This window comes from Macaca fascicularis, chromosome 4, assembly GCF_037993035.2.
Source record: "Macaca fascicularis isolate 582-1 chromosome 4, T2T-MFA8v1.1".
NCBI classification, from domain to species: Eukaryota; Metazoa; Chordata; class Mammalia; order Primates; family Cercopithecidae; genus Macaca; species Macaca fascicularis.
The window spans coordinates 134,523,076-135,092,676 of record NC_088378.1 but is presented as its reverse complement, the minus strand read 5'-3'; the positions used below and the strand labels follow the sequence as shown (position 1 = coordinate 135,092,676).

Genomic DNA, 569,601 nt, shown 5'->3' with positions numbered 1-569,601 from the left:
AGAATTAACTAACAATAGTTGGAAACTAACTGTGGACCAATTAAAAATGAAAGTTGTAAAGCCAACCTGTTCTTTTAGGTGTTTTGGCTCTCTACTTCAGTAGAAAGAACTTTTATTAATTTTGCACCAAAATCTAATCATAGAAAATTAGGCTGGATATGGTGGCTCATGCCTGTAATCCCAGCACTTTGAAAGGCTGAGGCAGGGCCGGGCATGGTGGCTCATGCCTGTAATCCCAGCACTTTGGGAGGCCAAGGCAGGCGAATCACTTGAGGTCAGGAGTTGGAGACCAGCCTGGCCAACATGGTGAAACCCCATCTCTACTAAAAATACAAAAATTAGCTGGGCGTGGTGGTGGTGCCTGTAATCCCAGCTACTGGGGAGGCTGAGGCAGGAGAATTGCTTAAACCCAGGAGGCGGAGGTTGCAGTGAGCCAAGATTGCGCTACTGTACTCCAGCCTGGGTAAAGAAGCAAGACTCAGTCTTGGGAAAAAAAAAAAGAAAGAAAGACTGAGGCAGGAGGATTGCTTGAGCCCAGGAGTCGAGACCACCTTGAGCAATATGGTGAGACCTCGTCTTTACAAAAAGTGAAAAAATTAGCTGGGTGTGGTGGTGCATGCCTGTAGTCTCAGCTACTCCGAAGGCTGAGGTGGGAGGATTGCATGAGCCCAGGAGGTCGAGGCTGTAGTGAGCCGTGAGTATGCCACTGCATTCCAGCCTGGGTGACAGGGCAAGATCCTCTCTCCAAAAAGGAAAACAAGAAACAAGAAAAACAAAAATTAGACCAAACAGAAAACAGGAAAAAAAAAAAAATCCTCAACTGTCTTATCATCTAGAGCTAAGTGTTAAACTTTCATACCTTTTTTTCTGTGTCTATATGTATGTACATAGGGACATACATATACACATATAAATACTGTATATTTGGAAAGCGGATCATGCCTGCATTGTTCTGCACCCTTTGAGGGGGAATGGTGAGAAGAGCTCTGAATTGCCAGACGTGGTAGCTCACGACTATAATTCCAGCACTTTGGGAGGCCGAGGCACGCAGATCACCTGAGGTCAGGAGTTCAAGACAGCCTGGCCAACATGGTGAAACCCCATCTCTACTAAAAATACAAAAAATTAGCTGGGCATGGTGGCGGATGCCTGTAATCCCAGCTACTTGGGAAGCTGAGGCAGGGGAATAACTTGAACCCAGGAGGCAGAGGTTGCAGTGAGCCGAGATCATGCCATTGCGTTCCAGCCTGGGCAACAAGAGCAAAACTTTGTTTCAAAAGAAAATAAAAGAAGAACTCTGAATCTTCTTAAAACCCACTCAAGGCGGGGAGTGGTGGCCCACGCCTGTAATGCCAGCACTTTCGGAGGCCAAGTCAGGTGGATCGCTGAGCTCAGGAGTTCAAGACCAGCCTGGGCAACATGATGAAACCCCCGTCTCTACAAAAAATAAAACACACACCCCCCCAAAAAAATTAGCTGGATGTGGTGGCTCGAGCCTGTATTCCCAGCTGCTTAGGAGACTGAGGCAGGAAGATGGCTTGAGCCCAGGAGGCAGAGGTTGCAGTAAGCTAAAATTTCACCAGTGCACTCCAGCCTGGGCGACAGAGTGAGACCCTTCTCAAAACAAACAAACAAGCAAACCCACTCAGTGGCCCCTAACCTTGCCAGTTTCCTCACATACATAAATCCTCTTTTGCTGATTCAATGTTTTCTAATATTTTGATTCTATAATATACTTCGAGACGACTACACTTTCACAGGACACACATGGTAAATGACAGGAAGTATAATTTGAATAGAATCATAAACTATAATCCGAAATGACGAGCCCTCATATGCTGACACCATCCTTAAAATGTTAAAACAAAAACAAATATCAACAAGAACACTTTGTAAAGCAAGTTATAGGTTTCTGGCTATAGAATAAAGATCTGGGTAAATTTGTAATTTAAATTTAAAAACGTGACAAGCAATCAGATGCTATCAAGATGTTTTTGAATAGAACAGAAAGAAACAGGGAGCAAAGGTACAATCACTATGGGTCCTTGCATCAGTCTCTGTTCTAAAACCAAGGCTTACAGGATTGTGGCAAAGTCTCTGGGGAAGACTGTGAATGGGAGCTTTCATTTACTCATTTTTTGATGAACTTTTTAAAAAATTGGGCTGGCAAATGACTCACGCCTGTAATCCCAGCACTTTGCGAGGCCGAGGTGGGCAGATCACCTGAGGTTAAATTCAAGACCAGCCTGGCCAACATGGTGAAACCCCATCTCTACCAAAAATACAAAAGTTAGCCAGGCATGGTGGCGCTTACCTGTAAGTGCCTTGGGAGGGTGAGGCAGGAGAATCATTTAAAACCCTAGCTATTCGGGAGGTGGAGGTTGCAGTGAGCCGAGATTATGACACTGCACTCCAGCCTGGGAGACAGAGTGACTCCGTCTCAAAAATAAAAATAAAAATACTTACGAAACAATAAGGGAAATTTGAAAACTGATTGAATATTTGGTAATACGGAATTATTGTTTATTATTTTCGGTATAATAAACTTGAACTCCTGACCTCAGGTGATCTGCCCTCCTCAGCCTCCCAAAGTGTTGGGATTGCAGATGTGAACCACTGCGCCCGGCTGAAATTAATTTTAATATAGTTTACTTTTGTTTTTATTTTTTTTGAGACAGCGTATCTCTCTGTTGTCTAGGCTGGAGTGCAGTGGCGTGATCTCGGCTCACTGCAATCTCTGCCTCCCGAGTTCAAGTGATCCTCCCACCTCAACCTCCCTAGTAGCTTGGCTTACAGGTGTTTGCCACCATGCCTAGCTAATTTTTGTATTTTTGATAGAGATGGGGTTTCACCATGTTGCCCAGCTGGTCTCAAACTTCTGAGCTCAAGCGATCTGCCTGCCTCGGTCTCCCAAAGTGCTGGGATTAGATGTGTGAGCCACTGTACTCAGCCCTTAATCTAGTTTTTTAACTCAGTACATCAAAACTATTTGAACTTGAAATCAAATGAAATAATTTATTATTTTTTAATACAAAGTCTTTGAAATCCAGCATGTATTTTTCATTTACAGCACATCTCAATTAGGACTAAACCTGCCACAGGTACCTGTGGCTACATATCAGACAGCACAATCCTAGATCAGTTCTCTAGCCTTCTCAGCCCTGCCCTGTGCCCTGGCCAACCAACCTCTAGACTTGTATCACTCAGCTCTCTTGCCCTCAGGCTTCCAGTTGGTTTTGAGCAAAAAATGTCACCATTAAAAGATGGGACAATGGAGAGAGTGGTTCTAGCCCCACACCCCCAAAACTGGGCTGCCACAGTTCCTCTATCTAAAGCTATAATAGCTCATCTCCCATGGCTACAGCACCTGGCTGCTTTTGGTAACCCCGCTCCCTTCCTTGCCCCATTGGGCCTAAGAGCTGCCTTTGGGATTGCCCTTTCTCCTATGGGTTTCCTTAACTCTGCCCACACCCCTGTACATAATTCCCTATATGGTTAACCGTTTAAGTGTGCCATCTGTTTCCTGCCAGGATCTTGACTGAACCATGTCGTTAGTGAACTGTTGTGATGGTTCATGCTCTTTTTTTTTTCTTTTTCTTTTTCTTTTTTTTTTTTTTTTTAGATAGAGTCTCACTCTGTGGCCCAGGCTGGAGTGCAGTGGCACAACCTTGGCTCACTGCAACCTCTGCCTCCCGGGTTCAAGAGATTCTGCCTCAGCCTCCAGAGTAGCTGTGATTACAGGTGTGAGCCACCATGCCCGGCTAATTTTTGAGTTTTTTTTTTTTTTTTTTTTTTGAGATGGAGTCTCTCTTTGTTGCCCAGGTTGGAGTGCAGTGGTATGATCTCAGCTCACTGCAACCTCCGCCTCCTCGGTTCAAGCGATTCTCCTGCCTCAGCCTCCCTAGTAGCTGAGACTACAGGCGTGTGCCACCACACCAAGCTAATTTTTTGTATTTTGAGTAGAGATGGGGTTTCACAGTGTTAGTCAGAATGGTCTCGATCTCCTGACCTTGTGATCTGCCTGCCTCGGCCTCTCAAAGTACCGGGATTACAGGCGTAAGCCACTGTGCCCAGCCAATTTTTGTATTTTTTAGTAGAGATGGGGTTTCACCATGTTGGCCAAGCTGGTCTCGAACTCCTGACCTCAGGTGACCTACTTGCCTTGGCCTCTCAAAGTGCTGAGATTACAGGCATGAGTCACCATGCCCAGCCTGTGAAGGTTCATACTCTTTAAGACTTTCCTTCATGGGTACTTGAAGTCAATCACAATACTTAAAACATTAAATACTGGCCGGGCGCGGTGGCTCAAGCCTGTAATCCCAGCACTTTGGGAGGCCGAGATGGGTGGATCACGAGGTCAGGAGATCGAGACCATCCTGGCTAACACGGTGAAACCCCATCTCTACTAAAAAATACAAAAAACTAGCCGGGCGAGGTGGCGGGCGCCTGTAGTCCCAGCTACTCGGGAGGCTGAGGCAGGAGAATGGCGGGAACCCGGAAGGCGGAGCTGCAGTGAGCTGAGATCCGGCCACTGCACTCCAGCTTGGGCGACAGAGCGAGACTCCATCTCAAAAAAAAAAAAAAAAAAAAAAAAAAAAACATTAAATATTGTATTATTTATTTATTTGTTTTGAGACAGAGTCTCACTCTGTTGCCCAGGCTGGAGTGCAGTGGTGTGATCTTGGCTCATTGCAACCTCTGCCTCTGGGTTCAAGCGAGTCTCCTGCCTCAGTCTCGCAAGTAGCTGGGATTACAGGCACGCACAATTATGCCTGGCTAATTTTTTGTATTTTTAGTAGAGACAGGGTTTTGTCATGTTGGCCCGGGTGGTCACGAACTCATTAAAAGATGAGACACCTCAGGTGATCTGCCCGCCTCAGCCTGCCACAGTGCTGGAATTACAGCCAAATTTTTTTTTTTTTGAGACAGGGTCTTGCTCTGTTGCCCAAGTTGGAGTGCAGTGAAACAATCATAGCCCACTGCAGCTTCAAACACCTGTACTCAAGAGATCCTTGCCATCTCAGCCTCTTGAGTAGCTAGAACTACAAGCACACAGCACCACTTTGCTAACTTTTTAAAAAATTTTTTTGTAGAGATAATTACAAAACTGCTGGTCTCAGAATCCCTGGCCTTAAGCGATTATCCCATCTTGGCCCCCCGAAACATAAAACATTAAACCAGGCTGGGCATGGTGGTTCATGCCTGTAATCCCAGCACTTTGGGAGACTGAGGCGGGCAGATAACGGGGTCAAGAGATCAAGACTATCCTGGCCAACATAGTGAAACCCCGTCTCTACTAAAAATACAAAAATTAGCTGGACGTGGTGGCAGGGGCCTGTCGTCCCAGCTACTTGGGAGGCTGAGGCAGGAGAATCGCTTGCAACTGGGAGGTGGAGGTTAGAGTGAACCAAGATCACGCCACTGAACTCCAGCCTGGCGACAGAGCAAGAATCCGTCCCAAACAAACAACAACAACAAAAACATTAATCCTTATACAAAACTCTTAGTGCCTGGCCATCAGTAATTTATTTCTTTTCTGAAAATATTTTTTTTTTGTGAGACAGAGTCTCACTATGTGCCCCAGGCTAGAGTGAAGTGGTGCAATCTCAGCTCACTGCAACCTCTACCTCCCAGGCTCAAGTGATCTTCCCATCTCAGCCTCCTGAGTAGCTGGGACTATAGGTGCACAACACCATCCCCAGCTAATTTTTGTATTTTTTTGTAGGTGTGCGGGGGGCGTTTTGCTATGTTGTCCAGGCCAGTCTCAAACTCCCAGTCTGAAGTGGTCCTCTCGCCTCAGCCGTCCAAAGTACTGGAATTACAGGCACAAACCACTGTGCTCAGCATTTTTTGTTTTTAATTTTAAATTAAAAAATATATATATATATATATATATGCGGCCAGGTGCGGTGGCTCACACCTATAATCCCAGTACTTTGGGAGTGGGGAGTCTGAGGCGGGTGGATCACTTGAGGTCAGGAATTCCAGACCAGCCTGGCCATGATGGTGAAACCCTGTCTCTACTAAAAACAATTAGTTGGGCGTTGTGGCAAATGCCTGTAATCCCAGCTACTTGGGAGGCTGAGGCAGAAGAATCGCTTGAACCCAGGAGCCAAAGGTTGCAGTGAGCCAAGATCACGCCACTGAACTCCAGCCTGGGCAACAGAGTGAGACTCCATCTCAAAAACAAACAAACAAACAAATCTTAGATGTAGTGAACTGGTAACAGGTGAATTTTAGAATTGGAAGATAACTTAGTACCATGCTCTCAACTTGAGATAGTGAGAAGTCTGTGTCAGAATAATTTTTGTATTTGAAATCTTGGCTTGGTGTGGTGGCCATTTTGGGAGGCAGAGGCAGGAGGATCACTTGAGCCCAGGAGTTCAAGACCAGCCTGGTCAACATAGCAGGACCCCCACCTCTGTAAAATAAAATAAAAAAGAATTTTTGTATTTAGAATCTTTCTGATGGCAAGTGACAAGAAAAAACCCAACTCAAAGTGGCTTAAGCTACTTTGAGGAAACTGTAGGAACTTGTATGGTAATCTCTCTGTGGTAGGGAGTCTGGTTCCAGGACCCCTGAGGATACCAAAATCCGAGGATGCACAAGTCCCTTATATGAAATGTAGTATTTGCATATAATCTATGCATATCCTCCCTTATAATTTAAATCAACTCTACATTAATTATAGCTAACACAATATAGGTAAATGGTTGTTATGCTGTATTGATACTGTTGTATTATTTTTTATTCTTTTAAAAAATATTTTTGATCTGCAGTTGGTTGCAGGAACCTGAGGATACAGAGGGCTGACTGTATGTTCAAATAACTGGGAATTCAGGCTGGGCTTCGTGGCTCACACCTGTAATCCCAGCACTTTGGGAGGCTGAGGCAGGCGGATCACCTGAGGTCAGGAGTTGGAGACCAGCCTGGCCAACACGGTGAAAACCCGTCTCTACTAAAAATAACAAACATTAGCCAGATGTGGTGGTGCATGCCTGTAATCCCAGCTACTCAGAAGGCTGAGGCACAAGAATTGCTTGAACTTGGGAGGCGGAGGTTGCAGTGAGCTGAGACCTCGCTGCTGCACTCCAGACTGTGCAACAGAGCAAGACTCCAACTCAAAAAAAAAAAGAAAAAAAAGAAAGAAGAAAGAAAAAGAAAAAATAATTGGGAATTCAGAAAGTGGAGCTGGGTTCAAGGCTTCTTAAATAAGACTCTCCATGGCTCCTTATTTCCCACCTTGCAGTTCTCCTTCCCACTGTGTTAGGTCTACCTCAGGCTGCTTCTTCCCTCCTGGAAACAGGCTGGCTGCCCAGCTCAGGACTGTGCTAATGAGGGGAAATAGCACACCTCTCTCTGGTTGGCCTGTGAACAGTGCTGGACTCAGCAGCTGACTGGTCTGACTGGATTATTCATCCTCATTCCTAATGGTGGGGGAGGTGCAAGGGAGGGACTAAGAACTTGGGTGATTTAATTAATCCAGAATGGTTACCTCCCTACCCCTGAAAAAGAGGGGTATAGGACCCAACCACATTCAAATCAATAATATGTACTACTTGTGAGAAGGGTGGTTTCCCAAAGAAAATCAAGAGATATTCCTACAACATAATGATTCCCATTCTGTGTCTGTACCAAAAACTCTGATATGTCTCCTTGAAGCTTCACGTATTCGAGGGTCCAGACAAGAGTAGTGGTCATATAAGTTTAAAGGAAGATTAAAATACTCCACAGGACCAGGTGTGATGGCTCACATCTGTAATCCCAGTACTTTGGGAGGCCAAGGTGGGCAGATCACTTGAAGCCAGGAGTTTGAGACCAGCCTGGCCAACATGATGAAACCCTATCTCTACTAAAAACATAAAAATCAGCCCGGCGTGGTGGTGCACACCTGTAGTCCCAGCTACTCGGGAGGTTGAGGTAGGAGAATTGCGTGAACCCGGGAGGTGGAGGTTGCAGTGAGCCAAGATCGTGCCACTGCACTCCAGCCTGGGCAACAGAGTGAGACCAAAAAAAAAAAAAAAAAAAAAACAAAGAAAAGAAAAAAAAAAAACCTCTACAGCAAGTGGACAATTTATTTGTCTGAAGTCACTAGAAGATGAAAAGCTGTGGATGGCCAGGGGAGGTTCAGAATGTTTTCGTTACTAGAGGTGGAGGGATTAAGAGAGTTCCACTGAAAGACAACACACTTGACTAGCACCACACACACAAACAAACAAACAAAAAACAGGAAAAGTGGTGGGAAAGAATGGGAAAATGAGATGGTCAAAGTTTTAAAAGGCCAGCATGTATGTATGTATGTATTTATTTATTTATTTATTTATTTATAAGACAGGGTCTCATTCGACTGCACTGGAATGCACTGGAGTGCAGTGGCACGATCTTGGCTTACTGCAGCCTCAACTTCTCGGGTTCAGGCGATTCCCCCACCTCAGCTTTCCGAGTAGCTGGACTACAGGTTCCCATCACCACGGTTAATTTTTTGTATTTTTAGTAAAGACAGGTTCTCCCCATGTTGCCTAGGCTGATCTCAAACTCTTGGTCTAAAGTGGTCCACCAGCCTAGGCCTCCCAAAGTGCTGCGATTACAGGTGTGAGCCACTGCACCCAGCCGGCCAGCAGTTTGAAAAGCAGTGATTGTGCCAGACGATTTACATACATCATTTCTCTTAATTAAATAATTTAACAGCCCAGCGCGGTGGCTCATGCCTGTAATCCCAGCACTTCCGGAGACTTGTTTGAGGTCAGGAATTAGAGACCAATCTCAGGAGTTGGATTGGTCTCAACTCAAACAACTCTCCCAAGGCAGTAGAATCGTTTGAGGCCAGGAGTTCGAGACCAACCTAGGCAACAAAGTGAGACTCCTCTATAAAAAGTCAAAAAATTAGCCAGGCACGGTGGCTAATTTTAACCTATGAGGTCCAGCCCACGAGGTCCAGGTTGTGGTGCGTGAAGTTTGCTCCAATGCCCTCCTGCCTGAGTAAGAGAGTAAGACCCTGTCTCAAAATAAATAAATAAGTAAATGAAAGAAAGAAAGGAAAAAAAAAAAAAAGCCCAGGTGCTGTGGCTCACGGCTGTAATCCCAGCACTTTGGGAGGTAGAGGATGGTGGATGGTTTTGAGCTAAGGAGTTTCAGATCAGCCTGAGCAACATGGTGAAATCCTGTCTCTACAAAAAATACAAAAATTAGCTGGGCGTTTGTGCTTGCGCCTGTGGTCCTAGTTGTTGGGGAGGCTGAGGCAGGAGAACTGCTTGAGCCTGGGAGGTGAAGGTTGCCGTGAGGCAAGAACGAACCACTGCACTCCAGCCTGGGTGACATAGCCAGACCCAAGAGTCTCAAAAATAAATAAATAAATAAAAATAAACAACTATGTATTGCTTGACTGCTGTGTCGTTTCCAAGCCCTGGGGATGCAGGTGTGACCACAATTGGCCAAAGTGACAAAACCTAACAGCTGTAACCCTGCAAGACTGGGGTTATTTTATACAGAGGAAATACAGAAGTTAAACATTCTTCTCAGGACGCTTCAGCTAGTAACTAGCAGTGGGGGCTGGGGCCAAATCCAGGACTGCCTGACTCCAGAGCCTTTGATTTGATAGAAGGAAAGAAAATGAAAAAGAGGAGAAAAGCTTACATAGAGGAGGGGAACAAATCAAGGCAAATATAAATGAGCCAGAAAAAAAAATCTAGATGAGAGAGAAATAAGAAAAGGTTTGCTAGGAACCCCTACCCCCCTTTTACAGGTGAGGAAACTAGGCTGAGATGTAATAAATCTGTATTTTTCCTTCGCTACAGATAAACCTTTAGAACCACAATAAGAGGTAAGGCTTCAAAAGAAAAATACCTGGGAAAGTTAAAACATAATAATTGGCTGGCCAGGTGTTGTGGCTGAGGCCTGTAATCCCAGCACTTTGGGAGGCCGAGGCGGGCAGATTGCTTGAGGTGGGGAGTTCGAGACCAGACTGACCAGCATGGTGAAACTCCGTCTCTACTAAAAATACAAAAATTAGCCGGGTGTGTTTACAGATGCCTGTAATCCCAGCTACTCAGGAAGCTGAGGCAGGAGAATTGCTTGAACCCGGGAAGCGGAGGTTGCAGTGAGCGGAAGTCACGCCATTGCACTCCAGCCTAGGCTACAGAGCAAGACTCTATCTCTAAAAAAACAAAAAACGGAAAAACGTAATAATTGGCATATCTTTCAGCTAAGAGGGAATAAATAAAAACACAGGTTCTTTCTCTCTCTTTTTTTTTTTTGAGACGGAGTCTCGCTCTGTCACCCAGGCTGGAGTGCAATGGAATGATCTCAACTCACTGCAACCTCTGCCTCTCGGGTTCAAACAATTCTCCTCTCTCAGCCTCCCCGGTAGCTGGGATTACAGGTGTGTGCCACCGCGCCGGACTAATTTTTGTGTTTTTAGTAGAGATGGGGTTTCACCATATTGGCCAGGCTGGTCTTGAACTCCTGACCTCAGGTGATGGGCCCGCCTTGGCCTCCCAAAGTGCTGGGATTACAGGCGTGAACCGTCACACCCAGCCTTTTTCTCATTTTTTTTTTTTTTTTTTTAGAGCAGATATAACAAGTAAATTTAGCAATACGTCAGACTAGACTGAAAGGGGTTTAGGGTGGGGGTATATTTGGGGGCAGGAGACTAGCTGAACTGTTCAGGAAATCTTGGTGATTTTTATTTTCTTCCTTTTTTTTGACACGAAGTCTCGCTCTGTGGCCCAGGCTGGAGTGCTGTGGGAGGATCTCAGCTCACAGCAACCTCCACCTCCTGGGTTCAAGTGATTCTTCTGCTCTCCTCCCAAGTAGCTGGGATTACAGGCGCCCGCCACCACGCCCGACCAATATTTGTATTTTTAGTAGAGACGGGATTTCACCATGTTGGCCAGGCTGGTTTTGAACTAATGACCATGTTGGCCAGGCTAGTTTTGAACTCTTGACCTCAAGTGATCCGCCTGCCTCGGCTTCCCAAAGTGCTGGGATTACAGGCGTGAGCCCGGCGCCCGGCCCTTGGTGATTTTTCTAAGCTTATCACAGTCTCTCTCCCCTTAGAGTTAATTATTCTTGTGGCTCTGTGTTCCTAAGGGAAGTGGTCCGGACAAAATACATGCCAGGCAGTGCAAGGGCTGCTAGGAGAAAGGCCCGAGATACCCCTCCCGGCATTCGCTTGGGGGCCCACAATTTACATTCAATCTTCTTCAGAAACTTCCTTTTCCCGGTGTTTGCTAAAGGTGATAGTTTCCAGGTCACCTGACCGGTCTCCTTTGCTGTCAGCGCCAAGTCCTGCAAGTTTGCGTGAGAGGCGAGAAACCAGCAAGAGTTGGGCAAACTTTTCAAACCAGGTTTTTCCTTCAGGGTGGAATCTAGGCGGCCACAGTCTGGTGCCAGCTGGGTCACAAACAGCTCCGTGACCTGTTTGTAAACGCGATGCTCTTAGGTCCAGCCTAACCGCTCACAAGGATGAAGCACTTAATTAATTCATCTCTTAATCTTGTTAGGAGCCAACGGCTCCGATTAGTGTTTGGGCGTGACGGGGACGGTGCTGTTTATGAAGTCCCAGCCCATTTGGAGGTTAGGAAGAGGGGTCTGTGGGTAACTTGAAGGTCGACACACTAGGAAGAACGCTCGAGGGAGCGCCAGGCCTGTTACAACGAGCGCGCGCGCCGGCGCACTTCTCCACCCACCCGGCGCAACCGCCAGAGCGCGCTCCCAGCAACCGCGGCTCTCGCTGCGTTTGTAGCCACTACGTCACGGCCTCTTCTGCTTCTCATTGGGCGAGTCCGTCCAATCATGTGATTCCAGTATGGCGTATAAATAAAGGCGAGGAGAAAGCGGTGGTCCGCCATTTCGTGGACGCCGGGTGAGCGAGAGCTTTGGTGGGTGTTGGGTCGGAGGAAAGCAGGAAGACCCATCGGAGCGTGTGGATTTGAGCCGCTGCATTTCTTAACCCTAGATCTCGGTAAGAGACCAGCGAAAGAGGGAGTGAGGTGGAAGTGGAGTTTAACCGTACCAAGGAGGAGCCAGGCCCAATGGCGGCGCCAGATTGAGACAAAGAGGCGCCGCCGCCATTTTGTGACGTTCAGCACGGGGCGGTGGCGGGGGTTCCCGGCCCATCAGAGGGTTTCCTAGTCTTGGGGTGGAGGTGTTTATATTCCTCAGTGGGTGATGAGCCAGGATAGGGGGTTACCCGGGAGTTGGGAGCCACAAAGGGGACCGATAGCCGAGTTGTATTCCAGGTCGCAGCCTTTTTATGTTTATGGCGCCTTTTTTTTGGGCCCATCATTTAATTGGGAAGCTCCTCGGAATGCTTTTGTAAAGTCACTAACCAAGACTGGACCTTCTAATTCATGTTAAATGGCCCCCGTAATCACTTTTACTTTCATGTAGTTTCAGTTTTTGCAGCCTGAATCTAATCACTTTTTTCTAAGACCGAACGATCTTCCTTGAACTTATTAAGATTCGTTCTTTCAGCCGCCTCCCATTAAAATGTAGGCTTAAGACAGATGCCAGCAGTGTTTTTAAAGATTTTCACCAGTGGTTTTATCTTAGAACTCCTGGGCACAGGGTGTGGTCACAGCAAGTAGGATGTGTCTGGACTGGATATTTTAATTAGACAAGCCCAGAGTAAGAACGTGGTGTTTATGGAAAGCACTTCAGCTAAATTATTGAGTATATGGTTTTTATGTAATTGAAACTGGTCTACAAGTTTATCAGATTCATCGCCGAAGTGACGACTAAGTAATAAAGCTTAATCAAATGTAAGTCCGCCAAGGAAAAACAAAAAAATAAGTCCCCAAAGTGCAGTGAATTTTTGAGTAGCAAATACCTCTTTGTAACTTTTTATTAAAGTAAAATTATCCCAAAGTGGTATTTAGTATAATCAGTGTTGTGTAATCATCACTTACACGTAGTTCCAAAACATTTCCGTCACCCCCCACCGCCCCCAGGAGACTCCTACCCATTGAGCCCTTACTCCCAGTTTCCCTGTCCCACTTCCTCCAGTCACTAGCCACCACTAATCTCTCTCTCTGAACTTAGCTATTTTAGATATTTAGTATTTATGGAATCGTGTATTTTTATGTCTGGCTTCTTTAGCGTAATGTTTTCAAGATTTTCCAACGTTGGAGTATTTGTCAGTACATCATTCTGAACAATACTCATTTTATGTCTATACCACATTTTGCTTATCCGTTTCTGTTGATGGACATTTGGGTTAACACCTTTTGGCTACTGTGAATAAGTGCTGCTATGAGCTTACGTTTAAAAAAAAAACTGGAAAGTTGGTCTCGTTGCTTGAGAAATTCTTACTGCATAAGACTTTGGTCTATTTAATGACATGTGATAGCAGCCTTGTTCCTATGATTTCAAATGACCAAAATAGGCATGCATTTATTTATTTTTTTGACGATGGAACCTCGCTCTGTCGCCCAGACTGGAGTACAGTGGCGCGATCTGGCTCACTGCCACCTCCGCTTCCCGGGTTCAAGCGATTGTTCTGCCTGAGCCTCCCGAGTAGCTGGGACTAAAGGTGTTTGCCACCATGCCCGGCTAATTTCTGTATTTTTAGTTGAGACGGAGTTTCACCATATTGGCTAGGCTGGTCTCGAACTCCTGACCTCGTGATCCGCCTGCCTCGGCTTCCCAAAAGTGCTGGGATTACAGGCGTGAGCCCGGTCCATGGGCTTTTTTTTTTTTTTAAATGAAAAGTTGGCTTTTTATTAAAGCTGATACGTTTTGGCTTATGTAGGCACTTTGAATCCCTTTTCTGGTAGTGTAACCTAAAGGACTAGCTTTCTTCATCATTGTTGTATTTGGTTTTGAGTCCCCAACAGAACTCTTTTATACTTTTCTAGAAATGCTTTATTTGGGGGATTAAATAAAATAACAGGTTAAGTCTTTAACTCACGGCCCAGATGATGGTAAATGCTCCTCCAGTGTTCTCACGTTCCAAGGAAGCTGTTTTTTCCTTCACTAATTGCTGGCTTCCTGAGGGTCAGGAGAGTAAAAGTTATGGGGGAACAGGTGCTTAGCAGTAACATTTCTTGTTTGTTTCTAGCATTTTGGAATTAAGTTTTTTTTTCTCTTTACATGCTACCTTAAACTCTTTTGTGCACCATAATGGAATTCTTTCTAAGGATCTGTGGTTTTAACTGTAGATGTTTAGATAAATGAATATTTTTGGTATTTTTCATTACAGAAATGCATCGTGATTCCTGTCCATTGGACTGTAAGGTTTATGTAGGCAATCTTGGAAACAATGGCAACAAGACCGAATTGGAACGGGCTTTTGGCTACTATGGACCACTCCGAAGTGTGTGGGTTGCTAGAAACCCACCCGGCTTTGCTTTTGTTGAATTTGAAGATCCCCGAGATGCAGCTGATGCGGTCCGAGAGCTAGATGGAAGGTGATTTAAATTGATACAAATGTATTGCTTGTATTTTTCATATTTAAAATGTACAGGATATGTGGCTCTTAGATCTGGCTTTCCCAATCACTGGCCAATTGTATCTTTAGATACAATTGGGATTTTTTTTTTTTTTTTTTTGAGAAGAGTCTTGCTCTGTCACCTGGGCTGGAGTGCAGTGGTACGATCTCGGCTCACCACAGCCTCCGCCTCCTGGGTTCAGGTGATTCTCCTCCCTCAGCCTCCTGAGTAACTGGGACTCTAGGCATGTGCCATTATGCGGGGCTGATTTTTGTATTTCTAGCAAAGATAGGGTTTCACCATGTTGACCAGGCAGGTCTCGAACTCCCGACCTCAGGTGGTCTGCCTGCCTGGGTCGCTCTCCCAAAGTGCTGGAATTACAGGTGTGAGCCACTCTGCCCAGCCAGGATCAAATATTTTTAAGAGTAGTTGTGAACTGATACTTGTTTAAAAAATTGTTTACAAAATGGTTACGCGGGTTTGTTGTATCTTTACTTTTATGTGTTTGAAATACTTATTCCAGAAAGTGAATCAGTTACTATCTCCCTTTGTGTTAATAGTGTCCTGTTAGCTGGCTAAGTAAGGCCTGAGTATTGACCTCCATGCCCCCACCCCGCTTTCCTCATCTTTGGAAATATAATGGAAAAAAGGGTCTGAGCGTTCACTGTAAAGCTACATGAAAGGTTGGTCAATTCAAGCAGGCCGTAGTAAAGTTTTCCAGGGCTCACCTCTTCCCAGTCACTGTCCAAATATGATAGCTTATCTAAATTTAATGACGGGTTGTATGAAGGGTGAGAAGTAATGGTCTTTTCTACTACTCTGAGCTATAATTTCTTTTTTTTAAAAAATGTATATTTAAAAAATAATACAGATGGCGGTCTGTGTTGCCCAGGCTGACTTCAAGCTCCTGGGCTCAAGCCATCCTCCTACCTCAATCTGTCTGAGCGCTGGTATTACAGGAGTGAGCCACCTCACCTGGCCACAGCTATAATTTGTTCTGTGCTGACTATTGAGGGGAGAGGGTACTGTAAAATGGCCAAAATGGTTGTCTTGTCTTGAGCCCATTTTTTACTTGGAGTTGGGCGGGGGGAGACCAATAAATACAGCCTGACAAATAACTGAAATAAGTGCTGGGACCTCAAAAGAAGTCGTCGTAATGAAGATACAGAAGAACTTGTTTTTCAAGGATAAATGGATCTTCACACTTAAATTGCAACTGTTAACAAATTAATATTGAGCTCAGTAGTCAGACTGGCTCTAACAATTAGGCAATAAAATAGAAGTTGGCTTCCTTGTGAATTGGTACTTTAGAAAATCCTATTTAATTGTTTAATTTGAAATTAATTGAAATTTTAATTTGAAACTGAGAAACAAACTTATTTTGTTTTTCAAGACAGAGTCTTGCTCTGTTGCCCAGGCTGGAGTGCAGTGGCGTGATCTTGGCTCACTGCAACCTCTGCCTACTGGGTTTGAGTGATTCTCCTGCCTCAGCCTCCTGAGTAGCTGGGATTACAGGCATGTGCCACCACACCTGGCTATTTTTTGTATTTTTAGTAGAGCCAGGGTTTCACCATGTTGGCCAGGATGGTGTCGAACTCTTGACCTAGTGATCCGCCTACCTCAGCCTCACAAAGTGTTGGGATTACAGGCGTGTACCACCATGCCCGGCCAAAGCTCACTTTATATTAGTAAAAATAAGGGAGCTAGAAATTTGGTATTAAATTTCACAGACATTCAGATGTGTTCTTTGCAGAATAGCCAACTGGGAGTACTTTTGGCTTTAATACACAAGTCAGAAAGTTAGGCTGTTTTAAGTGTAATATCTTTGCTTCCTCAGAACACTATGTGGCTGCCGTGTAAGAGTGGAACTGTCGAATGGTGAAAAAAGAAGTAGAAATCGTGGCCCACCTCCCTCTTGGGGTCGTCGCCCTCGAGATGATTATCGTAGGAGGAGTCCTCCACCTCGTCGCAGGTACTTGAGAGAAAGCTTGTTTAGAGGTATTGGTGTAATGGAGTAGCTAGTAGGAGCAGGTATTTCTCTTAAAAGTTTGTTGGTGGGTTTTAAACTTTGGAAGATTCGGAGGTTTCTATGAAACATTTGTTGGGTGTAGTTTGGGGTATGTGAGTTGTGCTGAGTGTTGGCTTTTGTCTTTAGGTCACTGTTCATGTTGGTAGTCAGTAACTTCTATCTTGGATCTGTCTTCTAGTTCATCTTTCTAGTTGCATCTTTCCAAATCTTCCCTTATACTTCAATTTAGGCCTTTTTCCATTTCTTGGCTCCATAATGACAAACATTACATTCAACTCTAGCTCTTCACAAATTTGTGTTTTCTACTACTAGCACAATTGTAATATTTATCAAACAGGCAGCTGTTTTAATGTTACAACTGGTAAAGTAGAAATCATTCTGAAACTAACTTAAGTCACTGACCAATAAAGGGGGCTAAAAAAGACGTAATCCCAGTCATCTGTTCTTCAATCCCAAATAGGAGAAAATTCAGTTTTTTTATAATTGAAAATGGCATCATTCTTGGACCAGGCAGTATTGTCTGGTTGCTAACTCCACATCTCCTCAGACCTCCAAAATAGTTTCTATAGGACTAAATTTACCTCTTACAGGTGAGTGGAGTCCTTCTAGGAGACAGGAGTTCAAAATCTTGCCCCTTTTGCTATTTTGAAAAACAACAGCACACTGTTGCCCATCATAATAAAGAGTATTTGTTAGCTAATAGATGGTTGTACTGATGGCTTGTTTTTCATTTTTTTTGTGCTTTTTGGTCCATCTATTAATAAAAATGAACCCCGTTACAGAGTCACCATCATGTCTCTTCTCACCACCCTCTGAATCTGCATTAGCCAGTCAACTAGCCCTTTCAGCGTCATGTGACCAGCGCGCCCCATTCAGCTTGGCTGGTGTCGTTTCACATGACCCAGGCTGGCCAGTCGTCAGGTTGCACCGCCCTTTGGTTCCCGAGCATGCTGTTTTCTCTCAGCCTTCTCTCCAACCTTAACCAAATCGGCAGCAGCCACCTCGACCGCCCACACATTCCTGGCCAATCAGCTCAGCTGTTTATTTACCAAATGTCTTCACAACAACTACAGCAGCAGCCTTCGGCTAACAAAAAAGCAGGAAAAATCCACAACACCCCCTTCGCCAACCAACTAAATCCAACGCAACATCTGGCAAAACCTTTTCAGCAAATTCTTCCTGGCCGTCAGTCCGGCAGCCTCACCTCACCATTTCTAGCTTGTTGAAACCCAAAACTAGTAAGTTTTTCCTGCTTATACAGTTTACTGCTGGTTAAAATAAGGAGTAAGCGGCTTAAAGTAATTCTTTTTTCTGGATCAAAGGCTGGCTGTGCATAATTGAATGGTAACGTACATATATATTGCTTGAAAAACTTTTAAGGGTGATAGGGAACTCGTAATGTAACTAGACCTTCAAGTGAAACTTATTTGCATGTGCGAGATGCCAAACTAAAAAATTTTAATATCTCTAACAGATTAGCTTTCTTTTCTGGCAAAAATTTGTTGAATCCTATCACCTTTAAATGGTTTTACTAACAGTTTCAAAATTTAAAATTTTGGGGTTGAAGTGTGGGCCAAGCTAAGGTAATTTTGGTAAGCCTAAACACACTCTTAAATGTGACGATCACAAATGCAGTTCTAATGTACCACTTAATGGCATCAATATTTACACCTACCGCGTTTTCACAAAATTACACTATCCACCTGGTACCTAAGTCTTGTCATGGACTTACAGGTTTGCATGGGTTCCAAATACTGGTTTATGGTACTGTTTTTGGAACTACTTGTGGGACTATATTTTGGTGTGGTGTTTGGGTAGTGAGGTTAGTTTGACATGAAGTTTTGCATTGGACAGATCTGCTGTGAAGCATTCTTTGTTAAAGTGAATCCATGGTTGGAATACCTGCTTTTCACTTGAGCTTTTTGTTCCTTAATCCTTCTGTGCCTTTTTTTTCTTTTCTTTTTTTTTTTGGACGATGGGTGCCAGTTCTTCGGCACATTCACTGGGCCCAACAGTGAGATTGAAAAGTTGGGAAATGCCTCACGCCATAAATACTAATTGATGATGAGCCTAATTTTCCTGTTTCTGCTTTTAGATCTCCACGAAGGAGAAGCTTCTCTCGCAGCCGAAGCAGGTAAACGACTACCTTTTTTGGCTACATTCTTAGAAATGGCAGTGTTTCTGCTGTTCTTAAACTTTTCCAGATGGCTTGGTTAATGGGAATAAACCTTGGCTTTAATAGTGAACAGGTTGTAAGGATGAGTCACTTTTCTTTGAGTTTTCAAAGACTTTTTAGAAAGTATTTAGTTTTTTTAAAAAAGAGGGTCTGTCACCCAGGCTGGAGTGCAGTGGTGTGATTATAGCTCATTGTGTCCTTTTAACTCCTGTCCTTGGAGTGATTCTACCTCTTCAGCCTCCTGAGTAGCTCAGACTACAGGCACATACTATCACACCTGGCTAATTTATTTTTTGTGGAGATGGGATCGATCTTTGTTGTCCACTCTGTTCTCAAATTCTTGGCTTCAAGTGAGCTTCCTGCCTCTGCCTCCCAAAACATTGGAATTATTGGCATGAGTCACCATGCCAGATCAAGAGAATATTTACGTATAATTTTACCATACCTCATTGGTCCTAATGTTTTTTCTGTCGTTTAGGTCCCTTTCTAGAGATAGGAGAAGAGAGAGATCTCTGTCTCGGGAGAGAAATCACAAGCCGTCCCGATCCTTCTCTAGGTCTCGTAGGTAAGATCTTAAGATAATTTATATTTAAGACTTTGCATACATAGTATGCTAAGACCTTTTTGTAAGCCATGAATTTTTTACTTTAAAAGTCTATTTTGATACATCACTAAGTGTTACCAAGTTACAAATGTAATGTTTTGTTTTCTGTTTTTTTAGCCGATCTAGGTCAAATGAAAGGAAATAGAAGACAGTTTGCAAGAGAAGTGGTGTACAGGAAATTACTTCATTTGACGGGAGTATGTACAGGAAATTCAAGTTTTGTTTGAGACTTCATAAGCTTGGTGCATTTTTAAGATGTTTTAGCTGTTCAAAATCTGTTTGTCTCTTGAAACAGTGACACAAAGGTGTGATTCTCTATGGTTTGAAATGGATCATATGAGGCATGTAATACCAAGAATTGTTACTTTACAATGTTCCCTTAAGCAAAATTGAATTTGCTTTGAACTTTAGTTATGCATAGACTGATAATAAACCTCTAAACCTGCCCAGCAGAAGTCTGATTTTTTTTTTTTTAAATACAGAAACAACTGGCAAAAAAACAAAGATTTACTTTTTTTCCATAGCTGGGATATAGGATGCAGCTATAGTTGAATAAGCAGTCTTTAAAAACTGCTGTGAAACACAAGCCATCAGGTAAAAAGAAACGCTGAACTATTAAATTAGAGGTTTTTGAAAAATCCAACTTTCATCCTGGGCAGAGGTTGCCTAGTTGGTATAGAATCTGTTATTCAATAAAGTTTACCTTTGCTTTAGGTCGTAAGTTCCTTATTTGATTGCTGTATATGGATACATGGCTGTTCGTGACATTCTTTATGTGCAAATTTGAGATTTCAAAAAATGTCCTGCAGTTTAAGGGTACATTGTAGAGCCAAACTTTGAGTTACTGTGCGAGATTTTTTTTTCATGCTGTCATTTGTAATATGTTTTGTGAGAATCCTTGGGATTAAAGTTTTGGTTACAAATTATTGTTTAACTTGAAAGCCTGTTTTTCCTTGCAAACTCAAATCTGTGAGCTTGGTACCAAGTCCAGGTATAACATTCCTATTGGAAGCCATACTTATATTTTCTTGTAAAGTGCTTTTGAATTAATAAAATATTAGCATAATGGTGTAATAGTCAGTTGAACCCACTGTTAACCATTGTTCTTATCCCATGGGAAGCAGTTGGTTACACGATTCTTATTTTATAAGAAACACAGCTGAGAGGCACTATGGATTAGTCTTCTGAAGTGAAGGGAATATAGATGTCACCTAAGTGATAGTTAACACTTTTTTTTTTTTTTTTTTTTAAGGGTCCATGTTATTTAGTGACCAACATTTTAAAGTATAGCAGCAACCTGGTACTTAAACACAAAGTAAATTGCCCATTAACAATCGTTTTTATCTTTAGCATGAAAACTTTCCACAGGTCTAAAAATTGCTTCCATTTTTTAATTTGAGGTGTTGCATGGGAATTCTAAGCTGATCCATCATGATGTAAAGTTCACAATATGGTTCAAATGTAACAGTGCAGAATTGAACATGGAGGCATGCATAACCTTCCTCTTAGAAAATGGGAGGAGTTGTAATTTCAAATTTTTGTGCAATTAGATTAAATCATAATGCAACAGTCTTGTGGCTTAGTTTCCTTAAATATGCTCTTTCAAGATAGTTTTGGATTATGCTGTATTGACTGTCTTAAATATGAAAGATAAGTCATTGCATTAAGAGTTCAAGCTATATGAATATATTAAGATACATGGCCGAAATAATTATTAAATTATTTCCACCTTTTACACAAATCTCGCGGGGAGAATTGGTGTCAGGAAGATTCAGCCTTGAAGTTAAGCATGTTAACTTTAAGAGCTGAGATCTAGCTACTTCACTCCAGCCTGAGTGAAAGCATGTTCAAGAAGGACACTTTTCAGACTGCCTGTTGATTTACTGCGAACTCTAGCATTGGGCATTTTGTCTCAGTATTCCCACATAGCCTAAAAACTGTTCCTGTTAGGAACAAGGCAAGATAGCTAAGAAGTTATGGAAGCCACGCAATATGTCAATTACATTGCTCTTATAAATGGATAACTTACATGGGCATTTTTTGGAACTATATGCCCAAAATATGCAGGCTCTTAAATTGGAAGGGTTTCTGTAAAAAGGACAGTTATGGGTATAATATGGCTAAGAGGAATAATACAGAACCTGAAATAAAAGTGACTTTACCAGGGAGTTACCCTGACTTAAGTGACTTACAGTCCCAGTTTGCAGTTACTTTAGAAGCCCTAGCACAACCTCAAGACTTAAACTTTAGAACGTGGAAATTGTTAAAGCTTTGAATTGCACATTTAGATTGTGGCTCTTTGGAAGTTTTAAAGTTCCTGTAATTTCCGAAATAACAGGTCACATTAACCAGTCTTGTCCATATTCTGGGTTGAGTGTAAAACTGAAAGAAATCACAAAACTGAACTCAGACCTGTGGTTTAAGTAATGATTAAGGTGTTCACTAGAAATCACTATTATTAACACTTGATGGCAATGTAAAGAAACATTAAGGATTATAGTTGGTTATGTTTTCAAAGATACTGGCTGAACGTGGTGGCTGATGCTTGTAATCCCTAGCACTTTGGGAGGCTAGGGCGGGTGGGAGTATCTCTTGAAGCCAGGAGTTTGAGGCCAGTCTGCCCAGCATGACAAGATTTACATTTCAATTTTTTTTCTTTTTTAAAGGAATATTTAGCTTGATCTGGTTCACAGTTTATTGTGGTTTGCTTCTGACCTCCATGTCTTTCACAGAAAGTTGAAAATAAGGAAGTTGTAGTTGACCAAGCACAGGTACCCTGTATCTACCATATGAGTGTCTTAGAGATCCTTACAAACATGTGATCTGTCAATGTCCATGACACCCCCACCTTATTAGACTGCAGTCAGTCGCTCTCACTCAAACCCATATGTGAGTGGGAAATCCAGGTTATTACTATATTGATTTTAGTACAGTGCTGCTTAATTAGGAATTTTGTTGGATTGAAGAGGTATTTCAGAATAGATACAGCCAGACTCCTGGCTCATTGACTTAGTTTTTCAGAGTGACCTAACCCTGTGTAATTTTGAGGAGTTCTACATGATAAATACTCATGGTGATGTGAGAACCACTAGTTTAGTATATTGTCCAAGTATGTTTTTTTCAGAGTTCTGAATGAGATTTAGTTGTCATATCTAGTTGGTGGTAATCTCTTATAGTTGTATATTTTTGTATTGCCAGATTGTTGCCTTCTGGTTTTCCATCTTTTCGAGAAAGATTTCTAATTAAAGTTACTGAAGAAAAACTGGGTTGGAAGTATATTTTTCTCTAAATAATCCAGTAGTGTTGAATTTGATTTTATATGTCCACACTAATTTTTTTCATCCTGTTTTATTAAGGATTCATTGGGTACCTGAAGAGAATGCAGCTGTAGACCCCTTAAGGTTCTGAGACCAAGATCATTGAGATTTGTTTTGACTGGGCACGATGGCTCATGCCTGTAATCACCATACCCTAGGAGGTTGAGGCAGGCGGATCACTTGTGGTCAGGAGTTAGAGACCAGCCTGGTCAACGTGGTGAAATCCTGTTTCTACTTAAAAAAATTAGCCAGGCATAGTGGCAGGCGCCTATAATCCCAGCCACTTGGGAGGCTGAGGCAGGAGAAGCGCTATTCCTGGTGGTTGGAGGTTGCCGTAAGCTGAGATCTAGCCACTTCACTCCAGCCTGAGTGAAAGGGAAACTCTGTCTCCAAAAAAAAAAAAAAAAAAATTTTTTTTTGGTTAGCCTAGTATAATTGCTTAGTTTTGTCCATGCAACTTTCCCCTTGTTGGACTGTAGTACTTCATAATACAGTATTTGGATTCTCATTTAGTATCGTATTTTCTATGGATTTGATGAAGGTACCAAAAATGATTCCTAAACTAACACATGAAATACATGTGCAAAACATTGGTGTATTTTTTTTTTTTTTTTTGGCTGTAAGTTTATTCAATGCAAAAGAATCCTCTCCAATTTTACTGAGGTGGCCGACCACGTGGTCCATGACCAAATCTGCCTCTAAACTGAAATTCGGTTGCTGACCCAGCCCCAGCCTCGGCTTTCTTGTCAGCACCAGGTGGCACAGCACTCCGTCTGTAGGTATCTCTGTCAGCTTCCCCTCTTGTGAGCTTTGCAGGTCGCTCACCCTCCAGACCTTTAGGCCGAGGCCTGCCAGTCTGGACAGCTACAGCATAGGGTGGCAGGCACAATCTCCGGGGGCAGATGAAGGAAATCACGGAGATACCCTCATTGGTAAGGTACCAGTAGAAATGTCTCCAGGCAAACTTCCTTCACGTAGCCTCGGGACTTGAGAGACTGCATGGCCTTCATGACATGAAGATGAAGGTTGGACACATTCTTGTCTGCCAGCTCCAGTTGCTTAGGCATGTGGACATCCTTGGCCACCATGACTCTCTCCTTAAAAAGGAGTTCATAAATGGCAATCTGGTTCTTAGGCATCAACATCTGGCAGGTCTCTGCCACGCACTGGCTTCATCCTCCCACTCTCCCTCTGACAATCTTCGCCAACCAGCGGCCCCCTACCCCATAAAATAAGCCTCCAACCCCTGTTGCTACTCAGAAATGGGTGTGGGGGTAGTGGGAGAAAGGCCCTCTGCCCGCATCCTGGGGAGGAGCAGCGGATAAGGCGGCAGGATGGCCCGGATGGGAGCCGATGGAACTGGAACTCCACCAACATTGCTTTTTTAATCTTTAGGTCTTCCTCATTTCTGATATAAGGCATTGTATGGTTGTTTTACTACAAAAGATGTAGAATATGGCCATGTAGTGCCTCACTGTAAGTGAGTACATGTGTCTTGAGCAAATGGAAATATCAAACCATTGATACTTCTCCCTAATCATTTGGAAGATCCCGAGATGGAGACTATTTACAGGGCAAAATTAAACCTTCCGGAAAAGTCTATAGGTTGGAGTCTGCTTTTGAAAGCCTTGATAATTTGTGGTTGGGCACCTTTGTTTCAGTATATGCTTCATTCAGATTTCATCTGGGGCAAGTTAGCATTCTTGTTTGTGTTTTGTTTTTTGAGACCAGTGTTGCCATGGCTTACTGCAGCCTTGGCCTCTTGGGCTCAAGCATTCCTCCCACCTCAGTCTCCCTAGCAGCTAGGACTACAGTCACACGCCACAAAAATATGTTTTTTAAGAGATGTGGTTATGTTTCCCAGGCTGGTCTGGAACTCCTCAAGCGATCCTTCTGCCTCAGCCTCCCAAAGTGCTGGAATTACAGGCCTGAGTCACCTTGCCCTGGCCAAGTTAGCATTGTTTACTGTTTTTTTATTTGCTCACAAAGCCCCAAAATGTCAACCTAAGGGGAATGTTATTGAAGTTGTTGCCTAATGCTGCCTGGAGCAGGGCAGCGGTGGGAGGGGGTGGGGTGGAGATGTCATTTGGAGAAGGAAATGTGCAATTTCCGCCTGGAGCAGGGCAGCGGCGGGAGGGGGTGGGGTGGAGATGGTCATTTGGAGAAGGAAATCTTCGAGTATTAAAAAAAAAAAAGTTGTATAAGTCTTGAGACATAGAAATTTATTTTTTATTTAAATTTTTTTTTTGAGATGGAATCTGTTACCCAGGCTGGAGTGCAGTGGCTTGATCTCGGCTCACTGCCACCTTCGCCTCGTGGGTTCAAGTGATTCTCCTGCCTCAGCCTCCCGAGTAGCTGGGACTACAGGCATGTGCCACCACGCCCAGCTAATTTTTGTATTTTTAGTAGAGCCAGGGTTTCACCGTGTTGGCCAGGCTGGTCTTGAACTCCTGATCTCAAGTGATCTGCCTGCCTCGGCCTCCCAAAGTGCTGGGATTACAGGCATAAGCCACTGCGCCCAGCCTAGAAGTTTCATTTTTGAAAGAATAACTCCTTTGGGAAACAATTCTAAATCTTAAGCTCAGGCAGCTGGTAACTTTTAAACACCTCGTCCAGCTGGCTCTCTGCCACCAGAATCTCATAGTTACATTTATTTTTAGTTTAGATAAAACTACCTATGTTTTCAATGAAAGTATTTTATAAATACAAATTGGAATGTTGATTTGTCATTTAATTTTTTCATATTTTCCTCACATGTCAAAAGACCATGACACAAGCCACTTAGGAATGGGATATGGTGATAAATCATAACACCAGCTCAATATCTAGAAATAAAAATCTATATAATATTTGTGTTTGACTGGAGTGCAAGTTTAGGCTGTTGACCTTTAGCAATTCATTTTCACCCCAGTTGTTTTTTGTTGTTGTTGGTTGGTTGGTTGGTTTTGAGACGGAGTCTCTCTGTCACCCAGGCTGGAGTGCAGTGGTGTGATGTCAGCCCACTGCAACGTCTGCTTCCCAGGTTCAAGTGATTATCCTGCCTCAGCCTCCCGAGTAGCTGGGATTACGGGTATGAGCCGCCATGTCTGGCTAGTTTTGTGTTTTTAGTAGAGAACGGTGTTTCAGCCTATTGGCCAGGCTGATCTGGAACTCCTGACCTCAAGTTATCTGTCTGCCTTGGCCTCCCGAAGAACTGTGATTATAGGTATGAGCCACCATGCCTCATCTCACCCCAGTTTTTAAATTTTTGTATTTTTGAAGCACATTCTTGCTCTGTCACCCAGGTTGGATGGAGTGCAGTGGCACCATCATATCTCACTACAACCTTGACCTCTTGGGCTCAAGTGATCCTCCAGCCTCAGCCTCCTGAGCAGTTGGGTGGCAGATGCTTGCCATTACACCCAGCTAGTTTTTTTTTGAGATGGAGTCTCGCTCTGCCGCCAGGCAGTGCAGTGACATGATCTGGGCTTACTGCAATCTCTGCCTCCCGGGTTCAAGCAATTCCCCTGCCTCAGCCTCCCGAGTAGCTGGGACTACAGGTGCACACCACCATGCCCGGCTAATTTTTTTGTATTTTAGTAGAGACAGGGTTTTACCATGTTGGCCAGGATGGTCTCGGTGTCTTGACCTCATGATCTGCCCACCTTGGCCTTTCAAAGTGCTGGGATTACAGGTGTGAGCCGCTGCGCCCAGCCCCAGGCAGTTTTTTGTGAGATGGTATTTCACTGTTGCCCAGGCTACGCTCAAGGACCCCCCCCAGCCTTGGCTTCCCAAAGTGTTGGGATTATAGGCATGAGCCACTGCAACTGGCCATCCCAATTCCGGAGCTCACATTCAAATGATAAGGAAAGACTAACGAATCTGAGGTGAAGAGGAAGAAATAAATGCCTTAATCATGAAATACGGGTTTAGAGGCAGAAACAATTAAGAATGTAAACTGCACTAGGATTGAGGTAAAACGGTTTATTTAAGCCATGAGTTTGAAGTGGGTCCAAATCTGATTGGTTTTTTACTTTCCTTCAGCCATGTACTTGAACAAGCATGTTTAAGACAACTTGTCCAGCTTTAATACTAACAGGAAAACCAAGAAGTTGGGAGTATTAGAGTACATCGATGAAATAGCTGGCTCACTCATTCTAGCTGCTTGGAGTTTAATGAGGACAGGTTTATTGAGCTGGCAGTCTTGGTTAGATTTCAGTTGGCAATATATAGCAATCCATTTGACATGAAATTGGCCTCAAAGAGTGAGGTTTGAAGAGGTCACGTGCTTTGCAAGTTGGAGTATGAACACGCTGACAAGGAGAGGGCTAAGAACTGAATCATTGAAAGTATCTGCCTTAGGCCAGGCGCTGTGGCTCACACCTGTAATCTGAGCACTTTGGGAAGCCAAGGTGGGTGGATCACCAGAGGTCTGGAGTTTGAGACCAGCCTGACCAACATGGAGAAACCCCATCTCTACTTAAAAAAAAAAAAAAAAAAATAGCCAGGCGTGTTGGCATATGCCTGTAATCTCAGCTACCGTGGGGAGGCTGAGCCAGGAGAATCGCTTGAACCTGGGAGGCGGAGGTTGCAGTGAGCTGAGATCGTGCCATTGCATTCCAGCCTGGGCAACAACTCCGTCTCAAAAAGTATCTGCCTTTTAGGTTGCTGGACATTTCAGTGAAGACAGTTGGAGTGGTCAGGAAAGAAACTATGTCGCACCATTTCTGCCAAATGAGGGCCATTTTCTTTATTTTTTGATGATAAAGGATTTTTTTTTTTTTGGTAGAGCCATTTTCATATGTGCTGTTGAACCACTTGAGAGGTATCTGGTGTATTTTTAAGTAGAGACAGGGTTTTGCCATGTTGGCCAGGTTAGTCCTTGGACTCTTGGCCTCAAGCAATTCACCCACCTTCCAAGGTGCTGGGATTATAGGTGTGAGCCACCGCACCCAGCCTGAGGTTATCTGTTAAAAGGGCAGAAAATGTTCCATATGCCTTACATGTCCTACTAAATATAAATAATGATTGTGTTTAGAACCCAAGGCAGCCTTGACTCCAAAACCCTTGTTTTCTGTTCCATTACATTTTAACTTTCTCATCCCAATCATAAAATGCCATTTTGTTGCCACTCGTTGATTGTCAGGATTCAGAGCATGTCTTCTCAATTATAAAGCATGCTTGTAGTAAAAAAATTGTACAAACACTGGAAAATAATTACCTCCTCCAGTCTTTTATAAAGGTAACTTAAGACTTTTGTGTATTTTTCTCATGTCAACTCATCTGTAATTGTGTATTCTAAAAGTTACGCATTTATGATGAGCAAGTATTTATACAGATAGAAATGCTAATCATTGTATCAGCTTCCTTTTTATACATCTGAAGCATGTAAATCTAAGGTGTATATATAGTGTATAGACCTATAGTATATGCTATTATATGGGCAGGTACCATAATTGTTTAAGCAGTCAGTTAAGACGTTTCTTTTTTTTTTTTTTTTTGAGATGGAGTCTTGCTCTGTCACTCCGGACTGGAGTGCAGTGGCCTGATCTCGGCTCACTGCAAGCTCCACCTCCCGGGTTCACGCCATTCTCCTGCCTCAGCCTCCAAGTAGCTGGGACTACAGGCGCGCACCACCACGCCCAGCTAATTTTTTGTATTTTTAGTAGAGACGGGGTTTCACCGTGTTAGCCAGGATGGTCTCGATCTCCTGACCTCGTGATCCGCCCGCCTTGGCCTCCCAAAGTGCTGGGATTACATGCGTGAGCCACCGCGCCCGGCTCTTTCTTTTTTTTTATTTTGCTATGGAGTCTTGCTCTGTTGCCAGGCTGAAGTGCAGTGGTGGTGATCCCGGCTCACTGCAGCCTCCATCTCCTGGGTTCAAGTGATTCTCCTGCCTCAGCCTCCCTAGTAGCTGGGACTACAGGCGTGTGCCACCACACCCAGCTAATTTTTTGTATGTTTTTAAGTAGAGACGGGGTTTCACCATGTTGGCCAGGATGATCTTGATCTCGTGATCCGCCTACCTCAGCCTCCCAACATGCTGGGATTACAGGCGTGAGCCACCGCACCTGGCGGTTTTTTTTTTTGAGACGGAGTTTCACTCTTGTGCCCCAGGCTGGATGGAGTGCAATGGCAGGATCTTGGCTCCCTGCAACCTTCACCTCCTGGGTTCAAGCGATTCTCCTGCCTCAGCCTCCCGAGTAGCTGAAATTACAGGCACCCGGCTAACTTTGTGTGTGTGTGTGTGCGTGTGTGTGCGCGTGTGTGTTTTGAGATGGAGTCTCGCTCTGTCGCCCTGGCTGGAGTGAAGTCCTGTGATCTTAGCTCACTGCTACCTCTGCCTCCCGGGTTCAGGCAGTTCTGCCTCAGCCTCCCTAGTAGCTGGGACTACAGGCGAGTGCCACCACGCCCGGCTAATTTTTTTTAATGTTTTTATTGGAGACGGGGTTTCACCATATTGGCCAGGCTGGTCTTGAACTCCTGACCTCGCAGTCTGCCCACCTCAGCCTCCCAAAGTACTGGGATTACTGGCATGAGCCACTGCACTCGGCCAACTTTTGTTTTTTTGAGATGGAGTTTTGCTCTTGTTGCCCAGGCTGGAGTGCAATGGCGCGATCTTGGCTTACTGCAACCTCCGCCTCCCAGGTTCAAGCGATTCTCCTGCCTCGGCCTCCCAAGTAGCTGGGATTACAGACATGCACCACCATGCCCGGCTAATTTTGTATTTTTAGTAAAGACGGAGTTTCTCCATCTTGGTCAGGCTGGTCTTGAACTCCCGATGACCTCAGGTGATCTGCCCACCTCAGCCTCCCAAAGTGCTGGGATTACAGGCGTGAGCCACTGCGCCCGACCAATTTTTTGTATTTTTAGTAGAGATGGGGTTTCACTATGTTGGCCAGGCTGGTCTCGAACTCCCGAGTTTATGATCCACCCGCCTTGGCCTCCTAAAGTGCTGGGATTACAGGTGTGAGCCACTGTGCCCGGCAAGACGTTTATTGACAGGCCTGCCTAGCTTTGTCCTGAGGGATGCCAAAGGGCTGCACAATTTAATACAACAGTGTTGCTGTTGTCAGGGAAGATGAAGCTGTGCTCGTGGAACGGTTGGCATTGTTTCAGTCTGTCCATGTTACTAATCTCGTGGGCATGATTGAAAGCTGTAACTAGCTGCTGTTGCTACAGTAGTCTGGGTTTCCACTCTAGTTTTAACTGTTAGACATGCTAGGGCAACACATTGGTGAGTATTGAGTTTTGGATGAGAACTGGTAAACATCAAACAGGCAAGACTTTTAAATTAGCTTTCAGTCTTACAGAGAAAAGTATACAAACCTTTTCTCTCTCTCTCTCTTTTTTTTTTCCCCCAGAGATTCATGAGCTCTTTTGTTTCAAAATGATAGCCCAAGTTAGGAGACTGTTGTGTCTTATTTCTGAGTTGTTGTTGAAAAACTAGTGGTCAAAGTTAAGTAGACAAATTTAAGTGCTCACTTATTTGGTAATTAAAGCTGTTTTTCTTCCCAGCATTTTGGGAGCCTGAGGCAGGTGGATTGCCTGAGCTCAGGAGACCAACCTGGGCAACATGGCAAAACCCCGTCTCTACAAAAAATACAAAAATTAGCTGGGCATGGTGGCATGTACTTGTAGTGCCAGCTACTCAGGAGGCTGAGGTGGGAGGATCGCTTTGAGCCCAGGAGGTAGAGGTTGCAGTGAGCGCAGATTGTGCCACTGCACTCCAGCCTGGGTGACAGAGTGAGGCCCTGTCTCAAAAACAACAAAAAACAAAAACAAAACCAAGCTCTCTACAGCAGCTGGCAAACTGTTGACCTGGAAGAAAGCTCCATTCCTTTCCTCAAATAATTTTGATTAATTATCAACAGAAGTGGATGGAAGGAAAGGTTTTTACTTACTGTGTGTGTCATCCAAGACTGGTACCTGAACCAATGCCAGCTCTTGGGTATGACAGCAGTTGGCAGGAATAAAATGATTCAAAAGGGTGTTAGTAGTAAGGTTGATGTGAGCAACTCCATTTATTGAGGAAGAGATTTAAGTTCAGAGGGGCTTGGCAAGTTGTCTAACTTCGCAGCCCAGTGGTAATTGAGCTGGAACTGTAAATTTGGTTGCAGGACCAGGTGTAGATAAACTGGAAAGGGCTTCAGAATCGATAGTGCAAATTCTGTGTTTAGAGATGAGAAAGTGGATTTGTTCAAGGTCACACAGGGACACAGTGGCAAAGAAGGGCTCTGGTGCCTCAACAGCAAATCCAGGGCTTGTTATAGGGAGCAGTGTAATGTTAAGGCCGTGAAGCTTGGAAACAGCAGCCCAGATTTGAATCCTTGCTTCCTTACAGCTCTGTGACTTTGGGCCAGTTGTGTAATCTCTGGGTTTTCATTTTTCTCATCTGTAAAATGGTTATAATAGGAAGCAACTATCCCCTATTGTTAATATCAAGAATATAGTGTAATGCAAGTAAAGCAGTCAACACAGGGCATAGCACACCGCTCAGTAAATAATAGGTGTTCTGTGCAGGCTTGTGTTGGCATGCAGTAAGCACTCAGCTAATGGCTTAAGAATGGCTCCTTTGGGTGCTGGGCAGGCAGAAATGACCCTAATTTGCCTGCTGGGAGTGTGCTTCCACTGACCTTGCTCCTCCTTAACCACTTTTGAATCTGTCCAGTTTTGAAGAGTGCGGAAGGGGGACTACTGAATCGAGTGGTCCAAGGTCAAGAGGGACATTTGTGGACAGACAAGTTTGGGCATATGTTAAGAAAGGGGATTCTGAAGGGATAGGCAGGTAGGAAAGATGGCTTGGGTTAAAATTGCTAAATAGCTGTTTTAAAACTGTGTTTCCAATGAGGCTGCCTTGAGTTCAAATTTTTGTTTTTTGGCTGTGTGCTGAGGGCAAATCACTTCTTTAGTTTCCTTGTTTGAAAAGTTGGGGGATAACAATATACTTCACAGGGTATTCATGCTGTCTTCTCTCCCCTTTGCTGCACATTGGAATCACTTGGAGCGCGGTGGCTCATGCTCGTAATCCCAGCACTTTGGGAGGCCCACGCGGGCGGATCATTTGAGGTCAGGAGTTCGAGACCAGCCTTACCAACATGGCAAAACCCCATCTCTACTAAAAAAAAAAAAAAAAAAAATTAGCTGGGCGTGGTGGAGCACGCCTGTAGTCCCAGCTACTGGGGAGGCTGAGGCAGGAGAATTGCTTGAACTTGGGAGGCGGAAGTTGCAGTGAGCTGAGATCGTGCCACTGCAATCCTGCCTGGGCAGTCAAGATTAAAGTCTGTTTCTGATCCCATAGAAGTGCAGTTGGTCACTTTGACCCAGTCTGTCGTAAGGAAGGAAAACACCCTTTAATCTGAGGAATGTGATTCCTTTTAAATTATTAGGACCAGAGAGGCATTTAACAGCAGTCCTGTCTTCATTCCTTCCTTGAGCTAAATAATTACCTCTTGAAGTCACTTGCCATGTGGATTCTAGACTGTGACGCCAAGTACCATAAAATGCCATCGTCCTAAAATTCAACAGTGGATAGCCAATCACTAACCAATGTTATTTCTGTAAACCAATGAGCATTCCTGACGAACAACTTTTGTAATCACCTGTCTTCTGATTCATCCTTTTTTCTGTAAAAACTTGAGCCTGTCCTTTGATGGAATATTCTCTAAGGCAACCTGGAAGTGTGTCTCAGGCTGCAATCTTCAACCTTGGCCCAAATAAGCTACCTTGACCTGCTGTTTGCCTTTTTACCCTAATTCTCTCCAGGCATGCCTAGATAGGAAACAAGCCACATCTCTGCCCTCAGCCTGGGCCCCTGCTGCCTGATACCTGCCCATCCCTGTTTTTGCTCCATAAACTTGCTGGGAAAGGTGCCTAGTTCTGTTTCTCTAGAGGCTGTGGTGCCAGACTGGAAACTACCAGTTTCCCGGGCATGTGCCTTGGTGTCACCGAACAGCCAGATGAGACTTGTCACCAGAAAATGCTTTCCTTTGCTCCTTTGTTAAACACACTCATATTGCCAGTACTGGGGATATCCCCTGAGCAAGGTGTAGGAGAGAAAAAGTAGCCAACCAGATAGGAAGAAAACTGAAGTAGAATTAATAGATGCGAAGCACATGAATGATGCTTTTTTTCCATCAACCTTGTGACATCGGAATTATCTCCCAGTACTCAAGAAGCTCAGAGAGGAAAAGTGGTCTTGACTTAATCAGACATGGGCCCCTTTTTTGTAAAAAAAAAAAAAAAAAAAAATTTGGTAATGACCCTTGACTCTTCTGAAGTGAAATCCATTTTCTATATGGATTATAGAAATGCAAAGCCTTAACAATAATATAAAAATACACAAAAAACAGTTTATAAAATAAACGTTCTGTATGTAAATATCAGATATGAGTGTGCCAGAAGATGTAAGTCAGGCCGGGGCATGGTGGCTCAGACCTGTAATCCCAGCACTTTGGGAGGCCAAGGCGGGTGGATCATCTGAGGTCAGTAGTTTGAGATCAGCCTGGCCAACATGGCAAAACCCCGTCTCTACTAAAAATACAAAAACTAGCCGGGCGTGGTGGTGGGCGCCTGTAATCCCAGCTACTCAGGAGGTTGAGGCAAGTGAATTGCTTGAACCCAGAAGGGGGAAGGAGGTTGCAATGAGCTGAGACTGTGCCACTGCACTCCAGCCTGGGCGACAGAGCGAGACTCCATCTCAAAAAAAAAAAAAAGATGTAAGTCAGATGCTTGAACCCACTTGAAGCCATTTTGTGCTTTCATGTGCCTACGGGAAAATTAAGAGTGTACGGGAAAAGAGGGGAGGCACATGTAGAAAACCACCGTGGAGACTCGAGTCAGAAAGTCATGATAGAAAAGTTATTTGACTGTAATAAGAGGAGAAAAAAGCCAGAGAAGTGGGGATAACATAGCAGGACAAACAGACTGCTGAACTGGAGAAAATGAGGAAGTGTGATATTTTTCACACATAAACTGGGCCTTAAAGTTGTTATGTCAAATAACTCCTGTTTTAACACGGGTGGTGTAATGATGTACCTATCTTGGAGTTAATGAGAAAATGAGGAAGTGTGATATTTTTCACACATAAACTGGGCCTTAAAGTTGTTACGTCAAATAACTCCCGTTTTAACACGGGTGGTGTAATGATGTACCTATCTTGGAGTTAATGAGGATTGATACAGGCATTCCTTTTTTTGCACTTCAAAGATAATTGTGTTTTTCACAAATTGAAGATTTGTGGCAGCACTGCATCAAGCAAGTGTTTGGCATTATTTTTCCAACAGCACGTGCTCACTTTGTATCTCTGTGTCACATTTTGTTAATTCCTGGAATATTTCAGACTTTTTTTTTTTGAGACAGAGCCTCCGCCTGTTGCCCAGGCCGGAGTGTAGTGATGCAATCTCTGCTCACTGCAACCTCAACCTTCCAGGTTCAATTGATCCTCCCACCTCAGCCTCCTGAGTAGCTGGGATATGGGTACAGACCACCACGCCCAGCTGATTTTTCGTATTTATTTTAGAGACAGGGTTTCACCGTGTTGCCCATGTTGGTCTCAAGTTCTTGACTCAAGCAGTCTGCCTGCCCTCGCCTCCCATTGGGATTATGTGTGTGAGCCATTATGCCTGACCTCAAACTTTTTCATGATTATTACTATACTTGTTATGATGATAAGTGATCTTTGATGTTACTATTGTGATTTGTGGGTGGCGGGGGGTTCTGTGAACCACACCAATACAAGATGGTCAACTGAATAGATAAATTTGTGTGTTATTACAAAAATTAGCTGGCCGTGGTGGCGGGTGCCTGTAGTCCCAGCTACTCTGGAGGCTGAAGCAGGAGAATTGCTTGAACCCTGGAGGCGGAGGCTGCAGTGAACTTAGATCATGCCACTGCACACCAGCCTTGGTGACAGAGTGAGACTCCACCTCAAAAATAAAATAATAAAGATAAATGTGTGTTCTGCCTGCCTCACCAACCAGCCCTTACTCCTCTACTCTGTCGTCGGGCCTCCCTATTCCCTGAGAAATAATATTGAAATTAGGCTAATTAATAACCCTACAATGGCCTCTTAAGTATTCAGATGAAAGGAAGAGTGACACATCTCTCACACTAAATCAAAAGTTGAAAAGGAGTAAGCTTAGTGAGGAAAGCATGTCAAAAGCCTAGATACACCAAAAGCTAGGCCTCTTGTGCCAAACAGCCAGCTGAGTTGTGAATGCAGAGGAAAATTTCTTGAAGAAAATGAAAAGTGCTACTTCAGTGAATACATGAATAAGTGAAACAGCCTTATTGAAGAAACCTTTGGAGCTAGTTGGTTCATGAGGTTTAAGGAAAGAAGCCATTTCCATAACATAAAAAAGTACAAGGTGAGTTGGGCGCAGTGGCTCACGCCTGTAATTCCAGCACTTTGGAAGGCTGAGGTGGGTAGATCACCTGAGGTCAGGAGTTTGAGAGCAGCCTGGCCAACATGGCAAAACGCCGTCTCTACTAAAAATACAAAAATTAGCTGGACGTGGTGGTGCACACCTGTAATCCCAGCTACTTGGGAGGCCAAGGCAGGAGAATTGCTTGAACCCAGGAGGCAGAGGTTACAGTGAACCAAGATCATGCCATTGCACTCCAGTCTGGGTGGCAGAGCAGGACTCTGTCTCAAAAAAAAAAGCAAACCAACAACAAAAAAAAACAAAAAGTGCAAGGTGAAGCAGCAAGTGCTGATGTAGAAGCTGCAAGTTATCCAGAAGATCTACCTAAGATAACGAATGAAGGTGACTACACTAAACATTTTCATTGTAGAAAAAAGCCTTCCATTGGAACAAGATGCCATCTGGGACTTTCATAGCTAGAGAGGAGAAGCCAATGCCTGGTTTCAAAGCTTCAAAGGACAGTCTTAACTCTTGGTTTTTGTTTTGTTTTTGGGACAGAGTCTTGCTCTGTGGCTCAGGCTGGAGTGCAGTGGCACAAACACGGCTCAACCTGGGCTCAAGCGATTCTCCTGCCTCAGCTTCCTGAGTAGCTGGGACCATAGGTACATGCCACCATGCCTGGCTGATTTGTAAAAATTTTTTGTAGAGATGGGGTCTCACCATGTTGCCCAGGAGACCAGCCTGGTGAGACCCCATCTCTCCAAACTCCTGAACTCCTGGGTTCCCTGGCCTCCCAATGTGCTGGAATTGCAGGCATGGAGCTTCCACGCCCCACCCAGGCTAACTCTTGTTGAGGACTAATGCAGCTGGTGGAAGCCAATGCTCATTTATCGTCCTGAAATTCTCAAGACCCTCAATTGTGCTAAATTTACTCTGCCTATGCCCTATAAATGGAACGAAGCCTGGATGACAGCCCATCTGTTTATAGCATGGTTTACTGATTTTTTTTTTTTTTTTTCCCAGACGGAGTCTCGCTCTGTCGCCCAGGCTGGAATGCAGTGGTGCTATCTCGGCTCACTGCAACCTCTGCCTCCCAGGTTCAAGTGATTCTCCTGCCTCAGCCTCCCAAGTAGCTGGGATTACAGGCGCTTGCCACCACGCCCGACTAATTTTTTGTATTTTTAGTAGAGCTGAGGTTTCACCATGTTGGCAAGGCTGGTCTTGAACTCTTAACCTCAAGTGATCCGCCTGCCTCAGCCTTCCAAAGTGCTAGGATTACAGGTGTCATCCACTGTGCCCAGCCAGGTTTACTGAATATTTTAAGCCTACTGTTGAGACCTGCTCAAAAAAGATTTATTTCAAAGTATTACTGCTCATTGACAATACACCTGGTTATGCAAGAGCTCTGCTGGAGATGTACAAGGAGATTAGTGGTTTCATACCTGCAGACACAACATCCACTCTGCAGCCTATGGATCAAGGAGTCATTTCAGCTTTCACGTCTTATTAAGAAACACATTTCATAAGGCTATACTGCTATAGATATTTATTCCTCTGATAGATCTGGGCAAAGTAAACTGAAAATCTTTTGGAAAGGATTCCCTGCTCTACATGTCATTAACAACACTTGCGATTCATGGGAGGTGGTCAAAATATCAACATTAGCAATTTGGAAGAAGTTGATTCCAACCCAGATGGATGACTGAGGAGTTCGAGACTTCAGTGGAGGAAGTAATGACAGATGTGATGGAAAAAATAGCAAGAGAACTAAAAACGGAGCCTACAGATGTGACGGAATTGCTGTAATCTCTGATAAAACTTGAACAGATGAAGACTTGTTTCAGTGGATGAGCAAAGAGTGGTTTCTTGAGATGGAATCTATTGCTGAAGGTGCCGTGCACACTGTTGAAATGACAATAAAAGATTTAGAATATTGCATAAAGTTAGTTGAAGGAGCAATGGCAGAGTTTCAGAGCATTGACTCCAACTTTGAAAGAAGTTCTACTGTGGGTAAGATGCATATAGTATCAGACGCTACAGAGACACCTTGGGAAAAGAAGAGTCAGTTAATGTGGCAAACCTCATTATTGTCTTATTTCAAGAAATTGCCACAGCCACCCCAGCCTTCAGCAACCGAAATCCTGGTCAGCAGCCATCAACACTGAGGGAAGACCCTCCACCAGCAAGGTTATGACTGGCTGAAGGCTTATACGATTGTAAGCATTCCTGGGCTTAAGTGATCCTCCTGCCTCACCTCCTGAATAGCTGGGACTACAGGCCCACACAACTATGCCTAGCAATTTTTTTTTTTTTTTTTTTTGAGATGGAGTCTTGCTCTATCGCCCAGGCTGGAGTGCAGTGGCGTGATTTCCGCTCGCTACAAGCTCTGCCACCCGAGTTCATGCCATTCTCCTGCGTCAGCCTACTGAGTAGCTGGGACTGCAGGCGCCCGCCGCCACACCCGGCTAATTTTTTGTATTTTTAGTAGAGATGGGGTTTCACCAGGATGGTCTTGATCTCCTGACCTTGTGGTCTGCCCGTGTCGGCCTCCAAAAGTGCTGGGATTACAGGTGTGAGCCACCGCACCTGGCTTTTTTTTTTTTTTCTTTTTTGCGACAGAGTCTCATTCTGTTACGCAGGCTGGAGTGCAGTGTGCGATCTTGGCTCACTGCAACCTCTGCCTCCTGGATTCAAGTGATTCTCCTGCCTCAGCCTCCCAGGTAGCTGGGATTATAGGCAGCCACCACCATGTCCTGCTAATTGTTGTATCTTTAGTAGAAATGGGGTTTCACCATGTTGGCCAGGCTGGTCTTGAACTCCTGACTTCAGGTAATCCACCCGCCTCGGCCTCCCAAAACGTTGGGATTACAGGCGTGAGCCACTGTGTCTGGCCTGTATTTTTTTTAGAGACAAGGTCTTACCATGTTGCCCAGGCTGGTCTTAAACTCTTGGGCTCAAGCCATCCACTTGTTTCGGCCTCTCAAAGTGCTGGGATTACAGGCATGAGCCACCATGCCCAGCTCCTGTACATTTTAAAATATATAATGCTTTTGCACACTTATGGTACAGTGTAAACATAACTTTTATATACACTGGGAAACAAATTGTGTGACCTGCTTTATTGAAGTGGTCTGGAACTGAACCCATGTATATCTGAGGTATGTCTGTATGTGAAGTGTGCACATAATGTTTCCTTGCACTAAGTTCTCCAGCTTTTGGATTTTTTTTTTTTTTTTTTTTTTTTTTTTTTAATTTGGAGTCTCCCTCCATCACCCGGGCTGGAGTGCAATGGCGCGATCTTGGCTCGCTGCAACCTCTGCCTCCTGGGATCCAGCGATTCTCTAGCCTCAGCCTCCTGAGTAGCTGAGATTATAGGCACCTGCCACCATGCCTAGCTAATTTTTTTGTATTTTTAGTAGAGACGGGTTTTCACCATGTTGGCCAGGCTGGTCTTGAACTCCTGACCTCAGGTGATCCACCTGCCTCGGCCTCCCAAAGTGCTGGGATTACAGGCGTGAGCCACCACGCCCAGCCAGGTTTTGAAAAATTTAAAGCACTTCTTATATTTTATACCTGTAACGGATTCAGTCTTGTGGGCATGGGCAATTCTTTGTGTGCCAGACATTAAATATCTTTGTCCTCTTCACCCTACAGCCAGTTAAGCTTCCTGGCCAGTGTGACAATCATTTAAAAAAAAAAATTGGCTGGGTACACTGGCTCATGCCTGAAATCTCAGCACGTTGAGAGGCGGAGGTGGGAGGATTGCTTGAGCTCAGGAGTCAGTCTGGGCAACATAGCAAGACCTTGTCTCTACTAAAAATAAAAAATCAGCCGGGTGTGGTAGCACGTGCCTGTTATCCCAGCTACTCTGGAGGCTGATGTGGGAGGACCGCTTGAGTCTGGGAAATCAAAGTTGCAGTGAGCTGTGATTGCATCACTGCACTCCAGCCTGGGTGACAGAGTGAGACCCAGTCTCAAAAAAAAAAAAATGCTCAGCCACCCACTAGGAGGCAGTACTACCCCATCAAGAATGGGCCAGACTTTTTGCCTGAGGTTGCACATCTCTTCAGGAATTGAGTCTGCATTGACTTTTCCACCATGACAATAATAACACATTAACAAAGATAATGGTAACGATAATTACTGATACTTGAGCTGTATCAGCATTTTGCTAAGCATTTTACATACCACCCACTCACTTGAACCTAACCACTTGAGGGAGGCTCTGTTACAAACTATTCTGAAACCAAGGCTTAGATCCAAGACCCATGTTAAGTGCTTTGTGAGGAAGGGGTTTTACTGAAGTGCTCAAAGAATGGGATTTGGATAGGAAGCTGGATATATGAAGAGCCAAGTGCATAAAAACACAAAGGCAGGAAACTAAAAGGTTCCATGTTGACAGGTGTAAAGCCCTATGAATTTGTTCAGAGCTTTAGAATGGTAGGTAGACTAGTAGAATGTCAGAGCTACAGGGACCTTAGAGATCATCAGGGATGGTGATTTCCTTTTTCTTTTCCTTTTTTTTTTTTTTTTTTGAGACTGAGTCTCACTTTATTGCCCAGGCTGGAGTAGAGTGACATGATCTCGGCTCACTGCAACCTCTGCCTCCCGGGTTCAAGCAATTCTCATGCCTCAGCCTCTTGAGTAACTGGGATTACAGGTGCCCACCACCACATCTGGCGAATTTTTTTTTTTGAGACCGAGTCTTGCTCTGTCGCCTAGGCTGTAGTACAGTGGTGCAGTCTCAGCTCACTACAAGCTCCGCCTCCTGGGTTCACGCCATTCTCCTGCCTCAGCCTCCCTAGTAGCTGGGACTACAGGCACCCGCCACCACGCCCAGCTAATTTTTTGTATTTTCAGTAGAGATGGGCAGATGGGTTTTCACCATGTTAGCCAGGATGGTCTCAATCTCCTGACCATGTGATCTGCCTGCCTTGGCCTCCCAAAGTGCTGGGATTACAGGCGTGAGCCACTGCACCCGGCCAATTTTTGTTTTTTTTAGTACAGATGGTGTTTCACCATGTTGACCAGGCTGGTCTGGAACTCCTGACCTCAGGTGATCTGCCCACCTCGGTCTCCCAAAGTGTTGGGATTACAGGCGTGAGCCACCACGCCCAGCCAGGGATGGTGATTTTCAAACTTTAAATATAGTTAAAATTTTTGGAATGAAATCTTATGTAGCATACATAAAACAGCTTAAAAATGGTACAACTATAAAAAGTATAGGTTCTAATAGGTAGTATTGGCTTATAAAGACAGGAAAAATCCAATTTCCTTCTGTTATTTTGGTTGTACAGAGAAGTACAAATGGTAACATTTTTTAACACTTTATTTTGCAATCCCCGAGGTGACAGGATAGGAAGGTCCACCCCACAAACAACCTAGAAGCACAAACAACAGAAGAACATCACCCCAACATGTTTATAGGCATTCGGTTGAATAGGCTTTATGTGGGGAAAAAACCCAGAAAACTTAAAAATTGTTAGATGTGTGCCTGTGAGCCCTCTGCAGCCGTAGTGGGAGAAGTCCTTATACTGCCCACACCTTCATGCTACAGATGAAGAGCCTGAGGCCCAGGGAGGAGGAGAGGGTGGCTGAGACTCAGGGAGCGTAGGGGGGCCATCTCCAGGGGCTCGGCCTCCTGCCACCCCATCCAGTGCTCTTTCTGAGTGACCAGTCATGACATCTGGTATGGCAGTGTGCCAGACAGAGCTTGGCTGTTCAACCCCTCATCCTGAGAGGGCTCTGGCCACTTGCCCATCTCCCTGGCAGATAAAGCCTCAGACAGATGGCAAACAGTACTTGGCTCCAGGAATCAATTCAGGTCTGATTCACCAGCGGTTTGTGCCCGAGCCAGCCCTGCAGGCTGTCTGCTTTCCACTCTTCTCTCACTCACTACCCTCACTGTGGCCAGGTTGGGAGTCTTGAGCAACAGGCAGATACCTGTGATCCTGAGAATTGCACTGGCTTTTTTTGAGACTTTTTTGAGGCAGAACTTGTCTGCCTCATTCCTCTGGGTAGCTCAGAGCGTTACCCCATCAGCTGCAGTTTCAGTATCAGGGTGGGGCAGTGGTGTAGGGTGGGGCACCATGTTACTAGGGCTAGCCCTGTTGGCTGCAGACACATTGGCAACAGGTGGTGGTTCAGGGGCACAGAACAGGTGGACTACACACCTCCAGGATAAAATGCCATTTAATGGCATTTGCCTTTTGAAAGAAGCAATCTACTTACAAATGGCAGGACCCTTTTTCTTTTCTTTTCTTTTTTTTTTTGAGACGGAGTCTCGCTCTGTCGCCCAGGCTGGAGTGCTGTGGCCGGATCTCAGCTCACTGCAAGCTCCGCCTCCCAGGTTTACGCCATTCTCCTGCCTCAGCCTCCGAGTAGCTGGGATTACAGGCGCCCGCCACCTCGCCCGGCTAGTTTTTTGTATTTTTTAGTAGAGACGGGGTTTCACCGGGTTAGCCAGGATGGTCTCGATCTCCTGACCTTGTGATCCACCCGTCTCGGCCTCCCAAAGTGCTGGGATTACAGGCTTGAGCCACCGTGCCCGGCCTTTATTTTCTTTTTTGAGAAAAGCATTTTATTAAAGCATTTATTAAAATTTTATTAAGTCCATATTTGGAGATATGTTTTAGCAAAGTATAATTAGCATTTTTTTGTTTACAGGATGAATTGTGTTGCTACTCAATAGAAGGAGAATATGACATGCAAACAGTGCTTTTATGCAGAAACATGTGTTTTTGTTTTTGTTTTTGTTTTGAGACAGAGTCTTGCTCTGTTGCCCAGGCTGGAGTGCAGTGGTGCAATCTCGGCTCACCTCTGCCTCCTGGGTTCAAGTGATTCTCCTGCCTCAGTTTCTCAAGTAGCTGGGGCTACAGGCATGTGCCACCATGCCCAATTTTTGTATTTTTAGTAGAGACAGGGTTTCGATATGTTGCCTGGACTGGTCTCAAACTCCTGACTTCAAGTGATCCACCCACCTTGGCCTCCCAAAGGGCTGAGATTACAGGCGTAAGTCACCGTGCCTGGCAGCAGAAACATGTTTTAAAAGTACGTTCAGGCCAGGCGCGGTGGCTCTCGCCTGTAATTCCAGCACTTTGGGAGGCCGAGGCGGGCAGATCACAAGGTCAGGAGATCGAGACCACCTTGGCTAACACGGGGAAAACCTGTCTTTACTAAAAATACAAAAAACTAGCTGGGCGTGGTGGCGGGTGCCTGTAGTCCCAGCTACTCAGGAGGCTGAGGCAGGAGAATGGCATTAACCCGGGAGCAGAGCTTGCAGTGAGCCGAGATCCTACCACTACACTCCAGCCTGAGAGAGAGCCTGGGAGATTCCGTCTCCAAAAAAAAAAAAAAAAAAAAAAAGTACGTTCATACACTGAAACTTTTCCGACTGGACACAATGCTGCTATTTAATAATACATTTTCTTGATCTTAGAAGAACCCAGAGCAGGTCCCCCGGGAGCAGGTTCCTAGCGGATCACCAGTGGGGAAGGCTTTTCTCAGAGGCTCTGAGTTAGTGTCTCAGCAGAGAGAGGAAGCTCTGCTGTCTCGGAGTGGCAGTGCTCACTTTGCTGCTGCCGCCACACATCTGTGTGCCCCTTCCTGGTACAGCACCATCACCTGGGGCTCTCGTAATCGTGAGGGCTTGACTCCTTCGAGAACCTCAGTCTCCCCAGCTGGAAGTGGCAGCCATATGCCTCCCTTTCAGGCTTGTTGGGACAAAAAGATGAAGTCACATAGGTAAGCATCAACAACTGTGCCTGGCACAGAGGAGGGTCCTGAAAGTTGCCAGGCTCAGCGTTTTCCTTCACATTATCAGCTCTGCTCCACCCCCTTTAATTACTCACTTTTATAATAATTCAAAGGTAACCCAGGACCATGGTAGAAAAATTGGAGAGCACATATAAGCAGAAAAAGGAAAAAAGTGACCCGATAGCTTCTGGTTTTTCTAGCCTGTTTTCTTTATTCTGGGTGCTTGGTATGGGAAGTTTCTTCATTTGTGTTTAGAGGGTGTTGTAGAGATGATATCATGGTCCCACTTTGCAAACGAGACAACTGAATTCCAGAAAGAGGAAGTGCCTTCCCCAAGGTCATGCAGATAAGGTTAAGCTGGGTTGAAACCCACAGCTTGAGTCCAAGCCCAGCACCAGAATATCAGGACTACAGAGGCATTGTACACAGGTGGGTCACAGATACCTGTCCCTGAAAAGCCCATGATACGGTATTTCCCCTGAAGTACTTAAACATTTGCCACTGAAGACATCCTGCTTTGTGGCTTGCCCCATCCTGAAGTCCTGGGAGTGGACAGTTTGTGAATAAACCGCCTGACTAGGTAAAGGGTGTTGGCCCCTGAGTTTTGCTCCCCCAGGGACATTAAGTATGCACCGTCCGTGGATTTGCCAGCATGTAAGTGCTATCATTCTGGGCTTTCCCTTCACTTATTTTTATTTTTTTTATTTTTTGAGACAAGGTCTTGCCCTGTCACCCAGGCTGGAGTGCAGTGGTGTGATCTTGGCTCACTGCAACCTCTACCTCCTGGGTTCAAGAGATTCTCCCGCCTCAGCTTCCCAATGAACTGAGATTATGGGTGTGTGCCACCATGCCCAACTAATTTTTGTATTTTTATTAGATACAGGGTTTGGCTATGTTCCTAAGGCTGGTCTCGAACTCCTGGCCTCAAGTGATCTGCCCACCTTGGCCCCCCAAAGTGCTGGGATTATAGGCATGAGCTTAGCCTCCCCTCACTTTAAAGGATGCTCCTTACCCTGTTTTTGTTTTTGCTTTCTTCTGGTCTTTCCTGTGGCAACTGTCTTGGGGTTCCCAGCAAATATTTCCATTTTTTCCTAAAAGAAGTAAGCATGCACATTTCACTGGCTAAAGTACACTCCAGTGTTAAAATTATGCATGGAAAATGGGTGAAGTCACCCTGGCAACATGGCAAAACTGCATTTTTACAAAAAATACGAAAATCAAGGCCATGTGCTGTGGCTCACGTCTGTAATCTCAGCACTTTGGGAGGCCGAGGCAGGCAGATCATCTGAGGCCAGACATTCGAGAACAGCCTGGCCAACATGGCGAAACCCTGTCTCTACTAAAAATACAAAAAGGAGCCAGGCATGGCCGGATGCAGTGGCTCATGCCTGTAATCTCAGTACTTTGGGAGGCCGAGGCCAGTGGATCACGAGGTCAGGAGTTCAAGACCAGCCCGACTAATATGGTGAAACCCCGTCTCTACTAAAAATACAAAAATTAGCTGGGCATGGTTGGGGGGCACCTGTAGTCCCAGGTATTTGGGAGGCTGAGGCAGAAGAATCACTGGAACCCGGGAGGCAGAGGTTGCCGTGAGCCGAGACTGCGCCACTGCACTCCTGCCTGGGCAACAGAGCAAGACTCTGTCTCAAGAAAAAAAGAAAAAAAGCCATGCGTGGTGGTGCACGCTTGTAATCCCAGCTGCTTGGAAGGCTGAGGCACATGAATCACTTGAGCCTGGAAGGTCAAGGCTGCAGTGAGCTATGATGGCGCCACTGTACTCCAACCTGAGTGAAGAGCAAGACCCTGTCTCAAAAACACAAACAAAGGATGAAGTCACATAGATTTTGGGCAAAGAGCAAGACCCTGTCTCAAAAAACAAAACAAAACAACAACAACAAAAAACCAAGGATGAAGTCACGGAGATTGTGGGCAAATTGTTTCCCAAAATCTGTTAGCATAATTCTACAGAATGTCAAAAAGACAAAGACATCTGCCAGTAAACCCTAACTGTTTGATGGTTGTAAGTAATCACTTGAGATGTGACCCCCATAGGGCTCTGCCCAAGGGGAAGGTGGTGGGGTTCATATCTCCCGGTAGCCCTGAAGCGAGGGTCAGGTGAAGGAAGTTGGGATCATCATTTACTCAGTTTACCCATCTGTAGAAAGGGGGTATTTGGGCTGAAGGTGGCCCGTAACTCACAGGATGATCTGTCCCCTCTTCACGCTGCACCCTGCAGTGAGGGGAGCAATGACTGAGTCTCAACCACTGCTTGAGGCAGCGAGGGTCCTTGATAAGGAGATAAGTCTGCCACACTGGGACTAGATGGTCCTCAAGGTCTTTTCCAGCACCGATATTCTAGGATTTGGTGACTCCAGAAGAGCAATAAGGCCGTTGTGAGGAGGGCAGATCCAGAGGATGATCTTACTGGAGAGGAGAGGAAAATGTTCAGTGCGTACAGTGGGTGATGGTTCATCTGAAGTGGCATCAGGCTGTACAACAAACAGGGATTGTTCTGCAGGGGTCAGGCGAATGTTAGTATTTGATCAAGATTGGAATATTCTCCTAAAACCTACTTGATCCTCATAGAAAAGTTCCTATCCCCATTGTGCAGATGTGGAAACTGAAGCTTAGAGATAGAAAATGAGACCCCAGGGTGAGGCAATGGATGGCTAGGACTAGAACCCAAGGCAGGCTCCTAGGGCTCCTGCTTTTCCAGCACGCATCTACCATGCATATGTGCTACTAACAGGCCTGGCGCTAGGATTCACATCACTTGAGAGGCTGCTTGGTGAACATGGACACCCACGAAAGCCCTGGAGAAGGCAGGTTCTTTCTCAGAAATGGCCAGTGGGTGTCAAGGTCACAGTGCAGGAGAAGGACCAAGGAGGACTGAAGGCCACCCAGGCCAGGATTCATCTCCAGCAGCCTGTGGGTGACCGCTCGTCACCCAGATCGGGATCAGGAAGGTTCTGAACAACACCTCTAGGGAACACATGGGATCGAGGTCCTATGACCGTCTCGGGATCTGAAGATCTAGATTTGGCTTCTGGCAGTATCATGATGCAAGCCTGGGCAAGTTACTTTGTTCCCTGGACCTTGTTCTCTTCATCTGTAAAATGGAACTAATTATATTACCTCATTGGGCTATTAAAAGGCCTAAAAAAAAAAAAAAAAAGAAAAAAGCATCCAAAAACAATGTTTACTGAGCACTAGTAGTGCCAGGCACTCTTCACTTGTATTAACTCATTTGATATTCATAAATTTTTTTTTTTTTTTTTTTTTTGAGACAGAGTCTTCCCTCTATCGCCTAGGCTGGAGTGCAGTGGCATGATCTTGGCTCACTGCAACCTCCACCTCCCAGGTTCAAGTGATTCTCCTGCCTCAGCCTCCCAAGTAACTGGGACTACAGGCACATGCCACCACACCCAGCTAATTTTTTGTATTTTTAGTAGAGACGGGGTTTCATTGTGTTAGCTAGGATGGTCTCGATCTCCTGACCTCGTGGTCCTCCCACTTCGGCCTCCCAAAGTGTTAGGATTACAGGCGTGAGCCACCGCACCCGGCCCACAAAAATTTTAGAGAGTAGGTGCTATTGCTATCCCCATTTTAGGAAACACAGAAGTTGGTTCCAGCCACAAGGAAGTGGCTTCATCCATCATCAAGAAGTTGATTCCAGCTCACATGGATGGCTTTGAGAGTTCAACTACTTTAGTGGAGGAAGTAATGAAAGATGTGGTGGAAATAGCAAGAGAACTAAAAGTGGAGTCTGGAGATGTGACAAGCTCTAATTTTAGTTCTCTTGCTATTCCCACATGTCCGTGGTCCAGGATCTTGAGTTTATGTTCAGGAAATAAGAGTCAGTGAAAACGTGCGGTCACTTTCATAATCATTAATGCAGAGATTCTCAATAAACTCTTAAGGTGCCACCACACTCCAACATGTTTTATCCATTAACCCTGTCCCCAAAAACATAAAGTAACACATTCAGTTTGTTACAGAAATAGTAATAAGGCAACACTATGCAATACTATGTGTACTATGCAACACTTTGCAATACCAAAATCCATGCCTACAAAGCACTGCACAAGAACACACACAAATAAAGGATATACTAGAATGGCTGACTGTGGGGTGGGGGCGTGGAAATGACAATAGAGTGAGGGGGGAATACATGAAGCAAGAGGTGACTAGCCAGGACCAATGATGACAGCCAGCCATCACCTGGGGAATAGGAGGGACTCATCCCACTGCACCTGAGGACTAAAAATAAAATGGAATGGAAACAAGACCCTGGATGAAATCACTCGGCCTGAAATACACTGGCCCTGGGCTCAAAGAGGAAACGTGGGGACACATCCTGGGCTGCCTCATCAAACCAGGAGTCTGCAAGAGCGTCCCTGTGTGTGTGTGGAGGGGGTGAGGACAAAGGGAGGGTCAACCACACCCAGTTCTGTGAGCTCAAACAGCAGACCAAAGGCCACAGGCAGAGCCTCCAAGGCCTTAGGGAAGGAGTGAAGAGAAAGGCCTGGGTGGTCAGTGTCAGAGGTTGCACAGTCACCTGCTGTCACGCCTATTTCACCAAGGTTTAGCCAAATGCACTATTAGGATGTCAAGAAAATATGGATATAGGGCAACAATCCTATGATTGTATGATGACTGTAGGCTTGATCATCATAAGGGTTCTGCCATACGCTGGTCCAGTTGGCGCGCCCACCCGTCTCCCGTGCCAGTGGAGTGTGCCTGTGAAACAGCAGTCAGCTCTTCTGGTGGCCCTGAGGATCAGGGTGAAGGAAGAGAGGATCTTCATTTAGTTAGTTTGCCCCTCTGCAGGAGAGGAGTTGGATACAAACCTCTCCTAACAACCCGCCTGGCTACTGGAACCTTCCTGAGAAATGCGGTTAACCTCTGGGCACAGAGCCCGCAGTTCTGGGCTCCCGTCACAAGGGGGCAGGATGGGGTAGAAAACAGGTTCTCAATTCCAGGCCTTGGACCCGTCAGGTTTGCTGGCAGGGGCAGGAAGCAGGGTGGGGTCGGGAGTGTGTGGTGGTTGATGAGGGAACCAACCATCGTCCTGCAAGAGTGGCTTGTTTATTAAACATGAAATGAGGGAAAAGCCTAGTAGCTCCATTGGATTGGGAAGAACAGCAGAGACAGGCGTCATTTTCTAGAAAGCAATCTTCACACCTGTTGGTCCTCACCCATTGAATGTCCTCACCCAATCTCTAACACAGAAATAAGTGACCGTGTGTGCACGCGCGTGTGCATGTGTGAAGGTATGAGTGCAAATGTGTCTATATGGGAACATATGTGATTATATGTGTGTAATTATGTGTGACTGGCAGCGTGGGGAGTGCTGGTTGGAGTGTGGTGTGATGTGAGTACGCATGAGTGGCTGTGTGTATGACTGTGAGGGGAGGCGGAAGGGGAGAAGCAGCAGGCTCAGGTGTCGCCAGAGAGGCTGGGAGGAAACTATAAACCTGGGCAATTTCCTCCTCATCAGCGAGCCCTTCTGGGGCAATAGGGGCAGAGCTCAAAGTTCACAGAGATAGCGCCTGGGAGGCATGAGGCAAGACGGAGGTATTGCGAGGGGGGGCAGAGGGTCTGACACTTGAGGGGCTCTGATGGGAAAGGAAAGGCCCACACTGAATTCCACTTAGCCCCAGACCCTGGACCCGGCGGTACTGGCTTCCAACCACACCAACCAGTTCCAAGTGGTGCCGGCAGAAGTTAACCTCTCAGCCTCAGTTTCCCCACCTGTAAAATGGCAGAAGTAACCAAGCTTACCTTCCCGGCAGTGTGTGAGGATGAAAAGAGCTATGTACATGATGCACTTAGAAGAAGGTCTAGAGTGTGAGTGGTACTCGTCTGGTGAATGTGGAGAAGACATTCTAGGCAATGAGGCCTGGGGAGAGCCTGGCCCATGGCTTCCACTCAGCAAGGTCAGTCTCCTGTCCTCTGCACTCCCAGCCTTCCAGAGAGGACCTTCCCAATGGCGAAATGGGCTTTCTCAAGAAGTGGTGAGGGTCCCATCCCTGGGGTGGGGGCAGGGGTGGCAGTGGACAAGCCTGCCTGGAGGGGACTGTCAGGCTGATTCCCAATCCAGCTCCAGCTTCCAACACCTCATCCTCCAGGCAGTCTTCGTTCTTGGCTCTAATTTCGCTCTTGTTTTCTTTTTTCTTTTTTATGGAGAACTGGGTGGGGAGCTTTTGGTGTCATTGGGGATTGCTTTGAAATCCCTCTCTGCCTCACACTGGGAGCTGGCTTGAGTCAACTGGTCTCCATGGAATTTCTTTTTTTAGTGTGTAAACAGCTAAGTTTTAGGCAGCTGTTGTGCCGTCCAGGGTGGAAAGCAGCCTGTTGATGTGGAACTGCCTGGCTCAGATTTCTTGGGCAAACAGATGTCGTGTCTCTCAACTCACCAATTAGGAAGCCCAGAAAATGTGGCTTGGAGACCACATGTCTGGTTATGTCTAGTAATTCAGATGGCTTCACCTGGGAAGCCCTTTCTGAATGTCATAGCCACAAGATAAAGGACGTATATATAGTAGCTAGTGTGCTCCACTTCTTAGGGGCCATCCCTGGAGGTGGTGAGCACTAAGTGCCAGGAAGAGAGGAAACTCTGTTTTGGAGCCAAAGCATAAAAAAAACCCTTAGCCACAGACCACTGAACATTTGTTTTGTGCAGGTTCTGAGCCCAGGGAGGGCTTCTGAGGGGAGGGGCCGCTGGAGCTGGTAGGAGTTATGTGAGATGGGACAAGGGCCCTTTAAGAGGTGGGGGCGGCATGAGCAAAGGCAGAGAGGTGGCAATGTACAAGGTATGTCATGGGAAAGAGTTTGGCTGGAACAGAGTTCACAGAATAGAAAAAATCAACACTATTAATTGAGCCTCTGCTACATGCTCAACATTGTTCTAGTCACCAAGATAGGTTTGGTATACAAAGCAAAATCCATCCTCTATGGACGTTTTAGTGACTAACGACAATATAAACAATAAAAATGAACAATTATTGGGAGCTCAAAACATGTCAGGCACTATTTTAAGTATATATTTATTCATTTAATCCTCAAAGCACCCACATGAAGTAGTGGCATTATTATTCCCATTTCACGGATGAGGAAGTAAAGGCATTGAATGGTGGAGGCAGAATTCAAACCCAGAGCCCATGTGGTGACCATGATGCTCCCCTACTCCACGACCCTCAATAAGAAAGTGGCCAAAAGTCCAGTTGGCCAGGAAATAAGGGCAGGTCTGGAGAGTGGTGAACGCTGGGCAGGGGGAGTGGGGAGCTGGTGGTTTTGGAAGATTAATCTGGAAATGTGTGGAGTTGATGGGAGGACAGGTAGCTGGAGGGATATGGGGCCTCGTTCGGGAGCAGAAAAAGAGTGAAGACAGAGAAGAATCAGTATAGGGCTTGGAACATTTCTCAGGCCATATCTTAACAGGAATTAGTGAACTTGGCAGAAATCATTCCCTCCCTGGTCAAAGTGGACTGATTACCAGTTCACCGTGGGTTATGTTTTTATTTTTATTCACTGAAATTCATGAAGAGAGAGAGGGCCTTTCTGGGGCTCCCAGGCTTGGCCAGATGATGTGATGATTCTTTGCATAATGTCCAGCCTCAGGCCTTCTCTCCGGATTCTCTCAGCCGATCCCCAAACTTGGTGTTTAGGTGAGTCATACACACACTCCCATTCCCCACTCTGACCCACCCCCATCCCCTCTTCCCTTCTGTGCATGGCTGGGCCTTTCACATTTCTTTTTTCTTTGAGATGGAGTCTTGCTCTGTCACCCAGGCTGGAGTGCAGTGGCGCGATCTCGGCTCACTGCAACCTCCGCCTCCTGGATTCAAGTGATTCTCCTGCCTCAGCCTCCCGAGTAGCTGGGATTACAGGTGTGCCACCACACCTGGCTAATTTTGTATTTTTGGTAGAGAGAGTGTTTCATCATGTTGGCCAGGCTGGCCTTGAACTCCTGACCTCAAGTGATCTGCCTGCTTTGGTTTCTGAAGGTGCTGGGATTACGGGCATGAGCCACTGTGCCTGGCCCACATTTCTTTTTGAGAAATCCGGACACCAGCCCCTTGGTGGCCAGTCTGCAGACCCCTTGCATGGCCAGAGCCACACTTTTACGCAGGTGACACCACTGCTCTTATCTCCCTGTCTGCCCATCACTGCCACACCTGATCCAGACTCCCACAAGCACAAGCCTGACCCCTGTTCCAGCCTCTTCCAGTTTTCCTCTGTGCTTCCTGAATGGATATAGGATCTCACTGTGCCTTAGGCAAGAGCAGCCAACTTTATTTTTTGGCTGCTGTCAGTTCAGCCTCTTAGAGTGCCCCTCCCCACACCTTCACACGTACCATTGGGCACATGGCTTTGCCAAACCTCCTTTTCACTGTGCACTTCCCGGAAGCTCAGAAGGGCCTGGACCCTCAGGCACCTTGTGACCCTACCCACCAGGGTCCATTCTTCCCTGGAGTCCCCCCTGCCCTCCCCTCTCCCTCCCACCCTAGCTCTGCTCTGTCCCTCAAAACTCAACTCCAACTTCAGGAACATACCTCCCTCCGGGCCAGGGCAGGGACAAGGGGTTAGGTGCTCCCATGAGCTGGGAACGACGTCAAGAGCTGATTTCAAGATTGTTCTTTAAGAACTTCCTCAGCCTGGCTGGCATAGGCCTTGAGGGCTGGGAATTCCCGCCTGGGAATCTTTCCAATATTCTGCCAGCTGTTTCTTCTCTTTCAGTGGTTTTATTATTTTTTTCTTTCTGTTCCAACTCCTCCTTTCGCTTTCAGTACGGGAGCTCAGGCAGAATGGTGGAGGAGGGTGGGGAGCTGGCATTTGCTGAGTTAGGAGCTGTGGCCAAGGCCAGCTGTGCCAAGGGAGAGGACAGGATACAGGAGGAAACGGGGCTGGGTGCAGCGGCTCGCGCCTGTAATCTCAGCACTTTGGGAGGCCGAGGCGGGCGGATCACCTGAGGTCAGGAGTTTGAGACCAGCCTGACCAACATGGAGAAACCCCGTCTCCACTAAAAATACAAAATTAGGCCAGACACAGTGGCTCACACCTGTAATCCCAATACTTTGGGAGGCGAAGGTGGGCGGATCACGAGGTCAGGAGTTCAAGACCAGCCTGGCCAACATTGTGAAACCCTGTCTCTACTAAAAATGCAAAAATTAGCCGGGCATGGTGGCACGTGCCTGTAGTCTCAGCTACTCGAGAGGCTGAGACAGGAGAATCGCTTGAATCCAGAAGGTGGAGGTTGCAGTGAGCTGAGATGGTACCACTGCACTCCAGCTTGGGCAACGGAGTGAGACTTTGTCTCAAAAAGGAAAACAACCACCACCACCACAACAACAACAAAATTAGCCGGACATGGTGGCACATGCCTGTAATCCCGGCTACTTGGGAGGCTGAGGCAGGAGAATCACTTGAACCTGGGAGGTGGAGGCTGCAGTGAGCCAAGATTGTGCCACTGCTCTCCAGCTTGGGCAACAGAGTGAGACTTCATCTCAAAAAACAAAACAAAACAACAACAAAAAACACATGCAAACAAACAAACAAAAAACAAAATTAGCCGGGTGTGGTGGTGCATGCCTGTAATCCCAGCTACTCGGGAGGCTGAGGCAGGAGAATCACTTGAACCCGGGAGATGAAGGTTACAGTGAGCCAAGGTCATGCCACTGCATTCCAGCCTAGGTGACAGAGCAAGACTCTGTCTCAAAAAAAAAAAAAAAAAAAAAAAGGAGGAAACAGGAGTGGAACAGAGGAAGTGAGACCAGCACCAGGGCGGCCTCTTGTTTTTCTGGGGATTTTTACGTCATTCAGCTCTGGGCATAAGGCCTTGTTTCCAGAAGGGCCCTGTCAAAAATGCACATCTATTACTTGGGAGAATGACACATTAACCCAGTAACTCCAATTCACATGTCAGATGTGCTAGCTGTTGCCTACAAGCAGAGATCAAATAGAAGGGCAGAGGGAACAGCTACGTTTCGAGGGAGAGTGTGGGAAGGGTTGGGGGTGTGTGGAGTACTTGCTTGGGGAGGTGCCACAGAGCTCTGAGCAGCTAGAGGACAGTGAGGAGGTAACAGACACCTGGGAATTTGGGCCAAAAGGATAAATCCCTGCCTGGGGAGCCTTTTTTTCACTGCATAATAAGGCTCCAAGAGGCAGTAGCGTCTCTTGGTGAGATCATCTCCTTGGTGTGATATTGGCATCATAGCACCTGACCATGACACTGGGTCTCCAAGGTGGTTGGGTCCCTTGGACAACTTCCTGGTGAGATAGCCACTGGTCTCCAGCATCAGATAAAGATTAAATTTAGCCACATGTAACCAAAAAGGCAAATCAGTCGCTTAAACCAGAGAAAGTTTGATTTTTGTTTCACATAAAATAATTACGGAGGCAGACAAAGCTAGGACTTATGCCGGGGCATGGTAGCTCGCTCACACCTGTAATCCTGGCATTTTGGGAGGTCAAGGAGAGAGAATCGCTTGAGCCCAGGAGTTTGAGACTAGTCTGGGCAACAAAGTGACACTCCATCTCTACAAAAAGTAAAAACAAAAAAAATTAGCTAAGGCGTGGCGACATGCACTTGTAATCCCAGCTACTCTGGAGACAGAGGTGGGAGGAATTCTTGAGCCCACGAGGTCAAGGCTCCAGTGAGTGGTGATTCCACCACAGCACTCCAGCCTGGGCAACAGAGCAAGACCTTATCTCAAAAAACAAAACAAGGTCAAACGCAGTGGCTCATGCCTGTAATCCCAGCACTTTGGAAGGCCGAGGCAGGTGGATCATGAGGTCTGGAGTTCGAGACCAGCTTGGCCAACATGGTGAAACTGGACTTCCTTTCGTCCTGGTCTTAATTCCCCACATTACCACTTGTGCTTCCTGGGCTTACCTCCAAAATCCTTGCCTTGGGGTTGGCCTCCGGAGGATCCCAAACCAAGATGCTTATATTATTGAGCACTTACTGTGTCCCAGGCGCCTCACAGGCAGGCATTGTCTCAGTTTTTCCTCAAACCTGTGTGGTGGAATGCCATGAAGTCCCATTTTAGGGATGAAGCTAAAAAGTCACCCATCACTAGAGCCAAGACTCAAACCAGGCTGATCATTTTGGTTGTTCGGTTGTTCGTATGTTTTTTTTGGAGGGAGGGTCTCACTCTCACTCTGTTGCCTAGGCTGGAGTGCAGTGGCACCATCTCAGCTCACTGCAACCTCCGCCTTCTAGGTTCAAGTGATTCTCGTGCCTCAGCCTCCCAAGTAGCCACCACACCCGGCTAATTTTTAAAGTTTTAGTAGAGACCGGGTTTCACCATGTTGGCCAGGCTGGTCTCGAACTCCTAAACTCAGGTGATCTGCCTGCCTCAGCCTCCCAAAGTGTTGGGATTACAGGCATGGGCCACCTTGCCCAGCAGGCTGATCTCTAAGGAGATTTGTGATATCTCCTTAGAGCAGATACCTAGACCTGGATCCCTGGGTCATAGCAAGTACATTTCTAGACTTTTGACCTGTTCTGCCAAACTGCCCCTGAATTAAGTCAAACCCACTTGTTTCCCTGTCCCCACTGGCAGTGTGGGGGCCCCTCACTTCTCATGTCCTTACAGCCAAGGGCTCTCAGCTCTTTCCAACTCAGGCCCTGTGAGGACATTCCTCTGGAATACATATTTTAGAAAATACAGAGCATTAATATTAACTAGCTGTATACTAGCAGATGTGCAATATCTGTCTGCAAGTTGAACTGAAAGGCTGTGAAACCAAGTGGATGAGCTCCTGACCTGAGAACGGTTGTCTCCTCGCTGCCCTCCTGGCTTGGCTGGGGGTGCAGCTTCTGCCCATCTCCCCTCCCTGGAGCCAGGTGGACAGAGGGGCATGGGTGGGCAGATGGAAAGGGAGGTGAAGGGTCGAGGAGGAAGGGCACGGGGATGGGAACTGTGTGGTGCGGGCCTGCGGAGGGAATCTTCGATGGAACAGCTTCGGTCCCTTCCAGCACATTCCCTTTCCTGGCAGAAATACTGCTGGGATAGGGAGTGAGCTGGGAGTGTGACAACGCCCCCATCTCTTCCCCTTAGGTGTCTGAAGAGCCAACCTGCCACTCCCGCATTCCAGGCATGTCAAGTTGGCATTCCAAATGCTAGGGGTGGCAGGGAAGGCGTATGAGCAGCTGGAGAGGGGCATTGGAACCTGCTTCACAAGCATGTGCAACTGCTACTTCAGTGTCCCTAGAGAGCAGAGAACCCTACACGATGGCTGCAGGACGAAGCGTTCCCACCTTACCCCGTCTTATCAGACCCCCTCACTGGGCTTTCCAGCTTTCCAAACACTTTCACATCTGGGAACGGCTTTGATCCTTTCACAGCCTGTAGGAGGGCTGAGCCACAGGATATTATTACCACATTTTACAGATAAGGAAGCTGAGGCTCTGATTAAAACGATAGTTCAAAGTCACATGCTATAGCTCAAGAATTCTGCAGCCTCTCCTACTAATAACCATATCATGGTGAAAACACATTCCCTGAACGTGATTACATGCCGGGCACCATATGAGGCTCTTTATCCAAGTTTTGCCCTTCAGTCCTCCCAAAACCCTCTCGGGTAGAGAGTCAACTGCATCTGACAGAGCTGGGATTTGAACCTGGGCTGTTGGACTCCGTACCCAGGCAATCTCAAAGTACAGTCCCAGACCGGGAGCATCAGCTGAGAACTTTTGAGAAATGCACATTCTCAGACCCCACCCTAGACCTGCTAAGAAACTTGGGGTGAGGCTCTACAGCCCCTGGTTTAATATGCCCTCTAGCTGATTCTGATGCATTCTGAAATTTGAGAATTGCCATCAAAATACATTCTTTAATTGGTGGATTTTTTTTTTTTTTTTTTTTTTTTTTGAGATGGAGTCTCGTTCTGTCACCAGGCTGGAGTGCAGTGGCGCAATCTCAGCTTACTGCAACCTCTGCCTCCTGGGTTCAAGTGATTCTCCTGCCTCAGCCTCCCAAGTAGCTGGGATTACAGGCGACCACCATCACGCCCAACTAATTTTTGTATATTTAGTAGAGACAGGGTTTCACCATGTTGGCCAGGGTGATCTCGAACATCTGACCTCAGGTGATCCACCCGCCTTGGCCTCCCAAAGTGCTGGGATTACAGGCGTGAGCCACCGCGCCCAGCCAAATTTCAATCTTGACTACACAGTAGAATTACCTGGGGAACTTTAGTGACATAATGACTAGTGCTGTCCAGGATGAGATTAGCAGCTCCCCAGACGAATGTAATGAGCACGTCACTCCATTGACATGCACTGAGGACAATAACCACTGAAGGCTCCCTGTTTGGCCAGAATGTTCTAGAGGAGCAGAACAGGGCAGCCTGATTCATTTGGCTGTTCCTCAGTCCTGGTGGGAATGAGAGAAGACTTGGAGTCCAGAAAGGAGAGACTCTGAGGCCCTTCTTCTTCATTATTATTATTATTATTATTATTTTTTTTGAGACGGAGTCTTGCCCTGTTTCCCAGGCTGGAGTGCAGTGTTGTGATCATGGCTCACTACAGCTTCGACCTCCTGGGGCTCAAGTGATCCTCCTGTCTCAGCCTCCTGAGTAGCTGGGACTAAAGGAACAAGGCACTATGCCTGGCTATTTTTTTAATTTTGTAGACATGGGGAATCTTGCTTTGTTTCCCAGTTTGGTCTTGAACTCCTGGGCTCAAGTATCCTCCCGCTTCAGCCTTCCAAAGTGATAGGATTACAGGCATGAGCCACTGCACTCGGCCTTAGCCCCTACTTCTTGAGAGGCCTCCGTGAGGGCCCAGGAAGCCTGCAGCCCTGATGAGGCCCAGAGACCATGGCCGTTTGTTTTGGCATTTGCCCAGCAGACAGTTCTGTGTGGAGCTGTGGCTCTTTTGTTTGTGTGGTTTAACTGTTGGCCCAGTTTTTCCAGAGCTGATTAGATATCCCCGTGAGCAGCACATCCATTTCTAGTCCACAGGATTCCTGAAAAAAGGGCTGAAACCACTGTTTCTCTTAGCCATGAGGCAAGTCAGAGGTAGAGGGGGCCTGGCTCCTGCTTCTGCTGTAACACTCTGAGCCTTGAGTTTGAGGATTCAGTGAGTCTATTAGTTAGGGTCCAGTCAGGAGACAGAAACCATACCAGTGTTTTGTTTGTTTGCTTGTTTTTGAGACAAGATCTTGCTCTGTTGCCCAGGCTGGAGTGCAGTGGCACGATCTGGGCTCATTGCAGCCTCAGCTTCCTCAGCTCAAGCCATTCTCCCACCTCAGCCTCCCAAGTAGCCTGTGAACATGATTACATGCCGGGCACCGTATGAGGCTAATTTTTGTATTTTTTGTAGAGACTGGGTTTCACCATGTTGCCCAGGCTGGTCTCAAACTCCTGGGCTTAAGGGATCCACCTGCCTTGGCCTCCCAAAGTGCTGGGATTATAGGCGTAAGCCACCGCGCCCCGGCCCACACCAGTTATTTTAACAGCGAGAATCGAATGTGCCGAATTGTTCATTAGGTACTGAAGAACTGAAAAGGCAAAAAGAGAACGCTGAAGCATTATGGAAGTCACAGCCGCAGGAAGCAGCCAGGGCTTCCCTAGGGCTGGAGGAACAAAGGGAAACAGTGAGAATTGTTAAAACTTAGAAGCTTGCAGGAGTACCCATAGTGCTGAAACTCAGACCTTTGGGGATGGGTTGCCTGCTGGTGGTGCTGGTGTCTCTGAGGGGAAACCATGAGGCTGGTTCTGTGAGTATTGGAAAAAACACAAACCGCAATCAACTGCTGCTCCTTGAGTGAATTGCTGCTGTCAGATGGAAAAAACGTTTCTAGGGTGGGGGCATGTCGGGGGACAGCTGGGTTTCCAGCTGTCTCATTCCTCCCTGCCCTTAGGGTCTACCCCTTTTCACCTGCAGGCTCACACTCCCCTCTCAGTATTCTTTTTTTTTTCCAGGACCTACCCCAAACTTTGCTGGTTCAATCAATAATGTGCTTTACTGAGCACCTATTAGGCTGCACCCGCCCTGGGGTCTGGGTGCCTCAGCTATAGATATGGTAACAGCATCCACATTCATTGGAAAACGTAGTGCCCCACCCTGCTCTAAGCATGTCATATGCATGAATACACTGACTATTACCCTTATTTTACAGATGGGGAGGCCGAGGCACAGAGACGTTTAGCAGCTTGCCCAAGGTTATTCTTTAGCTAGTAATTGGCAGAGCCCGAATATGAACCCAGGCAGAGTGGCTCCACGACCCACATTCTCACTAAGCCCCCTCATTGCCTCAAGACCTGGAAAGGCAGAACTATACACAGCTGACCACAGCACGGGGTGGAGAATGCCACTGGGATGGATGGGAGGGCCTCACAGAAGTGGTAGCTCATTTCATGCATTCATTCAACAAGTCTTTTTTATTTTTTTTGAGACGGAGTCTCTGTTGCCCAGGCTGGAGTGCAGTGCTGTGATCATCATGGCTCACTGCAACTCCACCTCCCAGGTTCAATCGATTCTCTTGCCTCAGCCTCCCTAGTAGCTGGGATTACAGGCACGCACCCCCACGCCTGGCTAATTTTTAAATTTTCAGTAGACACAGGGTTTCGCCATGTTGGCCAGGTTGGTCTCAAACTCCTGGCCTCAGGTGGTCCGCCCGCCTCGGCCTTGGGTGGCGGCGGGCTGGGGGCATCTTTCACCCCAGGTAGGCAGGTCTGGGACAATAGGCATGAGCCACCGTGCCCAGTTTCATTCAATAAGTCTTTAGACTGGGGTGTGATGGTAAACAAAAGCAGACATTCTACCTGCTCTCAGGAAGCTTCTAGTGGAGACACAGATATTATTCAAATTTTCATATCCAAAAAAAAGCAAGCTCCAACCAGTCTCAAATCTGATTAGGAGGAGCATTGCTGAATGGGCCCCTCTGATTCGCAATGGGAAGTGAGCCCCTCCCTGCCTGACCCCCATGCCTGAGGTAGGCCTTTCAGCAGAAACACCCTACCAGAGGCTCCGAACAAAGATAATTTGGATTCCCTGAGCCTCCTTTCCAGGGCAAGGGTGAGGGCGTGGGCACAAATCCCTGTTGTGCCCTGTTGGGTTGGGGGGCCTGCAGGATGCCACCAGGTTCTTGCTATGAAAATTGTAATCACGGGGGTTTGTTGTAAACATAGAAATGAGAGAACTTGCTTCCTGGAGGAAGTAATAATTGCACTGGGACAGAAAAGATGAGTGGGAGTTAATTCAATGGAGAGAAGAAGGAAAAGAGGTCTGGTCAGAGGTCACAGCATGTGCAAAGGCCCTGGGGTGAGGGTTAGGGTCATGGTGAGTGTGAGGACTGCTAGTCCTGCTCCTGAACTCCGGCCAGCCCTCCCTGGCATGCAGCGCACCCGTCAAGACTCCCACCACTCCAGTTTGGAGCCCTGTAGCTCCAAACGCTGGAGGCCAGCCATCGCCTTCTAGTTGGATCCCAGCCTCCCACAGCTCCAAGGAACAGGGTGGGCTCAGGGGACTCTTGAGGGAGGCCTGAAAAAGCCCCAAAGCTAGAAGCTTCTCCGGGGACAATAGGGGCAGTCCTTTGGGATAGAAAGTGGGGAGTTCCCAGTGAGTCTTTGGAGAGTAACTGAGTGCACCATATAAATGAAGCCTCAAGGGAGGGGGGCTCGAATAGTCACCCCACCCCACCATGAGGGCTTTGACTAGGAGACTTGCAGTACGGAAGGCACACGAATTAACTCCCACTCCTTGACTGCATGGGAGGGCAATGATGAACGCAGGCCAAGGACAAGGCTGGAGAGGAACATCGCCGTTTGGGGCAGCTTCTCAGCCTGACCCTTTCAGGAGGCCACTAGGCCTTTGGAGAATGAGGTTCTGAGGAGTCACACCGTGTCTTTGTGTGGGATCCAGAGAGCCTTTGGGATCAGTGGACAAGATCCTAGACTCCTACTGGTTCAAAGAGGGGAGAGGCAGAGAGCAGAAGGAAGAAAGGGAACCACCTCTCCATTGGTTCCCTGTGCCTCCTCTCCGCCCTGTTTACAGAAAACAAAGTGCCTTTGGTTGACTCTGGACCGATTCCCCCAAAGCAATTAGAGCAACCACTGTCAATGCTCCAGGAAGAACAGCTTCCCCTCCCCCATCGCGCCCCCTCCCTCCAGGCAGCAGCTGAAGGCCCAATTGGGGGCCCCATGCTTGTGTCTGTTGGGATCTGCATGCCTGGCCTGTCCCCAAGCCCCCTCCCCCACTCCAGCTAGCCCTGAAAGGGTGCCCGATAGCTATTCAAGTTTCCATGGGCTCAATCTAATCAAGCATTGAGGACTGTGTCATCCTCATTACTCTCCCTGGGAGCATCTGATTAGGAGGCACATCGCTGAATGGGCCCCTCTGATTCCCAATGGGAAGTGAGCCCCTCCCTGCCTGACCCCCATGCCTGAGGTAGGCCTTTCAGCAGAACCACCCGACCAGAGGCTCCGAACAAAGATGATTTGGATTCCCTGAGCCTCCTTTCCAGGGCAAGGGTGAGGGCGTGTGCACAAATCCCTGTTGTGCCCTGTTGGGTTGGGGGGCCTGCAGGATGCCACCACCCATCTGCCATGCTGATTAGGTCCTGGGGCTATTAGAGAGGAGAACCGCTGAGGGGCGGGATGACGTGACCCAGGGGCCAGGGGCTCAGGCAGGGACTCAGCGCCTGACAGGGGAGGTGACCCCCACTGATTTGTTTGGAGCCCCAGCAGCACCACTCACCGCCATCTCTTCTGGTGGAAGAGATGTACCGCTTGGGTGGCAGGGGCCTGGGGGCATCTTTCACCCCAAGGGGGCAGGTCTGGGAGTGTGTTGGAGCCAGCTCACATAGGCTTGCAAGAGCAGATGGTTAAATATTCAGGAATTTAGTGAGCTGGTTGTTAAACACAGCCATCATTAAAATTAAAATAAATTATATGAACAGTGTTTCTCAACCTTTTGTTCATCATTGCCTCCTGAGAAGACTTTCAAGACATTGTTCTCCTCCAATCTCCTACCATCACTCTCTCATAAACATTCAATATCACAGATACTACATATCTGCTGAAGTACTGGATATATATCTGTGCTTTATACATAAAAGGATTAAGTTTTTTGCTTTTTTTTTTTTTTTTTTTTTTTTTTGAGACAGAGTCTCATTCTGTTGCCCAGGCTGGAGTGCAGTGGTGCGATCACGGCTCACTGCAACCTCCACCTCCCAGGTTCAGGTGATCCTCCCACCTCAACCTCCAGAGTAGCTGAGACTAAGGCATGTACCACCATACCTGGCTGATTTTTGTATTTGTTTGGTAGAGGCAGGGTTTCATTATGTTGCCCAGGCTGTTCTCAAACTCCTGGACTCCAACGATTTGCTCTCCTCAGATTCCCAAATTGTTGGGATTACAAGTGTGAGCCACTGCACCCAGCAAGATTTTTTGTTTTGTTTCCCTACCAAGAATCAGTTTTTGCCTCCGTTGAGAATGCATGCTATAAACTCAGAATTAAATAAATTATGTTCAAAACAAAGGTAACATATACTCACAGCACAGCACTTCCTAGTTACTTTGCTGCACTTTACTATTATTGATTCTTTTGGGGTAATGGATATGCCTTTTTTCCTCTGGAGAGCTGGATGTGCAACACTTACCAGCACACCACTGAGCGGGTCTTTTGGTGAAATAGTAGGCAGCATGAGAGGTGACTGATTTTAGTCAAAGAAAGATGGGTTTGTCTAGCAAAAACCTCACTCAAAGAAACATGGGAGGACCTGGCGAATTCCAGTGGATGCAGGGAAGAAAGGAAGACGAGCCGGAAGACAGAAAGGACCCTCTGATGCTGACTCCATACTGGCGGAAGGGTGTCTCTCGTGGAAAGTTAAAAACAGCGGGAAAAACATACCGTGCCCTCATGCACTAGGAGTGTTTGTAACTAGCAATTGCTTGTTTATTCCTCAGGTACACACCTTATACACCTTTAAAGGTCAGGGGCATAAGACTGAGACCCACTGCCCCACTTCCTCCCACGGTCTCGTGTCTAGAGGGTTCTATGGATACCCGGAGATCTTCATTCTGAACGGCACGCTAGACCGGATGGGGAACACAGAGGAATGAATGGCACTGCCTGGCCTTGAGAAGAGTGAGAAGACAAGCCTTCACATGAGATAAACATGCGAGCACTGCATCACTTCCTCCTCTCCAGGCCTCAGTCCCCTGGCCAGGCACCCCAATGACATGGGAGGAGTTCTCAGTGGGCCCTTTCAGCTCCCACTGTCCCAGCCTGGAAAGCTCTCCTCTTCCTTCCATCTGGACAAAGCTATGAGGCCCGGCCTAGGCACTTCCTCCTGCCACTCCTCCAGCTTCATCCATCTCCTGTCTGCATAGCAGGATGGCCTTTTACTTTCTTTGAATTTTTTTTCATTTGGGGAAATCGCAGGGGTCAGCACATCCAGGGTGTGATGGATAAGCCTCGCCCTGGGAAAACCACTTTCGTGATCATAGTATCTCCCCTGCCAGGTAAGTATAGGATGGCCTTTTAAAACTTAGCCCACCTGCTTCAACCACAGCAAGGTGACATGTGAGGGGCAAAGTGTGAACCCAAATGCTGCGACATTCCTCCTCAGCTGGGAGACCACTGGCCATTACCAGCTGATCCCAACACCAGCCTAATTTTTTTTTTTTTGAGACAGAGTTTCGCTCTGTCACCCAGGCTGCAGTGCAGTGGCATACTCTTGACTCACTGCAACCTCCGCCTCCCAGGTCCCAGCAATTCTCCTGCCTCAGCCTCCCAAGGAGTGGGGACTACAGGCATGCACCACCATGCCTAATTTTTGTATTTTTAGATCAGGCTGGTCTCGAACTCCTGACCTCAGATGATCCACCCGCCTTGGCCTCCCAAAATGCTAGGATTATGTGTGAATCACTGGCCCCGGCCCTCCTCATTTTTTTTTTCTTTTTTTATTTGAGACAGAGTTTTGCTCTTGTTGCCCAGGCTGGAGTGCAGTGGTGTGATCTCAGCTCACCGCAACCTCCGCCTCCCTGGTTCAAGTGATTCTTGTGCCTCAGCCTCCCGAGTAGCTGGGACTACAGGCATGCACCACCACACCCAACTATTTTTATTTTTTTATTTTTTTTTATTTTTTATTTTTAGGACAGAGAGGGTTTCACCATGTTGGCCAGGCTGGTCTCGAACTCCTGGTCTCAGGTGATCCGCCCAAGTCAGCCTCCCAAAGTGTGGAATTACAGGCGTGAGCCACCGTGCCCAGCCTCTCTCTCTTTCTCTCTTTCTCTCTCTCTCCTTCCTTCCTTCCTTCCTTCCTTCCTTCCTTCCTTCCTTCCTTCCTTCTTTCTTCTTTCTTTCTTTTCTTTCTCTCTCTCTTTCTTTCTTTCTCTCTCTCTCTCTTTCTTTCTCTCTCTCTCTTTCTTTCTTTTCTTTCTCTCTCTCTCTCTTTTTTTTTTTTTTTCCCGGAATCTCACTCTGTCGCCAGGCTGGAGTGCAGTGGCTCGATCTCGGCTCACTGCAACCTTTGCCTCCTGGGCTCAAGCGATTCTCCTGCCTCAGCCTCCCGAACAGGTGGAACTACAGGTGCCTGCCACCACACCCAGCAAATTTTTGTATTTTTAGTAGAAACAGGGTTTCACCATGTTGGCCAGGATGGTCTTGATCTCTTGACCTGGTGATCCACCCGCCTTGGCCTCCCAAAGTGCTGGAATTACAGGTGTGACCCACTGTGCCTGGCCTTTTTTTTTCTTTATTTTCCAAAACAGTTATCTTAGACTCTTCATCTTTAAAATAGGAATAAGGCTGGGTGTGGCGGCTCACACTAGTACTCCCAGCACTTTGGGAGGCCAAGGCAGGCGGACCGCCTGAGGTCAGGAGTTCAAGACCAGCCTGGCGAACATGGTGAAAACCTGTCTCTACTAAAAATACAAAAATTAGCCGGGTGTGGTGGTGGGCGCCTGTAATCCCAGCTACTTGGGAGGCTGAGGTAGGAGAATTGCTTGAACCTGGGAGGCAGATGTTGCAGTGAGCCGAGACCACACCATTGCACTCCAGCCTGGGCAACAGGGCGAAACTCTGTCTCAAAAAAAAACCCCAAAAAAGTAGGAATAAGGCCTGCAGCGCCCAGGTTAGGGTGAAAACACATGAGCTAATGTGCTGCACACATAGTAGGACACTAAACTGTGTCCCCCAAATTCATACGTTGAAGTCTTAACTCCCACTACCTTTGAATGTGACTATTTGGAGATAGTGCCTTTAAAGAGGCAATTAAGTAAAATGAGGCCGTCAGGGTGGGTCCTAATCCAATATGGCTGGTGTCCTTCTAAGAAAAGGAAGTGTGGACATGCAAGGAGACCCCAGGGGTGCACGTGCACAGAGGGATGACTGTAGGAGGACAGCCGTCTGCAAGCAGGGACAGAAGCCTCAGGAGAAACCAACCCTGCTGGCACCTCGATCTTAGACACCCAGATTCCAGAACTGTTAGAAAATAAATTTCTATTGTTGAAACCACCCAGCCTGTGGTATTTTGCAATGACAGTCCTGGCAAAATAATACAGTCCTTCAGAGGCACCTATTCTTTCTGCCTTTAACTTGCTTTGGCTTTGTTTTATGTGTGGCCTTTTTTCATTTGCTTGTAAATGACTTGAGGGCGACATCCAGGAAGGAGTATTTTTCCTGTGTCCCCACAGGGTGCAGTTCAATGCCAGGCACTAAGTACACAGAATCAGACCTTTGTCCTCACTGCCAGCTTTGCCCTCCTGCTGACAAGGGTCGGGCGGGGGGATCCAAACTCCTATCTACCAGGGTGCTTTTCAAAATTCAAGTCATGGAAATAATTTAGGGAGCCACTTGAGTACTTTTTAGAAATAATGAGATAGAACAGCAGATAATAGAAAATGCCAGGGTGTTTCACGGGCAGTAAAAGTGTTACTTCATGCAACTTTGTTTGATTTTACATATTTATAAATAAACAGAATAATTACAAATTATCGTAAGAGCTATGATCATGTTTGTGTGTCTGGTTACTGCATTGTGGTGTTAAATACATTTCTTTAAAAAAAAAAAATAGAGACAGGGTCTCGCTATGTTGCCCAAGCTGGTCTTGAACTCCTGGGCTCTGGTGATCCTCCTGCCCCAGCCTCCCAAAGTGCTGGGATTACAGGGGAGAGCCACTGCACCTGGCCTAAATGCATTTCTTACTGTGAGTTTCAGCCCCAAAATTTTGAAAACACTGACCTACCAGTGTTTTCCAGTTTCCTTTAGAGTGAGTTTGTGGTTAAAAAGCTAGTCAGGGCTGGGTGCGGTGGCTCACACCTGTAATCCCAGCACTTTGGGAGGCCGAGGCAGGTGGATCACCAGGTCAGGAGATCGAGACCATCCTGGCCAACATGGTGAAACCCCGTCTCTACTAAAAATACAAAAATTAGCTGGGCGTGGTGGTGCATGCCTGTAATCCCAGCTACTCGGGAGGCTGAGGCAGGAAAATCGCTTGAACTAGGGAGTCAGAGGTTGCGGTGAGCTGCAAGAAATTGCGCCACTGCACTCCAGCCTGGTGACAGAGCGAGATCCCATCTCAAAAAATAAAATAAAATAAAATTTGAAAATAAAGCTAGTCAGCTCTTGGGGAGGCTTGGAGTCTATGGGAGTGAGGGCTGGGCCTCCGGGACAACGACTTGAAATGGATCTAAGTCACTCTGTCCAGGCAAAGAGCTATGGAGCCCTGTCCTTGGGTTCTTTCCTCTTTGTGTCCTGGGGCAAGTGACATGACTTCTCTGTGCCTCAATGTCCCTACCTGTAGAAGGGATTTAAAAAATCTATCGTAGGGGTGCTGTGAGGATTACCAGGAGCTGAAGTACCTGAAGGCCCTTGCTGATGTCAGAGGTGGTTTGTTATTTCACCATTTCTTGCACGTCTGTCTGCTGTAGGAGGGAAATTGTTTTCTTGTTCTCCCACCTCAGGAGAAAGGAAGACACATGTCCCTCACCCCTTGGAATCCCTGGCTGGGGCTAGGCCAGGGGCTCAAGAGTACCCAGAAAAGTATTTCAAAAGCTCAATTCCAAGGTGAGACTCTCCTAAGGATTTAATGCAGGTAAAATCAAGTTCTGGAAAACTTTCAAAGCAGCTTCCAAAGGGGAGTCAACGTCCTAAGAGACCAGGAGGAGATGTCCACCAGCCTCTGTCCAGGGAACAGGAGATCCGGGCTGGCTGCCACCCCTTCCTACTCTGTTCCCAGGAACACTGACCATGAGCCCTGAGTCACTACTAGAAGCCACCTTGGGCCCATGGGGAGCACAGAGCTGGGACAGCTCTCCCTCAAGGTGATCCTTGGGCTTGGTTGCCCAGCAACCCCAGCCCACAGCAGGCTGCTTTTCCCCACACCATGCCTCCCTTCTCAGGGCTGACAACACTCTGAAACCCATGCTGGCAAACCTGCTTCCAAGCAGGGAACTTGGACATAAGTGGAATATCAGGAATTCCTGAAGGATTTACAATCCAGAAACTGGGACAGGTGTAGGTAGATGACTCCCACCCACGACCCCAGCTCTGAACCTGCCTCCAGCTCTGGCACAGTTCTCTTCTCTTTGGCTTCCCATAGCCACGTCTAGATCACCATCCCCACCCCCACCCCCTCATTCAGAGCAGAGAGCACTGGGTACAGAGCCAGGAGCCCTGTTTCCAGGTCTTGCTCGGCCTCTTACCCTCTGTGTGACCTCAGGCAGCCCACTTCACCTCTCTGGGATTGAGTTTCCTTATCTGTAAAACAGGGGTGGATTTGATTGGTTTTTGATTTTTTTTTGGTAAGCGTTATATATTTTACCGTTCTATCTAAAATTCTAGGACATGAACCAGAGGAGCTGAAACTATGCTGGTTTCCTTCCCCAAATAGAGAAATGGGTACCTGCATTCCTGGGGTTGCAGCTGGAGTTTCCAAACTGTCAGATCAATTTCCGAGGCTTGGAATCTGGTTGGTAGGGCAGGGGATGGGCATCCTTTCCATAGCTCACACCAGGAGGGTGCGGACTCTGGACTGCAAAGGGTGTGCCCTAGTTTGCTGCGGGCAGGGAGAATGGTTGTATCCCACACAGCAGCTGCATTCCACCCCAGAGTGGGGAAATGGGGAACTTCTCTTGGGCAGCTCGCACTAGTATCCTCCCTTCTTCACCTCTGTCTCAACTCAGAGGTCCTCTGGCTTATTTGGTGGAGATGCCCATTGTCCAGGGTTAATCAGAGGACCTCCCAAACTCCACTCACTCAGATCTGCCTCCAGATCATTCCTGACCTTCACACCTCCTCACCAATCAAACTGATTTTTAATTAATTAATTTTTATTTTTTTTTGAGATGGAGTCTCTCTCTGTCGTCCAGGCTGGAGTGCAATGGCGTGATCTCGGCTTACTGCAACCTCTGCCTTCTGGGTTCAAGCAATTCTCTTGCCTCAGTCTCCCGACTAGCTGGGATTACAGGCACCAGCCATCATGCCCAGCTAATTTTTGTATTTTGTAGAGACAGGGTTTCACCATGTTGCTGGTCTTGAAATCCTAATTCGCCTACCTTGGCCTCCTAAAGAGTTGGAATTACAGGCATGAGCCACCGCGCCTGGTCTCAAACTGACCTTCGTGAGTCAGGAAGCCAGCAGACATTTAGCTCCTTTGACTCAGAATTTCATATGATGAAATTCATCCTCAAGAAAAGTTGCTCACACCTGTAATCCCAACACTGTGGGAGGCCGTGTTTGGAGGATCACTTGAGCCCAGGAGTTTGAGATCAACCTGGCCAACACGATGAGATCCCATCTCTACAAAAAATACAAAAATTAGCTGGGCATGGTGGTATGTGCCTGTAGTCCCAGCTACTGAGGAAGCTGAGATGGGAGGATTGCTTGAGCCCAGGAGGTCAGGGCTGCGGTGAGCTGTGATTGCGTCACTGCACTCCAGCCTGGACGACAGAGCGAGACTCTCAGTGGATGCTCCAATCTGCTGCCTTTCCCTGTTTCCTCCACACCAGACATTCAGAGATTTAACCTTTCACCCCTTCGGTGTGTACTGGGCACCTGATCCATGCCCTGCTCTGCTGGGTGATGGGATAAGGAGGTCCATTCCTCCCCGCATGTTTAGGGCCTGATGGACAGTAGTAGGAACTCTTCTTGCACATCCCTTCCTTCTTGCCTTTCCTCCCCCCAGCTTCCAGACTCACTTCCAAGGACAGCACCTGTGTCTTGTGCATCTTTGTTTCTCAGCACCCAGCAAGTGTCTGTCACCTAAGAGGCCTTTGACATATTGCAGATTACATTTGAGTGGACAAACAGAGGAGGTGGTTTATGCCTGAAGCTAAGTCCTAACTTTGTTATTTATGGACAACAAAAGATGGAGAGAGTACTTAAGGCTAGATGCTGGGTTAAAGAATACGTGCTGCTATCCGACAGAAGACGATTTGGCCATGTCTATCAAAATTATAAATGTGTGCACTTTCTGACTCAGCAGTTCCACTTTTATTTTATTTATTTGACAGATGGACGCTCAAACATGTGAAATGATAAACATGCCATGGTAGTCACTGTAGTATTGTTTGCATCAGATTGGAAATAATGTAGCCTGAGCAACATAAACCCTGTCTCCACAAAAAAATTTAAAAATTAGTTGGGTTATAAAAACACCTGTAGTTATAAAAAACACCTGTAGTCCTAGCTACTCAGGAGGCTGAGGTGACAGGATTGTTTGAACCCAGGAGTTGGAGGCTGCAGTGAGTGATGATCGTGCCATTGTACTTGAGCCTGGGTGACAGAGTGAGACCCTGTTTCTTAAAAAAAAAAAAATTGGAAGAACCTTAAATGTTCATCTATGGGGCCTACTTTAATAAATCATGGTACACCTATCTATATAGAACAGATCCCAATACTATTGTAAAAAAAAAAATAAGAAAGCTGTCTTGAATGTAAATAGGAAGACATTCAAGATATACTTTTGAGTTTTAAGAGTTTAAAAGGAAGGTACAGCCAGGCACAATGGCCTTCACCTGTAGTCCCAGCTACCTGGAAGGCTGAGGTGGGAAGATTGCTTGAGCCCGGGAGTTTGAAACTATCCTGGGCAACATAGTGAGACCCCAGCTCAAACTAATTTTAAAAAGGAAAAGGTGAGGACAGTGTATATAACTCATTATTCTTTGTGTAAAAAATGGGGAGATGGGCTGGGTGTGCTGGCTCACACCTGCAATCCCAGCACTTTGGGAGGCCGAGGCGGGCGGATCACGGATTAGGATTTTGAGACCAGCCTGGCCAGCATGGTGAAACCCCGTCTCTACTAAAAATACAAAAATTAGCCAGGCATGGTGGCGTGCACCTGTAGTCCCAGCTACTTGGGAGGCTGAGGCAAGAGAATCGCTTGAACCTGGGAGGCAGAGGTTGCAGTGAGCCGAGATCACGCCACTGCACTCCAACCTGGATGACAGAGCGAGACTCTGTCGCAAAAAAAAAAAAAAAAAAAAAAAAAAAAGGAGTGGGGAGATGAGGAAGGAATACACTTAAATACACCTGCATTTGTTTAGATAAAGCATAGAAGGAAGAAGGATCTTTCACGGAGGACATAGAAGAAACAGGTAACAGTGGGCACTTTAGGGATGAAAAATGGGCTAGTGGGAGAATGGGGTGAAAAGAAATCTTTCCACTGAATCGCATTTGAATCTTTTGAATATTGTATCATGTAAATGTGTTATCTATTACAAATAAAAAAATTATAAAGACTCTGAGGCAATATGGAAAAATGCTTATAAGTTGGAAATGGATTAAAAAATGATGTGCTATATATTCAGTAGGATTACAACCATATATAATAAATGCATGTTAAAATTTCTGTCTGTAGAAGAAACATTCTAGGGAATTTTTCTTTCTTTCTTGTAATTTTTTCCATAAATTTCAATAATATACATATGTTATTCTCATTATTAGAAAAAAATTAGTGACATAGGAAATACTAAGAGAATTGTCCATTCTGCATAATCTTCATTATTATTATTATTTTATTTTTATTATTTTTTTTGAGACAGAGTCTCGCTCTGTCACCCAGGCTGGAGTGCAGTGGTGCAATCTCTGCTCACTGCAAGCTCCGCCCCCCGGGTTCACATCATTCTCCTGCCTCAGCTGGGATTCCCATGTAGCTGGGACTACAGGCGCCTGCCACCACGCTCGGCTAGTTTTTTGTATTTTTTTAGTAGAGACGGAGTTTCACCGTGTTCGCCAGGATGGTCTCGATCTCCTGACCTCGTAATCCGCCCGCCTCAGCCTCCCAAAGTGCTGGGATTACAGGCGTGAGCCACCGCCCCGGCCTATTATTATTATTTTTTGAGATGGAGTCTCACTCTGTTGCCCAGGCTGGAGTGCAGTGGCGTGATCTTGGCTCACTAAAACCTCTGCCTCCCAGGTTCCAGCAATTCTCCTGCCTCAGCCTCCCCAATAACTGGGATTACAGACACGAGCCACCATGCCCAGCTAATTTTTTGTATTTTTAGTAGAGATGAGGTTTCACCATGCTGTCCAGGCTGGTCTCGAACTCCTGATCTCGTGATCCACCCACCTTGGCCTCCCAAAATGCTGGAATTACAGGCGTGAGCCACCTCGCCCGGCCTGCATTATCTCAATTATTAAACAAGGTATTGGAAAAGAATGGAAGGAAATGTGCAAGATGTTCCCAGTGATTGACTCTGGGTATCAGATAATAGGTGATTTTAAGAATATTGCAGTGATCTTGTGCTACTTTCATCACGGACGGACAGAAGGACTGAAGAAAGGGAAAAAGGAAGAGAGGGAGAAAGAAAAGGAGGGAATTAGTAAAGGGAATTCTTGAAAATAACAGTTGTGTTAGGGTAGTAAGATTATGGTTATTTTTGTTGCTTTGTTCAGTTTTCCAAACTTTTCATTATGTGGTTTTGTTGTTATTTTAGCAGGAACAAAACCCTCACTGTTGCAGAGCGGGATTCCACTCCCCAAAGTCCTGCTGATTTGTGTTAAAGAGTTAGAGCTCCTAATTGCTTGTTATTCACTCCAAGTAAAGAGGCTCAGAAGTTACTTGGGTGATAGGAAATTGCTACCAGTAACATGTTGCTGGGGAAAGAAAGCAAAATATCAGAACACCCTTAAACCCTTAAAATGTCTTAGCAAACACTTCATGGAGCCCCGGTTGCCCGGCTTGGTGCTGGGGGAGTACAAAGATAGGAAGACCCAGTTCCTGCCCAACCTGAGCGCCAGCCTTCTATGGCATCCTAGGGCAAGGGGCACCCTCAAGGTCTGAGCAGAGGCTGCAAGACCAAGCCCTGTAGGAAGTGGCCAACTTTACCAATGGACAAAATTAGGCCTGTCCAGGGGTCAAAGCCTCATTGGTCCTCACCTGCCTTGCCATTGTGAGCACATGTCCACCCAGAATCTTCTTGGTGGAAAAACCCCACTAATGATTACAAAGCAAACTGCCCAACGGTTTTGGTCATCCAAACTCAAGAGACTTGGATTCTGGTTCTGAATCTGCCATTAACCAACTGTGAGATGTTCGAAAAATCATTTCACCTTGTGAGTCTCAGTCTCCTCAATCTGTAAAATGCAGAGAATCATAATAATAATGAATCATATCTGTTCTTTCCACCTCACAGAGTGTCTGTGACAATCAGGTGATGCAGTGTACATAGAAGCACTGTTTTTTTTTTTTTGTTTGTTTGTTTTTTGTTTTTTTTTTGAGACAGAGTCTCCTGTTGCCCAGACTGGAGTGCAGTGGTGTGATATCAGCTCACTGTGACCTCTGCCTCCTGGGTTCAAGCAACTCTTCTGCCTCAGCCCCCCGAGTAGCTGGGATTATAGGCATTCACCACCACACCTGACTAAGTTTTTTCTTTGTATTTTTAGTAGAGGCAGGTTTCACCATATTGGCCAGGCTGGCATCGAACTCCTGACCTCAAGTGATCCACCTGCCTCGGCCTCCCAAAGTGCTAGGATTACAGGCATGAGCTACCACACCCGGCCATGAAGCACTTTAAAAGTGTAAAGGGGCCGAGGCAGGCGGATCACCTGAGGTCAGGAGTTCGAGACCATACTGGCCAACATGGTGAAACCCCGGCTCCACCAAAAATACAAAAATTAGCTGGGTGTGGTCGTGGGTGCCTGTAGTCCCAGCTACTTGGGAGATTGAGGCAGGAGAATTGCTTGAACCCGCGAGGCAGAGATTGCAGTGAGCCAAGATCACGACACTGCACTCCAGACTGGGCAGTAAAAGCAAAACTCTGCCTCAAAAAAAAAAAAAAAAAAAAAGTGTAAAGAATGTCAAATGATGAATAGATAAATAAAATGTGGTATATCCATACAACAGAATATTATAAAAAGTCATAAAAAGGAATGCTGTCCTGATATATGCTACAACATGGATGGACCTTGAAAACGTCACACTAAGAGAAAGAAGCCGGACACAAAAGACCACATATGTATGATTCCATTTATATGAAATATTCAGAATAGACAAATCCGTAGAGGCAGAAAGCAGATTTGTGGTTGCCAGGGGCTGGGCAGGGGAAGGAATGGAGAGTGACTGCTTAATGGGTACAGGATTTCCTTTTGAGGTGATGAAAATGCTCAGAAACTAGACAGTGGTGATGATTGCAAGACACTGTGAATATACTAAATGTCACTGGATTGTATACTTTTTTCTTTTTGCTTGTTTTCTTTGTATGAACTGCACACTTTAAATGTTAAAATGGTAAATCTTGTGTCACGTGTCTTTTGCCACAGTTTTTAAAAACTGAAAAAAAGTATAACAGATGGCTCAAATATGAGTTTATTATGATTATTATTTCCACAATTAATAATCAAAAGAATAAGTGTCCAGAATTTCAGAGTTCTTCCTCTGTTTTAGGGCAGAGAAAGAAATGACTAGAAAAACAAAGCAAAAGGCAATCCCACCCTGAAAGTGTGCAGAGCTCCAGAGACAGGCACTGTGCAGGCTCAGCCCAGGAGAAGTGTGGCCAGAGGGGAAACCCGGAGTGACGAGGCCGGGGAGGCACACTGACCTGGGAATTTCAACTTCCATCTGCGTGGGCTCACCCTTTAATTTGGTGGCTGTGTGATCCCTTGGGAGAGATTTCATCCCCGGCTTCCTGCGCCCACACTGTTTCCCAGCCAGACTGGAAGACCGTGCTTCCTGGTTCCTGCCTGAGGGCAAAGGGGCAGCTTCCTGAACCAAAAGGGGCACACACCTGGCTTAGCTCCTGAGTGACCCCAGGGCTGGAGGCACTCTTGGGTGAAGACTTTTTGGTGACAATGATGATGCAACATTTTTATGATGATGAAGTGACATAACAAGAGCAATTTACCCACAGGACGCTCAGATGCACAAAGAAGATATTCTCTCTTCCTGTTACTGATTCGATCTCTCCCACGAGCCGCACTTCTGGCTGTTGGAGCTGGGAAGGGAAGGGGACAACTTGCCAAGTAGGTGCCTTGATCTACTCCCATTTGAAGTGTATCTAACGGGTAAACACTCAGTCGCCACATGAATAGGGACATTTCTCCCTTCCCTACCCCCTTGTCCCCATGCCACTTTGGAGAGCGGTCACACATGGAACCTACCGCTTCCCCGCCTCTTTCCCTTCTCCCCCTACGATGCACCGGGACCTGAGGAGCAGACCCTTTGTCTCTGCCTAAGACACTTTGTCTCTTCCTAGGCTTCTCTGACCAGAAGCAGCAACTGGGGCACTGGTTTAAAATATTCATTCCCAGATGGGCGCAGTGGCTCATGCCTGTAATCCCAGCATTTTGGGAGGCCGAGGTGGGCTGATCATTTGAGGTCAGGAATTCAAGATCAGCCTGACCAACATGGTGAAACCGTCTCGACTAAAAATACAAAAAAATTAGCAGGGCATGGTAGCACGTGCCTGTAGCCCCAGCTAGCTACTCAGGAGGCTGAGGCAGGAGAATCACTTGAACCCGGGAGATGTAGGTTGCAGGGAGCCGAGAGACAGAGCGAGACTCTGTCTCGGAACAAAACAAAACAAAACAAAACATAAAATAAAACATTCATTCTCTGCGCCTCCCCCAGAGAGTCTGATTAAGTAGATTTGAGGAGAGACCCAGGAATCCATGTTTTTTAGTTCTCTCCCAGAAAGTTAGAGACACACTGCTCTGTGCCAGATACTGAGTTCTCTCTAGCAAGGCTTTCAGTAACCTCAGTGGCTAAATCCTTCAGGCCGACTTGTTAAGGGAACAGGAACTTCAAACACTGTAAGACAATTCCCTTTGCCTCAAAGCCTGGCTTTCAAGATTATTGTTTACAAAGAGCTCCCACCCCACCCCGCTGCCAGATAAAGGAAACTTGCTAGTTGAGGGAAAGCAATGACTTTGTCTTTCAAACTGGTATCTGTTCCTCTTTTAACGCAGGGAACCTGTTGATTTTGGGCTGGGGAACCCCGGAGGCCAAGGTGACTAAAGGAGATATGCTTTCAAAAATGTATTTTAAAATATCCCTTCACTAACAATAATATCTAATTCATTGGGAACTTACTATGTGCAAAGTATTGTGTTACATGCACTCATGGATTCTCTCCTTTAATCCTCACAACCTTACACTGCTATTACCCCCAGTTTACAGATAAGGGAAGTGTGAAGCATGTAGAGGTTAAACAACTTGCCTGGGATCACTGTCCTTCCGGGAAAAGCCAGGATTTGAGCTGAATCTGTGTAACTCTAAAAGTTTTCTGAGATCCCCTTACCTACTTGATCCTACTTGATCCTCCCGCCTCAGCCTCCCAAAGTACTAGGATTGCAGGTGTGAGACTATGCCCGACGTTAGCCTTTAATTTTCAATTCCTACAAATCTGCAGGGGCCGGGCACAGTAGCTCATGCCTGTAATCCCAGCACTTAGGGAGGCTGAGGCGGGCAGATCACTTCAGGTCTGGAGTTCGTAGGATCTTAGAATCACTAAGATTCCCTTACCTACTTGAGTTTGAGGCCTCTTGGAAATCATCTGGCCCAGCTTTCATATTTTATAGCTGTGGAGACACGGGCTTGTACCCAGTAGGAAAATGACTTGCCCAGGGACACACAGCTAGTCAGCAGCAAGGCTGGAAATGGAACCCAGGCCTGGACTCCTGATCTAATGCTCCTCCCTTCAGCCTTGGTGACTCCATTCTGGCATTTGATGTGCCATCCTGGACATTTAGGAATTGCCACTCTTCTGAGCCGCTGAACTCCCTGAGGAATGTGGAGGTCTTCAGGGGACTGAGGTCTGCCCCACAGGTTTCACAATTTCACTGAGTTCTTAAGACGAGTGGGGCCCATCCAGGGCATTGCTTCAATGTCATTGCACCATAAACTCTACCCCTTGATTTCTAATGTGCACATTTCTTGGTTATGACTCTGTAAACTCTTTATAATCTAATTCTTTGTTTTGCAGATTTTTTTTTTTTTTTCACAGAGTCTCGCTGTCTCACCCAGGCTGGAGTGCAGTAGAGTCATCTCGGCTCCTTGCAACATCTGTTTCCCGCGTTCAAGCGATTCTCATTCCTCAGCCTCCCAAGTAGCTGGATTACAGGTGCCCGCCACCACACCCAGATACTTTTTGTCTTTTTAGTAGAGATGGGGTTTTGCCATGTTGGCTAGGCTGGCATCGAATGGCAGACCTCAAGTTATCCACCTGCCTTGGCCTCCCAAAGTGCTGGGATTATAGGCATGAGCCACTGTGCCCAGCCCCTGAAGATTTTTAGGAATTGAAAATTGAAATTTTGACCTCCAGTCAAAAGACTTCTGGGATCTTTGTCCCATCCCATTTCACAACCTGAAAGGGGGAACTCTGACTCCCCAGTAGAAGAAGAAAGGGAGTTCACAAATGTTTAGTGAGTAGCTGTGATAAACTTGAGCCTGTGTTAAACCTTTGGACAGAGTTACTGCATTTAATTCTCACCCTTGCCCTGCAAAGTTGGTACTTTTTATTTTTTTATTTTTTTGAGACAGAGTCTCACTCTGTCACTCAGGCTGAAGGGCAGTGGCACAATCTCAACTCACTGCAACCTCCACCTCCCTGGTTCAAGCAATTCTCCTGCCTCAGCCTCCCAAGTAGCTGGAACTACAGGTGCCCACCACCACACCTGGCTAATTTTTGTATTTTTAAAGACAGGGTTTCACCATGTTGTTCAGGCTGGTCTTGAACTCCTGACCTCAGGTGATGCACTCGCCTCGGCCTTTCTAAGTGCTGGGATTACAGGTGTGAGCCACCACACCCAGCCGGTCGGTACTATTATCTTCATTTTACAGATGAAGAAATCAAGGCTCATATAGCTTTGCCTCAGGTCTTACAGTTTTTTTTGTTTTTTTTTTTTTTTTTTTGAGACGGAGTCTCGCTCTGTCACCCAGGCTGGAGTGCGGTGGCCGGATCTCAGCTCACTGCAAGCTCCGCCTCCCGGGTTCACGCCATTCTCCTGCCTCAGCCTCCCGAGTAGCTGGGACTATAGGCGCCCGCCACCTCGCCCGGCTAGTTTTTTGTATTTTTTAGTAGAGACGGGGTTTCACCGTGTTAGCCAGGATGGTCTCGATCTCCTGACCTCGTGATCCGCCCGTCTCGGCCTCCCAAAGTGCTGGGATTACAGGCGTGAGCCACCGCGCCCGGCCATGGTCTTACAGTTTTTAAATGAGGTGACCTGGTACTTGAGTTCAGAGCCTGTTGGACTCCAGCGATTCTGTATCTAGGACATCATGAAGCCTTAAAGAGTGAAAGGTTATCTGCGAGTCTTAGTAACGTTCTCTCTAAATCAACTGCAGGGGTTGCTTGGGGGACTTTTTGCCTTTAGGCTCATTTCCTTACCTACTGGTCCCAACATCTGCTGCCAGACATGGTTCCCCTTCATCCACCCTTGCTCCAGATCCTTCCCTGGGTTGGCAGTTTCTGATTATGTCCTGCTGTTATCTGGAGGTCACACTTGTGCCCATCTCAGCTTTCATTTTCTGGTGTGGAGGAGTAAACAACCTTAATGGGGAGGTGTCCTGAAAATGTCAATCACTGCATGTCCCACCCAAATCCCTTCTAGGGGACTTCTCGCTTCCAAACAGGCCCTCCAGGGCCCCAGCTGATGGCTCTGTGATGGACACCTGACCAAGGTCAGTTGAGGTGTAATTAGTCCAGCTACTTGTGCTTTATGGGACCTTGCTTAGCAAAGAGGAGCTGTGTTAATTAGATATCTTTTTGGGAATTTTGGAACTGGGCACTGATCAGTAGTGGCACCTGTATCATAGGCTGTGATGTACATAGGGAACTAGAAAGTGGAAAAGGGCCTAATGAACCAGTGAATTGATGAATTAGAAAACCAAGCCTATGCCTATGAAATGAGAAAAGAATAGAGTGTATGTGCAGAGGGTAACAGAAAAGTTATAAATACTTGTATATATGTGTGTATATATATGTGCGTGTGTGTGTATGCATATATACATATATGTGTGTGTGTATAGTGTGCGTGTATATACATACACAACAATTGCCATGAGGCCATGCTGTGCAGAAGTTGCTGTTCTTCGATTTCCGTAAGCCCCTCTGAATCCTTCCACAAAGCCTAAAACCCCCCTTTCCTGAGATAATGGATGGGTTTCTTTTTTTTCCTTTTTTTTTTTTTGAGATGGAGTCTCGCTCTGTCACCTAGGCTGGAGTGCAGTGGCATGATCTCAGCTACTGCAATCTCTACCTCCTGGGTCCCAGTGATTCTCCTGCCTCAGTCTCCCAAGTAACTGGGATTACAGGGATGCACCACCAAAGCAGGCTAATTTATTTTTCCTTTTCTTCTTTCTTTTTTTTCCTTGAAACCGAAGAGGCTTCGTCTAGAGTAGGAGGAAACTTGAAATAATTTACAAGGCTTGAACTTCTTTAAAATTGACAAAGGAACCTCTGGGTTAAGGGTTCCCAAAGGACTCCAACCAAACCAACACGTCACATGGAGCAGCTTTTTTTTTTGAGACAGAGTGTCGCCCAGGCTGGAGTGCAGTGGCATAATCTCGGCTCACTGCAACCTCCGCCTCCCAGGTTCAAGCAATTATCCTGCCTTAGCCTTCCAAGCGGCTGGGACTACAGGTGCCTGCCACCATGCCCGGCTAATTTTTTGTATGTTTAGTAGAGACGGGGTTTCACTATGTTGGCCAGGCTGGTCTCAAACTCCTGACCTCAAGCGATCCTCCCACTTCGGCCTCCCAAAGTGCTGGGATTACAGGCGTAAGCCACCACTCCCGACCCTGGAGCAGCTTTTAAGCACAGTAAAAAGTGGTGTCATATAGTTATCTATTGCCGTGAATGATACCACCCCAAACTTGGAGGCTCAGATAACAACCATCACTTCTTTTGCTCATAAATACTTGGGGCAAGGCTTGGTAGAGACAGCTTGTTTCTACCACTTGGCATCAGCAGGGAAATTCAAAGGCTAGGGTGGAATCATGGAAGCCTCAATCACTCACTCACTTGCTCCCATTTGAGGATTAGTGCTGGCTGAAAGGGGCCGTGGCTGGGGCTGTCCGCCAGACACCTACACATGGTCTCTCCATGTGGTTTCTCCCCTTCCTTGTGGCATGGTAATTGGGTTCCAAGAACAAGCATTCCTAGAGGACTGGTTGGAAACCATATCACCTTTTATGACCCAGCCTTGGAAGACACCCGACTTAAGAGGAGAGAGCATAAATAATGGGTGGAGTGTTAACATTACATTGCATGTTGGATGGGAGATATTGCAGTGCTTGTTTTTGGAAAATATAATCTGCCACATATAGCTAATGAGCTACAGATGTTAGGAGGATGGAGAGCATGGAGAAAGCCCCTGGCCCACATGTAGACAACTGCATATGAAATGTCGCAGCAGATTAAGAGGCTGATAAAGTGCAGAGAGGAGACAGAACTCTAAAAAGGATGTGTGACACACTCAGTGCAGGTGCAAGCTGCCTAGCAGACCTCAGTAACGCCTGAAACTCTCACTATTCAACAGCATAGAATGTTGAACCTAAGCCCTCTGTTAGGAAGGTAAACATGGGGTGATATATTTTGGAATGATTTACATCAGAAATTATTAAAATAATGTCTTGGGTTTTAAATGGATGACTTCAATGACATGAGATTAACTTTCCCTTATAATGATAGATAAATATTACTACAATATCCAATAATTATTTTATGTTTTACCTTCCAGTGAGAAAGAGCAACCTACTTTATAGACCTTTTTTTTTTTTTGAGACGGAGTCTCGCTCTGTCGCACAGGCTGGACTGCAGTGGTGCGATCTTGGCTCACTGCAAGCTCCGCCTCCCGGGTTCATGCCATTCTCCTGCCTCAGCCTCCCGAGTAGCTGGGACTACAGGCACCCGCCACCATGCTCGACAAATTTTTTGTATTTTTAGTAGAGACGGGGTTTCCCCGTGTTAGCCAGGATGGTCTCAATCTCCTGACCTGGTGATCCGCCTGCCTCGGCCTCCCAAAGTACTGGGATTACAGGCGTGAGCCACCGTGCCCGGCCTATAGACCTTTTTAAGACATAATTCCAGGCCAGGCTTGGTGGCTCACACCTAAAATCCCAGCACTTTGGGAGTCCAAGGCGGGCAGGTCACCTGAGGTCAGGAGTTCGAGACCAGCCTGACCAACATGGTGAAACTAAAATTTTAATCTCTACTAAAAATACAAAATTAGTCGGGCATGGTAGCACACATCTGTAATAACAGCTACTCGGAGGCTCAGGCAAGAGAATCACTGGAACCTAGGAGGTGGAGGTTGCAGTGAGCTGAGATCACACACTGCACTCCAGCCTGGGTGACAGAGCAAGACTCTGCCTCAAAAACAAAAAAAGATATCATTCCATCATCTTCCAGCCTCTACTGATATCGAGGATAAGTCTGTTGTTACACTATTTGAGTTCCTTTGTAGGTCATCATCTTATTTCCCCAGAGGCATGTAAGATTTTTCTTTTTGTCTTTGGTGTACTGCATTTGCTCATGTATGTGTATCTACCTGTGGAATTAGAAAAATGATTCTGCTCAGGGCTCAATATGATTCTTCATTCTGATGATACATGTTCTATAATAAAGAATGTGTCCAGTATTTCCTGGGAAGGAGCTTCTAAACCCTTGGAATTTCTGAAGAAATAGAAATGTCTTGGCTAATAATGGTGGTGCCCTCAGACCACAGCTGGATTTATGCTAATGAGATGACTCAGGGTAAGGGCAGGTCGCACCAGAATGACCAACTGTGTGATTACAGGGTTGAAGATTTGAGCCATATGATATCAGCCCAACCTCCTTCAGGGAAAGGAGATTGAGTTCAATCTCATGACTAATGATTTAATCAATTATGCATATATAATGAAACCTCAAAACCCTGGACACCCAAAGCTCAGGTGAATCTCCTGGTTGGTGAACACATCAATGTGCTAGAAAAGCAACATGTTGGCTGGGTACAGTGGCTCACGCCTGGAATCCCAGCACTTTGGGAGGCCGAGGCGGGCAGATCACCTGAGGTCAGGAGTTTGAGACCAGCCTGGCCAAGATGGTGAAACCCTGTCTCTACTAAAAAAAATACAAAAATTAGCTAGTCGTAGTGTCGCAAACCTGTAGTCCCGGCTGCTCAGGAGGCTGAGGCAGGAGAATTGCTTGAACCCAAGAGGCGGAGGTTGCAGTGAGCCAAGATTGTGACACTGTACTCTAGCCTGAGCGACAGAGTGAGACTGTCTCACAACAACAACAACAACAGAAAAAAAGGAGAGAGAGAGAGAAAGAAAAGCGACATGTCTTGATTTTACAGGGAGAGGGCACGGAAGCTCCGTGTTTGAGATGCTCCCAGACCTCACCCTATGTTTCTCTTCATTTAGCTGACCCTGATTTGTATCCTTATAATAAAACTGCAATTATAAATATAGCACTTCTGTGAATTCTGTGAATTATCTCAGCAAATTATGGAAGCTGAGAGGGTCGTGGGAATCCCTGAATTGGTAGCCAGTTCATGAGAAGTGTGATTGGCCTGAGGATCCCTGATCTTGCAGCTGGCATCTTTGTAGAGCAGTCTTATTGGGGACTGTGCCCTTAACCAGTGGAGTCTGCATTAACTCCAGGTGGTTACTGCCAGAATTGCACAGGAGTAGGGCTTGCGTCTTTCTCCACTTTGGAAAGATTTGTGTTAGACACATCTGCCCAGTAAATACAATACTGGGTTACTGAAAAACTTGTAATGACTCTTTGTTGCCTCTTGTTCCAATGGGAGCGCACCCTGACCCCTCTGCCTAGCATCAAAGACATGCCATTAACTATGGGAGAAATAATGTCTTACCTTTAATGTTAAAATAAGACAGTATAAAAAGAGGCATTATTGGTGGTCTGCCCAGATCTTCTCAGATCTCTCAGGTTCCGTTCTCTCTCCCAGTTTCTGTGTGATTTTGTTTCTAACAGCCATGCACCTGTGACTCTTTTTGGAGGATTACTCCAGGGCTGCTGGAACTGCTTCACCCAGGTTCAGAAACTAGTTGCTTACGTCCCCTTGGAGCAGTACTTAGCCCATCTTAAGTACTTAACCAATTTGACAGCTGTGGAAACATGAAAGCCCAGCTTCCTTGCCTTGAGATAAACTCTGAGGTGTAATTTAAACTCCGGGCAGGCTGAGCCCAGGACTTTGCCTGAAATTATAGCCTTTCTTGGCTTTGTCTTCTCCTCTGTCCTGCTCTCCAAACTCCTTTTATGGATTCTCCTAGGAACACTTCCTTAATAAATCACTTGTCCACAGTCCTTAACTCAGGGCCCACTTCTGGGGAACCTATCCTGAAACAGTTCCCAATTATTCACTACCAAACAGGTTGCCATGTGACTTGCAGCGCCTGGGAGGAGAAGGAATCTATTCCTCAGCCCCCACTGAGTCAAGCTCAGCCATGTGATGTGGTGCTTTGAACAATGGAATGTGATTAAAAAAAAAATACTGTATGCCATACATTACTTGACTCTTCATATTCATCACATGCTACTGGAATTGGTCTTTTGTTTGTTTGTTTGTTTGAGATGGAGTCTCGCTCTGTCGCCCAGGCTGGAGTGCAGTGGCGCAATCTCAGCTCACTGCAAGCTCCGCCTCCTGGGTTCACGCCATTCTCCTGCCTCAGCCTCCCGAGTAGCTGGGACTACAGGTGCCCGCCACCACGCCTGGCTAATTTTTTGTATTTTTAGTAGAGACGGGGTTTCACCATGTTGGCCAGGATGGTCTCGATCTCCTGACCTCATGATCTGCACACCTCAGCCTCCCAAAGTGCTGGGATTACAGGCGTGAGCCACTGCGCCCAGCCCTGGAATTGGTCTTTTCTCTGGGGAAATACCACGACAGGGGCTGTTCCTTCAGCCTGGGTCTCAGAACAAGACAGGTCAAGCAGAACCACAGCTGACAGACAGCTAACATGTAATATGAACAAGGACAAACCTTTATTATTTTAGGACACAGATTTTGGGATTGCTTCTGCAACCTAACCTAAAAGATAGAATACAGGCAGCATAGCACAGCAGTCAAGAGCATGCACCCTGGAGTTACACAGCTTGGGGTTAAAGCCAAGCCCTACTACTTACTGGCCCTATAACCTTGGCCAAGTTACCCGAGCCTCAGTTTCTCCATTTGTAAAATGGGGATATTAATGATATCCACCTCATAAGGTTATTGTGGTGATCAAATGAATTAACATATGTAAAGTGCTTCAAATAGTGCCTGGCATATGTTTAATAAATATTACCCAAAGTGCTACAGTTATGAACTGACATGGTTCATTCCCAAATTTCCAATGTTTTCTCCTACAACCACTGAACTTGTGGATTGCCTCCTATAACGGGTTGAATATTTGTGTCCTCCCAAACACTCATATGTTGAAATCCTAACCCCTAATGTGATAGTATAAGGAGGTGGGGAAGTTGGGCCTTTGGGAGGTAATAAAGTCACGAGGAAGGAGCTCTCATGAATGGGATTAATGCCATTATAAAAAGGATCCCAGGGAACTCTTTGACTCTCTCTTTCTTTCGTATGAGGACATAACAAGATCACAACCCAGAAGAGGGCCCTCGCCAGAACCCCACCACGCTGGCACCCCCATCTTGGACTTGCAGTCCCCAGAACTGCGAGAAATACGTTTCTGTTGCTTATAAGTCACTCAATCTATGGTACTTTGTTATAGCAGCCTGAATCGATTAAGACACCTCCCCAGCATCCCTTCCACTCTTCCCACAACTCTCAATTTGTATTTGGGGATTTATATGGTTCTGAGGAAACTGATTTCATTGAGACTTAATGTGGCCTCATATGAGCCAAACAACCAGTAGTGTGTTGGTAAACCAGCTCCCAGGAGGTTGGGGAGGGAAGCCCAAGTTTCCATGCTGTAAATTCTCCCTCATGGACAATGTCGAGCTACCAGTGGTTTACCAACTGGCTGGGCAAAGTTCCCAAATATTTAACAATGGCCTGGTGAGCCAGTACCAGCAGGCTCCAGCACACCACATGCCACCTCTCCAGCCGTGAGTAAGTGCAAACTGCTCCAATCAGTGTGATGCTCAGGACTTTAGCAACTCTCATCAGACACAAACAATTCTCCCGCATGTTTCATTTGCATGCAGATGCGTTTGTGCTGTGCTTTATGCATGCTCCGTGTGCGGCCAGCAAGATGTGATGGGGTGTGCAGTGGTGTGTGCGCTTTGCTGGGCATGGAGAGATGAGTGTCATTTGTGTGTTGCATGTGGAGGTGAGTGCTAGTGTATCTAAAAAGAGCTTTCCATATGTATTAGGTTGGACATATGAAATTTCAAGTATTTGATCAGTTTTGATCTACATCAAGGGCAATTTCATATGATTCAACCTAATAGATCAAATACACATGAAAATATGTCAGGAGGAGGAAGGATGGAAGGAAGAAGGTGGAGGTGGAGGAGGAGGTAGATCCTACCAGAAGCAAATCCGAAGTATGAGCATTTGGAGTTTTTAAAGCGATGTTAATCCCTCAATCCAAAAAAGTATTAATTTTGGATAATTCACAACTTTACTGTCCTAACTCAACTATATACCCTCTTGGAAGCATCATATTATACCATACAAGCTTACCTAACACCCTCATTCTTCCAGCCTTGGGGAGAAATTCAGAAAGGTGTCTGGGGAAAGATTTTGGCGAGCACCTGACCGGTTTTGCGGGGACCCTCAGGGTCCCGCTATCCAGGGAGTTCAGTTTCCCCGCGGTGTTTTTCTCCTGTCAATTCGCTGGCAACCAGCGGGGCGTTCGAGACCTGGGTGGGGCAGTCTCCCTCACCTCCAGGACCCCCAGGGAACTCAGCGGTGCCGGGAGGGGGTGATAACGACTCCCATCTAGGCGGTTGGGAGGATGAAACAAGGAAATACAAGGACGACAGGAGCCACAATCTTTTTTTTTTTTTTTTTGAGACTGAGTTTCATTCTTGTTGCCCAGGCTGGGGCAATGGCATGGTCTCAGCTCACTGCAACCTCTGCCTCCCAGGTTCAAGCGATTTTTCTGCCTCAGCCTCCCGAGTAGCTGGGATTACAGACGGCTGCCAATACACCCGGCTACTTTTTTGTATTTTTAGTAGAGACAAGGGTTCTCCATGTTGGCCAGGCTGGTCTCGAACTCCTGACCTCGTGATTTACCCGCCTCGGCCTCCTAAAGTCCTGGGATAACAGGCGTGAGCCTCCGTGTCCGGCCTCATGTCTTCATTTTTATTCCCAATAGTTCCCTGGTTGGTTAGGAGTCACTGTTAAGTAGTAAGAGGTAAACAGCTGCCGGAGCTCAGGAGGCAAGCAGCGACCACAGCGTCGCCACGGCGGGGTCCCCGGGCCCTCCGCCTCCCCCGCGGTGGGCGTGGCCGCTTCCCAGAATGCCCCGCCTCCCGCGGCGCGGTAGCTCCGGCACTGGACTGCCGCCAGGTCACACCGCCTGAGGTCACACTGTCTGGGCCCCCGCTGCGCCTCCGCCCTCAGCGCTTCGCTGCAACCCACACATGTGCGTAGCGTGCAGACTCGGACACCCCACGCCCGGCACAGATACACTAGCACTCACCTCCACACACAACGCGCAAATGACACACGTCTCTCTGAGCCCAACAAAGGCCACGCACCACTGCACACCCTACATCTTGCTGGCCACACAAACGCATCTGCATGCAGATGACACACACATCTCAGCCTCCGCACCAAACACAACTCACAATACATACACAACACTCAACTCTGCTCACCAGTGACACGAATATGTCCCTTGACACACCAAACACAGCATACACAATACACACATTAGTGCTTATATATGCACACACTACAAACACCTGCATTTAGGCAAGAGACTACACGAGTCACTAGCACCCACATACTGAGTTTCACACCAGACACATATACACCACGGGCATTATTCCGTCCTCACACGAATGACACGTACATTCCACACTATACCAAATACAAAACATACATTTACACCACTGCTGAAAAAACACGTTCATCGCACACAGATGGCATGCGTATGAAGGTTACCCATGTACACCAAATCCAACACACCATATATACAAGCCCTAACATATGCATGCATCTTACAAACAACATGGACACATACGTAGCAAAGTAAATCCAACACACAAATCCAAATGTGCCACCAGATCCACACTAAACCCTCTACGCCAAACATAAATAATCACACGTGTAACCACACCTCAGCACACACTACTTATATGTACCACGCCAAACAAAATCACACCCACATCTGACCTACACCTCCATACCTACACCTAGAATGACCAGCCATCCCTGTGTGCCCAGCACTGGCACGGTTTTAGCACTGAAAGTCCTGTGCCCTTGGAAGCCCCTCAATTCTGTGCAATCCCGAACAGTTAGTCACCCTATACATTGTTTAGATGAATTATGCCTGGGACCCCAGTAAACACTAGTTATAAAACCTGAGCTGCTGCCAGGTGCAGGGCTCACGCCTGTAATCCCAGCACTTTGGGAGGCTGAGGGGGGTGAATCACCTGAGGTCAGGAGTTTGAGACCAGCCTGGCCAACATAGTAAAACCCCATCTCTACCAAAATACAAAAAGTCAGCTGGGCATGGTGGTGCACGCCTGGAATCCCAGCTACTCGGGAGGCTGAGGGAGGAGAATCGCTTGAACATGGGAGGGGGAGGTTGCAGTGAGCTGAGATCGCGCCACTGCACTACAGCCTGTGCCACAGAACAGGACTCTGTCTCAAAAAACACAAAACCTGAGCTGCTGTGCGGGAATAGAGATGGGAGCTGCAGTGGCCTGGAGCTAAGGGAACCCAGGTGTGCCTCCCTGAGTACCAAGTCCCCCACCTCCTGTCTAGAGGGTGAAATGTGTTTCAAGGAGGAAACGCCTTAAGAACAATGAGGAGCTGTCAACACCTTCCAAAAAAAGGAAAGAAGCAGAGAGGCCTAACCACACCTGACTTTGGGGTTTTACCCTTGGCAAAGCACTTTTACTGTACTTACCTCATCTGATCCTTACAAAAACATATGAGCATAGGTGCTGTTATGGCAGCGATGCCAGAGAAGTCCAGGTCAGACAGATCAGGTCTGGGAGGAGTCCTATCCCCCTGCTTCCCCTACCCAGACTCCTCCTCTCTTGTCAGCTGTCTGCACACCCTGCTTTATTTCCCATCCTGGCTGAGACACCGTGGTTGGAATCAAGAAGCCACCCGTTCTGAGCTACAACCTTCAAAAGCCTTTCATTCCCTCCTAATAGGGCAAGGCGCCAAGGCTGCCCCACCCTAGGGGTGGATTAGGCCTCCGCCTCCCTGTTGGGGTTGAAGGTACATCAAAAGAGCTCCCTGCACCAAAATAGCACTTGCAGGCCCTGCCTGGTAGCCTGAAATGATACCAGGAGAGTCCCCTTTTAGGTTAAGGCTTTGTACCTCAAAGACCCATGTTCAAAATGCACCTGTGTCCCTGGGAAGGACTCCCACGCTGCAGCCTCCAGCACCTTCACTGGCATTGTCTTGCCTGTCACTCTGTGCATTGCAACAGACATTGCCTAATGCCAGCTTGCTGACAGAATTAGATTGTCTCTAGCAAGACCTGTGGGAATGGGGCATAGGATAGAACAGTTCTGATCCTGGGTGGAGGGTGTGAGAAGGGTCAGTGACTTAGTGAGGGGGAAACATGATAGAAGAGGTAGAGGGTGCTGGGAAGGATGGGACATGTCCTTGGCAGAAGTGGAGGAGACCTTGACTCTAAGAAGGAGGGTAGAGGGATTACACGAGCTTTCCAGAGATGACAGGAAGTAAAAAAGGTCTCAGTGTATAGGATGGGCATATTTTGGGGAGTATGAGTCTGTGCCTGAGGAGGGGGCTATTTGTGGGGGGCGTTCTGGTTCATAGGCAATCACAGAGCATTCCTCTGTGGAAGTTGAGGGAAAAAAATGTAATGGCATGGGAAAATGTTTGTGATCTGTTGATAAGTGAATAAAAAACAGAACATAGAGTAAGATCCCTATTTTGTAACAATAGCTGGAAAGACATCAAAACATTAGTGGTGCTTATCCCTGCTGTATCAAGGGTGACTTGCATTTCTTCTTGGAGCCTTTCTATAGTCTTCAGATGTTCTTCAATGAACTTGGAATATGATTTTTTTTTTAATATCATGAAAAGGGTTGTTTCAGAGGAAGATTCATTGATTATTTATTGAGTGCTTATTAAATTCTCCAGTGATGACACCACATGTGATGTGGAGGCTGGAAGCCATAGTCGTTGTTGCTCTTAGCTCTAGACATGGCACAGAGGTACAGTTCAGTGCAGAAGGACATGGACTCTGGAACTACACTGCCTGGTTTCAAATCCTTTTTCTGCACCTGTGTGACCTGGGCAAATGGCTTGACCTTTCTGTGTCTTAGTTGCCTCATCCGTAAAATGGAGATAATAACAGTACCTGTAACAATTAGTTGAGCTGATACATGTGAACACTAAGAAGAACAACCGATACAGGATAATCACAACCTGAGTGTCAGTGGTTATTGTCGTTAGTGGTTATTGTCGTTAGTGGTTAAGAGCTTTGCCTCTGGAGCCAGCCTGTCTGGGTTCAAATCCTTGTTCTGTTTCTGTCTGGTTTGGGAAGTGGTTTCATCTCTATCTCTACCTCAGTTTCCTAATCTGTAAAATGGGGATAAAAGTAATGGTGCCTCATTCCCGAAATGCGTAATGGTGAAAATTAACCAAGTAACTATGGATGAAGTACTTAGAACCAGTCCTCAGTAAGTGTGAACTACTTTAATTTTTATTATTACTCTTTATTTATTTATTTATTTATTTTGGATACAGAGTCTTGCTCTGTCGCCAAGACTGGAGTGTAGTGGCACGATCCCGGCTCACTGAAACCTCTGCCTCCTGGGTCCAAGCGATTGTCCTGTCTCAGCCTCCCAAGTAGCTGGGATTGCAGACGCCCACCACTACACCCAGCTAGTTTTTGTATTTTTCGTAGAGACAGGGTTTTGCCTTGTTGGCCAGGCTGGTTCTTGGACTCCTGACCTCAAGTGATTCGCCTGCCTCGGCCTCCCAAAGTGCTGGGATTACAGGCGTGAGCCACCACGCCCAGCCTGTTACTCTTGGTGGAGGCAGAGAATGAGGGTGAGGAATCGCACAGTACCCTGTGTAGTGCCAGCCTGGGGTCCAGGATGCATAGATGGTTGTGGTGGGCACTGCAGGATGGCCCCATTCTCTCTCTCTTGCCTCTCCTCTGTCCTCCTTCAGCCCGGGCTATTCTGGTCCTTCAAGTTTTAGAACTGTGGCCCCCCAGGTGTTACCCACGCCCCTCAGAGACCGCTACTTCCCTGATCTTTATTCAGCCACACGCAGAGGTGGGTTAATGGTGAAACTGATGAAACGAAGCTTCTAGGACTCTCATTTGGATGGAGGCGCCCAGTATAATTGCCTTCTTTTTCGTGAAGAAGGCCTCTATCATTGCATAAACTTCAGCCCCACCACACATGGATGAATCTTCTCTTGGTTTTAGGAAGAGGGCTCCCAATTCATATTTCCACAGCCCCATCAGCTGAAATCTAGCCCCTTTCATTAACTGGACCTGGTCAACCAGAGACCCTCCCTGGGTGGTATTTTTGCCCATGTGAGCCTATATATAGATGGATAGTCTCTGACTTATGATGGTTTGGCTTATGAATTTTTTACTTTATCATAAAATTGAGGAACATTATCTATCTATCTATCTATCTATCTATCTATCTATCTATCTATGTCTATATCTATATGAATATATTCTTGTATTGGTTCTGTTTCTCTGGAGAACCCTGACTAATACAGTAGGTCTGAATGTAAGTTGTCTTCTTGTTTGGAAAAATCATTCTGAATGGGAGTGACTCTTTGTGATGTGGGTGCTTGGGCGGGGCAACTGGTCTGGGAGACCTCAGTAGGTCTTGTTTCTGCCCCTCAACTTCTGAGCAGGCTTGGACTTAAACTTTCGGTCATAAACAAGCATTAGGAATGAAGATCCCTGCCTGGGCACGGTGGCTCATGCTTGTAATCCCAGCACTTTGGGAGACTGAGGCGGGTGGATCACCTGAGGTCAGGAGTTCGAGACCAGCCTGTCCAACATGGTGAAACTCCATTTCTACTAAAAATACAAAAACTTTAGCTAGGTGTGGTGGCGGACACCTGTAATCCCACCTACGCAGGAGGCTGAGGCAGGAGAATCGCTTGAACCCGCGAGGCGGTGGCTGCAGTGAGCTAAGATTGTGCCACTACACTCCAGCCTGAGTGACAGAGTGAGACTCCGTCTCCAAAAAAAAAAAGAAGATCCCATTCCTCCTCTGCCCATGTTGTTAGCAGCATGTAAAACTATATGTGTTTGTAACAACGAAAAACTGGAGACATCCTAAATGTTCACCCATGTGATGAAGTCCAACACAGCAGCAAAAAGGAAAAGGCAGGATTTCTATGTACTGAGGTGGAAAGCCACTCAGATAAATTGAGTGAAAAAACAATGTGCCCAACACTGTGTTTCCATTCAAGCAGATTAAAAATATATGTATATTGCCTATAGTTCCCCAGTCCCTCATCCACAATTCCCAAATCCAAAAGACTCTGGAAACCAAAACTTTTTTTCTTTGGTTTGTGGCAAATTTATCTGGTAGCAAAACCAGAGCTAAAAGAATGTGAAGCCATTTACAATTTTTAATTATCCCTGTTAGTATGAACACATTACAGCCCACACCTAATGGGACCTACTGCCTTGGTTTGCCTAGGACTGAAGGGGTTCCCTGGACGTGGAACTGGAACAGTCTGGGGCAAACTGGGATGACTGGTCTCCCTAGGCGGAGCCTGCTGGTGTTGTGGAATACAGGCTGTATGCACTTTATTACCTGTCGAAAATGGGAAAAGTTCTAGATTCTGCAACCCATCTGTGCCCAAGGGTTTTAGCTGAAGGACCTGGATGTTCTTAGACTATCTCTGGGAAGGGGACACAAGCCAGCAGCCACAGTCTCTGGGAAGAAAACGGGTAGCTGGAGGGTAGGGGTAGGAGGGAGAGTTTTCAATGAATAGCCTTTTGCATCTTTTGACTGTGGACCATGGAATGTATTATCTACTCAAAAAATAAATACAGGAAACTATGGGCAAACAAAACGCTCTGCACTTTTGACTAAACTACAAATAGAATTTTAAAGTTTTTGGAAAAATAAATTACTGTGATGCTGTCAAAGCAATGCTTGTCTTTCGGATTCTGCTGATTCCAATGTATCCTGTTCTCAGAGCCGCTTGTCTATTGAACCCTAGTCTGGGAGTCTGGCTTTTGGTTTTCTGAGCTCAGAGGGCTGTGTAGGTCTCTCCTAGAGTAGCAGGTAGACTAAAGCTCTTACTTCAGCAGCACACTCCACAGTCAGGGGTGATTTTTTTTTTCCTGGTTGGTAGTTATTGTTATTTTGAAAAATTCAGAACAATCATGAAAAGCAAGTAGAAACAGGCTGGGCCAGCTGAGAGTGACCATATGCCCTGGGTCTCTTGGTGATATAATTAGCTGTTTTCTTCCAGCATTGAGTGGGTGGCTCACTCTTCTGGCACCCGGCAAGGCCGCATGATGATGCAACAATGCAACAAAAGGCAAGCCCGGGCAAGGCCAGCGGGAGATCTGCCGGCCAGAGTTGCTGATTCGAGGCGATGCACGGGTGTGGGGAGGGCGTTTCAGGGCTGCAGGGAAGTGGGAGGCCCCGACTCCCCAGGAGGCAAAACTGGCCTCCTGCTCACTCAGCCCTGAGCCTTTCCACCCCAAACCCTGACTCCTTCCTTTCTTCCCTCCTCCCTGCTCAGTGGCAGAATCTATTCCTAGTTCACTCACTCTCCCAGGGGTGAAAGGGTCCACTGAGACTTCTAGAAGTGAGATAGAGGGGCCTGTGCAAGGAGAGACTAAATCAGGTTTCCCAAGCCTTGAGGATGGAGGGTGGGGAGCTTTCAATCACCTGGGGAGATTTTTTCAAAATATCTGTACACTTGTGCAGCCGGCGGTCCCTCATCCAATTTTAATTCAGTGGGTTCAGATAGGGCTGGCATGTGGAATATATATTTTAATTGTGTTAATTATTATCTACGATGTTATTAACAATTTTAAAATATATATTAAGAGGAATAAGCCTACTTTACACCCCAAGATAGATAGGCTGTGCACAGCACAACCCCAGGGAGTGCTGTCCACCCAGACTTCCTAATGGTGCCCTGGAGGGGGTAACACAGTGGACCTGCTCCTCTCTCCAGAGGCAGCCATTGCCACCGTTTCTTGTCCCTCTCTCACTCTCTCTTTTTTTTTTTTTTTTTTTTTTTGAGACAGGGTCTCACTCTGCTGCCCAGACTGGTGTGCAGTGGTACAATCTTGGCTCACCACAGTATCGACCTCCTGAGCTCCTACCTCAGCCTCCCCAGTAGCTGGGACCACAGGCATGTACCACCACACCTGGCTAATTTTTGCATTTTTTTGTAGAGATGGGTCTTCACCATGTTGCCCAGGCTGGTCTCTAACTCTTGGGCTCAAGTGATCCACTTGCCTCGGCCTCTCAAAGTGCTGGGATTACAGGAGTGATGCAGTATGCGGCCCCTCTTGTGTCTTCTTGCAGAGAGAATCTATATGTATACAGGACCTGAGCATTTGGCACAAGGGGTTCTCCCACCCCTATGTTGAGAATCACTGAGCTAGAGGGAGGAAGGTCCAATGGGGGTGATTTCAGGCATATTCAAAAGGGAGAAAGGAGAATTGGGCTTGCCCTGAAGTCTCACTGCAGCAAGCCCCCACCCTCCCGGAGTCCCACACACCCCATTAAGAAACTGTCAGGCCGGGCGCAGTGGCTCACACCTGTAATCCCAGCACTTTGGAAGGCTGAGGTGGGTGGATCACGAGGTCAGGAGTTCGAGACCAGCCTGGCCAATATGGTGAAACCCTGTCTCTACTAAAAATGCAAAAATTAGCTGGGCATGGTGGCACGTGCCTATAGTCCCAGCTGCTGGGAAGGCTGAGGCAGGAGAATCGCTTGATCCCAGGAGGCGGAGGTTACACTGAGCTGAGATTGCACCACTGCACTCCAGCCTGGGCAACAGAGCAAGACTTCGTCTCAAAAGAGAAAAAAAAGAAAGAAAGAAAAAGAAAAGAAACTGTCAGGGTCTATGTACCTGCATTTCTGGCAGTAAAAGAACTTTTCTTAATAATCCTTCTCCCAGGCCTTCAGGGGATTTTCAGGTGGATTTGCTGACTAAGGGATTTTCTTGCATTTAAGTCCAATGACTTCTCAGACTTTGATGTTGACTAGTTTAGAAAGAAAAAGGAAAAGCTGTGCACCAGAAGGAGGAAATGGGTCCTGCTGTGTAACTTTAGTCTCACTGTCTCTTTGTGGCCTGGTTTCCTCCTTTGGGAACTGAAGAGGATCATGCCTACCTCATTTTTCTCAGTCTCTCTGGGGAATGGTAAGATTATAGCTATGAAAGCACCCATTTTAGACACGAAGATATTGAGGTCCAAGTTCATGTTCTGCCCAGGTGGCACTCTTCTTATTCTTGTGGCCGCGTCCAGAGACTCAGCAGGAAAAGACCCTCTTACCGGCAGACAGGGGAGAGGGAGTCCCGTCTGCCGTGCTCCCAGCTGTGATGGAGATGGCTAGTGGGTCCTCACAAATCTGTGCGGACCTCCGGGGACTACATTGACCTGTGCATCCGGGGTGCATCCAAGTTCTCACCAATGGAACGTAGGTAGGAGATGATGCCAGTCCCTTCTGAGCCTGATGTGAAGAAATGCACATGGCTTCTCTGGCACTTTCCCCTACCTGCAGCTGGAATCAGAGATCATGAGGCCCCAGGGAATGGTGGAGCCACATGGTGGAAAGAACCTAAGAGCCTGAATCACCACACGGAGGGCAGCCACCTGAATACCTCTATTGGATTCATATGTGAGTGAGAAATAAACTTGTATTGGCTTGTCACTGAAATGTGAGAGTTTGTTTATTACAGGAGCTAATGTCATTCTATCACACACCCTGACTTTTCTTCGTAAGTCCAATCCTAAGCTGCTAGGATGGACGTTGGAGGAGACATCAGCAATGATTGCTCCCAGCAGGTACAGGGTTGTTAGAAACCACTGAGGATAGGGAAGAGGGAATAATACCTCCTCCCTGGCTCTGAGCTTGGCTCCAGTGTGACCACTAGCATTTGGGGCGTGGGGGTTGCAGCTGTCACATTCCACAGTGGCCCCAGTGGCATTACGATTACAGATGACACTCAGAGCCACTCTAGGGAAGCAGAGCCAAGGACAAGCAGCTGATGGGGTGGGGAGCAGAAGGGCTGGGGCCACAGCCAGAGCCCTGGATCTGCCCTGACCCCAGTCTGTGTCCCCTCAGCCGAAGCCAGCACTTCCTAGGGGCTCCATTTCTCTGTCTGTATAAGAGTCTAATACACCTGTCCTGGATGGGGGAGGGAGGAGTGTATGGATGGTGAGGAGTGAGAGAATGGATCTGAAACCTGACATCACTGAGATTCCACACTACTGTGCAATCAGAGGCCCCGAACCCAAGCCCCTCAGCCTATGCTGAGGCTTTTTCTTGGGAGGAGCTTAAAAAATGTGTTAGAGAAGAAAAAAAATCAAAGTGCACAGTTCCTATTATTTTGGGATCATCCAGAAGGCCGTTGTGTGCTAAGGGGCCTGGAGGGGGTGTCTTGGGAGCTTTGAAGGCAGCTCAAAGGACTGAATTCAGAATCTGTGAGCAGCTCCCTTTGCTGCCAAATGTCTATTCTCAGGTGTCACAATCGTTGAAATTCCTCCATTAGGGCTTCATGTCTTTGAATTACTTTTTGTTCTACACAAAAATGCAAGCAATGATAATCCCCAATGTGTTCAGGGTTTTAGACTTGTTCCAATAATCCTAAAAGGCACAGATAGACAGTGAGGCCCAGATACCTGGTGTGGCTACTTCTTCAATCATGCTTCTTCTGACAGAGTGATTATGGGGCAATTCAACTCCTAAGTGTATATCCAGAAACTCTTACATATGTGCCCTAGAGACATGAATAAAAATACTTATAGTAGCCCTATGTATAATAACAAAAACTGGCGATAACCCAAATGCCCATTGATAGGAGAACGAATCATCGGATATTTAAAAAACTGAAAATGGGTCGGGCATTGTGGCTCATGCCTGTAATCCCAAGACTTTGGGAGGCTGAAGCTGAAGTTTGAGCCCAGGAGTTTGAGACCAGCCTGGGTAACATAGGGAGACACCATCTCTATTGAAAAAAAAAAAATTAGCCAGGCACCACGGTGTGTACCTGTGGTTCCAGCTACTTGGGAGGCTGAAGTGCAAGGATTGCTTGAGGCTGAGAGGTTAAGGCTTCAGTGAGCCATGATCACACCACTGTACTCCAGCCTGGGCGGCAAAGTGAGGCCCTGTCTCAAAACAAATAGGTAAATAAAAATAAAAATCGGAAAATGATTGAACCATGTTTAAATTATATATTGCTGCCTAACAAATCATGTTAAAACACAGTGACAACCACGATCATTTGTTTGCTCACATTATATAATTCAGTCAGGGGTTTGGCTCCACCTGTGGAGGTTCAACTGGAGCTGGGGGTCGACTCTCAAGATGGTCCTCTTATGGCTGGCAAGTTGATGATGACTGTTTGCTGGGAGATCTGCTGGAACTCTTAGCTAGTGGGCCTTGGTTATGCTGCATGTGACCTCTCCACAAGACTTCTCACAGCATAATGGTCTCAGAGTAATTGAACTTCTTACATGGTGGGTTAAGGTCCCTAAGAATCCAAAAGCAATAGAAATTATTATACCTTCTTAAGGCTTAGGTCTGGAATGCGCACAGGGTTACTTCTGTCCCATTCTATTGGCTAAAAGAGTCACTAGCCAGAAATGTTCAAGGGGAGGCAACTACAAAAGAGTGTGAATAGCCAGAGGTATACCTCACTGGGTGACATTGACTTCCACAAACCACAACCATCCACAACCATATGCATAAATATTAGGTTAGGTTATGTTTCAGTATCAAATAACCTCTACATTTCAGTGACTTCACACACAAATGGTTAATTTTTTCTTATATACATATCCAATAGAAGTTGCTGGGGCACTCTGCTCCACACATTCACTCAGGGATCCAGGCTGATGGAGGCTCCACCATGTTGTAGTGGCACCATTGCACCATCTGAGACACGGGACCTCACTTTTGCCACAACTGTGAAGGACAGAAAGAATCGAGAATTTCACCTGGCCTTAGCTCTAAAAAGACAAATGTCACTTATGTTCACATTTCATCAGCTAGGACCAGTCACACGACCCCATCTACACTGTAAGTGGGGCTGGGAAATGTTGGAGAACATCTGGAAAAATGGCTGAGCATTACTGTCTTGGCCACATGTGATAGAACTATTTAAAACAAAAGAAAGTTTTAGATAAAATGCAAGGTAGTGCTCACTTTGGGGTAGGGGTGGAACACACAAGAAAGTGTCAGTGATTTGTAATATTCTAGTTTTTGGTTTGAGCGGTGAGTGTTAATTATTTGTTAAAACAAATGAATGAATGAATAGACAAATGAATAAATAAAAGACAGGGTTCGGAAGCAGCAGCACTGAAGCCTAACCTCAGAGTACAGGCCAAAAATGACCCTTCAATAAACATTCACTGAGTTCCCAGCTGAAGCTGGTAGACCTCTCCAAGGTACAAAGATGAATAAAATATGGGCTCAGCCCCTCCAGGTGCCCAGCTTAGAGGATTCAGTAGACACATAAACCAAGCAGGTGGGCAAAGCACAGTGGAGAGTCTTGCTCAGTGGGAGCTCTGGGAATTAGAGGGAGCCTGGAGAAGGCCTCACCCCAAGTCACATGTGTTGGGTCATGAAGAATCAATAGGAATTCAAAAGGTGGAGAATGCAGTGGAGATGGGGCAAGTTGGTCAGGGACACTCAGAGAGGAAGATTTGTGCAAAGGCACAAAGAGGCCTTCACCCCTCAGGTGGCCTGTGTTCACAGCATTTCCTCACTGCCTTCTAGTCCCTGAATGATCTGATCAACTTACTCCCTCTGCACTGCACCACCCAGAACCTTCTGCAAGAGACAGGAACTTGTCCTCCACAGTGGCTGCCATGAGTGTTGGCTGCTGATGCTTAAAGCCAAGTCCTTCCCTGGCCTTAGAGGAGGAAGCTCTCTTGCCTGAGGTCATGCACTTCCCTACTGCAGGGGCAGCCACATCCACATCCAGATGACTGTTTGGAAACCCAGGGTGTAAGGACCTAGCTCTCATGCTTCAACTCAGCGAACTCTGCAAGACCATCCCAGCTTCAGGAGTCCTGGTGGGATCAGCCAAGGCCTCTCTGGGCCTCCAGCCTCCAGCAGACCCCAGTTCTTCTCTCTGCCCAATTCTGTTTCTTTTATATCCAGACAAGTGTTGAATGTGAATGCACTCCCCAATAAACTTCCTTCAAGCAAAACTCTTATGTGTTTTCTGGGAAACCTACCTAAGATATCCACTAAAATACAGATAATTACTAAATTCCAAGAGATGCCTTTCCTGGGGATGTTTGCAAAGCAATTATCATTATAACTAATATTCATGGAGTGATTTCTATGTGCCAGGCTAAGCACTTTGCTTTTAAGATCACATTTAATGAGGAACACAGCCTCACAGTAAGAATACACGTCTTTTCTTTTCTTTTATTTATTTATTTTTTTGAGACAGTGTTTTGCTCTTGTTGCCCAGGCTGGAGTGCAATGGCGCAATCTCGGCTCACTGCAGCCTCCGCCTCCCGAGTTCAAGCGATTCTCCTGCCTCAGCCTCCCAAGTAGCTGAGATTATAGGCATGTACCACCATACTTGGCTAATTTTTGAATTTTTAGCAGAGACGGGGGTTTCATCATGTTTCATCATGTTGGTCAAGCTGGTCTCGAACTCCTGACCTCAAATTATCTGCCTGCCTCAGCCTCCCAAAGTGCTGGAATTACAGGTGTGAGCCACCATGCCAGGCCTATTTATTTATTTATTTATTTTTGAGATGGAGTTTCGCTCTGTCACCCAGGCTGGAGTGCAATGGCGCAATCTTGGCTCACTGCAACCTCCGCCTCCCAGGTTCAAGCAATTCTCCTGCCCTAGTCTCCCAAGTAGCTGGGATTACAGGTGCCTGCCACTATGCCTGGCTAATTTTTTTGTAGTTTTTAGTAGAGACGGGTTTCACCATGTTGGCCAGGCTGGTCTCAAAGTCCTGAACTCAGGTGATCCACCTGCCTTGGCCTCTCAAGTGCTGGGATTACAGGCATGAGCCACCATGCCTGGCCAGGCCTATTTATTTTTATTTTCAATTTTTTTTTAAGGCTAGTCAAATAAAGCAGTGGGAGTGGAGAAGGAGCAAATAAACCTGTAACTGGTTGTGATCAATTAGTTGTAAACACCACTGTACTCAGACCAACCTAAAGAAATGAATTTCTAATGGTGAAATTTCAGGCTTAGGCAGTAGTAGGCTTGGGAATCTGGAAGCGTTTGTGTTGCACAAATTCTGTCACAAATTTCCCTGCCTTAATGTATGCTCAGTCCTGATCCTTATGTTGACTGGGTAAAGCTCCCAGCAGGTCAGAGTGTTAGTTCTCAAAGTTATTCTTCTAAAAAAAAAAAAAAAAAAGCCAGGCGTGGTGGCTCACGCCTGTAATCTCAGCACTTTGGAGCACTTTGGGAGGCAGAGGCAGGTGAATCACCTGAGGTCAGGAGTTGGAGACCAGCCTGGCCAACATGGTGAAATCCTGTCTCTACCAAAATACAAACATTAGGCGGGGTGAGTCGTCATCCGACGTCTGGCCGTGAGATGTTTCTGGAGCTGGGGTCTCTCCGCCGCAGACATGACGAAGGGCCTTGTTTTAGGAATCTATTCCCAAGAAAAAGAAGATGGTGTGCCACCGTTCACAAGTGCAGGAGAGAATTTTGATAAATTGATAGCTGGAAAGCTGAGAGGAACTTTGAACATATCTGGACCACCTCTGAAGGCAGGCAAGACTTGAACCTTTTATGGTCTGCATGAGGACCTCCCCAGCGTGGTGCTAGTTGGCCTCAGCATAAAGGCAGCCAGAATCGACAAACAGGGAAACTGGCGTGAAGGCAAAGAAAACATCAGAGCTGCTCTTGCAGCGGGATGCAGGCAGATTCAAGACCTGGAGCTCTCTTCCGTGGAGGTGGATCCCTGTGGAGACGCTCAGGCTGCTGAGGAGGGAGCGGTGCTTGGTCTCTATGAATAAGATGACCTAAAGCAAAAGAAGAAGATGGCCATGTCAGCGAAGCTCTATGGAAGTGGGGCTCAGGAGGCAGAAAGGAGTCCTGTTTGCTTGTGGGCAGAACTTGGCATGCCACTTGATGGAGACACAAGCCAACGAGATGATGCCAACCAGATTTGCTGAAATTATTGAGAAGAATCTCAAAAGTGCTAATAGTAAAACTGAGGTTCATATCAGACGCAGGTCTTGGATTGAGGAACAGGCAATGGGACCATTCCTCAGTGTGGCCAAAGGATCTGACAAGCCCCCAGTCTTCTTGGAAATTCACTACAAAGGCAGCCCCAATGCAAACGAACCACCCCTGGTGTTTGTTGGGAAAGGAATTACCTTTGACAGTGGTGGTATCTCCATCAAGGCTTCTGCAAATATGGACCTCATGAGGGCTGACATGGGAGGAGCTGCAACTATATGCTCAGGCATCGTGTCTGCTGCAAAGCTCAATTTGCCCATTAATATTACAGGTCTGGCCCCTCTTTGTGAAAATATGCCTAGCAGCAAGGTCAACAAGCTGGGGGATGTTGTTAGAGCCAGGAACGGGAAGACTATCCAGGTTGATAACACTGATGCCGAGGGGAGGCTCATACTGGCTGATGCGCTCTGTTACGTGCACACATTTAACCCGAAGATCATCCTTAATGCCACCACCTTAACATTAAAGTGTAGCTTTGGGGTCAGGTGCCACTGGGGTCTTTACCAATTTATCCTGGCTCTGGAACAAGCTCTTTGAGGCCAGCATTGAAACAGGGGACTGCGTCTGGAGGATGCCTCACTTCAAACATTATACAAGACAGATTGTAGATTGCCAGCTGGCGGATGTTAACAACATTGGAAAATATAGATCTGCGGGGGCATGTACAGCTGCGGCATTCCTGAAAGAATTCGTGACTCATCCTAAGTGGGCACATTTAGACACAGCAGGCATGATGACCAACAAAGATGAGGTTCCCTATCTACGGAAAGGCATGACCGGGAGGCCCACAGAACTCTCATAGAGTTCTTACTTAGTTTCAGTCAAGACAATGCTTAGTTCAGATACTCAAAAATGTCTTCACTCTGTCTTAAATTGGACAGTTGAACTTAAAAGGTTTTTGAATGAATGGATGAAAATCTTTTAAAGGAGACAAAGGATGGTATTTAAAAATGTAGAACACAATGAAATTTTTATGCCTTGATTTTTTTTTTTCATTTTAAACAAAGATTTATGTGTTTTTTTTTTTTTTTTTTTTTTTTTTTTTGAGATGGAGTCTCGCTCTGTCGCCCAGGCTGGAGTGCAGTGGCGCCATCTCGGCTCACTGAAACCTCTGCCTCCTAGGTTCAAGTGATTCTCCCCTCTCAGCCTCCTGCATAGCTGGGACTACAGACGCCCACCACCATGCCCAGCTGATTTTTGCATTTTTAGCAGAGACGGGGTTTCACCGTGTTGGCCAGGCTGGTCTCAAACTCCTGACCTTGTGATCCACCCGCCTCGACCTCCCAAAGTGCTGGGATTACAGGTGTGAGCCACCAAGCCCAGCCAGTATGTTTTTAATTGAGAAGCAAAATTGTACTTCGGATTTGTGATGCTAGGAACATGAGCAAACTGAAAATTACTATGCACTTGTCAGAAACAACAAATCCAACTTTTTGTGCAAAAAAAAAAAAAAAAAAAAATACAAGCATTAGCTGGGCACGGTGGCGCATACCTGTAATCCCAGCTACTTGGGAGGCTGAGGCAGAAGAATTGCTTGAACCCGGGAGGCAGAGACTGCAATGAGCTGAGATTGCACCACTGCTGACTTGGTCTCAAAAAACAAAACAAAACAGAAAAATAAAATGAAAACAAAAAGCCAAGGCTGCTTCTGCTCAATAATGTTCTATCTTTGTTCCGCCTCTTCTCTGGGGTCTCACTTCTTGGGAGCCTGTGTGGAGGTGAATTCCTCTGAAAGCTGACTGCCCCTATTTGGGACTCCCCAGTCTCTTTCTGAGAAATGGTGATACTGTTCCCAGCACTTCCTCTCCCTTCCTAGGCAGCTCCTGCAGCCACCACCGAGCCTTCCTCACATCCTCCTTCTTCAGGTTTGGGCTTTCCACCTTTCACCATTCCCCTACCCCACGCTGCTCCACCGCAGTCTGGGGAGGGGGCTGGTCTGGGTGCTCTTGTCCCCCATGCTGAGCCTCCCTCCATCCCTATGCTGCCGGCTTCCTGGGAACATGCTTGGGCAGCAGGCTGTGGCTCTGATTGGCTTTCTGACCGTCAGGAACATGTCCCAACATGTTGAGCTCTGGCATAGAAGAGGCTGGTGGCTATTTTGTCCTTGGACTGCCTGTTTTCAGGTGAGGAAGGGGATGGTAGGAGACAGGAGACCTCTAGAGACCCCAGGTAGACCTTGGCCTGTTACTCTCAATAGGGTATGTGATCTGCCGGCAGATCCTTGGGACAGGGCTGGGATCTGGTGCATGTGTGCTTGTGTGAATGTGTGCTGGGAGTCAGATTTGTGTGTGACTTCTAACAACCTGCTCCCTTGCCTTCCTCAGGGCAGAGGTCCTCCCTTAGAGTGTGTCTGTGTACACATTCAAGTGCATGGTTGCAAACTTTTTTTTTAAAGCACCGAATAGTACTAGACACTTAGTAGGTACTTAAGAAATATTGAATGTGGTGGTGGTGGTGAGCTAGAAATTATAAAAAAAAATTATTTCCCAAAAACAACAACAAAAAGAATTATTTCATTGTGAAGCTCAGTACCAGAAAACTGTAAATAATTCATTACAAGCCTTTATTAAAAAAAATTTTTTCCCCCAAAGTAAACAGACAATGTCTAGTCTATTTGAAATGCTTGAAAGCAGAGGGGCTTCAAGGCCGTGGGAGGAGATGCCTATCCTCTGCTGGACATTTGACAACCCACCCTTTGGATGGTTTGGATGTATAGGAGGGAAGGTGCAGACAGCAGTGGGGCTTAGAGTGGGGTCCTGAGGCCGTGCTGTGGCCTTTCTGGGGTTTAGCCACAATCCTGGCCTGACTCTAGGACCAGGCAGGCCGAGGGGGTCTGCTGCTGTGTCCTCCCACCCCTACGGGCTCCCATTCACACAGCAGAGGAGAAAGAAGCCTGTCCTCCCTGAGGTCAGCTGCGTTAAAGGAAGAAGACTGGGCATGTCTGGGCAGAGATTTCCAGACTCTGAGCAGCCTGAGATGTAAGTAATTGTAGCTGCTCCAAGCCTGGGTTCTGTTTTTTAGTGGGATTTCTGTTCAGATGAACAATCCATCCTCTGCAATTTTTTAAAAGCAAAACTGCAAATGTTTCAGGCTCAGAAAGGAGGCAAAGGTGAAGTCCAAGGGAGGGCAGGGGTGTGCGGTAGATGGGAGCGGATAGACTTGTCATTCATCTCTGTGTCTGTCAGAAGCACCAGTAGACACTTCCAGAGTTGTCCTTTATTTATGTCATCTCCATAAACCATCTGCAAATGAGGGTTATTTGGCATTTTTGTCATTCTGGAGCCACAGAAATAAAGGATGACAAGCAGAGAGTCCTGGGCAGGAGGCAAAAGGCCTGTGTTCCAACTATAGTCATTTCTTTGCTGCATGATCTGAGTTAGGTCACTAGACTTCTCTGAGCCCCAGTTTCCCCAGAAGCGTACAGGGGCTGTGTGGGGAGTATTCAGGAGACAGACAACTCACTCGTCAAATCCTCCCCTTCCTGGCCAACAAAGCTGCTGCAACCACAGGGGTTTCGTCTGTTGAGGTGAGTGTAGGGTGTACAGAGATTGGTTCAATGTCCAATTCTTCGGTTTCCCTGGAGATCAGGTTGCCCTTTTCTGGTAGTGTCTCCAATTGCCTCCTTCCTGGAAGCATGTGACAATCAACAACTTTGTATACTTAAGTTCAGTGGACCTCAATTTCCTCATCTGTGAAATAAACGAGACTGGAAAAGCATTCCGGCCTCAAGATGCTTTGTTGGGGTGTCTAGGTGCTCCAGATGCTTCTGGGAGAGGTGACCTAGTGAGGGATCAGTGGGAATAGAGGTGATATTATAGAACTTTTCTGGAAATTGCAGAGAGGTGCATCGTTTTTATTATTTATGAATTTTTATTTATTAATGTCATCCTCCTGATCTTTTCAGCTGCATTGGGTAAATCCTTGCCTGCCAGGTCGGACTCCCCGACCCCCAGAGTGGATCAACGGTGGGCCAGAAAGGGGGCTCATTCTAACAGTGCTGTGTCCTCCTGGGGAGTGCCAACTCATTCTCCAAGTAAAAAAAGCCAGATTTGTGGCTCACTTCGTGGGGAAATATGTCCAGCGCACCAACGCAGGCGAGGGACTGGGGGAGGAGGGAAGTGCCCTCCTGCAGCACGCGAGGTTCCGGACCGGCTGGCCTGCTGGAACTCGGCCAGGCTCAGCTGGCTCGGCGCTGGGCAGCCAGGAGCCTGGGCCCCGGGGAGGGCGGTCCCGGGCGGCGCGGTGGGCCGAGCGCGGGTCCCGCCTCCTTGAGGCGGGCCCGGGCGGGGCGGTGGTATATCAGGGCCGCGCTGAGCTGCGCCAGCTGAGGTGTGAGCAGCTGCCGAAGTCAGTTCCTTGTGGGGCCAGAGCTGGGCGCGGATTCGCCGAGGCACCGAGGCACTCAGAGGAGGTGAGAGAGCGGCGGCAGACAACAGGGGACCCCGGGCCGGCGGCCCAGAGCCGAGCCGAGCGTGCCCGCGTGTGTCCGTGCGTGTCCGCGAGGATGCGTGTTCGCGGGTGTGCGCTGCGTTCACAGGTGTTTCTGTGGCAGGTGAATGACGGGCGTGGATCGGTGCGCGCTCGGCTTGCGCACACGGTATCTGTAAGTGCGCGGGTGACGGGGGTCGGGATGTGCCGGAGACCCGGGGCAGAGAGCGGGATTACCAGTACAGGGATCCCCGGTCACGATCCCCGCCCCTGGAAACCCAGCTGGGGCGAGGGAGGGCGTGGACCGGACTGCTCTGAGAGCTCGCCTTTGGCTGCGGTTGGCTGCAGGCCCCAGGCGCAGTTTGCTCGCGGCCTGGGGATGAAGTCCGTGTCCCTGGAGGGGCCCAGGAGGGGCGAGGAAAGCGGAGTGGAGTAAATTCGTCTAGGATCGGTCCTAGGCGGCTCTCGGATCCAACTGGCGCCGCCCTGGCCCAGGTCCCAGGTTCAGGTCCTCTACGCCACTGTGTCCACCACCTGGCTGGGCACTGAGGTCAGCGCGGGCTGTTTCCCGGCCCTTGGGAGTGTGCCAGGACACGTCCCCTAAGGACAAACGAGGAGGTGACTCACTGTGACAAGGAGACCCCAGGGAACGGACTGTATGAGGTCAGAACCCCGCCCGGGAAGGGGTACAATGGGACTCCCGAAGCCCTCTCCCCTGCCCCGCCGCGGTCTCCGTCCTCCCATCGGCACAGTGACCTATTTGGCTGGAACAGCTTGTTCCCAGGGAAGCAGGGCACCGGAGGTCCAGGACACCGCGTCGGGTCCCCGCTTCGCTAGGGGTCGGGGAGTCACGACTCTGCGCTGGGCGGGCTCCAACCAGCCTGTCAGTCGGGGAAGGGCAAGGGTCTCCTCTAACTCTTTCCCACCGCGGCCGGGAGAATCACGGCCCAGCCTGCCCTCGGGTCGGGGCGCTGGACTCCGGGGCGAGAGCAGAGCCCACGCCTGGGTGGGAGGTGGTAAGGGGTCAGGTCTTTGCGGGGTGGGGATTCTGGGGGGCACGACGCTGCTCAGGGCCTCCATCAGCTGCCTCGGTGGCGCCCCGACCTAGCCCAGATTCCCTCTCGGAAAGCGACAGGGCTGAGCGGAGCAGGGGGGCGAGTCGCCCCCTGGGGCGCCGCCACTTGGCGCGGATCACAGCGCATCCTCTCGGTCCAGAACCCCTGGGGGACACTTGCGCCCTCTTCGTGCGGAAAAGCATCTTGGAGCTGGGTTTGGAACTTGGGGCGCCCAGGCAGCTTCCCCTCTCCTTCCCTCCCTCCACGTCGCGTTTCTGGGAGGACTTGCGAGCGGTTTTGTTTTCGTTGCTCCCGTCTATTTTTATTTTCCAGGGATCTGACTCATCCCATGCTTTGGGCGTGGAGATAAGGTGGAGGGGTCGGCTCCCGGCGCGTGTGTGTGTGTGCGCGCGCGCGCGTGTGTGCGTGTGTGTGTGTGTGTGTGTCAGAGACGGCACAAGAGCGCGCGGTTTCCCAACAGCGGCGGGAGTTTCGGAAGCCTGGCCGGCTCAGCGTGACGTGTTCGCGGCGCCCCCCCGCTGTCCCCTCCCATGCTCCCCCTCCCCACCCCAGGGTGACGCGCAGCCGGAGTGGAAGCAGAGTTTTGGCGGGCGAGCAGCGCCTTGCAGGAAACTGACTCATCACTACTCCCTCCCGCAGTCCGAGGCTCTGCCCACGCACCTCCCACCCCGCGCGTGATTTCCTGGAGGCCGGCGCCCCCTCCCGGCCCTGGCGGTAATAGCACACCGGCTTTCCCGCGGAGTGGGGCTGGCCGGCGCGAACCGCCGCGGCTACTCCGAGAATAACCCCTATGCCATTACCACCCCTTCAAAGGAGCACTCCTTAGATTCAACAGTATTTACTGAGCTCTTACTGGAAATTAAAATATGGCTGAAGTCTAAGGCAGCAAAGCCAATAAAGGAGGCTATTTTCAGTTGTTTGTAAAACACGGGTTTACGTTTCTGTTTTCTTTGGGCTGAAAGTTATTATGACAATGAGCATGAGAGCAGATTTTGATGGGCGAGGAGAGGCCTATAAGAGCCATAAGAGAAGGATGGGTGGTAGAAGAGGAGAGGGTACCTGCCTAGATCCTAGTCCTGTCTTGAGCTCCCGGGAGCCAGGGAATATCCAGCTCCTTGATGAAGCCCTAGGCGGGCTCCTCCTCCTTGTGCCTATGATGTATTGAGACCAAGAATGTCCATTTCAAACACACCAGTGTGTCCCCCTTTGGCTGGCACCCCAAGAGTGCCCATCTGAGGAACGGTGCCAAACACTTGCTTGAAACTTCAATTTGGATTAAGTTGGTCTCAAGAGGCAGGGATTTTTCAAAATCTATATTTTGAAAAAGCTCCCTAGGTGCTTCTTTCTTTCTTTCTTTCTTTATTTCTTTCTTTCTTTCTTTCTTTCTTTCTTTCTTTCTTTCTTTCTTTCTTTCTTTCTTTCTTTTCTTTCTTTCTTTCTTTCTTTCTTTCTTTCTTTCTTTCTTTCTTTCTTTCTTTCTTTCTTTCTTTCTTTCTTTCTTTTTCTTTCCTGCCTGCTTGCTTGCTTGCTTGCTTTCTTTCTTTCTCTCTCTCTCTTTTTCTTTCTTTCTCTTTCTTTCTTTCTTTCTTTCTTTCTTTCTTTCTTCCTTCCTTTCTTCCTTTCTTCCTTTCTTTCTTCCTTCCTTCCTTCCTTCCTTCCTTCCTTCCTTTCTTTCTTTCTTTCTTTCTTTCTTTCTTTCTTCCTTCCTTTCTTCCTTTCTTCCTTTCTTTCTTTTTCTTTCCTGCCTGCTTGCTTGCTTGCTTGCTTGCTTGCTTGCTTGCTTGCTTTCTTTCTCTCTCTCTCTTTTTCTTTCTTTCTCTTTCTCTTTCTTTCTTTCTTTCTTTCTTTCTTTCTTTCTTTCTTTCTTCCTTCCTTTCTTCCTTTCTTCCTTTCTTTCTTCCTTCCTTCCTTCCTTCCTTCCTTCCTTCCTTCCTTCCTTCCTTCCTTTCTTTCTTTCTTTCTTTCTTTCTTTCTTTCTTTCTTTCTTTCTTTCTTTCTTTCTTTCTTTCTTTCTTTTCTTTCTTCCTTCCTTTCTTTCTTTCTTTCTTACAGAGTCTCACTCTCACCCAGGCTGGAGTGCAATGGCACCATCCTGGACTCAAGCAGTCCTCCTGTTTCATCCTCCCAAGTAACTGGGACCACAGGTGTGACCCTCCATGCCCAGCATTTTTTTTTTTTTTTTTTTTGAGACGGAGTCTCACTCTTTTGCCCAGGCTGGAGTATAGTGGCATGATCTTAGCTCACTGCAACCTCCACCTGCTGGGTTCAAGCAATTCTCCTGCCTCAGCCTCCCAAGTAGCTGGGGCTACAAGTGTGCACCACCACGCCTGGCTAATTTTTGTAATTTTAGTAGAGATGGGGTTTTGCCATCTTGGCTAGGCTGGTCTTGAACCCCTGACCTCAGATGATCTGCTCGCCTTGGCCTCCTAGAGTGCTGGGATTACAGATGTGAGCCACTGCACCCAGCCACCGAGCTAATTTTTATTTACTTTTATTTTTAGTAGAGACGGGGTCTCACTGTGTTGCCCAGGCTAATCTTGGACCCCTGGGCTCAAATGATTCTCCCATCTCTGCCTCCCAGAGTGTTAGGATTACAGGCATGAGCCACTGCCCCTGGCCTCCCCAAGTCATTCTGATGGGCCTCTCTGGTTAAGAAACCTCAAAATTAGAGAGGGAGTGGGGTTCAACACTAGAGCACAGGACTCAGGGCAAACAGGCCTGGGTTCAGATCCTGGCTGTGCCACTTGTGAACTGTGTGATGTTGGGCAAGTCACTTAACTTCTCTGAGACTTGGTTGCCTCTTCTGTATAAAGGGAGCTAATAGATATCCACTTTTTAGGAGGACTGATATTTTTAAACTGCTTAGAACAGCCCCCAAACATAAAAATATATAAATAAATCCCAACTCATGCCTAGCGGAGGGTGGACAGAGGTTATTTGAGGGCTCTGTCCACTGTACTGGGTGACCCCTTTATGGGACAGTGGCCTTTGGCCTTTTTAGCTGTATGACTTAGGGACAAGTCTCATATCTCTTCCATCTCCTGCCGTTTAAACTTGGTGTGAAGTTACCAAGAGCCTCCTCTTCCAACCAGCTGGGACGTGAAACTGTGGGCTGCACTGATCACAAGCAGTGGGGTGAGGTGGGGTGGAGCAGATGTGGCATGTGTCCCGGGCTTCCTGCCTCAGGAGGACTCAGCAGAGCTTTCCCCCCCAGAGCCTGCAAGTTGGGACTTGTCCCTAGGAAAACCCAGTTGCTGCCAAGGTCGTGCAGTCACTCAGCCCTGGAGTCAAGCCAGAGCAGGCAGGTAGGTGCCAGGGCTCCCTCATGGGCAAACTCACCCTCCGTTTTCCCTCTCCTGAAGTGGGAGGAGAGGAGCCAGGTAGACCAGCCACCTTTAATTTTCTTTGCCTGCAAAACGGGTTCCTTGGACACAGGCAACACGGGGCAGAGGCTGCCAGGTGTCTAGACTTCAGATCACCTGATGTGCCTGGCAGGATGTGGCTCAGCCTGGGAGAAATCATCCCTTGCGCTGCCCCGCCCGGCCCCTCCTTACCCCTAGGCCACCCGCCTGACGACATCCTTGGGAAAGGCCCTCAGCCTACAGCACCTGTCAGCTGCTGTCTGAAGGAGGTAGTTGGCAGGGGGAAGTGATAGGGAGGAGGCTCAATAAAACTGAAGGCAGAGAGGAATAATCATACTTCTGTTTTCCATGCACTTCTGTATACGAAGTGCTGCTGGCACGTTACCTACGTTAACTCAGTTAATTCTCATGTCTATCCTCTGAGACAGTAATATCCCCATTTTATAGACAAGGAAAATAGAGCTCAGACAAGTTAAGTTGCTTGCCCAGGGTCACCTAGTAAAACCTGGACTCCAACCCAGATGATCTGAGTCCAGAGCTCTCCTGCTTAACCACCAAGACACAGCCTTTCACTCAGCTCTGTTCTGTCTGCCTTGCGCATGGACTCCCTGATCAATTGCTTGAGTAGGTGTCCGTAGCCATGCTCTTTAAACTTGCACATGGCCCATTTAAGGGTGAGGAAACTGAGACCTAGAGATATTAAGTGGTTTTTTAAAGCTTACGTAGTAACTGGCAGAGCTAGGACCACAACCCGGGTGTTTTTTGCCCCAAAGTCCAGGGTAATTTTACTTGGTCGAGCAGGGTTACCCTACTTGGGGATCTGGGTAGGGGGATTCAGGAGGCTGGAGGAACTGTCCGACTGTTCCTTCTTCTGAGAATTGACCGCCTGGCCATGGCTAGGATTAGGAAACTGCTGGACTCTGGCAATTCACATGTATTTGAGGGGCATTCACACCCATGAGGGACACCTCTGGGGGGAAAACAAATTGATTTTAGCTGAAAATACCTGGTGGCAAACAGGACCCTGGTCCTTGCTCTTGCAGTAAATTTGCCTTTGTTGACATTAGCTTGCCCTTCAGTTGCCTGCTCTGCCAGTGACCTTGGGGTGCCAGGCTGGCTGCGCTCTGCTGGTGGGGGTCAGGCCTCCTGTGGGAAGGACGCAGGAAGACCAGCTGGAAGGAGCAAGAGAGACCCTCTGGTAGGAAGACGTCACCTGAGGTGACACAGCAAAGCCCGGCCAGGTAACATAGTGTCCAGTCTCCATGGTGACCAGGGCCTTCCTTGTGTCTCTGCTGCAGGCGCCATGTCAGAACAGGCTGGCAGTGTCCGTCCGAACCCATGCGGCAGCAAGGCCTGCCGCCGCCTCTTCGGCCCAGTGGACAGCGAGCAGCTGAGCCGCGACTGTGATGCGCTAATGGCGGGCTGTATCCAGGAGGCCCGTGAGCGATGGAACTTCGACTTTGTCACCGAGACACCACTGGAGGGTGACTTCGCCTGGGAGCGTGTGCGGGGCCTTGGCCTGCCCAAGCTCTACCTTCCCACAGGGCCCCGGCGGGGCCGGGATGAGTTGGGAGGAGGCAGGCGGCCTGGCACCTCACCTGCTCTGCTGCAGGGCACAGCAGAGGAAGACCATGTGGACCTGTCGCTATCTTGTACCCTTGTGCCTCGCTCAGGGGAGCAGCCTGAAGAGTCCCCAGGTGGACCTGGAGACTCTCAGGGTCGAAAACGGCGGCAGACCAGCATGACAGGTGAGGACATGTGCAGGGAAGGACGTTGTAAGGGACCAGGATTCTCAGAATCCATGGTCCAAGGGCTGACCTGTCTGGTCCTAGTCCAGAGTGCTCCTTAGGTAGAAGGAAACAGGCCCAGAGAGGGGAAGCAACCTCCCTGAGGTCACACAGCAAGTAGGCAGCAAAGACCAACTAGCTAACATTTATTGGGAATGTTCATTATGCCAGGCCCTTTGCCAAGCTTCTAAGGTAGATTTATTTAGTCCTTGTAGCAATGTTATACCATAAGACATTCTTGTCACCCTCCCTGCCTTTCTTTTTGAGACGGGTGTCTTAACTCTGTTGGCCAGACTGGAGTGCAGTGTTGTGATCATGGCTTACTGCAACTTCAAATTCCTGGGCTCAAGCGATCTTCCTGCCTCAGCCTCCTGGGTAGCTGGGAAGCTGGGACTACAGGCGCACACCACTATGCCCGCTAATGCACACCACTATGCACAACACTAATTTTTTGAGTTGGGGTAGAGACAAGGTCTCACCATGTTGCTTGGGCTGGTCTTGAACTCCTGAGCCCAAGCAATCCTCCTGCCTCAGCCTCCCAAAGTGTTGTGATTACAGGCATGAGCCACCGTGCCCGTCCCCTTGCCATCCTTTTAGGGCAAGAAAACCAGGCTCAGAGAGGTAGAGTGATTTGTCTAAGGTCTCAAAGGGAATTTGCAGTTGGGTCAGGACTGATTATAATAACAACTACTAACGTTTCTATGGGCACGGCATTGTGCTGAACACTTTCATGGATTTCGTAACAGAATCCCTAGATCACCACTGTCCAGTAGAACTCTGCAGGGATGGGAGTGTCCTGTGCAGGGGCCACGAGCCACATACGGCTGTTGTGCATTTGACACACAGCTCATGTGACTGAGGAACTGAATTTTCATTTGATTTGATTTTAGTCTGTTTAAACAAGCACACAGAGCTAGTAGTGGCTCCTCTACTGGGCAGCTTGGCTTACAGCAGACCCCTGGGTGCAGGTGTGGTGACTGACAAAATCACATCCGTGAAGCATGGTGGGACACTCCGTAAATACCCCTTAAGAGACGGAGTGAGCGTTCCCCGAGTTCTTCCTATCCTCAGCAGTCGGCCCTGTCGGCCGCAGGGAAGGGTGTCCTGGCCTCCTGCTGTCTGCCTTGGGTGGGCAGCTCTGCCGCGTCCTCTTCCTCTTGGCCTGGCTGACTTCTCTCTCTCCTCAGATTTCTACCACTCCAAACGCCGGCTGATCTTCTCCAAGAGGAAGCCCTAATCAGCCCACAGGAGGCCTGCAGTCCTGGAAGCGCGAGGACCTCAAAGGCCCTCTCTACATCTTCTGCCTTAGTCTTTAAGTTTGTGTGTATTAATTATTATTTGTGTTTTAATTTAAACACCTCCTCATGTACATACCCTGGCTGCCCCCTGCCCCCCAGCCTCTGGCCTTAGAATTATTTAAACAAAAACTAAGCAGTTGAATGAGAGGTTCCTAAGAGTGCTGGGCATTTTTATTTTATGAAATACTATTTAAAGCCTCCTTATCCCATATTCTCCATTTCCTCTCTCCTGGAGGTCGGGTGGGCCGGCTTCATGCCAGCTACTTCCTCCTCCCCACTCGTCCGCTGGGTGGTACCCTCTGGAGGGGTGTGGCTCCCTCCCCTCGTTGTCACAGGGGGTTATGAAATTCACCCCCTTTCCTGGACACTCAGAACGAATTCTTTTTAATTTGAGAAGTAAACAGATGGCACTTTGAAGGGGCCTCACTGAGTGGGGGCATCATCAAAAACTTTGGACTCCCCTCACCTCCTCTAAGGTTGGGCAGGGTGACCCTGAAGTGAGCACAGCCTAGGGCTGAGCTGGGGACTTGGTACCCTCCTGGCTCTTGATACCCCCCTCTGTCTTTTGAAGGCAAGGGGAAGGTGGGGTCCTGGAGCAGACCACCCCACCTGCCCTCATGGCCCCTCTGACCTGCACTTGGGAGCCCGTCTCAGTGTTGGACCTTTTCCCTCTTTGGCTCCCCCTGTAACTTTTGAGGAGCCCCAGCTACCCTTCTTCTCCAGCTGGACTCTGCAGTTCCCCTCTGCTGCTGTCCCTCCCTCTTGCCCTTTTCCTCCAGTACCCTCTCAGCTCCAGGTGGCTCTGAGGTGCCCGTCCCACCCCCATCCCCAGCTCAATGGACTGGAAGGGGAAGGGACACACAAGAAGGGCACCTAGTTCTACCTCAGGCAGCTCAAGCAGCGACTCCGCTCCTCTTTTAGCTCTGGGGTGAGGGTCCCGTGTGGTGGCACAGGCCCCCTTGAGTGGGGTTATCTCTGTGTTAGGGGTGTATGCCATCATACACCCCATGGGAGTAGATCGTTCTAGGAGGGAGACACTGGCCCCTCAAATCGTCCAGCGACCTTCCTCATCCACCCCATCCCTCCCCAGTTCATTGCACTTTGATTAGCAGCTGAACAAGGAGTCAGACATTTTAAGATGGTGGCAGTAGAGGCTGTAGACAGGGCATGTCACGTGGGCTCCCATGGGGCTGGGAGTGGTTGTCTTTCTTGGCACTAACGTTGAGCCCCTGGAGGCACTGAAGTGCTTAGTGCACTTGGGGTGTTGGGGTCTGACCCCAAACACCTTCCAGCTCCTGTATCATACTGGCCTGGACTGTTTTCTCTCAATTCCCCATGTGTCCTGGTTCCCCTGTCTCTCCACCTAGACTGTAAACCTCTCGAGGGCAGGGACCACACCCTGTACTGTTCTGTGTCTTTCACAGCTCCTCCCACAGTGCTGAATATACAGCAGGTGCTCAATAAATGATTCTTAGTGACTTTACTTGTAATATTACTATTGTGGTCATTATACCTTATTATAAGAATAAATAAATGGGCTTTTGGGAAGGCTTTCATAATTTAAAAAATAATTTTAAAAATTAAGCATTTAAATTTAGAGAATGCAGAAAACTTAGCAAACAGAAAGACTATGCTGCAGAAAACAAACAACAACAAAACAAAAACTGCTGTCACACCTCTGCAAAGATCACCACTGTCAACATTTTGGTTTGTTGTGTAATCTTTTTGTAAAGAATATATTACAGCTTAACATCATTACTCATCAGATAAATGCAAATTAAGATACCACAATAAGATACCACCATATACTTACCAGAATGACTAAAATTAAAAAGACTGACAATGCCAAGTGTTGACAAGGTTGTAGAGCAATTGGAGCTCTTATTTAAAAAACTGTTTGGGCCAGGTGCATTGGCTCACACCTATAATCCCAGCACTTTGGGAGGCTGAGGCAGGCAGATCACTTGAGGTCAAGAGTTTGGGACCAGCCTGGCTAACATGGTAAAATCCCTGTCTCTACTAAAAATACAAAAATTAGCTGGGCATGGTGGTGCACGCTTGTAATCCCAGCTACTTGGGAGGCTGAGGTGGGAGGATTGCTTGAACCCAGGAGGCAGAAGTTGCAGTCAGCTGAGATCACACCACTGTACTCCAGCCTCTTCCAGGGTGACAGAGTGAGATTCATCTCAAATAAATAAATAAATAAATACAAACTGTTTGACAATATCTTCTAAAGATGCCTACCTTCATGGCTACCTCATGACCTAGTAATTCTATTCCTAGATCTGTTCTTGAGAGAAATGAGTTCATATTTCCACTGAAAGACACGTAAGAATGTTCTACACAGTGACTCACACCTATAATCCCAGCACTTTGGGAGGCTGAGGCATGAGGAGGACTTGAGTCCAGGAGTTTGAGACCAGTTTGGGCAACATAGTGAGACTCTATCTCTACAAAAAAAAAAAAAAAAATAGCCAGGCGTGGCGGAGGGTGCCTGTAGTCCCAGCTACTTGGGAGGCTGAGGTGTGAGGATCACTTGAGGAGCTTGGGAAGTCGAGGCTGCGGTGAGCCCTGACTGCAGCACAGCACTCCAGCCTAGGCAACAGAGTGAGACCTTGTCTGTCCCTCTCAAAAAGGAAAAAAAAAGAAAAAACAAAAAGAATGTTTCCAGCAGCATTATTCTTAACAGACCCAAGCTAGAAATAACTGAAATGTCTCTAACAGAATAGATATGCAAATTGTGGTATATTTATATAGTGGAAAGTTGTCCAACATTCGAAAGAACAAGGTACTGTTACATGCATCTTCTGGTTATCTATTAATAATTAACCACCCCAAGACTGAGTGGCTTAAAACAATAATCATTTATTTGCTCCCAATACTGCAATTTGGCCCAGAACTACTTTTAAATGTGGAATAATTCTCTGCTGCACAGGGCAGAGCTTTCTACTAGAATCATAGAGTTCTGAAACGAGACTCTCCCCGCCCGAGGGGACTTCCAGGGACTTCACACTGTCTGCTTCTCCACAGATAAAAGTCCAGGACCAGGGCATACGCTGGGGCGTGTGACCCAAGTGCTTGTCCCATAGCCTGCACCTGTTCCAGAACCCTCTCTCGCTCCGGCCACCGCTTAAACATGGCAGCTTACCAGATCATCCAATAAATGGGCTGGAGTGGTCTTTAGTACACTGCCTCTGAAATCCAAATTAAAAAGTGGTAAGAGGGGGTAGGGGGCTGGGGGAGGGATAGCATTAGGAGAAATACCTAATGTAAATGACGAGTTGATGGATGCAGCAAAACAACATGGCACGTGTATACCTATGTGTCAAACCTGCACATTGTGCACATGTACCCTAGAACTTAAAGTATAATAACAAAAAAAAAGAGAAAAAAAAGTGGTAAGAGGTGCAAGATACACTAAGTTGTCCTTTACCACAGAGGGAATGACCCAGCAATGCCCCAGTTTATTTGACCACTTAAAACTTTACAAATTTGATAGATCTCTAAATTGTTGTAGGGAAAGTGGATGTGAACCCCTTTTGATCCCCTTTCCTGGCATGGATTGGAAAGAACACACTTGTTGTAGTATTGGCTTCTTACCATCAGAGGCTGTGTAGACCATTATAGTAAGGATACTGTATCTGATCATGGCTGTGATTAGGGCTGCCACGTGGATAATCACCAATCACCATGCTTCAGTTGGTTTTTACAGGGGCAGTATGGGGTGGAACCAATGGAGATACTATAGGGACCACCTCAGTATCCTTTAAGTCTCTGAGGGTATCACTAATTTCTACCCACCTGGGATATGCTATTACTTCTGATTTACGACCTTGACCAGCGGGATAATTTTAGAGACTTCTACTTAGTCTTTCTTTCCATAATGGCTCTTATTCCACAGATGACAGAGAATGTGAGAATGTGGCAGAATGTGAGAGTTCTGCCATCTGCGAAGTTATGCATCCCAATTTGCACTCAAGGGCTAGGAAATAACCATAGAGTAGGTCCACCGACTCATTGGGAGATGAGCTTGGCTAGAACTCTATTTATCATCTGGCCTTCTATGGCCTCCCTCTCTAAAAGGAGGCTATAATGGCATTTTGGGTCACCTGGAAGCAATGAAAGCTCAGACCTTTTATCTAACAGACCTCAAATGATCTGGTTATTCCCTGTTCCACACTGTACAGCTATTCTGGTAAATAGCCAGAGGGCACTTTCGGGAAGAATCAAGGAAACATTTATTTTATATATTTATAGTGGCATTATGGATCTTTCTCTTCCATCAGTGTGTCCTGGGTCAGAACTGGCTCAATGCTGGAAACTAGGTAAGATATTGCAATTTTCTATCTCGGCAGGTGACATCAGCCTCTGATCACTCACCCTTGATTTTTGTGGTTAAGTCAGGCAAGACTCTCATTAAATGCTCAGCTCTCTTGCCCTAGGGACTCCACTGCTGCAGAGCCCTGCAGATCAAGGAACCCTGGTCACCATTCAGGCCTTGCTGCCTGTCATTGTAATTGTGTCCACCTTGCCTCTGATGATTAAGTGGCCCTATGTGGTCTCTGCTCTTCCAGAACCTTAATGTCTCCATTGACAGTGGCCATGGCATTCCATGGGAGTATCTCCTCCGTCAACCTGGGCTATGGAGGACAACCAGCACTGAGCTCCTTTCACTAGGCACTTCTTTATTGCTTTGCAAAAGGAAGGCCTTTTGGACCCTCCTCTCTGAGCCTTCTAATCCCTCATTAGTACTCTTCCAAGGCTGTTTCAGCATTGCTACCTCGCCGACTGTCAGCCATCATTGTGTCTAAACCTTAAGGATCAATTCAGTAGTGTGTTAAGACCAGCTCCAGAGGTCTCGCCAGGATGTTAAATTCCGAGTCAAAAGAAGGGTCCCTCCATAAAACCCTGTTTATCTAGCTTTGTATTCCTCAGCTCCCCCCGGCCCCAGTCCCACATCCTCAAGATCTCTTCCTATATGTGTTTTCCTGTTCCTACTAACATATATCAACCAGACCTGTAGTTTTTATTGTGAATAAGCTATTTCCTCCAGCAATGGGGACTATATACTTTCCTGCTTGGGCAATGGTAAGACCTGACCCTAATTACTGGTCTAGAACAGGGGTAGGCAAACCATAGTTCATGCACCAGCTGCCTGTTTTTGTATATAAAGTTTTATTGGAATGCACACACACCTATTTGTTTACCTATTGTCCATGGTTGTTTTTGCACTGTCGTTTTAAGAGCAAAAGTAGAATCGAATAGTTGCAACAGAGACCACATGGCCTGCAAATCTAAAATATTTACTCTCTTGCCCTTTAAGAAAATGTTTTTTGATCCTGCTCTAGAGGCAGTGAGGGCAGGAGGGAAGGGTCTTGAGGAAGATAAGCATCACCTTGTGAGACATCCACCTCAGGTGAGTCCTTAGCATGGTCTTTAGGTTATGGGAGATTGTTCTCTAGTAAAGGAAGGGGTCCTTCTACAGGCCTAGAAGGCTCAAGGAAGCTGAGGGTACAAGCTTCTCAAGTGCATCTATCCAAATATCTCCATACAAGTCCTAGTGCCCCATTCTTTCCCTATCAGAATTCTGACCCTGGGGTAGTAGGTCTGCTGAGGCTGTGCTTTTAGTCTCTCTTGAAACTTCATCCCTTTTACAATCAGATCCTGGGCCTGATTTTCAGCACAGCCTACTCTTGGGCCATGAGAGATAAGGGTCATTTAGAATGCTGTTATGGAGTTCTCCTGTCTTCACAACATACCCTGAGTTGTCTTTCTTCAAGGCTTCTAGGGCAAATAACAAAAGCCAACCAACCCCACAATCCTTATCATTACTATTGCCCTGTATCTTTCAGGTGTTAGACTTATGGCATAAGTCAATGTTGCTCCTGAAATTTTACCTGTGCCTCTTACCAACCCACTACACACATTGTGGACATTGTGATGCTGTAGCCTGCCAAGGGTTATCACCACCTTACTCACCACCAGCATTTGGGTCCACGTTGTCACTTCACTGGTGACTTCTGTTTTCAGAAGCCCATCCTGCTTCTGCCATTTCTGGAAACTGTCTTAGTCACCCCCACCACCCCTACTCCCCAAACAACTTGAGACAAGGACTTGTGTGCAGGTGGATTACCTGGGAGGTAGTCCCTGGAGGCACAGCAGGAAAGTAGAGAATGTGAGAAAGGAGAAGGCCAATAAAGCTGTCAGTGAACAAGTTCCACTGTGTGCAACTGGGGCTTAAACCTGCTAGGGAGCCTCAAGGAAACCGTGTGGAACATACCCTACAATTTTCTCTCTGGAGTACTTATCTGGCTACCTAGGCTACGTATCTATGGACACTGTCCATTACTGATAGGGCTGCCTCCAGGGCCTAGTCCAGATTGCTCCTCACGGGGTGGAACAAATTCCTGTAATGCTGAAGAAAACCAGAGGGATGAAGACATTTGAGGTGGGAAATCATTAGCCTGCCAGGAATTATCTACCAAAGCTTTAGGTGAACACAGATCCATATCTACCAAAGCTCATGGCCCTAGGAAGTGGTGAGGGGCCAGAATGTCCATGCTGATGACTCCAGATCACACTGCCTGCTCAATACACCAGAAAGGGGAAGTGCCTCGCCCAGGGTCATTGCCGCTGTGACAGTTCTAAGAGGAGGCTTGCAGGGACCTATCTGTTTCTGTGCACCTCCTCAGTCTTTGATGTAATTTAGGTTTTCTCAATCTTACGTAAAGCGCTACCCAAATGCAGCTTTGAAGCAAGCTCCCTGACCCTGGTTTTCTGTGGGACTGCCCACCTGCCTAAGCTTCTTGAGCTATTTTGGAGCCAGTAGCTGGAGGCAGGGAGGCTCAGGTCCTAGCTTGCACCTCAGCTCTCACTGCAGGGCCCTAGAATGGAGAATATCTTGCTTCAGGATTTAACAAGCTGTGAAGAGTCTTCAAGCACTTGTAAGGAATTAAAAATTAGTGAGTGTGAAAACTTTCCTAATTGTAAAACAGTTTCACTGCTCTTGATCCTTGTCCATTGATTCTATTTTTGCAAAACCTAGTTCTGAGCACAGTGTTTTTCAGTTCAGTAACACTGTATTTTTCAGTTAGTGCCATCGTTTCCAAACGTGCCTGGATCTAATTTTTTTCCTAGCACTTGGTATGTCCTGGCAGGTTTTTTCCCTGGTGCTGGTGCCGAGGACAAGGCCAAGCTGAGTTCTCACCACTTGCAGGACTCCTTGGCACTCTGGCTGCACCCGAGAGGGTGTGACCACTCTTGCCTTCTCCATGTCCCTTTTATTTCCATGGTGGGGAGCAGGGCCCGTGAGGGTTGGGAGACAAATAAACTGAGGATGCCTTGAGATCCTGAGGGCTGGGTCTTAAAAATCCAACCTCACTCTGTTTTTATAGGAGTGGAGAGAGTCCTTTGCTGGAATGAAGGTCCTGGATTTGTTGCATTTGCCCAAATACAGCAGCAAGCCCTATTGGTCCTATTTTCAGTACATATCCCGAGTCCAGCCACCTTTCATCATGACCTCCACCCCTGCCCTCCAAGCAACTGTCTCTTGTCTGGATTGTGTTAACTCCTCACGGGTCTCCCTGCTGCTGCTTTTGCCTAGTACAGTCTCTTCTCCAGAATGAAAGCAGCGGGGGGCGGGGAGGGGATCCCTTTCAAACCTAAGTCGGTTCGTGTCGCCCTCCAAATGGGCCCATATGGTCTACGGGTCCTGCCTGTTACCTCTGTCTCCATCTCTGTCGCCTGCCCGCACTTCCCTCCCCCGCGTGCTCCCGCCACGGGGCTCTCCTCACTGTTTCTCTTGCACACAAAGCCTGCTCCTGCCTCGGGGCCCCTCTGCCCTCTTCTTCCAGATCTTGTTTCTCACTTGTTCTTTCCAGCATCACCTCCTCAGGCCTCCCCCAGCACCTCATCTAAAATACACCTCCCACCACCATTCTAGCCCTTGTCTGCTTTGCTTTTCTTCAAAACAATTACCACTGTTTGGCATTATATTACATATGGCTTGTTTTCCCTACAGTTTTCTACATTTTCATGTTTTCTACATTTTCTTATTCTACACTTTCTACATTTTGTATTTCGTAGCACAGTGTCCAGCACCTAGAAGTGCTTAATAAACATTTGTTGAATAAATAAGCCGGGTGCGGTAGCTTGTGCCTGTAATCCCAGTACTTTGGGAGGCCGAGGCGGGTGGATCACTCGAGTCCAGGAATTCCAGACCAGTCTGGACAACATGGTGAAACCCCTATCTCTACTAAAAATACAATAATTAGCTGGGTGTGGTGGTGCATGTTTATAATCCCAGGTACTTGGGAGGCTGAGGTGTAAGGATCACTTGAGCCCGGGAGGCTGCAGTGAGCTGTGACTGTGCCATTGCACTCTAGCCTAAGCAACAGAGTGAGACCGTGTCTCAAAAATAATAATAATAATAAATAAATGAGTGCTTATTTAGTTCAATAAAGCCTCAGAAACTCTGAGTATCAATGTCCTCAGATAGTTGGTTGTGATAATATTCATTTTTTTATAAATTAAATTTGTTAATTTTAAAAACTTTTTGTTTTGAAATAATCTTATACATCCAGAAAAGTTGCAAATGTAATAAAATAATCCCCATATACCCTTTACCATTGTTCCTAAATGTTAACATTTTACCATGTTTCCTTCATCAGTCTCTCTTTGTATATGTACACACTATTTTTAAGTTTCTTTTTGAATAGGTAATGTACACAGATAGTAAAAACATAAAATACATTAAAAGTAAAGAGTGAAACATAAATCTGCCCCCCTCCTCCATCCCAACACTTCTATCCAGCCCAACTCTGACTAGTTTCTTGTATATCCTGTCAGAAATATTCTATGCATTTACAAACATATGAATGTGTGTGCTTATCTATTATTTTTCTTTTTTTGAGACAGGACCTCACTCTGCCACCCAGGCTGGAGTGCAGTGGTGCAATCAGAGCTCAGTGCAGCCTGGACCTCCAGCGCTCAGGCGATCCTCCCACCTTGGCTTCCTGAGTAGCTGGTACTACGGTCATGCGCCACCATGCCTGGCTAATTTTATTTTTTTATAGAGACAAAGTTTCACCTTGTTGCCCAGGCTGGTCTTTAACTCCTGGGCTCAAGCAATCTGCCTGCCTCAGCCTCCGAAAGTGCTGGGATTACAGGCGTGAGCCACCTCACCTGGCCTGTATTAGTCCATTTTCACACTGCTATAAAGAAATACTGGAAACTGGGTAATTTACAAAGGAAAGAGGTTTAATGAACTCACAGTTCCACATGGCTGGGGAGGCCTCGGGAGACTTACAATCACGGTGGAAGGTGAAGGGGAAGCAAGGACCTTCTTCACATGGCAGCAGAGGAAGAAATTATATAAGCGCAGGAAAAACTGCCATTTATAAAACCATCAGATCTCGTGAGAATTCACTCACTGTTACAAGAACAGCATGGGGGAAACTGCTCCCATAATCCAAACACTTCCCTCCTTTGACACATAGGGATTATAATTCGAGATGAGATTTGGATGAGGACATAAAACCTAACTGTATCACGGCCCTTATCTATTGCATATATTTCATACACACACATACACTTTTTTCTTCATAAAAAGCACACTATCCTCACTGTTCTGCACCTACTTTTTTCATATGACACAATATCTTGAAGGTCATTCCATATCAGTTCACCTGGATCTTTCTCATTTTCTTCGCGGGTGCAGAGTATGCCAATGTTCGGATGTATCAGAGCTCTTTTAACCAGCTCCCTACTGATGGAAATTTAGATCATTTCCAATCCTCTGCTACTACAGACAATGCTGTAATGAATATCCTTCCATACTGTCATATTGTATATCATCTGTGGAACCAATGACTGAAAGTGAAATTGCTGGGTAGAAAGATTTTTGCATTTTAAATGTTGACAGATATTATACATTTCTTTTCATAAAAGGTGTACCAGTTTATATTCCTGCCAATATTGTGTGAATGTGCTTCCTACATCCTTTATGATATAGTATATCACTTTTTTGGTCTTACTAATTGAATAGCTGAATAAAACTACATTGATATCTCAATGTATTATTTTTATAAACATTTTTCATATGTTTAAATCCATTGATATTTATTTTTCCATGGATTATTTATTCATATATGGTGCCAGTTTCTCTAATGCATTATTGGTCTTTCATTGATCTGTAGGAGTTCTTTACTGAGGGAGGAAATTAACTTATTTTCTATGATATGTGAGTATTTTTTCACAGTTTATTTGCCTTTTGACTTGACTTGTCAATGGTGACCTTTTATTGCCATTCAGTTTTATTTATTTTTAAAAAGTTTCTGTATGGTTGAATGACTCAATATTTTCTTTTGTGGCTTCTAATGCTTTGTGATATATCTGGAAGGGCCTTGCCTAATCGAAGATTATTTTAAAATTATCCCATGATCTCTTTCTTCCCTTTTTTTTCCTTCTTTCTCTTCTTCTTCTTCCTCCTCCTCCTTCTCCTTCTCCTCTTCTCCTCCTTCTTCTCCTTCTTCTTCTTCTTTTTTTTTTTTAATAGAGACGGAGTCTCACCATGTTGTCCAGACTGGTCTTGAATTCCTGGGCTCAGGCGATCCTCCTGCCTCAGCCTCTCAAAGTGCTGGGATTACAGGCATGAGCCACCACACCCAGGCTATCCCATGACAGATCTTTCTTTCTTTCTTTCTTTGCTTTCTTTCTCTTTCTTTCTTTTTTTCTTTCTCTCTCTTTCTTCCTTCCCCCCTCCCTCCCTCCCTCCCTCCCTCCCTCCCTCCCTCCCTCCCTTCCTTCCTTCTTTCCTTCCCACCCTTCTTTCTTCCTTTTCTTTCCCTCCTTCTTCTGCAACCATGGCAAATGAACTATGCCATGATTTCTTATGGCATTTGTTCAAACATACAGAAAAGTAGAAGAACATAATGAGCCCGCGGTACCCTCATCAATTCCAGCAGGGATCAGAACAGGGCCAGAGCCAGTCTTGTTTAATCTATGTCCTACCTATTCTCCCCACTCTTCAGTACTTTTGAAGTAAATCCCAAACAACATATAATTGTGTGATTTTGATTTTTAAAATGCTTATGCTTTTATCCATCTGGAATGCTTTTAGAGTTAGAGCTCTAACTTTGTTTTTTGCAGATACCTAGCCCATTCTCCCAACACAGTTTATTGAATAAACTATCTCTTCTCCAATGATTTGAAATGATGCCTTTATGATACACTAAATTCCTACAGATATTCGAGTCTATTTGTGTCTATTCATTATTCTGTTCCACTGATTCATCCATCTATAGTCATGCTCCAATTCCACACCATTCTGATGGCTGTAGCTCTACAATGTATTTTGGTATCAGATTAGATTGTTCCCTAAAAGGTGATTTAGATATAAAGCCTCCCCTGAGGCTCAAAGACACTGTCTGAGAGTGAGGGCCTGAAGTGAGGCAGGGTGGGCAGTTCTCCTGGGGCATCTGAGATACTTAGCTTCAGCCACGGCTGGGCTCATCAACCTGCTGCTGTCTGGGATAAGGCATTGCCTTGGCAACCAGAGACTCAGGCCCAGTCCTGGCTGTGCCACTAAGGGCTAGGTGATCTTGAGCAGTCCATCTCACTCTTCGGAGCCTCTGTTTAGGAAGGCCTCCCTGCCAGCTCCAGCATTCTCCACTTCAAGACACCAATCAGGGCAGGGATGCCTGGGGGTGCCAGGCAAAATTGTGAAAGGGCTGCCAGTGGTCGCTTCCACAGGAAGTCCTGTAGATGAGCACAGAGATTGGCTCGCTGGGGAACGGAAAGGGCGATTAAGCAAGACAAGACTGTTAACAGTTCTAGAGCTCGTGGGCTCTGTAGGGCAGCAGTCACCCCACCACCAGGTCCCAGAGCCCAGGGCTGCGTGTTCCACTGGGAGCCTTTGAGAGGTAGGAGCCATCCCAAGGTTGCAATGCTTCTTTTTCTTTGGAAGGATGAGGATGGGGGAGGGAGCTGGGGTCCCTGTTTAGCTTCTATGTCAAGGGTGCAAGGGGCAGAGCCCTCTTTTCCCCTGCATTTGGAGCTCTCTGCGTGGTCTAAGGGAGGGGATGGGAAGGCACTTGGGCAGGAAGCTGGGGTGCATCACCACCCGTAAATGGCTGTGCAAGCTGCGGCAAGCACCTGGTTTCTCAGAGCCTCAGTTTCTCTATTAGGAGGGGAGAAGTGAGGATAAGTAGACTGGAACAAGACACTAGGTGGTCTCTCAGGCCCACCGACTTGGGCAATTGGGGTTTAGCGAGTATGGCTATTATTTATAGCTATTGAAGCCAGCCGAGTGCACAGCAGGCCCAGTTCTAAGCACTCTTTGGTGAGACAGTGATGGACACCCGGAGGCCCCAGGCAGGGCCCATGCCAGGTTGTAATCTGCCACTGCCCCACCCCACCCTTCTTCTCTGGCTTCTACTTCCTGGTGGGCAGCCTGTGGTGCCTGCTGCCTCACAGAATACCACAGTGGGAGTGGATTCCCCTGGATGCTTGGGAGTGGGATTCATTTGCTTTCATGTTTGGCTTCAAGCTTTATGCGATTTCTTAGGTGAGGGATGTGGGGAGAGGTGATCATGCTGAGGGGCTGTATGTGTGTCCTAGCCATGAAGGGGTCCCCCACTCTTAACGACGTGAGGCATGAGGATGCACTAAGGGGAAAGTGGTGGAGGAGAAGGGCGCTGGCAGGGTGGCCCTGCTGGCTGACTCGGAGGGATGTGTGCTGGGCGACGGCACTTGCACATGCAGAATGGAATGATGGAATGGCCATGAGGGGTGCTGTGTCTGACCGAGAGGCTGACGGTGAGGGAGTGGAGGGTGAGGGTGATGGCCGAGGAGGGTGTGTGTGCGTGCACGTTTGCATGTGTACTTTTGTGGATTGACTGAAGGATGTCCTTACTGTCTCTGAGGGACTAGGCCTGGCCTAAAAGGGACACAGGCTGTTTTTAGGGTATGCTGTCAGGCCGTGGGGTGCTGTCAGGGATCTGAATATGAAGGCACAAGGGGTGAGCGCACCATCCCACCTGATGGTGACAAGTGACTGATTTTGAGGTGGTGATGGCTGGAGGGCATCTGCTGCCTTCCTGCCCCAGACCACCTGACAGGCAAGGAGCAGGTGGCTGAATGCCCCTCCTGGAGAGAAGGATTGACTGGCAGAGAGGGCAGATGCTGGGGTGGGGCAGACGAGGTATCTGGAAGGTGCTATTTCCTTATATAATGCCAGTGGACTTCTGGAAATGGGCTGTGGAGGTGCAGCTGGGCTAGGAACTCCCAGAAAGGAATGTCAAGAACACCACATGTCCTAGGATGTGGCTGCAGGGAATTTCTTCCAGGATTCTTACTTCCTACACTTGTGGGAGCTCGGTAGGCTGTGATGTGACACTCATATCACAGTGGACTTTGCTTCCGGAGGCTTCTGCACAGGGAATCTTATCTTGCTCCCTTGGCCGTGTTATCTCCATCACCAGAAGTACACGAGACACTGGGCGTCACCACAGGAGCCAAGCCTGTCAACGCCCACCCTGCTCCAAAGCCCTTGTCCCGCTCAGGGCTACTCCACTGGGCATTTGTCATCCCCAGAGGGGCCTTCTGCCCAGGGAAGAGCCACCTCTCCAGGATGTAGCCTTGGGGAAGTCCATCTCATGACCAACCAGAAAAGCAGAATCCGGTGTAGTTCTACCACTGACATCACGGCTTGGGCAGGTCACTCTGCCTCTTGGAACCTCCCTCAGTTTCCTCATTTGTCAAATGGGATCAATTGTATCTGCATGGAACCTGGCTTTTATGTGCCTCAAATAGAATTCAACTTTATCAATGTCATCACCACTGTTGTCATTGCTACCTTTACCCGGTAGTCACGGATGCCAAGCACACTCCAAAGTGCTTTATGTGGATCATATATTCAGCAAATATTTACAGAGTACCAACTGTGTGCCAAGCGCTGTTCTAGGCTCTTGGGATAGAGCAGTGAACAGAATGGTCAACTCCCTACTCAGGTGAGGCCTCTGTATCAGCATAAGGAGAAGGAAAATTTACAACAAAAATGAGCAAAAGGCTCTCTATTCTGGGAAGGTGACAAGTGCTAAGAGAAAGTGAATCTGGAAAGGGAGGTGGGCCATCCTGGGAAATGGGAACTGATGTTTCAACTTTAATTATCTTGCCTAACCCTCATAGCAACCCTGTGTGAGAGCTATTAGTCCTAAGTTTCCAGTGAGGAAGCTCAGGCACAGAGACGCTGATTGACTTCCCTAAGGTTGCACAGCCCATGGGCAGCAGAGCTGGGAGAAGCAGAGGCCTGTCTGACTTCACAGCAATGGGACTGGAAGTCACTTTCTCTCATGAGCCTCCTTTTCTGCAACTCCAGGTCAAGAGAGTGGGACTGACCCTCTTCTAGTACTGAGGCTCAGTGACTCTTTCTTTTATTTTTCCTTTTTTATTTTTTTGAGACAGAATCTCACTCTGTCGCCCCAGCTGGAGTGCAGTGGTGAATCATAGCTCACTGTAGCTTTGACCTCCTGGGTTCAAGTGATCCTCCCATCTCAGCCTCCCAAGTAGCTAGGACTGCAGACACACCACCAAGCCCAGCTAGTTTTATTTTATTTTGTAGAGACAGGGTCTCGCTATGTTGCCCAGGCTGGTCTTGAACTCCTGGGCTCAAGTGATCCTCTTGCCTCAGCCTCCCAAAGTACTGAGATCACAGGCCACCATGCCCAGCTTATTTTGTTGTTGTTTTGTTTCTTAATCTCCTTCTATTCTACAGGGAGTCTGTCTTTGAGTGTAACCTACAAGGCTGGAACTGCTAGGCCAAACCCTATTAGCCACTGAAGAAGGGTCATCGGCCCATGGAAGGAAGGGGCTCCCCTCTTAGGGGGATGGGGAATGGAGATAGATGGTGACTTTCTAGGTGTGGAAGGCCTCTCTAGGTGTGGAAGGCCTCTAGACCCAAGGAGGGGTGTCTATGTGGTCATTATTTCCATGGGGCAACATGGGGTGAATTAGGGGTGAGAGATACCGGGTGAAGGCCAGTTAGATTAGCATGGGAACTTCCCTATTCTAACCCCTAGAATCTTACTCCTCATTCTTGGCTTTTTAGCCTCCATGTTTTTTAGTAGAAAGACTTTTTTTTTTTTTTTTTTTTTGAGACAGTGTCTCGCTCTGTTGCCTAGGCTAGAGTGCAGTGGTGTAATCTTGGCTCACTGCAACCTCTGCCTCTTGGGCTCAAGGGATTCTCCCTCCTCAACCTCCCTAGTAGCTACGACTTGAAGTGCACGCCACCATGCCCGGCTAATTTTCTGGTTTTGGTAGAGATGGAGTTTCACCATGTTGCCCAGGCTGGTCTCAAACTCCTGGCTTCAAGTGATCCACCCGCCTTGGCCTCCCAAAGTGTTAGGATTACAGGTGTGAGCCACTGTGTCTGGCCCTGATATTTTCTGATTCTATTCAGTTGTCTGTTAGAACATTCCACATTCTGGGGACAGTGAGTCAGCAGAGGAAGTGGGTTGAGAGCCCAGTACATATCCTAAGCAAGGCTGGGCATATATGAGGGCATCAGGGTTAAGTATAATCTCTCCTGCCCTGGAGCTCACTGCTAAGCTATGTCACCTCCCCCAGGAAGCCCTCTCTGACACCCTGATCAGTGAGTTGCTCCTTTTTCAGTGCTCTCCCAGCACCTGACACACAGGTGTGCTGCTCCTTCTGTGCTACACTGTAATTATGTTTGTGTCTCCTGCATGAGGCTGTGAGGTCCCCCAGGGGAGACCAGGAGTTAGTCACACCTCTACCTGGAGGGCCAGAGACTCTGCTGGGGTGTGCAGGGGTGTCCTGCACAAGGATGCCCAGCCAAGGAGGTGCATGGGAACTGGAATCCAGTCCACATTCCACTTGTTAAACCATGAGCCCTGGCACTGGGCTGTGTCTGCCAGCAGGAAATATCTTTTCTTAATTTGCTTAAAGGAAACATATGGATTGTGGCGGGCCTGCTTAGCACTGTACTGGCATTCAGTTGGCGCTCGGTAAATGGTTGTTGCTTATGTGCATGACAGAGGGTGGGAAGGGTTGGGGCAGATGAAGTCTTCAGAAGAGGTGTGCTGGTTACTGTTCTTTGGTGGGGGCAGGAGACCTGATTCATAGCATTTGCTGATTCCCATGGTACCAATACTCCCACAGTGGCTGATTCCAAGCTGCCGAGGTAGGAAGAGGTGTGCATAGTCGGCCCTCACAAGCCCCAGCACACCACTGTGGTTTTACATTTATGATCTTAAAACTGCATCTGACGGCCGGGAGAGGTGGCTCACGCCTAAGACAGGCGGATCACGAGGTCAGGAGATCGAGACCATCCTGGCTAACACGGTGAAACCCCGTCTCTACCAAAAACACAAAAAGTTAGCCGGGCGAGGTGGCAGGCGCCTGTAGTCCCAGCTACTTGGGAGGCTGAGGCAGGAGAATGGCGTGAACCCAGGAGGTGGAGCTTGCAGTGAGCTGAGATCGTGTCACTGCCCCCCAGCCTGGGCGACAGAGCGAGACTCCGTCTCAGAAAAAAAAAAAAAAAAAAAAAAAACTGCTTCTGAAACAGACTTTGAGGGCAGAGAAAGAGAGAGAGAGAGAGAGAGAGAGAGAGAGAGAATGTACTTCTGTTTGAAGTTTGGGGCCTCCTCAGGATAAGAAATTGCTTCATCCAAGTTCTGTGCAGCTGGTGCAGTTCCCCATGGGAAGCTTACCCAAGGGGAGGCTGTGGAATGACCCCCTGGAATGAGCCCATGATGCCTAAAGCAGAGCCCTCGCACCACTCCACCCAGCCTGTCTGTGGCCTTCAGCGTCAACAGAGAACGCCCAGGGGAGATATCTCCTCCATCTCCTGGGCATGAGCCTTGCTCTTCTGCCTCGATTCCTTCACACACACTGTTTACTGCTTCCATATCCTACATGCCTCCTGTAGAACCTGCACAAGTCCCACCACCTGCAGGAAGCTGCCCTGTCTGGACATCAAGTCCTTCTCATCCCATAGCTTTATGGGCCCCAGACTTGTTCCCCCAAGGCAGGCTCAGACTTTATCCCTTCCAGACCACAGCCTCTCTTTTCCTCATCCCAGGGGTCTTGCCTGGATGAATCCCCAACCATCCAAATCCTTATCAATTGACTGACTGAACTAAGACATTCAGTGACTGGTGAATGAATGATGAATTTGACGCCCCTTACTTGAGCACCTAACATGTGCTAAGGGGCGGGGAGCAGTATGGACCTCGATAAACAGTGTTATCCACAGCCGGGGCAGCATGGGGCCTGCCTTGGTCTGTTTTGTACAGCTATAGCGGATACCATAGAATGAGAAATTTACATAGAACAGAAATGTATTTCCTCATCGTTCTGGAGGCTAGAAAGTTCAAGACTGAGGAGGCAGAATCTGGCGTGGGCCTTCTTGTGGTGTCTTCCCATGGTGGAAGGCAGAAGGACGACAGAGAGCACGAGGGTCTGAGTCCATCCTTTTATAAGGAACTCACTTTTGCAATAATGGCATTCATCCATTCATGAGGATGGTGCCCCCATGACCCAAACAATTCCCACCAGGCCCCACCGCCCAACACTGCCTCATTGGGGATCAGGTTTCCGACACATGAACTTTGGGGAACACATTCAAACCACAGCAGGGTCGCAGACAAGGGGGCACTGAGCCCAACTTGAATGCGGGGTGACTGCAGGGAAGGCTTCTTGGAGGAGGCAGCCTGTAAAGTGAGGAAGCAAAAGGTGTTAACTATGTAAGGGAGTGAGAGAGTTGTGGAGTTTGGGGCAAAGGGAGCAGGGTGGGAGGGAATCAGGAATTCCAGGAGCCATGAGTGGTTCAATAGTGTTGCCATGGACCCCAAGGGCACAGGGGTGGGGTGGATGAAGCTGAGGCCACATCATGTGGGGCCCTAACAGCCGCATGGGGCGCTACTGATTCCATGCTGCGTGTGTCGAAGGACTAGAGACATGGTGCTGGAGAAAAAAGGCTGGAGGAGAGGTGAGGCTGAGAGAGGGAGGAGGCGTCAGTGGAAGGATCCCTGATGCAGCTGGGATGAGTCAATGAGTGAGAAGAGTCACCAGAGAGATGGCTCAGGAAGCTGCTTATGGCCTTCAGACAGCTAGATCCTGGAAAACCCTGCGTAACCACCCTCCAGGTCAAAACATGGGAGAGATTCTGCATGGGGTGAAGAGGATAAATTCTCTGATGGTCAGAGAAGACTTCGATAGTTGAGTAGTAGCCTGAAGAGATGAGGGCAGGGGGATAGCCTGGAGAAGGGCATTCCAGGCAGAAACTTAGAAAGGGCAAAGGCGTTGAGCAGAATGGATGAGAGGCTGTGAGGCGGCTGGGCGACGGGGTCAGAGGACCCGGCGGGGCACCATCAGGCCGGGCTTTGGCAGCCACAGTGGATTTTCTTCCAGAGGTGATGGGAGCCAGGGGAAGGTTTTGAGCCATGAGAGGGTGTGACTGTCCAGCAGCCCAGTGCCCCTCACTCCTCTGTCCCCAGGGCCAACGAACCATGGAGACAGGACAGAGAACATCTCGAAAAGTCCGAAAGCTGGGCTCCAGCCGGCGGCGGCAGACAAGAGAGCCGGCTGATGGTGAAGATGCTGAGGTGGCCCCAGAGCCAGAGTCTTGGTCCTCCCAGGCAGCAGCAGAACTACAGGCCTTCTTCCAGGACTGCGGTGCCAAGGAGAGGGGCTTTGTCACCCGCGAGGACCTGGCGGTGAGCCCAAGACCCCCATTGGAACTCTGAATCCCCTTTCCGCAGCTCCTGACACCCCCACTCCCCCATCACAGGAAGGCAAGGCTTGCCTACCCCTGCCCCTTTCTCTCATTTAGAGCTCTCAGAAAACGCTAGGGATGTGTTTATACTAATGTGAAAATGACTGGTAAGGCTTTATGTGTTGCCCTTTTCCAGAAACATTTGTCTTTTAACCAGTAAAAGGACTTTAAGCCAAATAAGTAATTTGCAAATGTTATAATTTTCGGCTCGTTGAGCAAGGACATTTATTTTGGGAAGCAGACGGAGCCCTGGAAATCAAACCATGTCAACGACTGTAAACGTCAATGAAACATAAGATCAGCCACGGTTGTGTGTCCCTGTAAAGAGTCTTAGGGTGGCCAGGTGTTGTGGCTCATGCCTGTAATCCCAGCACTTTGGGAGGCTGAGGTGGGCAAATCACTTGAGGTCAGGTGTTCGAGACCACCCTGGCCAACATGGTGAAACCCTGTCTCTACTAAAAATACAAAAATTAGCCGGGCGTGGTGGTGGGTGCCTGTAATCCCAGCTACTTGGGAGGCTGAAGCATGAGAATTGCTTGAGCCCGAGGAAGCGGATGTTGCAGTGAGCCAAGATCGTGCCACTACACTCCAGCCTGGGTGACAGAGCAAGACTCCATCTCTAAAAAAAAAAAAAAAAAAAAAGAGTGGGGGAACCAGTAAGATGTTATGACTGGTTCAAAGAGCATTTGAGAAGCCAGAAATTTGACAGAAAAGTATTAGGATGAAATTACTGAGTTAAATTCTTAAAATGGCTAATGTCTAACAGGCCATAAATCTTTCAGGCTATCTGTTCTACTAGTAACTTCAGTAAGTTTGGGACTTTTCATGAAAGGTAAACAATGGGTTGTGCCAGCATTCTTTTTGCCTCATATCCAAGTTTCAGATTTCCTCCTTCCCTCCCTCCCTCGCCCCTCCCCCTCCCCCTCCCTCCCTCCCTCCCTCCCTTCCTTCCTTTCTTCCTTCTTCTCAGCTCTATCTCAGAGGCATGATCTCAGCTCACTGCAACCTCTGCCTCCCAGGTTCAAGTGATTCCCCTGCTTCAGCCTCCCAAGTAGCTGGGATTACCTGCACCCACCACCACGTCTGGCTAATTTTTTTATTTTTAGTAGAGACGGGGTTTCACCATGTTGGCCAGGCTGGTCTCGAACTCCTGACTTCAGGTGATCCACGTGCCTTGGCCTCCCAAAGTGCTGGGATTACAGGCATGAGCAACTGCACCTGGCCAGATAATTTTTCTATGATCATAGATAATCTCTAAAATTTTCTTGATGTATAAGAGGCTGCTGTCATTACATTGGCTTATTTCCATAGGAGCAACAAGGATATAATTAAACATGAGTCTCTTTGAATTTGCCCTACAAATAGAGACAGTATTGAGACATTTTAGCTTCTGTTTAGAAGCTTTCATACATAATCTTAGGTTGGGTTTTTTTTTTTTTTTTTTTTTTTAAGGGATAGGATCTCACTCTGTTACCCAGAATGGAGTGCAGTGGTGCAGTCACAGCTCACTGCAGCCTCAAGCTCCTGGGCTGAAGAGATCCTCTCGCCTCAGGCTCCCAAGTAGCTAGGACTAAAGGCACATGCCACTATGCCTGACCGATTCTTAAAATTTTGTAGAGATGAGGTCTTGCTATGTTGCCCAAACTGTAGCCTTAGGATAGAAGTTGAGTGACAAACTGTTCCAGTTTTCCAAGGACTAATGGGGTACCTGGGATATGGGACTTTGAGTGCTAAAATTGGAAAGTCCTGGGAAAACTAGGATGAGTTGGTCACCCAACTTCTATCCTAAGGCTAGAAAAGCAAGCCCAAGATACTCTCTTCACCAGATGTCACTTGCATCACCTGTAAATTTAAATGACTTCCTCTCTTCTTGAGGTCCCTGATTTTTCTAAGGTCCCTCTTCTGCCAGGAAGCAATCCATGTGGTTCCAGGCCAGCTTCCTGGTAGGGTTTTGTAGGGATTGACTCCATGGGCATTCCTCCTAGTAGGCTTGTCACACCTGATTAAATGACGACATCCCATAAAACACACTCCAGGTAGGGCCTTGATTACACAATTGATTTATCCAATTATATCTTGATTAAAAAAAAAAAAAGGAGGACAGATTCTGTTGAACCCGTGCAAATAATTATATTGCCATGAAAAGTAAGGAGAGTCTGTAAAAGTAAATTTTTTTTTTTTTAGACAGAGTCGTGCTCTGTCACCTAGGCTGGAGTGCAATGGTGCGATCTTGGCTCATTACAACCTCCGCCTCCTAGGTTCAAGGGATCCTCTCGCCTCAGCCTCTTGAGTAGCTGGGACTACAGACATGCGCCACCATGCCCAGCTGATGTTTTGTATTTTTTATAGAGGTAGGGTTGCGGGTTGCTCCATGTTGCCCAGGCTTAAAAGTATTGGTTTCTGAATCATGAGGGGATCAATGAGATTCAGATACCACTTGAAACGTTGAATTTCAGTTTACAAAAGTATAATCTGGCAGCGCTTCGTGGCTCACGCCTGTAATCTCAGCACTTTGTGAGGCAGAGACGGGCAGATCACCTGAGATTAGGAGTTCCTGACTAGCCTGGCCAACATGGTGAAACTCCATCTCTACTAAAAATACAAAAATTAGTCAGGCATGGTGGCTTGTGTCTGTAATCCTAGCTACTTGGGAGGCTGAGGCAGAAGAATCGCTTCAACCTGGGCGGTGGATGTTGCAGTGAGCTGAGATGATGCCACTGCACTCCAGCCTGGGTAACAGAGTGAGGCTCTGTCTCAAAAAAAAAAAAAAAAAAAAAAAGTATAATCTACTAAACTGAGGGTTAGAGACAGCTCAAGACCAGGAAAAAACCTCCTCACAGATCTATTAAAGTAGAACAATAAAAAATAATATCAACTGTATTGCCACAAAGAGCCGTAACTAGATTTCCTTCAGCTGTTCAATCAACACCATGTAATTAATTATTGTTCTGCTGGATCTTGGGTAAGCTGTCTGCTTTTGGACTCAGTTGTAGGAATTCTCAGTCTATTCGCTCAGTCAGAAGGTCATCCATTGTCAGCTTGGAAGCCTACACCAAGTGAAGCATAAATAGTTCATAGAACCTGGTACAGTCCTTTTTCTCTAGACTTTGAGTTTGTTTTTCTTTGTTGAAGATGCAATCTGTGGCCTGCAGCTTATAACAGAGACTTCAGGCAGGCATTGGAAAGGAGAAATGTGTCCAGTAACGAGACTGAAAGGCTGTGGTTATTTATTACACTACCTAATAGTATCAGAATGGAGGAGAGTGAAATTCTCTCCTGGGGTACAATGCACGACTATTTCATAATGGTTTGATCAGTGTTTCCCCTGATGATAAAAACATACTGCTTGTAATCCCAGGACTTTGGGAGGCTAAGGCAGGAAGATCACTTGAGCCCAGAAGTTCAAGACCAGCCTAGGCAATATGGCGAGATTCCATCCTATAAAAAGTTTTAAAAAATTAGCCAGGTGTGGTGGTGTGCACCTGTAGTCCCAGCTACTTGGGAGGTTAAGGTGGGAGGATTGCTTGAGCCTGGGAGGTCAAGGTTGCAGTGAGCCATGATCACACCACTGCACTCTAGCCTGGGCGGCAAAGTGAGACCCTGTCTCAAGAAAGAAAAAAAAAGAACGTATTATAAATAGCACAATCATTGAGAAATCTCCAGGACCTTCCCATAAAGCATGCAATATCTGAAATATTGATATTAATAGCACTTTGCCCATGAAAATTTAGCCTAGAAAAGCCTGAACATCTCTTCTGATTTGATTGTTCGTCCCATGATGTTCTTGTAATAGTGTTGAAGTATTTAAAAAATATAGAGAAAGATATCTTCAAATTTTTATTGTATTTTTTTCTAAATTTAGACTCTAATCTTGGGAAGGCAAAATCAAAAGAGCCGTTAGAGAAGATTTGGGCACTAGATTAAGAGGTCATGGGAGACCAAGAAATATTACTTTGTTATCTATTTAATCAAAGTAATAATAAAATAAAAGATTTTGAAATAAATATGGAAGAAGGTAATATGATTGCAAGAGTAGATAGCTTTTTTATAAGGGAGATACCTTTGCTTTTTTAAAAAAAAATTTAAGACATAGTAAGGTCAAAACAAAGCAGAGGAAATGATTCTGGTGAGATAGGGAATCTCTGTTATCTGGGAGGCTTACACAGAAGCTAAACAGTAGCCTCTTTTTAACCCTTGCTAAGAGCTCTAAGACCAATTTATTATTTTAGTAGAGATAAAGCCAAATTCTAGTTATGCATTAATAGAACATGTGGCTGTAAAATTTTCATGAGTTTTTATTTATTATTTATTTATTTTTACTTATTTTTATGTATTTACTTATTTTTATTTTTATTTTTTGAGACAGTTTCACTCTTGTTGCCCAGGCTAGAGTGCAATGGCGTGATCTTGGCTCACTGCAACCTCTGCCTCCTGGGTTCAAACGATTCCCCTGCCTCAGCCTCCTGAGTAGCTGGGATTACAGGCGCCTGCCACCATGTCCGGCTATTTTTTTATTTTTATTTTTAGTAGAGATGGGTTTCATTATGTTGGTCAGGCTGGTCTTGAACTCCTAACCTCATGTGATCCACCCGCCTCGGCCTCGCAAAATGCTGGGATTACAGGCGTAAGCCACTGTGCCAAGCCTATTTATTATCAATTTTTAAGCCCATCAAAACTGGGCCAAATTTGGCAAAATGTTAATACATTTCATAGTTTATTTTCAGACTCAGGCATTATAAATCAAGGCAAATAAAATTTTCTTTCAGCAAACTTTCTACAACATTCTATATCTATTCAAGTTTTGCCTTTTTATCCTTTTTCATTTTCTAGAATAACCAGACACTTTCACACAACAATGCATCCCATTTTCCTTGCAGACAAAGTTTTGTTTCTCTGTCGCTATTGCTCCTAGCAAAGCCTCAAGCATCTGTAGTTAATTGAACTTTTGTTGTTGTTGTTGTTGCCGTTGTTTTGAGACAGGGTCTTGCTCTGTTGTCCAGGCTGTAGTGCAGTGGCACAATCTTAGCTCACTGCAACCTCTGCCTTCTGGGTTCAAGCTATTCTCATGCCTCAGCCTCCCAGTTAGCTGGAATTACAGATGCCCGCCACCATGCCAGGAAGATTTTTCTATTTTTAGTAGAGACAGGGTTTCACCATGTTGGTCAAGCTGGTCTTGAACTCCTGACCTCAAGTGATCCACCTGCCTAGGCCTCCCAAACTGCTGGGATTACAGGTGTGAGCCACCATGCCCAGCCTGTATTAATTGCACTTTTAACCAGTGTAATTAACCTCCTTCATAGGAAGAACTAAGGATAAATAATTGAGAACTGTCTCATACAAGAATTTTAGCAGACAAGCAAAGCTCACAAATACACATAAGCCAACTTTCTACAGCCTTGAGTATCCCTAACACAACTTAAAAAGAAAGTGGTCAAATATATGTAACAGAAAATGTATCATTTTAACTATTTTAAAATGTACTATTCAGTGGCATTAAGTACATTCACGATGTTGTACCACCATTTCCCCAGTCATCTCCAATGCTTCTTTTATCTTGCCAAGCTGAAATTCTGCACCCATTGAATAGTTAACTCCCATACTTCCCTCTCTCCAACCCCTGGCTATCCCTATTCTACTTTCTGTCTCTATAACTTTGATTACTCTAGGTACCTTATAGAAATGTAATCATACAGTATTTGTCTTTTAGTGACTGTTGTATTTCACTTAGCAGAATGCCCTCAAGGTTTATCTGTATCATAGCATGTGTCCAAATGTTCTTCTTTTTAAAGACCAAATAATATTCCGTTGTACATATATGTCATTTTTGTCTATCCTCTTATCTGTCAGTGAACACCTGGGTGGATTCTTTTGGTGATTGTGAATAATACTGCTATGAATATGGGCATACAAATATCTGAGTCTCCACCACTTTCTTTTGCACAACATTTTTTTTTTTTTTTTTTTTGAGATGGAGTCTCCCTCTCTCGCCCAGGCTGGAGTGCAGTGGCGTGATCTTGGCTTACTGTAACCTCCGCCTCCTGAGATCAAGTGATTCTCCTGCCTCAACCTCCCGAGTAGAGAAGCTGGGATTACAGGCACGCGCTACCTCGTGTGGCTAAGTTTTCTGTTTTTAGTAGAGAGGGGGGTTTCACCATGTTGGCCAGGCTGGTCTTGAACTCCTGACCTCAGGTGATCCACCCGCCTTGGCCTCCCAAAGTGCTAGGATTACAGGCATGAGCCACCTCACCCAGCCTGCACAATTTTTTTTTTTTTTTTGAGACGGAGTCTCGCTCTGTCGCCTAGGCTGGAGTGCAGTGGCCGGATCTTAGCTCACTGCAAGCTCCGCCTTCCGGGTTCATGCTATTCTAGTGCCTCAGCCTCCCGAGTAGCTGGGACTACAGGCACCCGCCACCTCGCCCGGCTAGTTTTTTGTATTTTTAGTAGAGACGGGGTTTCACTGTGTTAGCCAGGATGGTCTCGATCTCCTGACCTCGTGATCCGCCCGTCTCGGCCTCCCAAAGTGCTGGGATTACAGGCTTGAGCCACCGCGCCCGGCCACCTGCACAACTTTTTAAAGCAGAAAATAATGAATTCATTTGTTAACATTACCCAAAGATATAGCTACTTTCTAGCATGTGAAAATAAGAAGTAAAAAATATATATCAACTTAAAATTATGATTAGCAACCAATGTTTCAGTATTAAATTTGTTTTAGAAATTATCCAAATAGTCAAAAATTATTTATTAATTAATGTACTTCAATATTAATTCAAAATTCTAAAGTTATCTAAGAATCTTGGAAACTGTGGTTAAGGTGACACACTAAAAAATATAATTACTGTTGATACAAAATTTATTTGTTAGAATAATTAATCAATTTAGTGGGGCACAAATTTACATGTTTATACTCTTAAACATAAGATAAAGTTGACTTGTTTGATCTGAAAGTCGAAATGAGAAGTATAGGAAATGTAGATTAACTAGTTTCTTCACAGAAAATAAATATAGACTTATGAAAAACAGAATGTATACTTGTATTATACTTAACATAAAGCACAGAAAAGACAGATAGCTATTATATGTATTTTGTCAAAACAATTATTAAACCAGTATAATTTGTTCAAAGAATCATGTTAATTATATGGACCTGGCTCCTGAAAAATTTTCTGAGCTAGCGATTTCTAAGAAGAATTGTTTTAAGTCTAACACATTTAAAGCATTCAAATTTCAGTTATTTTCTGTTATTTTTAGGAGCATTAGATTTATATAATCACTTATTTGTCTATAAACTAATCAACACAGAACTCCTTTAAGAGACATAGTACACTAAGTTATTAATACCTTCCAGATGTACAAGAGTATTTCACGCTGACAACAAGAGTTAAAGACCTTTCGGGTGTGGTGGCGCATGCCTGTAATCCCAGTTACTTGAGAGGCTGAGGCAGGAGAATCGCTTGAACCCAGGAGGTGGAGGTTGCGGTGAGCTGAGATTGTGCCACTGCATTCCAGCCTGAGTGAGACTCTGTCTCAAAAAATAAATAAATAAAATAAAAAAGAGTTAAAGGCCTTTCTATTGCAGATGTATAGATATACAGACGCACAGAGAGTATCTTGCTTCATTTCTACAGTTCCAGCCACAGATCAAAAGTAAATATAGCAGGCTGGTCATGGTGGCTCACGCCCGTAATCCCAGCAGTTTGGGAGGCTGAGGCGAGTGGGTCACCTGAGGTCTGGAGTTTGAGACCAGCTTGGCCAACATGGTGAAACCCCGTCTCTACTAAACATACAAAAAATTAGCCGGGCGTGGTGGCAGGCACCTGTAGTTCCAGCTACTCAAGAGGCTGAGGCAGGAGAATAGGTTGAACTCGGGAGGTGGAGGTTGCAGTGAGCCAAGACTGCGCCACTGCATTTCAGCCTGGATGACAGTGAGACTCCGTCTCAAAAAAAAAAAAAAAAAAAGTGAACAGCAACATGAAACCTCACCAACTCAGATCTCAAACAGCTGTTCTCCTTCCCAGTGGATACAAAATTATTTTTCTTTGAGATATAGTCTCATTCTGTCACCCAGGCTAGAGTGCAGTGGTGCAATCTTGGCTCACTGCAACCTCCTTCTCCCAGGTTCAAGTGATTCCCCTGCTTCAGTCTCCCGAGTAACTGGGATTACAGGCGCCCACGCCTGGCTAATTTTTGTATTTTTAGTAGAGACGGGGTTTCACCATGTTGGCCGGGCTGGTCTCCAGCTCCTGACCTCAAGTGATCTGCCCGCCTCGGCCTCCCAAAGTGCTGGGATTACAAGCATGAACCACTGTGCCCAGCCTGGAATTCTTCACTAATTTGAGATCACAAATAGAAAAACAAACAACAACAACAACAAAACGATTAGCAAACCAGTTTTTCCGTTATTTTTCAACCAACAGGCATTAGGTCTCCATGATGCATCCCCCAGAGATCACCAAATAGAACATAAAGACCATCGCTGGTTTAGACCAGACCATCACTGCTGCCACCAGTGGGGAATAACTTATCATTCATGTGCAGCCCCAGATAAAAACACGAAATTTACAAAAAGGAAAACAAAGTAACTAGAGAAACAGAATCAGCAAACTCCAAGTTCTATTATGCTTGGGATTCCTTCTGAGAGCCAAAGCGCGTGGGCTAAAAGAGCCCGTGACATGCGCTTGTGCAGCCATGCAGGCTACTGGGTTCTGCCAGATGAGCCCACTGGGCCGTCTCCATAGACCTCAGTCCAAAACTTGTTATAATTTTCAAAAAGGTAAAATCATGACCTGTAGGCCGTGATATATAAACTGAACTCTTATAGAAGATTTTATGTAACTCATTGACTTTTTTTTTTTTTGGAAACGGAGTTTCACTCTTGTCACCCAAGCTGGAGTGCAATGGCACCATCTTGGCTCACTGCAACTTCTGCCTCCTGGGTTCAAGTGATTCTCCTGCCTCAGTCTCCCAAGTAACTGGGAACATAGCCACCTGCCACCATGCCCGGCTAATTTTTGTATTTTTAGTAGAGACGGATTTTCACTATGTTGTCCAGGCTGGTCTTGAACTCCTGGCCTCAGGTGATCTGCCCACCTCGGCCTCCCAAACTATTGGGATTACAGGCATGAGCCACCATGCCCGGCCTCAGATAATTTTTGGACACTGATCACGACATTCTGGGGGAGGGCTGGCTGCTGTCCTTTATCAAGTTTCTAAAGACATGGGACTTAGGACAGGTACATTTTGATTTTGGATGGAGAGAGTGAAAAGGGCTGGAGCCAGTTCATGGCCCTGCTGGGAGGGCTGCCTTGGGTGGGGTTGGGAACGTCAAGCTTAGGCCCTGGGTCAGGTTACTGGGGGGACTCTGACATGAGGGCGAGGTGAGGTAGGGGTGGCTGAAGACAAACATCTCTCCGTTTTGGAGGGTGAGAATCTTCCCAGGTGGGAACACCTGCCCACCTTGCCCATTCCTTCCAGGTGGCCAAGTTCAGCTTCCTGGGCAGCAAGGAGGAGTCAGAGATGATCTTCGACTGGGTGGACGTGGAGCGGAAGGGACATCTGTCACTTGAAGAATTCAGCTCTGGACTCAGTATGTCTGTCCTTGGAGGGCCTCTGGGCACCCAGGTGTCCCGTGCAGTGTGCCCTGCATGTGGCTAGACTGGGTCGTTAGAAAGGCAGCCCTTTTCCCAGGGACTTTCACCCCACATCCCTGGCTGCCAGAGTGGTCCGGGGCCCTCCCCCATGCATTCCACCCCCCACCCCCCCGCCTCCAGGGAGGCCTCTGGGCTTGCTCATCCCATGTCTTCTCCTCAGTAAAAGGCCTCTCCTGAGCCAGAGGTCTTGACACCACAGATTTGTTTCCGCCTGAGGAGAGTAACACTGTGGCTTTGGTTAGGGGAATTCCATGGGCCAGGGAGCAGCAGAGGGTGATATTTAGGGGTGGGGGCTTTCCAGGTGCTGAGCCCCCGCTGGGCAGGGCCGCCCCAGCACCTGCCTCTCTAGAAGGGCTGACAAGACATAGGGAGCCCAGGACCAGCAGGGCACAATCCTCCCGCTAATCCTCTCCGTGGGAAGACCTTCCGGCCCAGGCAATGAAAGGTGTGGTGTCTTCAGAGAGCCCCTGCATGGACACAGATCAGCCTTCAGTGTCCACAAAGCCACCCAGAGTTCTCAGGTCAGCTGAGTCTCCAAAAGCCTGGAGACCCGCAGAGAAGGAGGCCAGGAATTTGCATTTACGCGTGGGCCCACTCCAGCAGAAGGTTCCTCCAGTTCTGGCAATGGAGAAGCTGAGAGTTGGGAGGAGAACTCAAGGGCTGGGCAAGGGGAGTTGCCGGTGGGAGTGCAGCGCAGAGGGAGCTTGTTGTCCACACAGCCTTGGGGCCGTCTTCATTCGCGAATCAAATCATGCCTGCCATGCCAGGAACTTCCCAGTGCCTGTGGGACAAACTGGAAGCCCCTTCCTGGGGCCTGCAGGGCCTGCACCCTCCAGACGCTGCCAACCTCGCTGGCTCACTCAGTGCCATTCACCCCGTCCATCTTGCTAGCCCGGTCCTGCCTCAGGGCACCTGCAGTGCTGTTCTCTTTGCCAGGCACACGCTTCTTGGAGTCCACAGGATTTGCTCCTTCTTGGGATTCACATCTCAGTTCCAGTGTCACCTCCTTAGGCCACTGCTAGCCACCTCATCTAAGTCGATCCTCCGAGTCTCTCAGTGGAAATTACCCTGCATATTCCTATACTCCTTTGGCTCACTTAGCAAGTTGGCTTAAAAAAAAAATATATATATATATATATATTCTTTTCAACCTGCACTAGAATGTCAGCTCCACGTTAGGGATTTTGGTTAATTTTGTCACGTAGATGCTCAATACACATCCCTTGATTGAGTGCGTGAAGGGTTTGTTCACTGCCTTGGAGGTGCGGTGTGATTTCCAGCAAGTCTTTTGGTGTCTCTGGGCCTCAGACGCTCATCTGTAAAATGACTACCTTAAGTAGACTCCTAAGGTTGATATGAGAAATACATGAATGTAGCCCTGTATAAATGTGACTGGCACAGGTAGAATTCCTTCCCTGAGGGCTGGAGCAGGGCTGGGTGGGAGGCCAGGCACCTGGGCCCAACACCACTGTGCTCCCCTCTGTCCGTCTCTGTCCACAGAAAACATCTTTGGCTCCAGCCAGAGCTCCCACAGGCTCCGCAGAAGGAAGCCACTGCCCTCTAAGCGGGTGTCTGCTACCACCAGTTTCCCGGCTCTGGAGGAGGCCGATGCTGAGGAGAAGGAGGCGTTCCTTGCCTTCATAGAGCAGCTGGGGACTGGACACTTACTTCCCAAGTAAGGCCAGGGCAGCATGTGCACAGGGAGAGGCTCTGCCAGCCATTGACAGCAGGGGCTCCCCTGGACACAGCGTCAAGGGGGCAGGTGCCAGGTAGAGCCAGGTGCAAATCCCGGCTTGGCCATTGGCTGGCTGTGTGACCACAGGGATGGCTTCGCCTCTGACCTCTGTTTCCTGGGCTGCAGAATGAGCCTAAAAGCTGTGGTGGGGTTAAAACCACATGCAGAGGATGCCTGCTTATGGGGAGTCATTCCCACCCCCGCACCTCCCTGCCCTATCCTGCCCTGTAGGGTCACTCTTCAGGAGGACTAACAAGTGGGCTCAGCTTCCCAAGGGCCCTTGAATTCTTAAAACCATGGGAATCCCTGCGGGTGCCTTTCTTAACTCAGTGAGGATTCCTGGAGTTGGGGGTGATTTCAGGCATTTTGTGCCCCGGGTTGAACAGGTTTGGAGACAGAAATGCATTTCCTCCCATCCTTCTGAGGCTCTGGGTATAGGGAGTTGCCTTTGCTTAGAGAAGGGGAGCCCTGGCCTGGCTCATGCCTGTAATCCCGGCACTTTGGGAGGCCGAGGCGGGTGAATCACCTGAGGTCAGGAGTTCCAACCAGCCTGGCCAACATGATGAAACCCCATCTCTACTAAAAATACAAAAATTAGCCGGGCATGGTGGCACATGCCTGTAATCCCAGCTACTCGGGAGGCTGAGGCAGAAGAATTGCAGCAGGAGAATCGCTTGAACCTGGGATGCAGAGGTTGCAGTGAGCTGAGATCGTGCCACTGCACTCCAGCCTGGGCGACAGAGCGAGACTCTGTCTCAAAAAAAAAAAAAAAAAAAGAAAGAAAGAAAAGAAAAAGAGAGAGAGAGAGAGAGAAAGAAAGGGAGCCCTGCCTGCAAACATCCCTCTCTAGGACTCCCAGGGTCTGTTAGAACCAGTGGGGGAGTCACCCTCACGCACTGGCCCAGGTTTGCTCACCGCACCCGTGGGGTTCTGTGAGGACAAGATTCCTCACGCTTGGCTCCGGGAGGGTGGGGCCAGGTGCTGTGAGGCAGGCAGGGTGGGACTTAGGGTGTAGACTGGCAGGGCAGCCTTTTATTCACTTGGCAGCTTGGCCTAGGCTCAGCCCTCTGGCATCTGTCCTCACGACTTAATTAAATCCATGTGAAAGCAGCCTTTATCGGGTGCCAACCGTGTAGCAGGCCCTGAGCTGGTGCTTTCGTCAGGCGTCTCTCATTCCTCAATGACCTTGCTTGGCAGGAATCAGCCCCCACCCCATTTTACAAATGAGCCCAGAGAGGGCTTGGGACTTGCTGAAGGTCACACAGCCTCAGAGTGAGAGAAGAGAGAGGGCAGATGGAAGCCCTGGGCCATCAGTATCCCAAATCCTCCCATCCCACTATTACAGAATCATAGAGAGACAAAGTGTGGCAGGGGTTCAGGAAGGGAGAGGGCACACCTGGGAACGGTTCCTGGAGGAGGTGGCATTTGAGTTGCATCTTGTAGGGTGTCAATAGATTTGGCCCAGGTGCCAAAGTCTCTTGGAGCGCTGTCGTGAAAACTGAGGAGTGGGGCTCCCCTTGCTTCTCCATCCCACCTCGTGTCTGACCCTCCCATCTCTGGCTGTCCTCCCCTCCCCAGGCAGACAGAAATCTGGCAGCTGTGGCGGCAGCTGCGGCAGGAGGAGCCCCAGCTGGCAGGCAACCTGGCAGGCTTTCTGGCCAAGATGACCAGCCGCCTGCAGGAGGCCCAGGCAGACAAGGAGGCCTTGGAGCTGACCCTGAAGAAGTGAGTGGGGGGCCCGGCCGGGTGTCTGACTTGAAGTAGGTGCTCTTCACATTCCAGTGGAATCTGAATTTCCCCAGCTCCTTCTACAGCCGGGCCTGTGAGCTGGATAGGGCAGAGCTGCGCTGGAGGAAGAGGTGGCTCAGGGGACCTGGCGGGGAGGACAGAGTTGGTAATGGCAGGAGTGGGAATGGCAGGGTGTGTCTTGGTACAGGACCCGCTGTGACGCCCAACTCCAGGGGGCCTGCTCCCGTAGATTGCAATGCATGTGGTGACCCTGGAGTTGGGTTATAGGGGCAGGAGGATGGTGAAAGAGGGAGGTGGGACTGAGTGATGGGGTGATGAGGACAATGAGACCCTGGCCAGGGGAACTGGTGATGGTTACAAGGGTCGGCATGGTGGGATCAGCAGGACCAATGTCAAAGTCGTATGGGTCAGCGGGTTGTTATTGGGATGGCTGTTCTCAGAGTGACAGAGGTCAGTGACTGCTGGCAGAGTGAGGAAAGCAATAGGATGGATTCCACACCCAAGCCCAGACTGCCCCTGCCAGCAGCAGGCTCCCAGAGGCGCTAATGGGCTGCCTGGCCCCAACTCCTGCTCCTCCCAGGTGTGACTCTGACCACCACCGCGAGGTCCAGCAGCTCTATGAGGAGATGGAGCAGCAGATCCGCCAGGAGAAGCAGCAGCTGCAGGCCGAGGTGGGCTCCTGCTGGCAGCCTGCCTCCTTCCCACTGCCGGGGACACCTCTGCTGGCTGAGGAGTGGGACCAGTGACTGACCAGGGTGGGGTGCAGGAGGCTGCTGGAGTAAATCCTCTCCCTGCCCTGAGCAGCTTGTGTTCCCCAGAGAGATGGGGTGGGGAATGTCGAACCTGGGCCCCCTTCCCATCTCTGCCAAGTCTCCTTGTTGCCACAATCTAGGCTGGAACTGGGGGAGTTGTCCTGAGAACCCTCCCTGCTGGGACATCCTGGCCCAGGCACCCCAGGTGGTGGAGGTGGAGTGTGAGAAGGGCTGGCCTGCCCGGCTGGCTCTTAAGAGTCTGCAGGGTGAGGGCTGAATCTACCTACTCCACAGAGCGACTCTCGGGGCCTGGCCCTCACCTCCCAGATGCAGGACGTCCTAGAAGCCAAGGAGCGCGAGGTGCAGCGACTAGCTGAGGGCCAGAGGGAGGTGAGTGACAGGGTTTCCCAGAAACCCACTTTCGAACAGGTTTTTAATATCTATGAGCCTCAGTTTCCTATCAGAGACATGGAAATCAGAGCTCCTGCCTTAGTAGGTACTGTGATGATTAGAGGTACTACATGGGAGGGCCTAAGACAGTGCCTGGTACATAGTAGTTTATGTATCACTTGTTCCATCTCTGAAACTGACCTAGCTTCCTGCTTAGGGTCAGGTTACCTGCTGCCCTGACACTGCAGGTCTTATAGCCTGTAGTCACTTACGGGTGGCACTGTGGTTGACTGTTCGGAGACCCTGCCCCACTGTCTCTTCCTTCCTCAACTTGGGGACCTCTGACCTTGGTAAAATTGTCCTCTGCTGTAACCAGGACAACAAGCATCCCTTCAGCCTGGGACAAGATTCCCGGAGCCTTCCTCACCATGGCCTGGGCTGGCCCTGTTACCATGTTGATTTCCCAGGTGCCTCTGCAGCTGCTCCTTGGAAACTGAGGCAGGCCCCTCCTGCCAAGAGAAGAGATAGGGCTTTACACCTGGGGCCGTTTTGTCCTGTCCCCTGTGAAGGTGAAGCCTCTTCCCTCCAACCATTCATTCCTTCACCCCACAACTACTTATCCAGCACCAACTATGTGCCAGACACTGTTCCAGGTTCTGAGGATCATGACAGACACAAACCTCTGCCCACAGAGTTACCATCTAGTCAGGGAGACAGGTGACATACATAACATAGGAGATGGTGATCAGTGCTAAGGAGAATAAAGTAAAACAGGAAAGGGGGATAGAAGATTTGGAATCGTAGTCAAGTAAGTTGAGAAGGGAGTCAAGGAAGGCCTGGCTGAGATGATGACATTGGAGCGAAGACCTGAAGAAGTGTGATATGCTGGGGAAGGGCATCCAGGCAGAGGGAACAGCAGGTGCGAAGGCCCTGAGCGGGCATGCGCTGTGGAAGTTCACGGAACAGTAAGCAGAGCTGTGGACTGGAACAGACTGAGAGGGAACAGCCATGGGAAAGGAGATGAGGGTCATGAGGGGAGGTGAGGAGGCTGCAGGGAGACTCTTCAGGGTCCCGGAGGCCATTACAAGGGCTTGCCTTTCCCTACACCTGGCCAGGCAGCGTTCCCTCTCTCGGTCATGTGATTTGCTGTTGGATCAGGAGCCCCTTGTAGACCAGATGGTCTCAGAGGCCAGCAGCCATTGCAGGGCTCTGAGTAGAGGAGGGTGGGATCTGGTTTAGGTGTGGGGCTTTTGTGGCACTGCTGGTTTTTGTTCCTCACACAGTCTCCCTGCCCTCCCTGCCTCAGGATTTCCAATGCCCCTCCTGGACAGGAGCTAATGGAGCTAGTTAGGCCAAGGAGGGATAACCGTCCACTCTTACTCTGATTTAAGCTGGGTCTCCAGGAGCCTGGACAGGGGGTGGGAGTCTGGACAGGGGGTGTCTCACAATGGCCTTGGGAGGCTTTTTGCTGCCCTGGAGGGCATCTGGGCTTCTCTCCGCCTCACCCTCCACCCTGCAGCTGGAGGCCCAGCTCTCCCACCTCAGGAGCACACATCAGGAGGCTGCCTCAGAGAACCAGCAGCTGTGGGAGGCCAAGCGTGACCTGGCTGGGCGGCTGGAGGAGGTGCAGGGGCAGCTGCAGGTGACCAGGGGGCGCCTGGACGCCGCCAGGGGCCGAGTGTCCTGGCAGGTGGAGGAGAAACTGAGGCAAGTGGCTGCTATCCCTGGACTGGGGTGGACTCTAGGGGCCTCCTGGAACCAGTGGGGAACTCTGAGTTCTCTAAGAATCTAGCTAGCACACAGTGCACACACAGTTTCCTTCCTTAAACCCCACCCTCTGCCAAGCTGGAACTATCACGCCCATTTCTAAGATGAGGAAACTGGGGCACAAAAAAGGGAAACACCTGTGCCCAAGACCACATGGCTAGAATTAAAACATGCACATGTGTGGGTGTACATGTACACACACACACACACACACACACACAAAGGCTTAGTGCAGTGCAAGATCCCTAGCAGGCACTCACTCTACTTGTTATAGCTCAGAGGAGTGGGATGGGCCAGAATGATCAAGGAAGGCTTCCTGGAGGAGGTGAGGCTTCATGTGGGTCTTGAGGATGGATGAGATTGGATGAGGAGGAGGAGTGGGGAGCACACACCAGGTGAGAAGGATTGCCTGAGCAAGGACTGGGAGGAGGCCTGGCCATGGGGAGAGCAAGGGATGGTGAAGGCTGCAGGTAGGATGGGTGTGACACCACCTACCTGCCCCTCCCCTGATCTTTGCTTCCCTACTTCCTTTCCAGTGTTCCTGGAGTGGGTGAGAAGACCCCAGACCCTCGGGCTGTCTCCCCTGAGGAGGCCCCGCTGCCTGGGCTATCTGGGGACAATGATGACTGGGACCAGCTCCTGAGCAACTTTGGCAGCCCTCCGCACGGAGCCCTGCAGCTCTGCTGGAGCCCGCCCCCGACCCCAAGAGCCGCCTCAGGCCCCCAGACACCCCGTGTGGTCAGGCAGATCTCCATCTCGGAGCCACAGGCTTTACTATTTGGTCAGGAGCCATCTTCAGATCCAGATGGGGCTCCGAGGACCCCCCCTGGGGTGCCTTTCAGCGCCAAGGACAGTAAAGGAGTGGACCCAGAGGAGCAGGACATTAGTGCAGAGCAGCCTGTCGAACCGCACGACCTGGACCCCAACCAGGAGCCGGGGTCCACACCCGAGGGCCGCCTCCTCTGGGGTCTCTCAGGAAGCCTGGTGGCACCTGCATTCAAAGTGCTCATTCCTTTGGAGGATGGGCCCCCTCCCCCTCCCCAGGCCCCAGCTGGGTCCAGCAAACAGATCCAGGCCTCAGACCCAGATGACAAGGACCCTGGGTCTTGGGCTCCTCCCAGGGGGGCTCAGCCTGGGGCTGGAGCAGGACCCCGGGAATCCACACAAACCCCTCCCACCATGACTGAGCCGGAAACCCAGCCCAGACCCTCGCCCACAACTGCCTTCACAGGAGTGGGCCCAGCCAAGCCGCCCAGGCAGAGAGATACCCTCCAGCAGAACCTGCATGCCACTGGCTCTGAGCCAAGACCGGGGGCCCAGAGGGCCCTCACCCTGGGGCCAACTGAGCCCTTCCAGGGCCTGGAGTTTGTGGGTCCACTGCCCACAGAGAGGTTGGAGCAGGGTTACACAGGCCCAGTGGTGCAGGAGGGCCTTCCTGAGGGGCTAAGAGAAGCTCATGGCCGGGTCCTTGGGCTGGGTGAGCTGCCTGCCCTCCCCCACCAGGGGCTAGAAGAGGAACCCAGGTCTGAGGAAGGAAAACAAGAGGGCCGAGGTGAACAGGACCTCAGTTCAGAGCAGTCAGTTGAGGCTCACGGCCTGGAAGCTGCGCATTCGCAACTCCCCCAGCAAGATTCTCTGCTTGCTTCTCTCCCATCTGCCACACCACAGGCTCAGGTGGAAGCAGAAGCCGCCGCTCCTGGAAAACCGGCACCTCCAAGGGGCTCTCCTCCCGGAGGGGCTCAGCCTGGGGCTGGAGCAGGACCCAAGGAACCCACGCGAACCCCTCCCACCATGGCTGAGCAGGAAGCCCAACCCAGGCCATCCCTCATGACTGCTCACGAGGAAGAACAAGGCCCCCGTCACTCCAGAGAACCAAGGGCAGAGAGCAGGCTTGAAGATCCAGGAACGGACTCCAGGGAGGCTGGGCTGACCCCATCCCCGGGAGACCCCATGGCTGCAGGGGAACCCCAGGCCAACCCTGATTACCTCTTCCATGTCATCTTCCTGGGAGACTCCAACGTGGGCAAAACATCCTTCCTACACCTGCTGCACCAGAATTCCTTCGCCACAGGCTTGACAGCTACCGTGGGTAAGGGCACCGAGGAGGGCGGCGGGGAGGAGGGGAGATGCAGGGGCCAGGGCCAACGAGTGGCAGCAGGCCCAGACCAAGCCATCCCTGAGGAAGCTGCAGGTTCTGCCCTGGCCACGGGCCCTGCATTAGACATTGTTTTATATGGGCATAACCTTACTATTTCACTAATCGTCTCTAATTACAGGTAATTTGCTTTTTCTGCATTGATCTGATTAGCTTATAATGTGCCACATCAACAATGCACCCTGCAATTTAGGTGCCTGCGAGAGTTGATGGTGAAAACAAGCATGTTTCCACTCATGTGGCCCGTGGGCAGGCCAGAGCAGGGTCTGTGCTGGTTGGATTTGCTCATGACTAGCTCCAGGCTGGGCGGCGATGGTCTGGCAGGAAGTCACCTTGGGCAAGCTGGATATTTTACACAGAATGTGTTTGTAGAGTGTGGTAAATTAGGAACCCAGGTGCCTGAATTCAAATTTTAGTCCTGCCACTTATTGGGGTCTGAATTTGGACAAATGATTTAACCCTTTCGAACCCCCAAATCCTCATCTGCATAATCAGACAACAGTAGTGCTGCCTTCCTAGAGCGGTTGAGGATTAGTTGAGTTGATATGTCAAGATCTTAGAATAATAACTGACATGTAGCGAGTACTCTGTAAGTATTAGTTATTATGATTGTTATGATTATTATAAGTAAATATTTGATCATGTCTAACTCAGTGGCTCCTGCAAGAAATGGCTGAAAGCAGAGAACCTTCCCTCCCTAAAAGTATCAGCATATGCGGCCACTGAACCCCATACAGAGCTACAGAAAAGCAAACCCGAGGGAATGGAGGGGAGACCCACCTAGGGACAAAGACGTCATGCCATGCCTGTCTTTATATTAGACCAGGGCACATGCCGACTGAGGATCAGTGCCAGACCAGTCGGTAAATGACAGCTCCCCACAAGAGAGGCCTGGGGCAGGTTCTCAAACTTTTCTTGCCCAAGAAGCCTTACCTGGGAGCCAATTAAAAATGCAATTCCCTCAGGAAGAGGAAACCTATAGCAGGCTGGCCTGATGTTGAGTGGGGTCACAGGTTCTACAACGCTACCATTATTTTATTTATTTATTTATTGAGATAGAGCCTCGCCCTGTCACCCAGGCTCAAGTGCAGTGGCACAATTTCTGCTCACTGCAACTTCTGCTTCCTGGGTTCAAGTGATTCTCCTGCCTCAGCCTCCCAAGTAGCTGAGACTACAGGTGTGTGCCACTTCACCTGGCTTATTTTTGTACTTTTAGTAGAGATGAAGTTCACCATGTTGGCCAGGCTGGTGACCTCAGGTGATCCACCTGCCTCAGCCTCCCAAAGTGCTGGGATTACAGTCATGAGCCACCATGCCCAGCCAAGGCTACCATTATTAGTCACCTAAGCTACCGTTTACTGACCACCTCCCATGCATTAGGCATCTTCCATACATGTCTTACTCCTTACAACAGCCTTCCTTAGAATGGAGCCTCCCCTTTTATTATGTGGTGAGAAATTCCCACAAAATTCAATCAAGAAAAACACAAGCTGCATAATTGTGAACCAACCAACCAACCAACCAACCAACCAACCAACCAACCAACCAGGCAAGCCGGCATGCACTGCTAGCCGGCTGGGAGTACCCGAGATTCAAGTACTTGGTCCAGATCTGTCCCAATCCCAGCTACGGTTTGCTGCCCCCTGGTGGCTATCGTCTATTCCGGTTTAAATACCACAGGAAATGATCCTGCCTTCATGGGTCAATTATTTCCCTACCTGGCGTCACCTTCCCTCCATTCTTGCCCCACCCCACTACCTCACAACATAAGAACTCTACCCTGCCTGCATTTGAGGACGGGACCAGATAGAGAATTACAGCCAACGGAGTTATATTTGAATGTACATTTTCCGTATCTATCCCCATTTTACAGATGAAGAAAGCAGAGAATTGAAGACCTGGTTAAGTTTCTTGCCCTAGCTGGGCCCCCAAAGTTAAGGCCACCTACCTTAAAAGCCCTGCCTCCACACCAGAAGTTTTATCCTCTTTTCTGGGTCTGCTCACTTAAAACAGCATTTTATTTATTTATTTATTTATTTATTTATTTATTTATTTTTTTGAGGCGCTCTGTCGCCCAGGCTGGAGTGCAGTGGTGCGATCTCCGCTCATTGTAAGCTCCGCCCCCCGGGTTCTTGCCATTCTCCTGCCTCGGCCTCCCGAGTAGCTGGGACTACAGGCGCCCGCCACCACGCCCGGGTAGTTGTTTGTATTTTTAGTAGAGACGGGGTTTCACTGTGTTAGCCAGGATGGTCTCGGTCTCCTTACCTCGTGATCTGCCCGCCTCGGCCTCCCAAAGTGCTGGGATTACAGGCGTGAGCCACCGCGCCCGGCCTTATTTATTTATTTATTTATTTATTTTTTTTGAGACGGAGTTTCACTCTTGTTGCCCAGGCTGGAGTGCAGTGGCGGGATCTCGGCTCCCTGTAACCTCCGCCTCTCGGGTTCAAGTGATTCTCCTGCCTCAGCCTCCCGAGTAGCTGGGATTACAGGCGTGTGCCACCACACCCGGCTGATTAAAACAGCATTTTAATCCTCCAGCCACTCTGCAGTGTAGGTCTTTCTAATTTGCCACTTTGCAGACAAGGAAAGAGAGGCTCACAGAAGTGAAATGACTTGCCTGAGGTCCTGTAACCAGTGTAACAGTGGCCTGAAGCCAGCATTCCTTATGCCCCTCTGGGCTGCTTGTCTCCCCTGCTGTCTGGTTGAGAGGGGAAGGTGCATGCGATAATTAGGGAATGGAAAAAGGAGTAGTGTAAAAATAAAATAATGAAACTTGTATTCTGGGTGACCTAAGGAATAAACATCGTAGACAAGGTGCCTTGGGTTGGCACAAACTGCCAGTATGGCAGGGAGGTCTGGGAAGGCTTCCTGGAGAAAGTGGGTCCTCGAGAATGGATGGAATGCAGAGCGGAAGGGAAGCCCAGCAGCCAAGGGCTCTATCGCACTGCAGCTGGTACAGGGAACAGGTGTATACTGGGGTAGGCCTTGGCTAGGAGTCCTGGATGGTAACTTAGTAGGCTTCACCCCTCTTTATGTGTCCTAGGAGTAGATTTTCGGGTCAAAACCTTGCTGGTGGACAACAAGTGCTTTGTGCTGCAGCTCTGGGACACGGCTGGCCAAGAGAGGTAACAGGCAATGTGTATCAGTGGTGTCAGGAACTAGGTACAGAGGGACACACAGCAGCCCCAGTAACATGGGCCGGAGGCAACTGCCCCCCGAGGATTCAGGAGGTCAGGGAAGGAGAGATGAGTCAAGGCCAAGGCAGGGGAGAGAGGGCAGCAGAGCCAGAGGTCCCTCAGCCTGGCAGGGCATATATTAGGGCTGTTCCAACATGGTCATTAGTGGACAGCCACCCAATCACCTGTCCTTCTGAAAATGCTGGTCTTCTACTTTCAACCTAGGCAGAAGTGATCAAAACTTTTTTTTCTTTTCTTTTTGAGATGGAGTCTCGCTCTATTGCTCAGGCTGGAGTGCAGAGGCGCGATCTGGGCTCACCACAACCTCCACCTCCTGGGTTCAAGCGATTCTCCTGTTTTCAGCCTCCCAAGTAGCTGGGACTACAGGTGCCCGCTACCACATCTGGCTAATTTTTGTGTTTTTAGTAGAGATGGGGTTTCATCATATTGGCCAGGCTGTTCTCGAACTCCTGACCTTGTGATCTGCCTGCTTCGGCTTCCCGCAGTGCTGGGATTCCAGGCATGAGCTACTGCACCAGGCAGTAATCAAAACTCAAAAGGCATATCTTATTTGATTCTGCAGTTCCACATCTAGAAATTTATTCTATAGACAGACTCATATATGACTATAATAACAAAGGGACCAGGACCATTCGTAGTATTATCACTTGTGTTATTAAAATAGGAAACAACCTAAATGTCCATCAATAGGGGACCAGTTAGATAAAGTAGGGTCAGTCCACCCAATATAACACTGTAAAGCCACACAAAGACTGAGGACTGTCTTTATGTACTAATAGGGATTTTTTTTTTTTTTTTTTTTTTTTTTTTTTGAGACACAGTCTTGCTCTGTCGCCCAAGCTGGAGTGTGGTGGCGTGATCTCAGCTCACTGCAACCTCCGCCTCCAGGGCTTAAGTGATTCTTGCACCTCAGCCTCCTGAGGAGCTGGGGCTACAGGCACACGCCACCACATCCAGCTAATTTTTGTATTTTTAGTAGACACGGGGTTTCACCATGTTGGCCAGGCCAATCTGGAACTTCTGACCACAAATGATCCTCCTGCCTCAGCCTCCCAAAGTGCTGGGATTACAGGCGTGAGCCACTGCACCCAGCCCGATAGGGAAATTTCTCTAAGACATCCTGTTAACTGGAAAAAACCAAAATGCAGAACACTGAATATTAATGAGTATGATGAATGTTTTACACTGTATTTGTATAAAATAGAGGCGGAAAGATGTATGTGTACGGGTGTATATATGTGTGTGTATATATGTGTATATACATAAAATACCTCTGGAAAAATATTTAAGAAACTGATAACCCTGGTTGCCTCTGGGGAGGGGGACTAGGTGGCTTCAGGATGGGGCAGAAGGAAGGAGACGTTTCACTGAGTTCTCCTTGAGACCTTTTGAAATTTGGGCCATGAGAACTGTTACCTCGTCAACAAGAACTACACCGTACGAAGGAAAGCATACAGACGTGCTCTGTGGGAAGCAATTAGAAGTAGGATAAGTTACTTCTCCCACTTTGCAGAGGCCAGGACCTGGGGTCGGGATGCCTGGTGTGGCCTCATGCAGACTCTCTGGGCAGGTACCACAGCATGACGCGGCAGCTGCTCCGCAAGGCTGATGGGGTAGTGCTTATGTACGACATCACCTCCCAGGAGAGCTTTGGCCACGTGCGCTACTGGCTAGACTGTCTCCAGGTGAGCAGATGGCTGCTGGGGTTGGCCCCAGTCCCTCCAGTCAAGAGGGACCTTATATCCTGCCACTCCCTCTTTTCTCCTAGGATTACAAATGACATGACAGACATATGGGTGACACCACCCACTGAGGGCATGTGGTTGGATGAGCTGGGAATGCAGTAGTACAAAGAAACGACAACCACATAGTATAGCCTTCAAACAAAACTACTTCCTTTATCCTGTGAACATTCTCTTCCTACATATGGCAGCTCTGTTTATAATGTCTTCTTCTTACACTTGAGGCTAATGTAGTTCTAGTGCCATGCCACGTGATAATTCCTCTGTTCACACATCTCTAGTTTTTCCCCTGCATACTTCCTCAAAGCATATATACTGAAATTCTGCAGTGTGTACTAGCACAGCAGAGGGGTGTGAAGTTAGCCATGTTGTCTTCTCTCTGGAAGTTTCTAGTTTAGCAAAAGAAGCAGGATAAGGTAATGTGTGAAGAGCGGAGCTGAGCGCTGGGGTCTGACAGGACCTAGATTTGAATCCCACCCACCCCAACTCTGTGACTTTGGAGAAGTGAATTGAGCTCTCTGAACTTCAATTTCCTGACTTCTTTCATAGGGGAGCTGTGAGGATTAACTGATATAATTGATTTCAGCATAGCACCTGGTGTATAACAATCACTCATTAATCAGAAAGTATTATTATTATTATTCATGAAACAATTGGGAAAATGTATAATCAAGTGCTGGACTGTTCAACACAGGCAGGAAGAGAGGGCATGGGCAGGAACAATCCAGGAAGGCTTCCTGGGGGAGGTGTTCTTAAGGTTGGCCTTGGAAAATAGGTGAGATGTTTATCAGCAGAAAGGAAGGATGGGGGAAAGGGTCCAGGTGAGAAGGATATGGAGTGGATGTGGCCTGAGAGTGGGAACATGGGGGACACACTTCAGCTTCTAGGAGGGCAAATGTGCCAGGGGCCTGGCACACAGTGGTTGTGGCTGAGAGAACATGTTCTGTGTGCAGGACGCAGGGTCGGATGGGGTGGTCATCCTTCTCCTGGGAAACAAGATGGACTGTGAGGAAGAACGGCAAGTGTCCACAGAAGCTGGGCAGCAACTGGCCCGGGTAAGCACTTGGGCATCAGCCCCTCTCTGTGTGTGGACCGGGCAGGTGCCTCCCTGGCGGGTAGTGGATAGGCGTCACTTGACCTGGGCAGCCGAGGAGAACCCATGGCCCATTCCTGCCCCTGCCCCAACCAAAGCCCTGCTCAGAGCGAACAGCCTGGCCGCCTCTGCCTCCCACACAGCCCCGGCCTCTGGAGATGCGTTTTAAGCCCAAACCCGAGGCTAGAGTGGCGAGGGTGATACTGAACCTCATTGTTGAATTAGCACATTCCCACACCATGTCCCCACCTACATAAGAAATAGCTTCAGAGTAAAAAGGTTTTAAAGGCTTTGCTTAAAATTCCCAATCAAATTTTAATTTTATCTCTGGTCTCTAATTAACGTGCTGCCTTCTAAGTTCTCCTATTTTAAGACTCAAATTCTCCCTTGGGATGATTACATCAGAAGCTCCACTGCCAGACAGTGAATACTATTTATTCATGAATAGCATTTAACCACATTCCAGAAAATCTGGAGAGAATAAAAATAGAGGGGAAAATCACTCCTCGCCCCACCTCTCACGCAACCCCTCTTGGCATTTTCATACCGCATTTTCTTCCTGTTTCTTTTCCCACTTCCCATAAGTCGTGAGGTCATCATTGTGGCTCCTGCCTGAAAGGAAGTTTATTCTTTTTCTTTTTCTTTCTTTCTTTTTTTTTTTTTTTTTTTTTTGAGCTGGAATCTTGCTCTTTCGCCCAGGTTGGAGTGCAGTGGCATGATCTCGGCTCACTGCAACTTCCGACTCCAGGGTTCAAGCGATTCTCCCACCTCAGCCTCCTTAGTAGCTGGGACTAGAGACGCGCGCCCCCAGGCCCAGCTAATTTTTGTATATTTAGTAGAGACGGGGTTCGCCATGTTGGCCAGGCTGATCTGGAACTCCTGACCTCAGGTGATCTGCCTGCCTCAGCCTCCCAAAGTGCTGGGATTACAGGCGTGAGCCACTGTGCTCGGCCTTTTTCTTAAAAGTAGTAACTCAACCCTTTGACATAGTAATTTATCCTCTAGCAATTTATCCTAAGGGAAGACTCGGAAGTAATAATCCCTAAAGGAACACCTAATGGATACCCATGTATAACGTACAATCGCACATGTTTATATGAGGGCTTTCAAATATTATTTAGAAGAACAAACATTTGCCAGCAATTGGTGGTTAAATTGTGGATGTTCATACGAGAGGTATTTGCCATTAAGAATCCCGTCTTGGAAAAATATTTAAGGGTGTGGGGGAAATGCTTACAATATAATAGAAAATCATATAAGCAGCTGCAAATCTAGATATAGATTAGGTTGAAACATATGAAATTGCTGATATTTGACTGGGGCATGCCAAAAATAGCAATTTCATCTGGTTTAACCTAACTGTACAGGACATTTAGCCCCCGCCCCATAAAAGGGTTATATAAAACAGAATGGCAATATCTTCCCAAACGCTAACAGCAGTGGTTTAGATATTGAGCGTGTACTTTCTTATACTGTATCTTCCAATATTCTCCCAATGAAATATTTTTGAAATTAAAAAACATAACTGGCCGGGCGTGGTGGCTCATGCCTGTAATCCCAGCACTTTGGGAGGCTGAGGCGGGTGGATCACGAGGTCAGGAGATCGAGACCATCCTGGCTAACACGGTGAAACCCCGTCTCTACTAAAAACAAAAAAATGCAAAAACTTAGCCGGGCGTGGCAGCGGGCGCCTGTAGTCCCAGCTACTTGGGAGGCTGAGGCAGGAGAATGGCGTGAAGCGGAGTCCCAGCTACTTGGGAGGCGGAGCTTGCAGTAAGCCGAGATCGCGCCACTGCACTCCAGCCTAGGCGACTGAGCGAGACTCTGTCTCAAAAAAAAAAAAAAACTAACATTTATAAAATGTCTCCAGAGACCTTTCTCCAAGTTGGGATGCAGGCTTCCCACACTACTCCGAAGGCTGTGAAGTGTCGTTTCAGTGCATTCTTTGACACCTTGGCCAGCCGGGGTGAAGGGACAGTGGGCAAAGGGCTTCAGCCAGGGATGGTGGCCCACGCCGAGACGGGGCTGTCTTGCTCGCCACTGAGGTCGGCTTAGGGATGCCTTGGGACTCTGATGGCCAGGACTTTAGCGGTGGGGTACAGCCTGGCCTTGCAGTTGTCTCTCCCAAGGCACACATGCCCCTCCCTGTCTGGCCTGCAGGAACTGGGGGTCTCTTTTGGGGAGTGCAGTGCCGCCTTGGGTCACAACATCCTGGAGCCTGTGGTAAACCTGGCCAGGTAAGTGCTGCCCACCCCTCTGCCCCACCCCCACCCCCCGCCCCACCCCCACCCCCCACCGCCCCACCGAATCCTCTGGGACAGCTCCAGCCCCACTCTTGACTCCCAGGTGGGACTGAAAGGCCCATTCTGAGGAAATGGGTCAGAGAAGCACCTAGTTAAAGACCTTGGCTCACCAGTCTGAGCGGGGGAGAGAGAGCCCTGCACTGAGTCTCCTGACTCCAGCTCTGCCATTCCCTTTCGCTGAATCACTCCCCACAGGCACTTAGGCTCTCCGAGCCGCAGTTTTTTCACTTGCAAAGAGGGCTGAGAAAAGGAGTGTCTTTCTTCTGCTCCCAAACTTCTAGTAGCTTCCATGGATTTAAAATAAAATTCAAATGCTTTGCAATGGCCTGCAGCATCTCCAGTGCCATCTCCCGTACCCCTGCACACACACACACACATTCACTCACACCCCCACAGACTCACATTCTCTCACACATACACTCACACTCACACTCACACACACACACTCACTAAGTTCCAGCCACTCAGAGACTCCCTCCCTGATCACCCACCTCTCACCACTATTTTGGATCCCAGCCCCTGTTTGTGTCCTTCATGGCCCTTCTTGACACGACACATATTAATGGTATATGCATTTATCTGTTTTCTTGTTGTCCAGGAAGGCAGGGCCATGTCTGTTCCGTTCAGTCCCTCTCCCCATGCCTGGGACCCAGGTGCTCCAAAAATGAATACAATGAGTGAGGGATGAGGGGAGCTAGATCAGATGGGCACCGTCTGGCACGCAGTAAATGCATCATGAAGAAAGGGAGGGACTTCTTTTGCTTCCCCAGCCCCCAAGCTCTCTCTTGGCACTGAGCCATAGCCCTCTGCCTGGGATGCACCTCCCCCATCCTTTCTGCTGGCAAACCTTGTCCATGGCTCAGTTTTCAGTTCAGTCACCATCTCCTTCCTCCCCAGATCCCTCCAGGACCTGGTATGAAGTCCCTGGTTGCCTCCCCATCATTCCTGGGCTGCAGTCACCCCTTTTCCTGTCTGTCTCTCTCACTACTCAAGGGAGGGAATAGTGGTTTCTCTGTCGTAGTCAGAGTCCTGCACAGTGCCTGGCACATAGTAGGCCAGAGAGAGAAGGTCAAAGTCTCAGGGACTCAATTCTTCTGGTCTCATGTGGAATGCAGGGCAGAGGCAGAGCTGGTGTGGGGGTTGCGGGTGCAGCCTCCCAGCCCCCAGCTGCACCCATGGGCCCATCCATGCTGCCCCTAGGAGGTGAGAAAGAGGACTGATGCTCGGCATTGTCACATAGGTCACTCAGGATGCAAGAAGAAGGCCTGAAGGGCTCGCTGGTGGAGGTGACCCCCAAGAAGCAGCCCAAGAAATTCGGTTGTTGCTCCTGACCACTTGTCCTGTCCCGGGTAGGATGGACACCCGCATGGTTTCCTGTCCCTCAGCTCCTGTTCTTCGTTCCTGGACAGCAACAAAACAGAGGACCAGCTTGGAGGTTCAGGAAAACCCTTCTCAAATCAGGGACTCGGATCCCAAAGCAGGGCTGCATCACCTCTGCCTTTCAAACTCCAAAGGAGGGCTTTGTTGAGTGAACAAGACTTGGGGGGCAGGAGTACGGCAAAACTCTCCAAAGAAAGAAAAAGTCTGGAAAAACAACTTAAGGAAAATACACCAAAATATTGGCCACACATCTGTGGGTGATAAAATTATAGCGAGAATGTGTGTGTGTGGGGGTGTTACTTTCGATTTTACACATACTTGTATTTTCAGATTTTCAACAATAACGATATTCATTACATAATCAGAAAAAAAGAGATGAGGAGGAGAGAAACTTTCCAAGGAGCTCCCTCGGGTGCTGCTGGCTCCTAATTGGTGTAACCTGTTAATCACCGCTCAGTGTTAGAGCGGTCCCTCTGTGCTCTGCCTGGCAGGGCGCTGTTGGCCTGGTCTCCCTCGCTATTTCTATTTGCAGGCATGGGCTTTCTTCGGTTCCTGGGAAGAGTGATGATCCGAAGGCCTCTGATACGCCCTGATGCCCTCCTGTCTTGCAGAGCCCCGACCTCACTCCCTTTCCCCATGATACGAAACACACCTCACAGGGGTCACATTCGAGGGTCCCATCCCCTGCTCCAGTGCCACGGTGTCCCCAAGCACAGGGCTTCGGCCTGAGTTGTCAGTCTATGGATGTATTTGAAGGGCAGCTAGGGTGTGGCTGGGGGTCCAAACAGCTGGGGAGCCTAGACTCAGAATCATTCACACACTCTTCTTTGGAGCTTTTGCAGAAGTTTCCGGAATTCCATAAAATTCACCTCCTGGATGGCGGCTGCACCTTATCGGCCAGGGCTGGGGTTTCCGGTGCCCTCGGAGAGCTTGCTTTAGAGTCTTAGAGAGACTGCCATGGTCTGTGTTTGTGCGTCTGTCACATCTTACCATCATCACAAATTGAATAGACAACATGTGCCAGGCACTGAGTTTGTTTGATTGTTTTTTGAGACAGGGTCTCTCTCTGTTCCCCAGGCTGGAGTGCATTGGCATGATCGCCACCCTCTGCAGCCTCAACTGTCTGGGCTCAAGCGATTCCCCTACCTCAGCCTCCCAAGTAGCTGGGACCACAGGCACGTGCCACCACACCTTGCTAATTTTTTAGTTATTTGCAAAGACAAGGTCTTGCTATGTTGCTTAGGCTGGTCTCAAACTCCTGGGCTCAAGTGATCCTCCCAATGTGCTGGGATGACAGGCGTGAGCCACCGCCCCCAGCCTGAGTTTGGTATTTTGTAATCCTTCAGGTACTGGGGAATTTCCTGGCTGAATCAATGGAAACCCCATAGAGGGACAAGCAAAGACAGTTCAAGGAACAGAGTTAGAGAGAGAATGGAGGAGAAAGAGGGAGCAACAGAGGCCTGTTGAATCACACAGTCTTAGACCCTGGCCCCAACCCCTCTTCTCAGTTCTGAAAGGAACGTCTCAGCAGCAGTGAGCCTTCCATCACTAGAGGCACACAAGCAGAAGCCAGGTAATACTTGGCAAAAGGTGAGGTAGAGAAGATCCCAGCATCTGAATCCACCAAAGTTGGATTAGATTCCCTTAACGGACCCCATTCAACCTCCAGACTCCATGTGGATGATTCCCATGGTCCAGCTGATTCTTTTTTTCTTTTTTTCTTTTTTTTTTTTTTTTTTTTGAGACGGAGTCTCACACTGTCGCCAGGCTGGAGTGCAGTGGTGCAATCTTGGCTCACTGCAACCTCTGCCTCCTGGGTTCACGCCATTCTCCTGCCTCAGCCTCCCGAGTAGCTGGGACTACAGGCGCCCGCCACCACGCCCGGCTAATTTTTTGTGTTTTTAGTAGAGACGGGGTTTCACCATGTTGGCCAGGATGGTCTCGATCTCCTGACCTCATGATCTGCACACCTCAACCTCCCAAAGTGCTGGGATTACAGGCGTGAGCCACTGCGCCCGGCCCTCTAGCTGATTCTTTTACTGGGCGCTTCACTGATCCTTTTTTACCCCAATGTCTTCTCCCATCTCAGGTCCCCTCCCACAGCCCACAAGCCTACCCCTGAACTGAACAGTTTCTAGACTGTGGTTCTCAGAGAGAGAGAGAGGGGTGTGGGCTGGAGTGAGTGATGCTGGCCCTGGGTGAGGACGGGAGACAGGTCCTGTAGTTGCTAATGGCTCTTTCTCTGGGGCCCAGGGACCTGGCAGGCACCAACATCTCTGTCCTGTGGGCCAGGGAGTTAATGAGGCAGATAGGCAGGGTGTGATTCCTGGGAGAGGCAGTAGAGCAGACATAGCTCCTGTCGTTTGGGGGCCTGGTACAGGAGTGGCCCCCAGGCCTCCCCGTTTCATCTCAGCTCTGCTCTGGCCTCAAGCAACTCAGATTCCCAGGAGGTAGAGTTCTGGGAGAAACTCCACACTGCCCAGAACCCAGTTTTGGCTTTCTTGGGCCGGATCCACCTGCTGGGCAGGGCACAACTGTGCAAGGACCACCAGCCTTTCCTACTGTCAAAGGGCTCACAAGCCAGAGAACAGGACCCAGAAACCTCAGAGTAGCATACAGCAGGCAACGACAGCAGCAGGAGAAACTTGAGGTAGACTTCAGAGTGAACTTCCAGGCAAGTGGTGAGTTCTTGGGGCATGTCAGCCAAGGGGGCTCTGGCTTAGGCTTAGCCAGAGTCTGATTAAGAAAAGGAGGGTGGGACTGGGCTAAGGGGACTCAGGCTGCTGAGTGAGAAGGGAGGGCAGGGGGAGAGAAGGAAGGCTGGGCAGGAGCTCTAAGAGAAGAGGGCTTTTTGGAACTGAGGGGGAGCAGGGGCAGAATGACATCCCTCCTTTACCCAGTGCCTACCGCATGCCAGGCACTGTTCTGAGCACTTAGCTCTTGTTACTTCATTTAGCCCTCACACCATCAGGCGTGTTCCCCAATCTTACAGAAGAGGAGACTACTGCATAGGGAGGCTGAGTAACTTCTCCATAGTCACGTAGCAAGTAAGTGCTGGAAACGGTGTTAAACCCAAACGCCGGTACCCACAGACTTAGCCCTGAAGTTATGCAACTGTTTACAGGAAAATGCGGATGCTTCCGGGAAGCAGGGGCCAGGCCCCTGAAGCCTCGCATTGCTCCCTGCCAATTCCTCTCCAGTAATAGTCCGTGTCATTGGTGGGTGTGGACCAGGAAAAAGTGACAAAAAAGGCAGTGACAAATGCCAGGAAAGTGGCTGGAGGACAGCCTTCATCCAGGACAGGTCCTTCATTGCCCCTCCTCCTGCAGTCCCAGGAGCCGGTGGGACCTGGGAGGGTGGTCGACATCAGAATTCACAGACGCCCCCTCTCCAGTCTCTCCTCAGCTGCCCTCAGGCACGTTGCTGCCCTGGGGCCCCAGAGACCAAGCTAAGTCCCCCAGGCTGGGGCTCTGCAGGAGGGACTCAGAGACTCCTTCAAACCTGGCTTTGAGCCTGCAGGAGAAGGGTGTCTCCAGTCCCCACCCCAGTGTGGGAGAAAAGGGGCGGGCAACTCCAATGAGGACTCCTCTGCTGTGTCTTGTTTGCTGCTGGATTCCCGGAACCTGGTCCAGAGCAAATGCTCAGGAAATATGTACTGAGTTAGCAGGCAAGCCTCTCTCCAGCTAAAGCTCCCGGGCCCTGGCCTGGCCTGCAGGGCGGCCAGTGGTGACGTCAGCCACTGGGCTGACTCTAGTATGTCTACACTCCATCTTCCAGCCAGAGTCCTCCCAGTCGGGGGCTCCCCCTGCCCTTGACATGTGGGACACAGTGGGGGTGAGGAGAAAGGTCTGACCGCTGGGCGCAGACTCCCCCATCCTGCCAGGGGCCTGCACAGCATAACCTAGAGGGCAGTGATTCCCAAGCTGGTCTGCCCTTCGAATTATTTGGGGTCTTTCAAAAACGCCAAAGCCCAGACCAACTATGTCATGTCTCTGGGGGTGGGACGCAGGTTTCTGTATTTGTGAAATTCTCCAGGTGGTCCCAACTTGCAGAGACGCTTGGGAACCACTGGGAGGGGCTTCACACCTTCTCAAAGCCCTTTCAGACCCACTTTCCCATTTGAACCTCAGATTAAACCTGCTTGTTTCACAGGGCAGGGTTTTGTCAAAAAATAGATACGTGTGTGTATGTATGTATGCACATATGTATTTATCAGATTATGAAAGCAATGTGTACTCCTTGCAGAAATTTTAGAAGTAAATTTTAAAGAAGAAAATGAAAATTATCCTAGTCTTATCACTTATAACAGTTACTATCGACATCTGTTTTATTTCTTTTATTTCCTTGCTTTCTTACAGCTGAGGAAACTGAGGTAGATAAACATTAAGTAACTCTCCCAGGGGCCAGGGGGAGAGGCTTAGGCCTGTAATCCCAGCACTTTAGGAGGCTGAGGCATGAGAATCACTTGAACCCAGGAGGTGGAGTTTGCAGTGAGTCAAGATCTCGCTCCAGCCTGGGTGATAGAGTGAGACTCTGTTTCTAAATAAATAAATAAATAAATAACTCCCAGGGTACTGGAGCTAGCAAGTAGCAGAGGCAGGATTTGAACCCAGGGCACTGATGGAATCCATCCCATGGGGTTGTCATGAGGTCTGCAGGAGCTAATGTGTGCCAAGGACAGGCATGTATCTGGGCCCACTACATGTAGGGGTCTGTGAGAAAAGGCGGCTCAGCAGGAACGGGGAAGGCGGCCTCTGGGGCTGACTGGTTTCTACTTTGTCCTTGTGTGTCTGAAACAGGAGAATGGAGCCCAATGCCACGTTCGACATGCAGCTCACGGCCACACCTGAGTGACTGCTCCGACTCATCTTTGCCGGGGTCTGTGGCCTTGTCCTGCTGGTGGGGCTGTAGGCTAATGGGCTCATGCTGCTGGTGGTGGGCCGGGACCCGGGCGCCCCCCACCCGCTCCACGCCCTGACCCGAAACCTCATGATGAACATCACGCTATCTCACCTGCTCTTCGTGGCCTGCGTGGTGCCTGTGCTGCTGCTGAGCTTCCTGCAGCACGACTGGTGGCTGGGCCTTGCCATCTGCACCATTAGCCACCATGTTCTGCACCTTCTATAGCGTGGTGGCCACGGTTCTCCTGCACCACGTGGCTGTGGCCCTGCCTGACCTGGACTTCCCAGCTGGCTGGGGCAGCTGCTTGCTGCTCTGTGGGGCCATGTGGGCCCTGGGCCTTACTGCATCCCTGCCCGACTGGCTGTTCCAGAGGGTGGCAGTGGAGGAGGAGACAGTGGGGGCTCCCGAGACCCAGGCCTGCCTCTTGCTCCTGAGCCCTGCTGGGACCTCCTGCTACTACTTCAGCCTGCTGGGAGCCCTGGCCTTCCTGCCATGCATGCTGGGGCTGGGCTGCTCTTTCAGCCACGTGGGCTGGCTCCTATGGACACAGCCCGGAGGTCCCATGGGAGAGAGCATCCAGGAGCATCAAGAGAACACAGCCATGGGCCACCTGCCTGCCACACCGGCTGCTTTTGTGGCCTCCAGCCTCTGCACCTTCCTGGCCTACTCCAAGTGTGCTGTCAGCCCTATCCTCTGCTTCTACCTCTCCCGCCCCTTCTGGGCAGGACTCAGGGACCTCTTCTGCAGGCCGATGATGGCCAGGCATCCCAGAGATGTGGGAGTGGCAGCCACAGTGATGGTGACTGTCCAGCCTGGCCATGACAGGGCCCCAGGAGGCCTGTGGGGCCTGGCAGGGGTCTAAGAGTATAGGCTGATGGATGGTCTGAGACTCAAGGGAGATGGGAAGACCCTTAGGGGCCTGACAGCCCACCCCCTCTATTTTACCAGTGGAGAGACTGAGACCCAGCGGGCAGAGGGCCCAACCAAGGTCACAAGGCAACTAAATGGCTCAGTGAGAGCTCACATCTCTAGGTAACCAGGTGGATCCTCCCACTCCACCTTCAGGCTCAGATACCTGTAGGCTCCACTGCTCTCTAATTGTGTGACCCTGAGCCTCTGTGTCTCGGTGTTCTCATCTGGAAAATGGGATGACGATAGTACATACCTTCTTCACAGGGTTGTTATGAAGATGAATTTAAACACATGTAAAGTGCTTAGAAAGATGCTTAGTAAGTGCATATGTGTGCTGGTCATTGCTACTATTACTATTTTATTTGTATTAATTCAGGGGCATTTGAGGTGAGTGGACAAGAGGAAGGCAGAGGGGCTTCCAAAGGCAGAGAAGTGGGTGGAGAATGATCTGGGGGGTAATAGCCTACGGTCCTTAATCCTGAAGGCCAGGAGATTAAGTAGGGGGAGCAGAGGACCAGCCACAGCCTGGGTGGTGAGCTCAGAGGCGGGACAGCCTTTCCTCTCTCTGCCCACCCCTCCAGCTCTGTTCCACACACTCCTCAGTCCAATAGCGGGACAAAAATCCAGTCAACCATGCAGCCATGAGTCTGGGACTGCGAATGTCTGAAGCCCTCCTTTCTTCCCTGTGGCTTCTCTTCCTGAAGCACCTGGGGCAGGGATCCCTTTCAGAGCCCTTTTCTTCTCTCCAGAGCCCAATTTGAGGTCCCCATCTTTCCCACCCTCGGTGCCCTCCCTCTGGCCTGCTCAGGGCAGGCCTCAGTCTTCTGTGTTGGCCTGGAAACCCGGGAGATTGTCTCTACTGAAATTCCCAAGACAGCATGTTCTGCTTAGTGACAGTGTTACCAGCGAAACACACACACACACACACACACACACACACAGACTCTGTGATACAAAGCTTGAGAAACGTTGGGTTGAACCAGAGCAAACTGGTCCCTTTGCTGTAGGACTTAACAGAGCCTTGAATACCCAAAAGGCCACTGAAACTCTCGAGAGGGAAGCACAGCAGGCAGGTTCCCAAGCTCCACGCCAGGGAGCCAGTGTTCTGTGGACCACACCTTGGGAAAGAATCCACTAGATGCTACGGTGTCGGGCACAGCAAAGATGCTCTTGGCGTCCTGTCCCGCCCCCAGCAGTGGCTCTGCGCCTCAGTCCCTCTGCCAGGCAAGCACCCTCTCCTGACACTTTCCCATGGCCCCTGTGGTGAGGTGACATGAGCTGCTGGTTATGGGAACTTCCCTCCTTCCAAGCTGTGACCCCACCCTGTTCCCACTCAAAGCGTATCAGAATGTAAGTCACAGGGGCATGTTAATTATAGGGACAACCGTGAATCAGCACCCATTTACTATAAAATCATAAGAAGTAAACAAGTCCCAAACTTTGGTATAATTAGTTCCAAATTTCTTGTGATGTTCAGGGTGGGAATGGCTGCCTGGAGGGCTAATCTGGGAACAGACTTGCCCAGAGAAGGGAGAAATCCCCTTTTGCTATGATCCCTGGTCCCTCATGGCCACAGGGATTTACATGTGAAGAGGAACAAGAGGAAAACAGTGTTTCCTGGGCACCTAAAATGCAGTGGGTCCTGGGTGCATGTCACGTACGTCATGTGCAACCTTATGTACTCGTCACTCTGGCCACGCGATGACCCTACAAGGGTGGGGGTGGGGGTGACGACCCCACTGCACAGGGGACGCCAGACTCCTCATGGCACAGTGACTCTGGTGCCCACAGATTACCCAGCCTCTGATGGCTTGGTGTCAGTACACCATGGTTGTAGGATTTCCTCGCTCACTGCCCGAGAGCAGGGGCACCCTTGAGGGTGCAATTCTGTGTGTGCATCTCCAGCATGGTCTCCAATGCCTGAGTGAGGCCAGGCACTCATGTTTGGTAAATACTTGTTGAGAGATGAGTGAATGAGTGATCAAATGCAATAAAGCAATCCATTTATTTTAGAGGAAATTCTGATGATGTTACTCACTTCTCTCACCTCCTCAATGGCTTCCCGTTTCACTCAGTAAATGCCAAAGGCCTCATCATGGCCTACACGGCCCACGCATTCTGGCTTCTTCACCTCTGCAACCCCATCTCTAGCACTTTCCCTTCCTGCACTCAGCTCCAGCCACACCTGCCCCGCTCTCCTGCAAACGCACCAAGGATGCTCCTACCACAGGGCCTTTGTACCTGCTGGTCCCTCTACTTAGAGCCCCTTTCCCGCAGATATCAGCGTGGCTCCCTGTCTCACTTCCTGGGGGTTCACCTCAACCATGACCTCCTCTGAGAGGCCCTCTCCAGCCACCTCATGGAACACATCACCCTCCTCCCTCATGTGTCTTTAGAACTCTTGCCACCACCTGAAATGATGTTACTAGCCTATTTATTGATGTGTTTGCTGTGTCTCTCCCATACTATCTGTGTGTGTGTTGTAAGCTCTGTGTGGGGACAGGGCCTGTGCTTTGTTCATGGCTGCATCCTCCATGCCTAGCACAGAGCGTGGCACGTGGCCTTTGCTTGTAAGTCCTACTGAATCAAACAATTGAAGGAAGCCACAGAGGAGAACATGGACCCTGTCAAACAGCAACGTCAGTGCTATTTTTCAGAGAAGAAAGAAAAACATCATGCTTTACTAAAAGAACCAAATTTACTTCAGTTTAAGGCAAATTCCACACAGAGACTGTCTCAGAGACGGGCACAGAACCAGACACCGTAGAAACACCACCACCATGCATGACAGGGAAGCGGAGGCAGGCAGAAGACGGGGGCCTGGCCCGCACCGGGCACGGAGAGGTCAGTGGGCTGAGGAGCTCCATGCGGCAACAGGGACTGGCATGCATGACCTGCTCCCTGAGTGGGCAAAGGCGGCTGGGTGGGCCCAGGAGGGAGATCCCCTTCTTCCCTACCTTTCCCACAGCAGGGGCAGCGCTCAGGCTCAGATGCCAGAGCCCAAGGCTGAAGGACTAGGGTGTGTTTGGGGTGATGGGATGGAACAGGGTGACACAAAAGCCAAGGCGGCCTCGGGTAGGGTCACATCAGTTAGAAGTAGGATGTGGGGGAGCTGGGCATGGGATGAATGACCCTCAGGATGTCAGATCTAAAGGAAAACGTGGGGCCATCTGGTCAACCCTCTTGTCATTGAGGGCCAAAAGGTAGAAGGGTCTTGCTTGGGTTCCCACATTAGGCAGTTGGGGGAGGCAGGGCTCAAACCCAGGGCTCCTGTCTCCTAGCCTCATGGGATACAGGGCAAAGAGCAGTGGCAGTGTGGGAGCATGGGGCTGAGCCACTCCTTACTCAGGCCTCCAGGTGGGCAGAGGCATGGGCACCGAGGGCCCTGGGAAGCCTCTGGAGGGAGGAGGGGATTCCTGAAGCCAGGAGTCAACCGTGGAAGTGCCTGTGGGCCCACACCAGGGAGAGGCCTCCACAGGCTGTGTGTCTAGAACTTGCATTGTACTGAGCTCAAGAGGCACCAGAAAGGGCTCTGTGCTGAGCAGCCTCCACTTCAGGCCCATCACATGGCTGACGGTCCATGATTACAGCACCCCGTGGGTCCCCGGGGCTCCCAATGCATCCAGTGTCCCTGGGAGGGGGCACATGTTCAGGCCTTCCTGCAAACCCATCAGCTTCATGGGGTTCACTGGAAATTGGGCACAGGATAGACCACAGGGCGGGGGTCAGTGATAGTAGACACCATGGGTGGATGGGACGGAGATGGGGGGCTGGAGGAGGCCGACCCCAGGCTTCAGGGTGACAGGGAAGCAAATAGGATTGCCGGGGGTGGGCGACAGGGACCCCCAATCACCCCTATTGTTTACACCTTCCTGACTGGGCTAGAGCCAGGTACTGGTGAAGAAGAGAAGGGCTAGGTCCCTGTGTACCCCGCTGTCACCTGTGCGGCCCTAACTCCCTGGGTCTGGGCAATAAGTGAGGCCAAGAAATTGAGGAGGGGGTCTTCAGAAGTCCCACCCCTTGGCAGCCTCCCAGGCACACAGATGTCCCAAAGGCCGGGCAGGCCAACTTCGGGGAGTCTGGGGCCCCGGCCTCCTGTTCACCTGGCCTCTCCCAGGCCCCAGCCACCTGCCTGCTGAGACCAGGTTCAGATGTGTGTGTGCAGGGGGGACGCAGGGGGCGTGCGGGCTGGGGACTGCGAGGGCGAGTGGGTTGGTGCTGCGGGTGGGGGACGTGGGCGAATGCCCTGTGCCTTCATGTAGGACACCAGTTGGTCAGGGATCTCTGCCAGCACGTCTCGGGCCAGGCGGGCCATGCTCAGCACGTGGTTGCCTGTGCGGTCCACGTAGTCCCGGAAGGGTACAAACTGGCAAACGGGAGGGCAGGGTCAGGCAGTGCCTCCTGTGGGACCCTGGTCCCCAAAATCTCCAGGCCTGGGGTTGCATCCCCACCCCAATCCCAGCCTCTGCTCACTTGACTCAATCCCCCCATCTTTGTGAATGACCTGAGGGACTGTATCCCCCAACTCCCTGGGTTTGGGCAGTAAGTAACTACAGTCATAGTCACTATTCTTTCATTCACTTGACAAATACTGAGCCCTAGTCCACACCAGGACACACCATGGAACAAGATTCTCCACCTCGGCACTAAGCACAGCACTCAGTAGGTGCTTCCAAAATACCAACTGAATCCCTGACTTCTGGGGCATGTGCCCTCCTGGGTCTCCCCCGACCTGTCCAGCAGAGCCCTCTCTCTCTCTGGCCTCTCTTCATTCCTTTTCTCTCTGGGGCTAACCTGGCCAATGCCTAATGCCAGGCTTCTTCCCAGAGGGTGCCCTCCATCCTGAGCGCCTCCTCCGGTTCACTCCTGCCTCCAGGCCTTGGCATGGGCTGGTCCTGCCTCCCAGGTTGTCCTTGCTCTGGTTTCCAGCCTCCTGTGTTTGGTCTCCACCCCTGGGATACTGGGCCCCAATTTTTAAGACAAGGGGGTATGGAGGATGTCAGTTTTGTCTTCTACATCTCCTGAGCACTAGGGCCTCCTCTGCAGGGGATGAGTGGGGGAAGTGCTTGCGGAGGGTGCATTCTTCCGCGTGACTGCACGGAAATTCCCTGAGGACAAAGATCTTTCTGCTCATTATATTTGCATCCTTCATGGAGATGCTTACATTGATTCAGTTAACCAAGCAATGCCCATTCTTGGAGAAGGCTGCAGCAACGCTAAAGACACTGCCTCGGCCTTCAAGGGGCAGAAAAAAACAGAACGAGGCTGACCACAGAGGCCTGGGGGCTGAGGAAGGGCTGGCAGAGGGTTCTGGCCTCTGGCTGGGCACTCACAATGTTAGGAGTGTGTCCCAGGTGTGACAGAGAGGGGCCCAGCCCAGAGCACAGCATGGCTGAGGAGTGACTCCTACTCCCTTCGGTGACGACTGGGGCACTTTGGGGCTCTTGGTGCCTCCCTCCCAGGCCCTTCCCCAGGGAAGCCCCCAAAGGGGGTGTGAGGTCCGCCTGGCTAGAGGGACTCTTGAATTTCCCGTGGGGCAGGCAAAGTCTGGGCTTCACCTGGACAATGTCGCGTTCAGCCAGCTTCCCCCGGGAGGAGATCCGCACGTCGTCACCATCCAGCTCCACCATGGCTGTGAGGGGAGCAGTGTCATGGAGGGGGGGGGTGAGATTAATGGTGGACCCCTGGGCCTGGCAGGAGAGTGGACTTGTCCTTCCATCCCGGGCCAATCTGGGGCTGAGACCATTGGCCCATGCCCCATGTTAGAGACGAGAAAACTGAGGCCGGGGCCAGTTTCACTGATCAGGTGAGCCTCTGACTTTGAGCCCAGTGCTTTGGCTCCCCACACTCCCCAGGATCCCAGGGCTGGAGGAGAAAGAAGTGACTTGGGGCCTCCTCCCCACAGCCTTGGGATGTGGGTGTGGGTGCACACCCAGATCTGACACACCCCTCGCTGCGCAAACAAACGCACCCCACACCCTGCACACTCACCCAGACACACACGCCCAGGCGGGAGCTCTTACTCTTTCGGGAGGGATCATTCCCAAGGGCCCGCAGCCTCTGGGGAAACATCTGGGGTGGGGGCAGGGGTACGTGGCTAGGGAAGGAAAGGAGGGGAGGGCAGCAGCTGGACTCACCGTCGAACTCTGCCTGGCCCACGCCGACGATAATGATGGACATGGGGAGCTTGGCAGCCTGGGAGACAGCATGGGGGGCAGGGGAAGGTTGGACCCATTTGGGACCCGGTTAAAAGGAAGGAGAAATCAGGGGCAGGGACAGGAAAGGGTGGGCAGAAAAGAAAAGGGAGAATGAACATGTAGAGACAGAGGAACACAGAAAAGGGGGGATGGGGGTAGGGAGAGGGAGGGCACTCAGATAAAAAGCAAGGGAAACCAGGCTGTGGCCCGGAGGAGAGAGGGAGGGTGGTGGGGGGAATGGGTCATAGGTCTGCTTTGGTGAGTCACCCCATCCCTTCTTACAGGGAGACCACTGGCTCAGAGAGCCATGTTCCTGGGCTTCCCCAACTCTGAGCCTCCCCTCCCACTCCCTTGACCTGGCCAGGTCGGCCTGGGGAAGGGGGAAGCAGTCCTAGAGATGGGTTAATGAGGGAGCCATCGGGGTCTGGGGGGAGTAGACAACCCACTGTGATTAAGAGGTGGGAACAGTGCTCAGCAGCCAGATCTCTCATGATCCGGGCACCCCTTCCACTCCCCAGAATCCACTATCCAGCACCGGACTCTGCAGCCAGAGGCCAGGAGGCGGACAAGGGCAGTGGGGCCCAGTGAGGGAGGGAAAGGAGAAGCCCCGCCCAAGTCACCTCCAAGCATTTCCCTAAAGTCAAGGAGGTAGGCACACTCCCAGGGTTCCCCTAAGGGGGAGGAAGACACCCCTCAAACTGCCTCCCCACTGCACACTCCTTGCTTACATTGACAATGGCCTCCTTGGTCTGCGCCATGTCCGAGATGACCCCGTCTGTGATGATGAGCAGCACCGAGTACTGGGAGCCGTCCTGCACAGCCGCTGCATTCCTGGGTGGGGCAGGCAGGGACTAAGGTCTGTCTGCCGGGCCTCTGGGCATGTTCCCCGCTAAACAAGGACCCTGAACACTTTGGAGGGTGACAGCTCTTGGGGGAATCTCTTCAGGGTCAGGGCTCCCTGAAAGGCAAGTGTGTGGGAAGAGACACCCCCTCCCACCACCCAGAGGCAGCCAGTATGGAAACGGAGGCCTTGTGAGTGCCTGGAGGCGGTGGCAGTGGCACTCACCTGGCCACGTGGGTGACCACGGGGGCGAAGTTGGTGGGGCCGTACAGCTGCACCGTGCGCAGGCTGCGGTGGTAGGCCTCCAGGATGCCGTCGATGCCGCAGCACGAGGGATTCTCCTGGTTGCCATTCTAGGGGACAGAGGGCGGGGAGGCTGAGCCCAGGAAGGAAGGACGGGAGTGCGCAATGTGTGGGAACAGAGCCGGGTGGGGAGGTCAGCAGGCCTGGGCTCCCCCAGCTCTTCTCTGGTGTGGGGTGGCGGGGCAGGGGAGGGAGCTACCAGGGCCCATCTTGAAGCAGCACGTGCTTCAGGTGAGCTGGGTCCAAACCTGCTCCTTACCCAGCTCCCTGTACCTGTTCAGAGACGCCCCAAGATCCCTGGCTGCCTCCCTCAGGGAACCTTGGGTAAACCCACTCTGCCCAAGTGGGTCTGAGCAACTCAGGAAGGAGCTGTGGCTGATCTGTCCACATGCATACTGGGCCCAGCACAGCACCCTGCACCCTCAGGCATGGGAGGGACGTCTGCTGTGCCTGAGTGTCCCCAGCTCATGGGAGCCAGGGAAAGGGGTGGCCTGTGCAGTCATCTCCACAGGGCCCAGGCCGCCCAGATGATGCCACGCTCCACATCGCCCCGGGGATCCACCTCATCCCATCTCAGCACTGACTCAGGGATACCCAACCCACACCACCTTGTCCGCTTTGCTGGGGCCCTGAGGGATGGGTCAGCCACAGCTCGCCTCCACCTCCGCCTGCGTCTTGTCAGGAACAAGGAGGCCAGAGCCAGCTATGGGCAGGCACTTCAGATGTGGAGGGGCAGCATCTGTGATCAGGGAAGGGGGTGGGTTTCTGGAGCCCCCTACACACAGCAGGCAGTCTACCCCCACTGAGGCTGAGCCTTAAGTCCCTGGGCTCAGAGGAAGGGAAATGTCCCCCCACCCCCAGCTTGTCACCACACCCCCAGCCTGGTCAGTCCTCTCTCCCACCAGCGGGACCTCCTACCAGCGGGAACTCATGGGACACCCTGCCATCGGGGGGCAGCTTGGCCCCGAAGCCCAGGGCAGGGAACATCTTGTCGCTGTCGTAGTGCTGGATGATCTCTCCGACGGCGGTCAGGGCCAGCGCGTAGGCATTCAGCTGGTAGGGACTCATGTAGTGCAGAGATGTGGACTGTGAGGGGTTCCCTGCAATACAGGACATGGGAACCTTTGACCATCTGGACCCACCAAGTCACCCTGGGTTCAGAATGAAGAAGGGGGTGTCCAAGGGCACCCCTAACTTTTATTAATCCTTGACTCCTCTCTTTCTTTCATATCCTATATTAAATCCTTCAGCAAAACAGATCCGGAATCCCTCCTCATTCTCTCCTCCTCCCCATACCACCATCCTCTTGCTTATAGGATGCAGCAGTTTCCTAACTGATCTCCCCGCTTCCTTCTGCCCTTGTGCCTCCAGCCCATACCCAGCACGGCAGTGACAGAGCCTATCCGCCTCAGAGAGATCATGCCTCTCCTCTGCCCAAAACGCTCAACGCTTCCACCTCCCGCAAAATGAAACCCAAAGTTCTCACGAGAACCCGCAAGGCACACATGAGCTGGCCTCCAGGTCATCTCCTACCCTCCTCCCTGTCACTCACCAGTCCCAGCCTCACCAGCCCCTCGCCATTCCCACCTCAGGACCTTGGCAATGGCTGTTCCCTCTACCTGGGACACTTTTCCCCAGATGTCCACATGGCCTGCTCCTTGGCCTCTTCAGGTCTCTGCTCAAGTGTCACCTCCTCAGTGTGATCTTTTCCAAGCAGCCTATTAAAAATTACAGCCTCCCCCAATCCTTCCTATCCTTCTTCCTGGCTTGATTTCCCCCCCAGAGCCCTCTTCACTATGAATATAGTCTATATTTAACTTATTTGTTCATTGATGAGAGGGAGTACAGCACAGATTGCCAAGATACCAATCCTATCTACCTCCTACTAGCTATGTGATCTTGGGTAAGTTCCTTAACCTTAGCCTTAGTCTCTTCACCTGTAAAATGACAGCAATAATAGTTCCTACTTCATAGGATTGATGTGAGTATTAAACAGGTGCTATCAATATTATGATAATGATCCTCAGTGTTATTATTACTAAGGCCCCTCCCGGCTCTGATTGCCCAGTGCTCTATGATGCTAGGACCTACAGCTATAAGAGGGGCTCCTGACACCTGTTAAGGGCAGGACCTGGGCATTTTTGATTGGCGCAAAAATGAGCACTGAGCACCCCTAATAGAGTCTAGAGCCCAAGGAAGGTTGTGATGTTTCTAATCATGTGAGGTTTGGCACTGTGATTGCTCCTAGTGACCCAGCCACAGGCTGACACTGGAGAAATTGGGAGGAGGGAAAGAAGCCAGGGCAGCCCCAGCCAGGTAAAGACCGGGGTCCCTGGGCTGGATCCTGCCTCCCTGAACATCACAGAGCTCAGTCTTGGCTGTGGTTCTCCACTCCAGCCTGTGGGTTGGACTGCACAGAGGAGCTGAGGTTTGATCCCGGGGTAAAACATCTCCAGGGCTCTCCATAGGCCCAGAGTACACACAACCCCATTCCTCCAGGGAGACTGGGTGTTCCTCAAGGACAAGGCTGTGGTTCAGAGCCCAGATTTATGTCAGTGGTCCAACCTGGGGATACCTCTGCCATCTTGGTTGTATCTTTGGTCCTCCAGACCTAGGTACCTCCTCTTTGGTGAGGAAGAGGCCAGAGAGTATGAGGATCATGGTCCCAGCCAGGGCCAGACACCACAGCCCTTAAAAGTTCTCTCCTCCCACCCTGCTCTTCTGCCCATCCCCCAACTCACCATTGGAGGCAGTGAAATCAATGGCCACAGTGAAGTTGATCTGGGTCCTAGAAGAGGGAGAACAGCAGGGGAGTCACCTGAGGGAGGCAGGGCTGTAGGAGAGGGGACAGTGCTAGACACTGGCTACCACCCTGGCTCTGCTGCTTGCCAGGTATGTGGCCTTGGTGAAGTCACTCATCTCTTTCTAGTTCTGGAGTGCTGAGATAGTAATGCCAGCTATGCTCCCCTAAAAGGGTTAATGAGCATCAGAAGAGTTAGGCAGCAGGAAAGCTCTTTGAAGATGATTGTGTTCTGTGTGGGCATGCGGCTATGATCACTTACTTCCTCCACAAACCCTGCCCCCTGGGCCCACCTGAGCAGGCTGGGTGAGGTTGAGTCTCATTGGATTGCTGGCTCAAATTTGGAGTGAGATTCGGGACAAAAACTCATTTGACAAAAAAGAGATTCAAATAGACATTATGCATCTCCTAGAGAAAGTATAGAATACCACCCATGAAGTTGTCTTACCAAAAAATTGAACCTGATTCTGATTGAGGCTCCAGAGCTGTCTAGTCAGTTACAGGAAATACAGGGGACAGAGGAACACATTAAATGACACCACAGAAGATGCAGCCAGCAAAATCCAGTCTTTGGGAAACTCTGTAGAAGCACTACCAGAGTCAGCAGCAGCACCATCTCCTGGGAATATGCTGGGCCTCTCAGACTCCATGTAGCTCTCCTGAATCTTTTTTTTTGAAAAGAGGTCTTGCTCTGTCACCCAGGCTGAAACGCAGTGTCATGATCACAGCTCACTTCAGCCTCAACCTCCTGGACTCAAGCAGTTTTCCCACCTCAGCCTCCTGAGTAGCTGGGACCACAGGCACACACTGCCACACCTGGCTAACTTTTTTTTTTCTTTTTGTAGACATGGGTCTCATTATATTGGCCAGCCTGGTCTTGAACTCCTGGGCAAAAGCAATCCTCCTGCCTCAGCCTCCCAAAGTGCTGGGATTACAGATGTGAGCCACCACATCTGGCTGAATATTAGATTCCCTTGGTGGGGTACAGGAATCTGTGTTAGCAAGCCATTCAGGTGCTTGGGGGGAATTAATAGATGAAAAGACAATTAAGAGATCAACCTACCAATCACAGCCTATGGCTCTTGCCTGGATTTCTGACTCAAACAAACCAATTTTAAAACTATAAGATAATTGGGGAAATATAAACACTCACTAGATATTTAGTATTAAGGAATTGTTAATTTTTCAGGTGTGGTTATGGTATTGTGGTTATGTTTTATAAAGAGAGAGTCCTTATGTTTTAGAGAGACATCCTAAAGCATTTGGGGATAAAATATGATGGCTGGGATTTACTTCAAATTGTATATTAGGAGGCTGAGATGGGAGGATCAATTGAGACTAGGAGTTCAAGGCCAGCCTGAGCAACATAGTGAGACCTCAAAAAAAAAAAAAAACCCACTAAAATAAAAAAGAATAATAAATAACTGAATGAAGGGGAGAGTGCACAAAACAAGACTGGCTATGATGTGGTAATGGCTGAAACTGGGTGAAGGTTACTTGGGGGTTGATTATACCTTTTCTCCACATTTGCATGTGTTTGACGTTTTCTATAATAAAAAGTTAGGTTTTGAGGATTCAGATTCAGGGTTGAGACTTTCTGAGGGCTTGGCCATTCCAGGTTCTGTGCCGGGTCCAAACAGAACAAAGCTGACAAACACAAGTCCCTGATAAAGTCTAGTCTTATGGTTCTCACATGGCAGTGAGCATAGAATCACCAGGGATGCTTGCTGAAGAAGATTCCAGGGCTCCACCCCAGAAATGCCAACTGAGTTGGTCTGGAGTGGCGCCCAGAATCTGCCTCTTGAACAAACGTCCACTGCCTTCATCCAGGGATTACGAGGACAAGAGGCTGGGATCACATTGGGGGAAACTCCGTTCTAGTAATTCTGTTGGGACCATGGATGATGTAAGATCAGGTAGGCCTCACCTCACTTGCATTTAGCAGAAGGTGCCTATCAGAAACCACAGCTCTGTCAGCAGAAGGTCCCTATCAGAAACCACCTGATCACAGCTGAGCTGCTGCTCATGGAACCCTTACCCCCAGGGAAATGTCAAGGACATGGTTAGCAGGAGACCCAAGCCAGGGTCTGCTGACCACAGACAGTCATCTCCACCCTCTTTACCCTCTTCTGCTGGCTGAGGGCAGAGCATCCAGAGGATTCCAGGCAGTAGGAGAGAAGGAGCCACAAGCTAGCAAGAGCCTGGGTTCCTGAATGACTGCGTGGATCATCTCCCCACCCAACCCTGCCATCCCACAGATGAAAAACAGACCTTTATTTGTATGAAGGCTTAAGATTAGGGAATTATGTGTTACAGCAGTTGACCTACCATACTCATCTGCTGTTCGTTGTCACCTTTCAGTGTGGAATATAGAACACATGCCTTTGTTAGAGGTAGGGAGACATTTGGAGGGTCAAAGTCCTGCTCCCAGGGCCACTCTTGGGAGGATGATTCTGGGCTGTGGGACTATACTGGAAGGACACTGTTGGACTGGCTCTTCCAAACACAAGGTGAGGGGAAAGGCAGGCCTTACTCTAACTAGTCCTCCCCTGCTCTGGGTTCTGAAAAGCCTTGGGAAAGGAAGCAATTGGAAAGCAGATACTCTTGTGGGAAAATTACTCGCAGCAGCCTAGTCTCTCCTGCCTAAGAGTAGAACACAGGCTGCTGAGCAACCAGCTCCTCCTCTGACGGTGAGGCCAGGGTACCCATACCCTTCCTCCTGGGTCCAGGTGGCAGGTGAGGGAGGCCAGGGAGGAGAGGATCCCTAGACATCAGCTTCCTGCCCAGGCATGCATGCCAGGCTCTCAGTCCCTGCAGCCAGCTCCCTCACTCAGGTTTTCCAGAGAGTTTAAAGAGAGGGCTGGCTCTGGGGCTACAATCTGCCCAGTATGGGTGGCACCAGCTTAGCTCAGCCTCTGAGGGTTCCTTTTCCATGAAACCTCACAGCATCCAGCCCTTTAACTCATCAGCCTCCATCTTCATCCCACCCCACCTGCTAACTGCGAGTCAGGCAGCCAAGACTGAGTCATTGCTATAGAATGAAAGGCAGCATGTTATGAGAGAAGGAACCCTGCCACCATCTAGGCGTGTAGCTTCAGGCAAGCTCTGTAAAATGGGGATAACTGTCCTGATCCTGCCCACTGTGTTCTGTACTATGCAAATGAGAAAAATAAACAGGATGGGCTCACGCCTGTACTCCTAGCACTTTGGGAGGCCAAGACAGGTGGATCACCTGAGGTCAGGAGTTTGAGACCAGCCTGACCAACATGGTGAAAGCCCATCTCTACTAAAAATACAAAAATTAGCCGGGGGTGGTGGTGCACGCCTGTAGCAGCCCCAGTTACTCTACTTGGGAGGCTGAGGCAGGAGAATCTCTTGAACCCGGAAGGCAGAGGTTGCAGTGAGCCGAGATTGTGCCACTGCACTCCAGTCTGGGTGACAGAGCAAGACTCTGTCTCAAAATAAAATAAAATAAAATAAACATAAATAAAAATAAACAGGATGAGGGGTGTTTGAGACTTGCCAGGTGCTATGGACTGTAAGGGGTGGCTGCTTATGGGATTGAGAGGGAAGCAATTTTGATGGGGGAAGAGTACAAAGGCAGGGTCTGGAGTCAGCCCAGAGGAGGGGCAGGTAAGAGCAGAGGAGCCCCTGAGTGACTGGAGGCAGGGTGTGTGCTCAGTGGGTAGGAGGAGAGCTTGCAGAGACTACAAGCTCAAGGCGGCAGGGAGTGGTGTCATGGGAAAGTGAGTGTGGCTTCCCAGGACCTGACTTCTCTGCCCTGGAGAACCAGGCAGCCAAGGGCCCGCTTGGCTGGGATGAGCCTTTGGCAGCTGCTTCTGCCTGTCTCCTTTCCAGACAGGTGCAGTCACTCACCTGCGGGCTCTTGGCTGCCCACGCCCTGACCTGGCACCTGTCCTGGCAGGGAGCACGCTGGGTAGGCTCTATCCTTAGAGCCAGGCTCTTTCCATGAGCTGCTGGCTGGAGCCTCCTGGCTCCCCCATCTGTCTGGGCCTAGACACTGTCCCTGGTGGTTCTTTCTGCTCCTTAAACTCGTGTTTGACCACCTGCTGTCCCCAGGACCAACCCCTGGCTTATCCCCAATCCTACTGCCCTTACAGGGCCCTAATAACAGTGAGCAGGTCAATCATGGTCCCCTCCCCCAACCAGACAGATCAGAGGTGTCAGAAGCTCAGAGCTGGAAGGAACCTTAACACTTAACTACTCTGTTCTCTTTGTGTACAGAGGAGGAAACTGATACCCAGAGAGGCAAAATGACTCGCCCAAAGGAACCCCGCAAATTAATGACAAAGAGGGTTCTAGAGCCTGGGCCTTCTGACTCCTATTGCAGGGTTCTTTCTACCTCCCCAAGTCCTTGGCTCTCTGTCACGGAGTCCCTACCAGCTCCAGGTCCGGTCTCTGCATGGAGACCTGACATGACCCAGGCCGGCCTCCTTGGCTCAGGAGTTCCCTCCAAGCTGCTCGGGATCTGGGGATGTGCAGGGCTCTGGGTGAGTTGTCTCAGCCCAGACACCAGGGTTTGCTCAGAGCCCAGCACTGCAGCCTTCAACCAGGGCTTTGAAGAGGCCAGGGTGGGGCCAGAGCTGGTCCTGTCGGTGTGTGGGGCCCTTTCCCTCTCCCCAAGGCCCATGAAATTGGCTGTATCTCTTCTCACCCTCCTTTGATGTAGTCAAGGAAGGTGCACTCTGACTCCACAGCAAAAGAAAGCAGGGTGACCTTGAAAACAAAAGGGAGCTTAGTCAGTGGGGAGCCTGGGGTCAGGGGAGATGGGTTACGATTCGAGAGCTGACATTGACAAAACACTCGGCATGTGCCAGTTTTGCATGCATGATTGCATGCACTGCCCACACCACCCCATGAAGTACTATTATTATCCCCACTTTATAGCCAAGGAAACTGAAACTCAAAGAGGTGACGCAATGTGCCCAAGGACACTGCCAGGGCAGAAAGGAGATCTGAAACCAGGGTGTGTCTGACTTCAGAGCCTGCACTCTTGACCTGGACGGAAGGGTCCCATCTGTGTCAGTGGAGCTGGAGTCCAAGCCACGGGCATTAGTTTCCTCTAAGTGGGCACTGGCTCTCCAGCCCCAGGGGCCTGGGGTGGGGTGTGGAGGACAAGGGGGCCCTCCTGACATAGGCCTAACAAACTGCCAGTGCTGACCAGCTTCAGGCTTCCATGTGCCTAGAGCTATTAGTCCTGAAATGTGCCTCTTTGGATTGTGCTTATCTTAAATCTTACTGGTCCCATCTCATTCCTCTGAGACCCAAGACCCTCCCTCATAAGCAGCCCATCCTTTCCCCAGAGGTAACTGACCACCCCAGGCCCCCTCCCCCAAGCAGAGGCCTTTTAACCTATGCCCTGGCAAAGTTAGCTTTGGCTTTGCCAAGACAGGCAGCTACCTGGCAGCTCAGTGTCATAACAATTTAGAATCAAGGAGACAAATGAAAGCCTGGCATCCTAGGCCAATTAAATGAGGCAAGATTAGGGCAGAGGATGTTTCACCTGTGTAAGAGAACGAACTCCTATCCGGTAGTTTGAGAGCCCCCTATTCATGAAGATTCAGCCGTTTTTACAGGCTCACTGGGAGGGCCAGGTGAGAGCACCACCCTTACTTGGCAGTAAGACCCCCACCTACTGCGGTTAAGGTGTTAGGCACCTGGATGAACCGCAGGCCTCCTTCCAAGTGTGGCAGCTCAGACTCACTAGGAGTGGACCATGGCAGTGGCTTCAACCCTGACTGATGACCATGAGATGCCCTGGGGAGCTCTTAGATCATCCTGCAGCCCAGACCCATTATAGCAGAGTTTCTGGAGCTGCATGAACGTTTCAGAGATCTTTTTATTTTTAGCTCTTCACGTAAGTCTAATCTGCATGGAATGACCACTCCCTATTCCAACCCTCAGGATGAAGCAATGCCCTAACAGCCCTAACCATGCAGGTTCACCCAGGTGCTCTCAGGGTGAAAGCAGACTTTCCCCTCCTCAAAGTGTAGTGTCCCTAGACCAGCAGCATCAGCATTACCTCGATGCCAGGTAGAAAGGCAGAAATGCAGATTCTTGGCATTTTCACAAGATCCCCAGGGGATTCTGTGGACCGTAAGTAAGGGATGAAAGGCCCACTAAACACAGATTCCTGGGCCTCCTAAAGTGGAATCCCAGGGAACTGGCCTGGGTGTCTGTATTTCAACAAGCTTTCTGCATCCTGGGTGATTTTTCCTGGTGAAGATAGGGAAATGCTAGAGTAAAGGAAAGTCAAGAGACCTGGGCCTAGTCAAGAGACAAGGACCTGCTCTGTCTCCAACTCACTGTGTGACCTGGGACAAATCACATGTCCTCTCCAGGCCACAGTTTCTTCATCTCTAAAGTAAGAAGGCTGGATGAGATCAGTGGTTTTTGAATCTTTTTATTCCCAGCTGGGGAATGCTGGGGGTGCTGTCTTTCCTAGGGGAATTTGGGAAGCTGTGGGAGAGTTTTAGGGGTTCTCATAATGACTAGGACTCTACTGGTAGCTATGGGCAGCGGCCAGGGGTGCTAAACATCCTGTGAGATGAATAATTTCCCTGCCTCAACGCTGACAGCATCCCCACTAAGAAACGCCGCAGCCTGGGACAAAGGAAATATGATTCCAAGCCCCAGTCTGTGAAGCAGTTACAATCAAAGAAATGGTGTTCAGTCCCCTTCGAATGAGCAGAGTAATTTTACAGTTCACAAGCCTGCATCTCCCATGTGTCTGTCACAGCTGCCCTGTGCAGTGGCAAGGTGGGGATAATTTATTAGTCCCACTTTACAGACAGAGAAAATGAGGTTCCTCAGAGGAACCCCAGAGTTCCCGAAGACCTCTTCTAGGTCTGGAGATACAGTCTGCCTGACTCAAATGCCCAGGCTTGGCTGCACTAGCCATGGGCCTCTAGAGTGAGGAAGGAACACAGAGAGGATGAACTTGGGTGTGTTTGCACAGCAGAGACAGTGGCTTGTTCTAGAAATGCACTGTGAGCTCCACTTCAGGGCCTTTGCACGTGCTGTTCTCTACAGCAGGAATGCTGGAATTCCCTTTTCCCGGTATCCTCAATACTTCCTCCATTGCCTGTCCCTTTACCCTTTATACTTTTTCCATAGCACTCATGATCAACTGACACACACAGGCGTGTGTGTGTGTGTGTGTTTGTTCTCTGTCTCCCCCCACTAGAATATAAGCACCAGGGATTTGGGTCTGTCTTGTTTCCAGCTGTGTCCGATGTGCCTAGAACAGTGCCTGGCACACAGTAGCACTCAGTAAATATTTGTTGAATAAACATATGAACGTCCTGAAGACCAGCCCCCAGAAGCCACTAGGCTGGCGTGTCATCCCAGGAAATGTCATCCCACGGTTAAGCAGGGGCAGCGCCCGTAGCAGCTGCCAGCTCTGGAGTGAGATGTCATGTTGACTCCCGTCTCTACCACTTTCTAGCTGTGTGACCTTGGCTGAGTCACTTTCCTGCTTGCAGCCTTGGTTTCCTCTTTCATGACTAGGGGATGATAATATCTGCCTCTCAGGGCAACAACCTGTGAAAAGCACCGGCATGGGGAATTTCCCAAGGTAGGGGCCCAATAAATACGACTTCTCTTCCTCTTCCTTCCTGCAGGAAGTCCCGTGGGTGTCTGCGATTCCTCATGGTAGATACAGCCAGCGCCTGTTGTGTGGTCTGCAAGTCAACTCCCTCCCCCGGCTGTTGCTCCATCTGCCCCACCCCTCCCCACCCCTCCCCACCCCTCCCCACCCCATCTCTCTTCCACGTCTGATTCCTCCACGTCTGATTCCCACACTCCGCCCGTGCGCACACACAGACGCACGGGCCTCCCTGATACCAGACCTAGCTTGGGGCTCAGAATGTCTACACCCGGCTGCAGAGAGGGGTGTGGCTACTCACTGTGCCAGAATTCACGTATTTCTTTTTCTTCATTTTCTTTTTCGGGTTTACCACCTGCAGGAAAAACCAGTTACCAGGTAAGGTGTGCTTCCAGGCAGTCAGAGTGGGTCTTGAGGGCTTCCACCCACCCCTGGGTGTGGTCCAAGCCCAGCCCCATTAGAGTGTGGGGTGTGAAGACCACGGGGGCCAGGGGAGTAGGGTTTAAGGAGGTTTTGTGGGAGACTGGTATTGAGTCTGGATTACACAACTGGGCTCTCCGATCAGACCCAGGGTCCCACGATCAACCAGGAATATTTATTTAACCTTCTCTCCAACTGCTCCCTGGAACACACCCTCCATCAGTACAGCCAAAGAAGTCTTGGTGTTGCAAAGCAGCCCTGTCCGTACCTGTCCCTTGTGTTGGTTGAGGCTGCTCCCCTCACCCAAAATGCACCCCCTTCCTCACTCAGCCAGTTCCAATCTCCCCTGTTTCTCCTTTGGGACCCAGCCCAAGGGCTGCCCAGGGCCTCTGAGGCTCCCCTCTCCATCACCATCCCTCTTACTTGGCAGCAGGAACCTCTTTAGCTATTCTTTGAGTGTAAGCTTTAACTTCCAAAGCAGACCTGTGTCAGACAAACCGTGGGGCTAGGCTCAGAGTTAGGTGCTCAGAGAAGGCTTGTTGGTGGCTAACTCACCGATCTCAAGCGGGGGTGATTGTACCCCCAGGAACATTTGGTAACCTCTGGAGACAGTTTTGGTTTTCACAACTGAGGGACTTAGTAGAGGCCAGGGATGCTGGTAAACATCCTACAGTATACAAGACAGCCTCCCATGGCACGGAATGATGCAGCCCCGAATCCCAGTGGTGCCAAAGCCAAGACTGGGCTCAGTGACGAGAGCCACCCAGCACTGCGGACCCCCGCCAGACTTCTGCACTTACTGTATTTGTATTCTCATTTGACCCTCACCAGTTTTTCTTTGTTTTGTTTTTAATAAAGGAAGTCTAAGGCACAACTTTTCCCTAATGTCCCATCAAACAAATCCAGGCAATTTTCACACCTCCTGTGCTGCCTGTTGGTTTCTGGTGAACTCATTTCCCCTTTCCCTGTCTTTGTTGCCACAGAGGTTGTCAGCTGATCTTTGCCATGGTCTCTTCTGTCTGGGTGAGTATCGCTATCTACTTCCAGAAAGAAGGAAACTAAAGCTCAGAGACACCAAGTGATTTGCCTAAGGTCACACAGCCATCTGGGTAGTGACAGGATTAGAAACCAGGTTTCCTGCCCCCAGGCCAGTGGTGCATACATTGGTGCCACCTTGATAACAGATACAAACAGATCTCTTTGACATATATTTATGGGATGGGTGAAAACATGTTTCTTCTCCCTTGGCATCATCACCTCTGTTGGAGAGAGAAGATATATCCTTAGGGCAAAAAGTGACAAGGGCCACGGAAAAAGGGGGATCACAGAAGTGTCAGGGGAGTTGGAGGAAGGAAAGACGACTCTAGGTGGGAGTGTCAGCAAAGGCTCCCTGGAGCAGGCAGTCTTGAAGGCAGACTTAGAGGGACAGGAAGGCTCTGGGCATGGAGAGATGGATGTCAGAGGAGGTTCTGTGGGAGAAATGCATAGAACCCAGGCCCAGTTTGATGGCAGAACCACAGGGTGGAAGAGTAAGTTGGGCTGGTTGGAGGAGAGCCTAGAATGCCCAGTGAAAAATGTCTGAAGGGCATTGCAGGGAACTCTGATGACCTCCAAGCTGGTAGAAGACAAAATCAGAGCAGGCTCTAGGACACTGGGGCCTGGTGGAGGTGAGTGTGAGGGGAGGAGGAAGCACATCCAGGAAATATTTGCCTGGTTCTGCCACCTAATAATAGCTGTGTGACCGTAGGCAGGTTACTTAACCTCAATGTGCCTCAGTCTCCTCATCTGTAAAATGGGAATAAGAAGTGCCTGCCTCCTGGAAAGGTATGAGGATTAAGTGGGCCATTAAAAGCAAAATGCCTAGAACAGAGTTTGGAATGTAGTAAGTATTATCTATAAGTGTCTGTTGCTTTTTTCGTAGACAGGGTCTTGCTTTATGGCCCAGGCTGGAGTGCAGTGGTGGGATCATAGCTCACTGCAGCCTTGACCTCCTGGGCTCAAGCAGTCCTCCCCGGTAGCTGGGACCATAGGCACATGACACCATGCCTGGCCTTTTTTTTTTTTTTTTTTTTTGGTAGAGATAAGATCTCACTACGTAACCCAGGCTGGTCTCAAACTCTTGGGCTCAAGCAATCCTCCTGCCTCAGCCTCCCAGAGTGCTGGGATTACAGGTGTGAGCCACTGCACCCAGTCTCAGTTGCTATTTTTTTTTGTTGTTGTTGTTGAGACGGAGTCTTGCTTTGTCACCCAGGCTAGAGTGCAGTGGCCGGATCTCAGCTCACTGCAAGCTCCGCCTCCCAGGTTCACGCCATTCTCCTGGCTCAGCCTCCCGCGTAGCTGGGACTACAGGCGCCCGCCACCTCGCCCGGCTAGTTTTTTGTATGTTTTAGTAGAGACGGCGTTTCACCATGTTAGCCAGGATGGTCTCGATCTCCTGACCTCGTGATCCGCCCGTCTCGGCCTCCCAAAGTGCTGGGATTACAGGCTTGAGCCACCGCGCCCGGCCTCTCAGTTGCTATTTTTTAAAATTATTACTACTACTATTACTGCCACCACTAGTCCCTACAAGAGGTAATGAGGACTTGGGGGTATTGGGACAGGTGATGAGCTATGGTAGGAACAGCATCGTCAAGAAGTGACCACGCCTCTTGGGCCCTGAGGGTGGCTATAGAGGTTCAAGAGAGGGAGGGGTTGGGGTGACCAGGTAGACATGGAAGCAACTGAATTTGGGGCACAGGTGGGAAGTTCACGTGGGAGGGCAGGCAAGCTGTGCAGGTAGAAACTGAGAGCCTGGGCGAGATGGTGGGAGAGCCTGGGAGAGAAGACCAGAGCACCCTCTTTAGCACTGGAGGACGCCCCCTCCATGGGGCTACCCGGATGGTGAGGTGCTCACAGACACATTCATGGGAAAACAGCTTAAGTAGGCAAGCTGTTAAGATGAGGGCAAAATGGCAGCCCCAGTGCTGCACTGTGCCTCAGTTTCCCGATCTCTCCCTTGAGGGTGTTGAACTATCGGAATGGAGAGCATCTCAAACTTTTGCTCCAACATAGCCCTCCTAGCTGGGGAGAACGAACCTGGAGTTCTGAGAGTAACCAAAGATTTGGCCACAAGCACATTTCTTCTAAGCTTTCTATGTTATCTTTAAATTAGCCTGTATTCCACATTTCCACTCTCTAGTATAACTGCTTTAATGTTAAAGCAATGCTCTGTTCTCAGATCCCTGTTTACCCTGAAGTTTCATGCCCTCAGCCTCAGCCTCTCCAGTCCCGCCATGGTGAATCCCATGCAGGGGGGCCAGCGCCACCTAGGGGCCAGCCCAGGAGCCGCCCTTCCACTAGGTCGCCTCTTTTCTCTCTTCTTGGTGGTCAGGCCGGGTCTGAATCAGGTCTGGAATCCTCCCTCCTATGCACCTTAGGTGGGGTGGGGTGGTGGGCACTGAGGGGTTCCTAGGGGCCAGGAGAGCAGCAGCGAGTGCAACACAACCCTCACCCTGAGGACTTCATGGTCTTTGAGGGAGTGGGTAGTGTCACAAACAGAAAATAGCCAGAGGGGACCCCAGGAACACGGACAAGTGTCCACTCCAAGCTCTGGGGTGCAGCAGGTGTGCAGGTGGACACAACTTCCTGGAGGAGGAACACCCACAGGGAGGCTCCGTGGACCAACAGCTCCTACCCAGGAGAAGACAGGAGGTGGAGGCACCCGTGTGAATCAAGCCCTGTAGACTGAGACAGTACGGCGGTTCAGAGAGCCTTAAATGGCAGGATGGGGCCGATTGTGGAAATGGGCAGAGGGAAGGGGCAGGGGCCACTCCTAGGGGCCTCCAAAGGCATGCGATGTGTGTTTCTATTTACATGCACAGCCAGGCGTGGTGGCTCACACCTGAAATCCCAGCACTTTGTGAGGCCAAGGCGGGTGGATCACCTGAGCTCAGGAGTTAGAGGCCAACCTGGGTAACATGGCAAAAACCAGTCTCTACCAAAAATACACACACAAAAAAAATCACCAGGGTGGTGGTGTGTGCCTGTGGTCCCAGCTACTCGGGAGACTGAGGTGGGAGGATAGCTAGAGCCTGAAGGCGGAGGCAGAGGTTGCAGTAAGCCGAGATTGTGCCACTGCACTCCAGCCTCGGTGAGAGTGAGACTCCGTCTCAAACAAAACAAAACAAAACAAAACAAAAAGCATGCATTCACAGATTGCGGGTGGCTGGCTGGGGAAATGGCATCCTGAATGAAGGAGCTTGGACTTCACCTTGTAGGTCAGTAGATCTCAGCTGGGGTGGAAGCATCTTTCAGTATCTCCTCCCACCTCCCGTATGTGAACCAGGCTAAGGTGGTGGGTGGAATGCCCTAGACAGGTTTTAAGCAGGGGAGCGATGTGGTCAGATCACTATTTTGGTGGAGTACTCTGGTTACTGTGTAGAGGACAGAAGGAAGAAAGCAGGTTGTGAGGAGGCTGTGGCAAAGCCCCACACGGGGGAGATGATGAGGTTGGTGGTGGTGGTGGCCTGAGATGAAGGGAACCATGTCAGAAAACATGGGTGGTAGAAGGGCAGTGTTTGGTTGTGGACTGGATATGGAGTGAGGGATGGGGATGTTAAGTATGACTCCCCAGGTGCCCTGAGCCTCCATGATGGGAATATTTGAGATGAAGCTGGCTGGCCAGGAGGAGGGGAGTGCTGTGGGAGGTTTAGCCAATGCATTCAGTTTTGGAAGGCTGAGCCCCAGGAGGGGCCAGCAGACAGCTGGACATAGGAGCCTGACACCAGGGCAATGCCAGGGCCCGAGGCATGGGTCTTTATTGGCTGAAGCCTCTTCCCTCTTCAGGCAGTTCTGATTCTAGCAAGGCCTTCCTGCCCCAAACCGGCCTCCCTGCGGGACTGCCAGAGCTGAGCTCCTTTTTCAGCTGATGGCCTTCCGAAGTGTGAAGACAGTGCTTCCGCCTCCCACTGTGGTACGTTCTCTTGTTAATTACAAAGAAGCAGGGATCAACAACTGAGAAAACAAGTTAATCGAATGCTTTCTGCTCTTGGCCTGAGAGAAACGGCTCCTTCCGCGCCTGTCAAGCACCTTTACCAGCCAAGCTCCGAGAGATCTGACCCCTTCCCTTCACCTCCCTAAAATCTCCTCAAAGGAGGCCAGAGAACGGTGGCGTCTGCTTCTCTTTGCCTGGGGTGGGGCGGGAGAGCAGGGACAAAGACAGCTTCTCTCTTTGCAGATGCAGAAAACAAAGCAATGTACTGTATTAGAGCCCTTTCAAAGAAATTCATCCACACTCCATCTTTACAATAGCCATGTTCAATCTCCTTCAGCATGTGAATGTATAACGGGCACCTACCGTGTGCCCGGCAGTGCCCTGGCCAGTGAGGGGAGGCAACAGAAAGGTCTGTCACCTCACCAGCCCTTGGAAAGTCTACTTGGAACACAAGACCTGCCCACGCAGAACCGACATACAGGGCAAAGGAGTGGGGGTAGCATGGGATTTGGATTCAGTAATAGAACTCAAGGCCAGCTCTTCAACTTCGCTGGCTGAGTGGCTGCTAGCGTGAGGACAGTGCCAGGATGGTAGGATAGTTGTAAAATGTGAGTCTCTGGGCACACAGTGCTCAGCAGATGATGACAGAAGACAGTGCTGACCTCTGCGTCAGGCATTGTTCCATTAACTTGTTTAATTCTCAGTTTGCATGGCACACAGTGGTTCAGGGACTTAGCCAAGGTCACATAGCTAGTAAGTGGTAGAGTCAGGATATGAACCCAAGCAGTTATTTGGGTTATAAGTATCTGCCATTAACTGGTTTTGGCATGAACCATGACGTCTGTGGAAGCTCAGACAAGAAAAAAAGCACGGGGACAAGAGTGGCTGGGAAGACCTCTCAGAAGAGCAGGACCTGAGCTAGATTTGGAAGGTGGGGATGGAATTGCAAGAGGGAGAGCACACGGTGGAACGCGGTGGCTCAGGCCTGTAATCCCAGCACTTTGGGAGGCCAAGGCAGGAAGATCACGAGCCCAGGAGCTCAAGACCAGCCTGGGCGACATAGTGAGATCCTGTCTCTACAAGAAATTTAAAAAATTAGTCGGGCGTGGTGGTGCATGCTTGTGGTCCCAGCTACTCGGGAGGCTGAGGTGGGAGGATCGCTTGAGCCTGGGAGATTGGGGCTGCAGTGAGCCAGGGCAACAGAGTGAGACCCTGTCTCAAAAAAAAAAAAAAAAAAGAGGGAGAACACAACACACACGCGCGCACGCACACACACACGCATGCACACACACACGCGGATATTGTCCCTTGGGGGCAAATGCTACTGTTACACCTCCAGAGAGATCAGCTGCCTTGTCCGAGGCTCTCCAGCTCTGGGGCTAGAACAAAGAAGGTATCCTGACCTCATTCTCTTGAAGCTTTCATACTGAAACGGGTAAGATACTCAGCAGGCCCTGAAACTGTTCTGATTGAAAGCACAAGGCCACCTTGAACTCAGGACCTCAGGTCTCAAGCCCAGAACCTTCGTACACTGGTCCCCCGTGCTCCTATCTCTCTCGCTTGTGGGAAGCGCTCTTTATGGGGGCACTATAACTCAGTGACTTGGAAATCAGCCAAGTCTGGGTTGTTTGTGTCTTGATTTTGTCACTTACTGAACAGTGGAACTTTGGGCAAGTTCTCACACTTCTCCAAGACTTGGTCTCCTGAACAGTAGAATGGGACAATAACGCCTATCTCTCAGGGAAGCACAAAGCCCCCAGCCCAGTGCATGGCTCACTATAGTCCTCAGTGACTGGGCCACTTAGCAGTGCAAACCCCAGATTTCGGGTGCCCACCTCACCTCATAGATGTTGAATTGGCTCTGCCCACGGGCCAGCTCCCGGTAACTGGTGGTGAACTCCCCAATGAAGTCATGGCTGCAAGGGAAGATGGCTGCTGAGACCAAGGCCAGGCTGGGCTCTGCCTCTGCCCAGCCCCAGCCTTGCACACATCCATATTTCTCTGGCTCCCAATTCTACCTGAGACTCCACTCCAGGGGCACATGCCAGCAGACAGGCTGGGTCCATGGGAAGAGAGCCCAGTGTTGCCCACAGAGGAAGAAACCTAATTGTCACCCAGCACAGAACAGGGCCCTGGAAGAACGGCACCCACTTCTACTTGGATGCTTGTTTGACCAAGGGTATTTGGGGGACAATTGGGGAAATTTGAATATGAAGTGAATAGTGAATGGTATTTAAGAATATTGTGGCTGGGCGCGGTGGCTCACACCTATAATCCCAGCACTTTGGAAGGCCAAGGCAGGCGGATCACCTGAGGTCGGGAGTTTGAGACCAGCCTGGCCAATAAGGTGAAACCCCCATCTCTACTAAAAATACAAAAATTAGCTGGGCGTGGTGGCGGACACCTATAATCCCAGCTACTCCGGAGGCTGAGGCAGGAGAATCGCTTGAACCCAGTAGGTGGAGGCTGCTGTGAGCTGAGATCGTGCCACTGCACTCCAACCTGGGCAACCGATGGAGCGAGACTCCATCTCAGAAAAGAAAGAATATTGTTCAATGTGTCAAGTATGATAATGGCATTTGTAAGTAAGTGGGAAAATGCCCTTATTTTTTAGACATTTTCAATGAAGTATTTAAAGGTAAAATGCCATGATGTCTATAATTTAAGCTACATTAGCAAAACATAGATGAAGCAAATACAATAAAATTGAACAAATGTTAAATTCAGGTGATGGGTTTAAAAGTGTTCATTAAACCCTTCTCTAATAAGATTATTTTTAAAACACAATAGAGCAATGTCCAGCTGGGTGTCTAGAAGTGTTTTCTGCAGTGCCCACACCTCTGGAGTGCTTACATCAAGCACGGCCAAGACTTGTACACGGCAGAACTCCCACTGACCCCAGGGTTGGCTCCTTTAGCTTTCCCGGTCACTGCCAGAGGGCCGTGGTCAACGTGCTGGCCTGGGGCATCCAGCCGGAGACTGATGCCCAAGACGTGTCTCTGGGGCCCCGCCCTCCCCCATGAGCCTACACTGTATTGTGTCTACATATTTACAGCTCTCAGCATTCTGACTGTGAGCAACTTCCTGGTGGGACCCAGTGGCATCTGGTGGCTGGCCCCAACTGCCACAAAAGAGGAGACTATTCCAGGCAAAGAAGTATGGGAACGCCAGGGTAAGACCAGGCAAATTGCAGGTGGAAACAAGAAGCTGACTGTGAGGTAGCTGAGAGGCAAGGAGGGGAGGCCATAGCGGCTCTGGAGTTTCTTGTAGGATGGTTGGCCTCAGGGGAAGGCGAGTTCCTTGGAAGGGGGCTTGGGTCTCACCTGGAGCTGTATTTGCATAGCACTTTACATAAGATGAGACAAACCCCCTGTCCATATCACAGACTTGGGAGGTAGCAGAGGACACTGGGGGGACCTTGAAGTCCTCCTAAGTCACTCCTTGGCAGTGCCACAGAATGGAAATGTCACAAAAGTCAGGGTGACATATTTGGATTTGGCTCAACCGACAAGTAGAAGCGAGGGAGGCTTCTGGACTGAAACTTTGAGAGGCCTGCTCTTGTCCTCCTGTATGGATTCCCAGCAGTACTGGCCTCCCAAAGACCCCGAGTGGGGAGCACCCTCCCAGCAGCCAGGCACAGCCCTACGCAAGCACTGTCTCACGGCCCATGAGTCCACTCACGCCTCCTAGCTCACCCTTCCCACGGCCCATTCCCTCAGTCCTGGCTCTCTGCAAACAGCTCCTCTGATGAGCTGAGGGCTGTACGGGTACAATTGGCCTCCCCGCCAGGTTGTGGGGGGTCTCGGAGGACTGGGCTCATCTGTGTCTCGGTCGCCCCACAATGCTTAGCCCAAGGCCTCACACAGAAAATGTGTCCATGAATGCTCGAGGTTCACTAGTGCCCTAGAGCATGCACTCTTCAGAAAGCCCTAAATTCTGCCATGGGTGGGGAGATTGCGGGTACTGGCAGGCCCCTGGGCAGCTATTTGGGGAAAATGAGGCCTCTTATGCCCCTCACATCATATCCTGCAGGAAAGAGGTCCTTTGGTGCCTCTGTGGAGCTGGAGGGGGAGGAGCTACTGTGGCAGAGGACTCCTCACACACACACACACACAAACCCAGGCTCCCTCACCCGCAGAGCCGCTGCGGGTGGGAGCCTGGTCACAGCTCCCCATGGGAGGGCAGCGCCCAAACCCCTCCCCAGTGGCTGTCCCCATCCCCAACCACCTTCTCGCCCTCCTGCCTGCTTACCTGCCGTCCCGATCCCAGTCGTATACCTCCACCTTGATGGTCCTGCAAAACAAAGGCCTTTGCTGGGATGGGCCCAACCCCACACCCACGTGGCTGAGGATGGGGCCCTCTTCATGTTCCCAGACCAGATGGGGAGGCCAGGACTCCCTCTAGGCCCCAGGGCCCTGGGTGGGGAGGCAGCGGCCTGAGAGACAAGGATCTCCTTGAGGTCTTTTAGGAAAGGCCTTAGGAACAGGGCAGCCAGGGCTGCGTAGGGACCACCCAGAATTTCAAGGAGGATGTGGGAAAAACAGTTGCAGACTTCAGTTCACCCCACCTTCTTCCTGGCCACTGCAGAAGGGGCCTAAGCCCAGCATGGAGCCGCACTGTGGATTCACCAGGGGTGGAGGAGCCGGGAGAGTGGGAGTGTGGTGCTCCCCGGATCTCAGGCTCCGGCAGGGTAGAGGGGAGGGGGACAAGACTGCTTGTTAACGATCTGAGGGCTTTGGGTGTGGGAGCCAGCCCTGCACATCAGGGAGGAGCCCAGGGCCCTGGCTCGGGGATGGCCTGCTGAGCTTTTCCATCCCCACGACTGGCTCCTGAGTGAGGGTGTAATTATCTTCATATTTTAGCCTGGCTGCTTTAATTAGTTTGTTTTGACTCCTATGCATGAGGATGGGCTTTGAGAGCCCATTTTATTTTTAGCCACGTTCCCATGGCAACAGGCTAGGGGACCAGAGCTGGGAGGAGGGAGGTGGAGGGTTGCAGTTAACCCTTGGCGCCAGCTGCTCGGTCCTCCAGGGATGCCCAGGGACAGGGGAGCTGCAAGGGTCCCACAGCACGGTCAGGTTTGGGGAGGTGGGAAGGGCCTGGGGAGCTGGGGTCTTCAGCCTCCAGTTTTTAGTGGGGTGCACAGAGGCAGCTCCCTGGGCCTGTCTCTGTTAACGTCCCATCATCTCGCCCATCTCCTCGGGCCTGCCAGGAGTCAGCCTTGGGCTTCTGGGGCCCCCCCAGGAGGAGGCGCTGTCTCCTTTCAGATGAGCCTCCTCAGGACTGGGGGTAGGGGACAGATCCACCGAAGCAGGGCAGAAACTGTTCTGAACCAAGGAATGCCCGATAGGTTGTGCACTGGACTCCTGTACAATGGGGCAGGCCTAGAAGCCCACCATTTAAAGGAATCCTTTAAATTCTTGTGAAAACCAAAAAACCATGTCTCTTTGAGATGAGTTATTGTGGAAAGGGAAAAAAAATCACCTAAGCCCCTGAAGGTGGGCTGATGAGCTGGAAAGAGTGGAAAGACCACGACAGCCCTAGGCTTGGACCTGGGCCCCTCACTATGGAACCTGAAATGTCACTTAACCTCCTTGAGCCATAAACCACCATTGGAAGGAGAAGTAATAAGGGCCTTGCAGAACAGCTCAAGAACAAGCCAGTAAAGCCTGCCTGCGCATGGGAGGGCCTCTACAAAAACGCCGCCTTCCCTCCACTTCATCTGCTCTCTGATAGGATTTTTGGTTTGTTTTGTTTCTGTTTTTTGAGATGGAGTCTTGCTCTGTTGCCCAGGCTGGAGTGCAGTGGCACAATCTCAGCTCATTGCAACCTCCGCCTCCCGGATTCAAGTGATTCTCCTGCCTCAGCCTCCCGAATAGCTAGGATTACAGGCATGTGCCACCATGCCCAGCTAATTTTTTGTATCTTTAGTAGAGATGGGGTTTCACCATGTTGGCCACACTGGTCTCAAACTCCTGACCTTAAGTGATCCAACCATCTCGGCCTCCCAAACTACTGGGATTACAGGCATGAGCCATGGTGCCTGGCCTCTGATAGTCTTACATATGAAATTTACTTAAATCAAGGGACACTTGAGCCCAGGTACTTGGGCTTTGCAACTCTGGATTCAAGCCTGACTGCCTGGCCAAATCAGTGGCAGTTTTTCAGACACAGACTCCCAGGCCCAGCTCTGGGCAAGACTCAGGAATCCGTTTGCAAGGCTTCCCTAGTGACTGTGCTGTGTGTGCTCTGGAGTGATGGCCTCCACCCCACTGGCAGATGGGAAAATTGAGCCCTAAGAGCCTCCAGTGACTTGCCCAGAGTCACCCAGCTGAGGGTCTGAGCCAGAAGAAGAGCAAGTCCCTGACTCCCAGTCCAGGACTTCGGTCATGGCCCCACAAGGCTGAAATCTCTCTACTCCTGCCTAGTGGCCTCCCAGTCCTTCCCCAGCCTGCTAAGCTCTGCAGGGGACCTTCAGAGACCCCAGCAAAGAATAGCTCTCCTCTGACCACCAACATCAGGTGACTAGATGGGTGATGGCCACATGCTCAGAGGCTGGAGGAGGACCCCAGTTGTGGTGACAGTCCTGGATATCCACAAAATCCCTGGGGAAACTTTTAATCCCAGGCCAGATGGCCTGATTTAATTGGTGTGGATGGGACTCAGGCCCGGGTAGTTTTGAAAAGTTCTGTGATGGATTCTAGCCTGCAGCCAGAGCCACTGACCTTCTCTAGAAGACTGCACTGGTTTTCAAACTTGGTTGCACTTTGGAATCCCCCCAAGATTCCACATTGAAATCCCCCAAGATGACACATTGGTGTCAGCTTTAGAAATACTGACACCAATGTCTTACCTGAGAGATTCATGATCAATTGGTCTGGCGTACAACCTGGGCATGGGAATTGTTAAACGTTCCCCAGGGGATTTGAACTTGCAACCCAGGTTGAGAGCACTGAGTGTGAGATTCCTGCGCAAATTCGGCCTGGCCTCCATTAAGGCTCCAGGGATGGCTGCAGCCTGGAGGTCAGATTAGCTCAAAGGCTGCAACTCCAGCCTTGGGAGAGAAGGAGGTGAGAGAAATAGTGCCCAGAGACAGGGGAAGGCCATGGGGATAAGGCAAATAAGGCTTTCACTACTCTATTCACAGTTTTTTTTGTTTTTTTTTTTTTGAGACAGAGTCTCACTCAGTCACCCAAGCTGGGGTGCAGTGGTACAATCTCAGCTCACTGCAACCTCTGTCTCCCGGGTTCAAGCAATTCTCCTGCCTCAGCCTCCTGAGTAGCTGGGATTACAGGCACATGCCATCACATCCAGCTAATTTGTGTATTTTTAGTAGAGATGGGGTTTCACCATGGTGGCCAGGTTGGTCTCAAACTCCTGACCTCAAGTGATCCGCCCACCTTGGCCTCCCAAAATGCTGGGATTACAGGCATGAACCAGCGTGCCCAGCCATATTCACAGTTCTGTGGCCGTCCACCCTGGCTGGGCTGCCTGAAGTCATTGCAGATGCTACTTGTCACCTGCTGGACTTGGCTCCCAAACCCTTAGCACAGGGCCAACAAAAGCTGCAGTCTGGCTGACCGTGACTTCTGGGGCCAGCACCCAAAATAACAGGCTTGTTGGGTGTGGGAAAATGAAATGAGCTTCTGCAGATCACCCAATGAACACCTTATCTGGCATAAAAAGGCTTAGAACTGAGGCCTAACCTAGGAGGTGGCAAGGTGGGCAGAAAAGACCTTCGGCTCCGGGGTGAGCAGCCCTGGCTGGCAGTCCCAGCTCTTCCAAGTACTAGGTCTATTGCCCTGAGCCACTGGCTTAACCCTCAGACACTCCCCTCCTTTCCAAATCGAGAAAAGTCACACCCACTTTGGAGCTGCTGTGCAAGTGAAGTATCTCCACATACAGTCAGCACTGGACACATAAAGTTGCTCCGTTCCTGTCTACAACACTCCATCCCTTTATCCAAGCTCCTGTCTCCCAAACAATTCCCATGCTTCTTGAAAATATCAGCTCCATGAGACCAGGGATTTTTGTTTGTTTGTTTACTGCTGTATCTTCAGCTTCTAGAACCGTGCCTAGCCTATATCAGGTGCTGTATACATATTTGCTGGTTGACTGAGAGCTCCTAACAACTTTATGAAATGGGCTGTGAAGGTAATAATACCTTCATTCTACAACATCACAAAAGGAGGCCAAGAGTATGTGGCTTTCCCTGAGTCACACAGCTGGTCAGTGGTGATGCCAGGAGTCAGTGACCTGGGCCTCTGGACACCTACGGCCGCAATGACAGAGCCAGATAGGTGTGAGCCTGGTCAAGTCATCAGGGATGAGAGACACCAGCCAAAACGCCAGGCTGCCCCCCACTGCACACCAACCAGCTCTCTCTCTAGTTCCCTCCCAGCCGAGCGGTAAGGTCTGCCTCCTAATGAGCCTCTGCCTGGCAGGGGGAAGGTTTCCCTGCAGGCTTACAAGTCCCGAGAGCTGACAGGCCCTGAGGGGTTTTGCCTTAAATGGACCTGAGTCAGTCTAACACTCAACTCTTCAGGAAGAGGAGCATCAGGGCCTCACCTGGGGCAGGCAGTGAGACTGGCAACCATCTCGGCCCCCAGCTTGCACCGTGCAACACTGGGCAGTGCTGCCGTGACTGTGCCTCCCGTCTGAGCCTCAGCTTCTGCATGTGAAAACCGAGAATGATAAGACACCCTTCATCGAGGCCATCAGTGGAGGTGCCTGATAGGGTGCCTGGCCCTCCTGGAAGCTCATCTGTGGCCAGATGCAAAAGAGAAGCAAGTCATACATCAAGGGTGCCAGGCAGAAGTGCGAAGCTGTGGTGACTCCTTTCCTCTCTCCAGGTGAGGACTCCACACACTTAACACCCTTTTAAAATCTACTCATTCAGCATCAAGGTGTGAGCAGCCTGACCCAGACAACTGTGGTTTCACAGGGACAAATCCTCAAGTCACAGAACGATTAAGAGAGTAGGGCAAATTCCAGGAAGGCAGGGGAAGTGCTTTTTGTCATCACCCCACTTTACCTCACTGGAAGGCTGGATTGTCTCTGACCCTGATGCCACTTCCTGTGACTTCAGCTCTGCTCAGCTGGGTCACTCAGGTTTGGCCTTGTGTGGACTGGACACATGGCAAAGGCAGGGAGACTCCAGGCCAGAGGGCCAGGCCAGAGGCAATTTCAACAGGAGGGAAATGCAGCTTCTCCTTACTCTGGCAAGTTATATAATATCTTCTCCTCTATTTCCCTTGTAAAATGGGCACAGCACTAGTACGTGGCTCCTAGGGTTATTGTAAAATTTAAATTCGCAAAATAAGATAATGCATTTAAACCAATTAGAATACAACTTGGTCCATGTCCTAAGTCCTCAGTAACTGTAATCATATTACCTGGCTTCTATACCCATCGTTCCAAGAACAATGACCTTTCTCATCAGGCCTGGTTCTCATCCTCCTGTACCTCTTCTCACAATAGGAAGGGATGCTCCCTGACCGTGCCGCCCTCCTCTTAGTTTCCTGCTATCCCTCTGACCATCTCCTCTTCTTTCTTGCTCCTGGCCTCTGGTACCCCCCCCCCCAGTGTCTCCCAGGGCACCAGATCTCTGGCCACCCCCCTCCTGGGAACCCCCAGACTGTTGTCCCCTCCTGCTTTAGCTGTGCCTGGTCCACAGCTGCCTCCTCTCAATGTGGCTGAAACCATGTTTACCTCTCTTTCCCCAACCTCTCAACAGCAGCAGCTTGTGTTCAAACAACAAACATAATCTTTATAACTTATGACGGATAATTTTTTAAAAAATGGTTGCAGATAGGCTGTGAAAAGAACTGCATGACACAAATCTGTGTGTGTGAGAATCTGGCTCCCGATCACACTGCCCATTTCTGTTGGTGGTGCCGCCTTTTACTGCCGTCAAACGCTGAACCATTATCCCTTCCCCTCTTTCACTCCCTTACCCAGGCAGGTATCAAGGCCTTTTGGGTCTTCTTCTTTCTTGTTGCCGTTCCCCTCTCCTCTCCCCTCTGAATTATTTGGTATTAAAGCCAGAAGGACGTTAATGCTTTCAGGACTAAAACCAATCCAAGCAGCTTCCCTACCTCTAATCAGAAAGCAGAACTGTCCCTAACCCCTGAGCAAGGTGCTCATTAGTAAGCCTCCCCCAGATGTACCCTGGTCACAGCTCTGTCATGCCATGTCTTGGCTATTTGGCAACAGAGCATAGGGATTAACAACACAGAACCTAGAGCCAGCCTGCCGGGGTCCAAATCCTGGTTCTACCATCATCTGGCAGCAAGACACTGGGTAAGTTACTTAATCTCTCAGGGCCTGTCTGTCTCCTTACCTGTAAAATGTGGATAGCACCAGCACCTCTTTCCAACGAGCTAATTGTTGGGAGGATTAAATTAGTTCCTATACATAGCACTTAGAGCAGGGCCTGGCCCATGGTTAAGGGCTATAGGAGTCTTCGCTATTATTATGACCTGTCTGTCTCCCCACTGGCCTGGGAGCAACCTAAGAGCGAGGCTTGGGTCCAATAGCTCAATAGGCCCCCACAGCACCCAACACAGTGCCTGGGGCCTGACTGGCTTGGAAGACATGGTTGTTGGGTTAAATCAACTATGGTTCTGTGAGGCTCCCAGAGGTGCCTTGGAAGGAGGGGACGGTGGCCTCATTTTCCTGCACAGGGCCCTCCCCTGCCCACCCTGGAGGGCCTTCCGATGCTGGCACCTCCTGAGTGGCTGTTGGGTGCGTGGGTTACAGGGTTACACTAGGGCTGGGGGGTGGGGGGACAGGCCTGACCGCTCTCAGAGCCGGAGTGACATGCCTGGCCTCCTTGATTAACACTACTGTCTGTCATGTCATGGCAGATCTATTTCTGGACATGGGGGAGAGCCATCCTGCAGGGAGGTGGGGCTAGGTTCTGACTCAGAGCGGGAGGTGGGAGCCTGCCCCTCCCACCAAATAAATACCCACCTCCTCCAATGGCCCAGTGGTGAAGCCAGGCCTCTGAGCCGTGCTGCCCCCTTCACTGTCCCTGACAAAGCTGGCTTCTGCAACCCTGGGAGCTCCTCCCTAGAGATACAGGGTTGTGGGGGGTCAGTTGGGCCCCCAGCAACCTCAGGGCAGTTGTGCCAGGGATCCCCAATTCCTTCTGCCCTGTGAGACTTTAACTGGCCCACTCTCCCATCCCCCTACCTTGAATTTCCTCTCACTTTGTTTCCATCTCCCTTTATTCCCATGCCCCTGTCCCCAGGATCCCCCTCCCCTGAATTTCCAGCCTTTCCTGGGCCTTCTTTAGAACTCATTGCTCCAACCAGCCTGTCCTCCCATCCCCTCACCCACTCTAGAAGCCCCAGGAGCCAGCTAGACGTGTAACAGAGGCTTGTTTGACTGCAGCGCTAAGACAGTCTTTGTTCCCAGTCTTATTTTGTGCACTTATTTATCTGTCTAAAATACATGTGCACATCTGTGCTCCCTGTGGTCAGACCACAGGCTCCTTAAAGATGGGAATGCGACTCCGTTCGCTTAAATGCCGCACAGCTAGAGGCGCCACGCTGGGACACAGGAGGCACTCAATGACCACCTGTGGAACAGATTGTGGCATTTCTGTCCCAGCCAAGAGACAGGGAAAAGAGCAAGCTCATGTCTCAAACTGGCAGCCTGGGGGTTTCTTCAGAGGGAAACAGGGGTGCCTAGAGGCCATTCATCTGCCCATCATCCCCTTAACACGCCTTGTCAGGCTCCCAGCTGCCCCCAGGTACCTGTGTTTTTGTTTGCTTGTTTGTTCTCTTTTTTTGTTTTTAAGGTTTTCTTTCTTTCTTTCTTTCTTTCTTTTTTTTCTGGAGACATCAGGCTGGAGCGTGGTGGTGCAATCATAGCTCACTGCAGCCTTGAACTCCTGGGCTCAAATGATCCTTTCACCTCAGCCACCTGAGTAGCTGGGTCCACAGATGTGCGCCACGACGCCCAGATAATTTTTTGTAATGTTTTAATTTTTTAAAATTTAGTTTTAAATTAAAAAAAATTTTTTTTTTGTAGAGATGGGTGTCTTGCTATGTTACCCAGGCTTGTCTTGAACTCCTGGATTCAAGCCCATCTCAGCCTCCCAGAGTGTTGGGATTACAGGTGTGAGCCACCACACCTGACCTGAGGTGTCTGTTTCGACACCCTAGTGTTCCTGTCGGAGTGACCTGAAGAGGCCCAGCTTTCTTGGCTGTCCAGAGAGCCCTGCCCTTGAGCCCCCTACCAGCTCGCCCACCTGAGCTGTGGCAATCACCAGGAGACAGGCATAGGTTCTCGTGACTCAACAGAAACCAACACAGTCTCACAGCTCCCATTTTGGGTGGCCCCACTGTCTCCGGGCACTTGCTACAACGTATAATTACATGTTTCCTTATGTGATTATTGGATTAATGTCTGCCTCCCCTACTGGCATGTAAACTCCACGAGGTTGGGTGAAGGGTGGAGACTGCACATTTGTTCCCTGCTGATTTCCCAGCATCTAGCACAGTGCCTGGTACATGACAGGGGTTCCCTAAACATCTGTGGATGAGACGCTAAATTTGGTGTTTTAGGCACACCAGAGCCTCGTTGTGTAGGTTGTGTCGTGTGAGCGTCAATGCAGTCCTGTATAGTAGACAGACATTTAAATACCCATTTTACAGATAAGGAAGCTCAGGCTCAGACAGGTCAAGGATTGCCCAAGTTGACGGCGCTTTTTGGTCACAGAGTCAGGATTAGCAACCAGGTATATGGTATCCACACTCCACAATCTACGCTTAAATGGTGATGAAGATGATAGCCAACATGTAATAAGAGTGGGCATATGTTAAAACAAAAAATCTAGCCTGGGCAACATGGCGAAACTCCATCTCCACCAAAAACACAAAAAATTAGCTGGGCGTGGTGGTGCATGGTTGTGGTACCAGCTACTCGGGAGACTGAGGCGGGAGGATTGCTTAAGCCCGGGAGGCGGAGGCTGCAGTGAGCTGAAATTGTGCCACTGCACTCCAGCCTGGGTGAAAGAGTGAGATCCCATCTCAATTAAAAAACAAAAAAAATCTGCCAGGCATGGTGGCTCACACCTGTATTCCCAGCACTTTGGGAGGCAGAGGCGGGTGCACTGCTTGAGCTCAGGAGTTTGAGATCAGCTTGGACAACATGGTGAAACTAGTCTGTACTGGAAAAAAAAAATTGCTGGGCTTGGTGGTAGGTGCCTGTAGTCCCAACTATATTCAGGAGGCGGAGATGAGAGGATCGCTTGAGCCTGGGAGGTCCAGGCTGCAGTGGGCTGTGATGGCGCCACTGCCACTGCACTGCAGCCTGGGTGACTGAGCGAGACCCTGTCCAAAAAAGAGAAAGAAATCCCAGGAGCTGTTTGCATTCCACCCCTACCCCGTTTGTTTATGGCAATTAGGCTGGCAGGATGTATCCCTGGGATCTTGACTCCCCAGTCTGTTGGCCAGGAGTTGGGACCAGCTGCCTCTGTCTGCATCAACACCCTGCTTCCCTGCTGCCATCTGCTCCTCCACTGGGAACAATGAAAAGACAAGCTGCTGAGCTCCAGGCCTGGGCACCCGGGGCACCCATCTGGGTTTCCCTGGAATCATTGGCACTTCCCATCCCCCTAGCCTTGGGAGTTTCCCACCCGTGGGGATGCCAGACAGAGGGGAAAGAGGTGGGGCGGGTGGGGAGAGGAGGATCTGTGAGGCTGTGAAGAGGCAGACATTGCCGGGTGCAGCAGGAGAAGAGTGGAGAGGCTCACCAAGCCCCAGCCTGTGCAGGGCACCCCCCACTGCACAGCTCCAGAAGGCCTGGTTCCTGCTGACGGGACTGACCATGTTGATATGAACGAGGCCTCCCTCACTTGTGCTTGGGGCGGGCCCAGAGCAGAAGGGAAAAAGCAGGGACATTTTCTCATCTCACCGATCATAGTCACCGTTGCAGAGGGCTCTCACGGGAATGGAGAAAGTTTGCCAGACTGGATTTAGGGTGTTCTTCATGACCTCCGTTTTGTGGCAAATGGTGAACCTGGTGAGGAAGAAGAGAGGGAAGGCTGTCAGGCCCAAACCAAGGGAGGTGAATGCAGGTCAACAGAGCAGTCAACTGGTTCACATCTCTGGTTCCCAGACGATGGAAATGATGGCTTCAAAAGGTGATGAGCTGCCCGTCACCAACAGGAGCCAAGCTGATACTAGTTGGCCGTCTGCTGGTGATGCTGCAGAAAGGGTTCCTGTACCAGGCAAGGACCTGGAGGTGGGGACAAATCCCAGGGTGTCAGGAGCCCTGGGTTCTAGCCCCTACTCTGGGGCCACCTCACTGTGTGACCTTGAGCAAGCTCTCCCCTCTCTGGGCCTCCAGCTCCTCACCTGCAAACCCAGGCAGTTACCTTCTATCAAAGATTCTCCATCTGCAATCCACAGAAGGATGAGCAGATGAATTTTAGGGGTCTGTGAATCCCGGAAACACTGGGAGAAATTAGGTGTATGGGTTGTTTGTGCCTGCTGCTCCCCTGGCCTGGAATATTCTCTCCCCCATTTCCATCTTTATGACTCACTCCTCACTACCTTCAAACACCATCTCCACGAAACCTTCCCTGACTACCATATCTAAAATTGACAGCTGCCTGGTCTCCTGCCTGTCACATCCCCTAGACTCCTCCCAGACTTTTTTTTTTCTATTTCATTTGTCACCATTTGACATTTTGATATAGTCTATTTTTTCCTTATTTATTCTGCTCATGATCCGTCACTAAAATGTAAGCTCCATAAGAGCAAGGATTTTTGTCTTTTTTGATCACTGGCACATCCCTAGTGCCTAGAACAGTGCCTGGCACTTCGTAGGTATTCAATAATTCTTTACAAATGAATCAATGCATTTCTGGGGGCGAGTTTCCATAGCTTTCACTGGTATGTCAGTCCAATGAAATTAAAGCCCCTGACTTAGATGAGCTCTAAGACCCTTTCTGCTTTTCCCGTCTGAATCCATGAACCCGCTTTGCAAACTAAAAGTACAGAATTGACTTATCCCAGATGGGCCCTAATCTGGTGTCCCTGCCCACGCCCCACGCCATGCTTGGCTGGCCCCATCCTGGAAGCCAGCCCTGCCACATGGATGGGCAGCCACTGCCAGGGCTGAGCCAGGGGCAGGGGCGTCTCTCTGAGATCTCCTACCACCAGCCCCAGCTACATCCCTGGTTGGAAAGGTCAGCTGAATAAGTGCCTGGGCTCCGCCCATACCCACACAGCCGGTGTCATTTCTTCTCTGGCAATTTTCAAGTCAAAATGTCATTCTGTCACCATGGCTTAGCATTTCTCTTCTCTGCTCCTTCTCGCCCACCCACTGGAGTGTGGAGATGCATGTGGGAGACCTCCCCACACACCCCAGAGCTGGTGGCGAGGATGGGAATGGAGATGGGAGCAGGAGGGGCCACAGCTGCCCAGGGCTGGGGCAGGCAGGTGAGGCAGGAAGAGGAGCCTGGGGCAGTGGGGGGAGGAGAGCTGGAGGGACAACAAGGAGTAGGGAATGGGTGGTCCTGGAGGGAGAGAGGATGATACTGTGCAGAAGCCCTGCTGGGCTCCAAATACTACCCCCCGACCATCACACAGACCCCTGTGGGCCCTCTGGAGCCTCCCACCTCTGGAACCACTGACTTCTCCCTTTCCCTCCTCTCACTTGAGAGCCAGGCTTGACCAGGTGTTCTAAGTGCAGCTCCAGGGGCACAGCAGGTGCCCCCTTGCCTTCTCCCTCCTCCTGTGGCTAGTGTGACACTTCCCTCTCCTGGCTCCCTCACTGACCTTCTTCCTAACTGGGGGTGTCTCTACAGGCCTTCCAGTCTTCTCCCCGCAGACCCTCAGTGACCACTCTGTTCTCACCAGCGCAGCCATTGCCTTTTCACAGGGGCCGGATACCGGCCCACCTCTAGGCGGGCCTCCGGATCAGTTTCTTCAGTGCCCCACGGGATCCCCGTGAGGGATCAGTTTCTCCTTGCCCCCGGAATGCTCCAGTTCACACTTGGAATGAAACTTGCCCCAAATAAACTCCCACGACCTCCCCGGTCTGATCCACCAGCTCCCCGGCTGCTCTGCAAGCACTCTGGGTTCCCTTGGCTCCACTGCCAGGGAGAGAGCTCTGACTTCGGTCCCCATCCAAGTCCGGCCGACTGAGGTCCCCTCATTGTCCTTTTGCCCCCTTCCTCCCCTCCCCACTTCCTTCCCCTGCATTTCCACGGCACAGATCCAGGGTGGGAGCTGGTAGCACCTCCCACCTGTTCACCGTGTCAGTCACAAGGCTCTCCCTTTCCCCGCACCCTCCCCACCCATCCTACACATCACTCTGCTAGAGCAATCTTTCCCAAACACCCCTTGCAGTGCACCCCTCTCCTGCTCCCAAATCCCTCTCCTCCTCCCAGCCGGCCTCAGCCAGACAAGCCCAGCTTGACCCTGGCTCTGCCTCTCTGGAGGGGACCTGTGTGGATGCCCAGAACAATATGCAGGCCTTTTCCTCCCCCAATCAAGTCAAGTCAAGTCAAAGTCAACAGAATTATTTAAAGAAATCCTTCTGGGAGTCCTTTGGTGAGACAAAGAATCCTTTTGTCATGCAAATGATCATACCTAATTTCCCTTGTTTTGTACGTTCAGGAAAACTGATTTTTAAATCAGTTTTCCCTTGAACTGAAACACACCTCCTCCTCGCCACTCCCCTGCCCCCCCACACACACACATACACACACATACACATACACACACACACACACACACACACACAAAATTTCAAGGGGAATTGGGGGGAAGGTCTTTCTGCCCTCCGGGCACACTTGCTTTGCCCAAACGTTTCTCCCCTCTCTAGCCCTTTATTCTTCCCTGCTCCCCCCACCCCCAAGGCGGGGACCCATTTTCTTCCTCTCCTTCAAAACCCGCTTCCAAGTTTCCCTTCTCCAGCAGCGCTTCTCTAATTAACCTCCCTGGCCCCATCGCTTCCTCGTTCTGCAGAATCCAGCCTGTAAGTGGCCACAGCCTGCCAGAATTGTGGTGCTTAAAGAGACCGTGGCGACCACGTAATCCAACTGGATGAGAAAACAGGCCCAGAGAGGGGTCTTCACTTGCCTAGGGTCACACAACAGGCTGCTGGGGAGGACCTAGGTCCCCAGACCTTCCACCCAGAATCTGTCTCCCGGCATATATTGCTGACCTACATTTGCCAACATGTTGTGTACGCTTCCATCTTATTGTGGGTGGCTTCTAGATTAGGGAGAAGAGAGGAGGAAACAGGGGCTTCAAAGTCTGGAGTTTCAAATGAAGCCTGTGTGGGGCCAGGCAGGGGAAAGGGTCCAGACTGGCCCTGTTGTGTGGACAGTAGTGGGGGGCCAGGCTGGGGGCTGCTCAGAGGGCTGTGGGGACAGGGGGCTGGGCTTGGAGATAGGAGCTGATTTGTGTAGAATGAAGGAGCTATCAGAGGTTTCCCCTGAGGGACTGGCCCCCTATTCCTGCCTTAGCCCTGTTTTTGCCTAGTCCCCCACCCTCCAAATACCTAGCCCCCACCACTCAGTACTACGCTGGGACCTACAGAATGGCACCGCCAGCTTAGAGGCTGCCCCGACCTCCCACTGACCACACCTAGGTGCCCAGGGCACTACCCTGGCGTCCTGGACTTCCACCTGGAGCCCTTGCCCTCTCTAGAGCAGGAGATGAGCCCAAGCCACCCTGCCCGGTAAGTCACCGCCACCCGTCCATCCTTGACTCCAGAAGGGACAAGAAGGCACAGTGCACAAGTGCCACCAGAAAACTCACGTTCCATCCTCATTGCTTCTGTAGAATACCAAGAAGGGGTCAGATTTCCCAAAGAAATCTTTCTTGTCCAGCTTGTTGGCACAGAACTGCATGGTGGCGACGTCCTGGTGGGAGGGAGGGAGAACAGGGTGTGAGGCAGGAGAAGGTGGAAGCACAGCTCCCGGACCCTGGCAAGCATGAGGAGTCCAGGCACCAGCCCTGGTTGGAATGCACTGACTAAGTGCCAGGCCCTTCTTCCATCCTCAGACAGCCCCCCAGCAGGCCTAGCAGACCACTTGGGTGGGGAAGCATGTGGAGTCCACAGCTGCCTCAGTTTGAATCCTAGCTCTGCCACGTTCTCTGTGTGAACTAGGGCAAGGTAGGTGACCTCTTGGAGCCTCAGTTTCCCCTCTGAAACATGGGGCTGATGATAGCACACATCTTGCGGGGTTGTCATGAGGACTAAATGAGATCAAGGGTGTGACGTACGTGGCAGAGTGAGGCACGTGGCAACCCCTCGATAGATGTGAACACACATGGTTTCATGACACTTTCACTGAGTGGCTTGGAAAGGTGACAGAGCAAACCCAAGGCCAGTCTGAGCTTGATCTGCAAGCCCCAAAGCCCTCTCTCTGGCCACATTGCCTCACCGCCTCACACCCATATGTGGTTCCTGCAGGAAGTTCGAGTTTCAGCATCACTTTCACACCCACCAGCTCATAGGAGGCTCACCCAGTGCTCTCAGGTAGATACAGTGGGGTCTGTGGCCCGTTTCACAGCTAAGAAGCCAAAGGCTCAGAGCAGGGAGTGGCTTCCCCAAGTTCACCAAGCAGAGCCCACCGGCTGAGTCCCCAGCCCTGCCCCCTGCCCCAGCTGCCCCAACACGCACAGAAGGTGTCCGGGCCCTGGTGCGGATCTCCGGACCCCTCAGTCCCTCAGCTTGCTGGGGCCAATGGGGCATTGGGAAGAGATGTCCCCGTCGTCCCCTTCACCCCTCCTGTGTGGCCTCTGCAATTTGAAAACTCTGCATCCTGACAAATTGGCTTCGAGCCGGCTAAGCTCAGGGCTCTGGTGTCCAGACGCCAGGACTTGCCCTACTCTTGGGGTCACTCTGTTCCCTCACACATCCCCCTTCCTCTTAATGAGGGGGAGTGCCTTGAGAAGGCTGACCCATAGCCCAGTGAGGACCAAAACAGTGGCAGAGAAGAAGACGTAGCTCCCATGAGGTCGAAGTTCTCAGTGACAAGACTGAGCGGTGGCTACGGTGGTTAGGAATATGGCTGCTGGAGCCAGGCTGCCTGCTTCAGTCCCAGTCCCATTCCTCCTTAGCTGCATGACTTAAGGCAAGTTATTCACCCTCTCTGTGCTCAGTTTCCCTATCTGTAAAATGGGGGTAATGGCAGTGCCTTTCTCATAGGCTCATGAGGATAAAATGAGTTCATAGGAGTACAGCGCTGTGTGCGTGTGAGCTATTATTATTTGAACACCTGTTCCCCCACCCAGTCACAGTGTGTGTGACCTCTGTCCCTGCCTCACTCCCACCTCCAACACCTCACATGCCTTCCCTCAGGGACATCTGATGACAACAAACACAGCCTCCCTTCATTCATTCACTCACTCACTCATTCAACATTTATTAGATGCCGTCTGTGTAGGACAGTCACTGAGCTCAGCACTTCATACCCCTTATCATATTTAGTCCTCAAAATAATCCTTTGTTACTTTTCACAAATGAGGAAGCTGGAGGTTGGAGAAGTTAGGTGACTTGCCCGAGATCACCAGCTGGTAACTGGTAAAGCAGAAAATTTACACATAAATAAACTAATTTCAAAGTCATGCCTCTTCCAGTATGCCACTCTGCCCCGCTGAGAGAGAACAAATTACATTCCACCACTTCTCTGCTTTCTTTAGAATCCGCTGATTTCTTCAGACTCTGGACTTGTGTGGGCAGGGAGGGGCTGCATTCCCGTTACACTGGGATGGTGAAGAGGCTGTAAGGACGGGTGGTGCTGGAGACAGAATGACCTGCCCAAGGAGATGCCCAGGTAATGATGGCTTGTATTATGCCTCTCATCATCGCCCACCAGACAGGGAGAAGGAAGCTGGATTGGGGGCTTCCAAGGCCCTAGAAGCTCCAAGAATCCCTGAGCCTCCAGAGAAATCTAGGACCTCAGGCCTGGAATAAAAGAATAGCTGCCTTACTGAGCACTTAACTAGATGCTAGGACCTGTGTTAAGCCTTCGTACTTTATACAACCATACAAAATAACTCTTGTTTCCCTATTTTACAGATGAAGAAACTGAGGTTTTTAGAGGTTAAATCATATACCCAAAGTCCTAGAGTGCGTAACTCAGACAGTCAGATTTCAGAGTTTTCACTCTTATCCCTCCAGAAAAATCTCTAGGCTTCTAAAGCAGCAGGGTAGGCACACCCTCCTCAGGAGAAAATTCGAATCCCGTCCCATGCTGGATGGAAGGAGCACTTTAAATGCCCCCCTAGAGAGCCCCATCCATGGCCTGGGAAAGGAACATGGCCCAGGACTTGATGAGCGACTTGCTGGCTATATAAATTGGGGGGCCTGGTGCAAAGGGAAAATGAGGGGCCCTCTGTTCAAAAACAATCAGGAGATTCAAGATAGTGACAGCAAAGCATGAAACCAAGCACAGGTCCCCGTGTGACTACACAGGCCACGCGCCTGTGAAGCTGGCCCTGTCTCCTTCCCACAGAGGTGACCCGCAGTGGCATCAGAAAAGCACCAAGAGGCCCAGATTCTGCCCAGGAGAGCAGCGGCGATGGCCCCAGCAAGGAACTCAGAGTTCAGAGCTCCAGTCGTGGCTCTGCATAGCCTTGAGCAGGTCACCCGAGCTCTCGGAGCCTCAGTCTCTTCGTCTGTGGAGTGTGGAATGGGATGACCACCACGATCCTTTTAAGCTGAGCAGTTGATGCCACATGGGGAACATTGAAATAGCCATCTCTTGTGGGGAGCACTGACACTCAGGGGACAGTGAGGAAAGCCAGGATCCCCCCCAGCCTTCCCAGCTCCGGCCAGGCTTTGTGACCTCGCACGAATCTGGAGGTCGCCTGAGTGACAATCTTACCTGAATAAACACAGGCAAACCACCCAGGACCTGTTCAGCCTGCACTGGCTGACTATAAAATGCATACACTTAGGGCCAGGCGCGGTGGCTCAAGCCTGTAATCCCAGTACTTTGGGAGGCCGAGGCGGGTGGATCACGAAGTCAGGAGATCGAGACCATCCTGGCTAACATGGTGAAACCCCGTCTCTACTAAAAATACAAAAAACTAGCCGGGCGTGGTGGCGGGCGCCTGTAGTCCCAGCTACTCGGAGGCTGAGGCAGGAGAATGGCGTGAACCCGGGAGGCGGAGCTTGCAGTGAGCCGAGATCGGGCCACTGCACTCCAGCCTGGGTGACACAGCGAGACTCCGTCTCAAAAAAAAAAAAAAATGCATACACTTGGAACAACCAAAATAGAGGCCACAAAACACAGAGGCAACAGCACTTAGTTTTGCTTCCTAGGAACCCCTTAGTCCCTGTGAGATCACGAATGGGGGAGAAATATTAGAAAAGAATAAAAGAACTTGACAGGCCGTAAGTTCCAGGGACATTCAGTGCTCCATTGGGAGGGCTGCTGTCTAAGCCTAGCACCCGATGGCCAAAAACAGCACAAAGGGCGGGGGGCGCAGTGGCTCATGCCTGTAATCCCAGCACTTTGGGAGGCCGAGGCGGATGGATCACTTGAGCTCAGGAGTTTGAGACCAGCCTGGCCAATATGGCAAAACCCTGTCTCTACTAAAAATACAAAAATTAGCCAGGCATGGTGGCTCATGCCTGTAGTCCCAGCTACTCGGGAGGCTGAGGCAGGAGAATCGCTAGAACCTGGGAGATGGAGGTTGCAGTGAGCCGAGATCGCGCGACTACACTCCAGCCTGGGCAACAAGAGGGAGACTGTCTCAAATAATAAAATAAAAACAAACACACACACACACACACACACACACACACACACACACACACACACACAAACAGCAAAAACGAGCCAACGGCCACCTGGTTGGAATCCTAGCTCTGCCATCTAAGAATAGCGCCCCCTTGTAAGCCTGTGGAGAAGGCGAAAAGAGATGGCCTGTGTCACATCCTGGTCCACAGTGCCTCACACAGAGCAGGAGGTAACACTTGCAGAGTGCCACCTCATACTGGGGTGAACCGTGTGAAACTGCCCATAATCAGCTGTTGTTTGCCTATGAAAACGGCAATATCACATGGGTCTACCCACAAAGACACACGGAGGGGAGCAACACACACTGGGGCCCATCGGATGGTGGAGGGTGGGAGGAAGGAGAGGATCAGGAAAAATAACTAATGGGTACTAGGCTTAATACCTGGGTGATGGAATAATCTGCACAACAAACCCCCATAACACAAGTTAGCCTACATAACAAACCTGTACATATACCCCTGAACTTGCAATAAAAGTAAAAAAAAAAAAAAAATGGTTCTACCTAGTACGTGCTATAGTAGGTAGATATAATGTTATATGTATTAATTCACTGAATCCTTTCAACAACCCTATGAGGGAGGCACTGTTGTTATTCCTGTTTTGTTTTTCAGACAGGGTCTCTCTCTCTCTCTCTCTCTGTCACCCAGGCTGGAGTGCAGTGGTGTGATCTCTGCTCACCACAGCCTCAACCTCCTGGGCTCAAGCGATCCCCCTGCCTTAGCCTCCTGAGAAGCTGGGACCACAGATGTGTGCCACCATGCCCCATGCCCAGCTAGATTTTTAAATTTTTTTGCAGAGACAGGGTCTTGTTATGTTGCCCAGGCTGGTCTTGAACTCCTGAGGTCAAGCGATCTGCCCACTTCAGCCTCCCAAAGTGCTGGAATTACAGACATGAGCCACCACACCTGGCTATTATTCCCATTTTAAAGATGAGGAAACCAAAGCACAGAGAGGTTAACACCCTTGCTTGAAGGCACACAGCTAGTAAGAGGCGCTGAAATGAGAACAAGACAGTCTGGCTCCAAAGATTAATAACTGAGATTCCAAATGATGACCTCAAATCATCAAGATAAGTTTAATTACGTTCTAATCTCAGTTTGAGAAGTCAGAGAAGTGTGAAATCCATTTTAGAAAGGCCTCTGTGCAAACTAGTTAAAAAAAAAAAAGACTGGCTCTGAAACTCAGCTAACTGGAAAAATTGGCCAGTGTGCCACACTTTCTCCCCCTAACCCTGATGGCAGATAAGTGAGGCATTGCTGGGGGTTGGCGGCTGATTTTGTTCCTTAGCCTTATCTGCCCTCCCTAACACGATCTAGGCTCAGGAACATTTGCCAGAAGCCCACTGTGATCATCTGTGTTGTTGCACCATTGTAGAATCCGTGGGGGATAAAACAGACCTTCAGAGAAATTTCTAGACTGAAACGAAGGCAAACTTCCTCCCTCATGGGTACCCATGCCACAGGGAAGTCCTTGAGACAAAGAGTATGTAACTAGCCGCCTGGGGGCTGCGCTTTGGAAGGTCTCTCTGCCTTTCGTCAACAGTCACAGAAACAAGTGGGAGCTTGTGAATAGTTCAACCCCTTGACATAGGTGTGAACCCAAGAAGAGGCTGGAGAAAGTGGCAATAAGATGGACAGGACCAGCAGGATAACAGAGCAGCAAATTCTGGCTGAGGGTCAGAGGTTCAGCTGTTTGACAGCCTCAGTCTGAGAGCCATGCTCTCTGATCTCATGAAATGCCATCCCCTTGGCCAGGCATGATGGCGCACAACTGTAGTCTCAGCACTTTGGGAGGCCGAGGTGGGAGGATCACCTGAGCCCAGGATTTCGAGACCAGCCTGGACAACATGGTGAAACCCCATCTCTACTAAAAATACATAAAAATAGCCAGGTGTGGTGGTGTGCGCCTGTAGTCCCAGCTACTCAGGAGGCTGAGGTGGAAGGATTGAGCCCGAGAGGTGGAGGCTGCAGTGAGCCATGATCAGGCCACTGTACTCCAGCCTGGGCGACTCCATCTCAAAAACAAAGAGAGAGAGAGAGAGGGGAAAAAAAGAAAGAAAAAGAAAAAAAGAAACTCCATTCCCACCAGAAGCATCACTGGAATCAATCACAGAGAAGATAAAGCAGCTCCTGCAATATATGATTTCCTGCAATTTCTGTCTTTCACCCTAACTTTTTAAAAAACATATTAAGTTCTTCGAAAACATCAGGATTGCCTCCATTTGCATCTCTCCATATGTTAATGGGGCTGCTGGGGAGATGATAGCAAACAGCCTTGCTCTCCAGGGCGGCCAGGCCTGCTCTGGCACCTTAGCCCTCCCTGCCCTGAAGAGGGCTATGAAGGTTAGAGGTCAGGCCGGGGGGAGGGGGGAGTTAGCAGGTGAGCTGAAGGCTGGAGACAGGGCAGCAACCCCCAGCAGGAGGAGAACAGAAGAAGGCTGTTGGGTCTCACTGGCAGCTTCCAGATTCAGAACAAGTATGAGGTGAGTGTCAAATTTAAAGGGGGCCCAAAATCTCAGTCATCAAAAAAAATTTTTTAATGTGACATTTAAAAAATCAAAATCAATGCAAAAGCTATATCAAAATTTTAAATGAAGACATTTTATAAGTGAAGCAGAGGCACAGAAAAGGCCAGGGTCACACAGGGAGTAAGCAGTGGCTTTTGGTCTGGATCCAAAGCCCAAGTTCTTAATCACCGTGCCCTACAACTTACATGCCCTAAGAAGCACCTTTAAAGCCAGGAACAGTGGCTCAAACCTGGAATCCGAGCTACTCAGAAGGCTGAGACGGTAGTATGACTTGAGGCCAGGAGTTTGAGACCAGCCTGGGCAACATAGTGAGACCTCCATCTCTAAAAAAATAACAATTTAAAAAATGTAGGCCGGGCGCTGTGGCTCACGCCTGTAATCCCAGCACTTTGGGAGGCCGAGGAGGGCGGATCACTTGAGGCCAGGAGTTCAAAACCAGCCCGGGCCAACATGGTGAAACCCCGTCTCTACTAAAAATACAAAAATTAGCCAGGTGTGGTGATGTACGCCTATAATCCCAGATACTCGGGAGGCTGAGGCAGGAGAACTGCTTTAACACAGGAGGTGGAGGTTGCGGTGAGCCGAGACCGTGCCACTGCACTCCAGCCTGGGTGACAGAGCAAGGCTCCATCTCAAAAAAAAAAAAAAAAAAAAAAAAAATTAAAAAGCGCTTTTAGATAGATGGTTGGGGCCACAGTACATTTATTGTCTTCTCCTTAAAATGTGCTGGATTTTCCAAATCTCCTAGAATTTACATATTATCTTTTTTAGTCAGAAAAAAAATAAGACATCAATGAAAAAGAAAAGGAATCATTAGTCACAACTCTGAAATTCAGCACTCCAGCAGGAGGAAACATACCAGGAGCGAGCTGGGGGTGATTCTGTGAGTAGGACCCTCTAGGAAGAAGAGGCTGGAGCTGGGCTCATGGGATAGGACGGCAGAAGCAGGAAACCTGGGACGTCAGCGAACACCCCACAGGCTGGAGGTTATTCATACACAGATGGTGGGCACAGAAGCTGGTCTGAGAGGCTGGGCCTGTCTTTATGCATCGACTGTAATAACCATGTTGAGGCCAAGCTGGCTTTTCTTTGTTTATTAATGACGGACTTCCCAAACAATCCAATCAGTTGTGCATCTGTTGATTTGGTCATTCAGAGGCTGAAAACCCCAGATTGACCGTTTTCCCTCCCACCCATTGAGCCTGTGTTTCTGGGATACTAACCAAAATCTGTCAACTGAAGTTCAAAAGAAAAACAGGATGATTTGGATATGAGGATGTTCACTACAGTATTGTTTATATTGTTTCCTAAAAAGAACAGCTTTGATAAATTATAGCCCATCCATACAATAGAGAAATAACATGTAGCTATTAACTACATGTTTTCTAAAAATGTATAATGATATAGGAAAAGGCAGGCTATAAAACTAGACACTATATTACATCAATTATAAGAAAAATTATGTACATGGACACTCAAAGAAAGCCTTGGAGGAAGCACATCAAAACGTCAACAGTGATTATCTCTGAGTGATTTTTCCATGCTACTTATATTTTTCTGTATTTTCCAACTTGTCCATAATGAACATGTTATTTTTTTTTAGCATCAGGAAAAATGTTTTTGTTTTGCTTTGGTTTTTAAGGCCAGATAAATTATTTCTGAGACCAAAAAATTTCAAACTAACCTTAAGAAGGGTGATGTTTGAATGCTGGTTACACTGGATGCTCATATCAGTCCCAGCCACAACACACGTCTCTCCTATGTGTCAACCTGCATACTTCTGAGTCGCAAAGAACCTTCACCACCTCCCCCACTTAACTTGACTTTTCCTTCTCATCTCTCTTTCTCCATGACTCTTCCCTCTTCCCTCATCTCTCAGGTAGAGAAACTGGCCTCTCCCTGAAGCTTGTCTTTGGAACAGTGGAAGTTTTGATTGTGTTGGGATCCAGGCTGCTAAGTTCCCCAGCTCTGAGGTCCCACACAATCTGGCCCCGACTCCCACCATCAACACCTACAGTCTCATCTTTCTGACTCATCATCCATCACTCCTGCCCCAGGGCCTTTGCATAGGCTGTTCTGTCTGCCTGGACCAATCTTCCCCAGGTAACTGGAAGGGCTCATTCTCCCACCTGTCTCTATATATTGACATATTACATTGTATCTACACATTTTCCTTCAGGATAGTCAAGAGTGTGATCAAATAGTTGTTGTAAGAAGAGGCACTGGATCTGACAGGGCTAAGGACCACTGCTCTAATGTGATTGCTGGTTGGCATTTCCATCTCTCACACTAACTAAAAATTCTGGGAGAGCAGGGACTCAGTCAAAGCATATTTCCTGAACTGAAATGAAAGAATACATGAGCACGCTGGTGATACCTAAGGGGTGGCGAGGCCTCCAGGGGCAATTATGGTGTGAAGTTCTAACTCCCTTTGCTCGAGAGAGGTGAGGCACACTCCATCACTGCCTCCTTCATGACCACCACCACCATCCTGGCTGGGACGGCCAGTCGGGTGGAGGGACCTGACTAGGAGGTGGAATGGACATACTATCCTGACTCCAGAGCAAGGCAGGTCTGGGTGGCTGACAGGTCTCTAGGGGGAACCAAGGGGCTGGGAAGTGAAGGGCAAAGAGCTATCCAACCCTCTGTATTGACAACAATCCCTACTTTTTTTTTTTTTTTTTTTTGACAGGGTCTCACTCTGTTCCCCAGGCTTCAGTGCAGTGGTGCAATCATGGTTCACTGCAGCTGTGACCTCCCAAGCTCAAGTGACCCTCCTGCCCCAGCCTCCTGAGTAGCTGGGACCACAGGCATGTACCACCACGCCCTGCTAATTAAAAAAATATTTTTTTGTAGAGATGGTCAGGGGGTTCTCACTGCGATGTCCAGGCTGGTCTGGAACTCTTGAGTTCAAGCTATTCTACTGCCTTGCTCGGCCTCTCAAAGTGCTGGGATTATAGGCATGAACTCCAGCCTCCACTGCTCAAAGCCAGCCTGCCTGTTGAGGGCAATAGCCCCACAAGGAACAGAAGGTCGGTGACTGTTCCCTGTACCGTGAGGGCTCGAGGCTCCCAGGGTGAGGGAAAGACTGAGGATTAGGAGTCCAAGGCCTGAGCTAGAATCCCAGCAATCTTAGGCAGGCCACTAACTTCTCTGCATCCATAAAACAGGGCCACTCACACCTACCCAGCCCCCCAGCCCTGCGGTCAGAATCAAATAAGACTAAATAAGAGAGTCTCCGTTAACAAATGTTGGCCAGTATTACAGGCAGTAACAAGCGCTTTACTGCTGAGCAGAACTGAACCTTGGGTGATTCAGAAGGCCCTTCGGGAGACCGGCCTCATCACTGTCAACATCAAGTACCATTCGATAGTATTTGGATCAAATTCTGATTGTGGGAACTTCTTTGGCATTTAAATTCCAGATGAACAAGGCTTTTCTATAACCTGTCAAACTATGCTGGTGACACGCTGGAGTCCACTGTCATCCTTTGCTGGTTGCCACCCGCCCACGCCGTCCCCATGGATGAAGAGAGGGTTTGTCTACTTCGGCAAAATGTATTCATTTGAGCAGGAAGCCCTGCTCTGGTGAAAAATCATCTCTCAGACCCCACCCTCTTCCTTTGATCCTCCCACTGAATGCTGAGCTGGAAAGACGAAGCAAAGCTGTTCAGATGTAATTATTTTAATTCAGCCAGATGCTGGGAATTAGTCTCTTTTCCTTGCAAGGATTCTAGGGAGAGACAGAACTCAGCTAAAGATGCCCCAGAAGAAAAGGAGCTGACAATCTCAGGAGGAAGGGAGGGCGCTCCCTGCCTCCGACATAGACCCCTTGTGCTGGAAGAGCTTAAATCAAGAAAACGGCTGCCATCCCCGGGTGAAGGAGTAGGGAGGACTGGGAAAGAAGGAGGAAGAGGGAGGATTTAATACCTGATAAGTATTAAACCTAAGACTGCTTACCAACCCCTGGAATGCTAGACCAGTAACGGCCACCAGCATTGTCTAGAGCGTTAGAATTTCCAAAGCGCTTTCATGTATGTGACTTTATTTGGTTACAAACTAGTAAGAAAGTCACCAGCTGGGCTAGAAGCTTGGGGAAACACTGAATTTAGGTTCAAGGAATTTGGATGCACCCTTTCCTAGGCATCTGTTAGACACACTCACATTCATGAACTCCTTTAACCCTATCAGCGCCAAGCTGCAGGTGGAGAACGGAGGCTCTGGGAGCTGCAACAGCTCTCTTCCACAGGGCAACTGAATTCTCTCCCTTGTCTGAACTCCAGTGGCATCCAGATCCTCAGCGGACATGTGTGTTTTGTCCATGACCCGGTGTTGAACACAAGGTCTGTGCTTTCTAAGCATTCAGCCACATATTCGTGATGGGTCCTCAGGAACGCCTACTGCACCCCGAGTCCTGCCCCGGGTGTACACATTGGGTAGGGTTCATTCCCGCTGCCAAGTGCCTTCAGATCCACTGAGATAAACAGATAAGCAGAGCAACCAGGGTGAGCAGTTGCATATGAATTTCTTTGGTCATCTCTATACTGCCCTGTACTATCGATTCTGTGTTCACGTGTCTTATTCTTCCACTGGAAGTCCTTGGAAACAGAGTTTGTAACACCACAGCCCAGTGGTTAAAGACCTTGGCTCTACAAGCAAACTGCCAAGTTTCAAATCTCTTCTACTCAGTGGCTGTGTGACCCTGGACAGGTCACTTAACCTCTCTGTGCTTCGGTTTCCTTATCTATAAAAGTGAGGAAAATTAATGAGGACCGTAATTCATCAGATATTACAACACATCATACTACATACTACATTATGTATTATAATACATTAGATAAGTCAATACATGTAAACCACTTAGCACAGTGTATGGCCCAAAATAATGACTCAATTCATGTTCTCTAACACTGTTATATCTCTATACCAGCAGCTCTCAAAGTATGGACCAGGAACCCCGGGGGATCTGTGGGGTCAACACTATTTTCGTAATAATTTCGATGAAGAGTTTTCCAGAGGTTATTCGACAGGGATATCACAATAGATTGACTACAGAAGCAGCCATGAGAATCTGGATGTCTTCCATTAAGTCAGACATTAAGGAGATTTGCAAAAATGTAAAACACGGCCACTCTTCTCATTAAATGATTATTGTAAGTTATTGTTGTTTTTCAAAATATGTTATTTTATTTATTTATTTTTTGAGACGGAGTCTCGCTCTGTCACCCAGGCTGGAGTGCAGAGGCTGCAGTGAGCGGGTGGAGATTGCAATCTCGTGAGCCACTGCGCCCGGCCTCAAAATATATGTTATTTATGTTGACCCATAATGGGTTCAACTATTGTTATTTCTAAAGGAATTAATACATACATTTTTTAAAATTCTGTTTAAATTTCTAGTAGGGTAAATATTGATCGACAGTTGATCCGTAGCACTGACCTCCCAGGAAGGCAGGAAAATCTTGTTTCTCCTGGTCATCCCTCCCAGCCCCGTGGGAAGCTGTGTTCCCAGGGTAGCCCAGGCTTTGTTTATGCTTGCACCCTGCCCCTCCCTGCGTCTGTCCCAGCCTCCTCCTCTTCTCTCCAAGTTCCACCACTTTCCCACTTTTATAGCCACTCTTAGTAACCTAAGATAGCGGCGGTTTCGGGGCTGAGCCCAGATCTTAGAATCAAGCTGACCTGGACTAGAATCGTGGCTCTGCTGCTTGTCTTCCTTGAACAGGTGACTTTGCCTCTCTGAGCCTCAATTTCTCCATCCATAGAATGGGAGTAACATTTTAGTACCTACTTCTTAGCATGATTGTCAAGAGCAGTGATAACTTATGTAAAGTGCTATTACCTGACAAATACTGACCATCACCATTATGATACTTTATCATTATTATTAATCATGAGGTCCCCTGAGCCCCTTCTTGGTGTGCTCAGCTGTCCCCATCTCCTGATCCCCAACAGTCCTACAGAAAAAGCAAGACCAAGGGCTGCCTGGTACTGCAGACTTCTTCCCAACATATGCACGCGCACAGACACTCTCCATCCGCCCCATGCGGGGTGTCACCCTACTCCAGAGATGAAAGTGAAAAATGACAGCTAAATGTCAAGCACCCAGGCTTCCTTCAAGACTGAAAAGGTCTTTGCTGTCACAATGTTGGTGCCAAGGCAGTCTCGGCTCAAGGACACGTGAGTGGCGGCCGTGATGGGGAGGGGAGGGAGCCCTGGCATGGGAGCCAGGGGACGGAGCTCAGCTGGGCTCTGCTGCTGACTGTGGGTGAGGTTCCTTCTCCTCTCTGGGCCTCAGTCTGCTCAGCTATAAAAAGGGAAAACACCCACTAGCTCCGATGTTGCAGAATTCTATGACAGCCAGGTCAGCATCAGGAGCCCTGTCTACCCTTGGTTCCCTCCAGGGGCTCAGGGAGGCCAACCTGCACTCCGTCACCACCCACCCCAACCACGTCCTGTGCTGGAATCCTCTGCCACTCACCCTACAGTTGCTGAGCTCCTCAGCGGACAGGATGATGGTGCCACATTTCTTTCCTGGGACACCACTGGGAGAGGAGAAGATGAAAGAATGGAAAGCCAGACAAAGACAGAGCCATAAACCTGATACTCCCTCAATCAATCCCTGCCCAGCCTCCCCCTCCCGCTACCATCCAGCAGATCTGCCCCAAAGCCCCTGAGAAGACAGAGTCTCCTGAAATCCTTGTGGCAGTGTGGCCTAGTGCACTGCTTCCTGGGGCCGGGTCCCCAAGCCTGGAGCTGCCCCACCCCCTGCTCCCCGAGAGCCCACCAGGAAGGGTAGTGCCTGCAGTGAAAGTCCTAGAATTGGAAAAGCATCCAGACTCACCCGGAGGCTTCCAGACCAGTGGTTCTCAAACTTTCCATCCAAAGACCACTTCTGTGGGCAAAAGACCTCATGGGCTAGCCACCCCACCTCACACCCAGCTGACCCCCAGAGTCCCAGGACAGTCCAGCTCTGAGCCACTCTGATGTGTCGTGGGAGGCAGGAAGGCAGGAGGGCTGGTGGACCCTCACTGGTAGCTTGCCCAGGCTCTGTCCCATGGCTACGTCCCCTTGAGTGCCTTGGCTGGGGTCTCCCTGGGAGTGAGAGATCCCAGCCGACTGTACAGCTCCCCAGTGAAATGGGCAACCAGGTCAAGGTCCATGAAGTCGGTCCACCCCAGCACATCCCTCCAGGAGGGCAGTTCTTCAGCTGGGGCTCCACCCAGGGGACCTGAACCACCTCTCCCCCTGGTTAGATGGGCTTTGGGCACCAGCCCAGCCCACTCCGATGTTTGGGACTAAGCCAGAGGTGGGGGAGGGGCCACTGGGAGGGAGAGGAAAATGTCGGGTTGTCCAGCAGCTCTGTGACTTTGGGCTCATTCCTGTACCTCTCTGAGCCTCAGTTTTCTCCCCTATATAATGAATGTGACTGTATATACCCACACAGTGCCTGGCACAGAGAAGGTCCGCAGTGAGCAGCATCCCCCTCCCTGCACCCTTTGCTTCACAATTGTGCAATGCCGGTAAAATCCAGCCTCACACCTCAGGCCAGCCACAGGGCCACCAGCATGTTGTCTGTGGAACACACTTTGAGAACCACTGATGGAGCTCTTCCCAGCACCAGCTCTTGGAGGGAGAGGCTCTCAAACAGAGGAGGCAGGGGAGTAAGGGAAGCCGGCCCTGGGGCGCTGACAGGACAGCCCAGATCTCTCCAAATCAGGTGAGCAGAGCAGGGGCCACATCTGGGGCATCCCCTGCCACGGACAGGGGACAGTGCCTGCCAGCTTGTCCCTCTAGACTTGAGCAGCTGAGCTGAGTGCCTCAAAGCCCTTCCCCACCCCCTGGTCCGGTCCTTCATGGTAGTAAAGACATGATTTGTTTGCCCAGGGAGATAGAATCCTCCACGCCAGCCTCCTCCGCCCCATGTTTCTCCATCTGTTCCTCTCTTTGCCTCTGAGTCCTTCTTCTATTTCCGATCCTTCTTTCCCTCCTCTCCAGCCCCAACCTGCTCCCACCTTCTTGGCCTTCCTTTCTCTCTCTCCCTCCCTGCCGCTGTATCTCTGTCTGCCTCCCGCTGCCTCCCCAGTGGCTGCTTCTCTACTCTCCCGGTGAATTAGCATTCACGCTCTCCCTGGGCGGTGAGCATCCCAGGCCCCCGGAGGCCCCCTCCCCACCTGCAGCTGGCCCAGTGGCATATCCAGCTGCTGCAACCTCAATTCCTGACAGCTTTCAGGGAAGGCCAGGGGAGCTCTGCTTACCCCAATAAAATGCCCTTCTGCAGAGGCCCCTGCAGGCAGAGGTTCCCTGCCCTGCACTCCCCCACCCCCAGCCCCAGTGGGAGAGTGGGCGTGAGAAAGAAGCCAGGGTGGGAACTCCCCAACCGGGAAAGAAGGGGAGGGAAGGAGGGGGAGGCTCTGCGTTGGCCACATTTGCATGAGGCCAGCCGAAACCAGATGGTCAGGGTGGTGGAGTGAGGCTGGCCCACCGCAGCTGGCTAGCAAACGAGCAAACGTGAAAAGTGGGGATTCAGCTGGATCTACTCTGTGGTGAGGAGGAGGCGGACATCCAGCAGCCAAAACAAGGAAGGGGAACAGGGGGGAAAGGATCAAGAGAGGGGAGGAAAGAGGGGGAGAGAAGGGTGGGGATTGGGGGCCGAGAGAAACCAGGCCAGGGAGAGAGGAAGGGAACAGAGAGTGCCCAGCCCCGCTATTCCTAGACAACATCCCTCACCTGTAAGCCCCACCCTCTCCCTGAAGTCCCAGGAGCCACCGGGGCTTGAGATGCCCAAGCTCTAGTTTGGATGGGGGAGGGGCTCGCTGCCAAGTCGGGGCTTCTGTTCAGGGCCCAAAGAGCCTGGGTGCCTAAGGAGGAACCTAGGACTCTCTGTCCCCTGGATCAGGGCCAGATTCACAGGGATGGGAGCAGGGACGAGGCCCAGACTCTGAGGCCCCCTTTGCAGAGCTGGTTGAATGTCTAAGGACTCCAGGGCCAGAGATGTCTGGTGACCTACCCGTTGGACACGGCTGGCATGGGTTTGCCCGTCCTGGAATTCAGGCTGAATGCACCTATCCTGTGGAGAAAGGGGAAGAGAGAGCATGCCATGAGCTGAGTACCCCCATCCAGACAGGCCAGCACACTTGGCATCCAGATGCTTGGAGACAAGCGACTGCTCCGGAAGTCATTAAAACAGGATCAAAGTCACAGGCCAGAGCAAGCAGAGCCCTTCTTCTGGGCAAATTCCTCTCCCTCAGTGGTTCTCAAGGTGGGATGCCCAGACCAGCAGCACCAGCATGTCCTGGGAACGTTATTAATAGGAATGTAAATTCCCAGGCCCAGCCCATACCCGTGGGATCAGGAACTCTGCGGGGTGGAACCCAGCAATCTGTGGTGACACTGGTGCCTGCTGCAGTTTGGGAACCCCTGTTCTCCCTTTCTAGCCTCCGCATCCAGACTGCGAGATGGGGAGACTGCTGGAAGAATCACATGAGATCATGACATGGGCTGAACTGTATCCCCCAAAATTCATGTATTAAAATCTTTATCTCCAGGACCTCAGAATGGGACTATATTTGGAGATAGAGTCTTTCTTTTTATTTTTTTTTTTTTATGTTTTATTTGAAACAGAGGATCGCTCTGTCACCTGGGCTAGAGTGCAGTGGCGCAATCTCGGCTCACTGCAACCTCCACCTGCAGGGTTCAAGTGATTCTCCTGGGTAGCTGGGACCACGGGCACGCACTACTACACTGGGCTAATTTTTGTATTTTTAGTAGAGACAAGGTTTCACCATGTTGGCCAGGCTGGTCTTGAACTCTTGACCTCAGGTGGTCCGCCCACCTTGGCCTCCCAAAGTGCTGGGATTACAGGCATGAGCCATCATGCCCGGCCTGGAGATAGGGTCTTTAAGGAGGAAATTAAGGTAAAATGAGGTCATGGCAGTGGGTCCTAATCCAATGGCTGGTGTCCTCATAAGAAGAGGTGACTAGGACACAGAGGTGCACAGAGAGATGACAACGTGAAGACACAGAGATGAGAAGGAAGACAGCCATCCTCACAAGAAGTGAACTCTGTTGACGTCTTAATCGCTGATGTCTAGCCTCCAGAATTGTGAGAAAATTCATTTTCGTTTTTTAAGCCACTCAGTTTGTGGCATTTGCCACAACGGCCCCAGTGAACTAACACAGATTTCACAAACAAAATACTGACCCTCATGCCTGGCCCAAAATATATGTCCAGTAAACAGGAGATTTTCACAGGGTTTAGTCAGGAAGACAACTACACTAAGACACATAAAATCTTTGATGAGGTAAAAGGTCCACCTCCTCCTCCAATATTGCCATCAACCTCTGTATTTTATTTTATTTTATCTTATTTTATTTTATTTTATTTTATTTTTGAGAGGGAGTCTCATTCTGTCACCCAGGGTAGAGTGCAGTGGTATGATCTCAGCTCATTGCAACCTCTGCCTCTTAGGTTCAAGTGATTCTCCTGCCTCAGCTTCCCTAGTAGTTGGGACTACAGGCACGCACCACCACACCGGGCTAATTTTTGTATTTTTTAGTAGAGATGAAGTTTCTCCATGTTAGTCAGGCTGGTCTCGAACTCCCAACCTCAGGTGATCTGCGCCCCCCTTGGCCTCCCACAGTGCTGGGATTACAGGCGTGAGCTACTGTGCCCCGCCAACCTCTATATTTTAGATCTTGCATGTCCTTTAAGGCTCAGTTTCAAAAGCCATCTCCATAGGAAGTCTCCCTCAATACTCCCCCACCCCCAGAAAGAGTTCCCTGTCATCAACGGTGGACCAGGTGACAGCAGGCAGGAAACAGACCCAAATGACTAGTGGTTTTGGACCCAGGTAGCTGGGAGTTGGGAAGCACAGACACCCTCCCTGGTAGGGCATCTCCAACCTGGCAACCCAGGTAAAGTCATGGGTGGGGGTGCTGCTGGAAAGAGCAGATGCTAATGGGTGTGCTACACTTAGCACATGTTAACACTGAAGTGGGCACAGGGGCAGATGTCCCTAGAGAAAGAATATGAAATCATGAATAAAACCTGTTAGAAATATGTCCTAAGAGGGAGGGGCCTACCAAATATGAATGTGAATTTTGTATCCTTTTTTTCAAGAGGCCCTCAAATTCTATAAGCTACAGAGGCCCCCAAAACAGGGGTTTTCCCCCTGTTCTCAATAAATGATAGCTATTTTCATTGTTTTCTAGGAACCCAGAGATGAGACCTTTTGGGAGCCAAGGAAACATTTCCAGGAGCCCTGGGACCATGAGTTACTGGGGGTCCCGGGCAAGGATCTGGAAGAGAGACCACACACACACACACACTGCAGTTATTATTATTATTATTTTGAGACAGAGTCTTGCTCTGTTGCTCAGGCTAGAGTACAGTAGTGCAATCTCAGCTCACTGCAACCTCCTGGGTTCAAGAGATTCTCGTGCCTCAGCCTCCCGAGTAGCTGGGACTACAGGTGTGCACCACCATGCCCAGCTAATTTTTCCGTATTTTTAGTAGAGAGAGGGTTGCACCATGTTGGCCAGGCTGGTCTCGAACTCCTAAGCTCAGGCTATCCACCTGCCTTGGCCTCCCAAAGCCCTGGGATTACAGGTGTGAGCCACCGTGCCCGGTTCACACTGCAATGATTGATCATGGTGAGGGGACAGCATCCAGTGGGAACTTGGCAGAAGCAAGCGGGGGGCTAATGATCTCCCTTTCCTGGGCTCTTTGCCCTGTGGCCTGGATGCCCGTCCCAGTCTGTCCTCTCTTTCCTGGGCCCTGCCCATGAGTGTCAACCTAAAATATTCAAAAGGCTCGGGATCCAGTTAAATTAGTTTATTTAAATGCAAAGTGTGAGGGTGGCCGTCCAGAGAAACATGGACACCAAAAAATGGTGACCAGTGTTCCCCAGTGTGGGGAAAGGTAAGAATTGTTTATACAGGCACAGGTCCTGCCCCTGGGACTTCCTGAGTAATAGGGACAAGAGAGGTCACCCTTACCACCTGGCCAGCCCTGGCTGTCCCTGAAGACATCCTCAGGCTGCACTATGAGAAGCCTTGGGATTCCTCATCCCAGAGCCTGCTTCAGAGCAACAGTTTTTCCCTAAAAGCAAATTAAGTTCAGGGACTGCCAGGGACAGGATGGGATGGGAGGGGCCTCACTGTAGCCAGCTCTGGCCTATAAACTGTGAACAGTCTTAGGAATATGCTATGTGTGTAGAGCCCTGGGTTCAAATCCCAGCTGTCCCTCTTTCTAGCTGTGTGTGCTTGGGCAAGTCACTTCCCCTCTCTGGGCTTCAGTTTCTTCTTCCACACTATGATAGGGGTCAGGGTGGGAATAGATTATATGGTGTCTAGTCTATTCCCTCCTGAGCCTTCCCGGGAGATGGGGCTCTAATAACCCAGCCTGGGTTCCCCTGAAATACCTGGATTAGAAGCCCCGTGACAGCAGTGATGCATGGGGTCTCTTTATTCCTAACAACCTGCAGATGCCAGTCATAGCCAGCTGACTGCTTTGCCCCCGCCCTGAGCCAGCTCCCAGCAGAATGGGCAGGAAGTTGGCCCACCACCGGGAAAGCAACCTAGACACTCACGTGAGGGGCTTCTCCAGGCGGCTCCCAGGGGACCCCACAATCTCTCCAAGGGTGCAGAAGGCCTGGCCCAGGAAATCCTGCATGTCCAGGGAACAGAAGAGACCAGTGTCACCCACTCTGCTCACAGCTATCCCACCTCCCCCATCGCACAATTCCTGGAAGCGTGAGAGCCCTCAAATGACAGGGCGCAGCCTCAGACACACATTCCGTCCCAGCAAAGCCCCAGGCCCACCCGAAGGATGGCATTTCAGAAACCGTGGAATTGCCGAGCAGTCACTGGCAGAACTCACGTGTTTGGATAAATCGGGACTCTTAGAGTCAACGTCGTATCTGCAGGGAACACAGAGAAATGATGAAGGCAGCTGCGGATGTTCTGCCTAATCCTGCCTGGGTTCTCAAGTTGAGTCAGGGCCCCTGTCCCCCAAAAACAGGTCCCAACGCAGTGAATATTTCCAGGAGTAATTGTTGGAAGGCATGAAAGGGAGCCTTCTGGGTGCTGGACATGTTCTGTCCTTGAGCTGGGTGATGGTCAGAGGGGTGGAAATGGATGTAAAAATGCATCATGGAGTAGGCGCTAAGATTTACGCACTTCACTATGTGTATGTTACACCTCATTAAAAATGGAAAAAATTAAATCAATGAGCTCTGTTGGCCCGGCTGGTTCACAGGTGGCTGAGCCACCTTACCTTTCATTCCCCTCACTTACAGAGTTTCCCATCTTTGATCTTCGCAGCCAAGCCTTGGCTGCCCGTGGTGCTAATACCTTGCTTCTGACCTTCCCTTATGGCTTCACCCTACCCAGGCCTGCCGAGCTTGCCCACGGGCCTGGTCACTCAAGAAGGAGGGAGGCATTAACACCTTCACCTCAGCCGTCTACAGGCAGCATGATGCTGCAGCTGGCCTCCTCCCCTCACCTGGGGTCTGCTCACCTGGAGCCTCACCTGCCACCTTCCCCCAGTGTCTCCCACCCACCCACTGGCATCTCTGTGGCCAAACAGCCATGCCAGGCCCAGATGACTCCTGCTGAGGGATGGTCACTCTCTTATCAGCCCTCTCCAAAATGTCACCAGGTGACTTCTCTACAATGGGCTGTGCTGACTCTCCTCAGCCTCAGTACCTCCCATCATTCCCTCCAAAGTTATTTCCTTCCACTGCATTCTTTCCTTTGCTCCCTAAGGTCCCAAACCCCCTTCTTTCCCCCTCTGACCACTCTTCTGTGGGGCAAAGACTTTTCAAACCATCCCATACCCCATAAAAACAACATCACAAACTCCCCGACCTGTTTACCAAGCCTGAAATCCCACCCTGATCTTTAATGTCAGGAGAAAGGCACTCTCATCTTCCAGTGGCTGCTGGATGCCTGAGCCCCACCAGCCAGGCCACCTCTGCGGGAGGGGAGGCTGCAGGGACCCTCTCCCAGAACACGCTTAGACAGAGGAAGCAGCCAGTGGCTCCCTCCTGGTTACCAGGGGAGAAAAGGGCTCCCAGAGGCACAGCCAAGAGTTGCCTTCAGGATCTTTCCTCAGCGGACATTCCCCGGCACCAAGAAGCTTGCCTGATGCCATTCCCAACTTAACTGAGACAAACTGTTAAATTTGTCTCTCCTGGTAAGGGTGCAGGCAGACTTCAGCTAATTGCCACTTCTATCCCAGGCCAACCTGGGCTCCCGCTAATATCTCAGCTCCTCCCACCTCCCCCAACCACAGGCCTGTGGTCCTACCTCCCAGCAATCTTCCTCCCCACCTGGCTGCATCTTCAGCACCATCTTCCACTTACAAATCAAAACGGAGGTTCTGCTTCTCCTCGAAAAAGTAATCCACAATGAACTTGCGCACGAAGTCGGGATTGAGCGTGTTGTCAATGACTTCAGTGCGCCCGAACTGCAAGAGAAGTTGGAGGGTAAACCTCAGGGCTGGGCTGGTAGGGCCGGGGAGAGCACTGGGCTCAGAGCCCCTTAGTCCTGGTTCTGGCAGTTATGAAAGCCCTGTCTCTCCAGGCTCCTGACATCCATCCCCTCCCAATCAAAGCATGAGTTCTTGCATCTGACAGTGGAAGCCACGTACAGTATGGCTCCAACCCACATGGCTTCTCCCCATCTCCATGCAAGCTGATGGTCTTAATACCTGAGCAGGCCCTTCCCTTCACCTGGCCTCCCCGTCTCTGCCAGTGGCATATCCTCATTCCCTCAAGGCCTGATGTAAATACCACCTCCTCCAGGAAGCCTTCCTGATTCCTCCAGCCAGAGAATTTTATTTCTCTGACTGGTGCCCACTCCATGACTGAGAATTGATTCCACAATTAGGTGTGTACTTATTGGATTCCCCAGTTGCAAACACAAGGGCAGAGGCAGGGACCGTAGGAGACCACCTCCTAAAAGATCCCCACCTTTTGGTATTCATGCCCTTGCATAATCACCTCCTCTCGAATGTGAGCTGGACCTAGTGACACACTTGTACTGAACAGAGTATCGCACAAGTCATAGAACGTCTCCTCCAAGGTTATGTTATAAACAACTATGACTTCCGTCTGGGCACCCTCTCTTGCTCTGTCTTGCTTGCCCACTTAATAAAACCAGCTGCCATGTTGTGAGCTGCCTTATGAAGAGGGCGGCAAGGAAAGGAGGAGGCCCCAGGCTAACACCAGTGAGGAACAGCGGCTGTCAATCTGCCCATCCGTAAGAATTGAAATCCTGCCCACAACCACTGGGTGAGCTTGCAAGCAAATCTTGCCCAGTTGAACCTTGAGATGATTGAGGCCTCGGCCCACACCTTCACTGTGATCTTGTGAGAGACCCTGAGCCAGAGGACACATCAAAGCTGCACTCAGATTCCTGCCTGCTGTTTAAACCACCAAATTCTGAGGTGATTTATTACTCAGCAATAGCTAACTAATTCAGAGACTGAATTGTCTTGGTTGCCCTTGCAGCTGATATTCTAGAATTTTGTACATAATAGGCAGTCAATAATTGAATCCCAATCAGTTTCGCAAATGACTTTAGGCCAAGTCACTCTCCATCTTTGGGCATCAGAATCACCTAGAGAACTTGGTAAAATACAGATTGTGGAGGGCCTCACTCCAGAAGCTGTCACTCAGTAGGTCTAGCATGGAGCCTGGGAATCTGCATTTTAGAAGTCCTCAGGTGATGCTGATGCTGTGGGTCTGGGGACTCCACTTTGAGAACCACTGGGCTAGGTGGTGGTCCACTGGGATCCAAGTCTCCTGCAGGCTCCATAGGCCTTAGAGGAGGGCAGAGTGGGCATGAGTCCAGGCCAACCATCCCATCAAAGCAGCTCTCTTTTGTATCTGCTCAATACAGTAGACATTTTGAGCAAAATTTTTGTTTCAAAAAAGGGGTGGGGGCTAAGAGGTGAAGTTCAAAACCACTGCATTTACAATAGACTATCATTCAGCCTTAAAAAAGGAAGGAAATCCTGTCATGTGCTACAACATGGTGCACCTTGAGGAGATTGTGCTAGTGAAATAAGCCAGTCACAGTAGGACAAATAATGTATGTGTCCACTTACAGGAGGTATCTAAAGTGGCCAAATTCATTGACACAGAAAGTAGAATGGCAGTGACCGAGGCAGGGTGGAGGGGTATAGGGGGAGTTGTTTAATGGGTTAAGGGTTTCAGTTTTGCAAGATGAAAACGTTCTAGAGACTTGTTTCACAACAACGCAAATTTGTAACTCTACTGAACTGTACACTTAAAAATGGTTATGATGTGGCTGGGCGCGGTGGCTCATGCCTGTAATCCCAGCATTTTGGGAGGCTGAGGCGGGCGGATCACGAGGTCAAGAGATCAAGACCATCCTGGCCAACATGGTGAAACCCCGTCTCTACTAAAAATACAAAAACTAGCTGGGTGTGTTGGCGCATGCCTGTAGACCCAGCTGCTTGGGAGGCTGAAGCAGAATTGCTTGAACCCAGGAGGTGGAGGTTGCAGTGAGCCGAGATCATGCCACTGCACTCCAGCCTGGCAACGGAGCGAGACTCCATCTCAAAAACAGAAAAAAAAAAAAAGGTTATGATGGAAAATTTTATGCTATGTGCTTTTATTTCCCACAATTAAAAAATGAAAAACATTAGCTAGGCATAGTAGCATGCACTTGGGGTCCCAGCTACTCAGGAGGCTAAGGTGAGGGGATGGTTGAGCCCAGGAGGGTGACGCTGTAGTGAGCTATGATCACACCACTGCACTCCAGCATGGGCAATAGAGAGAGACCCTGTCTCCCAAAACAAAAGCAAATGAACGAAAAACCCACCACATTGTGTGCTACATGAAGGCAGGGGTGCTGTTCGTTACAATATTTACCAGAGTCTCAAAGCAGTAAGACAGGCAGGTGCAAAGCAAAATATTTTAAATGGGCTGTTAATTCTTTTTAATAATCCTGAGTGTCAGAGTGTCAGTCTTCCTTGATGGGGCTCTGCAGTCCAGGAAAACACCAGCACATGGGTCCCTCACACATGTGGTAGATGAGGCCCTGGGTTACCTGGGGCTTACCCTGAGTGTCCCTTCTACCCTGAATTAAGTTAGAAACTTCCAAAGGGGCTAGGCATGGTGGCTCACACCTGTAATCCCAGCACTTTGGGAGGCTGAGGCGGGCGGATCACTTGAGGTCAGGAGTTTGAGACCACCCTGGCCAACATGGTGAAACTCCATCTCTACTAAAAAAACACACACACAAAAATGAGCCGAGCGTGATGGCACACACCTATAGTGCCAGATATTTGGGAGGCTGAGGCAGGGGAATCACTTAAACCCAGTGTAAGGTGGAGGTTGCACTGAGCTGAGATGACACCACTGCACTCCAGCCTGGGTGACAGAGAAAGACTCCATCTCACTAGAGAGGGAAGCTCCCACTCCAGGTAACATGGAACACTAGATTTGGCATCTTGTGGTCCCTCACTCCCTTGGCAAGTCAATCTCATGTTCCAATCAATCTCATCTGCTAAATCTCTTCCTCTGCTGTGGCCTTGGTCCGGCCTCATCACTTTCTCACCTTGTCACCTTGACTACCATGGCAGCCTCCTAAGGGGCCCCACATGTGCCAATTCCTAATGCTTGGAGCCTTAGCTCCCTGGCCATCCTGTTTTCCAACTCCCCACCCCTCCTGTGCGCGCCCACTGTCCTCCTGCATCTCTAAGGCTGCACTTACTGCGTGGCCTGATAATGATCTACTGAGTTTTTTGAGTCTCTTTCTACCCCTCTAGGTTGTGAGCTTCTCAAGCAGCAGGAGAATCCAAGTTCTCCTCATCTTTGCAGCCCAGGACCTAACAGCATTTAATACACAGTCGCAAGTTTAGATCATAACAGCTGCTGTTTATTGAATACATACAATGCACGAGGAGCGGTTTTAAACATTTTGTGCCATATGGATATTGACCAATTTTGCATCTATGTGTAAATTCATTTCAGCATTCCTGATCATCTATATGTGTGTGTTGTTTGAATTATTTGAACTGGTTGCAACATCTTACTGGTTTCCTCATTAATTAACAAGCTTTGATAATAAATACTTGTCATGCTAATTTTATACTTGTATGGTAGTCATGATTTTATCTTTTTAAAAAATATATGCTTTAACAGGTGCTTTTTAAAGCTCATGCTCAAGCCCCACCACAGACCAATTAAATCCAGATCTCAGTGGGTGGGGCCTGAACAACTGCTTTTTTAAAGTTTCCTTTAAAAAAGGGATCATAATGTGATCCATCTGATCATAATGTGCAGATGGAGTTGAGAATCACTAACAAATGAGAATATAGCAGGAGGAGGGAAGGAAACTAACATTTACTGAGCCCCTACTAAATGCTCACCAGGTTAAGTGGATCATTAAGTTATCTCATTCAATTCTCACAAAAATCTTGTGAGGTATTTTACACACGAGGAAACTAAAAATCAGAGAAGTTAAGTAACTTGCCCAAGATCACACAGCAAGGCAGAGCTGGGACCTAAACCCAGGTATATCTAACTCCAAAGCCCATTATATTTCTACTGCATCTAACTGTGAGGAGTCATCAAGCATTATGAAAATCAAATAAAGATGAGGTTTACTTCACAAGCATTTATCCCAGTCCCAGTGTGTGTCAAGCAATGGAGAGGACATCAGATTGAATAAGACTGGGTTCCTTTCCCACCCCCTAAATTCAGTAACAATCTTACAATGCATAACCCCGTTCCAAAAGAGTTCCTGCATTCTCCTCTCCTGCTCTTCTTCTTGATGAATACCTCCTGCCTTCAGACAAAAGGAACATGTCTCTTAATGGCTTTCCTGCAAAATATTCCAGGTAAACACCCAGGTTTGAGAAAATCCTCCTTTAAGGAAGGGACTTCCTTCCTTCCTCTCAGTACACTTGCCCTCCTCCTTCAACAACCTCAAAGCATCCCTCTAGCAGGATTTTAGATAAGCCCCAGCCCAGAAGGAGCAGGCATCCTTTACGCAGTTTCCCTCCCCACCCCGCCCCACCCCCAGCATAGGCTCCAAGGAAAACACCCATTAAGGAAGATGACAAGGCTGCTTTTAAAATGGCACTTGCAGCTTCAATAGAGGGGAATACCCTAGAGATTGATTCTGCCTAAGAAGAAAATGGAGTTCCCCCGGAAACAGGACACTGCAAGCCCACTCCCAATATCTCCTAGAGCAGGAAAGGGGCACACGAGCTAGGCTGGACAGTGAAAGATTACTAAGCCTCAGAGGTAGTTAAAACATGCAGATCACAAACAACCGCCAAATCCACAATCTGGGGACTTACTGGAGATGTTTTATAGCCTTCATTACTTGGATGAATAACAAAGGGGAAAAAAATGCTAAAACTTGGATTTTAAAATCTGAGAAGCCACCAGGTCCCGTCAGGCCCAATGTACACCCCATTAATGATGGCAGAAACACAACTGAAGAGACATTGAAAAAAAATCAATTTGGCGGCTGTATTTCATTCTACGTAGACTTATAGAGTTTTCAAGCCAGAAGGGACTTGGAGAGATGAGATATTAGCACCCGAGCATTGGGAACCACAGGAAGGCATGCAATCTAACTGCTGTACAGCAAATCCTGCTTAGGGAAGGAGCAGGGGGGTTAACCCCTCACCACCTGTAATACAGAGCGCAGCCAGCCCCGTTCATTCTGCCAGCTCCCTGGGCGTGCCTGTCCATGCTTCCAAGCCTTTCTGAGCCCTCTGTCCACACTTTGGGCTCTGAGGATACTGGGAGTGAGGGATCCTCACTTTGCTCACAGACCACCAAACACTGGTAAGCACAGGAATTCTGATGAAAAAGGCTGAAGGATACCCAGAGATCTGCATGCAGGATGTGATGCAGAGAGCCCTAGAGAATTGTTAGGGAAGGCGGGCAAGTGTGCACTGGGGAGGTTGAGGGATGAAAACTAGGCAGGAGGTTGAGTGACAGGGGAGGTGACAGGGGACCTCCCTGACTCCCGGGGCTGGGATGGCCTCTTACTGGGCAGAAGGAAAGAAAAAGTACAAATGAGAAGGAAGCCTGGAAACGAGGGAGTTTGCCTTCTGAAAGGCTCTCTCCCTGGCAACAAAACTCAGTGGAAAAAGCTGACATGCCCCAAAAGATGCTCCTAAAACCTCTATGACTAAGCTCCATGAATATCAATGAAGCAGCATTAATTACATACCATCAGCTCTAGCGAGACCCTCAAAGTGGGGGCAGACTTGAAACTTCTTTGGAGACTAAATTAGGTGACTCCCTGGGACTCTGCCACACAGGAGAGCTGGGAGGTATGGGGCAGGTAGGCAGCTGTGTCACCAGACCGCCCTCAGAGGGAAGCCCAGAGCAGGGCTGAGGTTGAGAACCCAGGTGGGGCAAGCAAGGTCTTCCTGCCCCACATCCAACTATGGGGCCAGGAGGGGCCAGCCTCTGTCGAGACACAGGCGCCCAGCCCGCAGGGAGCTCTTGGGGCTGGCAGTCGGGCCCGGGCTGATTTGGAGGCTGAGAGTCTCGTGCTGCTGCCTGCTGCCCACCCCAGCTCCCATCTTCATCCTCCAGGAGATTGCTTCCCTTTGAACAGGATCACTATTGTTTCCTCACCCTGTGGCTTCCAGTGGGGTTTGGCCAGTGGGAGGCACTGGCAGATGGGAGACGGAAGAGACAGAGGTTGGGGTATTTCTTCCCACTCCTGCCCAGCCTCAGCTCCATGGTTCTAGGAGGGGCTGCTTCCCTCGAGGACCACAGACCCCACGAGGCAGGCCCTCTACCTCCCTCTCAGAGAGCAGCACTGCCTTCTCCCATCGCCATGCAAGCCTGGGTGCTAACTAACCTGTAAGAGGCTTATGCTGTGAATGGAGGCTGGGACTAGGTCTGACAGTTTTCCTCCCTGTAGTTTCTCTACTCCCTAGCGCAGTCTCTGAACTTCTGGGATTACTGTGCCAGCTCCCTTGTTAACACTTCCTGTGGGTCTGGGTGGACCCATAGATCAGGTGATAATGTGAGTGTCCCTGACCTAATACCCTGCCCAACCTCTATCCCTTTCCCTGCAGCCCCCACACACAGAGAGACAGGAGAGAGAGAGGGGAGGGGGGAGGAGAGAGAGAGAGAGAGATTGACAGAGAGAGAGAGGAGAGAGATAGTCCTCCACTCTCCTGCAATTTCCTTTTAAAAATATTAACAAGTTGGGCCAGCACTTTGGGAGGCAAGAGGATCGCTTGAACCTAGGAGTTCGAGACCAACCTGGGCAACACAGTGAGACCCCATCTCTACAAAAAATAAGAAAACTAGCCAGGCATGGAAGCACACGTCTGTAGTCCCAGCTACTTGGGAGGCTGAGGCAGAAGGGTCAATTGAGCCCAGGAGACTGAGGCTGCAGTAAGCCGTGATCATGCCACTGCACTCCAGCCTGGGCGACAGAGCAAGACCCTGTCTCAAAAACAAACAAACAAACAAACAAACAACAACAATAAAAAACAACCAAAACAACAACCAAAAAAACACCCCAAATTGACCTAGGACCTGATTTTAGAGCTGGAAGGAACCAAATCCTCTCAATGAACATAAAGAAAACAAAGGCAGAGAAGGTGGGCGGGGGGCTGCTCTGACCAGGTCACACAGCTCATTAGAAAACGGACGCTGACAGTAACCCAGCCGGTGGGGCTCCCAGCGCTGAGTGGAGCCCTGGTTCACCCAGAAGTCTGGGGACACTCCTGCTCAGGTTTCTTTCTTCCTCCCGCTCCTCCTCCTCCTCCTTCCGCTTGGTATCCTGACTTCTCAGCTTCAAAACACTTCCACACATCCACGATCTCATTTAACCCCTCCAATGACCCCGTGGAGATGAAATTATTATCATCCACACTTGACCGATGAAGGAACAGAGCTCTTGGAGGCCAGAGAAGCCCTCCCAGAGGCAACCCATGGTGGGTGAGGAAGGGCCAGGACTCGCAGGAGTGAGAAAGGCAGAGCATCCCTCGTGCTCACCACAGCCCCTACCTCAGGCCTGCATGGGTGGCTCACCGCAAGCCTGAACAATCTTCACAGGCCTGGATTTAGGCAGCTCTTGCCTTTTTACAAATTACAACTGGATGGAGCTTCGGAGCCATCCCCCAGCTGCAAAGCCCCCAGGGGCTGTGCCAGTGGGATAGGAGGCTGGAGCTGACAGACTGCTCTCCACCTCACAAGCTTCTCACCTTTCCCCAGCTGTAACTCCCTGTGATCTTTTCATATATTATTGATGGCTCCTTAATTGGGGATTCTAAAAGCCTGGCTGCAGAGCCCAGCCCTGGCCCCTCATGAATCATGTTCACCAGGATTAAAATTAGAGGCCAGAAAGCTACCTGACTCAAATAGAAACGGAAAAAGGGAATGTGCTTTCCAAGGCTGGCCCTGGGAACAGGAGCCAGGTGGGGGAAGAGTGGCTTGAGATCTGGGGACAGGAAAGGAGGGCCTGGGGATTTGGAGGAGCACGGAGGATCTGGCCATGCCAGGCGGGCCACCATCTTGGGTCTGGAAGGTTCTCTCTGGTTCTGTCACTGAAGGAGTCCAGAATTCTGTGGCCACCCCTCCTTGTTGCAGTGAGGAAAACCAGGTCCAGAGAGAGATGGGGCTTGCCTAAAATCACAGGGAGTGAGCCATGACCTTGGCACCTTTCCTTTATTTGGTCCGGTGACCTCCCAAATGGCTGCCTGTTTTGTTATGGCTTCCAGGTAAGGCAGGGCAGAGGTGGAGACAGGGGCCCTGAGTTAGGGGAGCCCAGGCTCTAAAGGCCTCCCTGTTCTCAGGCCTGGACAGAGAAGCCTCCATATCTCGGTATCTTGCCCAGCGACCAGGGTAGGGTGTGAAACTTTACCAAGCTTAGAATGAAAGACTTCCTGCCAAGAAGCTTAGTTCCTAATTAGCCATTGTTTCAGATAATCTGTTCAATCATCCCAGCTCCTGGGGGAATGACCCTTTACCAATGAGCCTGGCTGCCAAGCTACCGACAAAACACTCTCCACCGCCCTGTCCCCACCCCCAGCCTTCTAGCCCCGGGTCTGACTGTAGAGGGTGGGAGGCCTGAGCAGTCCCCACCGTAAAGGAAGGCAAGCATCATCGAGGGGGTCCTGGGACTTGTCCCCCAGCTCACCCCAAAACATTGATAGCTCCTGCCCAATGGCATCACGATGTCTGAAATGATACTGTCAATGGTTCCTTCCTCCAGATAAAGCACTGGTTTCTCACTTAGGGCTTCTTATAAGAAGAGCCATTATTGAGCTTTTTCTGCAGGCCAGGCACTTTACACGAATTAGCTTATTTACTCCTCACAGCAGGCTTGTGAGCCTAAGCACCAGCCGAGATCCCCCAGCTGGGCAGGTGGCAGGCCCATTTTTAAACTTGACTTTGGAGTGCACACTTTCAACAGCTCAGCCACAACTCTAAAGTGCACCTGGACACTAACACTGAAAAGCAAACAGATCTATCAGCCACCAGGGGACCTGGCCTAGAACTCAGGGTTTACTAGAAAAGCCAACTCCTTTCTTCAAATGAAATCTCAGGCTCATGTCTAATGTATTACCCAGAAATAATGAACACCTCTGCTTGAAGGAGGAAAGGGAGGCAGGAGCTACACACACATTCACAGTTGGTCCTGGAGCTGCCACCCTCAAATCCTGGGGATAGAAAAGCACACTTTGGGCTAGGTGCAGTGGCTCATGCCTGTAATCCCAGCACTTTGGGAGGCCAAGGCAGGTGGATCTCCTGAGCTCAGGAGTTTGAGACCAGCCTGGCCAACATGGTGAAACTCCGTCTCTACTAAAAATACAAAAATTAGCCGAGGGGTAGCGGTGTGTGCCTGTAATCCCAGCGACTCGGGAGGCTGAGGCAGGAGAATTGCTTGGACCCAGGAGGTGGAGGTTGCAGTGAGCCGAGATTGTGTCACTGCACTCCGGCCTGGGCGACAGAGTGAGACTCCGTCTCAAAAACAAACAAACAAACAAGAGAAGCCCACTTTGAAAGTCAGTGGCCTGGGCAGAGGAGAAAACCAGGGACCCCGACTTGGAAAACCACAGTCACATCCTGGCTCTGCCACTTTCTAGCTGAGTTGCTGGGCGAAGCCAGGATCCCTCTGAGCTCTGCTTCCTCATCTGGGTGTGGTGAGGGCCAAGGGAGACAATGGGGTGCTGCCGATGTGGAGACTGTACAGGGTAGAAGGCATGTCAGTCACCCTCTTATTTAAGGAGGGGCAGCCTCTTTACAGCTTGCCTGATGGTACTGTATAATAATAAAAAGAATGTTTACAAGTCCTGAGCACAGGCAGGCACTGCTAAGTGATTCTGCCATGTGGTCCCTACCACAGTCCACTAAGCAGGCATTGGGATCCCATTTTACTGATGAAAAAAACCAAGGCTCAGAGAGAGGTTAAGGAGAAAGTGGCAAAGTCAGGATTCGAAGGGACATCCCAGACAGCACCTCACTGTGCCAAAGCAGGTTTTAAAGCCCTAACCCTAAGACTGTGAGTTGGTGCCCATAGACCCATCTAGTCCCTAAAGTAAAGCTTTGGTCTTAGACTGCCTAACCCCGATCACAGGGAGTCAGAGCCCTGAAAATTCAGCTGCATGACAAAAGCAAAGGCCACTAAAGGCTTTCCAAGTGACCTAAGGCTCAGGAGGGACCTCTCTTTGCAGAGGCAGACTTCTCTGCAAAAAGCGGAGAGTCCAGAAAGACAACCCCAAGCTTGCCTTGGAGTCCACCTCTTTGAGAGGCCTGCCTTCCGCTTTGTGCCTTAGCAATGCTGATGGTCCACTCATTCCTTTATATCTTTAGATTATGGTCTATGTGGAATGACCAAGGCCAGGTCAACAGGGAGCCTAAATTGGGCTCAAGGCCTGGCAGGCAGAGGGCTATTTCATTTCAGATTTAAACTCTTGGCATTCAACAAACTGGATCCCCAGTGTCCTTGCCCACCACAGTCTTATTCCAAAACCTCCACAAGACTGCAAATTATCTTCCTGCTTCTGCCCTTTCCCCTGCAGTCCACTCTGCACACAGTGGCCAGGGCTGTCCTTCTGAACCACAAACCAGGCTGCATCACTCCCCTGCTTAAAACCCTTAAATAGGCCAGGCGGGGTGGCTCACACCTGTAATCCCAGCACTTTGGGATACTGAGGTGGGAGGGTCACTTGAGGTCAGGAGTTTAAGACCAGCCTGCCCAACATGGTGAAACTCCGCCTCTACTAAAAATACAAAAATTAGCCGGGCATGGTGGCGCATGCCTATAGTCCCAGCTACTTGGGAGGCTGAGGCAGGAGAATCACTTGAACCCGGGAGGAAGAGGTTTCAGTGAGCCGAGATCGAGCCACTGCACTCCAGCCTGGGCAACAGAGCAAGACTCCATCTCAAACAAAACAAAATAAAACCTTCAAATAGCTTAGCATCACACTTAGATCAGTATTGGAACTCTTTCTATGGCCTCTACAGGATCTGAAACTGATGACCTCTGTGACTGTATTGCCCACTGTCTTCATTGTTCATACCACTCAAACTACACCAGCCTTGTTTTTGTCCTTGAAATGCTGTAAGCTTGCTCCCGCCTCAGGGCCTTTGCACTTGCTGTTCCCTCCACCTAGAGCACCCTGCCCCTCAGAATGATGCATGGCACCACTCAGGCCGCAGCTCCAGTGCCACCAGGGTTGGCTTAGTTCACAGGACCTCCAAGGGTGGCCTTTCCCACTGTGATGGAGAGCCCAGGTCAATGGTAGATTGCAGTTAATATTTCCAGGCATTTTCACAAGCATTACCCTAGTCTACCCACGAAGGTCTCTCAGCCTCATTTTATAGATTAGTAAGCTGAGACTTGAGAAGATAAATAACTCACCTAGGTCACACAGTTAGTAAATGTCAGAGCTGGTATGAAAACCCAGGGTTTTGGACATCAAGTTCAGGCCTCATCTGACAAATGCATTTGACTGTTATTCATGATGTCTTTAGGGACCAAATGGGAAAATACACACATAGGTAACTGAACGACCCACCCCAAAGGTCAATTAAAAAACTGAGGTCAATCTGGGAAAAGGTCTCTAGTGGAGGAACCCAGCACTCCATCCCATTCAATTCCTTGTCATCTGTGTGGGTGAGGACTACAGCTGACCCAGGACCAAGAGGCATGACCAAGATGCTGAATGCACAATCGTAATCCACCTTGGTCTCCATAAACTGTAACAACGGACTGAATCCAACAAACGACACATGAGGCAATAAATGTGAAATCACAGATTTAGGTTCAAAAACTCATTGCCAAGTCCGAGGTAGGGAACTTGGCAATGCTATTTGGACAGCAACTCATGGAGAAAGACACAGAAGTCCCCAAACTCAATAGGAATTAAGTCAAAAACACCTGCCAAAAGATCAGCGGGATACCAGATAGTGTCGCTAGATGTGCAATCCTCAGAAGCAGACACATAACATGCAGAGGCCAGCAGGGAGGACAGTGAGGATCTAGGGCGAGCCCCTGTGTGGAGGGAGCCAGCCCATGATGCTCTGGGCTGCAGAAGGGGATGGCGGGGACACATGCTGTCCAGGAGGAGTGCTCAGGTTGGTAAAGGGACAGGAAACAGTGATATAAAAAGCTTCAGTTTCCTCCTCTGTTAAACGGGGCCAATAATAATAATACCTCCTTCATAGGATTGTTGTGAGGATTCATTGAGTTAACGCAGATAAAGTACTTAGAACAGTGTCTATGGTCGGGCACGATGGCTCACGCCTGCAATCCCAGCACTTTGGGAGGCCGAGGCAGGTGGATCACTGAAGGTCAGGAGTTCAAGACCAGCCTGAAACCAACCCCATCTCTACTAAAAATAGAAAATTAGTCGGGCGTGGTGGCGCACACCTGTAATCCCAGCTACTCAGGAGGCTGAGGCAGGAGACTCGCTTGAACCCGGGAGGTGGAGGTTGCAGTGCGCAGTGATTGTGCCATTGTACTCCAGCCTGGGCAACATAGCAAGACGCCATCTCAAAAAGAACAGAACAGTGTCTGGCACATTACTGTCGCATGTTTGCCATTATCATTACTGTTGTTGGTATCATCTCCCTGGGTTGAAAGTGAGCTCCTCCGGTTGTAGGCAGTGTCTGGTCCCCCTTTGCACCCCCAACATTCATTCCCCGGCACATAGTAGGTGCCTGCTGTAGTCTGAATGTTTGTGTCCCTCTGAAATCCATGTTGAAATTCTTACCTCATTGTGATGGTATTCAGAGGTGAGGCTTTGGGGAAGTGATTAGGTCAGGAGGGCAGAGCCCTCATGAATGGGATTAGAGTGTGTTCGTCCCTCCTACCATGTGAGGACACAGCAAGATGGAACCGGCCCTCACCAGACATTGAATTTGCTGGTGCCTTGATATTGGACTTACTGGCCTCCAGAACTGTGCAAATAAATTTCTGTTGGTCATAAGCTACCCAGTTTATGGTATTTTTGTTATAGCAGCCTGAAAAGACTGAGACAGTGCCCAACACATGCTTGAAGACACACGTCAAGTTGCCCCGAGGAAGATGGTTCAGAATATTTAGAGATGAACCATCAATCTCAGCTGCTGGTGAAAAGTTAAACAGGATAATTTTGCTCAAAAAAGAGACTGAGCGCTTTGGCAGGGACATGTGGGTGTGGTGGCTGGGGCCACATGACTGCAGTGGTATGGGGCGATCTGCCGGACACCCTAAGATTCTGTGACTCCCATTTCTTTTTCCAACAGGCCCTCAGCCAAGACAGCGGCCTGGTAAGGGAGGGGTAGGTATCTCCATACCCACTTTTCAAATGGGGAGCCTAGAAGGGTTCCCTCTCGTGTCCCTCTTCCCAGTGAGAGCATTTCTGGGACTCTTCCCACCCGGCCATCCCACCTTCCCCAGGACATGCAGCAGGCCCTGGCCCGCCTCGATGCAAACAGTGCTTGATTTTCTAGGCTAAAATTACATCTTGAGTCAATTTTCATGAAATGCGGTGACATATTTAGGTGCTGGGAAGATGGAGCTTTCTCAGAAGGCATAAAAATGATCCAAATGGTTAAAACCAGCTGAAAGCCAGCAGCCAGGGGCCACGAGAGCAGATTTCATCCCTCCCGGGACTGGCTTATCTGCAGCCTCATGCAAACCCCGCTACAGAGAAAGTGCTGTGCCTGCACTTGACTCCCCCTACCCCCGATCACAGGATTATTATATCTCGGCCAAGATTCTGGTAACAGAGAGGTGATTTGTTCCTGAAGGGCAATGAACTAGATGGAGGAGTGGCAGGAATGGTTCCTGTTTATTTGCAAGGGCAGTCTTCCATCCAGGGGCAGCTCCATAGAGACAATCTGGACTTTTCTTTCATTCTCCATTTCTGATACTTTCCTCTGTGGGTCGCACAGAGAATCAAGCAAGGAATTACAGCCCCTCTGCCATCCCCAGTATGTTTGTTTGCTTTCAAGACAGGGTCGCGTTCTGTTGCCCAGGCTGGAAAGCAGTGGTGCAATCTAGGATTACTGCAACCTCTGTCCCCTGGGTTCAAGCGATTCTCCTGACTCAGCCTCCCAAGTAGCTGGGACCACAAGTGTGCGTCACCATGCCCGTCTAATTTTTATATTTTCAGTAGGGATGGGGTTTTGCCATGTTGGCTAGGCTCTCCCCAGTATGTTTAAATGCATCTTCCTTTCTCCACAAAAAGCTGTGTGAAGGCCGAGTGTGGTGGCTTACACCTGTAATCCCAGGACTTTGGGAGGCTGAGGTGGATGGATCATCTGAGGTCAGTATTTCAAGACCAGCCCAGCCAATATGGTGAAACCCCGTCTCTACTAAAAATACAAAATTAGCTGAGCATGGTGGTGCACAGCTGTAATCCCAGCTACCCAGGAGGCTGAGGCAGGAGAATCATTTGAACCTGGGAGGCAGAGGTTGCGGTGAGCCGAGATCATGCTATTGCACTCCAGCCTGGGCAAAAGGAATGAAACTTCACTCAAAAATAAATAAATAAATAAAGCTGTGTGAAACAGCATGTGCCCTAGGGGTGGCCCATGTGGCTGAGCTCTGCCATCTTCACTCCTGGAGTCTGGGCATGGGTCCTGCTCACCTCTCATAAATGAGGTCAGCCTCCTTGATTTTTACAGACCCTTCTGTTCTGATATTCTCACTCTACAACTCCAGCTGTCCTCAGCCTGACATCCATGAACTCCCTGTATTGACTCTTCCTCTATCTTGCAAGCCTCACACCCTGAACACCAGCCATGCTCCTCTGTCTGTGCTGGACGGCCTCCGTTGGCCCCTCTGGTTCCACTCCCGGCCTTTCCCCACACTGCTCTGTGCCCAGGAAGGCTGACCCAAGTTGACTGCCCCAGTGATCTGTTGGCCCTAGGTCTCCCAGTGAGGTTCCACCAATGGGAGGCACCAGCAGGAGATAGGAGGGCAGGAAGAGAATGAGGTTGCCTGAGTTGACTACGTCCCTCCACTGGGGCTCCTGGTCCTGTTTGGAAGTCCCTTGGGGTTCCAGAAACCAGGATTCCCCTTCCTCCCCAGGCCTGGAGTAGTAATGGCTCCCTCCTATTGCTACCCTTGAGACTCACCGTCTTTCATTGATTTCCTTGAACCCTATCCACCCCTTTATTACATCCCTCAACAGTGCAGGATGCTACTGGGCCCCTGGGTTTTTGCACATCACTGAAACCTGAAACCCAGCTCAACTCAGCTTCTCCACAGACTGAGGCCAGTCCTGCCCCATCTGTAGAATGAGGAGGTTGAGCCAGATGATCCTGAAAGTTCCTTCCAACCCATACCTCCTCTGCTCCACATCATGCACCCCAGGCAAATGGCTTGTATTTGGGCTCAAATTCCATTAAAAAAAATCCAAATGACCTCTCAAAATGCCTTAGTTGAACGTGGCCTTCCGGCTGCGACTTTCCCTCCCTGAATTCCCATTTTCTTCCATCCATACTTCCCTTCTCATCATTTCCTATTAGGATTGTTCATCCACATGCATCTCCCCTCCCAGGCTGCATATCTAGTTCCAATTCATACATTTGGTGATGCTCTGTTCTTTTGACCCATCTCCCTATCTTCCCCAGCCCCTGGTATATTGCCTGGCACTTCATAAATGCTTTCTGTTGCAAATATTAACTGAGATGGGAAGAGCAACTAGCAAGGCCCCAAACACTTTGGATGATGCTGTATAATGAATATTTACTAAGCACTGACCATGCACCAAGGCACTTTACTTCCATCATCTCGTTTCACCCTCACTATAGGCCTATAAGGTAGGAGTTACCCTCTGATGCCAGATGTGGAAACTGAGGTGCAGAGAGGTTAAGTAACTTGCTCTAGGTCCCACCTCCAGAAAGGGCTGGAGTCAGGAGCAAGCACAGGTGTATTGCACACCAAGGCCACCGGTCTTGCCTCTACTCCACCCTGCGGCGGGTGTAGTAACAAGATGTGACTTGAATAATTAGAAACCCTCAACCAAATGGAGACAACTCTCAATTACAGAATGTAATTAATGGCTCGCCAAAGAGTGCCCTTCTGAAGAGCCCTTCCAGACTTTCCTTCAAGAATCACGAAGACATTAACACATTCCTCGTTTCTATGAAGCGCAGCCAAAAGGCCTCAAAAGTAAGTAGTTCACTTAAGCAGGCTAAATATTTCCCTAGCAATCTGGTTTATGCTTTAATTGGCATAGACTCTTGGACAGGGTGGAATAGTAAACTTTAGCCCAGCCCCTGTGGAAATATTTCCCACATTTTTTTGTTTTTGTTTTTGTTTTTTCTGAGACAGGATCTCGCTCTGTCACCCAGGCTGGAGTGCAGTGGCGCGATCTTGTCTCACTGCAACCTCTGCCTCTTGGGTTCAAGCGATTCTCGTGTCTCAGTCTCCGGAGTAGCTGGGATTACAGGTGCAATGGCAATGTTTTTGCTTTGAGAAGAATCTTGCTCTGTCACCCAGGCTGGAGTGCAGTGGCGCGATCTCAGCTCACTGCAACCTCCGCCTCCCGGGTTCAAGCAATTCTCCTGCTTCAGCCTCCCAAGTAGCTGGAACTACAGGCATGGGCCACACCCAGCTAATTTTTGTATTTTTAGTAGAGATGGGCTTTCTCCATGTTGTCCAGGCTAGTCCTGAATTCCTGACCTCAAGTGATCCGCCCACCTCTGCCTCCCACAGTGCTAGCATTACAGGTGTGAGCCACTGAGCCCGGCCCCCACATGTTTTCTTTCTTTCTTTTTTGTATTTGTTTTACAGATGAACTTCCCACATGTTTCATGAATGAAATTCACCCCTTTCAACCTCTTGGTCCCACCAAGTCTGGGGACCGGGGGCAGAGGGAGACAGTTCCGGCCAGTCCACCAACGAAGAAGGGAAATTCATTAACAAAGCCTGGGTTACTGAAGTGTCACTCAGACTTGATTTAAGACTTTATTAAGCCTTTATTAAGTCTGGGAAGGCCTCCTCACCCTCAGGCTCTCGGCATCGGTCATTTTGTGCACTGTCCCCCTCCCTTCCCCTTTCCTTGGACCCTGGGGACGAGCCTGCATCCTTCTGTTCTTCACAGCTGCCTCCTACCCATCTCTTAGTGGAGACCCCAGGCAGAGTCTCTATCAGGAGCCCACCAGCCTCCCTCCCAGGAGTCAGTGGAGATGGGCATGGGGTGGGGCTGCCAAGGCCAATAGGGCCACACCTTTGGGTAAATCACCTCTTCCCCCCATTCTGGTGCCTCTTCTGATCACCTGGAGCAAGTGCAATCTCCAGCCAGCTCAGGCAGCCATGAAGGCCCCTGCAAGCCAGCTTCAGCTCTGCCGCCCAGCAAGCGCACCCCACCTCCCACCGTGGAAGAAAACAACATTCCTCCCTCGGCCCCTCACCTCCTGGACTTCAACCTTGTCCTTGCTCAGCCAGATCCTCTTCTCCAAGAGAAAGGAGGGAGGTTTTGTTGTTCAAACAGGAGCTAGAGGCTCCCATGACCCCGCATCCTCACCCAGTTCCCCTTCCTCTGTTTCCTCTTTTCACCTGAAAACATTCTCCCGCGAGAACTCAGTGAGGGAGGGAGGAGGCAGAGGTAGCAATGTGGCAACAGCCACCATGGCCTTGTCAGCCTCTGTAGGCCCAGCTCCCTTTCCTAATCCATTCTTTTTTTTTTTTTTTTTTTGAGATGGAGTCTCGCTCTGTCACCCAGGCTGGAGTGCAGTGGTTCAATCTTGGCTCACTGCAACCTCCGCCTCCCAGGTCCAAGCAATTCTCCTGCCTCAGCTTCCCAAAGAGCTGGGACTACAGGCATGCGCCACCACGCCTGGCTAATTCCTAATCCATTCATTTTTTAAACAACCATGTATTAAGCACCTACTGTGTGCTGGACTGTTCTAGGTGCTCCGAATGTAGTAGTGAATACTGCAGATGAAAATCTCTGCCCTCATGGAGCTGACACATGACAACATGATAAACAAGATAAATAAGCAGCCTGGCAGGGTGGCATATGTCTGTAATCCCAGCAGTTTGGGAGGCAAAGGCAGGAGGATTGCTTGAGTCCAGGAGTTCCAGACCAGCCTGGACACATGCTAAGACCTCATATCTACAAAAGAAAAAAAAAATTTTTTTTTTAATTAGCCAGGTATGGTGGCATGTGCCTGCAGTCCTAAATACCTGAAGCTGAGGCCGGAGGATCGTTTGAGCCCAGGAGTTTGAAGCTGCAGTGAGTCGTGATCACACCACTGCACTCCAGCCTAGGCGACAGAGGAAGACCCTGTCTCAAATAAAAACCAGTGAAGAGGAATAAGAAGTGTTGGAAGGTTGGAACGTCAGACAGGGTGGCCAGAGGAGGCCTCCACAGGGTGACATCTGAGTTAAAACCTTAGGGAAGCATGGAAGGGCCACTAAGCCATGCGGGAAAAGAGCACTCCAGGAAAAAGGAAGAGCAGGTGAAAAGGCCCTGAGGCGGGAGGGGCCGTGTGACTGGAGTGGAGTGGGGAGGGGCTCAGCGTCAGGAGATTAGGTCGGCAGGGAAAGGAAGTCACAACGTGTGGGGACTGGAGGCCATGAAGGCACAGTGGTTTTGCATGATGGGAGCCACAGGAAGGCTCTGAGCAGAAAAGAGACAGAATTTGACCTGGATTTTAATAGGATTCCTCTGGCCGCGGGGTGGGGAATAGAGTGAGGGTATCTAGGAGACCCCACTCACCTCACAAATGTCCCTGCCATTCTTGGGAGTGGGCCCTTTAAGTCAGCCCTCTCCCCCTACTCCCTGTTACAAGGGACAAAAGGCACATGGAGTGGGGGTGGGGAGGGAATTGGAAATGAGATGAGGCTGGAAAAGGGCGTCATCCTGGGTTGGGGTGGGTTTTGGAAGCCAGGGTGGGGTTTGGAGCTGGGACTTGATTCAATGCAGAAGGGAGTCAACAAAGTTTTCTGAGCAGGGAAGTCACCTCACTGAAGCCACGCTCACCGTAGTCAGAAACCGTGAGAAGGAAGGTTGCTGTGGATGAGGCCTGGTGCTAGAAGCTGCACTCATGCCTCCAGCCAGCAGACAAGGTCTTAATGGGCACGGACTCCTTTTGCATCTCCCTGAGACTGGGACTCCCTGAGGACATGGCTATGTCTCCCCTCAGACTGGGGCTTCCTGAGGGCAGGAACCATCCCCTCCATCTTCAGTCTCTTCATGCAACAACAGGGATGGGACTCCGTGGTTTGCATACCTTGCTAGCCTTCAGCAGGGCTTAGATGCTGCAGTTAGAAACACGTCAGGGAAATTGCTCCCAAATTAGAGTCAGACAGGCAGACAGACAGGAACAAGCTGGTGTTTCTGGTGTGGGAAGGGACTGCACCTACCTCCCGCCACTGCTTGTTCTCCATCCCTTGGGTATACATGACGCACACTGTAGGGAGAGGAGAAACAATAGATTAATACCTCAGGCCAAGAGGAAGGAGGGGTCCCAGATGAAAAGGATCCTGGATGGGCAGGCGCCTCAGCAGACCCAGCCTGGGTAGCACTGTTGGATCTGGGTAGGGGTAGAGGGTGTCTCCTGGGGTGGCTGAGATCTTGGTGAGTGAGTCTAGGAATCTGGCCCCTCAAGCCTGGACAGGGTTCTAGATACACCAATTCAGAGGGGTTGCATTGGAGAAGGGAGACTAGGTGTGCCTGGAAGGGGCAACCTTTAGGAGGAGGCTCAGGGCCATTGGCTTCTAGGCCACAGCAAGGGTCTGAAGTGTGAGGCAGGTAGACAGGTGGGCATGATGGAGGACAGGCAGAGGTGTGGTGGGGGAGAGCATCAGAAACCCGCATTGCTCCTTTACAGCCCAGGGCAGTTTCATGAGGCCTCTGATTATCATCAGTCCCACTTTACAGACGGGAAAACTGAGGCTCAGAGGTGGCCAAAGACCCATGCAGGTCACACACTTGGGTGGCACTGCTCAAGGCTTGAACCTGGAAACTCCAAAGTCAGTGCTCATCCCACCAGATCACCTGCCAGCCAATTGGAGCTCTTAGGCATACTGGTTTCTCTGGGACCCTGTGGCCCCAGACCTCCAGCTCCTCCCAGCCTGCTCTGTTGTGTTGAGGCTTCACAAGCGTGTGGGCTGGGAATGGTCAAATCTCCGCAGTAATCTTTCTCAGACACTATGGGCGAAACATTAAACAGGCTTGACACACTTTGAACGGCGCCTGGCACATGGTTAGCACTCAGTAAAGGCTCAAGCATTGCCACTGTAATTAGTCATAGTGTTGTCACTATTATTGTTACCGTTCTTACTGTCAGAGCAGGACTTACGTGGGTCGGACTTGGAAAACATGTCTTTGTCCAAGAGGTTCCTGAAAGAGGAGGAGAGAGGAGGGGTTAGCACAGCCAGCTGAGAGGAGGCGACCTCAGGGGATTCAGGCTGTTACTGAGACCTGGAGGCTGCCTCTGGCCTGCCTCAAGCAAAAGAGTTCCACAATCGTTTATTAGACTTCATTAAAAGCCAGGCACTGGGCAGGCCCTGGAGGTTCCTCAGCCCACCTGCCTAAGGTGTGCAGAGCTCCCTACCTCCCACCTCCATCATCACCACAAGCACTCCAGGTAGGTGCCCTGGCCCTGGTGCCCTGTGTCACACAGCCCCTCACCATCGGGCGATTTCCCAAACTGCCCAATGTCTTAGCCTTTTCTGGAAGCTCTCCTTTAATTACTTCTCTCCTTCTCAAAAAAATAAAATAAAGCAATCAGAACATATCCATCTAGTCTCCCATTTTCTCAAGGCTCTACTTACAGTCAGTTTATTCGATGGTCTCATCTGTGCTGATGGATTAATGAATTACACCTCCCAGGGGAAGGAGACTCATTTGGATAACGTCCTTCTGTGGTCAAGACCAGGGCTAAGGCTAATACATGGCCCTGATAATCAGACTGGACGACACAGCAGCAAGATGATGGACACAACATTTGGGGACAGAACTGTCTTTCAACAGGTGCTAAGCTCCCATTGTCCTGCCTCCATGCAATAAAGGCTCCCACTTACTGAGCCCCAGTGACGGGTCAGGCAGTGCGCTGTTTTACAAACATGAGCTCCCCGATTCTCATGCTGCCCTTCAAGGTTGGTCCTGGGCAGGCATTGTCCCATCTTAAAGATGTGGAAGTGGAGGGGAAGCGCCTATATCCTGCACATCTGGTATCCCTCGTTTCACAGTGACCTGTTGCTGTCAGGAAGCAACACATCCCAGTGGAAACGCAGTCTTTGGCCGGGAAGTCATTCAACCTCTCTCAGCCTGTTTCTTCATCAGTGCAACAAGACGGTAGTATCAGTCTTGAAGGCTGTTGATGCCCTGCCTGGATCCCCTTAGCCCTCACAGTTCCTGTACACACCCATGGTTTCCTCTTGTGTCTATTTCTCTCCTGAGGGCTTTCTCGGGCAGGCTGTCCGAAAGAGCTGGAAAGTTTATGCTCCCAAAGGGCAGCACTCAACCAACAGGAAGGTGCTAGAGGACGAACTGCTCAGCTTCTTCACTCACCCCGGAGACAGCTCTGCCCTACAGTCTCTCTGAAGTCCCAGAAGGACTGAGCCCCAGGGGCCGCCAGGAGACCTACCCATGAATGTGTCCCATGCTGACCAGGTCTCCCCTTCCCTGCTCCCCTGGTGAGCTGCCAGGCAAGCCCTTCCTGCCTGTGTGGCCGCTCCTGCCAACACTGCCCTCAAGTCTTGGTTCTTTTCCCAACCATGTCAGCCTTGTCCTGCCTCCCTTCCAGAGGTCCCAAGGGATCTTGTCACCTTCCTTCTCCACTCCCAAACCCCTCACAGGTGCCTCTGCCACTTGAACTGCTTTTCCAGAGAAAAGAAACAGTCAACACTGGTCTGTGTTGCTTCGTGAAAGCCAACTTCAAATATCAGAGCTAGGCCGGGCACGGTGGCTCACGCCTGTAATCCCAGCACTTTGGGAGGCTGAGGCAGGTGGATCACTTGAGGTTAGGAGTTCGAGACCAGCCTGGCCAACATGATGAAACCCATCTCTACTAAAAATACAAAATTAGCCCGGCATGGTGGTGTGCACCTGTAATCCCAGCTACTCAGGAGCCTGAGGCAGGAGGATCACTTGAACCGGGGAGATGGAGGTTGCAGTGAGCTGAGACCACACCACTGCACTCTAGCCTTTCTCAAAACAGCAGCAGCAGCAGCAGCAACAACAAAACAAAACAAACAAATGTCAGAGCTAGATGAGGCCCTGAGGAGGATCTGTTCCTCTTTCTCCTCCATGATGGGGACACGAAAGACCAGGGAGAGGCAAAGGGCAGCCATGGCCCACGGCAAGCAGTGGTAGAGACAGAAAGGTCTAGAAGGAGGCCTTACCCTGAGTCACTGTCACCAAAGCCCTCAGCAGTGACAGTCTGTTGGGCAACTTGACCCCGTAATCAACCCTACCACTCATGCCCCGCACCCTAAGGTGGGAGCCAAAGATCAACCAACAGACAGACAGACGCAGCAGTAACCTGAGGCCTACACATGGCATCCTCTGGTGCCTGGGGAAGCCCCAGATCGCATTCATGAATTCCCCCAGCTCCAGTCCCTGAGCAGATTTCCACAGATGCCCCCAAGAGAGGAATTCCCAAACAGCTTCAGGAAACCAGTCCCTGGAGAACTCTCACCCCTCCCCGACTCCAGTCTCTACATCCAGGGGCCACTCCCCCAAGGCAGCCGCCCCAAGCTAGGCCTCCCTGACCCCACAGGCAACCACCTCTCTCCTGGCCCCAACCAGCCCCTCCACCAGATCAGACCTGCTCCCAGTCAGCTGTCACTCTGGAAACCATCTGATAAACCTCCCAGCCCTCCACAGACAGCATCAGATGAACGACACACAAGGCAGCTCTGAGAAGTGGGCAGCAGGGGCTGCTACTTCACTCACCCTGGAGACAGCTCTACTCTACAGTCTGTCCGAAGTCACCACAGTCTCTCTGAAGACACCACTTCTACATACAATCATTCACACCGAGGCGGGCTGACATCCCTGGGCCTACATTCTCATCCTGAAGTGTGCTAAATTTGGGGATAGGGGTGTCTATCCTGATTTAAACAAAGGACAAATGCCTTGAGACCAAACATGACTCTGCAGTAGTGGAACCTGAGGCACAGTGAGGAGCTGAAAGTGATAAGGAGGAGGGGGACTTCTCTACTAAAGCAAGCGCTTTAGGTTTATCTTTGAATTCTATAATGAAATTCAGCAATGACATAAAATCCTCGAATGTTCAAGCTGGAGAGGACCTCAAAGGTCACCTTTCCCAACTCCTTTACAAATCAGGACTGTGAGACTCCGAGGGGCAACACTTGACTCCTCCAAGGTCTGGGTCTCCTCCAAGTGTGGCTCTAGAACTCGGGTCTGGTCGTATCCAGGCTAGGGAGAGAGTGAGACCCTGGACGTCAGCCTAGATACGTGTGTGTTTGTGTGTGTGTGTGTGCGTGCACGTGTGTGTGCGCGCGTGTGTGTGCGTGCGCGTGTGTATGTGCGTGTGTGTGTGCGTGCGCGTGTGTGTGCGTGTGCGCGTGTGTGTGCGTGCGCGTGTGTGTTATGTTATGGGGGGTGGGAAGGGGAGGTCTTATCAGACAAGTAGATGGGGCTTTTCCTGGTCCTGCCCACTTCCCAGGTGGGCTAGAGGCACACAGCTAGACTAAGAAACAGTCTAACCACCTGGCTCCTTGCCCGGTGACCTCAAGACCCTCACTGAGTCCTGTGACGTGGGTCACCCTGGCAACCAGCACCCAAGGATAAAGCAAACCCTGTTTCCTCCACTCTCCTGAAATTATTCTTGTCATCCTTCCAGACTATTCCTATCCTTCCTCAGTTTTGCCTTTCCTGGACACTGATGGACAGCTACTTCCTCTCTCTCCCCTGAGCGCTCTCTGGACTGTAGTGTGCAGCCCTGTGACTTGTGGGACCCCATTACATACTCTGTACACGCTCGGTTGCAAAATCATGGGTGTATCTGTCTCTCACACAGGCTGTGCATGCCTCCCACAGCAGGGTTCTCCACCCTACCACAGGCCAGCCTAGCACCTGAGTCAGAGTAGTGGCCTGGCAAGCTGGATGGATGAAGGACGACCAAAAAGAATAGCCAGATGGGTGGCCACCTGGGTGGCCCACCTGGGTGGCACATGGTCAAGCTCAGGGACAGCCCCTTGCACTTCTTCTCAGCGGTGGCATGTAGTAGTTAAGTGCATGGGCTCTGCAGTTAGACAAGCTGGGTTTGCTCACCTTGTGCCTCAGTTTCCCTATCTGTAAAGCGGGGTGGGGGAAGTAAAAATAGTTCAGGGCTGCTGTGGAGATTCGATATGTGGAGCACCTGGGGCCTCATCAGCCTTGTCAGAGAGGTCAGCCGTCCTCGGCCCAGTGCTGAGCGGAGCCGTCACTCTCCCAGTGGATGCTCAGGCACACTTGGTAACAAGCACAGCACAAGCAACCTCCACCCTCGCAGGTCCAAGGAAGAAGCCCGCCTCAACACACTTCCAGGGCTCCCTTCTGAGTCCCTTCCCCAACTCAGCCCCTCTTCAGCCTCCCTTCCATTCCCCACTCTCAGCCTCGAGGGCCTTCTGCCTCTCACCTAGGTCCCTGCACCCTACACTCTCTCTAATCCCACACCTCGTCCACACGTGCCTCCATCCATCCCTCTCCCTAACTGCCTGTCCAGACAGAAGCCTCAGGGCCTGCCAAACCTCCTCTCTTGGCTTTGGACAGGTGGCTTCTCCCCATGAACAATGGGCCTCGCACTTCTGGGGCTCACCCCTGCCCTCGGGTATAAAATGGCAGTTCTTTGGCTCTGTTCCCAGAGTCTGGTTGTGTAGGTCTGAAGCAGGGCTCCAGAAGCTATGTTTACACAAGTGCCCCCCAGATATCCCACTATTATGTCTCTGATGGCAGCCGTCCAAATACCACATGTTGAGACACCATCTCTTAGGGCCTCAGTTTCCCCCGCTGCAAAGTCACAGACAACACCACACACATGTGCAGCGAAGGTTCTTCAAGGTAAAGCACCTTCCCCTACTGATCCTCACCCTGATCCACTGAGGACTTCCAGGCCCAGGGGCAGCGAGTCACTTGCCCACAGGCACACAGCCAAAAGCCTGGGGGAGGAAACCGGGTCTTCCGCCCTGAGGAAAGGCCCAAGACACCAGGGCACAGACAAGAACAGACCACAAGTACTTTTTCTCCACTTTCTGTCTTTGGAGAGCACAAAGAGAAATTTTTTTTAACAGGAAAAACGTATTATTTTTTTTAAGAGCATACAACCCTTCCGCTGTCTGCACAGCAGCCTGGAGCCTGGCTTCTTTTGTCCCTTAAATCAAGGCCAAGGAAGCAGAGCCAAGAGCCCCTTTCCTCCCCTCTTACCCTTGAGGAACCATTTCCAATTCACTGGCAGTGAGAAAACGGTCATTCACTGGACTGTGAGGTCAGAAGTCTCTAAGGCCCCAGCAAGGACAGAAAGCACTGGAAGGGCAAAATGAGAGCCCCTGGTAGGTGCTAAAAGGGGGGCCACAGGGTAACACCTCCCATCTGGGGGGGCTTAATAAAGAAGCTGGGCACATATAGTCTTAGCTACTCGGGAGGCCAAGGAGGGAGGATCACTTGAGCTCAGGAGTTCGAGACTAGCCTGGGCAACACAGTGAGATCTCATCTCTAAAACAACAACAAACCAAAAAAAAAATAGAAAGGTATCAGTAGGGGCTGGGGTGTACCCGTCTGAGAGGGAGATACAACCCTGCCCTCAGGGAGCCCAGTCTGACCGGGAGACATAGCCTCTGCCTCAGGGACTCCTCAGCCAGAGAGGAGACACGTGTGCTCTTGAGCTGAGATGCTGGGTGAACTGACCATCCCTGGTTGTCTCTAAACAAAGCCCATTAGTGCTGCATCAATGCACTGAGCAAAGGCTTTGGCTGCAGCATAGACAGAAACATTTTCCTGCAGCAAGACCCCTAATGGAGGTCATGGGTCCCCAATAAGCAAAGTATGGCATATTGGTATATATGGATACCATACATATGGAGAGCTTTCATTAGATACCCAAAGACATTCATGAGTCTAAAAAGGTCAAGAAAAGATGGTTTATCTTCCTCCCAACAACTCACCCTAAGCATCCCTCCAACCCTGGGTGAAAAGTGGGGGCATTGAGAGCATAGACTTCAAGCTTCCTCTCTGGATCCAACACCCAACTCTGTCCCTTACTTGCTGTATGGCCTCTGGCATGTCACTTAGCTTCTCTGCGCATCAGTATTCCCATGTGTAAAGAAGGGGTAATAACAGTCCCACCCTCCCAGGAGTTTTCTGAGATTAAACTCACATAGTAAGTTGCAATGCAGTGCCTGGCGTACAATAAGTGCTCAATAAAGGCCTGTGGAGAATGAAGATGGCACCTAAGAATGCTCCACATTCTCCCCTCTCTGCTCCCTAAAGCCTGGCTTTAGCAGGACCCAAGCCCTACTACCCTTGCCCACCACTGCCCACTGGTTGTACAGCCTTCCTTGAGGAGAGAGTGGGGACAGGAGAGCCAAGGTCAGGTAGAAACAGGAATCCTGGCTGGGCCTGGTGGCTCACGCCTGTAATCCCAACACTTTGGGAGGCTGAGGCAGGAGGATCGCTTGAGGCCAGGAGTTTGAGACCAGCGTGGGCAATATAGGGGAGACCCTGTCTCTACAAAAAATAAACAAAATTAGCCGGGTGTGGTGGTGTGCATCTGTAGTCCCAGCTACTCAAGAGGGTGGGGTGGGAGGATCTCTTGAGCCCAGGAGGTCGAGGCTGCAGTGAGCCGTGATCACACTGCTGCACTCCAGCCTGGGTGACAGAGTGAGACCCTGTCTCAAAAATAAATAAATACATAAATAAAAGAAACAGAAGGCTGGGCACGGTGGCTCACACTTGTAATCCCAGCACTTTGGGAGGCCGAGGCAGGTGGATCACCTGAGGTCAGGAGTTCGAGACCAGCCTGACCAATATGGTGAAACCCAGTCTCTCCTAAAAATACAAAAATTAGCCAGGCATGGTGGTGGACACCTGTAGTCCCAGCTATTTGGGAGGCTGAGGCAGGAGAATCACTTGAACCCGGGAAGCAGAGGTTGTAGTGAGCCAAGACCACACCACTGCATTCCAGCCTGGACGACAGAGTGAGGCTCCGTCTCAAAAAAAAAAAAAAAAAAAAAAGTTGAGAAAGTTGAGTGTAGGAATTGCGAAAACAAAAAAACAAAACAACAACAACAACAAAAACAGGAATCCTGATGGTCCCACAGAGGCCCCTGAGGTACCGACCAGCATCACCCCATTTCTGGATAGAGCAATTCACCATAAACATCTGGCAAATGGGGTGGGAGACAGATGACACCCATCAGGTATATAATCTGTGCCAATTCCTTTGTTATGTACCTAGCCTATGACATTCTATTTACATTCCATATCAATACCAGAAAGTAGACTTTGCTCCCATTCTATAGGCAAGGCCACTGAGGCTGAGTGATGTGCCTGGTGTCACCGGCTTGTCAAAAGGCATGCAGAAATTTGAACTCTGAACTCTGAAACTCAAGCTCATTTAAAGGTGCCCTGGGGAGTGCTTGCACTACCAAAGCCAAGGTCTCCCAAAGCACCATCTGGGCCAGCAATGCTCCCTCTTATCCTCACTATCCTGCTTCCCATCCTCAGCCTCTCAGAGCTGCTCCCAAACAAATGACTGAGGAGGAGAATTGGAGGGTTTCCCATCTCCTCCCGCCCGGCTCCCAGACCTAAAAGGCAGAAGTAATCCGAGGAAAGCAGGGCGGGAGCTGGGAGGAGAGAGGCCTTGGCACGTAGCCCCTGGCATTTACCCATCTCCCCTTTCAGATCCCGTTCTCACCCGCGTGCTCTGTTTCCCTGCCAAGCAACCTCACCAAGGTCTAAAAAGCAATTTTCACATGGCTTAAAGAGCTCTCCTTCCTGGGGCAATTTGCTTTTTTATTGTTATTAATTATTGTAATAATTGTCCCTCTCACACTACATGGCCAAGGGAAGGGAGCAGGAGCTCTGGCCTCAGATGCATCTGAACTGGAGTCCCCACATGGCCACATGTGGCCCTGACAAACTACTTCATCTCAGTTTCCTCATCTGGGCATGGGGTCACATACCTGCCTGTGGAGTTGCTGTAAAGTCAACAGCTTCAAACAGAAACGTAGGAAACACACTCAATTCCTCTCTTTCCCTTATTCCCCCTCCTGTCCCATCATCAAGTCTTAAATATTTCTACTTCAAAATATACCCCAAATCTGTTCACTCCTCCCCATGCCACCATCAGTATCATCTCTCACTTGGAGGCCTCAGTAGTCTTCTGCCTAGCAATGCGCTTCCATGCCTGCCTCTCTCTACCCTTCACCAGCTCCTTCTCTTCATGATGACCAGAATTTTATTTATTTATTTATTTATTTATTTTGAGATGGAATCTCACTCTGTTGCCCAGGCTGGAGTGCAGTGGTGCAATCTCAGCTCACTGCAACCTCTGCCTCCTGGGTTCAAGCTATTCTCCTGCCTCAGCCTCCAGAGTTGCTGGGATTATAGGCATGTGTCACCACACCCGGCTAATTTTTGTATTTTTTGTAGAGATGGAGTTTCACCATGTTGGCCAGGCTGGTCTGGAACTCCTGACCTCAAGTGATCTGCCCACCCTGGCCTCCCAAAGTGCTGGGATTACAGGCTAGAGCCACCACACCTGGACTCTTTTTATTTTTTATTTTGAGACAGAGTCTTGCTCTGTCACCCAGGCTGGAGTGCAGTGGTGCAATCTCAGCTCACTGCAACCTCCGCCTCCCGGGTTCAAGCAATTCTCCTGCCTCAGCCTCTCGAGTAGCTGGGATTACAGGCACCCGCCACCACGCCTGGCTAATTTTTGTATTTTTAGTAGAAACGGGGTTTCACCATGTTGGCCAGGGAGAGGTGACAGAGCAAGACTCCATCTCAAAAAAAAAAAAAAAAAAGCTTCTCAATAGCAAATGAAGATCAATATCAATTATCAAATAAATGAATGTGTCAATAGTGTTCAGTTATTGGTACCTATTACCACAATTAAGCTGATTTAGCACATTGCAGTTTATATAGAATGTCATAGACTTAATCTCTTTAGTCTTGAGAACAATGAAGACAGAGGATGTGGACAGGACCAGTATTTTTCACCAGTTTACAAATGGAGAAACTGAGGTTGGAGAACTTAAACGGTCTGGCCAGGATCCCAGAGAAGATAAGCCAGGAGTGGCACTGACTTTCAGTGTCCTGGTCAGGATTCGCGCATACCCTAAGGTATAAAGCTGTCCTGTTGCTACTGTGAGGTGTCTGTGAGGCCAGCAGAAGAGACCTTAGGGAACCTTGCAATGTTTTGAAATCACACTAAGCCTTTTTATTCTTGGCTGGCAAACTGGCAGAAAGAGAAGCAGTCATGGGTCCAGCCAAGCGGTGCTTGGAGAGTCAGTCACCTAATACTGTCCACCGTCCATTGACTATAGGAAACCCTGAGGAGCAGGCCTCAGAGATGCAAATTCTAGGCTCTTAGAAAGCCTCCTTGCTTTCCAAATGGCCCCATAGATGCCATGGTTGCCCATCCAGCAAACATTGCCCACTCTCTTCCTGCTGACAGAATCTACAGTGTTTAGATCCGATGACGACTCCCTGAAATCCAGGAAGATGGCCCCTGTCCCTAGTCTAGGAGTACACATGAGACCCAGCTTTGGCCTCTGAAATAGAAAGGAAAGTTTACTGAGAGATTTTGGAAAGGATTGTACTTTCCCCGTAAAAAGAACTTTTCAGAGCAAGGACTCTGGCCTCGTGCCTAGCTTCCTGTCTTTGGATGCAGTTGTGATGCCTGAAGCAGACGCAGCCATTTTGTAACAATGAGGCCTACTGCTAAGATGATAGCAAAACAGAAAGACAACAGGGTCCTTGATGATAAAGTGAGCTGACAAAGTAGCCCTGATATAACCTACCTCCAGACTCACTGTGATCTGAGAAAAATAAATGCCTTTCAGGTTTAAGCCACCATTAGTCAGATTTTCTGTTACCTACATCTGAATCATTCCTACCCAAGCCTGATTCCTCTTTGCCCCAGAGCTTTCCAGCCTAATTCCCCAGCCTCCTCCCTACCCTTTCTTCCCAAGGGTAGAACATCTCCAGTGATCGCCTTGAGTCTGAACAGGGTGAACTGTGAGCTGGGAGAGGAGGGATGGTAAGCTACTATTGTGTGGTCTGGATGGCATTGAAGGCTGACTTCCATCCTGTGACTCTCTCTGGTTTGCCGCTCAGAACCAGAGGCATCTGTTAGCAAGGAAGCCTCTCCCATCCCTGGGGAGAGAGTGCCTACCTTTTGGTCACACCTACCACAGTTGGTACTCAGGCCTCCACCACCATCCTCCTGGAGAACCCAACCTCCAATCTCAAGAAGCCCTCAAGGCCTTGAAGTCTGAGGGAATAGGATTTGGATCCCTCTCTCTAAAATGTACTCACTGTGTAACCTTGGGCAGATCTCTTAACCTCTCTGAGCCTCAAATTCCTAATCAACAAAAAGAGAAAATACTACTATCTATCTATCCTAGTTTAAAAGACATAGCAATTGTGATTGGCAGAAATGTAAGATGGCCTCCAAGATTCCAGTCTCCTGGCACACATGTCTGTAAAATCTCCTCCCCTTGAGAGTGGGCGGGACCTGGGAGTATGATAGGTTAGTCACTCAGGTGATTGGGTTATGCTGTATAACAAAGGTGATCAGATATTCACTCTTGTGATTACAGTTACTTTACATAAGACTCTGTCATAGCAGTTTAGGGAGAGATTCTCCTGCTGGCCTTGAAGAAGTGAGCTGCCATACTGTGAGGGGGCCATGTGGCAAGGGCCTGGGGGCAGCCTCTAGGAGCCGAGAGTTACTCTGGTCCAATAACCAGAAAGAAAACAGAACTTTAATCTCTCTGCTGCAAGAAATTGAATTCTGACACCCACTAGTGAGCTTGGAAGAGGACTCAGAGCCTTGGATAAGAACACAGCCCTGCCAATGCCTTGATTCCAGCCTAGTGAGACCCTGAGCAGAAAAGCCACTTTATGTCATGCCTGGATTTCTGACCTACAGAAACTAGGAAATGAGAAATGGCTGTAGATCGAAGCCACTAGGTTTGTGGTAATTTGTCACGTAGCAATTGAGAACTAATATAATAAAATTTGAATTATGTAAAAGTATTATGTGAGGCCAGGTGCAGTGGCTCACACCTAATCCCAGCACTTGAGAGGCACAGGCTGGAGGACTGCTTCAGATCAGGAGTTTGAGATCAGCCAATCAGCCTGGGCAATTGAGTATGACCTCACATCTACAAAAAAATTAAAAAATAAAAATAAATTTTTAAATTAAAAATTAGCTAGGTGTGGTGGTGTGTGTGCCTGTAGTCCTGGCAACTCAGGAGGCTAAGGCAGGAGGATCGCTTGAGCCCAGGAGTTGGAGACTGCATTGAGCTATGACTCTACCACTACCACTGCATTCTAGCTTGGGCGACAGAGACTCTATCTCAAAAAAAAAAAAAAAAAAAAAAAAAGAAGGAAGGAAGGAAAGAAAAGAAAAGAAAAACAAGTGGTGCTATTTATTTGAATAGGTTAAAAGCAGATCAACTGGGTGTGGTGGCTCATGCCTGTAATCCCAGCACTTTGGAAGGCCGAGGCGGGCGGATTACCTGAGGTCAGCAGTTTGAGACCAACCTGACCAAAGTGGTGAAACCCTGTCTCCAGTAAAAATATAAAAATCAGCCGGGCATGATGGTGCATGCCTATAATCCCAGGTACTCAAGAGGCTGAGGCAGGAGAATTGCTTGAACCCGGTAGGCAGAGGTTGCAGTGAGCAGAGATTGGGCCACTGTACTCTAGCTGACAGAACACTGTACTCTGGGTGACAGAACAAGACTCCATCTCAAAAAAATAAATAAATAAATTAAATTAAATTAAATTAAAAAGTTGAGTGTAGAAATTGCATACGGTTCAGCCTAATACAATGTAAAGTGCCTAGCATGCAGTAGGCACTCAGCAAATGCCACTGTTATTATTCCCCTAGCTCCACTGACCTGAGTACCTTGGTGTATTCAGTGGCTAAGTGGACTTCTTTTCCTAGCACTGGCTTTGACAGCTGCCGCACTCCCCCAGGCTCCTCCCTCCCCCAAACCACCCTCTCCCTGCCTGTCAGAAGAAAGCGCTCAGAGCTATTCACACCCCTCCTGAGAGGCCCAGGGCACAGCTCCTGAGCCGGGCTGCCTCTCGGGCTCCAGGGCAGCAAAACGCCAACCCGAACAGAGAGCAGAAAACAATATCTCTGGGGCAGAACAACAGCTGCCCACCAGCCCCATACCAGCTGGTGGGGAGAGGGCAGCCAGCAGGGCTAAGCAATCGGCTGCTTCCAGCTTGCCCCGCCCCATCTTCCCTGGGTCTTGGGAACCCACGATGTGGAAATGTGCATCGCTTCTCCGGCAGGACCCTGCGCAAGTGCAAAGGTTTCTTGTTATGTAAAAAATGCAAATCATTCTTTCTAACCAACATGCTGGGCCAGATTCCTGCATGAAGACCTGAAAAATAGTGGGGCCTTTGGATAATGGAACGTCGGACAGGTAAGTTTTGATTGACACTGCAGGATGGCTTGCACAGTCAGGAAGGGTCTAGAACAGGCCATCAGAGGAAGGAAGAGCTCTTGGCTCAAGGGAGGAGGGTCTTTAAAGTCACATTTTTTACAATGTCTACTGGTATCTAGTTCCACAAACCATCTGCCCTACTCACTCCCAAAACAACCCTTAAGAATCTCTAAATTGGCAGGACACAGTGGCTCACGCCTGTAATCCTAGCACTTTGGGAGGCTGAGGCGGGTGGATAACCTGAGGTCAAGAGTTCGAGACCAGCCTGGCCAATGTGGTGAAACCTTGTCTCTACTAAAAATACAAAAGTTAGCCCTGTGTAGAGGCAGGCACCTGTAATTCCAGTTACTCAGGAGACTGAGGTAGGAGAATTGCTTGAACCCAGAAGGCAAGGTTGCAGTGAGCTGAGATCGCGCCTTTGCGCTCTAGCACTACAGCCTGGGCAACAGAGCAAAAACTCCATCTCAAAAAAAAAAAGAAAATCTCTAGATTGATCAGATTTCCAGGACACACAGAGACCCTGGGAGCCAGCTATAGAGGCAAATTTTTATTAACTTCCAGGTGTCAAATAAGCAACAACATCAATCGCTATTCATGGATTAATTCATTTAAGCCTCATAACTGATAAGGATCATTATGCTTCCTTTACAGATGAGGAAACTGAGGCATAGACAGCTTAAGTAGCTTACCCAAGGTCATAGGAAGACAGCTGGGATTTGAAACCAAGGAGACAGATTCCGGGGCTCACATTCATAACCATTGTGCCAAATAACCAAAGGCTTTCTAATCTTGGGGCCTGAGTTTACTATAGTCAGTAAAAATAATTGTTTGGGAGTATCGTATACTCTACCTGAATCAGGGGCCTGAAACTGTCCATCCCACAGTGTCATTTGCCTTCAGTGGAGACTTGGCCCCATGGTGGCCCTGTGCTCTGACTCAGATGTGCCCCTGTGCCAGGCAGCTTTGCTTAGCTAGCTGAGCCCTAGGATGGGCACAGCAGGTGCCAGATCCTCCCCTAGGCACAGAGCAGAAGGCTCCTGGGGCTGCAGGAAATGGTAGGCCCCTTCATGAGGAGGAAGGCAAGTGGAAACAAGTGTTCCTGGGAGCCAGAGGTGGGAACTCATAATCTTCCCTGAAACATTGGCCCCTCTACCCCAGCTGCCTATCCTGAAACCCTCTGGAGTTCTCACCCTGCCAGCCCCTCTGCCTGCCCTACTGTTCTGTGCCCACCAGCAGGTGTCACTTAGATGCTCAAGGCAGAGCATCCCAGAGCAGCCTCTCCTGGGGCCCCGACAGCACTGACCACAGAGTGCAGGGGGGAGGTACTTGACTCTTTAACTGGTGACCGTGGAGTGAACAATATGCTGGAGAAAGCCACTCTCTGCATCTCTTCCTCCTCCCTGTTCTCCTCTCCTCCTCCTTTTCCTCCTCCACCTCTCTCTCTGTTCTGGAACCTGAATAGTTGGGCCAGGCTGAGGCAAAGAGATGCATCTACAATTTCAAGGCCACCCAGACTGTTTTCTCACCTCCCCTCTGTTCTAAGTGACTGTTCCCTCCTCATCCCTCCCCACCAAAACCCACTTCCCCCCACCTCTGGTTTTCTGGAGAACATGAGTAGGGCCCAGGTCAGGGTCTTCCTCAGCTCATGGATCATGTCCCCCGAAAGGGAACTGACCCAGGGTCAGCCCCAGAACCACATCCCCCAGGAAGGCCTCTTATGCAAGAGGTTTGAGTCCTTTGGACATCTTTACTTTCAGAAAGCAGACAGGAGGGGCCAGGTGCTACCGCCTTCTGGTGATCATTGTAGCTACTTATTGAGCACCTACTGTGTGCCAAGCAAGTGCAAAGTAGCTTGCTAGGTACTTCATGCTCCTCCACTCCTGCAAGTTAATTCCTCCAACAGTATTTGGCACAGTGCCAGGCACTGCTCTAAACACACAAGCTACCTTGGTGAACAAGGCTTCTCCATGAGTACATGCTGCTTATTGTTTGTACCTGACAAGTGGGGGAAACTGAGGCTTAAAGTTTGCCCCAAGTGGTGAAGCAGAGATTCTGTTTCAAGGTGTCTGACTCCAAAGCCACAATATCTGCCCTCCATCTCCTTTCCTCTCCACTGGAGTAGAGGGTGCATGGGTCTGTCTCAGGGTGGGAATCCCTGCCCTCAAATGCTTACACAGTTGCTTTGAGAGGGGAGGGATGACGTCTGCACACCTGAGATGTCTCAAGAGGTTTCATCCTCAGTATGTGAGTGACCCTGTGGCCCAGGCTGAGTACCTAGGGCCCAGGGGACCCAGAAGACAGTGATTTGAGCTGTGTGCCTCATGGTTGAGAGGATGCCTGGAAGTGGGGAGCATGAGGCCAGGCTTTTCGGGGGAAGGGGATCATGAACTTGCAGAGATAAAGGAAGAGTGAAATCTGGATGGGGAATGGGCTGTTCAGAGGCTTGGAGGTGGGAAGGATCCCAAGACAACTGAAGAGGACAGGCATGATTGAAGGCTGGGAGGGAGCCCCAGGCGCAGGGATATGCGTGCAGGATAAGGGAGGGGAGGCCGTGCTACTTTTGACGGCTGAGGAGGTGAGACTGGAGCTAATGGGCCATCAGGAATCGCCCAGCAGAGTAATGACAAGATGCAAATGGTGTTGGGAGATGATCCTGAGGACATGGTGTATGGGACCTGGGAGCTATTACAGGAGCCCCCAGAGGGCCTGGCTTAGGACGGCAGCTACGTTCAACCAGATCAGCCTTCACTCTCACTTACCTCCAAGTCTTCAAGAGAAAGTCACCCTGAGTCCTTCCCTCTTTCATGCCCCTGCCCAGCCTCTCTGGCTCTACCTACACCTCATCAATGCCACAACTTTGTAATACAGGCTTGGGGGCAACAAGGTTACCTCTCATGAAGGGTCTGACCAGGGAGCAGTCTGGAAGAGGATGAGATGGGTGATTTGGAACAAGGGCACAGCCAGGGCTCCAGAAAGGCTGCCAGTTATTTGGGGCAGGGGGCATGGCATCTGTGGGGGAAACTCAAAGTGGGTGATGCTTGCGTTGTAGCACATGATCCTAGGCCAACCACAGAGAGTGAACTAGGGAAAAATCCCCCTTTGCCACCCATACCCTCTTACTGCCTGGGGCAGCCTTCCCCCGAGCTAGGAGAACCTGGGGCAGACCCAGTTCTTAGACAAAGAAGTTACCCCCAAACCCTGTGTGACATGAGTGAGAATTTGGGCGTGGTAGCCCACAAAAATATTCCCCCTCCTCCTCTGTTGGACTCTACAATTTCACAATCAGTGTTCTATTCCTTTGGCTTAACATTTTTGACCCAAGTTATTTTTTTAATGATGCCACTTTAAGTTGTTATCATGTATCCACACCTCAGTATGAACGAGTCAATCTGATCTTTTTCCAGGAGTCAATTTCATTGTTGAGGGAGATGAAGGAAGGCTTTAAAATCCTAGAGTCTAGGACAGTGGGGTGGGGGAGAGTGGTGAGGGGAGATCGGGATGCTGGGGCAAAGGGGCAAAGAGAGAAGAGAGGAGGGCATAGAAGGGAGAGGCTGGAGAAGCCTGGGAGGAATGAGAGTATATCACTCACTTCGTGATTTGAGGATGAGGTGATCAGAGATAGCCTGAGCAGAGACCATAGTACAGCCTTTTACCAACTGCCTCTCCCCACTTGGGTGCCTGGACCCCCTGTTCCTGTATCTTGATAGCTCCTCGAAGCAACAGCCTGGAGCGCAAACTTTCTGGGATATGACCCCAGCCTGGCTTCCTATTCTGCGGTCGCCACCCGCAGCTGGACAGGGGCTCTTGGCAGATCGGCAGGGGGGCAGTCCTGGAGACCAGGACACTCTGGCAAGGGGGCGCGCGGAGGTTTAGGATCGAAGCGGCAGGGGCCTCGGGGCTCTGCGACCAGAGCCGGGGGCAAGGGGACCCGGCCAGCGGGAGGCTCACCTGCAGGACACGGTGATCTCCACCTTGGTGGCCGGGATGCTGCCCGCCAAGGAGTCGAACTCGCTCAGCGACGCCATGTCCTCAGGCTGCTCCATCGCCCACCGCACCCCCCAACCCAAATTAGTCAATCCCTGCGCGATTCACGCCTCCTCCGGAGCGACTGGAGCCCTGGGCTCTCCCCCAACTCCAGAGCCAGGGCTGGGCGGCAAGGGGAGGAGAGAGGAGCGCGAAGAGGGGGCGTGGGAAGTGAGAGAGGGAAGAGGGCGGAGGGAGCGGGGGCCGCGGATCGAGGTGGGGGCTCGGGTGACGCTGCGAGAAGGCTAGGTGCCCAGCGGGGAAGGGCAAGGAGCCCAGGGAGCGGGGCCACAGCGGGGAAGGCAGAGAGGGGCGCGGGCAGAGGGGCGCGGGGAGAGGGCACCGGGAGGGACGCGCGGAGTCGTGGAGAGGGGCACCAGGAGAGGGACGCGCGTCTGTGGGCAGCGGTAGAGGGGATGCAGGAGACAGGGAGAGGGGCGTCAGGGGCGGGAGGCGCCGGATGGGGCGCTGGCAGCGGGGGTGGCGGGGCGCCGGCAGCGCGGAGCCCGGGGCGCCCGGGCTGCGCCGCCTCTCCCTGGGTCTCGGCGCCGGCGGCGACGGGGCTGGGACGCGGCTGCGAGCGCCACCTCCTCGGCTCGGGCTTCGGCTCCTGGGCGCCCGGGCTGCGGGAAAATCAAATCTGCCCGAAGCCGCAGCCTCCCGCCACCCGGGAGCGCCAGAGGGGGCGCCCGCAGGGGCCGGGGCGGGGCCGCGGGCGGGGTCTGCGCGCAGGGTGAGTGTGAGCGTGTGTGTGTGCGCGCGTGTGTGTGTGTGTGTGTGCGCGCGTGGCGGGCCGGGGGACGCGGTCCAGATGCTGGGGACGTGGTGACAGCAAGAAGTGGTCCTGGTCGCGCGCGCCTTCGTGTGCTCCCGCCCCCACTCACCACCCCTATCTCCCATCAGGGGACTCCATCCTGGGGGAGGGAGAGGTCTCTTTTTTTTGAGAAAGGTCTATGCAAGGCGGAGAGGGGGCATAAGTGGGAGGGAGGTGTGCAAAAAAGATCCCTTCCCAGGGGCTTGGGGAGGAGGGTCTCTGCTAAGTGTGCGCCCTACTCGGGGGCAGGTCTCAGTCCAGAAACAGACCCTACATCTCCTTCTGGGGAGGTGTGTGGGGGCGACCCCGGTGCCAGGAGGGACTACCTCGGTTTCCCAGTGGCCCAGGTGGGGTCGGTGCATGGGCGCCTCCCCCATCCGTGGTTCCCGCCAGCCGCGGCCTCGCCAAGTCGGCTGCCGAAACCACGCGCCAGCGCCCTTCCACTCCCCCGCCCGTCGTGACCACACGACTGAGCCAGCCTCCAGGTCTAGAAGCTCCTGCCACCCAGTCTGGTGGCAACCAGACTGGGAGATCGGCCCGAGCTCCCTGGGCTTCTATGCAACCAGCACCGAGTAGGCGCGTGCTGTGTGCTTGGGGAGCGAGGGGAGAGTTGGGACACCTCTCCTGCAGTCCTCTTCCCAGCCAAGCCCCTCGCGATCCCCCTCCCTAGCCCAGCCTTGCCCTCCCGGGCCTGAGGTTGCAGCGCAGAGGCGTCTCCCTGAGTAAGGCTGCACACCTAGACTTGACTCTAGCCCATCCTCAGCCTCAGCTTAAGCTTTGCAGAGCTGGAGCGTCCACTTCCTCATCCACCTCCTGGCACATCGAAGCCGATGTGCCTCGGGCTGGCGCGGAGGCCAAAAACCTGGTGCTGGGCTGGGCAGAGCTGCGCCCTCTGGGCCTTGTCTGTGGCAGCGGGACTATAAGGGGCTCCTCCGGATTCTGTTTGAACTCAATTCCCAGAACATCATATACTGTCAGTCAAAGATAAATACAAGAACACATTCCTCTGCCTAGGACAATTTACCCATGGCTCAGAATCAGCTGGACTGGGTTCTGCCTCCTGGAACAGGCAGCAAGGGGCAGAGGCTGTAATTCCTCTGACAGCCTGGCACGGCTGGGTCAGGAGGCCCCACTCCACGGATAATAATTCTGTCTTCCCTTCCTGAGGATGCAAAACTGAACTCGGAATCTCTATGTTCCCCATCCCCCACATACCTGGCATAAACAATGATCAAAGCATACTTGTGGAATATTTTCTCCATTCATTCCAGGAGTATTTACTGAGCATCTGCTGTGTGCCTGGCCCAGTGATAGGGCCTTTGGGAAACCTTGTTCATAACAATAATTAGCATCGTTTAATTTTCAAAGATCTGGGCCAGACACCATGCTTAATTTTTTTTTGAGATATTAGTCACATACCATAAAATTACCATTTTAAACTGTAAATATCAGTGGTTTATAGCATATTCACAGGGACCGCGCATGATTTTAAATTCTCAAAATAATTTTATAAGTGAGATATTACTACTTTTAATGGGAAAAGCTGCAGTTACTTCCACCAACCTAATATTGTCTACATTTAATAAGTAAGGAAGCCAGTGCCCAGAGAGGCTAAGTAACTTACTCATCATCACCCAGCTGGGGATTGGCATAGTGAGAATGTGAAACAAGGCAGTTGAGACCAAAGCCTGACTCTGAGCAAGAGGTTTCACTCTCTCTTAGGATAGAGCCAGACAATGGAAAGTCATCCATGAAATGAGGCCATTGCAGGTTGTTGAGCAAATGAGTAGTAAGATGGAAGTTCTATCCAGTAACCTTGCAAAGTGACAGCATTTGGAGTAGCAGCCCCAGGGTCTCTTTCTAGAAAAATGTAGACACTTGTCTGTGTCACTCCATTCCCTTTAAGTCATTGCACTTTCACTGGTGGCTATTTGGCCAAAAAAAAAAAAAAAGAAAAAAGAAAGAAAGAAAAATATGTAAGTATATGACACATGCTGTGTGCTAGGTGCAGTCCTAGGCTCAGATAATAAAAAGGCAAAAAGGACACAGTATCTATCCCCAAAGAGTTCCCAGGCTACTAGGGACCCCAGGACATGAAGAGGGAGAAACTGCAATGCAGCATGAGGAATGCTGTTGAGCTAGGTAGAAAGGGCTCTGGGAGGCCCAGCACAGTGGCTCACGCCTGTAATCCCAGTACTTTGGGAGGCTGAGGTGAATGGATCACTCGAGGTGAGGAGTTTGAGACCAGCCTGGCCAACATGGTGAAACCCCGTCTCTACCAAAAATACAAAAAAATTAGCCGGGTATGTGGCAGGCGCCTGTAATCCCAGTTACTTGGGAGGCTGAGGCAGGGGAATTGCTTGAACCTGGGAGGCAGAGGTTGCAGTGAGCCTAGATTGCATCACTGCACTCCAGTCTAGGCAACAGAGCGAGACTCCGTCTCAAAAAAAAAAAAAAATATGTGCTCTGGGAACAGAGAAGAGTGACCAATGGTTCTGCCCCAGGAATGGGAAGATGGGAGGGTCAGGGTCAGGGGAAACTGCAAAAAGGAAGTGATACTGAGATGGACATTGAGATGATGTCTTAGAAGTTTGTTTCCCCTAGAAGCAGACCCTGAGACAAAGATTTGTATGTGAGTAGTACATTCGGGAGGTGTCTTGGTCTCTTCCTGCTGCTGTAACAAAATACTTTATAATCATAAATATTATTTATATAATAATAGAAATGTATTTCTCACACTTCTGGAGGCTGAGAAGTTTAAGATCAAGGTGCCGGCAGGTATGGCGTCTGGTGAGGGCCAGGTCTCTGCTTCCAAGATGGTCCTTGTTGCTGTGTCCTCCAGAGGGGCAAACACTTCCTCACATGGTGGAAGGCAGAATGGCAAAAAAGGGCCTAGCTCAGGGATAATGCCTTTAATAAGGGCATTAATCCATTCATGAGGGCAGAAGTGAGACGGGGAAGGGAAGGTAGACAATAAAAGGTGCTTTATCAAGCCAGTCATCGCTCTAGGCAACTAGAGTATAGTCCTGCTGCAGAACTCTGGGAGACTGTAGGACACACTTCAAACTTAGGCTGCAGAGGGGTGAGGAAGCTGGGATATGTTTATATCAACTTCTGCCAGTCATTGGCTCAGTGGCTGAGGGCTGCTTCTGGAGGATATTAATTTCCTGGCACTTCTGGCCTAACCAGCACAGAGGGGCAATGCAGGTTCCAGAAGCCAGAGAAAGCCTCAGGCAAAGAAATGCAGTCTGGCGTGGGACTGAAGCACACTGCAGTGGGAAAAGTTAGGGGCTGCGGTGGGCACTGGCAAGGCAGCGGCTGCTACAGATGATGAACTTCTGCCTGGAGGACAAGGCTGTGCAGGCATTCCTGGCAAGGGACCAGCATGAGGAAGGGCCAGAGATCTGTGATTGGGGGCTGGAGTGTGGCTGAAGCACAGGGTCAGGGTTGGTGGAGGTAGAATATGAGGCTAGGAGGTGAGGGGCCGTGACGCAAGGCCACAACCTCCGCTGGGCACAGAGCCTTTTCAGAAGGGGACACTGGAGGAGGGGCGGTCTGAAAGACACCCTGCTGCTGTGTGGCCAACCAGAACATAAAACTTACTGATCAGGAGCTGGGCACAGAGGCTCACATCTGTAATCCCAGCACTTTGGGAGGCTGAGGCAGATGGATCACCTGAGGTCAGGAGTTTGAGACCAGCCTGACCAATATGGCAAAACCCTCTCTCTACTAAAAATACAAAACAATTTTTAGTAGAGAGAGGGTTTTGCCATATTGGTCAGGCTGGTCTCAAACTCCTGACCTCAGAATCCCAGCACTTTGGGAGGCCGAGGCGGGCGGATCACAAGGTCAGGAGATCGAGACCACGGTGAAACCCCGTCTCTACTAAAAATACAAAAAATTAGCCGGGCGCGGTTGTGGGCGCCTGTAGTCCCAGCTACTCGGGAGGCTGAGGCAGGAGAATGGCGTGAACCCGGGAGGCGGAGCTTGCAGTGAGCCGAAATCGCGCCACTGCACTCCAGTCTGGGCAACAGAGCGAGACTCCGTCTCAAAAAAAAAAAAACAAAAAAAAAAAACAAAAAAAACAAAAAAATTAGCCTGGCGTGGTGGCGCATGCCTGTAATCCCAGCTACTTAGGAGGCTGAGGCAGGAGAATTGCTTGAACCTGGGAAGTGGAGGTTGCAGTGAGCTGAGATCACGCCGGTGCACTCTAGCCTGGGCGACAAAGCGAAACTCTGCCTCAAAAAAAAAAAAAAAGAAAAAGAAAAAAACTTACTGATCAGGCCCAGGGGAGAAATGCTCCCAGCTCTTGCTCAAATGAATTGCTGATGGTTCAAAAGCAGCTCCACAGATGTTGCCATTGGAGGAGCTGTTTCTTCTTTGAGAGATACGATAGTGCCGAGTAACCCTGGTCACTTGTGATGTCCAGGCAGGCCAGTGCGTGGGCTGGCAGGTGCTGCAGACGTGCCGTCTGCGCCCGGCAGCCAGATTAGAAACAACCATGGCCCTGGCCCACCCGCCACGTAACTACCGCTCGTCCCTCTGATTAAGAACGTCAAGCACGGAATGGGCCATGCCCAGAAGATCTGGAATAATCAGCATCAGCGTTTTGCCTTTGCCATCCAAGACTGCAAACATGCTCTCATCTGACCTAATCCACGGTGTTAATGACGGCAGAGCAATTTTGAGAGGCAACTCACAGCATTGATAAGGAGAGGAAAAGCACCACCGGGCTTAGGGGGCAGAGCTCCTCACAGAAGAGACAGCTGCTGTCCCTCACCCCTCCCGAAGCACTACTTATAAATGCTGCCCTCCTCTCCCCTGTTTGAGGCTGGGGATGGTAGGAGAAAAGGGCACAGAAGAGCAGAAGCGGGGTTGTGCAGGGGACAGGAAAGTGGGGCTGCCCAGCTGCACCTAGAACAAACTAGAAAAAGGCATTCTTTACTTTGGGTAAATGCAACGTTGAGTCAGGCAGGGCATACGGTTTGCTGGGCAGAACGTGGGCTGGATTGAGCCTTCACTCACGCCCTCGGCTGGGTGCCCTTGTGCACTAAACACCCTGCACCACTATTCATGGTAGCCCCAGGGAGAGAAGGAAAGACAGGGCATGGCGGGAACTGAAACCATCATCGCACTAGAGAGGCAGGGGAGATGCAGTGTCTGATTCCACCCATTAATAGAAATCCTAGAAGGGACTTGGTTGGAGACCATCCAGGTTAAACTCCTTTTACTGAAAAGCTTAAAGAGGATGAGTGATGGACTCAAGGTCATCCGACTCTTCCCTTGATAAGAAACTCCATGAATAACAGCGAGGCCAGGTTCTGAAGAGCAATGAGGACCTGTCTCCGAAGGTGTGGCAAGAGGCCAGCCACGGGGCTCTCCATGTCTCCAGTCCCTCATTCCTGCTGGAAGGGTGGCAGCCTCCCTGCTTAATGACCCACCATCCCAACCAGAGCCCATGCAGCCCCTCCCTTCCGCCTCTCCCTGTGTCACAGTGTCAGCTAGCTCAGTCCATGTTCTATCTGGGCAAGAAGCCCCATGGCCCTCCTGCTGCCAGCCCAGTAGCCCTTTCTGCCCCCAGGATCCACCCCTCCACCCTGCCTGGCCCTGGCATCTGTCTGCAACCTGGTGGGCACCAGCTCCCTGCTCACTTCTCTTAGCCTCCTCTTCCTTCCAGCCACTCCTGCTTTTCCAAGTGAGGGAGGCCCCCGTGCTTACAATCTAGAAACCAGAACCTTCACAGCAACCAGGGTATCCACTTAGAACCAAAGTCAGGTCATGTCGCTCCTCTGCTTAAGACCCTCCCCTGGCTCCCATCTCATTCTGCGGAAAAAGGACTTGCTGGACTTTGGGCTCTGCTCGTGACCTGACTTCATCTCTGCTTTCTCCCTGACACTGACTCCATTCCAGCCACACTGGCCCCTCACTGGCCCTGCAGGCACCTGCCTCAGGGCCTTTCTATTTGCTACTCCCTCAGCCCAGACCACTCTCCTCTGGGTCGCTCAGGCCCCTCAGGTCTCTGCCTCAATGCCCTCTCCTTGAAGAGGCTTTCCTGGCCACACTACCCAACATAGTACCGTGTTGCTCTCATTTCCCTTAAACACCTTTATTTTTTTTTCATAGCATGATCCTTGTCTGTTTCCCCCACTAGGATAGAAGCTTTCTGCAGGCAAGGACTTTGTCTTGTTCACTGTTGCATCCCAAGCTCCTAGGGCAGGGCCTGACACATGGTAGGTGCCCAGTTTGTGAGGTGACTATATCCAAGTCCACTGTTGGCTTTCAAAACAGTGACTCCTTCATGAGGACCCCTGGTAACCATGTGTCAGTCTCAGACAGGGCCTGAATCTCCCCCACCACACACATCTTCTCTATCTCCCCACCCCCAAGCATTTATTCAGCATCTGTCATAAATTCAGCTGTTTACTTGTTGTTTAACAACTATCACATTGTGACCAACACCACAGAGAAGGGAAGGGATTCTTATGTGTTTACTAAGGACCCACCATGCAATAAGCATGTAAGAATTTAACATCCATCACACATTTATTTTTTATTTTAAAAATTTATTTATTTATTGAGATGGAGTCTTGCTCTGTCGCCCAGGCTAGAATGCAGTGGCATGATCTCGGCTCACTGCAACCTATGCCTCCCAGGTTCAAGCAATTCTCTTGCCTCAGCCTCCCGGGTAGCTGGGACTACAGGCGCCCGCCACCACGCCCAGCTAATTTTTTGTATTTTTAGTAGAGAAGTGGTTTCACCATGTTAGCCAGGCTGGTCTCGATCTCCTGACCTCATGATCCACCCACATTGGCCTCCCAAAGTGCTGGGATTACAGGCATGAGCCACCGCACCCAACCTTATTTTTTAAATTAAATTTAATGCTTTAAAGACAAGATCTCACTGTGTTGCCCAGGTTGGTCTTAAACTCCTGGCCTCAAGCAATCCTCCTATCTCGGCCTCCCAAAGTACTGGGATTACAGGTGTGAGTCACTGCGCCTGGCCTCCATCACATATTTAATCCTCACAATAAGCTCATTGTCCCACTTAACAAAACTGTGCTCCTCTGTACCATGTGCTGTGCATAGTTCACCATGAGGGAGAGTAAGATGAGGGAGACACAGTCTCCTCAGAAGCTCGGTCCAGTGGGGTTACAGCGTGAATTTTGAGTTTATGTTCTAGGAAATCTGTAGGAGAATAATAGGCATTACTTGCTTCATCTTTTCAGATAAGGACACTAAGGCCCAAAGTAGTTCAGTAATTTAATTTGCCCAAGCTCACACAGGTCAGCGGCAGAGACGGTGCAAACCTAGAACGATGTGTGTCCAAAGCTGCTGTCTTTGCTCCTTAGGGCAGTGCCTCTGCTCCCCGGCCTGGCTCAGGGGCCTGTCTAGAAGCCTCAGCCTCTGCCATGGCCTAGGCCCAGATCTGAGCCCCTCACACATCTGCAGTGCCTAGCCCAGCGCCACAGTATCTGTGCCCAGGCCGTGACCCTTCCACTCTTCACTATGTCCAAGTGTAGACATCCCAGTCTGTAACCTCCTCCACCCCCAACCTCATACACATTTAACCCAATGTTTAGCTTAATATTGTCAGTCATGGGATTAGAGGCCTCAGTCCTGCAAAGGACTTTAAAGATAATCCAACTCGCCTAGATTTTACAGATCTGGGAACTGAGGTCTAGAGAAGGAAAGAAATTCAACCAACGTTGTTTGTTTGGTTAAAAGCAGCAATTAGAGCCAAGAGCTCATAGACACCCTGATTGGAATCGGTCTCCTGGATCCTTTCTTCCTTCACCTCAGCTCCTTCAAAGGGGGATGGGTTGCCTTGACTTTCTGTTGATTGATAAGCAGGGATGTGCCATCTGTGCCATTTGGCACAAGGAAGACCAAAGTGACCTTTCATTGCCCCACCCTCAATACCAGGTATATCCAACTGGAACCAGTCCCATATGGTTGCCCCTGGGCCTTTCTTCCTGCCATTTCCTCTCTGCCCGGCCCAAATCCTACCCATGTTTCAAGTACCATCTCTTCCAAGAAGCTAGCCTGGATTCTCCCAATCTAACCAAGTTTCTTTTTCCACTGAACACCCAAACTCTTCACTTTGGTGGACCTGTTCCCCCTTTCTCCCTTGGCAGGGGATGTGCCCTGAAGGCAGGGGCTGGGCCTTCTAACCCTTGTACTCCACAGCCTGGCCTTTCCCAGCCTCAGCCTCAGCCTCCTTCTCTTTCTTTGTGCTGGGTTTAATTTCATTTAAGTACATTACCCCCACAGCCAGCCAGTCTACTCTTAGGCCTCCTGAACTCTCTCTCTCCATTCAATGTAAACTCATTTCCTCTTGTTTGAGCATCTTGGGAAATGGAAAATGAGTCCTCACATTTCTTCGGATGCTTAAAAGCAAACCAGGTCCCACCCTGAAGTCTCAGCCTCCCAACACTTGATGCTTTCCCGATTGGCATCAAGGGCGGAGACGGAGCAGCTGATTTTCTCTCCTGCTCCAGCCTGTGAGGGTCTTCGGCTCAAGCTGCAGGACTCCACCCCTCCCTCCCTCAGGCCATGTGTGTGGGAGGGGAAGGGAACTGACATTTCACTCCAGCCCTTAGATTCTTTGTCACCATTGCTCCTTGGGAACTGCCTCCCCTGGCTGTACCTGTCCCAGGCAGCCTGAGAAGCCACTGAGGGTGAAATGCTTTTTTTCTTTTAAGCTCTAAATTCATTTTCATGCCAAGCTGCTTGTATTTTCCTGCCTGGCTGCCGAAGGTAACTGAAACATGCACAAAATGCCACAAGCCTGGCTTTGTGTGGAAGCTTAAGTCCCGGTGGCCCTGCCCCCAGCGCTCACCTGCTCGCATCTCCAGCAGTCCGCCGAGATTTCCTTGGGTTTTATTAGCTCTGACCCTACACTGGGAGAGGAACTCATCAGACACACTTCACATCTTGCTTCCTCCACCTCTGGCTAAGAACCGTTGCCCCGATGACGGGAAGTATTTGTTCCCCAGTTCTCTGATAATTCTGTCAGGAGCCTGGGTGAGGCTCAGGTGTCAGGCTCGGGAGCTGCTGCTGACAGCTCCTCGGAGATAATGGGCCTGCTGAGGCGGGGGCCAGGGGGGAGTTCACAACAGAGTGCCGGGTTCTCTGGTCTCTTCCTCCAGCTTAAAAATGGGGTTAACAATATAACCATACTACCATTCCTTCCAGAATTGGCATAAGATTCCAATTAGATGAGGATGTGCTGGGAGCTCTCTGGGAGAAAAATACCATTATAAAATCATAGAGGTTTAAACTAGATGCAGTTAGAATGAGAGTCTGGGCCTCTCATTCTACAGATGGAAAAACTAAGGCTTGGGAAAGGAAGTTACCAAAGTCAGACAGTGACTAGTCCTGGCCTGAAAACTAGTTTCCATATTTTTTCAGCTGGAGTGAGAAGGGGAAAAAGAATGGAAGGGAAACCATCCCTGTGTGAAGTGAGAGTGCAATAGAGGGAGAGAATAGACTCCTAGCTCAGCCCTGCCAAGGCCCAGCCAACTAAGGCAGTGCCTTCATCTATGAGATGGACTCATCTATGAGAGGGGCATTGTGATGCCGGGTCCACAGCTCTTCAGAGAGGATCAATGGAATAACATGAGTTATTATATCGTGAGTTCCTCAAACACAAATTCCTTCCCTTCTCTTATTTGATCTTAAACAGCAACACAAATGCTTTCAAAAAGGGAAGCACAGGCCGGGCGCGGTGGCTCACGCCTGTAATCCCAGCACTTTGGGAGGCCAAGGCGGGCGGATCACGAGGTCAGGAGATCAAGACCATCCTGGCTAACACGGTGAAACCCCTTCTCTACTAAAAATACAAAAAATTAGCCGGGCGTGGTGGTGGGCGCCTGTAGTCCCAGCTACTCGGGAGGCTGAGGCAGGAGAATGGTGTGAACCTGGGAGGCAGAGCTGGCAGTGAGCCAAGATCGCGCCACTGCACTCCAGCCTGGGCGACAGAGCAAGACTCTGTCTTAAAAAAAAAAAAGGGAAGCACAAAGGAAACATTTCCTTCAGAGCCGAATGTTGCCCCCAAAATCATGAACTTCGAACTCCCTTTCCTTTGAGGGCCTTTCTTATACAGTGAATGTGAAATTGCCACTTGCTCCCGTCAGTGTAATGAGGAAGTAGAAATATGACTTCTCCCTCCTCTCCACTATTTCTGCTGTACAAGAGCTTCCTCACAGGTATGCAGGGCAGCAGCTCTTAATGGAGTTGTGGCCAGATCCTCACGGAGAGGAAAGTGATTTCTATGAGATTAGCTGAGTGGTGACGATAATACAGTTATGGTCCAATAAACATCCTGATGAGGGTCATTTGTGTGCCCTCCCTCCTGCTGCGTCTCCACAGGCCTGGTTCAGGCTCTGCTTGGAAGGAGCGTGGAGACAGCTAAGGCTAGGGCCAGCCAGCCAGCTTGGACTGGGGACACTCTAGGATGGAGAAGTCAGTTGAACACCCCCAGCCTGTAAGGCAGGAGATTCAGGTTTTAACCTCTGTCCTGCCACCAAATTATTCTTTTCCTGCACCTCATCTTCCTCCTCTGTATGTCAAAGGTGGAGATCATAGGAAAAGAGCAGAATTTGGGATCCAAATTCCCATATTCAAGCCCCAACCCTGCCTTTTATTAGCCTTGCAAGGTCCGGCCCTTTATTCCATCCATTCAGTCTGTACAAGGCTTTGTGCTACTTGCCTTTGGTCTTCAGTTTGCTCATCCAGGAATTGGGCATAATGATATCAACTTCGGGAGGCTGGTTTGGGGGATTGAGAGAAAAATACGTACAAGGAGCATCCACAGACCATGAAACACAGAAGGGACAATAACATTTTGCTTTCCTCTAAGGTTCCTTTTCGTTGACTTTCTCTGATTCTATGAAAATATTTACTGGTGGTGGATGTACAAGAGGAGCTCCAAAATTACTTGTTGACTGAATGAATTCAACTGTAAAGCAGAATATTAAGCAGCCAAGAGGGAACTAGCCCTTTAGAAGGTACGCTACAGAACCAGCACCCAGTCACAGGACTCAGCCAACCTTTCCATGCACAGAGGGCTCCTCCATCCAGCCCCGCAGACAATAAAGAAGGTTGGCCGGCCTGTGCCAACGGAGCACGTTTACAGGATCATTCTGTGCCAGGCGGACGTCTCAACTCTACCCTCTCACAATCTGATCAGTTGCTGGCTTTCCACAACCAAGAAATAGCAGGCATGTCTTAGTAACTCACGAAAGGCTTCCGCAGGCTTCTGCCTTTAGAAAAAGCTGCAAGGCTAAATTATATTCACAGTGGCCTCTAGTGGCAAATTTCCAAAATAGCATGCTAAATGGAAACTTGGCAGCTGGAGGAATCTTCTCAGAATGACCTAGATTCCCAAACTGGGGGCTAGTTCAAATCTTCCCTTAATGAATGAGCACTCCAAGTTCCAGAGGTAAAGTGATTCATCCAAGGTCACAAAAAGGCCTCACAGCCCTCGGTCCATAAACCTTGCCCACAACTGGCAAGGTTGTGGTTTCAGATGCAATTAAGTATCTTGAGTTATCCGTTTGGAAGGACAATCGGGAACCCAATTCCCAAATCAGGCCAAGCCAACCTTAGGGTAAGACCCTAACATGTTTTCTTCCCACTTTGCTTCTCTCTCATCTGTAAGAGTGTTGCTGGAAGATTCCCCTATCTTGGCATTTACCTAAAAAGTAGTAGCTCACTCTTTAGGTGACAGGACTCTGAGACCACAAAGTGCTTCTTTGTAGGCAGTAAACTCCACCGCTTTACCGTGCTTTTCAATGCTCCCTCCTCCACATGTTGCAAGAATGTGGTGCCAAAAGGGGCCCCAGTGACGGCTCTGACTGGCTCGAGGATCTGGGGGTAGCAATCGTGTTTGTGTGGGGAACGCTATTTTGACATATTCTGGAGACACAATCCAAAAATACATCAGGCTGAGGACTTCCAGAGAGCTCAGTGGAAAGGCTTGGCTGCCATACCAGCTGAAGCCTGGGTTTGGAGAGTTGGGGTACAGTGATTTCTATAAGAGGATCTCAATCTTTTTCTGATGGAGAACATTTTATTTGATGCATTCAGCAATAACCTCAAAGCACTACACAAGGTGTTGGGAAGACTCACAGACGGGAGTTAGACAAGGTCCTTGTTCTCAGAGGTTAGCCCAGTGGGAGGGAGAGACTGTGAGGTGAGAGGCTGAGACAGGTCAGGCTGTGGACATGTTGAGATGAAGAGGCAGGAGAGGTGTGTGGTGGCTTCCAGGGCCACTGGTAATAACAACTAGCATTTTGGGGGTGTTTTCTAAATGCCAGTTCCTGTTCTAAATACCTGTTCTAGCTCATTTAATCTTCACATTAGCCCTTGAGGTTTGGCCCATTATTCTCATTTTATAGTGGAAGAAAGTAAAATACAGAGAAATTAAGAAACTTAAGTTCATGCTGCTGGTAAGTGGTGGAGCTGGGATCTGAACCCCGACAGTCAAGTTCCAGAGCTCTTTCCCTCAATGTCATCATTGTTGATGCTCTTTTCCCTGCATTTTCTGTGATGTCTACTGACCACACAATCTTACCCACCCTGGTGTCCACACAGGGTATCTCAGTGCCACATACCAGGGTCTGAAGTCCATGTTGTACTGTCGTGGGAACAGAACACTTTCATAAAGCTCAATCCTAGTAGCGAAAGCCAGCAGCTGTTGAAGCTCATCCTGTGCCTTGAACCTCTTCACTCTTCCAAGATCACCAGGATGAGGTGGAGAGCTCTGCTCCAAGAGGCAGAAGATTGGCTCATGGTCCTGACTGCCCTTGCTCTTAGGAAAATCCCCCTCCCCAGTTTCATGTTGGACAAATGTGACCTCTAGGACCTCACTACTCAAAGGGTGTTGTCTGGACCGGCAGTCACCATCTCCTGGGAGCTGGCGAGAACTGCAGACTCTGGCTGAGTGCTGAGTCAGAAGCTGCTTCCTAACAGACTCCCTCAGTGATTCCTGCATGTAGTCAAGTGTGGGAAGCCCTGGGCTAGGGCCCTTGGACCATATTCTTTATAGTCTGAGTGCCAAGCTTCTCTTATCCATCATCCCAGGGGCACCTGTTTGAAAGCCTTTTCCACTGGTTTATCTACTTCCAACTTTACGCATTCTCCAAATGTCTAGAATCCCTTTCTCTTCCCACATGAGAAGCAGCAGAGAGCTGTATCTCTCCTGTGCCTTGATGAGCCCTCAGTGGTCCTCCATACCTATCTTCGATAATCTCTATCCAAGTTTTAAACTTATCCTTGCTTTCTCCTGATAAGCCATCCTCACTCTGACGAGATATAACAAAAATGAGCTATCCCTAGTACACCCCACTTTTATGAGACCTGTCTCAATGGTACTAATCCTGACAGGATGTAAACACTCATACGACCAAAGAATTAAGCAGGATTCCTTTTAGACAAGCTTCCCTTATAAGGAAACAGGAACTTCTACAACTCTGGCTAATTGGCAGAACCACAAATTGTGAAGCAATTCAAGCTTCACTCTTTGAGGTCATATCCTCTATGAAAACTGGCACAGGCCCACATGACTGCCTTGACATGTATTTGGTGTCCCTTTCCAAAAACAAGGAACTGTGCCTGTGTGGCTCTCCTCCCAAGGCATGCAGAACCTTCTTTGCTTCAGAGTAGCCATGATATGTTTCCACCACCCCTGTGCCCTGGATGAAAGTGGAGATTTTCAGGATTACGAATCTGGGAGGTTAGTGAACAGGTGCTATTCCTTGCTCTCAGAGGCAGATCCAATTATGTCCACCCAGTTCAGGCTGAAAGAAATATATTTCTATTTTTTCCAGAGTGTAGAACATTACTTTGCATACAAAAATCATCTCTGGGAAGTTACAAAGTCATTTATATAGTTTGTTGTTGGGTTTTGCTTTTTTGCTACTGAGAGAAAAGAGAAAGGTAGAGAAAGAGGTTGAAGGTAGGGAAGGCTTGGGGAACAGAACCTTGTTTGGCCATTCCATAAAGTAAATCACCATTTCCAAAATTGATAGAGTAGTAAGAAACATTAAAGTTATAATCCCCTCTTCAAGGAGCTACCAGCTTAAGGAAGCAAACACCACAACACATACTGCCCTTGGTCCCACAACAATGTACAGGTGGGCCCTCTGCAAATTCCAGGGATGGTGCAGGTCTCTTAGCACATCCACCCGGTTCACTTACAGGCAATCCCCCCGACATGGTTTGGCTCTGTATCCCCACCCAAATCTCATCTCGAATTGTAATCCTCTGTGTTGAGGGAGGGATCTGGTGGGAGGTGACTGGATCATGGGGCATTTTCCCCCTGCATGCTGTTCTCATGATAGTGAAGGAGATCTCACGAGATCTGATGGTTTAAATATGGTGGTTTCCCCTGTGCTCACTCTCTCTCCTGCCACCTTGTAAAGAAGGTGCTTGCTTCTCCTTTGCCTTCCACCATTATTGTAAGTTTCCTGAGGTCTCCCTAGCCATGTGGAACTGTGAGTCAATTAAACCTCTTGTTTATAAATGACTCATTCTCAGGTAGTGTCTTTATAGCAATGTGAAAACGGACTAATACACCCCTTATTCAGAAATGTCAATTTCTGTCACTTAACTTCTTTCTCTGGTTCTGCCCTTTTTAAGTTACAATTGCTCTTAAGTCTACTGGAGATCCACAAGCCTAAAATGATGTGAAATCTTGAACATACGATCTCTGCAATACTACTTAAAATGACTGGGATTAAAATGACTATTGGAACCTCATACAATATTTAGAATCAGACCACAGCAGCAATTTCAACCATCAATGGCATTTTATTTTGGAAGTTTCTATGTATTACATAGGTATTAACTTCCTTCCTCTCCTCCTCCTCCCCACAAAATCCAGAAAGTTATTTTTGTACATAAACAACTGAACATATAAAAATCTCGGACTAATTTCTCTAAAGTCTTGGGTTAAAAGAACTTGAGTGGCGCTTCTCCTTTCTGAGAGGACTACTTCTTAAGGAGGATTCATGGTCTGTCCTTTGCTTACTACAGATTTCTCCTCTTCTCTGGGAAAAAGATGGTCAATGTTTCTGCTTCCTTTTAATAAATTAATTTCTTGATTATTATACATTATTATTCCCCACTTGACACCTTCTTAGAAACTTGATTGTTGGATGCATTTTTCATTTGGCAAAAATTCAATGTGGCTTTGCGTGGGATGTCTGAAGTGTCAGAAACAGCAGTGTTGATGTTCTGGTTTTGAGAGGGAAAATATATATAGAGATGCATACATTCCCTAGAAGAACAAATGTAAGACTGAAATAGGGTAAATAGGGTGTGCACAGAGTTAAAAGGGCTGATAGACACTACTTGGTTTGGAATTCTGTGACTGTCAACAATCAAGGACTGCAGTGTAGGCCAGAATACAAATCTCCTTAGGAAGAAGTTTGGTTAGGCAAAACCACTGAGAAAAGACAGTGTCTGCTACATTGTTCGAAGTATATCAGAGCAGACATGCACAAGACACAGCATTATGAGTCATGTGTAGTAAGTAGTCACCTATCGATAAACAGGGGCATTTGTGCAAATGCTCTGGCAACCTAGGCACTGGGGGAAGAGAAAAGAAGCATCCTATTAAAATGTACTTCCATCTCTAACTCTCCCAAGACCCCAGGCCTCCTAAGCTTCATGATTTGCAAAGCCAAAATGAAATTTAGCATTACATGTCATTCTATGTCATCTGGAAGCTGGTCCACTGGGGCCATCTCAGAAGAGCTGCTCAAGAGGGTAGCAAGTCTACCCAGAAGGGTATGCCTTAATGATCTTCACATCATCCACAGGGCGGTCCTGGGAGTTTGTTTCTACCATTCCCACGCGATTCACCATTCCTATGCCCTGGCACACTCGGCCAAAAATGGTGTGTTTGCCGTCGAGCCACTGGGTCGGGGCGAGGGTCACAAAGAACTGGCTGCCATTGGTGTCTGGCCCCGCATTGGCCATTGCGAGAATTCCAGCCCCTGGTGGGAAAAGGGAAGAAAGGAAAGAGTATGAATAACCCCACAGGTCCAGTGTAGAGCTGCTGCCCCAGCCTAGGGATGAAAAAGAAGCCAGGACTTTGTTCTGGCCTCTGTCCAGACCCGGACAACCACTCAAGGCAGGCTTTCTGCCCTGTTCAAAGGCCATCACTACACTACTCTGACGACTTCATCTTCCTTGTCCTCACCTATTCCCCAGCCTTGACCCCTGATGCTCCTCACTAACTGTGGACCATGTTCCTGACTGCCCTCAAAAACCCAGCAAGGTTTCCTGTTTCTTTGAGGACACTTTTGATATCCTATGACCTTTAACAAATAGTTAGAGTCTAGAACACCCCGACCAGCACTCAGAATTGCTCAGAACTTTGTGAGAGGCGCCGCTTTCTCTAATCCACCAGGGCACTTCATGGCGCCATGGCTGGGCAGTTATCTGGCACCATGCCACGGTGTCAGGCATTCACCTTGAATCATGGCCAAAAGAGTGAGCTTTTAAAATCCCCGTTCCTAACCAGTCCAGCCAAATTATACACTTACCCGTGAATTTCAAGTCAGGATGAAGTTCATCTTCAAACTGTTTGCCATAGATAGATGCACCACCTCGACCTGCCCGATTAGAAGATGATACATGAATCAGCCAGTCACACATTCTATCTCACAGCAAGAGTGATGGCCCAGGGTCAAAGGACTTCTCAGAGTGGAGGAAAGGAAAAGGCAGTGACACCTACCCCACTGCTAGGCATATTGCAACTACAGAATCTAGCACAAATAGCATATTCAAATCATTGGTTTCATTCCAATAAGACTTTCCTTTTCAAAATAATGCTATTTTTTCCTGCACATTAAAATAATACATGTTCACTATCAAAAAGGTAGAAAACATAGAACATTATCAAAAGAACACTAAAATCCCCTGTAACCTAACCATCTAGAGATAACCACCATTCATAATCTGATGTGTTAAGAGGTTTCTTGATTTTTAACATTTTTATGAGTATTTTAGACATGAGTGCCCCAAGTCCCAACCCTGTGCCCATCACAGACATTGCTAATCAATCAGTATTCTTCCCTGCTCAGATAGATTTGCCTCTGAACGTTACCAACCCAGAACTCAGGCAGCCATTATTAATTAATCAGTAATAGCCCAAGAGTTGAAACCTATTTGCCACCCTTAACCTAGATGATGGAAAATAAAATTCATTTAAGTTAAAGCTATCCAGCTGAAGGAGAAATAGGGACAGTGGTAAGTGGCAACATGGCAGAAAGGGACATTACAGTAGGCAGAGTCACCGAGAGGTGAGGCAGTACATCATAAAGAGAAAACAGGGCCAGGTGTGGTGGCTCACATCTAAAATCTCAGCACTTTGGGAGGCCGAGGTGGGAGGACTGCTTGAGGCCAGGAGTTTGAGCTGGGCAACAGAGCGAGACACTGACTCCACAGATTTTTTTTTTAAGAGATGGGGTCTCACTATGTTGCCCAGGCTGGTCTCAAACTCCTGGCATCAAGCAATCCTCCTTCCTCAGCTTCCCATGTGCTGGGATTATAGGCATGAACCACTGCACCTGACTGACAAAAAAATTTTAAAATTCAGCCAGATGTGGTGGGTGGCACATGCCTACCTAGCTCTTTGGGAGGATGAAGCAGGAGGATTGCTTTGAGCCCAGGAGTTTGAGGTTACAATGAGCTATGATCACATCACTGTACTCCAGTCTAGGCAAGAGGCAAAACCTTGACTCTAAATAAATGAATACAGAGAAAATGAAGAAACATGGGATTGGGAATTATTTGCTAGCAGCATCATCACCAAATGTTATTTATATTATGTCCACAAGAGCAGGGTACTGGACTGGATACCCTAAGCTCAGGCAGGTTTTGTTCTAAGAGCAAAAGGATGTAAGTTAGGCCAGGCACGGTGGCTCACGCCTGTAATCCCAACACTTTGGGAGGCCGAGGCAGGCGGATCACGAGATCAGGAGTTCCAGAACAGCCTGGCCAACGTAGTGAAACCCCGTCTCTACTAAAAATACAAAAAAAAAATTAGCCAGGCAAGGTGGCACACACCTGTTGTCCCAGCTACTTGGGAGGCTGAGGCAGGAGAACTGCTTGAACCCAGTAGGTGGAGGTTGCAGTGAGCTGAGATCACACCATCGCACTCCAGCCTGGGTGACAGAGCAAGACTGTCTCAAAAAAAAAAAAAAAAAAAAAAGGATGTAAGTTAAACATGGTTTCCTCACAGGAAAACATGTCATAACAGGAGGTAACTTTCTTAACGAATACTAATCAATTATGTAGTCAATCATATGCCTTACTGAACTACATTGGTTTCTCCAAGTTGAACGGTCATGACAAAACAGCCTAGAACAAAGTAAACACTGGATTGATCAACGGGTACTCTGCTTGCCCCACAGCCCAGTGCTGGCAGCTCACTTCCTCTACTGCCTGCTATAAAAGTAGCACCAAGTCCACCCCCAAGGCCCCTGGGCATGGCTAAGGTGTTTCCATGGTAAAAATCTTTTGCTTTACCTTTTAGTCGGCTTCACCACAGGGAGCCTGTCACAGCCCCCGTTTCCTTTCCGGAAGAAAATGATGTTCTCATGCAAACAAGAATGGGGGTGAATCCTAACAGACTAGGGGAAACCTCCCACTTGGCCCAGGCTACCTATGCTTCTGGAAAAATACTGAACCATACTAAACTGTGTAAAACTCATTCCAAAAATTCCAACCTGTCAGTATACTTCCAAACAGCAATTATATAACCAATACATTCCCTCTGACTTGATCCTCCCCTTTGCTTGGTCCTTTGGCAACCACTAGAGTCAAGGTTCCTGGCTGGGGTTACCAGAGACTAGAGAGAGGGAGAGGGTGTGGGGCCAGACGCCACACAGGCCAGGCTCTGCGTGCAGGACTTGAGTGAGCAAGTTAAGGATTCAGTTCAGTAGTACACTGTCAATCTGTGGCCTGAGCCTTCAAAGTGTGATCCCTGCAACCTGAGGGCTGCCAGAACAAAACCCCCAGGGCTCTGCCCTCTAGGAATGGAAAACCATCACATAAACATCACCACAAACAAGAAGTACATTAAGGAATAGGTCGGTCAAGAGTCACAGATGGGCCGGGCGTGGTGGCTCACACCTGTAATTCCAGCACTTTGGGAGGCTGAGACAGGTGGATCATGAGGTCAGGAGTTTGAGACCAGCCTGACCAACATGATGAAACCCCGTCTCTACTAAAAATAAAAAAATTAGCCAGGCGTGGTGGCACACACCTGTAATCTCAGCTACTTGGGAGGCTGAGGCAGGAGAATCACTTGAACCCAGGAGGTGGAGGTTGCACTGAGCCGAGATTGCGCCACTGCACTCCAACCTGGGCGACAGAGTGAGATTCTGTCTCAAAAAAAAAAAAAAAAAAAGTCACAGATGAAGTGGGAATCAGAGGAGACAGGAGGAAAGAACATGGAGACCCCCTTTACTCAATAGGCAGAGTTTTCATAATATCTTACTCATAATACGTTATCTTTTCATAACCCAATTCAACTCAGTAGGGTTTGCAGCAAAATGTCAGAAAGACAAATCATTCCAATTCAAACGTTCCTCTGGGCACGTGGAATAGGTGAGAGGTGGCAGAGGTACAGAGAATGATTAAAGAGCTCTCCAGTGCACAGCATGCTACGCAGATGTCAGTTATCAGTTAGAAAGTCAACAATTTGGAAGCTTTGCAGGTTCTGTGCCTGGTCTAGCACAGACACAATGAAGATAGGCACAGAACTGTTTTCTATTTTGTGTGTGTGTGTGTGTGTGTGTGTGTGTGTGTGTGTGTGTGTGTGTGTGTGTGTGTGTGTTTGAGACGGAATCTCGCTCTGTCACCAGGCTGGAGTGCAGTAGTGTGATCTCGGCTCACTGCAACTTCTGCCTCCCGGGTTCAAGCGATTCTCCTGCCTCAGCCTCCTGAGTAGCTGGGACTACAGGCGTGCACCACCACACCCAGTTAATTTTTGTATTTTTAGTAGAGACGGGGTTTCACCATGTTGGCCAGGATGGTTTCAATCTCTTGACCTTGTGATCTGCCAGCCTCGGCCTCTCAAAGTACTGAGATTACAGGCGTGAGTCACCGCGCCTGGCCAAGACCTGTTTTCTAACCTTTGATTACAGGTTAGAAAAGAACGTTCAAGATTCTTTTCTGGCCAGGTGCAAGTGACTCACACCTATAATCCCAACAGTTTGGGAGGCTAAAGGGGGCGGATCTCTTGAGCCCAGGAGTTGAGACCAGCCTGGAAAACATGGTGAAACCCGTCTCTACAAAAATTAGCCAGGCATGGTGGCGCGTGCCTGTAGTCCCAGCTACAGCTACTCAGGGGACTGAGGTAGGAGGATCACTCAAGCCCAGGAGGTTGAGGCTACAGTGAGCTGTGATTGCGCCATTGCTCTCCCGTCTGTCTCCAAAAAAAAAGATTTTTTTCCTCTGCTGACCTCTGTCCTCTCTTGGGATCATTTATTCAATGTATTTATTTCAGACACGCAAACATACAAAGAATAATATGACCAACATCTATGACCACCTCTGCCCCCAAGAAATAAAGTATTGCAAATCCAGCTAAGACTCCATGCACACACCCCACTGCAGCCCTCCCCAGCACTCATTTTCCTAAGAGCTAACAGCTGATTCAAAGAATCACATTTTCCTCTCAGGTAACCACTAGTCTGACAAGAATTTGGCATTTCCATGCATTTTCTTCTTTACTACACATATATGTATCCCTAAAAAAAAAAAAAAGTATTGCTGTTTTGCATGTTTTTAAGTTTACATAAGTGGTATTACACTTTATATATTCTTCTGCAATTAGCTTTTTGCTCACCACTGTTTGAGAGACTCACGTACTTTGTTCCAGGAGGGTCTCTGTCGTGTTCACCTCACTGCATGACCATAATGCTCTGTCTTATCTTTTCTGGTGTTAATATCGAGGATCTTTCCAATGTTTTGGCTATTATCGACCATGCTATAAAAACTAGTCTTATACTGTCTCTGAAACACAAGTGCAAGAGCTCTCGGGGGCCAATACCTCACAGGGGATACATGGGGTCATAGTTTGAGTATTTCATCATTGCTAGATTTTTCTAAATGCCTTATTGAAAAGGATGAACCAATGTGCACCCCTCCCCGCAGCACTCTCACTCTTACTGCTCTAGGTCGTTCTGTCAGTCTGAGAAGTGTGAGACCTCTTGTGGTGTTTTAAGCTGCATTTCTCTGAAGTTTGGCATAATTTCATGTTCACTGGCTTACTTAGCTTGTCCCCTCTGTGAACGGCCACTCAGTGGTATGACATTTTGGAATTGATACATACAGTCATCTCTTGGTATACTCAGGGCATTGGTTCCAGGATCCCTGTGACACCAAAATCCCTGCATTTCTCAAGTCCCGCTGCGGGCCCTGCGAAACCTGTATGGACCCGCATGGCTCAAACCCATGTTGGTCAAGGCTCAATTGTATATTATGGATAGTAATCCTCTGTCAGTGAATGTTTTGCAAATACCTTTTCCCAGTTAACTTTTTTCATTCTTTTAATGGGACCTTCCAGTGCACAGAACCTTTGCAGTTAAAATTCCTTAACTTCTTTATGATCTGTGTGTGTGTGTTTTTTTCCTTTTCCTTTTTTTTTTTTTTTTTTAAGACAGAGTTTTGCTCTTGTGGCCCAGGCTGGAGTCCAATGGCGCCATCTTGGCTCACCACAACCTCTGCCTCCCGGGTTCAAATGATTCTCCTGCCTCGGCCTCCCGAGTAGCTGGTGTTACAGGCACTCGCCACCATGCCTGGCTAATTTTGTATTTTTAGGAGAGATGGGGTTTCACCATGTTGAGGTCAGGCTGGTCTCAAACTCCTGACCTCAGGTGATCTGCCAGCCTCGGCCTCCCAAAGTGCTGGAATTACAGGCGTGAGCCACCGTGCCCGGCCTGTGTTGTTTCTTAAAAACAAAATGCAAAAAAACCCTTTTCTTGTCCCCATGACTCCTGTGATGTCCCTTCCTCCTCCTCTTAGTCACTGTGGAAACCTGTCAAAATGATGTCTAAGGCATGCGACATGATGCAGTGTCTTACACCAAGATGACCATACTTGGTGCTACTTGTCCCTGCCTCTCCCACGCCACAGTTGATGGGATAATAGATTAATATCCAGTCCCACAGATGGGCAGTGGCCTATAAGGAGATCCAGTGGGGCACTTGACACCAGAGGGTAACTGACCAATCAAAGCCTCTCTTCTGGCAAGAGAGCCTCTAACAGACACTGTCCGTCGGCAGTCTCCTGAGCACCCCCAACCTCCTCCTCCACAGCCTGCCTCAACCTCAGAGAAAAAAACGCAGGTGCTGACAAGTCCATTTTGCAGACAGGCGTGGCCAGATGACCCAGTTCAGACTTACTGATATAAACAGAAGTCGCTGAGTCAAGCTTCTGAGAAAGCTACAGCTTTCCTGATAAAAACAGACAAACATACTCTTTTGTCTTTCATCTACAGCTCTTTCCCCATCTTCCTTCTTTGAAAGTAGGGTGACGCCAGAACAGCAGCAGTCATCTTGCAACCATAAGACTAACAAGTTCAAGACCAAAGGCCAACACATTATGAATGAAGTGGAAAGATACGGCAAGCCCAGATCCCTGACAACTCTTCTGGGCAGGTGAAGAGATGACAGTAACTGCTCACTTCCAGACGTTCTGTTGTGTAAGAAAAAACAGCCCATGGGATTAGCTTTTCTGTTAGTTGTAGCCAAAAGCACTGCTACTTGACACAATCACTTTGTTAATATACCAGACGGGAACAATGCCCCAGTCCTCTAAGGGGCTTTGTGGTTCTAAAGATGCGGTCTTCTCTTTCTCACTTGCCTTTGGGGTCAGAGAGATCTGGATTCCAGTTCTGCCTCCAGCAATTACTGTTTAACCTTAACCAAGACACTTTTCTCCAAGCCTCAGTTCCCCCGTCTGCAAAATGGGAGTAGCAGTAACACTTACGTCTCACAGGCTTGTTATGAGAAGTAAATGAGACAGCATATGGAAGCCATTGAATGTATAACATGAGGCAAACACACAGTAGTGTCAGTGATGAAGAGCCCCTTTAACTGAGGTAACCCGAGCATGGTCCCTGAGAAGCAGCTGCTGGTCAAGATTCAAACTGCCACCTCAGGAGCCAGCCTGCCTGGGTTTATTCAGTTCCTCTGTTCTCCAATTTCCACCACTCCCTCGCTGCTTCTCACTCTTTGAGGAGAACCTTACTTCTTATTTCACTGAGAAGAAGGAATTTTCACAAGAGAACTTTCACGTGCTCTCACTACCAAAGCCCCTTCCCTTCCTACACCTCTACCCACCTCCCTTCCCTAAAACACTGTGTGAATAAACTGTCCATGACTATCCCACCACCACGTACCCAATCCTGCTCACCTTTAAAGAACTCAGCAACTACAACCTCCCCCTCTAGTAGACCAATTTTTCTCTTTCTAATGGAGCATTCCTGTCAGCATTTAAACATGTTATTGATATTTCCTATTTTAAAAAACGAAACTCTATTTCCAAGTATCCTATTTCTCTACATCCCTTCACAGAAAAACTCCTTGAAAAAGCTGTCAACACCCACTGTCTCCACTTCTCCCCATTCTCACTGGAACATGCTCCATTCAGACTTTTGCCCCTCACTGCTCCACTGAAACTGCTCTTGTCAAGGTCGCCAGTGACCTCCACGTGGCTATACCCAGTCGTCAATCCTCAGCGCTCACTTTACTTGATCCACACTCGATGTCACCCTTCTGCTTGAGCTGCTGCCTTCCCTTGGCTTCCACGGCTCCACATTCTCCTGGTGTTCCTCGCTGCTCACTGGCAGCTGCTCCTCCTGCGCCCCTCTGCTTTCACAGGTGTTACTCAGGCCTGCGCTGCTGTGTGAAGCCCTTGCCTTCCAACCCTGGCTCCCCACCCCTTTATCTTTCACAGGTGTTAGCCCAATAAACTTCTATCTTGGTGTCTGCTTCCCAGAGGACCAGAACTAACACAGCTGCTATCACCCTAGTTCAAACGACAACCATCTCCAGCTTGAATAGGAATAAAATCTTCCCACTGGTCTCCTTGCTTCCAGCCTTGCCTCCCTCTATTCTTCACAAGGTAGCCAGAGGGATCCTTTTCAAACAAGCCTAATCGCAGCACTCCCCTGCTTGAAACCCTCCATCAACACTGCATCACTCTTAGAACAAAATCCACAATCCTCACCACAGCTTACAAGACGCCCCACAGTCGGGCACTCTGCTACTCTCTGAGCTCTCTCCCGCCACTCTCTCAGGTGTTCCAGCTACACTGGCCCCTGTGCCGTTTCCTGCCAGGCACACTCTGGTCTAAGGCCTCTGGCTGCTGTTCTCTTCGGAGCGCCCTTGGCCTGGACAGTCTCATGGATCACCACTTCATTTCCTTCACAACTATGTTCAAATGCTCTCTACTTGTCAGAGAGGTTTCCCTAACCACACTCACCAAACCAGCCCCTCCCTCACCCTCTAGCCTAGTGGTTCTCAACAGGGAGTGATTTTGACCCCTGGCGACAGTGGGCAATGTCTGGAGACAATTTTGGTTGTCACACTGAGTGGTTCTATCAGTATCGAGTAGGTAGAAGCCAGCGTGAAGCTAACCATCCTTCAATGTGCAGGACTGCACCCCCTCCAACAAAGAATCATCCAGCTCTAAATGTCAATAGTGCCTAGGTTGAGAAATCCTGTTCCATCCCAGCAGTACCTTCTTTTTTCCATATCATCTGCCATCCCTGACAGTTCATTATGTACTTTTTCATTCTCCGTCTCTCACCAGAATGAGAGTTCCGCAAGGGCTTTCTTATTCACTGTTATATCCCCAGCTTTTAGAAGAGTGCCTGGCCTACAGAAGGAGTCTAATAGGTATTTGCTAAATGAATTAACAATCAAAATAAATAAAAGTCACATTCGTTGGAGCTCCCACTTTGTGTCAAGCCCATGCTAACCACTGTACCAACATCAGCTCATTTACTACTCACAGCCAGCCTAGGAGGTGCATGTAACCACACTCCAGACAGGTGAGCTGGCTCAGCAGGGTAACGCAACTCCTCTACATTTAGTAAGTGTTCATGTGAAGCACAAGGCAAGCCCAAGCTCCACAGTCCTGCTCTCCACCCTGCACCACACTGTCTTGCCATAGTCCACAGCTGGATGAAATTTCCTCAGATATGTCTTATCCTAGCTGGGCTCAAGAGTCCCAAATGGTCCCTGAGTCATGCTCAATCAAATCTGAGCTCTTCTGTCTAGGAGTCTCCATTAACCGGCCCCCTAACTGCTCTTTACTGTCCCCTAAACAGGCAGTTTGGAGATCTATAAATTTTGTAGAGGCCTTAGAATCACATTTGATGCATTTGTTCTAGGTGTGGAGAGGTGGCTGGGTGATGTCACAAGAGCCAGTCTGGAGTGGAAGATGTGACACCTGGGGTGGCGGGCTCCCTCCCTCCCCCTGCCTCTGTCACTCCTGCCCTGTACCCACTCTTCTTCCTAAATCCAAAATGCCCTTCCCTCTACTTCCCAAGACCCATCTCGCATATGCCTCCTTCCCATCCTAATCTCACTCCATTGTACTTTTCCCCTTATTATGAATTACTCCAACCTATATTATACACATAATCCACATCATACTATCATACATTTGCATATTTATATTACCCCATTCTAGTTGTTTCTTATAATGAATAGTTTGTTTCCTGGCAGGGCAGGGAACTGCAAGGAAAAAGAAAATGCCTTGGCTTTTAATGCTTAAGTGCTTCTCATAGGCCTTAGAATAGCACAGGATACCCAGCAGACTCTTGGCAAATACTCATCAAATGAATAAAATTAACAGAGCTTGCTGTTCAACACGTTAAATTTCAGGTGTTCCTGGGGCTACTAAGAGGAGAGATGAAATCAAAGTGAGAGTGACGCACAGGATAATCAGCATATAATTAATCACAGCAATCACAGCAGCTGGTGAGCACTGTGAGACCAAGTGCAGAGCAGGAAGAGCTAAAGGAAGAGCTTGCCAGGATGTTATGTCTTACAGAGAGGAGAGAAAGGTTAGTAGAAACAGATAAAAGATACTCAGAGGGCTGAGGAAAGAGCTTCTATAGTTATTATAATATGGGAAAATTGAAGGTAGAAAAATGGTTTAAAATGAAATGAAGCAGGAAGTCAAAGGGTATTTGAACTGACAAAGCATCTGGCAAAGATGTATTACAAGAAAGCATGTGGAAAGAATGGTTCCACAGTAGTCAGACTGAGGAATGGAAGTGCTACATCAACTTGCTGAAGAGCCCAGGATGTCATTTGCTGCCCATCTGAGATGTTTAGCAAAAAATGCGTCACCTAATCAGCTAGAAAATATGAACTAGTGACCCAGGAGAGCCTAACTCCTGTTTGCCTTCCACCACAGACTTGCCAGTGGGCTGCTCAATCATTCATTTTACTTGAGGCTGGGTGCAGTTATTTGAAGATCTTTTGAGTGATTCAATTTCATTAAAATTACAGCATGGAAATGTGACATTATGAAGGATCATGAACCAACTACAGAAATATAGAAAAGCTCTGGCATGAGCAACTCACACCTGAGTCACTTCCAATACTTGTACCCTAATCATGGACTCTCGGTTCACTGGTATTAAGAATTAAAATTTATTTCATAACAACATGACGGGGAGAGAGGAAGAAGACAGGAAAGAAGTACATCGACATATCGATGGAACCCTTTCAGACAAAGAAAGTAGAATGAAGCAGGACTAGACTCTGCCTCCCTGTTGTGCTGAACCCCTATCGACTCCAATGGGGATGGCACCAGGTTTAATAGGCCGAAGAGACCTAATGCCAGCAAATGAGACATGGGGTTTTATTGGGGACTTACATACAGGGGAGAGAGCCCAGTGGTGGCGGGCTGGACGGGAGAACCACAATGGCTTGCAAAAAGCATGCAGTTTACATAGCATTTCCACTTAGCACCTTCTCCCTAACAATATCTACCTGGCAAACTTCACTCAACCCAAAACTCAGGGCCTCAACCTGTGTGCGGCCCATGTTTCAAAGGACGAGCCAGGGGCTCAGATGTCCCTTTATAGACAAGGAAGGAACCTCCAGGTTGGCTACTCCTGGATTCCCTAGCTCAGAACACACATTCAGATGCGTCTGCTATACAGGGTCATTCTAAGGGTATGTATGCTTCAGTTATTGCTATCAGGCACATTTACCACATGCTCCCAACACCCAATAAAGTGAAGACACAAAAATTAAAAATTAAAAAGCCAAAAGTTCACCAGCATCAACGAAATAAGGGAAACAAACATGCTAAAATTGTAAAAAGAGTCAGCCAAGAGGAAAAAATAGAAAATTCTTCCACCTGTATTCCCTGAAACTAATAACCAGGAAAGAAATGTCATGCTGAGATTCTCATAAATACCCTCCAATTGTGAGAAGCCAACAGGGGAATGGGTGAGCAGCTCTGAAAAAGTTAAGGAAAGCCCTTGAGGGCAGAAGCCCATGCATATCACAGATGCTCGAGAGTGGCAGGGCAGGCAAGCAGGGCAGGCCACCTTCCAGGGTGCTGGGCCATCCTCGAGGACTACCCAGATCCTGGAGTGGTGACAGAGGGACACCACTGGATGGTGGAGGGGGCTCTGGGACAAGACTTTAATGGAGTCTGGGAAGACAGAACAGAGGCTAGCCCTCCGACAAGGGGCTCACTCAGCATGAGCTGAGCTCCGGTTCTCTCCTGCACCTCTTCAGGGTAGAATAGAATAGAGAGAAAGCAACCTAACATTTGAAGTGGGGAAGACAACCAGTTCCACGTAAGTGGGGAGAATGACAAGGAGACTCCACACACTGTATCTGAGCAAGTAAAAGGTGGGGATAATGTAGGTGCTGACATCAAGCATGGATAAGATGAAAACAAATGGCATGGAAACTAGGCAAACATACCACAACCAACAGAAGGACAGAAAGAAGGAGGGGAGGAAGGAAAAGAAAACCCAGGAACTCAGTCTGGGAGAAAGTGGCTTCTCCATGGCTATCTCAAGCTATGGATGATTCAAGAGAAGTAAAAATCTAATATAACAAAAGCTCAAAGACAAGATAATATGCCACAGAATAAGATGAAAAGATTGCAGAGCGAAGGAAACAAATTTAGATCCAAATGGCACCCGTAATGAGCTAGTAGATAAACTAGAGCAGTAAAGAACAAAATAGACATGACTGAAAATTGAGTAAGGCATAGAGTAAAGGTCTGAAATTATTTTAGTGAATACAGGGAAAAAAGAAAAAAAATCCTATCACACAATCAAAAGAAATGTGATAAATATGGAAGGCAAAGGTGATGAAACAAATAACTAATTTCCTGAAATAGAAAATCCAGTAAGTATAACAGAGAAAATACTCAGAAATAGAAATCAAAAAATTATCCCTGATTTGAAGGAAAGAGTAAATCTGGCCTCAGTATTCTCCAAAACCATATTCAAAAACCAGAAGGCAGTCAGGCATGATGGCTCATGCCTATAATCCCAACACTTTGGGCGGCCGAAGCAGGAGGGATACTTAGGCCCAGGAGTTTGAGACCAGCCTCAGCAACACAATGAGACCTCAACTCTATAAAAAATTTAAAAATTAGCAAGGCATGGTGGTGAATGCCTGTAGTCCTAGCTACCTGGGAGGCTGATGTGGGAGAAATGCTTGATCCCAGGGGATGGAGATTACAGTGAGCCATGATTGTACCACTGTACTCGAACCCGGGCCTGGGTGACAGAGCAAAACCCTGTCTCCAAAAAAACCAAACAACAACAAAAACAAACAATAAAAAACCAAACCAGAAGGCAATTGATCAGAAATGTCTAAAAAGATCTCAGCATACCCAGTTATGGTCTTTTTTTCTTCCCTTTAAACACTTTTAATTAATTTATGTATTTAGAGATAGGGTCTCACTTTGTCACTCAGGCTGGAGTGCAGTGGGCAAAATCATGGCTCACCGCAATCTCAACCTCCCAGGTTCCAGTGATCCTCCTACCTCAGTCTTCCAAGTAGCTAGGATTACAGGCATATGCCACCATGCCCGGCTAATTTTTTGTTTTTTGTAGAGATGGGGTCTCACTATGTTGCCCAGGCTGGTCTTGAACTCCTGAACTCAAGTGATCCTCCCACGTCAGCCTCCAAAGTGCTGGGATTACAGGTGTGAGCCACCACACCTGGCCTAAAAAATTTATTTTAAAAAAGGAATTTATCTCTTACAGTTGTGGAGGCTGAGAAGTCCAAGGTCAAGGGGCCACATGTGGTGAGAGCCTTCTTGCTGGTGGGGACTCTGTGAAGTCCCAAGGCGGCACAGTGTATTGCACAGTGAGGGGGCTGAGCATGCCAGCATGCTATCTCTTTTCAAGTATAAAGGTAACAGGCAGAAATTCTCAAACATAAATGAGCTTAAAAATACAACACATTCCAGCTCTAATAATAAAAAACCACTGGACAATTGTGATCCTTGAGCATTCTGAAACAAAACACAAAAAACCAACACACAAGAAATCCTGCCCTCCAGCACTTGCGAAGGTGAAAGCGAAGTAAGTTGTGAACACGAAATACACTGAAATGTAGGACCCCCACTGTAGCTGAAGGAATGATGAGTGCAGAACAGATAATAATAAGACTAACAACAAAAATTAAGGTCGGGGAAAGATAAGAATGGGTAGAAATTTAAGTACTAATTGCCTCATCTTTCACTGTAGGAAGTCAAATATTCTGTTCTCTGTATATGAAATTAAATGTAGTATGTTCTGCTTTAAAAACAATAGCATATATAATATATCCTATTTTTTGAAACTATTTCCATTTATCTTGTTATCCTTTAAACCAGACATCTGGCCGGGCGCGGTGGCTCAAGCCTGTAATCCCAGCACTTTGGGAGGCCGAGGCGGGTGGATCACGAGGTCAGGAGATCGAGACTATCCTGGCTAACATGGTGAAACCCCGTCTCTACTAAAAATACAAAAAACTAGCTGGGCGTGGTGGCGGGCGCCTGTAGTCTCAGCTACTTGGGAGGCTGAGGCGGGAGAATGGCGTGAACCTGGGAGGCGGAGCTTGCAGTGAGCCGAGATCACGCCACTGCACTCCAGCCTGGGAGACACAGTGAGACTCCGTCTCAAAAAAAAAAAAAAACCAGACATCTGAAAAGAAACACGTCTAGAATGATGGGCACCAAAAGTTAACACTGTTCCTTTCTGAAAGGTGGGATATTGAGGGATTAGTTAATGATGGTTAGAAATCTTTAGGAGCTATGCTTATGAATGATTTTTCCCCTTTTCTCTGCTTATATATTCTGTATTTTGAAATGCATCCATATACATTAAAACAAAAAACAAAAAACAAAAAAACACCTGAATGCTTCTGGCCATAGTTTAGATAAATCATGAGACAATTGAGAATGACAAAAAAGAACAAGACTGAGAAAAGACTCTGCCACAGAGAAAACCAAACTTGTTTAAAGGCAAACGAGCAGATATTAGCAGAGAAAAAGCAGACTGAGAAGCAAGGGCCCTTGAAATGAGTAAGTGTTCCACCAGTTCACTAATAAACCCCATCTAAATGCCAGTAACTCCCAAATTAATACCTCCATACCAGGTCTTTCCCTGAACCCCATATTCCTATCCAACTACTTACTCACGAGCATAGTTGGCCCTCCCTACATGTGGATTCTACATTCATGGATTCAACTAACCACGATTGAAAATATCAAGCATCTGTACTGAACATATATAGAACTATTTTTCTTGTCATTACTCCCCAAACAATACAGTACAACTATTTACATAGTGGTCACATCTTGCCCCTACATCTATTCTCTAAACAGCAGCTAGAGTGATCCTTTTATTTATTTATTTATTTATTTATTTGAGAGGGAGTCTTGATCCGTTACCCAGGCTGGACTGCAGTGGTACGATCTTTGCTCACTGCAACCTCCATCTCCTGGGTTCAAGCAATTCTCCTGCCTCAGCCTCCCGAGTAGCTGAGATTACAGGTGCCCACCACCCTGCCTGGCTAATTTTTGTGTTTTAGTAAACACAGCATTTCACCATGTTGGTCAGGCTGGTCTTGAACTCCTGACCTCAAATGATGCAACTGCCTCGGGCTCCCAAAGAGCTGGGATTACAGGCCTGAGTCACTGTGCCCAGCCTAGAGTGATCCTTTTAAAGCATAGATCAGATCACAGCATTCCTTTGCTCAAAACTCTCCAAAGGCTCACATCTTACTCAGAGTAAAACCCAGTCTCTACCATGCCCTGTAAGGTATCATACCTTATGATTTCCAGCACAGGTTCCTGCCTCAGGACCTCTGTGTTTGCTCTTCCCTCCATCCAAAATGTTTTCCCCCGAGTTACAAGGTTCACTTTCTTACTTCTTTCAGATCTCTTCTCCAATCATGTCAGAGAGGAGTTCCTTGACTTTTCTACTAAAATTCCATCCCCACACCCTTTTCCTGCTTTATAGAGAGCAAGAATTCTGTCTCTTTCTTTATAGGTATCTCCCTAGAGCTTAAAAAAGTATCTGACACAAAACAGACACTCATTTGTTAAATGAATGAATCGATAAAAGAACCCAGGATTTTATTATTCTCAAAATATTATAAAGTCTTTCCTTTTTATTGATCAGACTACTTGCATCACTATAATTCAGACAAATATTATTTGTTCTTAGTAAGCAGTACATGTAAGTTACGAAAATCTCTACCAAGCCTAGGAATAAAGGTTGGTTTCTGGTCAATTCCACACATGTGTGTTTGATGAAGGAAGGAGTTGTCACCAGAATCAACCAACACAGACCTTAGTCAGTGGAAAAGAGAGCTCTGGCTGCCTTATCGCCTATTTATGAGACTTCAGAAACTAATGTTGGCTTTAGAAAAAAAAGACAAAAAAGAAAAAAAAAAAAAAAAGAAAACATAAACTAATGTTGGCTTAACTGTACCTGTCCCTGTTGGGTCACCTCCTTGGATCATGAAGTCTTTGATAATTCTGTGGAATTTTGTGCCATTGTAGTAACCTCGACGAGCCAACTCAGCAAAGTTCTTACAGGTCTTTGGAGCATGCTTCCAGTACAGCTCCAGCACAATGATTCCCATGCTGCAGAGGGAGAGGACAACAGCTCCAGTAAAGAACAAGGTCAGGGCAGACAGGAATATTACGGGACTGCTCCAGGACTCTTGCTTTTCAAGCTTGTAAGTCATGAAATTGTGATAACCACTGGATTTCATGCTCAGCAAAGGAAAACACCACAATGCAAGTAACATAAACACCAATTATCTTTTTTGAGTAAAACATGCAGGTGTTCTGGGTACTTCTTTTCAGCAAAATTACAAGCATGGAGAACTCAAAATTCTAATACTCTCTCTCTATATATATATCTGACTATCTGAAACCATATAACCAACCCCTAAATTAGGAAAAAAATTATTACACTTAATTTTTAATTTTTTTAAAAAAGAGACATTAAAATATCAGGAGTTCATATTTATTTAGAAGTTTCTGGGTGGGGGTAGGGACTGGGTAGATGGAAAATAGGAAGATGTTTAATGAATACCTTTTAAAAACTTTTGTATTTTTGATCCAAGTAAGTATATTACTTATTCAAAAAATTTTAATAAAAGGTATAGTTTGTGTTTGTTTGGGAGAGAGTATAACAAAGGCAAAACCTGATAACTTTGAATCTTTGCACCTCCCAATAGGATGAGTGCTTTTCCTCCCCAGTACTACTAAAAGATAAGGAACAGGCAAGAGAAAGGACAGGTGCCTTCCCCTCTACTCCAACACATACCTAGACTTTAAGCTCCAAGGATGTGACAATTTTTTTTTTTTTTTTTTTTTTTGAGAAAGGGTCTCCTCTGTCACCCAGGTTACAGTGCAGTGGCACAATCTCAGCTAATCGCAACCTCTGCCTCCCGGGCTCAAGTGATCCCCTCACCTCAGCCTCCTGAGTAGCTGGGACTACAGGCACGCATCACCAAGCTCAGCTAATTTTTTGTATTTTTTTTGTAGAGATGGGGTTTTGCCATGTTGCCCGGGCTTGTCTTGAACTCCTGGGCTCAAGCAATCTACCTGCCTTGGCCTCCCAAAGTGCTGGATTACAGATGTGAGTTACGGCACCAGGCCAGATGTGAGAATTGAGTCAACTCTGTATCTCTGTATAGTCTGAATGCCCGGTGACTTGCACAGTGTAAACACTCTATTAGTATATGAGGAATGTGCTAGAAAATAGCTAACAGCCTTCCTGCCTGCAATTCATCTTTCACACTGCTCCCATTCAACACAGACTAACAGTTACTCTGTGCGTGGCACTATTTTAGGCACTGTTTCCCTCATGAAGCTTACATTCTGGTGGATATTTTCAACATACAGGAAGTAGCCATTTGGAAAGACAATCAGGAAGTACATATACACTTCTGAAATGTGCATACCTCAGCAATTTCAACTTCCAAGTATCCTCTAGGAAAATATACAAAACTGCCTAAGGATACAATATGTGCAAGGATGTTCATCTCAGTATTTGTCATAGCCAAAAAAAAAAAAAAAAAAAAGGAAGCAACTTAAATGTCCTTGAAATAGGAAATACCTAAAATATCAACTATCCATCCTATGGGCAGCTAGCTGAATTACTGAGTGAAAGAAAACCAAGTTACAGAAAAAACATACATAGAGTATGATCATATGATCCCATTTTTTTATGTTAAAAAAAGCATAAAAAAGAGGTTTATGTGTACATAGAAAAAGGTCTGGACAATTATCCAACAAACCGTTGATAGTGTTTTCAGGAAGGAGGTGGCTTTCACTTCTTACTCTGTATGTCCACATTGCTTGGATTTAACAATTTATTTTGCAACTTTAAAAAATACCAACAGGAGAATTCAGAAACTACAGGTTGGAGCCTGAAGATGTAGAATTTTACCATAAAAGAAGGTGGGGAAGATGGCCAGGGAGCATGAACAGCATGAGCAAATATAGAGAGGACTGACAGAACTCTGCTTTGGCTGAAAGCAGCAGTGGGCAAGAACAGAAAGGCAGAGGACCTTAGCTGGTCTCTGGCCGCTGAAGGGGGCATGGCAGGTAGACAAGGGCCAGATGAAAAAAATCACCTTGAATGCCAGGATTAATACGTTTTTACTTTATACTGTTAAAGCAGCAAGACATTATTAAAGGTTTTTGAGCAGGATCCCTTCCTTGTCCTATTTTGTAAAGATCACTTTGAGCTTTTTCCAAAGAGGCAATGAAATGAATAGAGCTAAAGAACTTGCAAGGTGAGACGGGCACACCAGGCTCCAAACGAGGTTCTTCCAGTTACTAGCTGTGTGGCTTTGGTCAAGGCTTTAATCTGTAAATTCGGCGTTTCCTCCTGCTAATATTGAAAGGGAGAAAGTTAAATAATACCTTCATGATTTGGGTTGCTAAGATTAAACTAAATGAGATGACATACAGCGGGGCATGGCGCTAGCAGGCTGGTTACCACATCACTCTTTGATAGTGGGGAAAATGTGCTTCTTCCTGTATTTTATTGGAATTTGTTTCTACAACTGTACTACTTATCACGTAATGTTTACATGTCTGTCTCTTTCAGTATACCGTAAGCTCCTAAAGGCAGGGCTGTGTGTTTTTTATCTACCGCTATCTCCTCAGAATTTATATCCTATGTGCCTGGCTTGCGGCCTCATTACACGCTTGTTGAATGAATGAATGAATGAACGAATGAATGAATGAATGAATGAGTGGACTGGAGGAAGGAGGACAATGAGGCAGCTGTTGCTGAGACCTCAGCAGAAAACCGCGCGGAGCTTGGACGCGGGCGATGGCGGTCCCCTCTCAACCCTCTGGGGGCCGTCTCGGCCGCTGCTCCACGCCCCTCCACGTGGAGGCCGGGCTCCCGGAGGAACGCGCCAGGAACGGAGACCCGTGGTGAGGCCCGGGCTCCGTGTCTCCTCTGCCAGCCCCAGAGGTCCGAACCCCCTCACCTGGTCTCCAAGTAAACGTTGGGTGGCTGCCAGGAATCTGGGGGAATTGCCGCCATAGCGAAGCCGGCGGCGGAATGCTTCTCTAGCAATGGCTACTTCCGGCGTCGATTAGCTGGGGACCCGCCGCTGCTGCACACTTCCGGTCCCCGCCGTTCAACCCTTTCGATACCAGGATTTGGGTGGCCAGGACGAGGAAGAGGACGGTCCCTTCTTCCAATGCCGGGAAGCTGAGGTGGGAGGCGAGAAGAAGCTGGGCGCGAGAACAGAGAAAAATGCAAACTTCATTCGCGGTGGTCTCCAAGTGGCGCCACTCTGGGCGATCTGATTGGTTCGTTTAGGCATGGAAGGCGGGAACAACCAGAAAAGCTAGGCTCTGGTTGGAGTTATGTCCTAACATTAAATTCGAAGAATTTCTTAGTCTCACAATTGGGCAGGGACGGGAAGGGGAGGCAGAGAATGAAAGGGAACAGTTTAGAGATGCCAGTAAAGAATTTTTGTAAGGCGCTGTACGATGTACACAGTGCTTGCACTTTCTTATCTCATCTACTCCACAAAACAATTCTGTAAGTAGATAGTATTATTCCCATTTTTCAGATCTGAAAACAGACTCGGCAGTTAAATACTTGTTTTTACATAGGCATAAAGCAAATCTGAGCCTGCAGAATCCAAAGACAAGGAGTCTGAGGAGAAGAGAGAGGGAAAGGGCAGGAAGAAAATGGGAGATAAAGAAAGGAAGACACAGGAGAAAGCAGGACAAAGGGATCAGAGCAAGAACAAGGCTTAACATCATTGGTTGGGATAGATGGTACCTGAAAGTTGTTAGGAGGGTTTGCGCAGGGCCCGAGGAAGAGAAGCAAATTAGAGGAGCTATAATGTTTGGAGGGAAGACAAGAATGAAATAGAGTAACTAAACTTATGCTGTAAATGCTTTGCACACCACTTAATAATGATGGTTGAATGTTTACTATGTGCCAGGCATCAAGCTAAGCATTTTATTGCGTATTTTCATGCTTAATCTTCAAAACCCCACAAGGTAGATATTACTATTCCCATTTTACTTTGAGGAAGCTGAGCCTTACAGATTAAATAACTTGCTTAAAGTACTACAGCTGGTGCACTTGTGCTCTTAACGACAGTTCAACTGTAGTGTCCCTAATTGTCAACAAGGAATAAGGATGTACAAGGTTGTAAAGATAAACTAGACAGTTTCTTGAGAGAGGAGCTGGGCATCCTTCATCTTTGTGCTCTTCTTGCACAGTACTGAGCACAGGGTGCTCAGCTTTTGTTGAATGAATAATGAACGGAACACTACATTTTAAACTGATAAATGCTAAAGTATAATTTTTACACCTCCTGCAATCTGAAGTTCATGCCCACCTTGTGGCCCTTGAGCTGGATGAAAAAGTCTTAATCCTTGGTCTGTTTAGTCTGTTGTTAATTTGAGTTGCCCTTCTCTGGACTTTATGTAGTTCCTTACTGTATATCCTGGGAGGCATGTGCCATTCCCAGGCTCCAATGTCTGAATATTGAAAAGCCACCCCCAAGATCATGATCACTTTCTTCCTAAATCTTTTACTGCAGCTCCTACCAGTCACTTGGCACTGAGGAGACAGGGATGAGTCTCACACACACAGTGCCCTGCCCTAAAGAAACTCACATTCTAGGAGAGATAGGCAAATAAATACGTAGCTAAAGGAGCGTGGAATGAGGACTGTAATAAGAAGCACACAGTAAGTTGGGTGCAGTGGCTCACACCTGTAATCCGGCACTTTGGGAGGCCGAGGCGGGCAGATCATCTGAGGTCAGGAGTTCAAGACCACCCTGACCAACATGGTGAAACCCTGTCTCTACTAAAAATACAAAATAAGCTGGGCATGGTGGTGCATGCCTGTAATCCCTGCTACTTGGGAGGCTGAGGCAGGAGAATCACTTGAACACGGGAGGAGGAGGCTGCAGTGAGCAGAGATTTTGCCATTGCATTCCACCCTGGACAACAAGAGTGAAACTCCGTCTCAAAAAAAAAAAAAAAAAGAAAAGAAAAAGAAACACACAGTTTTCCCTGAGCTCTGGTTACTCCAGAGTAGGTTTGAACAGTCAAAAATTTCCCCTGGAGTGATAGCCTGGGTTGAGATCCAGAAAATAAATTGGAGTTAGCCAGAAGCCATGAGGGGTCAAATCAAATCACGAAATAAAATGTCTCCAATTCCTCAGAAGCCCCCCTACCAATCATTACCCAATCCTTCCTCCCAAAGGGTAAATCACTTTCTGCCTTCTAATATCATAGATTGGTTTTCCCTGTTTTTGAATTTTATATAAATGGAGTTATAAAGTATGTATTTTTTTGTGCCTGGCTTCCTTTCCTTAGCAATATGTTTGTGAGATGTATTCATGTTGTATGTAGTGGCCATTTTTCATTTTTCCTTGCTGTGTAGTATTCTGTTGTACAAACATACCACAATGTATAATGGTGCTGTGATGGATATTTGTGTATGTATCTTAGTGCACTTGTGCATGAATTTTTGGGAGTATATACCTAGAAGCAGAATTGCTGGGTCATAGGTAACATGTATAATTTAGTAGTTAACACTAGACTGTTCCAAAGTGACTGTAGCAATTTTTTTTTTTTTTAGACACAGTCTCACTCTGTCGCCAGGCTGGAGTGCAGTGGCACGATCTCGGCTCACTGCAACCTCCACCTCCTGGGTTCAAGCGATTCTCCTGCCTCAGCCTCCCAAGTAGCTGGGACTATAGGCACACGCCACCACATCCAGCTAACTTTTGTATTTTTACTAGAGACAGGGTTTCACCATGTTGGCCAGGATGGTCTCGATCTCTTGACCTTGTGATCTGCCCACCTTGGCCTCCCAAAGTGCTGGGATTACAGGCATGAGCCACCACGCCCGGCCAGTGGCTGTAGCAATTTATGTATGCACCAGCAGCCTGTGAGAATTGCTGTTGCTCTGCTTCTGAGCCAACTCTTAGTATTGCCAGTCTTTTTCATTTAAGGAATCCTGAAGCCTCTACAACAATATCTCAGTAGTAATTTCACTAACAACTAATGACTAATGAAGTTGAATTATTTTTCCATATGTGTGCCATTTAGATATCCTCTTTGTGATATCTTTTTGTGTTCAAATCTTCTACCTATTTTTCTATTTGGCTATGTTTTCTTATTTGTAAAGTTCCTTATGTATCCTGGACAGAATATAACACTGGAAAGTTTCTAATTTTAATGTAGTCCAACATATGCATTTTCTCTCTTGCAGAACATCTCAGTGTTGGACAGACATTATTGCACATCTCAATATTATAGCTTTATAATTCCGTTTTGTTTTGTTTTGTTTTGTTTTGAGACGGAGTCTCACTCTGTCCCCCAGGCTGGAGTGCAGTGGCGTGATCTCCACTCACTGCAAGCTCCGCCTCCCAGGTTCAAGCCATTCTCCTGCCTCAGCCTCCCGTGTAGCTGCGACTACAGGCACCCGCCACTGCGACTGGCTAATTTTTATATATTTAGTAGAGATGGGGTTTCACTGTGTTAGCCAGGATGGTCTCGATCTCCTGACCACGTGATCTGACCGTCTCGGCCTCCCAAAGTGCTGGGATTACAGGCATGAGCCACGGTGCCTGGCCTTGTTTTTATCATATAGATCTGCAATGCATCTAGAACTTATTCTGGTGTATGGTATGAGGTAGGAGCCAAGTTTCATTTTTTTCTATATGGATATACAATTGACCCATCACCATTGATTGAAAGCATTATCCTTTCCTCACTCCTCTATTTCACCTCTTTGTCATAAATCAAGTGTCCATGTATGTGTTTTCTGGTTTTGGTCTCTCTATTCTGTTTCATTGGTTTCATACATTTACATCACTGTCACACTACCTCTGTAGCTATAGCATTAGTCTGAACCCAGTAGTATTTTGTTTGCAGATTTCTTGTAGAAAGCAGTTAAGAGCTTTGGCGCTACACACAGGGCAGAATAAGGAGTCTAGGTTCAAATGCTGATCCTTCCACTCCTTATCTGTAAAATCTTGAGCGAGTTAACCTCTCCATAAACTTCAGTTTTGTTTGTATGAGGATGTTATGGGGCTATTTATGCCATAGAGTTGATGAAGTGGCTCCATGAATTGAAAGTGCTTAGTACAGTCTGTCACACTGTTAAAGAAAACTAAATATGGCCTGAGAAGGGCTCTGTCCTTCTATATTTGAGTCCTTGTGGATGAACTGTAACCTAGCTTTATAGTCAGACAAATTTGAAAACCTAACTTAATAGTATATACCTGTAACAATAGCTGAATGTTGGCCAATCCCAGCGGCCATACTTCAATAACTCATAGACTGCTGAATGTTCAAACTATGTTCAAATAAGGCAAACATTGAGCTTTAACCAATCTCGCTGTTTCTGTACCTCACTTCCGATTGCTGTACCTTACTTTATCTTTTTGTCTGTAAATTTATTCTGATCACGAGTCACCCCTGGTGTCTCTGTGAGTCTGCTGTGATTCTGGGAGTTGCCCGATTTGCGAATCATTCATTGCTCAATTAAACTCCTTTAAACTTAATTTGGCCGAAGTTTTTCTTTTATCAGATGGTGTCAGGAGTGGGATCCAAAGTGGAGCTTCTAGCGACCACCAGGAGCACTGAGTGAACATGCAAGGTACCTGCAGGACCCACTTGTGTCCATCGATCTCTCACAGCACCTGGGGATCACAGGTAAGCTTCCTCTCGGATCTCTCTTTCCTTTCCCTTTTTTATCTTTTCTATTACTCAGGGCAACCAGCTTGCCCAGAGACCACGTGTTGAAACCCCTAGTCAGAGACTGGATTAAAGATGATGGGGCCCACCTGAAGGCAAATATAAACCTTGCCAGTATGATACTGGGTGCTAAGCAGAGTGGCTGATGTCTATGTTTTATCACATGTATTTTGCTCTGGTCAGAAAAAAAAATTTTTTTTCCTTTATGATGCGGCTTGGCCCCCAGTGCGATGGTGTGGCAAGTTGGGTCACTGGGGCCACTGAGGGAAAGGGAACCCAGAAGCCTGGCATGCCGGCAAAAGGATAAGAATTTCTTACCGGATTTTTGGCTTCTCTCTCTCTGTGCAAATGGTTGAATGAATGGTAACAATCACTGTTTATTTACCTATCTCTTCTGTAAGGTTTTGATTAACGTGAAAAAAATTCTCAGACTAGTCTTAAACTGATGTATTTGTGCTATGAATTTGTTTTTCTGGGTCAAGGGGTACCTTAGGATAAAACATGGGCTTAGGACCCCATAAGCTCGCTGGTCAATAACAAACTTTCCGGCAGGTCCCTGAAACAAACAAACAAAAAAACTGGATGGGGTCTCCATCTTGTTTTATGTCCTTGGGAGCTTGACCTTGTAACCACATGGCAGTACTTTCTCTTGGTCTCCACTTCCCAGGGAACAGGAATTTTACGGTTTATGCATAGTTAGCTCTAAAAATTAAAGCCTCTGCAAGCTCAAAATCAACTACTCTAGACTCCTTCTGGGAAGGGCAGTAGAGACCGCTCTGTGCTGTGGCTCACTGGCCTTTCACACTGGCAGTTCCAGTTTCATTCCCTGCTTAGGAAGTAAGTCCTTTCTGGTTTAATATCTGCATAACCTTGTCTAGTCTTTTCTCCTCCACAGACTATCTTAAATTTTCCTTCCTTGAGCACCTAGGAGGTTACCTTTGGTAAAGTTCAAAAGCCAGAAATATCAACCATTTGGCCTGAGTAAAATCAGTAATAAGAAATTTTAAGGCCAGGCGCGGTGGCTCAAGCCTGTAATCCTAGCACTTTGGGAGGCCGAGACGGGCAGATCACGAGGTCAGGAGATCGAGACCATCCTGGCTAACATGGTGAAACCCCGTCTCTATTAAAAAATACAAAAAAATTAGCCGGGCGAGGTGGCGGGCGTCCGTAGTCCCAGCTACTCAGGAGGCTGAGGCAGGAGAATGGCGTGAACCCGGGAGGCGGAGCTTGCAGTGAGCCGAGATCCGGCCACTGCACTCCAGCCTGGGCCACAGAGCGAGACTCCGTCTCAAAAAAAAAAAGAAATTTTAAAAGGACTTTATTAAAGAGTGCTATGGTTAAAAGTCAGGTTAACTAAAAGTGGATATTCAGGCTCTAATGGCCTGGAATCCATGGGAAAAACAGGAGGCACCAGAAACCCTTTTCCTGGCCCTGTTCTTCCAAGGACTCCACCATAAAACCACTACCCAATTAAGAAACTTAAAAACTGGCAAATGAAAAATCTTACAACTACTATAGTAATCTTCTTCTGTCTGTCTGTCTAGCTATATATGTGTTGTGTGTAATGTTCATATAAAAGAGCTCTAATTAATTGGCTTAAACAAAAAAGAAGCACTTAAATATTTTGAAAGCAAAAACTGTAATGCCTTTTAGTTCATGTAACTTTAGTAATCTTTGGGAAATAAAAACAGCTTTAAATATTATTGATAAAATAAAGACATTTTGTCTAAATTATGCAGGTCAGATATTAGCTTTGCTATATGCTTTAAGGTCATAAACTGCTTTGACTTTTGAAAATCGTTCGACTTATTTTGGAGACGTTAAATTCTAAATAAGGCCTGGGGATATATGGAATTAGCCATGCCCCCTAGTTATACAAAGAATATAAAGAAAACAGGTTTTATATAAGAAAGGATGTTGTATGGTAAATTCTTGTCCTAAAGTAAAATGACTAGTTGTTTAAAAAAAGGGATGTTTAGGGCAAGTCAGAAAGTCTAAACATGTCATACATAGTTTGTGTAACTTGTGAAATAATTGATGAAAAGGAATTTATGCCAGAAATGTTGTACAATTTAAAGGTGATTAGGCTTCCTAAATGCTTCATAAAATGTCACCATGACTCTTAACTGTACAGCCTGCCTGCTTCACAGCTAGTTAAGGCCTGGGACACCTGGAGTTAGATGCTGGAAAGAGTCGGACCTTTATCTGCATTTCTGCCTGGGTCCTGGGCTCCACACCGAGTACATAATTAAAATCCCTTACTTACCAAGGTTTTCGCCAAAAGTAAAAGTTGCTAAGAGTTAACATTGTAATATGTAATTGAGACTACTGAAAAAATAGGTTTACATGCAAGGTGTATAAGGAGAATGAAATGTGTTTTTTGTAAGAGATTATAAGAAAATATAGGAATGTAAATTTTTGCCTAGGTTGGAGGGTTAAAGGATTGTTTTAAATTAAATAAAGCTAAAGGTTTGAACAAGTTGTGGAAGGTTTATAAAAATTAATTACAGAGGCCGGGCACAGTGACTCATGCCTCTGATCCCAGCACTTTGGGAGGCCGAGGCGGGCGGATCACCTGAGGTCAGGAGTTCAAGACCAGCCTGGCTAACATGGTGAAATGCTGTTTCTACTAAAAATACAAAAAATTAGCCAGGTGTGGTATTGCACACCTGTAATCCCAGCTACTGGGGAGGCTGAGGCAGGAGAATCACTTGAACCCAGGAGGCGGAGGATGCAACGAGCCAAGATCACGCCATTGCACTCCAGCTTGGGCAACAAGAGCGAAACTCCATCTCAAAAAAAAAAAACAAAAAAAACAAAAAAATTAATTATAAGGATTCTATGTGTGAACATATTGGCTAAAGTTAAAATGGCATTATTCAGTTTTTTTTTCCATAAATTGGACATTGGAATAAAAGCACAAGAGAGTTTTCTTAGAAGATTTTTCTGCTCTGAGAAAAAAAATAGTACAGGATTATAAAAGGTTTATAAAAATCTTACCTTATGGTCAAACTAACTAAAACTGAATAGATTTATAAAATGTTATTAAAAACTAGCTTTAACATTAAAAATACACTAAAGGAAACATAAAATTTGGTTTTCTCTTTTAGAAAGGATTTTTATTTAATATTAAAAGATAATGAAAGGTTTTTGTTTACCTTTTAAGTAAACTACAAAAAAAATATTGGTGGGGGAAGGAAAGAAAGGAGACAGTCAGTTGGCCTCATGCTATCCTCATTGGATCTTGTTTGGAAAGCTAAGTCTCCTTCCTATTTTTAGGTTATCATTTTGGCTAAATGAATGACTTATGGTAACCTAAGATTTTTTTTTTTTTTTTGAGATGGAGTCTCACTCTGTCGCCCAGGCTGGAGTGCAGTGGCGCAATCTCGGCTCACTGCAAGCTCTGCCTCCTGGGTTCACGCCAGTCTCCTGCCTCAGCCTCCCGAGTAGCTGGGACTACAGGCGCCTGCCACCATGCCTGGCTAATTTTTTTGTATTTTTAGGAGAGACGGGGTTTCACCGTGTTAGCCAGGATGGTCTCGATCTCCTGACCTCGTGATCCGCCCGCCTCGGGCTCCCAAAGTGCTGGGATTACAGGCGTGAGGCACCACGCCTGGCCGGTAACCTAAGATTCTATTTTGTAATATCCAGTGTTTTAAACCTTTGGTATTTAACAGACCTTTCAAAATCAAGCTCTAGATTATCGTGCTAAATCAGCCAATACTAAAATTGTTTAAATATACAATTTGAATGAACTCCATGATCTAAGTCAAATTACCTATGATAACCCATTACTTATCAGTGCTATACACCTAAATTGGAGAAACAACTGGTATTCAAGAGGACATAAGTCCCGTGTTAAGCATGGACTCATGAAGAACCAGGACAGCCACCTTGTCCTTCTTGAGTCCTTAAAGCTTTTATTAAAGGTTCCGGAAAAGATAAAATAATCCAAATTTAATATATTGATGTGGTGACTTATACATTGCAGAAATAGTTTAAATCCAGTGTTTGGTTCCATATTCCTGGAAAGACAATCAAAGCTTCAGATGCATTTGGCTACCTGATGGGCCATTTAAACATTTATAAAGGGATTTCATTCAATTGTCATTTTCAATGCATGTTTTCTGGTTGTATAAAAGCTTTCCCATGCAACAGGGCTGATGTAGATTATAGTGTATTTTCACCAGGCAAAGAAAACTTTTTATGATTCACTGAGGACAATCCCTTCACAATCTAGAACCTGCAGATTGGATCGTCTGAGAACACCAGAGAAAGAGAAAGACTGTCCTTGCCATCCACACTACAGCAAAACTTTGGAGCTTTAAACCTTGGGTTCATAATCTCACAACTGAGGAGGGTCCCTCCACACTCCTGGAACTGTACACCCATTGGAACCCTTAAGGTAAAACTAACCAGAAAAGTTTCTCCCCAGAAGAAGATGGCATCCTTGATGTGAAGAGCTTTTCCAAGATCATAGATCAAAACTTCTACTATCACAAGACTCTTATCTTTGAATATTTTTTCCTTGTTTATGCCTCTATGAACAATAGAAATTAAAAGGGGGTCTATTATATGCACTTATAGGGTATACTTTTATTTGTGAAGGATTTTGCAACCAGCCTTAAACATGAATAACCTTATACTTCAATAGATAAAAGATGAAGGCCCAAGTAGGTAACAAACTTTAGTGGTACATATATTGCCTCATAACCAGTCAAAACTCCTCTTAACCCACATCATGAATTAAAGAGAACATTGACAATAGGCCTTCACTCTTCTAGAAAGACATCATTTGTTAGGTCCTTTTTCCATGGTTTGGAATAAAAGAGGCAATAATTTGAAATGTCTCCCTCATAATAGGCTCTACAGCAAATTCTACTTTAAAGGCTATCATTATACAACAGATTTTAAATTCTCCTGTGAAAGTTATACTAAATAATAGAATTGGCTAAACAGAGAAGTACCTGTGCAGCTGCTGACACTTGTGGCCTATGGAGAAAAAAGCAAATGTAAATTATAAACAATTCTGGCCAGGCATGATGGCTCGTGCCCGTAACCTCAGCACTTTGGGAGGCAGAGGTGGGTGGATCCCCTGAGGTCAGGAGTTCAAGACCAGTCTGGCCAACATGGCAAAACCCTGTCTCTACTAAAAATACAAAAATTAGCCTGGCGTGGTGGCAGGTGCCTGTAATCTCAGCTACTCAAGAGGCTGAGGTGGAAGAATCACTTGAACCCAGGAGGCGGAGGTTGCAGTGAGCTGAGATCGCACTGCTGCATTCCACCCTTGGTGACAGAGCGAGACTCCCTCTCAAAAAGTAAATACAATAAAAATAAATATTCAGTTGTAGGGGATTAGTGAAAAGACCTGTTAGTCAAGGAAGTAGACTCTTCATCTAGCTCATTCTTTTATCTATTTAATTTTAGGTGGTTTGGCTTATGGGGACCCTGGGTAAGGAGCATACTCCTAACTCTTGCTATTATCCACCCAATAATCATAATAGTCTCCCTGGTGCACTGTATTCTTTCAAAGGTTTTAAACGCTTCCATGCAGCCATCTCTAGAATGTCAAATGGTCTCTCTTCAACTGGAATAACGAAAACTGAAAGAAATGTGTGACCGTGAGGGCACCGTAACCTATGAATGACATGCTGAGACCAGAAACCCAAAATGGTGGTAACTGAGAGTGGTGCTAAGGCCCTAAGTTCTGGTCACACTGTCACCTAAGTAAGAACCTGGCCAAAAGTGGGAAATTTTTTTTAAACAAAATTATGGGAGGCCATTATTTTGGACTGAGCTCATGCACTAGGCCCCAACAAACCAAACTAAAATGGAGTCACTCATGCTAAATGTGACATAATCAAACTAAGGCTTTAAAAAAACACATAAATGCTAAAACAGACCAGGTTTTGTTTTTCTCCTGTAAACAGGATGTTCCAGCATAAGGAGGTATCCTCTACTCAGTCCTTATTCTCTCCCTGCAAAACCCACTGTTCTACTGTTTCCTAGTGAGTTTCAAAACCATATAGGTACACTTATGACAGTGATAACATCAGTAACTAAGGTTTTGGTCAATCTCTCAAAATTGAGAAAATGACCAAAACAGGGGAATTGTTAAGGCAAACTAAGTATGGCCTAAGAAGGACTCTGTCCTTCTATATTTAAGTCCTTGTAGATGAACTGTAATGTAGCTTAATAGTCAAACAAAATTGAAAACCTAACCTAATAGCATACATCTGTAATAATAACTGAGTAGTGGCCAATCCCAGTGGCCATACTTCAACCACTCACAGCCTGCTGAATATTCAAACTGCGTTCAAAGAAGGCAAACACTGAGCTGTAACCAACCTCACTGTTTCTGTACCCTACTTCCGATTCCTGTACCTCCCTTTGCCTTTTTTTGTCTATAAATTTGTTCTGACCATGAGGCACCCTGGTAGTCTGTGAATCTGCTGCAATTCTGGGAGTTGCCTGATTCGCGAATTTTTCATTGCTCAATTAAACTCCTTTAAACTTAATTCGCCTGAAGTTTTCATCAACAGAGTAAGCTCTCAGTAATGAATGGGCTGAGTGTAAATTGGAGGGATTTGTTTGTCTTTCTCAAGAGTAGGAACTTCCGGAAGGAAGGGGCTGCTCTTCATTTACGTTTCCCTTCCACTCCCATCCCTTAATGCCTAACACACTGCCTGGCACATAGTACGGGACTCAGTAAATGCTCGTTCAATGGGTCAGTTCAGCTATGAAGTCTGTGTGTCAGTCCAGGTAAATAAGGGAGACAAGGATTTAGGACTAGGGCGAAAAGAGCCCGATCGGGAGAAGGACGCCAGGGGGAGCAATAACCTGCACTCTCCAGATATCGCGAGAGCTCCCGCGCTCGCCACGACGTTGAGTGTTCCGTTTTGGGCGGAAGCGCTGGACGAGAGGAGAAACTACTATAGGGACAAGGCCTCGCCCATGGAGTGGGGGTTGCTTCCGGGTCGCGCTCCCGGAAACAGGAAGTTGCCCATCCTCCTTGCCCGGCGGCAGCTGTCCGCGAGGCGGGAGGAGCCCGAGGGGGCGCGAGCCCCGCATGTGAGTGACTGGGGCCCGAGGCTGGGTGGGGGGAGGCCGCCCTGTGACAGCCTCGCCGCCGCGCCCGTCTCTGACATCCTCGCGCAGCCGCTCCTCGCCGCTGCTACCACCCTCTATCCCAGCGCTGATCCCTTTTCTGAGCCTCTCCAGTTTTGTAGACTGACAGCATCCCCTGGCAGCTCCCGCGGGGTCGACTCCCTTAAGACATCTGTCACTTTCCTTGACCACGCCGGGGAGAGCAAAACGAGGTCGACCTTGCTTGCACTTGCTTCTCAGGCATCACAGCAGTGTCCAAAACTTGAGCGTTGCTAATGAAGTCCAGATTTCTGCCCTTTTGACGGAATTTTTAAGAAATTAAGAGTAGATTCCCCACCCCCTTCTGAAAGATGTTTTTCTAATAATTTTTAGGGGGATTTTTTTTTTTTCCTTCAAGCGTGTACTTGGTATGTGATAAACCTGGCATCTTGGATTTCAGAAAGAAATATGACTTGGTTTATTGACACCAGTAAAATAGTTGTTTGTAATCACCTCTTAGTAGAAGGAAATTTGCCTGCGTCATGTTTTGTAGTATTTTATGACTGTTAACTGTGCAGGCCACACTTTTTCTAGTCTCAGAGCCCTCATAGCCATAGTATTCGCAAATATGTTTCTTTTAAAGTATTTAGTCATCAATCACTTTATAACGGAGACTACTTCCAGATACTTAGTATTCTGGCTTTTCTGATTGCTCATTTGGTAGTTCCTGTGGTGGAATCTTCTATAGACGTCTCTCCCTTAACAAATTCGTTTATTTGAATTTGAGTTGTCAAAATTTCCCTCTAGGGAACAACATGCCTTTAAAATAAAAACTAATAAATCCAATTCTGCTACATTAAAGTGTTGACTAAAGGTTCAAATAGCCCAACTTGCGTACCAGAAAGAGGTCCTGTTTCTCTGTCAGACCTTTTCTGCCTTGGACTGAAGCATTTTTCAAGACCTGCTTTGAATACGTGTTCCTCGACAGCTACTCCACAAACCAAAAACAATGTCCAAATGCTAGATTGCTAACCTGCTAACGTTAAACCCTCATCACATTGATGCTACCTCTGCGTTTTTGTTTTTTTTTTTTTTGAGACGGAGTCTCGCACTGTCTCCCAGGCTGGAGTGAAGTGGCGACCTCGGCTCACTGCAAGCTCCGCCTCCCCGGTTCACCCCATTCTCCTGCCTCAGCCTCCCGACCTCTGCATTTTTAAAAAAGAATAAAAGAATAAAACGTGAATAAACCATGAACCATGAGTTACATTCAGTTAGTTCGGAATGATAACTTTAGGTCCTTTCTATAAATTTGTTCAACATTGATCTGATTCGACATCTGAGGTGAATTCCCATGTCTGTTCTTAGTTTTTTGTGTTTTCTCCATTTATCTCTGCTTTCAAGAAACACTATTTAGGGTGGGAGGTAGACAGGAAAATAGATGTAATACAAAGCCCTAGAGGTTCATAGGACAAAAACTGAGGTCAGCGTCTTAAAGAGTTCACTTATTGGACAAAGCACTGGAGATTAGGCTTTTTAGGCAGAGGAAATTGTGTATGCAAAAGCAAAAAGATATGAAACCATGTAACAGTGTAGAATGTGAAGAAGGATTGATGGGAAATGAAACTGAACAGGTAGGCAGTGACCAGATCATAAAGGGCCATGGTAAGTAATTTGGACTTTATCTTTAAAAAGAATCTCACTCCATCACCCAGGTTGGAGTGCAGTGGTGCGATTATGGTTCACTGCAGCCTTGAACTCCTGGGCTCAAGCTACCCTCCCACCTCTGCTTCCCGAGTAGCTGGGTCTGCAGGCGTGCACCACCACACTCGGCCAATTTTTATTTTTATTTTTTTTTGTAGAGTCAAAGTCTTGCTATGTTGCCCAGGCTGGTCTTGAACTCCTGGGCTCAAGCAGTCCTCCCATCTCAGCCTCCTGGTGTCAGGATTACAGGCATGAGCCACCATGCTTGACTTGGGACTTTATCTTAAAATAATTGTTATTAGGTATTTAATTTGTCTGGCTATTGGAACAAAGGTGTTACATCATTTTATAATTCTCTTAAAACATTGTGGGGTAGAAATAATTATCCCCATTTTATACATGAGAACTCTGAGGCTTAGAGAGGATAAGTAGTGTCTCCTGGCCACACACTAAGTGGTAAAATCTAGAATTTGCATCCAGCTTTTTCCAACTCCAGTATCTGTGTTCTTAGTCGCCATGCTAAACTGCTCCTGCAGAGGATGGGGAGTGTTGGAAGGTGCTTAGCATGAACCAATTTGTGTTTCAAAAAAATAAGTGTCCGAGTGTGGTGGCTCACGCCTCTAATGCCAACACTTTGGGAGGCTAAGGTGAGCGGATCACTTGAGGTCAGGAGTCTCACCAACATGGTGAAACCCAGTGTCTACCAAAAAAATACAAAATTTAGCTGGGTGTGGTGGCATGCGCCTGTACTCCCAGCTGCTCGGGAGGCTGAGGCACGAGAATCTCTTGAAGTCAGGAGACAGAGGTTACAGTGAGCTGAGATTGTGTAACTGCACTCCAACCTGAGCGAAGAGTGAGATCCTGTCTCAAAAAATAAAAATAAAGTAAAAAATAAAAAACTGGACAAGGTAGAGGATGGATTGGGGAAGAGGAGAACTGGAAGTATAGAAATTAACTACCCTTTGTGTTGGTCCCTAGGAAAGACGTTGAGGGCCTTAACTGTGCCGTTAATGTAGAGGTAGAGAGGAGGGGATGAATGTGAGAATTATATAGGAAGCTGAATCGAGAGGACTTAGTGATAGTTTCATTGGTGGGAATGAGGTAGGAGGAGAATAGTTTTTAAATTTGGAGGATTAGTGTTTCCATTAAGAAAAGGAGTGCAGTAGGAGAAATGGGTTAAAGGAGAAAAACAGTAAGTTCGGTTATTGACACATTACATATAGGGAGCTATGGGAAACTTGGATCATTGTGTCTGGTAGGCAGGTAGATAAATGGGTCTTGAACCCTGGAGAGAGTCGTAGGCTGGAGAAGAGATTTGGGAATCACTAATAGCTGGTGGTCAAAGCGTTGGAGGGAATAAGAAGGTCAAGGATAACTGTGGTGGATACCAGCACTTGGGAAGAGAACGAGAGAATTACGTTAAGGTTTGAGTACACTTGTGGGAGATAATGGGGTAGCAACAGCAGCTGCTGCAGAGAGTTCAGATAAGGTAATAACTGAAAAAAAGTCCTTCGATCTTGGCGTTTAGAAAGCCATTTGTGGCCTCAGTGAAAGCAATGTTGTTGGAGTGAGGAGGCAGAAATATGATTTCAACAGGTTAATAATGGAAACCTGAGAAACAAGAAAGTGAGTGACTTTCTCCCCCAACCCCCAAAGGAACTTGCCTCTGAAGGGAGGGAGGGAGGGAAAGAGTACCAGAAACTTAGAAAGGAAGGATTATGGCATTTTTCTAATAGTAGAAACTGGAAAAGGTGAGGATGGAAGCAAGTAAAGGTAAGCTTAAAATGTGGAGACTTCTGCTTCAAATAGGTCAATGTCATAAAAGGCAAAAAAAAAAAAAAAAAAAAATGCTGGGGACTTGTTCTGGATTTAAGTAGATTAAAGAGAGGCGCGGCAGCCAAATTCAATGTGTGGTCATTGGTTGGATCCTGGATTTTTAAATAGCTATGTGGTCTTTCTAAAAAATTTGGTAGTTAAAGAAATTTGACTATAGACTGAGTATTAGGTAATATTAAGAGAATTACTCATTTTAATGGGTATGGTAATAATGCCAATGGTTGTACGGAATAACGTCCTTATTCTTAGGAGATGCATGTTGAAATATTTAGAAATGATTTCATAATGTGTTGCAAGTAACTTTCAAGTAGTTCTGGTAAAAACAGAAAGAAAATATAGCCAAATGGAGATAACTGGTGAATCTAAGTGAAGGATGTCCAGATGTTCATTGTACTATTTTTGTACAAAAAGCTGTACATATTTAATGTGTACAACTTGATGAATTTGGACATAAGCATACCCTTGTGAAACCATCACCACAATCTGTGCCATCAACCTATCCATCAACCTCCAAGTTTCCTCCTGCCTTCTTATTTATTATTACTGTTAGCAATAAAAACACTTAACGTAAGACCTGCCTTCTTAGCATATTTTTAAATATACAATACAGTATTGTTAACTCTAGGCACTGTGCTGTATAGTAGGTCTCTAGGAGTTATTCATATTGTATAACTGAAACTTTGTATTCTTTGCCCAGTACCTCCCTGTTTCCCCCTGCCTGCAGCCTCCTGTAACCACCATTCTGTTCTTTGCTTCTATGAGTTTAGCTATTTTAGATTAATTGTACAAGTGGTATCATGTAGTATTTATCCTTCTGTGTCTGGCTTATTTCACTTAGCATAATGTCCTCCAGGTCTATCCATGTTGTTTCAAATATCTGGATTTCTTTCTTTTTTAAGGCTGAATAATATTCCATTGTACGTATATACTACATTTCTTTTTAAATTTTTTATTCTTTTGAGACAGAGTCTCACTCTGTTGCTCAGACTGGAGTGCCATGGTGTGATCTCTGCTCACTGCAACCTCCACCTCCCAGCTTCAAGCGATTCTCATGCCTCAGCTTCCCAAGTAGCTGGGATTACAGGCATGCGTCACCATGCCTGGCTAATTTTTGTATTTTTAGTAGAGACAGGGTTTCGCTATGTTATGTTGGCCAGGCTGATCTCGAACTCCTGGCCCCAACTGATCCACCCGCCTCAGCCTCCCAAAGTATTGGGATTACAAGTGTGAGCCACTGTGCTCTGCCTGTACCTTGATTGTAAATTTTAAGCATTTATTATAGTTTTAAGTTACTATTTTAAATCATATTAATCATTTTAATGTTTTATCAGTTATTTTTCCTTTTAATTGATGTTTGTTTCTTCGTAGTGGTTCTTATTATAATCTAAGGAGCACTTTTTCTTTTTTTTCAATTGTACTTTAAGTTCTAGGGTACATGCGCACAACGTGCAGGTTTGTTATGTATGTATACATGTGCCATGTTGGTGTGCTGCACCCATTAATTAGTCATTTACATTAGGTATATATCTCCTAATGCTATCCCTCCCACCTTCCCCCCACCCCCCTACAGGCCCCGGTGTGTGATGTTCCCCACCCTGTGTCCAAGTGTTCTCATTGTTCAGTTCCCACCTATGAGTGAGAACACCCGGTGTTTGGTTTTCTGTCCTTGTGATAGTTTGCTCAGAATGATGGTTTCCAGCTTCATCCATGTCCCTACAAAGGACATGAGCTCATCCTTTTTTATGGCTGCATAGTATTCCATGGTGTATATGTGCCACATTTTCTTAATCCAGTCTATCATCAATGGACATTTGGGTTGGTTCCAAGTCTTTGCTATTGTGAATAGTGCTGCAATAAACATACATGTGCATGTGTCTTTATAGCAGCATGATTTATAATCCTTTGGGTATATACCCAGTAATGGGATGGCTGTGTCAAATGGTATTTCTAGTTCTAGATCCTTGAGGAATCGCCACACTGTCTTCCACAATGGTTGAAGGAGCACTTTTTCTTTACTAGAACATATCTTAAATTAATGGGAATCACTGGATAAAATAGAATGGAATATATTCATAACACTAAAGAATGGATACCATACTACATGGGTAGTGTAATATTAAAGAGCCAAGTAGGGAAAAAAGAAAATTTAATTTACTCTGAATATAGCTCCTAGTGTTGAAGATTGGACATATCTTGATGGACTTTTGAAACTTTCTTTTGAACCGTACTGTTTCCCCTTTTGTGCTTTAACTAGATGAATCAGTTTTCTATCTTAGAGTTGCCTCGCTGGCATAGCTTTTCAGAAAACAGAGACTCCAGGGTAATGACATATGAGTGTTCAGAACTTACTTATCTCTATAGAGGAATTAGTTGTCTGTTACACAGGGCAAAAGAGAAGTTTACATTTCTCTTAACTTGCTTTCTGCTTTAAACAAACATTTGTATTGGTAAGTTCTATCCGAGTTTTTCTGTCATATATGCCTCTACCCTGTTTCTTCATAGACAGAGACCCAGAAGGAATTGTGGAGAACATCTCATCAGAGCTCTCACTCGTCTTCTCCTATTTCTGAAGTACTCCAGAAGTGAAACAACTCTCGGGCTTACGTCCCACAGGCTTCTCTTGAAAGCAAGGTTTCTCAACCTCGTTTTGAGGAGGGGTGGGAGGAGGCTGTCCTGTGCATTGCAGGATGTTTAGTCTTTGTCCACCAGATGCTAATAGTACTCCTCCAGTTTGTTGATTTTTATTTTTTTTATGATTTTTTTTTTAAACCTGGAGCCTTCCTATGTTGCCCAGGCTGGAGTGCAGTTGCTGTTCACAGGCGTGATCATAACTCACTGCAGCCTCTAACTGCTGGCCTCAGGTGATCCTCCTGCCTCAGCCCCCCGAGTAGCTGGGACTATAGATATGTGCTGCTGTGCCCAACTCCTGTCCAGTTTTGATAATCAAAAATGTCTTCAGACATTGCCAAATGTCCCCTTTGGAGCAGAATTACCCTGAGAACTATTATTCTAAAGTAGTGTCCTCTAGTGATCCTGCCTGTGCCCTTGCAGGTCTATGCCAGTGTTAGAATCAGGCTAACTCGTCAGAATTTCCCCCGTGGCAAAGCTCACTTCAACCAGAATTGGAATTACTTTCTGCAGGTAAATGGATTGCCATCAAGCCTCAGCTGATTTCACTCAATCCTCTCATGCTTGACGCATAGCAATGACCTTGTGTTTGATTTTTTTTTGGGGGGGCGGGGGATGGAGTCTCGCTGTGTCACCCAGGCTGGAGTGCAGTGGTGCGATCTCGGCTCACTGCAAGTTCTATCTCCTGGGTTCACTGCATTCTCCTGCCTCAGCCTCCTGAGTAGCTGGGATTACAGGCGCCCGCCACCATGCCCGGCTAATTTTTTGTATTTTTAGTAAAGACGGGGTTTCAGTGTGTTAGCCAGGATGGTCTTGATCTCCTGACCTCATGATCTGCCCACCTCAGCCTCCCAAAGTGCTGGATTACAGGTGTGAGCCACCACGCCTGGCCTTGATTTTTTTTTTTTTTTTAAGGGATGAGATTTTTTGTTGTTGTTTAATTACCATCGTATCCAACCAAATCCCAATAGTGTCCCTCTAGCAAGACAGTAAAAAATGTCTCCGGGCATCCCTGGGGACAGAATCTTTTCCAGTGTAGGACTACTGATATAACCAAAGCCAGAAAGAGGGCTTATCATCAAAATCCACAGTTGTTCTTAGAAACGTTGTCAAGTTGCCATTAACTACCTTTCTGATAATTTGAGAAATGTGTCACAATCTCTGGAAAGAAGGATGCACGGCTTACAAAAATATACTCAGTGTTGTAATATCATTCTAACTTGAATTACCCAACAAGAAAAGAAACCTTTTTTTTTTTTTTTCTTGTGATACAAACTGGGAGTTTAATAAGAATTTTAGGCCGGGTGCGGTGGCTCAAGCCTGTAATCTCAGCACTTTGGGAGGCCGAGGCGGGCAGATCACGAGGTCAGGAGATCGAGACCATCCTGGCTAACACGGTGAAATCCCGTCTCTACTAAAAATACAAAAAACTAGCCGGGCGTGGTGGCGGGTGCCTGTAGTCCCAGCTACTGGGGAGGCTGAGGCAGGAGAATGGCGTGAACCCAGGAGGCAGAGCTTGCAGTGAGCTGAGGTCCGGCTACTGCACTCCAGCCTGGGCAACAGAGCGAGACTCCATCTCAAAAAAAAAAAAAAAAAAAAAAGATTTTTATGTATATGGAAAGGGCTTACAGGCCAGGCGCAGTAGCTCATGCCTGTAATCCCAGCACTTTGGAAGGCCAAGGTGAGTGGATCACTTTAGGCCAGGAGTTTGAGAGCAGCCTAGCCAATATGGTGAAACCCTGTCTCTCCAAAAAAGACAAAAATTAGCTAGGTATGGTGGCATGTGCCATTTTGTATTGTCTTGCTAGAGGGATACTGTTGGCATTTGGTTGGATATGATAGTAATTAAACAACAAAAAATATCATCCCTTTAATCCCAGCCTGTAATTCCAGCTGCTTAGGAGGTTGGGGCATGAGAATCACTTGAACCCAGGAGGCGGAGCTTGCAGTGAGCCGAGATTGCACCACTGCACTCCAACCTGGGCAACACAGTCTCAAAAAAAAAAAAAAAAAAAAAAAAAGAGACGTGAGGGGGCTTACAAAGGTTGCAAAACAGCCATCAAAAATGATGATGATTAACCCTGTTTTCCTCACCTGTACTTCAGTCCGCTTCAGGATTCTCCTACCGGCACACCAATGTGATGTTCTCTTCTGCCTGAGGGATACCTGCATGTGACCCCACCTCCCAACATGCACACTAGTTTTTCACTGGAATTTTTTTTCTAGAAGTCCTTTCTAGATCCTTTCCATTCTGGTCCTCTACTGAGTTTTAATGGGTTTTGACTGGGTATTGTTAGATAATGAATTGTAATGTATTTAAATGAATATTATTCCTGCTTGCTTTCATAGAATGTCTTTGTTAATTTAAACAGGAAAATGGCATCTCAGAATCACTAATCACAAAACCAAGATGTGAAAAATATTATAATGATAAGTTATCACTTTGCTTTATTTGCAGGAATCATTGTAGTCAATCATTTTCCAGTTCTCAGCCGCTCGGTTGTGATCAAGAGACACATGGTTTCCGAACTGCCAGCTCAGAATAGGAAAATACTTGGTAAGGGAGGCAGCATGCACCAACCCTGAATTCAGGACACTTGGGTTCATATCCTGGCAAGTTATGAAACCTTTCCGAGCCTTGAACATGTATGAAATGGAATCGATCACAGCTACCTTATGGGATCACAGTGGTTTCACTGAGATAATGTTTCTAGAGTGTTTAGCAAAGCACCTGGCATATAGGGTGGGAATAGGAATAGGAATGCAATTGAACATGAGTCTTTAGTTTCTAATGAATTGAATTTTTCTCCTTCCTGAAGTGTTCATAGATTCTTAGAATTTTAGAGTGAGACTCTAAAATTTGTGATCCAATCCTCTTATTTTTTGGATGCAGAAATAGACCAAGTAATTTAACTGAAATCATCTCACTAGCAATTGGCAAAGCTTGCAATCTCCAAGTTCAGTGCTGTTTCATTTTTCCAGCTGTAATATTTGAATACAACTCTATGGAGAACCAAAAAGTCATTGGCATGGCAAATCATGCCTTGCTTCTTCCCTGTGGTGCCATGGTCATGCATTGCTGTACATCTCTGACTCATTTTGTACCCAATGATGTTCCTTAGAAGTGACCATGAGAATTTTGTGATTACAAAATTGATGCAGGAAAAGTTTGAGAAATGTGAAAATCACAAAGAAAATAAAAATCAGCGGTGATCTCATTTTCCAGAGATCGTCTACTCCTGACTTATTTTTAATTGGAAATGCTGCATCTTAATTTCTGGGGGTTTTTTGGTGTTATTGTTAGTATGGCTCTTAATGCTTTCTAATCCATCCTCCTGGCTGCTAATCAAAAATGGCTTAGTGAAAAGAATGTGAGGTCCAGATGAGGCTCAGGTGACACTGACTGGGTGGTCTCAGATAAGTCACTTCCCATCTGGAAATCTACTTTATATCTCTATAGATTTGCCTGTTCCTTGCAGGTTTGTTAAAAAGGTATTAAGAAAAAAAAGACGTGTCTATTCCTGACTTCTCATCTAAATGCAACTATATAATCTGTAGTTTTTTGTGACTGTCTTCTTTCACCTAGCACAGTGTTTTCAAGGTTCATCCATATTGTATCATATATCAGTACTGCATTCATTTTTATCGTCCAGTGATTTTGCATTATATGGATCTACCACATTGTGATTATCCTTTCATCAGTTCATGGACATTTGGATTGCTTCCATTTGGGGGCTGTTATGAATAGTGTTATTCACGTTTGTGCACAAGTTTTTGTGTGGACATATGTTTTCAGTTCTCTTAGGTACATACCTAGGGGTGGAACTGCTGGGTCATATGGTAACTGTGCCTAACTTTTTGTGGAACTGCCAGACTGTTTTCCATAGTGGCTGTACCATTTTATGTTCCTACTGGCAGTCTACAAGAGTTTCAATTCCTCCATGTCCTTACCAACACTTTTTGTCTGACTTCTTGATTGTAGCTATCCCAGTGGATGTGAAATGGTATCTCATTGTGATTTTGATCTGCATTTCTCTGATGGTTAATAATGTTGAGTATCTTTTTGTGTGTTTATTGGTCATTTGTATATCTTTTTTTGAGATGGAGTCTCTGTCACTCTGTCACCCAGGCTGGAGTGCAGTGGTATAATCTCGGCTTATTGCAACCTCTGCCTCCCAGATTCAAGTGATTCTTCTGCCTTAGCCTCCAAAGTAGCTGGGATTACAGGTGCCCGCCACCACACCCAGCTAATTTTTGTGTTTTTAGTAGAGACAGGGTTTCACCATGTTGACCAGGCTGGTCTCGAACTCCTGACCTCAAGTGATCCTGCCACTTTGGCCTCCCAAAGCGCTGGGATTACACATGTGAGCCACTGCGCCCAGCCCATTTCTATATCTTTTCTGGAGAAATGGCTATTCAAATCCTTTGTCTATTTTTTTATTTGGTTGTCTTTTTATTACTGATTTGTAATAATTCTTGATGTATTCTATATAGACCACCCCCTTATCAGATACATAATTTGCAAAATTTTTCTCCCATTCTGTGGGTTGTCATTTTACTTTCTTGATGGTATTGAGACACAGAATTTTTAAAGTTTTTCCCCTTCCCTTGTCTTCTACAAAAAGTTTTTAATTTTGATGAAGTCCAATTTATTTTTTTTGTTGCTTGTTCTTTTGGTGTCATATCTAAGAAACCATTGCTGAATCCCAGAATCATGAAGCCTCCCTCCCTGTGTTTTCTTTGAAATTTTATCGTTTTAGCTTATAAATTTAGGTAGTTGATCCATTTTGAGTTAATTTTTATGTATAGTATAAAGAAAGGGCTGGGCATGGTGGCTCACACCTGTAATCCCGGCACTTTGGGAGGCTGAGGTGGGTGGATTGCCTGAGGTCAGGAGTTCGAGACCAGCCTGGCCAACATGGTGAAACCCCTTCTCTACTAAAAATACAAAAAAATTTGCCAGGCGTGGTGGCGGGTACCTGTAATCCCAGCTACTTGGGAGGCTGAGGCAGGAGAATCACTTGAACCTGGGAGGCAGAAGTGGCAGTGAGCAAAGATTGCGTCACTGAACTCCAGCCTGGGTGACCAGAGCAAGACTCTGTCTCAAAAAAAAAAAAGAAAAGAAAAGAAAAGAAAGGTCTAACTTCATTTTTTCATGTGTGGATATCCAGTGGTCCTAGCATCATGTATTGAAAATAATACATTAAAAAATATATAGCTGTCCCTTGGTATATGTGGGGTATTTGTTCCAGGATCTCCACATACACCAAATCCTTGCATATTCAAGTTTCACAATCAATTCTGCAGAACCCGTTTATACAAAAAGTCATCTCTCTGTATATGTATACGCAGTTTTTGCATCCTGAAAATAGTGTATTTTCAATCCTGGGTTGGTAGGAAAAAACAGCTTTTAAGTGTACCCACATAGTTCAAACCCATGTTGTTGAAGTCTCAACTGTAGTTTCTACTGGCTTTTTATCTGAATGTGGGGGGTATAGTGTGGTGGGCTCTTCTCTCATTCCCTCAGTTCCTCAAAGTCTAGATTGCATGCCTTTTAATCCACCATTAGAAGTCTTCTGATTCTGATTTAATTGGTCTGAGTTGATGCCCAGATATGAGCATTTATGAAATGCTTTCTAGGTGATTCTCATGTGCAAGCCAGGTTAAGACCTAATGAACTAAACACTTAATAGTCATAAAGAGGACCAGAAAGGAGTGATTGGGAGGCACACTGCTGGAAGAGGAGATGTGCTGGTGTGTGCTGGGTTGTGTTGTAACAACGTGACTATGTCCTCCACCCTACAGGTGGCAGCATCTCCTTACTGAGAGAATACACATGTACTATGCCAGTACTTTTTGAGGCTAGAAGCACTGTAGGAATGAAGTATGTAATATAAAAGGACCCTCTGTATTAAAAATAAATAAATACATAAAGCCCAGTAGAAGAGAGCATAAACCCAAAGAAGCACCCTTCTTCCTCCTGTAAATGAAGAAAAATATTATTGTTCTGTAACATAAACACTTTTTAAAATAGCTATTTAATTATTTTATCTTATTGTATTTCTCCAGAGATGGGATCTCGTTCTGTCTCCCAGGCTGGAGTGCAGTAGTATGATCATAGCTCACTGCAGCCTCAAACTCCTAGGCTCAAGCAATCCTCCCACCCCAGCCTCCCAAGTAGCTGGGACTACAGGTGTGTGCCACCAGGCAAAGCTGATTTTTGAAATTTGTTTTTCTTTTCTTTTTCTTTCTTTCTTTTTTTTTTTTTTTGAGATGGAGTTTCGCTCTTGTTGCCCACACTGGAGTGCAATGGCGTGATCTCGGCTCACCGCAACCTCCACCTCCCGAGTTCAAGAGATTCTCCTGCCTCAGCCTCCCGAGTAGCTGGGATTACAGGCACCCGCTACCACACCCAGCTAATTTAGTATTTTTAGTAGAGACGGGGTTTCTCCATGTTAGTCAGGCTGGTCTTAAACTCCTGACCTCAGGTGATCCGCCTGCCTCGGCCTCCCAAAGTGCTGGGATTATAGGCATGAGCCACCGCGCCTGGCCTCTTTTCTTTTTTTGTAGAGGCGAAGTCTCATTATATTGCCCAGGCTGGTCTTAAACTTCAGGTCTCAAACGATCCTCCTGCCCTGGCCTCCCAAAGTGCTGGGATTACAGACATGAGCTATTGCGCCCAGCCTTGGAACTATTTAATTTCATTTTACAAATGATACAGAGAGAACTCTACTTTGCCCCATTAGTTTTTACCTTTTGTTCTCTGGACATGATGAAACAATCTGGCTTTAAAATAACTATAAGAACACAAATTGAATTTTTAAATTAGTTAAAAATCTTAAGTCTTTTAAGTATATAAAATACAAATAAAATATGCCCTTTATTTTCTAAAATTGTATTTGTAGAAAAGCATGAGGACTCTGTTTGCTCTAGAAGAAATTAAAAAAAAAAAAGTAGAAAGAAAAGTGTGAGGACTGCAAGCCGCATGCCATGGTTTTTGTGTTGTCTGAAATCTTTGCTCTGCAGTCACCTTCAGTAATCTTCAGTGATCAGTTCTTCCTCTTGTGTTGCTAAAAGTCTATCTGGTATAATTGGAAAGAAATAATTGATCAACAACACTATGCATAATCCATTTTTTTTATTTTAGGAAATCACCAGTAGCAGATCTCCCATCATTGGTGTCAGAAATCTTTTTTGGATGTCGTTAGTGCTTCAGAGTCCCATTAGGATATATTGTGCTCTAGACCAGTGCTCCTCAGTGTTTGGGAACTAGTGCAGGTCTGTAAACTGTTCCTGGCCCACAGTTAACTAGTATTTTAAAACTTGTTTGGCAATTTGACATTGTCTCTACGTATTCATTGTGTTTTATAAAAGTATTGGTCTGTAGAGGATTGCAGAAAACACAAAACAGGTCCTTCTCTACAGATGGTCAAGTAGCTTTGAAGAGGAAGTACCTAAATAAACCACCTTTCTTTTTACATTTATTTTCTCTCTGTCTCTCTCAGGGATTTTATATTGGAAGACATGGATCTTGCTGCCAACGAGGTCAGCATTTATGACAAACTTTCAGAGACTGTTGATTTGGTGAGACAGACAGGCCATCAGTGTGGCATGTCAGAGAAGGCAATTGAAAAATTTATCAGACAACTGCTGGAAAAGAATGAACCTCAGAGGCCCCCCCCACAACATCCTCTCCTTATAGTTGTGTATAAGGTAAAATGTTTCCTGAGTTGGTAATTGCTTCAACAGAGCACAAACTCTTCAACATTCTTCACAAATGCTATTGTTGACTGATCCCACCACTGAGCCTTGGTTTTTCTGTGAATGAATTGGCCTTTGCTCTTGTTACTGTGTGTTACTAGGAAATTTGACTGTGTTGTTAAAGGTCCTAGATGAAAGCTGCATATTTATAGTTAAATTATATTTGCATATTATTATTATTTATTTTATTATTATTATTGTTTGTTTGTTTGTTGTGTGTGCGTGTGGTTTTTTTTGAGACAGAGTCTCACTCTTGATGCCTAGGCTGGAGTGCAATGGCGCGATCTCGGCTCGCCGCAACCTCTACCTCCTGGGTTCAAGTGATTCTCCTGCCTCAGCCTCCCCAGTAGCTGGGATTACAGGCATGCACCACCACACTGGGCTAATTTTGTATTTTTAGTAGAGACAGAGTTTCTCCATGGTGGTCAGTCTGGTCTTGAACTCTCGACCTCAGGTGATCCACCTGCCTCAGCCTCCCAAAGTGCTTGGATTACAGGCATGAACCACCACACCTGTCCTCGTTGTGTTTTTTTTTTTTTCTTTTTTAAGACCGAATCTCGCTCTGTTGCCCAGGCTGAAGTGCAGTGGCATGATCTCAGCTCACTGCAACCTCCGCCTCCCAGGTTCAAAATTTAGTAGAGACAGGGTTTCTCCATGTTGGTCAGGCTGGTCCTGAACTCCCGATCTCAAGTGATCTGCCTGCTTCAGCTTCCCAAGGTGCTAGGATTACAGGCCTGAGCCATTGCGCCTGGCCAAATTTTTATTTTTCTAGTCAAGGTCACACTCTGTTGCCCAGGCTGGAGTGCCATGGTGCCATCATGGCTCACTGCAGCCTCAAACTCCCAGACTCAGGTGATCCTCCCATCTCAGCCTCCCAAGTACCTGGGATCACAGGCATGCGCCACCACACCTGGCTAATTTTTCTATTTTTTGTAGAGGTGGGGTTTTTCCATGTTTCCCAGACTGGTCTCAAACTCCTGGACTCAAGTGATCTGCCCGCCTCAGTCTCCCAAAGTGCTAGGGTAACAGGCGTGAGCCACTGCACCCAGCCTTTATGTATATATTTATTAGTTTTTTGAGGTAGAGTTTCACTCTTGTTGTCCAGGCTAGAGTGCAATGGCATGATCTTGGCCCACTGCAACCTCTGCCTCCCAGGTTCAAGCAATTGCCCTGCCTCAGCCTCCCGAATAGCGGGGATTACAGGCATGCGCAACCATGCCTGGCTGATTTTGTATTTTTAGTAGAGATGGGAGTTTCACTATGTTGGTCAGGCTGGTCTCGAACTCCTGACCTCAGGTGATCCACCCACCTTAGCCTCCCGAAGTGCTAGGATTACAGGCATGAGCCACTGTGCCCGGCCTAATATTTGTATTTTTAGTAGAGGTGGGGTTTCACCATGTTGGCCAAGCTGGTCTCAAACTCCTGACCTCAGGTGGTCCACCCGCCTTTGCCTCCCAAAGTACTGGGATTACAGGTGTGAGCCACTGCGCCCAGCCCCTTTGTGCTTTTGTTGTTGTTGTTGTTGTTTTTGAGATGGAGTCTTGCTCTGTCACCCCGGCTGGAGTGCAGTGGTGCGATCTTGGCTCACTGCAAGCTTTGCCTCCCAGGTTCAAGTGATTCTCCTGCCTCAGCCTCCCAAGTAGGTGGGACTACGCCCACCACCACACCTGGCTAATTTTTTGTATTTTTAGTAGAGACGGGGTTTCACTGTGTTAGCCAGGATGGTCTTGATCTCCTGACCTCGTGATCCACCTGCCTCAGCCTCCCAAAGTGCTGGGATTACTGGTGTGAGCCACTGCGCCCAGCCCCCTTTGTGTATTTTTAAATGGTGGATTTAAAAATACACTGATTATATGGTAGCAGCTTGGTGAGCCTTGCAGTCCCCATAGTTCTCAAATTCTAAATTCTTCCAGAAGTAAACATAAGTGATTTGTTTATGAAAATGGGTTGGTTCTTAAGGCACATTGGAAATAGCAGAAGAGGCCTATTTTGTTTTGTTTTGTTTTTCTTGGTATTAAGGTATTTGTTTGCTGGGATGATTATTAATGCCTTTTCTACCTTTCCTTGTAGGTTCTCGCAACCTTGGGATTAATCTTGCTCACTGCCTACTTTGTGATTCAACCTTTCAGCCCATTAGCACCTGAGCCAGTGCTTTCTGGAGCTCACACCTGGCGCTCACTCATCCATCACATTAGACTGATGTCCTTGCCCATTACGAAGAAGTACATGTCAGAAAACAAGGGAGTTCCTCTGCATGGGGGTGATGAAGACAGACCCTTTCCAGGTAAAATGCAACATTTACTACTTATTAGATACAGTTTTCTTGACAGTATATGATAGGAAAGGAAGTAACATTTATTGATACCTAATGAGAGGCACCCTTCCTATATTGTCTCCTTTAATTCAGTCCCCACTAAAACTCTGTGAGATGGGGTTTATTATCCCAATTTTACAGATTAAGAAACCAAGACTCAGAGAGATTAAGAAACTTGCTAGAGGAACATCTGGTAGAGCCAAATTCACACCCCCAAATGCCAGAACACACATGATGGGGATGAATATGTTGCCCATAAAAAGGATTTGATTGTATCTCATCCTTTTCTCTCCTGTGATTCCTGTCCATAATGCATATTTAGTACATAGGTATTGGTTTATTGAAAGCAACTGAGTTCAGCTTGCTTCTAAAGGTCCTCTAACAGTCCTTGGCCTATTGGGCTAGGTTTTTGCCTAAGTATATCCCACTCTTTCAGTTTAGTCCTTCTGTCTGTCACAGCTCATTTAATTTAGTGCTCAAAAGTGTATCAATTTTGCCAGTAAATAGAATTTTAAAAACACATAAATTTAGTAACAGTGCATCAGTGGCGTAAGAATTCATAGTTTGACAGACTATTTGAGGGGTTTCCTTTTGAGAATAGTGTAACATGTAATACGAGTCGAAATTTACTTTTTCGGGCTGGATGCGGTGGTTTACAACTATGATCCTAGCAATTTGGGAAGCTAAGGCAAAAGGATTGAGTGAGTCCAGGAGTTTAAGACCAACCTGGGCAACATAGCGAGACCCTGCCTCCAGTTGTGTGTGTATGTGTTTGTGTGTGTGTGTGTGAAAAGAAATTTACTTTTTGAGAAAGGGGGATATTATTTTGGGTTTTTTTTTTTTTTTTTTTTTTTGACCGAGTCTCGCTCTGTCACCCAGGCTAGACTGTAGTGGTGTGATCTCAGCTCACTGCAAGCTCCGCCTCCCGGATTCATGCCATTCTCCTGCCTCAGCCTCCCAAATAGCTGGCACTACAGGCGCCCACCACCACGCCCGGCTAATTTTTTTGTATTTTTAATAGAGACAGTGTTTCACCGTGTTAGCCAGGATGGTCTTGATCTCCTGACCTCGTGATCTGCCTGTCTTGGCCTACCAAAGTGCTGGGATTATAGGCATGAGCCACCGCGCCCGGCCTATTTTGGGATTTTTTTGGTGATGTTTATCTTATTTGGCAATGTAGAATAATATGTATATTAATATCACAAATGGATTATAGAATTTATTGTGTAACCATGTTCTGAAACTTTTAGAATGTGTCATAACTTTTAGGAAAAATGCTTTCAGAAAAAATGTATTTAAGCTTTATAATCATAATGTCATTCTTTAAGACCTAATCAGTCATAAAAATCATCCCTTGGATTGGGTCTCCATTGAAAGCTATTTTTGTACACTTGAGGAAGTCATGGAAAGGTTTCCAAAATTGTATCAAACTCAGAGGAAGGGAACATTGTAAGACAAGAACTCCACCTCATGAGTTTTTGTTTTTTTAAAAATCAACAGCTCAGATATTTCATTTGAAAATTCCAGATATAACTTCCTTGAATTTATTGGGAAGGTTGTTTTTGAAATGTCATCAACAGAGCTGAAAAAAAAAAATGCAGTCTCAAACTCCTATCAGAACGGTTCAGAGCATTTGGAGGAAACAGCGAGAGAAACTTGTCAGTTGGGCCAGTCTGTGCCTCTTCCTCAGACATACCAGTCTCCTTTCCTGACTGTCTTCCCCCGACAACCTCCCTAACGGCAACTCCTGATGAGTTTTCCCGATCTGGTTGATGGCATTATCTTCTTCCCTGGTCCTGTGAAGTACATCTCCATACACGGTTGAATTGAGAAATGGGGCATCGTCAATGAACACTGCTTGCTCCTTCTCTAAATCATAGTTTAAACATTCCAGAAACATTAGTGTCTTGTCAACAAGCTGGATGATTTGGACCACTTCAAATCAATATTTTGCCTTGCAGATGGAAATAAAACAAGTCCTTGGAGCTCAGTTGCAGAGAGAGCGAGTGAGCGTTGGAAGGGTGTGGCTTTAGCTCTTTAATGTTGTTGATTCTATTAAAGTGCTGTTTTTACTTGTAAATGTGGACGTGGAAGCACCATATTTTCCTATGTATGATAATTCTGGGAAGTTGTAGACATGTGAAACTAACAGCATTTTGCATAGCATTTGGAAGAAAAGTTAAAAATGCATAATTATATGAAGGGTCAACAGAAACACATGAGGGAGAATTAAGTGCAACTTAATCTGGGCCTGTAAGAGGGCAGGAAAAGTAAAAATAGATCATTTTTAATGTCCTGGTGTTAGAAAACAACTACCTTCAAGTTAGGATTACTTAGCTGTACTTTTAAAGTAAATGCAAGGGGAGAATGGTGTGGCAGATTCCCCAAAGGAAACCCCATATGGTTTCCTGAAGTGCTGGCCTGTCTCACCCTCCCAGGGTCATCTGGTGCTCCTTGCAGTGGCACCTCAGGAATGATGGAGGGCAGCTGCAGCCTTGGTGATATATAAGAGGCACCACCACCAGTGACTAGAAGTTTCCCCCGACCCCACCCAGGGAACAAAAAGGTGACAGAAGTGGGGTTCTTTTTCTAGATTTCAGCCTTAGATAGGAAATCCTGCTCCTAAATGCTCTCAATAAGAAGAATGAAGTGACTTCGTAGTGAGTCATGGAAACATCCCACTCTGCAGCAAAAAATAAGTGAATAAACTGATACTTGTTTATTACTTACCAGATGCCAGACCCTGTTCAGGGGACTTTCCATATATCAGCTTATTTAATCTTGACAACATCCCTATAGGGTAGCTTCAGGTTTTATGCCCATTTTACAGATGAGGACACTGAGGCACAGTACGGTTAGGTCACTTGCTCAAGGTCCCAAGTCTAGTCATGGAGCCATGATTTGAACCCAGGCAGCCAGTCTTCAGAGTCTGAGCCCTTCACCTCTGATGTGAGTAGTCTGTAGCCATGCGGTAGACCTGAAGAGTCTAGCTTTAAGTCTGATGTTGGAGTTCTACACTCTCTCTCTCTCTCAGATCATCAGTTACTTTCTCTTAACTCCCTAGTCCCTGAAGAGACAATGTTCTTTCTGGCTGTTCCAAAGATAAGTGGTCTTTCAAGCTATGGACCCTTTAGAATTTTCCTGACCTGGTCTTGTCTTAGACATTCAGTCCAGCTCATCCTCCTAGTCTGCACCCTTATGGATAATATTTGACTGACTTAATCCTTCCTCTTACCCAGAGTTTTCCCTTTACATTCACATTCTTAGTTTTTTTCTCCCCTCCTGGACTCATATCTTTATAGTCCCTTTACTCCTGCCAACCATCCCCTTGGTTTTTACCATTTCCATGGAATCATTGAGTCTTAAAGCTGAAAAAGAATTTTAGATTTAATCTGGTACATACCCCATTTTATAAAAGAGGTAACTGAGGCCAGGAGGGGTAAAAGAGCTTGCTTACCCAGCTAAAAGTGACAAAATCACACTTGAACCCTAGTTTCTTAACCCCCTCTAGCATTCTGTCCAAGATACCACACTTACTGCCTGCCATCTCTGCCCTCAGTCAAGCCAAGCACCAGCATGTTCGGCCAATTATTTTGTTTACTTTGGTCATTTTCTGGCCAATTTAAAAATAACACATTCATTTTTACTGAGGAAGCCTGGGGTAGTTCTCACATACAGTGAAAAGGCACACATTTGGAACTTGATGCATCCAGTGACCTTCAAAGGAAGGATGAAGTAGATCCAGCAACATCAAGAAGTTTTGGAAATAACAGATCATTTATTGGCCTCAAACTAAGAACCTAGTGAGACTTAGAGAGTCCAGACCTGTGCTCAAAGATGAACTGCTTAGACCTCAAGGAAAACCTTACTCTTTTGTTTGCAAAATAAGCTTACCTTCTGTGATAATAATGGCTCTGTCAAGCACTTTCTGTATACCAGGTACTGTGCCGTGTACTTTATATGTATTTCTCAGTCTTCATAGCAGTCACATAAGGTAGATACTGTTTTTATGTTCATTTCAAAGATGAGGAAACTAATGTGCAAGGGGATTGGCTGACTTATCTAAAGTCTTACATTTGTTTATTTATTTTTAATTTTTTCCTTTGCTGTGTTTTTGATAATAAATTTTCACATTTAGAAACAAATTTTTGTACAAGTGAGAACTCATGAAAATAGACTCTGTCTATGGTTTGGAGTGGTTCAAATGCATTGCTTCCTGGAGGCAAGGCTGTTGGTGAAATGATTTCTTGGGCTCTTTCCCTCTCTGCAGTGTGTGAAAATGGCTCTGGGCATGGTGCCACACATGCAGGGACCTGGCAAAAGCCTCCTTCACTGTCAAGGCTTCACCCCTGCCTCATGCCCAGGGTGCTAGAAGAGGTGCTATGCAAAAACAAGCTTCCGGAGAACCGCCTGATTAAATACTGAGGACACACTAGTTAACATCATGGGAACTTGGTCATGGGCTTTGTAGCTTTTTCTTGGGTGCATTTATAATGTAAGAAATCATGAGGTTATATTTATTTAATCTTTATTTTGAGGTTTCTGTGAATCCAGATTGCTCATTTGATTTTTCTCCCCATGGACTTGATTCTATTGTTAAAACTTCTGAAAAATCAGCCTTCCTACCTGCCTTCCTGCCTTCCTCCCTCCTTCTCTTCCTCCTTCCATCCCTTCTTCCCTCTCCCCAACTTCATTCACTCATTCAATAAATGTTTATTGAGACCTTGCTCTATATGCCAGGCACTGTTCTCAACAAAGCGGTGAACAAAACAGACAGAAAATCTGTTTCTTATAAAAATCTGTATCTGAAAATCTGTATCTTGTATTCTGTCACCTTACTAAATTCTCTTTTTAGTACTAACAGTTTTTTACTTGTGTTCTTAGACCCTCAAGGAACACCACCTCCAAGTTTTTCTTTCAGTTTGCTATTCCTACTTTCTTTTTCTTTCTTGATTTCCCTTTACTGGGTTTTCTTCTACCTGCTTTTTAAAGGCATCTCCACCTGGAAATCCCAAGAATATCTAAAGCTCAGAATAAAATTAAAATTAAATAAATTAGGCTAGACTGGGTACAGTGGCTCACGCCTGTAATCCCAGCACTTTGGGAGGCTGAGGTTGGTGGATCATCTGAGGTCCGGAGTTTGAGACCAGCCTGGCCAACATGGTGAAACCCCGTCTCTACTAAAAATACAAAAATGAGCCGGGCTTGGTGGCAGGCACCCGTAATCCCAGCTACTTGGGAGGCTGAGGCAGGAGAATCGCTTGACCCCAGGAGGCGGAGGTTGCAGTGAGCAGAGATCGTGCCACTGCACTCCAGCCTGGGTGACAGAGCGAGACTCTATCTCAAAAAAAAAAATAAATAATAAGTTGTAGTTAAAATAATTATCCTAACTCTTAGGTTAAGAGCTGTTCGCTGCTAGCCCATGCAGCACCTTTGTACAAATTCGAGGAAGGTGCCCCTTTCTCCTGGTGCTTTACTCTCATCTCCTGGGAAGATTGTCATAATTAACTGATTCTGTTGGAATATGACACACTACTACAGAAAAGTGTCATAATAAATCTGGAGATGACGTTCCCTAGATGAGCACTAGACATGGGCGATAGCAGAGATCTGCAGGTTTATGATGACACTGACCAAGAGGACAGCGTAGTGCAGACATTCACAGTAGTGCTGCTTGGGGCTGTAGGTTTCATCCTCACTGCTTCTAGAATCCACCCCTTTTTTCCATTCTCACTGCCTCATTCATTATATTTCACTTCTCATCACAGTGGAACCCCCCCCACTTTTCCCTAAAAACGGGCAAAACTAAAATATAACCAGGTCTTTCTTTTCCCAGCCTCTCTCTTCTAGGGCACCCTAATCACAATCCAGAATAATCTTCCTAGAACATGGAGAAATTCCTGCTCAGAAGCCTCCAACAGTTCCTCTTTTTGTTCTGAGTGGAGTCAGACATGCTTCAAGCCCTGGAAGCCCTCACCACATCTCCCTCTGCAGCCTGTTTCCTTACCCAAACCCCCACTGCACGCCCAGCATCTCCTGTGTTCTTCCTGCCACACTCTGGCACCTCGGGAACTTCCTATCACCTCTGACTTTCAGTTTGTTCATCCACAGAATGAGAATAGTGATTCCTACTCAGTAATTACACAGTGAAAATTAAATGCTATAACATGGGAAAGTGATTACCATAGGGCAAGCACTCAGTGCGTTAGCTTTCTTTCTCCTTCCCCTTCCGTTGCAAGTACTTTGGAAACTGAAATGCTATATAATTGTAACATGTTGTTATGATTATGCCTCATGGTGTGTCCGTTACCCAGAATTTTTGCATATTGGCAAGAATTTATTGTATTTGACCCTGAATAGGAAACATTTGAAAATATTAGAGAAGAAAAATGCAACTTTGCAGCCTCAGTGTGCCACTGAAACAGGTGGCACTAAAGGGTTGTCAGCTACCCCCGGAGCACTGTGGGAGGAGAGGTGCCCTCCCAGGAGCAGACTGTATCAGTAATCCTCTGGCTAATAATCTTCCTGCAGGTTGGGACTGGCTGAGAAAGGTAGGTGGCAGTTGCCTCCCGGAAACACAGATACTATCTGCAAGAGATGGAGGATGCTCAGGAGACCGGCCAAGAACAAACACGGTCCTTGCCTGACAAGGATTTCCTATGCCCCACTACTACTGCCTCAGAGAAAACAAGGATAAAGCGCTTACTGCCAACCACAGAAAATGTTTTGTGGTTAAGAGTCAGTTTCCAAGTATGTTTATTGGTTTAAAAACTTGACTTCGTTTCAGCCACATTTGGTTGTCTGTTATCATTTGTTGTAGGCTCTCTCCTGATTTGGTTTCCTTTGGGTTTTAATCAGAACCATCTTCTGAAACATTTTAGATTCAAAGCAGAGTTTAAAACAAACACATCTCTCAGAGAACACAGATGAAATCCAAAATGGAACAGAAAGTAAACAAGAAATAATGAAATAACATTATAAACAGCATGGCAACAGAGGGAAGCTGGGAAAGGCTGTGCAGAAACAAGAGCCCCTCAGAGAAGGAGCCAAACCAGACAGGCGTGTCAGGGAGCCGCTGTCACTCACAGCAGGGTCTGGGTTGGGAGTCTTCCATTTCTGACCAGCATGTGGGGCTGGAAACTATGGCCGGCGGTCCCACCCCGTCCTGAGCTGGTATAGAGTGCTGTCTTATGGACAGATGCAATTCACTTTATTCCAAAGATGGCTCCAGAAAAGTCCTGTCTACCCTCTCCATCCCTTCCCTCTTCTATGCCCTTTTCTCACTCTTCCTTCCCAGAGTCCTGGCTCCCATGTGTACTTGTGAACCAAGGGTCTAGGCACATATCCAGCATGTGTGAGAAGTGCATTAGAGCACAGCGATGATGGGGTCACCCTTCTATCCACACCAGCCCCCCTGTGCTGTAGACATTTCGGCCCTATGGGTCATAGGTTAGAAAATGTTGGGAGAACTACATTTTTAGCTCCACGCTGCTGATAGTTTTTCCTAGCTGTTACGCTTTATTTGTTGATTTGATTTAGGAAATGCATGTACAGGTTAAAAGATATTTTCCACAAAGTGTAAAAAGGTATACAGAGAAGAGTACCTCTCCTTCCTGCCCCTCTCCTCTACTCCCTCCTCAGAGGCTGCTTCATGTGGACCTACCTTTTCGGCGGTCTCCAGGGCTTATCATTGTGTGTTTTAAAAATTATTATGGGCTGGATGCGGTGGCTTGCGCCTGTAATCCCAGCACTTTGGGAGGCCGACGTTTGGGCAGATCACTTGAGCCCAAGAATTCAAGACCAGCCTGGGCAACAGGGCAAGACTCCGCTCTAACTAAAAATACAAAAATTAGCCAGGTGTGATGGCATGCATCTGTAGTTCCAGCTACTCGGAAGGCTGTGGCAGTAAAATCTCTTGAACCCAGGAGGCAGGGGTTACAGTGAGCTGGACAGTGCCACTGCACTCCAGCCTGGGCGACAGAGTGAGACTCTGTCTCAAAATAAATAAATAAATAAATAAAAGTCATTCTGATGTCTTTCCTTTCTTGTTTCGTTGCTGGAGCTACTGGATGTACCGGCTGTGCTCTTTCAGTATCTGCTTTCTGCTCTTTCAGTATCTGCTTTCTCCATATGCCTTCCTCTCTCAGACTTTGACCCCTGGTGGACAAAGGACTGTGAGCAGAATGAGTCAGAGCCCATTCCTGCCAACTGCACTGGCTGTGCCCAAAAACCCCTGAAGGTGATGCTCCTGGAAGATGCCCCAAGGAAATTTGAGAGGCTCCATCCACTGGTGATCAAGGTGAGCAGAAGCCTGAGTCTCCCACTGATTGGCTGCTTGCTTAAAGGCTAGGTCAAGCTCTAGGAAATTTCTGACAAGTAACTCTGTGTTGTTTTGTTTTACTTTGTTTCCTGCCTTGCCAAGACGGGAAAGCCCCTGTCGTCGGAGGAGATTCAGCATTTTTTGTGCCAGTACCCTGAGGTGATAGAAGGCTTCACTGAAGGGTTTTTCGCCAAGTGGTGGCGCTGCTTTCCTGAACGGTGGTTCCCATTTCCTTACCCATGGTGAGTGTGAAAAGGGCCGGGCATGGTGGCTCACGCCTGTGATCCCAGCACTTTGGGAGGCCGAGGCAGGCAGATCACTTGAGCCTAGGAGTTGGAGACCAGCCTGCCCAACATGGCAAAACCCCATCTCTACTAAAAATACAAAAATTAGCCACGTGTGGTGGTGCGTGCCTGTAATCCTAGCTACTCTAGAGGCTGAGGCACGAGAATCACTTGAACCTGGGAGGCAGAGGTTGCTGTGAGCTGAGATCGCGCTGTTGCACTCCAGCTTGGGTAACAGAATGAGGCTGTGTCTCAGAAAAAAATGGGTGGGGGGTGGGCTATGGGGGCACTTAGCTTGTGAGTAGGAAAGGGGCAGACCAGAAATACTCGCAAAACAGTAATAGCTATCACTGAGCCACTACCACAGGCCCAGCATTTTACAAATCCAATGCTGGGATCCCACTGATAAACCAATGATGAGAGAGAAAGGGGATGGATGAAGAGGTGTGTCAGAAGGAGGGGCGCCACCAGCGGGAGACAGCAAGTTTGTCTAATAGAGTCATAATTTATTTGTAAGTATGCGTTTAGCATTATATGTAGAATGCGGCCTCATGCAGGGGGCTGAAGAGAGAGTGCAAATATTAGAAGGAGAATTGCATTTTTTGGCACTTGTTTCTGCCAGGCAGTGTGCGTTGGTGCTTAGTGTCTGTGGCTCACTGGAGACACTGATAATAACTCTGGAAAGTAGGAATGATTGTTGTCATTTTTCAGATCAGACAAGTGGGAATCAGTAGCCAGGCGTGGTGGCTCATGCCTATAATCCCAACACTTTGGGAGTCTGAGGCAGGTAGATTACTTGGGCCCAGGAATTCGAGACCAGCCTGGGCAACATAGGGAGACCCCATCTCTACAAAAAATATCCAAGCTATTTGGAAGGCTGAGTTGGGAGGATGGCTTGAGCCTGGGAGGTTAAGACTGCAGTGAACCATGATCACACCACTGCCCTCCAGCCTGGGCGACAAAGTGAGACCCTGTCTCAAAAAAAAAAGGAAGGGGGAGAAAGAAAGAAAAATGGGAAACAGAGAGGTTAAGTAACTTGCCTAAGGTTACCCAGCCATGATCGAAACCCCAGTTTGTCCTGCTGTTCCTTCCTGTGCCCAGCGGAAGACATGGTTCATTCCTTGTGGTTAAAGTTGCTGCCTAGTAAGAAAAGAAAGCCAGTTTCCATCTTAGAACTGTTCCAAAATAATTAAAATGGCTTTTTCGGACTTTTTGTTAATGTCTTAATGCTTCTATCTTTCTTTAAATGTGCTGTTTGTTTGCGTGCTAGAGTGCCCAGTTGAACAAGCTGAGCAGGCTTCCCCTGCGTCTCCCTCTGCCTCGGAAGAAGGGTCATGCTTTTTGTCCCTTCCTCCTTCTCTCTTCTTCCCTTCCCCCTCCTGGCCTGCTGTTACTTCAGTCTTCTCCAAGATAGAATGAATAGATTGTTTCTTTCCTTCCTCTATATATTGTTTTAGCTGCAGTTTAAAAACACTCCACCCACATGTTCAAATCATGGCTGTAGAGTTAATGCCTGTTTGTGTCCATGTTATACTTCATTGACTCGGTGCAACTATTCTTCAGGGACCTAATACTTAAGATACTGTACTCATATTTTTTCCTCTTTACCCACCGCCCACGGTTTTCCCACCCTTACTTGGCTCTCTCTTAGTCATGGACTGGCTTGACCAGTTTAATTACTTTTTTTCTATTTCAAACTTCTATAGGAGAAGACCTCTGAACAGATCACAAATGTTACGTGAGCTTTTTCCTGTTTTCACTCACCTGCCATTTCCAAAAGATGCCTCTTTAAACAAGTGCTTCCTTCTTCACCCGGAACCTGTTGTGGGGAGTAAGGTAGGAAATTTTGAGAGGACTTGGATCTAGAATTTTCTTTACTTGGGATCTGGACTGATGTCATAACCAAGGCCTTCCCTGCATATTGGCTTAGAGGGTGAATTGAGGGGACGCCCACACAGTCTAGTTCTCCCCTCCTGCTGCTAGCCAGGAGACTTGCAGGGGCACACCTTGTCATGAAGGCAGGTTTCCAGAAAGTCTAGTTACCTTGCAAATCTGCCTCCTGCGCTTAACACCTAAGGCAAGCTACTTTTCTATATTAAAAGAAGTAAAATCTTAAAATTTGAAGGACTTCAGTGTACAATTAGTCTGGCTTTCCTACCTTAAATTCCTACCTTAAATTAGAAAGTCGGCAAGCAGCCATGAATGGTGGTCGCTCATGCCTGTAATCCAGCACTTGGCGGGGCTGAGGCAAGAGGATTGCTTGAGCCTAGGAGTTTCAGACCAGCCTGGGCAATATAGCAAGACTCTGTCCCTATTTTTTTTTTTAAAGAAAAGAAAGCTATAAAGAAATAGCTTTACTTCTTCATTTTGAAGAACGGAATAACTTCTTCATTTTGTGGATAAGGAAACTGAGCCCCAGAGAGATTAAGTGAGTTGCCCAAGGACGCACCCTTTACCCTCTAACCCCCAGGGTGGTTTTTGCCAGAAATAAACAATTAAGAGATTTCAGGTAGAGAACTTGAAAGGCAAAAAGTGTGGGAGCCTGGGAAAGATTTGATAGGCAGGCAGCCCAGCTGGGGTGGAAAAGCCCACTCTGCCCCCATCATTTCCCACTTCAGTCTGGGGCCAAGTGCTCAGAGCCAAAGTTGCCTCTCTGGGGCCAGTGGACTGGGAGAAGCTGTTCTGCATTTGTGTCTGTTTACTTTTCTCTGAATTGCTCCTTTTGTTAAGTCTCATTCCTAAGGAAGGTTTTTGAGCCTGGATTGGTTTGGGAGAATTAAAAGCATGCATTTTCCTTGGTAAAAAAAAAAAAAAAAAAAAAATTCCCAAACTGTGGCCCCCTACCAACTCTGGACCGTGGCTTCCACCTCCTCATACTATTGCTTGGCTCCAAATTTGCTGAATTGTGTTAAAGGAATTTAAAAGTCTATAAAAACAATCATTTTGTCTAGAAGTAAGAAGTTCTGTCTGCCAGTACTGGGGTGGAGATGCTGGGCTCTTGCCTCAGATTTTAAAGAAGTTTATCCTGCTGTCGCCGGCTAGAATTCCAGGCCCTTGTATGATTTCATCTTCATAAATATAATTCTGGGACACGGCCTTTATCTTTCTCTTGGTTTTACCACTTGAATACCAGAGTTAATTTCTCCAGCCTGTGCAACATCAAGGAGCCCAGCCAAAGGAGTAAATACAGAGTTACTCAAATGCTTACCAAAGTCATACTGTGGTTCTCGAGGATGTTTTGGGAAGGGCAGTGGCCAAACAGGCAAAACTCCTGAGAGCCTGATTTCTTAGAGAATCTGTTTCCCCACCCTGGCCCAAGCTCTCCTTTCCCTGCAGCCTTGTAACCCCACCCTGTTGTCCACATCCCTGGGCCCTGTTAAAGTCACGTGTCTGTGGGCCCAGTATCCAAAGGCAGCCTTAAGACAGAAGTGGGAAGCTGGTTGTTAAGTGGCACTCGGGGAGATGGTGAGGGGCTCCAAGGCCCACTTCACCCACTCCACAGTGTGGCCTAGGGCTGGCCTGTGCCGCCCTGTTGTCTGTTTCTTCCCATCCTGGGAATGGATGACTGTGACCCTACCCGCTTCAGGCCTGTGTGAAGAAGGATACAGCCACTTGTTTTGGTCCTTCGGAGATTGTTGTGAGGACTACAGATGGTAAGGCCTCCGCCAATGTGAGTGCCAGTCAACTGCAGGCTGGCGGAAGACCAGGCTTGTCCCTGTCACCACATTAGCAGGTGAAATGGCTCTAGTGTTGCCATGAAAACATTATGGGCAAGGCCTGTGGCAGCAGCAGAGAGACCAGGGCTGGGGACAGGGGAAGACGGGGCCAAAACCCAAGACTCTGGAGGCCGTGAATGGTGAAGAGAAAAACCAAGACATGGCCCAGGGAGTCAGACTTCTGGCTCCCACTTTATATGGGCGTATAAAGGGTTTCTCTGAAGGGCAGGAGATATGAGGAAGAGATGAGAGAAGAGACCCTAGGGGTTTTCTGTCATCATCAAGGTAAGGAGAAATGTCCCAGCAAGACCCATCTCTTTATCCCTATTCCCTGCCCTGGTCCCAGCCCCATCCCCAGGGTTCACAGCTCCTTCCCTGGCACATAGCAGGTTGCATTTAATGCCCGTTGCCGGCAGTAGCATGCCCTCAGAGGGGCAGTAGTTACCTGTGCAGGTGCATATGCTGGTTGTCTCCTTAGTTTTCAGAATCAGAGGCCAGTCTTAGTGTCATTAGTTTTTAATCAGTAGCATGGCCTGCCTGCTCCCCTGGGTCTTGCCAGGCAATATAAACTTAAACTTCCTGCTGTGCAATACTTATCAGAGCCCTGGTAGTAAGAAATAACATTCCATGGAAGAGTGCCGAACCGATGTCCCGATTATCTATTTATCTAAAAAGTTTTCATCAAACCCAGAATCTCAGAATGTTGTATACTTCAGCCACCATTTGTTGGTTTCTGCTAGAACTACCTTTGTTAAATTGCAATTAGGTATTTTCCTTTGGCTTACTTTGAAGCTGTGGCTAAAACCAGTTGCAAATTATGAAGATCATGCAGGATCTGCTCTGGGGCTCTCGCTGAGGGGACTGCCCACTAAATCACACAGTGCCTCTTTAGGAGACCCATGGAAGAGATTGTACTCTGGTCTTAGTGCCAAGAGATGCCATTCTTAGGAGAAGTAGTTTGTTTTTGTCTTCTGGACATAATTGCAAATTTTTCTTATTGGTTCTATTTCCTCTTTGCTCAGGCTAGAAAACTCAGAGCCATATGTGAAAGCATTTTTATTTACTAAAGCCCCTGGTTTTATTTTGTTTTCTTTGCCTTCCTTGTCCTCCCCTCCTCGTTCTTTCCTCCAGATGCATGAGATGCGTGACCTATTTATCATGGGCAGCGGCGAGGCCATGTTGCAGCTTATCCCTCCCTTCCAGTGCCGAAAACATTGTCAGTCTGTGGCCATGCCAATAGAGCCGGGAGATATCGGTATGGAGGGCCCCAGGAGGGCAGGGTCAGCCATGAGTCTTTTTAGTTTTTAATTCAAAAGCTATTTTAAGAATCGTGTACTGCCTTCACAGAAGTTTTATTTAGTAGAATCAAAAATAACATTCTCCTATTAACAGGCTCAACATTTATGCTTAGAAATGAAACAACTTAATGAGAAAACATAGCAGAAAGAAATGTCTTGTACGTACAACATATAGAATGCATGTGTCTGTTGACCGTAGAAACTTCAAGTTAGGAAGGATTCTGGAAAGTATTTAGACCAATCCCTCGTTTTATAGATGAAAAGGTTGAGACCCAGAGAGGAGAGGTGACCACCCCAAGGCCCCACTATCTGTTGAGCAGAGCATCAGGTCTTAAGTGCCTGCTTGGACACAGTCAAGCCAGGAGAGGGACAATCCAGGACTACAGGAATATACACCCATGTTGCAAATAAACCAATACCAAGCAGTATATAAGGGCAATGGTCACACAAGGAAATATTACCTTCTGTGTGGCTGCCACAGCCAAGTCACAGCCTCACATTGATGACTCACCCTTGGCCCTGGCTCAGTGTTTTCCCAAATGTGACTTGTCCTGTGCCTTATATCCTAAAAATCTGTTCCAAAGAAACAGGTTTGAATCCACTGCTGTCAGTAGCAATCAGTTTGACAGCCGAGTTTTCTTGGAAGAAACAAATAAATCAGCAAGTGTCACCATTGACCTCCTTGCTTTTCCTGCCTCACAAAACCTAGGCAAGACCTGGAGTCTCTGGCAGAGCCCAGACTGGGTTTTCCAATTGATTTCTTTAGTTTTACCCATTCAGAAGACCCCCAAATCCCTAGAAACCTTGCATCTTATATGAGGGTAGGAATTGGACTGCAAGCTATGCCAAGTTTTAATTTAAATTACATAACTTTTATTTCAATTTAGAAATGAAAAATAAAAATAATGTGCAAATCAAGCATTAACTAATAATGGAGCACAGCTGGCCTGGCTCTTGGGAAACTTCCTACAAAAAGGAAGATTCTTGTATGGAAATTGTTCTGAACCTTTTTCCTGTAATGGAGTGACTCTTAACACAAGAGATGACTATTGCGAAAATCTCTCTGGCATATTTAGGTTTGGAGCATGTGGTTGTGCTTGAACAAGTTTCTGTCTTATATTTTACAAATGCCTAACAATTCAGACAACTACAGAAACACCTTAGTTATCTGAATTCCAGACTTCCGGCTCCCACAAGCAACCGGAATACCAATTACAGAATTAGGGGGAAAAAAAAAAAAATGTCTGGCAGTAATCAAGAAAGCTTGAGCATCAAATGCTGGTACAGATAGTCCAGATTAGCCTAACATCCAGTGCGTGATACCTGCTGTGCTGTGCCTGACTGGTTTGTTGACTAGAAAGAAAGGATCCCTGTAGTTGGCAGTGTCTATAAAAGGCCAGTCACATGACAGAACATAGAGAGGGGTGGTGACTGAAGAGAAGAAGAATAGGAGAGCAAGCCCGGGAGAAGAATGGGGGCAGGGAGGGGTGGGGAAGCCAGCGAGCACCTGAAGCAGTGACAGAAATGGGCGTGATGACTGTAGCTGCCACGGTTAACAGTAAGGACAGGAAAGCAGACCCTGGCCAAGAAGAATCATTTAGTGTTGCAGGACAGACGGCGGTTCCTCTACCTTAGGGACCCTTAAGAATGGCACCACAACATGCAAGTTCTATGATTTTGACAAAACATACATTGTTCTGTGGAGATGGAGGAAAGAAGGGTTCCAGATCACCAGAAAACCTTTCGGGGGTCAGGTACAATATCTGCAGTCACTGTACAGGACAGTCATTGCCCATCATGACCCTTCCGGAGTCGCCAAGTAAAAGTTGAATTCTACTCAGTGCTCTTCGTTTAAAGATGAGCAGGGCCCATAGTACTCTAGAACCTATTTTCTTTGGAATATCTTACAGAACTCTACTGTTTGCTGAACCCAATTTGGGCAATGCTGGTTTAGGTTTAGGTTAATCTGGATGTTGTGTAATGAAACCGCATTATAGAAAGACACAGGAAAATTGGCTAGTAGGTCTTATGCCCCCTCAGAATCCATTCTGTCTTCTTGCTGTAAAAGCTGAGACTTGATGCCCAACACCAGCCTCATGTAGAGCATCCTGCCGTTGTAAGCCTGCTGAATTGTGATTCATAGTTCCCTGGGTGAGGGGCGGTGATAAAGCATTTAAAGAGGACTGATAATAACTAGGAAGTGCCAAAAGACTTTCAGAGCAATTTGTCTTTAAGCCAGGAGTGGTGGCCCACACCTGTAATCCCAGCACTCTGGGAGTGAGAGGCAGGAGGATCACTTGAGCCCAGGAGTTCAAGACCAGCCTGGGTAATATAGTGAGACCCCATCTCTTAAAAAGAAAAGAAAAAGAAAAAAAGAAACTAAATTAAATAGAAAAAGATTTGTCTTTGGCTCTGCAGTGCACCCTGAGGGCCAGCTCTGGCAGACCCGCCTTGCTCTGCCCACAGGTGTGCCCACCCGCTAACATTTACATGTTTTCCTCTTGCTATTTCCCCTCAAGGCTATGCCAGCACCACTCACTGGAAGGTCTACATTATAGCCAGAGGGGTCCAGCCTTTGGTCATCTGCGATGGAACCACTTTCTCAGAACTGTAGGAAAGAGAACTGTGCACAGGAACAGCTTCCAGAGCCGAAAACCAGGTTGAAAGGGGAAAAATAAAAAACTATGAAACTGCTTTCCAGGGGTTGGTTACTTAGTTACCTGCCCTTTGCATGCATGTGTGAACCAGCTGTGAGCTGCAAGGCAGTGGCCAGGGCCTAGCCCTCCTGACTCTTCCTGCAGATGGCTCAGGAAGGATTCAGCCTGGCCACTTGGCTAGGACTCTGCCAGCACCCATCTGAGACTGACCTCTTCCGGGCCTTTGGGCACTAAGACCTTGATGCTGCCCCTTAGGCAGGAAACAGGGCTGGTGCCTGCCTTCGCCTGTATTGCCAGCTTCCTTCCCTGGCAGTGGAGAGGGCAGCCAACAGGTTCTGATGTCAGAGCCATCCTTTACCAGGTGGGCCTGCTCGTCCCCATCTTCCTGGCCACATCACTCTACTTTTTGGAAAGCCATGGCTGATTAAAGAAGTTCTTGTAGTTTCCCAAACGAAATGGAATCTAGAAGCAGTGAAAAAAGGTCAGATAACTTTGAATTGCATTCAAGAAGTACACTTCTTTCCCATTGTCCGTGGCACTTGGAGTCTCTATGATGCCAGGCTAGAGTCTGATCATATAATAATTCAAAGTGGTAACTCCCAAGGTAATGCTTTCTTCCATTTCATCAGGTTCTTATATCCCCACTGCACTCCCTCCCCTTCTCCCTTGCCTGTCTGAATGGCTTCTTGGAAGCTTGGCTCTAGTCCTCCCTGCCTTGGCAGGGCCAGAGCCCACTACTGCTGAGGCAGCACTGCTCTTGTCAGCTGTGTTGCCTTTACCAAGTGTCTTCAGAGGGTTATGAGTTAGAGTAGCTGGCCGGGGGAGAGGGTGCCTCCCTGGGTTTGATCTTTAGGGTCTGACTTTCTGCAGAGAAGATGTTTTACAGATGTGTCAAAGCTGATGTTGTAATGTGGTTGGGGGAGGAAATCCAGACCCAAAGTGTTTGTCAGCTGGGTGTACAAATGACTGTGTGATCCTCTGTCTTAAAATGATTTCTGTCTGTGCTGGGAAACAAAAACAAGGTGAGGTATTTTTCTTTTTTGTAATAATATAAAGCTGTGTGTTTCTGATTGGATGATTCACTATGTGCATTGTTTTCTCCCAAGTGCTTTCGGTATATAGCAATCAAATGGTGTAAATAAGGATGTTCTTTTCCTGTTCCTTTTTTTTTTTTCTCTATTATTCTTTTACTGACACCGCTAGATACCTGGCCATTGGTCATGCCAATGCCAGGATGAAGAAAAAGCAATCTACACTTTGGCCTCTGGTTCTGAATTGCAGAAATCAAATGGATACATTACGTGTCGATGTCAGAATTATGGATCAGAGGCAGACAGTGATGAGTGAAGATGGTTGTGAAGCCCTCTTCATTCCTGGAGGAGCCTGCATCTCATCTCCCAGGCCCTCTTTCTCTGTGGGTCTCATGCCCAGCAGTGGGGAGCACTGCGCACTTGAATGACCTGTTTGTCTGCGGGCTTACAGAGGACAAGCAGAGTTCACAGAGCTCAGGGTGGAAACATCAGAGCCTCCTCCACGGGCTTCAGTGAAACTAGGATGAACTGTACCTGAGGGAATTTTTTCTTAATCAACCCCTTGTGTGGATGAATACAGGAAAAACAAAACTTGTGTACATATAAAAGTCATGCTGTTAAGCAGCTATGATTTAAGAGGTTTTAAGTCAGAGGGATCATGTAGAGGCCGGCTTTGCGTAAGCTTTTACAGCCTTCTGCAGTGTCCTTACCCTGGCCGCACATGGGGAAGGGCTGTATGTAAACAAGTGCTTTAGAGGCCTCTGAGAGTTTTTAAAAATTAGACCTGTTAACAAAAAAGAGGGTTTCTTAGGAACAAAGCAACTGTTTTGATTATTGAGATCTCTGTTTTGTTTCTGTGAGTTACTCTGTGTTCCTGTCCGCATTTCACTCCTGCCCTTCACATCTTAAATGTCCATAAAATACCCACTTCAGCTCAAAACTTTGAAAACGAAGAAACCCTTGCATGTGTTGATATTCTGAGGCATCCCCCGGGAAAGTCTCCTAAGCCCCATTTTGTACTTCAACAAAAAAATGACTGTAGCTGAAGAAAAGTAGAGACTTTCATGCATACGCTACTCATTTTACTTACAATCTACCCAGTTCAGACTTGAATGTAAACTTGTATTAGGAGAGAATTCTCCAAAGGGGGTTTTCTAGATAGACAGAGGCAGTTCAGCTTCTCAAGTTAATTTTGATAAACAGAATCTACTAGTGGCCAGAGCGACGGCAGTAGCTAGGGGTTGCCAGCCAGTCCCTTTCTAATGATCAAGGCCCTGAGCAGCAGGATGCCACAGGATGCCCCTGCCATCTAGCTGGAAGCAGCGGAAGTCCCTCTGCATGACTGGTGTGGGAAAGAGGGTTGTCAGGATGAGAAAGCAAGCTTGCAGGGTGACGACAGGACCACCTCACCAATTCCCCACCTCCACCACCACAATAAGAACAAAACTGTAGGGCTCTAAAGAGAGGGGGTGGTTTATAAGTTTATTGAGCATTTACTAGGAGGTGACATGGCGATGACCTCTGCGCATGAGTTAGGTTCACTTTCTTGTAGGCTCCCGCCATAGAGACGCCTGTGCCCAGAAGTCAGCTCTCTGAGGAGACAGGCTACTGTGGCCCCAGTTTGAAGCATTTCTGTCCAAATGTCCTGAGCTCTCCAGCAGTCAAGTAGTGAATGGATACCATACTTACTATGGTTGATGAAAGGAGGCAGAGCTTGTCCTCCAGTTTTTTTAGGGAAGAGAGGGAATAAAATAAAAGTGATTCAAGCTGGGCACGGTGGCTCACACCTGTGAGCCCAGCACTTTAGGAGGCTGAGGCAGGCAGATCACTTGAGGTCAGGAGTTCAAGACCAGCCTAGCCAACAGGGTGAAACCTGTCTCTCTTAAAAATACAAAAATTACCCGGGCATGATGGTGGCGCCTGTAATCCCAGCTACTCGGGAAGCTGAGGCAGGAAAATTGCTTGAACCCGGGAGGTGGAGATTGCAGTGAGCCAAGATCGCGCCACTGTACTCCAGCCTGGGCAACAGAGCGAAACTCTGTTTCAAAAAAAAAAAAAAAATAGTAGTTGTGCCAGGTGTGGTGGCTCACACCCGTAACACCAACACTTTGGGAGACTGAGGCAGGCAGATTGCTTGAGCTCAGGAGTTGAAGACCAGCCTGGGTAACATAGCGAAACCCCGTCTCTACAAAAAAAATTTTTTTAATTAGCCAGGTGTGGTGTCACACTCCTGTGGTTCTAGTTACTCAGGAGGCTGAGGTGGGAGGATCACTTACCCCCCTGGGAGGTGGAGGCTGTAGTGAGCTGTGATTGTACCACTGCACTCCAGCCTGGGTGAGACCCTGTTTCAAAAAATAATAATAGTGGTTTATGAAAACAGAAATCCACTATTCAGTGAAATACAAAACAGTCTATGAAATGGGAAGATTGGGGGGCTCGCTTTCTGAGAGAAAGGAGTAATAACACTTGTCTAGTACATTCCAGTATACAAAGTGCCTGATATACATGATCTCCTTTAATCTTCACCCAATCCTGTAAAGTAGGTGTTAGATCCTCAGTTTACAAGGCAATAAGTGGAGGCTGAGAGCAGTCAACTGCTGGCAGGTGGGTAGCTGGTTCCACAGCTCATCATTTTCCTGCTGCATCACAGCATGGTGCCCAGGAAGAGGGCGGTGGATGTCGTTGACTCACATGTGTCCCCGTTGGAGTGGGAGAACCCAGGGATGGGGAACAGCAAGCCAGGAACTCCGCAGGGTTTGTTTTTAAAACTCTGCTGGGCAGAAGTGGAGGAGGAAAGAATCTAACCATATGACTTTTATAAAAATCCTTTCACTTTTCCCCTCCCCATTTGAAAACTCTTTTTAAGAGTAAATGTAGCTGAAACACACTGTGTCCAGCCATTTTCCTGTCTCCACATTCTTCCAGATGTGTGACAGGGGAGGGATTCTGCCCCATTCCAGTTGTGGGTCCCCTTGGAGTTTACATCACTTGTTTTTCAATTCTTGATTTTCTGTTCCCGTCTACCAAAACCCAGCATAGGCCTCGGTGTACACTTATGTTAAAACAAAAACTCACGTTTCTTAGCTGCAGGTGATGGCCTCAGTCATTTTAATACAGCCTGGAATGAGTTTGCTCATTACCCAATCACTTTCACAGTGAATGTTCAAACCCCAAAGCAAATATTTGCATCTCCTTGTCCATAAAGGAGAAAGCTGGGTTATAGGAGAAAGAGAGGGAAAGGTGCATGTCTGTTTGCACAGAGAGAGGCAATTTTGTCTACCTTTCAAGAATCAGTTATTAAACAGAAGGACCTCTTAGGATTTTGAGCTCTCCTAACAATGAAGGAAAAGCTCTCTTGAGTATACAAGTCCCACACTCATTACCTTTCAGTGGTGAGCCATCACCCACTAGAATTCGTTGAAGGAAGGGAGTGTCAGAGATGTGCTTTAAAATTGTACTTTAGGCAGACATTCTCTCCATGTTTGGACCTACAGATGTTGTGTACAGAACCGACGCGTGTCAGGGTCAGGAAGCTAGGAGGGTGAAGGCGCTTATGGAGACGGCCCTGTAGCGAATGAAACACGGGAGCCTCCGGGAATGTGCTTGTGTCACCAGCAGCAGGCATTTCCCTGTCCTCCCCACCCCTAGTCTCCACATCCCGAGCGGCCTCTTCCAGAAGCATGTCAGGGAGACAGACAGGTGCTGTCTCTCTCGTGCACCACATCCAAGTCCACCCACCGTGGACACAGTATGACTAAATGCTGGCCTTGAAGAGAAACCGTCTAGCCAGCTTGTCTGTTGTCCAGGTCCCTCAGTATCTCTGGTTTCCCTGCCCTGCATAATTTGAGCATTAGTGCTAAATACATCTGTCATTTTCCTCTCCCTGGAGACCGTGAAATGTCCAGACTTTTTCAGACTAGTGGAGGGAAGGAATGTTACGTAACTAAGTGGAGGCCTGGAACTGTCAGGACTTGATAGAGCTGGACCAGAGACCCTTCCGCCTCTACCTAGTGTGTCTGTCAGGCAGGCAGCAGCCATCAGTCCAAGAATGAGCCACGGCGGCAAGCACCGTGTGGAGAAGGGAACCCAGCTGAGTTATGAGTTTCAGACAGAAACTGGGGAGTTGGGACATCTCTGTGCCGGGCTTCATTGACACCATCACTCCCCACAGCAGCTCCTTGGGGCAGGGTGGTCACCTGTGCAGCCACCGTTACTCACAGTAGCATTCCATTCTTCACACTGCAACCCCTCAGCACTGTGGACCCTTCCAGGAAGGTGACAGGAGCCAGCAGACACATGGCATTCCCAGAGAGCCCCATCTTATCATAGACAGCCTTCCCTCCATACTTGTTTCCACAGTTTTACCCTCAGAAAAATGCTGTCCAGGCCGGGCGCGGTGGCTCAAGCCTGTAATCCCAGCACTTTGGGAGGCCGAGACGGGCGGATCACGAGGTCAGGAGATCGAGACCATCCTGGCTAACATGGTGAAACCCCGTCTCTCCTAAAAAAAATACAAAAAACTAGCCGGGCGAGGTGGCAAGAGCCTGTAGTCCCAGCTACTTGGGAGGCTGAGGCAGGAGAATGGCGTAAACCCGGGAGGAGGAGCTTGCAGTGAGCTGAGATCCGGCCACTGCACTCCACCCTGGGTGACAGAGCGAGACTCCGTCTCAAAAAAAAAAAAAAAAAAGAAAAAAAAAATGCTGTCTGCAGTCTTCCCTTCCTTCACCCCCACCCCAGGTGGGGGCTCAGTAACCAATGCTGAGGGCCAGGGACAGAGGAGGCACAGGCAAGCTAGGGACTCAGCACAGTGCTCCCCACCATCATCAGGGGCAGGTGCCAGGGTCAGCTGCAGCTCCTTCAGGGAGCAGGGTGTGGTGGGCCTGGATGGTCCCAGGGAGCAGAGGGAAGCAGGCAGCCGTCCCAGCCACAGGGGCTCCAAATGGCTTGAGCTTTTACTATGTGTTCTAGTGCAGGATAGTGCAAACTGGTAAAGACGTCCACCGTGTGAAGAATGTATGTAAATTAAAGTTTCATGTAATGAAGGTTTTTACTTTTTGCCATTAAAAGTGTTGGTTGATAAGAACTTTCCTCTTGTTGGTGTCATTCTTTAATTTCCAGTTTTCTCTTGTTTCCTCTTCTCCCATGACATGAGAGACTTCTAGCCATATCCTGCTCGTGAGGCCGGCCTGTGGGGCTCCTCTGTGCCTGCCTGCCTTTGATCTCTAACATTTGCACCCAGCACTGTCCTTGCATTCACAGCCTCCACTTTCTCCCCACCCCAGCCCTTACCCACAGCGGCTTCTCATCTGCTGTTCCCATGAATTCTCAAATCTCAGTCCTCCCCTGAGGGTTAATACCCTCCCGCTCCCCTGTCCATGCACTTCACCCAGAATGCAGGTGAGCCCCTGGACACCTTTTTCTTTTTCACTAGCTTGCTGCACACAGCCCAGATGCCCTCCCAGTGATGCCTCACCCACGGCGTCCTTGGTTCTTGCGGGACAGCCAGGCACATGTACAGGACTCCAGGCTCCTTGCTGGCTCACCCCAGCTGCCCCCAGATGACAGGCTGCTCTCAGCACTCAGTTAACTCGGTGGATATGAGTCAAGACTGTGTGTGTGTGTGCATTTTTTTACCATTTTATATGTGTATATGTTTATGTGTGTGTGTATATACATATACAGTTTCATATAAATGCATAAATACGACCATTTCTTATATGCTGTTAAGTGTCCTCCTGTTTAATTTTTCTCTATTACTTGCTGCCCCTACCTCTTCCCCATGTTACCCCACCCCTTTTCCTAGTCGGGTAACTGTGATATATACACAGCCATACCCTGCTGTGTGTTTTTCCATAATTTCCTCCATGCTGTCTAATCATAAACAAGGTTTTGTTACTGCAGTACTGAAAATGGGATCATATTACAGGCCCTTTCCGTGTCCTGCTTTTCTTACTCAACACCTCACAGAGTTCTCTTCAGGTCAGCTGGTAGAGCTCCAGTCCCTTCTTCTTAATGGTTAATACTCCGTGGCGTGGCTGTGCTGTCATTTATTCTGCTGTTGTCTTATTGATGGTATGTCACATCCTGTTAAATGATTATTCGGGTTGTAAGTCAAGAAGTCTGGAGTCCACTTTAAAATACTTGTTTTTACAGAATGTCCATTCTTGTTTGTTCCAACCCTAATATATCTTCTTTAGGAATCATCCCTTTCCACAATTCTGTTCATTTACCTGCTTGCAAACCAGAATTCAGCCCTCCCTAAAAAAGGGGCAGGGAGTAAGGGCTGGATTCCCTGTTAAAACGTGGTGAGATAGCCTGTTTTCAATCCCCTTCTTTCTCCACCCGACTGCAGCATTTGACACTGACTTGTAGAGAACCCCTCCCTCCCTCCCTTGGCCTCTGTGATGCTCACTCCCCTTCGTAGGCCTCTTCTTCCCACTCTGTCTCCTCTGTAGGATCGTCGTCTTCTGCCTGTCTCTGAAACTTTGGTCTCTCCTACGGTTCTGCCCGCGGTTTCTTCCTGGGGTATCTCAACTCCATGCTTCATCTTCCAGCCATGGGCAGATCACCTCCAGTCTATGCTCGGCCCACACCTCTCACCTGAGCAGTAGCCCTGTGCATCCACGTGTCGGGAGGTCATCTCTGCCAACTCCAAATCACCTCTATATCACCATGTCCAAAACGTCCGTGGCAGCTGCAAGGGGTTCTTCTCTTTTTTCTCAGCCTCTACTTCTGACCAGGACCAAGCTCAGGACAGTCCTGCCACCTTATCACATATCGAGCTCCACTGCTGCTGTCTCCATCTAGGAGCTTGCTTCACTTTTGGACTCTGCCAGTAATTACCTCATTGGTTTCTTGCCACACATTCCCTATCCCAGTTCACCGTCCATGTAGCTGCCCCGATGTCTGGTCACCTCCCTTCCTTGCTCCTCAGTGACTCTCCGTCGCCCACAGGAGAAGTCCTGGCCACCACTCCTCCCTCATCTCACTCCTTTGCTTCCCCTTCTCATCTCCTGTACCCCTCCTCTACTGGACCATCCTAATTCCTGGAAACGTACAGGCTGGGGTTTTTATTGTTTGTTTTTTAATTTTTGGAGCAGTTTTAGGTTCACAGCAAAACTGAATGGAAAGTATGGCAAGTTCCCATATATCCCCTGTTCCCACATCTGCACAGCCTCCCCCACCATCAGCATCCCTACCAGAGTGGTGCATTTGTTACAGTCAATGAACCTATGTTGACAGGTCATTACCACCCAAAGTCCATAGTTTATATTAGGTTCACTTCACTCTTGGTGTTTTACATCCTATATGGGTTTGGACAAATGTATAATAATATGTCTGCCATTATAGTATCATACAGAGTAGTTTTACTGCCCTAAAAATCCTCTAAGCTCTATCTGATCATCCCTCTGTCCCTGCTAACCCCTGGCAACCACAGATCTTTTACTGTCTCCATAGTTTTGCCTTTTCCAGAATGTCAAATAGTCGGAATCATACAGCCTATAGCTGTTTTAGACTGGCTTCTTCTACTTAGTAATAGGCACATACGTTTCCTCACCATCTTTTCTGGCTCAATAGTTCATTTCTTTTTAGTGCCAAATAATAGTCCATGGTCTGGATATACCAGAATTTATGTATCCATCTACTGAAGGACATCTTGTTTGCTTCCCAAGTTTTGGCAATTGTAAATAAAGCTACTAAAAACATTCACTTGCAGGCTTTTGTGTGGACATACGTTTTCAGTTCATATAGGTAAATACAAAGGAGTACAATAATTGGATCATATGGTAACAGTATGTTTAGCTTTTTTTTTTTTTTTTTCCTTTTTGAGATGGACTCTCACTCTGTCCCCCAGGCTGGAGTGCAGTGGTGCGATCTCGGCTCACTGAAACCTCCGCCTCCCAGGTTCACACCATTCTCCTGCCTCAGCCTCCTGAGTAGCTGGGACTACAGGTGCCCGCCACCACGCCCAGCAAATTTTTTGTATTTTTAGTAGAGACGGGGTTTCACCGTGTTAGCCAGGATGGTCTCGATCTCCTGACCTCGTGATTTGCCCACCTCGGCCTCCCAAAGTGCTGGGATTACAGGTGTGAGCCACCGCGCCTGGCCTAAGTATGTTTAGCTTTCTATGAAACCATTGAATTGTCTTCCATAGTGGCTGTACCATTTTGCAGTCCTACCAGCAACAGGAGTTCCTGTTGCTCTGCAGCCTCACAAGCATGTGTCAGTGTTTCGGGTTTGGGCCATTCTAATAGGTTTGTAACACCTTACTGCTTTAATTTGCAATTTCCTAATGATATACGATGTTGAACATGTTTTCTTATTTACCATCTATGTATCTATTTTGGTGAGGATTCCAGATCTTTTGCTCATTTTAAATTATAATCTGGTTGGTTGTTTTCTTACTGTTGAGTTACAAGAGTTCTGTGACTTGTCTTCTCATTTCTTGACATTGTCTTTTCCAGAGCAGAAGTTTTTAATTTCAGCAAAGTGCAGCTTATCATTGGTTTCTTCATGGATGATGCCTCTGGTGTTGTATCTAAAAGGTCACCTCTATGACCAAGGTCATCTAGGGCCTTCTCCTGTGTTAACTTCTAAGAGTTTTATACTTTTACATTTTATATTTACATTTAGATTCATTCTGAGTGAATTTTTGTGGAAGGTATAGATTCATTTTTTGCATGTTAATGTCCCACTATTCTAGCATCATTGTTGAAAAGACCATCTTTGCTCCATCGTATTGCCTTTGCTCCTCTGTCAAAAATCAGTATCTTTGGCCGGGTGCAGTGGCTCATGCCTGCAATCCTAGTGCTTTGGGAGGCCGAAGCGGGCAGATCATGAGGTCAGGAGTTCGAGACCAGCCTGGCCAACATGGTGAAATCCCGTCTCTACTAAAAATACAAAAATTAGCTGGGCATGGTGGCAGGCACCTGTAATCCCAGCTACTTGGGTGGCTGAGGCAGGAAAGTCATTTGAACTCAGGAGGCAGAGGTTTCAGTGAGCTGAGATCGAGCCATTGCACTCCAGACTGGGCAACATGGCGAGACTCCATCTCAAAAAAGAAAAAAAAAAAATCAGTATCTTTATGTGGATCTGTTTCTAGGCTCTCTCTCTCTCGTGGTCTTTTGATATATTTGTCTATTCTTTTGCTGATAGGACGCTGTCTCAATCACTATAGCTTTGAGTCTTGAAGTCAGAGTGGTGTCAGTCTTCTACCTTGTTCTTCTTCTTCAATATTGAGTTGGATATTCTGAGTCTTTTGCTTCTTCATTTAAATGTTAGAATCAGCTTGTTGATATCCACAAAATAGCTTGTGTTTGATTTTGATTGGCATTGCATTGAATCTATAGATCAAGTTGCACCCAGGCTGTTTTAATTAGAAGTTATAATTCCTAGTCCATGATGTTTTTGAAATTCAGTATGTCCTTTTTTTGCTTAGTTTGAATTCCATCTTATTACTGCACATTCCTGTGACATGACACACGTCCTTTAGGCTTTCTTACTAAATCCAACTGACAAGCCTCTAGACACCATGCTGAAGACAGACGTTTCACCAATCTTGTTTTTTCAGAATAATGACTCTATTATTTTTGTAAAAATGATACATTCTTATTATAAAGAACTGAAGACAATTTGGGTGATCTTATGGAAACCTCCACTCAGTGCCGGGCGCAGTGGCTTACAGCTGTAATCCCAATGCTTTGGGAGGCCAAGGTGAGAGACCAAGAGTTCAAGACCCACCTGGGCAACATAGTAAAACCCTGTCTGTACAAAAAAACAAAAAAAACGAAAATGTAATTAGCCGGGTGTGGTGATGCACACCTGAAGTCCCAGCCTCAGCCTCATCGCTTGAACTCAGGAGGTTGAGACGGCAGTGAGCCATGATAGAAACACTGCACTCCAGCCCAGGCAACAGAGCGAGACCTTGTCTCTTAAAAAACCAAAAACCACCCAGAGATAACTACTAACATTAGGTGAACAGCATTCTAGGTATATCTTTTTTTTTTTTTTTTTTTTTTGAGACGGAGTCTCGCTCTGTGGCCCAGGCTGGAGTGCAGTGGCGCGATCTCGGCTCACTGCAAGCTCCGCCTCCCGGGTTCACGCCATTCTCCTGCCTCAGCCTCCCGAGTAGCTGGGACTACAGGCGCCCACAACCGCGCCCGGCTAATTTTTTGTATTTTTAGTAGAGACGGGGTTTCACCGTGGTCTCGATCTCCTGACCTTGTGATCCGCCCGCCTCGGCCTCCCAAAGTGCTGGGATTACAGGCGTGAGCCACCGCGCCCGGCCTTCTAGGTATATCTAAGGTATTTCTAGGTAGAAGGCTAAATAGAAATGCTTATATTAAAATGCTATTTTAAAAAGAAAAGTTCTGAATCTAATTTTATGTGAATCTAACAAGAGAAAAAGAAACTGAAGTAGGTGTTTCTTCCCCACAAAAATTAATAGTTCCTAAAAGATCTCCCTGAAGTTAATATTATGAGAAACATTAAGAAACTAGACTTGTTCTTAATAAGGTTTCCTTTTTAGATGGCATAATTCAAGGCTCTGAAGATGAGGAAATAGCTTGCTCTTTCTCCTCAATTTGTTTATTCCTGTATTGATATTGTTTTTAAAGTCTATGCATTTCCTTCTGCTCTGAAACCTTAATTCTCACCATAGTTAGTCTTTTTTTTTTTTTTTTAAACAAGATCTCACTCTGTTGTTCATGCCAGCCTCAAAGAATCCTCCAGCCTTAGTTTCTCAAGTAGCTGGGACTTCATTTTATTTTATTTTATTTTATTTTATTTTTATTTATTTTGTTGAGGTAGAATCTCACTTTGTCGCCTAGGCTGGAGTGCAGTGACGCAGTCTCAACTCACTGCAGCTTCCGCCGCCTGGGGTTGAGTGATTCTCATGCCTCAGTCTCCTTAGTAGCTGGGATTACAGGCAAACACCATCGCACCTGGCTAATTTTTGTATTTTTAGTAGAGTTGGGGTTTCACCCTGTTGGCCAGGCTGGTCTCAAACTCCTGAGCTCAAGTAATCTGCCCCCATCAGCCTCCCAAAGTGCTGGGATTATAGGCATGAGTCACCCCACCCGGCCTTCATTTTATATTTAAACTGATTTTGTGGCTTACCACCAGTATTTTTGCCATTGCTTCTTCATTTCTGAGTTGTCATTTTTAAACTGTTGATTGAGAGCCAGCCACAGTGGCTCATGCCTATAATCCCAGCACTTTGGGAGGTCTGGGTGGGCAGAGCATTTGAGTTCAGGAGTTCAAGACGAACCTGGCCAACGTGGCGAAACCCTGTCTCTACAAAAATACAAAAAATAGCTGGGCATGATGGTGGGCGCCTGTAATCCCAGCTACTTGGGAGACTGAGGCAGGAGAATAGCTTGAACCTAGGAGACAAGTTGCAGAGAGCAGAGATCACACCACTGCACTCCAGCCTGGGCAACAGAGCAAGACTCCGTCTCAATAAACAAACAATCAAACAAACTCTTGATTGACTGAATTGCACCGTTAAGAATGACTCAGTGATGGCTCACGAATTCTGTATTTTCTGCGTTAGGGAATGTTTCTGTGGTCTTTATAGTTGCGTACACCTTGGCTGAGTAAATATTCTTGCATGACACCTTCTTTTGCTCAGAATTTGGATACATTTCTCCATTGTCATCTGGCATTGACTGTTGGTAGGGACAATACTGACGCCAGCCAAAGAATCCCCTCTAAGAGGATATCCTCTAATGAGATATTCCCTTGGCTTTTTCTTTCTTTTCTTCCTTTCTCTTTCTTTTTAAATCTATATGTCTGAATAATTCTTTCTTGTTCTTTATCAGTTTTTCCTGGAACAAAGTGTGCTTTTTAGAGTTGCAATTCTATTCTTCATTCTAGGGAAGATGTCTTGTATTTTCTTTATGAATACTTTTCTTTTCCATGTGTGTGTTTTTCTGTTTTAAATTCTATTTTTATTCTTTTTTTTCATTGTTTTGATCTTTTTTATACCTTTCACAGCTATCTCTCTTTTTAATGCATGTCTTCTTTCTTTTCATTCACCATGATTATCTGAGGCCTTTCCTCAGTATCAGATTGATTTTTAGCCATATCTGTTCCTTTTCTTGCTATTTCTCATATATGAGTTTTGAAGAAGTGCTATCAGTTTCTTGTTATTTCATCTGTTTCAGCTTTGAGTGCCTACTTTCTTGAATTCATGTTGTTTTTACATTTTTCTATAGCTCAGACTACTACTGGGAATTTTTTTTTTCCTGTTCCTTGGATTACATTTTCTTCTGGACTTGGCTCTCATCAATCACATGCATGTTCCTTCCTTTCACTGTTTTCCTTTCATATGTTTGTGTATCTGCTATGTCATTTCTTTTATATGTCTCATGCTTCTGGCTCTGGCCAGACGTTTTGTTTGCTTCTGTAAAATATGGGTACATTCCTAATTCAACAAAAGTATCTGTAGCCACTACTTAGATTTAACAAATGTTAACATTTTACTGTATTTTAAAAGTATTGCGACCGGGTGCGGTGGCTCAAGCCTGTAATCCCAGCACTTTGGGAGGCCGAGACGGGCGGATCACGAGGTCAGGAGATCGAGACCATCCTGGCTAACATGGTGAAACCCCATCTCTACTAAAAAATGCAAAAAACTAGCCAGGCGAGGTGGCGGGCGCCTGTAGTCCCAGCTACTCAGGAGGCTGAGGCAGGAGAATAGCGTAAACCCGGGAGGTGGAGCTTGCAGTGAGCTGAGATCCGGCCACTGCACCCCAGCCTGAGTGACAGCGCAAGACTCTGTCTCAAAAAAAAAAAAAAAAAAAAAAAGTATTGCTTTAGGCAACCCATTGAGTACTTGCCATGAAATGCCCACCCCCATCCCCCACCCCACCCTGTTTTTACTCTTTTGTAACTGAGGCACCTCCTCAGCAGGTAAACAACTGAAACTGTACTTCCCTTCCTGACCTCCAGTTGACCTTCCCTTTCTTCACTCTGTCCTAATCAGGAGGTAAGATTTTCTTCACTGCCTACCATTTTCTATCTTCACTTGTTTTTGTTTTTGTTTTTTAAATGATTTTGTGGCTCACCACCAGTGTTTTTGCCATCACTTCTTCATTTCTGAGTTGTGGTTTTTAAACTCTTGATTGAGGGCCAGCCACGGTGGCTCATATCTGTTCATTAAAAAAAGAAAAATCCTTATTTTTCACCCCCACTAAGGAAAATTACCGAGAACCAAGTTAGCAAAAACCTAGCAAATAGGCTGGGCTCGGTGGCTCACGCCTGTAATCCCAGCACTTTGGGAGGCTGAGGCAGGCGGATCACCTGAGGCTGGGAGTTTGAGACCAGCCTGTCCAACATGGAGAAACCCCGTCTCTACTGAAAATACAAAATTAGCCAGGTGTGGTGGTACATGCCTGTAATCCCAGATACTCGGGAGGCTGAGGCAGGAGAATTGTGTGAACCTGGGAGGCAGAGTTTGTGGTGAGCCGAGATCGTGCCATTGCACTCCAGCCTGGGTAACAAGAGCGAAACTCCTTCTCAAAAAAAAAAAAAAAAAAGCCTAGCAAATATAAGAAACAAAGCACTAATCTAAAAACCAACTCAATAACCCCTTCCTTTTCAGCCACTCAGGCACATACCCAGACACAGGGCCACTTACCTTCAGGAGCCCACCCACCAATGTGGAGGCCTGGGGACTTGGGGACCAGAGGCCTCAGTACAAATCCTAGCTCTGGCTTACCAGAAGAGTGACTTTGGAGGGTTCTGCCAATCCCTCTGCTCCTTGGTTTCCTCACCCCTAAATCAATGCAGCAAATAAATGCCATTTTCAAGGGGTCAGCACAAAGATACCCAAGACGGTGTGTGCAAAGTGCCCAGCTGTGTCCCAGCACAGAGCAGGTACTTGACGCCAGGCTGCTGTCCACTTTCCCTCTTTTTTTTTTTTGAAATGGAGTCTCGCTCTGTCACCCAGGCTGGAGTGCAGTGGTGCGATCTCAGCTCACTGCAAGCTCCACCTTCCGGGTTCACGCCATTCTCCTGCCTCAGCCTCCCGAGTAACTGAGACTACAGGTGCCCGCCACCACACCCAGCTAATTTTTTGTATTTTTAGTAGAGACAGGGTTTCACTGTGTTGGCCAGGATGGTCTTGATCTCCTGACCTCGTGATCTGCCCACCTCGGCCTCTCAAAATGCTAGGATTACAGGCATGAACCACGGCGCCCAGACAAATACCCTTTCCCTCTTATCAGCCTATATCCCCCAGTGTTTGCTTCTGCCCTCCTCTGTGGACAGCCCTCCTCCAAGCCACCAATGGCAGAGCTGGACTAGACCCAGAAGATTCTCTGACCACCCCTTCCTTCCTTATGAATAGGGAAGAAGCTGAGGCCCATAGCTGGTGGCTGAATGAGGAGCAGAACTCACCCAGTTCTCCTCAGTGTGTGGAAACACCGTCCGTGTCTGCTATCTGACCCCCTCATAGTTCTCTCCTTGCCCCATTCCATCCTGAAGCCTCTGTTCAGGATGATATACTCTCTGGATATCACCCAGAGGATATCCAGTCTCCCCATAGCCCCAAGCTTAACTCTTATCCTCTTTGCTGATGACTCCCAGCATTCAATGCTTTTCTTCACCTGTCTGGCCTAGGTTTGAGGGGTGAGGACAAAGCTCATTCATTCGGTTGCGCCCATGCCTAGTTCCTTCTAGGGGCTGGGCCCTGAGGTACTCTTCGGAGGTGCTCTGTTTCCCTCCTGCCCTCTTGTTCCCTCAGGCAGCTCACAGGAGTGGAGACAGCCACATTCGCCTTCCACCAACACAGATCCCTTTTTGGCTGAGGACAAAACTGAGGCTGTACAGCCCTGACTGCATGCTCAGGAGGCCTCGGGGAGAACTATCCTGGCCCAGAAGATACTGCTCAGCTCCCAGCCACCCCACACCCTCTGTGCTTGCCAGTCTCTAGGCATCCCAAGTCCAGAGCAGAGCAAAGCATCAAGGGCTGTGTGTGTTGGGCTCTTGTCCAGATGTCCAACTTTGGGCCAGAAAGGAAGATGTTCCTGGCCCCCTAAGGTTTTATAATCTTGTTGAGACACAGGGGCAAGTGTAAGGTGCATTGTAAGAACTACACATTGGGAAGTAAGATGCTGTCTAAGAATTAAACCATAAAACAATACAAAATGAATCAGAACAGAGATATACAAAGTCACCTTAAGATATGATTTCCAGATTCAAGTGGTCAGAATGGAGCTACAGCACAGAGGAATGTTAAAGATGATGCCCATCAGGGCCGGGCGCGGTGGCTCATGCCTGTACTCCCAGCACTTTGGGAGGGCGAGGCAGGCAGATCACAAGGTCAGGAGATCGAGACCATCCTGGCTAACACGGTGAAACCCCGTCTGTATTAAAAATACAAAAAATTAGCTGGGTGTGGTGGCGGGCACCTGTAGTCCCAGCTACTCAGAGGGCTGAGACAGGAGAATGGTGTGAAACTGGGAGGCGGAGCTTGCAGTGAGCTGAGATCGTGCCACTGCACTCCAGCCTGGGTGACAGAGTGAGACTCCGTCTCAAAAAAAAAAAAAGACGGTGCCCATCAGAAGAGGGGGACGGTGGCCACCAATGGAAGCTCAGAAAGCGGAAACCTCATGGACAGAGGCTGGCAGTGGCCATCTGAGCAGGAGACACAGTGCCCCTGGGTGGCTGGCATCAGTGTCCTGGCCCTGGCCAGGCCTACTCCTGTTGCATGGATGGTGTCACAGGTGGCGATGCCTCAGATTCTATAGCAAGCCTCAGATTCAACAAGCTTCAGATTCTATAGCAAGCAGCACTTTCCTCTGCCTTCCTGCTCACCAGGCAACCTTCTAATAAATTGGTATTTTGTCTGTTTGGGCTGCTATAACAAAATTCCGTAAACTAATTACTTATAAACAACATAAATTTATTTCTCACAGTTCTGGAGGCCAGAGATCCAGGCACCAGCGGATGCAATGTCTGGTGAGGGCCTGCGTTCTGGTTCATAGATGGCAGTGTCCTCACTGTGTCCCAACATGGCAGAAGGGGAGGGGCAGCTCTCCGGGGTCTCTTTTATAAGGGCACAAATCTCGTCTATAGGGGCTCTGCCCTCATGACCTAATCACCTCCCAGGGGCCCCTCGTCTTAGTACCATCACCTTGGAGATGGGGTTTCAACATACGAATTCTGGAGGGAAGCAAACATTTAGACTATAGCAGTTGGCTTCCCGCGTAGTGTGCCTCTGGGAAAGAAGTGTCATCTGCACCCTGACATTCCTGCGCATGGAGTCAGTCTCTTGCTTGGTGGTGCTGACAGGATCACGCACCTCTAGGCTCTCGGCAGTGATCCTGTGATGTAAGGGCCGGTCCTGCACTGGGGTTGATCTTCCCACTTCCAGGCCCCCTTTTCAGGTCTCCTGGAAACCAGCCACGCCCAGCCCCCCACTCCTGTTGAACCCTAGCCATAATTCCAACCCTGATCTTCTCTGGATTCCAAAGCTTAATCCATGCTGAGCTGCAAGGGGAATGCAGAGAGCTGGAAACTGGGGCAGACTGGAGTTGCCAGCCAAGGCCGGGCTGTGAGCTGCATGGAGCAGATGCTGTGGCCATCCTGCCCCGGCTCTAGTCCCAGCCCCAGACCAGGGCCGGCACCTGGTAGGCTCTTCATGGGTGCTTCCTGAATGAATGCTGCAGAATGAAAATCTACCCCAGAGGAGGCCAGGCCTGAGCTGGGCCCTGAAGGATCTGAGTGGATTGAAGTAGGTGGAGGAGGGGCAGGAAGCAAAACATTCCAGAATGAGGGCATGGGGGCTTCCCGTCAAAAATGAAGGCACAGAGGTAGGAAGAGTAGGATGTGTGCAGAGGACCAGAAGGAAGTTGGCTCAGTGGAGGCTGAGGGAGGATGCTGGGAAACACAGGGAGTCATAAGGTAGGACCCGATGGTGGGGGCCTGAGGCCAAGCAAAGGGCTGAGGTCTGATGCTTCAGGCAATGGGAGCCGTGCTGGGTTCCTGAGCAGGAAAGGCACAGGATGAAAGTGATATTCCAGAGTCATCACCCCAGCTGACTGGGCTGACGAGTGCCAGCGGAGGAGTGGGTGTGGGGTCGGGGGTGGTGGCACAAGAGACCTGGGCTGGGTAGGCACCTAGGAGGCTGCTGAGTCACCTGGGCATGGGGTCATGGGACCAACCACCGTCGGGGGAAATGAAGATATTAGGAAAGGCGCATGGAGACATATACAAAAAGATCGCTGCAGCATCATTTGTATCAGCAAAAAAAAAAAAAAAAAACCAAAAAAAAAAAAAAAAAAAAAAAACAGAAACAAAGAAAAGAGCCCCATGTCCATCAGTAGGAAAATGGATAAATAGACGGCCGTATATTGAGACGATGGACCACACAGCAGGAGAATGAGTGGTGTACATCTGCATGCCTTGACATCAACAAATCTCAAAAATGAAGAAAAAAAAACAAGGTTTAGAAGTATCTAGGCTGTGCTGTTCAGTGTGGTAGCCACTAGCTACATGTGGCTATTTAACGTTTAACAAAATTCAAAAGGCAATTCTTCAGTCACACTAGCTACATTTCAAGTGCTCAAAAGCCATGTGCCGTCTGTGGGTCTATGGCTGCTACACTGGACGGCACAGACAGAGAACATCTCCAGCATCACAGAGAGTTCTGTTGGACAGCACTGATGTTTTGAAACATGCAAAGCAACATTACATAATGTATATGGATATGGAAGAGGCTCACAGAGTTTCCATGAACAGGTGTCACCTCAGTTGGCTGTGGAGCTGACAGGAGGGAGGTGCTGAGGGGTTGTCAGGGTGATGGGAACAGGGGAGGCAAGGCTGTAGCTCTGAATACAAAAAGGCAGAGGCAGCTCAACAATCCAGGAAGTGCCACTGTGAGGGGGATGGGAGACGCTTCTAGTCTCTGTAAGGATCCCAGACATAAGCCCTGTAATGACAGCAAAGACTAGCCTTTAGGTGGGGCCATTCCCAAATTGTTCCCCTCATGGTTACTTCCCAACAAGGCTGGACAAAAGGAGTCTTGGGAAGGGTCAGACCTGCCCAGGTGGTTGGTGCACGACAAGCTGCAGACCTCACATCTAGGGCTTGCCTCAAAGTGAGGGCTAAGGAGAAGGGCAGAGAAGCAGGAGCAGAGAAACCAGAGCAGGAGCAATACCACAATTCAGGAGAGAGGGAAAAGAAAAGGAGGCAGGGTGGGCACAGCTGTCTCAGAAATACAGGTGTGAGGCCAGGCATGGTGGCTCACACCTGTAATCCCAGCACTTTGGGAGCCCGAGGTGGGAGAATCACTTAAGCCCAGGAGTTCCAGATCAATCTGCAAAACCCCATCTCTTCAAAAAATACAAAAATTGGTTGAGTGTGGTACACACCTGTAGTCCCAGCCATTTGGGAGGCTCAGGCAGGAGAATTGCTTGAGCCGGGGAGGACAAGGCTGCAGTGAGCTGAGACTGCATGAAAGCACTTCAGCCCAGGTGACAGCACAAAATTCTGTCAAAAGAACAAACCGAAGAAAGAAAGAGAGAGAAAGAAAAAAAGAGAAACCAGAGAGAAAGAAAGAGTGAGAGAGAAAGAGGAGAAAAAGAAGGAAAGAATGAAAGAGAAAGGGAGGAAGGAAGGAAAAGAAGAGAAAGAAAGAGAGAGAAAGAAAGAAAGAGAAAGAAGAAAGAAAGAAAAGGAAGGAAGGAAAAGAAAGAGAAAGAAAAAGAAAGAAAGAAAAAGAAAGGAAAGAAAAAAGGAAAGGAAAAGAAAGAAAGAAAGAAAAAGAAAGAAAGGAAAGAAAGAAAGAAAGGAGTGAGGGAGGGAAGGGAGGGAAGGAGAAGGGGAAGGACAAAAGGACAAGACAGGTGTGAAAACCCGAGAGGGAGGTAGTTTCCAGGTGAGGGGTCAGCCTGGGTGCAAGGGAAGAAGCACCTGCCTAGTGGGTGTAAGGAATGGAGGGCTGGCACTTTCTTCTCCATGACCCCCTTGCTCAAAACGACCTATTTTCAGCATTTTGTGCAGACTGGCTTCCATCCATGGCCCTTAGGCATTGTTCTCTGATGCTATCTGAGGCACTTGTCTGTCCTTTAAAATAGTCTCTGCATTTTTCAAATGACTGCTACCCCTGGTTTGGAGTTTGCTGTGATAGAACCAAAGGAAAATCTCTTAGTGACTCCACTGTTGCCGTGCGGTCAAGCATCTGGGACTGGAAATGCCGGGTTGCTCGGGTGGTTTGGATTCAGTGCCGCTGACCTTTGGTTTCCGTGAGAACACAGAATGTGGCCAACCAGCAATCTGGTCTGACCTTGATGCCTAAATTCTAACGAAAGAGCAAGTTGAACTACCATGGTGAGAATGGAAACTAAGAACATTCTATCCAAAATGTTTGAAAAAGCCTTGTGACAAAGGGAGTGACTCAGAGTTTCTGTAAGACCCTGAAATGGGTGATAACATCATGTCTAACCTTGGGAATTAGCTGAGTAAATCTCAGTACAGCTCTTCTATGGAAGGTTTGCAAACCTTGTAAGTGGTGGTTATAAAGATATGGAGCAAGCTGGAGAAATTATTTATAATAAATTATCTGGGGAAAAAAGTCAGGACCCAATATGGTGCAGGTGCGGTTATTTCATTAAGGTAAGAAGACGCTAAGACTGCTTCTCAAACCACCAGCGGTGATTGATTGACCAGTTTGATTTCGTAAAATTTCCAGTCCATCTCAAATGTAAAGTTTTATAAAATATCATAAAAATAAATGATTAAATGCATATCCATCAAAGGACTTGTATCTAAAATACGTAAAGAACTCTCTCTCAAAACTCAACAGAAAAAAAATCCAAATAGAACTAGAAGACATGAACAGATACTCCACCAAAGAAGATATGTGGGTTGCAGAAAACACAGGAAAAGATATTCAATATCATTACCCATTAGGAAAATGAATGTCCATTTCCTGGTTTGTGTACTGTATTATTGTTATATAAGATGTCACCATTGGAAGAATCTGGGTAAAGGGCTCATGGGATTTTAGGTACTTTTTTCATGATTTTCTGTGAGTCTATTATTATCTCAAAATAAAAAGTTATCAGGCCAGGCTTAGTGGCTCACGCCTGTATTCCCAGCACTTTGGGAGGCCAAGACAGTGCAGGTGCAGATCACCTGAGGTCAGGAGTTCGAGAACAGCCTGGCCAACATGGTGAAACTCCGTCTCTACTAAAAACACAAAAATTAGCTGGGTGTGGTGATACATCCCTGTAATCCTAGCTACTTGGGAGGCTGAGGCAGGAGAATCACTTGAACCTGGGAGGTGGAGGTGGCAGTGAGCACAGATTGTGCCACTGCACTCTAGCCTGGGTGACAGAGCGAGACCCTGTCTCAAAAAATATAATAAAATAAAATAAATAAAAAATAAAAATGAAATGAAAAGTGGATACATGAAATACAAGCCCAACTTTTAAATCATAGATTCAACAGGCAGAAAACAACCATGTTACAATTAGAAACTGTAAGAGTTTCTAAACATTCACTCCCATTTTCTGGGCCTGTTGTACTGAAAACCAGTGGTGAATCCCCTGCAGACCAGCACCGGGCCGTGGACCGCACTTTGAGTGGCTGTGGACCACCTGCTCAAAGACTAGAAGCAAATGCCAGAAGTGGAATTTTTTTTTCCTCTTTGGCTTATTTTTTTATTACGGAGTTATACTGCTGTTCGAAATAAAACTTGATTTAAAATATACAGAAATAATAATACAGAAGAAAATCTATTTTCCCCAAGTCTGGATTTATGGATAAAACACACCATCTACCCTGATGCTGTCTTCTCTTGCTCCCTCTCACCCTCACCTAACTTCACCTCCTCCATTCCTCTCTCTCCTCCACCTGCTTGCCTTAACCTCTCTCTTTTCCTAGTGGCAGGTCCCTGGCTCTGGTCCCACCACTTTGTCACTGCTCTAGATCCTCCCCGACCTATACTGGGGAAATCACCTTACCTTTCTGAGCGTCAGTTTCCTTATGCAGGTGACAGTGAGACCCACCTCGGAGAGCCATCCTGTGAGGAGTGGGTGAGGTCACTCAGGCGGGAGAAGCTCTGTGAGCCAGGTATACGTATGCACACGCAGAGTGGACTCTGTCTGCACACCTGGGTCCCCACATGCGTTGGCTGGCTCTGGTCAGCCTCCCAGTCTTCATTCCCATCTCACCCTCCCATCTCAGGCAAGCCAGGTGTCTCTGCCTCCACATAAATGCCCTTCCCAGGAGGCCTCCCCAGCCCACATCTTGGCACCACTTACACCTGTGCCCCTGCCCCTCAGAGTGGGGTGTGTCCTCCCTTCCTAGGAGCTCCCCCAGGCCAAGGCAGCTCCTCCCCAGGGGAAAGGCCAAGTCAGGTTGCTGTATTTGTTTTTCTTTGCTATAGCCTCAGGCTATGAAAACTTTTCCACCTGTGGGTGGAAGATATGTAGTAACGAATACAGTAAGTTCTCACTTAAGTTGCTGAGAGATTCTTGGAAACTGCAACTTTAAGAGAAAACCAATTTTACCTTAGGCTAATTGATATAAATGAATAGAATTCCTGTGATATATTTCTGGTGACAAAAACATCACCAGACTTCTAAAGATCAAACACTTCTAATATTAAACACTGAAATGAATGTGAGCTATATATACATTTGAGAAAAATTAAGAAAAACAAGATAATTAGGCCAGGTGCACTGACTTAAGCCTATAATCCCAGCACTTTGGGAGGCCCAGGAGGGAAGATCAACTGAGGTCAGGAGTTCAAGACCGGCCTGGCCATCTTGGTGAAACCTCATCTCTACTAAAAATACAGAAGTTAGCTGGGTGTGGTGGCAGGCACTTGTAATCCCAGCTACTCAGGAGGCTGAGGCACAAGAATCACTAGAACCCGGGAGGTGGAGATTGCAGTGAGCTGAGATCGTGCCACTGCACTCCAGCCTGGGCGACAGAGCAAGACACCATCTCAAAAAAAAAAAAAGAAGAAGAAGAAAGAGAGAAAGAGAGAAAGAAAGACAGAAAGGAAGGAAGGAAGGAAGAGAAAGAAAGAAAGAGGAAGAAAGAAAGGCAGGTAAGGTAATTATTTACCCAATTATTCCAGTTCAGGGTCGTGGGTGGCTGGAGCCCATTCTGGCAGCTCAGGACGCCAGGTGGGAACCTACACTGGACAGGTCACGGTGCTCACACACCCATACTCACTCGCACTGGGACCATGCAGACTCGCCAATGAGCCTAGCGTGCACAGCTTTGGGACGTGGGACAAAGCCCACGCAGATGTGGGGAGAATGCAAACACCACGCAGACAGTGGCCCCTGCAGGAATCGAATTTTTTTCTTACCAATGTCATGACGAAAAGACATGGAACGAAATGACGTTATTCAAGGACCTGCTGTATGTGAATACTGGCTAACTCAATGAGCACTTACTATGTTCCGGGGGTGATCACAGGCCCTACCCATGTACTAACTCATTTAATGCTCACAACCATCCTAGGAGGTAGGTTCTGTTCCCCAGTGTACAGATGTGGAAACAGGCCAGTGAACAGAGAAATCACCTGCCCCAGGCCACCCGCCGGTAAGCCCTACACTCTCGTCCACAACACTGCCCATGGTTGCTGGTGGGTTTCCTGCTCTTGTTCACCCAGCTCAGCGCTTGGCACAGTGAGAAGCTCTGTAAGTGTTTGTTGAGTGAACAAATGCTGCCCATTGTCCTGCACCTGCAGAGCTGCTTTCCCTGCTATTGAAGGGGCATGGCTGGAGGCAGAGGCCACAGAGGTGACCACACGAGGGCAACCTGTAGTACCAGCGCCTGGTTCCACCCGGGGAGCATCTGAGAACTGTGTCCTTCCACTCCTGAGTCCAGCACTTCCCAGGTCAGGTCAGCACTTTAACTCCTTAGGAAGTCTGTGTTTATTTTATTTTATTCATTGTAATTTTTTAAAGTTTTTAGAAACAGAGAAAGGGTCTCACTTCGTTGCCCAGGCTGGTCTCGAAGTTCTGGGCTCAAGCCATCGCCCACCTCTACCTTCCAAAGTGCTGGGATTACAAGCCTGAGCCACCACACCCAGCCCTGTGTTTCTTTTTCTTTCTTCCCTTCCTCCCTTCCTCCCTTCCTTCCCTTCCTCTCTCCTTCCTTCCCTCCTTCCTTCCTCCCTCTCTCCCTCCCTCCCTTCTTGTCTCCCTTTTTCTCTCTCTCTCTCCCCTTCCTTCCCACCCTCCCTTTCTTCCTTCCTTTCTTTTTTTTGTTTTTGAGATAGAGTCTCACTCTGTCGCCCAGGCTGGAGTGCAGTGGTGCGATCTCGGCTCACTGCAACCTCCGCCTCCTGGATTCAAGCGATTCTCCTGCCTCAGCTTCCCGAGTAGCTGGGACTACAGGTGTGTGCCACTACGCCCAGCTAATTTTTGTATTTTTAGTAGACACAGGGTTTCACCATGTTGGTTGGCCAGGATGGTCTCGATCTCTTGAGCTCGTGTCCTCCCCCAAAGTACTGGGATTACAGGTGTGAGCCACCACGCTCGGCCTTCTTTTCTTTCTCTCTCTCTCCTCTCTTCTCTCTTCTCTCTCTCTCTCTCTCTCTTTCTTTCTTTCTTCTCACTGGAGTCTTGCTCTGTTGCCCAGGCTGGAATGCAGTGGTGTGATCTCTGCAACCTCCGCCTCCCGGGTTCAAGTGATTCTCCTGCCTCAGCCTGCTGAGTAACTGGGCCCACAGGCACACACCACCACGCCTGGCTAATTTTTGTATTTTTTGTGAAGACGGGGTTTCGTCATGTTGGCCAGGCTGGTTTCCAATTCCTGACCTCAGGTGATCCGCCCACCTTGGCCTCCCAAAGTGCTAGGATTACAGGCATGAGCCACCACGCCCGGCCACTAAGTCCCCTTATTTCTATCTCAAGCCCAAGTTGTCAGGAACTCACTGAGTTCTCCCATCTATGGAGGAAAGAGATCCATCTCATGGTTCTGCCACCTGAACACCCTGGGACAGCTGCCCAGGGGTCTGGGCTGTAGTCTAATCTGGTCAGTCTTCTTTCTTCCACTCGGATTTTTCTCAAATAACGTCCCTTTCTCCCCAGACTAATCCATTTTCCTGAATTCTTCTGATTCTCTTCCACACCTTGTTCCTCTCTACCCCCAAGTCTTTCTTCTCCCCTTTTCAGCTACCCATTTATTTCCATATTCATTGTAAATACAGTTATTCGAAGTCTTTTCCAGATTGTTCTATTATCTCAAGTTTCGGGAACAGAAATTCTCCTATTGTGATGTATGCTGTCTGTCTGTTGCTCATGGTGACTCAGTTCCTGATGCGTTTGATACTTTCTGATTGTGAGCTAAAGTCGGATTTTTTTTTTTTTCTCATGGTGGCTCAAGTGGCCTGGGTTGTGAAGGCTCCCTCCAGACACAATTTTTCCTTTGTCACTGTACTCCGGGCCAATTTAAGAAATCCTGTTTTTGTGGTGATGGTCGTTACTGTGGTAAAATATAGAACATAAAATTTACCATCTTACCCATGTTTAAGTGTCCAGTTCAGTGGTATTAAGTATGAATATTCAAAGTGTTGTCACCATCACCACCATCCATCAACAGAACTTGTTCCTCTTCCGAAACCAAACCTCTACACCCACTAAACACTAACTCCCTATTCTCTCCTTCCTCCAGCCCCCGGCAATCACCATTCTATTTTCTGTCTCTATAAATTTGCCTACTCTAGGTACTGCATATAAGTGGGATCATGTAAGATTTGTTCTTTCGTGTCTGGCTTAGTTCACTTAGCCTAATGTCTTCAAAGTTCATCCATGTTGTAATATGTGTCAGAATTTCCTTCCTTTTTAAGACAAAATAATAGTCCATTGTATATGTGATCGTACATTTTGTGTATACTACTCTATTCATTCATTCATTGATGAACATTTGGGTTGTTTCCACCTTTTGGCTATTGTGACTAATGCTACTATCAACACTGGTGTAGAAATATATTTGTTTGAGTCTCTGCTTTTTTTTTTTTTTTTTTAAGACGGAGTTTCGCTCTTGTTGCCCAGGCTGAAGTGCAATGGCACAATCTCGGCTCACCGCAACCTCCGCCTGCTGGGTTCAAGCGACTCTCCTGCCTCAGCCTCCCGAGTAGCTGGGATTACAGGCATGTGTCACCACGCCCAGCTAATTTTGTGTTTTTAGTAAATCCATGTTGGTCAGGCTGGTCTCGAACTCCCAACCTCAGGTGATCCGCCCACCTCGGGTTCCCAAAATGCTGGGATTACAGGTGTGAGCCACCGTGCCTGGTTGAGTCTTTTGGGTATATACCCAGAAGTGAAATTTCTACCTCATATAGTAATTCTGTGTTTAATTTTTTGAGACACCATCACACTGTCTTCCACAGTGGCTGCACCTTTTATATTCCCAGAAGCAATGTACGAGGATTTCAATTTCTCCATATCCTTGTCAACACTTGCTATTTTCTGTTTTGTTTTGTTTCTTAATAATAGCCATCCTAATGAGTGTGAAGTGGTATTTCACTGTGGTTTGATTTGCATTTCCCTAATGGTAAGTGATGTTGATCATCTTTTCATGTGCTAATTGGCCACTTGTATATCTTCTTTGGAAAAATGTCTTTCAACAATGAATAACTGCATGAATAATTGAAAAAGTAAACAGTGAATTTTCAAGTCCTTTGCCTATTTAATCAATTTTTTTTTTTTCTTGAGACAGGCTCTCCCGCTATTGCCCAGGATGGAGTGCAGTGGTGCGATCTCGGCTCTCTGCAGACTTGACCTCCTGGGCCAAAGCAATTTTCCCACCTCAGCCTCCCTAGTAGCTGGGACTACAGGTGCATGCCACCATGCCCAGCTGATTTTTGTATTTTTTGTAGAGATGAGGTTTCACCTTGTTGCCCAGGCTGATCTTGAACTCCCGGTCTCAAGCGATCGGCCCGCCTCAGCCTCCCAAACTGCTGGGATTACAAAGTGCTGAGCCACTGAATCAACTTCAAATTGTTTTTGTTGTTGTTGTTTTAAAATATATTTTATATTTTAAAAATATATCCTATATATTGGCCAGGTGTGGTGGTTCATGCCTATAATCCCAGCACTTTGGGAGGCCGAGGCGGGCAGATCACTTGAGGTCAGGAGTTCAAGACCAGCCTTGCCAACATGGCAAAACCCTGTCTCTACTAAAAATACAAAACTTAGCCAGGTGTGGTGGCGCACATCTGCAGTCTCAGCTACTTGGGAGGCTGAGGTGGGAGAACCACTTGAACCCGGGAGGCAGAGGTTGCAGTAGCCAAGATCACGTGACTGCACTCCAACCTGGGTGACAGAGCGAGACCCTGTCTCAAAAATTTTTTCCCATTTCTTGGGAAATTGTGTCCTTTTTTTTTTTTTTTTTTTTTTTTTTTTTGAGACTCTGTCATCTAGGCTGGAATGCAGTGGCTGGATCTCGGCTCACTGCAACCTCTGCCTCCCAGGTTCAAGCAATTCTCCTGCCTCAGCCTCCCGAGTAGCTGGGCTTACAGGTGCCCGCCACCACACCCAGCTAATTTTTGTATACTTAGTAGAGATGGGGTTTCACCATGTTGGCCCAGCTGGTCTCAAACTCTTGACCTCAAGTGATTCACCCACCTTGGCCTCTCGAAGTGCTGGGATTACAGGTGTGAGCCACCACGCTCGGCCCCCGAAAGTTCTTAATTGTAATGAAGTCCAGTTTATTTTTTGTTTTGTTGCCTATACTTTTGGTGTCATGTCCAAGAAATCCTTGCCACATCCAATGCCAGGAAGTCCCTCTTATATTTTCTTCTAAGAGTTTTGTAGTTTTAGCTTTTATGTTTCTGTCTTTAATCCATTTTGGAGTTAATTTTGTAATATACTAAAGGTAAAGTATATTTTTTTATATATACTTAAGGTAAAGATTCTACTTCAGTATTTTGCATGTGGAAGTCCAGTTTTCTAAGTCTTCTTGAAAAGACTTGCCTTTCCCTCACTGAATGGTCTTGGGACCCTTGTCTAAAATCATTTGACCATATGTGTAAGAGTTTATTTCTGGGCTATTCTATTCCATTAGTCTAAATGTCTGTCTTTATACTAATACCACACTATTTTAATTATTGTAGATTTGTGGTTACATATTACAATCAGAAACTGTAAGACTTCCAATTTTGTTCTTTTTCAAGATTGTTTTGACTATTTGGGGTCCTTTGAGATTCCATATAAATTTTAGGATGGATTTTTCTGTTTCTATAAAAATATTATGATTTGCATTTCAATAGGGATTGCATTGAATCTGTAGATTGCATCAGGCAACATTGACACCTTAGCAATATCAAGTCTTCTAATCCATGAATATAGGATGTCTTTCCATTTATTTGTGTCTTCTTTCACTTTGGCAACATTTTGTGATTTTCAGTGTACAAGTCTTTTGCTTCCTTGGTTAAGTTTATTGCTAAGGGCCAGGCGCAGTGGCTTACACCTGTAATCCCAGCACTTTGGGAGGCCGAGGCAGACGGATCACGAGGTCAAGAGATCAAGACCATCTGGCCAACATGGTGAAACCCCGTCTCTACTAAAAATACAAAAATTAGCTGGGCATATTGGCAGGAACCTGTAGTCCCAGCTGCTCAGGAGGCTGAAGCAGGAGAATCACCTGAACCCGGAAGGTGGAGGTTGCAGTGAGCCGAGATCGCGCCACTGCACTCCAGCCTGGGCAACACAGCCAGACCCCGTCTCAAAAAAAAAAAGTTTATTGGTAATACTTTTATTCTTTTTAATTGCTTTTATAAATGAAATTGTTTTCTTAGTTTCCTTTTTGGATTTTTCATTATTAGTGTATAGAAACAACTAATTTCTATGTGTTAATTTTGTATCCTGCAACTTTGCTGACTTTATTAATTCTAATAAGTGTGTGTGTGTGTGTGTGTGTGTGTGTGTGTGTAATCCATCTTGGTTTTATGTTTACTTTTACCTGGAGACTCAGGCAGGGACAGGTTTTCTTGTCATCTTCCAAAGCCAGTGGGTAGGCTTTTTCTAGCTCCCTATTCATTGAGGAAGCAGGCTTCAAGGATCCCAGCTGTCTTCAAGAGTACTGGTTTCAGCTTCCTGCTTCATGAAGGCCAAGGCCTAGGTCATGGCCCCTGCAAGGTCAAGGTCATTATAATGCCAGCACCTGGCTGCTAAGCCTATTTCCCTTCCAATACCCTCCCTTCAGAGCTCCTGGTGCATCAGCTCGTTCAACCTCCTGCTTTTCTGCTCTCTCTTGATTTAAGAAACAGACACATTATATTTCTACGTATTCAGAGCACAGGAGTCCCAGCATCCCACTTCCAAATGAGCATGTCAAGCACCTGCATTCAGAGAAGACACCTGGAAGCCAAAATGTTGCCATAGTGAAAGGCCTTATTCCCGAATACAGGTAGAGTGGGGAAGACCTTGGCCCCTTCCCACACAGGCAAGAGTGTTGCCTCCCCATGGGGCTGGTAGCCTGCTAAGGCCCAAGCCACATGGGTGGGTTGTCTACTGTTACTGAGGGCCTACTCTGTGCCATATACCATACTAGGTGCTTTACATACATTATATGTCATTGAATCTTCCCTCCAGTCCTATGAGGTAGGTACTATTATTGTCACTGATTCACTTGAGAAAGCTGCCAAAACACAGATAACAAGGGGCAGAACCAGGATTCTGATTCAGGTTGGCTCAGCCTTTTATCAAATACATGTAGTCTTCCTCTGTCCTTTCAAAAGCCTATAGCTTCCTCATCTTGTCCATTCCTCTGCGGGTAGGGTCTGTGGTTTCCTTTCTCTTATCTATCCTCAACACACAGTGGGTGTGACCTGGGTGCAACCAGTCACAGCTCTGCAGAGGTTACTATGATTTTGCCCCTGAAGGATCTGTCCACAACTTAGGAACTCTAACAGCTTTTGGCCTGAGCCCCCGTTACCGAGAGAAAGGAGCTTTTTGCCAAGGACTCCAAGGGGAGTGCACTTGATGCTGGTCGGGACCCAAGGCACCCAGCCCTCCCTGAGACATTGTGTGAGTCGGGCTGGGCCTCAGACACAGCCCCCACTGCCCCACCCCAGCCAGGGTGGTGCTTGTGTGGGAAGGACTTTAAATCCAGCTGCCAGACCCCTGCACGGGAGAAGGAGAGACGGCTGGCCACCATGCACGGCTCCTGCAGTTTCCTGATGCTTCTGCTGCCGCTGCTGCTAGTGCTGGTGGCCACCACAGGCCCCGCTGGAGCCCTCACAGATGAGGAGAAACGTCTGATGCTGGAGCTGCACAACCTCTACCGGGCCCAGGTATCCCCACCAGCCTCAGACATGCTGCACATGGTAAGTGTGGCCACGGCGCTTGCTGGCTGGGATAGAAGGGGTGCTGGCCAGGGTCTGTCACCAGGCCCTCTTACCCTGCTCCACATGCTGAAGCTATTTCAGAATTCTTCTCCTTTCTCTGGTCAGTGACAGAGTCCCTGAGTCCCTGACATTATGTTACATTACTTTTAATGGCAAAAACCACAATTACTTTTGCACCCGCCTAACAAAATTCACAGGCCCCTATAAGCAACCTCATAATACAGATGAGGAAAGTGAGGCTCAGAGGGACTTGCTGGGGTCACACAGCTGGTAGAGCCAGACCCAAAACCCTGGCTTCCCACTCCAGTGACCTTTCCCCAGCATTTCCTCAAATGCATGTGCCCTCGGTGGGGGAACCCGGGAAGTTCTTAACACCTTTGTGAAAACGGTCTTTCATATGCCTGCCAAGAAGAGGACAAGAGGAAGCAGGGCAGCAGGATGGGCATGGGCACCTGGGGTAGGATGCAGGTGCTAAGGAGGTAGGTGACAGCAGGATCCAGAAGCAGAGAGGGCTCTGGATCACACAGTCCGAATTCTGTCTTGGTTGCCTACAAAACCTGTGATTCGAGGCAAGTCCTGTAACCTTGCCGATCCCGTGTCTCATCTGTAAAAGGCGGTCAGAATTAGAGCTATGTATATACCAGTGCGGACTGAATCTCACAGATATCATACTGAATGGGGAGGAAATAAAATCTCTAAAAAATACACAGTAGGGTCTCTTTACATGAAGTCTGAAGACATGTAAAAATACTATTTATGTCCGGTGAAACACGCAGATGTAGTAAACATACATGTGCATGCACACAGGAGACAGAGCCAGATTTAGGGCTGGTTACTTCTCTTAGGAAGAGCTATTTATGGCAGGGTGAGAGGCGGGCTGTCTATATGCAGGATTAAAGGAGATAAAGTGAGAAATTCACCCCCTTCCTGCCCTCCCTGAGGGCTGAACTAGCCTGTCCCCTCCACCCACCCTCAGATGGCTGGGGAGGTTGCTGGGCAGTGTTTAGGGATCAGGGACCCCTGGAGCTGGTGCCTGAGAGAACAGATGCTCCTTGGGGAACACAACAGTGAGCCTGGGGCCCCAAACCTAAGTTCTAACCTCAGTCCCATGTGATCTGACTGAATTAACTCTGGGTGGACCCCTTTCCCTTCAAAGGTCTCTGTTTCCGGATGGAAACATGGGCTGGCGATCCCTGTCCTGGGCGTCAGACAGGATGACATGTGAGAAAGATCTAGGAAGAGCTCTGCACACACACCCAGCACTGCCGTTCACAGCTGTGCCAGCCTGGGCATCCAGGAAAGGTAGACAACAAACCAGGAGTCGCAGACGCAGCTCTGTCAACAGCGCGCTGATTGAGGCCTGTGACTCATGGTTGGGCTTCAGTTTCCCCACCTGTAGATCCCTGATGCCTACAGTCTTGCTGGCTGAGATGGGGGCCACACAGGCTGGGAGCCACTTCTCAGACAGAGGTGCACCTTGGAGCGGGCCAACATTCTGGGAGGCAGTTGGGATACTGAGGGGATATGCTGCTGCCTAATGGGGAGTGTTTTGAGGAGGAGGAGATGAGGCTGGGGCTGGGATGCCAGGAAACATTCAGGAGAAGACTCAGGTTCAACCTCAGTAGTGACGAGGGCAGGGACTCTGCAGCCAAATGGCCTGAGTTCAAATCTTGCCTTTGTTACTTATTAGCTTTGTGACCTTGGCTAAACTCTCGGTGCCTCGGTCTCCTCATCTGTAAAATGGGGATGATAACAGTGGAATAATTCCCTTGTAGCTATGGTAGTTGTAGGGTTAAATGAGTGAATATGTGTAAAGCACTCAGAAGAATGCCTGGCACACAGTAAGTGCTCAATAAGTGTCTGATTAACACAAAAGAGGGAATGGATCCAGGGTGAGCCAGGTGGGGGTTATCATGAACGCTTCTCTCTCAGCCTCCAGGTCTAATCAGTACCAGTTTTGCCCCCTTGAAGGTTCAATTGTCCTTGAAATCTAACCCTTCCTCCTACCCCCTTCTCTTTTTGGCACAACCCTGGTTCAGGGTTCTTTCATTCTTGAACCCAAGGACTCCTAGGATAGCCCCTACCTGTTCCCCAGCTTCTGGCCTCTGCTGTCAGAATGAATAATCCAACACATGGGCCTGACCCTGCTCAAAATCCTTCAGTGGCTCCCACAGCTCCCTACTGCCTCAGGATAAAGCTCCGGCTCCTAACTGAGAAGGCTCTGTGTGTTCTGGCCCCTGCCTATCGCTCCATCCTCCTCTCCCGCTTGCCCTTTGTTCTTCTGTAACCTGAACAGCTTGTCTTTTCCCAGCCAAAATGTTTCCCAGCTTCATGCCTTTGCTGATGTGTGCCTTCTGATTAGGACGCCTCTCCCCCCAGCTGGCTAATGCCTCATCTTTTAACACTTAGCTTGGTGTCTCCCTCTCCACCTTTGGCTGGGCTAGATGGACCTCTTTGGTGCCCCTATAGTACTTGTTGCACATCTGTCATTTACCATGTGGTGGCCCAAATGATTTTTCTGTCAATGGAAGCTTGGGCTTCTTGGTTCCTGCTGTTGTCCCAGGGCTGACACAATGCCCAGGACTGTTGAATGAATGAATGAACGAGTGAATGAATGAATGAATGAATGAATGAATGAATGGGCTTGCTTCTAGATGGTGACCATGTGGCCAATGTGGGTGGATGCTGAGAGTCTTACAACTCCACAGGGGGCCCTGGATGACTGACTGAGAATCCTTAAGACCAAACCAATGACGCTAATGGTGGGGCTCCAGGTATTTTGTCAGAATGGAAATTACAGGCAGACTTTGTAGGGGGAGACTGCTTTAAGCAGGGCCCTATCTCAGTCATCAATAGTTGACAAGTATCTGTTGAGCACCTACTATGTGCTAGTACTGCACCAGACACTGGAGATCCATCCATACCCTATCCTGACGGCACTTACAGTCCAGCCTGGCACCTCACAGGTCATCTCAGACACCCTGACTCTGGTCGCCAGCACCCTGCCCCTTTCCCACTCCCAATCTCCCACTGTTGCCAGAGTTGAGAGAATCTCAGGGACCAGTGATTCAGGACAAAAATGTCCAGAGAGGGAAAGATACTCACCCAAGGTCACAGCTGTGGAGCCATCCCAGCCAGGTGCACCCATCCCCATGCCAGGCAGCGGCTCCTGAAAGCCTTGAGCGGGTGAGGAGTGGGTGTGGCCACACAGCCACCTCCCCTCAGGGTCACCCAAGCTCTTGGCGCTTTATGGGCTGTCTGGCTCCCACAGCTGGCTGGGCCCCCATAGGGTGGAGCAAAAGCTGCCTCCAGGCCATGGATTTCCAGGAGAAGCCAAGGACAGCATTTAATGGGATCCAGGCTTCCCCTCCTCAATCCTTTGGGTTGGATGCCTTGTTAATCCCTCTTCCCACCCACACTCGGCCTGCCTCTCAGCCAGGGACACAATCTCAGAGGCCCTGAACCTAAAATTTCCCCTCCCACCATCTCACCTGAGGTCCCCACTGGAGAACACTGTCACTGGGGTTGACGGTGGGTTACCGAGGCTCTGAAAGTAGGCCCCTTGGTGAGAGGCCTGTGACATTCAGTGTCACCTACAGTCACTTAATTTTCTTGGAGAAAGGGGGTTGCCATTGACAAGGGTTGGGAGCAGTTAGGAACAGCACTGGGGAGGGAGCCTGCAGAGGGTAAAGGCATGGGGGCTGGGTGTCCCAAGGGGAGGGTGGGGGCTTAGAGGGAGAGGAAGGTGCCAGCCCTCAAGTCAGGTTCCTGGTTGAGTGGGGGTGAAATGGGCTGAATAAACAACCCAGCCCCTCAACATCGATCTCACCAGACATCCTGTGCTCTTCAGAGAAGTTCAAGGAGGCCTGGGAGGTAGGCAGGGGCATGTGTGGCCACTTTTTTCACATGAGGCTTTTTATGTGACACTGTCACCAACACCACCTCATCCACTCTTCTCAGCCCTCTGAGGGTGCAGAAAGGTTAGACAATCCGTGCAGTCACACAGCTGGTGAACGGTCCGGCTCCACGGCCTGGGGTGGCGGCCTCCACCTCCCCACAGAAGCCCACCCAGAGCTGAGACCTGTTCCAGGCCATGCCCAAGAGTCACCCCGCTAAGGAGGTGCCGGAAGGCTTTCCCCACGACTTCCTCGACCTTTTGCTTGGTCCCCACAGCATCTGTGGGCATCCTCACCTCCCTTCTCTCACCTGCCCTGCAGAGATGGGACGAGGAGCTGGCCGCCTTCGCCAAGGCCTACGCACGGCAGTGCGTGTGGGGCCACAACAAGGACCGCGGGCGGCGCGGCGAGAATCTGTTCGCCATCACCGACGAGGGCCTGGACGTGCCGCTGGCCATGGAGGAGTGGCACCACGAGCGCGAGCACTACAACCTCAGCGCCGCCACCTGCAGCCCGGGCCAGATGTGCGGCCACTACACGCAGGTGTGGGCAAGGCGGGCGGGGCAGGGCGGAGCCTCGCGGCGTGGGGGTGGGGCCACGTGCTCCGTGGGCGGGGCCACCTCTGCCTTCACCGTTCCTAAGCGTCCTCGCTACAAGAGGCGGGCCTCACTCCAAGTCCCCTCAGATACTTTGCAAATCTTGTCCTCTCACTGCAGCTAATACGCTGTCTAAGCCTCTGACGGAGTCGGCTTCTCTACAGTCTTTTGAAAACCTAGGCCGCTAGGCCAGGCGCGGTAGCTCACGCTTGTAATCCCAGCAATTTGGGAGGCCGAGCTGGGAGGATCGCTTGAGGCCAGGAGTTGGAGACCAGCCTGGGCAACATGGCGAGATCCCTGTCCCTACAAAAAAATACAAAAAACTTTGCTGGGCGCGGTGGCGCGCACCAGCTACTCTGGAGGCTGAGGTGGAAGGATCACTTCAGCCCGGGAGACTGAGGCTGCAGTGAGTCGTGATCACGCCCCTACACTCCAGCCAGGGCAACAGAGGGAGGCCCTGTCTCAAAAAAAATAAAATAAATAAAAAGGGGTGGGGGCGGTGGGACATGTTAGGTGTCACAGAGCCAGTTTTATGGATCGTGGTTATTGACCTAGGCAATACTGTGCGGTGCTCCAAGTGGTCCTGCCCCTCTTGCCCCAGAGAGTGCAGGGCTGTTTGCCCCAGCAGCAGATAGTCCCTTAACTTCTCTCTGTGGCTCCTTCTCATTTATTATGATGTCTAATTTGCTACTTGTCATCTGCCAGGGACTAATAAAGCAAATAGACAATTTTGTCTAGTTTTTCTTTTGCATTTAACAATTATACGTAATGATGAACAGCAAATTGTGGCTGAATGAAGGCTTCAGGGAGATTTCTGATAGAATTTCCTGCTCCCCAATCACACTTTGCTCCTGTCTGGATTCTCACTGCATTTTGAAAGTTTGGGCTTGCAGATAAGATGTGTGTGTGTGTGTGTGTGTGTGTGTGTGTGTGTGTGTGTGTGTGTAGGGGAATTAACATTAGTGTAACTGAATTATTTTTTCTCCTCCCAGTGCTTATGTGTTGTACAAATAGTAACATGACAAACAATTAAAAGAAAAGAAAAGGAACCAACCATCTTCCCACCCACACCCACCAATTCCATTTCTTTTTCATGGTATTTTTAGTCTTCATCTTTTTTTTTTTTTTTTTTTTTTAGTCTTCATCTTTAGGGAGGAAATCCCAGCAGCACCCACCCAGGTCAGAAAGTTGTGAGGGCCCAGCACCCTTCCTGACCCTTTCTCTCTGGATCCTGCCACCCCTCCCTCTCCCTCCACCCTCACCCACTTGCTTGTGCAGGGATTGTTATCAGGACCCAGCAGGGAGTAAGTCAGCGCAGCTCCACCCCAGCTTTCTCTGGGGCTGAGGGTGCATGTATTCTGGAGTTGTTTCTGCCCGAAGGTGTTCAACACTGAGGAGACCTTCAGCTGATTTCAGCAGAGATTCCTGGGCAGATTGGGCCTAGAACCAGCAAGGAAAGGCTGCTGGTCTCACCCCATGGCAGCACACAAATGTTGTTGGATTTTTTGTTTGATAAAGACAGAAGTCATTCTAGCAGCTAAGAGACCCACACTGAGAAACAACCAGAACAGGTCCTGCTCACCTGTGATTTGGGGGAAGTTCCACTTTCAAAATGGCTCCTCCTGCTCCCCACCTTGGACTTTCCTTGTTGCTGAGGTCTAAAATTCTACCATTTGAGATTCTTTCCTTTGCATATACCCTTCATTTAAAATGCAAGGGCCTCCAGGAAGAGCCCACAGAAAAAATTAATGAGGGTGTATCACAGTCCTGGAGCTGAGGGAAGGTTTTGAGAGGAAAAGAGGCCTGGCAAAGTGGTATGTGTGGTTAGCAGAGGAGAGTAGACCGTTAGGGACAAACTCCCCCATCCCTCCCCCTGGTCAGAGTTTTGTCCTGAACCTGCATGGCTTTGGGAACATGAACGTCACAGGCTATAGGGTGCCTCTTCTCCCCACCCCTGTAAGGGGTGTAGTGGGATGCCAGGAAGGCACCATGCCACCTCGCATGGGGCTGAGCTGCTAGGTTTGCCGTCCTTCAGGTGGTTTGGGCCAAGACAGAGAGGATCGGCTGCGGTTCCCACTTCTGTGAGAAGCTCCAGGGTGTTGAGGAAACCAACATCGAATTACTGGTGTGCAACTATGAGCCCCCGTGAGTGCTGGGGGGAACCCTGGAGATGGAGAGGGGGAAGGCACAGGCAGAGCCCAGGGGAGGGCAGAGTTGGCCACAGCCTGAGGGAGTGGGAGAAGAGGGGTCAGTCTGCAGCTATACCATCCAGGGAGCTGTGAAGGCTCCGATGGTGGTCTGCTCTCATCGGCCAGAGAGGGCCAGGAGGAGCCCAAGATTGCCTAGCAAGTCAGTGGCTGGCAGTCAGGAGACCCAAGGGCACGTCCAGAGTAGATGTGTGTATAGGAGTTGGGGAGAGGGTTGGGAGAGGTCGACACCCTACCCTCAGCATCCTCCTGACCTCCTGTAGGGGGAACGTGAAGGGGAAACGGCCCTACCAGGAGGGGACTCCGTGCTCCCAATGTCCCTCTGGCTATCGCTGCAAGAACTCCCTCTGTGGTGAGTCCACGGGTGGATGGGTAGGGGCGGGGAGTGTGGAAGGGATGCGATGCAGACTGGATGGTCTAAGAGCCTCCCTGGACTGAGCGGGACGTGGGCAGGGGAGGGGCCGGGCGGGATGCGACCACCGGGGGTCCCTGGCAGCTCCCTTAGCCCTCCACACGCAGCCACTTTGGCGCCCTGTCGTTCCAAGTGGCCGGATTTCAACCCTTCAAAGGGAGGATGTTAGAAAGTCTGGCGGCTTCGGGGGGCCCGCGTGAGGTGGACGTGGCCAATCGTTAGGGTCTTGAGGAGCGGGCGGGGCCAGGCCGGGGGGCATGGTCAGAGGGCTTCAAGAGGGCGGGGCCGGCCTTGCCGGAGCCGTGGGAGGGACCGGGATCCCGCTGGAGAAGTACCCTGAAAAAGGGCAAGTACGAATGTAGAGAGACTTGGACCAGGAGGTGGAGAGAGGAGCAACTGTGTCAATCACCAGAAGTAGCGTTTCTTTTCTTTTCTTTTCTTTTCTATTTTTTTTTTTTTTCTTTTTAACAGAGTTTTGCTCTTGTTGCCCAGACTGGAGTGCAATGGCTCGATCTCTGCTCACCTGCAACCTCTGCCTCCCGGGTTCAAGCAATTCTCCTGCCTCAGCCTCCCAAGTAGCTGGGATTACAAAAGCCCGCCACCACACCCGGCTAATTTTGTACTTTTAGTAGAGATGGGGTTTCTCCATATTGGTCAGGCTGGTCTCAAACTCCTGACCTCAGGTGATCCGCCTGCCTCAGCCTCCCAAAGTACTGGGATTACAGGCGTGAGCCACTGCGCCTGGCTTGTAACTTTTATTTTCAATGAGGGGCATATCCGCTGGAGAAGTGTGTGTGTTTGTGTGTCCTAGTAGGACATTTGATCGGGTCGCTTGGTTTGCGGTGTAGTGAGAGATGTGAGGTCCTGCTTGCAGCACTCAGGCCAGTTCTCCTCTGTCCTATCAGAATCCATCGGAAGCCCGGAAGACGCCCAGGATTTGCCTTACCTGGTAACTGAGGCCCCATCCTTCCTGGCAACTGAAGCCTCAGACTCTAGGAAAATGGGTACTCCTTCCCTAGCAACGGGGATTCCGGCTTTCTTGGTAACAGAGGTCTCAGGTTCCCTGGCAACCAAGGCTCTGCCTGCTGTGGAAACCCAGGCCCCAACTTCCTTAGCAACAAAAGACCCGCCCTCCATGGCAACAGAGGCTCCACCTTCTGTAACAACTGAGGTGCCTTCCATTTTGGCAGCCCACAGCCTGCCCTCCTTGGATGAGGAGCCAGTTACCTTCCCGGAATCGACCCATGTTCCTATCCCAAAATCAGCAGACAAAGTGACAGACAAAACAAAAGTGCCCTTCAGGAGCCCAGAGAACTCTCTGGACCCCAAGATGTCCCTGACAGGGGCAAGGGAGCTCCTACCCCATGCCCAGGAGGAGGCTGAGGCTGAGGCTGAGGGAGAAGCTGAGGCTGAGTTGCCTCCTTCCAGTGAGGTCTTGGCCTCAGTTTTTCCAGCCCAGGACAAGCCAGGTGAGCTGCAGGCCACACTGGACCACACGGGGCACACCTCCTCCAAGTCCCTGCCCAATTTCCCCAATACCTCTGCCACCGCTAATGCCATGGGTGGGCGTGCCCTGGCTCTGCAGTCGTCCTTGCCAGGTAAGGCCCGTGGCATCGGTCCCACTCCCCTCCTGGCTCTGGAATGGCAGTGTCCTGCCCCAGCTGTAGGTGGTATGAGCACGGTGGGGCATGCGCCCTGTGAGTAGGAGCTTCCGCCCTGGCTGCTGCCCCACCTCCTTGCATGGTGGGGTGGGTGGGACGGCAGGCACAGCCGTCTCTAGGCTGAGGCAAAGCCTCTTTCTTCCCACAGGTGCAGAGGGCCCTGACAAGCCTAGCGTTGTGTCAGGGCTGAACCCAGGCCCTGGTCATGTGTGGGGCCCTCTCCTGGGACTACTGCTCCTGCTTCCCCTGATGTTGGCTGGAATCTTCTGAAGGGGATACCACTCAAAGGCAAGGCCTGGTGCGGGGGGCCCTGGCCTCATGTCCACCTAGATTGTCTTCCTCCAAGTAAGTGGCCACAGCTTCCTGGGCAGGTCCTGCTCTGTGGCCCAGCAGCCCCCCTTCACCCCAACTTCTGGCCAGATTCCAGGCTAGCACTCTTATCCTCCTGGGAGGTGTCTACAGGGGCAGCCCCTGGCACTGCCCCAGGAGTGCCTTGGATCTGGGTAGGCCCATCCCTCAGCTGGCTGCAGACTGTTCTGAGTGGTATTCACACGTACCCACTCTCAGGTTGTCCTGTGGCTATTAGCTTCTCTCCTAGACAGAGGATCTCAGGCTTCCCAGGAACCCCTGGGCCCCTTCCAGTCCCCTGGCCTCTTCCTTGAGCCATCTGAATCCAGGACTGTTCCCCAGAAGTGCCTCTTGCCTTCTCAGGGTGAAGAGGTCAGCTGTCCTCCTGTCATCTTCCCCACCCTGTCCCCAGCCCCTAAACAAGATGCTTCTTGGTTAAGGCCCTCTGGAAGGGAAAGGCTACGGGGCATGTGCCTCATCACACCATCCTGGAGGCACAAGGCCTGGCTGACTGCGAGCGCACGGGGCCGCCTGAGGACTGCACACCGGGCCCACACCTCTCCTGCCCCTCCCTCCTGAGTCCTGGGGGCGGGAGGATTTGAGGGAGCTCACTGCCTGCCTGGCCTGGGGCTGTCTTGCCCACACGGTATGAGTGCTCTCCCTGAGTGCCTGTGTAGCTGGGGACGGGGATTGCAAGGGGCAGATGAAGGACAAGCCCCACTGGAGTGGGGTTCTGTGGGTGGGGAGGCAGGGACAAGGGAAGGAAAGCAACTCCTGACTCTCCAATAAAAACCAGTCCAACCTGTGGCAACTGTTCTTTCTCTTTCACATCCCCCTCCTCTAAAACACTCCATTTAGTGTCTCCTCTTTGGGACGCACCCTTCTTTTCCTTCCTATAACTCTCCCCTCCCCCTAATCACAGGCGGCCGCCAGGAAGGGGAAGAGCCAAAGGAAGGCCAAGGGTGCTGGACTGACTCTCCCAGCTTCAGGAGTCACCAGCGGGGCCTAGACGGGTTTGGAGCCCGGGATCAAAGCATGGCATGAGGCCTCTTCACAAGGGTGCTGCTGCCCAGGCCTGTCTGGGACACAAGGTCAGAAATGTACGTCAGGCAAGGCTCTGCTAGCCCCAGGTGCTTGGAAGAGTCCTAAGAAAGGGATCTGGAGTCCCAGACCCTCCCCAGGGGAGCACAGGAGGACCGTCCAGAGGTGCTGAGGATCAGAAAGGCACACATATGTTGGAGTAGCAGTGGTGGGTGACTGAGGGTGGCTTGGATGGTAGGGAGGGGCAGGGCAAGTCTCCAGACCACCACTGGAGGGTGAGCAGTCAAACAGGACACCACCCAAGTCAGGGCAGGGCTGGGAACCAACCTGTAACCAAGGAGGACACTTCCCTCTTTTACTTTTTTTTTTTTTTTTTGAGATAGAGTTTTGCTCTGTCACCCAGGCTAGGGTGAAGTGGCGCGATCTGGGCTCACTGCAACCGCCGCCCCCCAGGTTCAAGTGATTCTCCTGCCTCAGCCTCCCAAGTAGCTGGGATTATAGGCGCCTGCCAACACACCTGGCTAATTTTTGTATTTTTAGTAGAGACAGAGTTTGGTCAACAGCTGGTCTTGAACTCCTGACCTCAGGTGATCCACCCACCTCAGCTTCCCAAAGTGCTAGGATTACAGGCGTGAGCCACCACACCTAGCCTACTTAGTATGTTTTTTCCAGTTCTATTCAGATATAACTCATAACATAAAATTCACCCATTTAAAGTATGCAACTCAATGGTTTTTACTATATTCACAAGGTTGTGTAACCATCACAATTTTAGAACACTTTCATCACCCCCCCAAAAAAAACCCATACCCATTAGCAGTCACTCCCTATTTCCCTCCAACCTCCCCAGCCCCCATCAACCACTAATCTGTCTACATGGATTTGTCTGTTCTTAACATCCCATATAAATTCTTGACATATCATATATGTTATGGTCTTTTGTAACTGCTTCTTTCACTTACCACATAAATACATATAATTTGTTTTAGACCAGGTCTTGCTCTGACACCCAGGATTATAGCTCACTGCAGCCTCCAACTCCTGGGCTCAAGTGATTCTCCCATTTCAGCCTCTTGAGCAGCTGGGACTATAGGTGCATGCCACCATGTCCAGCTAATTTTTAAATTTTTTGTAGAGACAAGTTCTCACTATGTTGCCCAGGCTGGTCTTGAACTCCTGGCTTCAAGCAATCCTCCCAAAGGACTGAGATTATGGTTGTGAGTCGCCGCTCTCAGTCAACATACTTTCAAGGTTCATCCATGTCGTAGCATGAATCGGAACTTCTTCATTTTTATTGCCAAGTCATATTCCATTCTATGGAATATTTGTTACATTCTATAGAACATTTCCATTTTATTTGTCATCGGACACTCAGGCTGTTTCCACTCCTGAGCTACTATGAATAATGCTACTCTAAGCATTCATGTACCAGCTTTTGTGTGAACGTAAGTTTCCAATTATCTTGGGTATATACCTAGGGGTATAGATAAGGAAGTCCCCAAAGGCCTGTCAGAGGCCTTTTAGCTTTGCCCATTGGATGAGATTTCCCAGGAGTGGAGGTCATCAGCTCTCGACAGGACACTCCTCCTCCCATCACCCCTCCCTTTGCCAGCAGCTGAGCTCTCCTCCTGCCCAATCCCACCCAATCTCCTTTCTCAGATGAGGACCCAGCATCCTAGTTTCTAGGACTAGTCAACAGGAAACATGCCAAGTGCTAGGAAGGCAGATGAACAGGGCCTCAGCCCCCAAACATCAAAGGGTCTAGAAGCATTTCACACACACAAGAATTTGAATGAACTGCAAACTTCCTGTTTTATTAAAAATCTGTACTTTGCTCAACCAGTAACTGGGACACAGTATCAAAAGACATTTTCATGCCATTTCTGGGTGTGGAAGATGGCTTGGGAAATGAAGTTGAAACCCCCAAATTCAGGAAATTACTTGGGAGACAACAGCAGCCCTCCCTGAGGTGACTGGCCAAGGCCATCAAAACCTTGCTCTGTACTCCGGGCAGCCTCTCTGAACTTCTGGGAGGAGCTCTTCAGATCCAGCTTAGCTCAGGCTCCAGAGATACAGGTGCCCCTCAATCTAGGGGGGGCCTTAGGAATTAATCCATGCAAAAACAGGATCTGAGGGTGGAGCAACAGGAAGAAAAGACACCCCAGAACAGTGGTCTGTCTCTGGAAAAGCACACTGGGCTGGAGAAAGGCCACGGGGCAGACTCCCCTCTGAAGGACCTGGGAACCCAAGGTCCTCCTCTACAGGCTTGCCCTGCCCACCCCCACGTGTTCCTCCCACTACCTTAGCCCTCTGGGGTGTTTCCCTAGAAAAGTTAATATGGGTGACAAAGTTATGAGACCTTGGTGGCCTCAATCAGTGTACATTTACATAACACCCACACAGGCACACTTCTGTGTTCCTGGGAAACGAGGACATGTGAAGTGAAACTGTCCGTGAGTCCACTGTTAAAAGCTACCAGAACCCAGCTCTCAAAAGCCAGGATACCTTGAGCAAGGGCAGAGAAATACCTGGGGGAACCTAGCTGGGCCTCAAAATATGTGTAAGCTTTGTCTGCTTACAGACCCCAGTGCTGGGCAAAAACCATTCGATGGAAGGGAGGTCTGCCCGTTCTAATGTAACCGTGGCCACTATACCAAGTGACACTTCGTAAAACCTGAAGATACGTCATCCTTGAACAGTGCTAAGATATGACAGTCAGGGGTGTGGGTGGAACACTTTCTGAAAGGCCTGTCTCCCTGGCAACAGACCTGCGCACTGGTTGCTGCTGTGGAAACTGACACCCCAGCCTCATCACCCGGTGTCTCCCCGGAGACTGAGCTACACCAAGCTCTGGTACCTACATCTCCAATCGGGCAGCCCCCTGCCCTGCCTCTTTACAGCCCCTTCTCACACCAACAGGAAGGACTTGGAAAGACAGACTCTATAGATAGATTTTTAAGCTTACAAAAATAAGAGACTCCCCACAAAACTCCAAATCACCAATACATTTATTTGCGGGAGATGGGGTCAAATCTTACCATGAACTTTAAAACTGGGTGGGACTGGAGACACTGATCTGCCCAACCTCTGGGTATTCACAACTGCACAGGGAACCAGATCCTGTACGCGACGCATCACCATTAAACATGTGAGCATTCGATGAGGAGGACACATTCCGAGTCGTCGCATGATTTCCCATTCAGAGGCAGGTGCTGCCCTCATATCAGAAAAGTAGTGTTGAGAAAAACGCAGGCAGAGCCTGGCATTTGCCTCCTAGCATAGGCCTAGACATGATGGTGGCCATGTGCCAGGGGATCACGCCCTATGTACAAAGCAGGAGAATGATGCTCCCAGCTGAGCTGCAGGATGGGCGCTGGGCTGACTGGAGGGGTAGAGGGGGTGGGGTCTGACCCCATTAGCCTTTCCCCATCCAACCTGGGCCCCCATAAGCCATTCTCTGGCCCTTTGCACAAGACAGACTCAGCAAATCTGGGAGGTATGGGGATTCTCCCAACTCCCCACCTCGCCTCATCTTCCCCAGGTCTGCCAGGTGACCCAATCCACTGGGTACAGCCCCATCCCCGCCCAACCCCACATCTGGACAGACACATGGCAAATATGGAAACTGAAGCCCGGCTGGGCTGGAGCACATCTGGTTGTTGTTGGTTTGGAGTCGTCTTGCAGGTGTCCCAAGGTGGTCAGGCCTCACCCACGGTGGCCAGGTTGAGACCGTGTTTTTTAGATGATTCAGGTTACTCCAGGGCAAAGCATGATCCTGATGAAACCCGGCGGAAAAGCAGGCTGGAGCCTCGGAAGAGCTGGCCCTGGACCAGAAGGAAAAAGAGGGTGAGTGAAAGGGAGGCCACGCTTCCTTGTCCCTCCGAGAGGAAGGCCAGTGTCAGGCAAAGAAGGGTCCAGGAGCTCAAAGACCTAGCTCCGGGGTGGACAGCCTCGGCCTACATCCCTGGAGGGCAGAATCTGCCTGTGTTGAAGCAGACGGGAGCGGTTCATGTCCTGCCCAGGGGTGTCTTTGGGGCTACTCTGTAGGAGAGCCCAGAGACGAGGCTCATTGCCCCTCTTGCTTCAGAGCCCAAGTGGTCTGGGACTCTTTCAATGCTCACAGGGAGGACAAGACACACTGACACTGACCAGGGCCGCTGGGAAGAACTGTGGCTCTCCTCCCTGCTTCCCTCCCATCTGTCCTCTTCTCAGCCTTGAGGCCAGTCAGCGCTCTGGCTCCCTCCAGGCCACTGCCCCATTTCACTGCGAGGCAAACCAAGGCCAGGAAAAGGCAAGGTTCTGCCCTTGACCAGAGCCTGGACCTGACTGCTGGGCCCAAGATCTCCAGCCAGGGAGAGGTAGCTTCGGCACAGAACATGAGAACCCAAGGCTGGTACTGCTGCCAGGTCCCCCCGTGGCCCAGCTCCACCCACAGGCTTTCCTGGGCCCAGGAATGTCCTGCAGGAGGGAGGAGTTGGTCTCCAATGCCAGCTGCCCTAACAACCCAGGAACTCAGCTCAACTGGTTACAGCCCTCGAATTTTCAGCCCATGTTACTTGAAGGAGAAGCAGTTCTTGGGCTTTGCCACCTGCCACCTGGGCCAGAGTTCTCTTATCCTTATCCTAAGAGTCTTTAAGACTCAAAGAAGAAAAGGTCTTGTATGATGTTTAATCTTAAAATAAACCCACACTTAGCCACCTCAAATCCTTTCTGAAATTAGGTAAGATGAAAACTTAAATGCCTTATAGACACCAAGTGTCTCCTCACAATATTAGATTCCATGAAACCACTTATCTTTGCATGCAATGAAGCATCCACAAAATCATTTCAGCTGAAGGATGTGGCAAAGAACAGGAAAGGCCTCCTCCGTCCAGTGCCTGCTCACCTGCACACTCAGGTACTTCCAGCAGTGAATCCAGGATTTGAACACCGGGGAGTAAGGGGGAAGCCCAGCCTGCAGCCTGCCCAGGAAGGAGAGTGTAGATGCAGAGAACAGTGGGAGACAGCCAGCCATGGGAAAGCCACTTCAAGAAGGAACGCCTTCGGGCTACCACCCGTCCACACCCTGACACCATAGTTCACCCCAGGGAGTGCTGGGAAATCCCAGCGGAAGCCAGGGTGCCTGGCAGGCTGAGCCTATACACAGAGCAGGTGGGAGGGGGCAGAGTGCTGCAAGGGCTTGCTGGGTCTCCCCCACCCCACAGCCTTGGTAGGTAGAGTGACAAGTAGAAGGGCGCACACCTACCCGCAGTTGTTCACAGCCATGAGGTCGCCGACTAGCAGGAAGGGGTAGGTCAGCATGCTCACTGCAATCTGAAACCCAGAGAGGCCTGAGTGCCAGTAACCCACCCCAGCCTGGCAAGCAGAGACACACCACGCCAACACTCTGTACCAAGACTTGCCTCCAGCCATTACCAGGGTTGGCCTCCTAGACCCCACTTGGGTCCGCAAGGCAGTGGGAAGGAAGGGCAGCTGGCTTGACTTACCCCCATCACGAACTTGGTATAGCTCCGGATGGCCAGGGCCTGGCTGAACTGAGGAGACAGAAAGGAGGAGCGGTTTGCCACAGGCACCTCAGGACGCAGACTTCAGATCCACATGCCCTCACCCCACCCTCTGTGCTCAGCTCCTCGCAAGCACGCCACACATGCCTTTCCTGTTGGGCCTCACAGTCACTGCCCAGAGAAGGCCTGGGGGCAGAAGCAGGCTAAGTGGACTGAAGGGAGTCCTGAGAAGGACACCCGGTAAGAGGGATCAGCTGCCGCTGCCTGTGCAACCCCACCAGACTGTGAGCCTCAAGGGCTGAACCTGTGTCTGCCTGATCAACATCCAGGGCTTGGCACGCAGTCGGCGCTAAGACACACATGCACCCTGACACCCAAAGGCAAATCCTGGCCTGTGGGGTGAGGTGAGGGCAACTCCAGGCTTACTGCCACCTCCACCTCGGCAAGCTTTTCCCCCTTCAGACCCCAACTCCTCAAATCCTGCTTTGCTGAAGCAAACAGCTCCTAGTGAGGAAAGGTGGCTCCCCCAGCCTCAGCTTCCTGTGGAGCGGCCATCCCACCAGATCGATGCCCTGGGGCCTTGGGCAGAGATTTGCTCAGAGGTCTGCTTGAGTGGCTTTGATAGCCCGGCAGCCTCATCTCAGCCTTTAAGCCACACACAGAAAAGCACTCTAAACACACTTTAAACAAATCTGTTGACTGCTGTTATTGCTGATGTAAGCACAGCAGCCTCTGGTCAGACAGCTGCCCACCTAGATGAGAAACATTGAGCTGTGCACTCCCGGCCACCCTTGCTCTGTATGTGACAGCACAGCTTACCCACCCACAAGGCCCCCAAGAAAGGCAGAACTGCAGGAATGTGCCACTGTGATTGTAGATGGGGTGGGTCTCTATGGAGCCACTTTAATTTGCTTACACTGAAAGGCCAGTTAAGACTCACCTGCCCAGATCAAGTGGCCAGTCTCCCTGCAAGCAGAGGCTCCCATCTGGGATGGGGCACTCCTCACCACACAGAACAGACAGGTGCCAGACACACACACGTGGAACATGAACCCCTTCCCACCCAGGCGATTCTGGCGGACAGGTCCCCAGGCCCTCCTAGCCTCCTGGGCCTGGCGATCCCCACTGTGAGAATGTCTGGACACTGCGATCCCCAGCCATCGCTGCTCCCCACCTCTTATCTTGGTTCAGGCAGAACCAGTCCACCCCTCAGGTACCTGGACGGCCTTCTTCAACTAGTGCTGTGTAGAAGGACCAGGCCTTCCTATGCCTGACCTGACCTGCTGAAAGGTCTATGTATACTAGGCTGTGTAGACCACAGCTAACAAAATAGGAGGGTGAGCCTGGGCTGTATACTCCCTAGCCGATCTGAAAAAACTCAGAGGAATGTACCCTTAGCCTGGCCAGGGATCTAATTCCAGCCCTGTCAGTTCTAGCTGAGTGACTCTGGAGAGCCCAGAGTTCTCCAGAATTTGTGATCTCTGGGTCTCAATTTCTGTGTTGGTAAACGGAACATTATACCTGCCCTGTTCCCTTCACAACTAGGATGCCGTCAGATCAAAGGCCACAATGTTCACAAAAGGGTTTTGAAAAGCAAAAGACGTGATGCAATGGTCAAAGGGTGCTCGCTATTAGCTGGTCTATCTTCTGACTTCCTGAGCCCTAGTTGGGTCACTGCCTCGGAGCAGCCTTAGATAAGCTGGGGTTGGTTTCTAAGGCTTCCCAGGGACAAGCATTCCATTAATTCCTCCCAGGTCTGGGTACTAATCTGGAATCTCGCCTCTCATGGCCATACTCCCCTTAGACAAAGATGACCCCAGGGACAATGAGAGGTCCTCTCTCACCCTCCGGGCCTGATGCTCAGAACCCCAGAATCCTCGACTTTGTCCCAGACCCTGGGCATCAGCAGTACACGGAAAGAAGGACAAGTCCTTGTTCCAACCAACCTGGGAACCTGGATTCTGGTCGTTTCCCAGCCCCCCTGGGGTGTCACTCACGCTGTCATCCACCAGGTAGGCATTGATGAAGTGGGCCAGCAGGTTACAGCCCCACAAGAAAACCACATCGCCCAGGAGGTGAGGGATTAATCCACTAAAAAACAAGGTAAGCAGAGATGAGCAGGAGAGGGAGAGGAGCAGTCCCTGGGGGCTCCACACCCAGGAAGCAGGCAGGGATGTTCCAAGTTCAAAATCTTAGCATATCCAATGGCACAGCCTTAGAAAGGAAGCCTGCAGGGGCCAGCAGCTACGCACACTGGGAAGGTAGTGCTCCTTTCCCATGGGGAGGTGTTCTATGGCACTTTGGATGCCGCAAATTAGTTAACAGTCTCAAGCAGTTTTCAAACCACAGAAGCCAGGGATCAAGATGTGAATACTGCCAAATTTGCAATTTCCAAATGCAGATAACAACAGTGTCGACGTGTTGGTAATTTTTTCCTGGCCTCTTTACCTAACCAACTCCCAGAAGACACATTGCTCAATGCATCTGTTCTCTTCGCCCCTGAAAATATTCTATCAAAAAGATTCTATGCAAGCATTTACAATGAGGGCTAACTTTTTAAGTGATGGCCTTTAAACTGCTAAGGAAGGTTCCCCAAGATGCAGTGCTGAGGGTAAAAGGCCAGTTTGAGGTCAGTGGGTCCCACATGCCTCTTGTGTGTTTTTCAGTGTATTTGCTTGTTTAGGTACGGAGTGCCCTGGGAGGCTCTCCAGGAGAAGGATGGCTGTCTCCTGGGAGGAAAAGCAGAATTATTATTTTTGAATAAAAAAAAAAAATCTTATAAAATATATGAAAAACTCAAAAGAATATATGTAATACATCCATAAGGAGTATTAATAAAATGAACCTCTGTGAATGCAATTTCTAATCTTGTCGTTCCTGCTTGTGCTCAGATTGACTATGTGCTATATACTCTTTGGTGCTTTCTATGCACTGTAACATGTATGCATATCACCTGTTCCAAAATCACATGGCGAAAAAGAACCCAAAGAGTAGGCATCTGTTGTGTGGGAATCCTATTCACACACCAGAAGAGAACTACGCAGTGTGAAAAATGCCAGAGGTGGTCATGTGCAGTGTTTCAAGATGGGTGGCTGTTTCTGTAGAGCAGCCATTGGCCGGGGCCCAGGGGCTACCCCTTTGGCAGGGCACACGGTCTCTGAGGGCCACAGATGCCCTGCACTTTGTCACCTCACATCCAACTTACTTCACCTATAAAGAAAGCGCATACTGAAAAGACTATGTTCAGAAAGAATAAAGCACAGACAGAACCCAGAAGCCAGGCTTGGTGAGTCGTTTTTTGATTTGCCGTTTTAAGGTCTAGGTAGTGACATACATGCTGATAGGCATGTCACGAATGTTGGTTTGTTACCAGGTACATGCGCAAATATATATATGTATAAATATTTATACATACATATATGTGTGCATGAATATAAATCAGAGTTTCTCAACCTTGGCACTATTGACATTTTGGGCTGAATAATTTTTTTTTCTCCCCAAGAGACAGGGTCTCACTCTGTCACCCAGGCTGGAGTGCAGTGGTGCAATCAGCTCACTGCAGTCTCCAACTCCAGGGCTCAAGCCATCCTCCCATCTCAGCCTCCCAGGTAGCTAGGACTACAGGTGAGTGCTTCCACGCCCAGCTAACTTTTAAAAACATTTTTATAGAGACAGAAGTCTTGCTATGTTGCTCAGGCTGGTCTTGAACTTCTGGCCTCAAGTAATCCTCCTGCCTTGGCCTCCGGACAGCTGCAGAAACCACTGAGACTAATCCTGAGTAACTGGGATCACAGATGCAAGCAACCACACCAGGCTGAATCAGTCTTTGTTGCGGGGTTGTCCTGTGTACTGTAGGATGTTTAGCAGCGTCTCTGGCCTCTACCCACTAGATGCCAGTTGTGACAACTACAAGATGTCTCCGGACACTGCCAGTGTTCCCTGGGGAGCAAAATCATCTCCTGCTGAGAACTGTATATATATTTCTGTATTATATACACATACATGCACATGCACCTACAAGTAGTCATTTCTTGGTTAAACAAGGGGCCATAAATAAAAAACATCTGACAAACTGGAAAACCATGATATAAAGACTTCTTACGAATAATATGGAGCCCTGTGTCTAGTACAGCGGACACTGCTGTATACCATGTGTCTACCACATTTGTGACGTACCTGTCAGCATATACGTCACTGCCTAGACCTTAGAACAGCAAATCAAAAAACAGCCATCAAGCCTGGCTTCTGGGTTCTGTCTGTGCTTTATTCTTTCTGAACATAGTCTTTTCAGTATGCGCTTTATTTAGAGGTGAAATAAACTGGACGTGAGGTGACGAAGTGCAGGGTGTCTGTGGCCCTTGGAGACCATGTGCCCTGCCAAAGGACCAGGTCCTGGGTCCTGGCCAATGGCTGCTCTACAGAAAGAACTACCCAGCAGGACAAGATTTTCTGACTTTTCAAAGAGATGCTAGAAATGTGGAATTTTGTGCAACATACCTTAAATGTCAACGTCAACAACTAATTTATCAGAAAAGCAATGTCAAACAGAATCCACTGGCTGTGGTCAGCCTGTGAGCTTCCAGAGCTCCACCCTCAGTCCAAGTCAGATATTCAGTCATGTTTTAGCAGTGAGGCCAAGGACTATGCAGTGACTTAGCTCACGAAGACCAGCCCCACACCCACCGCAGCTGGATGAGGCCCAGTGGGGCTGATCAGTTCATCTCCCCCATGTACTAGACACACAGTTCCACTTTTACATGAGCCGTGGCCTGAAAAGGGCTAAGCAGTCTGGACACACCATGGAGCTCTAGAGAGCTGGCCACAGCACTTGGGCTAGGGCAGGGCCACGTGGTTAGTCCCAGGCCAGCAGCTGTGGTCTGAGAGGTTGAGGACACATGTGTTAACAGAGCCAGACCCGTAGCCAGTTATGGGGTATATAGACTCACGTACACGAAGAATCCCAGCAGCCCTTCCTCTTTGAAAATTTTCCCAATGGAGCTCAGCACACCACTGTGAAGAAGACAAGACAGAGATACAGGGTCATGCAGTCACCTACCGGAAGCCCACCCCTTGGTGTGGGGCTGAGCCCCCGAGCTCTGCTCAGATCCAGCCAGTCCTGGTGGGGTGGGGAGGATTATTACCAGGAAGAACCAAGTAGAAAGGCACAGAGAGCGCTTGGTCGGGGTGAGGAGGAGTTTACACAGTTCACGGAGACTGGGGAAGCCCAACCACCCACGAGAGCAGCCCACTAGCAGTCCTATACTGGTGTTTTCTGTGAGATCGGAGTTTAGGAATGCATCTCCCGACTTCGGCCACTGCTGCAGAGATGGCAGGCCCTTCTCTTACCTGGCCCTCACACTTATCTCTGGTTAAACAACACTCCACCAGAGGAGCCCACAGGCCTGCCCAAGAGAGTAAGAGTAGAAGGCGGTAGTGAGCCGAGAGAATTACTTTCCCAGAGGGCAGAGAAAGAATACAGGGCCCTGCAGGAGGAGGCACTGGAACCAGCCTAGGAGAAGACATCTGGCACTCCTGAGCAGGGAGCCGGGGATTCATGCCCTGGCCACTGCACCCTGTTAGAGATGAGAGGACAGGCTGCGGATTCTTAGGCGTGAAATGCCAAGGAAGCTCAATAACAACCTTTGTGACCTATGGCTGGAAATGACAATTGGCTTGTCCTGAATGGAGGCTGCACAAAGCCCAGGTGGAAGGGGCAACCTAACAGAGGAAGCCAGTGGAAGGCAAAGCCCTGGGTAGCCCTGGACCCAGATCATCCCAGCCCTGTCAGGTCCGGCCCCACCTCTCAAAACAGTGGTTGCCAGATTATACCCGCCTGGTCCCAACTACTGACCTCATACTTCAGTCTAGGGGAATGGGCCAATTTCCCATTAATGACCCCAAAATGAGGCACCATGGCAGCTGAGCTTCCTGGGGTGGTGGCCCCAAAGGACGGCTGCAAAAAACGCTGACCTCAGGAAATGAGAATCTTAAGCGAGGAAGGGCAACCCAGGTGTGTCCTTCTGCCACATGCCTCCAGGACCCACCTCTGTCAACACATATGCCCCTGGCACCTGCCCAGGGCTGCACACAGCAGATCTAGGTGAAGGTCTGGTACACAGTTGAAGGAATGAGCCCCAAGCCCATGGGGTGGATGGCTTCTTCACAGGGGATAAAAAGAGCTATCAGCCTATGACGGCCGGAAAAATCATTACAGCATTACCTTGGGAGTCCAAGAGGAGACCCCAGCTCAGTCCTAAGTGGCAGAATCAGCTCTGGTGCCAGAAATCCTCATCCAAGCTGACTACAATCCCACTCACCCCTCTGCAAAGGCATCCAGGCTCATCCAGGGCTGCCCTTGATAAGAGATGGAGAAGAGCAAATGCCCCTGGACAGACTATGGAAGCCACTGCAGCATTCCTCAGAAGCCAGGCAGCAGGCTGAACTCACACAGGACTAGAGCAGAAAAGGTGCAGCAACCAACCCCAGCACAGCCTGCCCTGGCAGACTCTGAAAAGGTAACAGGGCCACTCTGCCTGTCCCAAGAGTTACCCACCTGTACTTGGCCTCCCGTCCCACAAACTGGACCATGCAGCGCATTGAGATGACTGAGGAAAAACAAAACACACACAGGTGATGTGGTGGGCCAAACCTCATGATGCCCCAGCCGCCGGGTGCCGGGTGCAGAGTGGCCACTGAACAACATGGCCTGTTCAGACAGCAGGAGAGGAAGGGGGACTTTGGGGTTCCCTGTCACATCCCATGACCACAGCGCCCCATTTCTTCTGCCTGGGAAGAGCCCCACCTCCCTTTGGAAAGAATTCCAATCTCTCCTCAGTGGGGTGGGTTCCAGTAGAATACCTCCCACCCCACTACCACTTCCCAACCGGTCTAAGACTGTCTATCTACAGTCCACGAGGGGGCGCCCCCACCCCACGTCCCCACCCCGGCTTAGAGAGTCTCGGGGAAGGGGGGGCTTACCGTGCAGGGGGTGGGCCAACATGCGGGACACACACTGCATCATCATCTCGTAGGAGGTCTGGAAGAGAGCATGGGGTGGGGACTCGCCACCCGCGGCCTGTCTCTGGAACTGGCCCTCGAGGGGAGCTACAAGTGCTTGGGAGGGAGAAACCCGTCCCAGGGACTGCACGTGGGGTCGGTCTGCCAAGGATGGCTCCACCTGTTGCCCCACTCCCCAGTCCCCCACCCAGGAGTGCTGCCGGGTCCCAGGCTAGGCCCAACAATGGCTGAGAAGGCTTTCCGGGGTTCCCTGCGCACCCAGGCCAGGGCTCCTTCCCTTACCATCCCACCCATGCATGCACGAGGACCCAACTCTTCCACTTGTCAATGACCTGCCCAACTTGGGGGTGAGATATCATTAGGCTCCCCGCCACACGCCTCTCCCTCTCCAACTCTCAACACCCACCTCCTTCACAACTTTCTTCAGGGAAGTCTTCATATCATCCTTGTTGGAAACCTGCTCAATCTCATCTGGAGGGAAAACCTGAAACAGGGAAGGGAAAGAACCAAGTTCAGCTACGCCTCTTCCATGGAACTCTTCGGGGACTCGGGTGGCAGGAACCAGCTCCAAATATTTCCTCTGCAGTGTCTATTGGCTGGGCCCACCTCAGGTGACCTCCAGGTCAGGTCTGGAGCGTGGGGGAAAAAGAAAGCCACCATCTGGTGTCACAGCTGTGGGAAAGCAGACCTGTGGGGTGGGAGCTCTCCCATGGGGCTTCCAACGGTCTGGGAAGAAGGAGGCAGGACCAGGGTAACTGGCTGCTGCAGGAGTGGTTGGGAGTATGAGGAAACCTCAGGCCACTGTTTCTGGTTTTGTGTGGGCTCACCTTCTTCATGCTACCCCGAGTCACAGTGGAAAGGGCGTTGGACATCAGCCGGGGACTCAGGCCTCGGAACAGCCCTATCTTACCATCCACTTGCACAATGTACTTGGCTGTAAGAAAACAGAGGTGGTAGAGGAGTTACACCCAGTTCAGGGGCACCCACTCCTGGGTCACACACACCCAGACCAGGCTCGGCTTGTCCCTCAGGTAACTGCTGACTACAGGCACAGAAGGGAGCATCTGTCCAGGACCTGGAAGCGGTCAGGCCCTAACCCCCAAATGTCTTCTAGCCCATTTCTTTTAGTAAAAGCCTCAAAATCTATTTCTAACAAACAAGTTCATACATTTTCCTTCCTTCCCTTCCCTTTCCCTTCCCTTTCTTTTCCCTTTCCTTTCCTTTCCTTCCTTCCATTTTCTCTCCCTCCCCCTTCCTCTCTCCCTCTCTCTCTCTCTTTTCTTTCTTTCTCTTTTTGCTTTAAAAACTCTACTTGGCAAACTCAGTCGTGATTTCTCAACTCAGCAACTTAAATGCTGCAACACAGAAAACAATTCTGTTGCTTAAAAGTTATGTTTTTCTTGACGAAAAGAAAATAGGAAACACAGAGAAACTGCCCACGGGGAATGATGAAGTCTGCAACCTAAAGGAGGGAAAAAGGAAAAGGAAGGGCTCCCGGAAGGCAGGCTCAAGAACGCCCCCTGCACACGCGACGGCCCGGGTAGTCTCCACCCTGTTACTGTGCTACACCCAGGATACCACCTGGCACCTGTTGGCATTTATTAGTCAAGGGAAAAACAAGTCTATGGAGAAGTAACTAAAACAGAAGTACCAATGAACAATTCCACAGAATAAACTTAAATGTTATGGAAGCTAGACCCTACCTATGTGAGTTAGTGTTTCTTTCACTAGGGTCTCTCTTTCTAAGGATACGATTCATTGTTTTCTATCAACACTTTAAACATGTTTTAAATGGCAGGGTGGTATTTTTATAAACCTGTGCATCTGGAAGCTAGCAGAACATTCTCTCAGACAGCATGCTCCCTCTTTTAGACCATGACTTTAGCTCTCTGGCACCGCGCAGAGGCAGGAAGAAGCAAATCTGCCTTTTGCTCCTCCCAGATGTCTGCTAGCCCAGCAATTCAATGTCACAGCTAGCATGGGTTTTTCACGAGGCTGAGAACACCTGTTACCTGTATATGTGATTTCCTGAGATGGGGGTGGGCTGGAAAGAGAGGAGGAGGAAGGGAGGGGATGCTGGGTGACTTGGCAAGGTGCCCTACTTCACAGACTGAACAGACAGAGGAAAATTTGCTTTGGGGGAGGGTGGATCCTAGAGAGGAGAGGGAGCCTCAGGACCTCTGTGTGTGATCCTGAGCAAAACATCTACCCTCTTCCATCTGGCCACCTGTAAAAAAATGGAATAAGGACCTTCATTTCTCTCCATTTCCGAGGGGCCTGGGGAACAAGGGAGAGCGGAGAGAGGCGTGCCTGCAGGGGCCTCTGTGGGTCCTAAGGCCTCAGGCTGGCCAGGGCCCCCCTCATTCCGGGTCTTTCTGCAGTGCCTGGAAACCCTCTGGGAAGTTCTTTCTTCTATACCAGAGAATGTCACGACAGCTGCAGTACTTTCAGCCATGACAAGTAGAGGAGCAGACACTGTCCACGCTGTACCAGAGAGCCAAATGGCGGGTCCCCTCCCTGACTCCAAAGTAGGCCTAGTGTCCGGAGATCCCCAACGGACATCTGCTCACCCCTAGATTAAAGCTACACTTATATAAACAAGGCTGGGGGCACACCTCAGAACTCTGCTCATCCTCACAAGAGGCAGTAAGATGAGGGTCAAGTTCCCTCTGCTCTGTGTCCTTTTGGGAATGGCTGTGTCACATGAATAGAGATGATCTGGGCTCTAATCTCACCTCTCAGAACATAGCAGGTGCAACCAGATCCAGAGAAGGCCCCGTGCAGGGCCGCAGCCCTCCACCTGGGCTGCCTTACCTCTCTGTATACTGCCTCACTACGCAATGGTAGGGTGCCTTCCTACTTCTGTTATTCCCCACTCCACTACGCTGACAAGTTTTAAGTAAAAAACAACACAAACACATTTCCTCACAAGATGACACATTCCACCTGGCCCTAGACTCTGCACTCAACAACACAGGGACAAAACTGGAAGAGAAATATGACACCCAATTCTGCCAACAGCATGTGAAGTGGAAAAGGTAACACAGAGGCCAAGCCCCAAGTTACTCAACAGAAAGATAGATTCTGGAGAACATTCTCAGGTAAGAGCAGAGGTGCAGGAAACTTGAGGGGACTCGCCTGGAATGGAACTCCAGCTGTGAACATGGAGAGAAAGGGCACGTTTAAAGAAGGTCCTCATCATGGTCATCTGGTGAGGGTGGGGACTGGGAGAGGAACATGACAAGGCCCTGGCCAGCCGGCACCTGTGGGCCAGGGGATGGGCAGCAGAGGCAGCAAGGTGGGCTTCTTGATGACAGATGGGGAGCCTGCAGGAAGGCCTGGGCAGGAGAAGCTGACCTTACTTTGCAGACAAGGGGTGCAGCCGGGCCACAGCAGGTAAGTGGCCCGCCCAAGCTCACGCAGCACACAGAAGTGAAGCTGCAATTCACTGCACACCATTCTGTAACCAACAGATGGAGACACCAGAGCGAGTGAGCACCACTCACTGCCTGAGGAATGCAGGGGAAACAAGACACCCAGGTGGGATGAAAGAAAAGAACGCAGGAGGAGCCCCACAGGCCTTCTACTGGAGTAGCAGGGCCAGGCTGCTCACAGGGCAAAAGGAAATCACCCCCACGCCTGTTCCAGGCACAACCCGGGGCAACAGAAATAACAGGGACCAGTGTCCTCTCTCAGGCACCTGTGTCTGTCCCCTCCTACTGTCTGGGCTGGCAGCTGGCAGTACCGGCAGAGGAGCTGGACGAAAGCTGTATGGTTCACCTGCTCCCACCCCGACACCATGCCCTCTCTGGACATGCTTAGATCCCCTCCTCTGTGCCAGCTCTGGGTTCTGCATGCCGTGCTGCGCGGTGGGTTCCCCAGGGCCAGCTGGTCCTGCTCCCCACTTGAGGCCTCTTTTCTGTTGGCGTGGGCTTTCCTGCTCGGGAGGCACACTCACCGTAGGTGAAGAAGCTCGGCAGATAGAGGACCTTCCTCCCCAGCACATTGGTCCCAAGGGTGGGGGGCATCGGCTCATGACCCACCTTCAGAATGAACAAAGACAAAGGGACGTTCAGCCTCACCACCTCTCCTCACACCTCCTGTCCCCTTTGCCCTCTTCTCCCACAAATTCTAATGTGGCTCTTGTTCGTGTTTTCCCCATCAAAACACCAGAAAGCTCGTCAGTGTCTCTAACCACAGGCAGCACGTAATCTCCCAATGAACAGAAATGCCTGGTCCCAGACACTGCCCAACCACAGTCCAAGTCACACCCACACCCCAACATTCTTATATTCAAATCCCAGATATTCCCAGTAGAAACATCTGTATGTACTTCAAACGCTACTCCCATCTCAGAACAAATCTCAGTTATTCTCATCTCCCAATGAAAAACTTCACCCCAACCTCAATTCCAAATGTGGCAATAAGAAAACACATCATACCCAAACCTCAGACAGGTCAGCCATTAAGTCGTCCATTCCAAAGTGCACGCCAAACTCAAATTTCTTACCAAATCTACTGCAGACACCTCCACGTCTATTCCTCCCATTCCCAGGCTTAGCAAACTATTACCTCAAATTCCAGGTGCTCCTCAAACACATCCTCAGCTGCGTTCTCTCCTCAATCACCCTACATCCCTGTGAAAAAATGACCCCCTCATTTCTGAAGGGCTATGACAGTTCTTGCTGTACAGATGCTTCTTATATCTGAAATGTTTATTTATGTATTTGTTTATTTATTTTTGAGACAGAGTTTAGCTCTTGTTGCCTAGGCTGGAGTGCAATGGCATGCTCTCGCCTCACCACAACCTCCGCCTCCCGGTTTCAAATGATTCTCCTACCTCAGCCTCCCGAGTAGCTGGGATTACAGGCACCCGCCACCATATCCGGCTAATTTTTTATATTTTTAGTACAGACGGGGTTTCTCCATGTTGGTCAGGCTGGTCTCGAACTCCCGACCTCAGGTGATCCACTTGCCTTGGCCTCCCTAAGTGCTGGGATTACAGGTGTGAGCCACTGTGCCTGGCCTGCAATATTTATTAAACCCATGGGTGGGTGAAGGACCATCCATATCCATGTGAGGAGGAGGAGGAGGAGGAAGTCCCTGTCGAGGGGTGAGAGCCCCTGATGCCAGGGAGGAGGCAAGGTGCCAAGGAGACCAGCACCTAGGTGGGGAGTGAGAAGGCCCCTTCCTCCCTTGGCAAGGGGCCAGGATACCAGCGCTGTGCCATCTAAGCAGGCCAGCTGGGCCCATGGACCAGAGTGATTCCTCTGAGATGTGGGAGGGGATTTGACCTGCAGCTGTGGGAGGCGCTAGAAGTGGCAGGTTTGAAAGTGCTACCTTGTAAACTGGATTAGGTATGCTTCCAACGCTTTCTGGGATCACCCCTGTCCCCTTTTGCCTTTATCAAGCAAGTGCTTTTGAAAGTTCAGGCTATCTCCTATGGATGTGATTCTGAGATGCCTAACAGATCAATGATTGTAAATTTAAAAACTCCTCTATGATGGGGACTGTCTTTAAAAGAAAAAAATTTTGACCTAGTGGAGCTAAAGGAGGAAAGGGGTGAGTCAGCTGACCCAGGCAGTGAGTACTTTCCTTCTAGACCTTTTCCCTTCTAGGTTAAAAGCTCCACAGTAGTTCTGAGTTAAGTTCTGTCTTGATCTGTGTTCTCTTAAATACAGATGGTACTCCTTTATACCTCCACTCCAAATCGCCATCACTGCTCTTTTGCCGTCCTTACCCAGTTTAGTCAACACTATTTGGGAATCCCACTGACCCCAATTTCATCCTTAAATCTGTAACATTATCCCATATCCCCATGGCTCCCAAATCTGTTGAATCTACTTTCTTCACTTCTATTGGGTTATCATAGGCACGCTGGCTGTATCTCATCCGCATTCCTCTCGCCTTCAAGTTTTAATTATTTGTTCCCAAGTCATTAAACCCAATTCCATCCTCAAATCTGTTAACCCAGTCCTAACTATGGCAAATGCTGTGGCCCTGTATCAGATACCAGCAGGGACAGTCTGTCATCTTAAAATCTTCAGCTCCCGGGCCGGGCACGGTGGCTCAAGCCTGTAATCCCAGCACTTTGGGAGGCCGAGACGGGTGGATCACTAGGTCAGGAGATCGAGACCATCCTGGCTAACACGGTGAAACCCCGTCTCTACTAAAAAATACAAAAAACTAGCCGGGCGAGGTGGCGGGCGCCTGTAGTCCCAGCTACTCAGGAGGCTGAGACAGGAGAATGGCCCGAACCCGGGAGGCGGAGCTTGCAGTGAGCTGAGATCCGGCCACTGCACTCCAGCCTGGGCAACAGAGCGAGACTCCGTCTCAAAAAAAAAAAAAAAAAAAAAAAAAAAAAAAAAAATCTTCAGCTCCCAACTGACAGCCACATGCCCTGATGTAAGGCACTGCATTCTTATGTACCTAATCCCCAATCTGTCACTCCACTCCTGACACCTCCACTCCCAGTAATTTGCCTTTCTGCAAGATATTACTCTGATTCCCAAGCTATACCCATTGAAGATCTTACCTTAATATATGTTACACTCAACACCAACGGGGTCCAAATCAGACAGGCACCTCTCTGGTCCTTCAATGGGGCTCATCCATCCTTACCTGCCCACCATCTAGTTCTTCTCATGCTTTAGAGTCCTTCATTACCCCATTCCCTTCCCAAACCACCCTTATTTCAATGTTCCTTCAAACCAGATCCGCCGTTGTCCAAATGATGAAGACACTTCTTCATTTCCCTCACATTGAGCCCTTGTGCTCTAGCATCCTTCACTCCACAGACTCTCCCACCTGTACCCTAAACTCCTAGCCCTCAGTCTCATTCCATCAGTTTCCAGAACCCTCACTTCTCAGGTCCCACCAGTTCCAAAGCACCAATTTATCTCCCAAACTTCGAGTTCAACTGCTGTAAATACAATCTTACCCCTGTAAGACAGCCCTCATTTCCAAATCACAACCAAATGCCAGTCTTGGTCTACACCTTCCGCCATCAACAGTTTTCAAATCTGTCACAATTAGGGTCTAGTCAGGCACCTTGATGCCCCTGACTGAATCTCCTCATTCCTTGTCATATTCCTGGTCACACCCACAAATCTATTACCATTCCTCAGATCCCAGATTTCAACTACTCTCATTCTCAAGGCCTTCTCATTCCAGTTGTATTTTGCATTCTCTCAGTTCAATTACAGAGATGGTAAAATCTGACACCCACCTGCCTCAACTGAAATCTTGGATGGGTCTCCACTTCAATTTTTAACCTTCCTCCTCCCACTCTTCTTAACTGGAACATTCTGGCCTAATGACCCCCATCAAAACTGTACCCATCCCAGCCACACCCACCTAATTCTCACACCTCCACACGCCCTTCATTCCAGCTCACTCCTCTCAAGCAGCACACTTCATCTGTTCCGCATTGCTGGCCACCACCAAATCTGCCAAGTGCCCATGCATCCCTCCGTTCTAGAGACATCCCTACCTCGGTCTCAATTTCTGGTAATCCCTACCTATCCTGCCACCTATGTCTCCACTGTCCCTTCTGCCCAATTTCAATACTCCCATCCTCCTTCTCCTCATCTGCCCAGATACAAGCACTGTGATTCCTCTCTGACCCCAACTATTGACTTCCATTTCCTCCTCCAAATGCGTCATCCCCTTCCCCGCTTAAAGCCTGCTCCTAGCTTCCCTCTCTAGACAAATCGCTGCCACGCCCCTCCCCCAATGCTGGCCCTATCTGTTCCCCTCCCCCCATACGCGTCACCCTGTCCCCTCCTCCTACCAAATCTGTCGTCGCCATCAAATCCAGAGCCCCCATCTCCGGTAAACCGATAGCATTCCCCTGCAAAATTCTTTGCCTTCGCACTCTCCCACCAAATTAAATCACAATGAAACCCAAGACCTGTCTTCTCTGTCCACCCCCAGTCTGGTGTCCTTCTTTCCCTCCTAAATTTCTGGCCCTGGTGCCCACTTTGTCCCCACCCCACGACGTTTTACATCCATCTCTACCAAATCCAGAGCCCCCGTTCCCCTCTACCCCAAATATGTGCTCCTCAGCCTCTAAACACTTCGCCCGGGCCCCCAACCTTCCTCCCCATCTCTTCACCCAAACTTCTCGCCCCTCCCCCAATTATGTTGCTTCTTCCCTCATCCCAAATTCGTTCCCTTCCCTATCCCAAGTCCATCGTCCCCACTCCTTTACTTCCCAAATATGTTTTTCCAGACCATCGCCCCCTCCTTGGCACCCCCCAAATCGCTTGTTCCTTCCACCCTCTCCCAAATCCGCTATTACTCTAACCCTTTCTGCATTCTAAAACCCGTGACCTCTGCGTTCCCACACGGCTTCCCTCCCCTCCCACCCACTTCGGCGCCCCAAACCCGCCGTCCCCACCCCTCTCCCAAAATCCGTCGCCATTGACTCCCCGCCCCAATCCTCCAAATCCTGGCCTGTCACCTTCACATCAGTCTCTCATCTCCCTACGGCGCCTCTGGTCCCCCACCTGGATGAGCAGCTTCACGTAGAGCAGGGGATGACTGAGCGCCGTCACGCCCGCGCCCAGTGCCACGAAAAGAGCCTCAGTGGTCGGGGCGTTGTCCCCAGACCCCAGGCCCCCTGACCCGCCGTCCATCCTGCGGGCCGAGGGCTGAGCCGCAGGCCGAGGGTGGCGAGGATGTGCGCGGTGCGCGGGCGGTGGATCGCGAGCTCGGGCCTCGACCCCCGCCGCCGCTCCGCCGCGAGCTCCGGCTCCAGCTCCGGCTCCCGCCATCCCCGCGGCACCGCCGCGAGCCCAGGGCGCCACTTCCGGGTCCAAAGCTCCCATGGCACCCGGCGGCGAGGTCACTCCCTGTCACGTGACGGAGGCCGCGCCCCTCGCCGGCGTCAGGGGGCAGGGCCGGGGTGCACCACTCTCGGCCGCGGGGGAGCCCGGGAGCGTGGCGCGGCGGGTGGGACACGCCGGATGTGGCCCCCGGGCCGGTGGGGGCCTAGCAGGACACTGGGTTGCGGGCCGGGGATCAATGGTGGCGGGCAGCCGGGTCCCCGGGCTCGGGAGCTGTGGCGGCTGTCGCAGGCCGGGGCGCTCCCCCGGGAGGCCCAGAGCACGCGGGGGCGGGGTTCGGTGCCTCCGGCTGCCAGACGTCCCCAATATGGTCTGAGGCGCTTCCAAGCCCCCTCCCTGGCTTCGGGATTTTTCTCTGTAGTTCTCTGCCCGCCCCTTTGCGGCCCAGATCCCAGTCGCCGCGGCCTGCGTGGAACTCTGCGCGAGCTGAATCTCCTGCTGCAGAACGACCCCGAGCCCGAACCCGAGCCCCTCCGCGGCCCCAGCCTCTTTGTCCGACCCCTTTCCCATCTCCCCTGCCAGGAATGCTCTCCCCACCAGAGCAAATCCAGATGTCCCCTCGGCGACTGTGGGCACCCTCCCCAACTGTGGAGCCTTCGCACGCCTTCCTCAGAGTCCGTGGTTGTAAAATTTGTTTTTCTCTAAAGTATTTGAGTGTCTCCCTCACTAGATCCTGAGGGTTTTAGTGAGTCCCTCGGTGTGAGCACACGCAGGCACTACTGGGCGCCTGTAGTTGATTCTTAGTTAATACAAGTGAATAATCATAACTAGACCTTAATTTGCAGGAACTGTGTGACAGGCACTTTTTAAAATGCTTTACACGTGTTGATTCAAGTGTAATCCTCACAAGAACCCTGCGAGGAAGATAGGACAGCAAGTGCCCTGTTCCTGTTTGTAAGCGTGCATTACACCCTGCAACAATACCTACAACAGAACCTTGATAGTTGTGGGGGTTCGCAATAAAAGTTTCTGTTTGAATGAATCCTAGAGTGTGCAGGGACACAGCAATGGAAGACCTGGTCCCTTTGTCTGTACTTACCCTATAGCCAGTTTATTGTGAGACACCTGCCTTCTGGCCACTTTTCCTGTTAGTCCAGGTTTCCCAGTCTGTCCTTTCTGACTCCCTGCCTTACCTCCTAAAAAGCTACCTCCCCTTTTCCCACTCTTGATAATGAACACTATGCACTTTCCACGTTCAAAGCATGCCACACTCCCTGTCTCCCTCGCCTTGGCCTCCCTAACCCAGGCTTGTCCTAGTGAAATCACTTGCAAAGCCTGCCCTTTCAACTTGCTGTGTTTTCTCCATCAAACACAATTTTCATCGAACATCCCCCAGGAGCACCTTAAATGACTTCCTTTTGCCTAGGTTCTGATTTAGCTTTCTCAATAAGGACCTGAAAGTCAAATTCCTAGTGCCACACTAACTCTCTACCAAGAAGAGGCGATAGGTTTTAGTTTGGGGGTGGGAGTAGGGGAGGATGATTTACTTCCCCATCCTTCTGAAACTTCCTCACAGGAACCTTTTCCTTCTTTGGGCTTTTCGTCCCGGTTTTTCTCCAGCTGTCTGTTTTTCCTTCTGAACTTGGCTGTTCACCGTTGAGCCTTTTACTGTGCCTTACATGGTCACCTAACTTTGGGCCTATACTGTATTTGGCCCTTTCAGACTGTAGTTTCATGTGAAGCAGCAACTTGTGTGTTGTCTTGCATTGTTTTGTATCTTCCACAGCACCAGATATAGGACTATACACATAGTACAAGTTCAGTAAAGTATTTCTAAATGATCGAACAATTTCTCCAAGTGAAGAAACTGAAGGAAAATAGATCAGCTAAACCAGTTAGACCCACAGGGTACCAAGCAGAAGCAAATGTTAAACTGCATGATGACTGTATTTCTACAACTCAGGGCTCACAGAGACTCCAAGAGAAAGTGTAGCAGGATAAGCCGCAGATAAAACTCCTCAGACACTGGATTAAAGAAGGAAGACGTTTTTTATTCGGCCGGGAGCGTCGGCAGACTCGCGTCTTAAGAGCCGAGCTCCCTTGGCCTTTTTAAAGGCTTACAACTTTAAGGGATCCGTGTAAAAGGGTCATGATAAATCAAGCAAGCGTGGAAAACGTGACGGGGGGCTACATGCATCAGCTAACAGAACAAAAAGTTTTACAGTGCTTTCTCATACAACGTCTGGAATTTACAGATAACACTAGTAGTTTTGGTCAGGGGTTAATATTATCATTATTATTTTAACCACCAGGGCCAGGTGGTGGTGCCAAGGTCGTCTAGCTATTTATCTTACTTCTGTTTCTTTCCAACTTTTTGCTTTCTTCCCCTTCTCCTGTTTTATAAACTAGGGAAAAGGGGAGACGGGGAAAAGCCCGGAAAGACAACAGGAGAAGTGGTGGTCTCATTCTATAGAAGAAAAAAAGAATCCTCACAATAAAAGTACGAGCCACTCAAAGAAACATGCCATCATGGGACAGAATGGACAAAACAGGAAGAACTTGAGGTAACGGTACCATCTCAACATTAAAAGGAAAAAAGCAGGTTTCAAATGAAGGCAAAGATAATAGGAAGTACTAGTAAAAAGAATAGGAATTGTAAAGGAAACAACAACAACAACAACAAAACAGGTGTATTTGAAAAAGAGCCAAACAGAACGTCTAGAAATGAAAAGTATACTCACTGAAATGATTTAATGAAAGAAAATCTTCCTCAGCAATCAAGCTAGTGAGCAGTCTGGCAGTAAATCTTTAGAGCTATAAAGGAGTTAGCTCTGCCAGGCACGGTGGCTCACACCTGTAATCTCAGCACTTTGGGAGGCTGAGGTGGGTGGATCACCTGAGGTCAAGACCAGCCTGGCCAACATGGTGAAACCCCTAAAAATACAAAAATTAGCTGGGCATGGTGGCGCATGCCTGCAGTCCCAGCTACTCGGGAGGCTGAGGCAGTAGAATCAGTTGAACCTGGGAGGCAGAGGTTGCAGTGAGACGAGATCGTGCCACTGCACTCCAGCCTGGACGGTAAGAGTGAAACTCCATCTCAAGAACAACAAAAAAGTTGTTAGCTCTGGGCTTGGGTAATGCCCCCCACTTTGGTGCCACCACCCTCTGCATATGCCACCTGACAGTGCTGACCACACTGCACTGTGACTGCCTGTTTTCTTGTCAGTCTTCCTTGTTAGACTGTAAGCTCTTTAACAGCCAGGACTGTTCTATTCATGGTTGAACCCCAAGTCTGGCTCAATGCCGGGCACATGATAGGAACACAACAAATATTACTAGAAAATGAATGACTAAGCAGAGACACTCTCCAAAATTGTACAGTTTTTTATGGTAGCACTAATTACAGAATCAAAACTTTAGGAAGAACCATGTGCCCAATAGGATCAAGCAAAAGAAAAAAAGTCAACAAGAAATAAGACTCTTGTAAATCTTGAGAATTGCCAATATAGACCATCCCAGGTCCCTGGAATCCTGTGGGATATGTTGTAATGAAAAGTAAATGCAAAATAGTAAGTACCCACCATTGCAATTAATTTGACATCATACTGATCCAGTCAGGAGGGAACTGAGGTGATGTCAAGGGCAGCATGAGTGTTCTGGCCTCACCTGATGTTTTCTGCTGTTAACGGAATACTACAGACTGGGTAAGTTATTAAAAAAAAAGAAACTTATTTCTCACAGTTCTGGAGGTGGAGAAGTCCAAAAACGTGGCACCACTGTCTGGTGAGGGTCATCCCATGGCAGAAGGTGGAAGGCGGAGTGAGCACACTAGACAGAGAGATCAAATGGGGGCTGAACTTGTCCTTTTTTCTGAAGCCCATTCTTGAGATAACTAATCCACTCCTGAGATAGGAGCATTAATCTCCTCTTAAAGTTCCCATCGTTAATACCATTATATTGACAGTTAAATTTCAACAAGAGTTTTGGCAGGAATATTTAAACCATAGCTCCTGGGAAGGTGCACAAGGTGTGAGGAGAATCCACCTTGGTGTAAAGAAGATGGGCTCATTTCGATGTAGGATTCCTGTTTACTAGTTCTGGGTGAGAACTAGTTCTGGTTGCTGCCTCTGATCTTGCTTGTCTGGGGTGAGGGCAAGTTGGAAGTGGGAACACTGGCTTTTCTTCTGCCTTTGGATCCCTGGAGTCCCACACTCAGACATCAACCTCCCCCCAGAAGCCAAGCTGCAAAAGGAGCCAACTTTAGGTCCTGGTTCCAATTCCACTTGCCTCTGCCTCTCCCCACCCTCTTAAAAAGAAAACAACAACAACATAGGATTATACTGAACAACTATGTATGTATTTATGTGTTTATGAGAGAGTCTTACTCTGTTGCCCAGGCTAGAGTGCAGTGGCAAGATCTCGGTGCACTGCAACCTCCGCCTCCCAGTTCAAGCAATTTTTGTGCGTCAGCCTCTCGAGTAGCTGGGATTACAAGTGGCTACCAGCACGCCTGGCTGATTTTTGTATTTTTAGTAGAGACAAGGTTTCATCCTGTTGGCCAGGGTGATCTCAAACTCCTGAGCTCAAGTGATCCACCCGCCTTGGCCTCCCAAAGTGCTGTGATTATAGGCAAGAGCCACCGTGCCCAGCCTGAAAAATTTTAATACATAAATTCAAGTAATTATCTTATAGTCAAGGATTCTTCTACTAAATGAAGTGAGGCAGCCTGCACAGGTGTTCAACTCTGTGCCTGACACTGTTGTTTGCTTTTCAAGTATTAACTCCTCTTACTATTACAGTATGGGGCCAGGGCTATGATGATTATCCTCATTCCACAGATGAGGAAACTGAGATCCAGAGAGGTTAAGTAACTTCCTCAGGATCACACAGCTAATAAGAGGTGGAGCCAGGGTTTGAGTCCAGCTCTGCCTGAATCTGATGCCCTACGCTCTTGAATGGAGGGCAAAGACAGAAAATGGACAAGCATGCAGAGTGATGACCCTGGACCTCCAGCTGCTGCTGCCAGGCAGTCCAGTGACTTCAAGGGTGTTGCTGACACAAAGGTCTTTTGGATGTACAGGCTGTGAAGAGAGCAAGATTTCGGCATTGAGACACACATGTGGTGGCTCACATGTACTAACGACACTCAAAGTGGGTACCATGTATATGCGAGTCAGAGGACAGCCTCACTCTGATCTTGCTCATTCATGTCATCATACCACCTGTGGAGACAGCACCTTCTTTTTTTGTTTGTTTTTTTTTTGGGGGGGGTCGGGGGAGGGAATGGAATTTCAGTCTTGTTGCCCTGGCTGGAGTGCAATGGTGCGGTCTCAGCTCACTGAAATCTCCACCTCCCGGGTTCAAGTGATTCTCTTGCCTCAGCCTCCCGAGTAGCTGGGTTTACAGGCTCACACTGCCACGACTGGCTAATTTTTGTATTTTTAATAGAGACAGGGTTTCACCATGTTGGCCAGGCTGGTCTCAAACTCTTGACCTCAGGTGATCTGGCTGCCTCAGTCTCCCAAAGTGCTGGGGTCACAGGCATGAGCCACCGCACCTGGCCTGAGACAGCCCCTTCTTAAAGGGTCATTACTTTCCCTCTGAAATTATACTCTGCATCCATGTCTGGCCTTGGGAGCTCTGCAGTTGCTCACTTCTCTAGAAACAACCTACCTGGTGAAGGAAACATGGGAATGGGAGTCAATGGCAGCTTGCTCTGAATCCTGGCATTGCTGCTCACAACTGTGTGGCCCTGAGAGCCTCTCTGAGCCTCTCTTTCCTCAGATGTGCTGTAAGCAGTGGGGATAAGGGATGCTACAGAGTGGCAAAGCCACCACTCAATACATGCGTCTAAAATGCTGCAAAAACATCCAGGGGGAATGCCTCGTCTTTGGGTTTAAGAATTTTCTCTGTAAATTGTTTTAAATATTTCCCCAGCCTCCCATCACTCCCTTGTTTGTGGATGGTTCTTTATTTGTACAACACAGCCCTTTTCTGCACAAAGCAGGTTGGTTAACTTGGTGGTGTGGGACCACTTCTACCCAAAGAGTAATAGGGGGCTTCTTACTAGCTGGTGACAGCCCTGGCAGCTCCTCCCCCTCCGCTGCCACGGAGACAAAGTCTTGCTTTGTCACCCAGGCTGGAGTGCAGTGGGGCAATCTCGGCTCACTGCAACCTCCACCTCCCAGGTTCAAGCAATTCTCCTGCCTCAGCCTCCCAAGTAGCTGGGATTACAGGTGCCCACCACCACGCCTGGCTAATTTTTTAGTACAGACGGAGATTCACCATGTTGGATGGGTTGGTCTCAAACTCCTGACCTCATAATCTGCCTACCTCAGCCTCCCAAAATGCTGGGATAACAAGCGTGAGCCACTGCACCTGGCCCAGCCCCGGGAGTTCTAAGGGGACACTCTGAAATAAAGAAGGAGAAAATTATTATGAGATCAAGCCATTCAATTAAAAAAATACCTCTTATCCTTATTACGCTAAAAGAAGATACATTAGAATTGCAGTCATCTCAGGAATTCTGGCATACCATGCAGGTCACCAGAAGTGTATTGGCATGAGGAATTGCTAAGCCAAATAATTGCAGAGGTTTTATTTATTTATTTATTTACTTATTTTTGAGATGGAGTTTCCCTCGGTCGCCCAGGCTGGAATGCAGTGGCGCAATCTTGGCTCACTGCAACTTCCACCCGCCGGGTTTAAGTGATTATCCTGCCTCAGCCTCCTGAGTAGATGGGATTATAGGTGCCCACCACCACATCTGCCTAATTTTTGTATTTTTAGTAGAGACAGGTTTCACCATGTTGGCCAGGCTGGTCTTGAACTCCTGACTTTAGGTGATCCACCCGCCTCAGCCTCCCAGAGTGCTGGGATTACAGGCATGAGCCACCGCGCTTGGCTTGCCAAGTTTTAATGAGGAAACACAGAAGACAACTTGGTACTGAGAGGCCCAGAGACTTTGGGATGAAACTTACAAAAGCAAAGAAAGGAAGTGAGGGCCTTTAAACTCCAGGGAGATGTGGTACATTGCAATGAGTCCAATACTGTCCCCATGTCAGAAAGGATCAGATCCCTGGTTTGTGTTTTGCTCTGTCATTCTCTTGGTGGAAAAAGGCAAGTTCACCTAAATCATCTGTGACCCAGTCTATTTATCCTAAGAGGTGGAAAGAAGTTTTCTTCTTTTGCGGCAATCAGTAAAAATCAAATTTTAATGGGCTCTTGCGTAGCATTTGGGTGAGTTTCAGGATTAAGATTTTATCAGGACCGTTAATTCAAAGGGAGACTATTCAGCAATAAAAAGGAATGAACTATTGATATAGGCAACAACATTATTCTGAGCAAAAAAAATCTAGACACAAAAGAGGACTTGCTGTGTGATTCCATTTATATAAAATTCTAAAACAGGCAAAATGAATCTATCAGGATAAAATCAGAACAGTGCTTGCCCATGGTGGAGGACTGACTGGAGAGGACCATGAACAACTTTCTGGAAGAATGGAAATGTTCTTCATCTTTATCAGCGTGGTGGTTACATGGTATATGTAATAGTGGAAGTCCGTTAGACAGTACTCTTAAAATCCGGGCTTTTTTGTTTTGAAATGGAGTCTCTCTCTGTCACCAGGCTGGAGTGCAATGGTGCAATCTGTGCTCACTGGAACTTCTTTTTTTTTTTTTTTTTGAGACAGAGTCTCGCTCTGTGGCCCAGGCTGGAGTGCAGTGGCCGGATCTCAGCTCATTGCAAGCTCCGCCTCCCGGGTTCACGCCATTCTCCTGCCTCAGCCTCCCGAGTAGCTGGGACTACAGGCACCCGCCACCTCGCCTGGCTAGTTTTTTGTATTTTTTAGTAGAGACGGGGTTTCACCGTGTTAGCCAGGATGGTCTCGATCTCCCGACCTCGTGATCCGCCCGTCTCGGCCTCCCAAAGTGCTGGGATTACAGGCTTGAGCCACCGCGCCCGGCCTTCACTGGAACTTCTGATTACCTGGTTCAACTGATTCTCCTGCCTCAGACTCCTGAGTAGCTGGGATTATGGGCATGCGCCACCACACCCAGCTAATTTTTGTATTTTTAGTAGAGACGAAGTTTCACCATGTTGGCCAGGATGATGGTCTTGATCTCCTGACCTCGTGATCTGCCTGCCTCGGCCTCCCCAAGTGCTGGGATTACAGGCTTGAGCCACCACGCCCAGCCAAATCTGGGCATCTTATTGTGCAAACATTATTCTTTAATTAAGGAAGAATATATTTTAATGTATTCTTAAAATTGTTAAAGTTTAAGAATACATTTTCACATTTTAGTGGGCATCTGGAGATTTTAAAGGGAAGGGACTGCACACACTCATGTAAATCCTAATGTAATCAGAAAAATGGACGACTCTCTTTACTGCTTCTCCACAACTCTTTGGCAAAGAGTCTGAATCCTTATAAGCAGTGCTGTGCTGGCAAGCATTTAACAACTGGCTATCTAGGGGGGAAAAAAGTTCTGGTTTATAGCACTTACCAATTCATCTGATATAAATACTCTGGCCATGGCTGATTTCAAGCTGCCGATGTGATGTCACTGAGCATGAAGTTAGGAAGAGCTGGGCACAAATGAATTTCGCAAGCCAGTGTGAGCCAGCTGTGGCACATCACTGCAACAACCCTTTATTTTGAAGGTTCAGGGATTCTTGGTGGAGCTGAGAATACATTAAACAGCGTCTTACTCTGGAGCAAATAACCATTTCCTATTAGTCTGAATGCTAAGGATGATGTAAAGAAACTGACATTGTCCTCAAGTGATAATATGAGGCCGGGCGTGGTGGCTCACGCCTGTAATCCCAGTACATTGGGAGGCTGAGGTGGGCAGATCACTTGAGGTCAGGAGTTTGAGACCAGCCTGGCCAACATGGTGAAACCCTGCCTCTGCTAAAAATACAAAACTTAGCTGGGCATGATGGTGCATGCCTGTAATCCTAGCTACTTGGGAGGCTGAGGCAGGAGAATCACTTGAGCCTGGGAGGTGGAGATTTCAGTGAGCTGAGATCACACCACTGCACTCCAGCCTGGATGACAGAGCGAGACTCCATCTAAAAAAAGAATAAAGAAATAAAGTGATAATATGAAATACCCCACTGTGGGGTCAGCCTTGCAAGGTGTGGCAGTTTGGATGAAGTTAGCAACCCATTCGTAAGATCAGGATTTTTAAGAAAAAAATATGGGTTATTTCATTTAAAATTCCTGAATCCTGATTTCTCTTGGGGAGAGCAAAGAGCAAAATCAGGCACCACAGTGTCTGCATCCCCTCTTGGTAACAACAGGTTATAACAGGGTAAAAACCTGCCCCGTGAGAAGGGCGTGGATTCTCCACCCATAATATCCGCGTCTTAACAATGCACCTGCTGCAACCTGATACATTATCTGTGTGATTCTAGTCATCATTTGAGTTTGTAAATCCTGGCTGGGTGTGTCTGTGTCAACAGTTAACTTTTGGGTGAGCTGAAGAATACCCATGCACACCCACAATTTCCCCAGTTGGAGGAACCAGACTTGGCATCTTGGGGTACTCATGCTCACTCTGGGTGCTCCGTGGGACTTGGTACACAAAAGGTCGCCACCATCCAGCCAAGGAATTGCCTGGACACCGGATTCCCAATCCTGGCTGAGCATTAGAATCACCAAAGGAGTTGGGTGGTTGGTTGTTGTTGTTATTGTTTTTAATATTAAATAAGCCCACTCCTCAGCCCAGAGGTGACTAAGAATCTCTGGGGATGAGGTCTGAAACTAAAATATTTGAGTAAGACTCTCTGGATGATTCCAATGTGCTGGAGGGTTGGGACCCGCTGTTCCAGACGAAAAACAATGGCGTGCTCAGAGGCAAGGGCTACAGTGGCCAGGATGCTGGCTTGCATCTGGCTGGCATCTTGCAACCTGAGAGTGATGCCTCCCAGGTTGGAGGAGTCATAGATGCACAGAAGATGACACTTTCAAAGAGAGACCAAGGAAGGCCCTCCCCGTTTTAGGAAGGCACCATTTAAGGCGCTTTTTCCTTTAGATTAAGGGAAAAGTCACATGTAGCATCCAGTTTTAAGTTAATTTCCCTAGCTAGGTTGTCATTCCTACCTCTAATAAAGGGGCAGGGCAGGAAGGGAAGTGTGGCTTGCCACACCTCAACCCCTACTGGGTGCCAGGTGGAAGCTGCATCCTGTATGGGAGACTTGGGCCTGCGGTTCCAGCAGAGGCCAGAGGCAGCATGAGCTTTGACTCGCAGTGAAGCTGGGTGTCCTGGAGCCTCTGTCCTGTGAGAGCTCAGGAGAGATAGAAAGCAAGAATTCTCCCACAGTTCTTTGACCCATATTCACTGTGCACCTACCACGTGCCAAGCACTGTTGTAGATGCTGGGGAAACAGCAGAGAACGAAATAGACAAAAGTGCCTGCCCTCATGGAGCTGATATTCTAGTGGGGAGACAGACAACAAATATAATAAATAAATCAGTATCTCAGAAAGTGATACATCAGAAAAATTAAGCAGAAGGGACACTGGGAAGGTGCGGTGCTGCTGCAGCTCAGGGAGTCTCCAGAGGAAAGGAAAGGCCAGTGAGATGGTGACATTTAAGTAAAGATTTGAAGGTGACCAGAGGGTGAGCCACGCAGATATCTGGTGGAAGAGAGTTCCTTGTTTTGGGGTGTTTTGAGATAGAATCTCACTCTGTTACCGAGGCTGAAATGCAACGGCACTATCGTAGCTCACTGCAGCCTCAAACTCCTGAGCTCAAGCGATCTCCTACCTGGCAAGTAGCTTGGACTCCAGGTGCTGACCACCACACCCAGCTAATTTTTAAATTTTGTGTAAAGATGTCTCACTATGTTGCCCAGGCTGGTCTCGAACTCTTGGTCTCAAGTGATCTTCCTGCCTTGGCTTCTCAAGGTGCTGGAATTACAGGTGTGAGCCACTGTGCCTGCAGGAAGACAGTTCTAGATAGGAGGAAGGACAAGAGCAAAGGCCCTGAGGTGGGAGTTTGGCAGGGTGGAGGGCAGAGAGAAAGCCAAGGTCCTGGAGCCAAGAGAAAGGGGAGAGTGACCTAGTTGAGGTCAGGGAGTTGGACTTTGCAGGCCATTGGCTGTGGACATGGCAGTCACACCCAGTGAGACAGCAATCAGACTATCCTGATTCAGACTATCCCTAATGTCCTGTAATCCCAGCACTTTGGGAGGCCGAGGCAGGTGGATCACCTGAGGTCAGGAGTTCAAGACCAGCCTGGCCAACGTGGTGAAACCCTGCCTCTACTAAAAATACAAAACTTAGGATTACAGGCGACTGCCACTTTTGAGGCTGAACCTGGGAGGCAGAGGTTGCAGTGAGCAGAGATTGCGCCACTGCACTCCAGCCTGGGCGACAGAGCGAGACTCTGTCTCAAAAAAAAAAAGATATATCACTAATGTAGACCAGAGGAAGGGACCCTTGAAAAGAGTGGGGAAACTGAGGCTAGAGTAGGGCCATCCAGCCAGCTTTCTTCCTGAGTTGCCCTGCAGAGGACTGGGAATGTTTGGGGGTTTTTTGTTTTGTTTTTTTCTTCTGTTTCCTAGGAATCAGACAGAGGGAATAGGAGCGTGACAGAAGGAAAGGTGGCTCACTCACGTTGGAGCCCTGAGGCCAGAGCTGGTGGGAAACTGAGATGCATTTGTCAAGCCAGAGGCCCAGGCCCTGGGTGGGGGTGGGGGACAGGTCCGGGGCTTGGCTTGATGGGAGCTGGTCCAAGGAAAGACCAAAAGCCAAACTCAGGGAAGGCAAGAGGTGGAGGAAAGAGAACCTTCTGCAACCCCATCCCGCATGCTGGAACATCCTGCTCCCCCCAAGAAAAGAGGTGTGGAGGGCCTCCTGTGTGGCACGCACTGTGCTGACTTCTGGGGACCCAGAGACAAATGAGCCAAGGTCCTGCCTCTTCTGGGTCTTGTGAGGACTGAGGCCTCGGATGGGATTTAGGTTTCATTTCTCCTTGTTTCCCAAGGTCCCAGCACAGGGGCTATTTGCTGAGAGCAAAGAAGGAAGGGACCTGGTGGGAGGAGGGGCGGGAACTCGGCAGCTCTTTGATGGGAGCGATGGTCTGTTAGTGGGCTTCTGTGTGGTTGTTACATAACAGCTCCCTGGAAGAAGGTACAAGAGGAGCCTAGTAACAAGATGCATTCACGCTGGAATCACAGGCAGAGAATAAGTCATGCTATTGTGTGGGAAGATAGCAGAGAGGTAGTGCAGGTGGGGAAATGGGTCGTGGGAGAAAGGTTGTGAGTGGGGAGGGCAGCGGGCTGGCTGTGCAGGAACAATTTGTTCCCTTTCTCCACTTGGAAACCTGTCAGTTCTCTCCAAGCCACTCATGTTTCTTTGTGAGCTGCTGTGAAGAACCAAGCAGTCAGGGCCCCGAGAAAGGCCCACACCTATTTGGATAGAGAAGGAGGCTGTCGCCGGGTGTGAGGCCCCTGTGTGGCAGCCGAGTGCTTGTACTCCGGGTGCCTTCTCGGGCACAGCCTGGCACCACTGCTGGGCTCTGGCCTTGCTTTACTGGCTCCCTTCTGGCGCCTCATGCCCAGACCCCCTGGCAGAGGGGGCTCTGCCAGGCCCCCTCTCCTCCCCTAGAAACACAATCCTTGCCTCTGACATCTCCCAGTGTCCCGGGGGCGTATCTCCTGCCAGCCTGCACATTCGCTGTGGGTTCAGCCCGCCTGCGATTTCACTCTTGGTTTCCCTCCCTGGGCCCCACCTGATCTCTGCTGCTGGTGACCTTGAGTCCTTCCTGAATAGCAGGGTGGGTGCCAGGGCCTGGCACAAGCCCTGCCCAATCCTTGAGAATGCCAACTTTGAAACTAGATAGTTCACACGCTGAAGAAGAAAGAGCTGTTTATGTTCGTCACTGACATCCTCTGGCCACCCACGTCAGGCCTGACACCCATCTGCCACCCACGTCAGGCCTGACACCCCTTTGCTATCTGGGCTGTGCTCTCAGAGCAGATCCTCCTGGGCAGTGAGCCGCAAGGAGCCTGTATTGACAGAGGCGGGTTTTGCCTCCCTGTATTCCTCACAGGACTGAACCAACTCGGAATAATTCCACTCCTCAGGTTGACAATAACATTTAGGAGCACCCAGGCCACAGAGGGTCAGGGGCATATAGCAGGCAAAATATAGCGAGGTTCCTGGAAAAAGTGAAAGCAGGAAGGCCGGCCGGCTTTCCACAGAAGGGGCCAGCACCCTCCCAGAAGAAAGCCTCGTCAAAGGGTGGAATTTCCAGCAGAGGGACAGAGTGGAACAATTCTGGCTGCTTGGGGGAGGGGACAGATGAGACGAGTCTCCAAGGGAGCCCAGCTTTGTTCACCTGCCTCCCTCCAAGCCAGGCATCAGAGGCCCTTGGTGTCCATCCCTCCTATTGGCGGTGTGGCCTCTGCCCACCATGTGACTACCCAGACAGCGCCCTCACCAGGGCCTCCCAAAAGCAGGGGCGGGAGTGGGCAGGAGGAGGAGGTGAGGCGGAGACTGGGAGGGGTGGCAAGGGCTGCAGCAGCCTCTGGCACAGGTCCCTGGAGCCACATCATCCAGCTCACAGGCCTGTCTGTCACGGGCCATTAAGCCCTCGGCAGGTGCTCTGTGCTTGACCGAGGCTGGAGGTGGGATGGTGGGCAAGGGGGAGCCTGGGAACACGCCAGCCTGTCCCCTCCCAGGCCTTGTCAGCCTGAGGATAAATGCTCCTCTGGGAAGTCCTCACTGTCTCCTGAAAAGGCTACACCTTGTGAACCCCTGGAGATTTGCTACACACACACCGTTCATACACACAATGCACACATACATACATGCACATGCACACACACAACCTACACACACACCAGATACACACATGTGTCACACACCCCACAAATACACACGTATATACTCATAGCTTCTTGATCCTAAGTTGTGACACTTCCTCCCTGGTAGCCTCCAAATGCCCCTTCTGCTTTCCCAAAGTTGCCCCAAGAAGTCGTTTGGGCGCCTCCAATCTGCGCACAAAGCCGCTCTGCGCCCCAGGGTAGAGCTCTGCCAGCTGTGGCCCCGCCCAGCCCTGCCGTTCTGCTTGGGCATCCCTCCCTCACCCTCCCTGCCACCTGCCCCCATCTGAGCTATAGGGAACTGAGCTCTTCCATCTTCCCTTGGGCTTGAAAGCAGCAGAGAAGAGGAGAAAAAAGCAAGAAGTTTATTCATGCCAAAGACCCCAAGATCCCTGAAATGGAGACGTTGCCCCTGCCCAGAGGGAGGTCTGTAGACTGGATCAGGGGCTACTCTGCTGAAAACACTATACTCACCCCCTAACCTTATAAGCACCTCCGTTTGGCAGACAAAGCCTAGTAGGCCCGGCTTCCAGGACCCCTTCAGCCACAGGTTCCACCATTTCCCAGGCCCTGGACACCCATGTGTGTGAGGCCCTGTGTTCTTCCCAGTCTAGCCATGGTCTCTCAAGCCTATATCCCTTTGCACACGCTGTTCCTTCTGCTTTGAATGCCCCTTCCTGTCTTGTCCACACAGAGTTAACTCATTCTTCATCCTTCATCTTTTTTTTTTTTTTTTTTTGAGACTCTGTCACCCAGGCTGGAGTGCAGTGGCGCGATCTCGGCTTACTGCAACCTCCGCTTCACAGGTTCAAGCAATTCTCCTGCCTCAGCCTCCTGAGTAGTTGGGACTACAGGCACCTGCCACCATGCCTGGCTTTTTCTTTCTTTTTTTTTTAATAGAGACGGGGTTTCACCATATTGGCCTGGCTGGTCTCAAACTCCTAACCTCGTGATCCGCCCGCCTCAGCCTCCCAAAGTGCTGAGATTACAGGTGTAAGCCACCGCACACAGCCCATCCTTCATCTTTGATCATTCAAGGTCACCTCTGCCACAAAGCCTTCTGATGACCCTTCTTTGAATGTTCATAACTCCCTTGTTCAAAGCTTTCATCACATCCTATTTTAGTGGTTAACAGGCCCATCTTCCTTATTAGAGTTTGAGCTAAAGGGCCAGGGAATGTGTTTAATCTACAACCTCTACTATAGTATTGACACATAGTAGGTGCTCAAGAAACAGTTATCTACTGAATGCGCGACTTAATGAATAGGGCAGAAAAGACAAAATTAAAGAGACGAACACGAAGTCTCTGAGGAGGAAAAGGAAATTCCAGCAGTAGGTATCAAGGAAGGCTCCCTGGAGGAAGTGAACAGGCTGTTGACAGACTGAAGACATTCTAGCCAGGGGCCCCGTAGCCTGTTAGGAACTGGGCCGTACTGCAGGAGGTGAGTGGCAGGTGAGCATTACTGCCTAAGCTCTGCCTCATGTCCCATCAGCAGTGGCATTAGATTCTCATAAGAGCCCGAACCCTGTTGTGAACTGTGCATGTGAGGGATCTAGGTTGCTCCATCTTTATGAGAATCTAACTAATTCCTGATTATCTGAGTGGAACAATTTCATCCCAAAACCGTCTCCCCCCCACCGCCCCCGCAACCCCAGAAACCAGTCCCTCCTGCCAAAAAGGTTGAGGACCAGTGCTGCAGGCAAAGGGAACTGATTGGTCAAGGCAGAGCGGAGCTATAGCAAAGGCTTCTCTCAAGAGTAAGAGTAAGAATGCTTGTAGCCAACAGTCACCGAGTGCCTACTCAGTACCAGGCCTTACTCTAAGCTCTTCTACATATTATTATCCCATTTAATCTTCATAACAGCCACAGGAGGTTGGCAGTATAATTAATCCCATGTGGCAGAAGAGGAAAGGGACGTTCTGTTACTGGTCCCAGGTGTTACAGAGAAGCAGAAGGACCGGGAGTGACACAATACAGAAGATGGAAGAGCTCAGTTCCCTGCAGCTCAGATGGGGAAAGGTGGAAGGGAAAGAGTGTGATGGAGGGATACCCAAGCCAGAACTGCAGGGATCCAATACAGGATACAGAATTTGACCTTATACAGTGTGGGAGCTGCTTAAAGAGTTAATGCTTCTGAGTCTAAAGTAAGCAGGGCAGGCAGTGGGGAGGAGAAGCTGGCAGTGAGGCAGGGGGAGCAAAGAGGAAGTAAACTAGTGAGGAAGAGCTGGGACTGTGGAGGATGGACAGGCGGCCACCTGCAAGCCATCAACTTTGATGACACAGGTTATCTTTGTCCTGTAGCTAAGCATGCACCTGGCCCAGGAGCTGGACAGCTGAAAAGGAAGAAGATCAGTGGAGAAGAAACAGACCCACATCAACATGCGTGAGCTGCAACAGGGCTGGAGCCCTGCACCAACTCAGGAACCGAACAGGGCTGCTATATCCCCTCTTGCATCCATGGCTAACAGTAGTCCACACCATGCAGGGAAGGGGATTCTGGGGCTGTGGCTCAGCTTAGTTCAGTCACAGTACCTGGCAGGTCTGGATCCCAACCCAGATTGGGTGTGTGTAGGGAAGAAGTAGCTGAGAGTGTCAACCAGAAGGATCTTGATGGCTGCCCAGTGAGTTTGGGATGACTTCAGTGCAATAATGGTGCCGGCTTTAGAGAGTTGTGTGTTGAGTTGGAAGCAAAGGTAGGCATCTACCTGGTGATATCCTGAAGGTGTTGGACATATCTGCTGGGTAGAAGGGCAGGAAAAGGTACCAGTGGGACCTCCAGGGTAAATTCTGAATTGGATGGGAGGTGTGTGTGAATGAGGAGACCAGAAGGCCGCAGCTGAGCTTCAGGTGATGCCTGCAGGCACAGGGAGAAAGGCTGGCAGACTGTAAGGGGCCCAAGTCAGAGTGGCAGGGGACAGGGGAGGCAGAGCCCTGGATGATGAGGGAAGGTTGTTTTGGGGGTGTAGACATCTTGGCCTCTTTCTCCTGGATGGAAGCAGCTCTGATGGTGCCTGTGCCATCTTCAGGGTTGGGGTATTGGAGGCCTCTTGAAGACCCACCTACCCACCCTCCAGCCCCCATGGGAGGGGCAGGGCCCATTGTTCAGGCTCAAAGCACTGGCAGCTGAGGGGTAAGACAATCCTCTGAGGCTTGGGGGGTGATGTCTGTCCATTCCACTTGCCTTCTGAGGCGCCCCTGTATGCAGGAAGGGCGCTGGGGTTGGGGACCCACCAGGAAGTGCACATGCTAAGGTATGCCTGCTTGGAGGGAGCAAGCCAGGCAGTGAGCAGACAGACTGGTGGGAGGCAGAGGAGGAAACCCGGGAGAGGAACACCAGGGAGGGAGGCACCCCCAGCCAGGGAAGTGGCATTTAAGGGTGATTCTGACCGAGCCTCTAGACCTAACTACCATCGACAGGAAATCCAGGCTATGGCGCTGCAGTGGGCAAAGTCCTGGCTGTGGGATCTATAGGACAAACAACCCAGTGTCCCCTCCACTATACTGTGTGGGAAAACAGAGAGAACCAGGGAAACCTGTGGATGAAAAGTGAATTCATCCATGTAACAGCTCAGGGAATGTGTGGACCTTATTTGGATTCTGATTTTTTTTTTTAATTTAACATTTATGAGGAATTGGCACTTGGAATGTTTCCTGGATATTTAATTATATTGAGGAATTACTGCTAAATATTTCTTGGGGTATGATAATGGTAATATTATTTCATATGTATATACACATGGCTATATCATGTAAAACATGTATGTCTGTATAAAACAATATTACTATTATACAGGTGTATATATGCATATACATTTGTGTGTGTGTATATTTAGTTATTTAAAGGGTTCTTGGCTGGGCGCGGTGGCTCACGCCTGTAATCCCACTACTTTGGGAGGCCAAGGCGGGTGGATCACCTGAGGTTGGGAGTTTGAGACCAGCCTGGCCAACACGGTGAAACTCCTTCTCTACTAAAAATACAAAAATTAGCTGGGTGTAGTGGCTCACGCCTGTAGTCCCAGCTACTCAGGAGGCTGAGGCAGGAGAATCGCTTGAACCCAGGGGGGTGAAGGTTGCGGTGAGCCAAGATCACGCCGCTGCACTCCAGCCTGGCAACAGAGCAAGACTCAGTTTCAAAAAAAAAAAAAAAGAGTTCTTATCTTTTAGAAACACACTAAAATGTTTATGGGTAATGTCATCTGACATCTGGGATTTTCTTCACAATGACATGAGAAGGCAGAGTTGATGTGACTGCAGCAGGGACAGGGGACTGGCTGTGAGTTGAGGTTTGTATGGTCTGGATTAGGGGTTCATGGGATGCATTATACAATTCTGTCTAGTTTTGCATATGTTCTAAATTCTCCATAATAAAAAGTAAAAAATAAAAACAGAGGATTAGTGAGACTTAGGGTTTGGGGCAGGAGCCCGGCATCTGGTGAGAGAAACCACTCAGGCAAAGCTCGGGGTGAGGGCAGCTGTTGGGCATGTGAAGCCCCAGGGGTTCACAGTTGCTGGAGCGCGAAGCTGTGCCAGAGCTTCACGTACCAAGAACACCGAGGCTCAGGCCCTGCATTTCAGGACAAATACCAGGCTCAATGGAGAGCCCTGGCTGGACCAGAGCCCAGTGGGAGGGCCCTGAATGGACTGTGGGGCTTGAAGGAGGGGAACAGAGGCAGCGGCCATTTGTTCTGCAAAGGCCGGGAGACCAGGTGGTACAGGAGGCCTCAGGCAAAGACAACCCAATGTCCTAGGAGCAGGGAGGCCTGGGGATGGAGCAGCAAGAACATGGTCATCCAGGCTCCCAGTGAACCTTTGCTGGAACTGTAGGACACCCACCTTTGCTTTGGAAATCCAGCTTCTCTGTTCTTCCTGGGTGACCTTGGACAAGTTACTTAATCTCTCTGATTCTGTTTCTTCCTATGTAAAGTGGGGATAAGAAAGGAGACCATTACTACTACTGCTGCCCTCCTTCCCCCACCTTGCCTAGTTCACAAGACAGGAGGAGAGAGAAAGCAAAAAGTTGGAAAAAAACAAAAGTAAGATAAATAGCCAGACAACCTTAGCACCACCACCCGGCCCTAGGAGTTAAAAAAAAGTAATAATAATAACATCAACCCCTGACCTAAACTACTTGTGTTATCTGTAAATTCCAGACACTGTATGAAAAAAGCATTGTAAAACTTTTTGTTCTGTTAGCTGATGCATGTAGCCCCTAGTCACGTTTCCCACGCTTGCTCGATTTATCACGACCCTTTCACGTGGACCCCTTAAAGTTGTAAGCCTTTAAAAAGGCCAAGAATTTCTTTTCCAGGGAACTTGACTCATAAGATGCGAATCTGCCGATGCTCCCGGCCGAATAAATCACTTCCTTCTTTAATCCGGTGTCTGAGGAGTTTTGTCTACGGCTCGTCCTGCTACAGGGATAGGAGTAGTACCTACCTCATGAGGTCGTTATAGGATTAAATAAGAAAATACTCATAAAGCACAAAAAAGAGTGTATGTTAGCTGTTATTATCCTCTGAGTTTCAGGGAGGAAACCGCCCTCCCTTGGGGTAACGAGGTGATGACAGCAACAACTAAAACGAGAGAACCCCGGTGGGGAGGTGGGAACATCACAGTACTCCCTGCCACCCTTACCAGGTTTGCGATTATTTTAAATAAAAGAAGCTGTTTCCTGGCCAGGCACGGTGGCTCACGTCTGTAATCCCAGCACTTTGGGAGGCCGAGGCAGAAGGATCACCTGAGGTCAGGAGTTCAAGACCAGCCTGACCAACATGGTGAAACCCCATCTCTACTAAAAATACAAAAAATTAGCCAGACATGGTGGTGGGCGCCTATGATCCCAGCTACTTGGGAGGTTGAGGCAGGAGAATAGCTTGAACCTGGGAGGCAGAAGCTGCAGTGAGCTGAGATCCCACCACTGCACTTCGTCTCTAAAGAATAAAAAAGACGCTGTTTCCTTACAGCTGTGAGCAGGGGCAGATGCAGAAAAGGTGTTGAGAAAGAGATCAAGTAAAAGCCACTGGACCCCCGAGGGAGAAAGTGTGGTTGGCTGGAACCACTAGGCCAAGAAACCAGCCAAGGGTCTGGCTCCAGGTGGACTTTTTTTTTTTTTTTAGAGACGGTGTCTCACTATGTTGCCCAGGTTGGTCTTGAACTCCTAGGCTCAAGCAATTCTCCTGCTTCCGCCTTCCAAAGCACTGGAATTACAGGTGCGAGCCACTGCACCAGCCCAGACTGGGCTCCAGAAACTACCTCTGGGCCCTGTTGCCACCTCTTAGGTGGCTTCTGGAACTGGGGTCTACAGGCGTGAAAGGTCAGCCCCCATGAGGGAGAGGTGGGGCCCGAGTAGGCTCCTCCCACTGCGGGAGCGCTGGCCTTTCCCCTGCAGGGCTGTGGCTCTGGGACCACTTCCTCTTTCTTCACTCTGAAGCCAAGAGCAGACCTGCTGAGCCTCAAGAAAGATGAGAACAGATTCACGGGTGATTTAGCCTATCTGTCCCAGGCCAAGGTGGCTGCATGTGCTAGCTGGAGGCCTCTCTCTCTGCTTCAAGGGTAGCTGAGATCCACCCCGGAAACCGGCAGGATGAAGGAGGCAAGTGAGGAGAAGCTGGCGTCTGTGTCCAACCTGGTCACTGTGTTTGAGAATAGCAGGTATGGGCGGCTGGGCTGGGAGGGTCACCATGGTGGGCTGGCAGCCACCCTCCAACCTTTCTGGCAGCTCTCTCCCTGGGCCGTGCCCTGGACCCTCCTCCTGCTGGGGCAGCCCCACGTTCCTTGGTCACAGATTCCTTGGAGCATGGGAGAGTGTTGGTGGGACACCAGGAGCCAGGCAGGTGTGAGAGTGCCAGTATGTGTTGGGAGAGTCCAGACAGGCGTGGTTACGAGCAAGCACGGGCAGATCAAAGCCTGTGTGTGGGCACAGGACCTCACCCAATGCCTGCCAGCACCTCACAGAAAAAGTGGCTATTCACCAAGCATTCACTCCCTATGATTAGGATAGCCATATAATTTGTCACTCAGCACACAATTGAAACTGAAAGTAAATGCCAATAAAATGTGGTGGTTGCAGGGGAGACATTACAGGCAAAGCTGGGACCATATGAGGCAAACCAGAATGTATGGGCAGCCTACTGATAGGGTACTCCCTACTCTAGGCTCATGTCCCTACTCATTTAATTTAATCATTGAGCCTAACAGGGGTAGATTCTATGTCTGTTCCCATCTTGTAGATGAGGAAATGGAGACACAGAGAGGTGAGGATGCCAAGTGCTTTAAGTTAAGTATCTGGGGCAATGCTGGGCTGTCTGTCTGGAGGGAAAAGGCTGGGCCAAATGCGTGGAGTCATTGGTAGCCCTGGGAGCATGTGTGTTTGTGTGTGTGCGCGTGTGTGTGTGTGTGTTGTATGTTATACGCGGCATCGATCCATTCTGCAGGCATTTCTTAAGCTCAGGACTGTGTTAGGGGCTATCCCAGGTAGGGTTTTCTGGATATAGACTCAGACGGAGGTTTGCCACAGGTGGTTTATCAGGGAGAGCTTTGGGAACAACAGCTGTGGGTGTGAGGGAAGCAGGGCTGGGCAGGGGGAGATTCTGAACTGCAGTGCACCTGCCACAGAGGCCTCAGCCTGTCCCAGGGAGCTCTGGAGCTGGGACGCCTCTTGGTTGTTCCAACTGAGGCAGAGGGCTGCATATTTGTATCTCCATGTGAACTGGACAAGAGACTCTGGGTGAGGCAGCTCTTTCTTCCAGAGAGTGACTACCAGAGAGGGACTCAGCCAATAAATTACCCGTCAGCCCCCAGTACTACCAGCAGCTGGTGGGGATGGTGTGGGGAGCCCTCACTCCTGAAGGAGGGACATGGGAGGCACAGGACAGCATCCTACAGGAACTGTAGAGGATGAAGAAGCATTTCTGTATATTTGGATGCTGAACTCATCCAATAACCATGATGCAAGGTCAATCGATGCAAGACAATAGATGTCCTAGGAATGACCCGGATGCTGTACTGAGGGCACTCATAGCAGGCAATGTTTCCTGTAGGCTTCAGGGTGGAGGTGGCATAGATGTAGACCTAGAAGTCTTCAACTTCCTGAGGTGGGTGATTCTCCCCTGCTTTTCCCGGGGTCTTTGCCAAGCTCGTCCTGTTCAGCACCAAGGACAGCTCTTGGGAGCCGCCTTGCCCACCACCCCCTTGGGTGTGAGTGGATGGCACCACCTCACTCAACATGCTTGATGTGGACTAGGCACACTTGGGTGGAGCCCCTCAGCATGCTCTGCTCTGCCCAGGTGACACCCCTGCAGGAGCAGGCAGCCCTTAGACGGGAGTTAGGTCCCAGAGGGTGAGAGCCACTCCTTACTGAGTGAGGGGACCCATGCCAACTGCCTTGGCCTGGGCTTCTTTATGAGGTCTCCAGCACCTCAGCTGATCTGAAACTGAGGGGTCTAAGAGGAAACAGAAGCTGGCCAGGGGCACTAGAACAGAAATGCAGAACCTGAAACCACATGTAGAACAGAAAGCCTGAGAACCAGCAACGCCCATGAGCTGCAGACCCATAGGCTGAGGAACCAGGGACTGGGATGCCAGGGAGGGGTGGGAGAGCCTTGGAGTAGCCACACAGCACTAGGTCCCAATGCTCTCACTGCCACAAACCCAAATGTGTCAGTTGGGGCAAGTTACTTTGACTCTGCGGACCTGTTTCTCCTTTACTCAAATGGGGAGGGGCAGGTTAGGGTGAAGGCTCAGGAAGCAGTTGCCTGATTTGAATCCCACCTCTGCCACTTCCGAGCCGCATGTTACTTATCCTATCAAGACCTCAGTTTCCTTGACTGCAAAACATGGGTAATGAAAACCTGTCTCGTGGAGTTTTTGAGATTTCGCATTTGTTTGGCCTTCCATTTCCTGGCCTGTCTTTCTCATAAGGATGCCTGCCCTGTGCTGTCATCATGAGCCTTTCCACACTGAGGGCAACGCTGGGTATATTCAGCAAGGGTGGGCTCTGTTACCTAAAGAATTTGACTGGCTTGCAGAACCCAGTACACAGGGCAATAAAGGTGCCCTATGAAGGCCCATCCCTGGGAGAACAGAGAATCTGCTGCTGGGCTGGGTCTTCCTGCTTCTGTACATGTGGAGAGTGTTGATCCCATTGAAAAGCCCCAGCTTTTGCAGGCCTTCTCTCACTTTAGATTGTTCTGTGGCTCCCACCTTCCCTTGATGTATAGGTTACCGATGTGGAAACTGAAAACAGAGGTGAGGTCCAAAGGTGAGGATGATCCAGGGGGTACCGCTTAAAAACCCCTATATACAGAAAGGATTCCTGGACACTGTGGTTTCATTTTAAACAAGGAAGTATGTAGTTCCCCAGAAAATAAAATACAGTCCACCCTGACTCATTTTGAACACTGAGTTCCTCCCAAGAATGTGTTGGGAGAGAAGTGAAAGTCTTACTTAGCATGTTTCCAAAGAAAGCCAGGCACCCAGGGTTCCCTGCACTGGAGATTTGCACCAGGCAACCACATCCACACCAGGGACTTGCTCATGTTTTCCCTGTTCTCCAGGGAGGAAACCCTCAGGTCTGTCTCTTCTCCTCAGGACTCCAGAAGCAGCACCCAGAGGCCACAGGCTAGAGGACGCGCATCACCACCCTGAGTGCAGGCCTCCCAGGTCCCCAGGACCGTGGGAGAAGCTGAATGTTGGGGAGGCCATGGGGTCTGAGCCCAGGACAGTCAGCGGGAGGTACCTGAGCTCCCTGAAGAACAAGCTGTCCAGTGGAGCCTGGAGGAAATCTTGCCAGCCTGTGACCCTCTCAGGATCGGGGATGCAGGTGCCTGAGGGCTGAGGTAGAGGTGTGGGGTGCTGTGGTGGGGAGCTCTCCCTGACCTCTCCTCCACACATTCTTCCCTAGCCAGAGCCAGCTGTTCCCCAGGTGGGGATCTTGTGTGACCAGAGGTCAGCTGGGAGCTAGATTTCCCCATGCTTAATGGTCTTTGATTCACTGACTGCCTGCTACGGACTGTGCTGGATCACTTCGCGAGTCCCTCGTGTAGGAGGTTTTTGGACAAGGAAGTTGAAACACAGACAGTTTTAAGGAACTTATTCAAGGCCACACAGCTTGGAACAGTCTCCAGCTTGTGAACCTGATACTCTTCTCAGGTGGGACCTCAGTTTACCCACTGGAGGAGACAACAATCTCAACCTAGAAATAGAGGTCTGAGTGTGAATTGTCCTGCCCTTAGACTAAAGCCCGGTCTGATTTCTTCTGTGGCTTGCAGTTTTCTCATCTGTAGAGTTCAAGGGTTGACATGCAAATACTGTGCACCCAAATTCCCTGGAGTCACATCCCAGCACTTCTGCTTACTAACTGTGTGTCCTGGGTCAAGTCACTTGAGTCTCTTTGTGCCCGTTTCCTCATTTGTAAAATGGGGATGGTGGTTGTAGTGATGTGTCCTGGTTTTCAATCACTGCTGAACAAACCTCTCAAAAATGTAGCAGCTGGCCGGGCACAGTAGCTCATGCCTGTAATGCCAGCACTTTGGAAGGCCGAGGTGGGTGGATCACCTGAGGTCAGTAGTTCAAGACCAGCCTGGCCAATACAGGGAAACCCTGTCTCTACTAAAAATACAAAAATTAGTTGGGCATGGTGGCGGGCACCTGTAATCCCAGCTACTCAGGAGGCTGAGACAGGAGAATCACTTGAATCCAGGAGGTGGAGGTTGCAGTGAGCTGAGATCATGCCACTACACTCCAGCCTGGGTGACAGAGCAAGATTCTGTCTCAAAAAAAAAAAAACAAAACAAAACAAAACAAAACAAAAAAAACAGAAAAAATGTAGGGGCTGAGTGTAACTGTTTATTATTTCTCACATTTTGTGAGTTGCCTGGGATGCTGCCGGGAGGTTTCTCTACTGGCCTCACTTGGGGGTCTGTATGATTCTGCTTGGGCTGCCGTAACAAAATACCCCAGACTTCAACACCAGACATTTATTTTCTCACAGTTCTAGAGGCTGGAAGGCCAAGTTCAAGGTGCTAGCAGGTTTGATTTCTGGGCAGGTCTCTGTTCTTGGCTTGAAGACTGCCACTTTTTCAGTGTGTCTTTACATGGCCATTTCTTTGTCATCCCTGGTGTGCCTTCCTCTTCTGACATTAATCCTACCAGTTTAGTTCCCTACTCTTATCATCCCATTTAACCTCAATTACCTCATTCAAGGCCTCATCTCCAAATACACTTACATTGGGGGTTAGGGCTTCAACACAGGGATTTGGTTGGGGGACACAGTTTAGTTCCTAACAGGGTCTCTCAAGTAGCTGCAGTCAGAGGGCGGCTGAGGCTCGAATGCCCAAGACAGCTCAGCTCGCAAGTCTGGCATCTGGGCAGGGACAGCCAGAAGACTGGGCTCAGCTGGGATGCTGGCAGGGCTGGGCTCTTTCTCCGTGTATTCTCCAGGCCTCTCCTCTCCACGTGGCCTGTCCATGAGGTCTCCCTATCAGAGGTGCCAGACCCCTTGATGTAGTGTTCACAGCTCCTAAGACAGCACAGGTGGAAGCTTCCGGGCCTCTTAAGGCTAAGGCTGAGAACTGGCACAGCCTTACTCAGCTGCATTCTCTGTGAAAGCCATCCCAGGGCCGGCCCAGATGCACTGCGGGAGGGCATGAATCCCGGGAGGTGTGCTTCACTGCAGCAACTTTGGAGACTGAACTGAGGTCCCCATCAGAGGAGACCAAAGCTGTCTTTCCCCTTTTTCTTCTTTTCTCCCCTCCAATCATCCGCAGGAGCCAGAGAAGAAGATCGTCCAGGAGCTGCTGGAGACAGAGCAGGCCTACGTGGCACGCCTCCACCTGCTAGACCAGGCCAGTGGCCAGGACACCCCCCTCCAGAGCCCCAGCCCTGGGTCTCCTCACCCGACCCCTTCTCAGCCTTCCCACCCCACTCACCAGAGCTGAGTCAGGACCCCTGGCTAAGGCTTCCAGGAAGCCTTAGCCCTTTAACCTCAACGACTGGGGTTGGGGTAGAATCAGGAGGTCTTGTTAACAGCACTCCCTATTCTGCCCGTGGTGCCCAGGCTGGCCCCTGTATAGCAGAGAACACATCATCTGGCCCTTGCAGGCCTGCACAGTATCCTCATCTGTCATCTCAATGCCCACAACTTCACAACGACCTTACCTTTCATAGTTTTTAAGGACCCCTAAGGCTAGAGGGTTATTCATCGTCGCAGGGAGCTCTATTCTGATGAAGTCCAAGACCTCCATAGACCCAGGTTGGGCCTGTTTATGGCATTCATCAGCTTCCAGTCTTTGGCCAAGTCCCTGCATCTCTAGGCTTTGCCTTGCCCCTCTGTAAAGTGGCCAGAACACAGCCTCCCCTGCCTTCTCTTCCTGCGGTTGCTGTGAGGATGCCAGGAGATCAGGAAGGTGGAAGCATGCAGTAGGCTGGGTGGGACCCTAGTTCCCCCAAGCTGGTGTGTGGGTGGCTCCCTGTCACTGCAGTGAGTGACCAGTGGTGGCGGCTACAGGTGTTTTTCCAGGAGCTGCTGAGGGCGGCCCGCAGGAGCAAGGCCTTCCCCGAGGACGTGGTCAGGGTCATCTTCTCCAACATCTCCTCCATCTATCAGTTCCATTCTCAGTTCTTCCTCCCAGAGCTGCAGCGGCGCCTGGATGACTGGTGAGGTCCTCTGGGAGCCCCTGAGGTCTCAGACCAAGCCCTGGCCAGGTGGAGGTGGGGAGAGCCCCCAGGGCACTGGGTTCAGCTCCTAGGGCCAGGCCCTTGTTGTGTGGCCGTGACAGTCTCCTCCGCGGGGCTTGGTCTGTCTGCACAGTGAGGGGCTTGGGTGAACGCGCCCTGAGAGGCTGTATGTGTACAGACTGCTTCCTGGGGAAAGGGGTGGATCAGGACCTGGCCAAGTCAAGTGACCAAGTGACTTTGGGAACAGTGAAAATAGCCAGTGCTAACTGAGGGCTTCCTACAGGCCTGACCTTGGGCTTTCCACCTATTAACTCACTCAATCTTCATATCAGCCTGCTGTGTGATGATGGCATCATGGTTGTGCAAGAAACCGTCTTGTTTTCAGAGACGGCTACTAAAGCATTTAGCAGTGAAGTTACTTGCATTATATAGTTTGCCACGGAGTCTAGGATGTCCTTTAAGATCTTTGGCAAAGAAGAATGTTAGTAATGGTTAAACCTAGTGATATATTGATTGCTTAAAACATTTATAATAAACTCTTTTTTTTCTTTTTTTTTTAAGAAAAGAATAGCCGGGTTTAGTGGCTCACGCCTGTAATCCCAACACTTTGGGAGGCCAAGGAGGGTGGATCACTTGGGCTCAAGAGTTTGAGACCAGTCTGGGCAACATGGTAAAACCCCATCTCTACCAAAAATACAAAACTTAACCAGGCGTGGTAGCAGACACCTGTAGTCCCAGCTGCTCAGGAGGCTGAGGTTGGAGGATTGCTAGAGCCCAGAAAGTCGAGGCTGCAGTGAGCCATGATCGTCCCACTGCACTCCAGTCTGGGTGACAAAGAGAGACCCTGACTTAAAAAAAAAAGAAAAGAAAAGAAAAGAAAGAAGGCCGGGTGCGGTGGCTCAAGCCTGTAATCCCAGCTCGGGAGGCCGAGGCGGGTGGATCACGAGGTCAGGAGATCGAGACCATCCTGGCTAACATGGTGAAACCCCCCCGTCTCTACTAAAAAAAAAAAAAATACAAAAAAAACTAGCTGGGCGAGGTGGTGGGCGCCTGTAGTCCCAGCTCCTCAGGAGGCTGAGGCAGGAGAATGGCGTGAACCCAGCAGGCGGAGCTTGCAGTGAGCCGAGATCGCACCACTGCACTCCAGCCTGGGCGACAGAGCGAGACTCCGTTTCAAAAAAAAAAAGAAAAAGAAAAAGAAAAGAAAGAAAAGAAAAGGCCGGGCGTGGTGGCTCACGCCTGTAATCCCAGCACTTTGGGTGGCCGAGGTGAGTGGATCACTTGAGGTCAGGAGTTCGAGACTAGTCTGGTCAACATGGTGAAACCCTGTCTCTACTAAAAATACAAAAAAATTAGCCGGGCACTTTGGCATGTGCCTGTAATCCTAGCTGCTGGGGAGGCTGAGGCAGGAGAATCACTTGAACCCAGGAGGCAGAGGTTGCAGTGAGCCAAAATCGCGTCACTGTACTCCAGCCTGTGAGACAGAATGAGACCTGTCTTTAAAAAAAAAAAAAAGAAAAGAAAAAGACATGAAAAGAGAAAAGAAAAGAAAAACCCTGTAAGATCGCCTGTCATCATTCCAATTTTTTTCAATGAGAAAATTAGGGTACAAAGAGGTTAAGTGACGTGCCCGGGAACACAGCTAGCATGATTTGTGCATCTCAGGAATCAGGCTCAGGAAGCCTCACTCCCAGGCCATGGCTCCTTGCTGCTCTGCTCTAGCAAGTCCTGCCATGGGATGATCCTGGAAAAGTTCTCTGTGTGTGTGTGTGTGTGTATATAATATATATATAATACATGTATTATATATAATACATTATATATAATATATTATATATAAAATATATATTATATATAATATACATTATATAAATGCATTAAATATATATAAATATATAAACATGTATATATAAATATATAAATATGTATATCTACTTATTTATATATAAGTAAATAAATATATACATTATATACTACATACAATATATTTAATATATAAATATATTATATAATGTTATATAAAATATATATTTATATTTATATATTTATATGTATAAATATATTTAATATAAAATACATATTTATATATTTATATGTATAAATATATTTAATATAAAATACATATTTATATATTTATATGTATAAATATATTTAATATAAAATACATATTTATATATTTATATGTATAAATATATTTAATATATAATACATATTTATATATTTATATGTATAAATATATTTAATATATAATACATATTTATATATTATATAAATAATATATAATATATATTATATATTTATATTATATATAACATATAGTATATTATATACATATAGTATATTATATGTTATATATAATATATTTATATGTATAAATATATAATATAATATATACTTAATATATAATATATTATATATCTTTTTATATATGCGTATTTATATATACTTATATATAAACATATAAATATACATATTTACTTATTTATATTTACACATGTATATGTAAATATATACATATTTATATATTTATATATTAAATACACATGTTTACATATATACATATTTATATATGTATATGTTCATATATGCATATTTATATATTTTTATATATTTAATGTATTTATATATTATATATTTTATATGTATATATTTGTATATAATACATTTTTATATATTTATTTTTTATGTATTATATATTTATATATTTTGATATTTTGATATATGTTTATATATTTATATTTTATATATTTCAATATATTTTTATATTTTTTATATTTATTTTTATAAAATAAATGTTTTATAAAAACATTTTATGTTTATATATTTTATTTTATTTTATGTTTTTTGTATATTTTATATATATATTATTTTTAATATATATATTATATATATATATATTTTTTTTTTTTTAGCGTCGGGGGCAAGGAATGAGATTTCACCACGCTGCCCAGGCTGGTCTTGAACTCCTGGGCTCAAGCTATCTGCCTGCCTCAGGTCTCCCAGAGTGCTGGGAGTACAGGTGTAAGCCACTGTGGCCGGCCAATCCTGGAGAAGTTCTTGCGCCTCTGAGCCTCCACTTCCTCACTTCTAAGATGGGCTAGTGGCCGTCCCCACCTGCAGGGTTTTGAGAATTACATGGAATGAGACATGCAGCATGTTCTGGGTAGTGCTTGGCAGGTGGCCCTTGTTATTGTTACATAATGAAGCATTGAGCAATTACTGAACACCTGCTGTGGGCCCAACACTGTGCTGGGCCTTGTGGATGAGGCCAACCTGGGACCAGAACAGCCTTTGGCCTCAGGAGGCTTATAGTCTAAGGAGTAGAGGGGCACATGCTTGTGAGGATGACACCCCTGTGCCCCGCCCACACCCAGAATTGCCATGAAAAGCTTGCTTTGGGGGATTCAGGGAACCTGGCCTCGCCTGGCCCTACCTAGAGTCGAGAGGAGGTCTCTAGCCTGAGGGCAATCCCTGTGCCCCCCCTGCAGGACAGCCAACCCCCGCATCGGCGACGTGATACAGAAGCTGGCCCCCTTCCTGAAGATGTACGGTGAGTATGTCAAGAACTTTGAGCGAGCGGCTGAGCTGCTGGCCACCTGGACCGAGAAGTCTCCACTCTTCCAGGAGGTTCTCACTCGCATCCAGGTGAGGCTGCAGGAGGGCTGGAGTCAGCATTGCCACTCCCAGCGTGCAGTGGCTCAGGTTGCCTTGAGTGATTTAGGGCCTCTCCCAGGCTCAGGTGCTTCCACAGGTCCCTGCCCACTTGTCTGGCCCTCAGGGGCAGCCTGACCCACCTCCCTTCTCTCACCCTCTCCCTGTTGTTCCCCACATCCCTCCCCAAGAGCGGTGAGGCTTCGGGCAGCCTGACCCTGCAGCACCACATGCTGGAACCAGTGCAGAGAATTCCACGCTACGAGCTGCTGCTCAAGGAGTACGTCCAGAAGCTGCCAGCCCAGGCCCCAGACCGGGCCGATGCTCAGAGTGAGGACACCCCCAGGGGTTCCAGAGGGCTGGGGAGGCCTAAGTCATTCCCATATACTTATTGAGCTCCTGCTAAAATAGTTACGACAACCATCAGTCATCAACATCAAGTGCTGGCACTTCATACACATTATCCATAGCATTAGCCATTTTTCACAGATGAGGACACTAAGACCCAGAGAGGTTTAGTGACTTGCTCAAGGTCACACAGCCAGAAAGTAGCAGAACTGGAATTTGAACCCATGCCTATATGATGCCAAAGCCCATATTCCTTCCATTATACCCTCTAGGTCTGGCTTGTTTTGGGGAGCAGTGAGAGTCACCAAAGCCAAACACCTAATGACTAACGTTCAGTGGCTTCTAGTCTCTCAGCCCTGGGGGGCTGCCACCATTCAGACACCCCATGGCTGGGCTGCACAGGCAGGGCTGCTCCTGGGGGCTGTCATGGCAGGTCCTGAGGGCCCTTTGTGGAACTTCAAGGACCTCCTGCCCCAGCCACCAGCCCCGATTTTCAGGGAATAAACTCTGGCCATGCCCCTTTCAGAAGCCCTGGACATGATCTTCTCAGCTGCCCAGCACTCCAATGCAGCCATCACTGAGATGGTGAGCAGCCCGCCCTCCCCTGGAGCCCTGTCCCCCTCCCTGCAAGTCTCAGCCTGGTCCCACCCATGACACCTATCCCACTGCTGCCCTTGCTCTCACACCCCAATCCCCGTCCCCACAAGGCAAGCCTTCCAGAAGCAGGTGAGCCCTGCCCAGACTTGACTGAGGATGCACCCCAACCCCCCAGGAGCGGCTGCAGGACCTGTGGGAGGTGTACCAGCGCCTGGGCCTCGAGGACGACATAGTAGACCCTTCTAACACCCTGCTCCGTGAGGGCCCGGTCTTCAAGATCTCCTTCCGCCGCAACGATCCCATGGAGCGCTACCTTTTCTTGGTAGGAGGGTGCTGGGAGCTCCTCTCCACACCAGGGAGGGAAGTGGAGCCACTCTGGCCTGAGTCATGCTGCCTGGCCTCTACCTGGCACTGCAGGGGGACAGGGAAGACACCGCTTCTCTGTCCTTTTTTGCTTTGGCACCCAGATGACTTTGGACAGGTCACCTGCTGCCTCCAAGCCTCAGAGATTTCCAACCTACAGGTTTCCCAGACATGTCCTAGGAAGCAACAGAGTCAGAGTTTGAACCTGGTCTGGCTCCAAAGCCTGTGGTATTAATCTGTGCTCTAGAGAGTGTACAGCAGGAGGGAGTAAGGTTAGCTACTAGGAAGAACTGCCCTGGGTTTGCATGGAAGAAGCTGGGGGAATCTCCTGAGATCTGGAAAGGTGGTCCCGCCTGGAGGTCTGGGGGATGGAGCTAAAACCTCTTGTAAACCCCTACCAGCCTGAGCCCCTGTTGAGAAAGGCCTTGTAGGTTTCTGAAGGTCTGCTAGGGTCCCTTGTAGGGTGACCCTCCAGTAACCATCCTAGGGGAACTGGGAGCTTGACAGCCCCTTCCTCATCACCCGCATCATCACCTGTGACGTCCTGTGAGCTGGCCAGAGTGTGGTCAAAGGGGAGGGGGTCCAGTGGTGCTCAGCCCACCCTCAGAGAGGCCCCACCTAGCCGTCCTCCCTGCCCCTGCCACGGGCCACTCACACCTGTGTCTCCTGCAGTTCAACAACATGCTGCTCTACTGCGTGCCCAGGGTGATCCAGGTGGGTGCCCAGTTCCAGGTGAGGACCCGCATCGACGTGGCCGGGATGAAGGTAAGAGGCTCCACCTCAAAGGTGGGACTGAGTACAGGGAGTAATAGGAGGGGCCAACCAGGTTCTCAATCAGAGAACCAAACCCCTGCAGGGCCTGGACAAATGTGGAGATGGAAGAGTGTGGGGCTAGAGCTCTCCCCTCTGGGCTCCTAGCCCTCCTGCCCCGTCCTTCCCAGCTTCCCACAGGCCTGGCCCTCCCTTTGGGGCACTGCATGAGCCAGCTGGGCCTTTCTCTGCTTTCCCTACTGTTTATACCACTGCTTCGAAAACTTTCATGTATGTGAGAATGCTCTGGGCATCTTGTGAAAATGCAGGTTCTGAGTCAGGAGGTCTAGGTGGTGGGGGGCCTGAGATCCTGCATTTCTAACCAGCTCCCAGTTACGATGGACAGACAACTGACCCCACCTGCAGGATTGTGGGAATTAAGTGAAATGAGACTTGTCCTGGGCAGTGTACGCTGATACTGTAGGAGCACAGACCACGTTTTCAGTAGGAAAGGTCTCCAGTGTCAGCTCAGCGGCTGGCTTATGTGTGTCCCCATCTACTTCATCCAGAGATAATGGCAAATGAGCAGGGCCAGTAGTTCGTCATGGAGCCCATTGACTGGGTGTCCCCATGGGGGACCACCAGATCCTCCTAGCAGCCTCATGATGCAGGGGCTGTTAGAATCTTTTGGATTTTTTTTTTTTTTTAGATGGAGTCTCACTCTGTTGCCCAGGCTGGAGTGCAATGGCACAATCTGGGCTCACTGCAACCTCCGCCTCCTGGGTTCAAGTGATTCTCCTGCCTCAGCCTCCCAAGTAGCTGGGACTACAGGTGCAAGCCACCATGCCCGGCCAATTTTGGTATTTTTGGTAGGAGAGATGGGGTTTCACCACATTGCCCAGGCTGGTCTCAAATTCCTGACCTCAAGTGATCCACCTGCCTTAGCCAAAGTGCTGGGATTACAGGTGTGAGTCACCACACCCAGCCTGTTTTTTATCTTTTAAAAATATTTTAATTTTACTACTTAAAAAATACAGATTATACACATTCTAAAGTCAAATAATATAAAAAATATATACAATGAAAGTCTCGGCCGGGCGCGGTGGCTCAAGCCTGTAATCCCAGCACTTTGGGAGGCCGAGGCGGGTGGATCACGAGGTCAGGAGATCGAGACCATCCTGGCTAACATGATGAAACCCCGTCTCTACTAAAAATACAAAAAACTAGCCGGGCGAGGTGGTGGGCGCCTGTAGTCCCAGCTACTCGGAGGCTGAGGCGGGAGAATGGCGTGAACCCGGGAGGTGGAGCTTGCAGTGAGCCGATATCGCGCCACTGCACTCCAGCCTGGGTGACAGAGAGAGACTCCGTCTCAAAAAAAAAAAAAAAAAAAAAAAAGAAAGTCTCCTCCCACTCTATCCTTAGGTCCCCTTCCTGAAGGCAACCCTTGCTTCTTGTGAGGCCCTCCAGAGGTGGCCTTCGCCTAGCAAACAAATAATATATAATAGGCTTGTTTCCTCATTTATACCAGAAGCAGTGGTATACTCTACACATTTTTCTGCACTTTGCTTGTTTTAACTAACTGCAAATGCTGGAGACTGAGGTGTCCCTGTACTTGAGAGCTTCCTCATCCTTCTGCCCAGCTGCATTGCGTCCCACTGTGCGGATGCACCGGAATTTCTTCAGTCTTCTGCTGAGAGACACTTAGATTGTTTTCAGTTGTCAGCAGCTGCAAATGAGGCTGCAGTGAATAGCCTGGTACAGCCTGCCTGTGTGTGAGTGTATCTGTAGTTAATCCCATTTTTAAACATGAGAAAACCAAGGCCCTAGAAAACCTTTCTAACTTAAGTAACTTGCTTCAAGGTCATATCGCAAATGCTAGTTTGAGTGACCAAGCCAGGATTTAGATGCAGGTGTAACCTTTGTTACTTTAGATGCGCTTCTGCATCTAATCACCACGCTCTGCTGTCGCCTATTAAGGCTTCAATCCAGAGGGTTAAAGCCTCTGATGGGATTTCTGGCATCATGGAGGACATGGTCAGAGAAGCTTCCTAACCACCCGTCTCTGCTTGCTCCTGAGTCCTGGTGTGTCCTGAGGGCTGGGGCTGGAAGAAGCAGAGGTCTGGTGTGGCCCATTTTGGCACTCTCTCATCCACCATCACCCCTACCTGCTTCAGCCCCAGAAGGGAGCTGCAGGCAGGAGTTGAACCAGAATGCTCTACCCTCTAGAGCCCCTGGGGCCTCCAGAGACCCCAGCAAAAGAGCCCGTTCCCTGCTCCTGACTGGGGTTGCTTGGCATTTGGAGCAATCCAGGGCCTGGGGGTGGCGTGCAGCCTGGGAATGATGAAGGCTGATGAGGGAACATGGGTTCACAGCTCACCCCCACACCTGAGCTGACTGAAGTCTTTTACCAGTGCAGCCCTGGCCCTGGCATCTAGCTTTCCATCCTAAAGGGACCAGAATGTCCCATAGACCAGGGCGTGTGCAGGCTTGTATGTCTGGAGTCCTTGATGAATGAGGCTGAGAAAGGCAGGTTTATGGAGAGCTACAGACAGAGAAATGGAGACAGGTGGCCCTGCCAAAGGACTGTCAGAGGCCCAGGCATAGAAAAATAGAGATCGACAGATAGGAAGGCTAAGAAATATAGAAACCAAAACAGAGTCATAGAGAGAAAACAGAGAGAGCCGAGCCTGAGAGCATCAGATGCTTTGGGTGTGTGTTGAGAGCTCACCGGCCCTGTGTGTGCTGGGTTTCTGGAGTCTGCTAGTCTTGGCTAGCATGTCTGATACTCCAGCAGCCGCAGAGCACCCTCTCCTGGATGGCATGGGCTTGGCAAGCGCAGAGCTGTCCACTCACCCTACTTCTGTGCAGGAACTATTTTCTGAGTCTAAGATTTGGAGGCAAATCTCGCCTTTGACCATCATGATGGTTCCTATTGGCCCATGACTCCCTGGCCTCCTCCTTCCTAGGTGTCAGGGAGGCCTAGTTCACAGCAGCTGATTCTCCCCAAGGTCTGACTTGGTCTTAGCAGTTTTGCCATCCCACACAGGACCAGCCTGGGAAGAAGGAAGGGGTGTGGGCACACATATCCAGAGGCTCCATGTACAGTTGTGCAGGTTGTACACTGCACAAGGATACCTCATCTAAGAGGTTGTCTTCTGCAGCCAAATGCAGATTAGCAGATTTTGATACAATATCATAGATGGTATATTTATGGTGAGAATTGTCCGGCAGATGGCAGTCAAATGTCTTGTTCCAACAATATCTAGGTATTATGCCAGTTTGCCAACAGATGTCAGTAAAGTGTTTTGAGGAAGGCTGTCCTTTTCTAATTATTACAAAGGTACAGTATGGACTAGCAGGGGATTGAATTCACCCAGCCCTGGGGAGAGTGGTTGAGGCTCAGCTTAGCAGAGCTTGGGAAACTCCTCTCGAAACCTGCTGGGGAGCTGGAAGCCTCTGTATGAACATCCCTGGGGCAGCCTAGACCCTCAGGTCAGGAGCTCCCAGTTCCCTTTTTTCTGTCAAAAACATGATATTTCTTCCTATTTCTGGACTGCAAACCTGGGATTTCTCCCTTCTTTTCCCTTTCCCCTCTCCCTGACTCAATTAGAAACCTCTTTTGTCTCTCCAGTGCGCCTGGGCAGGCCGGGGCCGTCTATGATGTCGCTTCCTAACTGGCCTGTGAGCCACAGGTCTGTCCCATTTTGGCCAGATCCAGCCCCTCATCCCTTGCACACAAAGAGGTATTTGGCTCTTTCCCAAATACCTCTTTCCACATGACCACCTCCCCAGTGCCAAGGGCATCGAATACCAAATCACATCAGCCCCCTCTAAGGCAAAGACTGGGGAGTGAGGCTGCAGACTAGGACTAAGCTGGGGAAGGATGTGCTTGTACTCAGTGCTGTCTGGGTTATGGTGAGCCGCCCTGGAAGTGTGCAAAGACCTGGCCACCGCATGGGAGGCAGCAGAGGCGTTCAAGTGTTCGAGGAATTGAATGGCAACGAAGTTCCCCCGCACAGAGGCTCTTGTGCTCTCGGCCTGTGTCTTCGGTTCTCTTTGCAAATCTCTCTCCATGCTGTCTGGAGGAAGTGCGCTTACAGGACTCTGGGGGTAGGATGGAAATAGATGTTCTTCCATCTTACCTTTGGGTGCTGAAAACCTGGGGTGGAATCCTTCTTTTGCCCCTTTTTTGTTGAATCTATTGTCAGAAATTGTCATCTCCACCTCACACTGGGTCAACTTAGCTGCTGCTAAAATTCCAGGAGCCATAGGTCCATTTGCTTGGAGGGAGGCCCAGTTGTAGGAGCATTTGCTTGGCTCAACAGGATTAGGGAGGTGGCGAACAAGCTCTGCATCCCTGTCTCTCGAATATGAATTGTCCCTTGGGCACAATCCACCTCCCTCCCCTCTCCAGTGCTGCGCCTGGGACCCGGGGGATGGCGAGTCTGAGCCGGTTGCCTCCCTCCTCTTGGCAGGTGCGGGAGCTGATGGACGCTGAGTTCCCCCACTCCTTCCTGGTGTCTGGGAAGCAGCGCACTCTGGAGCTGCAAGCCCGGTAAAGCAGCTGGGTGGCAGCCCAGGGCCAGGCGGGAAAACTGGGAGGGGCTGATCTCCTCAACACCTGTGTTCACTTTCCGAGCAGGTCCCAGGAGGAAAAGATTTCCTGGATGCAGGTATGGGAACGCTCCAGGCCTTCCGGGAGTCTTTTTCCTTTCTCTTTTTTTTTTTTTTCTTTCGCAGTAATGGGTTATCTTGATGAAGCTCCTGGGATTCTCCCTAGCCTATTCGGGCTGAGGGGCAGGGAGTGGTGTGTGTATGCATGTGTGTGTGTGCATGTGTGTATGCATGTTTGTGCATCCGTGTGTGCATGTCTGTGTGTGTTTGTGTGTGTGCATGCATGTGTGTATGTGTGTGTTTATGTATATGTGTGTTTCTGTGCATGCATGTGTGTGCATGTGTTTGTGTGTATGTGTGTGTATGTGTGTGTACGTGCATGTGTGTATGTGTCTTTGTGTGTATACGTTTGTGTGTCTGTGTTTGTGTGTGTGTGCGTGTGTGTGTGCACGCTCCCACACCTGCGTGTGCCCAGCTGCTCCCTGCTCTTCCTAAGGAGCTGCTCTGTGGTAGTTTGGAGACAGATCTGGGTTCCTATCTTGCTGCTTCTCATTGCCCAGCTGGGCAGTCCAGGGCCAGTCACTTACCCTCTCTGAGCCTCAGTTTGTACATTTGTAACCTGGGGTTGGTAGTTTCTCCTCTGATAAGGTGGCCTGTGTGTGTGTAGAATCCAGCGTCTGGCACCCAGTGGGCTTTCAGCCCTGTCTGTTGCATGTGTGGCTGGATGGACCGAGGAGCAACCCCTCCCTCCCACACCTCAAGCCCCAATCCTCCCTCTCCCTGCACCCCAGGCCTTCCAAGCAGCTGTTGACCAAATTGAGAAGCGGAATGAAACCTTCAAGGCGGCGGCCCAGGGGCCTGAGGGAGACACCCAGGAGCAGGAGGTAAATGAAAGCTTTTTCATCCGTTGCTGGAGCCACCAACCCAATCAGAGCTTGTTCCCTCTCTGTTCTACTTGTACCAGCTTGGAGGGACAGGGAGTGTCACCTGCCAGGAGAGACTGAAGGGACCAGGGGAAGCCCTCACAGCGCATCCCCCGACTCAGTGCCTGAGCATTCCCCGTTAGCAACGCTTCCTTTGGGAGCCTCTCTGTACAGCTGTCATGGGGAAGGGTTTCATGTCTCTGTAGCCGCAGGGGGCAGCAGGGTTTTGGGTTTGAAGGTATCTGACAAATGTAAAGTCTCAGGGAAGATGGAAGGTGAGTGGGGTAGGGGCTGGGGAGGATATCTGTGGTTTGAGTTCAGATTTGAGCTCAACTCTGGCTTGCTGGGTGACTGCTGAGTCATTTGACCTCTCTGGGTCTCAGTTTCCTCACTTATACAATGGGAATAATGGTAACTAATCTATCATAAGGCCTTGATCAGGTCAGTCAGCCTCCTGTGAAAGCCCCAGGGAAGCCCAACACACAGAATCCCTGCCACAGCAGGTGGACACAGGGCCTCCGGTCCTCAGAGGATGGGCAGAAGAGGGTCACCAAGGGCCCATTCCTGCCCAACTCCCCTTAACCCACAGCTGCAGTCTGAGGAGCTGGGCCTCCGAGCACCACAGTGGGTCCGGGACAAAATGGTGACCATGTGCATGCGCTGCCAGGAGCCCTTCAACGCTCTGACGCGCCGTCGCCACCACTGCCGGGCCTGCGGCTATGTGAGTACTCCTGCCAGCACTCCTGCCTCCACCTGCCCCACCCAGGCCTCCACCTTTCCTACCTAGGCCTCCCCTTGATCCACTTAGGCCTCACCTGTCCCACCTAGGACTCCACCTGTGTCACCTCAGCCTCTACCTGTCCCACGTAGGCCTCCACCTGCCCCACCTTGGCCTCCACCTGTCCCACCTAGGCCTCCACCTGTCCCACCTCAGCCTCCACCTGCACCACCCAGGACTCCACCTGTGTCACCCAGGCCTCCACCTGCCCCACCTTGGCCTCCACCTGTCCCACTCAGGCCTCCACCTTTCCCACCTGAGCCTCCACCTGCCCCACCCAGGCCTCCACCTGTCCCACCTAGGCCTCCACCTGTCCCACCTCAGCTTCCACCTGTCCTACCTAGGCCTCCACCTGCCCCACCTAGGACTCCACCTGCCCCACCTTGGCCTCCACCTGTCCCACCTCAGCCTCCACCTGCACCACCCAGGACTCCACCTGTGTCACCCAGGCCTCCACCTGCCCCACCTAGGCCTCCACCTTCCCTACCTAGGCCTCTACCTGTCCCACCTAGACCTCTACCTATGTCACCCAGGCCTCCACCTTCCCCACCTAGGCCTCCACCTGTCCCACCTAGGCCTCCACCTTCCCCACCTAGGCCTCCACCTGTCCCACCTAGGCCTCCACCTTCCCCACCTAGGCCTCCACCTGTCCCACCTAGGCCTCCACCTTCCCCACCTAGGCCTCCACCTGTCCCACCTAGGCCTCTACCTGCCCTACCTCAGCCTCCACCTGCCCCACCTAGGCCTCCACCTGCCCTACCTAGGCCTCTACCTGTCCCACCTAGGCCTCTACCTGTCCCACCTAGACCTCTACCTGTGTCACCCAGGCCTCCACCTGCCCCACCTAGGCCTCCACCTGTCCCACCTAGGCCTCCACCTGTGTCACCCAGGCCTCCACCTGTCCCACTTAGGCTTTTACCTGTGTCACCCAGGCCTCCACCTATCCCATTTAGGCCTCTACCTGCCCCACCTGGGCCTCTACCCTCCCAGGTCAGGCCCTGCTGTCCCCATCCTGGCCAAATCTGCTGGCTTCAACCAGTGCAGCCCAGTGGCGTTGGGCACTAGCTCATCTGGCCCTCACAGCACACCTCAGGGGGCTGCTATGCTCCCGTTTTATAAATGGGAAAATGAGACCCATTGAGGATTTAATTACTTGTTCAAGGCACCTCTGAAGCTGATCCTATGAATTTATCTGCCTTCTTATCATCATTTTCCATCACCCTGAGACCCAGAGCTAGGAAATGGTCTCCAGTTCCAGTGGAGGGTCATCCAGCCCCATACCCCCTCAGGCCTTGCCCCACCACCACACCAGGCCCATGCCCACTGTGCACCCACCCACCCCTGTCATCCTCTCTTCTCTACCTGCTTTGGCTAACTGTCCTCTCTTCTCTGCAAGCCCTCAGCACCCTGGCACCTGATGGATTCTGTTGCCAACTCTGCCTACTGGTTCAGGCCTCAGTTTCCTTACCTCCACCATGGGGATCATGAAACCCACCTCCAGTGTGGCAGTGAGGATTCAACCAAAAAACATTCTCTCCCTTCTCTCTCCTTCTCTTTCTCTTTCCCCCTCCTCCATAGCTCAGGTAGGGCATCCAGTGCAGGTGAGCTACCAGCTTCTTGAGGAAGGAACTGTGTCCCTCCAGTTCCTCCTCTTATCAACCCAGGCCCCGTTATCAGAGGCAGATCTCGCTTTGCTTTTTAAGCATCTGCTGTACTTGAGCTGTACTCTGTTGACATCACAACCCCCTCTGTTTACTCTGCAAACAGAGAAGCCCTTTGCAACCTCAGTCTTTGATGACCTCTAGAGGACAGGAGGAGTCTAGCTGGACAGGTTGGGGCCAGTCAGGGAGGTGTCCCCAAAACGTGTTAAACTGCAATCAGGACACAGTCCATTTCTAGGACTGGGAACACACCTGCATTCAGATGTCAGTGATGAGTTAACATCCCGAAGCCAAATAGAAAGGATGTGGGGATTGGCTACTGTTCCTGGTGATTCACATCTGTAAATAAGAGTTGAACTGATTCACACGTGTGACTGAAAGTAGTTCTTTAAAAATTACTTAAAATAGTGAACTACAAAGAGGCACAAAGAATAACAACACCCATGTAGCTGCCTTCCAGCTTAAGATAGAAAACATTCTCACAACTAAACTAAAGGTATGATCCTTGCTTGGATTCTTTCTGGGGTAAAATAAAGCCATCAAGGTCGCTCTTGGGACCATTGGGAGATATTTGATTTTGTAACATATCTAGATAATAATATTATATCAGCTGGGTGCAGTGGCTCACACCGGTAATCCCAGCACTTTGGGAGACCAAGGTGAGCGGATCACCTGAGGCCAGGAGTTCAAGAACAGCCTGGCCAACAGCCCCATCTCTACTAAAAATACAAAAATTAGCCGGGTGTGGTGGTGTACACTTGTAATCCCAGCAACTCGAGAGGTTGAGGCAGGAGAATCGCTTGAACCCAGGAGGTGGAGGTTGCAGTGAACCCAGATCGCGCCACTGTACTCCAGCCTGGGCAACAAGAGCAAAACTCCATCTCAAAAAAATAAAAATAATAATACTGTATCAATGTGAAATTTCCTGAGTGTGACCATGACACTGTGGATAGGTAGAAGAATGGCTTGTTCTTAGGAGACACCAGCTACATATATAAGGGTGAGGTGTCATGATGACTGTCATTTATCCTCAAACGGATCAGAAAAAAATAAAATACACACACATAGAGACAGACAGAGAGCAAATGTGGCACAAATGTTAATAATTAGTGAATTCAGTGGGTGGTATCATTGTATTATTTGTTCAATTTGTTGGTTTGAAATTTTTCAAAATTAAAAGTTGTTAGAGGAAAACAATTTACTAATTATATTTAAACATTGAAATCTCTCAATAAAAAAATAAAATGCTCCTAAGGTAACCAAAGCCCCGTGTGGGGCTGTGCCCTGACCGTGGGTTTCTCGTGCCTGTGCAGACCTTCGTGCCTGCTGAGCCAGTGAGTCATCCTTTCGGTGGTTCGGGTGCCAGTTTCTGTCTCCCCTGCCTGCCAGACGGGAATCCTTGTCAGGGTGGGGCAGGGCCAGGCCTTCTTCTCCACATCCCTGCCAGGCCATGCTCTGTGCTAGGCACACAGAGGAGCTCCCTGAGGGCTGGGGCTGCCTGACGAACAACACTCCCCGCTCTGCCCCTTTCTCCTGCGCTCCATCTCCAAGCCCACATCTGGGCTCCCCGTGGTGCCAAGTCTTCCTTGCAGTCATGCCTTGAGGCACCCAGAGTTCCTCTCTGAGTCTTCCCAGGCCCCTTTTACCTGGTCTCCCAGCATGATCCATGTCAGCCTTGGGGGGATGTCTTCGTGGTGAACTGAGGGTGGGCCCCGCTCCACAGAGTACCCATGTAAAAACAACCAGCCTATCATTTTTAGATGAACATACACTTGACTCCATGATGGCGCAGAATACAAAGTCCACCTGAGTCTTAAAGCTAAACTGTGGGTCTTGAAAGACACACCCTGTTTGTGGAGGGCCTGTCTGCCAGTTAACAGTGTGGCTCTCAGGGTCAGGAGAGGACAAAAGCTGGGCCCTGCTTACCTGGGGGGGGTCTTTGGGAGAGTCAGGTGAGATGGCAGAGAGGACAGCACTTGGAAAAGTGAATCAGATGCAGAGGTCTGTCTGGGGCAAGCCCTTGGGTTCACGGTTACCCTCACTCGGAGGGAACCTGGAGGAGAGAGAAGTTATGGCCCTTGTGATGGAGGCCGGGTCTTGAACTCTCAGCCTAAGAGCCCCGAGTCTGAGCTCCCCCATGCACTGCAGCCTCCAGGCAGTTGGGCCTCACCAGCATCGGGCACCATTCCCGCTCTGCCTCCATTCCACTCTCGAAGCTTTCTTTTCCTCCCCCAGTTCCTGGTTGCTCTCATGCCCCCACCTGCCCGCCAAGGCAGGAGCCCAGCCCTCCGGTGCCTGGTCTCAGCCCCACGCCCCCGTGTGTGTGTCCTCCTCAGGTGGTGTGTGCCAGGTGCTCCGACTACCGGGCCGAGCTGAAATATAACGACAATAGGCAAAACCGAGTCTGCCTCCACTGCTACACGTTCCTCACTGGAAACGTGCTCCCTGAGGCCAAGGAGGACAAGAGGCGGGGCATCCTGGAGGTGAGGGCCACTGTCCCCATGCTCACCATCCGTCCTCTTTTCAGGGAATGTGTGCCCAGTAACCACCCTGGGCTGACACTGTCCAGTGCTGAGGAATAAGCCAGCTGTGGTCACACCCTCCCTCCAATCCCTCCTCCTCTCTCTGCCCACAGACCCGGGTCTCTCCCCACAGCCCAGGCAGTGCGGAGCCTGTCACCAAATGGAGGTACCCTTTGGCTGCAGGCTGTCATCCACATTCTTCTGCGCTTCCTCTATGTCCTCATCCAATAGTACGCCCCCTCTGGACAGCTCCTGTTCACATCCCCACGTCCTGCCCCAACAGTCCCAGGGTGACAAGAGCTGGTCACTAATTCCATTTTACAGATGGGAACACTGAGGCTCCAGGTCAGACAGATTGGAGACTCCATTCTAACTGGAAGGGACTCCAGGAGCCAGTCAGTCTTATCCCATGGAGACCCAGGGCTGGAGAAGTGACTTGCCCAAGATCACACAGCAAGTTAGGAGCCAGCTCTCTGATCTCAGCCACAGATGTTCTTTCTGTTGCCCTGGGGGCCTCACTGAGCCACACTTGCCCCCACAGGTGCTCCCTTGTGGGGGTACAACTGTGCTCAGCTAAGCACCACAAATACAATGTCACCCAGCCCAGCATCGGTACCACCATCCACTGCCCCTCCCTCATGAAGGCCAGGTTGATATCCTACTGTCCCTGGGAGGTGGGAGAAGGTCCAGCCTGTGCCAGCTGAGATTCACTCCCAGGTTCAAGTTGGCCTCTTTTGGCCAGGTGGGATGGCTCATACCTGTAATCCCAGCACTTTGGGAGGCCAAGGTGGATGGATCACCTGAGATCGGGAGTTCGAGACCAGCCTGGCCAACATGGTGAAGCCCCGTCTCTACTAAAAATACAAAAAAAAAATCATCCGGGCATGGTGGTGCATGCATGCAATCCCAGCTACTCAGGAGGCTGAGGCAGGAGAATCTCTTGAACCCGGGAGGTGGAGGTTGCAATGAGTCGAGATTGCACGATTGTACTCCAGCCTGAGCAACAAGAGCGGAACTCCATCTCAAAAAAAAAAAAAAAGTTGGCCTCTTTCCATGAGCATCTGCCCCCTTTCCAATCCTCCTCATTCTTCCAGGCCCAGGACCCCCCTGACCGATAGGCAACACAGCCTGCTGCTGGAGATGCTCAGCCCCTTCTCGAGGCCCAATTCTGTTTCCTGGAGCAGCTCCAGGCACCCTCCCAGCACCTGCCCCTTGTGGGCACACACACGACAGGTTCAGGCAGGCTGGCATTTGGCCGCAGCTCTGCCACTGGCCAGCTAGCTGTGTGACCACAGGCACTTGATGGGACTTTCTGAGTCTCAAGGACCAAGGACCTCTCCATTCAGTACTGCTGTAAGGATTGGAGATAGTAATTGTCAAGCCCCCAGACCAACATCTGGCACTTGCGACTGCTCTGTTCCCTGACAGTCCCTCCTTCTGGTTTTAGAAAGGGTCCTCAGCCACGCCTGACCAGAGCCTGATGTGCAGCTTCCTGCAGCTCATCGGGGACAAGTGGGGCAAGAGTGGCCCCCGGAGCTGGTGTGTGATCCCTCGAGATGACCCCCTTGTGCTCTATGTCTACGCTGCCCCTCAGGTAAGGCCACCACCTACCCATCCCCCACCAGGCCCTGGCCTTCCCACAGCATGTGTATGGTGGGGGTCAGCGGTGAATATTGCTAGCTCCATATGTCAGATAGGGAAACTGAGGCCCAATGAGGATGTGGTATCCTGGAGTCTCAAGGTTAGTAAGTTTCAGAATTGGGCCCTGACTCTAGGTCACCACTGCTTTGCCCTCAGAGGCAGCCATTTCTTCTCTCCTCTTCCTCAATGGCCTTCACCAGCCCACCCCCAACCCATGGGGGTTTGAGGTGTGAGCTGTGCGTGAGTGGCTGTTACCTTCACAATGGCTATCTGGGGCAGTAGGACTGAGAGAGGATAGTGGCCCACTGCTCTCTCCTCCCCCCAGGACATGAGGGCTCACACCTCCATCCCCCTGCTGGGCTACCAGGTGACCGTTGGGCCACAGGGGGACCCTCGGGTCTTCCAGCTACAGCAGTCAGGCCAACTCTACACTTTCAAGGCCGAGACGGAGGAGCTGAAGGGCCGCTGGGTGAAGGCCATGGAGCGGGCGGCCAGTGGATGGAGTCCCAGCTGGCCCAACGATGGGGACCTGTCCGACTGAGCCACTGCCAGCCACTCTCCTGCCCACCTCTCCCCACCCTGAACCCAGCTCCTGCCACAGACTGACCCTGTGGCCTCAGGACCCACTGCCCCAAGGGGTGCTTTCACAGAATTGATTCAGCCATCTGCGCTCAGGCCATGTGTCCCGATCTGGGATGCAGAAAATATGGGTCCATTCCTTTCTAGAAAGGGGACAACCAAGTGTCTCAGTTTGCCTTGCGGGGAGGGGGCTCCTGGGCCATGGGACTTCCAGTGCTGAAACTGGGAAAGCCCCAGGTAACCCCGGACTGGTGGTACCAGAGTGTGGTTTTCAACCGGGGCTGCTCATTTGTGTCTCCCGGGGAGCTTTTAAAGAGTACTGGTGAAAAACACATAGTAAATTAATTTTAAAATGTAGAAAACAATGCCTGTACTGAAGCACCACCAACCAGTTAATTGGTCTGCGATGGGGGAGGCACGGGGTCTTTTTTTTTTTTTTTTTTTTTTTGAGATAGAGTCTTACTCTGTTGCCTAGGCTGGAGTGCACAAACATGGCTCACTACAGTCTGCATCTCCCAGGCTCAGGCGATCCTCCCACCTCAGCCTCCCACGTAGCTGGGACTATAGGTGTGTGCCACTGTGCTTAGCTAATTTTTTTATTTTTTGTAGAGATGGGATTTCACCATGTTACCCAGGCTGGTCTCAAACTCCTGGCCTCAAGTGATGCTCCCACCTCCACTTCCCAAAGTGTTGGGATTACAGGTGTGAGCCACTGTACCTGACGCATGCGTACTTTTTTTTTTTTATTATACTTTAAGTTCTAGGGTACATGTGCATAACGTGCAGGTTTGTTACATATGTATACTTGTGCCATGTTGGTGTGCTGCACCCATCAACTCGCCAGCACCCATCAACTCGTCATTTACATCAGGTATAACTCCCAATGCAATCCCTCCCCACTCCCCGCTCCCCATGATAGGCCCCGGTGTGTGATGTTCCCCTTCCCGAGTCCAAGTGATCTCATTGTTCTGTTCCCACCTATGAGTGAGAACATGCGGTGTTTGGTTTTCTGTTCTTGCGATAGTTTGCTGAGAATGATGGTTACCAGCTGCATCCATGTCCCTACAAAGGACACAAACTCATCCTTTTTTACTGCTGCATAGTATTCCATGGTGTGTATGTGCCACATTTTCTTAATCCAGTCTGTCACTGATGGACATTTGGGTTGATTCCAAGTCTTTGCTATTGTGAATAGTGCCGCAATAAACATACGTGTGCAGACGCATGTGTACTTTTTAAGAGTACACACTGGAGTCTAATATACAGCCTGGGTTACCTGGGATGAAGAATAAAGAAAGCAAACTACCACAACCGATGGTTGAGCCCCTATCAAGTGCCAGTCATGATAGTAGTAATAATAATAAAAATAATAAACATCTATTGGCCAGGCTCTGTGCAACGTGTTTTATGTGGATTATGTCATTTTACCATCCATAGTTATCCCCATTTCCAGATGAGAACACCGACTCAGAGACGTTTAGTAATTGGTTCAATTGGTCATGTAACTCATAGATGCGAGAGCCAGGTTTTAACCCAGTGAACTAAGGTCAAAGCTCTTTCCATTATGTAGCAGAACAATAAGACAAGCAGAGAGGGGAGGAGAGTGAGAAGGAAAGGAGAGGGAAAGAGAGTGAAGAAAGCTGGGAAGACAAGAGGGAAAGGTGAATGGTGGGAGGAAGGGGGATGGGAGGAGCATCCCTGTTCCCTCATCCCCACCTCGCTGGTGGGTGAGGATGCTTTTTCATAACAGACCACCAGGGGGTGGCAGTGGTCAGCAGGTCACATGGAGTGGCCCCAGCAGTGGCCAGAACACCCTCAGCTGCTCTCAGCAGGTCCAGCCATTTCTGGGCTCTGCCCTGAAAGGAGGAAGCATGGATGAGTCACAGGTTTTTGTCCCATCACAGGCTCAACAGCTTGCCTGCCTCCAACCTGAGGCCACTTCCGTCTTGTAGAGTGTTTGTTTATTTGAGACAGGGTTTTGCTCTGTCACCCAGGCTGGAGTGCAGTGGTGTGATCAGAGCCCACCAGAACCTTGACCTCCTGGATTTAAGCCATCCTCCTTCCTCAGCCTCCTGAATGTCTGGAACCACAGGCACACGCCACCACGCCCAGCTAATTTTTGAAATTTTTGTAGAGATGGGGTCTCACTATGTTGCCCAGACTGACCTCAAGCTCCTGGGCTCAAGCATCCTCCTGCCATGGCCTCCTAAATATTGGGATTATAGACATGAGCCACCGCTCCCGGACAGCGTCAGCATTTTATTTATTTTCTTTTTTATTTTCATTTTTATTTTTTGAGATGGAGTCTCTTGCTCTGTCGCCCAAGCTGGCTCCATCTCGGCTCACTGCAACCTCTGCCTCCTAGGTTCAAGTAACTGGGATTACAGGCGTGCACTACCATGGCTGGCTAATTTTTGTATTTTTAGTAGAGACGGGATTTCACCATGTTGGCCAGGCTGGTCTCAAATTCCTGACCTCAGGTGATCCACCCGCCTCGGTCTCCCAAAGTGCTGGGATTACAGGCATGAGCCACTGCGCACAGCCTGCATCAGCATTTTTTTTCTTTTTTTTCTTTCTTTTTTTTTTTTTTGAGAAGGAGTCTCGCTCTGTCGCCCAGGCTGGAGTGCGGTGGCGCCATCTCGGCTCACTGCAAGCTCCGCCTCCTCGGTTCACGCCATTCTCCTGCCTCAGCCTCCTGAGTAGCTGGGACTTCAGGCGCCCACCACGCCCGGCTAATTTTTTTGTATTTTTAGTACAGACAGGGTTTCACCGTGTTAGCCAGGATGGTCTCCGTCTCCTGACCTCGTGATCCGCCCGCCTCGGCCTCCCAAAATGCTGGGATTACAGGCGTGAGCCACTGCGCTCGGCCTGGTATCCATTTGTTAGAAAGCACTGAATTGACTGAAGTTTTGGATCTTCTTCTTCTTTTTTTTTTTTTTTTTTTTTGAGACGGAGTCTCGCTCTGTCGCCCAGGCTGGAGTGCAGTGGCGCGACCTCAGCTCACTGCAAGCTCCGCCTCCCGGATTCACACCATTCTCCTGCCTCAGCCTCCTGAATAGCTGGGACTACGGGCGCCCGCCACCACGCCCAGTTAATTTTTTGTATTTTTAGTAGAGATAGGGTTTCACCGTGTTAGCCAGGATGGTGTCAATCCCTGACTTCGTGATCCGCCCGCCTTGGCCTCCCAAAGTGCTGGGATTACAGGCGTGAGCCACCGCGCCCAGCCCCTGCATCAGCATTTTAAAACTCGCCAGTGATGCTGAAGGCAGCTGGCTCAGTGACAGCAGAGTCAAACTGCGGCACTGGTACCTAAGCTTTTCCAGGGGGTTAGTCTGAGTGGGAGTATAGGGAGTGGCTTCACCGTGGAACAAAATGAGGTAGCTGTCAGAAGAGGGAAGCGGGGCACACAACCTTTGTGTTGTCATTGTTAGGTTTACTGAGGTGTAATTTACAGACTGTAAAATCCACCCTTGTTGGTATATTTTCTAAGTTTTGGCAGAAGAGTACAGTCATACAGCCACCACCACAATCCCCCTGTAAGTGTCCCCATGCCACCCTTTGTAGTCAACACACACCCCTACTCCTTGCCTCTGGTAACCATTGATCTATTTCTGACTGATAATTTTGCCTTTTCCAAATGTCCTTTAAATGGAACCACAGCTTTTTGAGCCTGGCTTCCTTTACTCAGCATTATATATTTGAGATTCATTCACTTTGTTCCCCGTGTCAGTAGTTCATTCCTTTTTCATTGCTGAGTAGTATTCCATTGCATGGGCATATCACAGTTGTTCATCTCTTTACCAGGTGAAGTACACTTGGGTTATTTCCAGTTTGGGACAATTATGAATAATACTTCTATGAACTATAAACATTCATGTTCAGTGTTTGTGTGAGCACACATTTTCTTTTCTCTCAGGTAAATACCTAATATTGGGTCACTGAGTAAGTGTCTAACTTTATCAGAAACTACCATGCTCTTTTCCATTATCAGTTGTACCATTTTGCATTCCTACCAGCAATGTTTGACAGTTCCCCCTGCTCATGCATTTGGTGTAGTCAGGTTTGAAGTTTGTTTTTTTTTAATTAATAATTTTAGACATTCTGGTGAGTGTATAGGGCTCATGACCTTTTAAAAGTTTCTGATATAAAGAAATACATACAGGCTCACATCTGTAATCCCAGCATTTTGGGAGGCCAAGACGGGAGGATCACATGAGGTAAGGAGTTTGAGACCATCCTGGGCAACATGGTGAAACCCTGTCACTACCAAAAAATATAAAAATTAGCCGGGCATGGTGGTGCATGCCTGTAGTACCAGCTACTTGGGAGGCTGAGGCAGGAGAATCCCTTGAACCTGGGAGGCAGAGGTTGCAGTGAGCCAAGATGGCACCACTGCACTCCAGCCTCAGTGACAGAGTGAGACTCTGTCTCAAACAAAACAAAACAAAAGATCTGGGGACTGACAGAATGAATTGTGTGACTCAGACACGACAAGCCCATCACCTCGTACTTACTAATCATTGCCACCACTGTGTCGATGAGGTCATGGGACTTTCACATCTTCCCACTTCCCCAGCACGACCGTCTGTTATTCATCTCTGTATCCCAGGGCTTAGCACATAGCAAGTGCTTGAAAAATACCCTCTGGCCTGGATTCACACCAGCTCTGTCCACCCTCCAACACGGTATGTTTTCATTTTCTTCCTTGAGGTGACTGGAGGTCAAAGAGGTAAAATGATGTGTCCAAGGCATGTAGCATCTCTGTGTACTCTCTTAGGGACCAGGATGCGGGTCTCCAACTTCTCACCGTGACCCCACACTTTTGTCCTCACCTTACTGCCTGTCCCGCCCTCATGGCTTGATGCCAGGACCTGTTTCTTTTTGAAGATGGCCACAATAAGAGTATTTACACCATGGAAATTGGCAAACATGAAAATCGGCATATCAGCCCCTCTGACCTCTCATCCCCCAACAAAGAGTTAGTTGTTCCATTTTTACCAGCACCTCAATGGACAGGGAACCTGGCATTCAGGCGAGACTGAGAGAAGCCATCTTTGCTCACATAGCCTTGTCTTGATCGTACAACCAGACCATGAGCCCCTCGAGGGTGGCCAAGATGCCTTATCCATCTCTTTTCCCCACTCCTGTCCTCAATCTTTGTCCTGGGCTGGCTGCCAGCTAGATTTGGGCCTAGGGAAACAATGAGCTTCTTCAGGTTGAAGGCCAAGGTGGGGATGAGGGCATCTTCCTATTGGTACTGCTGGCCTGCCCTGGCCTCTGCCTGGTCACCCTATTCCTACTCTTACGCCTGGGGGAACTGAGCACTGACATGCTAGAACTGTTCTTCTCACCCTCTTCTATGATTCTCAGATTTCTTATCTTTGCCATTCTCATCATGTCTCACTTTCTTTTTTTCTAGGAATAAAAACAAAAGCTAATTTTTGATGAACATTTACCATGAGCTTTCTTTTTATTGGCTCATGTAATCCTTATACCAGCTCCACTGTACAGAATGAGAACAGGGAGGCACAGAGAGGTTCAGCAACTTGCCTAAAATCACACAGCTGGTAAATAGAGAAGCCAGAACTCAGTGTAGATGATCTGAGACCTCTCTGGAAAGCAGCAATGAGCACGTCAGACTTAGAATTGTAAAACATGGGTTTGAATACCGGCTCTGTCACCTCCTGTGACTTTGCTCTCTAGGTCTCAGCTTCCTTCCTCATTCACAAGGTGGGATGATGAACATGCACCTCATCCGTTCATAGGGTGATCTCAAAGTCAAATTATGTAACAGGTGTAAAAGGATATAGCAAATAGTAAAGTGGGCTGGACACGGTGGCTCACACCTGTAATCCCAGCACTTTGGGAGGCTGAGGTGGGCAGATCACTTGAGGCCAGAAATTTGAGACCAGCCTGGCCAACATGGCGAAACCTTGTCTCTACTAAAAAATACAAAAATTAGCCAGGTGTGCTGGTGCATGCCTGTAATCCTAGCTATTTAGGAGTCTGAGGCGGGAGAATCACTTGAACTGGGGAGGCAGAGGTTGCAGTGAGCCAAGATCATGCCACTGCACTCCAGCCTGGGCGACAGAGCAAGACTCCGTCTTAAAAATTAAAAAAAAAAAAAGAAAGAAAGAAAAGGAAAAGAAAATGGTAAAGTGCTCAGCAAATGAGTGGATTATTAGTATATGGTTCTGTTTTCCAATTTTGAATTCCTCTCTTGCCTCTCAGAAGAATTCTTTGTCACTTCTGTTGTACCAGCATGCACAGTGCCCAGTGAGCTCCCAGATGTGGAAGCGATCAGGCAGTGCTGACTTCTCTTCCTGTGTTCTCTGCTGGGCTCTAATTTCTCTTTTTTTTTTTTTTTTTTTTTTTTTTTGAGATGGAGTTTTGCTGTCACCCCGGCTGGAGTGCAATGGCACAATCTTGGCTCACTGCAACCTCCACCTCCTGGGTTCAAGTGATTCTTCGCCTCAGCCTCCCAAGTAGCTGGGATTACAAGCACATGCCACCATGCCCAGCTAATGTTTGTATTTTTGTAGAGACAGGGTCTCACCATGTTGGCCAGGCTGGTCTCGAACTCCTGAACTCAGGTGATCCTCCCGCCTTGGCCTCCCAAAGTGCTGGGATTACAAGCATGAGCCACTGCGCCTGGTGCTGGGCTCTAATTTCTCAAGTCTTTCAAGGAGACTCAATTCACCTCTCCTTTTCCCTTTCCATCACCAAACCCAGACTCAGAGAGTGGGTGGGTTCACCCCAGCAGGCTCCTAGTGCTCAGACCAACACCAGTACTGGCACTCCTTGAATGAAGTCAGTACATGAATACATCTTAGACATTACAATGGAAGCCAGTTGGAAGTTATGCTTCGCTTTCTAGAAACGGGCTTGAGTAAACTTTTTAGAAACACATTTATTTTTGTGGAGCAAGGCAATATATACTGGTCTGACTTTATTTTTAAAATTATTTTGGGGGGGTGGAGGTAAGGAAAGGGAGAGCATTAGGACAAATAGCTAATGCATACAGGGCTTAAAACCTAGATGACCGGTTGATAGGTGCAGCAAACCACCATGGCACATAAATAAATAAATAAATAAAATTATTTGTAATATACAATAATCCCTTGCTATCCATGGGAGATTGGTTCTGGGACCCCCACTCCCCACCGCGGATACCAAAATCTTCGGGTGCTCAAGTCCCTGATATAAAACGGTATCGTATTTGCATGTAACCTATGCCTATCCTTCCATATACTTTAAATCGGGAGGGTCCCCAAATCCCAGATCGTGGACCGGTACCAGCCTGTACCTGTTAGGAATGGAGCCACATAGCAGGAGGCAAGCATCTGGCAAGCTAGCATGACCGCATGAGCTCCCCCTCCTGTCAGATCAGTAGGGGCATTAGATTCTCAGAGGAGCGCAAACCCTACTGCAAACTGAGCATTCGAGGGATCTCAGCTGTGCACTCTTTTTGAGACTATAACGCCTGATGATCTGAGGTGGAACAGTTTTATGCCCCCGTCCATGGAAAAATTGTCTTCCACAAAACCAGTCCCTGGTGTCAAAAAGTTTGGGGACTGCTGCTTTAAATCATCTCTAGATTACTTATAATGTCTAATATACTGTAAAAAATATGCAAATAGGCTGGGCATGGTGGCTCACGCCTGTAATCCCAGCATTTTGGGAGGCCGAGGTGGGTGGACCACTTAAGGTCAGGAGTTTGAGACCAGCCTGGCCAATATAGCAAAACCCCATCTCTACCAAAAATATAAAAATAAGCTCAGTGTGGTGGTGCCCTCCTGTAATCCCAGCTACTGGGGAAGCTGAGGCAGAAGGATGGTTGAACCCAAGAGGGGGAGGTTGCAGTGAGCTGAGATCACGCCACTACACTCCAGGCTGGGTGACAGAGCAAGACTCCATTTAAAAAAAAAAAAAAAAAAAATTAGCCGAGTGTGGTGGCAGGCACATGTAATCACAGCTACTCAAGAGGCTGAGGCAGGAGAATCACTTGAACCTGGGAGGCAGAGGTTGCAGTGAGCTGAGATCACACCATTGCACTCCAGCCAGGGTGACAAAGAGTGAGACTCTGTTTCAAAAAAAAAAAGTGTGTATATATATGTGTGTGTGTGTGTGTGTGTTTGTATGTAAATAGTTGTTAGGTTATATTGTTTAGAGAATGTTTTTTTTTTTTTTTTTTTTTTTGAGACGGGGTCTCACACCCTCACCCAGGTTGGAGTGCAATGGCATGATCTCGGCTTACTGCAGTCTCCATCTCCCAGGCTCAAGCAATCCTCCCACCTCAGTCTCCTGAATAGCTGGGACTACAGACACTGCCACCACACTTGGCTAATTTTTTGTATTTTTGGTAGATATGGGGTTTCATTATGTTCCTCAGGCTGGGAGAATAATGATTCTTTTTAAAGTCTGTATGTATTCAGTACAGATGCAAACATCCATTTTAAAAAATATTTTTGATTCGTGGTTGGTTAAATCCATGGATATGGAACCCACAGATATGGAGGGCTGGCTGTATTTTATCATTTCATTAAAATACATCACTTTTTGTGAAGCATAATTTAAAATAAAGTGCACAGAACTGAAGTGTATGGATTGATGACTTTTCACATGTGTTCACCCACGTAACCATCAAGATCCAGGACAAAGGCTCAGAAGATGTGCAGGGCCCCGGACGGCTCCCTTGTGCCCCCTCCCAGTCAGTACCCACTCCCACAGCAGCGATTTAATTTTGGATAGGCAATACATTCACATGGTACAATTCGAAAAGTACAAAAGGTAAACTAGAAAATCTCCCTCCCATCCTGCTGCCAGACACCCATTTTTTGGAGTGGTTGGGGAGAGACAGAGTCTTGCTGTGTCACCCAAACTGGAGTGCAGTGGCACAATCACGGCTCACTATAGCCTTAACTTCCCAGGCTTAAGTGATCCTCCCACCTCAACCTCCTGAGTAGCTGAGACTACAGCTCAGCCTTACCTGGCGAATTGTTTGTATTTTTTGTAGATACAGAGTCTCACCATGTTGTCCAGGCTTGTCTCAAACTCCTGGGCTCAACCCATCTGCCCAACTCAGCCTCCCAAAGTGTTGAGATCACAGGCATGAGCCACTGCGTCCAGCCTCATTTTTTCTTCCATGAGAACATGTTACTGGTTTCTTGCAGACACCTCCAAAGAAAGGAGATACACATACTTTATTATTATTTTATTTTATTTTATTTTATTTTTGAGACAGAGTCTCGCTCTGTCACCCAGGCTGGAGTGCAGTGGACGGATCTCAGCTCACTGCAAGCTCCGTCTCCCGGGTTTACGCCATTCTCCTGCCTCAGCCTCCCAAGTAGCCGGGACTATAGGTGCCCGCCACCTCGCCCGGCTAGTTTTTTTGTATTTTTTAGTAGAGACGGGGTTTCACCATGTTAGCCAGGATGGTCTCGATATCCTGACCTCGTGATCCGCCCGTCTCGGCCTCCCAAAGTGCTGGGATTACAGGCTTGAGCCACTGCGCCCGGCCTCACACACTTTATGTATTATATTATATCATATCATATTATACTATATTAATTTTCTCACCTTTTTACACAAAAGATATGTAACTAGTCAATTGTGTACTTAACAATACAACTTACAATGCTAGAATCATTTCAATAATTAGCGAATTAATAAATTTACCAAAAAGTGCCCCTTACAAAAGAGTTGGTCTGTAAAAATTGAAACCTTCATTACCAAACACTTCGATGATGCTTGGCTTTACAGCCCTCTGAAGGTCCTTAGGCAGCAAGCCCTGCTGCTACATCAGAAAATGCAATTCAATTAGGAAAACGTGATTCATGTTAACTTTTCGGCAGTCCTCCCAATAAACTGTGCTGTGAGATGCTGCCATCTTGGTATTACCTCTTCCTTTATAGCTCTTATCAATAATAACCACACAGATTTATATTAGCAATAACTCATGAGTTCTAAAGAACATGTGTAAGACACACACAAAAATATGACTGAAATTTGGAGCATAAATTGTGGAATTTCTCAAAGGCCTGAATTATTGGAACTTATTAGGTTGAGGTGAATCAAAGTGGAAAGAACTATTTTGCCCTTTTAGATGTATTAAGCAGTTTTCCTGGGAAATTGGTCAAGAGAATCCACTGGTGGTGTATGAACTTCTTGGGAAGAGCAGGTCTGGCCCTGCCAGAAGGCAGCTGAGAGAGCTGGGCTGGGCTGAGTTCCAGGAAACAGAGTAGGGGCTAGTCAGGAGTGGGAGGGCTAGCAAGGTGATGCAAATTCAAATCCCCAGGTACATCAGCAAGGCCAGAGGGTATAAACAGAGCCCCCAACCAGAGCCACAGCCAGTGGGCAGGGCTCTGGAGCTGGACTGGCTGAGAATGGGCTTAGATGCAAATTGGGAGACACTGGATCATTGCCAAGAATAAGGGCAAAGTCTGGCTGGGCGCGGTGGCTCACGCCTGTAATCGTAGCACTTTGGGAGGCTGAGGCGGGTGGATCAGGAGGTCAGGAGTTCGAGACCAGCCTGGCCAATATGGTGAAACCTCATCCCTACTAAAAACACAAAAATGGCCGGGCGCGGTGGCTCAAGCCTGTAATCCCAGCACTTTGGGAGGCCGAGACGGGCGGATCACGAGGTCAGGAGATCGAGACCATCCTGGCTAACACAGTGAAACCCCGTCTCTACTAAAAAATACAAAAAACTAGCCGGGCGAGGTGGCGGGCGCCTGTAGTCCCAGCTACTCGGGAGGCTGAGGCAGGAGAATGGCGTGAACCCGGGAGACGGAGCTTGCAGTGAGCCGAGATCCGGCCACTGCACTCCAGCCTGGGCGACAGAGCGAGACTCCGTCTCCAGAAAAAAAAAAAAAAAAAACAACACAAAAATTAGCCGGGCATGGTGGTGCACGCCTGTAGTCCCAGCTACTTGGGAGGCTGAGGCAGAAGAATCGCTTGAACCAGGGAGGTGGAGGTTGCAGGGAGCCGAGACTGCATCCCTGCACCCCAGCCTGGGCAACAGAGCAAGAAAAAAAAAAGAGAGAGAGAGAATAAGGGCAGGGCAAATTCCACTAGTCTCTGGGAGAACGGGTGGGGCATGCTGACTCAGTATGGGGACTGATACATATGGGCTTTGCAAAGGGTCCCCATGGAGAATTGTAACAATAATAGCCCCAAACAGAATCAAGTTCCCTGTGTCCATGCTGTTTTGCAATGTAACTTTGTTGCTTCCGCTACCACAAGGTGGAATCTATTTCACCTCCCCTTGAATCTGAGTTGGCCTTGTGACTTGCTGTGACCAATAGGATGTGGCCGAAGTGATGCTGAGTAGGCCGGGCATGGTGGCTAATGCCTGAAATCCCAGCACTTTGGGAGGCAGAGCTGGGTGGATCGCTTGAGGCCAAGAGTTTGAGATCAGCCTGGGCAATGGTAAAACCCAGCCTCTACAAAAAAAAAATTTTTTTTTTTTGAGACGGAGTTGCTCTTTTTGCCCAGGCTGGAGTACAATAGCGCAAACTCGGCTCACCGCAACCTCCTCCTCCCGGGTTCAAGCGATTCTCCTGCCTCAGCCTCCTGAGTAGCTGGGATTGCAGGCATGCGCCACCATGCCTGGCTAATTTTGTATTTTTAGTAGAGACGGGGTTTCTCCATGTTGGTCAGGCTGGTCTTGAACTCCCGACCTTAGGTGATCCACCTGCCTCAGCCTCCCAAAGTGCTGGGATTACAGGCGTGAGCCACCACACCTGGCCAAAAAAAAAATTTTTTTTTAAATTTAGCCAGGCATGGTCCTGTAGTCCCAGCTACTCTGGAGGCTGAGGTGGGAGGATCACTTGAGCCCAGGTGGCCAAGATTGCAGTGAGCTGTGAGCACACCATTGCATGCCTTGGCGACAGAGTGAGACTCCATCTCAAAAAAAAAAAAAAAAAGTGATGCTGGGCAGTTTCTGAGGCTGGGCTTCTGCTTTTGGGCTTTTGGAGTGCTTTCATAATTACGTGAGGAACCTGGCCTGAAAGACCACAGGAAGAGAGAGGCCCAGGCACCCCAGCCAGTCTAGGCTACCTAACCCAGCCAAGCCATTAGCAGACTGTTGCTATGTGAATGAAAACATCAGGGGAACCATCTAGCCAACCCACAGAATTGCAAGAAATAATAAACAGCTGTTCTAAGTCACTAAGTTTAGGAATAGATTGTTACACAGCATTACATAACTGATACATCCATCTACACTATCAATGTACCACTCAGGTCAACAAAGGTTATCTCATGTTGTGCAAACTCAGAATTGAGACCTAAATTGTGAGCATTTTATGTGTTAATAATTATATTCTCCAGAACCCTTTCACATGTTCCTTTTATTTTTTTGAGACAGGGTCTTGCTCTGTAGCCCAGGCTGGAGTATAGTGGCATGATCGTGGCTCACTGCAGCCTTGACCCTCTGGGATCAAGTAATCCTTCCACCTCAGTCTCCTGAGTAGCTGGAACCACAGAAACATGCCACCATGCCTGGCTAACTTTTTAAAATTTTTTTGTAGAGATGAGATTGCACCATGTTGCCCAGTTTGTTCTCAAATTCCTGGGCTCAAGCAATCCTCCTGCCTCAGCCTTGAAAAGTGCTAGGATTACAGTCATGAGCCACCACGCTCAGTTCCACAGGTTCTATCTAATTTGTCATGACAACCCGTTGAGAAAGAGGAAGAGGAAATGTTGTATATCTCCATTAAACAGATAAGAAAACTGAGGCTCAGAGAGATATGTGACTGTCCCAAGATTACTCAGCAAATCAGTAAAGGTGCTGCTATAGACTGAACTGTGTCCCCCTAAAATCTATATGGTGATGCCCTAGTCCCCAGTGTGATTATATTTGGAGATAGGGCCTTTAAAGAGGTAATTAAGATTAAAGGAGGTCATGAGGGCCTTAATCCAACATGACTGGTATCATTATAAGAAAAAGAAGAGACAGGCTGGGCGCAGTGGCTCACGCCTGTAATCCCAACACTTTGGGGGCTGAGGCAGGAGGATCGCCTGAGGTCAGGAGTTTGTGACCAGCTAGTCAACATGGTGAAACCCTGTCTCTACTAAAAATACAAAAATTAGCCAGGTGTGGCGGCGGGCGCCTGTAATCCCAGCTACTGGGGAGGCTGAGGCAGGAGAATCACTTGAACCCAGGAAGTGGAGGTTGTAGTGAGCTGAGATCACGCCACTGCACTCCAGCCTGGGCAACAAGAGTGAAACTCCATGTTAAAAAAAAAAAAAAAAAAAAAGAAGAAAAGAAAAGGAAGAGACATCAGGGATGTGTGTGCAGAGGAAAGGCGGCAGTGAGAAGGCAGCCGTCTGCAAGTCAAGGAAAGAGGCCTCAGGAGAAAACAACCTGTGACACTTTGATCTTAGACTTGCAGCCTCCAGAATTATGAGACAATAAATTTCTGTTGTTTAAGCGACCCAGTTTGTGGTATTTTCTTATGGCAGAAACTAATATAGCAACTAAACTAGCAAACTAATATAGATACTGCTACTCAAATTTAGCTCTTATGCTTTCTTAGAAGGAATTTTCTTAAAACAATGACATACCATTTCTTGCATATCAAATTGGCAGAGATTTTTAATTAAAAGATAAACTTAGTGCTAGTAAGGACATGGAGAAATTGACTTTCTCAATCACAAGGGGTTGGAATCTAAATTAGTACAACTTTCTAAAGGAGATTTGGCAATACATATAGAAAGTCTTTAAAATCTACTTACTAACATATGGTAATAGCAAAATATTGGAAATAACCTACGGCAGATTGTATTTTCTAAAGATGGAAGCACTGGTATATCCCATTTCCCATGCTCTTCATATAATGTGATGTTAGCTTCCTCCTTTGAGAGGTAGGGTCAATTCCCTCTGCTTGAACCTGGGCAAACCTTTGTAGTTGCCATAACCAATAGAATGTGGTGGAAGCAAAGGTGTGTGGCTTCCAAGGATAGGTTATAAAAGGCATCACAGCTTCCGCCTCAGCTTCCTGGACTGCTTCCAGAGGACACTCCAGCAGCTCTGTGGCGAGATCCACGTAGAGAGGAACTGAGTCCCTCTACCTATAGCCAGCACCAGCTTTCCAGCTGTATGAGTAACTCTAGACATAGATTTTCTTGAGTCGGGTATGGTGGCTCATGCCTGTAATTCCAGCACTTTGAGAGACTGACGTAGGGGACTGCTTGAGCCCGGGAGTTTGAGACCAGCCTGAGAAAAACGGTGAGACTCCCATTGCTACAAAAAAATGAAAAATTAGCCAGGCCTGGTGGCACACACCTGTGGTCCCAGATACTAAGGAGGCTGAGGTGGGAGAATTGCTTGAGCCCAGCCTGAGCAACATACTGAGACCTCATCTCCAAAAACAGTAATAATAAGGCCGGGCGCGGTGGCTCAAGCCTGTAATCCCAGCACTTTGGGAGGCCGAGGCGGGCGGATCACGAGGTCAGGAGATCGAGACCATCCTGGCTGACACGGTGAAACCCCGTCTCTACTAAAAAATACAAAAAACTAGCCGGGCGAGGTGGCGGGCGCCTGTAGTCCCAGCTACTGGGGAGGCTGAGGCAGGAGAATGGCGTGAACTCAGGAGGCGGAGCTTGCAGTGAGCTGAGATCTGGCCACTGCACTCCAGCCTGGGCGGCAGAGCAAAAACAGTAATAATAAATATTTTTTTAGAAAGAAAGAAATAGATCTTCTAGTCCCGGTGGAGCCTTCAGATACCTTCAGCCTCAATCAGCATCTTACTACAGCCACATTAAAGACCCCAAGTGAGCACTGCCCAGATGTATCCTTCTCAAATTTCTGATCAGCAAAAACTGTATGAGAAAATAATTTTATTGTATTTTTTTTTTTTTTTTGAGATGGAGTCTTGCTCTGTCGCCCAGGCTGGAGCGCAGTGGCATGATCTCTGCTCACTGCAAGCTCCGCCTCCCAGGTTCACACAATTCTCCTGCCTCAGCCTCCGAGTAGCTGGGACTACAGGCGCCCGCCATCGTGCCTGGCTAATTTTTTGTAATTTTAGTAGAGACAGGGTTTCACTGTGTTAGCCAGGATGGTCTTGATCTCCTGACCTCATGATCCACCCGACTTGGCCTCCCAAAGTGCTGGGATTACAGGTGTGAGCCACCGCGCCCAGCCCATTTTATTGTATTTCTAAGCCACTGAGCTTCTGGATAATATGTTATACAGTCATATATAACTAATACATAACCATCAATAAGGGACTGTGTCTAGCCAATAGGGGACTACTTAAATATATTATGATAGATGCATATAATAAAATATTATGCAGTACTGACTTGGAAAGCTCTACAAGATAATTTCTTAAGTGAAAAATGCAAAGTGCAAAATAGTATAAAGGATACTGCTGTCTTAGTTCATTTTGTGTTGCTATAACAGAATACCACAGGCTGGGTAATTTATAAAGAAAATACATGTATTTGGCTCATAATTCTGGAGGCTGGGAAATCCAAGAGCATGATGGTGGCATCTGGTGACGGCCTTTGTGCTGCATCATCCCATGGCAGAAGGTGGAAGGGCAAGAGAGGGCAAGAGCAAGAGAGCAGAAGGGGGCCAGACTCACTTTTTTTTTTTTTTTTTTTTCAGACGGAGTCTTGCTCTGTCACCCAGGCTGGAGGGCAGTGGTGCAATCTCAGCTCACTGCAACCTCCACCTCCCAGGTTCAAGCAATTCTCCTGCCTCAGCCTCCAGAGTAGCTGGGATTACAGGCACATGCCAGCACGCCTGGCTGATTTTTTTGTATTTTTTAGTAGAGGTGGGGTTTCACTGTGTTAGCCAGGATGGTCTCACTCTCTTGACCTCGTGATCTGCCCGCCTGAGCCTCCCAAAGTGCTCAGATTACAGGCATGAGCCACTGTGCCTGGCCCCAGACTCACTTTTATAATAAGCCCATTCTTAAAATAACTAACCCACTCCCACAATAATTGCATTATCGTGGCTCTGCCCTCATAACCTAATCACCTCTTATTAGACCTCACTTCCCAACACTGTCGCATTGGAGATTAAGTTTCCAACGCATAAACTTTGGGGGACACATTCAAACCACAGCAACTACCATTTGTGGAAAAAAAAATAGTGGGGTACAGTGGCTTACGCCTCTAATCCCAGCATTTGGGGAGGCTGAAGCGGGAGGATCACCTGAGGCCAAGAGTTTGAAACCAGCCTGAGAAACATAGCAAGACCTCGTCTCTATAAAAAATACAAAAATTAACTGGATATTGTGGCATGTGTGCCTGTAGTCACAGCTGCTGGGGAGGCTGAGGCAGGAGGATCACTGGAGCCCAGGAGTTCAAGGTTGCAGCGAGCTATGATCACATCACTGCACTCCAGCCTGGGCAACATAGAGAGACCTCATTTCTACTAAAAATTAAAACAAAACAAAGCAAAGCAGCCTGTCATAGTGGCATATGCCTATAGTCCCAGCTATTTGGGAGGCTGAGGCGGGGGATCACTGAAGCCCAGGAGTTCGAATTGCAGTGAGCTACAATTGCACCACTGAACTCCAGTCTGGGCGACAGAACAAGATCCTGCCTCTGAAGATACATATATATATATTCTGTGTGTAGTATATGTATATTCTACATATATATATACACACACTATATATATACACACACACATACATAGAGAGAGGTATATATGTACATATGCATAGAGATAATACACATATATTTTGTAATGTATATATATACACTATATATTATCTATTCAAAAGTAAATAAAGTTGAACATTTTAAAATAATGCTTTGTCTTTAACTCAGAAGTTTCACTTCTACAAATTTATCCTTAGTAAATGATCACGGCAAAGATTTAGCTTAAAGGATGTTATCACAGTTTCATTTGATACTGTGAAAAAGGTAAAACAACCCCGTTATTCAACAATAGGAAATTTGTTAAATAACTTCTGCCATTCTCGTACTCGGCCACCGTCTTAAATGGCCTCTTAGAAAATGATTCCATGCCCTGTGAAGGGATCATGATACACTAATTGATAAGAAGTTATGACATGCCACCATGTAATCTTATCTTTCAAGTCAATTTAATTATATAAGTGTAGATTGAGATGTAGATTAAGACACAGAGAGGCCGGGCGCGGTGGCTCAAGCCTGTAATCCCAGCACTTTGGGAGGCCGAGACGGGCGGATCACGAGGTCAGGAGATCGAGACCATCCTGGCTAACACGGTGAAACCCCGTCTCTACTAAAAAATACAAAAAAACTAGCCGGGCAAGGTGGCGGGCGCCTGTAGTCCCAGCTACTCGGGAGGCTGAGGCAGGAGAATGGTCTAAACCCGGGAGGCGGAGCTTGCAGTGAGCTGAGATCCGGCCACTGCACCCCAGCCTGGGCGACAGAGCAAGACTCTGTCTCAAAAAAAAAAAAAAAAAAAAAAAAAAAGACACAGAGAGAGATGAAGATACATACAGAAATCAAAATGTTAACACTGATCTCTGGGAGGTCCAATTACTGCTGATTTTGTTTTCTTCTTTCTCACCTGTGTTTTTCAACAATAAATGTGCTACTTAGTAAAAACACAAATGCCACAAATTTATCTCCTTTTTTTTGTTAAGGGCTCATAGATGATTCTATAAATAGCAGCTCCAGATAGAGAATTTGAAACTTTGTTTTTAAAGAGAACAGAGTTTTCAAAGTCAAAGATGACCAGACATACTTCGTTGGTTAGAGAGAGCTGCCGGGCCTGTTCTAAAAAGTCCTACCATGTCGGTGACAACACTGATCCCCTCCCAGTCCAGCTGACCAGTGGTGGCCATGTCCAGAGGGGACATCCTGAGTGCAGACTGTGTCCCTAAACTACCTCTAATCAAAACTAGTAGGCATGGGAGGCGCCAGAATTTCCATAAGATGGTGTTGGGACCAGTATCCAATCTGCACTTCCAAAGCCAGCCCACTGTTCGTACTTACATCATAACTTAAAAAGTGGGCTGGGGCCAGCTGGGTGCAGTGGCTCACACCTGTAATCTCAGCACTTTGGAAGGCTGAGGTAGGAGGATCACTTAAGGGCAGGAGGATCACTTGAGGTCAGGAATTCGAGATCAGCCTGGGCAACAGAGTGAGACCCCATCTCTAAAACATTGTTTTTAAGCCAGCCAGGTGTGGTGGCTTGCGCCTGTACTCTCAACGACCCCGGAGGCTGAGGTGGGAGGATGGCTTGAGCCCAGGAGTTTGAGGCTGCAATGAGCTATGATGGTGCCACTGCACTCCAGCCTGGGAGCAAGACCCTGTCTCAAAAAAAATAAAAAATAAAAAAATAAGTGTTACAAGTTGAATTGTATGCCTCCAAAACTCCTATGTTGAAGTCCTAACCCCAAGTACCTCAGAATGTGATTGTATTTAAAGACAGGCTCTTTACAGAGGTAATTAAGGTAAAATAAGGTCATGAGGATAGGCCCTGATCCAATCAGAAGAGGAAATGAGGAGAGACATGTGCAGAGGAAAGACCACGTGAAGAGAAAGAGAGAAGACGGCTCCCGGCCAGAAAGACAGGCTTCAGAAGCCAGCCCTGATGACACTGTGCTCTTGGACTTCCAGCTTTCGGAACTGTGAGAAAATAAACTTCTGTGTTTAAGCCGCCCAGTCTATGATACTTTGTTATGGCAGCCTCAGTAAATGAAGACATCATGTTTCCTAAAGACACTTTCTTTTTTTTTTTTTTTTTTTGAGATGGAGTCTCACTCTGTTGCCCGGGCTGGAGTGCAGTGGCGCGATCTCAGCTCACTGCAACCCCCATCTCCCAGGTTCAAGCAATTCTCCTGCCTCAGCCTCCAGAGTAGCTGGGACTACAGGGCGCACGCTTCCACACCCAGCTAATTTTTTGTATTTTAGTAGAGTCAAGGTTTCACCGTGTTTCCCAGGCTGGTCTTAAACTCCTGAGCTCGGGCAATCTGCCCGCCTTGGCCTCCCAAAGTGCTAGGATTACAGGGGTGAGCCACCATGCCTGGCCCTGAAGACACTTTTTAATGTATACTTTATAGAAGACTGAGAAAATGTCCATTGTCCAAAACAAAGGGTATTATCTTCTAGTGGTGCCTCTGAGATATAGAGCTGATGGCCATTATGGGGACTTTGGGCATCTCCAGCCCCCAGGCACCTCCACTGCAGGCTGCAGGTTTGCACCCCAGCCTTCCCAGCAGGCAGAGGTCTAGAAGCAATCCTACCACACCACGAGCCTGGAGATCCCGGGTCGCAGCTCCCGGTGGGGCCCAGGTCCCTGTGCAGAACTGCAGCCTGGCCCTGAGGCCCTGTCTGGTCTCACCAGTAACCTCTGCAGGGACCTTCTGGGACGTGCTTTCGTCTGTCTGACATTCCTATCAGATGGGTCTTCCTGCCTCCCAGACCAGACCCCATCTCTATCCCCAGAGGTTCTAGCTCATTCCCTCACCACCACCCTGCTGCTATTAGACCCAGAGTTGTGGTTTCTGGGCTGGAGGAAATTCACTGTCTCCATATCCCCAGCCTGTCTTCCAAGGGCCCTAGAGGCCCAGGCATTCTTATTCTCGAGGCCACATGCTTCTGTGTGTCAAATATATTCATATGCACCCACATGCATTACATATAATTTACATAAACCATAGGTGTTAAGTTGCAATTGTCTAGTTAACATTTTGTAGTCATTTAATAATTTCACCGTTAATAGTTTACTTCTCTACTTTTGAAGTTAATGATGGTCCCCTCCCTGCTGTGGCTCAGGTGTTGCCATGGGCCTTTGCCACTGCTCATGGCTGGGTCACCTCAGTTATGGACCCAGCTGTGGGCCATGCTCAGGGTCCCTTCTAAGGAACTCCAGGCATGCACTGGTGTGCCTGACCCAGGGGAGCCCTCCAAACCACCCAATATCCGGGTACAATGGCCCAGTCTCCGTGCAGTGCTGTAGGGCAAGAGGGGCGGCCCATTTCCAAGCTGAGATGGCCTCCTCCTCCTCTCTACACTTGCTCCTTGGCTAGCTCACTCACACCTTCGCTTGCTTCCAGCAGATTTTCCACTACGCAAGAAAAGTTAAGGGCTAAGAGGGTCACTCGCCATCATAGAATCCAAAAGTTCTTCCCATTACAGAGATAAGAAAACTGAGGCCCAATCGGGCACGGTGGTTCACGCCTGTGATCCCAGCAGTTTGGGAGGCCGAGGCAGGCGGATCACGAGGTCAGGAGATGGAGACCATCTGGCTAACACGGTGAAACCCCGTCTCTACTAAAAATACAAAAAAATATTAGCCGGGTGTGGTGCGGGCGCCTATAGTTCCAGCTACTCAGGAGGCTGGAGCTTGCAGCGAGCCGAGATCACGCTACTGCACTCCAGCCTGGGCGACAGAGCGAGACTCCGTCTCAAAAAAAAAAAAAAGAAAAAAGAAAACTGAGGCCCTGAGAATGAAGGGTGACCTTCAGGTGCATCCTGGCATTTTGTGGAATTTGAACGTGGAACTCAGCCCTGGGCTGAGGATGAGATTTTGCGATTGTTCGGGGGCACCCGGGAAGCAAAGTGTCTCCACCTTCCTCAGACCGCTGAGACCCTCAGATCCGTCTTCACCCCAGGCCAGTGGACTTCTCCCAGCTTTGGTTGTTGTGTTGCCTTCTCTCAGCAGCACCCTGCTGAAGCCGGCGGGGGGGCGGGGGGGAAGGCTGGAGTTTTGTCCCAGGTGCTGAGTATCTAGGGTTATCGGATTACAATTGAATTTCAGATAAATAACAAATAAGTTGTTTAGCACGAAGGTGTCCCAAATGTTGCTGTTTATCTGAAATTCAAATGTAACTGGGCATCCTGCATTTATATTTACTAAACCTGGCCACCTTGTAAGTATCCCTAACCCTCCCCCCTGCAGCTGTGAGTTTTTCTGCCACCAAACAGCATGAGTCACACAGCTGTGGACCTCCAGGCAAATGTTTTTGAACAGAATAGCATCACGGTTTAGGGGAATCCCCTCACTGTCCCCATAACACATGCTTCAGCAAAGCAAAAACCTTAAAACAACATCTCTGGGAGGAAAATAAAGAAGGCACCAAGAGTTCCTAATGACTTGGGGAAGGCCCCAGCCACGGCCACATTAGTGCAGCCAAGATGGCCACGACTGGATGGCTGGATCTTCACCTCTGGGAGAGGCACAGCTGGCTTTGACAATCGTGGGAAATTGGAGACCAGACCTTCCCAGCCAACTCCTGTCAAGGTCTGATACTCGTCCTTCCCCACCTTTCTGAGAAGAGGCCTACGAGGAAGAATGGGCTCATGGGCTGTGTGAGCCGAGCAGGTTGCTTGATTGTGGGATCATGATTGTATCTTTATCATGGCACTACTGTGGGGATTATAGGAGGAAATTAATATAAAATGCTTGGCCCAGTACCTGGTGCACAATAAGCACTTAGAATCAATGGTGACTATTGTTATAAGAATGTCAGGACATGCACTTGGCCATCAAGCCAGTGAGTCTTCTGAAGAGGGTGTGCTTGGAATTATCTGGGCGCCTGTGGTTTGCTGCCCCTCAGAAAGCTGTGAGCCTCCAATATAGGCATATCCCCTGGACTGGAATCTGCATTAAGCCAGTGTCATCTGTCAGCTCTTTGTTTGGGTTAGTTGTTTTTTTGTTTTGTTTTGAGACAGAGTCTCGCTCTGTTGCCCAGGCTGCAGTGCAGTGGTTCGATCACAGCTCACTGCAGCGTCGACTTGCCGGGCTTTAGCTATTCTCCCACCACACCCTAGTATCTGGGACTACAGGCGCACACCACCACGCCCAGCTAATTTTTTAATTTTTTAATTTTTTTTTTTTTGAGAGACAAGGTCTCACTATGTTGTCCAAGCTGGTCTTGAACTCCCGGGCTCAAGCGATCCTCCCGCCTTGGCTTCTCAAAGAGCTGGGATTATAGATGTGAGCCGCCGTGGCCAGCCCTGGGTTAGATTTTTAGTCACTCATCAGGGTCTTGAGGAATCTGGACTCAGAAGAGTTCAGCTTTGAAGGTGTAAGAAGTAAGTTTTCCACCTGGGTGCCCCCAAGGGTAGCAGGCCATACTTCCTAAGTGTGTGTGTTGGTGGGGGGGGCGGGCATCAAGGAGTGTGTCCCTGGAGGAGGGAGAAAGGAGGGGGCTTGGGAAGGGGCCTGTGGAATGCACGTGTCTCATTTCCTCTTTCGGCATGTCCACTATGAGCCCCAAAAAAGGAGCTTCGGTTAGAACTGGGGTGAGGAAAGCCCCCAAAGGTCAATCTCTCTTCCTTTAACACTTGGCTCTACTGAGGGCCCAGGGGTTGGAACACCCACCTTCTTAGAAAGAAACTGAAAGGCCTTAGGAGAAACTCCGCCACTTCCCCTTCCTTGATAAGAGGAACTTGGCGTTGCCCTGACAGGAAAGTCTTGGTGGGGCTTCTCGGAAGCCGCCACCGCTGCACTGCTGAGCAAAACCACAGGCCAGGGGCCAGGCCAGGGGCCAGGTAGTGAGGACTGGCCATTGATAAAAGTCGCAGGCTCCATCTAAGCCCACGGGCAGAACTGGGGAGCTGCCAACATTTCCTCTTCCAGCACCACCTGCCAGCTCCTGTTTGGGAGCCACCAACCCCTCAGCTCTGCCAATGGGTCCCTCCCCACTCTCACCAGCCCTCCAACCAGGGTCGTCCTGTGTCTGCGTTCTGACCCGCAGCTATGCCCACCATCCAGCAAAGCTCATCCATCCAGCCCCCAGCCCCCAGAGAGGCACTGAGTCTCCCGTGGGGTCCTGGGGGACCTCACAGGCACGCGGAGCTGTGTTTTGGAATAGGTCACACCGTGTGAGCTGCTTTGGATGGCTAGTAGGTTAAGAAAAAAGGTCTTCTGCTGGGCATGCAGGAATACTTGACTTAACGGTGACTGCCGTCTGCTGTGTCCATTCAGAGATCAGAAACAGGTTTTTCTCTGGGACTGGGGATGCCTCTCCCCATCCCTGATACATCCCAGGGCAGCTGCTGTGGCAAGGGGGACAGTGCACAGGGACAAATCACATCCCAGGCCAGCCCCAAAGGGGCCGAGAGACCCTTGGGTCCTAAAGGGTCCCTAAGCTTATTTCTACTAAGCTTTAGTATAAACATGTCAGGATGGTGTGGCACCGTAGTCCGGCCACCACTGTGAGGACAGGGTCCAGCCTGCATGGCCTTGAACAAGACCTGTGCCAGGGACCCCTGTGCTCCATTCCAGCTCCTCTTCCAGACTTTGCTGTGATGAGCCTCTGCCCCCTTCTCCCAGCCCTCTCCTGCTCACCCTGTGAGACGGAGCCCCAGTCCAGATGGGTAGGGGCTGCCTGCATGACCTCACTGAGTATATCCCCCAGGGACCCTTGTCCGCATCACTTGGTGGTTGCTCTGACCATCACCAGGCCTGTAGGCTCCCGGGTAACAGCAACAGTGGGTTTGGCAGCTCTGGATGAACATTTGATGAGGTAATAAGTAAATGGGTGAATTTAGTGCTATCTACCAGGCCTTGTGGCTGAGAGCCCCACGTGCCCACATGCTCAGACATCCACGTGTGGGCAAGTGCACCCGCGTGCGGCAGGAGAAGACACGTGCACGCCTGCCATGGTGTCCCTGAGACGTGTGTCTGTGGATCTCTGCGTTTGTCCCCAGCATCACCCATGACGCCAGCCAGCAGGTGGCGCTGCGCCCCTCCTCTGCGGGTTCGTTGGTCCAAACCGCCGGCGGCTGTCAAGACTGAAGGGGCCTCAGCAGGCACAGGGAGCCCAGCTCCCTCCTCCCACCGGGGGTCAGGGCTGCCTGGGTCTTGTGGGGAATCAGCCTGGTCTTCTGACCCAGCAGCCAAAACCCTAGTCCAACCCATGTGTAGGGCCATCTGTGTGCCCAGCGCGGAACTGGACCCCGACCCCGCAGGAGGTACTGGCGTCCATGCAGCTGCAGAGCTGCAGAGCGTGGAAGTAAAGGCATGGGCTCGCACTCGCAGCCCTGCCTCTGCTGGCTGTGTGACCTCGGGCAAGTTCCTTAACCTCTCTGAGCTCGTTTCCTTGTCTGTTAAGTAGGAATCATGGCAATCTGCAAAATGAAATAATCAGTGTAAAACATTGGCCACAGTGGGGCCCTACCAAAAGGCAGCAGTTCTCACACTTTAGGTCTGGAGGGCTTTTGAAAACACAGAGGCCCCGCCTCCAGAGGAGTGGCAGATTCAGTAGGTCTGGGGAGAGGCCTGTGACTCTGCATTTCTAAAGAGTTTCCAGGTGGTGCTGATGCTTCGGGCCTGGGGACTACACCGTGAGGACCAGTGCATACAGGATGCTTGGTGGCAGTCAGGAGAGACCCACAGGGTTATACACAAGGCAGGAAGCATCAGCCTCGAAGACATAGAGGGGCAAACTCCAAGGGCTGCAGGGGGCCCAAGGGGGGACATACTCCCATGATGGGGGTGGCCGGAGGGGGAGAAGGAGGGGCCTCTGGACCTGGCTCTCCCCACCACAGCTATCAACGTAATCCCCATCCTGACTGCACCTGCCGGCCCTGCCTGGAGGAGGTGGACCCTGGAGCCCTGGAAAGGATGGGTTAGTTGGCTCTCAGTTCCTGGCTTGGCAAACACTGTGCTCCAGCTTCTAGGAACTCACATTTTCTCTCTTTTTTTTTTTTTTTTTTTTTTTTTTGAAACAGGATCTCACTTTGTTACCCAGGCTGGAGGGCAGTGACTCCATCATAACTCATTGCAGGCCCAACCTCCCTGGCTCAAGCAATTCTCCCGCCTCAGCCTCCCGAGTGGCTGGAACCACAGGTGTGCACCAATGCAACCAGCTAATTCTTTAATTTTTTGCAGAGACAGGGGTGTCACTCTGTTGCCCAGGCTGGTCTCAAAGTCCTGGACTCAATCGATCCTCCCACCTTGGCCTCCCAAAGTACTGGGATTACAGGTGTGAGCCACCATGCCTGGCCCCTTTTTTACATACTAGTTTCAAGTCAGAAAGGTAATGCATGTCCATCTTAGAACATTAGTACAATGTAGAAAACTGTAAAGAAGAAAATGAAAATAGTAATCCAAATTTCAGTCAGTCAGAGCTAATCAGCATGTCTATCTTAGAACTTTAGTACAATGTAGAAAACTGTAAAGAAGAAAAATGAAAATAGTAATCCAAACTTGAGTCAATCAGAGCTAATCAGTATGAGTCTATTTCTTTTTCTTGTCTATGTGTCTACCTCATGCATACCATGGTATCCACTTGACATCGTAGCATAAGTGTTGTCCTTTGATGTTAAAACTCTCAGAAATGTGAATTTAAGCACAGCACAACAATCCAGTACAAGGTGCCAGACTATATCTGCTTGACTTAAACACTCCCTACTGTTGGACATGCAGGCTGTGTATTTATTTATTTGGTGATGATAAACAACTCCCTGTGAAGGGCTTGATGCGTCAGCACTGCCTGCATTTCAGATGGCTTCCCCAGAGGAACTTCCTTGCAAGGGATTCACTGGGTCAAAGGGCATCAAAGTTTAAAACTCCTGATACATATGGACAAAATGCTTTCCAAAAATGTGCCGGCTGACGGTTCCACCCAGGGTGGGAGGGAGACGACAGCCTGCTCAGCCCAACTCACATGAAACCCTGTTTAGCCCAATTCATGACATCTGAGATTAAACGAGGAGGCCCAAGCACCCAGGCAGGGAAGAAGGGCCCAACACTGTCCAAACTCCACATTGGTCAACCTGCAGAGTGCCATGTCCCATGCCACACTCCAGTTAGATGTGGCACCTCAGGCCAAGCATGACCTGGGCAGAGCTGCCCTCCTGCTCTTGGAGCCAGGATTATTCTTCAGCCCTCACTTTCTTTCATACCTCATGTCCAGGATGTCTGCCAGTACCGTTGGGGCTACCTTCAAAACATCCCCAGTTGGGGATGGTGGTGCACACCTGTGGTCCCAGCTACTCAGGAGGCTGAGGGAGGATCGCTTGAACCCAGGAGTTCAACGCTGCAGTGAGCTATGGTCGTGCCACTGCACTCCAGCCTGGGCAACAGAGTGAGACTTCACCTGTAACAGATTAATTAATTTTAAAAACTCCACATCCTGAATGTCACCACAGCTCCCCACTCCACTACTACCCTGGCCCACCTCTCACCTGGTTATCTCAGTAGCCACCTCTTGGATTCTCTGCCTCTCCGTCACTTGCCCCCTTAGAGTCTGTTCTCCATAGAGTGTGTTCTCCATAGCAGCCAGAGAGATCCTTTCAAAACCTAGGGTACATCAGGTCAGTCCTGAGCTCACAACCGTCCAGTGGCTCTTTCATGCGGGGTAAAAGCAAAGCCCTTACTATGACCCACCAAGCCTTTAGGACCTGTGCCTCCCGTACTCCCATCACCTCCCTTACCTAATGTCCTGCCACTCCCCTGCACCCACTCAGCTCCCTGGTGCTCCTCAGAACACCTCCAAGTGCATTCCTGCCTCAGGGCCTTTGCACTTGACATTACTCCTGCCTGGCATATTTCCTCAGGTATCCACAGGGCTCCTCTGCTCAACTGTCATCTCAAAACAACTACAAGCAAATAGGACCTGCTCTGGGAAGGCCCTCACTGATCAGCCCGTCTGAAGGAGCGCCCGGGCCCCTCTCTCTTCCATCATCCTGCATCGTGCTTCCTCACTCTGCGATTATTCTCTGCCCTCTCCAGTAGAAGAAAGCCTCCACAGGGCCGCACTCTGTCTGTCTCGTTCACTGCTGCATCCCCGGCACCTGCCGTGCCGCCTGGCTCCCAGTCGGTGCTCCACCGTACATCTGCTGAATGTTGACTTGAATGGGAGATTGCACTGTCTGGGTATGTGCATGTGGCTTCCCCTGCCTGGGTGATACCTTACTGTCTCTAAGGTCCCCAGCTTGCAGATACTGCCTGGCACTTAGTAAGTAGCCAGGTTGGATTCGCTGTACAAATGGACACATGAAGAGGGAAAGGAACTCACAGCAGAGCAGGAGAGACCACGGCATGGGGGTCAGGAAACTGGAATTCCAGATAAACCCCTGCCACTCACCATCAGTGAGGCCTTGGGCAAGTCACTTCACCTCTTCGAACCTTGGTTTTTCACCCATAACATGGGCATGGTGACCCCTGTGCTGTTGGCCTCACAGGGCTGTTGTGAGGATTACATGACAAAGGCAGGTCAGCCAGGCACAGGGACAGCCCTGCTCAAGCTGCAGCTCTCCCACGAGGCTCCACCTGACACCTCACCTTGCCAGGCCAACCACTCCTTTCTCTGAGCCCCCGGGGAGCCCATCATAGATTGTGTGTGTGTGTGTGTGTGTGTGTGTGTGTGTGTGTGTGTGTGTGTGAGTGTGCGCGCGCGCGCGCGCGCACGCGCCCTGCTGGTGTTTTTATGAAAGCTATATTTGTGTGACTACCCTCCCCAAACTGTGTCCCCCTTGAGATGGGGCCTGCCCCACCGCCTTTGCGTCGTTGGTCCCACCCCGTGCCCGGCAGCCAGGAGTGCTCCTGGGACGCCTGATGACTGACCACATACATTTGTTGAACGCTATCGACGTATGAGTATGATGTGAGTAACTACAGGTGGCGGCTTTAGGTCTGCACAGATGGCTGGGGTGAGGCAATTCAGCAAGGGGCTATTTGGGTTCTGGGGCAGGAGGGCCTGGTGGGGCCTCAAGTGCCCCCCCTCCCGGAGGAAGGGAGGAAGGTGGTGCTGGACTGGCCAAGTTCACTGTGGGCCAAGGGCTGGACAGCTTCCTCCCCAGACCCGGGCCACATCGGCCACATCTTCTGAGCTGTGGGGTGGAGGCCTGGCTGCCCACCTGCATTCCTCACTGTGTGTACCCATGATCTCATCCCAGCCCTCAGCCACCCACAGGGCAGGAGGCTTTGCCCATTGTGCCGATGAGACAGCCATGCCCTGCCCTGGGATGGTCATTTGGCCTGGGCTCAGGGCACTCTAGTGGGTCCCAGGCTCCGGCGGGGTGAGTGGAATGTGGTCACGGCGGCCACCCCACGCTGTCCTATTGGGTTTAATGAGCCCCATTGGTCTGTCCATACCCTGAATAAGCTCTGGTCTACCGACCCTCCTATGGGCTGCTGGGGCCGGGGAGGTCCCAGGGTTTTCCAGATTCAGCTGTCCTCCCTGTGTAGTCTCAGGGACCCAGACAGGGCTGGCTGACAAACAGGTCCTGCCCGGGAGGGGCGTGGGGCTGAGCGAGCGAAACTCCTTTTAGGAAGGAAATCTCGGGCCAGGTTGAGAAACCAGCGTCTTGCCAAGGCCTGGGGGGTGGGGGAGCCCAGGTGAGCCGACTCAGTCCTCAGGAATGGGTGGGGTCTCCAGGAGAGGCGGGCACTTCCTCCACCCCAGCCCAGGGTCCTGTTCAATCCTTATTGAGGAGTTTCCTGGCGACAGGCAGTGACCTGTCGGCTGCCTGTGTGGGAAGCTGCTTGGCGTGGCCCTCCCCATCTCATTAGCGGTGATTCACCCGGACTCACCTGGCTGTCAGGGACCTGTCCCACTGCCCGCTGGAACCAGCTCAGCCAGCACCCTCAGAGGGGGAGAGACCTCATTCCCTCAGCTCCCCGTCCTCCATGGTGTCCAGGGCAGAGCGTGCCAGGCACACAGTCAGAGCTCAGAATTCATTCATTTGACTAACAAATATTTACTGAGCACCTACTGTATGCCAGGCACTGGGTGAGGTGCTGGGGCTACAGAGTGAACCAGGCAGACCCAAATCCCTGCCCTCTTGGAACTCACATTCTTGTGGGAAAAGTCAGACAGTAAACAAATAAATAAGTGAATCACATAAGCTGTAGAAGCTGGTGAGTGCTGTGGAGAAAAATAAAGCCAGGAAGAGTGTGAGATGGGGGCCATGCCTTTAAATAGGGTGTTCAGGGCGGGCCTTTCTGAGAATGTGGTATTTGAGCAAAATCTGATGAAGGTGGAGGTAAAGAAGGGAGCTGTGCAGATGAGGGAGAAATAAGCTGTACCAGCAATCAGCGAGGACAAAGGCCCTGAGGTGGGAGTGGAAGTCGGGGTGGTTTCAGGAACAGCCAGGGGACGCGTAGCTGAAGCAAGCTGGCAACAAGGCAGGTGGCAGAAGATGGGGTCAGAGAGGTGGAGGCGGTGCAGACTTGTGGGGTCTTACAGGCCTTTGTAAGAACTTTGGCTTTTTCTCAGTTGGTTTCTGTCAAAATGCTCCCAAATCCCCCAGTTGAACCTGAGAGCAGCCCCTCAGTCTTCTTCTGCCCAGCGTGGAGCTCGGAGCCATAACCCAAGGGTCAGGGGGGTTTTCTCTGGGAGGCTACCTTCTAGCAGGGTCTGGGTGCATGAGTTTGCTGGGCACGGGTGAGGTGCCTGTGGAGCACATGTGAAGAGGAGGAAGACTGTTCAGGACACAAGTACCTGCTGCAGGGGGATTTGGTGGGAAGAGAAGCAGAAAGGAGCTGAGGCTGAAAGAGAAAGGTGCCAGCCTCACTCAACCCACCTCAGCCTGTCCTCTTCCAGGCTCAGCCGGGATGGTGCCCCAGCTGACACTCCATGCTCCGACCTCTCTCTTTACTCTGGACCTTTGCACTGCTCTTCCTTCTGCCTGGAAATCCTCACTGTCCTTTACCTGGTAAATTCCCATGCATCCTGGCAGTCTTGGCTTAGACATTATGAAGCGGTCCCTGAGGTCCCAGAGCAGGGGCTCCTCCCATGGGCCCAGCATGCCCCCCGCTGAAGCGTGTTTCACATTGTATCATAACTGCCCACTGTGGGGTCTTGCTTCTCTGTGAGACCATGGCCTCCACAAGGGCTTTTGGACCATGTTGGGGTTTGCCTAGAACAGAGGCTGCCACGGGTGCAAGCAAATGTGCAGTAGGATTTGGATCCCTCAGACGCTTCCAAGCAGAATAACAAGATCAGACTCACATTTTAGGAAGATGACTGTCACTCCAGCGTCTATGTTGGGGGAGTGGGCGGGGCTGGAGGTGGGCAGCAGCTTAGAGGCTACTGCAATAGTCCAAGCAGATGCAAGGAAGGATAGAACCAGCGAGTCAGCTGCTGGGAGCAAGAGGAGGAGCACGATCTGGGAGAAGCTTTTGGAAGAGACATCAACAGGACCTGGTGACCACTGGCCCTGGAGATAGTGAGAAGGGAGTGGAGGGTGGGTCCAGCTTTCCCTCTGTTATTTTGTGTCCTTCCTCCTGTCTTGCCGGTGATATGACTTCCTTAGGCACAATGTAGTACAGTGGTTATGAGCACAGGCTTTGGAGCCCAACTCTGGGTTCAGCTGTCATCTCCACTACATACTTGCTGGGTAACATTGGGACAGATTTACTCAACCTCTCTGTCCCTCAGTTTACCATCCGTAAGGCAAGGATGGTAACTGAGATTTAATTACTGCATTTCATGGATTCTAAGATGATTAAAATTGATCTCCATTTTAACATTTCTGAAATCAGCGTGAGTCTGAAAATCAATGGCATGTCAAGGATTAATCGGCTGCATCGTTTAGAGGTACACAAATAACACTACGTCTAATGATTGATGGAACTGTAGATTTGATGAAACACAAAAATACACGGAGAGACCAGTACCTGGCATGTCATAAGGGGTGAATAAATGTTAGCTGTTATTATTATTGTCATAATTTGTTTTCTAGAGAATCGTTTGTCATACAAGGTAACAAATGCCCAATAAGAATAAGAGACAAATATAATTAGGAGCTAAAAGAGAAAAGAAAGCCGGGTGCGATGGCTCATGCCTATAATCCCAGCACTTTGGGAAGCCAAGGTGGGTTGATCACTTGAGGCCAGGAGTTCGAGACCAGCCTGGGCAACATGGTGAAACCGTGTCTCCACCAAAAATAAAAAAATTAGCCAGTCTCATGACCTGGTCTCAAAATAAATAAACAAATAAATAAATAAAAATAAATACATTAAAAATTTTAAAAAGAGAGAGAAAAGAAGCTAATTCATAAATAGATACAAAGCCTTAAATTTTTTAGTAATTTCCCCCCCAAAAATTCTCAAAGCTTAATGCTTCCCCTGAAAGGTTCTGTAGAATTCTGCCAAAGTTCCAGAGAAAACTTTAGAAATTCCTCCTTCACAAAGGGGACCAGAACTTCTGGCTCCCTGACCGGCAGGGGGAACCAGGGCATGTCCCTGGATGACTTTGGGGGTGTTCCCTGTGTCCTTGTGAATTTCCCTGAGTCACCATTACTCACTGCCCACAATCAGGGCTCTGCTACCTTCCAACCAGGAGAGCAACACCCGGGGATCAAGGGCCATCCTCAGACAAAAGTGTGATTATAAAGCGTTCCGCACGGGCTATAAACCGTCCCCAGCTACGGACAGCAGGGTGACCCTCACCAGCGTCTTATTTCTGGCCTCCTGGGTTGTGTTCCTGCCTACTGACTTGGCAAATCCCAGGCGACTCGCCTTGTTTTCTCTCCTCACTTAAATACATGTCTGGAAAAAGCCTCCACCCCCACAGACCCTGCTGTGTGTGGAGAGGGTGGCAGGCCCGGAGGAGGAGGAGAGACAGGGCGGCTGGCTTGCAGAGCCTCCTGCTCCCTGTGGAGAAGACTTAGCCCAGGCAGGTGCCCCTAGGCCCTGCTACTGGGGGAAGCAACACTTCCCGAGTCCTGCGCTCCTTCGGGCTCAGCCAGGACCATTTGCATAGCTCATTCTCTCCTGCTGTTGTCTGCATTGACAGGGGACGGTCTTGGTGCTTCCGGCTCACACACCAGGGCCTGGTGACAGGGGCAGCCTCCACCTCCCAGGCTCAAGTGACCCTCCCACCTTGGCCTCTCGAGTAGCTGGGACCAGAGGCGCACATGGCCACACCCGGTAAATTTTTGTATTTTTTTGTAGAGACAGGATTTCATCACGTGGGCCAGGCTGATCTCAAACTTCTGGGCTCAAACAATCCTCTTGCCTCGGCCTCCCCAGATACTGGAATTATAGGCAGGCATCGCCATTTCCTTTTCACAGCTGAAACTAGGCCCAGTGATAGAAACTGATTTACAAGAGTCTGAGTGCTCCCTCTCATTGACAGAAAGGAAATGGGCTTTCAACAGGAGTGCTCCATTTCCTCCAATTGAGCATAAGTTCCTTGGCAACAAGCCATACTCATCTTGTATTTCTTGACTTGCTGGAAGAATTAAGCACAATGCTGGGCACATGCAGTTAGTGGGTATCAAACACTTTAAATCAAACTAGTTGATTTAAAGTAAATACATAGGCCCACAAGGCGGCTCAAGCCTGTAATCCCAGCACTTTGGGAGGCCAAGGCAGGCGGACCTCCTGAGGTCAGGAGTTCAAGACCAGCCTGGCCAACATGGTGAAATCCTGTCTCTACTAAAAATACAAAAAATTAGCCGGGAGAGGTGACGGGTGCCTGTAATCCCAGCTACTTGGGTGAATTGCTTGAACCTGGGAGGCGGAGGTTGCGGTGAGCCGAGATCACGCCATTGCACTCCAGCCTGGGCAACAAGAGCAAAACTCTGTCTCAAAATAAATAAACAAATAAATATTTAAAATAAATAAATAAAACAACTTTTCAAAGCACCATGATGAATTTTCACAGGAAATACCATTTAAGCACTTTCAGCTCATAAAGCATTTTCACATACATTAGCCTATGTGCTCCCGATGGAGTAACTGGATAAAAAAGATCATTATCGGCCGGGTGCGGTGGCTCACGCTTGTAATCCTAGCATTTTGGGAGGCCGAGGTGGATGGATCACCCGAGGTTGGGAGTTCGAAACTAGCCTGACCAACATGGAGAAACTCCTTCTCTACTAAAAATTAAAAAAATAGCCGGGCATGGTGGCACACGCCTGTAATCCCAGCTACTCAGGAGGCTGAGGCAGGAGAATCGCTTGAACCCAGGAAGTGGAGTCTGCAGCAAGCCGATTGTACTCCAGCCTGGGCAACAAGAACGAAACTCCGTCTCAGAAAAAAAAAGATCATCATCATCTCTATTTTACAGATCGGAGGGATGTGTTTAAGATCATGCAACTGGGATTACAATTCCCGGAGGCAGGACTTAACAGGTGTCTCAGGACACCAAAGTCTGTGTTGCCTTTGCAGGTGGCCTGGTAAACTGGGGCTGGGCACCCTATCTCGCTCGTGGTTCTCTGTTGGTCTTGTGCTGTGTTCACCTGCTGCTGAGAGGGCAAGCCTCGATCATCGCAGCCAAATAAACTCCAGACAGTCCTGAAGGCTGCAGGCGCCTTTCTTGAGATTGCAGTTGCTGCGATGAATACTCAACCAAACACCATGTGCCAGTGAGTGTCACGTGGGGGTATTTCTAGCCTCTGGAAAGGGCTGGTCAGGAGGGTCAGGCCAGAGTCCAGCTAAGCAGAAAGACCTGGCAGCTGGCACCATGCAGGGAGGCACAGACAGGGTCAGGCTGGGGGACACAGGGCCATGCCATCTACAGGAGCCGAGCAGGTCTGCTGTCCAGGGGGTTAGAGATGCATTAGGCCAGAGGGGCTGGAGTGGGCCAGGCAGGGGACCAAGGCTGCTTGCTCTCTGCCCTGTTACTCACTCTTGCCCAAGTGGGCCTGAGGATTCTCGCCCAGAGTGAAGGCGGTCAGTGGCCTGCAGACAGAGCAGCAGGATGGCCCAACCACATCGGTTTGGCCCTTTCATTATGACATTTTTACCCCTGATTACAAAAGTATCTTGTATTCATAACAGACAAACTGAGGACTACCAAAAAACCCCACATATGCATGAAATAAAAATCACCCAATCTTTGCCGGGGCGGTGGCTCAAGGCTGTAATCCCAGCACTCTGGGAGGCCGAGACGGGCAGATCACGAGGTCAGGAGATCGAGACCATCCTGGCTAACACGGTGAAACCCCGTCTCTACTAAAAAATACAAAAAACTAGCCAGGCAAGGTGGTGGGTGCCTGTAGTCCCAGCTACTCGGGAGGCTGAGGCAGGAAAATGGCGTGAACCCGGGAGGCGGAGCTTGCAGTGAGCTGAGATCCGGCCACTGCACTCCAGCCTGGGAGACAGAGCGAGACTCCATCTCAAAAAAATAAATAAAAATAAAAATTAAAAAATAAAAAATAAAAAAATAAAAATCACCCATAGTGCTGTCTTTTTTTATTTCCTCCCCCCACCCCTGAAATGATGTATCGCACTGTCGCCTGGGCTGGAGTGCAATAGCGTGATCTTGGCTCAATGCAACCTCTGCCTCCTGGGTTCAAGCAATTCTCCTGCCTCAGCCTCCTGAGTAGCTGAGATTACAGATGCACACCACCACGCCTCACTAATTTTTCTGTTTTTAGTAGAGATGGGGGTTTCACCATGTTGGCCAGGCTGGTCTCAAACTCCTGACCTCGTGATCCTCCCGCCTTGGCCTCCCAAAGTGCTGGGATTACAGGCGTGAGCCACCGCACCTGACCTAGTGCTGTCTCTTTTTAACTGTATAAAGTACAAAAGTTGATAAGCAAATGCTCCTGTCTTCTCCTTGTCATCTCTTCCCTCCCCATCCAAGGTCATAACAGTAGCAGTTACTAAGATGCCTTCTCTCTTCTTCTCCTTCCTTTAGAAGGAGTGGTGCAGGGTTTTCCCAAGAGGGGAAACAAAAACTCCGTCACTGTTTTGATTGAAAACATAAATGTCCATTTCACTCTCATTCTTTTTAAGTATGAAATATGTTGGTGACAAGGCACTCTGGGGAGTTTCCCGGCTCCACCCACTCGGGACACTTTTACTGGCTCCACCTCTGGTCACCCTTACAATCTCGCTCCAGCCAGACCAGAGAAGGAGGCCTCTGGGGTTTGATTTCAAAGCAACCAGGAGGCTTTGCCACCCTTCAGACACCTTTTCATCAGATCACTGATACCCAAAATTCCACCATTCGACATCATTCCTTCAACAGAAAATTTCATTTTCCCTGAAAATACATGGAAATTGTGAATCCTTTAAGATTATAGGAAGTCAGGTGCAGTGGCTCATGCCTGTAATCCCAGCACTTTGGGAGGCTGAGGTGGGCAGAACACCTGAGGTCAGGAGTTGGAGACCAGCCTGGCCAACATGGCGAAACCCCATCTCTGCTAAAAATACAAAAATTAGTTGAGCCTGGTGGCGTGCACCTATAATCCCAGCTACTCAAGAGGCTGAGGCAGTAGAATCTCTTGAAGCTAGGAGGCAGAGGTTGCAGTGAGCCAAGATCATGCCATTGTACTCCAGCCTGGGCGACAAGAACGAAACCCCGTCTCAAAAAAAAAAGGAAAAAAGTATGGGATAGTAAAAAAAATAAGTTAGCCGGGCGCGGTGGCTCACGCCTGTAATCCCAGCACTTTGGGAGGCCGAGGCGGGCGGATCACAAGGTCAGGAGATCGAGACCACGGTGAAACCCCGTCTCTACTAAAAATACAAAAAATTAGCCGGGCGCGGTTGTGGGCGCCTGTAGTCCCAGCTACTCGGGAGGCTGAGGCAGGAGAATGGCGTGAACCCGGGAGGCGGAGCTTGCAGTGAGCCGAGATCGCGCCACTGCACTCCAGCCTGGGCGACAGAGCGAGACTCCGTCTCAAAAAAAAAAAAAAAAAAAAAAATAAGTTGTAATTTTCTTTTGTGAGGACGTGGTTTGGCTTTTTTAAAAGTTGATAATATTTATGGGTATGGTTTTCCTGATTATAAAAGTAACACATTTCTTGTAGAAAATGTGGAAAAAAGAGAAAAGCATAAATAAAAAAACAAAAATAATACTTACTTATAAAGTATCACCCAGAAGACAGGTATGGTGGTACACACCTATAGTCCCAACTACTCAGGACGCTGAAGCAGGAGGATCACTTGAGCCCAAGAGTTCGAGGCCAGCCTGGGCAATATAGCAAGACATTATCTCTACAAAAAAAAAAAAAAAAAAAGTGTTAAAAATATACTCATTAGTTTTTTTTTTTTTTTTTTTTTTTTTTTTTTTTTTTTTTTGAGACGGAGTCTCGCTCTGCCGCCCAGGCTGGAGTGCAGTGGCCAGATCTCAGCTCACTGCAAGCTCCGCCTCCCGGGTTCACGCCATTCTCCTGCCTCAGCCTCCCGAGTAGTTGGGACTACAGGCGCCCGCCACCGCGCCCGGCTAGTTTTTTTTTTGTATTTTTTAGTAGAGACGGGGTTTCACCGTGTTAGCCAGGATGGTCTCGATCTCCTGACCTCGTGATCCGCCCGTCTCGGCCTCCCAAAGTGCTGGGATTACAGGCTTGAGCCACCGCGCCCGGCCTACTCATTAGTTTTCAGTAGAGACGAGGTCTCACTATGTTGCCCAGGCTGGTCTCAAACTCCTAGCCTCAAACAATCCTCCCACCTCAGCCTCCCAAAGTGCTGGTATTATAGGGGTGTGCCACCACACCTAGCCAAAAGAATGTTTTGTTTTATTTTATTTTATTTATTTATTTATTTATTTATTTATTTTGAGACGAAGTTTTGCTCTTGTTGCCCAGGCTGGAGTGCAATGGTGCGATCTCGGGTCACCTCAACCTCTGACTCCCAGGTTCAAGTGATTCTCCTGCCTCAGCCTCCCGAGTAGCTGGGATTACAGGTCCATGCCACCATGCCCGGCTAATTTAGTATTTTTAGTAGAGATGGGGTTTCTCCATGTTGGTCAGGCTGGTTTCGAACTCCCAACCTCAGGTGATCCACCCACCTCAGCCTCCCAAAAAGCTGGGATCATAGGCCCCCCAAAATTTTTTAATTAAAAAAAATCACCCAGAGATAACCACAACTATCATATTGATATAAAATTTTCCAGTCTTTTTCTATGTAAATTATGTACAGTGTATAAATGTATATACACAGGCACCTTCTTATATACACATATTAATGATGCCAAAATGAGAACTTTCCTTTATTATTGTACCATGTCATTAAATGTTCTTGTGCATATAGTTTTAATGTATATAAAAGGTCTTCAAAAAGTTCATAAAGGCCGGGCGCGGTGGCTCAAGCCTGTAATCCCAGTACTTTGGGAGGCCGAGGCGGGTGGATCACGAAGTCAGGAGATCAAGACCATCCTGGCTAACATGGTGAAACCCCGTCTCTACTAAAAATACAAAAAACTAGCCGGGCGTGGTGGCGGGCGCCTGTAGTCCCAGCTACTCTGGAGGCTGAGGCAGGAGAATGGCGTAAACCCAGGAGGCGGAGCTTGCAGTGAGCCGAGATCGTGCCACTGCACTCCAGCCTGGGCGACAGAGCGAGACTCCGCCTCAAAAAAAAAAAAAAAAAAAAATGTGTAGTATGAAAATACCTGCATGAATTTCAATTTTTCTTTTGCATCAAAATAGGGTCATACTAAAGTTATAACATGGCCAAAGAAGATCTAGTTTTAGGCAGCGGGGCACAGTGGCTCACGCCCATAATCCCAACACTTTGGAAGGCCAAGGAGGATAAGTCACTTAAGCCCAGGAGGTCGACACCAGTCTGGGCAATATAAGGAGATCCCCTTTCTACATAAAATTTAAAAATTAGTCAAGCATGGTGGTGTTTACCTGGGGTCCCAGACACTTGGAAGGCTGAGGTGGGAGGATCACTTGAGCCCAGGAGGTCGAGGCTGCAGTGAGCCATGATCGTGCCACTGCACTACAGCCTGGGTGACAGAGTGAGACCCTGTCTCAAAAACAAAAACAGAAGTAAAAACAAAAAACTAGTTTTAGGCACTAAGAAAGATAAGATCTCAGTTTGAAAAGAGCTCCTTTCAGAGAAACATGAATTCCGCTAAAACTGAAGCAAGAACACATGTCACATTTATGGTAAAACTTGGGTGGAAGAATGGTGAAATCACTGATGCTTTACAAGAAGTGTATGGGGAAAATGCCCCCCCAAAATCAGCAGTTTATTATACAAGTGGATAATTTCTTTTTCTTTTTCTCTCTTTTTTTTTTTTTTCGAGATGGAGTCTCGCTCTGTCACCCAGGCTGGAGTGCAGTGGCGCGATCTCGGCTCACTGCAACCTCCACCTTCCAGGTTCAAGTGATTCTCCTGCCTCAGCCTCCCATGTAGCTGGGATTACAGGCACCCACCACCACGCCCAGTTAATTTTTGTATTTTTAATAGAGACGGGATTTCTTTTCTTCTTCTTCTTCTTCTTCTTTTTTTTTTTTTTTTTTTTTTTTTTGAGACAGAGTCTCGCTCTGTCTCCCAGGCTAGAGTGCAATGGTGCGATCTCGGCTCACTGCAACCTCCACCTCTCGGATTCAAGCGATTCTCCTGCCTCAGCCTCCCAAGTAGCTGGGGCTACAGGAATGCGTCACCACGTCTGGCTAATTTTTGTATTTTTAGTAGAGACGGGGTTTCACTCAGCCTCCCAAGTAGCTGGGGCTACAGGAACCCGCCACCGCGCCTGGCTAATTTTCATATTTTTACTAGAGATGGGGTTTCACCATGTTGACCAGGCTGGTCTTGAATTTTTGACCTCAGGATCCACCCACCTCAACCTCCCAAAGTGCTGGGATTACAAGTGTAAGCCACAGCCACCTCACCCAGCCTAGAGATGGGGTTTCACCAGGTTGGCCAAGCTGGTCTCAAACTCCTGACCTCAGGTGATCCACCTGTCTCGGCCTCCCAAAGTGCTGGGATTACAGGCATGAGCCACCGCGCCCGGCCGACTCATTTTAAGAAGGGACAAAACAAGGCTGATGGAACCTGCAGCAGCAGCCCATCCACAGCAATTTGTGAAGAATTAATCTTGTACACACCCTAATTGAAAAGAACCAATGATTTACAGCAGCAACAACAACCAACACCACTGACATCTCAACTGGTTCACCTTAAATAGTTCTGACTGAAACACCTTAAATAGTTCTGACTGAAAAATTAGAGGTGAGCAAACTTTCTACTCCAAAGTTTGTGCCCAGAAGCCACTGTGCCCAGATCAGCTGCAGACAACAGCAGGGCTTTCAATGGAAATTTCAAACAAGTGGGATCAAGACGCTGAAGCAGCCGGGCCGGTGGCTCATGCCTGTAATCTCAGCACTTTGGGAGGCAGAGGCGGGCGGATCACTTCAGGTCAGGAGTTTGAGACCAACCTGGCCAACATGGTGAAACCCCGTCTTTACTAAAGGTACAAAAATTAGCCGGGCGTGGTGGTGGGTGCCTGTAATCCCAGCTACCTGGGAAGCTGAGGCAAGAGAATCACTTGAACCCAGGAGGCGGAGGTTGCAGTGAGCCGAGATCATGCTACTGCATTCCAACCTGGGTGATACAGTGAGACTCCATCTCAAAAAAAAAAAAAAGATCCTGAAGCATTTCTTCAAATAACTGTAACAGGAACGAGAGATGAAACAGGGCTTTTACCAGTGCGATCCTGAAGACAAAGCACAATTAAAGCAATGGCTACCAAGAGGTGAAAAAGCAAACGTGGACCATCAAGAGTGAAGATCAGCTGGGGGCGGTGGCTCAGGCCTGTAATCCCACACTCCGGGAGGTCAAGGTGGGTGGATGGCTTGAGCTCAGGGGTTCGAGACCAGCCTGGGTAACATGGCGAAACTCCATCTCTACAAAGAATACAAAAATTAGCCAGGCATGCTGGCATGTGCCTGTAGTCCCAGCTACTTGGGAGGCTGAGGTGGGAGGATCACTTGAGCCTGGGAAGTCAAGGCTGCAGTGAACCATGTTCATGCCACTGTACTCCAGCCTGGGTGACAAAGTGAGATACTGTCTCAAAAAATAAAAATAAAAGAGCGGCCACGCGCGGTGGCTCATGCCTGTACTCCCAAAGACCTGTAATCCCAGCATTTTGGGAGGCCGAGGCAGGTGGATCACCTGAGGTCAGGAGTTCGAGACTATCCTGGCCAACCTATTGAAACCCCCCATCTCTACTAAAAATACAAAAATTAGCCGGGCGTGGTGGCAGGTGCCTGTAATCCCAGCCACTCAGGAGGTGGAAGCAGGAGAATCACTTGAACCTGGGAGATGGAGGTTGCAGTGAGCCGAGATCGCACCATTGCACTCCAGCCTGGGTGAAAAGAACAAGACTTTGTCTCAAAAAATAAATAAATAAATAAATAAAAGCGCAAAGATCATGACAACTGTTTTCTGAGATGCTCCAGCCATTTTGCCTGTTGACTTTCTGGAAGGCCAAATCACAATAACATCTGTTAATTATGAGAGTGTTTTGAAAAAGTTCACCAAAGCTTTTGCAGACAAACACCTGGGAAAGCTTCACCAGGGAGTCCTTCTCCACCACAACAATGCTCCTGCTCCTTCCTCTCATCACACAAGGGCAAGTTTTCAAGAGTTTCCATGGGAAATCATCAGACATCTCAGTGTGGCTCCTTATAACTTCTTTTTGTTCCTTTTTTTGGAGACAGTTTCGCCCTGTCGCCCAGGTTGGAGTATAACGGCACAATCTCAGCTCACTGCAACCTCCGCCTCCCAGGTTCAAACGATTCTCCTGCCTCAGTCTCCTGAGTAGCTGGGATTACAGGTGCCCTCCACTACGCCCAGCTAATTTTTTGTATTTTTAGTAGAGACTGGGTTTCATGTTGGCCAGGCTGGTCTCGAACTCCTGGCCTCAGGTGATCTGCCGGCCTCGGCCTCCCAAAGTGCTCACGCCTGTAATCCCAGCACTTTGGGATTTTGAGTTTGAGACCAGCCTGACCAACATGATGAAACTCCATCTCCACCAAAAATACAAAAATTAGCTGGGCATGGTGGCAGGTTCCTGTAATCCCAGCTACTCGGGAGGCTGAGGCACGAGAATTGCTTGACCCTGGGAGGTGGAGGTTGCAGTGAGCCGAGATTACTCCACTTAACTCTAGCCTGGGCAATAGAGTGAGAATCTGTCTCAAATAAATAAATAAAATAAATTTTAAAATATGTAAAAGGGAACCATTTTTCTTCAGTTAATAGTATTCAAAAGACTGCATTGACACACTGAAAGTCCCAGGACGCTCAGTTCTTTAGGGATGGACTACATGGCTGGCATTATCACTTACAGAAGTATTTTGTACTTGATGGAGCTTATGTTAAGAAATAAGTTTATATTTTTTATTTGTATCTTTTAATCCCATTTTCTCACAAACTTTATGAAGTCCCCTCATACAGGCACAGTCATAGAAAGATACATAATCATAGGTAACCACTCCCCTCACTCTGGACATGTAAGCTGGTCCTAATCTTTCTCTACTGCGTCCAATGCTGCAGTGAACATCCTCTATAGAAATGCTGAGGGCAGGTTTTAGTCACGGGATTGGGGAGCACACACAGGAATGTCAGTGCCTGGGGGCAGATGGGCAGTGAGAAGAGAGTGTCATCCACCAGGGAAACCCGAATAATGTGGAGACTGAGGGCACCACAACCTTCCAGGATTGTACAACGTGGCCTGCAGTTGGCCCTCACTGAGTGGCATGTGAGACGTGACGGGCAGGTGCTGTTTGCTGGACAAATTAACTGTGTTAGTGCCATCTTCCCTCTATGAAAACCGCTCACATTCTGCGACGGATCGACAGCCCGCCCTGCTGTCTCTGAGCGTGAGCTATGCCCACAGCCCCCACAGGCACTCCCGTGCACTGCTGGGGCATAGGAGCCCACACCCTGGCCACAACTGCCCAGGCAAAGGTTTGGCCTGACACAAAGGCGGCCATTTATGGACTGGATATGTGGGAGGGGCAGCCCAGCAAAAAGACTGCCCAGTGGAGACCTTCTACACTGGACAGTGACTTATCAAGCCCATCAGACTATCCCTCACGGGACTGCCTGAAAACCAGAGGGCCACAAAGTGGGCTGTAGGTGAGGGCTTCGCAGGAGAACGTAGTAGGCAGGGACCAGAAGGTGGAAGCCAAGAGGTAGCAGAAGGCATCAGGCAGAAAGGATCCATAGTTGGCCGTGGCCTGAGCCTCCAAGGACTCCAGAAAGAGGTTCTTCTCTTCCAGGAGGGCTGCTCTTTGTCTGCCGAGGCCCTCCCCGGCTTCCCACCCTGCTGCTTAGCTTTACAATAAAGCCTCATCACTGGAGGTAACCAGAGTGGGTCTGTGCTCCCTGCAGCCTGCAGGACCCTCACTGCACATGTGCAGACAGCACTTTACAGTTTACATGGTGCTTTCCCAGGCATTCTCTCATCACAACCAACACGAGAGGGAGAACACCTTATCCCCACGTCATAGATGAAGAAACTGATGTTCAGAGAGGATATGAGTCCGTTGGCAGGTAGATTAGGGAGGAGAAACTCAGAACCAGGTTTGCTGACCTCATGTCCAGGCTGTTTTCATCACACCGAGTGGTCTTCCTTCCCTCCCAGAAGGCGCCTTCAGCGTGCTGTGCTACCACTGCCGCTAGCCTTCTCTGTTTGAAGGTGAACTGGCCTTAGTTGCTTCCTGTGTTTCAAATTGTCTACTGCAACTCAAATGTTGTAATGCACGAGGGCTGCGTAGTAACATAATGCATGACGACTGCATAGGTTTTCTGTCCATAGTGTCCAGCACTTGTGAGCATACAGTAGGTGCTCAATAAGTGCTGGTGGTTCCAAATGCAGTTTTGCAAAATGTAGAGGTCCAAATCCCACCCTCCAAGTATGGATTAGGATTCTCTGCAGATTTGAAAAGCTCTCCTAGGAGTCCGATCACATTCCGGTTTGAAAATTACAGATAGAAAGGATGCTCATCCAGCCTCCTCAACTCTCAAAAACATAGCCATGAACCAGGAAATTAGCAAATATATGTAAATAAGCAACCAAACTGAATCTCATAAATTCCATGCAAAACAGCTGAAGCATGCTCATCTTCAAAAAACTGCTGTTCCCTCTCTCGGTACCTATAAACCTTTTCTTTATATGTAATTCTAAGGAGCTTGGTCAGTTGCTTTCTCAGTCCACAGTTCACTGGAAGCATGCTTAGGAACAGCTATGAGAAACTGCGAGCTGAGGCCGGGCACGGTGGCTCACACCTGTAATCCCAGCACTTTGGGAGGCCGAGGTGGGTGGATTACCTGAGTTTAGGAGTTCAAGACCAGCCTGGCCAACATGGTGAAACCCTGTCTCTACTAAAAATACAAAAATTAGCAGAGCGTAGTGGCGCACGCCTGTGGTCCCAGCTACTTGGGAGGCCAAGGCACAAGAATCACTTGAACCCGGGAGGCGGAGGTTGCAGTGAGCTGAGATGGCACCACTGCACTCCAACCTGGGCAACAGAGCAAGGCTCCATGTCAAAAAGAAAAAAGAAAAAAAAGAAAATTAACTGCGTTGCAAAAAGGAGCCCAGCCTTCCCCTCAGTGCTCTGGCATTGCCAGCTGTGCTTGCAGTGATTGCTTCATTACACTTCATAGACAGGGTCCAGCCCTCCAACTTGTGTGCTGCATAGTAGTTAACAGCACAGATTTTGGAGCCAGGCTTGCTGGGTTCAAATCCTGCCTCTGCCACCGCTGAGTTGTGTTTATTATTCAATTCTGTATGCTATCAGGGGGTGGTGGCTCACATCTGTAATCCCAGCACTTTGGGAGGCTGAGGTGGGAGGATTGTTGGAGGCCAGCAATGTGAGACTACCCTAGGCAGCATAATGAGACCCCATCTCTACAAAAAAAATAAAAATTAGCTAGCCATGATGACGCGTGCCTGTAGCCCCAGCTTCTCAGGAGGCTAAGGTGGGAGGATCACTTGAGCCTGGGAGGTCAAGGCTGCAGTGAGCCATAACCGCACCACTGCCCTCCAGCCTGGGCAACAGAGTGAGACCCTGACTCAAAACAAAAACAAGGCCAGGCACAGTGGCTCATGCCTGTAATCCCAGCACTTTGGGAGGCCGAGGCGGGCGGATCACGAGGTCAGAAGTTTGAGACCAGCCTGACCAACATGGTGAAACCCTGTCTCTACTAAAAATGCAAAAATTATACAGGCGTGGAGGTGCGCGCCTGTAATCCCAGCTACTCAGGAGGCTGAGGCAGGAGAATCGCTTGAACCCGGAAGGCGGAGGTTGCAGTGAGTGGAGATCGTGCTACTGCACAACAGCCTGGGCGACAGGGAGAGACTCCGTCTCAAAAAACAAAAACAAAAACAGAAACAAACTCTGTATGCTTACCTGTTCCCTTGCCCCTTATTCCCCAAAGTGGGGTCCAACAGGACCTGGAAGCTTGTTAGGGAGGCAGAATGTCAGACCCAGAGCTGGTGAATTAGGATCAGTATTGTAAGATGTTTATGTGCACATGGAGTGTGAGAAGCCCGTAATAAATAATGTTAAATGAATGAAATTGGGCATTTTAATATGAAAGTCCCAGGAGCATCAACAGGATGGAGAAGGGGGCGGGGGAGCAGAGGGCTGGCCCCTGAGGGAAGGACAGGAGCTTGATATAAAGAAAAGAGAAAGTGGGGGAGGCTGGGCACTCAGAAGGGCTTGGCTCAGCTACTTTCCCAGCTGGATTCCTTGGGATTCAGTGTCCTCATTGGTGCAATGGAGTGACTGATGCCCACCTAACAGAGCTGTGAATAGCAGGGGAGATAAGTCCAGAAGGCGCAGCACAGAAAGGGCCCTCAGGCTGTCACTGTGGCAGGCTCACGCCCTCACCCGAAGCCCTGGGGCCAGAGCTTTGCGGTTTCAGAAAGGTCACTCGATGCATGTGCTGACACTACATAATACTCCAGCAGGGTCTGGGCAGTGCCCTTAATTACACCCAGCAAATTTTTGCAGGACAATGTCTGAGCAGTGAGAGACAACGTAAAGATTTTTAAATAACCTCACACCAGGTCAGGTCAGGTTTGTGGCCAAATGAGTTTATACCAAACTTGTGGGGGGTGGGGGGAAGAGTGCTTTTTTGGAGTTTTTGGTTTTTAGAATTGCAGATCAGGGAGTGTGAAGCTGGATAACAAAGGAGGAGGGGCAGCCTTCGATGGGGATGGTGAGGAGACCCACCAAGCTTGGCATGGGATGTAGGAAGGGCTGAATGGTTTGCCCTTAGGGGCGAGTTCACATTCGGAAGGAGGGGGCAGAAAGCATGCCATCAGCAGGCCAGGCGCGGTGGCTCATGCCTGTAATCCCAGCACTTTGGGAGGCCAAGGCGGGCAGATCACCTGAGGTCGGGAGTTCAAGACCAGCCTGACCAACATGGAGAAACCCCGTCTCTACTAAAAATACAAAATTAGCCAGGCGTGGTGACACATGCCTGTAATCCCAGCTACTTGGGAGGCTGAGGCAGGAGAATCGCTTGAACCCGGGAGGCAGAGGTTGCAGTGACCAGGATCACGCCATTGTACTCCAGCCTGGGCAACAAGAGTGACACTCGGTCTGAAAAAAAAAGGAAAGAAAAGAAAGAAAGAGAGAGAGAGGAAGGAAGGAAGGAAGGAAGAAAGGAAGGAAGGAAGGCAGGCAGGCACACAAACAGTAGGAAGTCGCCAAGGCTAGGGTCCGAACAGGAGTATGATCTAATCAAAGACAGAGAGCAACAGATTTGTCAGGTTTGCAAACAAACAGGAAGAGGGCATCCTAGAGTTACCCCATCCTCCTGGCCCTACTTGAATTTCCTGGGAGGAAGAGTGGATGCACCTTATATACACACAGCCCTCACCAAAAACACACATGAAAAAGGCTCTCATATTCTATCAGACTGTCAGGGGCAACCCGTAGGGCCTTATCTACTACATAGGCACATGTAAAATTATAATACATTATAGCAAAAAATTAACATAATTCAAATTTTGTGTGCCAGATGCAATGAACATGTTCTTTTTTTTTTTTCTGGTTCTAATTCTTACAGCAGCCCTGTGAGGTATGAATCTTTGTTCTGTTTTACAGAGGAGGACATGAAGGCTCAGGTTGCCTAAGAAAGTCCAGGGTCGGCCGGGCGCAGTGGCTCAAGCCTGTAATCCCAGCACTTTGGGAGGCTGAGATGGGCGGATCATGAGGTCAGGAGATCGAGACCATCCTGGCTAACACGGTGAAACCCCGTCTCTACTAAAAAATAAAAAAAAACTAGCCTGGCGTGGTGGCGGCGCCTGTAGTCCCAGCTACTTCGGAGGCTGAGGCAGGAGAATGGCTGAACCCGGGAGGTGGAGCTTGCAGTGAGCCGAGATCGCGCCCCTGTGCTCCAGCCTGGGCCATAGAGTGAGACTCCGTCTCAAAAAAAAAAAAAAAAAAAGAAAGAAAGTCCAGGGTCACGTGGTTGATTCACCGAATGCCAGTGCCTGAGTGCCCTCCATTGAACCACACTGCGAGGCCAGAAGTCACTGAGGATGACTGAGGCCAAGCCAGGAAAGGGACAAGTCAGAGGGCTGAGATCTGGAACAGAGAGTGTGTCCTGCAGCCTGAAAAGCCCCTGGTTCACACTTCGGCTCTCCCCTCAACCTTCCTGTACCCTTATGCTTTGGGTGTATCTCCTGTAAACCCCAGAGATGGGATTTGTTCTTTATCCATTCTGACAATCTTTATCTTTTTTTTTCTTTTTGAGATGGAGTCTCACTCTGTCGCCCAGACTGGAGTGCAGTGGCATGATCTCGGCTCACTGCAACCTCTGCTCCTCCAGGTTTAAGCAATTCTCTGCCTCTGCCTCCCGAGCAGCTGGGATTACAGGTATGCACCACCACACCCAACTCATTTTTTGTATTTTTAGTAGAGACAGGGTTTCACCATCTTGGTCAGGCTGGTCTTGAACTCCTGACCTCATGATCCACACACCTTGGCCTTCCAAACTGCTGGGATTACAGGCATGAGCCACCGCGCCCGGGCTGACAATCTTTATCTTTTAATAGGAGCATTTAGTCCATTTAGATTTAATGTAATTACAGATATATAGACATATGGGATTAAATCTACTCTGTGCTTGCTATTGGTTTCATCTGTTCTACATTCCTTTTTCTCTCCTTTTTCCCCCTTCTTTTGGTATTGGGTTTTTTTTGTTGTTGTTGTTTTTTAGGTTTTTCTTTTTGCTGTTGAATTTTTCCCTCTATTAGTTGGGAGGTTTTATGTCCTTTTCTGTTTGACTTTGCCCTCAACTCAATTTTTTGATAATTAAGTGAGTGTGTGTGTGTAAAGTGTTTTGTACCACTAGTCCTATAGCTTGGGACGGTGTTAGGCAGGCCTGGGTTAGAACCCTGGCTCTGGCACGTTCTAGCTGTGTATTCCTTTTAGCTGCTTTCCCCTAAGCCTCAGTTTCCGTATCTGTTAAACATGGATGATAGAACCCACTACACAGCTTATTGTGACACTTTAGTGAGTTTACAGGATGCCAAGTGTTCTGCCTAAGAGCACAGAAAAGGGGCTCAACAAATGCTTGTCCCCTTCCCCTCTCTAGACTTTGCCTTTCTATGTCCGGGAAGAATTGGCCCTGGATGGAAGCTGCCCAAGAGCCTAGCTGCGTAGCTTGGCTTGACCGTAGGAAACCTTCCCAGAAGAAATCTCTCTGGAATGAGATGTTCCCAGGGTACAAATGGTCTGTAGCATCATCAGTGGACAGCACAGCCTCAGTCTGGGAAGTGGGAGGTTGCTGGGAAATTCTGCTGAAATGGAGGAGGGATGGGGTGTAATGATTGGTGTCCCAGGGGAGACTAAAGAAGTGGAGAGGATTGCCCAATAGTGTGTGTGTCTCCAGCCCTTCCCGGGAAGAGGGGCCTGACTGGAGAGTGACGGCCTCCTCTTCTCGGAGGCAGGTGTGTCCTCTTGGAGAGCAGAGCAGTGACTCACCAGACTGCCACAGCTTGTTATAAATATCCCCTGAGACACCTAACTCCCTCGGCCCTGATTCTATATTAGCACAAGCTGCGCTCCATTATTCCATAATTAATTAGGTTTCCTAGGCACCTCAAGACTGGAAGAGGGTGTCCCAGCCTGCTGTGGACACAAATATTGCAAACTACATGGCAGCCCCCACCCCCAACTGTGAACTGAAAAACCAGTGCATGTGCACTGTCTCTCTCTCTCACTCTCACTTTCTCTCTCTCTCTCGCTCTCATCTATTTACCTATTTACAAATCAGCATTGGGCGAATTTTGCAAGGTGAGGGCCAGCCAAATGTCCCCTATTTGAATAATCCTAAAATTTCAGGGACCGTTCCAGTAATCCAAACCAACCTCACTCTCATTTACTTAACCCCTTTGGGGAAACTGAGGCCCCAAGAGGGGATGAGGATCCATACCTCAGAACGAGACCAGGAGTGGTTGGGTGGGAACTGAAGGCTCCCTGCCTTCCCGCTGCTTCAACTCTCAGAGCCCGGGTTTTCTATCTGCGCACAGGGGTAAGTAACAGTGCCTGCCCCGAAGAAAGACCGTCAGGAGCATTGAATGGAGGAGAGTGAAGGTGCTCCTGAGTGGGAGCCCAGCCCATGAAAGGGCTACAGAAGTACCAGGTGTCTTCATCTCATCCCTCCTCCATTTTTTCTCTTCCCTGACCAAGATCTTTCTCTGTATCCTTCCATTATACCTGGCAGTGGATATGCAGGAAAGGTTATGTTAGAATTTGGATTTCGTCAGAAGCAACTCTAGGCTTCAGGAACAACAATAGATACCATCTATTGAACACCTACCATGTGCTAGTCACTGTTCCCATACATCATCTCATTTAATCCTCTACACCTGGGCTGCCTAATATGGCAGCCACTAGCCATATGTGACTATCAAGCACTAGTACGACTGAGGAAATGCATTTTTTTTTTTTTTTTTTGAGACAGAGTTTCGCTCTTGTTGCCCAGGCTGGAGAACAATCGCATGATCTCGGCTCACTGCAACCTCTGCCTCCCGGGTTCAAATGATTCTCCTGCCTCAGCCTCCTGAGTAGCTGGGATTACAGGCATGCGCCACCACGCCCGGCTAATTTTTGAATTTTTAGTAGAGACGGGGTTTCTCCATGTTGGTCAGGCTGGTCTTGAACTCCCGACCTCAGGTGATCTGCCCGCCTTGGCCTCCCACAGTGCTGGGATTACAGGCATGAGCCACCACGCCCAGCCAGAAATGCATTTTTAAAATTTTATTTTAAATTTAAAAACTGATAATTCCATTATCAGAAAACTTTTAAGTATGTTTAACAACTTGGGTATGCGAATCTACTGTTTCCACTCTACATTTTGTGAATACCTAACTGCAGATCAAGTATGTCCAGGGGAAATTTAGCGTCCAAACTGGGAGGTGCTGTAAGCTTAAAATCCACACTGGTTTAGAAGACTTGCCATTAAAAAAGAGAATGTGGGCTGGGCATGGTGGCTCATGCCTGTAATGCCAGCACTTTGGGAGGCTGAGACGGGTGTATCACCTGAGGTCAGGCATTTGAGACCAGCCTGGCCAACATGGTGAAACCCCACCTCTACTAAAAATACAAAAATTAGCTGGGCGTGGTGGAAGGCACCTGTAATCCCAGCTACCTGGGAGGCTAAGGCAGGAGAATCACTTGAATCCAGGAGGTGGAGGTCACAGTGAGCCGAGACTGCACCATTGCACTCCAGCCTGGGCAACAGATTGAGACACCATCTCAAAAAAGCAACAAAAAAAAAGAGAGCGAATGTGAAATATCTCATTCATTATGTTTTTCATATTGATTAATGCTGATTGACAATTGTTTGGATATTTTTGGTTAAAGTATATTATTAAAATTAATATTATTTGTTTCTCTTTACTTTTTTAAATGTGCCTAATAGAAAAATTTAAATCACATATGTGTTGGAAAATCTGGTGAAGTCTGAAAAAAGTCTGTAGTTTAATTAATAGTATTGTGCCAATGTTAATTTCTCAGTTTTGGCAAATGTGCCTTGGTTATGCAAGATGTCAACCTTAGGAGAAGCGGGTGAAGGGTTTACTGGAACCCACTGTACTATCTTTGTAGCTTTTCTCTAAATCTAAAATCATTCCAGAATGAAAAGCGTAAAATACCCAAATTACAAATTACAAATTACAAATATAATTACATTACATTTCTATTGGAGAAACATGTAACTCTATTATATTTCTTTTTCTTTTTTTTTTTTTTTTTTTTGAGATGGAGTCTCACTCTGTCACCCAGGTTGGCATGATCTCAGCACACTGCAACCTCTGCCTCCAGAGTTCAAGCGATTCTCCTGCCTCAGCCTCCTGAGTAGCTGTGATTACAGGCGCCCACAACCCCGCTTGACTAATTTTTGTGTTTTTAGTAGAGCTGGGGTTTCGCCATGTTGGCCAGGCTGGTCTCAAACTCCTGACCTTAGGTGATCTGCCCACCTCGGCGTCCCAAAGTGCTGGGATTACAGGTGTGAGCTACTGTGCCCAGCCGAACTCTATTATATTTCTATTACAGAACCTAACATAGTTACTTCTGTAAGAGGTATTATCCTCATGTTATTGATGAGGAAACTGGTGCTCAAAGAGGTTAAGTAGCTGGGTTTTGGACCCGTCTGTTTACTGTGAAGCCTTTTACTTTCTGCAGCAGTCCCTTCGCTTCTACCTTAGCGGCTGGCACCCACTAGATCTGAGAATTTTCTTGCTGTGGCCTCTTCAGAGGCACTAGTGTGGGTACGTGGACCCCCTTGCTGTAGTGGGCAGGAGCTAAAGATGGAGAGCAGAGGCAGGAGAATCTGGAGGGTACCATTAATGCGGGACCAATTTGAGGTCTAAGGTTGTAGGATAAAGGGGAAGGACTGGTAGATTCTTACATTCGATTGACTGGTTGGTTTCTTTGATCTCTGCCTGACTTTGGAAAGGATCTTAGGAGCAGCTGCTGCTGTCGCAAAGAAAGAATTGGCAGGGCTGACAAAGCTTTAGATTCACAGGCACCAAAGGGAAAAATAATGGCGCCACAGGGGTAGAGCCAGGGACCTGTGCATGTCCCCGTGTAGGGAAAAGGCAGCAGGCAGCAAGCAGGCTCTGTTTCCAAGGTGCCTCATTTGACTTCCTCCTCTCTAACTTCAGACAAGGGAATTCTCCTTCCTGATGTAGAAAACCTGCCTTCTGACCTGCAGCCACAAAGCTCGGCCACCACAAAGCTAGGCAACCCCATTCCTGTCTAATCCTTCTTTTCAACATGTCCTGAGACTGCCCCCAGCCCCAGCCCTCCCCACGAGCAAGAGCACTGTGCTTGGAGTCCTGAGTACCTGTCTCTCTGCCAGACCTGCCCCCTTCAGCCTAAAAGGCCTCTGCCAGCCAGGGCACGACTCTGCTGCACCCAGAGGGGCCAGAGCCAGGCCCGCCAGCAAGCAGCGCACCGTCTGCGGCCAGCTGCCCACCACCTTCCCACTTCCAAATGTCTCAGAGGAGCCCTGGCTGCCTTGAAGCCCGCATGGGCAGCCCTGTCCTGACATGCCCCTGCCCCTTTGCTGCCCTGCCGTGCACTCTGTCTCGCGGTGGCCAGATGTGCCGACTTTGGTGCTGGCGGCTCTTAATGAGGTCCAGATGTGCAGCCTGGCCTGGGCCAGCAGCGGCTGCTACCAAAGGAGAGGGAGGCCCTGTGAGGGAGCAGCCAGGCTGCAGCTGGCCGCGGCGGTGCTGGAGGAGGAATGCTCTGGGAAGGATTCCCACTGGAATGTGAGCTCTTGGGATGTCTCTGACTAAATAAGGACCTGGCTTCTTCTTGGAGCTGGAGGCCCCAGCTCCTCTAGGTGCAGAGCACTATGAAAGTGTCTTCAGCTGTCCTTGGCTCCTTTTCTTGACAACTGTTTTTTTTTTTTGTCTTTTTTTTTTTACTACTTATAAAAGTGACATAGATCCGGGCATGGTGGCACGTGCCTGTAATCCCAGCTACTTGGGAGGCTAGGGCAGGAAGGTTGCTTGAGTCCAGGAGTTCCAGGCTGTAATGATGCTATGATTGTTCCTGTGAATAGCCACTGAACTCCAGCATGGGCAACAGAGTGAGACCCCATCTCTTAAAAAAATAAAATAAAATGTTATATACAGTGATGAAAGGCAATTTAGAAAACCCAAATAACCTAAAAGTTGAAAACAAAGAAGAAAATAAAAATCACCTATGATCCCATGGCCTCAACTACTATTAAAGTTCTGGCGTACATCCTGCTAGACGTTTTTCAAATACAAATATACATAAGTTTGTTTGTTTAAATCATGCTGCAAAGACTCTCAAAATCTGCATTTTTCACTCAACTCTTTCCACTTGCGTCTGCTACACAGGTATTTCCCAAATTGGCTCCATAGAACACTAGGGCCATTTTGCTATTAATTGGGAGTCTTCCACCAACTATTTGAGATGCATAGGCTTGCGCCAACTTAAATGGGCTGCTTTGCTGAAGGACTTCTTGGAGTCTCTAATTTACTAATGTGTGTTCTGAATCATCAAGCAGAGACTGGCACTTCTTAAACACATTTCACCATGAAATCTCTTGAGGGATCCTCTTGGGACTTGAGTCTGTGGAACATCATGTAGGAAATGCATTATTCATCAGGCTGCAGAGAAGCCAATTGCATGTGTATGCCACGGTTTATTCCAGCATCCCTCAATGGATGAACATTATTATGGTTGTTTTCAATGTACTGCTATTATAAATAACCCTGTTATTTGTATGTATGTGTGTGTATATATATATAAAACCCTGTTATATGATGGGCATTCTCATACTTCCATCTTTTTTTTTTTTGAGACGGAGCTGGCTCTGTCACCAGGTTGGAGTGCAGTGACGCACTCTCGGCTCACTGCAATCTCCGCCTCCAGGGTTCAAGCAATTCTCCTGCCTCAGCCTCCCAAGTAGCTGGGACTACAGGTGTATGCCACCATGCCCAGCTAATTTTTTGTATTTTTAGTAGGGACGAGGTTTCACCATGTTGGCCAGGAGGGTCTCAATCTCTTGACCTTGTGATCTGCCCGCCTTGGCCTCCCAAAGTGCTGGGATTACAGGCGTGAGACATCGTGCCCGGCCACATACTTCCATCTTTGTTGTACAGAAACATTCCAAGAAATAGGACTGTTGCTCATGTTGAAGACCATTTTAAACTCTCAGGTTCTAGGCTACACATGGCTCTTGCCCCAGCTCCTTATTTAATCCTTACATGCTAGGGAAGGGGTCTACCTCATTACCACAAAAGGAGACATTGAGGAGGATGGAAAGTGGGGTCTGTGAGTCTTTATCCATTTCTTGAGCACTTGTACTACAGTGGGCTTGGGGATTATAGTGAAAAATAACTTTTCTTGGCCTATCAGAAACAACACTGTAATGAACATCCATGAACAACTATTATTTCCCAAAGAACCATTGCAACCAGAGAGTGAAACCACATTTGCGGTGCAGAGAATCTGTTCCTGAGTCACCTATGAGGTCATACAGCCCTATAGCACCCCTGGGTGCCTAGCAGGGGCTGGAAGCTGTACAATCCCTGAGGCGTTAAAGTGCAGAATGAAATCTCCCTGTTTGATGGGAATACAGTAAGCACATCACAAGCACAGCTCAGACCTCAGCAAGACTTACCACTTATGTCTTCCTCCATATTCTCCCCTTTGATCTTCACAACACCCTTGTGAGGCAGGGAGTATAGACTTAAGTTCATTCTACAGATGAGGAAACTAAGGCTCAAGGCAGGAGACTTGCCCAAGGTCACACAACTAAGTAGTGGGGAGGAACTAGACTCCAGTGACACCACTCCATGCCTCTAATCAACCTATCACCTGATGAACTGCACATTGCTGTCAGCAAAGAATGCATTCCTTCCTTTACACAGGGCTTTCTCAACACGGGACGTAGGACCCAGGCTTTTTAATTTTTTTTTTTTTTAAGAGACAGGGTCGGCTGGGCACAGTGGCTCACGCCTGTAATCCCAGCACTTTGGGAGGCCGAGGTGAGCGAATCACCTGAGATCGGGAGTTTGAGGCCTGCCTGGTCAACATGGTGAAACCCTGTCTCTACTAAAAATACAAAACTTAGCTGGGTGTGGTGTCCCGTGCCTGTAATCCTAGCTACTCAGGAGGCTGAGGCAGGAGAATTGCTTGAACCCTGGAGGCAGAGGTTGTGGTGGGCCAAGGTTGCACCTCTGCATTCCAGCCTGGGCGACAGAGCAAAAATCTGTCTGAAACAAACAAACAAACAAACAAACAGGGTCTTGCTCTACCCATGCTGGAATGCAGTGGCATAATCACAGCTCACTGCAGTCTCAACCTCTTGGGCTCAAGCAATCCTCCTGCCTCAGCCTCCTGAGTAGGAGTAAGCGTGTTACCTCCACACCCAGCTAACTTTTAAATTTTGTGCTGTGTGAGGTGGCTCACACCTGTAATCCCAGCACTTTGGGAGGCCAAGGCAGGCGGATCACTGGAGGTCGGGAGTTGGAGACCAGCCTGACCAACATGGAGAAACCCCATCTCTACTAAAAATATAAAATTAGCCAGGTGCGATGGTGCATCCTGTAATCCCAGCTGCTCGGGAGGCTGAGGCAGGAGAATCACTTGAACCTGGGAGGCGGAGGTTGCGGTGAGCCGAGATCACGCCATTGTTCTCCAGCCTGGGCAACAAGAGCGAAACTCTGTCTCCAAAAAAAAAAAAAAAAAAGAAAAAGAAAAAAAGAAACAATTTTTTGTAGAGACAGGGTCTCGCAATGTTGCCCAGGCTGGTCTCAAACTCCTGGCCTCCGTGATCCCCTTGGACCCAGGCACTTTGATTGGGAGCGGAGGAAAGAGTCCAAAAGGTCTGGAGCCTGTGGCCTGAACCTCAAGGCCACTCCTGGCTGCGTGTGTGTTTTCTTTGGTGGGGAGGTGGGGTGGAGGAGGGGGGAGAAAATGAAAAGAGAGCTCTTCAGAGAGGAGCAATACAGCCATAAATAGGTACCACTGTCAGGGAGCAGCTCTTATTCATCTTTGCATCCCGAGCGCCTTGCACCTAGTAGACGCTCCGTGCAGGCTCCTAAACTGAAGACATAACCCCCAACCCCCAACCCCCAACCCCCAACCCCTGGGATGATCTCTCCCGTGCTCAGTCCTGCATGGAGACCCGTGTGTATTCTCTTCTTGGCTCCCCTCACACTCATCCCAACTTCTCTTGCCCCATCTTTCTCCACACTCTCAATCTCCAGTGTCTGCCCCTTCTCTCTCCCCTCCCCTGCCAATCACTGAAACGTCGTTCATTTGAGACTCACGTCCCTCAGAAACAAACTCAGGTCTATAACTGAGGGCTCTAGCTAAGCAATTCTTTGATCTCAAGGATGCTTTCTAGCTGGGGCTCTTGACCATATTTAAGCATTAGGTTTCTTTTGAAAATCTAAGCAAAGGTAGAGATCCCAGGAAAATACCCGCACAGCAAAGATGTGCCTTCGGTGTCAGGAGTTCACGTCTGGACCTTCTGAGAGCCGTGGTTGGGAGAGGCTGTCCTGGTGGACAGTGCAGTCCATATTCCTATGAGGCAGCCGGTTTCTGCAACCTTCCCTCTGCCTGGGAGACTACTCGGGATTTGTCTACCACACAGCCAAAGGCTAGTCCAGAACTAACAGGTCCACCATCCCTTATTCTCAATTTCAAAATCCCTGAACTTCTGAAAACCATATGATAAAACAAGTCTTATCATAACACATTTGACTGCAGAACTTAACCTGACGTGAACTTATTTGGCAACAAAATGGCCCCCAACTGACGCAAGGCTATTTACAGCCTTTATTTACACCATTTAGTGTGTGAATATTCATGGACTTTGCTTAAAAATATTTATGTGTTTACCAGGTGCTGCCCCAGATCCTGCGGTGGGTATTTCATAATATACAGTGTGCGCACCGTGGCTTTTTTCTAAACTGTGAAAAAATCTGAATTCAGAAACCTATCTGGCCCCAGGGGTTTCAGGTAAAGGACTATGAATCTGTAGCTATAAACATTTATCCTAAAAAAGTTCACAGGCTGGCTGGGCGTGGTGGGAGGCCGAGGCAGAAGGATCACTTGAGCCCAGGATTTCAAGATTGGCCTGGGTAACATAGTAAGACCCTGCCTCTACAAAAAAAAAAAAAAAAATTAGCTGGGTGTGGTGGTGCGCACCTATAATCCCAGTTGCTCGGGAGGTTGAGGTGAGATCGCTTGAGCCTGGGAGGCTGAGGCTGCAGTGAGCCGTGATCATGCCACTGCACTCCAACCTGGGTGAAAAAGTGAGACCCTGTCAAAAAAACAAGAAAAGAAAGAAAGAGAACAAAAGAAGGAAGGAAGGAAGGAAGGAAGGAAGAAAAGAAAGAAAGAAAGAAAGAAAGAAAGAAAGAAAGGAAGGAAGGAAGGAAGGAAGGAAGGAAGGAAGGAAGGAAGGAAGGAAGGAAGGAAGGAAGGAAGGAAGGAAGGAAGGAAGGAAGGGCCGGGCGCGGTGGCTCAAGCCTCTAATCCCAGCACTTTGGGAGGCCGAGACGGGTGGATCACAAGGTCAGGAGATCGAGACCATCCTGGCTAACCCGGTGAAACCCCATCTCTACTAAAAAATACAAAAAACTAGCCGGGCGAGGTGGCGGGCGCCTGTAGTCCCAGCTACTCGGGAGGCTGAGGCAGGAGAATGGCGTGAACCCGGGAGGCGGAGCTTGCAGTGAGCTGAGATCCGGCCACTGCACTCCAGCCTGGGTGACAGAGCGAGACCCCGTCTCAAAAAAAAAAAAAAAAAAAAGAAAGGAAGAAAGAAAGAGAGAGAAAGAAAGAGAAAGAAAGAAAATCATTCACAGGCTTATGAGCAAAAGAAGTCAGGGAACAAATGGGCACCCACCATACGATTCCATTTATATGAAGTTCAAGAACAGGCAACGCTGATTGTTGGTGGTAGATCAGAACAGCAATTACCTCTGGGGGGCGAGACTGATGGACGGGAGGGAGGTGAGGGAACCTTTTAGGGTAATGGAAATGTTCCGTATTCTGATCTGGGTGGAGATTGCATGGGTACATACATATGTAAAAATTTATCAAGCTGTACAGTAAAGATGAGTGTGCTTTGCTGTGAGTCTGTTATACCTCAAAATAAAAGTAAAAATAAAACTTACGGGAATACATTATCTCAAATTAAGCAATAAGAAGCTGCTCCCTTGGCACTCCAACCCACCCTGCGATATCTTCGAACTTCCCAACAAAGCTTAAATTAAAATGATCTTAATATAAGTTTGGCTTTTCTTTAATCCCCAAAAATGAGTTTAACACAAAGTCACTTTTAATGAATATTTTTTAAACTCTGATTTGCCCTCAAGAAGAATCCATCCCTGGAGCAGATCTTTGCTCTGAAAGTGCTGCAGGATACCACCCAGGCCTGGCTCCCTTCACCCTCTCCACTCTCAGCACCGCCACCAGGAAGGATGTCTCCTGGCCCCACCGCCTCCAGGACGGCTGCTGAAAACATACCAGCCAGGCGGTGTGCAGGGACCCAGGCCTGGCATCCTACCCGAGGTGCTGCAAGTCAGAACTTGCACCCAACAATATCCTGTAATTGCATCTGATTAGCTGGAATTTGGAATCTGTACTTGAGAACAGCAGGGCACAGGAGACTCCTTGATTAAACAGGTCAGAGAACCATACGCTGCTAAGAGGAATGGGGGAGCCTCTTCCCGCAGCAGACTCATTGCTCAACATTTGATTGCACACGGCCTTGTCCTTTGACACTCACTCCCACAACCACCCCACCCCCACCTTCCTCCCATTTCCTATCTGGGTCCTGGAGCTCAGCCAACTGGGACCTTGCTTCTTTCTGTGGCTCCACTCCTGACTGGGTTCAGCCCACACACCAACCTTCCCCCACTCCAGCCACAGGGCTCTGGTCTGATGGCCTCAGGCTGTCCTCAGCTGCCTCAGATCCTTTGAGGAACAAATCAGGGTATAAACAAACCGACCTACTTGGCTTTTTCCTCATCTTTCTAGCACAGTGCTGTCCAACAGAACCTTCCATGCTGATGGAAAGATTCCGTATCTGCCTTGTCCAATATGGTGGCCACTATTAACATGCTGCTATTGCCAGGCGCGGTGGCTCACACCTGTAATCCCAGCACTTTGGGAGGCCGAGGCGGGCGGATCGCAAGGTCAGGAGATTGAGACCGTCTTGGCTAACACAGTGAAACCCCGTCTCTACTAAAAATACAAAAAATTAGCCTGGCATGGCGGTGGGCGTCTGTAGTCCCAGCTACTCGGGAGGCCAAGGCAGGAGAATGGCGTGAACCTGGGAGGCAGAGGTTGCAGTGAGCCGAGATCGCCTCACTGCACTCCAGCTTGGGTGACAGAGCGAGACTCCGTCTGAAAACACACACACACACACACACACCCCAAAACAAAACAAAAAACCAAAAAAACAGGTGGCTATTGGGCACTTGATGTACAGCTAAGTGTGAATGAGAACCATCGTTTTTATTTTTGTTTTCCATTTTTTTTTTTTTTTTTTTGAGGCGGAGTCTCGCTCTGTCGCCCAGGCTGGAGTGCAGTGGCGCGATCTCGGCTCACTGCAAGCTCCGCCTCCCGGGTTCCCGCCATTCTCCTGCCTCAGCCTCCCGAGTAGCTGGGACTACAGGCGCCGCCACCACGCCCGGCTAATTTTTTTGTATTTTTAGTGGAGACGGGGTTTCATTGTGTTAGCCAGGATGGTCTCGATCTCCTGACCTCGTGATCCGCCCGTCTCGGCCTCCCAAAGTGCTGGGATTACAGGCTTGAGCCACCGCGCCCGGCCATTATTTTCCATTTTTAATTAAAAAGCAAATACTGGCTGGGCATGGTGGCTCACACCTATAATCCTAGCACTTGACGAGGCCGAGGAGGGGAGATGACCTGAGGTCAGGAGTTCGAGACCAGCCTGACCAACATGGCAAAATCCCATCTCTACTAAGAAATACAAAAATTAGCCAGGCGTGGTGGTGCGCACCTATAATCCCAGCTACTCAAGAGGCTGAGGCATAGGAATTGCTTGAATTCAGGAGGCAGAGGTCACAGTGAGCTGAGATCGTGCCACTGCATTCCAGCCTGGGTTGTCTCAAAAAAATAAAATAAAATAAAATAATAAAATGCAAATATTTGTGGCTATTGGCTACCATACTGAACAGTGCAGCTCTAGAGAGAGGAAAGGCATGGGGACCTAACACTCCTTTAAAAACACTCCTTTAACCTAACCTAGTGGCCTGATATCTCAGGAAGGTGTTCTGTCTGCTCTTTGAAGATACCCAGCCCTCATCTCTCCAGCTCCCAGATCTGTTTTCTTGTAGAATAACTGAGCATTTTGTTAAGCTCCTAAAATGTGTCAGACACTCTGCAAATGGAACCCAGATGTACTGAACCACCTGGAGGCCCGTCCCAGCATTCAAAAACAGCTGAGATTCCAACACTGCTTAGAAAGCACCATAGTAGGTCTCTTCTAAGAGTCTCTTGGGGAAGCACAGAGAGGAAACTATTTCACAAAACACAAGGGGCTTCTATCCCTGCCCAAGTCCCAGTCCTCAGCACAGCAGCTCAGCTTCTCTCCTCCCACACCCCGGACCTAGTTCTGCTGCTCTCTTCTTGCTCTGTCACCCAGGCTGGAGTGCAGTGGTGCGATCTTGGCTCACCACAACCTCCGCCTCCTGGGTTCAAGCAATTTCTCCTGCCTCAGCCTCCCAAATAGCTGGGACTGCCAGTGTGCACCACCATGCCTGGCTCATTTTTGTATTTTTAGTAGAGATGAGATTTCACCATGTTGGCCAGGCTGGTCGTGAACTCCTGACCTCAATTGATCCGCCCGCCTCCGCCTCCCAAACTGCTGGGATTACAGGTGTGAGCCACCACGCCCTGCCTTCATCTTTTCTTGTTCAAAGAAATTTGATCTACTCTGGATTTTGCTCTGCCTCACCTCTCTTGAAACAGCATCTGAACAGGCCAGCTGCCATCCTTCCTCCTTGGCAGGAGAAAGAAGACAGAAGTGGCAAATACTTAGCATATAACTCTTTTTCCTTTTAACCCTGTTACGCAAGGTCACTATTATCCCCGGTTTACAGATGAGGAAACGGTGGCACTCACTAGTTTAGGGCACACTGCCAGGGAATGGAGAAATCACAACACAAGCCCAGAGCTATCAGACCCCTGGACAATGTCCTATGCCACCTGCCCCCGCTCTCTGATGATAAACCCCCTACCAACGGCTGATGACTAAACCAATCTGCATTAATTTAACCTGCTACCTTTAAAGCTCCTGGATTACTCCACCCCAAGGAAATTGTTTTTTAACCAGGAGACAAAGACTTGACCCAAGAAGTGACTCAGATCTCAAACCCAAATTTCTCAATCTGGACTTCAAGGCTCAGCAGAGCATGCTCAGCCTCCTCTCCTGTCACCTCCCAGTTCTGACAAGGTGAGCCTGTTCTCCAACTCATCCCAACTCAGCTGTCCACCCAGCCCATAGCCAGGTCCTCCCTACTGCTAAGCAGGCTGCTGCTCCCCTCCCCCTTTTAAAATCATGATAAGCCAGGTGTGGTGGCTCACTCCTGTAATCCTTTGCACTTTGGGAGATCGAGGAGGGGTGGATCACCTGAGGTCAGGAGTTCGAGACCAGCCTAGTCAACGTAGTGAAACTCCATCTCTAGTAAAAATACAAAAAAAATTAGCTGGGTGTGGTGGTGGGTGCCTGTAATCCCAGCTACTCAGGAGGCTGAGGCAGAAGAATCACTTGAACTCCAGAGGCAGAGGTTGCAGTGAGCTGGGATCGTGCCGTTGCACTCCAGCCTGGGCAACAAGAGCAAAACTGCATCTCAAAAAAAAAAAAAAAAGAAAGAAAAAAATCGTGATAAAATATACATAATATAAAATATACTGTTGATATCACTTTTTGGTGTACAGTTCAGCAGCATCTACATTGTTATGCAACCAGTGCCACCATTCATCTCCAGAACATTTAAGTTTCCCAAACTGAAAATTCTACACCCATTAAACTGTAACTCCCTATTCCCTGTTTCCTCCGGCCCAGCCCCTGGCAACCACCATTCTACTTTCTGCTTCTATAGGTAGGCACCTCATATAAGTGGAATCATACAGTATGTTTTTGTCCTTTTGTGTCTGACTTATTTCACTTAACGTAATGTCTTCAAAGCTCAAACGTTCTGTTTCTGTTTTGCCGGATGTGGTGGCTCACGCCTGTAATCCTAATACTTTGGGAGGCCAACACAGGCAGATCACCTGAGGTCAGGAGTTTGAGACCAGCCTGGCCAACATGGTGAAATCCTGTCTTCACTAAAAATACAAAAATTAGCTGGGCGTGGTGGTGGGCGCCTGTAGTCCCAGCTACTCGGGAGGCTGAGGCATGAGAATTGCTTGAACCCAGGAGGTGGAAGGTGCAGTGAACATCACACCACTGCACTCCGGCCTGGGCAACAGAGCAAGACTCCATCTCAAAACAAACAGACAAAAAACATACCAAGTTTCTATTTTAAGCTGAATAATATTCCATTATGCAAATTCCTGCTTTAAGCTAAATAATATTCCATTATGTGTATATGCCATATTTTGTTGATCCATTCATCTGTTGATGGACACTTGAGTTACTTCTACTGTTTGATTATTTTGAATGATGCTGCTATTAACATGAGCATATGAATATCTGTTTGTGTCCCTGCTTTCAATTCTTTGAGGTATACAACCAGAAACTGAATTGTTGGATCATATGGTGATTCTGTTTAATTTTTTGAGGAACCACCATGCTGTTTACTACAGCTGCTGCTCCCCTTTTCAAGCTCATCCCACACTACACTCCTCTGACATCTTCTACATTAGCTGGCATATTAGCTGTCGCACTTTAAAATGTGACACTGAACTCATTTCTCCTAACCCAAGGAGCTGGAGGAGACTCAATGGTGACGTGCCATGGGGCAGGTTTTGACCTGGTCCATTTCAGCATTTGTGCTAGAAATTCTAATAAAAGCATGTAGGTCTGCTCATCAAATATAAAGATGTTACCAGATGAGAGGTCTGCCATATGCAGAATGAAGATTTTAAAATACTATGACAGGCCAGAGTGACGAAGCTATAAAAGTAGCTTTTTTTCATTGAGTGTCATGATGGACCAGTTGCAATGTTAAGTTTATTTCCTTTATATACCATTCATTGAAAGGTCATAACTCTGTAAGATCAGATTTTTTTTTTCTTTTTTTTTGACAGGAACTCATTCTGTTGTCCAGGCTGGAATACAGTGGTGTAATCACAGCTCACTGCAGCTGCAATTCATGGGCTCCAGTGATCCTCCCACTTCAGCCTCCTGAGTAGCTGGGACTACAGGTGCACACCATGACGCCTGGCTTTTTTTTTTTTTTAAAGAAATTTTTTTTTTTTTTTAAGTCTTGGTTGGGCATGGTGGCTCATACCTGAAATCCCAGCACACCGGGAGGCCGAGGCGGGTAGATCACCTGAGGTCAGAAGTTCGAGACCAGCCTGGCCAACATGGCAAAACCCCATCTCTAGTAAAAATACAAAAAGTAGGCCGGGCGCGGTGGCTCAAGCCTGTAATCCCAGCACTTTGGGAGGCCGAGACGGGCGGATCATGAGGTCAGGAGATCGAGACCATCCTGGCAAACACGGTGAAACCCCGTCTCTACTAAAAGATACAAAAAACTAGCTGGGCGTGGTGGCAGGCGCCTGTAGTCCCAGCTACTCGGGAGGCTGAGGCAGGAGAATGGTGTAAACCCGAAAGGCGGAGCTTGCAGTGAGCTGAGATCCGGCCACTACACTCCAGCCTGGGCGACAGAGCGAGACTACGTCTCAAAAAAAAAAAAAAATACAAAAAGTAGCTGGGCGTGGTGGTGCATGCCTGTAATCCCAGCTACTCAGCAGGCTGAAGCACGAGAATCACTTAAACCTGGGAGGTGGAGTTGCAGTGAGCCAAGGTCACACCACTGCACTCCAGCCTGGGCAACACAGAGTGAGACTCTATCTCAAAAAAAAAAAACAAAAAAAAAAAAAAACAAGAGCGAGAGAGAGAGACAAGGTCTCACTATGTTGCCCAGGCTGCTGGTGTTGAACTCCTGGGCTCAAGCAGTCCTCCCACATCGACCTCCCAAGGTGCTGGGATTACAGACGTGAGGCCTAGTTTACATTTTTTATAATTTCATATAAATGAAATCATAGAGTATGGACTCGTTAATTTTCATCTGGCTTCTTTACTCAGCATAATTATTTTGAGATTCATCAATGTTGTTCACTATCATTGTATCAATACCTGTTCAAGCAGGTTTTGTTTTGCTCAGTCAAATTGTATGGCATGGATATATTCACTGCCGATGGACATTGGCTATTTCAAATAAAGCTGCTAGGAGCATATGCCTTAGAATGGACATATGCTTTCATTTATCTTGAGTAAACATTTTGGAGTGGGATGGCTAGGTCACATGAAAGCTGTATCTTTAACTACTTTTTAGGAAACTGCCAACTGTTTTCCAAAGTGCCTGTTCCATTTCATACTCCCACCAGCAGTGCTGGAGAGTTTTAATGCTCCACATCCTGGTGAACACTTGGTATGGTCAGTTTTTTTTTTAATTTCAGCTATTTTTTTTTTGAGACAGAGTCTTACTCCATCACCCAGGCTAGAGTGCAGTGGAATGATCTCCGCTCAGTGCAACCTCCGTCTCTTGGGTTAAAGTGATTCTCATGCCTCAGCCTCCCAAGTAGCTGAAATGACAGCATGTACCACCACATCTGGCTAATTTTTGTATTTTTAGTAGACAGGGTTTCACCATGTTGGCCAGGCTGGTCTCAAACTCCTGACTTCAAGTGATCTGCCCACCTCAGCTTCCCAAAGTGCTGGGATTACACGCATGAGCCACCATGCCCGGACAGAGATCACTTTTAAATGAATCATATTACAAATCAAAAAGTGTCTGCAGGAAAATGCTAGAAGGCCTAGGATCTGCAACCAGAGTCCAAAGGAAATGGGGGAGGGGAGGTTAGGGGGATGGGTATCTGGCTTAGAGAAATGAGGTTATCTTAAATATCTGGAAGAGGGATTACATTTGTGTTTAGAAGATGCACTAGAACCCAGAGGGAAAAGCCAACGGGAAACAGACTTTGCTCCATCAAAGGACTGTCTGATACCGCCTTTCACAGGCAGAATGAGCTTTTCAGGAATTGAGATCCCTGTTACTGGAAGTGTCCAGGCAGCAGAATTTGGAGGCGTCCCCTCTCAAGGACTGTCAATTCACATTGGTTCTGTACCTACTGTGCTCTGCAATAGGGTCAGAGCTGAGAAGATACAAAAGCAAAGTTATCACGCTTTTGCCTAAATCATATCATGTGATTAGGGCTCTGGCTAAGGTATGTGCAAAGGTGATGAGAGGGAGAGGAAGGTGGAGCTTCCCAGAAGAGGTGACATTGCAGCTGGGTCTCAGGCATGCAGTCAGATACCATGAAAGAACTCCTTGGCAGGGCTGGGCGCGTCCCAGCACTTTGGGAAGGAGGCTGAGGCGGGGGGATAGCTTGAAGCCAGGAGTTCAAGATCAGCCTGGGCAACAAAGCAAGACCTCATTTCTACCAAAAAAAAAAAAAAAAAAAAAAAAAAAAAAAAACCTAGGCAGGGTGGTAGGAGTTGGGGTTAAATGACCTTCCATTTTCTAAGATTCTAAAATTCGGCTACATTTATTAAACAACCTAAAAGTCCATCAGTAGGGTCCTGGCTATATAAATTGAGGTCTATCTTTAGAGTAGAATAATATTCATCTGAAATATGTATCTAGGATGTTCTTTACATACTGATATAGAATGATCTACAAGACATACTAAGTGAGAAAAGTAAGGTTCATACATGTGCCATGGGCCAACCTTTGAATTTTTTTTTTTTTTTTTTTGAGACAGAGTCTCACTCTGTCGCCCAGGCTGGAGGGCAGTGGCGTGATCTTGGCTCACTGCAACCTCTGCCTCCCGGGTTCAAGCAATTCTCCTGCCTCAGTCTCTTGAGTAGCTGGATACAGGCATGTGCCACCACGCCCTGCTAATTTTTTTTGTATATTTAGTAGACATGGGGTTTCACCATATTGGCCAGGCTGGTCTCGAACTCCGGACCTTGTGATCCGCCTGCCTCTGCCTCCCAAAGTGCTGGGATAACAGGCATGAGCCACCCCACCCAGCCAACCTTTGAATTTTTTAAGAGGGGTCTAGTGGGCTTTTCGGCTCTCAGCTCAGAGGAGGCCAAGGTGCAACTTTCTTTGGCCGTCCAGAATCTGGGTTCATCCGACAACAGCCGCCTCCACCATGCGGCCAAAGTGTGACCCCAACGAGATCAAAGTCGTATACCTGAGGTGCACTATGGGTGAAGTTGGTGCCACGTCTGTACTGGCCCCCAAGATCGGCCCCCTGGGCCTGTCTCCAAAAAAGGCTGGTGATGACATTGCCAAGGCAACGGGTGACTGGAATGGCCTGAGGATTACGGTGAAACTGACCATTCAGAACAGACAGGCCCAGATTGAGGTGGTGCCTTCTGCCTCCACCCTGATCATCAAAGCCCTCAAGGAACCACCAAGAGACAGAAAGAAACAGGAAAACATTCAACGTAGTGGGAATGGCACTTTTGATGAGATCGTCAACATTCCTCGACAGATGCGGCACCGACCTTTAGCCAGAGAACTCACTGGAACCATTAAAGAAATCCTGGGGACTGCCCAGTCTGTGGGCTGTAATGTTGATGGCTGCCACCCTCATGACATCATAGATGACATCAACAGTGGTGCTGTGGAATGCCCTGTTAGTTAAGAAGCACAAAGGAAAATATTTCAATAAAGGATCATTTGACAAACAAAAAAAAAGAGGTCTAGTGAGTATGAATACACACACACACACACACACACACACACACACACACACACACATGCATGTTTTTACTGGCATAATCTTTTTTTTTTTTTTTTTTTTTTTGAGACGGAGTCTCGCTGTGTCTCCCAGGCTGGAGTGCAGTGGCGTGATCTCGGCTCACTGCAAGCTCCACCTCCCGGGTTCACGCCATTCTCCCGCCTCAGCCTCCCAAGTAGCTGAGACTACAGGCGCCCGCCACCACGCCCGGCTAGTTTTTTTTGTATTTTTAGTAGAGACGGGGTTTCACCATGTTAGCCAGGATAGTCTCGATCTCCTGACCTCGTGATCCACCCGCCTCGGCCTCCCAAAGTGCTGGGATTACAGGCTTGAGCCACCGCGCCCAGCCTTTACTGGCATAATCTAATGTCCCTGGGCCACATGGGTTGCCTTTGAGAGGGGAAGCAGCTAGGAAACAAGTCTGCAAAAGAAATTGTATCTTACATACCCTCCTGTGCCCTTAGAATTTTAACTGTGTGAGTGGATTGCCTATTCAAAATAAAATGAAAATAAAACTAAAAGAAACTGTTTTGAAAGAAATTAAGGCTGGGGGTGGTAGCTCACCCCTGTAATCCCAGCACTTTGGGAGGTTGAGATGGGTGGATCACCTGAGGTCAGGAGTTTGAGACCAGCCTGGGCAACATGGTGAAACCCCGTCTCTACTAAAAATACAAAAGTAGCCGGGCGTGGTGGCGGGCGCCTGTAATCCCAGGTAGTTGGGAGGCTGAGGCAGGAGAATTGCTTGAACCCAGGAGGCGGAGGTTGCAATGAGCTGAGATCGCGTCATTGCACTCCAGTCTGGGCAACAAGAGGGAAACTCCATCTCAAAAAAAAAAGAAAGAAAGAAAACAAAGAAAGGAAAGGAAAAGAAAAGAAAAGACACCTCCCTAGTTCAGCCCGTGGCCCCGTCATGCATTTCTTTCCCAGTACCCATCTCTCTCCATTGAATCAGGCCTGTGATGAGTCTCCACCTCAGAGGGGCCTCCCCAGAGAGCTTCTATGGCATTCCCATCTCCCTAAGGCCTTCAGCATAACCAGCTCCCAGGTGAGGCGGATGAGGCTGGTCATGGACCACCCTTTGCATAGGGAGGGTCTAGAGCTCTGAATGCTCTGTGATGAGGCTCATGGGTTAAGCATCATCAGGTCTGGAGAAGCTGCCCTGGTCCAGGAAGGAGGAGGAGTTGCAACAGTGGAGGTTCTGCCAGAAAGCAAAGCACGTCTCTCCCTGATCTGACCTGGGCCCCTCAGCCCCGGGTGTCCATCCCCACCCACCACTGTCCTGGGGGCAGCACAGACTGGCTTCCCCAGCCGCCTACACTGAAGAAAGGCCCAGACAGTAGTGGGACAAAACGGCGCCCCATGAGGGCCCAGTGGGTTAGTGGGGATTGCGGGCTGGGATGCGGTGGCCTGCACTGCACAAGAGCAAGAGCAGCCGGCCTAGACTTCACAGCTAAAGAAACTCCTTTCCTCTTTCTTTTCTTTTTTTTTTTTTTTTTTTTTTTTTTTGAGACGGAGTCTCGCTCTGTCGCCCAGGCTGGAGTGCAGTGGCCAGATCTCAGCTCACTGCAAGCTCCGCCTCCCGGGTTTACGCCATTCTCCTGCCTCTGCCTCCCGAGTAGCTGGGACCACAGGCGCCGCCACCTCGCCCGGCTAATTTTTTGTGTTTTTAGTAGAGACGGGGTTTCGCCGTGTTAGCCAGGATGGTCTCGATCTCCTGACCTTGTGATCCGCCCGTCTCGGCCTCCCAAAGTGCTGGGATTACAGGCTTGAGCCACCGCGCCCGGCCTCCTTTCCTCTTTCTCACAGGCTAACGGTGGCTCGTGGCTGCGGGCCATCAGCCCTCCCTGAAAATTCAGAAGCCAAACCAAACCTCCTTCAGCCAACAAAACCAGACAGCGTCTGACACAGCCTCTTTCTCTCCGTGAAAAGCAGACGTCTTGGATCCAGGTATGGCAGGACCACCTGCTCTGGCGGAAGGCCAGTGGCCCTCCAGTGGGGGTCTCCTCACCCACCCAGGACGAGAACTGATCTGAGAACCTGGAAATCAGGTTGCTAACACCTCCACCGCACCCCTCGGCCCAGGGGACAAGGTAGTTTTCCAGGCCACACACGTAGGTTTCCCTGATGAGGCATTTTTCTGTATGACAAAACTCTGCTCTTGGCCACTGCCAGAGAGAAATAAATGCGGAGTGTGGTGTGAGAGAAGCCAGCAGGTTTGCTCCCCTCAGGGCTGCCACCACCCCTGGCTGGAGCAGGTGGGGGCCTACAGTGACCACTGGAGGGGTGCCAGGAAAGGGACCCCTCCCCCTACATCGTCCCCACATACCTGTGACCATACCTGAAATTGCACCACGCACACTCATTCTTGGAGGATGAGAAATTGCATCTCTTAAAATGTTTCCACCCACAGGAGAGGTAATACATTAAGCTGTTATCAGTCATCTACACCTTAATGTGAATTAGTTGATCAGTCTTGGAATGCTACACCTGGAATGAGGCCTAGTCCAGCCCCCTTTTTACAAGTCAGGAAGCCCAGAGTGGGAGGTGACTGACTTAAGGTAAGGCAGCAAGGTGGTGACCAGGCCAAGGGCAGGAAGAGCCCAGAGGGATGTATGGTAAACAGGTGACTGGGGGATGAGGGAAACCTCAATGTGATTGAGACGAGTGGGGGCACCGTCCAGCATTCATTCCACAGACTAACACACAGCCGTACCAAGGTATCCCCCAAGAGAAGGGCCGCTCCACGCCCTGCCCCACCCTTGAGCATAAAATGCCTTTGAAGTCTCCTGTTTTATCTTAAAGTTCATTCACATGCAACATTCTACTCCCTAATATATAGTAATTTGTTTTCACATCAACGTGATTGTGAGATTGATTGAGTGAGATACCACTTTCCGTTTACCAGAAAGGCTGAGATCAAAGTTTGTGGTTCTGGGGCCGGGCCTGGGATGGCTGCGACGGGAACGTAGAGACCTCTCACTGCATGCCCTTCCCTATCTCTTTAAATTTTCTGCCACCTGCAAACATTACCTAGTCAAAAAATTAATAAAATACTTTAAAATATGAGTTGGTTAGGGCATGGGAAAATAGGCATTCTTGTTCTGACGGGAGGTGGTGCAGACAGAAACTTCTGTATGTCCGACAATAGTGATACTTATCCAAATATTAAACAGGCACACCTTTTACCCAATGATATCTGGTCTGGTCTAGGATCTTCGCCCACAGCTGGGGGAAATGACACTCAAGCCTGAATTTCACCGCTGCATGATCTGTGCTGATCCTGAGAGGCTGCCTGAGCATCTAACCCTCTTTGAAGACCTTACTGACGCTGAACAAAGACCAGAAGCTAGACTTCCTGTCTGGCGATTTTCTCCGACCCCCTTTTTTTTTTTTTTTTTTTTTTTTTGAGACAGAGTCTTGCTCTGTGTCCCAGGCTGGAGTACAGTGACACAATTTTGGCTCACTGCAACCTCCGCCTCCAAGGTTCAAGCAATTCTCGTGCCTCAGCCTCCCAAGTAGGTGGGACTACAGGCACGTGCCACCACACCCAACTAATTTTTATGTTTTTAGTATAAACAGGGTTTTGCCATGTTGGCCAGGCTTGTCTTGAACTCCTGACCTCAGGTGATCCGCCCACCTCGGCCTTTCAAAGTGCTGGGATTACAGGCCTGAGCCACCACGCCCAGCCACTGACCAGCTTTTGAAGAATCGTTTGGCATATAATAGCTAAATAACAACTGTGTGTGGCTCCCCTGTAATCCCAGCACTTTGGGAGACTGAGATGGGAGGATTGCTTGAGGCCAGGAGTTCCAGACCAGCCTCGGCAACATAGCAAGACCCTGTCTCTACAAAAAAAAATTTAAAACTTAGCTGGGCGTGGTGGCATACACCTGTAGTCCCAGCTATTCAGGAAGCTGAGGTGAGAGGATCACTTGAGCCCAGGAGGTCGAGGCTGCAGTGAGCCATGATTGCGCCACTGCACTCACCCTAGGCGACAGATTGAGATCTTGTAGCAAAAAAAGACAAAAACAACCGATGCCTACAGAGTGCTCGATTCGTGCCTGGCTCTGTTACATAGACTAAACCCTTTCAGTTTTCACAACTTCATGAATTAACTACTATTATCATCAGCCATGTGTGATAGATGAGAATATTAGGGCCTATTAGTGCTAACCTTGCCCAAGGTCACATGTGCTAACCCAGCAAGTGGCAGAGAGTGGATTAATACCAGGGCCCGTGCTCTAAACCGCTGCACTACACTGCTTCTCTGCACAGTGGATGGCACAGGCATGCATATTAACTACCATTTATTAAATACCTCTTATTTGCTAAGCCACTGTGCAAGTTATTTTGCAGTGTTTCATACAAGGCCATCTCTATAGCCAGTCCCGTGTTGATTGCAGAATGGGGGTGGGGAGTGCCACTGAGGAAACTGAAGAAAACAGAAGACACCATTCCCACCTTTAAGAAGCTGACAATAGGCCGGGCGCGGTGGCTCAAGCCTGTAATCCCAGCACTTTGGGAGGCCGAGACGGGTGGATCACAAGGTCAGGAGATCGAGACCATCCTGGCTAACACGGTGAAACCCCGTCTCTACTAAAAAATGCAAAAAAACTAGCCGGGCGGGTTGGCGGGCGCCTGTAGTCCCAGCTACTCGGGAGGCTGAGGTAGGAGAATGGCGTAAACCTGGGAGGCGGAGCTTGCAATGAGCTGAGATCCGGCCACTGCACCCCAGCCTGGGCGACAGAGCAAGACTCCGTCTCAAAAAAAAAAAAAAAAAAAAAGAGGCTGACAATATGTGGCCAAACGCGGTGGCTCACGCCTCTAATCCCAGCACTTTGGGAGACCGAGGCGGGCTGATCACCTGAGATCAGGAGTTCAAGACAAGCCTGGCCAACATGGTGAAACCCCATCTCTACTAAAAATCCAAGAATTAGCCGGGCATGGTGGTGCTACTTGGAAGGCTGAAGCAGGAGAATCATTTGAACCTGGGAGGCAGAGGTTGCAGTGAGCCGAGATCGCGCCACTGCAGTCCAGCCTGGGTAACGGAGCGAGACTCCATCCAGAAGAAAAAAAAAAAAGTTGACAATATGTGTAAGACAACAACAAGCTTTCCATTTGTGCAACACTTCACAGTTTTCAAAGTCCTTTCATTATCTCATTTAATCTTCTTCACAATCCTGCCAAATAATTTTCATGATCTCTGCTCCAGAATGAGGAAACCAAAGCCTTCCAAGTCACAAGGGTCTGCCTCCAAGATCATCTAACCAGCCAGGGAAGAGCTGGAACTTGACCTCAGGTCTCATGATTCCCCCGCACCAAGGACGTATGGCACACTGCCAAGACAGCCCAGCTCAGTGGTTTGCAACCTGCCCCAGCCTAAAGACCCCTTGTTCCCTTTGGAAGTGACCGCAGCCTTGCAAATGAGAGAAGCTGTTATTTTGGGCTTTGGTCAACGGGGAAAATTCATCGTGACAAAAAACAATCAGGCCTTCAGCACAGCTGAAAAGGAGTAGCACAGTTACGCATCAGACATTACTTACACAGTTGGCAGATAGTATTTGGCGTTCAAATAGACATAGAGTTTCTTGGAATAATTCTGCAGCCCACAGGCAGGTAACAACTGGCTGGGCCTGTACTACCAGAGTAATTCAGAGAAGGCGCCATGTCTAAAATCTGTTTTCTTGACCAGGGCATGGGAGTAGAGGGGTATGGGGGGAATTTAAATTCAATGAGGTTGGCAAAAATCAGGACTGAAGAAATAGTGGGAGCAAAGGAGCTTGGATGAGGGAGACAGTTGTGTGGGGGAGACCCAAAGGGTATGTGGGTGTATGTGTATTCCTTTTGCAGAGAAGGATTGATTCTAGATGCCCAATGGCCATTTGAACAGTTAGAGTAAGAGGGGGACTGGGAGTGGAGAGAGTGGTCTAAAGATGAGATAATGCTAGTTAAAATCCCTTATTTGATGCCTTTGGGTCAGATGTGTTTTGTAATATAAGTCTTTTGGATTTTAGAAAAGCAACACAGTGCCACACCACATATTTTGCAATGCCCATAGCAGAATCTGGGATGGCATAAAATACTTTAAACAAATACTTTAATATTCCTTCAAAAAAGTACATGGAAAATTTTGGGTGCTGTGGCTCAAGCCTGTAATCCCAGCACTTTGGGAGGCCGAGGCAGGCAGATCACCTGAGGTCAGAGGTTCAAGACCAGCCTAGCCAACATGGTGAAACCCCATCTCTACAAAAATACAAAAATTAGCCAGGCATGATGGCGAGTGCCTATAATCCCAGCTACTCAGGAGGCTGAGGCAGGAGAATCACTTAAACCCAGGAGGCGAAGGTTGCAGTGAGCCGAAATTGTGCCATTGCACTCCAGCCTGGGTGACAGAGTAAGACTCTGTCTCAAAACAAACAAACAAACAAAACTCAGGTTTTGTTGCCAAATGTGTTTTGTTTTCAGAGCTTTTAGGTGTTTGGAGTTGTAGATAAGATATTGTGAACTTAAAACTTAAATAAATGTTACTTTTGGCTTGTTTGCATTCTAAGCTGATCGACATGCATTATCTCATTTAATCCTATGTCAACACTATGAGATTATTATTCTCAATTACCAGTGGAGAGAACTGAGGATAAGAGATGTTGAGTGACTTGCCCAAAGTCACTCAGCTGGTCAAGGGAAGAGTGGGGACTAGATCCCAAGTCCCTGAGATTCCAAAGCAAATTATATCTGCTTAGGGAGAAGCCCATTCTGCCAACCTTACAAGTTTGTCTAGGTCAACCACTCTTACGGAGTGAAATTATCCATCAAGGAACAAAGAGAGCAACTGAAGTCCAAGCTTGTGGTAGTGAGTTCTCACCTATCACTTTTAAGTATTTTGGATGGCCGCCCTCTGCACCATACCGTTTTCCAGTGCACCATGTCCCAGCTGAACCAAACAGGCAGCCACTCCATGCCCTGAGCCTGTAAAGATGCCTGGTGGTCGCTAAGCTTTCACTTCCCAGAATCTGCTCAAGGCAGTGTAGTGCAGCAGTTAAGCACATGGATGTTAAATTATGAAGGACACATCCCAGCTCTGCAACTCACCAGCTGTGCAACCGTGCGAGACATTACACGTCTCAGGGCTTTGGTTCCCTTACCTGTAAAATAGGGTATTGGCTGGGCATGGTGACTCATGCCTGTACCCCCAGCACTTTGGGAGGCTGAGGCAGGTGGATCACAAGGTCAAGAGTTTGAGACCAGCCTGGTCAAGATGATGAGACTCTGTCTCTACTAAAAAGACAAAAATTAGCCAGGCATGGTGGTGGGTGCCTATAATCCCAGCTACTCAGGAAGCTGAGAAAGAGAATCACTTGAACCCGGGAGGCAGAGGTTGCCGTGAGCTGAGACAGCGCCGCTGCACTCCAGCCTGGGCAACAGAGTGAGACTTTGTCTCAAAAAAAAAATAGGGTATTAATAACACCTGCTTTATTGCTGTTGTGAAGATTAAGTGAATGAATATACATTAAGTCCTGAGAAAAAAGCTGTCCTAGAATAAGCACTTGATGTTGTTCCTATGAAAAAGTCTTTTCTGCGCCCAACAAACCACTCCCTTCTCTACTCTGCACATTGGCCTTCAGAGCTCTTGTACCACCTTTCCCCCACTTACATGTCTGCTTCGACACCCAGGATAGAGTGCAGTGGCGTGATCATGCTCACTGCAGTCTCAACCTCTTGGGCTAAAGTGATCCTCTCACCTTAGCCTCCTGAGTAGCCGAGACTACAGGTGCACACCACTCCACCTGGCTAATTTTTTTTTATTTTTTGCAGAGACAAGGTCTCCCTGTATTGTCCAGGCTGCTCTCTAACTCCTGGGCTCAAGCAATCTTCAGGCCTCAGCCTCCCAAAGTGTTGGGATTACAGGCCTAAACCATGACACCCAGCCTGTTACCTGTTTCTTGCTAATAAACTAACATCTTGTGAGGAGGAGTTGTGCTGTACTCAGTTCTGTCCCAGCACTCAACACAATGCCCGGCACATCATAGGCACTCATTAAATGCTGAATGAATGAATGAATGAATGGGTTATGCCTGCAAATGTTTTAATTTTATTATGGAGAAAGTCATCAATTTGAAAATAAACAATATGATTCTCATTTTCCACAAGCATATCATAAAATCCTATTTCTTATAAAGCTGTAGGAAAGGGGGTTGGCAAAAATCACATAAGTTGCAATCCCAAGACACCGTGGAGTTGATGGTATGCTGGGTGATGGGTTGTGCCCATGTGAAAAATAGCTGCAGTGCACATGCCAGCCACGGGACAGTCAGTGCCTCTGGGAGTCTGGAGATGGGAGAGGGCAGAACAATATGAAATGAGTCACAAATGTGCATGTCATCCTTGCTCAAGGTAAAATAGGACTCTTGGGTAATAATAGGAACCATATCACAAGGCAACACGAGCCAACTGCATGCCTTTGAGTAATGGGCACAGCCATGGGTGTGGGGTTCAGAGGATGGAAAGCCCCCTTCCCCAGGATGCTTTCTTCCTCAATTGCTTTCTTCCAAATCAAAATCTCATGTGAAGCCAGTGGTTCACACCTGTAAACCCAGCATTTTGGGAGGCCAATTTGGGCACAATCGCTTGAGCTCAGGAGTTCGAGACCAGCCTGGGCAACATGGTGAAACTCCATCTCTACGAAAAATACAAAAAATTAGCTGGGAGTGGTGGTGCGTGCCTGTGGTCCCAGCTACTCAGGAAGCTGAGGTGGATCGCTTGAGCCTGGGAGGCGGAGGTTGCGGTGAGCCAAAATTGTGCCACTTCACGCCAGCCTGGGTGACAGAGTGAGACCCCATCTCAAAAAACAAAAAACAACTCATGTGGTTGGTGGTACACAACTGTAGAACTGTAGTCCTAACTACTTGGGAGGCTCAGGAGGGAGAACTGCTTGAGACCAGTTCAAGCAAAACCTTGTCTAAAAAAGGAAAAAACAGGCTGGGTGTGGTGGCTCACACCTGTAATCCCAGCACTCTGGGAGGCTGAGGTGGGCAGATCACCTGAGTCAGGAGTTCGAGACCAGCCTGGCCAACATGGTGAAACTCTGTCTCTACTAAAAATACAAAAATAGCCAGGGATGGTGCACAACTGTTATCCCAGCTACTTGGGAGGCTGAGGCAGGAGAATTGCTTGAACCCAGGAGGCGGAGATTGTGGTAAGCCGAGATTGCGCCATTGTACTCTAGTCTGGGTGACAGAGCAAGACTCTGTCTCAAAATAAAAAAAAGAAAGAAAAGAAAGACTGGGCACAGTGGCTCATGCCTTGTAATCCCAACACTTTGGGAGGCCGAGGCAGGCAGATCACGATGTCAGGAGATCAAGACCATCCCGGTCAACATGGGGAAACCCTGTCTTTACTAAAAATACAAAAACTAGCTGGGCTTGGTAGCATGTGCCTGTAGTCCCAGCTATTCGGGGGATTGAGGCAGGAGAATTGCTTGAACCCGGGAGGCAGAGGCAGAGGCTGCAGTGAGTCGAGATCGGGCCACTGCACTCCAGCCTGGGCGACACAGCAAGACTCGGCCTCAAAAAGAAAAAGAAAAAGAAAAAGAAAAAAAAAATCTCATGTGGGTGCATCTGATCAGTGGAACTTAGGTCACCTGCTTACATGTTAGTTGCAAGGACATCTGGGAAGGTCAATTTCTGGCCTTTATTTTGGGGAAGTGGGATTTATGATGTGGGAAAAACCCAAAATAGGAAAGTTGATCAAAAAATGCTGGTGACTATAGGCACAGCAAATGCCCCCTACATATGGTTTAGGATTTTTTCTCATAAATACAGAATGATACTAATTTAATCATTCTCTGAACCTCCAGAGCCTAGCTCAGTGCCTGGCAAACAGCAGGAACTCAAAGGAAAGGAAGAGGGAGGAGAGAGAGATTGCACATTTACATGCTGCGTTACCAAGGCAGGTTGAATGAAGACTTGCTGTTTGGGTACCTAAGACTTCCAAGGCCCCTTAGGAATTTGAAGGAAGGGGACTCCCTTGCACACACATGCTTAAGTCACACCTGTAAGCACTGGTGTGCAGCGTCCGGACCACATGAAGCACTCGGTGTGTCCTGAGTAGTCGTCCACTTTCTCTGTAGCCCACCTGTTGGCTTACTGTCACTCAGGCTGTCACTGAATCTCCTCCCCTCCCCAGTCCCAGAAGAGGTTTTACTAGTCTCTGAAGGCCAATCTAAAACAGTTGTTGCAAAGGCAATGCCAGAGGCCTCCCAGGGTGATGACTATGTTGACAAAGATCACTGGCACCTAAATTCAAGCAGGTCTGTGAAACTCTGTCTTGTTTTTTTTTTTTTTTTTTTTTTTTTTTTTTTTTTTTTTTGAGGCAGTGCCTTGCTCTGTTGCCCAGGCTATAGTGCAGTGGTGCAATCTCGGCTCACTGCAAGCTCCGCCTCCCAGGTTCACGCCATTCTCCTGCCTCAGCCTCCCGAATAACTGGGACTACAGGCACCCACCACTATGCCTGGCTAATTTTTTTGTATTTTTAGTAGAGACAGGGTTTCACTGTGTTAGCCAAGATGTTCTCAATCTCCCGACCTCGTGATCCACCCACCTCGGCCTCCCAAAGTACTGGGATTACAGGCGTGAGCCACTGGACCCGGCCTGATTCGTTCTTCATGGTCAAGGTGGGCCATGACAATGATTACATGGGTCCTGCTTCTTTAAAGTTTATATTGTAGTTTAATTGGTGAGCACACACACGCTTAAATGATGAGGCAGCTCTCTGGGTGCCAAATGAAATAGGAAAAAGTAAATGCTCCCAAGGTTTAGGGAAGACCAGGCTGGCAAAGGTGAGCTGATGAGAAAAGGTGCTGGAAAGACGGGGGCTGTTAAGGGAAGAAGTAACTAGAGTATTGACATGGGGGCTGTGGCAAACCTGCATTCTTCCCTAACCCTTCCAAACCAGGTCAGAGCCCGGTAGCATCACTACGGTACCCTTCATATCAAGGCTGAATTTCATTTTGGTGGTTATCTGATCCGGTATCTGCCTCCTCCATTTTACAAAGATCTTGCCATTGTGCCCCAGGACAGCCATAGGTGGGCAGAGGCCGGTGAGGACCAGGTCAGGGCGAGGCTGCAGGGAGGGAGAGGCTGAGCCGATCACAAAGACAGTCTGCCGCTTTCTTTCTCCCCCTCCCCCAGGGAGGAGCAGCTGATGCGTTTCAGGAGTGTTCCAATCCAATTAGTGCCCTCCCTCCCCTCCACGGTGGGCCAAGCCACCACTCCCTTCCCCGAGGTGGAGACTGGGTGGGGAGGGGGTGCTGAGGAGGTCTGAACATCCTGACCCAGCTCCTCGTGGCAGCACAGCTGGCTCGCTGCTACTGAGCTCAAGGCTGCTATGACAGCGCTCGTTTCCAGGCGACTGTTCTGGGGAATGCTCTGTTTTGGCAACCAGAGGGCCCCCGGGTAAGGGGGGCCCGCAGGACGCCGCGTCATTTGCATGGCAACCTCCTCCCTCCCCGAGCTGCGCGCTGCTCTGCGGCAGGCGGGCAGCCTGGCCCGGCCGCCCCTGCCCCTCGCCCTCCGCCCAGGCCAGCCCTGCGGCTCCTGCGCGGCGCTGTCACCGCCTTCTCCACACCGGGAGGCGGAGGCTGCACGCAGAGCTAGGGCATTTCCGGAAAGGCTGGTGCCCTAGGGAAGTGGGGAAATGATGCTTGGGGACAAAACACTGAAATGGGGGGAGGGGAAATGAAATAAAATCTTTTCCAAGCCAGAGTCAAAGTCACATGGCTTGGTAGCATCAAAATGCATTCTGGATAGCAGGGTTGGCTAAGAAATGTTTATTTAGGTGAACCCACAGCTAAGCCCTAGGAGATACTCAGAAAATTTCTTTTGGATCATTACATTGCATGTGTGTGTGAATTTGGGAATGGGAAAAAATATTTCTTACCTAGGGAAATAAGGCAGTGATATTCTTAGGAAATATTTTCAAATACTTGCAAGGGGGACTTGGTGACATTGTATTTTCTGAATTTGTTGGAAGAAACCGAAAGAGAAAATAGACTCCTGGGAGCCTCCCTTCTCTCCTGCATATATCCACCCCACCCAAACCACACACACCAGCACAAGTCCGTAATGCCAACTGGGATACCAGGGCTGTGACATGTGGACCGACATTAACTGCCCAAGGACACATGCCCTGGGCTGGAACCTGAGAGGGGGTTGGGCTGGGGCAGGTCACCCCAGCTGAGCGATCACATTTCCCTGGCAGCTGTCCAAGGGGCAGCTCCCAGCTGCACCTGTTTGTGGGGTGATTTGCTTTTATCAGGATTGACACAGCAGCAGGGCCAAGGAATAGCATAGTAATAAATAAATGAGAGAGAGAGGGGAAAAACAATTTAAAAAGGCCGGAGCCACCGAGGCGAGGCAAAAATGCTGAGGTCTTTTTTTGCTTGTATGTCAGCGCATTCAATCCAGTTTCCCCACCCCTGAAATCTCTGAGGATCACAGAGCAGGCTTGGCATGGGAACTCTGGGTCTTAAAGAGATAGAATTGCAGAATCAGAAGCACCTTAAGATCCTTTTGTGCCAGGCGTCCCTAACCAGCAGATCTCAAGGTTACTTGCTACCCTCACCTGCCCCTACTGTTTGTCAGGAACCTCAGCAGGAAGGGAGTTTCTTCCTCTCTCTGCCAACTTTAGCATCAGGGAAATAGAATGATTAAAGTGGAGGGTCTGGAGTTAGTCAAACCTAGGATCAAATCCTGACTCTGTCTAGCTGTGTGATTTGGGGTATATTAACTAACTACTCTGAGCCTCAATTCCTCTCCAGAAAAATGGAGAAAATATTTTTCCTTTTTTGTTTTGTTTTGTTTTTGAGACAGTCTCATTCTGTCGGCCAGGCTGGCATGCAGTGGTGTGATCTCAGCTCACCGCAACCTCTGCCTCCCAAGTTCAAGCAATCCTTGTGCCTCAGCCTCCAGAATAGCTGGGATTACAGGCGTTCACCACCACACCTGGCTAATTTTTTTGTATTTCTAGCTGAGACAGGGTTTCACTATGTGGCGTAATCTCGGCTCAGTGCAACCTCTGCCTCCTGGGTTCAAGCAATTCTCCTGCCTCAGCCTCCTGAGTTGCTGGGATTATAGGTGCCTGCCACCACACCCAGCTAATTGTTGTATTTTTAGTAGAGGCGGTGTTTTACCACGTTGGCCAGTCTGGTCTCAAACTCCTGACCTCAAGTAATCCGCCCACCTCAGCTTCCCAAAGTGCTAGGCTCCAAGGCATGAGCCACCTCACCCAGCCTCCTTTGGCTTTCTTTCCAAGATTTGAAAAAAATGTAATACAAAACAAAAAACAAAACAAAACAAATCTGTGGAATCTTATCTATTCCAGAAATGAGAGAGGGGAAGCAAGAGCCTGACGCTGTCTTTGTTCCGCAAACAGGGCCAAAGGTTGCCTCTTGGTTTTTCTAGCCTTGTTGTCACTCTTCAGGGGGCCGCAAGCTGACTCACCTCTGCTCTAACACAATATGATACAGTAAGTCGGATGTAAACAAACCTGTTCACCAGAAGCCACCTGACCAAGCCCAGAGATAAAATGCACTTGTAAAAATTACTAGCAATAAAGTCACTGCCATGTTTCAAACACGGAGGCAGGTCTCCAGGGGCAGGCTAGTGTATCAGCTATAAATATGGTTTCTGCTCAGACCACTCAGTTCTAACCCCAGCCATGACACCTACCAGTCATAAGCCTGCATCAGGTTATTTTACCTTCAGGAGCTTTGCTTTTCTTATCAGTAAGATGGGGGCAAGAATACCCCATCAGCTTGTTGTGAGGACCAAATGCATGAAAAGCATGTAGTAAGAGCCTCACAGGGAGAAAATGCTTGATCATGTTAGCACATGGGATCATTACTGTTAGATGAATGAGGCTAGGGACTGTCATATTCATCTCTATATCCCCAGATCCTCAAAGCCTGGGATTTGGTAGAGTACAGTAATGTTTGATGAATGAATGAATGAATGAATGCCAAGGCCCTTGCCCAAAAGAAGTTAAAAATCTACTAGGGAAATGTAAGACGTCGACTGTGCATGCCACTCACATGTGGGAGACAGCAGAGGGTTAAAAGCCATTCTGCCAGTCCCCAGGCCCCAGAGGAGGCAGTCCCTTTGATCCTTCAGTTTCATCTATCCAGGATGCTTTCAAGAGAGGAAAACAGGAAGTATCCCTGATAGCCCCGGCTTGCTCTTTTTTTTTTTTTTTTTTTTTTTTTAAATGATGGGGAGTAGGAGGAGGATGGTCCTTTGGGTCACATTTTGTCAGGAAATCAGCCTCCTTCCTTTCAAATGCTGGTGCTTCCAAGAGGGCAGATAAATAGCTTCTTGCTCAATGCAAAGAGAAAGATGTGGTCCAGGGTAACGGGTTAGGGTTCCTTAGTTGACCACATTACTGTAACCAGATTGCAGATGGTTCCAGAGTATGTCATTCTTTGCTTTCATTCATTCACTCACTCACTGTTGACTAAGTGCCTGGCCCCGGGCTGGACCCTGGGGTTATGGCTCAGTGTCTAATGTCCAGCATATAAACAGACCAAAAGATAAAGGACAGTGAGATCAGAGAAGGTGGAGTGAACACAGAAAAGTAAGAACTCTAAAGGAGAAAACAGCAACAGGTATGAGAAAGAGGTTATAGAAGACCGAAACAAAAAAAGAAAACAAGAAAAAACCCAGAGAAGGATAAATGTATAGGAAAGAAAAAAAGCAAGTTTATAAGAATTTGTAGCCAAGGCAATAAAAGCCTCATAATAGAGGTCCATGCAGGAGAAAGCCATAAGCTCCAGGGACACACAAGGATGACAGCGTGGATAGAGGCAGGAAGGAAAATAATGACTTAAGACTGCAGATCTGATGCTAACCTAGCCAGTCCCAAAAAGAGAGCATTTGCTAATCCCTAGTGTGCTAAAGTCATATTTAAATGTTTAATTTGTTAATAAATTCAGTTATAGTGATACATTTGCCAGTGATGGACATTGGTTACATGGGTGGATCCTTTTGTCAACATTACACAGTTAAGATTTCTGCATTTCAAGGTACGTAAATTTCACTAGAAGGGGAAAAAAAAGACTATAAGAAATAACCAGGTTGTCCAGGCATGATGGCTTATGCCTGTAATTCCAGCACTTTGGGAGGCCAAGACAGGAGGATCACTTGAGGCCAAGAGTTTGAGACCAGCCGGGCCAACATGGCGAAACCCCATGTCTATTAAAAATACAAAAATTAGCTGAGTGCGGTGGCACGCGCTTGCAGTCCCAACTACTCAGAAGGCTGAGGCACAAGAATCACTGGAACCTGGGAGTTGGAGGAGGCAGTGAGCCGAGATCGCGCCACTGCATTCCAACCTGGGTGACAGAGTGAGATTCTGTCTCAAAAATAATAATAATAATAAAATAACCAGGCTGGGTGTGGTGGCAGGTGCCTATAATTCCAACACTTTGAGAAGCCAAGGTGGGAGGATCACTGGAGGCCAAGAGGTTGAGACCAGCCTGGTCAACAAAGCAAGCCCTTCCCACCGCATATAGAAGAAAAGAAAGAACCATTGAGTGGGTGAGGTGGTGGAGGTAGAGATGAAACAAGAAAGAATGTTGATGATGGCTGAATCTGAGGGATCTATACATGGGGGTTCATTATATTGTTCTGTTGACTTTGAATTTATTTGAAATTTTCCGTAATAAAAGTTTCTCAAGTGCATAATGTGTCACTGTTATCCTCAAGCAAATCTATTTCATGTTATCAGGAAGTCAGCTGAGACATTATCTAATCCAGTGTTCCTGTTAGAGATGAGGAAGCTGAGGTGCACCTTGCCTTGTTCAAGGTGTTCTCAGATATCAAGTAGCAGAGCTGACGCTGGACTCTGAGGAAGAGCACCACCCTTTGACCTTTCCACCCTCCCCTGCTCATGGGAAGCCAGCTCAGAGCTGGTCTTTGACCGCAGATGGAATTTACCCCTTACCTTGGATTACCTTTCCAATCCCCAGGCCTAGGTCTTGATGTGCGGGGAAATTGAGTGGGATCGGGGAGTCTCATGGAGGCAAATCACTTTTCTCCTCACCATTTGGGTTCTCAAAGATAATCCTGAGTCTGAAGAAAGTCCATGAGGGGGTCCCCTAGCTCCCAATTCCAAAGGTAGGAAAGGAAACCCATACAATTCCACAAATATTTCCAGCAAGGAACCAAAACTGAAAGAAGAGTCCCAGCTCCTCAGCTAACAGAGGTGTTGCCTTAGCACAGTCAATTCACCTCTCTCACCTTGGTTTTCTCACCTGTAATAAGGGAACGAAGATTTTGGTTCTATTTATCTTACAGGGTTGACGGGAGGATCCCAAGAGGTGCTGAGTGGGGAAGCACTTTGAAAAGTAAAAAGAGGGCTGGGCATGGTGGCTCACACCTGTAATCCCAGCACTTTGGGAGGCCAAGGCGGGTGGATCACCTGAGGTCAGGAGTTCAAGACCAGCCTGACCAACATGGAGAAACCCCGTCTCTACTAAAAATACAAAACTATCCAGGTGTGGAGGCACATGCCTGTAATCCCAGCCACTCAGGAGGCTGAGGCAGGAGAATTGCTTGAATCCAGGAGGCGGAGATTGCAGTGAGCCGAGATTGCACCATTGCACTCCAGCCTGGGCAACAAGAGCAAAACTCTGTCTAAAAAAAAAAAAAGAAAAGAAAAGTAAAAAGAGGCTGGGCGCAGTGGCTCACGCCTGTAATCTCAGCACTTTGGAAGGCTGAGGCGGGAGGATCACCTGAGGTCAGGAGTTCCAGATCAGCCCCTGGCCAACATGGTGAAACCCCGTCTCTACTAAAAAAAATACAAAAATTAACTGGATGTGGTGGCAGACACCTGTAATCCCAGCTACTCAGGAGGCTTAGGCAGGAGAGTCGCTTGAACCTGGGAGGTGGAGGTTGCAGTGAGCAGTGATCACACCACTGCACTCCAGCCTGGGCAACAAGAGTGAAACTCCATCTCAAAAAAAAAAAGGAAGGAAAGAAAAATAAAGTAAAAAGGGATGTACAAATTATTACTATTATTATTGTTATTATTATTATTATTTTGTTTTTCACCCAGGCTGGAATGCAGTGGCGTGATCTCGACTCACTGCAACCTCTGCCTCCTGGGTTTAAGCAATTTTCATGCCTCAGCCTCTAAAGTAGCTGGAATTACAGGCGTGCACCACTATGCCCATCTAATTTTTGTATTTTTAGTAGAGATGGGGTTTTGCTATGTTGGCCAGGCTGGTCTCAAACTCCTGACTTCAAGTGATCTGCCCGCCTCAGCCTCCCAAAGTGCTGGGATTACAGGTATGAGCCACTGTGCCCATCAGCCACTGTGCCTGGCCCATACAAATTTCAGGTAGCATTATCACAAAGTGAGAGGGGGGAAAGGCAAGAAATGATGAGGAAGGAAATCAGGGAGCCTTCTGCAAGACTTTTTTTTTTTTTTTTTTTTTGAGGCAGGGTCTCACTGTGGCAGCCAGGCTACAGTGCAGTGGCACAGTCGGCTCACCGTAGCCTCGAACTCCAGGGTCAGGGTGTATGCTATCACACCCGGCTAAGTTCTGTGTTTTGTTTTTTGTTTTTTGTTTGAGATGGAGTTTCACTCTTGTTGCCCAGGCTGGAGTGCAGTGGCATAATCTCAGCTCACTGCAACCTCTGCCTCCCGGGTTCAAGTGATTCTCCTGCCTCAGCCTCCCAAGTATCTGGGATTACAGGCATGCATCACCATGCCGGGCTAATTTTGTATTTTTAGTAGAGATGGGGTTTCTCCATGTTGGTCAGGCTGGTCTCAAACTCCTGATCTAGGTAATCTGCCCACCTCAGCCTCCCAAAGTGCTGGAATTACAGGTGTGAGCCACCGCGCCCTGACCATTTTGTAGTTTTTGTAGAGATGAGGTTTTGCCTTGTTGCCCAGGCTGGTCTCAAACTCCTGAACTCAGGCAATCCTCCTGCCTCAGTCTCCCAAAGTGCTAGTGCTGGGATTACAGGCATGAGCCACGGTGCCTGGCCTGCAAGATTCTTGAGTACTCTCTTCCGGGTTGCATCTTCGAGGAAAACAGACTTTGGTGAGGGGGTAATATAGCATTTATTGATGCCTCGAACTATGCCAGACATTGTGTTTTGTTCTGTCTCTAATATCTCATTTACTCCTCCAAATCACCTGATGGGGAGGTACTATTATTTTGCTCATTTTGCAGACAAGGAAACAGAGGCACAGAGATGGTTTGGCAACTTGCCCGAGGTCAGACAGCCAGTTAGGGCAGAGGTGGGACTCAAACCCAGGTCATCCTGGGAGTGAAGCCCACGCTCTCACCCAGGCCTCTCATCTGAGAGCCAAGGGGGCTGAGGAGGCAGCTGAGCCGCCAAGGAATGGCTGGCTGACACCTGGGCATTCGACTCACAGTCAGGAGACCTGGACTCGAGCTCCAGCTCAACTGCTTATTAGCCATGTGACCTGGGCCAAGTCATGCCACCTCTTGGGGCCTCAGTCTCTTCAGCTGCAAAACAGTGATAATAAAACCTGCTCCACCTACTTCGTGGGGCGATGTGAGGATTCCATGAAATCAGTGATACTGCAAATGCTTTGAAAACAACTGCAAAGGGCTGCAGAAATGAAGAGATCGTGGTAATTTCTTCAGAGAAGCGTTTCCTGGATTATCTCTTGATGACATTCCAGCTCATCTCCTCCACCTATCCTCAACAGCCTGAGTGTTGGAAGTCAGAACCCTGACCTTGTGGGTCTCTTCCAATACTGCTTTGGTGCAGAGGTAGAAGACAGCTGTAACAGACTGTACCCACTTAAGAATTCTCCAGGCCGGGCGCGGTGGCTCAAGCCTGTAATCCCAGCACTTTGGGAGGCCGAGACGGGCGGATCACGAGGTCAGGAGATCGAGACCATCCTGGCTAACACGGTGAAACCCCGTCTCTACTAAAAAAATACAAAAAGCTAGCCGGGCGAAGAGGCGGGTGCCCGTAGTCCCAGCTACTCGGGAGGCTGAGGCAGGAGAATGGCGTGAAACCGAGAGGAGGAGCTTGCAGTGAGCTGAGATCCAGCCACTGCACTCCAGCCTGGGTGACAGAGCAAGACTCCGTTTCAAAAAATATATATATATATTAGAGCATTGGCTTAAGGTTCAATCTTACACCCGAATTTCAACAGGGCCTCTGTCTCCTGTTTGTCGTAAAACAAACAGGCTTTCAGCTACTTGGGCAGGATTTAACTAGCGATCAGCCCTAGAGATAAGTGGATCACGCTCAACAAGCTCACATGGGAATAATTTGTACCCAATAGCAGTTTATAATTTATATCTTTGAATCCACAGTCAGGGGGTTATCTTTGCAGTGACTACAGACACAGACTCCCCCCATGTTACACGCCCTCTCCTGTCCAGCACAGAGCTGAGAAGCAGAATGAGTAATCAGGAGATTGAGTAGTGGGCATGAAATCACAGTCCAATGTGTGAATCGCTCATTCTTACTAGAAGGCTATAAAAATTGGAAGGTGGGACCTCCTTCAGTTTATCTGTTCTGTACACCACCCTCCACCTCTCCCTTACCAGCCATACCTATAGCACTAAGCACAGTGCCTCGCACAACAGCTCAGAGAATGTTTTGAAATGAGTGGAATTAGGGGAAAGAGAATGCAGTGGTTTCACAAGTTTCCTGGAGGTCAAGGTGAAATCTGGTGTTTGGCTCCTTCATGGGACCAGCTTGTTTGTGCCTCTTTTGTTGCGGCCTCTCCCTTCTGGAAACTCATCATCCAGTACTGAATGGAGTTGCAGCATTCAACTCCATCTAAGCTTAAAGGGACTATGTTTCCAAACCCCACATCAGGAAACAAAGCTTGATAGAACATTTGAAACCAGGAATCTATATTCCGGAAGGATCCATGCCCTTCTGTTTGCACTTGGATTTACACTATCCTCTTTCTGCATTTTGACAGATTTTTCTGAGTCCAGTTTGCCAGTTTATAGCTTTCCTTACAATGATTCGGTTACTCCTAAATACATCTAGGGAGATCCCTTAGACTCATCAGTAGACTTTCAAATCACCTAACCCCATGGCTTATTGATCTTATTCTGAAGTTTGTTCAGTTCTCCACTTTCTTCTTCCAGTGTCTTCTTGGAGGCCCCCACACTATGCATCTACTACCCAGAGCACAGGTGGGGCAGGTAGAACATCTGACCACAGAGAACCCGAATGTGCTGGGTGGTGCAAGAAAGGTCTTGGGTTCTGATTCCAGCTCTGCCTCTAATAATCACTGGTGCAGACTAGGTGCAGTGGCTCATGCCTGTAATCCCAGCACTTTGGGATGAAACCCCATCTCTACTAAAAATACAAAAAATTAGCCAGGCATGGCTGGGCGCGGTGGCTCATGCCTGTAATCCCAGCACTTTGGGAGGCCAAGGCAGGCGAATCATGAGGTCAGGAGTTTGAGACCAGTCTGGCCAACATGGTGAAACCCCGTCTCTACTAAAAAATACAAAAAGTCAGCCAGGCGTGGTGGCAGGCGCCTGTAATCCCAGCTCAGGAGAATCGCTTGAACCCGGGAAGCTGAGGTTGCAGTGAGCTGAGGTCGCACCACTGCACTCCAGCCTGGGTGACAGTGCAAGACTCCATCTCAAAAAAAAAGAAAGGGAAAAAAAATTAGCCAGGCATGCTGGTGGGTGCCTATAATCCCAGCTACTTGGGAGGCTGAGGCAGGAGAATCACTTGAACCCAGGAGGCGGAGGTTGCAGTGAGCCGAGGTCGCATCATTGCACTCCAGCAGGGACAACAAGAGCGAAACTCTGTCTCAAAAACAAACAAAACAAATAATCACTGGTGCACACATAATAATCACTGGTGTGTCCTTTGGTAAGTCCAGTTCCCTCTATGTCTCATCTGCAAAATGGAGAGGAAGGATAGGCAGCACAGACTCAAAGTCTTAATGATCTCTTGCAAGTCAAGCACTCAGTAAGTCACGAGATGGGAGAATTTGCCCACATGCTCGGCTTTCCTTTCTGTAGTTTAGGGATAAATGGTCTATGCCCCTATCTAAGGCATACACCTTCACTGAGCACGAGTTCCCATCCCCTCACTCCAGTCATTCTCCATCCTCTCTCGTGTCATGTTTTCTCCTTTGATGAATCATTTTCATCAGCACATAAATATGCTGTAATTTCACTCATCTTTTTTTAAAAAGTTGCTCTTGACCCTATGTGTTAGTCTGCTTTGTGCTGCTGTGACAGAATACCAGAGACTGGGTAATTTATAAAGAAAAAACATTCATTTGGTTCACAGTTCTAGATGCTGGGAAGTCCAAGGTCAAGGGGCTGGCATCTGGTGAGGGCCTTTTTGCCACATCATAACATGGCAAAAGGCATCCCAGGGGCAAGAGAGAGGGGAATGCAATGGGAGAAGGAAGGGGGCCAAGCTCAAGCTCATCTTTTAATGAGAAAACCACCCCCGAAACAATGGCATTAATCTATCTGTGAGGACACAGCCTTCGCGGCCTAGTCACCTCTTTTTTTTTTTTTTTTTTGGGATGAAGTCTTTCTCTGTCGCCCAGGCTGGAGTGCAGTGGCGCGATTTTGGTTCACTGCAAGCTGGGCCTCCCAGGTTCATGCCATTCTCCCACCTCAGCCTCCCCAGTAGCTGGGATTACAGGCATGCACCACCACATCCGGCTAATTTTTTGTATTTTTAGTAGATAGAGGCAGGGTTTCACCGTGTTAGCCAGGATGGTCTCAATCTCCTGACCTCGTGCTGATCTGCCCGTCTTGGCCTCCCAAAGTGCTGGGATTACAGGCGTGAGCCACAGTGCCTGGCCGGCCTAGTGACCTCTTAAAGGTTCCACCACACAACACTGTTGTATTGGGGATTACGTTTCTAACACATTAACTCTGGGGGACACATTCAAACCATAGCATCCTCTCCAGCTTGCATCCCCTTTCTCCACTCACCTTCATAGGAAAGCTCCATAAAATAATTATTTATGTAGTCGGCCCTCCATATCCATGGGTTCTGCATCCATGGCTTCCACCAACCAAAGGTCAAAACTATTTGAGAAAGGTCGGGCACGGTGGCTCACACCTGTAATCCCAACACTTTGGTAGGCTGAAGCAGGTGGATCACCTGAGATCAGGAGTTCAAGACCAGCCTGGCCAACACAGTGAAACCTCATTTCTACTAATAATACAAAAATTAGCCAGGCATGGTGGTGTGTGCCTGTAGTCCTAGCTACTGGGAGGCTGAGGCAGGAGACTCGCTGGAACTGGGAGCTAGAGGCTGCAGTGAGCTGAGATTGCGCCACTGCACTCCAGCCTGGGTGACAGAGCAAGATTCCATCTCAAAACAAACAAATTAAAAAATTTTAAAAAAAGAAAAAAAAAAAAGAAGCCAACAATTAAAAAAAAAAAGTACAAATAGGGCCGGGTGTGGTGGCTCACACCTGTAATCCCAACACTTTGGGAGTCGGAAGCTGTCAAATCATCTGAGATCAGGAGTTTGAGACCAGACTAGCCAACATGGTGAAACCCCGTCTCTACTAAAAATACAAAACTTAGCTGGGTGTGGTGGCACATGCCTGTAATCCCAGTTACTCGGGAGGCTGAGGCAGGAGAATCACTTGAACCCGGGGTGGGGAGGCTGCAGTGAGCTGAGATCATGCCACTGAACTCCAGCCTGGGTGACAGAGTGAGACTCCATCACAAACAAAACAAAAAAACCAACAGAAAGCATTCAAACATTGTGCAGGAGGAGTTGGCAAATTAAAGCCCACAGATCAAATCCTGCTACTTTAAATAATAAATGATAATAATAATACAAATAGGCTGGGCATGGTGGCTCAAGCCTGTAATCCCAGTACTTCAGGAGGCCAGCGTGGGCAGACAGCTTGCACCCAGGAGCTCAAGACCAGCCCGGGCAACGTGGTGGAATCCCACCTCTACAAAAAGACAAAAATTAGCCAGGCATGGTGGCATATGCCTGTGGTCTCAGCTACTTGGAAGGCTGAGGCAGGAGGATCACCTGAGCCCAGGGAGGTCAAGGCTGCAGTGAGCCGTGATTGTGCCATTGCACTCCCATCTCGGTGACAAAGAGAGGCCCTGTCTCAAAAAATAATAATAATACAAATAAAAACATACAGTATAACACTATTTACACTATTTACAGAGCATTTACATTCTGTTAGGTATTAAATTAATCTAGAGAATATTTAAAGTATATGGGGGGATGTGTAGGTTATATGCAAAGATTACACCATTTTATTTTATTTATTTATTTTTGAGATGGCATCTCACTCTGTCACCTAGGCTGGAGTTCAGTGGCACAATCTTGGCTCACTGCAACCTCCATCTCCTAGGTTCAAGAGATTCTCCTGCCTCAGCCTCCTGAGTAGCTGGGACTACATGTGCCCACCACCACACCCAGCTAATTTTTGTATTTTTTTAGTAGAGATGGGTTTCATCAAGTTGGTCAGGCTGGTCTGGAACTCCTGACCTCAAGTGATCCATCTGCTTCGGCCTCCCAAAGTGCTGGGATTACAGGTGTGAGCCACTGCACCCAGCTATTACACCCTTTTATATAAGAGACTTGCACACCCAAGGATTTAGGGGCCAGGAACCTTGGCTCACTCCTGTAAATGTAGTGATTTGAGAGGTGGGAGGATTTTTGAGGTGGGAGGATTGCTTGAGCCCAGGAGTTTAAGAACAGCCTGGGCAACATAGTGAGACCCCATCTCTAAAAAAAAATGGATTTTAGAATCTTCAGGGGCCTCCTGAAACCAATCCCCAGCAGCTACTGAAGGATAGATAAGGGACAATAGTACTTTCTCCCCTTCCATTCTCTGTTGAACCCATTTGTATCACTCTGTAATTCCACCCAAGCTGCTCTTCGTTAAGATTGCCAGTCCCCTCTAGTGTGCTTAAACCTAAAGGTTATCACTTAATCTTCACCTTCCTTGACTGTTCAGCAAGGATCAGCTGAGCATTCCTCCTTCCTTGAGACATTTTTTGTTTTTCCTCTTGGCTTCCAAGACACTATATTCTCTTGATTATTTCATCAAGGTCTCCTTTGCTAGGTTCTCCTCATCTCCTTCATCTCTAAATGTTAGAGAGAGCCAGACATGGTGGCACGTGCCCATAGTCCCAGCTATTCAGAAGGCTGAAACAGGGAGGAGCCCAGGAGGGCGAGGCTGCAGTGAGCTATGATCACACCATTGCACTCCAGCCTGGGCAACAGCACGAGACCCTATCTCTAAAAACAACAAACGTTGGAGGGTCGTAGGATTCAGTCCTGGGATCTGTTCCCTATCTTAATCTGTTGCTGATCTCATTTAGTCTCATAGCATTGAATGTCACATAGCATAGCCCACATTCCCCTAGGAGGGCAACCTTAATAAACAGATGGCATGTAGGTAGCTTATATGGGAATGAAATTCCAAAGAGCAGAAAAGAGGGACAGGAGAAGTTAAACAGCAAAAAAAAAAAAAAAAAAAAAAAAGGAACACAATTCAAGAGAGCATTATTGAGCTGCCCACCGCTATGGGAGACAGATGCCTGACCCCAAAGGACCAGCTAAGGAGATTCCAAACTGTTTGTCAAGGGATGAAAAGGGGAAGACGTTTGTCTCTCAGCTTTCATTCACTGCTGGAGGAGGAAGTGAATATTTTGGCCGGGTGTGGTGGCTCACGCCTGGAATCCCAACACTTTGGGAGGCCGAGGTGGGTGGATCATAAGGTCAGGGGTTCGAGTCCAGCCTGGCCAATATGATGAAACCCCATCTCTACTAAAAATACAAAAATTTGCTGGGCGTGGTGGCACATGCCTATAGTTCCAGCTACTCGGGAGGCAGAGGTGGCAGTGAACTAAGATTGTGCCACTGTACCCCAACAACCTGGATGACAGAGTGAGACTCCATCGAGAGAGAGAGAGAGAGAAAGAAAGAAAGAAAGAAAGAAAGAAAGAAAGAAAGAAAGAAAGAAAGAGAAAGAAAGAAAGAGAGAAAGAGAGAGAGAGAGAAAGAAAGAAAGAAAGAAAAGAAGGAGTAGTTCAGGTGTGGGAGCAGCAACAATGAAGGGAGAAAGAAAGAAAGGAAGAAAGAAAGAAAGAAAGAAAGAAAGAAAGAAAGAAAGAAAGAAAGAAAGAAAGAAAGAAAGAAAGGAAAGAAAGAAAGAGAGAGAGAGAGAAAGAGAGAGAAAGAAAGAAAGAAAAGAAGGAGTAGTTCAGGTGTGGGAGCAGCAACAATGAAGGCAGAAAGAAAGAAAGAAAGAAAGAAAGAAAGAAAGAAAGAAAGAAAGAAAGAAAGAAAGAAAGAAAGAAAGGAAGGAAGGAAGGAAGGAAGGAAGGAAGGAAGGAAGGAAGGAAGGAAAGGAAGGAAGGAAGGAAGGAAGGAAGGAAGGAAGGAAGGAAGGAAGGAAGGAAGGAAAGAAAGAAAAAGAAAGAAAGAAAGAAAGAAAGAAAGAAAGAAAGAAAGAGAGAAAGAAAGAAAGAAAAGAAAGAAAGAAAAGAAAGAAAAGAAGGAAGGAAGGAAGGAAGGAAGGAAGGAAGGAAGTAGTTCCGGTGTGGGAGCAGCAAGAATGAAGGGAGAAAATCACCAACCCCTAACCTCTGCTCTTTCCTTCCTATCATTACAGTGGAGTGGAAGGGGAATAGTAGGATGACTTTGGGCTTGACCGGGGGGCCGAGTTCTACTCAGCCTTACTCCAGCTGTACGATTTAGGCAAATTATTTGAACTTTCTGAACCTTGGTGTCTTCATCTACAAAATGAGGAAGATGACCCCTACCATAATGAGTTGTGAAGATTACATAAAATAACACAACAAAGTCCTTAGCAGAGGGCCATAGACAGGCAATGAGTAGTACTGTGGTTACTACTGTGATTCTTTGACTATATGATAGGAAGCTGTGTGAAAAATACCTGCACCAATTGGGAGGCAGTTGCAAATGGCACAGAAGGTCGTCCTGGGGAACAGTGAGATGCAGGGGCCAGATAGTGGAGAACACTGAATCCCAAGCTGAAGTCTTGGCGCTGTAACATCACCAAAGGATCTTGACCAGTGGACACACAGAACATTGAGTGCGTGTCACAGGAGAGAACCCGAAGGCCTGAAGACCAACGGGAAGAACAGCCTGCCGTCACCTGGCCCTCTTCAGGCCCCTGCACATCTCCCCATCAATGCCCTTTCCGTGTCCTGTTATAGCGACCTGTTTCAGACCTCTATATGGCCATTTCCCTGGAAAGCCCTTGAGGGCAGGGCCAAAGATATAGTCAGCCCGATCCTCAAGCTTGGCACAGGCCTGACACGTAGTAAGGCTCCATGAGTGTTTGCTAAAGTCTTAATAACCTGAGTGACTGCCATGCAATAATTCACGTGTGAGGATGAACACCTGAGTGAGGATGATGGCAGCGAGAATGCGCATGGTCAAAATCGCAGAACATCTGGAGGAAGAGGCACAAAACTGTTACAGTGATAATTTTTACATGGAAAGTCAAGAAGATATGCAACCCTTGGCTAGGTGTGGTGGCTCACACCTGTAATCCCAACACTTTGGGAGGCCAAGGCAGGCAGATCATTTGAGGTCAGGAGTTTGAGACCAGCCTGACAAACATGATGAAACTTCATCTCTACTACAATCCAAAAATTAGCCGGGCATGGTGGCACGTGCCTTTAATCCCAGCTACTTGGGAGACTGAGGTGGGAGGATCACTTGAGACTGGGGTGGAGGTTGCAGTGAGCCGAGATCATGCCACTGCACTCCAGTCTGGGCGACAGAGTGAGACCCTGTTTTTAAAAAAAAGAAGACATGAGACCCAGTCTAAGAGGGAAAATACAGGTCGCAGTACCAAGTCTGCTCCCAACTCTGGGTCCTTGGGTAATTTTTAATAACATGTGGGCAAATGTGGTGTGCATGTCAGGGACAGCGACAGATAGCACATGAGGCAAAAGATGTGGACTCATGATGAGCATTTAAAAGCTTTGAGATGGGCACGGTGGCTCATGCCTGTAATCCCAGCACTTTGGGAGGCCGAGGCAGGGTGGATTACCTGAGGTCAGGAGTTCAAGACCAGACTGACCAACATGGTGAAATCCTGTCTCTACTAAAAATACAAAAATTAGCCAGGTGTGGTGGCGGGCGCCTGTAATCCCAGCTACTCGGGAGGCTGAGGCAGGAGAATTGCTTGAACCCAGGAGGCGGAGGTTGTGGTGAGCCAAGATCTCACCATTGCACTCCAGCCTGAGCGAGAAAGCAAGACTCCGTCTTTAAAATAAATAAATAAATAAATAAATAAAAGCTTTGAGCCAGGCCAGGCATAGTGGCTCACACCTGTAATCCCAGCACTTTGGGAGGCTGAGGCAGGTGGATCACCTGAGGCCAGGAGTTCAAGACCAGCCTGACCAACATAGTGAAACCCTGTCTCCACTAAAAATAGGAAAATTAGCCAGGTGTGGTGACGCACGCACCCATAGTCCCAGCTACTTGGAAGGCAAGGCAGGACAATCGCTTGAACCCAGGAGGCGGAGGTTGCAGTAAGCCAAGATCAAGTCACTGCACTCCAGCCTGGGTGACAGAGAAAGATTCTGTCTGAAAATAAGTAAGTAAATAAGTAAATAAATAAATAAATAAATAAAATCCTTGAACCGGCCAGGCGTGGTGGCTCACGCCTGTAATCCCAACACTTTAGGAGGCTGAGGTGGGCAGAGGTCCACCTGGTCAGAAGTTCAAGACCATCCTGGTCAACATGGTAAAACTCTGTCTCTATTAAAAACACAAAAATTGGGCAGAGTGCAGTGATTCACACCTGTAATCCCAGGACTTTGAGAGGCTGAGGTGGGCGGATCACCTGAGGTGAGGAGTTCGAGACCAGCCTGGCCAACATAATGAAACCTCATCTTTACTAAAAATACAAAAATTAGCTGGGCATGGTGGTGCATGCCTGTAGTCCCAGCTACTGGGGAGGCTGAGGTGGGAGAATAACATGAACCTGGTAGGTGGAGGTTGCAGTGAGCTGAGATCACACCACTGCACTCCAGCCTGGGCAACAGAGTGAGACTCCGTCTCAGAAAAAAATATATATATATTATTTTGGGGGGGCATGGTGGTGCACACCTGTAATCCCAGCTACTGGGGAGGCTGAGGTGGGAGAATAACATGAACCTGGTAGGTGGAGGTTGCAGTGAGCTGAGATCACACCACCGCACTCCAGCCTGGGCAACAGAGTGAGACTCCATCTCAGAAAAAAATATATATATATATTATTTTGGGGGGGCATGGTGGTGCACACCTGTAATCCCAGCTACTCGGGAGGCTGAGGCAGGAGAATTGCTTGAGCCCGGGAGGCAAAGGTTGCATTGAGCTGAGATCACACCACTGCACTCCAGCCTGGCGACAGAGTCTCAAAAAAAAGAAAAAATAAAAACCACTTTGAACCAAACTTTACCGCTCAGTAGCTAGTTGAGCCTGGATATGTCATTTGCCCTCTCTCTGAGGCTCAGTTTTATGTAGCGAATGGAGATCATAAGGGGATCATAACGCCTGCTCTGCCTTCTGGGGTTGTTGAAAAGATCTAAAAGATTGTAGATATTCAGATGCTCTGAAAACTGTCAAGTATTCTTAAAATGTAAGGCAACTATAGTAATATGGTGGTGAATAATTCCTCCATCTATAGTCTACTCAATTATTCATTTAAAGTTATGAAGGGGCTGGCTTTGAAGGCTCAAGCTAAATCATTTCACAAACACTTATATGGGTTTTGTTTTTCTTCCTCTGTAGAAAGAGGAAACAGGCCGGGCGCGGTGGCTCAAACCTGTAATCCCAGCACTTTGGGAGGCCGAGGCGGGCAGATCACAAGGTCAGGAGATCGAGACCGTCCTGGCTAACATGGTGAAACCCCGTCTCTACTAAAAATTAAAAAAAAAAAAAAAAAAAAAAAAAAATTAGCCGGGTGTGGTGGCGGGCGCCTGTAGTCCCAACTACTCTGGAGATTGAGGCAGGAGAATGGCGTGAACCTGGGAGGCGGAGCTTGCAGTGAGCTGAGATTGTGCCACTGCACTCCAGCCTGGGCGACAGAGCGAGACTTCATCTCAAAACAAACAAACAAACAAGAGAGGAAACAAAGATTTCAGGTGGGCTGAGTTTTCCAGTTTTAGGTAAAAGTGCAGGGTGAGGCAGGGTGCGGTGGCTCACACCTGTAATCCCAACACTTTGGGAGGCCGAGGCAGGCGCATCACCTGAGGTCAGGAGATTGAGACCAGCCTGGCTAACATGGTGAAACCCCGTCTCTACTAAAAATACAAAAATTAGCTGGGTGTGGTGGTGCGTGCCTGTAACCCCAACTACTCGGGTCGCTGAGTCAGGAGAATTGCTTGAACCTGGGAGGCAGAGGTTGCAGTGAGCTAAGATCACCCCACTACATTTCAGCCTGGGCAACAGAGCGAGACTCTGTCTCAAAAAAAAAAAAAAAAAATAGTGCAGGGTGAGTGGTTGGTCTGTAGTTCCTGGGCATGGGGAGATAGCATCAAAGTGGGACCCTCAGGCCTTCAGCTCCAGGTGAAGCGCCCACCTCCTCAGGGATCTCTTCCTGCTGCATCAGGGAACTACCGCAAAGGTCCCCTCTCACCCAGGTGACTCCTCAACCAGCAACTAAAACAGAAAATTTCCCACCTGAGTATTATTGCATTGGTGCAAAAGTAAAGGGGGTAGAAAAACCACCATTACTTTTGCACCACCCTAATAAATTGTAAAGCAACCACCTCATGGAGATTAGAACAGAGATAAACATGGTTTTAAAGAGACTCAGCAGTTCTAGAAGACTCCATTGCATATTGCTTGAACACATTTTGGCATCTGCTGAGGCATATTTAGAATGCAGGCTCCTGCTGGATGCAGTGGCTCACACCTGTAATCCCAGCACTTTGGGAGGCCAAGGTAGGCAGATCACCTGAGATTGAGAGTTTGAGACCAGCCTGACCAAGATGGAGAGACCCCGTCTCTACTGAAAATAAAAATTAGCCAGGTGTGGTGGCACATGCCTGTAATCCCAGCTACTTGGGAGGCTGAGGCAGGGGAATCGCTTGAATCCGGGAGGCAGAGGTTGCAGTGGGCCGAGATCATGGCATTGCACTTTAGCCTGGGCAACAAGAGCGAAACTCTGTCTCAAAAAGAAAAAAAAAGAAAGAAAGAAAGAAAAAAGCCAGGTATGGTGGCATGCACCTGTAGTCCTAGTTACTCGAGAGGCTGAGGCAAGAGGATCACTTAAGCAAGCACAGGCTTAAGTTCAAGGCTGCAGTAAGCTGATTGTGCTACTGCACTCCAGCATGGGTAAAAGAGTGAGACCCTGTCTCTAAAAATAAAAATAAAATAGGATCTCAGGCCCTCCTCAGATCCATAGTATCAGAATCTGCATTTAGCAAGATCCCCAGGTGATTCCCATGCAGATAAAAGTTGCAAGGCATCCTTTAAATGCAGGGTCAAAGGCTGGGAAAAGGTGGAGTCACTCCAGGTGACAGTGCTTATAGAGCACTATCCAGAGCGTAGAGAAGGGAGTTTTGGCCAACAGGCTTGGAATATTTATTAGCGTCCCATAAGATGGGCAAGGCAGTCCCTACTGTGGGAATGGCTGAGTCTGCCTGTAGAGCTTGATGTCGTTAAAGCTTTCAAGTCATCTGCCCATTCCTTGCAATGTACCTGAGCTTCCCCAAACAATGTTCCTATTATCACTTGGCTTCTACTTGATGCAAAGATTCAGTCCACATGACATTAGAATAGACATTTTTTTTCTACTCGTAAATTAAACAATTGGCATTCTTATTTTATATACTAATCAAACAAAACCAGACAAAAATCAGACAAAATCAGGTGAGGGTCCAATTCCTGGACTCTGGTAAATAAATTAGCCACAGTGATAAATGCCACTTTAGACGGCCCTGTCCTGAGACAGTGCAGACAGCCAGCAAGGCTCTTTCCAACAATAATTTCTCATCTATCTTATCTTTGAATTAATTTCTTTCTTTTTCTCTCTCGTTCTTTTTTTTTTTCTTTTCTTTTTGAGGCAGAGTCTCGCTCTGTCGCCCAGACTGGAGTACAGTGGCGCAATCTTGGCTCACTGCAGCCTCCACCCACCAGGTTCAAGCGATTCTTCTGCCTCAGCCTCCCGAGTAGCTGGGACTACAGGTGGGCGTCACCATGCCCGGCTAATTTTTTTGCATTTTTAGTAGAGACAAGGTTTCACCATGTTGACCAGGATGGTCTTGATCTCTTAGTCTCACAATCCACCCATCTCAGCCTCCTAAAGTGCTGGGATTACAGGCATGAGTCACAGTGCCCTACCTCTTTCTTTTTGACGGAGTCTTGCTCTGTTGTCCAGGTTGGAGTACAGTGGCGCAATCACAGCTCACTGCAACCTCCACCTACCAGGTTCAAGCAATTCTCCTGCCTCAGCCTCCCAAGCAGCTGGGACTACAGGTGTGTGCCACCATGCCCTGCTAATTTTCATATTTTTAATGGAGACGGGGTTTCACCATGTTGGCCAGGCTGGTCTTGAACTCCTGACCTCAAGTGATCTGCCTGCCTCAGCCTCCCAAAGTGCTGGGATTACAGGCGTGAGCCACCATGTCTGGCCTATCTTTGAATTTCTAATCATCTCACGTAGTTGTATTCCATTGTTGCTCTAACAATGTTTCTCGATTTTGTCCTGTCAACTGGTAAGTTTCGTGAGGGCAGCAAAGGACCACAGCTGAAAACATACCTGTAGAAAGGACCAATCATCTGCTGTGAGCCTAAACCCAGACAGGAAAGAAAGTTCGGGCAAGGAGCCAGGCGCGGTGGCTCACGCCTGTAATCCCAGCACTTTAGGAGGCCAAGGCGGGCAGATCACGAGGTCAGGAGATCAAGACCATCCTGGCTAACACGGTGAAACCCTGTCTCCACTAAAAAATACAAAAAAAAAAAAAAAAAAATTAGCCGGGGTGGTGGTGGGCGCCTGTAGTTCCAGCTACTCGGGAGGCTGAGGCAGGAGAATGGCGTGAACCTGGGAGGCAGAGCTTGCAGTGAGCTGAGTTCGCGCCACTGCACTCCAGCCTGGGGGACACAGCGGGACTCCGTTTCAAAAAAAAAAAAGTTCAGGCAAGGAGTATTTCACTGAGGTTTTGAAACAGAAAAAATGAGGCCAATTGAATGTGAACCCATAAGGGAATGGTTAACTGAATTATGGTATATATGCTCAACACAATGCTATGCAGCTATGGTCCACACAGATTACACGTGGTAATGTGGAAAATACCAATGATATATATCCCGTGACAGTCAGAGTCCCTGCAGGAAACAGATGGCACGCTCAAAATTGGGAAAATTGAAAAGGGTCTAATAAAGTGACTATTTACAAAGGTGTGGGTGGCTCTGGAAAAGTGACGGAACAGAGGGGCGCTGTTTCCATGGCTAGGCCAGGTGTCAAGGGGGAAGGGGGGCCCTGCTGGAACATGAGGGGAGAGCTACCTGGAGAGGGTCCAAGGGCCCCCAGACAGGAGTCGCAGGCTTTGATGGAGGGACTTTGTTAGTCTTCGGTGATCTGGAAGGGAGGAAGAAGGGGAAGGAATATCCCTTAAACCCAACCAGAAGCCAGAGGAGGGCAGGGGAGCAGCACACAGTAGCCTCCTGGAGCACCCAGCAGGGTGCAGGCAGATGGAGGGCAATCTGGAGGGGCAGACAGGAGATGTTGCTGGTGCTCAGAAACAACACCCCAAAGTATGGCACTTTGGCATGAACTAAAGGAGGCTGGAAGGCCTCCAAAGCAGCCTCAGAAGTCAGTTCTCTCTGACCTCCTGCCCTCCTGTTTTTCACCCTTCTTTCTTCCACCTGAAGTCCTAGAAAACAAAATTCCTCTTCCCCAAGGCGGGTTATAGAAACTAGAATCCTGGTGGGGCACGGTGGCTCACGCCTGTAATCCTAGCACTTTGGGAGGCCGAGGCGGGTGGATCACGAGGTCAGGAGTTTGAGACCAGCCTGACCAACATGGTGAAACACCATCTCTACTAAAAATACAAAAATTGCCGGGCGCGGTGGCTCAAGCCTGTAATCCCAGCACTTTGGGAGGCCGAGGCGGGTGGATCACGAGGTCAGGAGATCGAGACTATCCTGGCTAACATGGTGAACCCCGTCTCTACTAAAAATACAAAAAACTAGCCGGGCGTGGTGGCGGGCGCCTGTAGTCTCAGCTACTTGGGAGGCTGAGGCGGGAGAATGGCGTGAACCCGGGAGGCGGAGCTTGCAGTGAGCCGAGATCACGCCACTGCACTCCAGCCTGGGAGACACAGCGAGATTCCATCTCAAAAAAAAAAAAAAATTAACTGGGCGTACGGCCAGGCACAGTGGCTCACACCTGTAATCCCGGCACTTTGGGAGGCCAAGGAGGGCGTATCACGAGGTCAGGAGATCGAGACCATCCTGGCTAACACGGTGAAACACCGTCTCTACTGAAAATACAAAAAAATTACCCGGGCGTGGTGGCGGGCCCCTGTAGTCCCAGCTACTCGGAAGGCTGAGGCAGGAGAATGAAGTGAACCCAGAAGGCGGAGCTTGCAGTAAGCCAAGATCGCACCACTGCACTCCAGCCTGGGCAACACAGTGAGACTCCATCTCAATTAAAAAAACAAAAAAAATTAACTGGGCGTGGTGGCGCGTGCCAGTAATCCCAGCTACTTGGGAGCCTGAGGCAGGAGAACTGCTTGAACCTAGGAGGTGGATGTAGAAGTGAGCCGAAATTACGCCACTGCACTCCAGCCTGGGCAATAGAGAGAGACTCCATCTCAAAAAAAAAAAAGGAACTAGAATCCCAAGGCCGGGCACAGTGGCTCAGGCCTGTAATCCCAGCATTTCTGGAAGGCCGAGCCGGGTGGATCATTTGAGGCCAGGAGCTTGAGACCAGCCTGGCCAACAGGGCAACATAGTGAAACCCCGTCTCTACTAAAAATACAAAAATTAGCCGAGCGTGGTGGCAGGTGTCTGTAATCCCAGCTACTTGGGAGCCCAAGGCAGGAGAATTGCTTGAACCCAGCAGGCGGAGGTTGCAGTGAGCTGAAATTGTGCCACTGCACTGCAGGCTGGGTGACAGAGTAAGATTCGACCTATTATATAAGAAAAAAAGAAAGAAAGAAAGAGAGAAAGAGAGAAAGAGAGAGAGAAAGAAAGAAAGAAAGAAAGAAAGAAAGAAAGAAAGAAAGAAAGAAAGAAAGAAAGAAAGAAAGAAAGAAAGGAGAAAGAAAGAAAGAAAGAAAAGGAGGGGAGGAGGGGAGGGGAAAGAAAGGAAACTAGAATCCCTCTCCCCCATAGCAAGCCCTAAAACCCCAAAAGGTCACTCTCTCTCCCTTCTCCCTTCTTTTATTTTTCTTGAGACGGAGTCTCGTTCTGTCACCCAGGCTGGAGTGCAGCATCGCGATCTCGGCTCACTTCAACCTCTGCTTCCTGGGTTCAAGTGATTCTCCTGCCTCAACCTCCAAGTAGCTGGGATTACGGGTGCACACCATCAAACCCGACTAATTTTTATATTTTTAGTAGAGACAGGGTTTTACCATGTTGGCTAGGCTAGTCTCAAACTCCTGACCTCAAGTGATCCACCCGCCTCAGCCTCCCAAAGTTCTAGGATTACCGGTAAGAGCCACCGCGCCCAGCCTCCATTCTCCCTTGAAGACCCTCATTCCAGAAGGTCCTGCCCCAGGCCCTGGAGGAAGGAATGCTACACAGGGAGACCAAGACGAGTCTGCACGAAGGCCTTGCTGAGCCTTCCTCTAGGTCTGTTACCACTAGATCATCCCATTTTGTCCAATCACATTTCTACACAGCTGTCCATTCTTCACCCAACCTAAGCAAAAAAACCAGACCATTTTCCCTGGGTTTTTGGGTCTTCATTTCTGAAGGCTCCTACATCAAGAAAAACTTGGATTAAATGAATTTGTTGGGCTGGGTGCAGTGACTCACGCCTGTAATCCCAGCACTTTGGGAGGCCAAGGCGGGAGGATTGCTTGAGCCCAGACATTCGAGACCAGCCGGGGCAAAAGAGCGAGACCCTGTCTCCACAAAAAAATTTAAAAATTAGTCGGCCATGGTGGCATGTGCGTGCCTGTAGTCCCAGCTACTACGCAGGCTGAGGCAGGAGGATTCCTTCAGCCCAGGAAATGGAGGCAGCAGTGAGCTATGATGGTGCCACTGCACTCCAGCCTGGGGCAGAGCAAGACCCCAGTATCTAGAAAAAATAAATAAATAAGTTTGTTGCCAGGTCCAGCTCTCCAGGAGGCTGAGGCAGGAAGATCAATTGAGCCCAAGAGTTCGAGGCTGTAGAAAGCTGTCATTGAGCCTGTGAATTTCCATTGTACTCCAGCCTGCGCAACATAGCAAGACCCCCATCTCTATAAATAAATAAACAAACAAAAAAATGTGTTAGGCTTTTTGCTTGTCAACCTGTCTTTTGTTATAAGAGTGTGGGCTATGACCCTTAGGATGTGTGAGAAAAGGGATCCAGCACTGTCCATTTATTGGAAATAACAATTTATTGGAAAAAGCAAAAGCGCGACACAAAATTGCATGTGTACAACAGAGATGTCAATATATAGAGAGACATTTGAGAAAAAGACAGAAAGGAATCTGCCCATCCTGAAGGCTATCATTATTGTATGAAGGTACTGGGGAAGGATTTTGGTGAGATGGCGAGTTCTTGACTTTCAGTGATTGATAATGTGGCTGTGTTTTGTTTTTGTTTTTGTTTGAGACAGAGTCTCGCTCTGTCACTCAGGCTGGAGTGCAGTGGCCCGATCTCGGCTCACTGCAAGTTCTGCCTTTTGGGGTCATGCTGTTCTCCTGCCTCAGCCTCCCTAGTAGCTGGGACTACAGGCGCCCACCACCACACCTGGCTAATTTTTTGTATTTTTAGTAGAGACGGGGTTTCACCGTGTTAGCCAGGATGGTCTCGATCTCCTGACCTCGTGATTGCCGCCTTGGCCTCCCAAAGTGCTGGGAATACAGGCGTGAGCCACCGCGCCTGGCCGACAGCTGTGTTGCTTTTCTAATAAAACAGTCAATGAGGCAAGTTAGGGGAAAGTGTATGGGGGAGGAGGTGGAGCAGCACAAGCCTTCCCTCCCCTTACTCTAAGGCAGCCCCTTGAGGCACCTTCTGGTATCCTTCCAATCCCTTCATTTTACAAAAGGGAGAAATGACACGCTCAAAGTGTAAAGCAGGTTAGCGGCAAGATGGGAGGAAATCCGGATCTCCCCCTCCCCCACAGATTTCCAAATTGTCCTTGCCTGCCGTCCATCTCCACACCACCCCGGCCTCCCTTCCCCCGCCACTTTCCCCCTTCCCTTTCTCTCTATGGCGGCAAATGCAAGAGCTACCCTGATTTGAAGCAGCTAAACAGTCTCACACCCTTAATCTCACTGTCTGAATGATAAATCCTGCAGGGCAGCTCGTTCCATTCAAGCCCTTCACACCCTCCTCTGAGTAGCTGGGTGGTCTCTTCCGACCAAGTGGGGGCTGCTGGCCCTTCCTTCCACTTAGCATTCCCGCAGGAGTCGAGGACTTCCCGGGAGCCCGGCATTCGCCTCCAAAACAATATCCAGATAAGACACGGCCCTCCCAGCCCCCTTTCAGGGCCAGACCATAAAATAAAGCCGCGTGGGCTTTGCACCCCTGGACAGAATCTTTTGTCTGGGTTGGAAACAGCCTGAAAAGATGAAAGGGGCTCCCACTCTGACCTCTTCACCTCTTGTTATCTTGGGCCCACTCCCCTTAGACTCTCTGAAGCAGACAGCGGCGTTTTCCCATGGTCACTGGGGTTAACGACGTCTTAGCAGCTAACAGGGAGAGGAATGTGAGGAATGTACCTGCCTAAGGGGCGATTATTTTCATCAAGGACAGGCTGAAATGGATAATGAGGTCAAAAACAAACGCCATCTCTTTCTCAAAGGACTCTCTAAAGAGAGGCTATTAGATATAGTTCATTAGTTGGGGGTGGGGGCTAGGGGAGCTACTTTTTAGACCGTTGCCTGAAGAGAGATGGAGGCATTTTGCCAAGTTTAGATTCTTCTCCAAGTCAGTAGGGGGCTAAGTTTAGGCTCCAATTCAAGCTTTCAGATATCTGAATTTCATTCAGGTACAGGCAACAAGTGGCATTCTGGGCTCAAAATATTTGCAAGAGAATGTATTATGACTGTTCAAGTGGGGTCCATAGTAAAAAAAAAAAAACAAAACAACTAATATCCAAAAATCAAATGTGGAAAACTGATGAACCAGAATTTATGTTTAAAAAGATATTTTGTCGGTTCAGTTCACTACAACTACATTGATTTTATGAAAATCACATATACTTTATATAGTTAAAGCCTTTATACATTTTCTCTCCAAAAACCTTAAGAATAATTTCACTGTAAAAAGACATTTATCACATATTCGCATATTTATATAAAATGTCCCAGGGCCAGGGCTGGCCATGGTGGCTCATGCCTGTGATCCCAGTGCTTTGGGAGGCTGAGGTGGGAGGACTGCTTGAGGCCAGGAGTTTGAGACTAGCCTGGGCAACATACTGAAATCTTGTTTCTAAAAGACAAAACAAAACAAAAATAGACAAAATTAAATATTCTCTTTTTATCCCATTGTCATCACTGTAATTTAGGCTCTAACTCTCTACTCTTCACCAGTGGATTTTGACGTAATTTACAAACTGGAACCCCACTTGTAAACTCCTTCACTTCCATTCATCCTGCATCCCATACAGTTCATCGTCTTCAAATGTATCTGTGCTGTGTTCAAAACCTTCATTGCTCACCAAGGCTGAATGTGATAAGGTGTGTGCTAGTGCAGTGCTCAGGCAGAACAGACATTCCTTTCCCCTCCATCTTTCTTTATACCATTACAAAATGAAGTTCAAACTCTCCAGCCTGGCATTTATAGCCCTCCAAATCTAAACCTGATTAATTTTCAATCCTAACATTCCCACTGCATGTCCTCCCCATATTTAAAAGACCACCCTCTGGCCAGGCACGGTGGCTCACGCCTGTAATCCCAGCACTTTGGGAGGCTGAGGCAGGTGAAGCATTTGAGGTCAGGAGTTCAAGACCAGCCTGGCCAACATGGCAAAACGCTGTCTCCACTAAAAATACAAAACTTAACTTGGTGTGGTGGGTCACCTCTAATCCCAGCTACTCGGGAGGCTGAGGCAGGAGAATCGCTTGACCCAGGAGGCGGAGGTTGCAGTGAGTTGAGATCGCACTCCATTGCACTCCAGCCCAGGTGATAGTGTGAGACTCCATCTCAAAAAATAAATAAATAAATAAATAATAAAAATAAAAGGAGATGTGAGTAAAGTACTTTGCAGAGTGTCTGGCACAGAATCAGGTCTATAAATGTAAGCTTTGATGATAATGATGATATAGACTGATACCCGCAAAAGTTCTTTGCATAAAAAGACAAGCCGGCTCTCTGTAGAACATGCTGGACTCCAAGTTCCCTGATCAGGCTGTGGTCATGCAGGCCTTTGTACCTTTGCTCTAGCTCCTGGCTGGGTTTGGAATGTACTCTCCCCTCCTTCTCTTATCTCCATATTCAGCTCAAAGGACACCTTCCCAGGGAGGCCTTCCCAGACCAGCACTTCACCCCTGGCCCAGCAAAACTAATTGCTCCCTCCACCAAGGGCTCATAGCTCTAAGACAGCATGTCTCACATTGTATAATAATAGTTTGCTTATATGTTGGTCTCCAGAGGTGACATATAAACATAGTTTCAGAATTTTCAGGGTCCAATACAGTCTTGGGTCTAACCTGCCTATATGGGTGCTCAGTAAGAGTATGTGGAAGGAATGAACAAAGCAATGGCTTGTCCCTGAGGGTACCTGCATGTCCTCACACCAAGTCCCACCCACCTGGCCTCTTAACCCTCAAACGTTTGATGGCACCTCTTCGAGAATTGTCTTTCCTGGCAGATCCCTGGAATCTACAAAAACAGGGTATGATTGCATTTTCAGCGACTATCTCCACGCCACTTCGTGTGACTTGCTGACCAGCTGGAGGTGCCACAAGAGCATGACTCAGGGTAGCCGAAAGATACTTTAGCGCCAAAACTACAGAGTTCAGTTACAGGATAGTATTCAAACTGCTACGCTAGGGAGTGTCTGCAAACAGATCTGTATAATGTAGTATGTCAATGTTAACAACTTGGTGGGTTTGTGTCCTCTTTAGCTATTAGGAAACTCAGCATAACAAAATGATACCTGATCATTTCAAATTTTTGTCCAGTAGTCATGAAAGACACAAACGATCCTCCTTCTTTTCTCTGTGCCGAGCCCCAATCCTGAGTATTCATTATGAGATGAGGGTCAAATTCAAGGGTGCAGTCTCTGGCCTCAAGTTAGGACAAATATACTGGGCCCTCACAGTCTCATTAGCACCTACTACATCCAACCCAACTAATAGACCGCAGCCAGAGCTTCAGGGCTGCCAGAGAGGTAATCCAGGGCAGTGGTTAAGAACTAGAGCTAGGCTGGGCGCAGGAGCTCACACCTGTAATCCCAGCAGTTTGGGAGGCCAAGGTGGGTGGATCCCCTGAGGTCAGAAGTTCAAGACCAGCCTGGCCAACATGGTGAAACCCCTCTCTACTAAAAATACAAAAAAAAAAAAGTGGGGCGTGGTGGCAGATGCGCCTGTAGTCCCAGCTATTCAGGAAGCTGAGGCAGGGAAAATCACTTGAACCCGGGAGGCAGAGGTTGCAGTGAGCCGAGACCATGCCATTGCACTCCAGCCTAGGGAACAGAGCAGGACTCCGTCTCAAAAAAAAAAAAAAAGAACTAAGTGTGTGGTGGCTCACACCTGTAATCCCAGCATTTTGGGAGACTGAGGCAGGATGATCTCTTGAGCTCAGGAGTTCAAGTCTGGGCAATATGGCAAGTCCTCATTTCTACAAAAAATCAAAAAATTAGCCTGGGGTGGTGGTGCGTTCCTGTAGTCCCAGCTACTCTGGAGGCTAAGGCAGGAAGATTGCTTGAGCCCAGGAGGTTGAGACTGCGGTGAGCTGAGATCACGCCCCTGCACTCCAGCCTGGGCAACAGAGTGAGACTGGCTCACACACACACAAAAAGGAACTAGAGCTCAGTGCCAGGAGTGATGGCATCACGAGGAGGCTGAGGAGGGAGGATCGCTTGAGTTCAGGAGTTCGAGCCTGGGCAAAATAGCAAGACTCCATCTTAAAATAAGGATGAATAAATAAATAAACTAGTCCTTAGTCTCCAGCCAAATATGGGTCACTTTAGGGATTCCCCACTTATTAACTATAGGAATATGCAAAGATGTAAGTCTCTGAGCCTGAGTTTCTTTTCTTTCTTTCTTTTTTATAGAGACAAGTTTTCACTATGTTGCTCAGGCTGACCTCGAACTCCTAGGTTCAAGCGATCCTCTGGCTTTGGCCTCCTACAGTGTTGGGATTACTGGTGTAAGCCACAGCACTCAACGTAGCCTGGGTTTCTTTATCTACATACTGAGGATAATATAGCCTAACTCAGAGGGTGGAGGTAGGAGGATTAAATGTGATAATATAAAGTACTTAGTACCTGACACCCTGAGTGATTCCTAGATGAGTGTTACCGGAAAGCTAGAAATATATAAGCTAGAGTAATAGTGGCCCAGCAAATAATCATAAATTAGGGAATACGTACATCTGTGGGTTGGGAAGAAAGGAAAAGAGGGAAGATGGCTGTTCTGGGAGGAACGCTTTTCTGCAAGGGCAAGGGCAGGGGAGAGACTGAGGTGAAGAGGCAGCTAGCCGAGGTAATGAATCATCTGTCCCAAGATCCTGGAGTTACTTGTTCATCAAACAGTCCCCACCTTCTTTACCATATATCCTGCCTTCTCCAGGGCTCTGCTCCCCTGGATCCTCTAGGATCCCCCAGGGAGCCTGAGAGGGTCACTCAATTATGGTTCTATATTTTGAGATCTAGAGATAAATCTTGTGCATCATCAAACTCCACCATGTTACTTTATCAATGGAGGAACGAAGCTCAGAGAGAAAAGCTAAGCTGCCCAAGGTAATCAGTTCTGGTCCTTCCTCTGCCACTAACTTGTGGTGAGACCTTGGGCAAGTCACTTCCCTTCTCTGAGCTGGAAGTTTCCTCCTGTGTAAAATGAGGAGCTTGGAGTATTTAGAGATCTAATTTCCCTTTCAACTCTGCCTTTTGCTGTAATAAAATAATGGTTCCTTCTGCCACCGTCAAGTTTAGGGAAAAGTGTGTGTGTGTGTGTGCGCGCGCGCGCGTGTGTGTGATGGAGTCTTGCTCTGTCACCCGGGCTGGAGTCCAGTGACACAATCTTGACTCACTGCAGCCTCTCTTCCCTCCACCTGCCCCACATACAAAAGTCAAGACAAACATGTTTGGATAACTTTTGAGCTCACTTAATTTTAAACTGAGTGCTGGTTTTCACCAGGGGTAAAGACAAGAAGGGAGAGAGGGGCCAGGCAGAGGAAACTGCTGGAGGAAGCTGGTGACTCCCAGGCGCCAGCTGATGGGACCTGCCCCACCCCCCCATGATCCCTTCCCTGCAGGGCTTCTAAGAGCTGGCAGCGCCACAGGGATAAATAAGGCCAACAACCACACCTTACATGGCCATCCCAGCGGCCGCCCGGAATCCCGGGGATTACGCAGACTTCTGGAGGACTTGGAGCAAGTGCACATCACCTGCTGCCACCACAAGTGCTGCCCGGGCTGCTGCAGCCTCGGTCTTGTGACTGAGGAATTTTTAAATGGAAGCTCTGAGCTCACAAAGAAGAAAATGTCTCCCTGATGTCATGCAGTTGCTGCCAATTCATCAGCTCCAGCTAAAGGTCAGCGAGGGGGAAGCCACTGCCCGAGGGTCTGGCTGCCCCTCCCTGAGACGGGGCTTCCCTCCTGCAGGCTTGCTGCCAGCCATCCAGGCCAGCCACAGAAGCTGAGGGCTGCTTGCATTTCCAGGGCACGCACAGAGCAGTCCGAACACGGCTTAGCTGCTTCTGCCCTCTGTGCAGATATTAACCAATTCAGAATCCCAGCCCTATCCTCCCCAGCTCTCCCTTCTGTAGACAGTCAGGGCAAACCCTGGAGTCTCGATCTCACATGTCCTGAGGGTCCTTCCCTGGGATCACTTCAGGAGTAACACTAAATTATAGAGAGGCTGTCCTGGGTTTTTAACGACTAAATGCAGTGGTCAAAAGCTGGGAATCCCACTGCCTGGGGTCACAACCTGTTTCTGCCACTTTCTAGTAGTGTGATATTTGCAAGTTAGGCCTCTCTGAGCCTGCTTCTTGACCTGAAAAATGAGGATAATAAGAATAGTTATCTCACATAGTGTGGTCCTAAGGACCCATTGTGAAGCACTGGTACAGAACCTGGCAGGTAGTAAGTGCTCAATAAATGTCAGCTTGGAATCAGGCAAGACAAAAAAATAAAATAAAATAAAATAAAGGGAATCAACATGCAGCTACTGCTGGGCAAGTCACTTAATCCCTGAGTCTTAATTTCCTCATCTGTCCAACGGGGATAGGCATATGTAACAGTTACTGAGAGGACTCAATGAGAATGAATACAAGGCCATCAACACAGCACCTACCAGTGGAAAAATACATGGTGGCTGCTGGGACTATTATCTCCCATCGATCAAAACTTGATTTGGGCTGGGCGCTGTGGCCCATGCCTGTAATCCCAACACTTTGGGAGGCCGAGGTGGGCAGATCATGAGGTCAGGAGTTAGAGACCAGCCTGGCCAACATGGTGAAACCCTGACTCTACTAAAAGTACAAAAATTAGCCAGGCGTGGTGGTGGGCGCCTGTATCCCAGCTACTCAGGAGGCTGAGGCAGGATAATTGCTTGAACCTGGGAGGTGGAGGTTGCAGTGAACTGAGATCGCACCACTGCACTCCAGCCTGAGCCTGGGTGACAGAGCAAGACTCTGTCTTGGGGCAGTGTGGGGGCAGGGAACTTAATCTGTAGGGAAGGCCCAACATATCGATTATAAATCACCTTAAAGCAGTCAGATGCGGTAGCTCACGCCTGTAATCCCAGCACTTTGGGAGGCCAAGGCGGGTGGATCACCTGAGGTCAGGACTTCAAGACCAGCCTAGCCAACATGGCGAAATCCCGTCTCTACAAAAATAGAAAAAAAATTAGCTGGGCATGATGGCGGGTGCCAGTAATCCCAGTTACTTGGGAGGTTGAGGTGGGAGAATCGCTTGAACCTGGGAGGCGGAGGTTGCAGTGAGCCGAGATAGAGCCATTGCACTCCAGCTTGGGCAACAAGAGCGAAACTCCGTCTCAAAAAAAAAAAAAAAAAAAATTAGCCAGGTGTGGTGGCAATACTTGTAATCCCAGCTACTTGGGAGGCTGAGGCAGGAGAATCACTTGAACCCAGGAGGTGGAGGTTGCCGTGAGCCAAGATCACGTCATTGCACTCCAGCCAGGGCAACAGAGCAAGACTCTGTATCAAAAAAACCAAAACAAAACAAAACAAAAAAAACCAAATATATGCATGGTCAAACATGAACACAAAAACATTTTTTTTTTCAATTACTTTTAGAGTTTTGCTTTCTCTGGGTGACAAATCTTTCCTATTCTTGCCTAAATTGCTGGGGAGATAAGACAGGTGAAAATAAAAAGGTACACGTCGGCCAGGCGAGGTGGCTCACGCCTGTAGTCCCAGCACTTTGGGAGGCTGGATGAGTGGATCATGAGGTCAGGAGTTTGAGACCAGCCTGACCAACATGGTGAAACCCCGCCTCTACTAAAAATACAAAAAGTAGCCAGGCGTGGTGGCGGGAGCCTGTAATCCCAGCTACTCGGGAGGCTGAGGCAGGAGAATCACCTGAACCCCGGAGGTGGAGGTTGCAGTGAGCCAAGATCACGCCACTGCACTACAGCCTGGGCGACAGAGCAAGACTCCATCTGAAAAAAAACACAACTCTGTATCAAAAAATATATATAGGCATGGTCAAACATGAACACAAAAACATTTTTTTCAATTACTTTTAAGAGTTTTTCTCTCTTTGGGGGACAGTTTCCTGTTCTGACCTAAATTGCTAAGGAGATAAGAGAGGTGAAAAGAAAAAGGTAGATGGAGGCCGGGCACGGTGGCTCATGCCTGTAATCCCAGCACTTTGGGAGGCTGAGGCGGGCCTCCCAAACCTCATTCTTGGATTTCCCCCCGGGTTTTCTTTCTCTTAAGACGAAGGTGTACAAGGCTCACTGTGGTTCTTGTTTTTTTCCTTCCATGGGACATTAATATTTTATTTTATTTTATTTATTTTTGTGGGGCTGGGCGTGGTGGCTCATGCCTGTAATCCCAGCACTTTGGGAGGCCAAGGCAGGCAGATGGCTTGAGTTCAGGAGTTCGAGACCTGCCTGGCCAACATGGTAAAACCCTGTCTCTACAAAAATAGAAAAATTAGCCAGGCATGGTGTGGCGCACCTATAGTCCCAGCTACTGAATCTGAGGAGAGAACATGGCTTGACCCTAGGAAGTTGAGGCTACAGTGAGCTGAGATTGTGCTACTGTACTCCTGCCTGGATGGCAGAGCCATATCCTGTCTCAAAAAACACCAAAACCCAAAAAAGTCATGTTATTTATTTTTATTTTTTTGAGACAGGCCTCACTCTGTCACCCAGGCTGGAGTGCAGTGGCAGGATCCTGGCTCACTGCAGCCTCAACCTTGCCCAGCTCAAGCAATCGTCCTGTCTCGGCCTCCCAAAGTGTTGGGATTACAGGCGTGAGCCATAGTGCCCAGCCAGGCATTAACATTTTAATGACAAGATCTAGAGGTTTGATATAAATATACCTCCTTCTGTAAACACTTGTTGAGCCTATTCCTGATTGCCAGGCACAAGGCCAGGCTCTTCCACTGCCTCACAAGCACCCTGGTCCTGTCCTTGAGACATCAGTTTCCCAGATGCTTCATATATGGGAACCTTGGAGAATCACGGTGTGCGACTCTCCTCACCCCATTCCTCTCAAATTCAGGCAATGACCAGGTGTTGTGAGACTCATCTTCTGTCTCCCATTCATGCTTTGCTTCCGTTTCCACAGGGCAGCCCCCTCAGCCCTTCCTTGGGTCACTTGTGTCACTGCAATAGCTCATTGATGGAGGCCCCTGCCTCCAGCCTCACCTCCCTCTAATCTATCCCCCTTCATCACGTTATCACCCAACTCCAAATGCTTCAAGAGTTTCCCAAGTTTCCTTCAAGATCCTCCATAATCCTGCCCAAACTCTCTGTGGTAGGATGTATTTTATAGAGCCCTGTCCGATCCTTGACAGCGGTTTCAGTGAGGGAAGGAGGCGAGGGCCCCAGGGTGCCAGCCTGAGCGGAGGGGTGTGGACACAGGAGGGCCTGGTGCAATGTGGCTGGGGCAAACATCTGAATCCTAGTCAGTGAGGGCAGCCAAATTCCTATCTGGGAAATCAGGGCAGTCTGAAGGGTGAGGCCAAGCTGTAAACAGAATGAGTAATGAGGTCAGAAGCTGGTGGGGACTAGAATCATGTCTAGATGCAGTTCAAGGAAACGGAAATGGTACAAGGCCGAGGCTGTGGATTGAATTATAAGAAGGTATTGAAGTAACCCAAACATGCTGCTCTATACAGGGATGGGGGTGGGAGGAACAGCCCAAGAAATCTCCCGTTCCTCTGGCTCTCTGTAAGTGTACCAAGTACATGCGCTTTGCTTTTTCATGTGTGTGTAAAGGCCCTGTCTCCCCTGCCGCCTACTGTTTCTTACCCCTCATATGCCTCCTAGCAATGCCAAGTGATCTGTTCAAAGTTACATGCGGGTAGATGTGGAAATAGGGCTATATCCCTCCAGCCAATGGGGGATATGCTAGGGCAGTGAGCTGAAACTCAGGTTCATAGGCTGGCAAATTCCTTTACATCTCAGATTCTTCTTCTGTAAAATGAGGATAATAACAACATACTTCATAATAGTATTGTATTACAACAACACCACTATGAGTATTCGCTAAGCAAATATTTCTAAAATGCTTAGAACAGTGCTTGGTACCTAGTATATGTTGTATAAGTGTTCGTTATATAAAAATAAGGTGCCCAGCTGGTAGGTAAGGCCAGTCCTGAAAGTCAGTTCTAATTTTAACATTTGAGTCCTTAGCTCTTCCAATACTAAGGTCAACAGCAGGCTACGGTGGACTAGGCTGACTACAGGACTTTCAAAAATTAATTTTCCCAGCCAGGCGCGGTGGCTCACGCCTGTAATCCTAGCACTTTGGGAGACTGAGGCAGGCGGATCATGAGGTCAGGCGATCGAGACCATCCTGGCCAACATGGTGAAACTCTGTCTCTACTAAAAATACAAAAATTAGCTGGGCGTGATGGTAAATGCGAATAATCCCAGCTACTCGGGAGGCTGAGGCAGGAGAATCACTTGAACCAGGGAGCTGGAGGTTGCAGTGAGTCGAGATCGTGCCACTGTACTCCAGACTGGCAACAAAGTGAGACTCCGTCTCAAAAAAAATAATAATTTTCCACTGCGTGCAATGGCTCACACCTGTAATCCCAGCACCTTGGGAGGCCAAGGCAAGTGGATCACTTGAATCTAGGACTTCAAGACCAGCCTGGGTAACATGGCAAAACCTTGTCTCTACAAAAAATAACCCCCACCCCCGCAAAAAAAATGGCGTGGTGGTGCACACCTGTAGTACCAGCCACTCAGGAGGCTGAGGTGGGAGGATCGCTTGAGCCTGGAAGGTCAAGGTGACCCGTAATCTCACCACTGCACTCTAGCCTGAGTGACAGAGCAAAACTCTATCTCAAAATTTTAAAAATATATATTAATTTTCATTTCAACTTAGAAAAACATGCTGTTGACTTATTTCACTTGGGCACACAGGAAATACCACTTAAGTTACTACCCTTACCTGTTCTTAGGAAACCGCTGAGAAATCCAGAAGGACCAGTTCAAAGATAGTACCTATCCCAAATTTAACAGGTCTGGCAAAAAAAGAAAAGAAAAGAAAAAAAAGCCAGTCTTAGAAAATGACTATGGGTGTCAAAACCAGCAAGGATTAGGCAATGGAGCTGAGTCCAGCAAGGTTCAAGGCTACAGCTCGTGTTGGAAAGGGAGCTGTGAGGAGTTAATGCAAAGAGGAGGAAATATTCTATTTATTTTTCTCAAAACTGTTGGAGGTGGTAGTGTTTGGAAAGGGAGGGAGGAGGGGAAAATGTGAGTGTATGGTTTGTAAAGTGATAAAATATGGACTCAATGTATTGTAATAACTCAGTAGCAATTCAGAGAAGATAGTGCAAAAGTCTGTTTGCTCTAGCCATCTATCAACCAGAAATCTTTATTAACTGAACCTCTCACGCGACTACAATATGGCACTAATAGATGTTTGAAAATGATGACCCTGATATGCTGCAAAATCCTAAACAGCTTTCTGAAACAGGAGAAAAAAGATGAAATGAAGCTTGGTATGGTTTGTGACAAGTGTATTTTATTGTATTCTAATTTTTTCAAAACAAGCAATATTTTTGTCATGTGATGATTTATATGCCGTCTAATAACTTTCTATTCGTCGTAATATTAGAACAATACATTGCCCGATTGTGGTTGGTAATCAGGGTTTAATAAACATTCTTCTTCTGCAGACACACCACCGCTAGCCCAGTTGCTGGTTCCATTTTCCCTCCCGCTGTTCTTTATTTCATTCTAGGTCCAAACTTGACCCCAGTGGTCTTCCACTGTTTTTGTTCTTCCCTAAGGAGGGTGTACCTGGCCTCAGGAACCACTTACCCAGCCTCGCAGAAGTTTCACACTTCTGTTTCACACCCAGGGTGGAGCTTTCTTTCTCATAACAGAAAATAAGGAGGGACAGCCGCCTGGGTACTCTTAAAAAATAAACTCATCTCTGGGGAGGTAAGGTCCTCGGAGAGCCAGGCAGTGACAATTGAGTGGTGTGGAGCACGTGGATTAAGTAGAACAGAAACAGATCCTGCCAGGACCGCCCCAGGGACGCCAGAGACACAAAGCAGAAACTCTGATTGTGCCCAGAGGGCCCTAGATCCCTTACCCACGCTGGAGGTTCTCCCGCCTTTTCTAATTACCTTCCCATTTCTTTTGCTCCCCTTCTCAGCCCGGGTGTTCAGGACTCTGCATACCACAGAGGTCAGACACAAATAAAATCCATACATGGACTCCATTCTCGGGTCACAGAATTTGGTGAACAACTCAAACTGAAGATGGCTCCCTCTCCCACCTCCCAACCCCACCACGAAAGTTTTGCTTGTAAACACCAGTCACTTAGTAACACCCTCCATCGGTCGCCTTTGGGCTATTCATCACCGACTAACCTTAAACCAACTTCATCTTCACAGGGCTCCCCTTAGAAGAGAGGAAATTCCACAGCTCTGATGTGATGTGAAACGTGATCTGACCGCCCCAGCACTCTTTCTCACTCTCCCCAGCTAGTTCTCAAACTGGGTTTCCCTGGCCCCTCTTGGGGAGGCCTTCTCCCGCCTCCCTCTCCACCCCCTACTTCTTTCCCTCTCCATTTTCCACGCTGTAACCTGATAGGCTGGAAATGCAGCTTCTTTCATCTTATATTTCCCACATCCTGAAAGTTTGGAGAGAAGGAGCCCACCCAGATGAAAGAATTCCAAGTATGTGCAGCCCCCTCCTCCTTTAACTCCATTCACAAAGCAGATTACTAATGGCCCGAGGCTCCAGGGAGGCCCCATCCCCTCCCCACCCCCCACCTCCCAGGGAGTTTGCTCATTCCTCATCCTTACTCCTCACCAGTACAGAAACCTAAGTCCACATGCCGAGAACCAAAAGTTAACTTTTCCCTGGACTCTGAGCCTAAGAAAACCTTTCAAACCTCATTCTGATTGGGACTGCAGTGGCCAGGAGATTCGCTTACCAATCATTTGTCCCCTCTTTAGCATTTTTAGATGAAAGGGCTCAGGGAAAATGAGTCATTGGATCAAGGGGAAAAGATATAAACGTAAATGCGATGCATGTCAAGGAGACATGCTCAGGTCTTTAGGAAAGATCACAGGGTGTTCTAACTCAGAGTCATTTCAACAGAAATTGTTTCAAGACCAGAGTAAGAGATGCTTCAAGATAGGCAGACAATGTGTGGGGGAGTATGGGTGAGGGGTGGAGGTTCTGGTAATGTTTTTTGTTAAGAAATGTCTTGAGCCTTCACTACCTGGAAATTGGTGATCATGAAACATGCCCCCCGGGCAATTCTTTGGTCCTCCTGTCTCGAGTTCTGTCACTGACGAGGAAACAGGACAGGGACAGCTTCTTTGAGTCAACCTCAACCTCTTCCTCAAAGGTTAGGAAGTACCCCCCAAGCGTCCTTTTTCCTTAAGGATGCTTAACTATCTTATCTATCCTTCAAGGAGGGTGAGAAAGCAGTTTTGAATCTGTACCCACCTGGGATAATCAGTTTCCTGAGCTTACTAGCTTTGTGTGACATGGAATTTCCTGTATCAAGGAGTTCAGTCCTATCCCAATATTAGGAAGTACATTTAATAGATTACTACCCATATTGTCTTTGCAACTCAGCATACAGTTGCAAAACTTGCTCAATGCAACAGCATTTAACAACAAGAAGAATATATATATATTTATCATATATATATATATGATAAATCTGGGCACATGTTAGTGCATAGGGTTATGCATTCAATAGGTCTAATGATTGCCCAAGAACTCTCATAGAATTCAAGAGACCAGACCTGGAAGATGCAGTAACAGTGATAAGAAATAACAGACTGTGGCAGAACAGCCACATTGCAACTCCTTGGACCATTCCCAAGGTGCTTAGAAGAAATCTGTACTGCAGCTCAGCTCCAAGACTGCCCCGCGTTTGCAATCTTTATGTTAAGTGCCGCCTGCTCATGACATCCAACTGGTAATAGGCTCCCACCAAGGCTCAGCATCCTTAGGAGATAGCACAAAATGATAGAATCAATGCCTGCAACAACAGAGCAAGTATTTGTCTCTCTAGGCCTCAGTTTCTTATCTGTAAAATACTGAGGTTACCCCAACCCTTGCTAATCAAAGTGCAATCCCTAGACCAGCAGCAGTGCAACAGCGGCTAGCTAGGGAGATAACTAGAAATGCAGGCTGTCAGTCCTCACTCTAACCTGCTGCATTTTCACAAGCTCCCCAGGTGATTCCAGTGCACATTACAATTTAAAATGACTTGGCCTAGACTCAGGCTCTCCAAAGGTCCTCTACGTAGTACTGAAATTGTCTGATCTCATTAAGTGATTTCCAAGGGAGTTTTTCTTCTCTGATAAATAGTTTTCCGGCCGGCCACAGTGGCTCACGCCTATAATCCCAGAACTTTGGGAGGCCGAGGTGGGCAGATCACAGGGTCAGGAGTTGAAGACCAGCCTGGCCAACATAGCGAAACTCCGTCTCTACTAAAAAATACAAAAAATAGGCCGGGCGCGGTGGCTCAAGCCTGTAATCCCAGCACTTTGGGAGGCCGAGACGGGCGGATCACGAGGTCAGGAGATCGAGACCATCCTGGCTAACACGGTGAAACCCCGTCTCTACTAAAAAATACAAAAAACTAGCCGGGCGAGGTGGCGGGTGCCTGTAGTCCCAGCTACTCGGGAGGCTGAGGCAGGAGAATGGCGTGAACCCGGGAGGCGGAGCTTGCAGTGAGCTGAGATCCGGCCACTGCACTCCAGCCTGGGCGACAGAGCGAGACTCCGTCTCAAAACAAACAAACAAACAAACAAAAAAAAACAAAAAATAAGCCAGGCATGGTGGCGGGCACCTGTAATCCCAGCTACCCGGGAGGCTGAGGCAGGAGAATCGCCTGAACCCATGAGGCGGAGCTTGCAGTGAGCCGAGATTATGCTATTGCACTCCAGCCCCGGCAATAGTGTGAGACTCTGTCCCCCCAAAAAAAATAGTTTTCCTTCTTTCTTCTGTCTCCAGTCTTGGAATGTACTGTCTCCTCTGCCAAGGAACTCAAATTTTAGTAGGCATAGGACTCATATGAAGACCTTATTTACAATGCAGATTCCTGAACCCCATCAAGAAACTGACTAGGACTGTGGTGGGGCCAGAGAATCTGTGTTTCAATCAGTCTCTTCCACGCAGTTCTACAGATTATGGCGCCAGATTACATGGTTTTTGTTCTTCTTTTTTTTTTTTTTTTTTTTTTTTGAGACGGAGTCTTGCTCTGTCACCCAGGCTGGAGTGCAGTGGCCGGATCTCAGCTCACTGCAAGCTCCGCCTCCCGGGTTTACGCCATTCTCCTGCCTCAGCCTCCCGAGTAGCTGGGACTACAGGCGCCCGCCACCTCGCCCGGCTATTTTTTTTGTATTTTTTAGTAGAGACGGGGTTTCACCGTGTTAGCCGGGATCGTCTATCGATCTCCTGACCTCGTGATCCGCCCGTCTCGGCCTCCCAAAGTGCTGGGATTACAGGCTTGAGCCACCCCGCCCGGCCTGGTTTTTGTTCTTAACTTTTCTGTTATGCAAAATTTCAAACATGGAAAAAATAGACAAAATGATAATATTAATCATATTTCAATCCCCAGCTTCAACAATTATCAGTCACCTCAAGGCCAATTTTGTTTCCCTCAGATCACATTTTTTAAAAACTCATATCTAGACCCTCCAGACCTTCCAGGTTCCCTTCACCTACCTTTACTGCTCAGTGTGTTCTCACTAGGGCAAGAATTATATCCTATTATCTTAAAATCCCCAGTATCTAACACTGTGCCTGGCACGTGGTACTCAATAAATTTGTAATAAAAATAACAAATTAAAAATAATTTTAGGCCAGTCATGGTGGCTTATGCCTGTAATCCCAGAATTTTGGGAAGGCGAGGCAGGAAGATCACTTGAGGCCAGGAGTTCAAGACCAGCCTGGTCAACATGGAGAAACCCCGTCTCTACTAAAAATACAAAAAATTAGCTGGGCATGGTGGCAGGCGCCTGTAATCCCAGCTACTTGGGAGGCTGGGGCAGAATTGCTTGAACCCGGAAGGTGGAGGTTGCAGTGAGCCGAGATTGCGCCAGTGCACTCCAGCCTGGGCAACAAGAGCAAAACTCCATCTCAAAAAAAAAAAAAAAAAAGGAAGGAAAACAAACTTTAAAGTAAAACATAAATTATCATCTACCTGGATGGTTTAAACTGCAGGTAGATGGGATTAGTTGTGTTCTGATTTTTCAATTATCTGGCTGTGATTCTTTCTACAGTTAGGGAAACGAAGGCATTCAAATGCATTGTAGCAAGTGAAAGAATTAGAAAAAAGATTCCAAAAGCCCCAGTTTACACCCCCTTCCTTCCTGGTTTCAGCATGTTGTAAAAGATCTTGTGCCTGTGTGTGTGGTAAGAGAGAAGGTAGGAAAATACCTCTGGGGAATGAGGATATCATCTCAGGGCCTTTGTTTTACTCTTTAACCTAGTAATAAATCTCTTAAAGCTCCTGTGGTATTCAGAATATCCTGTCTATGGCAAGGTCTTCCCACAGTTGTGAAAGGAATTCAAGTTTACTAAGTGGACAGAGCCCTGATATTCCAAAGGCACAGTCCAGCCCTTTTCACCTATTTGCTAATTAGAATGGCTAAATCTCAGTCCTGGGTATGCTAAATAATAGGAGGGAGGGTAAGAGAAGGCAGAACCGAAGCTGAGAAAAGAACTCTGCAGTTCCAAAACTCAGCACAACAATCAAGGGATAAAGTGGTAATTAGGCCTGATTATCATGCAAGGCAGCCCCGGTTAAATTGGAATGTAGCCGGAGAGACGAAAGGCTGGATGGAGGGTTTGCTATGCTGGAGACATGCTTTGATGTCTGCAGGGAAGGTTGTGTTTCATTCAGCCATCCAACTAACCAAAAAAAAAAAAAAAATGTTGCAGGAGCAATATGAAACCTTCTAAAATGCAGCATACGGGAAGCAGAAGTAGAGAGCAAGTGGCTGGGTCTGAGCTCTCCTTCTGAGTGTGTGTGTGTACTTAGATGCTGCTTTTCTCAGCTTTACTACTCCAGCCTCTTGGATCTGTCAGAAGACAAGAGAGAAGAAAGAGTGCGCGCACCCACTGTTAACTCACTGTCCTTGGTTGAGCAGATTCTTATGACAGGGGAGAATGTGTCTAAGCTCGGGGCAGAGTTTTTACCTGCTGTGGGGAGGAAGCAAAAGAAATAAGACGTAAATTACATTGTGTGTCCCTGAGAGGCCCAAAACTGAGATAACAGACGCTGATGGAGTCATCTGAGGCTGCCAGCTACCACAGCTTTTATACCAGCTGATGTAGGAAGAAGAAAATGAGCCAAGAAAGTAGGTTAATCTCCCAGAGAAACACAAAATAGGTAGCAAGTAGCATTTTTACACCTTTCACTCTTTAATTGCTTTAGACCCAGAGCTGTGAGGCACAAGGAATTCCTTTTGTGTCCTTACTTTACCTTTCTCACCCTTTTAGTGGTATTCTCTGTTCTAACATCATTGTTTTGTATGGGAGCTAACTACTCAGCTAGGGCCATGCCCCAAACCAACCCACAACTCTCAACTTCCACACAAGAGACTTTTCATGTGACTTGATATTGGGAGACAATCAACTTTCTACTAAATCACTGACAGAAAAACAATACCCAGGTTTGTGGTGAGATGTTATTATTTTACTTATTCACAGGGTGCTCGCCATAGGAAGTAGCATGTACAATCCTGGCTTAGCATTAAGAAAGTTCATGAAGGCCAGGTGCGGTGGCTCATGCCTGTAATCCCAGCACTTTGGGAGGGCGAGGTGGGTGGATCATGAGGTCAGGAGTTCAAGACCAGCCTGACCAGGATGGTGAAACCCTGCCTCTACTAAAAATACAAATATTAGCCGGGCGTGGTAGCACGTGCCTGTAATCCCAGCTACTCGGGAGGCTGAGACAGGAGAATTGTTTGAACCTAGGAGGTGGAGATTGCAGTGAGCCGAGATAGCACCACTGTACTCCAGCCTGGGAGACAGAGCGAGACTCCCTCTCAAAAGAAAAAAAAAAAATACTAAGTTCATGAAAATACAAAACTCCTACATGGGAGACTACATGGAATTTCTATTCCTTAAGGATCACCAAAATAAGACCCACTCATCACTACGTTCTATCATCCAGGCACATAGTTTAATATTTATTTAAAAAAGGAATAAAGTAAGTCGTTGATCAGATTATCCTGAAGGAATTAGAAGAGCGTTTAATATGTGTAAAACACGTGGCTTCTTGGGTGTATCAAAACTTTTTCCTCTCTATATTTGCAATGAATGGACCATCCACAGAATCTGCTGGTTTTTGCTGTGATTTCTTCTGTTAACCCAGTTTACTTTTAAGACTGGTGTAAAATAATGACGACGTATATTTGCCATAAAGAGCCTGTGGAATAACTACCGATACAAACCTTTTCTAACACCTATCTGTCACTACCGATATTGCAACTATACTTCAGAAATTACATGAATGAAGATGCATTCATATAATAGACTGTTTCATTCCCCCCAAAACAGTGCCACTTGATTTAGGAGAAACTCTAGTTAATCTTTTCTATAAAATTCCCTGAAATTACTCTTGTAACCTGCAGCATGAATTTAGGATAAATTGCACAAGATTGAAAATACCCTTTCAGATATCTTATTTTGTACACTCTGAAAATAAATTGTGGGGTTTTGTTTTTGCTCATCTTTTTTTTTTTTTTTTTTTTTTTTTTTGAGGCGGAGTCTTCACTCTGTCGCCCAGGCTGGAGTGCAGTGGCACCATCTCGGCTCAACTGCAAGCTCCGCTTCCCGGGTTCGCGACATTCTCCTGCCTCAGCCTCCCGAGTAGCTGGGACTACAGGCGCCCGCCACCGCGCCCGGCTAATTTTTTTTTTTTTGTATTTTAGTAGAGACGGGGTTTCACCGTGTTAGCCAGGATGGTCTCGATCTCCTGACCTCGTGATCCGCCCATCTCGGCCTCCCAAAGTGCAGGGATTACAGGCGTGAGCCACCGCGCCCGGCCTTGCTCATCTTTTAAAAAGAAAAAGAGAGAGAGGGCCGAGCGTAGTGGCACACCCCTGTAATCCCAGCACTTTGGGAGGCTGAGGGGGGCAGATCATGAGGTTAGGAGTTTGAGACCATCCTGGTTAACAAGGTGAAACCCTGTCTCTACTAAAAATACAAAAAATAGGCCGGGCGCGGTGGCTCACGCCTGTAATCCCCGCACTTTGGAAGGCCGACGCGGGTGGATCACGAGTTCAGGAGATGGAGACCACCCTGGCTAACACGGTGAAACCCCGTCTCTGCTAAAAATATAAAAAATTATCCGGGCGTGGTGGTGGGTGCCTGTAGTCCCAGCTACCTCGGGAGGCTAAGGCAGGAGAATGGCGTGAACGTGGGAAGCGGAGGTTGCAGTGAGC

At 48.5% G+C, this 569,601-nt stretch overlaps 11 protein-coding genes, 2 long non-coding RNA genes, 1 other non-coding gene and 3 pseudogenes across 89 annotated transcripts; 10 read left to right on the top strand and 7 right to left on the bottom strand.

The window, feature by feature from the left end:
• Positions 1-11,844: 11,844 nt before the first annotated feature.
• Positions 11,845-20,161, top strand: SRSF3 (serine and arginine rich splicing factor 3). 2 transcript variants are annotated; one of them, XR_012433842.1, is made up of 7 exons: positions 11,845-11,962; positions 14,201-14,408; positions 16,267-16,401; positions 17,241-17,696; positions 18,554-18,592; positions 19,113-19,199; positions 19,356-20,161. XR_012433842.1 is itself a non-coding variant. In XM_045390755.3 (6 exons), the coding sequence occupies exons 2-6, from the start codon at positions 14,203-14,205 to the stop codon at positions 19,381-19,383; spliced, it is 495 nt and encodes a 164-aa protein (XP_045246690.1). In that variant the 5' UTR covers positions 11,845-11,962; positions 14,201-14,202; the 3' UTR covers positions 19,384-20,161. The 2 variants fall into 2 exon arrangements, 1 of the variants encoding a protein (XP_045246690.1); XM_045390755.3 differs by lacking the exon at positions 17,241-17,696.
• A 2,992-nt stretch (positions 20,162-23,153) lies between these two features.
• Positions 23,154-23,700, bottom strand: LOC102136467 (small ribosomal subunit protein eS10-like; annotated as a pseudogene).
• Positions 23,701-61,984: 38,284 nt separating this feature from the next.
• On the bottom strand, positions 61,985-62,144 carry LOC123573283 (U1 spliceosomal RNA). Its single transcript, XR_010586600.1, has one exon. It is a non-coding gene; the product is annotated as a U1 spliceosomal RNA (small nuclear RNA).
• A 35,810-nt stretch (positions 62,145-97,954) lies between these two features.
• On the top strand, positions 97,955-99,578 carry LOC102136986 (cytosol aminopeptidase pseudogene; annotated as a pseudogene).
• Positions 99,579-102,919: 3,341 nt separating this feature from the next.
• CDKN1A (cyclin dependent kinase inhibitor 1A) lies at positions 102,920-112,031 on the top strand. 3 transcript variants are annotated; one of them, XM_015449482.4, is made up of 3 exons: positions 102,920-103,004; positions 108,758-109,207; positions 110,434-112,031. In XM_015449482.4, the coding sequence occupies exons 2-3, from the start codon at positions 108,763-108,765 to the stop codon at positions 110,481-110,483; spliced, it is 495 nt and encodes a 164-aa protein (XP_015304968.1). In that variant the 5' UTR covers positions 102,920-103,004; positions 108,758-108,762; the 3' UTR covers positions 110,484-112,031. The 3 variants fall into 3 exon arrangements, with proteins under 3 accessions (XP_015304968.1, XP_045246696.1, XP_045246695.1); XM_045390761.3 differs by having other exon boundaries at positions 102,920-103,145; XM_045390760.3 differs by having other exon boundaries at positions 102,920-103,196.
• A 10,344-nt stretch (positions 112,032-122,375) lies between these two features.
• On the top strand, positions 122,376-157,526 carry RAB44 (RAB44, member RAS oncogene family). 4 transcript variants are annotated; one of them, XM_005553158.5, is made up of 14 exons: positions 122,376-122,465; positions 129,063-129,281; positions 138,815-138,926; positions 140,491-140,665; positions 142,304-142,450; positions 143,055-143,145; positions 143,521-143,616; positions 145,136-145,323; positions 145,920-147,472; positions 150,582-150,663; positions 152,306-152,420; positions 153,431-153,532; positions 155,731-155,807; positions 157,114-157,526. In XM_005553158.5, exons 2-14 carry the CDS (start codon positions 129,075-129,077, stop codon positions 157,202-157,204), a joined length of 3,036 nt encoding a protein of 1,011 aa, XP_005553215.3. In that variant the 5' UTR covers positions 122,376-122,465; positions 129,063-129,074; the 3' UTR covers positions 157,205-157,526. The 4 variants fall into 4 exon arrangements, 3 of the variants coding, with proteins under 3 accessions (XP_005553215.3, XP_073894316.1, XP_045246693.2); XM_074038215.1 differs by lacking the exon at positions 145,136-145,323 and having other exon boundaries at positions 147,052-147,472; XM_045390758.3 differs by lacking the exon at positions 152,306-152,420.
• A 4,410-nt stretch (positions 157,527-161,936) lies between these two features.
• On the top strand, positions 161,937-163,145 carry LOC141410114 (uncharacterized; annotated as a pseudogene).
• A 2,601-nt stretch (positions 163,146-165,746) lies between these two features.
• CPNE5 (copine 5) lies at positions 165,747-262,320 on the bottom strand. Of its 13 annotated transcripts, none has more exons than XR_012433839.1 (22): positions 261,604-262,320; positions 245,316-245,356; positions 244,378-244,424; positions 224,904-225,007; positions 223,418-223,457; positions 223,128-223,204; positions 219,545-219,604; positions 217,379-217,429; positions 217,016-217,079; positions 204,017-204,120; positions 200,154-200,258; positions 190,479-190,520; positions 188,068-188,143; positions 181,137-181,190; positions 177,884-177,945; positions 173,150-173,196; positions 171,327-171,508; positions 170,331-170,458; positions 169,993-170,095; positions 169,205-169,464; positions 168,626-168,699; positions 165,747-167,433 (listed from the first exon to the last, which is right to left on the bottom strand). XR_012433839.1 is itself a non-coding variant. In XM_005553155.4 (22 exons), exons 1-22 carry the CDS (start codon positions 261,696-261,698, stop codon positions 167,215-167,217), a joined length of 1,833 nt encoding a protein of 610 aa, XP_005553212.1. In that variant the 5' UTR covers positions 261,699-262,320; the 3' UTR covers positions 165,747-167,214. The 13 variants fall into 13 exon arrangements, 10 of the variants coding, with proteins under 10 accessions (XP_005553212.1, XP_073894318.1, XP_005553214.1 ...); XM_005553155.4 differs by having other exon boundaries at positions 169,205-169,262; XM_074038217.1 differs by having other exon boundaries at positions 169,205-169,262; positions 217,379-217,426.
• Positions 262,321-277,285: 14,965 nt separating this feature from the next.
• PPIL1 (peptidylprolyl isomerase like 1) lies at positions 277,286-297,806 on the bottom strand. Its single transcript, XM_015448794.3, has 4 exons — positions 297,531-297,806; positions 294,500-294,654; positions 279,048-279,116; positions 277,286-278,495 (listed from the first exon to the last, which is right to left on the bottom strand). The coding sequence occupies exons 1-4, from the start codon at positions 297,584-297,586 to the stop codon at positions 278,275-278,277; spliced, it is 501 nt and encodes a 166-aa protein (XP_015304280.1). The 5' UTR covers positions 297,587-297,806; the 3' UTR covers positions 277,286-278,274.
• On the top strand, positions 297,695-342,957 carry C4H6orf89 (chromosome 4 C6orf89 homolog). Of its 44 annotated transcripts, none has more exons than XM_065544100.1 (12): positions 297,695-297,762; positions 302,120-302,244; positions 306,527-306,691; positions 317,996-318,094; positions 322,685-322,815; positions 323,043-323,250; positions 325,369-325,582; positions 333,760-333,911; positions 334,035-334,174; positions 335,923-336,052; positions 339,064-339,187; positions 341,750-342,957. In XM_065544100.1, the coding sequence occupies exons 6-12, from the start codon at positions 323,062-323,064 to the stop codon at positions 341,842-341,844; spliced, it is 1,044 nt and encodes a 347-aa protein (XP_065400172.1). In that variant the 5' UTR covers positions 297,695-297,762; positions 302,120-302,244; positions 306,527-306,691; positions 317,996-318,094; positions 322,685-322,815; positions 323,043-323,061; the 3' UTR covers positions 341,845-342,957. The 44 variants fall into 44 exon arrangements, with proteins under 44 accessions (XP_065400172.1, XP_073894292.1, XP_073894293.1 ...); XM_074038191.1 differs by lacking the exon at positions 322,685-322,815 and adding an exon at positions 305,790-305,906; XM_074038192.1 differs by lacking the exon at positions 322,685-322,815 and adding an exon at positions 305,790-305,906 and having other exon boundaries at positions 297,695-297,858.
• A 23,190-nt stretch (positions 342,958-366,147) lies between these two features.
• LOC141410113 (uncharacterized) lies at positions 366,148-371,040 on the bottom strand. The gene is made up of 2 exons (XR_012433838.1): positions 370,861-371,040; positions 366,148-367,380 (listed from the first exon to the last, which is right to left on the bottom strand). It is a non-coding gene; the product is annotated as an uncharacterized lncRNA (long non-coding RNA).
• Positions 371,041-372,031: 991 nt separating this feature from the next.
• PI16 (peptidase inhibitor 16) lies at positions 372,032-382,173 on the top strand. 3 transcript variants are annotated; one of them, XR_012433837.1, is made up of 7 exons: positions 372,032-372,226; positions 376,465-376,686; positions 378,775-378,884; positions 379,210-379,298; positions 379,830-380,956; positions 381,168-381,307; positions 381,731-382,173. XR_012433837.1 is itself a non-coding variant. In XM_005553141.5 (7 exons), the coding sequence occupies exons 1-6, from the start codon at positions 372,056-372,058 to the stop codon at positions 381,287-381,289; spliced, it is 813 nt and encodes a 270-aa protein (XP_005553198.2). In that variant the 5' UTR covers positions 372,032-372,055; the 3' UTR covers positions 381,290-381,307; positions 381,731-382,173. The 3 variants fall into 3 exon arrangements, 2 of the variants coding, with proteins under 2 accessions (XP_005553198.2, XP_005553197.2); XM_005553141.5 differs by having other exon boundaries at positions 380,264-380,362; XM_005553140.5 differs by having other exon boundaries at positions 380,264-380,956.
• Positions 382,174-385,398: 3,225 nt separating this feature from the next.
• Positions 385,399-403,767, bottom strand: MTCH1 (mitochondrial carrier 1). 4 transcript variants are annotated; one of them, XM_005553137.3, is made up of 12 exons: positions 403,440-403,767; positions 398,888-398,972; positions 395,757-395,863; positions 395,336-395,413; positions 394,891-394,948; positions 394,466-394,517; positions 392,863-392,922; positions 389,859-390,003; positions 387,895-387,942; positions 387,654-387,721; positions 387,294-387,369; positions 385,399-386,232 (listed from the first exon to the last, which is right to left on the bottom strand). In XM_005553137.3, the coding sequence occupies exons 1-12, from the start codon at positions 403,758-403,760 to the stop codon at positions 386,161-386,163; spliced, it is 1,170 nt and encodes a 389-aa protein (XP_005553194.1). In that variant the 5' UTR covers positions 403,761-403,767; the 3' UTR covers positions 385,399-386,160. The 4 variants fall into 4 exon arrangements, with proteins under 4 accessions (XP_005553194.1, XP_005553195.1, XP_073894286.1 ...); XM_005553138.3 differs by having other exon boundaries at positions 389,910-390,003; XM_074038185.1 differs by having other exon boundaries at positions 403,394-403,734.
• A 20,210-nt stretch (positions 403,768-423,977) lies between these two features.
• Positions 423,978-457,168, top strand: FGD2 (FYVE, RhoGEF and PH domain containing 2). 9 transcript variants are annotated; one of them, XM_065544095.1, is made up of 16 exons: positions 423,978-424,207; positions 427,145-427,376; positions 429,322-429,399; positions 430,062-430,210; positions 433,720-433,876; positions 434,074-434,212; positions 434,757-434,815; positions 435,003-435,149; positions 435,863-435,955; positions 440,416-440,495; positions 440,583-440,613; positions 441,346-441,438; positions 442,067-442,198; positions 446,253-446,399; positions 447,886-448,032; positions 456,861-457,168. In XM_065544095.1, exons 1-16 carry the CDS (start codon positions 424,140-424,142, stop codon positions 457,074-457,076), a joined length of 1,968 nt encoding a protein of 655 aa, XP_065400167.1. In that variant the 5' UTR covers positions 423,978-424,139; the 3' UTR covers positions 457,077-457,168. The 9 variants fall into 9 exon arrangements, 7 of the variants coding, with proteins under 7 accessions (XP_065400167.1, XP_005553192.2, XP_005553191.2 ...); XM_005553135.4 differs by lacking the exon at positions 456,861-457,168 and adding an exon at positions 448,405-450,048 and having other exon boundaries at positions 423,978-424,148; XM_005553134.5 differs by lacking the exon at positions 456,861-457,168 and adding an exon at positions 448,405-450,048.
• Positions 442,203-443,644, top strand: LOC135970375 (uncharacterized; the record flags this gene model as incomplete). Its single annotated transcript, XM_065543059.1, has 1 exon — positions 442,203-443,644. A coding segment is annotated over one exon (1,194 nt), but the record flags the coding sequence as incomplete, so codon positions are not given.
• On the bottom strand, positions 449,197-562,770 carry LOC135970636 (uncharacterized). Of its 2 annotated transcripts, XR_010586428.2 has the most exons (7): positions 562,546-562,769; positions 561,114-561,186; positions 484,334-484,467; positions 474,756-474,870; positions 474,474-474,667; positions 457,648-457,835; positions 449,197-449,720 (listed from the first exon to the last, which is right to left on the bottom strand). It is a non-coding gene; the product is annotated as an uncharacterized lncRNA (long non-coding RNA). The 2 variants fall into 2 exon arrangements; XR_012433836.1 differs by lacking the exons at positions 474,474-474,667; positions 474,756-474,870 and having other exon boundaries at positions 562,546-562,770.
• LOC102136218 (large ribosomal subunit protein uL11-like) lies at positions 513,500-514,137 on the top strand. Its single transcript, XM_045390409.2, has one exon. It carries the CDS (start codon positions 513,588-513,590, stop codon positions 514,083-514,085), a length of 498 nt encoding a protein of 165 aa, XP_045246344.2. The 5' UTR covers positions 513,500-513,587; the 3' UTR covers positions 514,086-514,137.
• Positions 562,771-569,601: the final 6,831 nt, after the last annotated feature.

Bases quoted from the DNA above. Each gene is read 5' to 3' on its own strand.
- CDKN1A (XM_015449482.4), top strand. From the start codon at position 108,763: ATGTCAGAACAGGCTGGCAGTGTCCGTCCGAACCCATGCGGCAGCAAG. The intron at 109,208-110,433 runs GTGAGGACATGT...CTCTCTCCTCAG, and splicing joins GCGGCAGACCAGCATGACAG to ATTTCTACCACTCCAAACGC.
- FGD2 (XM_065544095.1), top strand. From the start codon at position 424,140: ATGAAGGAGGCAAGTGAGGAGAAGCTGGCGTCTGTGTCCAACCTGGTC. The intron at 435,150-435,862 runs GTAGGAGGGTGC...TGTCTCCTGCAG, and splicing joins TGGAGCGCTACCTTTTCTTG to TTCAACAACATGCTGCTCTA. The intron at 441,439-442,066 runs GTAAATGAAAGC...CTTAACCCACAG, and splicing joins GAGACACCCAGGAGCAGGAG to CTGCAGTCTGAGGAGCTGGG.
- LOC102136218 (XM_045390409.2), top strand. From the start codon at position 513,588: ATGCGGCCAAAGTGTGACCCCAACGAGATCAAAGTCGTATACCTGAGG.
- MTCH1 (XM_005553137.3), bottom strand. From the start codon at position 403,760: ATGGGAGCTTTGGACCCGGAAGTGGCGCCCTGGGCTCGCGGCGGTGCC. The intron at 387,943-389,858 runs GTTGGTTGGAAC...CTGTCTCCTCAG, and splicing joins ACCAGAATCCAGGTTCCCAG to TTCAGCCAGGCCCTGGCCAT. The intron at 387,370-387,653 runs GTAGGTGTGCGC...CTTCCTGGGCAG, and splicing joins ATGGCTGTGAACAACTGCGG to GCTGCAGGCTGGGCTTCCCC.
- SRSF3 (XM_045390755.3), top strand. From the start codon at position 14,203: ATGCATCGTGATTCCTGTCCATTGGACTGTAAGGTTTATGTAGGCAAT. The intron at 16,402-18,553 runs GTACTTGAGAGA...TTCTGCTTTTAG, and splicing joins AGTCCTCCACCTCGTCGCAG to ATCTCCACGAAGGAGAAGCT. The intron at 18,593-19,112 runs GTAAACGACTAC...TCTGTCGTTTAG, and splicing joins TTCTCTCGCAGCCGAAGCAG to GTCCCTTTCTAGAGATAGGA.
- PPIL1 (XM_015448794.3), bottom strand. From the start codon at position 297,586: ATGGCGGCAATTCCCCCAGATTCCTGGCAGCCACCCAACGTTTACTTG. The intron at 294,655-297,530 runs GTGAGGGGGTTC...CTCCCTCTGCAG, and splicing joins AACGTTTACTTGGAGACCAG to CATGGGAATCATTGTGCTGG. The intron at 278,496-279,047 runs GTAAGTGTATAA...TTTTCCCACCAG, and splicing joins TCCTGACTTGAAATTCACGG to GGGCTGGAATTCTCGCAATG.
- C4H6orf89 (XM_005553148.4), top strand. The intron at 333,912-334,034 runs GTGAGCAGAAGC...TGCCTTGCCAAG, and splicing joins TCCATCCACTGGTGATCAAG to ACGGGAAAGCCCCTGTCGTC. The intron at 334,175-335,922 runs GTGAGTGTGAAA...AAACTTCTATAG, and splicing joins TTCCCATTTCCTTACCCATG to GAGAAGACCTCTGAACAGAT.
- PI16 (XM_005553140.5), top strand. From the start codon at position 372,056: ATGCACGGCTCCTGCAGTTTCCTGATGCTTCTGCTGCCGCTGCTGCTA. The intron at 376,687-378,774 runs GTGTGGGCAAGG...GCCGTCCTTCAG, and splicing joins TGTGCGGCCACTACACGCAG to GTGGTTTGGGCCAAGACAGA. The intron at 378,885-379,209 runs GTGAGTGCTGGG...GACCTCCTGTAG, and splicing joins GTGTGCAACTATGAGCCCCC to GGGGAACGTGAAGGGGAAAC.
- CPNE5 (XM_045390762.3), bottom strand. From the start codon at position 261,698: ATGGAGCAGCCTGAGGACATGGCGTCGCTGAGCGAGTTCGACTCCTTG. The intron at 190,521-200,153 runs GTGAGATGAGAA...TTTGTTTTGCAG, and splicing joins TGCAACGGTGACTATGATCG to GACCATCAAGGTGGAGGTAT. The intron at 173,197-177,883 runs GTGAGAAGAGAT...TCCCTCTTCTAG, and splicing joins CTTGACTACATCAAAGGAGG to GACCCAGATCAACTTCACTG.
- RAB44 (XM_005553158.5), top strand. From the start codon at position 129,075: ATGGAGACAGGACAGAGAACATCTCGAAAAGTCCGAAAGCTGGGCTCC. The intron at 129,282-138,814 runs GTGAGCCCAAGA...CATTCCTTCCAG, and splicing joins TCACCCGCGAGGACCTGGCG to GTGGCCAAGTTCAGCTTCCT. The intron at 143,146-143,520 runs GTGGGCTCCTGC...CCTACTCCACAG, and splicing joins AGCAGCAGCTGCAGGCCGAG to AGCGACTCTCGGGGCCTGGC.